Below are 503,799 nucleotides of genomic sequence, written 5' to 3'. Positions count from 1 at the left end.
TTTTGCGGTTGAAGGCAGTTAGCCAAATAAATGTACAACTAGATAAACAAGCTGCTCAAACTAGTTGCACACAAACACCGACATACACACGCACACATGCGAGATCCTTTAGAAAGGGATGGCCATATGGGAGGTGGAAAAGCGGGAAAGAGGTACGAAAAAAGGAACCAAAACTGACAAACCGTTTAATCATTGGAGTTGCTCTCAGTGTTTGCTTTTCATTCTATAGTATTTGCCAATTTCTTGATGCCCTTGTGTGTGTGTGTGTGTGTGCTAGTATGTGTGTGCCAGCTAATTTTCGTTGCCTTTTTTTCGGTACTTTTAGCACACTATTAAGCAAAAATATAAAATATAGGCTAATATTTTTGGAACAAAGGATAAGGATTGGTTGGGATAACTTTCAAATTTTCATTCATTTGATGCAATATACTTAAAATACGTCATATATTACACAGTTCAATCGGAGTTTTAATGGCACTTCTAGAATTGAGGTAGGTTAACAAGGATTTATTTTAATTGCTGGGGTCTAAATGCGTTGTTTGTGTACAGTGTGTGCCTAATTTTCCTTTTCTACTTTTTGAGCTTTTCGCTCGGAATTTCGTTTTTCTTGCCATTAAATGTTTTCAATTAACAATCTGTTGTGGCTTAACTGGAATAGCCTACCCTATTTATACTTTAATACTTCCACTCACGCACTTTACACACACACACACAATGATATATTTGGGGATACCCTTTTTGGCGCTCTTTCTGCTCTTTGTTTGCTGTTTTCTTATGTTTCGTGCTGAAAATTTGCTTAATTAAAAATAACAAGCAAAGCCAACAGCAAACATCAGCCCATTGCAATGTTAAAACCAAAAAACCCATTTGAAGTGGGTGGCAGAAGGGGGTCAGGGGAGGGGCAGAAGAATAACAACCGCAGAGCTACAAGCAAAACTTTGTTTAATGGTTAGTTAAGCGTTTAATTTGCACAAAGCCTCGGAGCTCATCATCCACTCGCACCAGAGCCACATATATCAGCATATGTACTCGTAGTCACAGCCCCAAAACTCCCATGATGACTTTTTAAAAGCGGCTGAGGCCCAGGACTTTGTTGTCTTCAAATGCTTTTCACCAATTTGTAATTACTTTCATTTTGGTTTCATCAACACCCCAAATATCCCAAATTCAGAGAAGCTGCCCAACTAAATATCAGAGATTATTTTCTCTGCATACTTTTAGATATTTTTAAAGCCCTTGCACTATTTTTTTAGGGCCAGCTGTACAGATATTTTCTATTTTAGCAGCAAAACTGCTGATCAGCCCAGTCGATTTTCATTTTGTATTCAGTAAAAACTTTCCGTTTTCCCGCAGATTGCGGAGTCAAGTGGTGGTGGGGAGGTGGAAAGAGGTTAATGGCTTTTTGCTGAGTGCAGCCATGTTTGTGGCAGCCAGCGAATGGCAGCTAAGCGGCTTAAAGTTGACGCACTAAAATAATTTCAGTGTTAATTGTATTTGAAAACCATCAAGGCTGCTGCTGGCCCATGCTCGCTGGCTAAAAAACTTTTGCCTAATGCGAATTAGAGGGAATGTCCATGTTGCTGTATTTCGCATTCCGATTTTTTTCGGCGGGATTGGAGAAAAACTGGCGGCCACAGAACAGGGCTGATTATGCGATTCCCTTTTATCTTGGCCACTGTTTTTTTTTATTTTCCAGTAAAAGCAAAAAGACTACAAATTACTCGCTTTAAATAAGTCTCAGCGTTCAGTCATTATTCAATTAAAGCTCTTTCATTTTTCGCTGTAAGCGCCCGCAGCTTCCAAATGTTATTGACTTGCAGAAAAGGCAGCGATTATGATAAAAACAATGTTGCTGCTTATAATGAGTTTAGGGATTATTTGAAGAGCGCTACTTAGAAAGCAGGCAAAATGTTGGCAAAAATTAAGCACAAAGCCATTTTGTGCTAAGAACTATGGTAAATCTTATAAGTCTATTTTCACTCTTTTTTGTTCATAAAAGTGTCTTAAAGAGAATTCACAGGACTCCCTTTGAGATTATTATCAATGTTAAAGCCCATTCTTTTTGGGTGATGTATGAAGATATTAGGAAGTGTAAATTGTATATCCTATACCCAATACCCTACAGATGAGCGAAGCAAAGTGACCGACAGTGCCGGCTTGCCCCTAAAATGAAACCGTAATGGTAATGCGATTTCGAGATTGTTCAACTGCAATCGCCGTCTTGTTGTTGGTTTGTTGGCAACGCTGTTTAAAATGGCAACAAAGCCAAAGCGCCACAGTTTTGCTGGGAGGAGCAGCCACTGTCGCCAAGCTTCATAGGCTGGGGAGCACGAAAATTTAACTTTTTAATTAAGGCGAGGCAATGGTTTTTATTTTGTTATTTGTTTCCCTTGACGCCCGGCGAGTGGCAGCGAGTCCTGCCACAGGACAAAAGGCGGCCAGGAAGCGCAACAGGCAAACTTGACACATAAAACGGGGGGATAAAGGACGAAAAGCGGAAGAAAAACAAGCACAATATTCATAAAAAACAAGGGAGACGCCCGCAGTGCGATATTAAGATCTTGAATACCCTGCTTTAAAATTTAATAATTATTAAGCTTAAAGTTAGCTTCAAGTTAGGGAGATTGTCTAAAGCAGAAATATAATATATGTATATATACATATATACATATATCGTATTTATGGTTTAAACTTGAAATGAATGCAAATAACTGGGTATACCTTTCGCAAATGGCAGACAAGCAGCAGAAGAACTTCAAAGCGGCGACAGTTTAGTGTTTTCCCAGTGTCCTTGTTTGTGTATGTGTGTGAGTGTGCGTGTGTGTGCGTGTGCTGGTGCGTGGGTCACTGGGCAGCCATCTTGCGGCTGTTGTGCTCAGCTGACAACAAAAGACAGGACAAAAGGACTTTGTTTGAGCCTCCGCCTGTCGCAGTTGCCTTAAAAGGACACTTAACCTTGTCAGAGGCAACAACGGCAACTTCGTCCTGCAGATCCGCGAATTGATGACATTTTAAACGCAGCGCAGTGAGCACTATTTCCACTACAAACAAAAACGTGCACTTTTGTGTTGCGTGCACAACATAAATTAGACAGGCCATTGCGCTTGGGTTACAGATTTAAAACTGAAGATATAACTAAAAATAATCAAATTATTTGAGGAAAACGTTTATGCTTTGTTTAGCATTTTCTTCATTTCATTTAGTGCGATGGCTGAAAAATATTTGTGAATTTTCAAATTCATACAATACTTAGGCGAATGCTACGATGCAAATAAATTCGGTTCGGTTAACGCTGCGTATACGCAATTTGAGCGGCTGTAAGTCACTTTCCATGGATTGTGTTACGTAACGGCCAACGTTTGTGAAGCGTAATTGCTGAGTGGCAGTGTGTGTGTGTGTGTGTGCGTGTGGCAGTGTGTAGCTCGAATTACCAATTTATTTGACAAGCTCACAAATTGCAGCTAACCGAAAAGGGAAAATCAAAGACCAGTTAAAAATTGAGCATGAAATAAAAATAAGATGGAACAAAAAACAAAAAAAAAGGGAAAAATATACATATATGTATATGTATTCATGTACACATGCAGTCCATTCAAGTGTGTGTGTGTGAGTGTGTGTGTGCTCAATGCCTTATTGACAGTTGATTTGCACTCTGATTGCACAAAAGGAAACCCGAAATCCGTACATTAATTAAACACTGAGCTCGTCTGCGTCTGTGCCACTGCCACTGCCACTGCCACTGGCAGTGTGTTTGTGTCTGCCACGCCTCCCTTTTTCACAAGAGAGGCGGTGGTGTTAGGCAGGATTTGGGAATCCGAAGGGCGGCAATGCCAAGGATTGCCAAGGATCCCGACACCGGAAGCCATACATACGTATAGTCATGGCTGCCCTGCTGATTCGGTTTCATTGCATGCAGCTTTCCTTTTTATGGCTATGGCACTACGCTCAAATCATCCCAGATGCTGCCCCTCACGACCAGTCCATAGTACAATCCTCGACTCGAGACACTGGCACAAAAATGTTTGGCCTTAATCTTGAACCGATAACTCAATCATAATGCTAATGCTGTGCTGTGGCATTTTTTTATAGCCCAAAACTTGACTGCAAAACGCATTAATCTGGCATCGAGATCGTTTACTATGGAAAGTTAATGCGTTCATTTTCCTCAGTGCCCCTTTGCCAACTTGGCTGCAAACCCTTTCGCGTTGGTGCTGCTGCTCACTTGAGGTGTTTTTCACCCGCTTTTCGCAGTTGCGCCGAGCCATGCAAATTTTATGAATATCTGCCAAAATGGGAAATAAGCAAATAAGAACATTTCCCGCTTGGCCTTACAGCACAGCACAGCGGACAGCGCACAGCACGCAACTTGTGCAGCTCGCAAATTCATAGTGGGCAACTTTAAATTCAACTGACAGGCGGCAGCTGCTCACAGGACTCGCAGGACCTCCGCCACCCAAACACCCACCCAAGCCCCCAAGGATCCTGTTTTGGCCATTTATCAAATGTTTTGCCTGCAGACGCGCGTCGCAAGTGTCGTTAATTATGCCGTCTATTTGTGTTGTGCATATATGTACATACATATGTAGATACATATACACACATGTGTGTGTGTATTTTTAAATATTTTATTATATGATTTTTTTTTGTTTTAGCCGCCACATCCTTGGCCGCATATTAATGCATGTTTATTTGCCAGCCTCGGCGCACTCAATTCACATTTATTATTATTTATGACCGTGCATTATAATTCATTTTAGTGGGTGGCGCTGGGTGGTTGCGACCTCGTCAAGTTTTAGTCGACTGCTCATGTGTTTTTATGTTGTTTTTATTTTAGTAATTAATTAAGTGCCCCTCTTCGGTAGCTAATTAATATTTAAAGTGCCCGCCTAATTGGGAGCATCAACAGCTGGCGCTTCAATGGCTAACACACTTTTCACCTGTACTTTTCCGCTTTCCGCGCTTTCATAAGTACGCACACGCACTCGAGTTGATCTAATTTCCACCATGGCTATTCAGTTTGATCGAATTCAAGGCATATCGGTGATAGGTTCGTTTAGAGAACTTTGGATTGGGAATACAGGTTGGCTATATAGACTGTCTAGATTTTGATTTTGAACTGCTCGTTAGCTCGTTTGCTCGTTGAATGTTGTGCAAGTGCAGGCAATCAAAATTCCTGTTATAAAATCAAATTTTCATTGCTCACAGCGAGCATTTCCGCATTTCCTTTAACATTTCATCCATTGCTGGCATTTTGGGCACTTTTTGGTTTCTCGCAACTGGCATCTGTTTGCCTCAGCATTTGTATTCTCTTTTTTTTCCAGTCAGGATTCCTGCTTTTTTTTTGTGTTTCGTTTTTAACTGGTTTTGCAGTTCCGGTTCCGTTTTCTGATTCGGGTTTTAGCGGCCCTAAGCTGGGGGTTAAGCTCGCTCCAATGGGTTAAACTGTAACTGGGCACAAAGGGCAGCAATTTTGGGGGCCACTTTCAGTTGTAGTTTCATCTTTCGTTTGTTTTACAATTCACACTGCCACACACGCGTACAGGCAATTTTTTACGCCTCACCTCAAAGAGTTTTTACAAGCCTTGTGTTAGAATTTAACCCTTTTTTCCCCCTTTTTCCACTTTATTCACTTTTTCCGCTTGCCCAGAGGGCCAAAAATGAAACGAAACGAATCGCACTTCAATGATTTGGTTTGTTGCATTCGCCGAGCGTTGAAACGATCTATCAATGATGACGAGTTATATTGGCAGTCGAAACAACAAAGGGTTTCAATTTGCGCCAGCAACGCACGAGTATTTACCAAATTGTAAATTAAGCCACATAATGTAATTAATAAATGCCATATGCAAAATTCTTCACTGCACTGCATTTGGCCAAAAGTATTCGTTGGAAAATTGTGCATCTGGAAGAACGAATTATTTCAAAAATGCTTCATAAAATTACTTAATTGAATTACTTGATAAAATTAGTTAGGCGGTATGCCCCATGTCGATTATTGAGGCATATTCCATCACCTTTTGTTGGCCCCTTTTGCCTTGTGCCCAATTGCTGGGGAAATGGTTTAGTTTTTGCAGTATGGCTGCTATGATATTCATCCCGAACTCCTATAGAAAGTGCAAAATTTAAAACAATAACTTTTACGCACGTCAGTGTAAACTCACATGGAAAATTTGCATGCCCCACAAACAAGGCGCAAAAAAAAAGAAATTTGTGTAAAAAAATGGGAAAAATAAAGAAAAATGGCAGAACCCTGAAAGCAAAGTGAAAATGTGTTTGAGTTTGTTGTAACAAAAGAACCGAAAGCGGAATATGCACGGAAACATGTTTTTGTTGTTCTCCACTTTTTTTCCTTTTTTTTTTGTTTTTTTTTTGGTTTTTTTTGGTTTGGTGGGCGCCATTTTTGTTTAGCATTTTTATTAAAGCAATTTGGCTTTGTGTAATTTGCACTTCATTAGGAGCTGGCTGAATTGAAATTGCCTAAATGGAATTAAAGTTTTGCCGACGGAGCGTAACTAATGAATACGCATGTATCCCCATTCCCCACTCCCCCCCTTTGCATGTTGCCCCACATGTTTGGAGTCGGATTTAAGTGGCATGCACTTAAAGTGACTCTGTGGTTACGTTTATGAGATGCTGCGGTTCGGGGCGACCATGCAAAAGTCACTGATAATTTATAAACGGTCACGAACCCCAAAAGCGAAACCCAACAGAGTGAAGACCAAACTCAACCAGAACTGAAGACCAAACCGAACCAGAATGATAACCAAACCAAGACAGACCGACAAGTAAACCCGAAACTCACTGGTTGCAGTCTATTAGAAGCGCGTTAGACACCCGAATCCTCGCCCCGCAGGCAAACAGGATGTACAGGAGCACACCCACACAGGTGCACAGTCAATAAAAGTGTGTGCGAAAGTGTGTGTGCGTGTGTCCGTGTGTGCGGTTGAAACAAGTTGATGATTAATGCAACTCGAATTGCAGACTTTGCTTTCAGCTCGCAAGTCCAAAGACTAACCGAAATAAACTTGACTCAAGTTCCACTTTTGCCAGCGGGCTAAAACTGTGACTCCCATAAAGGAGCAAGGCAAAGCTGCTAGTGATACCCTGTAATGGAAGTTCCAAGGGCATTAGGGTGCAAAAATCAAGTCAGAGTTAGCAGTAAATACATTTGAGGGTGCATCTCTAAAAACGCACAGAACAGTAACATTTATAACTTGCAATTTCTGAATTAGAAACAGGAAAATGGGTATTTTACTAAAATGAATAATATTTATGCACGAAAGTGCAACTAATTAACCTGCTGATAAATAAATATTTCAGCTTGCACTCACCCCGAAGTCTGCATAAATCGTAAACTAACTAACTGCAATTATTGGAGTGCATTTATTGTCCATTAGCTGCGCACAAAGGGTATTTTTGCACACCATAATTGAATGCAGCCGGTGGCATAATCAAATCCCTAGTGTCTCATCTCAGTGGGAAGCGCAGCAAGTTGTCGCCAAGACTCCGGAGAACTTTTCATTTTCCCAGGCAAGGGGAATGGGACAAGGGGCAGGGGAGGGGGAGGGGGAGGGTGTGGCAGCATTTTGCGAAAAATGATTAATGCGATTTGAACTTAAAATTTACATTGTGTTCATGATATTTAGTTGAATTTATGAGCGCTGTTTGAGTTTGTAAATGAGTTGCTCATTTAATGTTTTAACAGGCACCCCACCGAACTACACGCCGTGCAGACACCGAAAGAGATGGCCATACTGGGCCAGAAAGAGATGGCCATACTGGGGCAGAAAGAGATGGACATGCTGCTGGAATAGCGAAAGGCCTCCTCGCCAGCAGGCAGAACGGAATTAATGATTGTATTTCATTTCATCTGCGTGGCAGCAGTGGAAACTGCACAGTCATGGGCACTAAGGCTTAAAGCACTTATCAGTTCCGTTGGCAGTTAAACGCTTTTCACCTTTCAATTTTTGCTTTTCCGCCACAGGAAAAACGTAGGCGGAATGTGGAAAGTCTTGTGCAATTACTGTAGTTCAATGCCTCGAGATGTTTTGCATTCTTTACTAAAATCTGCGTTGAAAGCAAGCATATATACTCGAATCATTAAAGTATCTGCAATCTGTGCTTAATGCACTCGACTCTGGCACTTTTCTCAGTTATTTCTGATTTCTGATGCTGTGAAAGAGTAATACTAGGCATATTAGGAATTATAGCAAAAATCACATTAATCATTCAAATGGGCTGCGTTGAGTGGTGCATTTTCGGCAGCAGTGGAGCCCAAATGGAGGTGCCCCAAAAGGGGAAACCCCACAAAGGATGCCAGCAATCTCAGTTACGCTCCTCGATTTCCACACCCAACTGCAAAGTGCAGAAATTCAGGGGGTCGCCGTCATTTTGGGCTTCATTCTGGGCTTGTCTTTGACGGGCGGACATCGATAATTATCGCACAAAATGTGTCCCAGGGGTGGAAGAGGGCAGAGGGGGAAAAGTGGGGAAAGTGGGGGAAATGGGCCTGTGGCCAATGTTCTTTTGATTTCTGTCTTGTCTGTCTGTCTGGGCTATGCTCCTTTTGCTCTACCCCTGGCATGCCCTCTCTCTCTTCCTCACATGCCTATGTGTGTGTGTGTGTGTGCGTGTGTGTGTAGGGTGTGCGAAAAACAAGCAAATTTACAGCACACACAGGCCTGCATACATGTGCATAAATTCATTGTCACGGGGCCAACGACGACGACGACGACAGCAGCATCAAATGAATGAATGAATGTGTCTCTGGGTTCGGGCCTCTCTTTCCCAGGTCCTATGTCTCCTGGCCTCTAACATGTGTACCCTGCTTTTAGGCTAAAAGCACACTACACACACTATTCACACACAGGCAGGCACACCCACTTCGTTGCTGGCATAAATCTTTGGGACTTTTGTTTGATCGAACGCAAAAATAATAGCGCTTTGTTGTCCTGCCTGCCATTCCTCTTCTGCCCCTGTGTGTGTGTGTGTGTGTTTTTGTGTGGCTGTGTGGGTGTGTGCAGGAGAGTGTGTGCCTTCATAAATTTCAGCCAGACCAACTGAAGGCGCAAAGAGAAATCAGCAGGAAAATTGACCTTTTAGCTCCTCGCCGCCTCACATGCTGCTAATGATACGCAGCGCCTCGCCACCGCTCCTTCTGGCCACTTTCTTGTGCGAGTAACTGCATCCGAGGAGCCAAAGTGATTGACTGGCCAACTGACACACTGAGCGAGAACAGTGACCTCCACTCACCTGGTCTCCGGGTCCACTTATAACTTGGATAATAAGTGCCCAGATACAGATAAAGTTTAGAAAGGGCTCTACAAGATTAAAATAGTTTTGTAAATCCTCAAATATATTTAGTTCCAAGTAAATAGCAATTGTGATTTGTAAATAATGCATTTCTAATATCTGTATGTATGTATATATAGCTTGGTAGTAGCTTATGCCAACGGGTTAAGATGCTTGTTACTTAAATGCCAAAAGTTTCAGTCATATTCCCTACAATTTTAACTCGCATTTAACCATAACTTCTGGCTGCTTTTCTACTTCCACTTTGAGTTTTGATGGGCGCTGCAGACGCGACACTTTTTATGGCTCTCGCACATTAGGCATTCGTCATTAAAGTTTATATCTCGCCCAAAAGCGGCCCCCATTTGCCCTAAAATCCCTGCCTATCGCAGGCTTCTAGGGATATATAAAATGACAATGATGGCTGAGCATAATGCCAACAATTAGGCTGAAAAATGTTTGCTCACGCACCGAGTGGGCGAAAGGGATGGGCGATGGGGAAGAGCGAGACAGAGAAGCATTTTCAAAAATCAAAGTTTGCAATGATGCACTTGGAGAAAGTTTGCTGCTAACTAATGTCATTGAAAAACCAGCTTGCCGTATAAAACAATGCTATTTAACAATGCTATTTAACAATGTTATTTAACAATGCTATTTAACAATGCCTTTTCGTACTTTATGCACAAATTGTGCAACAAAGCTTAGGTTTTTGGTTTCAAGTGCCAATGATGTCGTTGCACTTCTGCACTGGCAGTGCAGTGAATGTGTTTGCCTTCGACTAACTGACTGATGAAGCATGTCCTGCATGTTCCTTTCTTGTTTATGAGCCTGTGTGCGCGTGCACTTTGAACAAATTAAAATTGCAAAAATCCTCTTGCTGCACTTATGCATGAAATACATTGCATACTCGGACAACAAACCAGACCGGCCAGAACCTGCCGGCCATAATCGTAAACTGTGGCCAACTGTATCTCATATCTTAATTGCCAACGGTGGCCAGGCGACGGACAACGGGCGACTGTTGGCCAAAATGAAATGTATGAAATACATAAAATGCATATTTTCGACATTTTTATTACCTGCTCTTGGGCAGGCAACTTGCTATTGACAATTTCTTGGCCCATAACTTTGGGCGCCATCAATAAATGGCCAGCAGAAGAAGCAGAGAGCAAGGAACATGGCTAGCATCAATTGGCGAGAAAGTTAAACGTTAACGTGGCCTAGAGCAATTCACACGCTTTCTGCCCTTTTAGCTTTTAGCTTGAGCTAATTGATTGCCGTGGGGATTTGGATCGATTATCCAAGTAGTCATCAAATGAATTACCGGCAATGTATTTATGTATTTGCCAAACATTTATTGATTGCAAACGAGACTTGCCAACGAACTGAATAAGTCAACTTATGCGATACATTTTAGTTTCATTAGTTTGCTTAATAACTTTTGATGGCTTTTCTTTGGCTGCTGTCATATTAATGCAAATAAGCGGCTGTTCGTTCCATTAATGAACTGAGCGCGCAACTACACGCTGTGATTTAATACCCGCTGCCTTTCATCTGGAGTCGCAGTCTCCTTTATTTTTTATTTTTTTGGAGCCCGAAGCTGTCGACTGTCGGCTGTCGGGTGTCCTTTTATTGTCCTTGTGCCACAATTTTTGCACAGCTTCTGTCAGGAGGCGAAATGCCTTCGGAACTAATTTGCCAGCAGAAGGCGAAACTTTTGAGCAGAAATATATTGCGTTGAGCAGCAAACTAACCGAAAAAGGACATTCGAAGGGAAAGTCCAACAAAAAGTGGAAGGAAAGGATAGATGAATGAATGGGATGAGATGAGTTGGGTTGGGATGAATGGCACATAGCTTTTGGCTCATCATCTCTGGCCGCCAAAAAGCGAAATGAATGACTTTCGGCCGGGGAATGAAGTGCAAATTAATCAACTATAAAATTAATTATCCCTTTGAAGCGAAATGCCATCGCCAATATAGAACAATAGAATAGTATACTTTAGTATTGAGTTAGAGTATTTTGTGCGACTTCGGCATTCTGCTTACAAATAAGTTGACCAATTTCGATATAAAACCAATTGGCGGCAAATTTCTATCCAGCTTCTGTCATTTGTATCGCATTTCGCATTTTCCATTTTTCATTTCCCAGTTCGCATTTCGCTCTGTTTTCCAAGTTTTGCCTGGCTGTTTGTTGTTTTTGCGGCTGGCTCAACACAATTAATTAGTTAATGTGCAATGCTTTGGTGTGAAATTTATTGCTATTTGCGCTCTTCTATTTGATGAGTCCTGGCCGCAGCTTCAAATGTTGTATTATTGCTTCTGCCACCACAGGGTATTGTCCTGGGTTGTTTCGCACTTTTACAATTGCAATTTACACTTGGAATTTCTAATTTCATTCGATTTTAGTTGCTCGCCTTTGATTACAGCGCTTTATGTTGAGTTCGAGTGGTTCATTGAAGGTTGTACAGGGTATGGGCTAGTGCTAAACGCTCTGTGTTTGTAACCCTGCCTGTTGTTGTAATTGCTACTAATTACTGGCACAACGATTGCTGATGGATTTTGCCAGCCCCACTGCCCCGCTGCCCCCCTCATTTCCATTGTACACGACTTATGCAAATGCGGCATCCGTCTCTGTCGCTCCATTGACGACCCTCTCGCTCGCACTCGCACTCGCTGCGCTGTAAGCGGCCTGTTTATAATTTACATAAACATCTAATTGCTGGTTGGCATTGTTGTTGTAATCATGCTTAATTGTTTTCGTTGGGCATTTCATGTTCAATGCTCATGATTGAAAGTTTGTGCTTTGGTGGTTTTCGTTGGCAGCAAAACCGCCGACCGCTAAGCCCACACTTTCCCCTGCTCGGAAAAGCGGAGAGGCGGAAAAGCCCCACCCCACGGTGAAGTGCCTTTAAGTGCTTAATGACACGTTTGCATTACTCAATTTCCAGCGAGTTTCCTTTTGGGCCCAGCGCGAGTTATTTCCTGAATTCAATTAAGCAAACTGTCTCAAGTTATGGCCAAAAGTGGTTGGATTTCTGGTGGCTGCTGTGTGGTGCTGGGTGGTGTATGTGAGCCAGCTCGATAAGGAGGGGAATTACGTGGCCCAGATACCCCGAAAGTGCCTGCGATACAATGTCTGACAATTACATTGGCAAACACAGCAGAGCACAAGATCAACAGCTTTCGTGGCTGGAAGCGGGCCAAATCAGTTAATTGATGTTGAAATCGGGCGAAAGTCCTTGGCCCAAACGGCCGGCCAAATGGCCCTTCAATGCTACTTGCTCTCGAGATACTTAAAAGCTGATTTCAGTTAATGCCCAACAACAACACAGTTGCGGACTTGTGTATGCGATGTTTGAGGTGAAGTATTTATGATAATTGCACTCCGGCTGTTGTGTTAATAATAGTGGTTTAAGTACAATTATGCAACTGTTAAACTTTAAAGGTGAAGAAAGAGAAAAGAACTTGCCATGGCTTATCACTTAGCAGCAAAAAAACACAACTCATGGAAGTCTTAGTTATACTTAGTTATACATATTTCCGGTCGAAGATTGCACTTGGCAGTGACTCCTGCAATCATACACTCCATATCCTGCATATTTTCCATCGCCCATGCAAGGCCACGCCCCAAGGTCCTTTGACATTCGGTACTGAGTGAGTGTGAGTGTGAGTATGTGTGTGAGTGGGCTATAGATCAGTGCCAGATGCAGTTGCATTTGATATTTACCTTTTAATATTATTAATATTATGATTAAAGCAGGCATCTGCCGAGAGCATCTCGTATGCATTCAGCGTCCTGGCATCCAGCATCCTTTGCCGGCATCCTTTGCAAAATGAGCTGACAGCTTACCTAGCTGCCGTGTGTGTGTATGTGTGTGTCTGTGTGTTGCTGTGAGGGTGGATGTAACTGTGTGTGTGTCCTGTCCTGACATTCATGCACTGAAGCTGATGCCTGGCACTCGCAAATGAAGTTCTTGTGGATTGCAAAATGAAGTCCAAACTTGTGCGCTATTTTTGCCTTTGACAGCTGCTGTTTTTGTTGCCGCCTGGAATGCATGGTGCTTCGACTGCCAGTCACCCACCACCCCCCCATTTTCCCTCATTTCCCCCCTCATTTATTCCGACCTCGGAAATGCCTTGGCTTATAATAATAATGAAAATCAAGGAATATGTAGCGAACGATGCGGCCAAGGCCACATGACCTGCATTTAAGCATAGCAACTGAGGCAGCATGATGAATGTACATTATTTTCTTTGTCTTTAATTGAAAATCTCATATCCCCTCGCACCATCTCAATTGCTATGCAACAAAAGAAAAAGAGGAGTTACATTATTTCAAAGGAAACACTGCTTTCGGCATATCGCGCTGCCACGCTTTTCCCGCAATTCACCTTTTGCTCGCCGCATTTTCCGCAACTCCTTTGCTTCTTTTGCCTGTGGCCAAAGTCCTGTGCCATTGGCAGGACATTTTTGGCTAGAAAAATTGCGGGTGGATGATACTTAACGCCGCCCTGTATGGTTTTTCCACCTTTTTCGCGCACGGACTGAACACCAACATGCCACATGCAACATGCAACATGTGCAGCAGCAGCATCCACAGCAGCGGGCTGCTGGCTGTCGGTTTACTTGTCATTTCATTCATGACATTTCAATTACATTAAAGAGCATCCAGGCGCGGCGATGCCACAAGGCAATGGATTAAAATTGAGCATCATTAAGGTGGGTTTATGGATAAACTCTGGATGGAAAAAGCGAAATAGATAATCCATTTGCAAACATTTTGTGTGACTTAAATGAAAGTTACCATTTCGTGTAGGGGCAAACTGTGATTGGTGGCTAGATTTGCTTTCACCACTTGCACCCACTTTCGCCTGATGTCTCTTTCAAATTTGATTTGCAATTAAGGCAGTAATTTAGCTTTAACCGATATTAAGTGTTGGCCTTCCACTTAAACCGTCTGCCAACTTTGCCAACTTTTGCCAGCTGAAAGCTGCTGGCTGGAGGCCTGGGTCTTTATTAAAACGGATTCGTATTGCTGTTCGGTTGATGTTGCTGCTGTTGCTGCTCATGTTCGGTTGATGTTGCTGCTGTTGGTGTTGCTAGTGTTGCTGCTGTTGCTGATGTTGCAGGGGCAGCAGCTGTTGCTGCGGGGTGAAAGGGCCGAGGGACTTAGTAGCTGAGTGCTCTTGCAACTGGCAAATGGCATTATTTTTGTTTGACAAGTCAAAGCGGCGCGACATCGCGACTACTGCGACTACAGCGACGACGGCCGCAAGAGCAAGAGCACTTCAAAGTTGTCAGAGCATACTTCTAGGCGCGCCCAAGTGCGTGTGTGCCCCCTTCCCCACCCCTGTGGAACCACCAAGAACCCCCCTTTAGGCCATGTGTTCCAGTCATTCGAATGCCGGACTTGGAAGTCTCGGCACGGGGCAAGCAAATGTCTGAAAGAAACTATCAAAATAGTTTCTTTGTGCAGCTGCCCTCTAAATTGAGTTGTTGTTTAAATACATATTATAACGAATTGTTCTAAAGCCAACTTATTAGCAATGTTTACTTCCAAGTTGAGGCAAATGTGATGATCGAAAATGTGCATACTTCTAACCATGATCGAAAATGTGCGTTTTCCAGCGCGTTACCTGCAGCTTATAACATCTAAGCGCTTTTCACTCTCTTCGGGTTTTCTCTTAGGTAAAAAACTCTTAGGGAAAACTCACCACTGGAAAAGGCCTGCGCAAACTCACCACGGTGCCGAAGCACACAGAGGCTAACCATTACGGCAGCGAACTGAATCCACAAATCCACGAACCAACTGGCTACCATTGACATTTTCACCTACTTTCGACCTGTCGCTTTCCCTTTGGCTGAAAAGCAAGCCGAATGCACTGTGGCAGCTTGACCAAGTCCCAGTTGCCTCGTTTACCCATTTCCCCCAATTTCCTCCATGAATTTTCCAAATCAGCTGGTCGAAAAAAAAGCAGAAAAAACAGAAGCAAGTCTCCTGCAAAGGAAAATGCCAATGTTTCGGTCTCGGTTTTTGGGTCGAGCAACAAATTTAATTACAGCCTGCGAAAGTGCCCTGAAATCGCTTAAGAAATTAACGAGCGAGTAGTTAATGATTCTACTGTATCCGGATTTCCGATTTTCCGATTTTTCTCCATTCTTGTGGTCGCCGCTAAATAAAGTCGCATTGAAATAAGGGTAAAGCTGCAAGCGAGGCATAAATAGCAAATCGAAGGCGGTGTTAATGCCCTGAAATGTGCACGGAGTATTTGGAATATATATATCATTTTATTTGAGATACTTTCTTACAAAAAGTGTAACTATATGTGCTAGTTTATATTTACATTATGAATATCCCAAAAAATCTATATAGATATGTAACAAAGTTATGATTTCAGGGTAAGCACACTTGCCATTCACTTCCTGCCACAAACACCTCAATACGACTCACGGATATCCTGGCTCTTCCCCTTCCCATTGTCCTTTCTGTGTGTGTGTGTGTGTGCGTGTGTCGTCTATTAACCGCTCGCATTCAGTGAAGATTCGCTGAGCGATTGGCGACGTGTAAACGATAATCAAGTAATTTCCATTATGCCATGGACACAGACCAGCGAAATGGTCACCCAGCGTGGAAACTACGGGGCTACGGCTACAATTTGGCATTTAGGGTCTTTACGCTGTTAAGGGGGGTAAGGGGGTTTAGGGGGGGTGGCCAATAAAAGCCTCACTAAATTGCGATTGTCGCGACTCTCTCTGTATGCGTGTGTGTGTGTTTGTGGCAGGAGATACAAAATACATTACGCATACGCCCCGTGGCCCGAACAAAAGCAAATCCAATTGCCAATTGTTGCGATAAAGCAAGCCAAAGCAAAGTCAAAGGAAATGTCGATGCTACTTTTTCCTTTCCCCTTCCCCTTACCCCTCTTTCCTTTTCCCTTTCCCTTGCCCCAATGTTGCTGTTGTTGTTCTTCACTATTTATTGGCAGTGGCATTTCATTGTCCTTGTCGCTGGTGGCTTGGCTTTTAGACAACTCTCTTTTTGCCACTCCCAACCCGACGTTTTTGTGCTTTTAAGGCGCACGCGATAATGGCCAATGATGCATGTGTGTTGGTTCTGTGTGTGTGTGTTTCAGCACTTTGCGACAACAATGCCATGCCCACTAACGAAAGTCCTTTTTGCACACACACCCACACTTCTTCATATAATGGCAACGGCGACGGAAACGGAAGCAGCATACTTAGACGCTGACTGAGCCGGCCGAACAGAAAGCGAAAGAGAAGGGTAGAGAGTGTGCGAAAGAGCGCGGCGTCGGGTTCAGGGGTCATTGGAAAATCCAGCTGTACACCCAGCGTAATTGCAAGTGTATGCACTAGAAAAGAAGCAAATTGCTGATGTATAAAGTTGCATCATTTAAAGTGCAATCGATACATTTAGCTACATCTAAAGCATATCTCTGGAAATGGAAAATTTAAGCATGACATGTAATATTTAAGGAATATTAGAAATTCAATTCAGAAGTTGTGTTATATATTTGCCAACTTTTTTCTCGCTGTGTGCGGCTGTGCAATAAAAACGCAACAAGCGAAATGAAGTGAAGTGAAGCGGTCATCGCGGATTAGCGTAAACGTAAAAAGTATTTCAGCACCCGAGTGTTTGTTGACACTCTATTTGCAGCAATAACAAACTCCCGGGTGATCTTATATATTATTAAATAATATTTACACTTAAATAACACATATTCTATTTCTATTGTTCTAGCTGGCATTCAAAGTGAAATTATAAAATTATAAGTAAGATAGCTGAAAGTATTACGTTACATTAAATGGAAATAATGAATAATACTAAATAATACTAAGTACCAAATACTAAATAATACTAAGTACTAAATACTAAATAATACTAAGTACTAAATACTAAATAATACTAAGTACTAAATACTAAATAATACTAAGTACTAAATACTAAATACTAAATAATACTAAATACTTAATACTAAATAATACTAAATAATACCAAAATATAGGTGCCCTTCTCTGCGCTTCTCAAAAGTTCTACGTAAGCAAACAACTTTTGCGATATTTTTTAAAAAAATACTAATTGTGAGTGAGTGGTGCAGTGATTTTATGTGGCAGCAGAGGATATCAACAATGTGATTTCGAACTACTGGAGGAAGTGCCTGAGCTAGCTATTTTCCAGGAGCTCCAACGAGCTGTAAGCTCTGACGTGGAAAGGGGTGAGTACCTGGGGGGAAATGGAGAGGGACGCTTAACTAAATAATATAATAATATATATAATAATATAATATATAAAAAAGAAATGTATATTTCGTGTTGTTTAAAATTTTGTAAAATTTTCGATTCGATGAAATCAGAGTGGCCAAAAGGTCACACATTCTGGCTGAAAAGGTCGCCTAATCCATCTGCGACTATTAATATCATTATTTTCATCAGAACATTCGAAATATTGGTCCGAATATGGAATGTCCTACCTATTAAATTTCCAATCAAACAGTGTTTTCAAAAAAAAATTAAATTTTTTTCACATTTTTTGTAATTTTTTATGATGGTTTTGAATATTGGCTCGGAGATGTGGTCAGAGAATGCAACAACTACGATGGTTGATCAACAGAGGAAGCACCATGACACTTAGAGCCAAAAGGTTGTTGAGTGTGATTAGAGTGGCAAAAAAAGCCACTTTTGCAGTTCTCTGGTGAGCATATCTGTCTGTGTGTGTGAGTGAGTGTTAACAGTTAATTGTTTTGCGTGCGTGTCACATGTCGCCACGCTATCACGCATCTTCCTTCAGCGCCACCAAATTGTGTCATTAGCAGTCGCATAAAAGTCGGAAATTGCCCGGCCAGCCCATTGGCACGTTCCAAAAACTCGAAAAACTCGAAAAAAAAGAAAAAAAGGACAAAAACTGCCCGTGAAGATGATCACATGGCCATCATCATCTTCGTCACCCATTATTTCCTACAGCTGAAGTTTTATTTGGCCTGCTTCGGCCATAAAGTCAAGTTGGCCGCGCTTATGGCCGCAGAATAAAAGTTAAAAATTTATAAATCACTGTGCTGATGCTGCTGCTGCTACTGTTGCTGCTTGTCTTGGATGCCCATGGGCAATTGCTGATGTGACAGCTTTGCCACGCCCCTTGCCATCCCTTTTACTGTTTACACTTGCAACTTAAATTTGCCGCTGCTTGATGTGCCAATTTTATGCCCAAAAAAAAAGGGGGGGAAAAGGGGCAAGATACAAAATACAAATTTATATGCGGGTACGTATGTATGTATGTATAAAAAACTTGCGACGAGAGGCAGCGAAACTAAATAAATAAATGTGCGCAGACACCCACGCACACTCATGCATGCAAGTTTTATTTAAGAGTGCAAAAAGTAAAGCAATAAACACGCACACACACGCAGACAAACACACACACAGACGCACGCACACGGCCAACAGGGCGTATGTGTGTTATGCATGGAAATAAAAGTTTTCCATAATTTTGTATAAGAAAAGTTTTCTTGCGTTGTGTTGCAAGTGCTTCCTGCCTTTTTTTCGCAATCCCCTTTCTTTTTTTTTCTTTATACATATATATATATATATTTTTTTGGAGGAGGATAAGGGGGAGAGGGCGGAAAAACTGCTGGTGGTCTAGGCCCAAAGTGGCTACAAAACTTTTACGCTGCTTGTGAATTAATTAAAAGATGAACTGGGCTGGGCTAACAAAAGATACAAAATAAAAGAGATACCTTGGATGAAACTAAAGCGGGGTATGCGAACTTTATTGGGTATAACACAAAGCGACAGCGAGGTTAACTGCTTATGAAACTTAACCTGACCCTTGGGAAAACATCTATTTAAAGGGCTAAAATACGAGCCAAGTAACAAGTTTTACATAATACCAAGCAGATTATTTCTTAGTATGAAAAACAGAACGCCAACTGCTTTATTTGCCATGTGTTAGTTATTGAACATCTAATCCATTTAAAGTTTAAATAAATGTTTGGCATTTAATCTATTCAACCAAAAAAAGAGTTGTCGCTCAGCAAGGCGATTTTGTACAGGCTGCGTTCCAGGTGCAAAGGATGCACTCCCGTGCGAACGACCAGCTCCTCGAAGGACATGCCCTTCACACTCTCAGCGCCGTTTTGCACCTGTGAAAGAAGGAGGAAGCGTTTCACTGGCTTGTTTAATACTAAAAAGATTTGGACCCAAGATGTGAATCTAAGGCAATGATATGCCTAACAATGTCCACTACTTTGCTCACTTCTTTGTCCTGGGCGATCGCCAAGTATTGTAGCCCGTTTTTCATTTTGTTTGGATTGATCTTAAAACGCTGCCTAGCCAAAATCTTGATGGTTTGCTTCAGAATCTTCGGCGAGGCATTGCTCAGGCTGAGAATCTCCTCGAAAGTCAGCAGCTCCTCCGGCTGCTTATTCTGCTGAAAACCGTAATTGACGCGAATGTAGTGCTTCCCCATTGAATTCTACAATTCTGTTTTTCTGAAGGCAAATTAAAACTTGTTCCCCTTATAACAGCTTTCAATAGTACTTTTAAATAGTCTTTTTTAGCTTGTAACTTGCGGCTACTACGTGACACTAGCTTCCACGCTTGCTGAGAAATTGATTGGACTCAAATGTGTAATTCTAAAATGTATCATACCTAGTAGACTGTGCTTTGGGTATCTGTAGTCATAACAATATCTTACCTAGTAGGCCATGATTCCCTTTCCTTCTTCTGTCATTGGATGTCACAGAAAGTTACTCATTTCAGTCGTCTATGCACAGTCAAGTCGGCAGCTTCTGAAAAATAGTTTTAAATAAATTCCTGAAAAGACGAAGTTGGCAAATTTTCAATATGATTCAGATGATGATTTTCTTGTCCGGCCCCGTGGTCGCAGCCCTCATCTACTTGATCGTCAACCTGGCGTCGCTGTGGAAGAAGTCCCGTGAGTTCAAGCGGATGACGGAGCTGCTCGTCCTGGAGGATCAGCTGGAGCGGATGATACAGGCTGGCCGAGCACTGAGTCCAAACGACGAGGCGCTGGAGCAGCTTGGGCGCAACCTCATGGGCAACTTCAGACTGGACGTGTTCAATCAAGTGCAGCAGGTTGCAGCAACTCGTTCTTCTAAAAAAAAAACTTAGGGATCCACTGAAGGATCCAACTGAGGGAACCGGCTGGAAAGGTGCAGCTGGAGTGCAACTAGGACAACATGGCAAGTGGCAAGGAGACGTTGTTTTGAGTTAGCACCCGCCGTTCCAGCTTGTTGTACCCGCGATTAAAAACAAAAAAAGGTCATAAATGGTAATTTTTCAGTAGAAAAAGGGGCATGGGAGTTCTCCACTTACGCTGGCTACTTAATCAGCCTTTGCTGTCGCACTTGTCGTAATACCCACTGTAATACTAAACATAAATTTCGCAGCAGTTTGACACGACACGGAGAGAACTCAAATTATATGCGAGTACATGGATTGGGCGGTCGTGTTTGGCTGTATGTGTGTCAGCTGTGCATGTGTGCGTATGCGTGTGTGTGTAGAACAAGCCTTTAAATTGCCCCGGGGACTTTGGCAGAGTGCAATGTCTGTCAACACTAATTGTTGGCTCCTGCTCAGCCGCTGTCTTCCGCTACAATAATGTAGTGTGTTCCCGTGGATGTATTCCTGTGTTGGGCTCCTCAAATACCGCCTGATCCACTGAAGGATCCAACTGAGGAAGCTGGAGTGCACCTCGGATACAGATTTGAAGTAGCATTTAGTACAATTAAAATGTAATCTTATTGCATCTTTAACCCACAAAGCGAGTAATATATAAATGTGGAATATTTGTTTTCGCATAATGCCGATTAAATTGGACCTATTTTGGCCGCTTGAAATCCGCTTAAAACGGGCTTACTGCATGGGCTAGCTGCAGCTTTGGTTGACTTTTTCGTGGCCAACATGCGACGTGTGGCTAAATCCAAAAGGGGGCCAATGGGGGTGTGGAAAAGGGGGGTAGGGGGAGGTCCTGTGTGTTGGGTAGTATGCAAATGCGGTCCTGCAAGAGAGCAACACAAATGCAATTTGTATAATTGACTGTGACTGTGACTGCTTTTCTGCTGCCTCGGCTGCCTGCCTAGGCGCCTTTTCGATTCGGATTGTATTTGGGTTGGTATATGTTTAAACAATTTGTGCGGCCATGTTCGGGCGGCACAGCCCCCCTCCCTTGACGCCCACTCAACTGGCCTTTCATTGTGCATGTGTCCTGCATTCTAGTTTCGTCTGCCACTTGCGGTTTTTAGTTTCAGCCCGGTTTTCGGCCAAGCGGGATTGCCAAGCAAGCAGTGGGTGGTTGGAATGTTCCACTACCACTACTGCTACTGCTACTGCTACTGCTACTACTACTACTACTACTACATACTACTGCTGCGACTTCAGTGTTGCCGGGTTTTGGAATTTGTTTGCGGTTAAATGCAATTAAAAAGAGATTTACAAGCAGCTCGCCTCACAAAAGTGTCGCAACAACAGTACCTCACCGACCCAAAATATAGAGATGGCTATAGTTTTACACACACACACACACACACACACACAGAAGGAGAGAGAGATGGCAATAGTTCAGCGAAAAGAGACAGAACGAGCGAAGGCTTGACAAATGTTGCCCAGCATTTAAATGGCAGCATTTTTGCCAACCACTGCTGGCATTATGCGCATTATGTTTGCCTTCACTTGGAATAACTAAAATACTCCCTCATACGACTGCACTCCATGTGCAGCTCTTTGGTTTTCGAAGTTCGGCTTATATGGTCCCAGTTTTCTGGCCAAAATCCGATACCCAACCATTTGACTCTTTGGGCCAGGAAAATGTGTGTGAAATACACATAAAATAGACAAGATCTAAAACAATATGTTATGTAGAATATTAAATATCATTTGCAAAAAAGGTAGAATATGAAAATCAAAGTCTGAGAATGCCATGAATTAATGTTCGAACTAATTGGTCATAAGTGAATGACTTATTGCCATGGATATCCTTGAATGGCGGAAGGCATTGAAATGAGCCTGCAAATTGGCTCGTTTGGATTGCGCGCCAACACAATTCCCATTGAAATTGACTTCAAGTTATTTACATAGCAATTAATAATTGCCATTACAGCCCAGCAGGCATTCGGAAAACTGACGCAGCAGGCGATTTTCCTGCGGGGAAAATATCCTCGAGGAGCGTGAACATCAGAGCAGAGCAGAGCTGGGGCGACGAGGTGAAGTCCTTCGAGGAGATGAAGAAATGAGAGGAGATGAAGGAAAAAAAAAAGGTACATGTAAATATTTGAGAAAAGCACAAAAGCCAAAAGGGACAACAATGCGATGTAATGAAATGAAATGACAAGCGCCTCAAAGGACAACGAACGAAGACGTAGCCAAAAAAGATCAGCAGAAGATATATCGTATAAATTATAAATGCAAACAATAAAGTATTTCCTTTCTTGTCACTCAAAAAGACGAAAATTAAAAAATATGTTTGCAGAGAAAGCAGAGAAGGGAAACTTTTCCCTGAGTTCCCTGAATTGGCCAGCCCATGCCATGATGCCTTTGGAAATCACGTTTAAACAAGTCATGGAAATGTATGAATTAGAAAGTATTAAATACAAAATATCATATATCAGGCAGCTGTAGCTTAAGCCTGAAACATCATACCCAGTGTGCTCAAGTTTGGGCTTGCATTTCCAGATGCAAAGATACTTTTGACTGAGAGTGAGAGCTGCCAATTAATGCGAATACTTCTCTGTGGGAATCAAGGACGTGATGTGACTCGATTCGCAGACCGGACACTTTGTTTTTTGGCTTGCCATGCCATCCCTTTTTCTTTTTTTGTTCAGCAATTTTCCAAATTACATTTAAAATTTTGCATTTTTACGTTCCAGCTGCATACACGTATCGACCTGCCGCCTCTTTCACTCGTCTGTTGTTTGGGCTAAGAGCTAAAGATATTTGTATATAAATATTTGCCATGCTTTGTTCGTTTTCTGTGAACGATTTCAAGCATTTCTTCCATTCGGATTTTTGTCGCTCTTTACTTATTTTATATATATGTATGTACATATATATATTTCCATGTTTGCCCTGCATGATTGTAATGCAATTTGTATGCATTGTGCATGGGCAAACAGTGGGAATCCCCGGCAAAAGTCGGCCAATCTGGCAACCCTTTGGGACTCGCAAGCAGCAGCAGCAGCTGCAGCAGCTGCAGCAGAAATTGCAGTTGCAGCAACAGCAGCAACATGTTCACCCGCAACTGCAGAAAAATTATGTCTGGTCGCAAATTATTTGCACAATGGAAATTAGTTTCGGTTTGTGTCCTGCCCGCAATGCATACAAATGTGAGACGTAGTACTATCTCTGCACTCGAAGAAAGTATTCGTGAAAATACAGAAAAATCACACAATTAAGATCCTGAAAAATCAGCGTGCTGCTGCTGCCCTTCCTGCGAGACAATTGTAAATCAAAATATTGCACTTGCAGCCAATTGAGCGGACCAAGCGTCAAAGCAGCTGCATCAGCATCAGCAGCAGCAGCAGCAAAACAAATCGTGCGAAAGAAAGCTGAAAGGGCAAAAACAAAGGGAAAGCGGCAAAACAATGAAAAAATCAGGGAAATACATAAAAAGTAAAGGGAGTAAATGGCTGAAATGGCTGAAACCCACGAAAGATATACCCTTTGCCTGGCTGGCTGCTTTAAGAAACTACAAATCCGAATAAAACAAATATGCAATAAAATATAAATATAAATACAAGTTAAATGCTCGTTGATTTAACCACAAGCACAAGTTGTGCTTCTCTGCAAGCTGCCAGCTGCAAGCGAGTGCATATTAAGTATACGCCCTGTGAGCGTAAGGGAAACACAGAACAAGTGTCCCCTTGGATATCATTACCCATAGAAGTTGGTGCGAAAAAAAGCCAGAGTCACTTGTCCGCCAGTTGGCTGTAACAATGACATCGGACTCGTGCACGGACTATGACTTCATATCGGAATAGGAATAGATATAGGAATAGCAATAGGAATAGGAACAGGAATAGAAGTCTGTAAAACTTGGTCATAAGCAGATGCCGCATCACAGGCCAACGGAAAGTGAGCGCATTTGGCCTTTTGTTTCAGGGATTTCAGTTTTAGTTTGCGTTTGAGTTTTCAGCTCTTTTCCTATGGCGTTTTTTTGGGGGCATCTCGATACCCGGCATTCATTTCAGGCCATTGAAGAAACGTCAGCACAATCGCTCTGAATAGAAAACCCATGTGCAATTGACTCGCATCTCATCGCAGAGCTCCCCCTTAGTATGGTTTTATTTTTTTTCTATTTTTTTTTTTCCAGTTCTTGCCAAGTGTGTCATTGCGAATGTCATACAAATTGTGAAATGTCTTCAGTGTCAGAGTCTCTGGTTTGCACTTTTTTTTTTTGTTTTCAAAGGGGGTACGTCGTGCATGGCAATGAATGGCGCAAAAGAGGGCAATGAACAATTCAGCTTGCACTTTGACACCAATGCACCAATGACGTGGCTGAATAATAAACGGCAGCAAAGTACTTGGGAAACTAAGAAAAACACGCGCTTAAAATTAAAATGTATCTTTGATTTTATAAATATTATATGTAGATTATATTGTCGTTGTCGTTACTCCCTTATCTTCAGAGTCCAGACTGCAGGATCGCGACTGTCATTTCATCTGGCTAATGGCAGGGGTATCACATGAATTGTGGCTCCTGCCCCCCGAGCTAAAATCCCAACTTGCTGTTGATATTTTATTCTTTTTATTTTTTTATACACACAAACACACAGGAACAGCGCTTGTAACTAAATAATCTTTGTGTAAAGTTTTTCTTTGTGGCTGCGAGCGGAGGAAAATAAAAGAAGAAGTTGCTGGAGCTTAGGAGAACGCCTGCTGTGAAGGAGTCCTGATCCCGCCGATTACCATTGCCATTGCCGGCGGAAAAGCAGGACAAAGAGCCAGCAGAATCACAGAATCAGTTGGCCATAAGCCACCGAAAGCCGCGTGACAAGAGCTGCAAAATGAAAAGATGTGGATTGGCCAGTGGCACAAACACTGGGTACAAAAGCTGAATGCTGAGCAAGTTTAACTGGGCGCACAACCTAAATAACAGTGTAATTAAAGCATTGGGAAGGTCAATGTTGTTAGATTTCACCCATTTTGTATGTTACAGATTATTACATTATTTCATTTTATTTTTCTCAGTGCAGGCCAGGCGCAAGCCAAAGACTTTGATTAGTCGAATTTACTGGGAGCTGGTCAATTTATTTCTATCCAGTCGATCTACCAACGTCACGGATCGAAGTTTGGTAAACACTTTAGATGCTTGGTCACACAAGGGTCGCTTAACCCGAAAAACTTCAGCTCTGGCCACACTGGCCGGTGAAAACTTTTCCAAAGAAACGTGGCCAAAATAGCTGGAAAACAAGGCACAAGCTGCGCAAGTGGTGTAAGTTTGTTGTGCTCCTCTGAGCCACATTCGCATTGGCCATTGATTTTTTTGGTCCAGTACTTTCGGTTAAGAACTTTACGCTGCTTCTTTGCAGATTGTTTTTATATATACATATATATATATTTTTTTTGTAGTCAAGTTCTTTTTCCTTCCATTTCTGCGTGCGAGCGAGCAGTGCAAGCTGATAAAAGTAAAACTTTATGCAATAATAGAGGGGGTTCAAGGCTGGACTCGTGCCCATTCCGCCGAATGGATGGGCCCGTGGTGCACGTTATTGCCAACATATGTTGCTCGATATTATAGAACTAAGCCAGCGGGTGGAAGGGGAAGGGGAGGGGAGGGGCGGGGCGGGGCACAAGGACAGCGCCTGGTAGGTTGCATGCCACAAAGTTGCATGCCACAAATCATGTTCCTCCGCTGCGGAAAGGCGGTCCGCACTTAATTTATGTGCCGTCTAGCTCAACCTTTCAACCTTTTGCAAATTGGTATTTATATGTTTAGTTATTCTTATTCAATTTTTAGCAAATCCAACCCATGCATAAATATATATACATATATATATTCATTGCTTTGCTGCGTTGTATCGATGGGTTATTTATGCGTTGGCGTTGTAATTTGTAATTTGTTGGGCTAATTACATCAAATATGTTTACGCTACAGTTTAATTAATTCAAATTGGCTGCAGTTCAGTTTGGCTCTTGGCTCTTGGCTGATGGCAGCCGCGACGTGTTTGACAGTTGAATAATTTGATAATTTGATGCCGGGACCTGTCAGCATATCGAATGTCGGTCTATATGGGTATATGGTTATATGGGCATATGCATATAAATATATAAATATATAAATATACAAATGTATATATTGAATACATTCTTTTTCGGGCACGTCCATCACATGTTGCGCCTGTCAAACATTCTGCTGTCATCGCAGTGCCTTCTTATTGTCTTCGCCCTTTTCAAATGATTTTCCCCAGATTTTCCATTGCCTTTGCCGCCGCTTTTCCCTACCCCCTTTTATTTCCTATTGCCAATTGTTCGGGGTCTATTTGAGCTGTCACGCCCCCAGTTCGTTTTCCGAATTGCTATTTGTTCTTTTTACAACTTCTAATAACAGAAAAGTGGCGCTGATTTTGGTTCCTCACTTCAGTGTCATTTCCGCAACATCGCTACACAGGCAAAAAAAGATCCAAGTTATTTGAAATAACTCCATTGCAGCATTGCTTTATAAGTTGCTTTGATATACAGATGTTTGCAACTTCAATTGACCCACAATTTTTTATTGGCTTGCATTTATAAAGCCAAGCTTTCTTTATCCCAAAGTTCTGGTGTTTTTTTTTTTTTTTAACATAACCCACCATTTATCCACCCAGAGCCTTCTACTCTGCTCTTCACCAGATGTCTGTCGTTTGCGTTTGCGTTTGCATTTCATTTTATTATATTAAATGAAATGCCGTCAAAACAGAGCTTTCGGTATGTGTGACAAATGTAAATCGGCGAGGGTGGATTGCACAGTTCTGAACCACAAAGCAAATAAATATTATTTGGTCGCTTTTGGTTCTTTGTCCAAGCGTTGCACTTATATTTCAACAATATATATCAGAGATCTTTCACTTTTTTATCAAATCAAGTAACAATCTGCTTAAACCACCCGCGTGCTCTTCGTAATACAATAAAAATAAGCACTAAGAGTGAAAAAAAAAAACCAAAAAAAAAAAGCAGAGTGCCAGAAGTGCGGCTGCGGAAGCGCAACTCTCGATGCCATAAAAAACAAATCTTGCCATAAAAATGCTCAACATAATTTAACAAAATAGCAATATCTCCCCCCCCCCCCCCCCCTCCCTCCCCCTGCGCAGGGGGTGTATGCCCCATAAAAAATGTACAATAAACGCAAACTAAGTGGCCCACCAGCGGTGGGCGTTAGGCGGTGGGCGTGGCTCCTTAGACTCGGGCTTAATAAATGCAAATGTGTCCAAGTATGAACAATTATAGAAAGGAAATTTGCATTAAAAATTTATGTACTCTCTCGCTTTTTTTTTGTCTCTCGCCGCGGAGATAAAGCGTCGCAAGTGCGACATAAATTTGAGCCATCCCCCGCCAACTTTTGTACACTGAGAAAAGGATGGGCTTACTTATTTTACACATTAAATGGTGATTTCAGCTATTATTGATATAGATATTCCTTCATTGCTGAGCTAAGTTAGCAATGATTTGTTAGCTCTTCAGCTAGAAACCTACAGATATTTTTGCCAGTGCTTAAAACACGCCGCTCCATTTTGGAGCTTTATAATGGCGCTCTCTGCGGTCGTTGGCGGCTTAGAAGCCCCAAGGAAACATTCATTCGCACAGATGTCTTTAGTTGTTGTCCTTGTCCTCGTCCTCGTTGTTGTTGTTCTTGTTGTTGTTGTTGACAGTTTTGAGTACGTTGTTTGGTTTTGTGCTGCACTGAAAAAAAAGGTTTACTATTACACACCTAAACTAACAACTCTTTTTTACAAGCTAGTCAAACAAACGTTGTATATGTTTTGCCTCAAGCTTTTACATTGCTTTGAATTTAGTTGGATATGAACTATTTGATGAAAAATTCGAGATTTTTCGCAGTGTACTTCGCTGGCTGCTGTTGCTGTTTTGCGGCTGTGCATGGAGGCCTAACTAGCAGGAAGTCATTAAGTTGTTTAGCTCGCAGTGACAGCTTCTTTAATATTCTTTTCTACATCCGGCGCATGTGACATGAATGCCGGTCCATTTTTTGGTTTTTTCGTTTTTGGTTTGGCCCAGCAATTTGCCTGCGAAAATTGCGCCTGGCTTTTGGCCATTTTCACTTGGCCAATTAGACGGGCCGATTCAAAGGCCTCCAGCCTATCGGCGGCCATATCAATAACCCTTGTAAATTGCCATAATGTATGACTCTGATTTTCGGTAGCCTGTTTTGTGTGTTTGTGTGGACCAGTTAACAGGCCATAAGTCATGGCTTTATGACCCTCAACCCAATTCCCGTTTTCTCTCGCTGGCCACTTAACAGCTCGTAAAGCCAAAGGCCGTCGTCACACTTAATAAATATTGTAATTGTAAAATAAAATGCATAAAAATATTAGACAGAAATGTGGAGAGTTGAATAATCGAATGCCCTAACTGGAAAAAATTGTTAGTAAATATGCTTATTAAAAATATTTGTTAATGCATTTTCCGATTGAATTAGGCCATTCAAAGTTTTAAAGATTTTTCATATTTTCTCATACATGCAATACCCAATTTCAGCTGCAACATTCTCAAAGTGAAAGTGTGTGTGCCCAGGGTTATGGAAAAATTCAGGAAAATTGCCCAAGGAAGAAACAAATATTTGTTGATTTGCTGGTTACCAAGTCAGACAAAAGGGGCCAGGAAAAAAACTTTTTATTACCCGACCGCCCCCTCGAAAAATTTGCCAACCCCATCTTATCAATCGCCGATAAGGGAGAGGGGGGTGGTGTGGGGAACAGGAAATATTTTGTGGGTAAGAATTTCATATTTTTGTTGTTGTATAATAAAACCCCCTTTTTGTGCTTTCTTTTTTTGATTATTGCTCGATATTTGTCAGTCAGTGAAACTTTGCAGCGTTATTTAGCCATAAGAAATCAAACTTTCTTAATTAACTTTCTTGAGCGGCGTCGATGGTAGATAGCGGGGGGTGGTGGTGGGTGGGTGGCTGCGGGAAGGTTAGTGGATAGAGCAAGAATATTAAAAAAAAAGATGAGAAAACTCCAAAGGGGAAAGAGGAAGTTGCTGGGATTTATATTTTTTTTTGGTGAAAAATGTGTGTTGTTAAGCGACAAAGGAAAAATGTCATGGGAAGGGGGGTGAAGAGGGGTTAAGTCAGAGGTGAACATACATACCTCTAGCTTCCGCACACCTCTGCACAGCGCTCTTTGTGCACTCTTTTTTTTCTCACTGCATGGAGTTGTGTCAAAAGTTTTATTGATTTTCAAGTTTGAATGATAACTTTACAAGAGTTTTTCGCCTTTTCTGTGACTGTGTACAAAATTGTTAAATTGCTTGTTATTGACAAATACAAGTGCAGATCTGCGTGGGCGAAAGAGATGGAGCGCGGTGTATGTGAAAGAGACGGGTTGTACAAAAAGAGTGAGAGAGAGAGAGAGAGAGCTGTATGTATGTCCCGAATGATTCCCGTGCGCTGTCGACTGGCAAAGTTATCAATTCCAATTATGTAACCAAAAATAATTTGAAAACTTTGCAGCACTTTTGCAAAAGACCAACATACACTCACACACACAAACACACTCACACATTTACGCACACCCACACAAGTGTGTGGCTTCATAAGTTCATACTTGTTACCTGTGACTTGTCAAGTATTTGACTTTATCTCTGGACCCGAGCTGCAGATTTTGTTCCGTAGAGTTCAGTTCGGTTGAGTTGAGACGAGAGTTCTTGGTTTTCCCATTTTTCCAATTTTTTTTTTGTTGCGCTTTCCCCCATTTTTGCCACCGAGCATGGCTTAAGTTTTTGACCAAGTTTTATGCTGCGATTTGGGCTGATTTGAGTTTCAACAATGGGTGGCTGCTAAATCACTTCCTCCCCCTTCCTTCCCCCATCAAATTAGTGGTTTTTAATAATTTCCTATGTTTTGATTCGCATTTTGCGGTTTTTGGTCGCCTACCCCACATTCAGTGCTTCATAACTCGGCTAAAAATAGTCGGATAATGGAATGTTGTACCTTCCGCAACTCAGGAGGACACCCACAAACTTTTGGCATTCAAACTTGGGCACACCATTTTTCGTCAATTTTTTGAAAATTTGGCAAGGGGTACCATCATCAAAATTTGCAAAAAATGGGTCAAAAATGGGGAACTCAAATTTAGATGCAAAGTTTTAGAGCATATTGCCACAAGCTTTTTAAGATATAACACTCCAAAATCGGAGTTAATTTGGCCAAGTTATGGTGTCCGGAACTTCAGGTTTGTGTAGTTTTTCTGCAGGTATTTTTAAAGTTATTATTTCTAAAGAATAGAATTATCTTTCTTTTTATTTTTAATGAATAACTTTTTTTGGCAATCATTAAAAAAATGGATGAGGAACAACAAGGACAAATACTGCACATATTTTCCGAAGAGATTCTTTAACTTCTGAGGAAATGTTTAGTAAAAGTAACGAGCCATATTTGATTAAAATTATTTTCGACTCAATCTTTGATATGCCGTGAAAATACCTGGACGAAGAACTTGAGTCGAATTCCTGTACGCTTAAAGCGCCAGGCAACTTTTCCGCAAGTTTTCCGCATTTTCATGGCAGTCAATTTGCTAAATCAAGAATGCGACAGCCGCACAAAAGAAAAGGCGGTGGGAAAATAAATATGCCAGCCTTCAGCTTTTCCGCACGCCTTGGGAAAATGGACGCCAAAAGGAGCCGGAACGGAACCCGATGCGCCCTGAATTTTCCCCAACTGTCCCTTTTCATTTCGCCATTCTTTTTTTTCGATTTTTTTTGTGTTTTTTTTATATATTTCACTTATTGATGAGTGGAAATGCTGTTGACATTATTTGTGTGGTCGACGCCAGTTGGTCGCCCAATGCAATGCAAATTTGTTGACACAGACTCAAGCTGAGGCCACAAGAAGCCTGCACTTTCAGGGGATATAATATGTATATGTATGTACCTAGCCGCCAACCCTATATAGTATATATAATATATACATATATATATGTATATTACTGTATATGGAAGCTCATCGCCGATCCCCTTGCCAATCGTTTGCCCCTGAGAATCAAAGTCTCGATTCTCATAAAAATGATTCATGATATCGCATTATTTCCGTATCATTTGTAATTTCCAGTTTCCTGCTTATTTTCACCAGCCACACACACAGACAGCGTCAGAAAGAGAGGGAGAGACACAGAGAGAGAGAGGGAAGACAGAACTGTTGCAATTACTATCTATCTGGTATTTTATAACTTTTGTGCTCTTCCTGCTGCCTTACCTCCGCACCACCCACCCACATCGCCTCCATCGCCACCAACTTCTCCATCTTCTTCTGCTGATTACAGCAGCCAAGTCACAGACACACAGATAGCAGCACACGCACACACAGGCAGAGCGGACACACAGATACTGCCAGAGACGAGCGGGCTATGAAATACAGAGGGGCTATTCTCATTACTATTTTCATTTTAGTTGACAGATTTTCGCTTTTCTTTCAAGTTACGGATAGGCACTTTCATAGTATTTCATGTTGTATAGAATGTATTTCATTTGGGTCGCCGAACACCCGAAATTCCCACTGCCTGCGCCACTGTCTGCATTTAGAGATGAAGTCAGGGAGCCACAGTTGCTGGCGTTGCCGCCGCGTCATCAAGGTCCTGATTCCTATTCCTTCTCCCCCCTGCCCCCTGCATCCTGCACCCTGCCCTCTTGCCACACAACTGCGGCAGTGTCCTTGTACATATCCTTTGTTCTGGATCGCTCAGCCCACAGACAGAAACAGAGGAATACATACAGCTACAGATACTCAACACTTTTTCTTGTAGTTTTTGATGAACATTTAATTGAATTCTCTTACAACACCGCGCTTTGTCTTTCGCCCACACCATTGACGTATCTGCCATCCGATCTGCTATATAGGATGTACAGATGTATCTGCACCTCCTTTACAGCAGATACATATGTATGTATGTATGAGTGTATCCCATGGAGAACACAAGAAGTTATGCTTTCACTGCTTTCTTCGTATTGCGCATTGCCTTTCGCTTTTCCCCCTTTCTTGGCTGGATATGTGTGTATGTCATCTAATTAAAATTGCAATCCGAATTTTCCAGCTCGAGATGCGACAAAAAGCAAATTTATCCATAAGCCAGCGGCAAGCTACTTGCTCGTATATCTGAGTACATACATACATATATACTCGTACATATGTATGTACTTGTATCTATAGAAACTGGATGCTGAAGGCAACTTATCGGATGTCCATGGCACAAAAAGTGGCTCTGTTTTTCGTGGCGATTCATTCGCAGCAGTTTATCAAAGGATTTAAGTTTGGGGATTACCTGTGTTATTACCGCTGGGGATTCTCTTTTCTCTGCACTGGGAAGGAGTTGATAAGAGATTAGCAGATACATGTTTATGCACCTGTTCAATGCTTGTAAAATGAAAATATATGAAATAAGCTTACCATTCCATATCGATATGTGCCTAATGTCCCACCTCCACTTCCTCCTCCACTTGGCAGCACAACAGAGATCCAGGCTAATTGAACCAGTTCCGCCGTGGCTGCAGCTATGCAAATAACCCCTGTTGCCCTCTTGTCGTCGCAATGGAGGTCCTGCCACCAGGACGCTCCTGCAAAAGGGGGACCAGGACATCAACACCAACAGCCACAGCAACACGAGCAGGAAGAAAAAGAAAAAGAGAAACCACGACTCTGACGACGGCAATATCAAACAGTAAATAGATAAAAACAACATGACTTAATGAGTGGTATTTATTTTTATGCTAATTACTTTCGAATAAGCGGGAGGTCCTCTGCGGAGCACTGCAGTTTGCCTTAATGAGTGGGGCAATAATTGTTGTTGTCGTCGTCGCTGAATCCTGCTGAATCCTGCTGCTGCTGCGACTCCTTGAGTACTCCTGTACTCCTGTACTCCTGTACTGTGTGCCTCCCCAGTGTTTGCATAAAGTAAATGCCATTATACAAGCAAGTTGCGCTGTAAATTCACTTCAAATGTACAAAAGCACTCGCCCTGAAAGCCGTAAAGTATGCGATATGACAGTGCATAAAGGATGCGAGCGTTGGGAAGCTGGGGAGGATCCTTCTTCTTGGCGGCACAGTCCTCTATCAGAGCTCCTCCTCCTTCCCACCACATGAAACTCCCATTTGTTTCACAACTCTGCGGTTTAATAAATACAAATGTATAGTAAATAAACCAAATCTTAGGTCATTCCAAAGACTCATTCAGGATCACTTCGAGATGGAGATGATATTCAGCGCCACATATCTCCTCCAATTCCCGCTGCGTCAGCCACATGGAATGCCGGTCCTTGGGCAGCTCCTTGCCACCGATTTCGGGGAAAACTCTGCCCGAGTTGGCCACCAAACGCAGGACGCTCCGGCCATCCGACAAGGTGCGATTGAAGGCGGTGAGGCAAACGTGGAGTGGTCGGATGCAGGGCGCACTCTGCGTCCAAATGATGTACATATCCAAGTCCTTTAAGTCTTGCCTGTTATCGTGCCCAGTTATGTCACGCTTCCTTGGATCCAAATACTCTTGGCTACTATAGTCACTGTTCTGTTCCGCACTGCATTTGGCATACTGATCACATGTGAAATCCAGATGCGTCACCCTTTTGGCTACACCCCATTTACCAGTGCTGCATTTCTGGTAAAGCGACTCTTTATCCTCGTTCGCTTCCTTATTCCTGTCCAGCAATGCCCAGTCGAGGAATGTGGTCCTTCGCACCAGCACCATGACGGGCAGATAGTCCTGCAGCGACTCCAGCTCCGAGTTCGCCGGCAATCGATTCCGGTGACTGAACTCCCGTACTCCGGGTAATTGCTCCTGCCTGCCACGCTCACCGCCGTACAGCAGAACGCCCAGGCATATGGTCTGCCTGGCCGGCAGCTGGGAGGGATCAAAGATCAGGGTGCAGCGTTCCCCAGCGAAGGCCAGCTGCAAGTGCTTCCGCAGGCTCGATCGCAAGTGCTGCGACGCCAAATGGTCGAGCATATCCTGCCTGAAAATCGTGGCAATGCAGGACTCCAAAGGACATTGGATTGGCATTACACTCAGGCAGTTCAAAGTTAGTTTCGGCTTTTTCTCCGACTCGCTGTCTTCGAGGCCAATAAGCCTGAGTGGCTTATTCCTGTTCATATTTCCCTGTTTTTAAGCAGCTAAATAGTACGTATATTACTGTGTGTGAAACTGTGCAATCAGCCTACTGTTTATAGAACCTTACTGCTTACTGCTTTTGTAGATATAATTGCGCTGCCGCGTGAAACTAGCCTTTTTAATTATATTGATAAATTGGATTAACCATCTGTAATGAATTAACCTCATGCTTGTAACAATTTGTTATTAAATCATATGCTCTTTAAATCTGTTAAATGAGTTTATCAACGGTTTATGATTTTCGTAATTAAATCTGTAGAAACGACAATGTCACAGTAACCACTGTATAATTTGCAGCATTTCATTTATGCCATGGAGAGCAGTATATTAATATCACAATTAAAATTACCCGTCGAAATAAAACACATGATCATTTTCTTGCAAACGAGGGTCTACTTTAAATCTATTTTATGGATATGCAACCTAATCTAAAGTAAAACAAACAAAAAAAAATGCAAAACTTTAAAGCTGACTTATCCCTATCTATGACTTATGTTCTTATCTACGGAATGATTACAGCTGGTTCTTGCGCTTTCGACCTGGTCGCACGGCATAGAGGTCGTCGGAGAACAAGGATTTGCCAGCTCTGGTGGCGGCCAGCAGTCGCCGTTCGTGGACCTTGCGGTGCTTGGTGAGGTGATCCGACCTGGCGAAGCACTTGGAGCAGTAGTCGCATTTGTACGGCTTCACACCCGAATGGGAGCGCTTGTGGCGGGCCAGTTCATCGGATCGGGAGAAACGCCAGACGCAATCTGGCCAACTGCAGACGTACGGCTTCTCGCCCAGATGCCTCCGCAAATGGGCCTTCAGATGCGCGGGCTTGGCGTAGATCTTTTCGCAGTTCCCGAAGGTGCACAGGTAACCCCGTTCGCCGGCGGCATTCTCACTCATCTGGAGGGCAGGTGGTGGTGCTGTTGGTGGAGCTGCTGCATCCGCAGGACTGGCGGGCTCACAACTGCCGGGCGAAGAGGACAATCGATCGGGATCGAAGATCTCTGAGGTTGGCGGCCCCGTCAGGCGCAGATTGCTGTTGCTCTCCTCCAGAAAGTCCGCACAGTTGTCTGTGCAGAGGGGTGTGCGCTCCGGCAGAAAGTCCACCAGCTCCGGAATCTCCACGTAGTTATCCAATAGCCGCTGCTCCCAGTCACTCAAGTCCGGCGGACAGACGGTCAGGTCATTGAAGTCTATGAACAACGAGGGATCCTCCCCATACGGCAGATCCACCTGGACATTTTCACTACCACTATTATTATTATTATTATTGCTGTCTAAGGTGATGATGCCATAGTAGTCCGACTCCTCGAATTCCAGCTGATTGTAATTGGTTATATAGTTGCTATCCACATAAGAGCTCTCGAAATCCCCAACACTGATGACATTCAGCAGCGCATCGCCGGCGGCCAGTGGCTCCTCTTCCAAGTCGCTGTAAAGCTGCTGGAATCCACCCGTCGCAAAGAAGTCCATGATCGCAAATGAGCGGACTCTGGTCGAGTGTCCAAATATTTATAATATCCACCGATGATAATATCCGGATGAGTGGTGACAGTGACAGAATTGATGAGAGCCATGGAATACGCTCGGGCATCGCATGTACTATACCCTATGTATGAACTTAACCCTTCATCCGCTTAAAATGTTATTGATATCATCGTGGCATACCCTGCGATCGCAATAGAGAGCAAGGGGTACCAAGAGATGCACTCACTGCGATCGTGGCTGGATTGCTTCCAGTGATTCGTGGCCAGGATCCCTTGGGGAATAATTAGCCGGCGAGCAATGTATCTAACGCGCTGCCGGCTTCATTAGTTCGAGACCGAGATAAAGATACATTCGTACGTATGTATGTATGTATCTACGTACGTACCACACCAGATGTTGCCATTGATCGGCGACACATGTGCCGGGTTTTTTGGTGGCCGGGTCCGGGTCCGGGAATCCGCACTGCTATCGGAATCGCCGACGAGTGCCCAGTTACCGAGTGCCAAGCAGTGTCAGGCCACAGATCGGCTAGCTATAGCCTATACTACATATAGTATATAGCCGACGGCACCTGATCTCCGTCTCCCTCTCCTTCTGTGCGCCATCTCACTCTATTGTTTTTGCGTTTGTTTTGGTCGCCGTCGCCGGACGACAATCAATACAAATTTGTTATTAATTAATGATTATTACTGGCGAACTAGATATGCCCGGGGGATATGGATATGGATGTGGATATGGATATGGATATTCCCGGTCGATCAGTGGGTCCAAGCAAAACAAGTGCGTTTGCTATGTGTGTCAAGTGAGTCGCAGATATGGTTTTTAAAATTTCACGGAAAGTTATCTGTTTGGAAATGTTGTCCACCAGTTGGCAGCTTGGCAACGGTCCATTTGCACCATATGGTCATTTGGGTTGCAAAGGTTGATAGCAGTTTTTGGATAGTTTGAGATGACCCTTTAATATCTGTACCAAATCTGGGCTAGCAGCTGACAACAATTCATTGCTGTGTTCATATTTAATAAGCGAGTTGTGTGCAATTCACCTAAAGTGCTTTGTAATGTGCCAGGAATGCAGCATTAAAATGTGACCCTGCATATATGTATAGTTTGCTGTCTAATATAGTTTTCCACCCATTCGCCTTGCACTACAATTGTAAAACCGCTTTCCCCTCCTTGAACATCTCATTTTCCTCGGCTGTCTGTGCCAGTTTCCATTTTCCAGTTACCCCCAGCTTTTTGCTCCTCGTCTATGGCATTTCCGCATCCTTTTTGGCTGGCAGCCCTTTGGAAATTAACATAAATTTAACGTGCGGCTGGCGTTTAAATTTACTTTCGCCTAATGAAATAATCAGCAGCTGTAAATCCTCATGGACCCCCCACCAGTTTCACCATTTTCACCACCAGTTTTTGGCGGCCTACGCGTTTTGCGCTAATTGATATTGCAAAAATCAAAGGCTGCGCGTCGGCATTAAAGGGATTTAAAGGATATCAACTGGTCTCGGTTCTAGGGCTCGGGGCTTTGAATTCCGGATTCTGGAGTCTGGATTCTGGATTCGCAATTGCGGAATCTGGCTGTGAGTTCGACTCCGGCACTTTGTAATTACAGCAGGCTATTGCGACCCTGATTTCTGTGTATGCGAGTGTATAGCATCTGCTTTTGTGTGGCCTCAAGTGGAGTGGAGAGGCAAGGATAACATAAATTAGAATGCTGCCTGCAGGCAGTACTGGTGTTTAGCCGTAGTGCCGTAGTGCCGTAGTTCACTTACTTACAGATCCGTAAAACCATATAAGCATGCACTGCTGCAAACAGGAAGCAGTACTACAAAATGCCTAATGGAATTCATGGAAATATTTTACACAATTTCCTTTGAGAATTTGTATTGCAAAGGGAGTTTTCTTCAGTGCTTTGGGAATGTGTAACCACATCTATCTATCCATCTATCTGCAAATAAATTTCTGCGTTCAAATGTGCGTGTGTGTGTGTGCACCGCAAGTGTCATAACGGAAATTATGCATACAATTTTACTGTAAATTGCGCTCGGCAAAATGTTGTCACCTCAGTTTAATCAAACCCCTCCCACTTCCCACCTCCCAGAACTCCAAGAACTCCAAACTCACTTAAGCCGGACATTTTGAAGCCGTTTGCAAGTATTTACGAGGCAAATCCGAGGACTTAAAGCGGACAACCGGACGATATTATTGCCAAAGTGTCGTCGTTGTCGTTGTCGTTGTCGTTGTCCTGGCAGCAGTCAAATGAGCTAAGCGGTTGTCAGGATATAAGTTTGGGTTGTACGAGTATACCCGAGTACATCCAAATACGAGAACGAGATGAAGGGGGTCACTTCAGTTGCCTAGTAAGTCGGACTTGCCCTTATCAATCGCAGCTGAGCTGCTTGTTTTCATTGGATTAGACAAGTTTGCTTTGCCTTCGAGTTGTGAATCCGCATCTGAATTCCGAATTCCGAATTCCGAGCTCCCAGTGCCTAGTTACTCAAAGAAAGAAGAGCGATGTATTTGCGGCTTACTGTTGTGGCAAATTAAATCGGTATCTGTATTTGTATCTGTATTTGTATCTGCATTTGTATCTGCATTTGTATCTGTATTTGTATCTGAAACTTGTATCTGCTGTGTGTGTGCTGTGATTATGACCATTTAATTTTGCCATTCGGCATGCGAAGGTCTCTGCACAAAATACCACATGTCAAATTTATAATCCCTCTGCTTACTATCGATTTGCGCCGAGACAAGTTTTATTTATTTCCTTAAGCAAGGCGGATTGCAGTTAAGTGACCCAGTTATTTTCGGCAAATGTGTGGACTAATTGAATCACTGGCTGTGGCCAAAAGGACTTAGTACGAAATTCAACTCTGATTGCGAAGGAATTGATTAGTTTTATTAGACTGGACAACAAACTGAAATTGATGTTCAAGTGAAAGTGTATCCCCTGCGATGCTATCGATCTATTATATAAATAGTTGAAGGAGTCAGGAAAAAAGGGGGAAAACTGGTTATTCGAGGGAAAGCATCTTAAAACCCAGCGAGATGAGAAAAATTTAATTGAAGTCATTTATAACGCCAACCGCCCAGGGTTCAGCATTGTCCTGCTCAGCTTGGCATTCCCAATTAATTACACAATTTAGCCCAAGAAGCGCTGCAAACTTGGCCAACAACTTTCTGCCGTGGGTGGAGTTCCAGTTGCAGTGCCTCACAGTCACAGTCAGTTGCCTGCAACAGGTCAGAAGTTTGCTGCCGCCAGTGGAGAGTAGTGGAGTATTCCTAGTAGCCCGTCTCGATTTTGGTCGGTGGTGGAAAGTTTTAATAAACTCAGCAAAGACAATATTTTCCCTATGTCCGTGCTGCCTAACCGAAGGACGAGACCAGGACAATAATTTGATTTTGAGGGCAGCAGCAGCAGCATCAGCAGCAGCAGCGACACAGCCTGAAAGCAATTTGTTGTGTCTTGAGGAAAAGCCATTTTTCGAAATCGAGTGAAACGGAGTGGAGTGGGGTGAAAGGACACATATTAGACGCAGGAGAGGAAAGACAGGACAGGACACCACCACCGAGATTAAGTCAGATGCAAACGTAATCCAGAGACAAGCGAGTTAACTGGTTTGACCCAATTTAATTAGACACACGGCCCGAGGTGGCATTAGTATTAGTGTATTAGTATTAGTGTTAGTGTTATGTAGTACAACCCGTAGTATTTGTCTTGTGCTCGCCACCAAAATTGAGCTATTCGGTTGCCTGCCAGGATGTATGCCAAAAGCGAGGCTTATGCCAATGCCAGGACCTCGTCGCTGCTCCTGCTCCTCCTCAGATGTTACACGGAGAAAAATATTCCCTGACTCTTGGTTAGCCAATAAAATATATTGCTCATTTCAAATATTTGTGCATTCAACTAGTTAGTGCCCAAGGAGGAGCTTACATTGCACAGTCTTAGTTACTTGGTGCAGTTGCAAGTTGCAAGTTGGCATGGTGCAAGTGGCATGGTGCAAGTGTTTGTGTGCTTTCGTTAAGTGTACGCACTAGTAAGCCGGCTTAGCAAACCAGGCTGTGAACAGCAGGGGCCACTGGAACAGGCGGTATTTGAGGAGCCCAACACAGGAATACATCCACGGGAACACACTACATTATTGTAGCGGAAGACAGCGGCTGAGCAGGAGCCAACAATTAGTGTTGACAGACATTGCACTCTGCCAAAGTCCCCCGGGCAATTTGAAGGCTTGTTCTACACACACACGCATACGCACACATGCACAGCTGACACACATACAGCCAAACACGACCGCCCAATCCATGTACTCGCATATAATTTGAGTTCTCTCCGTGTCGTGTCAAACTGCTGCGAAATTTATGTTTAGTGCAAAGTGCCTTCAGAGTGCCACGCAGAAAACGGGGTTGCACCCCAATAGCTTGGCTTGTATTACAGTGGGTATTACGACAAGTGCGACAGCAAAGGCTGATTAAGTAGCCAGCGTAAGTGGAGAACTCCCATGCCCCTTTTTCTACTGAAAAATTACCATTTATGACCTTTTTTTGTTTTTAATCGCGGGTACAACAAGCTGGAACGGCGGGTGCTAACTCAAAACAACGTCTCCTTGCCACTTGCCATGTTGTCCTAGTTGCACTCCAGCTGCACCTTTCCAGCCGGTTCCCTCAGTTGGATCCTTCAGTGGATCCCTAAGTTTTTTTTTTAGAAGAACGAGTTGCTGCAACCTGCTGCACTTGATTGAACACGTCCAGTCTGAAGTTGCCCATGAGGTTGCGCCCAAGCTGCTCCAGCGCCTCGTCGTTTGGACTCAGTGCTCGGCCAGCCTGTATCATCCGCTCCAGCTGATCCTCCAGGACGAGCAGCTCCGTCATCCGCTTGAACTCACGGGACTTCTTCCACAGCGACGCCAGGTTGACGATCAAGTAGATGAGGGCTGCGACCACGGGGCCGGACAAGAAAATCATCATCTGAATCATATTGAAAATTTGCCAACTTCGTCTTTTCAGGAATTTATTTTAAACTATTTTTCAGAAGCTGCCGACTTGACTGTGCATAGACGACTGAAATGAGTAACTTTCTGTGACATCCAATGACAGAAGAAGGAAAGGGAATCATGGCCTACTAGGTATGAAATATTTTACAGCTACATATGCTAAGCCGTTATTTCTGGCCATTTTGACCATTTTGGCCTGGAGAAAGTGCAAAGTGAGTGGAGTGCATATTTGCAGCAATAATTAAGAGATTAAACAGCTTTCAATTTGTGACCGCATAAATGGATTAATTAAACTTGGCCAAGAAGTCAACATTATTAACATGTCCAAATTGCTGTACGCTTCAAAGGATGGATGGGCAGCGAAATGTGAATGGGTGGGTGGTGGTGGCTTAAGAGGAGGAGGAGGAGTGGGTGGCGGTGGTGGTCGAACTATCTTGCATATGCTAAACAATTTGGGGTTTTGGTGCAGCTGCTCGCAACGACCTCAGGGGCAGCCGCAGTCAAAATCCGCCCGTCCATCCAACCCACCCACTCATTACCACAAGCAGCTGCATGTGCATGTGCATGTATGTTTAATATGCGATGGAAACGGGGGTCAGAGTATGAGGAACAAGGGGGGAGGGGTGGTGTGTGGAGGTGTGGTGGTGTGGTGGTGTGGTGGTGTGGTGGTGTTTCCGCCAAAAGGGCGAAGGGCAAATAATCCTTCACTCAAGCGATTGGCCAATTTGCGTGCATGTGTTTGGTGCTGCTTGTGCTGCCTAACCCATGTTAATGAAGTGCTATGTGGTGAACCGAAGTGTTTTTCCACTTCCTAATGGCGTTGTCCCAACCTGCCATACTTCTGATATTGATATTTGCCATATGTAACTTATGTACCTTATGTACCTTATGTACCTTAAATTCCCAGGTCCTAGGTTAGGTTAGGTTAGGTTAGGTTTTACCGGCCGTCGGTTATCCGACGCACTTAGAAGTTCCTTCGGCTTGGAGTTGTGTCAATTTTAGTATTGAAATTGAAATAGACAGTGGCAGTGGTACAACGGTCTCTTTCTCTCTCTTTTTCTCTTGGAAAATTTACAAAACATGGTGCTTGGCTTGAAAACAAAGTGGCACAAAAATGACATTACACAAAAGAGGATTTATTTAGTTTATTTGCAGCATATCAGCAGCCATAACTGTCAAGTGAGTGTAGCTATTGTTTTTGTTTTTGTTACTGTTGGTGTAGGTGTTATTGTTCTTGTTGTAGCAAGGGAACATGACATGGTGGGCGGGGCACTTCGCATAAGGGGTGCCAGATCTAGAGCAGCCATCATCATCAATCATTTTGATTTGCGCTAAAAACTATGCTATGCTTTGTTACTACAATGCTGCAATGCATAAACTCAACAGCAGTACAACAATATTACAACAACACGTGCACAACTGCACCAACACACTCGCAAAAAAAAGAGCATGTATGTGTGGGATATACACATGCACGGAGCGAAGACGATAAACTACAGTAGCAACAACAAGAATGGCAATTGCCAGACAGAATGACAACAACATTTCATGTCGACAAGTTGCGCTGGCATTTCACTCTCCCTTTTTGTTTTGTGTTTTTGTTTTTCGCTTGCTACCCCTTTTTGTTGGCAGTATTTTCTGGTACTTTTATTATATTTTTATTTATTCGTTTTTTTTTTTTGTTTTCTGTGTTTTTTGCATAATAATGTGGGGGCTTGCGAAGAAGCGGCACTCTATGCGAGCATTAGACGAACATTAATGGAGAACAAGTATTTTTACTGCTCGCTCGTAAAGCTGCTTGTCAAATATATTTTGTGCATGTATCGTAGTCTGCAGTTTTCCCTATTTCACAGTCATCCTTCAGCGAAGGGAAAATGTATATACATATATGTATATGAGAGACATAATGAAATTTTAATTAAGCTCAAGCAGCAAGCAGAATTAAAAGACGAAATGTGCGCCTTTTAATTCAATTTATAATTACACTCGGCAGCCGGGTAGGTGGATCTTTCAGCCACTCACTCCTTCGCTCTCCCACTTTTACCCTCTCTCCCTGTCTCTTTCTGCCATCATCTCTTTCTCATCAAGTGCAGCCATCTCTTTCGTCTCTTATTCGCATTCGCATCGCTGCGAATCAATTAAAAAGACATTTGCGAAAATGTTGGCAAGGCAAATTGAAACTGAAACTGAAACGACAACACGAATGCTTAAATGAGCGAATAAACGAAGATGCGACTGAGAAGATGCGGCAAGAAAGAGACGGCTAATGCGGTGGCGAGAAAGAGATGGGCATAGAAAGGTAGTGCGAAGGATGCGAATGAATGCATAAATGAATGCCACATTGCACGAATGAATGATGATTGTCATGATGATGATGCCGAGCGGTACAAGTGTGAATCCAACTGAGCGACTCAAGACGTTCTTCCCACCCAACACCCAGCCATTTAAAGGATGATATCTGGCAGGCTCTGGCAGGACCTCCCATTTGGTCAATCCCACACCGTCTGTCGTCTGTCATTAATGTAATTCAATAACCTTCATCTCGCCAGTTGGCCGTGATGATTGTTGATTGTTTTTCATGCGATGCCATAGCGCCTCGCAATTCGCAATTAATAATTGGCTCAGCGGAAAGTGCGAATGTCTTCAAATTTGATCCGTTAAGTAAGCTGCATATGGTAATGGACCATTTCCAATGCGAAAGCACACATTGAAATATATAAATGCAGAGCCTGGCTTATTGCATTAAAGATAAGGTAAGAAAATGTTATGGATACATAAGCATTTCGCCTGGAAGACAGTATAATCTAGTTATTGAACAAACTGCAGCATTGGCAAATACGTTCAAATACGTTCCAATACGTTCAGATGACAATTGTCGCATAGCTGCATCTGTCCCATATGCTCCATGTGCTCCATGTGTGCCATTTATGAGCATAATCCCCATTGCCACATCGACCAATCCACTCGGCTCCCCGAGTGCAAACAGACATAAATCAAAAACTCAACGAAAACGAGAACCTTCAAACGTTCAAACGCTCAAACGTTCAATATGAGAATGCCTTGGACTGTGGCCCCCAGCCAATTCTCATTTCTCATTTCTCAAAGAGATCCGATCCGTATCCCCACTCCCAATTGCACTAATCTCATGCCATGCAGCTGTCTCCCCTTTTCGCTTTCGCTGCAAACTTTCTAATAATTTCTATTTGAAAGCCCTGCCAAAGTTGTGCGTGGTGTGCAAAACTGTCATAATTCATAAGTCGCTCGAAAACCCAAACCCAAACCTAAACCTAAACCCAAACCAAACCAAACCAAACCAAACCGAACCAGAAACTGAAACTGAAGCTCAAGCCCGAGCTGAAACTGAAACTGTAGCCAAAGGGAATGGGAATGGAAGTGGAAATATCTAAATGGGTAGAATGGTGGAGCTCCTGCTGTCTGTGTATAATTACATGGTTCAACTGTCACGGCGGAAAACAAATAAATGAGTTTCGCTCACAAAACTTTGTTCTTTGTGCAACTTCTGGCCATCGATCCGCAAATATGGGAGTACCAAATGCAGTGACACAACCCAACCACCACCAGCACCACCAGCAGCAGCAGCACCACCACCAAATCGAACTGTCTGACCCACTCATCAATCAATCGATTGGGCGGCAAGCCATGTAAATTCTAAAGCGAATCAATATAAATGCCACCTGGCTGCTTGGCATTCAAAAATTAATTCAGATTGCAATTCCTTTGAATTATACGCATCAGCAAACTATGATTTCTCATGAAATATTAATGCCGGCATGCGACATTTGATATTTGGCGATGTGCGCTTTTGTTTTTGTGCCCCAACGCTAGACGTTGAATTGCACTCGCAGAAAAAAAGGTAACCAAATGCAAGTATCTTACATTAAATTTATGAATAACTTAAGAACGGTGGCTAAGCATTTGCTAGTAGTATCCATTCAAAATGCTTTGTGTTCAAATGAGTAGTTAATAACTTATTTTTGCAGTGTACCCAAGGGGCCGTGACCAACTTCGTTATCATTGTCAACATGCCGTTGAGTGCCGAGACCCGAAAACCGAAACCCAAGCACAAACCCCCAGTCCCGAGTCCCGATTCTCGATTCTCCATTCTCGATTCAGAATTTCGAGTCCTTCGTCCTCGCTGCCGCATAATCAGAGCAATTTCAAAGTTGCGTCTGTCAGAAAGGCACAAAATGTGGCCTTCCATTCCATACTTTGCCACCAAACTGATTTTTGCACCACCATCACCATCACCACCACCACCACCACCACCACCACCACCACCACCACCACCACCACTACTACACCTACAACTGGTGGCGGAATTTCTTTTTTGGTGGCCTTTTTGTTGGCACTTCCTTTTTGACACCGGCGTTCCGCTACGTTTCACGGCCTGCCATTTCACCTGGCTTCACGTCGCACGACCTCGTCGCCCATCGTGTCTATCAATGCCCGGGCGATTGTCCTCGCACAATCCGCTTGTCAGCCGGAAAATATGAATTTATCACACGAGCACGTACGCATATTCCCCGTTGTCCTTTTTTCAGTGCCAGGAGCCAGTCGAATGGGTGGATGTGCTGGCTCACATATTCGTCCAGATTAGTTAATATTCGCATTTGAATATGAGCAGAGCACACGGACTGGAGCGGACTCTCTATGCGCTTCTTAAAGAGTCCAGCTAAGTGGGCGCAAATGCGCAGCATGTCTTAATTGCATCCTGCTGCTGGCAAATTCACTTCTGCCACAATTAATAGCCAATTCCAGAGCCAGCTGCCCCCAAATGGGGTTTTCTAATCAGCGCGACAGGAGATTGTCGCGGTTGCCGGCCAATGTCGACTGCATTCGCTTTTTCGGCATCGCCACATCTCTGCTTTGTTTCCGCCACGGCAAAAAGGCCAAAACTGTGTCAGTTGCGATGCTCTTTCTTTTAAGCTACTGCATCTGAAGGATACAGGCAGGATGGGGATGTTTTAAGTACTTAAATATAACTAATAATTTATAATAATAGGTATTACATGCAATAAGCTTACCAAAAACTATTGTCTTATTTACTTATGCAAAATTATCAATAATTGCTAACAAACAATTTATTGGACTTTTTCTCGCAGTGCAGTGCCGCAGAAGTTCCGCATGCCACTACTTGATTTCTGTGATGACCAGCAGGGGATCACCATCGTCGGCAAAGGCATTCGGATTTGGATCACTTTGGCGGTAAAAATGTGGCGGCAAGTTCGGCTTTTCTGCTCTGCCAGGGATCTGCGCACTCTTGTGGCACTGTGGTTTCTGTGGACTCGCTATCTGGAACTGACGCCTCGGAATGGGCACCCAAACGTGGTGGCGTGCCTGCAGGACATCCTGTCTGTGCATGCGATTGGCCCGGCAAATGTGGCCAATGCTGGTGTCGTACTTGAGGGCCAGACGGGTCATCGTGTCCTCGGCGGAGATCGAATGCCTTATCCAGCACTCGGTTTGCATGCGACGACAGTTGCAGATATTGGGACCCTGATCGTCCGGCAAACTGGTCATAACTTTGAATTCTAGGGCAATTGTTTCTATACCTTTTCCGTAGGTTCTATTATTTTTGGGATTTTTTTGTTGGTGTGTTGAGCACTCACTACGGCAATGCCTACCTTTGCTTCATTATATTCGCATACTCGGCTGGTTATTCGCACCTCCTGTGATGCCGATCATCTGTGTCAACGAATGTCTGTCTGTCCGTCTGTCTGTCTGTCTGTCTGCGGGCGTCCGATTCGCGGTTTATGCAAATTGCTTGGCGTACATATCGCCACCGCCAGTGCGTCGTAATCAACTCATGGGCCATCGTTGCGTATACGTAATCAACTCAGGCGACGCGTCGTGTGTGAGCGCATAATACGCATAATACGCCCCGTTGGCAGGCAAAGAATGGGAAATGAACGGAAAAGGATGCTGCTCTCCGTCTGGGTCAGCCGCAAAGGTGTCGTCATCTTCGTCAGCATTGGGGTATTTTCGTTTTTTTTTTCTGTTTTTTTTCGCTTTTGGTGCTGCTTAAGCCGCCTTGCTTATAATCCCTTCTGCGCCAGCCGTGTTTCACGCAATTCCAGCCGGGATAATGCCGTGTACTCGGCGAAAATTGGGAATAATTTACGGATTAGTCATGAACTTGGTTAATGCGACTTGGTTATATTTATTACAACGTACGCACTATAACAGATGAAATTGACAAAGGATTGCAATGGGTTTTGAGGCAAAACTAAGTTGAAGTGAGTAAGTTAAAGAGTAAGTAAGTGAGTTGCTTCACACTTAACTATATCTTTTTTGCCATTTCAATAGCAGTCCCCTTGCGCGACTTAACTCATAAATTGGAAAAGAATACACAGGCACGCCTTAGTTGAATCTGTCCTCACATCCGCATCCAATTGGATTTGTTTACTCACTTTGCATTGGTTGAGGCCCAATTTGATTTCGGCAAACAGCCCACGCAAAAAAGTAACCCCTTGTATTTGGCATTATATATGGTGTGTATATCCCCCGTGATTCCAGCCATATTCATTCGTTTGTCAATGGCTTCATTTGCCTGCCCTAAGATATGCGAAATTGATATGAATTGATATGAATGACAAAATCGAGCGGGAAAGGATTCGCCCCCTTTTGGCTTTCTAGGCTTCCAAGTATCGGATTGCTTGCGTTTCGGGGTAATCTAGTGTGAAGTCGTTGGACTGGATGAATTTAATATGGGTTTAAACGGTGATGTGGTTTCTATTTACCCCATAATTGCAGGGAATCTATTTTTTGCTAGCCTTAAAAATACTTTTGAAATATAATTCAGATCCCATTAGCATTCGCTTACAAATCAAATGCGCTAAGTATTCGACGAGCGTAAATAAATCATTTTAAAAATGTGGGAATAACAAATAGCATTTTCCTGCTTGGTCTAGAGATCAGGAGTATTAATGCCACAGACTGACACACAACCGCTTGCCATTCGAAAAGCAGGCGAGCAATCTCGAAATGGCCGATGCCGCCGGGCTGCAGGACTCCAGGACTCCCAAGGCGGAGCGCTACGCCACGGACGGGCAGATACCCAGGTGCCGGAAGACCCGATTCTTTGTCGTCCTGATGCTCTTCACGGGCATGGCCAATGCCTATGTGATGCGCACCAACATGTCCGTGGCGATTGTGGCCATGGTCAACCACACGGCGATCTCGGATGATAAGTCGTCGCCTCAATCAAAAGAACGGGATGGTGATTTCGAGTGGAGCTACAAGCTGCAGGGCTACATCCTCTCCAGCTTCTTCTACGGCTATGTGCTAACCCAAATCCCTTTTGGCCTGATGATCAAGTACTATGGCGCACGGCATTTCCTCGGCTGGGGCATGATGATCAACTCGCTGGCCGCCTTCTTCATTCCAATCTCGGCGAGATCGGGCGGCGCCATCGGTCTGTGTGTGGTGCGCTTCATCCAGGGCCTGGGCGAGGGACCCATTGTGCCCTGCTCCCACTCCCTGCTGGCCCAATGGGTGCCGCCGGACGAGAGATCGCTGGCCGGTGCCGCCGTCTATGCGGGCGCCCAGTTCGGCACGATAGTATCGATGCCGCTGAGTGGCCTGCTGGCCCACTACGGTTTCGATGGCGGCTGGCCATCGATCTTCTACGTTTTCGGGCTGTTCAGCACCATCTGGTGCGTGATCTTCATCTGGCTGGTGCAGGAGAGTCCGGCGGCGAGCACACGAATCTCGGAGGCGGAGCGGCGGCACATCATTGAGGCCATTTGGCAGGCGCAGCCGGAGCAGGCAAGGGGCAGTATACCATTTGTGGGCATTGCGAAATCGATGCCCTTCTATGCCATTCTGGTGGCCCATGCTGGACAGAATTATGGCTATGAAACGCTGATGACCATGCTGCCCACCTATATGTATAGAGTACTCGATGTGAACATCCAGGCGAACGGGCTAATATCCTCGCTGCCCTACCTAGCCATGTGGATACTGGCCATTGTGTTTGGCATTGTGGCGGATTGCCTCATCCGGCGGAACTGCTCCATCACGGTGGTGCGCAAGCTGATGAACAGCCTGGGCCAGTATGGACCCGCCTTGGCACTAATCTCCGTGGGCTTTGTGCACCACAGCCTCTGGCTGACCTGCGTGATTTTCATCCTGGGCATGGGACTGAACGGTGCCATCTACAGTGGCTTCAAGATCAATCACCTGGACCTGTCGCCGCGCTTCGCCGGTCTGCTAATCTCCATAACCAATTGCGTGGCCAATTTGGTGGGTCTGCTGGCGCCCATGGTCGCCGGCCATGTGATCGATCCCAAGCCCAGCGTGGAGAACTGGCGAATTGTTTTCTATATTGCCGCTGGCATGTTTGTTTTCACCGCCAGCTTTTACAACGTATTTGCCAGTGGCAAGCCGCAATGGTAAGCTCGTTAATAATAAGAAGAAATCGAAAAGTGGGGAAAAAAAAAATGAGTCTCATAATGGAAACTAAACACACAGTCTGCTGCCACAGACATAGGAGCTGAAACTGAAACTAAAACCGAACGACGGCCATCGGGACATCAGGACATCAATCAAATGGCCGCATGTCCTTTGGCCTGGTCGGGCCATTTAATTTCGCATTTGTGCCATTTATTTTATGGCACATTTCTGGGCCTAATTAGCAGGGTTCGGATGGCCACTTGTCCTCGTCATGGTTTCTGGCCAAAACATTCGCCAGCAACCGAAAATTGTCAGGCCATCAACAGGGCGTTTGTAAATTAACAATGATTTATTCGAACTTGTCTGTTCCAACGAAACTCGAACATTTTCGGGTCGTGTTTTTGGCAGGCACATCAAATGCTTACTTATACAACTTTTTTTTTTAAATGTCAGTAGTTTATTGGCGCAACTGTAGCAAATACGATTTTCCCTATAATTCGATGCACTTTTTCTGCATTTATGTACACATAAAGATAAACGTGTTTGACATTTGATAGCCCAAGTTGTTAGTGGGACTTAACTGGATTCGAATGAGATTATGTGCTCATCACCTTCGATTTGCGTGGACCTCTAAACTGCCCCAGTTAATCTGTGACTCGTAATCCATTAAGCTTTTCAATTTCGCCCCCTGTCAGCCAGCTTCAGCTAACCTTTCCCCAAATCAGGTTAAACACGCTCACTGATGTCTCCATCATCCGTTGGCCAAATGGGAGTTGGGGGGGGGCAAAGCGTTCCGGCAAGTTTAAGCAGCTTAAGTTTCATTGCAACAATAATTTGCGTGCGATAGCAGCAGCCAGTGCCATACGGGTGCACACATACAGATACATACATAGATACATAGATACATAGATACTCACTCGTGTATACAGATGCAGAGGTGCGCGTCCAGGCCCACAGATACTCACCTGCACGCCCGCCCCTAGACACCTGGTGGCCACAGAATGTTCGCCACTCTTGTAATAACCAGCGAGCAGAAGCACAAGGACACCAGGACGCCAGGACACTAGGACGAGTGGGTGGATGTGTGGGTGGCGATACTGGGATGCTGGGTGTTCCAGCTCCTGGCTGACTGCTGCCAAAGTTGGCCAGAATGTTAACTTGTCTGCACGTTTCGTTTTGTCGCCAGTGAAGCGACTAGATAGGGCGGGACATGTAATTGGGTTTTCACTTGATTCAACATGCGCCAAAATGTCAAAGTGCACCGCAAGTTTCCTCGTCTATTTCCCAGCTGCAGCTCCTCTTCTTTTCTCCACTTGCTGCTTTTTGCTGCCCGATTTGTATTCGGATTTGGATTTTTGAAAACCGACTCCAACTAAAGTTCGGATTTGGATTCGGATTCCCCTTAAATTCAGGTGACGGTGAAAACTGGCAGCACAGCATGAAGCTAAAGCTAAACCCAACCCTTTGATAAATCTCCCAGGAGAAAAGGTACCTATGTGTGTATGGTAAGGCAATTGATTACCTTTGTGATACCAGCAGTCTACTACTATTTGCTTTTCAATTTTGATAAAAGAACTCAAAGAACAACAGACTAGTGTTGGTTTTATATGTTTTCTTTGATTTAAAACCCTTTTAAAAGGAATTATCGTATAGAATTTTGTGATATAAATCATTTTGAAATTGAAAATATATTTTTATTTGAATGCAGATATCCTATGCAGATATTTAATATTGAGGGTCCACTGTGGCCGGAAATCCGTTGCGCTGTTGTCCAGCTGCAAATCCCCGGCCGCGGATTGAATGTTTTCATTATTTGGCTTTCACATATATATGTATATATGCCAATGCATATCGGCATTAACATCTCTATATCCCCAGCTGAATGGCGACTGTAATCGGTTTTTGGCATTTGCTGTGCTGGACGCCATTATTTTCTGGTGCAACAACGCGCTAATTAGGCGTCGATTCCCAAATACCGTCGCTAATTCCATGCCCCTCAGCATATTGGTAGAAGCGCCGATTGCAACGCAAGCCGGAGCTTAAAAAAGATTCATTTGGCTAATTAAATGTCATAATTCCAGCATTTTGTAAGCGGCCTTTGGCCATTTTCCATTTCACTATTTGCACTGCGTTTGCACTGCGTTTGCGTCCGCATTTTGGTCTCTGTCGCTTGCTAATCCAATTCAGCACAACTAATGGCAGTGCATAGTGGCCTAAGCCCGTGAAAATGTCCATCAGGTTTTTCTGTAGTTCCTTCTTTAGTTTCGAGTACACACACACACTCACTATCGAGCAACTTGAACGGCAACGGCATTCAAATCAGAAACAGAGCCCCCAAAGAACCTACTTTTGTGCGATTCCGATGTTTACGCTTCGATATTGAAAAGTTACGATAATGTGACTGGCTCCATAACTTCGAATCCTGTCTTCGATTTGTGGCTCTCGAGTGCAGCCAGCTCGAGTGGGCGTAGTGGGCTGAGTGGGCGTGGCTGGACTCGGATTCAGAAGCTGCTCGTTATGACTGCAGAGAGCAAAAAGGTGCAAGGTGGATATTTGTGCGTATTTTAAAATAAATATTTCCAAAGAGCCTTGTGAGTTTACTAACAGAAAAGACACTGAGTTCATTATCAAGAAATATGAATAATAATCATTCAATACTCATATTCGATTCGCTTTGATTCACCCAACTACATATGTTTTTTTTCGCAGTCTGCAGCTCTTGTGTGTCTGTGCTTTTGACAAATAAGCAATTTATAAATCATTTTTATTTCCATTCTTGGAGCACACGACTTGCATACTTAGCCCCCCTCTCCCCTCGCCCAAATGTCCAGAGTTCGTTTATTGATTTTACCAATTTGTTTGTTTTACTTATATGTACATATGTATATGGTTTAGTTGGAATTTTTGCTGTTACTGCTGGTTCGAAAACCAAAATAGGACATGGATGGAAAAACCAAATCGAAACACTCAGCTCGCGACCCAAATACCTATAGTAGCTGAAAACATATACATATATGTATATATATAGATATATATATAAAGCTGTGGATATATAAATGCCTGGGCGCAATTGGATATGGGATAACAATGTGGCGAGGTCGATGGTCAATTGCCCGGTCAAATCATCCATAAAAAATGACTATTTTTTCCTGCCGAAGTGCTAGTAAGCCCCACTCCACAGTAAAGACCCGCTAACAAACCCCAAACACAAACGAAAACTCCCAAAAACGCAACGCTTGGCATTGGCATGGAAACCGCAGATTTTGGACTTCGAATCTCGGACATCGAAGCCTGTGACCAAAGGCAATAGCTTAACCATTGATTTGGTTAATGGTTTAGGCGTGAGGCAGCGGGGCAGCGGGTCAAAGGTGAACTGGGGAAGCCGCAGCTTGCAGTAGTTTTCCAAAGCGAAACCAAACGACTCCCCGCTGTCCAATTTCAGTTGAGCGTGACAGATGTCAATGCTAGCCGCATAAATTGAAGCATTCAGCAGGTAACAGGTAAAGCACATATATATATTTGGGCATTGCATTCTCAGCAGGGCCAAAATATATTAGTTCCCAATATTCAAATTTATTTAATAATTAAAATTTAAGGAGCTATGCACAAAGAGTGTTCGATTTCGATTTCATTAAGGCATTTAATACGGGTATTTCACAAATGGATTTGTGCGATAAATAGCCAACTGAAATAATAACGAGACAAGTGCGCAGAAATGCCGAAAAATTATATAAAATTCTTGCAAAGTCTAACATTATTTTATTGCAAATGGCGCTATAGATAGCGCAGCGTGAAAAATGGCAAATGCAATGCTTTTTTTTTGGTGGGGGGGGAAATCCGATTTTAAAGGCGCGGCCCACGCTCGCTATTTTCTCATTTTCTGGGAAATCTCGTTAGTGAAAATGATACTCAACCGCAGCCAGTGCACACAGTCACACACAGTCACACATACAGATGCAAATGCGGGGTATTCATGGATGTGACGGCTGCTGCCACTGAAAATGCAACAACTCCGGCACCGGAAGTGCACTTATGCCGCGCACTTCTATTTCCGCTGGTGTTTCAGTTTCGCAGTTCGCAGTTTGCCGTTCACCGTTTGCCGATAAAGATTGATGGCGGCCGGAGGTCAAAGTGTACCCACAGAACTCGCTCGAAAACCAAAAACCGAAAACCAAACTACCCAATCCACCCACCTAATTTGCCCATAATTCGTTTCAATCGATAGATCAACGATTGCTAATTCTTTGCGTCGGGCATGCATCTGCACTATTTGCCAATTAAATGCTAATAAAACATTGCTTGATTAGTTACTCAACAATAACAATCAGTTGTGATGATAACATACAGTTGCATTAAGTTCCATGATTGATTAATGCACGGCTTATTTATAGGCTGGTTCATTGAAAGTGTGCCACTTCCAATTGAATAAGCGTGTAATGCACTTGATTGATTGTCCAACTCACTGATGACCCACATCTGCCGCGTAATTAACTGCGCTTTCAAGGAGTCTAATTTTAAATTCATTGCTCGGATTTTTCTACATTTTTGTTACTCATGAAAGTAGTGAGCTTTGCAGGGGTGAAAGTGTCAAGATTGAAGGCCGTGTCAAACTTCTTAAGCTGGCTTTGCTCGATTAAGATTCCAGTCGGAATGCTGCCGAGCCATTCGATTGATGGATTGATAAACCAAACGATTGACAGTTGGCCATTCAGCCAGCCAGCGAAGCGGAGTTTGTCATTCACTTTTCCATCGAATGCCGACACGTTGCCAACACATTTGCCAAGCTTGATGGCTGGGCGATGGGTGGGAAAATGCTGGAAAATGCCACGTGTCTAGCGTTGTGTCGCCATGCGATTTGAAAATATTTGCCAGCGTCGAGGCGAAAATTGTAAATAATAATAAACGGTTTATAGGCGCGGCGTTGACAACGATATCCCGATGATGGCAACAATGAGAACTAAACAGACGCACACACACACCACACACACATGGTGTGCATGTGGGAGTTGAGAGTCATCACCACCCATGAACACCACCCCCCATCCCCCCCTTCGAAGAAAGGCACGAAAGGACAACAAAAGCTAAAGCCGAACATGGTTGTTGTTGCCTTAAGTAATCCGATTTAAAATGCACCAAATACATAATACACCCGCACAATCGCATTCGCATACGATCACGTCGACTTTCCGTACCCCACCCCATTACTCCCCCCCCCCCCCACTGACTTTCCCACACGGCTAAAAATTAAGCATAAACGGAAGCGACCATATATTAAGAGTCTTAAATCGTTGGCCAGCTCTGTGAAAAGTGTCCAAAAAAACTAGTGAAAGTTGAATTTAGTAGTAGTAGTAAATGTGAAGGATACATACGTATATTCGAATTTTGAAACACACTGAGAAGACTCCAATGCAGATTAGGCATGAGCACATGCAGCATAGCATACAGCATAGAAGGTTTAGTAATTTTTTATGGTGCACTGCCTTACTTAACACCCACACCCAATTCCCCCCCATTTTCCTCACGTTTATCCCTTCAGAACTCGCATTTGTCCTCAGTGCTGGTGGTGCTGTTAGTGTTGGATAACGTCAAACTACATATCGTACTTATAGTATATAGCCGGGCTTTCGGTCCTCCTTATCCCCACCAACCCCCCTCGCTCCACCGATTCTGCCCCCCTTTTTCGAAGGCAATGTGGGTTTTGTATTTTGCGTATTACTTGCTTATTTTTTACGGTCCCAGTGTGCATGTGAATGTGCGAGTATGAGAGTGTGTGTGCGCTTCTTTTTTTTTTTTTTGTTACCCGTGTATCTGTGTGTGTGTGTGAGTAATATTACTCTGTTGTCGTCGCCAACGTCAGCAAAGTTGTCGCCCTCAAATTCAATCTGCATTTTATTCCATTTTATTTTACTTTCCCAACGCCCAACTTTAAATATATCTAACTACATGACAAGGTCGGGCGATGGGTGGTGGGTGGTGTGTGATGTTTCTGTTGGGTGGGCTGCTCAGCAACAACAATGGCAATGAATACACGGTGGGTGTAATCTACAGTAATCTTGCAACAGCAACAGCAACAGCAACAAAGTGAATAAAGTGATGACAAAAGTAAACTGTATCCAAAACAAACCCATAATGAAGTTTATGATTTCGATTCTGCCCAACTAGAGAATCGAATTCAACTGTAGGTATATTAACATTGCATGCCATTCATGCTGAGGGCACAAAACTAAACTGTACAATAAAATATATAACTAAAAAACTAAAAACTATTTCACGAACGAAATAAGAGTTATTCTATTTTACTCTTGCAGCTTTTTAATGTGCAGCCAATAAATGCTGAAGGATTATGTATTCAATTCTTTGAATACACATAAAAATGTTTGTGATCGCATAAATAAATGCATACATTTGTGGGAACTGGCAACGGTGCGTATGTGCAATTCGGCACTGCCTGTATTTGTGGCTTGGCAAAAGTTCCTTAGTTAAAACAACAGCATATAAGCAACATGTAAAGATAGTTCATTTGTTGCATTAAACAAATAATAGATCATTTCATGTTCCCAGCATTATGATAAATGTAAAAATTACCAGTTTCATCCGCTTATTCGCTTATTCGCGTATCCGCTTGTAAATGTATAAATAATCTCGCCCGCTGAAAAGAACTTGAATATTATTTAAGGGGCTTAGGGCGTGATTTTGCCGAATTCCCGTGGGCAGCGGGAAATCTCAATCGGCAGCAGGCGAATATATTTGCATAAACATTTAAGTGTACGGCCGTTTTGCTGGTCGAAAATGTTGTGTTGTGTTGTGTTGCCTACATTCGGGCGCTGTTTGTTTATTAGTCAATGCATTATGGGATTTCATTAGCATACCATATTTGCCGGCAATTCAATGGGTTCGAATGAAAAATGAAGCCAAGTGTTGACAATGCGAGAAGGGGTCAGTTTATTGCCTGACTGATGGGAAGGGAAGTGAAGGGGGATTTACTGGAAACTGGAAAGAGACCCTACTATACGCATTCGACATTCGACATGCCCACATTGTTGAGGGGCGTGTTTTATCAGCATATTAACGATTATTTTCGACATTGCATATGAATACATAAATAAACAAAAATACGCCATCAACAAATATAAATGCATGTGCAAATAAAGCTCATGTGCGGTGTGAGTGTGTGGGTATGTGGATGTGTGTGTGCGCGTGTAGCAATAATAACAATAACAATGTAAAATCGCTTAGATTTCAACCGCAGAGAAAGAGAGAGGGGCGTGTGTGTGTGTGTATGAAAGAGATGGGCGAACAACAAGAGAAAGGCGGAACGGAAGCGGAGAATTGCAATCGACGAGGAGCTTGAGCCAGAAATAAAGGCAAAAAGCAGCAGAAAAGCGGAAGCTGCTACGTGAAAGCTCGGGAGCCTGGAAAAAAGTTATTCGAAATGCCTCTGGGCACGTACAATCCATTCATTCAGCAAATACCAATAATAGACACGTACGGCAAGCGCCGAGCGAGTGGGACGGCCATCTGGTGTGCGACAGAGACGGGTGTATGTTCGGGCTGTGTGCGGCGAAGAAATGAAGGCATTTGAAAATGGCACAAAACACAAAAGTCAATGAATAAGCAGCCAGTGCAAGTAAAGCAAATTTGCTAAAGACAATGGGACTTTCGAGAGGAGTGAAGGGGGAAGGACAAGTGGATACACCGAAAGGAAGATTCCATAAAAGTCATTTGAAGGTGCCATTTCAAATAGAAAATCATACCTACATTCTACTCATTCAATTCACTTAAATACATATTTTAGCAGAAACATTTTTACGAAATCTATAAAAATTATCTATTTAAGGTAAGGTGAATTGTCTTAACTCAAATAATTATATATATATGTATATATAATTTTTCTGCCTGCATTAGAAAGATATTCAGCGGAAGAGGGCATGAAGTACGCCCAAGTATGGAACGATGCGACACACATGGCATAAGAAAACAATATGGCAAAACAATTTAGATAAGTTCAAACAACTGCCGTTCCGCCCAAGAAGCCCCATCCCGTCCTCGATTCCTCGATGCCCCGTCCGGAAAACGCCTTGGAATGAAAATGTTTTTCTTGGCTAGGAATGCCGGGCCTGCAGGGCGAGAACTAGGAAAAGTTGTGGCAGTGAGGTGCCTCCCCGCCATGTTAAAATAATAGTTGCGTTTCTCCAACTCTTCGGCTCTCCAGCTCCGGCATATCTCCCATTTGACTTTCATCTTTTCCGCCGTGTGCTGCGATCGTTAATCACCGCCAGGGGGTTAAGGCTGGCGCCCAAGGGTTAAGGGGCCTCCCCCGGCGAGGGAAGTGCGTGCCATCCTGCAAGATCCCATCTCGCCGAAACTCGCCCACGTCATCGTCCCTGGTCCTTCTGTATATTTGTCATGACATTGCAGTTTTCAAGTGAAGTTCCTATGGAATTTTCATTTTCCTCGCCGACTACCAAAAATATTTATGGCTGGCAACAGCGGGGCGTGCTGGGCGGTGGGGAGGCGTTGGAAAATGCAGAAGGCGAAGGAAGTGTGGGAGGAAGCGTTGACAGACAAGCCCCAAGTAATTTGACCAAGTTCAAAGTAATGTTTTGAGTGCCGGCAATAAAAAATGAAGTATTGAGATTAAGCTAAACGCCACTTCTAGACGACTGCTGTATTACCCTGTAAAAATTAACCCAACCACATGCTCCGAATTTTTCTTTACGATGCTTTCCCAATGCTTCTTTCTATTGCAATTTTTTTATGCTATCCTATCGCAAGTCATAAAAGTACGCAGTGCCTGGTTTTGTGTCTCCCGCAAAATACTTCTATTTTACGACCTAATTGAACCATATAAACCATTCGTTAATGGCCCAAGTTTGTGCGCTTTTGCAGGGTATTATGATGGGTACGAAAAAAAAAAGAATTGAAGGGAAACTGCATTCATTCCTTAATGTGCCCCAACAGCTTGTCAAGTCTTTGTTTTTCTTGTTGCCCTTTTGTTGTCAGCTTAAGCTGATACTGCCCACCGCCCAGTGGCCCAGGGGGTCCACCCTGTCGTCGCCTCACTAAACCCATTAAAACGTCATAATCAACATAATCATAAAGATAATGCATAACAGAACAGAGGGGAGAATTTGTACGCTGGTCAGCCATTTTTGCCCCGCCTCCCATCACTGTCTTTCTCCCGCTTTCTTCCCCTTTCTTCGCAACTCTCTCCTGGCTTTCCTCATTATTATTTCGCCAAGCTCGGCCACAAAAGGCGACTAAAGCCTGACCTTTGCTTAATTATGGTAATTAGCACACACAAAAAAATGGCCAAGTCGCGCCAAAGAGGCAAAACCAAACGGAATGGAACGGAACCGAACAGAACAGAACGAAACGGAAGGGAAGAGAAGGGAAGGGAAACGAAAGGAAAGGAAGGGAGAGAAAGGGAGGAGAAGGAGGACGGGGTGGCAGTGGGTCGGAAGGACGCAGGACTCTTGGGAGCGAGTGAGCTGAAAGCTAAGCATGCAAAATTACTGACCCAATGCATTGGAAGAAATTAAGATACACTTAACGCTTAGTAACTCAAAATGTACACTCTCAACTCTCGTTCTTTATAGTTTACCACAGACCACTGTAATTTAGGAAATTGTATAACAATTAATTAATTAATCTAGCACAAACATTTAACTAGAATCAACAGTTTGCCTACAGTGTATTGGCAGGATTTTAAGCTGGAACAGCAGCTGCAAGTCCGTCCACTGGATGTGAATGTGGATGATGACGTTGACAACGACGTGGAAGGACCAAAGCTGCTGTCCTGATATAAATATTAAAACACACAGAAAGAAAAAAGAAGAAGAACACAGGACAGCGAGCGAAAAAAGTGAGCAGCAGGCAAAAGCTGAAAGTCGAAAGTGAATTGCTTCCGCATTTTCGTTCGCTTTAAGCGTCGTTCAAGTGGCGACCATGCCTCCAAAAAACCAACCGTCTCCAAAAAAAAAAAAAAAGAAGAACTTGCAATAATATTATGCAATATTTGTTTCACTTTGTCCTGGCCATGCTTCACATTTTTTTTGTTGCTTCTGTTGTTGCGCTGCTTTTGCGTTTAATTTGCGCATTTTATTTAATTTGCCGTGAATTTGCGGGCCATTCATTTTGTGTTTGTTCTGGAGCAAAACGTGGCGCGAGGTTTAAGGCTCTCGGACAAGCGGCAGCCAAGGGGTTATGGGGGGTTAAGGGGGATTCCCGGCTAAGTGGGGACAACTTCCGCTGCTGTCAAGTTGAGGTGCGCCCTTTGTTGCGCAAATTATTATAGTCTGCAGCCTGCAGTCTGCACTTTTCATTTTGCACTGCAGTTTCGCCTTAAAAATTCCGCTGCATACTTTCAGGGGCGAACTTTTTATCAAAATTAGCTCGAAATAAATGGTGAAACCGAGGCGACTTATATTCCGTTTATAATAGGTAAGAGATAAGTATACTAATATACTAATATCGCGAAATATATGAAATATATATGACTCAGAATGTGTGAAACGATATGTGCTGCCAGCGAATGCCACTTTTGCTTCACGTTGAACTCTTTCGAAAGGTCAACTGTCTGCGGCTGGCATCAATCTGGTATCGAATGCCTTAACGACTTCGTTGGCCTCATTAAAGCGTTTACCCACACACGCTCACACACACACACACACACACGCAGGCACAGACACCGAATGGCTCACACAGAGAAACAGGGAAAAGGGACGAGACAAGGCTTGGGGCAGTCAGTAATGTGTAATTTATTGCTTCGCTCAAATTGAAACTAAGCGCCATTAAAAAACAATAAACTAAACATGTAATAAATTCAGGCCAAGCAAGCGCACACATATGCACACATGTGTGGTAAATAACGAAGCACACACGCACATACAAACAGCAAAAAACTGTTCAAAATAAATTGACCAAATCTGTTGGATAAAAGGATTTGAATGCAATTAATTGCCAGCGCATAGAAAACTTTAAAACACCAACACGCTCGCAATGGATGCAACATCTAAAACAACACATAGAAATAATAGAAACGAGGGAAGAAAGTGGCACCAGCCAAATAACCGAATTTATGATGAAATCCAAAATCAATTAAATAGAACAATTTTATGTTTTACAATAAACAAATATTATTTATTTTCCATCGAGTTTTTCAAAAAATCATTACAGATATGATAAGGATAGTTAGCGTTGATAATTAGCTGCATAAAATAGTCATTTTCTGCCGAAAAATAATCAATTTGTATAGACAAACAACGAAAATAATTGTCCAAACATAGAATGCCATACATCAAATGAAATTGCCCAGCAAAAATCAAACAGCTGATTAGCGTAATTACGACTTGCTTAGAGATGGTCGGGTCTCTGCAAATCTTCCTCACGATCCAAACAAACTTAAGGAATCTCGTGTATATCGTAACAAAGACGTGACACGGCCACAAGAACAATGGGACTCCCCATCTCTGATCTGAGTTCCATTGAAAAGTAACGGGTTTTCTCCTTAGTGGGCGCCTGAAAGCATGAAAGGGACGGCCATCATGGAAATATAAGCTAGTTGTCTCGTTCTATGATAACTGCTGGCACCAGCCGCCACCTGCTGAGATTTCTGTTCGCCTGGTGTGCGAAACGAAAAACTGGCCGATTTAGCAGCGAAAATAATATCCGGACGGCTGAAATTTTAAAGAAATTTAAGAGATTCCCGATTTTAAGTACTAGGCGAACAAAAATCCTAGTAGGTAGCCAACGATCCCTTTTTTTGCCTAAAATAGAGAGGCTCGCGTGTAACTGATTTTTTGTCACGCTCCCAACAACCACATGGGATATTTTAACTATATCGTGATTGTCGTGCAAATCTCGTGATAAACGCGTGAAGCACCAAGTGCACAATGTGACTGCGCATCTCTGATCTGAGTTTCGTTGCGAAGTAACGGCTTTTCTCCTGCATGAAAAGGGACGGCAATCATGGAAATATAAGCTAGTTGTCTCGTTCTATGATAACTGCTGGCACCAGCCGCCACCTGCTGAGATTTCTGTTCGCCTGGTGTGCGAAACGAAAAACTGGCCGATTTAGCAGCGAAAATAAAATCCGGACGGCTGAAATTTTAAAGAAATTTAAGAGATTCCCGATTTTAAGTACTAGGCGAACAAAAATCCTAGTAGGTAGCCAACGATCCCTTTTTTTGCCTAAAATAGAGAGGCTCGCGTGTAACTGATTTTTTGTCACGCTCCCAACAACCACATGGGATATTTTAACTATATCGTGATTGTCGTGCAAATCTCGTGATAAACGCGTGAAGCACCAAGTGCACAATGTGACTGCGCATCTCTGATCTGAGTTTCGTTGCGAAGTAACGGCTTTTCTCCTGCATGAAAAGGGACGGCAATCATGGAAATATAAGCTAGTTGTCTCGTTCTATGATAACTGCTGGCACCAGCCGCCACCTGCTGAGATTTCTGTTCGCCTGGTGTGCGAAACGAAAAACTAGCCGATTTAGCAGCGAAAATAATATCCGGACGGCTGAAATTTTAAAGAAATTTAAGAGATTCCCGATTTTAAGTACTAGGCGAACAAAAATCCTAGTAGGTAGCCAACGATCCCTTTTTTTGCCTAAAATAGAGAGGCTCGCGTGTAACTGATTTTTTGTCACGCTCCCAACAACCACATGGGATATTTTAACTATATCGTGATTGTCGTGCAAATCTCGTGATAAACGCGTGAAGCACCAAGTGCACAATGTGACTGCGCATCTCTGATCTGAGTTTCGTTGCGAAGTAACGGCTTTTCTCCTGCATGAAAAGGGACGGCAATCATGGAAATATAAGCTAGTTGTCTCGTTCTATGATAACTGCTGGCACCAGCCGCCACCTGCTGAGATTTCTGTTCGCCTGGTGTGCGAAACGAAAAACTGGCCGATTTAGCAGCGAAAATAAAATCCGGACGGCTGAAATTTTAAAGAAATTTAAGAGATTCCCGATTTTAAGTACTAGGCGAACAAAAATCCTAGTAGGTAGCCAACGATCCCTTTTTTTGCCTAAAATAGAGAGGCTCGCGTGTAACTGATTTTTTGTCACGCTCCCAACAACCACATGGGATATTTTAACTATATCGTGATTGTCGTGCAAATCTCGTGATAAACGCGTGAAGCACCAAGTGCACAATGTGACTGCGCATCTCTGATCTGAGTTTCGTTGCGAAGTAACGGCTTTTCTCCTGCATGCCTGAAAGCATGCAAGGGACGGCAATCATGGAAATATCAGATAGTTGTCTCGTTCTATGATAATTGCTGGCATCTGCCGCCACCTGCTGAGATTTCTGTTCGCCTGGTGTGCGAAACGAAAAACTAGCCGATTTAGCAGCGAAAATAATATCCGGACGGCTGAAATTTTAAAGAAATTTAAGAGATTCCCGATTTTAAGTACTAGGCGAACAAAAATCCTAGTAGGTAGCCAACGATCCCTTTTTTTGCCTAAAATAGAGAGGCTCGCGTGTAACTGATTTTTTGTCACGCTCCCAACAACCACATGGGATATTTTAACTATATCGTGATTGTCGTGCAAATCTCGTGATAAACGCGTGAAGCACCAAGTGCACAATGTGACTGCGCATCTCTGATCTGAGTTTCGTTGCGAAGTAACGGCTTTTCTCCTGCATGCCTGAAAGCATGCAAGGGACGGCAATCATGGAAATATCAGATAGTTGTCTCGTTCTATGATAATTGCTGGCATCTGCCGCCACCTGCTGAGATTTCTGTTCGCCTGGTGTGCGAAACGAAAAACTAGCCGATTTAGCAGCGAAAATAATATCCGGACGGCTGAAATTTTAAAGAAATTTAAGAGATTCCCGATTTTAAGTACTAGGCGAACAAAAATCCTAGTAGGTAGCCAACGATCCCTTTTTTTGCCTAAAATAGAGAGGCTCGCGTGTAACTGATTTTTTGTCACGCTCCCAACAACCACATGGGATATTTTAACTATATCGTGATTGTCGTGCAAATCTCGTGATAAACGCGTGAAGCACCAAGTGCACAATGTGACTGCGCATCTCTGATCTGAGTTTCGTTGCGAAGTAACGGCTTTTCTCCTGCATGAAAAGGGACGGCAATCATGGAAATATAAGCTAGTTGTCTCGTTCTATGATAACTGCTGGCACCAGCCGCCACCTGCTGAGATTTCTGTTCGCCTGGTGTGCGAAACGAAAAACTGGCCGATTTAGCAGCGAAAATAAAATCCGGACGGCTGAAATTTTAAAGAAATTTAAGAGATTCCCGATTTTAAGTACTAGGCGAACAAAAATCCTAGTAGGTAGCCAACGATCCCTTTTTTTGCCTAAAATAGAGAGGCTCGCGTGTAACTGATTTTTTGTCACGCTCCCAACAACCACATGGGATATTTTAACTATATCGTGATTGTCGTGCAAATCTCGTGATAAACGCGTGAAGCACCAAGTGCACAATGTGACTGCGCATCTCTGATCTGAGTTTCGTTGCGAAGTAACGGCTTTTCTCCTGCATGAAAAGGGACGGCAATCATGGAAATATAAGCTAGTTGTCTCGTTCTATGATAACTGCTGGCACCAGCCGCCACCTGCTGAGATTTCTGTTCGCCTGGTGTGCGAAACGAAAAACTGGCCGATTTAGCAGCGAAAATAAAATCCGGACGGCTGAAATTTTAAAGAAATTTAAGAGATTCCCGATTTTAAGTACTAGGCGAACAAAAATCCTAGTAGGTAGCCAACGATCCCTTTTTTTGCCTAAAATAGAGAGGCTCGCGTGTAACTGATTTTTTGTCACGCTTCCAACAACCACATAGGATATTTTATTTATGTCGTGATTGTCGTGCAAATCTCGTGATAAACGCGTGAAGCACCAAGTGCACAATGTGACTGAGCATCTCTGATATGCGTTCTGTGGTAAAGTAACGGCATTGCTCCTTCGAGCTTGTTTATAATTGGTCAATTGATGCCTGGGGAAATGCTAAGGGCGGCCATCATGAAAAACAGATCAGCTGTTTTGTTTATTTCATTGCCACCTTCTGACGCCTGCTGAGATTTCTGTTTGCCTGGTATCTGCCTGGAACTAGGAACTAGGAACTAGGAACTAGGAACTAGGAACTGCCTGATCGGAACGGGGAAAATTTTCGAAAAACGGAAGTGGAAATTTCATTTTTTTAGAAACTCTCTTGCAGAAAAAATGCAACTGGAATATTTTTAAATATTATTTTTTCATTTATTTTGATTTTTTAATTTTTATTTTTTGTCTGTATTTCATAATCATTCAAATCTGTTCATAATGCCACCTGCTCATTGTTGTTTTACCATTTATCATTTGCCATGCGGCCTTTTTCAAAGCCAGAGAGTGACCTTTGTTCTTATATTCCATTAATATTACTTTTTCTTGCATGCAATTATTTATTTGACTTAGGTTTTTCTCTTTATTTTCAGGTTAGATTTTCATTGCTTTCAAAAATGATTACGCATTCACATACATAACTGCATATATGTATATACATAGAATAAATATATATGATAATTCTGAGAGAGGCAAAACATAACCGAAACAATGCATATATAACAAAACAACAATAGCCAGCTCGTTACTACATATGTATATATTCATTTTGGGTGAATCAGCCTGGGTAAGCCCTATTTGCTACTATAGTACTAATGTATGTATAATGTAAATAATGTAAAGGATTGACTCCCCGACCTTTTTTTATGTATATTTTTTTAATAAATGCTTGAAAAATTTGTGGCATAGGTGTTTTTATTAGAATGTTTTATAATAACAATTATAATTATAATTCTTTATAAATTGTGCAACGTGTAAGTGTAGATTCTTTATAAGTTTTTTGCGTAACATTATTAAGACAGGCGATTCTAAATGTAAGGGAAAACTACATAAATTTCTTGTGACCTCGGTGCAAGTGAATAAGCGGCTTCCTATAAGTGAGCAGACGCCATTTCGTCGATCGCTTTCTTCCGATCATCTTCAGAATTCGCCTCAGTTTGTGTTTCCCAAACCCAGTTCTCTGCATTAAAGACTCCATGCGTAGAAACTTGCATTCCGCATAGGAACTAATCACCGTGCGATAGGTTGAGTTTAGTTCCAACTAAGAGAGCATGGATAAGGAATAAAGATATTTAATCTTTTATGAAGTACTATCATAGCCTACCGGTTTATCATTTTCGGAGCTTGGGGAGAGACCCGACATTTCAGCCCCATAGGCCTCCATATAAAACTTGCTGATACGCCACTTGGGACGCTTGATTTTGCAAATTCGCTTAAAAGCCGTACGCAAACAATATTTTGATAGCTTTGTTCGCTCCCTGAGGTCCTTGAGTGTCCTGTATTTCCGACCAGCGAAGGCGCTTCTAATAGCACAATCAATTCTTTGGATCGTTTTAAATGTGCTCTATATAAAAAAAAAAAAAAAAACGAAAAAGTACAAGATGCTCATTTTGAGAGTTCTATATTTTATACCTGTTCATTCATCCTTTGAGCATGATCAATGGAATGGACAGATTGACGGGAAGGTATCATATTCAGTGGATGATTTCCTACAGAACTTCTTGGTTGAATGTTTCTTACAGAATAGACAGGTTGTTGAGCATAATTTATGGAATAGTTCGAACGGCCCCTTTGATAGTACGAATCACTACTTCTCATCGGGTAGAGTGTGTCATAGGGGGGCTGATAATGAATACCCATCGAATGGGTTCTGGGAGAAGGCTCCCCTTGGTAGGGGTAATTGGGTCTCATAGGTTGGTTAATGTGATATGGATGAAATCGTTGCATTAGATATGGCCTCTGATAAGACGGGTCCACCTCTTCGTACATGGGCTGATTCATTCTTATTGGTTGGTTCATATAATACTGAGGGCCTGAGGGCTGCGCTGGGTAGACCCTATGATAGGGGTAATAGCCCCTCGGCGAGTAGGGGTATTGGAGATTCTGATAGTTTGGCGTCTGGTACACCTCCGGTAAATGTTGCATTCCGTTCACCTGTTCTGAATAGTTGGGTTTTATCCGGGTTTTAGCTTCTTCAGCTTTTACTGCCGTATATTTTTCCTAAAAAAAACAATTTATATAACACATAAGAAAAAAACATTCAGTTGAAATCTTACCTCAGGTATATTTGGGCCAAGCTTGGGAATTTTAAATTGATGCATTGGGTCTTTATTTTCAGCATCATTTGTACGTTTTGCGGCCTTTGATTTCACTTGTCTGTTCGATGGTTTCGGAGTCCCCGGCTTTAATCGCTTTTGTGCAGCTTTTGATTTACGAGGTTTTATGTTGAGTTCAGAAGTTTTTGGATTAGCAGAAGTGCTAGAAGTACTAGGCTGCATATCTAGCTCAAAAGTATTTGGTTCAAAAGTTTTTGGCTTGGCAGCTTTAGAAGAACTTGAATTTAAATATAGCTGAGCAGCTCTAGAAGTACTAGGCTGCATATCTAGCTCAAAATTATTTGGCTCAGACATAATAGGCTGTAAGGCATTTCGTTTAACTGGATCAGATATATTACAGCTACCCGGTTTTATATTTGGGTCAGATATTTTCAGACTGCCGAGTTCGACACTTGCTTCTGACATTTTAGGAACACGTGCCTTAATATCTGGTTGAACAACTTTGAAATTATTGGACTTCGCATCGGATTTCAAATCTAGTTCGCTAATTGATTTGCGGGGCCCTTGCTGTGCCGACATTTGATAATGAGGAAATTTTACTTCACATTTAGAAATATTAGATTTACCGCGCTTTTTTATGTTTAGTTCAGAAGTTTTTGGTTTAGCAGCTTTGGAAGTACTTGAATTAATATATAGCTTAGCAGCATTAGAAGTACTAGGCTGCATATCTAGCTCAAAAATAACTGGATTAGATAAATTTCGTTTAACTGGAACAGATATTTTACAGTCACGCGGTTTTATATCTGATTCAAATCTTTTCACATTTGCTATATCTTTTGATTCGGAAATATTAGAAGTAAAGAGCTTTGACTTCATCGCATCCTTCGATTTACGCTTATTGGAATAATAAGTTTCAAGAATACCGGGCTTCAAGGCTCCTGAAGGCACTCCTGATTCAACAATGTCAGCCTTATATGGCTTAGGTTCTGTATTTTTCATTGAACTTCCAAGCATCGGTAGAGTTGATGCTGTCTTCTGGATTGACAATTCCATTTCGATTTGTTTTACGACCTGATTGGTTGGATTATCTGCCGAATTACAATTTACAGTAGGACCTTCTTTGAAAGGCTTTTTTGTTGGTTCCAACAGAACTTTGTGGTCCTGGTCCTTTGCATTCTTATTCTTCGTTTTACTGACTACGTTTGGAGACCATGATTGTGATTGTGATTCGTTTATCAGTTTTGCGGTCTTGTGTACAGGTTCAAATAGTTTGGAATAACTTGTCCTAACATCAGGTTCCTGAATAGAGTTCAGAGCCACCGGTTGAGAAACTTCGCAGCCGGAATCTTTAAATGGCTTTTCAATTGTAAATTGAGTCTTAGGATGTTTTGCCATCCGGCTGATAGGAATATCTGGTAAATTACATTTTGCATTGAAACCTCCATTTAATGAATTCTCCTTTAGCTCCCGTGATTCTAGTCCTTGGTAATTTGGGGCCCAAGATTTTTTGTGCTCATTTTTTAGTTTCAAGTTCGGTCCACAAACTGTAGAACTTCGAGGATTCACGCCTGTGCCCGGTTTTGCGGTAATCTTTGGATTACATGCATTATCCACTGATCCATTCATTGAATTCAGAGCCATCGGTAGGTAAGCCTTAGATGTGGTCTGTTGGATTGGCAGTTCTTCCAGTTGAGTCTCATGTTTTTCCACCTGGTCATTTGGACTATCTGCCGAATTACTAGTTACACTAGAACAGTCTTTCAAAGATTTTTTTTTGGTCTGCATTGGAGCCCGCCACTGGTAATCAATATATTTATTCCTCGGTGGTCTGATTTTTATTGGAATCCTCGATGGTTTGTGCTTATGCATCCCTTTTAATGTCTTGCTTACTGGTTCAACAATTTTGGGATTACTTATCTTATCAGCTGCTTCTTCAATTGAATTCACATCCATCGGTAGCGAAACTTTTTGTTTAGGGATTTTAATGCGCTCCTCGATTCCTATTAGGGAATCAGAATGTTGTGTTGTTTGGTTGGTTTCAACTCCAGGCACACTAAACTTTACAATGGAACTTCTCACCAATGATTTTTGCTTCAGGTCTAGTAAAGCCCGTATCTGGATATTGATATTTTCATTATTCGGTTCATCGGACAGATTTTTTTTTGGTGCATTCATAAGGGACGGAAAATCGACGACTGGTATAGAAATCATTGAATTACTGGGCTTTTTAAATGGTTCTACCATTTTAGCATTAGGAGGTTTATCGTGTGTTTCTTTCTCTGAGTTGTAATTTAAATTTACAGGAAACGGTAAAGAAGCTTTCGAATTGGGCACTTCAATGGGATTCTGAATTGGCAATTGAGCCCCAGAATTTGTTTCCATTGGAATGTATAGTTCAGTGGCACATTTCTTCAGAGTTATTTTACTTGGGTCTTGCGAGACCACTTTCTGAGAATTGATACTAACGTTCCTCGCTTCATGACTCGGTTTGTTTAAATCAGGCTTAAAGGCTCTTGGAGCACAGGAGCGAAGTGCGGCTTCATCTGATGATATGGAAGCCGGTGCTGGGGGAACTTCAGGTTTGCAAGCTTTCAAGTATGGTTGAATTGGGCTGGACTCTCTGAGGGAAGACCTTTGAAGTGTTTTCTCGAATGGTTTAGGTGGCGGTATCATTGGCAAAACCTGAAATGAAACATTGCAATGGGATAAAAATTATATAAAATAATTAGGTCATAAACAGTTTATACTAACAGCATGAAAATTTGGTGTCATCTGACAATTCACGTTGGATTCGTCGTCGCTCTCCGACGAAGATGAACTGGACGACTCCTCGGACAACATGGGCGCTGGCAAGTTGAACTCAAAGTCATCACATGGTTGCTTTGACATCGGCGATATGGGCCGAATCTGCGCAGTTGTCAGATTTTTCAAATGCTCTCCGAATGTTATACAAATCGGCTTGTGCGTGCTTGGTGGCGATAGTGAGTCTAGCCGGGTTGGTTGGCCCAACTGCAAATTTATTTTCGCATTTGCTGCAATTGGCTCCTCCAGAAGTGGAACCGACTTGTTTGCCAACGTAGACTTTGGCAATTGGGAATGCCGGGACCGTGCCCGTGAAGATCGTGACGAATTCAAGTTGGAAGTTGATGTGGAAGAGTCGGAACTGGAGCAAGTCGAGCAGGACGAACTGGATGACCCGGATGAAGAGCTTGACGATGAGCTTGATGAAGAACTTGATGAAGAACTTGATGAAGAACTTGATGAAGAACTTGATGACGAGGAACGAGATGAATGCTTTGATACGGATAGGGATTTTGATAGTGATCTAACATGATCTTGGCTAATCGCGCCGTTTGAAATCTAAATTTGGTAATATATAAAAGTAATTACAGTAGAGAAAATATGGAATATATGGCACACTTACAGCAGTGTCTTGAACTTTCCTGCTACCGTTAAGACTTGATATTTCTGCTTTTTCAACCTTTTCCTTCGGTAATTGTTTCTTTTTTATCTCTGCAGTCACATTATTTATGTTCTTGCCCATTGTTGGGACCCGTGGAGTAGCTTTCACACTGGCCTCGCACGAGATAGTCGGCCAGTTTGGACGATCCTCGCCAACTTGTGGCACATTGGAGCCCTCTACGTGATGCGGAGCAGGATTTTGAGCAATTGGCACAAAGGATTTAATTGGCGATATGGGTGTTATCGGCCCCTGAATGAGTATTTGGCAAAGTGTTGATATTACAGGCATAGACATAGGATCCACGCAAGTGGGATTATTTAAGAGCATGGGATCGATGGTTGTTTCTGGGCAGACAGGCTGAATGGGAAGCGGTACCTGTACGCTGTTCGGTGCTTCGTTCATGGATGTCTTAGGTTGCCTTGGTGCTGCTTTTGGCATCTTGGGCTGCTTCGGAGTCTTGGGAGCCTTTGGTTCCTTAGGTGTTTTGGCTACCTTAGGTGCCCTAGGTGCCTTCGGTACCTTAGGTTCTTTTGGTGCCTTTGGTATCTTAGGTTCTTTCGGTGCCTTTGGTACCTTAGGTTCTTTCGGTGCCTTTGGTACTTTAGGTTCTTTCGGTGCCTTTGGTACTTTAGGTTCTTTCGGTGCCTTTGGTACTTTAGGTTCTTTTGGTGCCTTTGGTACCTTAGGTTCTTTCGGTGCCTTTGGTACCTTAGGTTCTTTCGGTACCTTGGGTGCCTTAGGTTCTTTCGGTACCTTTGGTACCTTAGGTTCTTTCGGTGCCTTTGGTACCTTAGGTTCTTTTGGTACCTTGGGTGCCTTTGGTACTTTAGGTGTCTTCGGCACCTTTGGCGCTTTAGGTTCCTTGGGTACCCTCGGTGCTCTTGGTTTAGGCTTCGGTTTGTTTTGAGCAGTTTCTCCTTCCGGCGATATCTCAGTTGGTATATCCGTGCCCGATTCCAGAATGGGCATCTTCTTAGCAGGTGTTTTTCTGGGAGCTTTGGGTTTGATCACCTTGTCGATCGGTTGTGCGGATAAATTCGGAACAACAGCCACTGTTGGAATCTGCTGAATCGGTGGGATCCCCACATCAGTTCCGAGGGGCTCACCCGTTTGAATTGGTATAGTAGGTTCTGGCACCAGGACTTCGGTATGATTTTCTTGAAGTATATTTGTATTCATGGCCTTGTTGGCTCTCTTCGTGTAAGTTCGTTTGACTCGAGGCTTAGGTGCCTCGATTGGAGGAGCTTCTTGCTCTGCCGGAACTCCAAAAGGTATATTCTGCTGCGGTTCCTGATCGGGAACCTTCTTAACAGGTTTCTTTCTGGGAGCTCTGGGCTTACTAACCTTGCCGATCGATTGTATAGGTAGATTCGGAGCAACACAAGCAACAGGAATCTGCGGAATCGGTGGGATGCCCACATCAGTTCCGACGGGGTCTACGAGTTCATTTGGTGTAGTAGGTTGTGGCACCATGACCTCGGTATGATTTTTTTGAAGTATATCCGTATTCATGGCCTTATTGGCTCTCTTCGTGTAAGTACGCTTGCCTGGAGGCTTAATTACCTTTCCGATTGATCGTATTGGTAAATTTGGAGCCGGATTTGGTGGCATCACAAAATTAGTTCCGTTGGGCTCCACAAGTTCAGTTGGTATGGTAGGTTGTGGCACCATGACCTCGGTATGAATTTCTTGAAGTGTATTTGTATTCATGGCCTTGTTGGCTTTCTTTGTGTAAGTACGCTTGCCTGGTGGCTTAATTACCTTTCCGATTGATCGAATGGGAGCAACAGGCACTGTTGGAATCTTTACATTCGGTGGCGTAGTCGTGGGTTTATTGGCTTTCTTTGTGTAAGTGCGCTTGGCTGGAGGCTTTATTACCTTTCCGATTGTTCGTACTGGTAAATTTGAAGCAACAGGCACTGCTGGAATCTGCGGAATCGTTTGCATCAAATCTTCGGTTTTAATGGGGCTTATAAATTCGGTTGGTATAGGGGGTTGCTGCAGCATGAACTCGTCATAATTTTCTTGAAAATGGTCTGGCTCAGATGGGTCTGCAGGCAGCAGATTGAAGTTTGGAAGATTTGGAACTGGTTCTGGTTCTGTGGTCCCCTTGGTCGCCTTGGTCTTCTTCGGTCTCTGCGGTCTGGCAGCCGCCCTTTCCTTTTTGGCAGCCTCGCGCATCATTTGGGCAATACTGGGCTTCGATGGAGCCGGAATAGTTCTTTTGACGGGCCTGGGCTTTTTGATCTTGTAAATGGAGCCTCTAGTTGGCTTGGCAGGTGCCGTATATGTTCGGCTATATTGATTGAAATCCACATTTATGTCGCTAATTAAATCATATGCGGAATTAGCATCCATATTAGATTGTATGTCCATTGGGTGTCCTGCTATATTATCGGAAGTTGTTGGTAGTTGATCAAAGTCCAAATTTAAATCATCAATTAAATCATAAACTGAATTAATATCCATATTAGGTTCTAAATCAGTTGCCGGATTGGTTATATCATTGGACGTAGTTGGTAATTGTTCTACATCCATGTTTGTACCGCGAGTTGTGTCATAAACTGAATTAGCATTTCGAGTTGTGTCATAAACTGAATTAGCATTTCTGTTGGATTGTGCAACATCAGAAATGGGCATATCAGAATTGAAGGAATTGGCATTCGTATTGGATTGTATATCAGTTGACTGTGCTGTGTTACCACAGTATGCGCTTGGTAATTCATTGCCTGTTGAATTTGCTGCCATTTTAATTGGCTTATGTTTATGTTCAGATTTCGATTTTTTCTTTTTCTTTGGCTTGGATGACTTTGATTTCGTTGACTGACCATCAATTAGAGATTCTAATTCGCTCAGGAACTGAGTATCGTCAATTTGATTTTCCTCTACATTCTTCCTTGACGATTCGGCTCTACCCAGCTGAGTGGGATCCTGCGATGTCGTTGGTTCTACAGCCATCCTCGAAAAAGCAACACCCCGTCGTACATCCTGTTTGATCACATTTTCGGTTGGCGCCTGGTTCAGCTGGTTCAGATGCTGCCTAATGGCACCCTGATTCGCACCCTGATGTTCGTCCAATCCAATGGAGCTCCAATCAAATTGGTAGTCGTTGAGCGGCTCCTGCAATGAATGATGTATGTCAAATTAAAAGTGTATGAAAGCTAATAAGGAACACCCACCGGAAATTGCATCCTGGTTTCGGCATGGACATCGACGTAGTTCGCATGCTGTGAGACGAAGTTCATAAGATCGAAATCCATAGTTTCTCCTGGAGTTGGCCTGATCCGATTGGCCTGAAAGCCAGAGAAAAAACAAGAGAGAACGCTATAGTCGAGTTCCCCGACTATCTGATACCCGTTACTCAGCTAGTAGAAGTGCAGGTTTGTGGGCGTTAGAGTGGGCGTGGCAAAAAGTTTTTTGGCAAATCGATAGAAATTTAGACGACTAATACAAAAATGAAAAAATATCTAAACATTTTTCAAAAGTGTGGGCGTGGCAGCTTTGGGCGGTTTGTGGGCGTTAGAGTGGGCGTGGCAAAACGGTTTTTGGCAAATTGATAGAAATTTACAAGACCAATACAAAAATGAAAAAATATCAAAACATTTTTCAAAAGTGTGGGCGTGGCAGTATTGGGCGGTTTGTGGGCGTTAGAGTGGGCGTGGCAACATGAATCGACAAACTTGCGCTGCGTCTATGTCTCTGGAGTCTGTATGCCCAATCTAAACTTTCTAGCTTTTGTAGTTCCTGAGATCTCAGCGTTCATACGGACGGACAGACAGACAGACGGACAGACAGACGGACGGACAGACGGACATGGCCAGATCGACTCGACTATTGATCCTGATCAAGAATATATATACTTTATATGGTCGGAAACGCTTCCTTCTGCCTGTTACATACTTTTCAACGAATCTAGTATACCCTTTTACTCTACGAGTAACGGGTATAATAATTTCAGATGGATTGTTCAAGTCGTATATATGAAAGGAAAAGTTAATGCCTACTATGATCACCAAATGCTTTAAAGATGTTCTAAATTACCTAATTTTATTTGGAAGATTTTAGAAGCCTCCTCCATTCTATTATATCTTAATCAAAATAATTTAAATATATATATATATGTTTGCAATGACAAACAGTTTTGTTCTTCCAAAAACAACAAGAAAATGAGAATTGTATTTTTTAAGTCTGCCGTTTGAAATGCGTAATTGGTAGAAGTGTGGAACAAAGACATGCTGTTTCAATGAATAGTGCTTTAGTGGTAATAGTGGGGCTCGAAGTGGGGCTAACAAAAACTCACCTGCGAATGAGAGCTCCGCAAATTGTCTTCAGTCCGATTGTCTGCATTAGCGAAACCATAGTGGTCATATGCAGCCGCGTTTCCATTGTTTCGGTGATAACTCATGATTGTGTGAGGTCGATTTATATTTTTTCGTTCAGCAGTGATGTTCTCCTGCCAACTGAGCTAAAATTACTGAATTACTGCAACCTCATTCCATTGACAGCTCTCAACTCGTTGACGTATATGTCAGGGCTACCTGGATTAATCGCCAAAGACGTCTACGATATCAATAAATATTTAATACTAAAAGTTACCAAAAAAAAAAAAGACCATCAAATAATGCTACAAATTATACCAAATGTACGGCAAGAGCTGCCTTCAAGTTTCGACGCTAGTCCAATGATATTCCACCTGGCGGCCTAAATGTTCTGTTTATTAATGTGCATTTCAATTGGGGCAAATAATATGCTTACGTAATTTATGTATGTCAAAATTCCGATCGGCAGTTGCAGCTCCAGTTGCAGTTGCAGTTTGGTGGCCCACGAGCGAGGCTCCTTTGGATGGCCAGTGTTATGGTGGCTCCTGTTTGCCATTTGCCTTCATATGCACCGTTGAGCATGGGCATTTGTTTGCCAGGTCCTGGCTGGGACCTCCTGTGCCTCGTCCTCGTCCTCGTCCTCTTCCTCGTCCCCGTCCCCGTCTAGTTGGCTGTGGCTGCTGTTGCTTTAGCAGCTCTTGTGGTTTATTATAACTGCATATATCATGCAAATATCCACACACAGAGGGGGGTAACTCCCATTTCCCATTTCCCAGCTCTCAATTCTCAGTTCTCAGCTTCCAGCTCGCAGTTCCCCAAAAACCCCCGAGCAACCGAAAATCCAAACACAAACACAAACACAAGCGGCAGCCAGAGCGTGAGGTTGTTGGATGAGGGGAGCTTAGGGGGGGCAAGGAGCTGGAGGTCCTTGTATCAGAGGATGTTTGGTTTCTGGGGTGTGGCTGGCTGCAGCCTTTTTTGAGGGCTGCAGTGACAGGTCCTTGCACAAATTCGGTTTTTGCATGCTTAGAGGAGGTCTCCTTCTTTTCCCCAGCTCGTTTACGAGAATTATTTTATAAATTTTCATAGTTTTCACTTTGATTAAAAGTGCGGTCATGGCTTCTGCGGCCTGCATTTCTGCTATGCTGGCCAGCTCCATTACCATGCGCAAAATGGAAAAGCCGGCCGCAAAAGTGCACGCAACGGAAATCGAGTGAAGTTCTGCGCGACAGCGTCTTACGGAAAATCCTGCCCAGTTTCAATCGCTCCAAGAACCAAAAACATCAACAACCGGCAGTGTTTTCTCTTTTCGCATTAATTCCCAGCTCTCGTTGATTTCGCAATGGAGTCGCATCGGATGTCGTCGAGTCTGAAATAAGAAGAAAGACAAGAAAAAGTGGTTGGTTTCTTTATCAGAAAATCTCTGAAATATATCGCAATAAAATTTAAGTCACATGAATCCAGCCCACAGTATATACAGCTCTTAAGTGTTGCCAAATATTATTCATGCCCTAAACAGGCATTACTGCTAACAATATGGAAGAACTTCTGTTACTATACCATAATACCGAAATACCCAAATTAGAAACGTTAACCAATTTGTGGCAATGTCCACAATTGATTCAGTTGAGCGAGGTCATCAATTTCTGTTGCATGCCGCCCATTTGTACGGGTCAACAAGTGCCAGAAGCAAATTGATTTATCTGCTCGCTAGATTTGCGCTCAGTGCAGTGCGCACACTTCGAATTAGCCAAGTATTCATTGCATTATTGGCATTAATTGCTCAGCCAGCAAAAACCGCACCACATTCCTCCTTCGAGAGTATTTCATTTTATTTCAATATTTGACAAATGCATTTATAATTGCTGGCCGCAGATAAAATCCAATGTGCCATCCTCATCGTCATCGTCTTCCGAGCAATTTGTAATTGGTAATTTACGACATTTCCCTTGTTGTCCTAACGAGCTTAGCTTAGCTCCCATTTGAAGCTCTTATTTAACTGGCAAATTCCAAACTTACAAACTTCCAAGCTGCATTGGCGTCTTGTGGTTGGCCAGCAGAAATCGACTGCACAAAAGTACCACCAACTATTAGTTATGGGCATACATTTAAGGCGAATAATATTAGTAAATAACTAAAGGGCACACAGCTTAAAGGCGAAAGTATTTTACCAGAGATATACAATTCTTAAGAGTATTTTAGTTGCCGAATCATTTTTATTAGACACTTTTTAGCAACATATAGCTAACAAATCCTACTAAGCCAATTTAGGTCTTAAGCGAAACTCACACTCACATCACTGGAGATGTGCGATTTGTGATGACTCAGCTTTGGAACATTTTGTGCGCTATATATATGTGAGCTATATATATATTTTTAATTGCTCGAACTTGTCATTTGCCGTCGACTGCCATTTAATTTCACTAATTAATTTGTTTTTCTCCAAAACACAAACACACACACACACCAACCGAAAGGATGAAATGAAGGTGTGTGGGGGTGGTGCTGAAGGCACGCGGCAGCTGCCGCAAAAGCCAAAAACAACAATTAAACATAAATCTTATAAATTTCCGTAGCCAAAACTTCCTGCCAAGGTTTTTTGTCTCCGCCGTCCAAGCTTCTCCTTCGCACACCATAAGCCCCTCTCTTTCGTTTCAGTTGAGATTTCTCGCCATCGTGCCACCGAGCATATTTCATTTCGGCTGCAACTTTCCCAAGACACGCCCTCCACGCATGGAACCCGCCCCCTTTTCCTTAACCGAAAAAAACTTTTCCCCCCCAAAAAGTGGTCAAAAAGAGGAAGCTGAGAGCAGAAGTGGCAGAGGCATTGTTTGTTGTCTAACAGTCTATGACTATTTAAAACAACCACATAAGCACACACACACAGCAGCGGTCATAATAATAATGCACTTTTGTATGGTCTAATTAATGCGCGATGTAACAAACAATAGGACAAAAGGACAATAAGCTGAAATAGCATTTCAATGGTGTAGAAGTGAAACTTATTACCTAATGAGGCGTGCCTTTCCATAGAGATTACTTCTGTATATTCTCTACTTTTTTTACAAATGCTAGTATTTTGCGCGCAGGTGTAAGTGCTCATATAGATCCACATGTAATTTAATTTTACTATTTTACTTTGGCTGCTGCAGGTTTTCAGTTTGCAGTTACTTTGTTGGCGGAAAAGTGCAACAAGGCTACACACACACACATTCACATACACACCCACACCCACACAGACAGACACACATCGAAGGACCACACAAAACATTTGTTACAATTTCCCACTTAAATACTTCCTGCCAAGAAACGCTCTCGCACACACACACTCACGCACACACACACTCACGCACACACACACTCACGCACACACACACTCACGCACACACACACTCACGCACACACACACTCACTCACACATATGCAAAAGCACAATTATAATTGTCATAACACAAAAGCAGCTGAAAATTTAGTGCCAAGTGCGAAAAGTTCCACCAACTGCAGAAGAAGAAGCTGCCGAGGAAGCGGGGATTTTGTGGAGCAAGCAAATTCCCATTCCATTCCATTCGACGCGAGGGTGGTTCCTAAAGTTTCATTATCTCAGCCTTGAATATCACACGATTTTCAAGAGTTTCAATTCGCCTTTAAAAAGTGTTGATTCCTTAAAATATTCATGGAATAGTGTGCAATAAGTGAACGTTTGTTCTCTATATTTGGAGGAATTTTCCTAACGCCTCTCGCTGCACTCACTCACCTCCCTTACCACCCCCACCCCCGCACTTTCTCTGGGCCAACTCCCTTTCTCTTTCTGGCCGTGACACGTTGATAAATGACATTTGCGGCGTCAATGTGAATTTTATAAATTCTCGCAACTTTCACGCCCGCTGCGAGCTTCTTTTCGAGTGCAGAGGAGGAAAACCAGGAAAAAACCAGGAACTGGCCAAAACAAAACGCTGACGCCAGCGGCAATAAGCCCGAATGAAAGTGCGGCTTGGGGGTGTTCGGGCGTGTGGTGGGAAATTTGTGGGTGGATAGTGGTAGTTTTTCGTCGCCTTGGTAGTTGCATATTTTTTATGACACTTTTGCGGCTTATCAACGTCATGGCAAACACATGCACTTGAGCCCATGCACCGAGCCCATCCACGTTACTTTCGCCACTAACCAATTTCACATGCTCCATTCTTCCTTCGCCGCCCCTTTTGTCACATTATTTACATTGTCAACAAGCTGTCGCTGGTTTTTCGCGGCTCTTTCATTATGCCGCCAGCTGGCTGTTGATTTTTCCCAATTTTTTGCCCTGTACACATTCGTTTTTTAATCTTTCTACCCCAGTGAAAGTTTAATTACTATGGCCGAAATCCTCCAGCGTATGCCGTCAACTTTTACCAAGTAACTTTTTCCGCGCAGCAATTCCAGGACAACCAGGGCAACAGGTTGAGATCGAGCGTGAATCTTTGGGAGGCGTGGAGTACAAGTTGCTGCTTTCGGAATAATCCATTATCCATGATCCATAAGACCCGAAAGGTTAAAATCAATACCACCTAAAATCCACAGCCTCAACATGAAAAGATCTATACTAAAATGAGTTAATAACTTTACCTAAAATATTACTAAAGCTAAAATAGTTTCGAGCAGTTTCATTTCTTGGTTTCTACTTAAATAAAGTTTCCTATTTGCAAAACACACAAAATCCGAGAACTCCTGCGAAAATAAAGCACCCAGTGGCCTTAAAGTCTATAGATATTTCTTGGGTGATTTTCATTGAAGGAGTCTGCTCCACGGCCGCCCACTTTCCTTAGGCCATGCCCCCACCGCCCACTCCAGTGGCGTGTCAAGTGTCAACTGTCTGACATTCGATGTGGCGCCCAGGACTCGAAATGCTAATGAACTTGGGTAATAAGTCGCCTGCCCCGTGGTGACCTCGCCCCTCACCTTCCAGCTCAGGTGTCCCTGCATATACTCGTACATATTCTTAGGGGGAGTTGCTTGGGTGCTTGGCAGAGGGCGGGGGAGGGGGCGTGGCGGATGGCCACGTTTAACAATTTGCAGCCTTAATGTGGCACCAAAGTGTTAAAGTCCATGTGGCCCATAAGTTGGCCGGTGGAAATGGCCGTAATGTATGGACCGAGTACGTGTCGCCCAATCCCCTTTTCAATGTTGAATGTTGAATGGCCACGAAGAAAAGCAGGGGGGTTGAGACGCAAGACTTTCCAAGGAAGGGACTTTAATTATGAGCCCGACCCGGGCTATTAAAACAACTCTTTGGCCATATCTAATGTGGGTGGCTGGGCTTGATACCTAAAGCATTCGAAATGAACCGAACCCCAACCCCAAACCAACCCAAAAAAACGACCTTGTCCGGCGGTTTGGTTTTCCCATTTCGATATCGACGAAAAATTGCCGGCCATTTTGCGAGACAGGTACACTAAAACAGACTTTAAAGTGTAATTTCTGTGGTTACATTTGCCAAACATAAATCTAATGGATATTAATACAAGGTGGACCCATCCCATCCCCCATCCCCCATCCCCCATCCCCCATCCCCCATCCCCGCAATACCCCATCCATTCCCAATCCGGGTGATCCAGCTCTCCGGCCGTATTCGTACGTGAGCTCGTATATTTTACGTGCCCCGGTCTCCGGACTCTGGGTTTTTCAGTTCAAGTTCCAAAACCTGGCCAGGATTTTTGGGGGCCCGACTAGCTAGCGATTTCCGGCATTTGCGGAGCCTCATTTCTGGTTTATTATAATTCATCACGAATGTGTATGTGTGCGTTGTTGTTGGTGGGGCTTTCAAAGGGGTTAGGGGTTATAAAATAGTGCGGAACTGAATGGGATGGGGGCGTATGAATACGAATCCACATTAGGTCTTGGGCCACATCAAAATATTTCAATTTTGTAGTTCGCTTTTGCGGTGCTTTTGACATTTCAATGATGTTTTGCCACCCCTTTGAAAATTCAAATACACAAAGAAAAATCGTTACTAAGGCCCTGGGAAATGTTTACTCAAATCATAACTAATTTCATTTAATATCTATTCATTTAATAGCTACTTGAATTCTTCGGTGCAATGGCACTTCTTTTTTTGTAATTTATTTCAATGTACTTCTTGTTTGTAGAAGGTGAGCGCTTTGGCGCCATAAAAAAGGAAATATCCCGTTGCCGTATGAGATTTAATGCGCTTCGTGGAAATCCAAATCGCCGAGCTCTCATTTAAATTAGATCAGGTCCAGAGAGCTATGGTCGAAAGCAAACTGCCGCCGAAGGTCATGGAAAAGTGGGTGGAAAAGCGGGTGGAAAAGCTGGCAGGTGGCGACGGTGGAAGTGAAGACTGCCTGAAAATGTCTTAATTGCTTCAGTTCCTGCCTGACATCCAGAAGTTTGATTAAAAAGTTCGCACGTCACTCAATGACGCTAATCAAAGCGAAGGGGAGAGAATTGGGGCTACGTAGCGAAAGTTTGTTTCAATCAATGCGGTTGCCGGATATATATCTGTATATATATATAGCTACAAATCCTAGGAGCAAAGTTGTAAACGAGCATATAAATAACTTGAGCTCAGCCCGAGGCTCTGGATTCTGGAGGAGAAGCAAAGGCCACCAAAACGTCAATGGAATATCAATTTTAAAGCCGCCAGAACTCGGATGCGGATGCGGATACAGATAATAGACACAGATACGGACACAGATACGGACACGGATACGGATACGGATACGGCTACGGCTAAAGTTGCGGGATGCGAAGTGTGGAATGCGGAATGCGGGACAGAGGATGCAGGCTGCTGGATCCATGGCCACTGGCTCATTCCAAAAGGGTGCCCTGAATAAATAAGAATCCCGCAGGGATGGCATCATCACTCCAACTCCACACTGCATTGTGCATACATATGCGTCCATGTATTCAGGTCTATGACAATAACTAGACTCTAAGCCCAAGTCAAAACTGGAATCGAAATACAAGCTGGCAGAAACGAACAACAACACAAAAAAGGCAAAAAAGGGGATTTTGCACCCGAAGCGGTGCGGGGGGTGCCAATACTGGGGAAGATTGCTGCAACGGGGATTTGTACAGCTGGCTAAGATGTAAGCCGTTCGGATTGTCATTGTATTCATGCAAAAAATGGATAGATAGGGAGATATTTGTGTACTTTAATAGTAAGTGCGAAAAATAGTTACTGTACCATGTATTCTATTGCTTTATTATCACCATAGCATACATAAAGCATAATGCATTCTTATTTTATAAATCAATCCCCAGATCTCCAGGGCTTTAGCATGCACCATTTACTACGTACTCCGCTTCTATTTCGGAATTTCTCAGCAAAATTCGCAGCCTTCTGCTGGGCACGTGGTGGTTTTGCCATTTGAAATCCCTGTCGGCTACCAATTTGAATGTAGCTGCCAGCAGTGCTGTTGTTATTTGCCTCTCATCTAATTCAATTATAGCCACCAATATTGGATCATAACTGCCCCAGAACCTTCTTTGCCAGCTCCACTTTCCCGGAAACTCCGGTGAGGGGAATCAAAGACTCGGGAACAACAAATCTTTGTGTCGGACCGAGAGCCAAAACGAGGGACATGGCCAACGACTAAAAAAGACGGCTAACGAAAATAACCCACACAAACACTGGCCAAAAACAAAAAAAGAACACAAAAAAAAAAAAATGAAAAAGGGAAGAGCCTCGGCCAAGATGAAGCTGGAAAAATGACGATAAACGGAAATACAAAACAAGAAACGTGCACAAATCTAATTTCCAAACAACACGCGCAGAGCCAAACAAAAAATGAAAGCAAAGAAACCTGAAAGCAGAAAGCAGAAAGAGTAAGGAAAACAGCGGGGAAAGCTCAAATACACGAGTAGAAAACCAGAAAACAACAACAGCAAAAACGAATGATGAAAGGCGAATGATGAGACGACCGGGGAAAGTTTCTAATACCCTAGTTACTCTTGTGTTACTAGCGTATTCAAATTATTTAAAATCACATGAAATTTGTAATATATATTTGCATATATGATTCCGAAATATTTTTGAAATATTAAAACAATGTTTTTTGCAGTAAAAATATAACTTTTCCAGGCACATGATTATTTCCCTTCCTAAGCTGCAGATGAAAACACCAACGAAATAAAAGTACATCAATCAACAAAGTTTCAGTCGGTAGTTGGTAGTCGGTAGTACCTGATTCAAGTTTCCAAATATTTTTCCTAGGGTATGGCTGCAGCAACAACAACAACAACAACAACATGGACCCGATGACGACGATGGGAAAATTGAAATGGAGACAGACGCGAGCGATAGAGAAGGAGAGACAGCGAGCGCGGAGCGAAGTGAAACTTTTCAATATCCGCATCCGCTCATGAATAATAATTTATAATGGCCATGGCCGCGTGTCATAAAAAGGCGACTTCGACTTTGAGTTCCACTCTCAGCTCCACATCTCCACATCTACACCATGAGTACAACTTCTTTCCCGGCGATTGATGTGGCTCAGCTGGGGCAAACAAGTGTCTAAGCCACCTGCCACACGGCACCTACCACCAGCCACCGGCTCCTCGAACTGTTTTCCTATTTTACAGTGGCTGCTGGTGCCATAAACTGCATATTTTCCACAAATTATTCATTGCTACTCTGTGACAGTTTAGTTGGCGAACTCTTTGCCACAAATCCTGGATGCTTGCCTATTTGTTTAGATACGAGTATTTCTAAAATCCTTCCTGCAAATCTATTATAGAATTATTGAAAACGATTGGTTTGCACAGCAATAATCGTTTCGCACTGATCACTGTACCTTGGCGGTGACAAATAAAAAGTTCCGAAGGTAAATGTAACTTTGGTTCAATGGCGAGCGGAGTTACATGCTGCGAACTGGGTTCCGGTGGCAGGAGATGGTGTGGCGTTGGTAGCGTCGATGAGTGTGTCACCTGCTACACAACTGTGTGTTACATCTGCCACGCCCCCTAGGCCAAACGCAAACGCCTTGAACAGCTCTTGAAAGCGGCAAAAGTTAGCACGCTGTGCGGTTTTGCGCGTTTAGCTTATGAATATGACAGCGATTTTTGGCAGCAACTGTACTTTGAGGCAATGAAAAAGCCTTCGCTGCGCACTCAGTGTTAATTAAACGGCACATATCACATGCAAATGAAATGCGAAACGAACTCTGGCCAATTATGCGTACTTTCATATGTATCTCATATTTGATTTGAAGGACTCTTATTGCCTGCTTCACTCCGCGTGGTTTTCACGTAGCCACGATAATGATAAAACTTTTGACTGGATTGGAAGAAAATCACAGTTACGCCCACTCACCCGCGGCCCATCAAATTCTTATTAGCGCTCAATTTCAATTGATTCGCCACACAGAAGAAGCCAAAGAAAAAACTTTTCCAATCAGCCCAGTTCCAGGATCAGGACCAGGCCCAAACCGAAGCCCAAGCCCAAAACAATCCTTCTTGAGGCCACTCCTGCTAAAAAGTTCGTGAGCTTCTTGCGTTCGCTCGCTAAAAACCCAATTAAACGCGTCATTAAATTATTTCGCAATTTGCATATATTTCGTATTTCGACTCAATAAAATTTCACACCTGAGTGAACGACCTCCGCCCACATACGCGTGCACCTGCCCCCTTTTTTCACGACCCAACCAACCAACCAACCAGCCAACCAACCAGCCAACCAACCACCCACCTTCATTAACCCACGACAAGTTTCCTCTCTTTTCGATTTTTTCCCGTTTTGTTATTTTCATTTTCCTTGGCATTTCATTTTATTTTATTTTATTTGTATTTGTATTTTTATTTTCATTTTCATTCTGCAATTTGTTGTTGATGTTCTTCTTATTCTTAAACTTGTTTTGCTCTTGGCGCAGCGCACACACAAAATATATATAAATATACACATATATATTATATGTGTATATATTTGCGAGTTTATGTTTTTTGTACAAATATGCATTGTTATCGTATTACCTTAAATAGTTGCGGTTAAGGTGAAATGAGCTCTCTTGGAGTTTCAATTGGCCAGGGTCGAGGGATCTCCAGAGCACACGAATGTTTATTTACCATTTTACCATTTACCTGGGAAACAGGAACAATGCAAATTAAAAGCTTCGCCGAGTTACAAAATTATTTTGCCCGGGGACTTGTAAAAAGTATTGTTAGAGCTCCAATCGAAGCGCAGGGAACTTGAAAACAACAATGCTCAGTTCAATCACTTAATATAATCACTTAATAAAGCTGGAAAAACTTGGCTTTTTAATTGCTAACCTCTTTTGTGATCACACACTTTTCACATTTCGAAATATTAAATTAAAAATAAAATCGTTTATCATCTATTATACATTACTTTTACTTAGCACGTTGAAGAGGTTCCTTGAACATTTTGTATTTTGCCAAAACTCTCTGATTGATGGGCTCCGAAATGCTGGGAATATGGCGTACAGAAAATGGTGTCCTAGGGCCACCCGATGCCCGAATCGAATCCCTTTTCCGGGTGGCCCCTGGAATGGAGCCAATGTTTCCTCTGGGGATATCCCTAAATGACCCAGAAATGTATGCAATACGCATTTAATTCATTTTTTCACCCTTTTTTTAATTTCTGCAAATATCTCAGCCCGAAAGCCCCCCTCGCACCCTCACCCCCCTTTTGACCAGCAATGCACGCACAGCCGCGCACATAAAATAAATAAATACGGGGGCAACGAAAAAGGAAAAAAAATAAAAAAAGGAAGAAAAATACGGGAAAAGCGTCTACATGAGACGCATATTTAATTCCCCCCGCCCCTTGGTAGTGTCACGAAAGGATTTTTCATAGCCTCCTGGCTTTGGACTCCTTTTTTTTTGTGCTTTGTTGGTGTGTTTTTTTTTAATTTTTGTTGCTGCTCGCTTTGTTGCTGTTTTTTTATGCTTCGACAGAGGGTATTATATTTCGAACCATAAGTTTGCGCTTTTCAGAAAGTATTTACGGTTTTTCTTAGTTTGAAAAACAAACGTTTTGTGGTGAATATTACTATTGAATAGGAAATCTCGCACTAGCAAGAAAATTGAAATAAATTTAAATTTAAAGTCAGAGGAAAGCACAGTACAGGGTATTTACAATTTCGATGCACCCAGCATATCGCTACTACTTGTTAAAATTCATTTTGTGCATACTTTATTTTTATTTCCTTCATTATTAATCGCATGTTTACACAGCAGAAACGCAGCCTGCATGTGTGTGAGTGACGGAAAATGTTTCTGTGTGTGTGTGGGTGTGTGTAGGTGAGAGGTGGCCGGAAAATTCTTTAAATTTCGAAACACGCAGCGACGAGCCAAAGTTTTATTATATAATGAAGTGCGATCGTAAATCACATTAATTGCTCGCTAGATGGCGCTGTCAGTGTTCAATATGGTGGCCTAAAAACCAAAACGGTCGGCGTGCAAACCAATTAAGCGAAAAAAAAGAGAAAGCAAGCGACATTGGGGTGAAAGGAGTCAACAAAGGAAAAGCCCATAATATTAGGACATTAAATAAGAGCGTGTCCCTTATTTATTAACATATTTGTATATAAAAATAGAAACTAATACAATCAATAAATCTGCAGAGATGTACACACATCCGCACATGATAACAAACTTTCCCAAGGAGCGGTGAGTAAAACAGATTGACTCTCCATCGAATGTCCATCAAAGTTTAATTACAATTTTGCAGCTAGCAAAAACCATGTTAAAACGTAATTTACAAGTGACAGAATACAACAAAAAAAAAAGAAACCAAAATGAAAGCCAAAAAAAACTAAATTAAAACGAAAAGGTCGAAAGGAGAGCGTTGAAAAAACGGGATAAAAAATATAAGACAAACACACGTGGTGGGTTATGAACTCGCTCGTTTTATCGGGAATCGCCACCTCTGCCACTGATAAAGTTCAAAAGTGAATGCTTTTTAGTTGCACAAATTGCCAAACAAACAAAATTCGACGAGGCAAAAAAGAAGGGGAAACAACACATACAACACGGAAATCCAAAACAACAACCACACACCCATACACTTACACTTACATCGAGAGACAAGGCAAGCCAAACAAAACTGTCCCTGGAAAAAGGTCCCAACTAAACGCCACGCTACCACACCACACCACACCCACATTTCCCGCCCTCCAATCGGCGAAGAAAAACTCGAAAATAGAGTGCAACAAAAAGAGACAGGAGCTCACATGTAAGTGCACAGAAATATAACTGCTTTTAGTTTCCGCTTCCGTTCTAATGCACCGCGTGCCGCGGTCACACTGGTCGCTGCGGTCACACTGGGGTGGTGCTGGTGGGTGCTGGTCGTATTTGTGTTCTTAAAAGTGGGTGGTGGGTGGTTAGGGGTGGGCAGTGGTCAGCGGGGCCAACTTACTGATAGAAATCAAGGCTATTGAAAGCGCGAAGCGAAGTGCGGCAGCGTAATGCTCTTAGACCGAAAGGTTTTCAAAAGCGTTCGAAAAATGCGTGCTGAACGAAAAGTGGAACGTGGAAAGCGCCAAATGGAACTAAAAGGGCAGACCGAACACTAGAACACTGAAGGATAATGGAAAAGCTAAGAAAATGGACGTATCAGCTAAGAGCATAGGCGTAGCTAAAAAAAATACGTAAAAAGAGAACCATAGACAGAAATTGCATACTTACTTGCATCGCGAAGGTTGAATTAATTTAGTTGACAAATATTTGATATAAGATTGTTATTATAATGAAATGCTATACAAAAGATAGCATTAATATATTCCTATTTACAGAGCATTTTGCAATCGAACTTTCAAAAGCTTCAAGGACCAAGTTACATTTCTGGAATTGGTCGAGCTTCGGTTGGTTAGTGAGTGAACCTCCACCGAATTGGCGGTTGGCTGCAGTTTTTGCCCCGCATTTTGGGGGGCTACCTTTTATGTGAAATATTTTGTAATTTTATTTGTTTGCCTCTCTGGATTTGAGAGTTTTGTACGAGGTACCGCGACCTTAGTTTTAATTGACACATAAATGGGCGGTGGGAACGCACACAGTTTGCGGAGGATGATCGCAGCGGAAGGGAAGTTTAGTTTTGTTTTCATTTTTCCCCGCTCGATTTTTGCTTCAATGCGGCGTGATATGAGCTACTTCCGCCTTGCACTTTGCATTTCCGGCCAGCGAACAAAGCGCTCGTCATTTGTCAGGACTGCCGCCCACAGCCCTCCACCCCGCACCTCGATTTGGAGTCGCATCGGTTCACTGTCATCCGCAGCCGACTCCATCAATCTGACAGGTGGCAAGTAAATTGAAACTCCATTGAAAGTTGCACAACTTGCGGGTGCCAGGGCTTCGAAGGAGGAGGAGGAGGTTGAGGCGAACCAGAGTCAAAGAAGGAGGCACATTAATTACTGCCAATCCTGGCGGACCTTCAATGCAAACGGGAAGTACCAGTGGGCAATTAGGCGGCCCTTTGAAAAAGGAGTTCATCAGCAAACCAGAGTGCCTAACTAAAGGGTATTCCTATTTCCTCGGAATAATAATAATAGTTTCGCTAGAACTCCTTGCATTTATACTGCCACCCTACAGACACAGATTATGTTACCAACTCGTACTGTTTGAGGTCAAGAAATGAATTAAATGCGTACTATGTGGGTAAGCCAACCCAGGGGGTTCTACCAGTCCAGGCCATTTGAAAATAGTTTAAGTTTTTAGGTCATTGTCGCCGGGGGGCGATGGTTTTATGGTTTGCAGCGGGGCTTCTCATTTATTCATGTGCAATTCTCGGACACCGCTTGTGTGCTTTCCACGTGTTTTAATTAGTTTTCCGGAGTTCATCAGCTTACTGTTCGGCGAAAGCCCCCAAAGGTCTTGCCATGCCACCCCAGGAATGGGGCCAGTTCATTGCCGAATAATGAACATAACAAATCAACGGCTCGTCATTAGGCCCCCTAGTGAAATGGGACTAGGAATGCGAAGAAATGGAAACGGGAATAGAAATGGGAATGGGTCCTATGCATAATTTTTCAGCTCACTGAAGCAAAAACAAAGTGTTGACGGCTCCAGGTGCTCGGAGGTGGGATTACAAAAGTAATTACAGCCCAACCAGCTGTTGCCCAGATTAATTGCCTTCAGGCTTAGGAAATGGCCGTAACTCACAAAATGGCCATGGAAAACAAAGGAATGCAATATGATTTTTTCCCTCACACGATCCCCGGCATTGGCATCGGTTTCAGTTCATATGTCATATCTGACAATTTAGCAGTTTACAGCAGTTTACACAGTTTACAATTATGGACACATGGGGGCACCTGGATTCTAAGATCGCTTGAATGGGAAAAGCTTTTCGTTTTTTAAGGTACTTTAGAACTCTTAACGAAGAATGGAAATCATTTTAAATAAAGTACACTTTTCCCATCGGGGAGAATCCCTTTCAGCGAATTTGCGTTAAAATAAACAGCAAGAAAAGTACATCAAAAGGGTAAAATAAAAAAATGGGGAAAAACACCATGGGAATATTGCTTGAGTTTGAATTTGCAGTTCCACCTCATAAACAACATAAGAAACTCGTATATAACGAACCTTTTATTTTTTTCTTTTCTTCATTGCCCGAGCAGCTGGTAAATGTAATCCACACTCTTTGATTGAAAAAATAATGCAGGTTTCATTTTGCCATTAAATTCGACGAGTTTTGGCGCCAAACTAAAATGCTCTTTTTTACAAGTCCATTTGCAATTTCTGGTAAAGGGAACTTGTTTTGGGCAATCCAATTCCATGCAGTTTGGGCAACAAATTTAATTCATCACTGCTTTTACTGAGAGAAAGTTGTATTTAAAACGCAGCGATTCCCTGGGGATTTGGCCAATCAAAGGGAATCAATTTGCGCTGTGCCCCGATGCTATAGGAAATGTGTAATTAAAACCGACACTCCATGCACAAATTATAATTTCGTTAAATGTAACTTTCCGGTTTGCCTTTTTTTTTTGTGTTTTTTGCCCCACTGCCAGTGCCACATGGCCGGCGGAGGAAAATAGGGAAAAACGGATGGGTAGCTGGAAATGAAAATTTGATTTGTCTGCATTTTAATGAGTTGCCCCTGCGGCAGCGTTGATAATTATGCGATAAAAATACTCGCATCGGAAAATGGCAAAATGCTTTTGTACTGCTTATCGATGGCATGGGAAAAAAAGGTAATACGCGTATCCTCCCATTTATTGTCGGCGAATTTACCGCACTCGTTTAATTGGAACATTACTATTAAACCCAAACTAAACTCCAAACTCCACTAAACTAAACGAAAACGAACTGAACTGAATGCAACTAAACTAGGCTGTGCAAAAAGTGCACGTTTATTTGCATTCCGCAGCGCACTTGCTGCATCATCAAATGTTTTATTTGGACAAAACATGCAAATTAGCCAAAAACGCTAAATGGCTAATTCAATTAAATTTCCATTGCGAGTTTCCACAATGAAACTTAAAACAAAAGATGGGGGTTATTTATGGGGGCGTAGCAGAAGTAAATCAACACGCACGGCAACAAATCTCCCGCACACACCAAATGAAGTTAATGTTTTTTAATTAAAAATTTTCAAAGTATTTCAACGGAAGTGGTTTTCCAGCACGACGTTGCGACTGCCAAGTACCGTGGATTCAATTAAGCTATGCTTTCTAACTCCCTTTTAGGCCAAGTGTGGCCATTAAAATGAGTGGTATGAATAACATTTTTAATCTATATCTGCTTTTCAATCGATTTAAACTAGGTTGCAAACCAAGCCACTCCTACGGCAACTGATACCCCTTGGTTACCCTAAACAATTGCTCGCTGCTAACCGCATTATGCGCAGGTGTGACCCAGGTGCGCGTTTGGCTATTTAAAAATTGGTCAGCGGTCATAAATTTTGGGCAATTTCGTCCGCGTTAACAGCATGTATATGCATCCCTGTGTTTGTGCTCCAAATGAAATCAAGCATGCCTGATGAGCGGTTCGGCGGGGGCGGGGTAGCCAATTCCGTTTCCGGTTCACATTCTTCTGTCCATGTATGCAATGCGTACGAGTATTTCTGCGCGAGTGTACGTATGTATTTGTGTCCATGTCCTGTCCGTGTTTATGTCCATGTTTATGTTTATGTTCTCCGCTACTTTTGCTGCCATTGCAGTTTAATGCGTTTTTAAAGCGTACGAAAATGATGTGCCATGTTTTTCGCGAGCCTTGCTGCGTCTGCTGTGTTCTAGTTTTAAAAACTGAAACATATAAAAATAATTTATGGCAAATTATAAATATATGTATGCACAAGTTTACACTTACTCGTACTATTCACGCGTGCTCTGTGTTTGTTAAAAATGGGCGATGTTTGCATTGAATAAATTCAAATAGCAGTACGGGACTTAATCCGTATGCGATAAATAAATAATCAAAAGTGAAAAGAGCTTTACAAACGGTTCCTCTATCTAGATGTGACGATAATTTAAGGCACTGGCACTGAAGTAGGCTACGTAATATATAGGTGCCAGCTCAACTATATATTTATTAAATACAATTTATTATGACAGGCAGTGGTTAGGTTTTGCTGCTCTATGATTTATATTAGCTTTGTTCATGCCTATTCCACGAAAATCGATGGGAAAATAAGTTCATAATAACAAATAAATGGTAAGATAGATAAGGGCATTAAATCTTTTTAATCGATTCGAAAATGGTGTACTTTACATTCAAGCGTAATCGACTTTTGTCCAATATATTTACTGCATTACTATTCAGGTTCGGCATCCCATCAGATTGAAGTTTTCTGTTTTTCTAAGTACTCGAGCTCAAAGCCTAGCTAATCGATTGGTAAATGGCAAATGGTAAATGGTAAATAGTGCACTAGTCTAATCGATGACTTTCTGATAGTCTCGATTGCACTTGCCTCTACTTATTTCCAGCCCCAATTGCTGCTCGATTCACGCCTCATTTGAGTGGGGCCAAAAAATGAAGGGCGACGTCAGCTTCAGAAGGGCGAGCGATTAATTATGCGTATAGCAAGATTCTGACTGGCAGCAGGGGCAGTAGGGGGTTAAGAACGGACGGCCCTCGGACGGGGAAGAGGGATACCCTTGATATCCCCCACTTTCGGCGCACATGTGACGTGTCGGTGTTGGCATAATATATGCATTCTTATTAACAATCTCGTCGCCATTCTGACTCTCAACAACTTTGGAACCCCCCATGCCCCTATTTCCCGGTGTCCCATCCCCGCCCCTTTGTGGCTGCTTCATTTGGATGTGTAAACGTGTTATTTATTTTCCCTGCCCCATCTGAAGCAAGGAAAAAATAAAATGGAGAAGGAAAGCTGAATGTTGCCTTTTAAGTGGCAATAAATCAAATTGTCCTGTTCTCTGCCCTCAGGGAAGCTGAGAGGCTGTGAGGCTGGGAGTCTTGTGAAACTGCCTGCGCTCTTCAGATGGGGGCGTCGGCCTCCGGTTCGTGGGGTTGGGGGCGTGGCAGTCAGTCAGCGAGCTGTTGGCAACTTACTTTCATATTTGACTTAGTCATAAAAGGCAAAAGCGATTCGCTTTCAAGCTAGCCAAAGCACTACGAATCCACACTGCAAACAAATCGCACATTCCCCTTCTCCTATTTATATTAGTGCATACATATTTTTAATAATATTCATACGTTTTTAATTATGGCCATAAAACTGTCAACTATATTGATTTACATCCACTTGACGAGGCAAACTAAGGGTTTTATCTATAATATTTCTCTGTGTGCTGGTAAGCAAGGACTAAAGACTAAGGATCTGCTTCCCCCCCCCCTTTCAAGTAACTCATCTGTAAGCCACCGAAGTGTAAGTGTATGTGTGTGTGGGTGTGGGTGTGCTTGTGTGTGTGTGTGGCATCGCGGCTTTGTGTGCTGCGCTGTTTGTTTAGCGTTCCTTAAGCTCTTAAGCTCATTTCGGTTGCGTTTTATTTGTAACTTGAGGCGCCCTACACCCACACACACATACACCCACCGAAATACTCACACCAAAGCTGACTTTATTTATTTTAAATAAAGCTGCAAAGCAGCTGAAATATTGAGTCAAACAATTGCAAGACGACAGCTGCAGCTTCAAAATTAAAGGAAAATCCAAAGGACAAAATCCAAAAGCAAAGTATAAATGGGTGTACTGAGAAGAGGCAAAAGGTTGAGGAAAACTGAAAGGTGCTCGGTTCGGGGGCGAATTTCCGTACAATAGTTAATCCCGAAAAATGTTATCAAACAGCGACCTGCATTTCTTCAAACCCGAAAAAAGCCTGAACATACAGCAAAAAATGTATCAACAAGTGTTGTTGGCAAAATACAAGTAAACCTCTCTTCGCTCCAGGGTATTTTGTGGAAAGAGCAGTTAAAACGATGAACAAAGACAAGGTAGAGTAGTAAGATAAATGATTTTGACATTTTCAAACCTTTTTGTACAATTGATGAACCTAATGGAAAAACTGCTTGTTCGCTTCGGAAAACGTACATAACTGATTGTAGTTAAACACAGGTGAAGAGATCACACACAAAAAATCTCCTAGGGTGCGCAGCGGTCTACACACTCGCGGTATTATTATGCCCCCTTATACATGCAAACAGCACCACGCCCACCGACCACCGCCCATTTCGGCTGCTGGTGCATGTCGTTGTGGTGCTTTGTGCGCTTAGTAACAACAGAATTTAACACCTTTTGATCGGCAGACAGCAAACGACCTGCGGGAGTGTCAGAGTGTGAGTGTGAATGTGAGTGCGAGTGCCAGTGTTTGTGTAGTTATGGCACAAAATAAATTCCTGTAAGCTTTACTGAAGGGCACAAACCCTCACACCCTCACACCCTCACACCCACACACCCACACTTGTACACAGCACCAACACACATGCAGAGCAAGAGACTCGGAGACTGCGAGTCCGACTTACATATGCTCGTTATTCATAAACTTAATGCCAAAGAGAGCATAATTTTCATTTTGCCGGCGTTTTGGGTTTGGTTTGCCCCGTTTTTGGAGCCCCACCACCGCCCATGGCATCGAACCACCCAAGAATGCACTGCAAACAATAATCATATGAATTGGACTTTCATTCTATCATTTCAAAATGAATAATTTAGAATTCGTTATACTTCAGCAAAGTGCCCTTCAACTCTACAACATTTGCCTGGTAACAAAGCATTTTGTATGATTCTGTAATTACTCTGAATTTCTTTCAGTGTCAGACTAAGGCACATAAAAGCCAAACATTACCAAGAAACAGGCAACAAGGTGCCGATGGGAAAGGGGAGAGAACAGGCTGCGGGAACAACAATAAACTTGTGTAGCTGCGTCGGTAAGTGGGAATTATATAAACATATACATCAGCGAGCAAACACTCACACAACTACCGCAGTACACACACATACACATGCAAAATGGCAGCTGTTGCGGCTTCATATCGTCTGTTGAGATCGCCATTCTCCATTCGCTATTCCCCTTCGCAGCACACGCGGCGTATGAGTAATATGCCGAGTCGATGAGATAACTGACTGACTGAATGGCTGATGGACGGATGGCAGACGTGAATGACGTGCTCTCGATGCGAACTAATCAGCAATCGATAGAAGAGATGATTGTGAAATTGCCGGGAAGGAACTTGGGGGAGCCTACATACATACATATGTACATATATTTTACAAAATGATGAATATTTTATTGGTGATTTTAGTCATAACTTGCCCGAAAATGATCCCAGAACAAAAACAGAGTCCTATTTTCACCAACTAATTACTAATGCTAACTATTTTTATCACTTTTGTACTGATTTAAAAAAAAAAAAAAATTCCCCATTTTTTGCATTTTCGGTAAGGGGTATTTTTGCAAAAAAAAATTGCCAAAATTTTACATTTCTAGGCTGAACTGCCACTTTATAGCAAATTTTCTTACCAATTCAACGGTGTATGGCATTCCATGTTTGGACAACTATTTTCGTTGTTGTAAACAAAAAACTGCATATTTTTGGGCAGAAAATTGGAATACGAATTTTTGGCAAAAATATGAATATTTTATTGGCGATTTTAGTCATAACTTAACTGAAAATGATCCCAGAAACAAAAGAATGACTGTTCTGTGCATCTTATTACCAACCTTAACGAATTCTATCATCTTTTTAGAGATTTTCACAAAAAAAAAATTTCGCCATTTTTTGCATATTTGCTAAGGGGTAACATAATCTACTTTTGCGAAAAATCGTAAAAATTTTACATTTCTAGGCTTGAATGTCACTTTATAGGAAATTTTCTTACGAATTCAACGGTGTATGGCATTATATGTTTGGACAACTATTTTCGTTGTTGTAAACAAAAAACTGAATATTTTTGGGCAGAAAATTGGAATTCGATATTGAGTGTTTTATGCAGTTTACCAACACTAACAGTCGTAATATTTCGAAGCAATTCTTACAAATATCTAATTTAATCACAAATGACAAGAAACTTTAATGGAGTCAGCTTGTTTCTGCGCACTCTTTGCGAGCTTGGACTCCTGATAATCACTCTCGCTAAAGCTTAAAGGTCTTAAGGTCATGCACATCAGCTAAGTGGGAAGACCCCCCACCCCCACCCCTCTTTCCACATCCCTGCATTTGAACCGGAGGCCAGAGCGACGTCGTCGTTTTCTTATCTGCTTGTCGGGGCATTCGCTCGATTCGTATTTCAATTATGCATTCCGGCAGCATGACCATGGATGCTGCAGTGCATCCTTCTTTTCCTCCATTTCCCCCGCCCCTGGATCCGCTCGGAGACCTTCAAACCCACTTTTGAACCTGCTGCAGTGCACTGAAAACTGCAGGAAAATAAGAACTATACGAGAGTGGGTCGAAATTTTCTGTTACATTCCGCATTCCGGTCATTAATACGCCATCAACAGCTTGGTAGAGCAGAACGGGTGGCGGGGTTAGAAAGGGAGAGAGCATAGCTGGCCAGCATCGCACTCATCGTCATAGTCATAGTTATAGTTATAGTCATAGTCATAGCCTTTTCCATGGGCACACAGGGAAAAATAACTTGCTCTTCAGCACAAAGTTCACAGCGAATCGAAACTGAATACTTAAACATTGTTTACTAGTAAGAGCAACGTGTTCTAATTACTAAACTCGGTATCGAAATTAGGGATTATTTTGCTAGTTCATTTAGCATTTGGAGCCTTTTTCCCTGTGCATTGTCATGGGCACGTCACGTTGGCCTAGCCGTCTCACTTGGATTTTTGGTGTTGTTCCTGGCCGCCGGACACGCACGGACGGACTGTGAAAATGCAGCTGGAAAAGCCACCCACACAATACCCACAAACCACCCACCCCCACAGAGCTCTGAAGCTGGGGCAAATGCGAGTGTCTGACGTTGTCGTTGTTGTCATTTGGTCTGTGGAAATGTTGCACGCACGGTCGCGCACCTGAGTGAAATAAGATGAAATGCTAATGATGGCACAACATTCAAATACCGGGGCTTACGCTCCCCAGATAAAGCAGGGATACACTCCAAATCAGTCTGAATTTAATTGTATCTAAGATTTAGAAAAATATGCCTTGATGTTAGATTCAAGAGTGCTTCTCATTGGTTTATGATGGTTTGTTCCAGCTTCACAAAATATTTATGATAACTAGTGACCTCTTTTTTTGCCCTCAATATTTGTACCTTGTATACCATAATTTGTAGTGTTCGAATAAGTGAATAATGGAGCATAGGGCTCCGATTGACGAGGTGTCCGCGGAAAACAAGCCTGCCATTTGTCCGCTGGCCGATTGTCAGGCGGTTGTGCAGCACACCCACTTGCTGCGCCACATGATCAGCGAACATTTGGATTCGCGGGCGCGAGCTTTGCCCTTTCAACTGCGGCTACGCGAAGTGTCAACAGGTCAGCGCACCCTGCTGATGCTCGCCTATCGCCAGCTGATCGTGGACCATGATCAGTGCTTGGCCGTGCTGAACTGGAGCTCCGATTCCCGCATCGACCTTATGGAACCGCAGTTGGACCTGCCGCCCTGCCACCAAGGATTGAGCTATCACCTGCCCGTGTTGGTGATGGTCTGCAGGACCACATGGAAGTCGCTGTTGCAACAGGACGATGAAAAGGCCGTCCAGGAAACCAGGGACTTAGCCACGGAATGGGGCACTGTCTATCTGCTGTGGCTCGTCTCACCATTTACGCGTCGTCCGGTTTATGCAAATATAGGCGTGCTGAATAGCCAGATGCAGTGCGTCGCCCGGCGGAATCGGCGACGGGTGCGCAACTTTGCCAGCCGGATGCCCATTAGCCAGTTCATCAACGGGCTGGATCCGTTCTTTGTCAGCCTCAACGAGGATCAGCTCGAAGAGCTGTGCGATGGCGGTGGCAACCGGGTCTCCGTCTTCTTGGAGGTCATAATCGAGGGCGAAATGTCATAGAAATGTAACCCTATTAATATGATTCGTTTTAGCGATTGTTTGTATGGCAAACATTATAGAAACCAAATAAATTCTCAAGTGACAACCCGGATTGTATGTTTGTTTCAATATTTGCGAATTTATGCAATTTATTGCAAGCCTGGCAAAAAATAATTAACAACTTGTCGAGTTTATCTGGGACTTCAGCGTTCCAAAGTTGGTTAATATGTTGAAATCAATCTGGATTGGGGCGTGGCACACTTTGGCACCTTGACACACAAATTTGGCATCGGTTTATGGCCAGGCACACATTATTGATTCCGCTTTGCCAACTTTATTGCCCCTTTTTTTCTGCCTTTTCTGGGGCATCACTGTTTTTATGGCCCGAACAGATACACCGTATTCCTCGAAGCTGCAAATGTGCCATAAATTGTTGTCCTTATGTTTTTATGTCCTGGCAGTCAGTCGACAGGACGGCCGCAGCGGGCAGATCAAATCAGATCCGATCGATTGGGAGTTTTAAGTGATTTTCCCTGTCGTTCTGAGGTTATCTGAACTAGAAGTTTAGTCCCACGTCTTCCAAGTGTTGAATGTGTTAAATTCATGTCCATATTTCGAGAGAAAACCGTTAAAAAGCCGGCATCGGACACCAGTTAATGCTAAATATCGAGCAACAATAGTTGCCGGACAACCAATGGAAGCAGTGATGCGAGGTAAGTAGAAATGGGTAAATAGAAATGTCTAGAATTCTTTCCCCCAGCTTTTAGGAACGAGGAGGGAGGGTGGTAGATGTAAAAAAAAAAGTTCTGCCAATAATATGAGAAAAGGGAACAAAGAGTAGACAATGGCAACTGTCAGGGATGTGGGCTACTTGAGATCCCAATATAACGCGACGACATGTTTACGATGCATTTGTATCTGGGCATAACAGTCCTAACTTCCCTGCCTGCCACCTTATCCTATGTATGCTCGGATGTTGGCATTTTCATCGAGTAGCCGGGTTAGATAAAAAAAAAGTAGGAAAGTATAGGAAGCAGAAAAAAAATCAGTAAAGTCGGCGCAAGGATTTGAAATTCTCATCCCATACATTCACTTAAACCTCTGGCTGTCCGTTCGTTTGCCCGCTTGTCCGCAATTCTGTCCGTCCGCATGTCTGTCCATTTGTAATTCCGTTCGTCCGTCCGTTCGTTCGTCTCCCCATACGTGTGCGTGCCCCAAAATCGAGAAACATCCCTTGGGTGGGGCAACAAGGACAGCGATGAGGACACATAAAGGCTAAATTGAGCTTGAATGTGCGCCATGGAAGACATTGCCTGGCCAATGGACAAACACTCAAGTCATTTATCCCACCTCCAAGCATCTAAAAATACTACACGTATATCTGGCAACCACGGGAGCCTATTGAATTGGAAAAGTCAATGGATATAACCATTCAATTGCGTCCTACAAGTGTATAATTACGCCTCACAAAGGAACTCTGGAAGTGGGAGTACCGATATTTGGATATGGCCCATCTCAATCTCAAACTGAATCCGTTTGCCACATCGCCTGCCACCCAGAACGTGTTAACAAGAAGGCTGGAACGTGTGCTTTTGGCCCAGTGAGTGGGAGCCATCAGGGCAAGTCGTGCTGCCTGTCAAAAGTTTTTGTTTCTATTCTGCTTCTGTTCAACCAACGAGCAATGCTGCTCATGCTGCGGGGAGTTCAGGACCCATGGTCCCATATGATACCTTTTTCAAACTTTGCACAATCTCTAAATAAATACGATAAGAAGCTAATGCAAATCCGTTTAAAATTATCTGATATAACAAAAGTTTTTTTGTACATATTATTTTATCAAACTAGCCTTCAAGTTTTTCTATTCGAAATGTGGTTCACAAGGTATTTCAGAGCTTATCCATTTGAAGTCGACAACTCATGCCTTTTCGTTGAAGTCAAATGTGGCAATTCCTGGACAACTCTGGCCGAGATGAAGATGCCGTCCTGCCCCCGAGGGTCCAACAAAGGGACAAAACAAACGACAGACATTTGGAGAGCGGGCGCGCGAATTATCACTTGCCCACTTGGGCAGCTGTCCTAAAAGGTTGTCCCAGCCAAATGAGAGAGCTTCAAGGTTGTGCCCGCGAGCCACAACAGCAATGCATTAGTGTAAGGAAAGCGGTGAGTTTTCCCTTTGAAAATGACTTCTCTGGAACATGGTTAACTTTTATTTTTATAAACCTTAGGTAATCAGTAAAACAAGGCTATAAACTGAATCAGTCGTAAAGTTCTGTAGTGTTTTTGTTAATTTAATTACACGTAGAAAGGAAGTATTAGGAATAATTTTCGGTGCACCCAAAAGAGTGCAGGAGTCACGTCATCGATGGCGGGAATAATTGCAGGACAGGAATCACATGGGTAGGTCCACTTGGGCGGAGTGGGCTCATTACTGGGTGCTACAAGGTTAGACTCGATGGCGCGGTGGAAAGGCGAGACAGGGCGCCCAACCCCCTTGAACTTTGAACTTAATGCACATTTAAATGCTGGCTCTTGGTTGGTCGCAGTCTGTTTGGCCAACTTTTCTGCTGACTTTTTAGACTAAAAGTCAAATATTTCATTTGGAAATTCCTAGCGACGAGGCGAGAATGAAATGTGAAATTTTCACCCATGCACACACACACACACACTCACAACACATGGACACCCCATATTTTTCTAACCTTGCGGAAAACCGCCCTGAAAAACCACCCCACCCAATGTGGGTGCTGCTTAAAAACTATAAATTAAGTTTACAACTTTTCCGCAGAAACTTTTTTATTTTTATTTCGCCCGCTTCGCTGTCACAGTCACTGTTATTTTCGCTGTTCTATCACAGTGTGACAAAATGGCATTGTCAACCCGGAATTGGAATCTCTGTCTCTGTCTCCGTCTCCGTCTTCACCATTTCTCCGTTTCTCCTTATCTCTGACTTTCCCAATTTCTCGATCTCTGGAAATATATGTCAAGTGTTACCAAAAGCAACTTTGACATCCATCATTTGGCATCTGTGGCACTTGTTGACCTCTGTTTGCAACACGACACAAACAGAAAGCCGAAGGCAGGGCTCTGAGGTGGGGGGAAAGTACGGGTATAGGTGCAAATTGGGTGGCCGCCACCACCCACCTGCCAGCTAATCAAAATGTCGCACAAAGTTCATTAACAACATTTTCCAGTCAATTGCCTTGTCAAGCGAAAGAGTAGGGAAAGCTCTGGCAAATAGAGAGGAAAAACTGAGGACAGCCAGCACATTTCTGCAGCTGTACGAGTATACTCGTATTTATGTTTGCACTTGCCTTGTGGCAGGGGCGTGGCCCCGCCTTCTCCTTTTCCGCATCGTTGAGGTCGTCGTCGGCGGCTCACTTTGTTAACAACTTGGCATAAAGTTGTTTGTCTTTCACCTCGCCGTTTCGATGACATCACAACGAGCAAGTGGGTGAGTAAAATCAGGAAGAGTAGAGTCAGAATGTATTGCCTAGAAAATCCAATAAGCTCAACAAACTTCCCCAGGCCCATATTTTAATTTCAATTAAGAGATTGAAAAAGAATTTTTTGGAAATTTGAATTCCCCAAATTTTAAGGCTATAATTGTTATTTTTCTGAAAGTATATGTTTGTCCTATTTTTTCTACGAATCTCATACTTTAAACAACCTTTTCGGTATCAAAAAAGAAGCTGCAATTTTTAGAAATAGTTCTGAGCGGTTGTAACATTGAGAATGGAGGACTGCAATTTATAAAATATTCCGAAACAACTTACAGCCCAGTTCACCCATTTTTCCCATGAGGCAAAAGCCAACAGATATATCGTTCTCATGGAGTTTTCTCCATTTCCAAATTAAATTTTCCTACGCTACGGAATCCAGCGAACTAACCGTCGGCCAAGGGTGTAAAAATCAATCAAACAAAACGGACTGACACTTGGACAGACGATTAAAGGAAATGGAAGAAAGCCCGGGGAAATTCGATATGCAAGTAAACGAAAACCAGACTTTGGGTAAGACAGATGGAGAACCTTATGGATGATGGGCTGGGAAAAGTTGGGAAATGCTGCAAAAGTGGGGGGAAAATAAGTGGGGATTCTGTCATTGTTTCGGTCAAACGCACAACAACAGAGCGTTAAATTCACACAAAACGAGCAAAGATGAGTCCGCTTTTGATTCGTAACCGTAGTCCTTGCAAAGCCATTCGACCAGATCCTTGAAAATGTCCAAATACGAGGCTGGGCCCATGGCGAATTTAGAGAGAGAAACTGCCCTGCGAAGGTATATCAAGTATGGTTTTCCAAATCACAAACTTATACATTTCATTATGCCGCATTTATTTTTATAAAATTTACAAAGTTAACTTTATATTTAAATTACGTGGCAACTGATTTTACAATTGGCAAGGCGATGAAGTTTGCAAAACTGATTTACGCGATTTCCTCATTCTTTGCGGCACTGCCACTGCTTTAGTGTTCTCCCTTTATTCCGCAACGAGAATGGAGAATGTGTGTGCGCTAGACCAATATTTTTATGCAGGCCATTAGCAGCATAGATTATTTTTGCATATCAAATGGCCAAAAGGAGTTTCCCGCCAGCCCTTCCGCTTTCCCCATTCCCTCGCCCATTTTCCGCATTTCCCGCAGCACTCCAGCCGAGTGAATGAATCCTTCACAGCGGAGGACACGCACAAAAGCGCAAGCAAGGCAAACAGGTCAAGGATATTATGCATATGTGAGTAGGCAAAACGAAACAAAGGAGGTGGTTCGGTGGGTGTTTGTATGAGTGGTTGGGTTGAGTGGCGGTGGGTTGCTTGGATTGTGGGTGGTGCAGCAAGGAGCCCCTCATTTTGGCTGTCATTGTCACCATCAGCCGTCTGCAGCGTCATCTTCATCTACATCGTCATTGTTGTTCGCCACTCGAACGTCGCACAAATGAACGCGTAATTGTTTGCACATGAATACATTGAGTAAATATTTGCAAACACATTCAGCATTCCACCGGTTTTCCTTGCCTTTATGTCCGCTCCCATCACGCTTTCCTTGCGATTTTCCCCGCGATTTTCCCCACGATTTTCCTACGATTTTCAACCGATTTTCAACCGGCATTCTCCTCGGATGCATCCTGAGCCAAGCTGAGCCATCATCATTTGCATGCCGGTGCAAAAGACTCGAATTGCATTGCCAAGTCAAAGAAGGCCTTAATCTGCTTACCTTGCCTCGGTGACATTTCTTTTCACACTCCCCCCACCACCCTCCACCCTCCACCACCCACCACCTGCCCTTCTCATTCAAGCCAGCCAGGAAAATGGAAAATCGCTGGAAAAGTTGCTTAGCTTGGCAGGGTTTTGCCTTAATTACGGCTGCCCCGACTTTGAGAGCATAAACAAATTGCAAATTGTTTATGGCATGCAAATTAATCAAATCTCTTTCTCAATTAAGCCTGCAAGCCAAGAAGCTCGAAGCTCGAAGCGAAGCTAAGGAATTGCAATGGGAGAAGTGCACACTGTACAGTGTGTACAGATGGCCAAAGAAAAAAGCAGCCGGATGATAGGCAAAGTGAATCGACAGATGGCCCGGCCGAAAAGGAAAAATATTGAAAAATGGAATAAGATTCCAAGTGAATACCAGCACTCACATAACTTAAACGCCCGTTTTTTGTGTGAGTTGTCAACTAATTGGGTACAGGAATGGCAAGAATTACTGGTTTATTGCATTTCAATTATCTCCTAAGGTATTCATCTTTTACACCTTACAGAGTTACACACCTTTCAGCTCCTTTTAAAGCGGTTTTTTGTAGTTTTATATAGGAAATGCTGACCCTCAATTATCCAAAAACGAACGATTCCCTGCGAAATGTCGCTCACACGCAATTAAATTCGCTCAGCTCAGTAATTTGGAGCTGTGAAGTTGCCAAAGTTGCCATTTCGCAGGCCGGAGGGAGCCAAACTCATGTAATTGAGTGTAAACTTGTCAGAGCATTTATTTAATGCCTAATCAAGTGATGTATAACACATGACTTACCCACTTCGCCACCTCCAACTCCACCTCCATGCCTTTCGTTTCGACTATGGGTTTCGACCGCGCTGCCATGGGTTAAGCGGGCTGATGATGGGCGGCTAATCGGGTTTATTCGAAGCATGGGGGTTAAGTTAAAGTGTCAGTTGTAGCTTGTCAAAACTTGTTGTTGTGTTGTCCAATTAGCATAATTTCTTGTCTCAACTTTGGCCCCGATGCAACAGATACGTAATTCGGATACGAAAGTATCTACGACACATCTAAATTGCCGGATGCCCGAAATTCACTTAGGTTCCCATTAAATCGTTACGGAAACTTACCCTCCGACTCGATGGCATTTTCCGCTCAGATGGCCTCAGACTGCCTCATTAAAGAATAAAATGTAATTATTTCAGATGTGCCAGCACGACAATTAATCATTGGGATCTAGGTGGTATTATGAGCGTGTGATGACTGTGTAAAAGCGAGTATCTCAACCATCTAGGGCAGTCGTACGTACAGCCTTTTCTTACTTTTAATCAAGTTATTAATATGTTTTTAATATATTTTCCCAATCCAGTTTGTCAGTATGCCAGACCCACTAGCAACATAGTGAATCCACCAGTATTTTTGGCAATTAGGGCAGCTACGTTGGCCACAAGCGATGTTGGGTGGCCGAAAGAGAGAAATCAACAGCTGGCGAAGAGCGAGCCAAGGTCGTTCGCCGGGCGGTCGCTCTTTAGTGCGGGGAAAACCGTTGGGGAAAACTCACCACGACGACGAGGATTTTCCGAGGCGACGAGGGCATCGCACGAGCCTTTTCCGTGCGGCATTCAGTCTCACGTTGAACTCTGCTGCTGTTTGTTGTCAGCCGGCTGGTGAACTAACCCCCAGGACACACAGAAGCCATTCGATTTGGCTGAGCCAATTGAGCCAACTGAGCCAACCACTCAGCCAGCCGAAGGACGAAGGACCACGACCACGACCACGACAATTCGCGACGCGTTGTTAAAGACCAGAAGCCAGTAGCAAGAAACCAGAGACCTCAGGTCCTAATGGTGTCCTGTGATCGCGTGACGATAATTGTTTGTGTTTCGTGTTCCGCATGAAAGAAAAATAAATAAACACTGGAAAAGTTCGCTGATCTCTGTGCGCGATTTTCCATTATTTTCACAAGTTTTTTTTTTTGTTTTTGTTTTGTTTTGCCGGCACCAGACCACGCACACACACACAACCAGAGAGAGTGATAATGTTGGTGATGAAAATCCAATAACAAGTGAATGCAACAAATGCGCATGAAATGAAAAATTTGTCCACACAAGTGTGAAAAACCGCAAAGTAAAAATCAGATAAAACTGAGATAATCAGCGAGCGAACGAAGCCAGCAAAACCCAATCAACCAAATAAGCTGAGGGCCAAAGTGCTCCGAGAACGGTTAGTAAACACACATTGTTTGTTTTCGTGGCTTTTTCCTGTGTTTGCCTGGAATTGGGGACTATTTTCTTAGCGGCTGATAAACACAGAAACATACAGCAAAAAAGGCCAATACAAGTGTGTTTCCCCCCATTTTATACCCATCTGCCCACTTAATCCACGAGATCAAAAAAGACTCTTTGAGTCTCCTTGTTTTGATTACCTTTTATGTATTTTTTTAAGTAATAACCACTAACTAGTTAAGAAAATCATAGTTAAAAATGTATGTAACACACAAGTACATAAGTAAATATTGGAAAACACTTATCCGAAATGTGGACCAAACCTATTTGCAAGCTGTCAATGCCTTTGCTCTTCCGATGATAAATCCTTCACGGACAAACGATGGTCGACACTCAGGACCTTTATCTAGGCATCCCAAACGATGAAAGTCCATTTTCCGGGGGGTTGCAAAATAATCAATTCCGGCACCAGAATCCAGCGATAAGCAGTTGTAAATCAGGGCTTCATAAATATGGAATTGTGGAAAATAAGTGACTCCATCGGGCAGTGACAACTATCCCCATTCTTATCCTCCGTTCGCCGGAAAGTGTGACAAAGCAGGGTCCAAGACAGGACAAGGACCTACATGATTTATAAGGCACATTAAATTGAATATTCAACATAATGTAGCATTTAAATGACCCACGCACAGCGCCAAACGAGCAAATGTGTATATATTATAAGGAAAAGTGGCAGAAGGCGGCCTTGAAGGTCAACGCGGCGGTTTTCGAAGGAAAAGTGCGAAAAGAGGGCTCTTTTTGGCCGACTCCTTGCCATATTGTTTAAATGCGAAAATCGCTTAAAGTTTGGCCGGCGATTGAATTTCTTTCGCGGGGGAGAAGGAGCAAAAAGCTCCAGCAAACAAAAAAAAAAGTATAAGCAAAAAAAATGGCAAAAATATTTGCGTGTGCGTGTGTGAGGGAAAGTAATTTACCAACACAGCGCCAGAGAAAGCATCATAAATCACACGTTTTGCCCAACTACAACTACAGAAAGTGACACACGCTGGCGGTGGGAGGCGGTGGGCGGTGGGCGTGGCGCTTTACGTGTTCAGGTCAAATGTCAAAAGTCAACCAATTTGGGCAACATTTTGACAGACACTGCGCTTAGCCGCCGGCTGGCTGTTCATCATTGTGCAACACCGCCAACCGATTATCGCAAGGGCGTGATGAGTTACTCGCACTCGGATTCCATCCCAAGAGGATTGGGATTACCCGAGCTTCAGAGTCCCTCCAGCACCACAGATTATTTCAATTTGCAAAGCAGATCGAATTCCAAGGAAAAGCCCCAACTTTTGCGAACTTCAAGCGTCCCATATAGTAACCTATTTGAAAGCAATCCAATAAGCGCACAAACTAGAGAGCAAAATTGGTTGCTAGTCGTAAGGAATATATATACTAATATTAGTTTCAAAATGTTAATATCTGCACAAAACAGAAAAATGAAAATTTAATTAAAAAGTTAACACTGTTTTGCAAATTATTGAAACTTTGATGTCAATATCCAGCCACGTAATCAATTTTCGAGTGCCAGCTGTGGAAAAACTAGATTACTAACTTTTATTGAAACGGAAAGCTTATTATATTGCAATGATTATGATTTTATACTCGCATGTAAACCCTATGGTTTATTGTTTCCATTTACTTTCCCACATCCATTTTGCAACCCAGGTAATCACTCCATGCCAGCCCCTTGACCCGCAAATCATATTTTCCGGCCGTGGATTTATGGGCTGCCCTTCCGCTCGGCAAAATGTATGGTCCTGGGTTAACAAGATGTTTATAAAAATGATATTACGATTTGCCTAACCCACAAGAAGAGCCACGCACCACCATGTGTGTGTGCGTGTGCGGGGGTGTTGGGGATCCAAGGCCATTAGACAACGCATTAATCTAATCATATGAGTTGCTCTGCCTGTGTGCCAAAAATCATGAACTCAAAAATGGTGGCCCTTTTTGGCAAAAAGTGTGGGATAAAAAGCCAACACACAGAGAGACATTTGCAAGTTGATTTATAAGCGCGCTGATGTCAGTTACGTGCAAAATGGCAGCAAGTTTTTGGCCCACGCATGGGTTAAGTGAGGTTAAAAGGGGGTTGGGGGGCGATATGTGTGGGGTGGCTGAGTGGGTTGGGTGTGGTGTCTCACCTGCCTTCGTGTGTTGCCGGGGTGAAAGGTTACTGGCGGGGATTTGCCAAAGTCAGAGGCAATGGCAAAAGCAAAAGCAGCTCGCTACCATTGCGCAAATTGCTTGCAACACTTTTTGTCCCATTCAACGCCGCTCCATTCCCTTCCATTCCTTGACTGCCTTAGCTTGACTCCCTTGGCTTGGCTTTTATAAATCGTTTAGACACCTTTCCCCCACCTGCGCACCGCGATTTTCCACCCACCCGGATAACAACAACAGAGGAGCGGTGGCGACAACTCGAGTCAAAAGAAGCCCGAAAACAGGAAGCCACTCCCGTTCCCGTTCCCATGCCCTTTGACCCCGGATCCCCATACCCATACTCATCCACATCCCCATCGTTTCGGGCGCCACTCAAAACACATCCATCAACAGCGTATTTATATGCGAGGCAAAAGGTTAAAGGTGTTTTCTTATTTTTTCACTCCTCCCACTTTCTCCGCCTTATTTTGTATCCAGAAATAAAGCTCCTAATTGTCAGGACTTTGCTTTGGCTTCAGCTTGTTTGGCCCTTGCATACTTTTGTGCGCTCGTCGCGTAATGAAGATAATTGCTGCTAAGCTGATCCTGCAGGATTTCTGAGACACCTCCGCATTCTCACACCCGTTCATAAAATCCGCAATATTGCTGGCCGGATTTTCCGGTGGGCGGGGCCGACAGCTGAGCAAAAGAAGCTGAAGCTCTAATTTATTTAAATTTAACTTAGACTTGGCTAATTTCAGCAAATTTTGATGTCTTGGTTTGGTTATTTGACAATTAGTTTTCGTCCTCAGGTGTACTCTTAAACAAATAATTACATTCCAAACTGCCGGGGTAAAGGAATACCAATTTTAAATTCAACTGCTGTTCTACGCTATATATTCCCTTATTTCGCTTAATTTATTTTTTTTGGATTAGTTGCTCACTCATTTCAGCGTTTTTAATTTGCCCGGGGCGAAGGACTAGCATTTTTAGAGCAGCATCTCTGGTTGCTTTGGCGAGGACGACCTGCATTAATTAAATTCTTTCAGGTGTTAAAAGGTGTCGAGTCTGCAGCTATTGTTAATGCAGGGTAGACGGTGAAAGGGGGAAAGGGGAAAAGGGAGAAAGGGTGTCTAATTGGTAAATGCTCTGAAGTGCCACGGCTAACGAGGCGTATGCGTAGTGCGAACAAAGTCAGAAGAGGCAAGAGCTTTTGGCCTAATCAGTGGAGAGATGTGATGCTGCTCCAGGATTTACCATTTAAGCTATACTAATACTAATCTCGACCGGTACATCCTAGTTGGATAGTCCGATTAGCTTTGCAGATTACGATTTCAATCGTGAGTTTTACCATCGCCTGCGGAAAAATACAATACAAAATGTTTCTGACAGACGTAAACATTTATGACCAAAAGACCCACGACAACAGGTAATTGTTTTTCTTATACGTTTCTTTCACATTTTTGTTTCTTTTTTTCTATTTTTTTTTATGCCTATTTTTACTTCATTTGTTGTCTGTTTTCGGTCTTCTGCTGCCTCGTTTGTTGGCATAAATTTATTGTATTTGCCCGCCTTACGCATTTGCATAAATATTTTAATTTGCATTTCAACGAACACGAAAAGCGAAACGAAGCCAAGCCATAAAATCCATATACCCAGAGAAAAACACAAGTATACATATGTACATATATAGTAAAATATACATGCAGATCTATAGGACTGAATGAAAAAATAATAATCTGCGGAATCTACATGTAATCAAAGTGTTACAACTATCTAGTGATTATATTTGTATAAATTCTAGCAACATTTGTATGCAAATTCATTTTTAGCTGGCTATACAATAAGATACAATAAGAATCATATTTCCTATCAGAACTGAATTTTTTATGGAGTCCCACAAATTGATATTCAATTTCTCATTTACCGGCGAAAAGATGTTCTTTTTTTTTGAGAAGAGGGTTATTTTAGGTAAAGGTGTCTTTTTCCGATGAAAACTTTGGTCGCCGATTGCCTTCACATTCAAATTTTGTTGCTCGAAATACTCATTCGTTTCGTAAGTAAGTTGGTTTAATATTGACTTAAGACTTTTGCTTTGCCTCCGAAATCCATAGATCGTTAAAACTTTGGCCAGGACATTGCGCATACGACACGTCGTCCCGTCAAAGTTTCCAGATTCTTATGATAGCACAAAAAGTGGGCAGGGGGCGAAGAAAACAGCGGGGAGTGAGGGGAAAAAAACTAAGCAAACAGCCTGTGCCTGTGCGAGGGCAAATATGTTTTCATTTTCCCATACGACGAAAGGGACTCCACTCCACGGAAACTTTCCATTTCAAAATATTTTCTTAGCAAGCTTCTTATTGCGGGCGCTCCTCTTCCAGATGCACAGGACAGCAGGAGAAATGCAAAGGAAACACAAAGCAAAAAATACTAGAGCCAAACAAGTGGCACAAAAAGCTGCAAAAAGCTGCAAAAACCAGTCTCGCCTGCAGATGTCTGCTGGCCGAAAAGCCGAAAACAAGAAGGCCTTTTTGCCACCTCTCACATTTCGCCGGATCAATAATAGAATTTCGTCAGGCCATTTGCATATGCTGGCAGAAGCACAGAAGCTCTTGGCACAACAGCTTGCACAACAATGCCAACACGCAGGACAATTGCACCGAATTTGCGCAATTAATACCAGATGCACATGCACTGAGATTACGAAAAGGAATTGTAAATTTAACAAGCTAAATACCGGGCCGATTTAACAGGCATAATTCGAGAACAAAGGGTATTGGATATGGATGTATATCAAGCCTTCCGGAAATACTCGCAATGCATTATTCAGCATTCATTTAGCCTTCGGTTGGACTTTCAATTTCAATCCTTATTATTTCAACTGCCCTAAGTAATTAAGCAACAATGCGAATGCATACTTAAATACGACTTCACATTGCCAAACAATTATTTGTTGAACTAGTTCACTTAATTACACTAATTCCATGACTCGAGGAATATATTCGGCACTTTTAATTGGGTTTTAGCTTTCAGATAATTGAATTTTCATAGGCTATGTTGAATTATAAATATTCAGACATAGCAGGGAAGAAATGCACATTTAAAGCTCAAGGATAGCACGAAATAAATTTCGTAAAATGTTACCCAGCTTTTCAGCAAAATAAAGGAATACCTTTAGGGCCATACAAGTTCATCCAAAAGTGAACAATCCTTTAACAATGAAATTTACATAGCCAAGAGTCCCCAAACAATTTTCTAGAAATTAACTGGAATACCGCAACGTTTTCACAACAATCGAGAAAATACTTCTAGTCCTTTGTTGTGCAAAAAACCCGCATAATTCAATCAGATACAAAACCGAAACGAACTGAGACCAAAGGCCCACGCCGAGCCGAGCCCAATCACTTTATTAGCCATAGCTATATCCACATGGCCATAAAAAAGCAAAAAAAAAATAAGCACACGGAGTAATGCCCATCAAATTTGAGAATTCAATGCGGCAAAAATGCTGTTCATCCTATTCATTGCTCGGGTCTGCTGCTCTTTGGGTGCTCTGTTTATCGATAGATAATATATTTATATTTAAATAACACTTCATCATGTCGACGCTGCGTATGCGTAATATTGTTTGCTTTCATGTTTCGGCCAAGTGAAGGCAAAACCCATGGAGCATTGAGCATCGACTTATAAATAAACTTGATCCATTGCACAGGGCAGCACACAACACACAGCACACAGCCAAGAGACATGGCCTGCCAAGATATAGGCACACACACACAATTTGCCTCGACTGTCGAGTGCGATAAATTTGGGCTTATGATTTTATCCCTTTTTACAGCCTTTTCAGGCTCGCGAAACGAAAAACGCGAGGCACATTTCCAAGTCAATTCCTCAGTTTCATTTTCATTCCGATTGTGGAGCGGGTGCGGGTGTCGGTGGGGTTGCGGGTGGGGGTGGGCATTTTGCCCTGGATTCACTGGGTTTTCCCTTTCTGGGTGGTTTTTCCTGGTCAGTCATGCGTGAAACAGCGCTTCAGGAACAGACAAAACCAAGAGACATCGCATTGTCTGCCGCTGAAGAATAAATAAACTACTCGTAACAACAATAAGCGGAGCAAGTCAAGCAAATTACGCACACACAGTGACACAAATACAAGTTTATTTAGTTAACTTTGGCCGCAAACTACATAGTGAAAATCAAATATAGCAAAGCACAACTTTTCAGCATTACATGCATAAAAAATAGAAAGAAAAAATAAAAAAAACCTTAACGGAAACACACAAATTGGTCCGTAAACAGAAAAGAAAAGAATGGAATAGAATTAACGTGAAATAGGAATAAAAAGCGAACGGATATTCGATATCCTAGGACGGCTCCTTGAAAATGAAAATGATTTAGCCCCAAGAATGGCCTAGGAATTGCCTCCTTTGAGATGAACTCAAGTGGAAGAGCAACTTTGCGGATGGAATTATCTCTCATGAAGATGTAATTGATAAATGGGCAGGGGCCGCCAGGCGATGGAAACGGATGGAAAAATGAAAATGGCAATGGAAATGCGATATACGATATGCGATGTGGGATATGCGATTCTCTAAGACCGACCGATTGCACAAGAGCCCTGGAGAAAGGTCGCTGGCTATGTTGTTTCACAATTGCACCGAAATCGTTGAAGTCTGGAAAAGGCGCCCAGACCCAAAATCATATATACATGTATGTATCTATACGCAGCTACTTGTGAAACTTTGTTATTAAATGAAGAACTTTTTAAAGTAGGATTTAGTGTATCATGTGCTTAACCAAGACAAAGGGACAAGACAGAAACTATCAAACATCTCCCAATGATATAGTATCAACGGAAATCAACCAGGAAATATGCAACTTTGATTATCCAGATTCAAATTGAGTTATTATTTAACTCCAATGCCTTTAAATAATTAAATCAATTCCTCAACTCGAGGTGGTTGCAGAAGACCTCTTAGCAGCGACTCTCCAACTACAACTCTCTGAACTACAACAACCATTAATCCCATCTCCCAATAGTTTGGCGATAATTTCGAGTACTTAAACCCTTCCAGCTCGAATTGTTGGTCTACCCATTAAGTGTTCGCACAACAGGTACCCTCTTCAATTGTTCAGCAGTCAATAGTACCAGCCTCGCAGCGGGAACTCAACGAAATCAACAATAGTTGAACAATCGCTCTTTGGCAATATGACAGCCATCAAATGGAAATAAGTACGCCACATTAACTTACCAATTCAAAGGACCCAGACCCCAATGGCAAGTCGCACAATAAAATACGAACAATTGGCGGGATATTTATAGATGCCTATATACACATATGTACATACCCTATTTATTCGCTCACACTTGATCACTTAACGAGGCACGGATAATTCCCCACTCAATGAATCTCGAGCAGCAGGAACAACTTATCCGCAGATCATCTCAATGGGTATTACCTACTTACACACGCACAAGTAAACAAATGGCCATGTGTGGGTGACTGTCCTGGCCCTTGAGCGTGTGTGTGTGTGTGTAATTATGTGCTACATCATCTTTTATGGGGGCTCAAACAACAAGGGGGCCATGCATCATTTTCTTTGCCGCTTCCTCTTAATCTTTTTGCTTTTTTTTTATTGTCAAGTGTATCAAACGGAATATAGCCACGCCCCCAGGGCCGTGGTAAGTAAGCCGCCCAGCTTTTGGCCCCTTATTGCAACCACTATGTCTCTCGTTTGTTTGTGTTTAATCTCGTTTTAATGCCGTCGAGCATCATCGTAAAAATTATTACATTAAATGTCAACGCAAAATCGAGGAAGAACGCTGTAAAAGTTGAGGAGCACTAACACACATGCCTGCCTACAGAGAGAGAAATATTTGCAAGACCTCAAATCAGTATCATACTATAAGTGTGCAACAAAATATATATTTAAGTTTTCTTTGGCAGCACTTGTATAGTTGGCGGCTGCTATTAAACGGCTCTTTAAATTCCTCCAAATAATTTCGTTAACTTTTGAATTTTTCCCTGTGTCAATGAAGAAAGCGAAATGAGCGGAGAAATGAAAGAGGAAGAAAGATATGGGTGGATAGAGCAGGTTCACTGAAGACGATGAAGGTCTGTTGGTTTAAGAGGGTCGTTATTATTAAATTTTACACACGCACACATACACACACACTCCCAGAGATAACAATAAAGTGTGCGAATGTACGCCCAAACACACACACACAGACACACATACAGCCCGCGCACCCACACTCGCTTACAAACAATGTATACGCCACTAAAATTCAATTTTTACGAGCATAATATGTTTCAATGGCAACACACACACACACAGAGGCACACACACTCTCGCACTTAACGCAGCTCAAGCACACCTTCACTTAGGGCCTGCTTTTGTCTTTGTCTTTGTGTCAGCCTCCATTTAGCAGCCCACCACCCATTACCCCCCATTACCACCCACCACAATCATTTCGGCAACGGCTTTTTATGTGTGTCGCACATTATTAAATGAATTCAAGCGCAGAAAATTGCCTGCCTGCCACGCCCACTTTTGTCAATAACTTTTGCGATCCGAGCAACAAATCAAGTCCATATCAGATGGCAGGCAAATTGCTTTTGAAATAATAACAGGCAAATATAAGGTGCAGAAAAACAACAACCAGTTTTTTTCATAACTTTACACTCTTTCTTATCACTCGATAAACAGCTCATTAGCTTTACAAATATGCTGAGCAAGGAAATTTGCTAAACTAAATCGAGCTCTTATATGTACAATATGTATTTCCTGTTTCTAACACGGCGATATTTAATGATGACTTGTCATACTGAAGATGATAAATAACAACACTTTAGTTCAAAGGGCACAGACAGGAACAAGAGTTCGTACTTATCCTATTTATAGGCATTCTCCTCTCCAAACGGCAGTTGCATTTTCCTGTCTGATTCACTTCCGTGTGATGTAAATAGGGCATACTTCTGGACTGATTTGAATGTTGACACGTTCTGGTACTTTGCCCCCCTTTGCCCCCCTTTCCCTTCCTTTTCCTGGCCTTATTCTCAGCTTCAGCTTATTATCGCAAGTCCTTTGCCATTTCCATACAATGAAATGTAACTAATGAGGCGTATAATCATTGTTATGTCAACAGTTTTGCTGCCTTTTGACAAACGGCACACACATACACATACAGATACAGAAAGAGAAGGAGAAAGAGCAAGAGAAAGAGACGGACGTACAAAATGTGAAGATGACAGGGCATACATTTTACGTTTTTGGGCTTTTGGACTAGAAGAAATCTTCCTGCACATGTCAATATAAATAAGCGGCAAGGAAGTGCCAAAGAAAAGCTGCGGGCCGGGAAACTTCATCATTACATTGTGTACAAGTGTAGAAGTGGCTAAAAAGAAGAAGCAGAAGGAAAAACCACCCACACAAGTACATGACACATGCTTTCCACGTAATTGCTGTGTAGGAAATAAGCAATTTGAGAGATCATTAAAAAGTTGAAGCGACAAAATAAAAACCAAACCCTCCTCTCCAAAGAAATAAAAAAGAGAAACTTGACGAAAAGATGAAGAAATAAAAACGCCATCAACGCTAAAGGATATTAAATGCCACCAACATATATGAGAACTTTGTTCACTTTCCTCAAAAAAATGTCTCAAATTTGCTTCTTTTTCTTCAGTCGAAATAGTTGAGCCCGTCAATTGGATTTTTGGGAGAATCAAAACAGAACACAAAAAATATAAAAGAAATGTGATTCAATGCGAAATCAGTTTATATTTCTGATTTCTTTTTGATTAGTTAGCAGCTTAGAGAAAGCCAACTGACAGTGATTTCCTCCAATAGCATTCACGGAAATTGACTCAATTGCCATGGCATTTTCATGGCAAACGGGAACCAAAACAAGCATCCAAGGCCACAGGCAACAAGAAAGCCGAAAACCGAAAACCAAAAACCGAAAGCCTCAAGAACCCCACACACAACATCCAAATAAAAATAAAAAATAATACTACGAAAATCGGAGAAGAAAACCTTTCGAAGCAAGGAGAAAGAAAAACTCGTCGTCGGCATGCAGTTGAATGCACGCATTTTGTGGCTCACAGTCTTTGTGGCGAAACTTCGCTCCTTCCAGCCCCCTGGGCCAGTGGGGGGTTAAGCTGGCCGGGTGGCTGGCCGGAGGTGGGTTAAGGATGGCAGGATGGGCATTTGATTGCAAGTTTGTGTGCTTTACTTTTTGGCCAGGCCAAAAGACTTTGCGTCAACAGCAGAAACAGGCGGCAGCAGCCAAAAACACTCAACAAGCGACAGGCGGCAACAAAGCAAATTTTGTTAGTGGCTTTTGCTGCCCTCTGGCTGCTGGCTAATGCACTGAGAGAAAGCAGGGATTCTACATGCATTTGAATGGATTAAGGCTCCGAAAAATGTTCGAATCAATCGATTATAGTTATTCATATAATGAAATAATTGTCAAATATTATATATAACTCCCCCTTTAAGTGCCCCCTGTTTGGCCGTCAGAATTTTGTCTAGTGTAGCCGTTCTCCTTGTGGCTTTCCTTTGGGCCCAGCTGCGTGAATGCCACTGCATTGTTCGGCACTTATTTCTGGCTTTTGTAAATAGTATTTGCACTTCATTTTCTGGTCGTGTCCTGGCCTAGTCCTTCTGCCCCCTTTGTCCCGTCCCTCTGTTTTCGCCGTGCTAGTTAGCGACTTTTCGCTGCACTTTAAATGTCATTTGTTTGCCGTTTCGGTGCGGCTGCCTTTAAGTAAATTAGTGACCCCCTTTCGGCGCTCCTGCATCGGCCATTGTGTTTATCCAGGCGCATTCCTTTTTGTGCAGCGAGACGTACCTCTCCACCCTCCCCCCGCCACTACCACCGCTTCTTTACCCTAACCAAAAACATTCACCCACTTCACTTACCCCGAACCCCGCCGGTCACGTCCTTCTTCTCGACATCGCTGACGATGGTCTTTGTTTCACTCGGTCGCACAGTGGCTGAAATTTGTCGTAACAAGATTTGCTTTTGATTTGGACTCGCGTCCTGCGTCTCCGTTTGCTGCCTCTTTTGCATTGCCCACTTGCAGCACTGAAAGAAAAGAGTTTAAACAAAGTTACTACCAAATTAGGGACAAAATAATTGCGCATTTTTAACATACATACATACGCGAAAAAGGTAAACATGCTGTTTGTGGTTACAGCCGTTAACTTTACTCGTCACTTTGCTTCTTTTAAACACAACGAATCTGTCTCTCTCTCTCTGTTTTGTGCGGTTGAAACCGCGCAAGCTGTGCCACATACTTGCACTTAAGCCCTTTCGTTTTCGCCACTTCACATTTATTATGTATTTACATTTATTAGAAACCGACTTTCAACACGTTCAAACACACGCGATGTATGGTTTTCCCAATAACTTTATTACGCACTAAACACTTTGCATCCGCTTCCTTCAAGAGCTTAACACAGACTGACGCCATATTTTTCTATGCTCTCTCAGCTAAACATTCGATCTCCTCTGTTAACTGAGTAGAGGGAGAGAAAGGTTAACATTCGATATCTGCTGTTAACTGTATAGAAGGAGAGAAAGGTTAACATTCGATCTCTTCTGCTAACTAAATAGTGGGAGAGAAAGGTCAACATTCGATCTCAACTGTTAACTGAATAGAGGGAGAGAAAAGTTAACATCGATCTCTTCAGCTAACTGAATTGAGGAAGAGAAAGGTTAACATTCGATCTGTTAACTGTCTACTGTTAACTGAATAGAGGGAGAGAAAGGTTAACATCGATCTCTACTGTTAACTGAATAGAGTAAGAGAAAGGCTTACATTCGATCTCTTCTGTTAACTGAATAGAGGAAGAGAAAGGTTAACATTCGATCTGTTAACTGTCTACTGTTAACTAAATAGAGGGAGAGAACGGTTAACATCGATCTCTTCTGTTAATTGAATAGAGTGCGAGAAAGGTTAACATCGATCTCTTCTGTAAACTGAATAGAGGAAGAGAAAGGTTAACATTCGATCTCTGCTGTTAACTGATTTATATGTTAAGTCAACAGCTGACGTTCTGCTCCTTCCTCTTATTCTAAAGCATTCTCAATTGCCTATAGGCGTACTGAAACAAAGTAAGCCGCCATGGCTGCAAACAAAAAGATAGACAATTGAGCAAGTGCATGTTTTTCCCTGTGCATACCCGCCCCCTTAATGCCGCCCACTTGGCATCGTGAGCGCGTGCAACATTTTTGCGTAAACAAGTTTCTTTGTGCAGCGAAATGCGAACGGCAACAGGAGCAGCGGGAAAGCGGGACAGTGGGACAGCGGAACAGTGGAATCCCAATTGCAGCCCTGCCGAGCCACTTGAGCCAATTAGGATTTATGCCCCAGCGGGCTGTCCTCTTGCTCCAACCGCCAACAACCGCCAACAACCGCCAACAAGCAAGACCACCCACACCGCAGAAGCCCCCAAGGAGTGTTTACATACCCTCTTTTGTGGTCACGATTATCACTGTTTGTGACAGTTGTTGGACAGCCGACGAAGGCCACAGGAAAGTAAATTGACGGGGTGTTTGGCCGAATTGAAGCCCAGGATCAGTGGACTTTGTTAGCGGAACAAGGCAGCAATTAGGTGCTCACATAACTGAGGAGTGATAAAACTTTATGCACATCTAGGTAATATCCAAGTCTAAGTAATATTACGACACTGATCATGTAAGAATGCTTTCAATACAGGCGGTCCATCCTGAAGGAAATCCCCTTCAATTTGGCCATAACCTCGAGCGTTCTCATCCTTCGCGAGCATCTATCAACGCGGATGTTGAAAGCCCCACGGATTGCAATGGGGATATATATCATATTAGCCCATCTGCGTCACTGCAAATCCCATTGGAATCGAAATATGTACATACATATATTCGTATATATTCAGCTTTATACATATGTATGCAAGCAGCCGAATATGCGAGTACGCCGCCATATATCTTTATCTGCACACACAGGGCTCCACACAGGGCGGTGGAGCAGCGAAACATTTCAGCGTCAGTTTTTATCTACGATGATGCATAAAGCGCCACAAAACATTCCCTTACCCGCCCGAAAAACTGAAATACTGAAATGCCGAAATCCCGAAATCCCAGCCCTCACAACTCACCCTTTTTCCAGTCGACTGCTTTATTATGCTAAAAACTGTGGAGCTAAAGTGTGTTATATGGCATAATCCACTAACGAAAATTGAGCACGAATTTATTATGTTTTCGCATCTTTTTTTTTTTTTGCTTTCCTGCCTAAACAGTATGGCAGGGTGGGTGTACCAGACACACACACACACACACACAAACTCGTACATAATGAATTATGCAAGACATTCATGGCCCACACACACTCGGAAATACTTTTAGCCCTATCAATAATTCAAACCAAACCCAACGAAACAAATAAAACAAAAAAATGAGAGCGCAGAGAAAGCGATAGCCTAAAGAGGAAAAAAAGAAGACTAAACAAACAAGAGCAGAAAGCTGCCGACTTGATGAATTATAGAAGTAAATCTGAATTGAAATATAACTGAACCGAACTGAGCTACATCTGTATCTGTATCCGCACTCGCATATGAGCATAACTTCTCTATCAATACTAGTATGTGCATATTTGGACACAACCTGAGCTCGGAATTTGAGATGGCCGATGGGGTTACTATACTATCGTGAGTGGATTCGATAGCTGAACCAAAGGATTCATCATTCATTTAAAATCATAACGTAAATAAAGCGATTTTGCGATAACTTTTAAAGTATCTAATCATGTGCAGCGAGATATATTATGTGAAACGAAACCTAAGGACCTATCGATAGTCACGCTCTCATCCCGAATATTTGGCCTAATTTATATCACAAGATGTATTTGTATATCTTTCGTTTTGTGCGCCGTTATTACGAGCAAATAAAATGCACGCCATATGAAGTGTAATATATCATCGAAGGGCGACAGACAGACAGACAAACTGGATGATGGGGCAGGAAAAGTTGGGGCAAAATCAGGGCGTGAGGCCAGGTAAATTGGCCTATATAAATAAATAGATTTATTGCCGCACTCGTCTCGTGATTGTGTGTGCATGTTTGTGTTCTTGGTAATTTATGCCGGCCAAGGAACATTTGAATTAATTTGTTGGCTTTATCAATAGTTCTTATGCACGCCTCCCACCACTTCACTTCACTTCAATTCACTTCGCTTTACTTCTCGTCTTAACTTTGCTAATAAGCTTTCGACTTAAAGCTGCAACAACTTATCGCCGACTTTTGTTGCACGTTCGCCGTCATATACGTATGTGTAGGTATTGCGGAATGGAGCCAAGTCTTAAGTAGTTTGCCGGCTTTTCTTGCCAATCTCGAGTTGCTTTTAGCCAACAAAAACTAACCGAAGAACTGAGATCACGAGCCACAGACTAGAAAAGTGGAGTTTTGTGCGGTGACTGACAAAGTACTTTTACTTAAAGTGCATTTCTACTTCTACCATTACTCTTTCTCTGCCTTTCAAGTTTTTTTGAAGTGAGCTCAAACAGTGGCGCGAAAAGAAGAGATTTTCGCGAAAGAATGGCCAAACAATGGTCGAGAAAATCAAATGTTTTCAAGCCGACTTTCCTGCGCCTCGCAGGTGAATAAACACGTCTTTTAGAACCACAAAAGGATGAGAGATTTACAGCCATATTGCTTAATTCTAGCTACTCTACTTTATAATAATTCACTGAAGAGCAATACAAACAGAGTGGTCTTCATGTGCAGTTGGCTAAAAAGATGCCTAATTGGATTAGAACTAAACTTCCGCAGCGATCAATGATTTCGATTTTCCATCGGGTTACGAAAGTTCAGCCCGCCCAGTCGTAATTCAATTACGGATTCCATTCACCCGGCCGTGAGTTACGAATAAAGCTACTTGAACAATAATTGACTTCAACAAACTGCATTTGTTGCGCATTTATCTTGAGGCATCCGCGCTGCGCTCTAACTATTTGCACAATGGTGGCTGCTTTTCGGCTGGTGGTGGGGTTGGTTGTGTGGCTGGTGGTATAGCTGGTGGTGGAGCCGTAAAACCCCACAAAACCACTCAGGCCACCCCTCAGCATTCCCCCCTTTCAGTCCAATGAAAGCCGCTGCCGTAGAGCCGCTGAAGATGTAAAATACAAGACGAGAGCAAAAAAAAAAAGAAAATAATAAGAGTTAACTTCAACGTGGGACGAGTTGGGTTGTGAAGTGAAGTCTGGAGTGCATGGGGCTTTGTTTACACATCATGGAAAATCGAGCCCCCTTGCGACGCCCCTGCAATCCATCCTGTTGCTCTCGAGCAAGAAACTGCGGTTACTGCCACAGTAACACACTCGCTTCCCGTGCACTGAGCGAATTATTTTGGTGCACGCCAACGGAGAAAGTATGAAAATCAGTGGCATTTCCTGTTTGGGTATTCTAAAGGAATGCCACGATTGGATTTGCAATTGTAGGAACTGCAACATTTGTTTGGTTTTTTTTTTTGAGTGTCCCTCTTCTTGGAGTCCATCAAATTGCAATATCCGCGACAGCGACATCGACATTAAGCCCCTCACATCGATAGCGCCTGCCAGTCCTTTGTCTCTTTCTCTTTCTCTTCCCCTTCCCCTTCCACTTCCAGCGCTGCCACGCCCCCTTTGAGGGTAAGATTAATGCATTTTAGCGTGGCAGAAAGAGTTACTCCGGCGCGCCTGCTGCAAAAGCAAGCATCTTAATACTCTGGTTACACTTCAAAATGAACAGCGCCAGCCTTTTTTCCGCAGCTTGACTTTTCCAAATACCCCCCAATTTTCCCAACCCCCTCCGCCCCTGCGCCCTCCTCTTCCAGAGATTTACCTGACTCGCTTTGCATATCGATGGCACTAACTTGCTGACTGCGGAGTAGTTTCGAACAAAGTATCGCTTTCGCAACGAGATTGATGGGCGGCTGCTCATTGATCAGACTTAAATAGTAAATAGTTTTAAATTGCGGCCCTCGGCGTTCTTTTGTTGTCTTCCCCCTGCAAACCTATTTATCCCGATCAGTTTGTCGCTAATTATCTTGGTTTACAGTAGCAATTTGTAAGGTTTTGCAGGGATTATGAGGTGGCTGTGGAAGATTCTTAATTAACTCCTTGCAATAATTGCTATGAAGAATATTTAAATTTTCCTTGTTTTCTGCTTCATATGATTGAGATTTTTGCGCGGGCCAAGTTTTAAATGAGTCGTGTTGCCTTGAATGGCATTTATACCAATTTTTACTACTCGAATTGCAATCGATTCGAAAACAATTTGGCCGACAGGCCGCAAGCGCCACTCGAGAAAACTTTAAAAATCACTTTTGCAGAGTAAAAAAGTGACCAAACGATTTCCATTAGTGCTGGGGAGTAGGTTAAATAATTGATTAAAAAGCTTGTTGATGTGGCGCAAAAATGCCGGAGTGACAAAGTTGCAATTAAATTAACATTTACATCGCAGCCAATGCAAAAAAGTACACACACAAAGCAGCAGATTGTTGTCACACATTTTGTGAGCACGCAAAACTAATTGAATTATATTTAATTAATGTGACACAACAATGCACAGGAAGAGCAAATGGCAAAAAAAGAAAAGCGGTGGAAAAGTGAGTGAAAGACTCTGGGATTGCAGCAACAATTACTTGCATTTGACAAAAACTAACTCGCAAGCACGTGGATAATTTTAATTTTCTTTACCTACACACACACTCGCAGCGTGACAGTAAAATCAGCGTGAGAAAGCATTTCCCTCGCATGACTCAAACTTTGTTTTGCTAACGACAACAACCCAAGTAGCAGCAACATCAACTCTGCCACACTGCAGCAGTTGCAGCTATAAATCTTAGCATACCGCAGGGCTCCCAGCGCCAAGGAACTTTCCCGCTTACCCGCTTTTCCGCTTTCCCGCTTTTCCCCCTGTCCGCCGAGTGCCACAATGTGGCTTAAGCAATTTGTGCAGCGACAACAGCAGCAATAACATCTCTACACAGCGAGAAATACCCACACACGGCATTTGTGTTTAAATGTTCTTATGATTCCTTTGTTTATTTCGTTTTAACTGGCTGCCTCACACGCCTCATTGTTATGCCACACACTTTTTACATAGTTGGGTACACACTTGCCCCTACTTTTCTCTCAGTGTGTGGCGAGCGCGCACAGTACGTGCTAAAAGTATGTGCACAGGACTCGCATATAGAAAGCTTCGGCATTAGTTTTTAGTTTTCGCATCACATGACGCTCGGGGGTGTCATATTGAAAAAAAATTGCTTTCAAATTGGGCCAAGCCGAGCAGAAACGTAAAAAGCAAAAGCATAACAAAAACAACAAAAAACCCAATGAAAATGAAAAATCGCAAAAAAAAAAGGGCATCCGCCCAAAAAGGGGCAATAAAAACAAAGCACGGGAATAAAACAAAAAGCAAGGAAACAAATAGCCGCCGGCAGCAGCAACAACTACAAATTTTTGTTTCCAAATTAATTGCAGTGGTTTGCAAAATATAACAAAAAAAAATGCAAAAAATAAAAAAACAAATAAACCAAGTAGAAGATAGAGAGCCAGAGAAAGGGCATAAAAAAGGACGACGAAGAAGTCAGGGGCAAGGTTCAGTTTTTGGTAGCCAAAGTTAAACAATTAACTAGGCTGGGACTAGTTTCTGGCCAAAACAAAACAGAAACCAAAAAAGGCTAAACGAAGCCAGTCCGAGTGAGATATATGCAGACACGTTGACATGATGATGGGCGTGGCAGTAGAGGCAGCAGAGGGCGTGGCAGGCAGGGCGTTGTGCCCTGTGAATGATAGATGGACGAGTGTTAAATGGTTTTGGGGCAGGAAGATTTGCGTGGCGGATTCACTTGGTCCGAGTGACTAGGGAAACGATGCCACCATGAATGGCATTACACAGATGCATTGCCCTGAAAATGACAAGACACGACAGCCAAAGCACGAGCATCTGGGCGCATATGCGATTAATAGAGATTTTTTCGTCTCGGCGCACACTGCGTATACGCAATGTTGTCTCGAATTTATAGTTTCAAGTGAAGAGTGCTGGAGTCATCAATTAGCGTGCAACGTGAAGGCGCAATTGTTTACCAAAAGGATGTTGACTGTACCTGTGTACCTGCACGTGCTCGGCCATATTTAATGGCATGTTTATTGAACTCACTGGATGTTTAATGAATTGCAAACACATATGGCACTGGCGATGGCGCCACCCTTCAAATACGTACCTACTCGAATATGTATATCGGCCAGTTTATTTGCACCGGCATACGTTGTGCAAATACATAATAGTGGCCAAACAAATGAAAACATCAAGTTGGCCATCGCCATCGCGAATATCACACAATTACGTCAATCGCGAAAATTACGGCAAAGGTTCGCTGCGCCTCGGGTATGCCGTATTCAATATTCAGTTTGATTACACATAAATGTGCTTGAATCAAATGAAATTAAAATTCATTTCATACCCGATTCTGTCAATATTACCCTGCTGTCTGCTGTTCGCATTGTTTATGAGGTCGCCGAATCAATTGAATCGCAAATGATTCAGATCTAACCGATTGCTCGGATGGTCGGGTGGAGTGCACTCGAGTTAAATGTGTTATTTGCACAATTGCGATTCAACACTGCAACACTGCAGGTTGTTCTTTTCGCGTTTTATCGCTTTTTTTTTCAAATTAATTTCAGCTATTTCCCATTTACACGCTTGCACACCACTGCGTATACTTGATTTATCTTAACCACATTTCCCTGGAGGTTCTGTTCATAAAAATAGTACATATTTTCTCAACTGAATTCTATTAAAGCCCATCAGCATCACTTAGACTGGGCAAACATTGGCCACATATTAAAACGTTCCATCAAAAGTTCACTTGACTAGTTGGCCGCATAACAGGCCGTCGGCATTTGTCAATTGGCAAGCGAGAGAAACGGCCTCCGGCCACGCCCACTTCGCACTATATAAATTAATCAATTACAGACACACACACACACACACAGACATACAGACACACAGACATACGTCTCCGCCGCAGAGCAATAACATTTGCGATCCTTGCCAAAGGACGAGCAAGGAGGAGCCATCAAGCGGTGCAGCTCAGCTGTCAATTGGAGTTGTCGTTGCCATGACAGACGATTGCACAAACACAGCGGACACAGATACGCACACATACGTATGCGTGTGTGTGTGTGTCTGCACACCGAGATATTCACACAGATACTCACACAGACACAAACAGAGACACAGACACAGAGAAGCCCCTGTCAAGTGTATCCGGATGGTTCGCCTTTGGCTGTTTGTTGTGTGCTCGTCTATAAATCATGTTAATTACGTTATAGCAAATAATTTTCCTGCATTTCGACCCGCACATGGAGGACATGTCTTGCATAGACAGATTGTCGCTGGCATGGCGATCCACTGAACCACCGAGTCATCGAGCCACCGAACCGCCCACAGAACCACCCGCTGGGTGTGGCATTCGTTCCCATTCGCCAGTTTGGCCATGTAAAATGCATCACTTATTTGCTCGCGCTGCCATGCGGCTTTCAATATTTGTGGTCCATCGTATCGTCCAGCCATTCGCACAACCACCCGAACCACCCGAACCACCCAAACACCCATTGAACCACTCAACCATCAAATCAATCGAGGAACTCGATGGAAGTCCAATGGTCACCGCTTCGAAACGCCGATTAAGATCCTTTATGTTTTATTTCAGTGGCTTCACGGGACTCCAGATCCTTTGACGAGCCACGAGGCTCATATATGTTCTGATTTACAAAGATGGAATAAAGTAGCTGCAATTCTTTTCGAGAGCTAATCATAAACTAGCTTAGCTTACAAACATGCAACATTAATATGAAGCTCAGTTCGTAATTTAATTTAATTTGGCTCGACTTTCATTGGTTAAGCGGTAAGTAGTCCCAGTTCTCAAGCTTTTTTCGTTGAAGAAAAATATGAGCTGCGGAAATTCGGAACAAGTAGTTGCTCACATTTCTATTTTGGGACAATGGAGGAGATGTTGCAACTTTAAGCAGCTGAAGTGGCAGCTTTTGATGAGGAAAAGACAGTTTCCCAACTTGATTCCGTTGCCCCTTTCTTTATTATTTTTTTGTGTTTTTTTGTTTTTTTGTTTGTGGCCAACTGGCAAGTGGCTTGGCTTAGTTTCTCCGAAAACGGCCGCCAGGCCAGATATCCGGCACACAAATGCGAGACAATGGGCGATAGGCATCTTGAGTAACCTCATCATCGCCATGGGCTTCGGTATCGTGTCCATTGTCATCTGCTCATTGAGGGTCAGACTGTTTCGGTTTCGGTTTCGCTTTTGGTTTCTGGAAAAGTGTCAGTCCAATAATATGGCCAGCTACACGGCGAAAAATTTGTTAAAGTAATACTAGGTATATTATCTTCTTATTTGCCTTTTCAAAAACCCCATAAATGTACACATTTGTTCGATAAATTTCTTTGTGTGCTGGATATCGTTTCGGTGCTGCATACGTGGCTAATCCTGGGACGTATCCTCAAACATTTGTGTCCTGTCGGAAGAGTAAGTATGGCAATTGTAAGGACAACTCTCGTGGTAGATGGGCCTCGTCTAATGCAGTGGAAAAATGATTTGACTGGGGGGCTTCCGTTTTTGCGGTGGCCTCTCGACTGGTCGTCCACTCATGCCCATTGTGTTTGTGTGTGTGCCTGTGGAAATTTATGATTTTCGGAGTGACTTTGAAAATCAGGCAGCCGGCAGCAGCAGCAGCAGCAGCAGCATCTCTTGGCCTTTTCACTTCGGGTTTGGGCTTTTGGGCTTCGTTTTTTATATCCCATCTCCTCTCGCTTGACATTTCACTTTTGGGCGCTCGCCTTGCCGTTCGCCGTTTGCCTTTTCATATTTCGCATTTTATTTAGCAATCCTTTGGCCGTGCGACTGACAAACATATTCGCTTTGGCTCTTCTTGCTTGCCGCCGACAAAGGCGGCATAGCGTCAGGAATATCCTTTTCCAGCGATTTCGCAGTCCTTGGCAAGGATGCGCGCACAAAGGACTTGAAAGCCGAACACGTTCTTCGGCACTGTCCCTTCATACGTGGTGGCGTATACGTTATTTTTTCGAATTGGGGTCGAATTTCGACAAGGGCTCTTTAAGGGCGGACTGCGTTGAGAGGACGACCCTTAATATCCCCCCTTCTTCCCTCACTTTATAAGCTCTTCAATTTTATTCAATCTAGCTGGCACTCAAAAGTGCTTATGGCTGGGTAAGCATCGATAGTTACAGCACATAGTTGCGATGCCTTCCCAAGTTATTAAACATAAAAGCAAGCACTTGGCTAAAATAACTGATCAAAATGATGTTCCTTTAATATAGACAACACTTCATTTCACTTAACACCCACCCGAATATTCGACTTACTAGTTTGGGAAGTAGAATTCACGGCTTAAGATGCTTTAATCGCAGGGCATTTATCATTCGACTATCTCTGGCTGAAATCGCTTTCTCTTGTGATTTTAATTATTTTCTTATGCCTCACTTAAGCCACCGCAGCTGCTTTTCCGCAGCCCGCAACCCGCAACCCTTTCAAGGCATATTGAGTGCTTTGTAATTTTTGCGGTTTTTAAGCCTTTTCCAGGCCCCCGAGTTTAAAAATAAAGAAAGCGTATCAATAAAGGGGATTTCTTTTGGGCCAGCCTTTTTCGGGTGAAAAGCACTCCGCCCATTGCCCACAATTTTCCCTTTTTTCCGGCCTTCGGTGGCTGCCGTTGTTGTTGTTGTCGCGATTTAATCTTTGGCTGCTGTGGATAATTGCGAGCTTAAGCATGCGCATAAAAGTCATTACGTCGACTGCCGCAGAACGGGCAATTTAGATTTATTCTAATTAGTGGCCCAGCCCCACCACCAACGGCAACAAAAACACGTATTTCAAATGCTAATCAGTGATGCTCAAGAAAGGGCGGGCAGAGGAGGGGGCGGGGCAATGAATGAGGGTAAACATTGAAAAATGTCCCGTCTTAGGCGATGAAGTTGCTTGGAAAATTAAGTTTCGTCCACGAAAAGAACAAGTGACAGCTGCTGTGTTGCTAGACAAAGTCCTTTTGAACAGGGTATTCGGGTATTCTAGAACGGCTGAAATAAGCATGGGTAATCTGCTGTTGGCATCACTTAGCATTAGCTTGGCAACATTTTAATCGGTAGCAGCAAGTCGATTATTGATTGTTTACTTTGTACTTTCACAAATAAGTCGCACACATTTCCAATAGGCAAGCAAATTGCCTGACTCCCACGTGTGAATTAGCGCAAAGCCCACAGCAAATTTATTTTAATTTAAAAGGGGATTCACGGAAAAGAAAGAGAGGAAAGAGACAGACGGATAGAGACGGGGCTAAAAGGTTCTCGATGTGACATCTGCTGTGCTCGATTAGGATTTGTTGTCCTTGATGACTGTGAATTGTCGAAACAGAGTTGCCAAATTGAATAGAAGCCAATGAATAATGCAGAGACAAAAATAAGTTCATTGATGTATTTATGGTAAGATCTACAATCTAGAAGTAATCTGTTGGGGCAATAATAAAGTTTGTCATTGTTGCATAGTGAAACAGATACCCAAAACCTCCACCCAAAACCTCCCCCCAAAAACTCCACCCAAAAGCCCACCAAAAATGAGGCATTATAATAACCTGGCGCAATGGCTAATTTCCTCACCCCTTTTCTGCCAATATCCATTACTATTTTATGGCAGCCAGCACTCAAGAACCCTATCAACCAATAATTGGCTTTCGAGTTACTTCAGCCCGCCATCGCTGGCGAAAAGTTGGCGAAAGCTTTTGGCGAATGTAAACATTGGGTAGTGTTAGCAAACATTTGGAGCCATCCAACAACCACTTTGCACCACCGAACCACCCAGCCACCCAGCCAGCGAGGCAGCGAACCACCCAAAAGCCCAAGACTTCGGTCATATTAATTATCCACACAACGCAAACACTTTGTTGCAAAAATTTCCAACGCTGTCTCGGCCATTAAATATTTAACGCCTGCCAAAACACTAATGACAAACACTAAAGCACGACACTAAATTCGAAACGCTTTAAAATTTTATTTAAGCATCCATTAAGGGGAGTGCGATCGCAAAATAAACGCCATATAAAATCAGGCGGGGCGAAATAAATTCCACACTTTAAGATTGCGCCCCATTTGTGAGTGTTTGTGTGAATGTTTGTGTGAATGTTTGTGTGAGTATGAGTGTTAGTGTGAGTGTTTTGCACCGAAGTGTGAGTGCTGCTGCTGGGGACTCAATTTTTTGACGGCGACACTTTGTTTTTATTGCACGTGCTTGCTTTTAACGATTTTCCTTTGTCTCCTCCACCCCACAAACGGACAGCTTGCGGGCCAAAGGTGATGGAGTGCATCAGCAACTCGGACATTTGATACTATTTAAACTGTGATATTGAATATGTAAAAATATAAATCATGCTCTAGTTTGTATTTATAATTAAAAGTAACAATCATGGACAAAGCTACGCGAATTCTTGAGTCGTCGAATAGGGTGCTTTGCAAACATTGTTGCATACTTATGGGCAAACGTTGAAGCCAGCGAGGTGGAGCATGGCGAAGTGTCTGGGGTATCGGCACGTCGAACTGCTACCCATAGATCCCTTAAAAATTCCCTGCCAAATGGGAGGGGGGGGGGGGGGAGAGAAAGTTGTGGAGGGAAAAGGAGAAAGGGGAAATGGATGAAGCGGTAGACAGGAGCTCCGTTTCTGTGCCTTTTTCCCATGCCAACGCAAGCAGCCAACGACAGCCATACAATTTTAATCACATTAAGTTCGCGCTGTCGAGAGAAAGCAAGGCGAGACTACTTCCTTCTGGCTTCACTTTCCCGTAGAGACCCCCAAACCCCCACCCCCCCCTGCCTCCCCCTCAAGACCTCTCGCACACCGCCACTGTGTTTGCTTGTTTGTTTGTAATGAATATTTGCAAGTTGTGCCTTGAGTTTTCAGTGCAAACAAACTTAAAAACTGTAGCGCACTCAAGCAAAATAAATACTTGAGCAACAACTACAACAACAACAACAACGACAGCGCAAAGAAGGCGGCAGCCACGCCCCTCTGTCAAACGCCCTCCTCTCGCGCTTTTTTTTCTCGTTCTGCAAAAAATTTATTTGGTTAAGTGACTTTGCAAGCTGCTCACATGTACATGCGTGTGTGTGTGTGTGCTTGTCTGCTCCACTGTACATGTGTGTATGCGTGTATGTGCGAATGTGTGCGTGTATGTGTGTGGTGGAGAAATGCGTGTAAGAGAGGAAGTGAGGCTTCATGCATATTGAAACAAAGTGAGTGCTCGCATTGCGTATACGCAGCGTGGACTCCAAAGCAAATTAAATAAAAATAACCAAAAAAAGGGGAAGAAGAAGAGGAAGGCAGCGAAAAGCCCGTGGGCGTGGCATCAGCCAATCATTAGCTTAAGGATTGAGCACTACAGTAAGACCAATGAAAAATGGGGCGAAATTCTACGGGGTTTTACCAAAATTGCATTACTGGATTTAATAAAATCAATTGCATGCGTTTCAGATGAGCGCAGAATGCCATTATGATGGCAGTTTGGTATCGTATTTACACAAATGTTCAGCAATTTCGCAAGCTTTCAGAATTTACGATATCAGCTGCAGCATTCCGATGGAAATGGCAAAGTGAAGATTAATCCACGATGCTGTGCTCTTGATAGCGATTACGCTTGCAGTGAATGCGATGCTAATGACACATTCGCAGACCTTGGCACCCAAATCCGAATCCGAATCCAAATCCGAATCCGAATACCTTCCTTCTCCTCCCCCCGCCAATCGCTTGCGCCATCCTGCTGCTCACAAATGCAAATCCGAAATCAAAAGCTCACTTCGGCTTTTGCGAGGGGGGAGGGGATTGACATGCCGCAACTTGGCGGCAAAAGTACACAATAAATTTGCATGCCACATGCACATTCGTATATGTATGCACACACACACACACACACACACAAGCACACAAGCACACTCTTTTATGAATAGAAATTGTTAGCACACAATAACAGGCAGACGGAGCGTGAAACGAGTGAAGGAAGGACAGAGGCGGCGAAAGGGGGGACATGTGCATAATGCCTAATAATCCGCATATTGTAATATCTGCATTATACGACCGGCGACCAAAACCGAATGTCATTATGTGGCCAAAAAGCCACGCCCCCTCGTCGACACGCCCCCGCAAATATGGTGCGCAAAAATTGCGACTTAATCACGAGCGTCGTGAAACACGAGCAATCTGCAAATCTGCATCTGCATCTGCAAATGAGGCAAATGCCGCAAGGCAACTGCCAAAGCGCCTCAAAATCCAGTTGCTAGCTGCACAGTGGGACCAACAATTTAAATTTAATTTTGTATTATGAATTTAATATGAAAATATACTTGCGATGCGAATTGATCATTTCAAAGTGGTAATAATAATTTTCCACTCGGTTTTCCTCAGTTTGCGAACTACAGTGCGTTACATGCATATCAATGCGCAGCTACGGCGACGCCTGTTTGGCTGCCACTGTCTGAAAAGTGTCGCTGCCTTTAACCCACCACACATACACACCGCACATAGTTAACCCACGATTGCCCCTTTGGCAAGGCTCCACGTGGTCGCCAGCGGAGCATTATTCGCGCTCATGTGTGGCCTGTTCCGCTGATTCAACCGCCACCATCTCCTCCGGGCACTTCCCTCTTAACCCGTAGTCTGTACTCTGTACTCTGTAGTCTGTAGCTCGTAACCCTTAACCCTTAGCCCATACACGGGCCCATGGCTGGCTGGCTTTTATGCCCGCAGATTTGGGTTAAAAGTAGCCTCCCTTGTGTATTTAATAGTATTCCAGACTCGCCTTCATCTTCTGCCAGCTGCAATTGTAATGGGTTAAGAAGAGGGGGGAGGGGGCTGAGGCATTGGGAGCACAAAAAATAAAACGATGTCGTTTAGTATATTTTCCAGTTTTTTTTCTCAGCTTGGCATGCATTCAGTGGGCAAAGGATGCTGAAGTCAAAGAATTTCCTCAGCTTCAGATACTTTTGTATGCAAATTTCTCAGTTTTCGACTTCGGAGCGAGTTTTGAATTTCTATTTGAGTTATGTAAGCACAATGTGCATACACACACACACACACACACACACATATGCACACACATGCACAGCCTTTCAAAATACCACTCACATTCGCATTCCATACACTCTTGGCATTCACTCCATTCGAGGTAATGGAATTGCAAACCTCCTCGGTTATTTATTTATTTAATCTCTTAAGACTTTAATGGCCCCAGCAAATGCAATTACATTGCGAAACAAATGGTAGTGAAATAAAAAAATCTGCTCTGCGACTACCAAACGAAATTTAAATGGCAAAAGCAACAAAAGTTTTTTGCGTTATTAATTAGGCGGCATTAAACGGCATTTGGGGCCCAAGAAATGTTAGAGAAGAATTTCCAAATTGTTAGCAACAGCACGGAATTTGAAATGATTACATTTTCTCTCTTCAATAACTACCTAAAAATGATGGCATTTAAATTAAGAAAGTAAAATGTCTTGTTAACGTCAAATTGAAAGCAACAAAACAATGCAATCGCTGTCGTTTACATCTGCAACAACCAACGAATAACCACATACATATGCTCCGATTTCTGGCCATGTAAGCAATAAAAACTATAAAAAAACTGACAGAAACTGTCATTGGAATTAATTGATCAGCAACAGGCAATCGAGTAACCGCAAACTGTATTTTCCCCCGTTTATGGACATATTTTGTGCCACAAAATTTGATTTTAATTCGAAATTTTCATGGCAACCGATTAGAAAAGTGTCTTAAAACGAAACTGAACACTATGGTGTTTCCATTTCTTTTTTTGTTTTTTAGAACATGAAGTGAAAGGCCGAAGGTGGCCAGGAAATGGGTTTGCAGGCAAAAGCAATTTGCAGTTAATTAGCAGACTAAGAGCCACAAAAGCCATCTAAAACGGCCTGAAAGTGGCAACTCGGCCGCAACAAAGATGAAATTCTCTTTCAATGGAAAGCCAGTTTCCGAAAATGGAAACTGGCAATTGTATCAGGCAATGAAAACCTTTGCTCGATTGCCTCACAAAAGACAAGTGCAGGGGCTCAACACAGGGCATTAATTTCAACCGATTTCCCTGCACATTCCATTGCAAATTTAGCAGCGGTCACTTTGGACTAGGAAATTGCCGCTCACATGTAAAATGGAGCCCAGTTTTGGTTCGACACGATGTCAAATTGTCAGAGGGCAGTGATGAGTAATGAGTGATCGAAATGCATTTTACAGGGGCCGTCGTAATGAGCCCAATGGCCGAATGCATCAACGCACAAAATTGACCCCTGAAGCATATGAAGCGGAAAAAACAGACTCGCATCCATCGTCCAGTAAATTATAATTGATGCTGCACTGCGCGAAAGAGTGATATCTTTGGTAAACAATTGAGAATCCAGCGTAAACTGTTTTATTATACTCTGAGCTATTGTACGTTCGATTTCTCCCAGTGTACATGTGTTAGGCAAGCAGCACAAGCGGTTGCTGAATTTACAAGCATACTGATTCGATCTGATTCGGTTGCAGTTTTCGCAACCTCTCACGATTGTGTCTAACCCATTCCCTCGCCACCCGTTTCTTCCAGTGTGCGAACCGTGTCAGCTGCTTTCGGCCAGCTGGCCAGCCGTTATTTACAATTAATTTATGCATTACTAGGGCGCTTAAATTAATCAGCGAATGGCAGGCGGGCCGACCAAAGAGAATAGGCCATTCACAGGCGGAAAATAAAATTTAAATCGCCACCGAAAAGCGAGAGAATGAAGTGCAATCAAAAGGCGGGCAAAAGAAGCGAATTTACGCAAAGCTTAAACCTTATTAACGCGAATAAGACAAAGACAAAGCAAGTGCTAAGATGTGGCCATAAAAAGGGATAATGTTGTTATCTGTTGAGAGATCTAAAAAAAATGGTATTCAGATTTAATGGTTTTTAAAAGGGTGCTATGTACAAACCGCATTTTCATATATTTACTCATTCATCAACCATTTATATTTGCAGAACACACCATTCAACCTCGAACTGCAGAAGGTAGCGATTTCAGTCGACTCACTTTGGGTAAGTAAGACTTATTTTTTTCCATAACCCACCTGACCCACTTGCGCGGACTTTTAGAGATAGTTTTCAGCCCCTTGGCTCGCTCCACTCACTTATTTTGTAGAGAGCAGAGAGTTCATAACGCCAATTTCGGTTTGGCTTTCCACCCTCTTCCAGCTGTCAGTTACTCAGTCATTCAGTCAGTCAGTCCAACACTCATTCAGTCAGTCAGTCAGTCAGTCAGTCAGTTAGGCAGTCCGTCAGTCAGTCGGTTGGCCAGTAAAGTGAGCCGAGCTCAGGCGAATGATAAATGGCTGACATTGTGGATTGTAGGCAAGCGTCGTTGAAGCGCCGCAGATTGCAATCGTTGAGATTCCCGCTCCTTCAGAGAGCCACGCCCCCTAATCCCAAGGCCGCCCACTAGCCAACACCCAACTGAAAAGCCGGCTACATTTGCAGTTTACAATATACCCTGCTTTTGAGGTGTAATAAATGCAGATATCAGCAACATATACAAATTTACGCTCAGTGCTCCGTGCTTTTAAAAAAATGTAAAATTTCGTTTTTATTTTATATATTCTTTAGTATATATATAAATATATATACTAAGCACCTAGCAGATGAGTTGGCCAAGTCAAATACCTTTCGTTTGCGCGCCAACTTCGCTCGTCAAAGTTTTCCATGTTTTTCTTTTCTGCAGGAAGCCCAACATCTGACCCCTGACCCCTAACCCCTGACCCCTCGACCGTCGACGGTTTTGCTCTGACAGCCAGCAGCTTGTAATTTGTAATGTCGAGAGTGCCAGGTAGTGGTTCTTGTTGTTGTTGTAGCTGAATGGTTCATGATTTTCAAATGAAATGCATTTGTGAACTTTTGCGGTGATTTAATGATGTGCCCGGGAAAGTGGCTCGTAGCTCGTGGCACTTGAGAATATGATTCATTTGAGCCATCCGAGTGGTGTATCCATCTAAATGGAGAACTTAGTCCTTAATTAAGCAGCGCTCGAATTGATTTGAAAACCAAAACCGATATTGTCAGCGGCGCACATTGAATTTGCGGTTCTAATTAGCTTCAATTAAGTGATTAAAAGCCATCAACCTCGATGGGAATGGGCCCCAAATACCCGTGGCCATAATTCAGGCGTCGCAAATTTCCGCCCGGTTTTTCAATCCAAAGCCCCCCTTCACCATTTCAACATTTTATTGCGCCGCATAATAAATGCCAATTAATTATGACAACAACAGTAACAGAATAAAGGCAGGGAAATTGTGACAGATAAATCTGTAAATTGTCATGTGCCATAAGCGGTACGCATTTGTGCGTTTGCGTGTTTATATCTTTTGGGGATAAATAAGTTTATGGATGTGCCACCAGCCACTAGCAACAATATTGCGATGACTTTTTAATTAAAAACAATAAAATTGTTTGTCGTATTATATTGATTGGTTAGTGAAATGAATCATCGCCTGCCGACTTTTTTTTCTTTTTTTTGTTTTTTCTTTTGTTTTTGCGATTTTTTCCGCTATTTACGGTGTTTATCAATTCCGGACAAATGGCTACGGCCAAAGCCAACGTAAGTCCGATTATCGGTTTAGTTCAGTGCGTGTATATATTTCGCTATAATGGCTATGATCGTTTTTTCTACAGGATTTCCAGCTTATTCCCCAGTTGATGAACTGCATGCAATTTTGGCCTGCAATTATTTTGGCCAGCTTAAAGGACTTCAGAAAACATATAAAACCATCAGTTTTCGTATTGATTATGTTAAATCTATAAAATAAAGACCACAAAATATTAAATACTTTTAAAACGTTTTAAATTAGCACCACATATCTATAATAAACTGTTCTGGTTTTTGCCAAAAATCAAAACTCAATTTTTCGACCAAAAATAATCAGTTTTTTGCCTACAACTAAGAAAACAGTTGTCCAAACATTGAATGTCATACACCGTTGAATTCGTAAGAAAATTTCCTATAAAGTGACATTCAAGGCTAGAAATGTTAAATTTTGACGATTTTTTGCAAAAATAGATGATGTTACTCCTTACCAAAAATGCAAAAAATTTGGAAAAATTTTTTTTCGAAAAATCAGTACAAAAGTGATTAGGATAGTTAGCTTTAGTAATTAGCTGCACAAAACAGTCATCCTTTCAGTTCTGCGATCTTTTTTGGGCCAGTTATGGCAAAATTTCATTTTCGGGAATGTTAATTTGATTGCTTTACACTCACTGAACATAACGATATTAAAAACTAAAAACTTAAGCTGTAAAGTGGTAAACGTAGTTTGGGGATTCGGAATCAGCAAGCGAAAGCCTTTCCATTTGTTGCTAACACACCGCATTTCCCACTTTCCAGGGAGCTATTCAAATATTACTCATACGCCATGCTGTACGCCATGTTGTACGGAGTGAACAAAAAGCAATGCCCAGTTATTAGCTGGCAGTCCAGTTCAGTACGCTTCACTTCGGTGAAGCGATTTTGGTATTGGTTTTGGTTTGGGCTTCGCTTTTGCTTTTGGTTTTTGGATCTGGTACGGTCCCAAGCTGGCCAACAAACAAATGACCGTTTTATGGCCGGCAATCAAACACAAGACCACAAATACTTAAACTTATGGATGTCTGTATATGCCAGAAGCCAGATATCGCCGCCATATGTATACACATACTCGCATATTGGATGCCTGCCATCATCATCATCGTGGCTTGGCAGAAGTTCCAATTTTTCACAGCAAAACTGAACCACAAAACATACATATATAAAAAACACATTCTTATTACAAATCGTGGCGAGTGGTGTGCCAAATGCAAAAAAGAAAAAAAAGGAATAGGGAAAGAAAAAAGTATGTTTTCATTCCCATAAGTGAAAAGAGGCCGAAGGGCGGAGGGCGGCCGAAGGGCGGAGGGCGGCCGAAAACCCACTGACGCACTTATTTTGCGCTTTGAATCCAATCACGTACCAATTTTCCAAATTTAACCTTTTTGAGCTTGAGTTGGAGGCTCTGGCTGCCAATAAAAACCATTTGCCAGAGTGATATTTATACGGCCGCGTCGATAAAAAAAAAGAAGAAAAAGAGAAAGAGAAAGAGCAAAAGGGGAAACGTGTTTAAGAAGAGTGCAAGCGAAAGGGAAGCGGATAAAGGATAACAAGTGTGCGGGCTAAAGACCGCAGCCCAAACGCCCCTTGAACCGCTGCAGTTGACCAAAGGCCAGGTCAGGTGCCCCAATAAGCCTTCTTCCAAAGCGCCACCATTTCCAAAAATAAAATTGAATATAATGCATAGGAATATTGAATGCGAGTTTGTTCTAGATAATGGTTTATAGTTATAATTTGACTTAACCTTGCCTTGTTTTCCATATTCAGTCGATTTTCATATTCATTTCGTAGTCTGCGTAGTTTTAGCCCTTCCATCCACCCCACTCACATAGAGAATTTATTTCAAATACTAGGTAAATCTGGTTTATTAGTTATAAACTCTTTCTCTCCGTGTACTACTTATGCTCTTTTCGATTCTCGGTATCTGTTTGCTTGGCTTCCATTTTGTCTGTAAGCGACACCATAAAATATTGAACGTGTCGAGCACACACACACAAGTGCACGGCCACTCACACAGCTGCACTGGTACTTGGACACTCATACATACATACATACGTGTGGAGAAGTGGAAAAGCGGAAAGTGGAGTCGGGTGGGCGGGAAAACTCACTGACCTCGCCAATATAACCCGCCGCCCATCGATGACTTTGATTCTTGGGCTTCGAATGTTCCGCTGAAGGGCCGCGCTGTTGTTTTATTTTACCGCGGTGGCACTTTTGGCTTTTGTTGCCAACATCCTGTCTGACCCTGCCACACCCCTCTTTGCCGTCCGCCTCTTAGGCGAACTCAACTTTGACCCCCTGCGAACCCGTGGCGAGTAACGCTTTATTTTCTTTATTTCGGCTGGCAGCACGCGCATTACATTACATTACAACATGGCCGGAATGGGTCCGGTCGCTCCGGAGTCCATGTCCATGTCCGAGTCCGTGTCCATGTCCATGTCCGTATCCATGTCCGTATCCGTATCCGCATTCGCATTCTTGTTCTGGAAAATGACCGAGCGGGACAGCCAGTGGCCATTCGCTGTTTGCCCATTTCTAGTCAAGTGCGAGTGCGAGTGCGAGCGTGAGTGTCAAGTGAGTGTTTGAGTGCTCGGCTTATTCATGGCCAGTTGATTCGAGTGAAATGAATGCTGGATATTGGCTGTCCACCAAGTAATTGTCTGATGCGGGCTTTCGGGCCACAGAATATCAGAAACTTGAAACCCGCCATTCAGTTTGGAAAACATTTATTCAATATAGCAAATTTGCATTTATTCCAGGTGTGAATAGGTTGCACTTGATAAGTAATTTAATTTGAATTTAAGAACCTACCATAGAATATGTTGCACACAATGTGCTTTCAATAATTTAAAACTACATTCTTTTCCAGCAAACGAAGTACTCGATTTTCGCTTAAGGCCTTTTTGCCGTGCATATTTCCGCCCTGTGGCTTTCTTTTCTTTCGGCTTTCCGAGGATTTTCCGCAGCTTCTTCATATGGTTTGCTCGATTTTTCGGTACAAATTGATGCCATCTGTTCGACGTTTAATGCCGCTGGGTTTTGGCCAGCTCCCGGGCCATTTGTCGTGCAACACTTTCAGCGCTTTTTAATGCAGTGGCTGCATAATTTTAACGCTCGTAAGTCGCCTGCATTATCCGGGCCATAAATCGGACACGACTTGGCCACGCCCACACCCACGTCCACTGCTTACCGCCCATGGACTCGCCATGGATTCTCCATGGATGCGGATGCGGTGGAGCAGTTAATTTTGGCCACTGGGCAGCTCAATTTTCACACGATTGGCCCCGGCTCACATCCGTATTAAGCCTTATCCCTTCAGCCGTACATATATGCACATATATTTTTATTCCTACCTGCAGCCCACTCACCTGACCCGAAAGCCACTTAAGAGCCATTCAAATTACGTTTCATTACTCTTATTGAGGGGGCTTCAGTACCAAACCTTTTTACGAACGGCAGGTGATCCCCAACTTCGGAGAGACTCGAACTGGAAATACCGCGGATAAAAAAAACTCGAATTAAATTGAGCAAATATTCATTACGTTTTTAATGTAGTTTCCACAAAGTGTTCTTCAGCATGTTTCTTGTTATCAATAAGCTGCATGATATGTGAGTCTATTTATGGGGTAACTCCAAGTCGAGCAGCAATAGCGAGTGCCTTCAAAGTTTGTGGCTTTGTTTTATGGCCTCGAACTTTTGAATTCAATTTGTTTTTGGGCAGCCAAAAGTTATTGATTTAATTCGTATCTGGGGAATGCTTAATCAAAAGTACTCGGATATATGACGTGCAGTAACACCCTGTGTTCCCCAACACTTTTACACTTCTACAATCGGAAATTGGGAAGGGAAAAGTTGCTGGGCCATGCGTGTGTACGTGTGTGTGTGTGCTGCTCGTTAGCTCAGCTCAGTGGAGATAGTTTTCCGACTTTCCTTGTTTTCCTCATCGATTGGGGAGCCCAGTTGCTCAGTATCTGCATGTAGTATTCATTTTCTTGCGGCCAAGTGGGCTGTGTAAAAGCTGACAATCGTCAAGCGAACACTTTAGAGAGTCCAGTCAGATTTCGTTCGGAAGCACGTCATCAGCACTATATATATTTTTCAAGCTTTTTGTGCATATATATCTACTGTATTAAGTACGAGAATTTGGCGTTAGCAATGAGTTATACGATGGTTACGAAAATAAGTAGCAAGACGAAAAATGAGAAGACGCCAATGGATGAGACAGAAAAAGAGGATAATCGTCGTCGTCTAAAGCTTTTGGGTCGGCTTTCGCGGGCACCCGGTAAATGTCCAGTGAGTAACTGCGATCAAGTGGTGTTCCCATCGGGTCTGCTGGTTCACCTGCTGCACAAGCACACCACTAATCCAAACACCACCGTGGTTGTCCTCTATGACGAACAACGACTGCGAAGAACCTTCAATCCAGATAGTTTCGCGTACGACGAACCACAGGCGCTGACTATACTCCTATATGCTGGCACCCAGGGCAAGCCGCACACTCGACCAGCTCGGCGGTACTTGAGTTTTTCCAATTGCGGTTTTCTTCACAATCGCCGTCAGCTCGAGCATCATTTGCCCTTGGTCCTGATGATTTGCAAGACCTCGTTGTTCTCCATGCTGCCGGACAGAAAAAACGCCGAGAAGCTGGAGGAAAAGTTTGGCTCGCCGGAGGACATCGTATATGTCATCTGGCTGGTGGCGCCAGTCACCTCAAGTCGAATGATTTATACGCTGACCATCTTCGATCGCTACTACATACAATCGCGCAGTGTCATACGGAAAGCCAGGAACTACGTACTGCCGCAGCATCCGAAGGACTTTCTCAGTCACGATACCGATTACCTGTTGCTGCGCCACGAGGAGGCCATGGATCTAATGAGTGCCGAGGACGACGCGGAAAATAAGACACCGTACATTGCACTGGAACTGCTGTTGCAGGAGGAGCCCCTGCTGATTTCGTCACGCACACCGCCGAGCGCCTCACAATTGCTGAGTACTTACAAGGCAATGAGATTGAAAATGCCACGTACTAAATTGGAATTGCATAGAGATTCGCGGGGAAGACTGTCTCTCAACCGAAAGCCCCTTTCGAATCCCATGATTGTAAGTGCAGTTATCAAATCTTCACTGGCATATCCTCCAGAATCTGGTGGTTTTCTGGCCCTTGAACAGCGCACAAGGATTTCCCCGAGGGCAAAGGTTAGAACTACAGAAGAATACTCCGTTGATAGTGACGTAACGGTGGCACCCAATGGAGATACTTATCAAGAGAAGCTCGATGAAGCCAAGAGTACCGAAGTAGAAGTCAAAGGCAAAGGTCCCGATATCCTGGCTCTAGAAGTTAGTCCCACAAAACTCCAACGCAAGAAAAAGGCTCATAGTCGGTACAGTGTTCAACTCAAAGATGAATTGGTGAAGTACGTGGTTGCAGCCGAGCGGAGAAAGGACAAAGCACAGCAGCTGTTGAAAAGCATGGAAAGCTATCTAGAGGCTTGCCAAGAAAGTGATGAAGAAGATGCTTCAAGTGAACTCAAACATTTTCTCAAGGAATTCGCTGTGGAGAGATCCTTGGGCGGCAAGGACTTAAGCCTGCGGTCGATCAATAAAAGAAAAAGATATGTCGACTGCAAAAAAAAGCGTCGCAAGAAATCCGAATCCCAGTCGCAAAAAGAGCCGTCAGAGTCACGCGAAAAGGCCGGTTCGAGTCGAGAAGCAGCGCCAAAATGCTTGGAGGAAATCCAAGAGAGTTCCATTAGGGATCTAAAGGAATCGATAATGAATTTGCGAGTACCGATCACCAATGAAGTACTGCAAACGGTTAAGGAAGCCGTGGTTAATTCGGTCAAGGACGCGGTAAGAAAGGTGGCCGAAGAGACGATAATCACCAAACTAGATGTAGCGTCTGAATTAGAACTGGAAAAGGGGGAACCGGAAGTTGCAACAGAACCAACAAAACCAGAGACACAAACTAAGAGTGTCCCGGAAATGGAACCGCAAGATGAAGCTAAACCGGAAACGGAAGCTCAAATTGAAACTGAAGGGCCACCGAAAAACTATACCAAAATTCCAGGCGTTACCGTCAACATTGAAATGGAGTTCGCATCCGATTGCGATTTGTATTCAGAGCGCAATTAACATTGATTTTGTTTCGAATTTGTCATTGAAAAAATCATAAGTCCCTTTCAACCATTTCCATTGTTCCCAAAAAATTGTAAAAGTTTCGGTACAATAAATGACCCGAATGCAACTAGCATGCCAAATAAGATTTTTATAAGAGCAGAAATGCTTTCGTTGTTTTCATTGCCATTATTTAAATTCCAGTTTCGTTTCATAGTCGCCACATAAAAATGGTCAAATCCTGTGGAAAGTCTGTGTGTGCGATAAAGTGGGAGTTTGCGCAAGGTTTTTTAGTGTGGCAACCATTGCGGTTATCATCGCACGTTGCACTCAGCAGGAGATTTCATTCCATTCCGGTTATTTAAAATATAAAGATTTGAATTTAAAAAGCTTGCAAATGCGGTGCACGGATAACAGGTGTAGTTGTGTGCGAAAGCGATTAAATAATGCACTAATAGTGCAGTCTGACATTCATTTAAGCTGCTGCAGAAATTACAGTCAAAAAAAATCCAAAGCGCATATTAAAAAATGCAAATTAAAATGTTATTTAATACAAATATTACCATGAAACTGTTGCTAGCAACAATTAAGGTCTTTAATACAGATTTGCAACGAAGAAAAAAGAAAAAAACCGATAAAAATGCAGGGCGTCAGAAGATGAGATAAAAGTACAGTCTCGCCAAACTGCAGGCGATTTCTGTCAAACTGGCAGTCGGCTGAAAGGAGAGAAAGAGGGCGCGATAGCCGCCAAAAACGAGAAGGATAGAGCGAGGTGAGAAAATCACTGAATGAATCTCATCCGAGAGTTTTCGCACTTGAAAGCGGCCGGCAAACAAAACAAGGACACCAGGAAGTGGGCGGAAAAGGTAAAACGGGTGAAAGGGGTAAAAGGTGTGGAAGGGTAAAAGGGCAGCCGCTCTGAACAGGCCGAGTTGTCTGCAACTGAAATATCCGGCGAACAATGCAAAAAATTAACAAAAAAAAAATTAACACAAAAAATAGCAGCGGACTTGGAAAGGTGAAAAATAAGAATAAAATGCGAAAATGCTGGGCGACAAGAACAACAAGCATACAACAACGACATCAACGGTGGAAATCTTCTGCTCTGCGGCAGTGGAAAACTTTTGAATAATTTATCTTGCGTTGAAAGGACGTTTTCATTAAAATTCGCCAACGTATTTAAAGTGCGCGATAACTCCCAGAGTGGCGATTATTCAAGTGAGTTCATTTGCCTGCTAGGAATGCTAGATGCGAAGTTAACTCCCCGTCGAGTAGAACACAAACATATATATATAATATATATATATATAGAGTCGGTTCTGGAAAATGTGTTTCACTGGCAACCAAACTCACTTGTAGGGAAATGGGTAACGAGCCGCACTTTCAACATTATTTTCGCCACCCGACACGTGTTACTTGGTAATTGTTTTATTTAAAACGAGATAATATATCAACAATAACATTTTGCGAAATGTGAGAATTTCTCTTTAGGATAACAATACCCCTTTGTGATGGTAAAGTTGCTGAAAATTATAAAATAACATTCTAATGATTTTTATGATTATAACTCTATATTTTTGTACGTGTATCCTAAATTCTACAAAAAAAAATAAAAAAGAGAAAAGGTCGCGTTGCCAAACTGCAAAGGGCGAGCAAATGAAAAGCGTGGTTTATATTGCAAAATTGCTTTACATTTCAATTTAATTAACATTTGTTTTGTATGGTTCAAGCATATTTTTTACCCCATGTTGAAAATATGAGTTTTTAATTGGGCTACACCGTGTTATTTTAATGCGCTTTTCCTGTTCGGCCATTTTTTTGGATAAATACTGTCGGCAGTTTGGTTTTTTGTATTTTCCATTACAATGAAACCCAAAACATCGCAAATGTAATCAAAATTGTACTTTGTGTATTTCATACTTAAAGAAACTTTAATTCAACATTATATTTCATTACCACTTAGTTATTGTTATTGTGAAAATTAGCCTGCTAAAGCAAGTCGAGCTTTTTGCAGACAATTTCAATGCACAGATTTAGCTCTTTTGTATCTGGCAAATTTGTCAAAATTGAGGAAAAATAAACAATATTGCTGTCAGAAACAAAATTATTTGAAACGGCAGCTTACGGCAGGCAACACAAAGGAAAACTTTTATTTCGGTGACGGGATTTTCCAAACTATAAACTTTAATAATGGAAATATCGCAATCATGCCTTTGTGTTTTCTTCACCTTGTAGGTTTGTTTTTTTTTTTTGAAATTATTTAAGCCCGTTTGGTTAATAAATAGCTAGCGCTCTCTTGTTGCACTTTGTTTTTACGGAGACTTTTTGTGTTAACTGAAAAATGGCGCTTTCGCTGCTGAGCTGCATATCGCGCGTAGATATCGCAGCACATTCACATGTGCTGTGCTTATTCGGGAAAAGTGGGTGGCGATGGGCGCATTAACGTTCGCTACAAACTGCACTGGGACTGGCAATTTTCTTGCGGGTACCCCACCCTGCCATTTGCATTTTATTCCGCTCCTGGGCAGCGTCGTTTCATCGCGAAATTTCCGCACAAGTGTTGGCAATATAAAAATAGCGACAAAATATAAAAGTAATTTATGTTCGCCTTTTTCCATATCATTTCTATATGCATGAGTTCGGGGCACTCACTTCAGCTGGGTAGTTTATGAAAATGCATGGTACACCAACCAGCCAACCAACCAGCCTCTTTGTGATATATGAAATATGCATGTTGATGCGCTCGTTTGTATGCGCCAAACTGCATTTAATTCATTAAAATAAATATTTTGCAGTGTTGGATAACGGTGTCTGAGTTATGCCAACGATGATAAAGCACTCTGTGGATATATCCTGCTTGAGAGTTAAGCGCAAATACTTGCCTATAAAACCAATTAGCTTGCAGTGTGAGGCAAATTTTAAGTGAATTTGGTTAATAATGCTGAAACGCCAGGTGCTTTGTCCATAATTGATGACAAGCTTTGGTCATCGCTTTCAATATGATTAACCAATTGCCGCGCTGAAATTTACATGAAGCGAAACCGAAATCAAATATGTTTAGTCCGAAATCACATTTCATTATAGTGCGGCGATAGCATAATAATGTGGTCAGCCGCAAATAGCAGCCATTACCCGAGTCACCCAGCCACCCAGCCACCCACCTGTATAGCTAACCATCTCGTTTTTGTTGCTGTCAAAGCGCATTCCAAAATGCTCATGAATATATCAGCACGGGCATTTGCCAGATTCATTTGACAGGATGTGACAGGTGGATCTTTGTTAGTACCATACACCCCCAAATCAAATATAAATGCATATATGTATGTACCATAAACCTGAGCATGAATTTGCGTAATCGATTTCTAGTTTTTCATGGCTAAAAGCAAACTATATAGTCAGTATCAAACAGATGCTTTTATTTAATGTTTTTATGTTTAAAGTATCTAAAAACTTTTTATTTTTAGCCAGGCTAACTAACTTTTTCACCCAAAAGATGAGTTTCATTGTCAGCGTAGCAAAAATAATTAGGATGTCCCTTTTGGCTTTGCTCAAATATTTCCGTGCCAAATTGTCAACCAAAATGATACACAATTTGTGCTATCAAATGGCCGAGTGGCATATTTTTTTATTGTTCATCAAGTATGCAGAAAAGAAGAGAGAGAGAGAGAAAGAGGGACAATAATGGGCCAAGGGAATGGGAATGGAGAAGCAATTTAGAAAGTTAACAAATAAAATTATGCAAACGTCAACGAGAAAAAATTCAAATAAAAAAAAAAAAGACAGGGCACAAACAAATTTGCACGACAAGCTAAGGGAAAATAAAATCTGACTTCGTAATATGCCAAAACTGTGTTCATAGTGTAAAAATGTCTATTTACATAGTCATGCATCATGGCAGAGAGAGAGGGCGATATGGGGCGAGAAAGAGAGCCACACATGGGGCAGGTAAGCGAAGGCAAGAGACAGGTACAAATGGTTGGTAAGGAACTACAACAGCAACAACAACGAAAAATTAAAATATCTATATGGAAAAGTTCATAAATTTTCAAACACCACGCAAGCTGGGAAACCCAGAAAACGGGAGATAGAGTAAGAGAAAGAGACAGAGCGGAAAGGGTGAAAGAGAGGCAGCACACAGGGGGACACAGATTGCGGCAAACTATTTGCAGCGCAGCAAAAGTGAAATGCAAATAAATCCCCAAATGCCAGCACAGCCCAGTCGCAAGTACATGCAACACTAAACAACAGGCACGTTCGTCTTTAGCACCGCTCCAAAGTCTCTTTTTTTTTGCTCGATTTTCCACCCATTTTCCCGCCTCGTTTGCCGGCTGAGAGATGGCCAAAAAACTACTCGCACACATATGTATGCAAAATATGCCCACCTACACGGAAAAAACCAAAAAAAATATAAAAAAAAGTAGAAAATAACAGACAGGCAGAAATAAAAAGAAAAAAACTGCGAAAAATATCTGGACACATTTTTGCCGCAAAACTCGCTTACAAATCGCTGGGCAGCAGAGTGCGTGACTTTTGCAAGTAAACACACTCCCATCTCCAGATTAATACGATTTTAATGCAGCCCACTTCTGGCGTTCCGCTGGGGAGTGAACTAGATTTAGCACCCGCAAAGTGTATTAAATTTAAATTTGCAGCCATTAAGGGCAGCATTCGGTTTGCCCCATTAAAGTTTAGAAATGCTATCGCATAACTTTAATTAAAAACTAAATATGAAATGTATAAATGTATTTCGCATGGAGTTGTATTCTGTAAGCTAGCAACAAACCAACCATCAAATTGCTTCGATCCAGACTGACCTAATTTCAATGATGGCCATCCCTGCCAGTTTCCCCGGGAGATTCGCCAGGATCAAAGGTTCCGCCTCGGCTGTGGGTCTCTGTTTGTGAGTATTCCCCAGCTGGAAATCATTGACAATTCGCTCCCCAAAAGCCCCGAGGAAGTGTGGCAAAGGGCACTAAAAATGAAAATGAAAATAAAAATAAAAAGGGAGCCCATAAATGGCAGAGCTAAAGTGAAACACTTCGGGAACGTAGGAGGAGGAGGGGGTGGGCTTGTGGCACACGTGGAAGCATTTTGTCGGACCGGAAGTCGCATAATTCCAAAGCGGAAACAACTAATTTGATTGTATTTAGCACCAGTCGTGGAACCGGACGTAAGTCGGGGATAAATTGCGGGGGCTGAGGGAAGGCGGCTTAATGAGCAACTTTTAGTTGCAATTAGCCAGCAGAGGAGCACAGAGGCAGAGAAGCAGCTGGAGTAGAAACATCGAGTCGAGTTGAGGCCCAAACCACAGAGCCGGCTACTCGGCTACCCGGCTACTGCGGTTTTACACATTTCACTTTCGTTGCTCGCCAAAATGTGCTAACTTTTTAATGCCCTCAACTGTTGTCCAAAGCACTCCAAATATATATACATACTACCTATATATTTATAGATATACTATATAATAGCTGTGCAAACTCTGCTGATATCAAAATGAACGACTCGGGCCATAATGCTAGGCAGGTCAGTGGCTGACAGCTGCGAAACTATTCCAAAATCGACGGCCCTTTGACTCTTGGCAGGTAAAATGCTGCGCTTGATTAAAAACTTTCCAAAAAAAACAGGACAGCGCATTGCTAGCATTACGTTAACTAGTTTTAAACTTTGGCATCGCGTTAAAGTTGCGCTAACTCTCGGAATTAATCAGAATGAATGCAATTTGAAAACAGGCGGAGCATAGTAAGGATTTTTGAAATTTGCAATTGTCTTCAACGTAATCGATGTGATATTCAAAAAGGGAATTTATCACAGCCAACTAGACGATGTATCATGGATGCATGAAAAGCTGCACGCTGCGCAGTTGAGGGAAAGTTTGCAACTCAATTTGTTGGACATTCCGCAGAACATATCCAACATATCCATAGTTAATGATCCTCCGGTGGGGCGCAGTTAATATCGCAAACAACGGGAAAAATGGGGGAAAACTTTTGCGGATGGAACCGACTGGTGGAAAATGGTGGAAATGATAAGGCGGCGGTAGTGGTGGCTGTGGGGCAGCTTTTCCAGCAAACCTTTTCGACAAGCGTCGCAGTCATAACTTTTACTGCGCTACTTGTTGTTGCTGTTATAATTGCTCATTACGCTGCCATGTGCCACGCCCACGGCCACGCCCACGCCTAAAAGCGCAACCGCTTCCCTTTCTCGGCATTTTGCAGCTTTACAGCTCGCCACAATGAAACTTTTTAGTTGATTTTATTATTTTTTCCCCACTTTCCCTTCCATTCATTTTACTTTTTTTTTGGTTCGGTTGTGTTGCGTTGTGTTTGTTTGATGCCTTCCAATGGCAGATTTCCGGAAAACGGAAAACGGAAACTTTTCTCTAGGCCTAAATTAAATCGGTATAAGCATGGTCAAACAGCGAAGACCCTTAGGTGGTTCAAACATATTTCACTGGACTTTATTCCTGATGGGTTGGCCAGCAACCAGCAAACCAGCAACCAGAAGCGCTGAGCTTGAGCTAATTAAAATCATTTCATAAATTTGCCATTTCTTCGGGTGCACAACAAACAAAAACCGGAAAATTCCCAGAAAGTGACATTGAAAGTGAAATTAGTAGACTAGAAATGGCCCCACATTTAGGCGTTTTACGGCACTGCACGAAAAATGATGCAACAATATGATGCTTGTATAAGGTAATAAATTATGAAATAATTAAATGGCGCACTTGATGTTTGCATCTCATTCCACTGACCAACACTGGTATTTCATCTATCAAATATTTTCACCCATCTCAGGGCTAGCAGTGCGGACGGTTTGCTTAGGTGTTGATGGGAATGTGTATGGGTGACTGGGCGATAGGGTGTGGTTTTTAGGTGGATGGATGGGTGGATGGGTGGGTGGGTCAAAGAACCGGATGGGCTGTGAAAGCCTGCGGCTGGGACGCGACACGTGCAACGGGCGCGTCAAATAGGAATTCATTAACAAAACGTTACACAAAATTTTAATTAAATATTAAAACATAAAAGTTTGTCGAGCAATATTTTCGGTGCGTTGGCGACAGAATTTCGGCCATGCCCTGGGCCACTTGGGCCACTTGAGCACTTGAGTTTGAGCAGCCGAAAAATGGCCGAGGAAAGCACACAGTTTTGGGCGGCGGCGGCATGACAGCGGGCTTTTGTTGTTTTCGCTGCCTTTGGTAATAGAAAATTAAGTTCTATTTATGTGCAAAAGTTCCTCATTAAAATCGAGCAGGCAAACTTTGATTAAACTTGCCTGCCGCCTTTTATTTCCTTCGCATTTTTTCCTTTTTTTTCGTTGCTCTACAAACGTGTGTATACAATTTTCCCTGGGGCAACAGTTTGTTTTTATGCGACAAAACTTGTCGATAATTTAATTAGTAGAATTTCCTAGCCGGACACACAATGGCTGAACAATAAATGCCAATGCCAGAGTGGCGCATTGGCGAATACAGCAGACAGCAAATTGCCCATAAGGCTTGAAAGCGGCCTGAGGGGCGGTGTTTGGTGGGCGTAAGTAGATGGGCGTGGCACAACACTCGGCTACTCCACAGAAATGCTGTTCGGTTTTGCTTGCGGGCATTTAATGTATCTTTAATTTCCCCTGTGGTTCGTGTCGTACACAATCAGAGAAATATGCATACACACACACGTGCACACGGCCATGTGTGGCGCACATGAGTGTGTGCTCGTGTATGTGTGCATTTCCGTTTCCGCTGAATAGTCGTGGTTCCGGTTATTCGGGGGGATTTTCCGCAGCCCCTTTTTTTCTTGGCAAGCCGTATTTTACGAATGTTTATGCCAGCACAATGACAGCTAATTCGAAAAGGTTACGCAGTGATATGAAGTAAGTAAGCGGTTTAATAAAGAAATTTGTACGTTTCCCACGTCTGTCATTCCCAACAAACTAGATATTGAAGTGAACTTCTCAGCTTGTAAGGACATTTGGTCCTTGGAATAAGTTGGCATTGAGCATGAGCCCAATGAAAGCCCCAGACAATAATAACGACTTGTAGTTAATGCCGCCAAGCCAAGAAGTCCGGGGATTTCCCAAGCCCAAAAAAAAGGCAGAGAGACCACAGAGAGATTGAGATAATACAACCCTTTTTAATTCGAGTTTAAGGCTTTTGGGCCAGGCTAATGACGCCTTTGGGGAAATTCACCATCGCTGGTCGATGGTCGATGCTGCAAGGTTATGGGCCAAAAAGAAAAACACACTCGACCAGTGCTTCCAATTAACTGTGAGCACAAGACCACTCCTTCATTATACCGAGCTGCCATTTGGGGCCATCACAGAAATCAATGCGACATCCAGAGAACTCACGAGTGCCTCAAACGGTTGCCTTTTTTGGGCCCAAAATGTATTACGCATGCAATGTTTGGCGTCTTTATGTTACGCTGCAAAAAAAAAGAATTAAAATGGATATTTTTTTTGTTTTTTTATAAATATATTAAGGAACAGGTTTTTTTTGCAGTGCCCTGCTCTGATTATGAGGCCTGACTTTGATTTGATTGAGCGCAAAATGTACCATTCCTCAGTCTGTCCAAACATTCAGCTGCAACATCGAGGTTGTTCCGGTTTCGAAGTGGTTTTCCAGCCGCCGAAAGGGGGTTTTCCGATAGATGGAGGGGGGTCTTTGCCAGAGGTGGAGAGTGGGGGGGGGGGGGGGGGCTTGGACAGTCCGTAATACCCTGACTAGGCGTGTTCACATGCCACGCCCATTTGACGCACACGGCAAGTGCAACAAGCTGGCAAACAGGACAGCGCCCAAAACTAAGTCAGTTGGAAAGCTCCATTGCACTGTTTTGCTGATGGCACCCAAAATACCCACTATTACTAGTAATAATGAATGTAATGACTGAATGAATGACTGTCGAAGTGTGAAATGCAGCATACCCGGAACGACGGCCAAATGCCAGGGTATGCCCAGTCCAATCGCACGGCCACGCCTGGACCCAAACTGGGGCACATCAATGGGGATTTATAAAAAATGCAAATTCATTAGAACAGCCGACGACCAGGACGAGTTGGCCGACTGAGTGCTGAGATCTCGAAAGCTCGAAAGCCGTTGGATTGGGTTCAGTTGGGGGCCAGCTACACTACTAATTCCACTGGCTTGACACCGGCAAACGAGTGGATGCCACAGAAATGGGGCTAGGCAGCCTCCGTGCCTCGGAGTCTCTGAACCTCAGCACCTCAGCAGCTGAGAATCTCTGAACCTTAGACACCGAGGCGTCGTGTCAGCGCCGGGTGAAAGTGCAGCGTCAGGGGCTTCCGCCCCCTTTCCGCCATCTAACACTTTTGCCCACTTTCTCGCCGGCGGCGGTGGCAGTGGCAGCATTTGGAAATTAAAAAGAACACCAACGGACCAGAAGAAGTCGAAGGAAATGTGCAACCCTAGGTTGCACATATTGACGAAGCAGATGGGATGGCAAATATGCCGCACATGGGGATGCGTGGCATAGATAGGGTCTTTAAATCTTTAAAAAATTCAAAAAAGTCTAAATGCCAAATGCCGAATGGAATGTTCAAAAGTGTGCAATAATTATACTTTAAGTGCGAAAATCCGATGTAATCATAAGAAACAAACTAGTACCCTTTGCATTGCGTACTGTTTAAGATTTCTTGATAAAAATTTAATGAGTTTGAACAGCACATTTGTAGTGCTTCAGCTAACAGAGACCAAATGGCAGCTTCAGTCTATCGTTTTGCGATTTTTGCAACCTCATTTCTGTGGCGTGTTTGCTGCTTTGTTGCTTTTCCCTGCTGGCTGCACACACCGCACAAGTCCTGATGTCCTGAAGTCCTTCGTGACTTTCTTACCTGTGCGGTTTCCAAAGCACATAAATCTCAACTATGGCTGTCGTGTTTGAAGCGTCTTTTCAAGAAATGGGATTGCAAATGAAATTCAAATTCGCTGCATACTTTGCGGCGCTTTTTAAACTCTAGATAAACGCCCGAAAGAAAAACGAAAAGAAAAAAGGGATTTGTGGGCGCTGTGAGGAGGCGTGCCAGACCACTAATAGCAGCGTCTTGATGCCACCGCAAAGCATGCTTTTCGGTTTAATGAAGCAGCCGAAGCAGCCGCAGATTCAGCAGCAGATTCTCCGAAAACTTGTGAAAACTCTTTCGCGGCAGTCATAAGTTCAATCAACATCAAATTTAATTAAAACGCTAAAAGCATCCGCCCACGCCCTCTAATGCAAAGTGAGAAAAAAGTAGTAGCCAGCCAAGGCAAAAGCACAAAGAATGCGTGCACTGTAAGAAAAACAGTTGCACACTCAAAACATTAATTCCTAAAAAAGCAGCTAACAATTACTTTAGAAAGTTCAAGCACAGAACGTGTTTAAACGAAATATGCCATTGAAAATAGTTTAAATAAAGGTGCGAGTATTTCGCCGAGTGTACTGGCAATGGCCAGGGGGTCGAAATAGAGAGAGAGAGAGAGAGAGAGAGCGAAAGAGCGAGCATTAAAACGGAAATAATTGTGGTCTGGCCGGAGACCGTCGGACCGGATATGGCCAAATCCAAGGGGGCGTGGCAGTGGGTAGGTGAGCTGCTGCAGGGGCAGCGACATTTGCAACACTTTTGGTTTGTAATTAAGTAGCCAAATGGCAGACAGACAGCCGGCGGGGAGAGGGGCTGAAACTTTAGAGACTGGTCGACCGAAAGAGGATGTTAGCCATCCGCAGCTAATCATAGTTACACAAATGCTTATGGCGGAATTAACTTGGCCGCCAGCGATGGGCAGCCATTGAAATCGATGGTAAGAGCCAAAGAGATTGCAGAAATTGCAGATTGAACACAACGCCTTAAGTGGGCAGGAGGGGGAATTTTTAAACGTATATACCATACATATAATGAACAATTAAAACTTACTAAGTAAAAGATAAGCCAGCAGTTAATAGTTGAGAGAAACATAACTGGAAATATTAGCAGCGAAAAGCAAGCTAGAAAGGCTTTAAAACAATGTTTACTGCCGTGCGCCACAAAGGAATTGAAAAATTTAAAACAAAGTGCTCGACAATTTGATTAAGTTTAAATTAAAACAACTAGACAGCCAGACGAAACGAATGGCTAATACGGCAAGGAAAACTTTTGCAGACTTAAAAGCCCTCGAAGGTTAATTCGCAACTTGTGTTGCCAAAAAAAAGAGCGAAAAAAATGTGAAAAAATGTAGAAAACTAAAACAGAGGCCCAAATACAATTATAAACACATTTGTCTAACCATTTTTGCACTTTTATTCCTTCATTTTTTGCTGGCCCCTTTGGCAACTTTAGTGGCATGCTCACTTTCAATTTGGCCTTCGTGTGAGTGCATGCAACACACGTGTGTGTTGTTGTTCTGTTGTTGCAACAATGGAAGAGGAGCCGAGGGAGAGGGAGGTGCAGAGAGTGGGACAGAAACACAGGCTCAGCGCAAATTGTGTAGAAGAAATAAAAGAAAAGTGGGAAATTCAGACAGACTCTGTTAGTGGCAAACTTTTGCTGCTTTGCAACACTTGAGCACCGGCACTCGGCGAAAGAGACGGCTATAGGGCGCTAGAAAAAGAGAGAGAGAGAGAGAGAGAGAGAGAGAGAGAGAGAGCTAAACGGGGTTAGAGTGACAGGGCTCATCCACCCACACATGCGAGTGCGAAACTAATTTAAAAAGTAATTTTTACTTCCGGCATTTACACAGCTGCACTAAGGTAACTAAGGTACAAAAAAAATGATGATAGAATCCTTACAATGTGCATCGTAAAACTCATTTTTGGCTTAGATATTTCACAAAATGAACAACAGATTTGCACCAACTTTAGCAATAAATATTTAACAGAACAGATTTTACTTAAATAGTAGCTGTCTGCACAAAGATCAATTGACAATCATATGGCGAATATAAAACATTTAACTAAGTTGCACCATTTTTGGTAGAAAATATTTTGCTAAATTGTACCTTTGGTTGCGACTGTGCAACTGCAACAATTGGAGTTCGAATTATTTCGAATGCCACTTTCAAATGCCACTTAAACAGACTTCCTCGTTTTGCAGCCAAAAATAAACACAGTGGTCTCCCGGTTTACTTTATCAACAAAGCCAAATCAGAGTAAATAATAATAAACTAGCCCCATGGCAACTCTTCACCCCCTCACCACCCCTCCGCTAAATCTTCACCCCTTTGGCCCTCTGGCAACCGCAACACCGACAGCTGCAACAACATTACGTGCAACAACAATTGCTTATTTAGTGCTGGCAATCTGTGTTCGATGTGTTTCGATTGTTGTGGCCAAGGGCCGCAGGTGAAAAGTGGGCGGAAATGATGGTGGAAATGGTAGTGGAAAAGGGAGTGGAAAAGGGGATGGAAAATGGGACTCAGTAGCGGAAACTTCAGGCTCAATGGTCTTTTTTGCCAAAGCAATTAATTTACTAAAACTATGTGCGATTTGCACGTAAACCAATTTAAAATCAAAGTCCAAGTAAAAGCCAAATGCCAAATACCAAATGCCGAATGCCAATGATGAATGGAGTGTGCGGCGGTTATGCCTGTATGACACTCAACGAAAAAGTCCACTTCGTAGTGGAATGTGAGTGCGCAAAAGTCATTAAATAAATAGCCAATATAATTTCGGTCAGCACGTACAACTTGAACACATAGTTTTATAAATAATAAATATTTGAGTGTTTTTTTGTTTGTGAAATGTGTGCAGAAACACTCAAAAGTAAACACCATAAATCCAGTGAGAGGGCAATATACATCATAAATAACAATAAGAGACATCAAGATTTGTCATAATACCGAGGGTAAGCAATGATTCAACCGATAAACACCGATACTCCACTCCGTTCATGGCTAATACCAGATCTAATGCCAAGGCAAACGAAATGCGAAATGGCCAAAATATATGTATATATATAGAGCACATAAGGGCGACAATGTGGCCATAAAAGCTAAAGCAAATGCGCAAGCGAAAGACAAGGGCAAACACTCATTTCATAAGCCCGGCATCTTAATCTCGAGGTATAAACTCGTTGACACCCCTTGTCGGACCCCTCTCCCCCCGCGGAGGAAGGAAAATGCCTTGCCCTCCACGGGAAAAGTGCTATCCGCTTTTCCGCCCACGGTCGTGTGTGCCATGTTTGAAATTAATTTTACTCGCACAAAAATTCTCGCGCGCATACAATTTCATTAAGCAAATATTTTTGTGTCGCCCGCCGGCGTTACCTCTGCAGCCACGCCCCCTTTACCAGTCCACGCCACGCCCACCCCCACACACACACAGCCCTAAAAACTGAAGACGCCGCAACAAAAGCAAATCAGAAGGCGTTACAAAGGCCACAGAAGGATGTGTTGCACGTGGTGCGTTGGGGAATGTTGTGCGTGGCACTTGTTTACTTATTACAATGCCTAAGTAAATGACATGGAAATGTGGAATTCTAAAGGAAAATACTTCACTTAAGATAAAAAAATAAAAACAAAAAGAATTTGAGAGTAAGCTGCCCAGTAAACTTGAAAATGAACCAATAAGTTATTGAGCCCAAGAAAGTCGCAAATCAATTAAATGTTTGTTCAAGTTAAGTACAAAGAATTCACATAATTATGTGATCCTTTTTTGCCCATTTTGAGTGAACCAAGTAGAGATTTATCTTCAATTTTTTGCCAGCACGTTATCTTTATTTTTTTGGTGAGTTAACGACGCGCAGCCTTTATGCGATTTTAATGCCGCGAGCAACTGAATCCTTGCGCTCATAAAACGCGGCATATAACAAATGATAGTCGCGGCCACGCCCCCTGCTGCTGCTACTGCCTCAAAAAAAAACAAAAAAAGGAAGAGAAAATGAGAAGACAGCACAATTAATGCATTAAAATAAGGACGAGGATGTTGAGGCAGAAGGAAGTAGCGAAACATTTGCAGGGCCAATAAAAATGGCATTTAATGACGCCTGCAAATTTTCGAGCCTCAAATAATCAGCATAAAAATGAGCAAAAGTGCTGAATATAAAATTAATTGAAATATCTCGGCGGCGAAAAGAGACAGCGACCGAGATAAAGGAGCATTAAATATATAAAAACAGTGCCGAAGTCAAATGCCAGGGATTTTCCAGCGCCAATTGACATGCGAATTTTGATTGCCACTGCGAATTAAATGCGAAATGCTACCAACCAATAATGAGCCAACAAAAAATATATAGCGTAAATGCAGCTTAAAGCAATAAGAGGGGAATTTCCTTATAGTCTAAAGACACTCATAATTGAAATCGAATTTAAAAATCGAATCGCATGCTTTGAAGCGTTCGCAAAAAATATACCCCAAATTAACTTCAAGTTCAGGCAACAAAGCGTTGAATTCTGTAGTCCGAGGAGGAAAAGCACTCAGGACGACAAACCAATTAAGGCGAAGGACACAAACGAAGAAGAACTGGTGGGGTGATGAAGTAGGCAAAGAGAAATGCCACTGGGCAGTGGGCAGTGGGCAGTGGGCAGAGTGGAATGACGACTGAGCGAATCAGTTTGCCCATTCGGACCATCATGTTGCCCTGGCCCAGCTTATTGGCTCAGTTGGAGCAGTTGGAACGGGCACGACGACGGTATTTCCCCAGATCCTCGAGATCCCCGAGATTCCCCTAGCTCCTTACACACTCACCCCACTCACCATCCCCCACTTTCCACTCCCTGCTTTTCACTGCCACTGTCCATTCCTCCATCCACCCATCCATCCATCTCAATTTACTGCGTGAGACTTTTGTCAACGCACGGCGAGAAAATGAATGCCAGCAATTGCAGGGCCCAAACGGCTAAAAGAATGACAGCGGAAAATGGGAAAAACTGGAGCAGGGGGCACTGCGGGCATTAGGCGGGCAGCAGTGGCAGCCATCAAATTTGCATCACAACAATTCAGATACACAGATACACTGCATTATCCGGCCAATCAGCTAGCCAAAGTTTCAGTGTATAGCCATTTAAGCCACTTACCTTTTGTACGGATAAGTTTACTGATGTCTATATAAACTCATTAACAGAAGACCATATAACCATGTAACCATATGCCGCACTTAATTGCTTTAAGAACGAACGTATACTTGATATTAATACGTATACTTGATATAAATACGTATACTTGATATTATTACGTATACGCAGTGTTGCATTCTTATTCGGTGCAAAGAGGTAGAGGCGCATGCAAACGGAACACGGCGCAAAAAAGTGTTGCCCGAAAAGGCAATTTATACGGGTCTCTGACGCTTTCTCCCGCTTTCTCTCGCCTCCATTGCCGCTTTCCCTTGTTTGATAGCTGCGGCCACAGTGTTGCACTTGTGTGCGTGCGCGTGTGTGTGTGTGTGTGTGCGTGTGTGTGTGTGTGTGTGGGCAAACATAAACAACAGTTACGCTCGAACAACGGGCAAAGTTGCATTTCCGCTGTAACCGTTTTCCGCACAGGAAATGCGTTCGACGCGTGTTTGAAATATTGGGTCCGAAAGTCGCAGCCCTGTATTTTCCGCCGCCGGCATTTCTCCTGCGTTCTTCCACATCGCCACCCGAAACCACCCCGTGCCACCCCATTTTTGCGGTCAACTTGCCAGTGGGCAGTGATTTTGCTGCCGGTCCTTCGCAACCAGTTTTCATCTCATTTGAGCGAGCATTTAATGTTCAGCGTGTTCGTCGGCTGGCAAACTGGAAAACTGGCAAACTGGCAAACTGCGCCCGGAAATGAGTCTTAATCCCCACGATTTTCCACCCAAAAACCATCTACGATCGCGAAAATTTCGCCGCGGAGTGGGTCTGGCTGGATTTTCCACAAAACGAGATTGCTGCTGCATCGCAAATCATGTGTAATGGCATTAAAGTCGCAAACAAATGTTCGCCCACTGTTTGCAACAGATTAAAATCGAAGAAAAAACAATACTGCAAAAATAATGGACATTAAGTAGTTGACTTTAAATTCGATAATTACCTTCGGACTTGTGCATTTCTGATTGCCGTTCTATTTCTCATGGCACCCAATATATATGTGTATTAAATGATTTTCCTTCTCTTGACCATTTTGCACTCGTTTCAAGTATTCCCCATCGAATCGCCTTGATTGCCACAGAACTTTCGCATTTTTCGCATATGTATACTCGTGTGTGTTTCTATTCTCACCTTGGCCACTTGTGACTTTGATTTCAGCTTTTTTTGTTGCCCATGCTGAAGTTTGCCCCTTGGCCGAGATTCTCAACTGCCCAAAGTGAAGGTGTCCGAGTGGGGCCACGCCCCTGCCACGCCCACCGCCAACGCCACCGCCTCCATTCCCGCCTGCATACGAAATGCGCAACACATTGGCTGCACTTGAGCCGAACTGAATTCCCAGCGTTGCTTCTTGCTGTTTTTCCACCTTTTGTTTCCCAGCCGCTTGTCTTAGCCACTTGACGGCCTTTTGACCGCCTTCCCTTCGCATGGCAAGCAGTGAGGGAAAGCTGGGCTGTGGAAAAGCGTGCTTGTCGTGCTGCACAGAAACACAGAAAACAACTCAAGGGCCAAGTCAAATATGCTGTCCTTGTGTTGGACGCGTCCTTAATTGCCGCACCTTCGTTTGCCACTCGCCTTCTGGCGATTTGTTGCGCATATCCTTCAAATGCTGCATGGTTGTTTTTAAGGTGCCAAATGCAAAAGCAATGCTGAAAAAATTAATTTAAATCGGACACTTCAGTTCGTCAACTATTTTTTTGATAAGGCTAATGATGAACTTCAGTCCTACAACCTAATAGTTGGTTGGAATTGGCGCTTCGAAGTAAAACCTATCAATCAAAGCGAACTTCAATCGACGCTGGTGGAGTTGATGATTGGGGCCTAAGCCGCTTAGGCTTTGCCCATGGAAACACCCACTGAACCACCCACTGAACCACCCACTGAACCACCCACTGAACTACCCACCAAGTGAACCACCCACTCGTCCGCAGTGCAGACACGTAAAGCAACGCCCTGCCAACCGTCAGTTTTTGGGCATTTTGGCAAAAGCGATTAGTTTCGAGTAATTGCAACTTAATGAAAAGCATTCAATTGTGCAAATTAATGGGAATGTCTTCAGCATACTGAATTCCAGACATACACACTCGCAGATGTGTGTTTTAGTGCCTGTTAATTAATGCTTTGATGAACCGCACTCAACAGACTCAACTGACTCAACATCCACCTGCAAAAGGCCCAAACTCCCCGGCTATTCCCCCCAATATACAAAAGCGATTTTCATCTGCGGCACTTGCGAATTTTGGCCGGAATTGTAAGCGATTGCCTTGGCCATCGAGGCGGAATACCAAATCGGTTTATCGTATCTATTTGCCTATTTTGGCAGAAAATTATGTCAAGCAATTCGAAATGCTGAGCTAAATGGCTTACGCTTTAGCCTGTCTCTGTCTGTGTGTGTGTGTGTGTGTGTGTGTGTGTGTGTGTGTGTGTGTGTGTGTTGCTCTAAACAAAAATTGTATCAAGCCAATTGGATGTCAAACGGCTTGTTTAATGCTGTTTATTTAAAATCACAAATGGGAATGCAACATAATTATTTATTACATTTTCAACTGAACGTGAACTAACCCACGTTAAACGCCCTTAAAAGCTGTCCCTGTCTTAGAAACTTTTAAGCTACAAAGTCAATCCATTATGCCACCCATTAAGTATGACTTGTCCTTCTTCAATCTGCAGCTTCATTGATTGATTGATTGATTGATTGATTGATCGGCGAGGCAAGGACCGGGCACAAAAAAGGCAACCAAATGCAAGATGAACCCGGATCAACCGATGTCAATGCAAAACGGGGCGCCGCCTCCGCCCCCCTCGCAGCTGACCGCCCACACAATCGCCGCGTCCGCCGTCACCGCTGCCCCGCCCACCGGCTCCATGTCCGCCCCCACCGCGCTGCACTACGGCAGCGGAATGGGTGGCATTCCCACGCCCACTTCGTCCGCCGGCGGCACGGCCGGCAACTATGTGTCCATCGGCATCCTGCCCAGCATGTCGCCCGCCCAGCTGCCCCCGCTCCTCCTGCCCGCTCCGCCCCCAGCGACGACGACCTTCAAGACCACGCCCCTGCTGCCCATGCCCACGCTCGAGGACATTGAGGTGGCCAGCCAGACGGGCGGCCAGAGCGGTCAAGTGAGTAGTCTATAGTCCATTCCAGCATATATAATATATAGCATTCATATAAAAGTAGTACAGTAGACGCATTGAATTTGTGTTTGATAAAAGATAACTCTGCATAAGTACTTACTTTTAACTTGCAACACCTTTGTGCTCTGTGCAGGTGGTCGTGTCCTTGCCCCAAACTTCGATGGCGCCGCAGGGCATTTTGAAGTACCCCACGGCGGGCTATGTGAGCGACTTGATGGCACCGCCGCCCAGCCTGCCGCTCTCCATGTCGCTGCCCCATCCGCCGCCGCCGCTGCCGTTGCCGCTGCCGCTGCCATTGCCGCTGCCCTCCATTGCCGGCAGCAGCGCCGGCAGCAACAACAGCAACAACAGCAACATCAGCAGCAGCAACATGAGCAGCAACAGCAACTGCGGCACGCTGAAAAGCAATGCGAAACTGTTGCCGCTCCAACTGATGGCCACGCCCCCCAGCCGCAAGGAGCCGCTCACAGCCGCCCATCCGCAGGCGGCATCGATTCAGGCCCAGGCGCAGGTGCAGCACCAGCTGCAGCAGCAACACCAGCAGCAGCAGCAGCAACAACAGCAACAACAACAGCAGCAGCAGCAACAGCAACGGCAGCGCAAGCGGCAGGGATGGTGCTCCTGTTTCAGTTCGAGCGCAGGGGGTGGTGCCGCTGGTGTTGTGGGTGGTGGTGGCGGTGGTGGTGGAGGGGAGAGCGGAAAGACGCCACCCGGATACGGCAGCAAGGAGAAGGAGAAGAAGAAGAGCCGCAAGGCCACCTCGCAAACGGTGTGGTCCGCCCTGCTGACAAACCTGGGCATCTGCATGCTGCTGCTGGCCTACACACTGCTGGGTAAGCAAATGCCAATCCGAGTTGGCCTAATTAATTCAATAAATTAGCCAGCGGATTTCACTCACACAGTTGTCAGCAACGGCAAATTAATTTCATTTAATTTCATTTAATTAATTGGCAATCGGGCAGAGAGTCGGGCTTGCATTTCAACAACTAGAAATAGATAGCACATAAAATCATGTTCAAGATGCAGCGAATGAAGCGCAGCTTGTATTACTGATACGAGTGCTTCAATTGGCCTAATTACAGTTAATAATCTTTGGTAATATGAATAATATACACACTACAATTTAGTTATAGTAGCTATAGTTTGGTGGCCTGAAGGAGCACTGTGCGTGACAGGCACTCACATATCATTTGTATCTGTTGTAGCATTTGTATTTGTATCCGCCGTCTGTTTGTGCCAGTTGCCATTTCATTGTTGCGGCCACCCCAATTAACGCGGCATCTTCTTTCGGCCACGCGCTCAGCTCTCAGCTCATTTGCGCTTTCTTGCGGCGCGTGTGTCAAATACAGATACATTTACAGATACAGATACATTTTCGGATGCGGATGGGCTTACACTAGCGGATAGCATTACTGTTTGCACGGATGCTTACTGTATCTTGTCACAGGGTTCGACGTTTAAATTAACCAACAACAAAAGATGGGCGGAACGCCGCCGCAGCCGCCGCACGACAACGTGATAAATTTAATTAATCATTCGCTGGCATACAACCCCCCTTCCCCCTTCCTTCCCCTCGCTCCCATCGCTTCAAAAACAAACGTCAAAATGGCGGCCGCAGCGCCAAAACTTATGTTTCACTCACACTTTGAAAGGAAAGTGCGCGTATTTCCGGTACAGTGGACACTGGCATTAGTTTTCATCTGTACTCTACAACAAATTATTTCCGCATTTCGGTACAAAGTAAAAGGGTTTCGCGACTACTCATTATTTATTGAAATATGTTTTCATACATTTATATTTCATATTGCTGCAGAAACAACCACTGTGCAAAGTAAATTCATCTCGGGCTGAAAGATTGGCATAAAAGTATAGCGCACTCTTGTTTATGAGCGGGTATTAGGCAACCAAAAGGCGACACTTGACGCGGACTGACTCGCATTTCCCGCCACCCCCGAAATCCATTTCCATCTCCGTCGCATGCCCCGTATCTCAGCCACTTTCTCCGACTCTCAGCCCCTTTCTCTGAATCACAGCCCCTTTCTCCTGATTCTCTGACGGTGACGGCTGCTTTGACAAGCGATGGTAGGAGACACAACAGCCACAGCAGCAACAATAGCAACAGCAGCAACACCGACACAGCGGCAACATGGAAAAACACAACACACATGCGGCGGAAATACTTTAAACAAATCGAAAAATTCACACTTGTGTGTGCGTGCGACAGCTGGGCGAAAAAGTTGTCCCTTGTTAGGAGGAAATCATCAAAATGACACAAACAATTATTTAACTTTCGCTAGGCCGTGCGTGAGAGCGGTGACGTCACTTTACACACACACGCACACACATGACAGATGACTTACACCCACACACACATCCACCCACCCTGCCATTTTTGTTACAGCCAAAGTTACAAGTTGAACAAACAGGCCTATTTAAATTGAGAAAACTCTGCAGTTGCGAAAACCTTTAATTGAAATACGCTAGCTAGAGAATGCAAAGTTCCAACCACAATAATAAATGCTTGTATGCCCAAGTAGTGACTGCTGATGACAGGAACTATAGACAATTTCCATTTGACAAATGCATAATTACCGATACATTGGCCTGATATAAATTTCCCGCTCAATAAACAATAATCCCATGTCAGATTTTCCAGAGCGAGGAAAGCAGCAGCAAACTGAGAAAATAGCATGTGTCAGTGCTTCAGATTTGTGTCCGGCTCATCATCTTGGCATTTTCCCATCCGATCTGATCCGATCCGATTTTCCACCATCCAACATCCACTACCACCATTCATCGTGTTTTATTTTGAACTTTGACATGTGTTGGCTTTTGGCGAGGACATCAACTGCTCATTTCACACACATTCAACGCAGGCGACGTCAAAAAATAAATGGAAACTTTGTTGGTAGGCAGAAGAAGGCGGAAAAACTTTTCAAAAACTTGACAAAATGTGTCACATGTAAGCGTGTGTGTATTAGTTAGCAGCATTAACATTAAATGAGTGACAGGAAACAACACTGGCGCTCTCAAAGGACCTTGTCCTGTGGGAATTCTATCGATTGGATGCCAAAAACGTGGCAGTTCAGCTGAACTTAAAACAGGCCCAAAAGTGAAGTAAAATGTGCAGAATGTAAACCTACTTCACTATTTTTGATAGATTAAACGGCGTTTGCTGTTGCACTTTCCACGGCATTTCATTCTTTTCTAGAATCCCCCATAAATTAGCCCCAACATGGCCGAGAATCCTGCCATTCAAGCGTGTGGCTGAAACAGGAAGCTCTTAACTTGGCTCAGAACGATTGCAATACCTTCGAGATGCTTTATGGCCCAGACCCTATCTCTTCCCCACCTGCATCCTTTCCCCCCTCCCTTTTGCTCCCTTTTGCTATACGAAACAAATGAGTTAGCGTTCATATTCTGCTGGAAGTTTTGCGCACATGACATGCACCGAAAGAAAACTCGAACTATCTGTAAACTTTCAATTGGTAAACTTTGCTGATAACTTGCTGATTTCGCTTACTTTGTGGTCACAAATATTGTAGCACTTTGGTTGGCAATTTCTGGCAGTGTGGCATTGCTGATGTTTGGCCTTTGTTCGCAGGATCCTTCATCTTTTTGACCATCGAGAACGAGGACTCGGCTTTGCTGCATCAGCAGCACACTCTGGCCAGCACCAAGCGCAATTTGGCTGTCCTCGGCATTGGCGCAGCGGGAATCGGGAGCAGTACCTATCAGCAGCAGCAAAGGACACCGCATCAGCAGCAACAGGAGCAGCAGCAACATCAGGCGGTACAGGGACGTCATGGCGACAATGACACGATGGCCGCTGCAGCGGCAGCTGTCGCCGCGCAGGGAATGTTGGCCGGAAGCGCCACTGCCGGCGGCCACAATCCATTTGGCCAGCCCGCATCCAGTGGCGACTTTGTGTACGGGCTGGACGGCATGGATGCCACCGATCTGGAGGCGGGCGGAATGCCGCAGTTCGCCCTCTCGCCGGACACCTACGATGTGCGGCAGCGGACCATCGAGAATATCTGGGACATCACCGTCTCGCTGAACATCCTCTACAAGGAGAACTGGACAAAGTGAGTACTCTTCAGTGCTAAAAAAGCATTAACTAATAAGTTAAAGCAAGTATTTCGATTTGTTAACTAAAAAGTTGGATATCCTTGTAAACTTGATCTACTTAATCGGGTGCCCCGTGCGTATACTTGATGTAAGCAAGCGGGGCGTATACTTGATTTCATATGTGCTTCACTCATTCCTCTCTCTCTCTCTCTATCTCTCTCTCTCACACACTCTCTCTCTGTTTCTGTATCTCCCTCACAGATTAGCCGCACTTGAAATAGCCAAGTTTCAAGACCAATTAATCAAGAGACTGAACGAGGATGTTATGCTGCAATTATCGCACGACGATGTGGCCAACGCTCCCGCCTCCTCCTCCTCCTCGTCGTCGGGCGCCTCTGGTGTTCCGGGTAGCAACAATCCGGCCACGGAAGCCGTGCTCCTTCACACACACTATCACCATCATCGTGCCGGAGGCGTTGGGGGCGTGGCAGTGGGCGGAGGGCCGCCGCATGAGTGGAATTTTGCCAAAGCGTTTTTGTATTCGCTGACCGTTTTGACCACAATTGGTAAGTGCCAGTGGCCTTCTGCCTTCGCAGACACAAATGGGGGACTTTTCATCCCCATCCCCATCCCCATACCCATGCCCATAAGGGAGATGGAAACAATGACCCACACACCCAACGATGGCTGTGGGCCATAAATTTGATGTTCCAGCAACGGAAATTTGTTTTACTTGAATGGCGAGTGCGCTCGTGTTTGCTGGATACACTGCAAAAAAAATGCCCATCGTTTTGTATTTCATACAAATTAATGTGATGTGATCATTATGGTGAAGTAACGAATGCAATTAGCTGCATCTGTTGAACGCAATTCGCTGGATAGCATTTTTATCCCTGCTGAGTGCCGTTTTTGAGAGTGTATAAAAATGGGAAAAAGGGTTGGGGGCGATGAGGGGGGCAAGGGGGGGCTATGGGCATGACCCGTACACCTTTTGACACCATCGCATGAGTGCATTTGGGGCCGCAGCGACTGCTGTTGTTGATGGCAACCAAGGAGAATAGCGGAGTGGCCAAAAGGGTGTCCCAAAAAGGGGATATGTAAACGGGTGGCTCGAAAAGTGGTGGCTGAAAACGGTGTGCAAGTGGTGGCCACTGGCCAAAAGTAACCTCCGGGTTCGCGTAGCGAGAAGGGGCAAGTGGGAGGGGACTTGATGATGATGCGCTCCCATGGTCACATCCATGGTGCAGGTTCCACAACGCAGCCAGAGTAATTTGTGCCATAAGAACTGCAGTGGTAATTGATTGATGTGCGCGCTAAAAGCGGGCTAAAAGTGTTATCGTTACCAGACAACGATTACTTATCGTTGGGATTGCAGGTGTCTATCGAAAAAAACGAACATTGCCATAGCTCTAATGGATAAACGTTTTTTGCACATTAAATGTTTAAAAATAGATAATTTAAAGAGGTTTTTGCGAAATAGATTTCCAGCTCTGTACCTTCAATTACCGAAACTAATTCGATAAGTCTTCGATTGCTGACTCTGTCGAGGATTTCTCAATTGGCATTTGTCAGCAGCAAGTGCCTCAAATCTCTGGCCAATTTTAAATATTGGTTTGTGGAGGGCCTAAACTTTTAAGCCTCCCCCCACCTTTCCCTTCGATTTTCCTCTGTAGCTTGGTAGCCACTTGCCGAATTTCCCAGTACGTTTTCCGTGTACGCTTTTCCCTCTCACTTGGATGGTAATTTCGTAGGCCCAAAAAAAAAACCAACGGGAGGAGACAAAAACCAAGCCGAAAGTCAAATATTGATAGAGCAAAACAACAAACGAAGCTATTTGCTTAGCCCGAATGGCCACACACACACTCGCATTCTTCGGTTTTATGTCCGCACACAGATACATATATGCAAGAATACATCGACACGACTTTCCACTTGTGAAAATGCTATAAAATAAAATTTGCAAAAATTTTTTGCTGATCTTGGCAGTTGATGCCAATGCCAAAAGGCCAGAAAGCAAATATAGGACCTGAAAACGGTCCCCACCATCCATCCCATTACTAACCCACCATCCCCCCTCTCCCGACGCCCCTGCAAGTGTGCATAAAAAGGGGGTGGAGGCGGGGCAGTTTGCAATTGCGTTAGTCAGCAGACTGCCAGGACATTTATATTAACATGACATCCTGCCATCTCGCCACCCACTTCTTGTCCTTGTCCCTGCTTATTATTATTATTATTATTATTATTATTGTTTTTGTGGGTTGTGTTTATTTTTATTTTTGTTTTCTTGTATTTTTTGTTTTACTTTTTGGCCAGCTTCATTGTTCTTGGCCGGGCAGCCCGAACAATATGATTATGATTATTGGCCCGTGCTTCTGGCCAGAGGACTAAGCCACTTGAGCACTCGAATGCAGCGCCACAATTTCAGCTGCCTTACTCTGCAGTAATTTGGGCTTTCAAGTTTGCTAGGCTTTTTGTCAGAGGCTACGCTTTTTTTCGAAAACCGTAAAAGGAGGTATAGTCATAGTTAGCTATGTTTATTAGCAGCACAGCGAAAACGCCGATTGAAAATATCCGATTTTTTACAACAAATTTTTGATAAAAAATAATCCGTTTTTTTTCAATAACCACAAAAATTCCATACCTCGTTGTATTCGTAGGAAAATTCCCTATCGATCCATGTACATACATTAAAATGCTAATTTTTGTCAATTTTTCGGAAATTTTGATGATGATACCCCTTATCAAAAATGCGAAAATTTTTTAAAATTGTTTTTTTCGAAAATTAAAAAAGTAGGGATACACATAGTTAGCTATGTTTATTAGCAGCACAAAACAGTTTTTGTTTTAGCTGTGCGATCATTTATGGCCAAGTTATGGCGAAAACGCCGATTGAAAATATCCGATGTTTTACAAAAATGTTTTTTTTCGATTTTTTGATAAAAAATTATCCGTTTTTTTCGATAGCAGTAAAAATAGTTGTCCAAAAGTGGAATGCTATACCTCGTTGAATTCGTAACAAAATCTCCTATCCACCTGTGCTCAAAAAAGGAAAATGTAATTTTTTGCCTTTTTTCGCAAATTTTGATGAAAATGCAAATATTTGTAAAATTTTTGAATTAGTTGGGTGCATGGCTAAAAAGCACTTTTTGTTTATTTTTCGAGAGTATCAGCCAGTTGAGCCTTCTTCAGCTGGCCACATCCTTGTTGCTGGCGTGAGTTCTATGATTGTCTTGGGCATAAATGCGAATTTATAGTCCGACCAGCTCCTTCCACTGCCTTCCGCTGCCTCGAGATGCCTTCTGCTGTCGCTGGCAGAATGAATAGGACCCCGGGCCCCGGGATTGGCCAATCCCCTGGACGGCAATAAGACAAGTAATTTAGTTGCAAAATAATTTTAAATTTCATTTTCCATTTGCACACACAGGCACACACACACAGAAAGAGACTGAGGCTCCATTGCCACATCCACATCCTCCACATCCACTATCATCAATTGCGCATCTTTGGGGCCCTGCGATTCCGTTTTATGCTCCACCATTTTGTGTTATGTGTGCGCATAACCGAAGGACCATCGATGTACAAATGGGCCTCAATGAGTCCAAGTCCAAGTCCGAAGTTGGAAATGGAAGTCGAAGGCAGATTAGGTCTAGTTGTTTATGGCTGCAGTGTGTGCTTTTGCTGAGAGCGGGTAATTGTATTTGCTTGGCCGCACACGCATATTCGATAAATAATTCACTCGCCTATCGGCTTAGTGCCCCCAATCACACACACCCCCCATCCCCCTATCCGCAAGCACAGGCCATAAACACCAATAGCGATTTATTTGCATATTCGATAGGTATCTATCGCAAAGCAACTCTGTGGCGTGCCTTCAATACGCAAAGCCATCAAGGTGATTTGCCCCAGTAATAATAATTATTACTTTCGCTCATAACCCAGTATCCGCACAAGACTGGCGTATCTTGTGGTCTCTACATTTGCCTGCTTCATATCAAAATCTTGCAATATCTTTCAATGAAATATGTAGATGCCCCCCCCGCAATCCCCGCGACCTTGCCTAAACATTATCCGTGATATTCGATGATATTCCGTGATATCCCAGCAAATTGACAGCGCGACAGCTGAGTTTTACAGCCCCCTCGAGTCGGGTCAATGGCAATATTATTAGCCATGGGTGGTGGCTCCAAGCGGAGGGGGGCTCCGGGCACAGTGGCGCAAATAAATCAGCAAAGTGTGGCCGAAAGTCTTGCCCCAGATTGATTTATGCCCACTCTACCCACTGTTCCAAAGGGATATGGATACAGAGATAGATATAGATAAATCGAGGGGGTGGAAAGTGGGGGGTGGCACTTTCGGGTATGCTGAGCTGTCGTCTGCTTTGTGACACATTGACATTTTGGTCCTGCGGAGTGGGGGATTTCATTTAAATTTGCTGTCAACGCAATTACATGGTTACCAAGGTATTGGAAATCCGCTTCCTGTTTCACTCACTGTTGCTGATTTCGAGTGAAGAACACCCCTCCCCTCCTTACACAGAGAGAAAAACCATGAAAAGAGCGCACAGCGTAGTCTATGGCGAATCGGAAGAATTCCTTATTTCTTTCTGTGCAAGCCGCAAAAAGTTCTACGTCTTCAGTAGACCGACTGCAGGAGGCCCTTGAGCTCTGCCACATGTGATAGCCCCATATTGATTCGATTCGTTTTCACCCACAGCTTGCCTCGAATCTCATATGACTCACTTCCTTTGCGGGGGGGTGGGGGTACAGCATTTGTGCAATAAAAAAGAAAATAGAAGACGCGGCAACCAATAAACCACGCCCCCCCCCCCACGTATAAATAAAAAACATATATCGCAAAACCGCCGACTGCGAAAGGAGAGCAAAAAAGGAGCGAGTACAATAAAATTAAGAAATTTTCAAATTTATGCATGACACACCTGACGACGATTTCGTGTGTGCGGGTGTGCGGGTGTGTGTGTGTGTCCCACGCCCACTGCTCAATTGCTACCCCGCCCCTGTTTTCGTTTTCTTTCCTACCTTCCTTAGGGAGTTTCCGGCCTTAAGCTTGTTAAGCATTTTTATTGCCTCTGCCAGCTTAATTATTTTCGGTGCCCTTTACAACGTGGGCAAAAATGGCGAAAAGAAGGCCGGAATGGCGAGGAGTGGGGGTTTACCGGGCTTATATGTGAAGTTACGGCTCATTTGGGTAATGTCAATAAGTCGCATCTCTCCGGGGAAGTCGCACAAATTGACTTCTGGCAAATTAATGTGAAAAAAACAAGCAAAAAAAAAAAGGAAGCACAAAAAAAGTAAATTGTTAACGGAAATTTTGTTGCAGAGGGAAATCTCTTAATAACCAAACAATAAGTGGGCCCTTATATGTACGCACAAACAAGTATATGCCAAAAGTTAATTAAATGAAATATATAACGCAATGACTTTACATTGCAAGGGTTCCTTCACATGGTCCTCCGAGCCGTATTATAATATTTATATTCTCTCACAGAAGTTACTGGCTATTAAAGCGTATGAAACGATGTGTAAGCCAGTTTGTAATCAATGAACTTTCCCTCTCACCAACCAGGCTATGGAAACGTTGCGCCGCGCACGACGCTCGGGAGGATCGTGACCCTGGCGTACGCCTTCTTCGGCATCCCACTGACACTGGTCTACCTGAGCAGCACGGGCAGCATCTTGGCCCGGGTGGCACGCGAGGTCTTCTCCAAGGCGCTGTGCTGTTGCCTGTGCTCGAATTGTGGCTACTGCTGCTACGACGAGAAGCGGATGGCCGAAAAGGAGCGCCGGATGCGGCGCAAGAGGCAGCAGGAGGAGCTGCGCAAGCAGCAGGCGGTCATGCAGGAGCCGTACTACGTGAGGGATGTCTTCCATGCCACGCCCGAAAAGGATGCGGCAGCTGGAGCAGCGCCGCCGAATGCCGGCGGACCGGGTGGTTCCGTTGGTGGCTTGGGCGACATCGATTCGCTCAGTGCCAGCGAGTCCAGGGGCTCCATGCACGGCCTGAGTATCTTGGCCCCCATCCTGCTCTGCTTCTCCATGATGATCATCTACATTGTGTTCGGTGCCGCCGTCTTGTATCGCCTGGAAAACTGGCCCATTCTGGATGGCATCTACTTCTGCTTCATGAGCCTGTCCACCATCGGTTTTGGCGATATGCTGCCGGGACTGCGACGCGAATCGAATGCCACCACCTGGTTTTGTTCGGTGTACATCATGTCGGGCATGACCCTCACGGCCATGTGCTTCAATGTCATACACGAGGAGATTGTCCATCGCATACGCATTGTGGTCGAGTTCAAGAAGACGAGTGCCGCCAACTCCGGCGGCGGCAGTGTGTCGGGTGGTGCAGGTGGTGCTGGTGGCTCGATGATGGACGTGGCGCACGAGGAGGGTGGCCAGTACTATGTGCCGGCGTCCTGACACTACGAGAAGCGAGGACATCTCTACCAGCGCAACCCCACCGAAGAGACCCTGGTGACAGGTGAGCGCGTATTCTCAAATGCACAGAATCAGCAATTCGGCTTCAATTCGCGGTCCTCTCAGCCGGATTTGTGTCTTAATCCGGCTCAAAGGACCATTGCAACTGTGGTGCTGTAGTACTGTATGCATTGTCAATTGAAATTCCCTCAATTCACAGACACACCCACATCGCTGGTGCTGAAGGACTACGTTAACCACGAGCTGGTGCCCATCCTAACAATGGACCCCAATGGCGCCCGCCTGGCCCCCACCCCCGCCCCCGCCTACACGCCCGCCAGCACGGCGACGGGCATGCCCGGATCCGGTGAAGTGACCACTCCCGGCAACAGCTGCATCGCCCACGGCAGCGACCCGGGCCTGGGCTACTCCTCGCTGAGCAGTCCGCTCCTCGATGTCCTCAACACGCCAACGGGCGCGAATGCCTCGGGGGTCTACACACTCGCCGAGGAGACGGAACTCGAGCTGCAGGAGACGCAGGTGGACAGGGAGCGCATCTAAGAGCGCAAGATGCCACCAGAGATGACGAAAGTATTTAATCGACGACGCATCAGTATTAGTTAGCGGTTAGCCTTAGACATAGTCCTAAAAACTCTAGGTCGAATCGGTATAGTGTGTAAAGTGTAATGACTACATTTTTTTTGTTTTTTTTTCCTGCACCCCCGCCCCCCAAAAAATTGTGCGGGTGTATCAGCCATAAGAAGAGTAATAAGTGTATGTGTGTGTGTGCATGTAATGGGGAGTTTTTCCCCCATAAAAAAACAAACAAATATGTCCCGTTGGACCAGCAAAAAGATCGTAGCATAAGACGAAGTATCACTGTACATACTATATATGGTAGCGGAGGCAAAGATACATTTCTATAGCTCCTAAGCAGATTGACCGATTGTAAACAGAAGCCCCCAATAGCAAAGGAACAGAAAACTAGTCAATGGAGGCAGAGATTTAAGTAATAAATTCAAATGGAAAAGCGCAAGGATAACAACTGATTGAGTGAAGAGAGGTGATCGTACAGGTGTATGTATTAAATAAAACTCTAGGGATTTGGAAGGCTTTCAGTATGGGCTTTATTACTATGCTGTGATAAATGGAACATTTATTATCGCATACACCCAAGTCCTTTTCCGGTTACTTGAAATCCCTAGAGGTATTCGTAAGTGATATTGCCAATTTACATTTGCCTAAGTTCGGAACTTGTACAAAACTTCTTGGTTGATCACCACCAAAAGCTTACGTTTGAATACTTTAAGCAACTTTGAGCATTTACTTCACCTTTCGATCAATTCCAAACTACACTTTCTTCAAATACGACTAAATAGAGAAATTCCCCCTTTTATGTGTGCAAGCAGGCAGCTCCAGAACGCAACTACATAATCCACAGTACCCATACCTAATCAAGACACATTTTATACGTAAATCAAGCTTAGAACAATTACAAAATATGTACTTAATACGAAATAAATATGCTACACTTAAATATATATATATATATATAAATATATATGACTACATCTAGGTAATTGTTTTTTTTTTTGTAATTGTAATAAGCATGAATTGGATAAGTGGAGAAATAAACTATGCATACATATTATCAATGAACGAATTCATAAATTTAAATAAATGTTTAAACTACAAGAGAAAATTACGAAAAAAAAACAAAAAAAACCAAACCAAACTTGCGTAACTTTGTAAATGTTGAAATATACCCGATTGTATATTTATGACAAGTGCAGCAGTGAAATAAAATCAATAAAAACTTAAATGAGTATAGGCGTTTCGTGTTTGACTGGAAAGGTATTTCAAATTTGGCACGCTCCCTAACATACTGTTTCTTAGCAGCTGTAAGGCGTAGCATGGTGCTAACATTGCGTTTGGTGCTGTACACTTCTGCTTGTGCTGTTAGGCGCAAAAAATGCTTTTATAATTTTAACATATTTAAGTTTCCACACTTGACCGGCAGTACAAGGAATTAGCGAGTTTATTGTCTACTTTTAGATTACTGAAGTTTATTTTATAAATTTAACAAGCATAGAAATATATTTTGAGTGTATTGTAACATGGCTGTAAAGTTAGCAGTCCATACGCTAACAGCACTGTTCCGCCATATTGAAATACCCGTTAGGATTTATTGGCGTGGCTTTATTTTTAATTTTATAATACATACGTATTTTAATATAATGGACTGGTCTCTGGTCATATCGATTCTGCTCAACTGCCTTTGCACCTGCGCCTCTGCGCTCGACGAGGATTGTCCCACATTGGACGATGGGGATAGCTTGTCGCAAACACAGCTGCTGGACCGCTTAACCCATGGCTGCCGGTACGATCGCCTGGAGCGACCCATAACTTATTCGGAAACTGGCCAGCGGCTGCCGGTGGACGTCTATATGCGAGCGTACATCTACTTCATGCAGAACCTGGAGGCACACGATCTGCAGTTCAAGATCTATGCGCTCCTTCAAATGCGATACCTCGATCCGCGTCTCAACTTTCGCAACGTGAGTCCCAAGCGCAGGCAGCCGATTTTGGGCGAGGAGCACCTGAGGAACTCCCTCTGGATGCCACACATATTCCTGGCCAACGAGCGCGACTCCAGTATTTTGGGTGAGTAGGGGAGAGAGTCTTCAGTATGCTTTATGAACTACTTGATTCAAAACGAACTTGCAGGTCTCACGGAGAAGGACATCCTCACCTCCATTTCGCCCGATGGCACCGTGATCGTTTCGAATCGCATCAAGGCGACACTCTATTGCTGGCTGAACCTCAAGAAGTTCCCATTCGACGAGCAGCACTGCTCGACGGTTCTGGAGAGCTGGATGTACAATACATCGGAACTGGTGCTCCACTGGGAGCAGAAGCGTCCGATAACCTACGATGGGGCACTGCATCTCACCGAGTTTGTGCTGCAGCGTTCCTGGTCGAATGAGACGGTGATCAATGCCGATTTGAGTGACCTGCGCCACGGAGCCTTTGCCGGCAACTACAGCTCCCTCAGCTTCACCGTTCACCTGACGCGAGTGGTCGGCTTCTACCTGATGGATTACTTTCTGCCCTCCATGCTGATCGTGGCCATATCCTGGGTATCGTTTTGGCTGCAGGCGGATCAGGCGCCGCCACGTATTACGCTGGGCACCAGCACCTTGCTGACATTCATAACCCTGGCCTCGGCACAGGGAAAGACCCTGCCAAAAGTTAGCTACATTAAGGTGTCGGAGGTGTGGTTCCTGGGCTGCACCATCTTCATATTTGGCAGCATGGTGGAGTTCGCCTTTGTCAACACGATTTGGCGCCGAAAGAAGAGTGTGCCCGTCAAGAAACTGAACAGCAAACACATCCTGAAGTCAACTCTATCGCCGAATCTGCTCAGGCGTCGCAGTCACGCCAGATCCAGATCGTTTTCGGGCACAGCTCTGCAAAAGGCAGCGGACACCGGCTCCCTGGGCGGTGCTGGTTTTAATAATTACCTAACCGTCAATCTGCCCATCACCACGATTAAGGAGGGCCAAGTTCTGAATCAGCAGAGGACCAGCCGGGGCGTTCACAAAATGGATGTTAACTTTGTGGAGAGTGCCTTTGGATCCATGGGCGCAGCTCAGTCCACTGGAGCCATCAGTGCGGCCAGCAGCAGCCAAACTTTGACCAATAATAACCGAACCGAAGGTGTGGACCACCAGGAGGAGATCGATCTCAGTGGCTGGACCACGCTAACGCCCCAGGAAATCGCCATGTGGATTGATAGCCGAGCCAGATTCGTGTTTCCGCTGTCCTTTCTCGTCTTTAACCTGTTTTTCTGGACATTTGTCTACTGTATTTGAAAAAGGGTCTACTTCATTTTATTATTAGATTACAAAGTAGATTTAATATTGTGAACAGTATTTAATTTAAAGTGTTTATTATTTGTATCCATCGCTTAGCATAGTATGGTTAATTATTGTATTTATGTTTGTTTGCCACTTTGTTTTGAAAAATGATTTTATATTTATTCTGTTGTGAAATAAAGCTCATAAATTCATGACTTCCGAAAAAACCCGTTTATATTTTGAATAAAATAAAGTGTAATATATATTTATACGTAAGATAAAACTTTCAGTGACACAAATAATGCAAATGTTTTAAAAACGATTCCATTACCCACCTCGCTATCGATTACGGGAATCGATATACATATCGATAGACCAGCTAAGGAGCACCGGCCAAGCCAACCTGTGCGTTAGAGCAGCACGACTATACTCCCGCGAATTCTTATCGTATTCGTTTTTTCCCCCACACATACACACACACGGCACACGCATACAGCGCAACAATAACATCGGGCCCCAAAAAAAAGGGAAAAAAAGACGACGGACAAAAACTTCGTCGTGAATTGTAAAATAAAAAAAAAAACGCATTCGAACGCGCTGGTTTGTTTTTTTTTCACGTGTAACTACGCCAAAAAAAGGGCAAAGAAATTAACCAAAAAAAAGAAGCAGAACTTCGCAGCAGCAACAACAACAGCGCCGCATATTTGCTTGTATGTGCAAGTGCAAGGCAAACATAAACAACGCGCGTGTGTGTGTGTACCACGAAAATATCGTATTAATCAAATGTATATATAATTTACTTAGTTTTTGTTTTTGCCATCATAATATGCCATAATATAGCGATCACCGAAATCCAAAGGCAATTCCAACTCTAAGAAGTTAGTTTCAAATACATCCACACACAGTTTGGATCGTGTCCACAAACTCATAGTAAAAAGACAAAATAATTGGACAAAATAATATCAACGAAAAAAAAAACAGCACTGAATGTTAACCGGTAAAGATAGCGGTAAATTGCGAGGGAGAAGGACAACAACAACAACGACTGCAGAGGGGGCAAAAAGCAACAACAAAGTGCATCTTCCTTCTCCTGCTCCCCATCCTCTTCCTTATTTACTGTTATAATGGACACCATCTGTAGGTTGTGCTTCCAAACGGCAACGGTATGTTAACAAAAAAAAGATATACACACATGTGATTTAGGTATATACATATTGTTATTTCTATTGATTTTTCGTTGTTTTTTTTTGGGGGGAGTTTAAACAATTGAATTCGCGCTACTGTTATTGTGCGGGCGGTTTGTTGGCGCAAGGGGCGAGGGGTTGAAAAGCGCGCGCATTGCCCCCCTTTCCCACACACAAACACACACACAGAAATAAGAAATACACACACACATGCGACCCCAAACTATTGCTGAACAATTTTTATTTTTAGCCAACTCAGCCCGAAAAGTTGTTCAAGCCGACAACTTGAAAAAATATTATTTTTACATTTTGCTTACGCTCGCCACTCGCTTTTCACTTTGACTCCTTTTCAACCTATTCCCCCAACAGCCCCCCTGCCCCTCTTACCCCCTCCCGCCGCCCCTGAACCGCACAAAAAGAAATACATAATAAAACAAAATGACAGAAATTGCGCCAAGGCAGCCAAAACCGCAGTGGCTGCGCGTTGATTTAGTGAGGGGGGGATACTATTGGGCATCTAAGGAGTAATCTTGTTTAAAAGTTAAAGTTCAGATCAGACATTTCAGGGATTTTAGATTATTATTTAAACAATTACTAGTTTAACGCTGCGGAGTAATCAAAAACGTACCCCCCTTTTGTTGGCGACGCCTCTGCCGCGTTGCTGGCAGGCGGCGGCAAAGCAAAACAAAAAGCGAAAGAATAACAAAACGTTGTACCGAAGAAAAAATAACATAAAATGAAAACAACAACAAGCTGCTGGTGCTGTTGTTATTGTAGTTTCTTTTCTTTCTTTTTGATTCTCCATGTGTGCGTGTGTGTGTGTTTATCTTCTTGGCTGTTATTTCTAGTTGGCGGAAAAGAGAAAGGGCTAGTTGGAAATATGGGGAGGGGGGCTGTATGAAATAAGATTGAGCTGCCATAATAAATAAAGAGCATTATTGCGTTTTTTTTTTGTCCAATTGGAAGCTCTCGCTAATCCTTGTGTCCTGTTCTTCCGCCCTACAGTTGTTCCAGGTGCCCGGCTATAGCATACCCACGTGCGTCCGCTGCTCGGAGCAGTTGACAAATAATTCCAACTTCCATCAGTCGGCGGCGGCCGCTGCCGCCGTCGCTGCCTCTGCCTCGGCCGCAGTCGCCGCCTCCGCAGCAGCGGCGGCCACCTCCTCGTCGACGGCCTCCTCGAGCGACAGCGACGCCATCGCGCAGCAGCAGCACCAGAACCCGCAGCAGCAGCATCAGAACTCGCAACAGCAACAACAGCAGCAGCAGCAGCAGCAGCAAATGCAATCATCCAGTTCTTCCGAGAACCTACAGTCGCAGGACGACTCCGAAGACGTAAGTCCTTTTCTAGGTATTGGGATGCCATAGTGGGGACAGTGTTGCAAAGGGCATAGCGAGTGATTGCATTGGCTGCCAGTGTTGGGAGAGGCATGGCAAGGCAGTGGCAGTTAATGCAGTGCTCCAAAGGGCTTATCAAAAAAACATGAATAACAACTGATGGTCGTAGCTTCATATTTGCAAATGGAATATGAACGTCTTGATTTAAAATTTAAACCTAAGGTTGAGTGCTCTATTTTGTAGGAATCAAATCAATACAATTACCTATTCAAATATGAATGATGCCAAAAATGGCCAATTTAAATGTAATTACCGAGTTCACTGCAATCCCCTGTCGATGTATTACGATTGAAATTATGGGGGTTTGAAGAACCCGCTCTGCCGTTTTTAGAAGAGGACTTTGCTCCCCCGGGAGTTCGACTCCTGCTCCTTTTGCTGCACTTGTTTATTATTGTTGTGCTATTTTCTCTTCATTTTCTTACATTTCACTACTCCCCCACTCACAAAAGGCGCACATATACATATACATAAATACATACGGACACACTGCACATTCATAGCTGCTGCTTTTCTTCTTCGCTTCTTATTTCGCCGTTTCTTTGCATGTTCTTGTTGCCTTTCTTTTTCCATCATGCAACAGAGAATTGCAAAAAAAGTATAAATAAATGTAAGATTGCCCTACGACGACTGTTCAATACTCTATTTCAAAACTGCTTAGATACTATTTACTGTCATTGCTACTAATTATGCCAATAGCAATAGATTTAGTAAGGTACACTTATATTCCATGACACTGTTGACGAGGGTAGTCTTGGAAAGTTCTTTTGAAATACTGACAACATGCATGCATTGCAAACAGCTTAGAAAAGTGATGGGCGTGAGAGTATTTTCTATTCAACATGCTACATTTCGCACTGCTCATTTTCTTGTTTTCCTTTATATTTATATATATATATATATATATGTATATATACACATATATTTTCTGCTTCTTTTTCCATTAATATCTGCTATGTCGACGTCGACGTCGACGTCGACGCAGCTCGGCGTTTTTGTGCGCTGTGTAAAGCGGAAAAAATTCATTTTCAGTTGGCGCTTTTGGTGTGTGGGTGTGCGTGGCACGCAGAAAAATAAATATAATAATAACAATAAAAAAAAAATTGTGAAAATTATTAAATGTGACTCAAGTGATTCCGCAATAAACAAACTGAATTCGCACGGGAATTTGCAATCCGTTCTTTTGGCCGCCAGCTTGTTGAGCGTGAGTGGGAGTGGGAGGGCGATAGTGCACCAGTGATGTCCACTTGGCTACTGGCTACCTAATCGCCAGATCTATATGTATATGTGTAGTGCTTAGAAGGACAGGAAAAAGTATTTTTCTTTTTTTTGATAAGTTCTTAAAAGTACTATGGCATATCTACCATATATGCATATATGCATATAAAACCTTTTGAATGGGAGAGCCTAGCAAGAGGCAAGCACTTTCAACTGATGCTCTATTTGTAACTTCAAGGTGGATCTGATATTCAACGAGGAGGGCTCCTGCCCGCTATGCAACAAAACGTTCTCGCGCAAATCCTCGCTCATGACGCACATACGAAATCACTCGGCGGAGCGTAAGTTTGTGTGCACCTACTGCCACAAAGGTGAGTCTATATGCTGCTCGCACATATAATCTAGTTCTTGACAAATCCTCGACACTTCGTCGCACCTTTTCCACTTGCAGGCTTCACGCAGGCGGCCAACTTGCGGAACCACGAACGCATCCACACAAACGATCGGCCATACCAGTGCGTGGACTGTGGCAAGACCTTCACGCAGATCACCAATCTGAACAATCACCGCCGGCTCCACACCGGAGAACGGCCCTTCGTCTGCAATGAACCGGAGTGCGGTCGCAGTTTCGCCCAGGTCAGTTCCATACAACCTTACAACCTTTGATCCCTGTGATCTATAACTTGAAATGTTCTTGCATTGCAGGTGACGAACCTGAACAACCACATGAAGTCGCACCACAAGGTGCAGCAGTACTGCTGCAACGTGTGCAACAAGAAGTTCACGCAGGTGACCTCGCTGAACCAGCACCTGCAGGCGCACGCCGGGGTCACCGGCTACTACTGTCCACGGTGTCCGGAGAAGAACTTCAAGCTGCAGTCGCAGCTGCACACGCACATGAAGACCCACGGCCTGGCCTTTCCGTACGAGTGCGACAAGTGTGACGAGAAGTTCCTGCAGCAGGCCCATCTCGATCAGCACCTCAAGATGCACGACGAGTTCAAGTTCAAGTGCGACATCTGCCCGAGCAGCTTCAACCAGGAGTCGCTGCTGAAGAAGCACGTGCAGCGCCATGTCGAGGGTCGCTACCTCTCCTGTCCGGTGGCCAATTGTGCCGAGTCCTTTGCGGTGCGCCAGCACCTCTCCAAGCACCTGCTCACCAACCACGCCCACCACGAACTGCCGCCTCCGAAGCGCTCCAAGAAGGCGGGCACGCAACAGCCGCTGGCAATGATCGGCCAGCCGTTGTCCCTGCAGCACACGACAGGGCAACGTAAGTGCACGCTTTCCACTCTTCCGCTAGTCCACTATTTACAAAGCTAATTGGCTTTTCGTTGCATATCCAGGTGGACGTCCGCCGAAGAACAAGAACAAGGCGACAACGCTGGCCGCCACGGCCATCAAGATCGAGATCAACGAATCGCTCCACAGCCAGCATATCAGCAATGTCAGTGGCCTGTCCATCCAGCAGCAGATCAACCAGCACATGCAGCAGCAGGCGGCACAGCAGCAGGCGCAGCAGCAGGCACAACAACAGCAGCAGCAGCAGGCGGCGGCGGCGCAACAGCAACAGGCGCAGCAGCAGCAACTGCTGCATTTGCCGATGGGCCAGACGGTCAAGGCGCGTTTCATACCCACTAAGTAGGCTAGTTAAGGATGGAAAGAAGGTCTCTTTTAGCTTAAGCCCCCAACGATCAGCTGCTAAAGTCCCTGATTAGCATAGCCATAGCCAAAGTAGCATCACATTCAGCACATACACACGCAAACTATGATAGATATGGCGCGGATGTTTTGGAGTCTCTGCAGATCTCAAAATATTGTTGGGTGTCTGAAGTTGGTGAGACATACACTCTTAATACCCGTTTACCAGTGGAGTAAAAGTGTATACAAAGTGGATATAAAGGTATGCAGCAGGCTGAAGAAAGCGTTGCCTATCCTTTATTCTGGAGCAGGATTGCTGGTCATGTCCGTCTGTCTGTCTGTGTGTCCGTATGAACGCCACTAGCTTTTGAGTCCACTATGGAAATCATCAACTTTTCGTGTGTCAGAGAGTGGATAACCAACAGAAGCCAATTATTTTGAAATCGGCAAAGGACTGCCAAAACATCCCGAACTTAGAGTCGGCGGCAAGCTGCTGGTTCAGTTTGGTGTCTGTCTCCCACTTCCGGTTTTAAATTTTGAGCAGCCAAAGCAATAGAAGAACCAAATGTCCCCAGAATAAATTTACAAGAAAACAGCAGCAATGCATGACATCTAAAAAGGAAAAGCAGCACCAGATGGACAGACAAAAAAAACACAACTGACTTATAATTATGCACATAACACCCACATCTATATATACATTATATTATATAAACATGAGATCGGGTTGAGAAATCTGTAACTTAAATCGAATTAAAATTTTATTGTAATGCAAAGGCACAGCGAAACGGAAAATATAATGTTGAAAAATCAGAAAGCAAATACAAATTACCTACAATTGATAGTAATTACGCATAGAGAAAAGTAACAAAAACAAGAAGTGAAAAACAATTCGATTAAATTCGGTATGTATTTATGTTAGGCATTAGCTTAAGTGTTTTTATTTTTTTTTTAATAAACCATTACAAAAAATCAACATAAAGAAAAGAAACAACTCAAGACTTTAGCAAAAGTTTTCTTCTAAATGGGCACAGTTCTTATGTATTTGGGTTCTCAACTTTAGAAATCCAAGGCACAAAATTGGCGCAAGCGATCGGTTTTATATAATACATATATAGTTTATTTGCAAATACATTCCGTTTAAAAAAGATAATAAATTTACATTGAGCTTAGGCTAGACGAGCAGAAGCGATGAGGCCAACGAGAAACGATCAGCATGTCGGGAGCTCAATTCGAGATGAGTATATTTGGCTCGATGGAGTGCAGGACGTTGAATCCTTTGTGGAGGATGCAGGTGCGCTGGACGCCGCAGGCCACCAGAAAGTGCGAGAACTGCAAAATAGTGGATGACTTTAGTTAACAAGGTTTATTTGCGCCAGAGGATGCCCCACCTCCACGGAGTGCTGATGGATGTTGCTCACGCAGACCACGATCTTGCCGCGGAGCTGCGCCTCCAGTTGGGGAACCTGCAGGGCCTCCAGTCGCTGTTCACCCAACTGGACGGTGGCGAAGGGAATGTTGATGCTATGCGGCACATGGACGCGTCCAAACTCCACCACACTGCGCAGATCGACGAGGGCCAGCTCCGCAGGCGAGTTGTCCAGCAGGAATTGCACATCCTTGGCACTGATCCGGGGGCACTGCTCCTGTTGCAGGTGCTTCAGCTCGACATCCGCCACGCCAATGTCCTGGGGAAAAGAACAACCTGTAATACAAGTCATGGTATGGTTTTTTTTTCGAGACTCACCAACGTCTGTGGCGGCTGAAAGCGCAGCCCGTGCTGGCGGTGAGTAATACTCTTCGGGGTGGCCTCGTACATCTTCTGGGACTCCAGAACACAGCCATCCATTACGATGTCCGGCAGGTCCGAGAAGAGCAGGATGCACTCGTTGAAGCCGGAGGTGAGCAGCGTGCTCCTCAACTGGCGCAGTATGGCAATGCCAATGAACAGCGGATACGAACTGTCGCCCAACATGAGTTTATCCCACAAATGCAGGATCTTGTGCAGTGGGAAAACATCTGCAAGAAGAGCGAGTTGATATTAACGATATTAACTGGGAAACTATCAATGGCGCAGAGAGCAACTTACGCGAGAACATGGTGAGAAACCAGGGGATGGCAAACAACTCGGGTATAAAGCTAATGCTGGCCAAATGCTGGGCGAGAAGCGGTTCGTGGAAGGCAGTCAGCTGGGAGAACTTGCTCAGGTACTCCTTGATCACCGCCGAATTATCCTTGAGAAAGAACCACTGCAGATACTTTGGAATGAACTTGAACAAGCTGAGGAAGGCTAACTCTATGGAAAGGCACAGCGTTACAACCATGGAAACCTAAGAAAATCCAGCCTCACCTTCATTGTTGAAGTTCAGATAGAGAAACGGCGCCGTCAGTGAGTCCAGTCCCTGCCAGTAGACGTACTGCGGATGGGCGGTAACCCAGGCCTTGAGCAGCCGCCTCAGCTTGCGGTGGCCATCCGGCGAGGAGAGCAGCTCATCGTACTGATGGCAGCGTGGTATGTCCACCTCGATCTGCCGATCCGTGCTCGTAGACGTAAACTTGTCGATCTTTGCGTAACTGCCATTGGGCAGTACCTCCAGAAGGGCAGCCCAAATGGGACCCCTTAAGAGCGGCGGCACATCCACGGCTGCCTCGCGCTGCAGCTGCTCCGCCGTATGCGGATAGCCCTGGAGAAGGCGCGTAAACAGCCGAACGCGCTGGAACTGGTACTCGATGTCCTTTTCGCGTATCACCAGCGGCAGTTCCTGCAGTTCGCGGGCAAAGTGGGCGGGAAAGCGCGGCGAGTGGAGCAATGGAAAGTAGACTGCGGCGGGCAGGCCACTGAGACGCTGGAGCAGCGCCTTCAGGCGCAGCGGCACCACTCGATCGTCCATCAGCTGCGCCTGACTTCGTCCGGGACAAACGCTGGCACCGCTGAGGCGTACGATTTGCGGCAGACCCAAAATGGGCGCCTCACTCCGGATGAGGCCCTCCTTTTTTAGCTCCGCCTGCACATCGCCGCCGGCCAGTTGCCACAGGTGGTAGATTTGCGACAACGGGCATCGCAGCAGCAGTGGTAAATGCTCGGTTTCTGGGCTCGAGGGCTGCATCTTCTGCTTCTTCAAATCCAATAGGACTTCTTCGAAAACCGGATGATCCAAGAGCTCCCAGGGCAGTGGTCTACGTTTGGGCAGGACACTCAAACAGCTCTCCAGCAGCTGTCGCAGGCGCTGGTCCAGTTGCACATAGCGCTCGTGGCACTGGTGCTCGCGCGCTATCTTCTCCAGCACCCCGTTGCTCTTGCCGAAGGCCAGGATTTTCCTAACCACATTCGAGAGCTTTAGCTTGGGCCACAGCTCGATCTGCAGTATCAGCTCCACCATCACCAGGGCCAGCGACCAAACGTCGCTCTTCACATTGCCATTCAGGCCGAGCAGTCGTTCGGGTGCCATGTAGCGAATGTTGCCAATGGGAAAGGGCACATAGGCACCGCCCTTGGTCATGTGATGCAGCCCGTAGTTGAAGAGCTTCACCCGCTGGCCGTCGCTGGAGAGGAGAATGTGCTTGGGCTCCACATTGTGGGCCACCAGATGGTGTCGACTCAGGACGTTTATGCCGCACGCCACCTGGTAGAAGATCCTCAGGATCTGGGGAATGGCCAGCGGCGGATGACGCATGGCGTAGTCCTCCAGGGACAGTCCCAGGTACTCCGAAACCACAATGGTGCGCTCTGGAAGTAAGAGGTATCGCGTTTTAACTATCAATTCGATGTGAGTAGTGGCAGTTGAATTAGTGGGTGTCATCGTGGATGATTCTGTGATCTTGGCATGTGGCAGATTAGTGGGAGTTTTGTAGGGTTTTTTAATGACATTAGGTTGCTTGCAAAGCGGATAATGAATTGGGATGGTGGGTGTTTCCGGATTCTGGCCGAATTAGACCGGATGTGTGGCTTTCCGGGAGCTGGCAACCCACCGTGCTTGCCGCGGATCACATCCAGGTACTGGCACAGGTGCTCGTCCTGCAGCTCCTTCAGTTTCTGGGCCCGCCCCAGGATCGCAATCGAGTTGGGCGTGAGGGGCAGTCCGTTGCTGCCGCAGACGTCGCCGGGATGCAGTTTCGCGAAGAAGGTGACCGCGCACAGGCGGCACTCCCTATCGCGCTCCCGCGTGGCCATGATCCGATCCCGATGCGATTTGCAAATCACAGCAATTTCACCGGATTCCACGCCAGCATCAGCAACAATTTGATCTCGTTTTTTTTTATTGCGAGCGGAATGCAAAAACAGCTGTTCACGTTGCCAGACTTCTGTGAGTGCGACGCCCCCAATTTGTTGGGCTGCCCTAAAGAAAGTATACACGTTCAAGTTTTTAAGCGTTATAAATCCTCAGTTAAAGCGGTACTACTACGCCATCTATAACTCTAAAGTTAATTGTTGTTTTCCCCGAATAGAGCAACAGTTGAGAGCGCATAGCTGCGAGGCGTTGTTAGAATTTTCAACAGCTGTTGTTAAAGTTGCTACCCTAAAAATGTTTTCTAATTACAAAAAGGCATCGCTTCAATGCATTTAATTTGTATAACATTTCAGATTTAGTAGCTGAAAACAAGTATTATTGGGTTAAAAACGCCACATCTGGCAGCTCAGTGCGAACTGCAGTGAAAAGCTCCTTCGGTCGATTTGCAGCACCAATCGTTTGTTATCGCCTATCGGCTATCGCTTGTTTTGTTGCCGCCTTGTTGTTGCTTCCGTGTGTTGTTGCTATTGGCATAGCAATTTTGTTTTTATTGCGCACTCGAAATTGTTTTCTTATTTGCTGGCGATACGATGCGAAAAACGCTCTTCAGATGGTGCGAAATTCGGTTTAGTCCAAGCTAGTCGCTCGTCGCGCGTTAATGTAAATGCAAATGTGTGTGTATGCTTGCGATCGCAGTCGTAAGTAACTGTTGAATGCAATTTGGCAATTGCAGTTGGAACTTAGCAAACGGCAAGCTTTGTGAATGAGAAGCGCATTAAGAACTAAAAGCAAGCCAATTAACAGTCAGCCACTAAGAAATGTCGCTTTTTGTGGAGTATACGGAGCCGATGTGGCGCCATCTGGATATGCGCGCGCTGTCCGTTGACCAGTTTTACCTGTACCTGCACTCGGAGTTCAGCAGCCAGACCCACCTGTACTCGCTGTCCGATGAATGCTACACGGTAGGCAATAAACTTACTGCTGCTGCCCCATGCACATAATCATCGCAACGTCGCGCAATCGGTTTCCCTTTCAATTGGCCCACTGATGCGATTTTAATTGTATTCTTTGCCGTTTTTAATTCGCAGTGTCCGTACACCAAAGTGAAAGCTCTGCCCGCTGCCGACGTCGCTGCCGGCGTCGCTGAACCGTTACGTTTGAGTTCGGCGTTTTCGCTGAATTTCAAAATATTCGAACACGATCAGGGTCACTATGCCTACGACAATGTGTGAGTATCACTGTACAGTGGACACTCGCGCAGTAAAGCTTAAGTACTTAAGGATTGGAAGTAGGTTGGCTGTAGGCGATTGCCACTGTGCAGCTTGTGATTTGCATACATATGTGCATACATACATATGTGTTAACTAGTTTAAGCGCAACTGCTTAGCAATGCAATTGCAATTGCACCTGTTCTTTTCAAGTTTAGTGACCAATGTGACTTGAATCGATTTCCCCGCAGCTCGTCCCTCTGTTGGCTGCGTCGCAGCGATCTGCAGGAATTCGGCGTCTACAACCTGACCCTCCAAGCGAATGGCACCTGTGCCTTTGCCGTGGACAAGCCGGGCGTACCAATTAATTATGGTGAGTGCTGCGGTAATCCGCAAGTGCCACTCCAGATACATATTGCTTATCGATAATTCTATTATCCCCGCCGCAGCTTTCATTGCCGTTTTCGTGCTGGTTGCCGCCCTGCTAATCGCCCTCAAGCTGGTGAGCTGCGCCTGGCGTTGCTATCGCTATGACGAGGCCACCGCCGCCGCCGACAGCATCGGCGAAGCCGCCACCAAAGCCACGCAGAGGAAGCGCCTTCGGAGCCTGGACACCTTCCGCGGGTAACTGGGCCTAGGAATGGGAAACTACTCAGATCCAAGCTCAAATATATTTATCCTCACAGCCTTTCGATTGTTCTGATGATCTTCGTAAACAGCGGTGGCGGTGGCTACGCCTGGATCGAGCATGCGGCCTGGAACGGGCTGCACTTGGCCGACGTGGTCTTCCCCTCGTTCCTCTGGATCATGGGCGTCTGCATACCGCTCTCCGTCAAATCGCAACTTTCCCGTGGTAGCAGCAAGGCGAGGATTTGTCTGCGCATACTGTGGCGATCGATAAAGCTGTTCGTCATTGGCCTGTGCCTCAACTCGATGAGTGGGCCGAGTCTGGAGCAACTGCGTTTCATGGGCGTGCTGCAGCGATTCGGAGTGGCTTACCTGGTAGTTGGCGTTCTGCATACGTTGTGCTGTCGCAGGGAGCCCATTAGTCCGCAGAGATCCTGGCAGCGTGCCGTCCACGATGTGTGCCTGTTCAGCGGAGAGTTGGCTGTGCTGCTGGCCCTGGTGGCCACCTATTTGGGCCTGACCTACGGCCTACGCGTGCCCGGTTGTCCGCGCGGCTATCTGGGACCGGGCGGCAAACACGATTACAATGCCCATCCAAACTGCATTGGTGGTGCGGCGGGCTATGTGGACCTACAGGTGCTGGGCAACGCGCACATCTACCAGCATCCCACGGCCAAGTACGTCTACGACTCGACAGCATTCGACCCAGAGGGTATATTCGGTGAGTGGTTTGCTGCAGAGGGGCTAGTTAGCGACCCGACTAATCTAATATTAAACCAATTGCAGGCTGCATCCTGAGCGTTGTGCAGGTGCTACTCGGAGCCTTTGCGGGCGTTACCCTGCTGGTACATCCCACCTGGCAGTCGAGAATCCGTCGCTGGACGCTCCTCGCCATTCTGCTGGGCCTCATTGGCGGTGCTTTGTGCGGATTCTCGCGTGAGGGTGGCGCCATTCCCGTGAACAAGAACCTCTGGTCGCTGTCCTTCGTCTGCGTTACGGTCAGCTTGGCCCTGTTGATCCTCTCGCTGCTGTACTACTTCATCGACGTGCGGGAGACGTGGAGCTGGTCGGGCTATCCCTTCACCGAATGCGGCATGAACGCCATCGTGATGTACGTGGGGCATTCCGTGCTGCACAAAATGCTGCCCTGGCACTGGCGAATCGGCGAGATGAACACGCACTTCATGCTCCTGCTGGAGGCCACGTGGAACACCCTGGTCTGGGTGGGCATCGCACTGTATCTGGACGCGCAAGAGTTCTACTACAGCGTGTAGGGCGACAAGAATAACCATATGCACAATTCAATTGCCAAATAAATTAGAAACTATGCTATCATAGCACAAAGACCATGAGAGATGTTTAGTGTTTGTGCAGTAATTCCGAATTTTGTTCGCTGTACGAACGCAAATCAATATCAATAAAAGTAATTATAAATCTGACCAAGATAAAGACACTGTGGCTTATTTTCAAATATTTTATTTGTATTTAGTTTTAAAAAAACATGTTCTCGTAACACACAAATAGTGGTTTTTGTTTGTGCAGGCATTCCTAAGGCTACAATTTGTATGGTTTTGGGTGGATTCATTCGCTCCATCCGCCGGCTATGATCTTCCAGCGGCGGTGGGTGTGAGCGAACTTGGCGTTCAACTACAGACTACTAGGGCACTGAAACTACTACACGTCCAACTAGTAAGTTGATTGGTTTTAAAAATGCTCCCCGGCCTGCGATCCGCTTTATCCCGCTCAACATGGTAACTCACGAACTGCTGACGATGACTAAGTTGGGCAATTGGACAGAAACAAGTCGTTAGGCTGGCTTAAATCGTATTTACATAAACTAACGTCTAGGTTTGGGTGTTCCTTGAAATGTTAAGTATTACGGTAGACTGATATGGGAGCTGCGGCTTCGGTTGAGTATTCTACAAAGAAATGCTTGTAAGAGTAGGATGGATACAAGTATTATGTACACGATGAACTGCTAGGGGGCACATCTCAAAATAAATATGAGGCAGCCCTTCTCTGAACGTTGAAATAAAAAAAAAAGGTACAATAAAAATAAATATATATATATATATATGTATGCATATATATATATATATATAAATAAGGAAGGGAGCTTGGCTTTCTGGCGCCGTTAAATAGCTTAGTTTATAACAAACGTAACAGGGAGTCATTCCCTGCGAGACGCTAGGCATCTCCTATCTATCTCTCTCTCTTTCGTATTCAATCGCTTATGCGATTTTGGCTTCTGGAGGAGGTGGAACAGGTGGCTCCGCCGTCAGAGTCGCGGTTGGCGTCGCCGAGGTAGCCGCTGGTCCCACAAATTTCGCTGGCTTCAGCAAAATAAACTTGGGATTTTGCACCGCCACCTTTTTGCCCACCGATGACGGAGTAATGGTCACCGTGCTGGGCACAATGGCGTTCATGGCAGCTGTTTGATTGCTGGCTGCCAACGAGGAGGCTGGCACTATGGTGGTCACCCCGTTCTCATGTTGAATGCTGCTGGCGCTTTTGAATACAGCACGCATTTTATTGCAATTGCCCTGAGATCCGCCAAGTACGTTGATTTTGAGTGGGGCTGCTGCTACCGATGGAGCTCCTGCTCCGACTTCTCTTTGCTGCACAATACGTGCCGTAAACTCGTTGCCCGCCAGCACCAGATTCTGAGGCTGTCCGGCCAGAGGCAGGCCGCTGGCTAGGATTAGCTGCATGCCACCCGTGGCTCCGCGCAGTTTCCACTCGTCCTGCTGAATAGATCGAATATAGAAATTAGTCAAAAACTGTGCAGATATCATGTCAATAGGAAACACCTACCGTTGGTGGGCTAACCGACTTGCGCTCCAGCACATGCTCATCGAATCCCGAATCCGAGGAGTTGTCGTTGAACTTGGTGGCCACCGAGGACGAGGTGGAGCAGTTGGACAAGGAGGACAGCGACGAGGGCGAGGCAGCGCCCACGGAAACCACTTGAGCCTGAGACTGCGGCTGTGATTGTGCTTGTGTTTGGCCGGTGGGCTTAAGGATCAGCGACAGATTGGAATGTGGCTTCGGCGACAGTGGCTGGCCGTTCGTTTCAGTCTTGCTCATTGGAATTGGACTTATGCTATGGATATCACCTTGCGGAAATGACTCCGATTGTCGCTTGCAAAACAAATGATGCTTCTTGAGTGGCCCAATCTTTGGCCCCTGGCTTTGAACTTGAGTGGTGAGTGACGATGGATTGGGAGTGGGAGTGTCTTTCATCGCCTCCGCCTGCTGCTGCTCGAGAAGATGTTTCTGCTGTTGCTGCTGCTGCAGCTGAAGCTGCATCTGCTGGTGGCGTAGGCGCTGGTGCTTCTCACACGGTTTGTACAGCTCCGGATCGATGATGTAGCAACTGCTGCCGAGGGATAGGCTCTGGAAGACCACACCGCAACAGACCTCCAGGCGAACGAGATCACTTTCTTCGAAAAAGGGCACGTTGTCGACGGCCCTACGATTTTTTTGTGGCGCCAGCTGACGGCGTCGGTTGCTGCCAGTTAGCTTCGGACGTTTGTTGGCCTCCGAGTCGTTGGACGTGGCCAGAGCAGCAGCCGCCGTTCGCTTGCGTGTTTGATATGGTGCATTTCCCGGCATCTGCTCATCATCGTAGCTCTCGTTCGAATCGCTGGGCTGATGATCGGAGGTAGGTGAGGTGCTGCTGGGTCGATTGATAGCACTGGACGATGATGATGAAGATGATGATGCTGCTGCTTCAGTCGCCGCTGTGACCTTGCCCTTGCGGTTCTTCTTGAAGATCTTGGCGAACTTCTCGGGCAGGAATGAGTTGCCACTGCCATTGGCGGCCCTGCTCTCCGCGTCTGCGTTGTCACGCTTCTTTTGTTTGGCCATGGACTTGGTGCCGGGTCCAGCACGAGCATCCACCACCTGTCATGTGAGAGAGAGGATTAGTTTTACTCATTGCTACTATATGGTTTATATGTGGAATACTTACATGACCCCAGTGACGCTTGCTACCGACAGGCAGTCGCTTGTAGCGCTTGACCAGAAGGACGCAGGCGTTGCAGATTTCGCCATTTCGCGGCTCGTGGAGATTGAAGCACTGCATCGACTCCTTTTCATACTTCCGGGAGGCGGTGAATCGCGAGCTGCTCGATTTGGCCCGGCAAATGCAACATCCATCCGCAGAGCGGTAAACGCGCGGCTTGTGGAAATTGAACATGGCTTTGTTTATGACTGTGTTTCTGGGATATTTGGGTTTTCAATTTCCGGTGGAGATTTCACAAGTGTTACGATGACGTATTTTGTTTGTTTGACGCTTTTAATGTTTTGTGCTTTGTTGGCTTGATTTAAATTGATGTTTGTTCTCTATTTTTGAAAATTTATGTTTCTGTGTTTGGTGTGTGCTGCGGCGGTGTTCACTGTAGTTGTGCTAGTGTTATTTGTGCGCGGTCATTCCCTTTGCATCCGTTGTTTTGAGCACGTGCATTGCCAACATCCATTGCCCAGGCTTCACTGTAGCTGGCTGCATTTGTGCTGAAAAGTAAAAATGCAAAATGAGCGAATGTTGGGTAATTTTCAAACATCATGTTTGGTCTAGTATTGCAACTGTGGCAAGTGCTGTTTAGGCTCACCAGTCTCAAATTTAAATTCTGAACAGCTGTTGGAACAGTGTTGATAAGCGGCTAAACTGACAACATGTAAATGCATATATGCATATGTATGCTTCAAGTTCACGATAAAAATGCCATGAAAAAACCACAGACCCAAACGAATAAAACGTTAAAACATTTTGAATTTTCGTCATATTAAGCGCGGCGGAGCAATAACAAATGATAATGCTTGCATATCTTATCAGCTGAGCGTAGCAAGTGGTTTGGGTTTATTTCCAGGGCAGTGCTAATTAAATTTAGCGAACTTGTTTTACATACACAGACCATAAAACGGCAGCGGCAGAAACAACAACACAAACAAAAACGGGGGATCAATGGGGGGTGTGCGAGCGAGATAGCCAGCTAAGCCACGCGCGGCTCACACACACAAACGCAACATTTTTTGTGTTGCCTGGCAATACTTCACATATGCGCATTACACATACATATGCATATGCTTAGCTCTGGTTCGTGAGGCTGCGAGTGCAACTTTTGGCTGTATTTCTGCGGGGAAGGGAGGTGGGCAAGGGGATTCGATAAACAAAGTGCTAAAAGGTACACTTGAAATCGCGTTCTTTCGCTGCATTTGCAGTAGTATTCGTATTACTACTACTCCCCCTTTCACTCGCCGCGCGCAAGAAGAAGAAATCGAGAGCCGCTGTTTCTGCTGCTTCTTCTTCTTCCAGGTGCGTTGAAATTTGTATTTCTTTATTTCGTTTTCTTGCGTTTTTTGGGGACACTGATTTTTTCCACTTAAAAAGCCACTTTCGTTGCATTTGCGAGTATGCGTGTGTGTTCATTTTATGCACCGGCTGTATGCACATACATATACACGCACGTACTTGTCTCGCAATTCACTTCAAAATTTGTTTCAAAATGAAGTACAAATGCGGCTAAATTCTGCGTCCTTTCTATTATTAGCACGTTATGCCACGAATTCATTTCAATTTACCTTTAATAAACACACACTTTTATTGCTATTTTATTAGCGTTTCAATTCAGAGCACTCTTTTCTAGTTTTTGTTTCAAAGTTGAAGGAAAGCGGCGGAGAAAAACGAAAACGCGTCTGCACGCGAGAAACACAAAGGCAAATTGACGAAACTGACGAAAATCGACGCATGTACGAAATGGTGTACAAAGCGAATGCAGTGATAACGCGAGCAGCTGAGCATCGCCGTCTCGCTCGCACGCGTGCGGTGCGTGTGTGTACGTGAGAATGCGCGCAGCAAAGGCAACGGCGAAAAATTCCGGTTGTGAAAAAGGGAGAAAGAAAAAAGCGTTTGTTACAACCAGGGGCGTTACAAACGGGGGCTCGTAGTGCCAATGAATGTTATGCAAGGCTATAATATTCAGTCATTCTCGGAATCAGCAAAGAAATAATTAGCAAAAGGGAATATTGCATAGGATAAAAAGCCCCTGAAAATGAAATCGCCATACGCCGCTGTTCACAACAGAAGCAAAAGTTCGCAGCCGGTAGGGTTGCCACCTGATTGTCAACAGCAACAACAAAAACATGCGAATTAAGCAACACATATGAATGTTGATATGCAGAATATACAGCGCAACAATTATAACACGCTCTTTTGTTGATATTCTTTGTTTGCACTGCGAGTGATAAAGATAAAGCTGAAAACGTGCCGCGCAGCTGTTGTGGCTTCTCATATCTATTTTTAGCGTTTTTATTGCAGCACAGCACCCACACGCTTTTGTGTCGCTCTTCTCCCCCATTTGATCTTATTTTCTTTTCAACGTAGTATTTTTGTAATACGTGACCAGAGACGCATAGCATAGGAAGTGGCAACTCTGCTGCGCGGTGCTTTACAACACTGTAAGTGTTCTGCTCAATGTTGTTGCTGCTACGCTTGCATTCTTCACCGCCTCTGCTTCTTCTTTTACTTCATTCGGCGAAAGTGGCCCAAAAAAAAAGAACAACGAACAAAATGAGGCCCCAACATGTTTTACATTTACAGATGCACATAAGTGTGTGCGTAAGGCGGTCTACGTGCCGAATTAAAGCAACATAAAAAGGCCCGGAATAAACTAGGTCGCTGTCTGTTGTTGTTGTTGCAATCAAAACAAATTGCAAGCCGCAAATGTGTGTAAATGGAATTGTAAGTGAGTGTGGCTGTGTGCGTGCAAGCGACGCCTGCGGTTGCTTCTCCTTGTTCGCCTGCCGCTTCCTCTTCTACGTCTTGCAAAACAACAAACTGTACTCAAGCGAAATTGAGCGTGAAAACAGAACAAATTCGCAGATAGATATAGTATTTAAAAATGGGCATTTCACAGCGACTGACCTTGTTTTCATTTGCGCCTACAAGCAACGGAAAGTGAAAGACTCTGATTGGAATTCTTATAAGAATGTGAAACAGGTTGTGCACACATAACGGTATATGCACACACACACACACACAGAGACCAGAGGCGTAATAGCACGGCAAAAACAAGAAAAAGCCGGAAAAAGAAAGTAAAAAGGCAGAAAATGTTAAACTTATATTTCTAGAGCGAGAGAGAGAGGGACGTGGAGAGCGACTGTTAAGTAATAGATTTGCAGAGAAAGCGCGCGCAAAAGATACAAGAAATAAAACACCTTTGCCTGTATTGTGTGCTACTTATAGATGGTCCTACTTTTTCATGTTTTCCGCACAACTGCCGGAGTTTCTTTGCGCTGCTTTTGACATTGGAAGAGTTCAAGCGGCTTTTGTTTTACGAATACAATTTAAACTGAATTTCGATCAGCGAAGGTCAACAGCAAAACAAAATGAAGCCGAATGCACGCACACCAACTCAGCATTTACACAGATACATTCACCGCATTAACTTGTCGTCTTATGTTTGATCGTCAAATATGTTCCTTGTATATAACAAATATCACTGGCAATCTTTACCTTTGTAGCGCCGGTCGTTATTATAACTCTCAATTATCACTCTTTGTTTTCACGTTAAACTCTACTTTATCGTTTCCTTTTTGCTTTTGATTTCCACTAACATCGACTTAACATGAGCGTTGGTTGGCTGCTAGTGACTGTCTGTTAGCACCTGAAAGTTTCGCCATGTTATCGATTAATGCTGTTAGCGGTACAGCTACTTAACAGAAAGAATATTTTATTTCGTATGTTGTTAAAATATACTGCATACAGCTAGCTGGTCATATTTTAATATGAAATTATTTAATTTTTGTTAATATCTTTTAAATTTTTGTGCTATATGATTAAGTATATTTGTTGGTTTTATATACATCTTAATTAACCTCACCCAACAAATTTTCGAAGTTATCCTGGGGTTACACGAAAAAATACAAATTTTACAGCAAATATGCATAAAAATCATATGAAAATAAACCCATTTTCAGTGCTCCTACAAAAAAGTTATTTTAATATTATGAACTGTAAGTAAAAAATACTGAATAAAGCTAGCTGGTCATATTTTAATATGAAATTGGTTATTTTTTGTAATTTTTCTTTTAAATTTTGGTTCATATGATTAATTATATTTGTTGGTTTTATATACATCCTAGTTAACTTCACCCAACAAAACTTTAAAGTTATCCTGAAGTTCCACGAAAAAACACAAATTTTACAGCAAATGTGCATAAAAATCATATGAAAAAAAAAACATTTTTAGTGATCGTTCAAAAAAGTTACATTAATATTACGAGCTTTAGGCCAAGGATGCTAGTGCTCATATCAATTATGAGTATCTCTGTTCTTTGCATAGATACATTTTCCAAATACATACATATTTTTTAAATCGTTCGTGTAAATGTTTTTTACCAACATTATATGGGGTTCAGTTTTTAAGGAATCAACATTTTTAATTTTAGTTATTTTATTTTTTATTCAAATAAAAAATAGTTGGCAATACTTTAATTGTAAAACAGGTGTAATTTCTCTGTTTTTTGCATAGATACATTTTCTAAATATGTACATATTTTTAAAATCGTTCGTGTTAATGTTTTCTACCAAAATTATATGGAGTTCAGTTTTTAAGAAAACCGTTGATACATTTTTGAAAAACATTCAACATTTTCAATTTGATTTATTTTATTTTCTGTTCGATAAAAAATAGTTGGCAATAGTTTAATTGTAAAACAGGTGTAATTTCATAAGCAAATGCTAGCGTGACTGCAAGCATACTTCTTGAATACCACCTTCGTAAATAAAATTCCGTTTTAAAAAATAATTAAACAACTAAATGGTCAATAGGACCAAACATGATATAATATGATATAATAATAATAATATTATTAAGTTAAATAAATTGGGAAATTTTTTATAAATTAACTGTGCCCCTTATATGGTGCAAAATATTTAGTATTTATTCGGAATTTTTTGATGTTTTTAAGGTTTTTTGTCAGTTCTGCGCGACGGTCACGCAATTGTATTGTATTTATATTCATTCGTTAAACGACGCTCGTCCGAAAAGGCAGAAAATGTGGAAAATAATCGAGAAACAGTGGTGAAAAGTGCGTGCAGACATTCGCTTCGGTTTTTCGTGTCCGATTCCTTTTCGCAGCCTGTTTTTCCTAAGATGTCAGTAACAAGTTGTCGGTGAATAAAAATCGCCAGTTTATTTTTCGCATTATATCGGTTAATACAACCTGCATTTTTTATCTGTGATTTATTTTTTTTTATCAAGTGCGCCGACGCGCCAGAAGTTTATATTCTGTTTTTATGTTTTCCCTTAAAAATGAAACGTGACTAGTTTGTTTTAAATTGGTGTGCAACGAAAACAAGAAGTTGATGAAGAGGGAGAAGAGGAAGCAGAAGAAAAAGAGCAACAGTCAAGTGAATTACTATTTTTTCGTCCATGCCGTCGCTGCCGACGTCGACGCCGTTGCGCCGCCGCATTTAGTCAATGCATCAGTGTGTGCGTGTGTGTGTGGGAGATAGAGAGAGTGTAGGAGAACAAGAGAGTGGAGAGAGAAAGGGCGGAGTAAAAGTAAATGCGTGCAATTAGCATTTAATGCAATCATTATTAACCGCCCGCTATAGTAATTAAGTTTACCTCACTACCTTTGCCTTAGTTACCCACACACACCTGTTCGGCTAGTGGTAGTGCAAAAATGAAGTGCAAAAGCGGCGGCAACAACAATTGTCTGTTAATTGCTGAATATTTCGTAATCCAGCAACAATAACAACGGTAGCAAACTGTAATGCCACAGTGGAGACTGGTTAAATGGAAAAATTCCATTAAGACTAACATGGTTGGGCACATACATCATATCGGTTCTTTGTTTGCATAGAATAAAAATGTAATATTTTACCCTAATTTCTGAATCGCATTTATTTGCTCGCGTGTTCAACTGCCGGGAAGGCCCACTGTACTTGTAGTAAAGCGCCGTTACAGCCACAAATGCGCGTGAGTGTATGCATGTGTGTAGTGTGTGTGCATCAAATCACACACTTGCAGCGCTCATGCACACGCACTTGTACTTGTGCGTGGCTCACATTTCCATAGCCCCCAGCCCCCTCTCTTTGTTACTTTTCACCTGCAGCTTTCGCTTCTGCTTCTTCTCCTGCCGTCGGCGTGCGCATACACATGCACGCATGTGCCGTTACAAATTTGCTTGGGCATAAAGCATTTTTCTTGCATTCGCCGGCGATTGTTAATGGAAATCGTATTAGAAAACAACAATTACAATAGGCCCACATCTGCCGCTCTCGCTCTCGCTCGCTCACTTACTCACCATTGCTCTCCCGCTTCCCGTTATAGAGAGTGCAATACAAGTGCAATATTAATTAAGTAATAGAGGAAACGTAATATGCGTGTGCAATACAAACAAATGACCATGTAACCAGCCAAGAGAAATATATATGCAATACATACATGTGTAAAACAATAACCGCAAAACACCGCCCAATCCCGCTTGAAAAGTAAAACCAACAATCTGCGAAACCTTCGACCATCATTGGGTTTTACTGTACTTGAAAATGGACTGTGCCACGCGAAAACAACAACAATTACGGGCACATCATCAGCAGCAACAAAAAATACAATCACAAACACATGGACGAAAGCGGCGGCGATTACAAAAACAACAGCACCAGCACCATCGCCACTACTACCACCACCACCACAATCAACAACAACAACAACATTTCTTGTGGCTTGTTGTTGGCATTTTGACAATTTTTTTGGCTCAGGTGAGTAAGAAAAAACAACAACAAAACATAGCGATAAAGATAAAGCGACAGGTAAACCCACAAAGTTAGTTACCTTTAAGATTTGGGGAAAGATTTTGTAGTTTTGCCGACCACACAGACAATTTGCAAACTATTTTGAATTTTTTTTTTTTGAAAATTACAATCCAACTATTTTCCACGTTTAATGGCAGAAAATGTCTTTACTGGGGTTTTGCTTCGTTGAGTGCGTTTTAGGAACTCGTTTGGCCGGTTCTAGTTGGGATTTTGGCTGGGTGTTATGTTATTTTAATATGAACTCGCTCAACCGCTCACTAAAATTGAACTAAAATCACGATAAATCTGATCAGTGCTATATAAATATTTAATGTCAAACCTGGTTTACTTGTTATTCGATTTTAAATTCAATTTTCGGTAGCCTAACTATTAAGCATAAACTTTAGCTGCTTTTCATAGTGCGAAACATTTTGCCAAATTTGCGAAATAAGTTGGCTTTTGGCCAGAAGCGCACTGCATTTGGAACACAATGACGATCTAAGTCGATCTAAAATGACTCCTACAGGTGATGAGTCCGCTGATTAAATGGACGCACGAGTGTGTGTGATTTTGATGGGTGATTTGTGGGCCTATTCCAGTGATTATTCCTTGTTTTATTGCCTGCGTTTTTTACTCCAGCTTCAGCTTGTGTTTTGTTCACAAAACTCGTTTCGTCTCGTTTCGTTTCGTTTTGCATTGTTGTCGCATTGAAAGACAATAAAAACAAAATCCCAACCACAACAAGTAAAAAGTTAAAAAACAAAAAAAAAAAAAAGAAGAAAACACTAAAAAGCGAACGCAAGTTAAGCTCAAGGTTGGTTCTGATGATGACGCTGTCATCGGCAGTTCCTCACTTCCTCACTGAGTAAAAATTTCAATACACTTCTCGAGCGATTCGAAATTATATCTAATTTTCATAAACCAAAGAACTAAATCGCCCCATTAATCAAACGCTGGCAAACTTGTATCTTTTTTTGGGGGAGATTTGTTCGATGCAGTTTAGTATCTTTGTATCTTTGAGATGCACAACAATGTTGTCCTTGACATTGCAGTTTCTGTTACCAATAACTGGGCAACACTTCTTGAATATGCGAATATGCACTGCTGTGTTAATTTTTTCCACATGCTTCATATTCAAAACCCACGAGTTGGCTTTCATTTTATCTGGGCATTGCCGCGATTGCGGATCGCGGGTCATTACGTGCCGGCTTATCGCCCGAACTTGGAACTTGGCCGAAAGTATTCGTATTACTAAGCGTCCAAAACATACAAATGCCAAAATGTTTATAAAAAATGCCAGCGAAGAAGAGTGCCGATGACATCAGCCAGCTCTTTTTTTCACTTTATTCACTTCGGGTGAAAAGAGAGTGGGGCGGAATGTTATAAGCGTAACCAGAAGGTGTAAATTTGACTGATTTTGGATGGTTTTGGGGATCGCAAATGCATTTTGTGGATTATATGTAAATGCTAATGCAATTAAGCAGTAGTCAATTAACCTTTTCCTTGTCAGTCTATCGTCATTCCGTTCCATAGAGGCTGTCTGAAAACTCAATTAGAAGCGAGGAGATCGAGAACAAAGTGGCGGTAATTAAGCCCCCTATTTTTCGGTTAATATTGGAACTGTGTCAAGTGGTTTTCCCTTTGGGGGTGTGGGGGGAGTATGTGTTGAGGGAAATTAAGCAAAGCAGCCCGAGAGTAAAACCAAATTAGAGTCGGAAAACTACACAATTGCCTGGCAATGGGCCTTTCTTTGTTTACAATTTGTGGGATCAATGTAAAATTAACTTTGGCTCCATTAATGGAAATTGTCTGTTTGTGTGTTTTCCATTCCGGTGGAAATGGGAATGGGAATAGGAATGCCCCGTTTTTGTTCAGTTTTCCTCAAGATGCCACTGTTTCGTCCACTTTCTTGTGGGCGCTGCTTTTTATTGCGTACTTCTGTGGTTGTTGGCACCTTCGACTCCGTTTGCCGTTCACTTTATTGTTGTGTACCTATTACCATTGTTTATGTGGCAGCTGCAGAGGCAGTAGAATCAGTAGAATCAGTTTGGTGTGGCCCAAAAAGGGGAGGGAGTGAGGTACTTACAACTACTTGGCATGCGGGTGGAGTTGGGAGTTGGGCGAAATGGAGCACACACCCATTGGAATGCTAGAATTTCACATTGCTTTATGCTCCACCTCCACCTCACCTGTCGAAGAATGCGCAAGAAAAGACCAGTGAACTTTGGAAGAATCTGCGGCTTTCTCTCGGCAAACACAGGAGATGATGGAGAACAAATAAGACAGGAAGCCAGTTTCGCATGCCAACGCAAGTGACAACTCAAACGGAGAATCGGAGAATAAACAAATACTTGTCCATAAATACAAATATATATATATATATATATATATGTAAACATAGATATATGCATATCCATTTATGGCTTGTTAATCTCTATTTGCACTTGACTATAGACCCCATCAATTGAAGTGGAGGCTTCTGAAAATAGCTACATCACATGCTTGGGGTCCCACATCACATCATTATTTATGCACTGGAAACTCCAGCTAAACAGCTGAACTCTTAGCCCGTTTGGCAATCGCAATGGAAAGCAGTTGCTTTTCAATAAATAAATACTTCATAAATTATACTTTATAAATTATACTTGATGCTTGATTCGACTTTTCCCAGTTTAGTGCTATCTTCGCCTTATCCGGTTTCACTTCACTTCGCGTTGGGTTGACTGACTGACTGACTTATATAAACCTATAATAATAATTCGTTGCTGCATCGTTGGCGCTGGCTAAGTGCCCATTTATCAATATAATTATTGTTTTGTTTTGTTAAACACTTTTCTGATCCGCCGAATGGGGCTTACATGCCACATTTGCGACGCCATGACTTCTGGCTAATTTTTGTGCTGATTCCTGACTGCCGATTGCTGACTGCTGATCTCCAATTATTTGCGTTCGTTAATCGTTGTACCGAATTCTCTGGCTGTTCTGACAAAGCAACTACTAATTAATTGATATTAATTGCGGGACCAACGCAAAAAACTGGGCCAACTCGACCCGAACAGAAAGGCCAACAACAAATAACAACAAATAACCAGCTGGCCGAAAGAAAAGATTTGCTTGGCCAAAATCAGTTGAAGTTACAGGTGGTGGAGTTGGAGGTGGAGGGGGGCACATAAAACGACAATTTGTTTATTGAACGCAAAAATATGGGTACAGCTAAAAAGTAAAAAATAAACATAAAAATTCCAAAAAAAAACACACAACGCACGACAAAAATTGAAGCAAAATTCGAGAGAAGCCTTTGGCTCACCTAACTGGTTTTGGTTTTTCGATTTTGGTTTTGAATTGGATTTGTATTTTATTTTTACTTTTATTATCATATTTTTTTTGCTTTTTTTTTTTTTTGCGTTCGAGCTCTCTATCTCTCTTGCACGCACATACAAATAATTAGCAACCAACCTACAGCGTTTTATACTTGGCGAAACAAACAAAAATTAATAAAAAATAAGACGAAAAGTCGCACATTCACAAGAAAAACAAGCCTCAAATTCGATCTCACGCATTCCACGTTTGCGATTTCAATTTGCGTTGCGTTGCGTTTATTTATTTTTTGTGCCGCCCGGTTTGATTTCAATTTATGCGATATTTTCGCACTGGCTTCATATTTTCAAATCGTTTAGTGAAAAACTATTATGTTCGTGCTTACTTTACTTAAGTAATTATGAGGCTTCAACAAAGGGCTACGTTGTTCACTTTAAAGTTCAACGGAATATTCCTGCGGCTAGAAGACAAGACTAGAACACGTTGTTTTGTTTTGTTAATCGATAAGCCATTACGCACTCTAGTGATGTTTGATTTAATCCCAAACTTTCCCAAAAATCTCGGGGGCTTAGCAGCAAAAAAGCAAATAAAAAGTGAAAGGCAGGTCCGAATAACAACATGAAACAAAATCCAACTTAAATTGTCAATCAAATTGGCTTAACCCAAATGTAAGTAACTGTCGATTACAGAAATGAACGTGTGTGCAAATTAATCGAAATAATCGATTGCACCAATTCGAATTATAATCGATGTGCAGAGGAAGTATTTAGTCGGTGCTATATAATTTTAGGAAAACCATGTTATTATCTTTGATTTCAAATCGATAGCTTTGTTACAGAGACATTTATTGGTTGTTTGCATTGCAAAATGCTTGTATTTTGATTAGAAAAACCCCTTAAAGTGAATATCTTTTCATGGCGTATTCCTCCGAGTGATTAAACCTTTGATGATTATTGTGTAATTGCATAGATTTATTTTCATAGCTTTAATAAAGTCGTAGTTTGTGCTTTTTACATACTACATGCTACATCGCTTACATACATTAGCTAAATCGTTTCAGTTCAAATGATGACGATACTCTTCGGTTTCCGTCCCATCACTGTCATAATCATCCCATCAGCCCATCATCCTAATTATGACCATTAGTATGATCATTTAGGCTTAAAGGTCAAATTCATTTGCCGAATTGAAGGACAAAAAGCAAAGTAGCAGAGGCTACTTCAATGTGCTGTGTGCTGTGAATGGGGGCGTGATCAGAGGTGTCGATGATTAAAAGGGGGCGGTGGGAGGGCATTATTATGATAAATGGGCGGCTGGGCGGCTGATCGCTTTTGGCTCGATTTGACTAAAAACCACTTTAACTTCCGTTTTCACATGCAATTTGCCATTTGCCATTGTTATTGCTCGTTTTCAGTTTGCATGTGACATGCAATAGCAGCAATCGAATTAAGAAATCATATTCAAATTGCATATATGCACTTTGAGGCGTAGGAAAATTGGTTTGCTTGTTCCTACCACTCAATTGCCATTTTCCGGATATGTTTTCCAGCAAGATCGGAAACTCCATTTCCCATCTCCCATCTCCCATTTCCCTGTACTTTTTATTATTATCTTCTACTATTTATTTTCGGGTAGCTCATGAAATTCGATATCTCATATCCGCTGTTCTGCTGACGTCAGCATTTGCCTAATGTCCGAATAACGTTGCAAACGTGATCAGCGTCATTATCATTCATATATGTAGATATACTATACTATACTATAGATATATCAGTCGTCAGATGATCGGACCATTGGAAATTAACAAGTTGCGGGCAGAAACAAAAAGCAAAAAACAGAAAATAAAAAACAAAGATCGAAAAAGAGCATATAGATCGCAATCGGTTAATTTGATTTTTGCATTAAATTTTTTTATGGCCATACTGCACTTTATATATGTGGCTAATTATCAGCTCAACAGCGACCATAGATATTAACTGCGCCATTATCGCAACTTAATTGTGCTCATTTATGAGGACGCCCGCGGAATAAATCACTACATTATTGCACTTTGGCACATTCGCAAGTAGATCCAAACAAGTAACCCATGTAACTCAAAAAAGGGGATTGCGAATCAATGCGTTTACGCAATGGGACACCCAACTATGGACATTCCCGAGGGTACCCAGAAATCGATCAAGTTCGCATACTTCTAAACACTTCCAAGCACTTTATTTGCTCTCGATGGCCCAGACAGGAAATCCGATCGAAGTGCTACTGTTTCCCCTAGAAATGCCGAAGAAATGCGAAGCTATCGTAAACCATTTTGTATATAGAGTAGATATAGAGTTCGCATACCTTAGGGTAACCCGAACACGACTACGAAAGGGTACAGAAAAGCCAGGAGAAGATGTGTGTGTTTTCCTGATTTTCCCGATTTTTGCTGAAACAACCCCATGGGAAAACCACATCCCACCATCACAGTGATGGCCACTCTCGTCACTTCCAGAGGCCGCTCATTGAAGATAACTGATGTGTCGGGGCCGGTCATGTGTGAGCCATGTGCGCCTTATACAATATATAATATAATATAATGCAATTTAATAATAATTTCAATAGCTGCACACAGCACGAGATGCACTGCACCCAGTGGCATTCAGTGGAACTCAGTGGCATCCAAACGGAACCCTCGTGAATCACTTTCGCTGGCTGGCATTGTGTTCAAAGTGGTGTACAGTGTGTGGTGTGTGTGTGTTCCACACTTGGTGTTGTGATTGTTCTACAGTCATGATCAGTGGGACTGAGAGAGAGAGTCATGGTCTTATCGCTGAATACGATTTCCAATATGCAGCACTCGGCACTGCGTTATCTCGCTGATTAATGGGGGATTGCAGCGATGTGGGTCAGTTTTGAGGTAGGCTGAGGTAGGCCGCCTCTCCACACACACCTCTATATCCCGATTGATATACCCTTGCGGATTGCGGATTGCGGATTGCAGATTGTGGATTGTGGATTCACGGGCAGACTCGTTTGCATGCAACTCAAGGCTCTGCAGCTGGCTGCGTGGTCATTCAGTGGTCAAGTATCGGTCATATTCGCATACTGAAACATTGAATACTCCACTCACATCGCCTCACAGTGAGTTGTGAGTTGTGAACATGAATAGAACTCGGACTAGAACTGTCTGTTGATCACACAGCACACAACACACAGCAATTCCGACTGCAAATATTTCACTGGCAGATGTGTTTTGGGCAGTATAGAGATTTACGTTGATTTTCGTGTCAAGAACAAAAAAAGCCTGGGCTGGCGTAATTGTTGCGGTTAGCGTTTGATTTATTTGTTCAGTTCTAATTAAACTGTTTTTAAGATTATTTATAGACGCTATTAACCGCAACTGGAGGGGTTTTTTGTTTTCTTCTTTTGTTTTGTTGCTTGGTCTTTAATGCCTTACATTTGTATGTTTTTGCCCACTTTTTGAGCTTTTGGAGTTGATTGTAACGTTTCAAAGGTTTGGATAATTTGTAATTTACTTTCTGCTTTTACTTTTTAGCACACAAATGCCGCCGATCTAGTGATAAATGTGCCGAATGCGAGCAGCAACGCCAACGCCTTCTACAGAATCGACTACAGTCCGCCCTTCGGCTTCCCGGAGCCGAACACCACGATCCCGGCCAGCGAGATTGGCAAGGACATCAAGTTCTCGAGAGCTCTGCCGGGCACGGAGTACAACTTTTGGCTGTACTACACGAACTCCACGCATCGGGAGCTGCTCACCTGGACGGTGAACATAACGACAGGTGGGTTTCTATTCTCCTCCTTTTTCTGTAGTGGAGGATTGAATTTATAATGCTTTCATGTGCAACAGCTCCCGATCCGCCAGCCAATCTGAGTGTGCAGCTGCGGTCCAGCAAGAGTGCCTTCATAACGTGGCGACCGCCGGGATCGGGTCGCTACTCGGGATTCCGGATCCGGGTGCTGGGCCTCACGGATCTGCCCTTCGAGCGCAACTACTCGCTGGAGGGCAACGAAACGCTGCAGCTGTCGGCCAAGGAACTGACTCCCGGCGGCAGCTACCAGGTGCAGGCGTACTCCGTCTACCAGGGCAAGGAATCGGTGGCCTACACCAGCCGCAACTTCACCACAAGTAAGTCGGGACAGAGGACAGGAACGCGTAGTCCGCACCGCAGGTGCAACTTCTAGTGCACCAGCAGCAATAACTAACCGCTAACTGCAAGCGGTGATCCGTAATCCGTAATCCGGTGGTGATGGGCCATGACTAACATGTTTAATTCCACTTGTCTCACTCTACATATCTACATATATATTCTATAATGCTCTCAAGTCGACGGGAATCTGAAAGTCTGAGCAGCCCGAAGGTAACCCTCTTTACACAACCAACTAAATCCCTAATTTCACCAGCGATTTACTAGTGTTTTTTTTTCGTTAATAAACGGTTGACAATGCCAGTTGATTAGTATTTCGTTCGAAGCGCTTTAAAGCAGTGGCGCCCAATTCGATTTGAAAATTGTTAAATTGTAATGATTGGATGATATGTAATGATTGGATAGATGTTCACGCACAATTCAGTAGCTAATTCCTCGCCATTGGCTCGGGATTTGGGGACCACTGTGTCGGGCGTGTTGCGTCTTTATTTCTCTGTATATAATTTGGTTAACCCTATCAAATCTGTACATATCCTTTGAATAGTAGATAGTTTTTGCAATCATTCTTACTTTTCACGTTCCTTCCTTGGCCAAAAATGTATGGTAGACTAACCCAAACACACCTGTTAATCGACTCACCTTAGCTGTTAGCTTAGATGCCTTAGACACATTTACCATTTAGCATTTACCCAAGACTCATTGCATCTACGAATCCCTCTCTGCCCGCTGCATCTTCACCTACCGCACCACAGAGCCCAACACGCCCGGGAAGTTCATTGTGTGGTTCCGGAATGAGACGACCCTCTTGGTGCTGTGGCAGCCGCCGTTTCCGGCCGGAATCTACACCCACTACAGGGTCTCCATAACGCCGGACGACGCCATCCAGAGTGTGCTGTACGTGGAGCGCGAGGGCGAACCGCCGGGCCCGGCACAGGCGGCCTTCAAAGGTCTCGTGCCCGGGCGGGAGTACAATATCTCGGTGCAGACGGTGTCCGAGGATGAGACCTCATCGATCCCAACCACAGCCAGGTATCTGACCGTGCCGGAGCGCGTGCTGAATGTCACCTTCGACGAGGCGTATACCACATCGAGTTCCTTTCGCGTCCGATGGGATCCACCGCGCACCTACAGTGAATTCGATGCCTACCAGGTGATGCTCTCCACGTCGAGGAGGATATTCAATGTGCAACGTGGCGCGGAGGGCGAGTCGGTGTACTTCGACTATCCGGATGTCTTGGAGCCAGGTCGCACCTACGAGGTGGTGGTCAAGACCATTGCGGACAATGTTAATTCGTGGCCAGCCAGCGGCGAGGTTACCCTGCGGCCACGACCAGTTCGCAGTCTCGGCGGATTCCTCGACGATCGCAGCAATGCTCTGCATATATCCTGGGAGCCGGCGGAAACGGGACGACAGGACTCGTACCGCATCAGGTGAGTAATACTTGAAAGATTAGTTATACCAAATACGAAGTAACACGCGATACCTTCAGCTACCACGAGCAGACGAATGCCAGCGAGGTGCCGGCACCGTTTCCGGTTGCCGCTGACTCCCAAATCACAACGAATCTCACGGAGTACACGCTGGACACGCTGCTGGCAGGACGTCGCTACCTGATCGCCGTGCAGGCCTTGTCCAAGGGCGTGGCCTCCAATGCCAGCGACATAACGCGCTACACACGCCCCGCGGCGCCGCTCATCCAGGAGCTGAAGAGCATCGATCAGGGCCTCATGCTCAGTTGGCGGAGTGATGTGAACTCGCGCCAGGATCGCTACGAGGTGCACTACCAGCGCAATGGAACGCGCGAGGAGCGCACCATGGCCACCAATGAGACAAGTCTCACGATTCACTACCTCCACCCGGGATCCGGTTATGAGGTGAAGGTGCACGCCATTAGCCATGGAGTCAGAAGCGAACCGCACTCCTACTTCCAAGCTGTTTGTGAGTATTTCACTTTTGAATGCCGTGGATTACGTGGAGTTCAATTATAGCAAGTCCGTTTGTTCATATCGGGTTCTAATTTGTTGCACTTTGTTGCAGTGCTAGAATTTGATTAAGCTTGACAGCGCTATGATATATGTCCCATTAAATATGAATTTCATTCCTTTATTGAGCTTTATTGCCGCTTATTAGCGAACGGCCAAACAGGTTGTAGTAATCAAAAGTGGTTAGATTTTGTGTTTCCCAAGTTCTACGCTTAATTTACAATGTAATCCCAAATACGTATATGTGAAAACACAATATTAAATATTGGTTGCATTCCTCCACAGTTCCCAAACCGCCTCAGAATCTCACGCTGCAGACTGTGCATACGAATCTAGTGGTGCTTCACTGGCAGCCGCCGGAGAGCAGCGACTTCAGTGAGTATGCGGTGCGCTACCGCACGGACGCCTCGCCCTGGCAGCGGATTTCCGGACTGCACGAGAACGAGGCCAGGATCAAGGACATGCATTATGGCGAACGCTATCTGGTGCAGGTGAACACCGTGAGCTTCGGCGTCGAGAGCCCCCATCCGCTCGAGCTCAATGTGACGATGCCGCCGCAGCCGGTGTCGAATGTGGTGCCGTTGGTGGACTCGCGTAATCTCACCCTGGAATGGCCGAGACCCGATGGCCATGTGGACTTCTACACACTCAAGTGGTGGCCCACCGATGAGGAGGACCGCGTGGAGTTCAAGAATGTAACGCAGCTGGAGGATTGTGAGTTGTTGTACGATGTGCTCAAATGTGCGTTTAATCTAAACCCAAATACGATTTTCAGTGAGCTCTCCCAGCGTTCGGATACCCATTGAAGATCTGTCGCCAGGTCGCCAGTATCGCTTCGAGGTTCAAGCCAGCTCCAATGGCATTCGTTCCGGGACCACCCATCTGTCCACGCGCACCATGCCACTGATCCAATCCGATGTGTTCATCGCCAATGCGGGCCACGAACAGGGCCAGGATGAAACCATTACGCTTAGTTATACACCCACACCGGCGGACAGCACTCGCTTCGATATCTACCGCTTTTCGATGGGCGATCCGACGATCAAAGACAAGGAGAAACTGGCCAACGATACGGAACGCAAGCTGAGCTTCTCGGGACTGACGCCTGGCAAGCTGTACAACGTAACCGTGTGGACAGTGAGCGGCGGAGTGGCCAGTTTGCCGGTCCAACGGCTCTATCGCCTGCATCCGCTGCCCATCAGCGATTTGAAGGCCATCCAGGTGGCGGCCCGCGAGATAACGCTGCATTGGACAGCACCTGCCGGGGAATATACCGATTTTGAACTGCAGTACCTAAGTGCAGACGAGGAGGCACCACAACTGCTTCAGAATGTGACCAAGAATACAGAGATCACGCTGCAGGGCTTGCGTCCGTATCACAATTACACATTCACCGTGGTGGTGCGTGCGGGTTCCACCCAGGGCACTGATTCCGACGTTTCTGGCAGCACCCTGATGCGCAGCAGTGCTCCCATCTCGGCCAGCTACCAAACGCTGACCGCTCCGCCCGGCAAAGTCGAATACTTCCAGCCCAGTGATGTGCAGCCCGGTGAGGTTACCTTCGAGTGGAGTCTGGAACCCGCCGAACAGCATGGACCCATCGATTACTTCCGCATTACATGCCAAAACGCCGACGATGCAGCAGATGTATCAAGCTACGAATTCCCGGTGAATGCCACTCAGGGCAAGATTGAAGGTCTGGTACCCGGCAACCAGTACATATTCCGAATACAGGCCAAGTCGGCTCTGGGCTACGGAGCCGAAAGGGAGCACATCCAAACAATGCCCATACTAGCACCACCGGTACCGGAGCCGAGTGTAACGCCCCTGGAAGTAAGCAGGACCAGCAGCACCATCGAGATTAGTTTCCGGCAAGGTTACTTCTCGAACGCCCATGGCATGGTTAGATCCTACACGATAATCATAGCCGAAGATGTGGGCAAAAACGCATCCGGACTGGAGATGCCCAGCTGGCAGGATGTGCAGGCATACACTGTGTGGTTGCCTTACCAAGCCATTGAGCCCTACAATCCCTTCCTGACCAGCAATGGCAGCAGAAAGAGCAGCCTGGAGGCGGAGCACTTTACGATAGGAACGGCCAACTGCGAGAAACATCAGGCGGGCTACTGCAATGGCCCGCTGCGGGCTGGCACCACCTACAGGATTAAGATTCGCGCCTTTACGGATGAGGACAAGTTCACGGACACGGTGTACAGTTCGCCGATAACCACCGAACGCAGTGATACCGTCATTGTGGCGGCCACCGTGGCGGCTGTGATGCTGGTGGCCATGGTGCTGGTGGTGGTCTACTGTCAGCACCGCTGCCAACTGATCCGTCGCGCCTCCAAGTTGGCCCGCATGCAGGACGAGCTGGCCGCCCTGCCCGAGGGCTATGTCACGCCCAATCGACCCGTTCATGTCAAGGACTTCTCCGAGCACTACAGGATCATGTCGGCCGATTCGGACTTTCGATTCAGCGAGGAGTTTGAGGAGCTGAAGCATGTGGGTCGCGATCAGGCTTGCAGCTTCGCCAATCTGCCCTGCAATCGGCCCAAGAACAGGTTTACCAACATCCTGCCCTACGACCATTCCCGTTTCAAGCTGCAGCCGGTGGACGATGACGATGGTTCGGATTACATTAATGCGAACTACATGCCGGGTCACAATTCGCCGCGCGAGTTCATCGTCACCCAGGGACCGTTGCACTCGACGCGCGAGGAGTTCTGGCGGATGTGCTGGGAGAGCAACTCCAGGGCGATTGTCATGCTGACGCGTTGCTTCGAGAAGGGTCGCGAGAAGTGCGACCAATACTGGCCGGTGGATCGGGTGGCCATGTTCTACGGGGACATCAAGGTGCAGTTGATCATCGACACGCACTTCCACGACTGGAGCATATCAGAGTTTATGGTCTCACGGGTGAGTGGTTTGGCATTCATCATGGTCTGTCTGGCTTGTGCTAATCCTATCGTTTTGCAGAACTGCGAGTCGCGAATAATGCGGCACTTCCACTTCACCACATGGCCGGACTTTGGGGTTCCAGAGCCGCCGCAGTCGCTGGTGCGCTTTGTGCGCGCCTTCCGCGATGTCATCGGCACGGACATGCGTCCCATCATCGTCCATTGCAGCGCTGGAGTGGGCAGATCGGGCACGTTTATCGCCCTGGATCGCATCCTGCAGCACATTCACAAGTCTGACTACGTGGACATCTTTGGCATCGTATTCGCCATGCGAAAGGGTGAGATCTTTGTGATATTTTGTCCATTCCCCACTCCTGACGATTAACCATAATGATTTCGCATGATTGCAGAGCGCGTGTTCATGGTGCAGACGGAGCAGCAGTACGTGTGCATCCATCAGTGTCTGCTGGCGGTGCTGGAGGGCAAGGAGCACCTGCTGGCCGATTCGCTCGAGCTGCATGCCAACGATGGCTACGAAGGTGAGTGGAATTGCTATTGATTGCTATTCCTTTAGCCAGACTCCCAACTGTTCTATTCCCCCTCATTTTATCTGATTTTTCTCTATTTTCACTCTCTTTGCGGATCAAGTTTTATAAATATTACTCGCTGATTAACTTAATCTGTTTATTTGAACACACAATCTGGATACGGGCTATATAACTTGTAATTTGGTGCTTATTATTTGGATTATTATTTTATATTGAGTTCCTTTGGCTGCGGTTCACCTAGAGGTTCTTCATTACTTTATTTGCGATTGTAACTAACCAAAAATGTTCAATAATTTATTTTCTTCTTTCTTTTCACAATCATTCACAAAAAACACCCATCACACAACTAAAACACGATTGTAAATCACACAAAAATTGCCTAACCTCCTACACATTTTCATATGCTTCTACTTCTGCAAACGAATTGAAATCGAATCGGAATCGAAATCAAATCCGATCAAAAACACCGAAAAAAAAACAACCACAAAAAAGTGACTAAAATTTACTTAGAGCGCCAGCCACAAACGAAAATGGGAACCTTGCCCATACGAGCTTCTCTGGCCATGGCCGAGAAACTAGACGCGGATTTAATGACCGACAAGGATGAGGAGCACCACCAGCAGCAGAACCAGCAGGAGCAGCAGCTGGCCAAGGAAGATAAGCAAAAGCGCAGCGATGACGATGACGATGACGATGACGATGAAGAAGACGATGACGACGATGACGAAGACGATGACCAGCAGCCGTTGAACAATGAAACGACGGCCACCTTGTCATCGGGCAGCTGCAGCAGCAGCACCCAGGATGTGCATGTGGATCTCCAGAAGACGATCTCGATCTCGATCTCCATAGAACACGCCAAGCAAGATCAGGAACGAAACTGCACCGGCGCAAAGTCGCATTCGGACACCGAAACTGACTCAGACGCGGACTCAGAGGACGATGATGAGGATGGGGATGGGAAGGTGGCCAAGGATGGGGCTGTCGCCGATGAGGATGGCTGGTGGTATTGATAGAAAAGTCGACTTTTTTAGGTTTGTACCCCCCCACATAACAACACAACACTACAACACAGACCCAAAATTTGTATGTTCCATATCCAAATGACTGCTTTAACTCGCTTTTGCCCCCGACTAAACATAAAAAAAAACAACAACAAAATTCTAACAGCACTGGAAAGTGAACTAACTTACATTGACACATCAACACACGGTTATGGGTTTAAAAAAACAACCAAAACAATCAAAACAACCAAAACATTAGATATTGCATCGAAAAACGAAAAGAGAGACAAATTTAAAACCCGCACTAGCCTGTTTCAGTTCATGTGTTATGTTCTCGCATCCGAACAGCGATGTTGTCAGCACGATTTCTAAAGTATCTTTGCACTTTTCCAGATGACGAGGGCATAGCTGAGACGGGAATCTGAGGATGCTTGCTGCGGGAACATCTACATATGATATAAAGTACCTATAGTTATTTTTTTTAACATATACTATACGTAAAATCTGCCTGTGATGTGCTGGATGTGATTTGTCTACGATGTGGCGATCGGAGTTGCTGTCAAATGAGTTGAGTTTGTTGCCCTGCCCTTATTCTGCGGAGGATCGCCGGAGAATCCCCGAAGCATCGCCGGGGGATAAAGGTCGCGCTTTTTGGCCTGTGCCATGTGTGCGAGTACGCTGTACCACCGGTCCGCCGTACCGCCTGTTTGCCATAGAGCTAAGCTAGCTAGCCCGCTTATTTAATGTAATGCCGCCAAACTAGACCAAACCAACAAGAGCGTAAACTTAAGCTTCAGGTGTAACTATCTGCTACCTATTTTTGTATCTACCTATCCCTGTACCCTGTACCTACTATAGTTACCTTTTACCTATTACGTATTACCCATTACCTTTTGCTCTGTCGTGTTGTGTATAGATTTGTACATTTGTTTCCAATTAGTGTGCGCGTCGATCGATATTATGACCATACTATGTTTACCATTACCATTACCACTATGACTATTACTCTATACGATTGTGTATTATTTTATTATATAGTTTATATAGCCTAGTTACGTTGTATCGATAGACTAGACCACGATTAGTCAGCGAAATGTTGGCTCTAACTGCATGCAGCTTTCCATCTCGAGAGTCCCGAGTCTCGAAATAACCAAGCGATTCCATCGGCTCTGTCCGAAGCAGCATTATCAATTGTACATTAGCAATTGTGCAGTTAAAGTTATTAGCATTTATTTTACTTTATTGTATTGTATTTTTTTTTAGATGTGCATCTACACAACAAGATCAATAAATTTATATTGAGACAAAAACAAACATAACCTGGTTTCATTTGCATGCGTAGTTGTTGTTGTTTCTTTTTTCAGCGAGCCGAAAAACCGCCGCATGGCGAGGTTTCTGAATTTCAGCTACCAGGCGAACAGAATCGAATAGCACGTGGAAAACGAACAGCTGATCGCTTTAACTAAAGCTTACTTAGGGATGGGCGATTCAAATGAACGGAGAGCTTTCGTGTCTATCGGATCAAAGCTCGTGACACGTCTACCAGAACGAACGATTCATTTGAATCGCCCATCCCTAAGTAAGCTTTAGTTAAAGCGATCAGCTGTTCGTTTCCACCTGCTATCTGTTTCTGTTCGCCTGGTATTCAGCATCGGTAAAACTGGCAATTTTGGACGAAAAATTGGTTGTGGCGGCTCCAGCGATGAAGCAAATTTATGATTTTTCGATTTGAAGTACCAGGCGAACAGAAATGTCAGTAGGTGAACGGCGATCAGTTCGTTGGTGCAATCTAACGGCTGTTTTCCAGCAGCTGACGACCATAAATGACGCAGCCCAAAAGTATGCAATACAATTTAACGCTTGAAATCAGCAGCCTGAAAGTATGCAACGGATACTGTCTAAGCTTTGTGTATAGCTTAAAATATGTAAGAAAAACGCTGCATACTCTCAGGCAAAGTCAAAGCCCCAAAAAAAAAATACTTTTGTTGTTCAATAAAATACTTTATTTCATGCATTGTTTACAGGTATGTATTAAATGTTTATGGTAAGTACAGATATTTATGGTAAGTACGGATCAATTTTCGCGCAGCCAACTACCAATTCATCCATTCGTGGTTTCAGCACCTGAAAAGAAAAGAAGATATTAGAAAATTTAAATGCAAACTATAAAATACTTAAGCTAGGTTTAAAATTCAATTAAATGTATTATACAATATTAATCAAAGATTCCTGAGAACGTGCGAAAATAATTGATGGACATGCTGATCCTAAGATCTACGCTTTAAGCGCAGAACTAGCTTTCTCCTTAACAAGATGGATAGTAAATAAATAAAATACTTTTTTAATTGTGATCCGATTTCGATGGGATTTTGAAATTTCCCAGCACCATTGCAGAAGCAAGAGAAGCACAACAAGAGACAGACAGTCGGGCATTTGAGCCATCTTAATGGGCTGAGCAGGCCAAATACAGCGAAAATCATTGGAGCAATTATATGGCATCTAAATGTTGATCCGATGACGAAGAGGAGTAGCAGTTGCAACATGCTGCTTGCTGTTTGCTGTTTGCTGCTAGCTGCTTGCTGCTTTTGATCCGAATGCAACAAGTTCCAGGAAGAGGAAGACGAGGATCGGAATAGCTAGATCATCATGATCACTATATGTCGCTGATCGTGTGTATGTCAGTGCAAGTCGGCATTCGTTTTAAACAAATAAAGCCCGCGACTAATTGCATTTGCACTTGTTGTGCGATATTTCTTTGCTGGAAATTACACACGGCCACAGTGGATGGAATACGAAAGAGTCGGGATCTGCGTTCTCTTTAGTTAAAGATGGGTACTGAGCACAGTTTAAGACACGTCATTTGTCATTTATCTTTCGTGGCCTTTTAGCGTTTGGTTTAATTGACTTCTTCTCCGTCATCGTAGCTGCAGCGAAATACAAAAACAAGCCAATGGAAAAGCAAGGAAAGAAAATTTTGTACAAAATATAAGCAATTATTTTTAGGTGTAAAAACTATTTCTTTTTTTTCAGAATTTGAAACTAGAATAGAGGCAGTTGCCTGTCAAGATATAAATATTAGAAAAAGTGTTGGTCTTCCATAAGCTTCTGCATACTTTTTTCTCTGTGCAGCCACTTTGGCTGAAGCCTAAGCTAAAAGTCTTGGTCGGAGTTTTGGTCTCATCATCTCTTCTCCTTGCCTTATGGTCAATACCAATTGACCGTAAGGCGGAACATTTAGCTTCATTACGTCGGGCCATGTTTGCAGCCTTGGCCATCGTCGCACTGCAGAACCGTTTTAATTAGATGTAACCATAATAAATCATAGGAGAGCCAAAATCAAAATCAGCCAGGAATGCAGCCGCATCGAAAGGGAATTTCCAGGTTGCCAACTTGGGTACTTAGGTACTAGGAAATATTACAGTGAAGCCTCCGCTGCTTAAATGGAAGACGCAGTGCATTTAGCAATTTCAAATGTCTGATTGCCAAATACCTCACACCGCAAATATGCAATTGCAAGTGTAGGGAGTATGAGTATGCCTCTTAATCCCTGATAGCTTTTGCCATTTGCCCCCTAATCCACACTTGAGGTTCATCAAGTTGAAGACAACTATGTAGTAGGAGAGCTAATCCAACTTTGGGACCGTATCCCGTTCTCATAACTCTTTTAATTCTCATGCCAAAGAATGATGTTCTATTGACATGCAAGTTGGCAGTTTTGGCCGGGCCATAAAGTTCTCGCTGGCAAATGAGGCTTTTCTACCCACCCTCGAAGCCTGGCGGCCTTTGAGAAGTGGTTCCGCGTTCTGTTGGTTCTTAGCTCCCCAGCTATCCAGCTATCCAGCTATCCTGCTCTCGCTGAAGCGTTCAATCCAATGGATTATTGTCTACCCTTGGATGTCGGCTCTTCGGTGTGGTTCGGTTCGGTTCGTTGCGAGCTGATCTATTAAAGCTCTTCCAGAGCTGGACTTAACCCACATTGTGGCCATTAAAAAGTCATTCCCCATTTTGCGAGGATGGCCATTTGACAACGCCCGGTGCGAAATGTAAAATGCAAATTGCACTGGAAATTGCCACGCTTCATTCCGCCCCCTCATTTTCCATTGCCTTCCTTTTCAGCTCTCCCCAAACTGCAATCCCCAATCTGCAATCCGCAATCCCCAATCCTCGCCAGCTCAGACATCACCCACTGCATTTGCCACATCTTAGATAAGTGCATTGTGCATTGCATGCAATTTGGTTGCATGTATTGCCGGCACAGCCGCAGCAGCAAAAGCAGCAACATGCAACAGAGCAGACCCTGCAACTTTGCCTCGCTCTTGGTCTTGAACTTGTGAATTTGCTAGACAACAAGCCAAAAACCAAGAGAAGCAGCCACCACTGGCAGCACCAACAGCAGCAACAGCAGCAACAGCAGCAACAGCAGCAACAACTGCCAGCAGCAATCAGCGGCAAGTGAATGAGCTTAAATTGTCCCAGCCACGGTGGGCCCAATAGTCCAATAATTGGACTAAAATCTGGCATTACTTTATAAGTTATTAAATCGTACTAGTACTACTTGTAGTAAGCTAAGAGAGTCCTTTCCACCTGCAAACAGTATTTCAAAGTATTTCTTAACTTATTAGTATTATGCATGGCCCACTGTTCAATAGCTGCAGGGGAGTTGATTTTCGGTCGGTTTTGGTGGTGGCCATGATGATGGCTTCGCTTGCTGTTTCTGCAAACCATCAGCCCATCAGCCCATCGCCTCCTCTGAGCCCCTGAGCCCCTGAGCCCCTGGATGGCATGTTGCTGCCTCAACGCCCTCAGTACGCTATTATATGGTGGGTATTTATGTACATACATATATGTATATGTATCTGTGCTGATGTTGCTGTTGCTGTTGCTGCGAGTGATGTTGTTGCTGTGTTTGCTACCATTGCCGTTGTTGCTGCTGTCTGGTCGTCTGTGGAGCATCAAGGCACTGGGGCAGCGAGGCATCAAGTTCGCAACGGGCGACATGAGATGGCTAACACACACACACGCACACGTGTATGTACATATATACATAATCTATGCAACAGGGAGAAGATAGAGCGAGGAGCAGCAACCGCAGTTACTTTTGGCTAAGACTGCATAGACAAGGCTCAATTAAGTTGCAATTGCAGTTGTTGTTGCTGCTGCTGCTGCTGCTGCTGCCGCTTTTGTTGCCGCCTTTGTTGTTGCTTTTGTTGCTGCTTGGGGAAGCGTTGGCGGCATCGGAATTCCACTCTGGAGCTGCCCACGCGCGCGCTGCTCGGCTGCCTGTTTTGCTGATAAAGTCCGAAATGATGTACTACCCATGTGCTGGTGGCTCATTTTGTTTTTCTTTTCTTCCTTTTCTTTCATTTCCCATTTTCCACTCCGCCAACCCGCTGCCTCCCACTAGCACTGTTTTTCATCTCAGTACAGGAGCGCACTTTTACCTGCGAACTCAGTAACACGATAATTTTACATTTTTGTATTTATTTTTTGTGGTTAATACTTGGCATAATCCTTCATTTTTTTTGCCAAGCAATGGAAATCCGTCTTTCGTGGACAACTCAATAAATTTTCTATCCTATTTCCTACTGAATATTGTATGATTACTCTTGTCGTATTTTTCCGTTGAAACTTGCTCCCATTGTTATTGTTTTCTAACTCTAACTCTGACTTTGATTTCTTCTGAAGTTCATTTTTCCATCAATCTTTGATGGTGGAGCCCCTTGGAACGGTGAACGCGTCGGTGCCCTCAGTGAGCTCAGTTGGCTGAGTGTTCCTCAGTGTTTCATCGGTGATCAAATTGGATTGGCGCGGCGTGGTTGAGATAACGACACCGAATTGCTGAGCCTTCAACTTGATCTGGTCCAGTCGCCCATCGATTTCGGTGTAGATTTCCTCGCTTAAGACCTTCAACTCGGCGATCTCATAGCGAAAGTCGTTGACATGTCGAGCGATTAGGGCATTTCGCAGATATCGCCGGCTATAGCGAAAACCACTGGACATGTTCGTCTTGGTCACGAGCAGGGCCATCTTTTTGGTGAGCTTCACGGCGGCCAAGGAGCGATGCCTGTGCTGGCAGTTGCTGAGATCGTTGGCACACTCCTCCGTCCAGGCCAAATGGACGAGGTTTTTGTTCCGAATAACGGCAATCCGTCGCTCCAGACAGGTCCACGTTTGTATCAAGCTACGCAGCATATTACGGAAATTATCGTAGCGGCACAGGAGCTCTGCTATCTGGCACTGGATGTGGTGCTGGGCACGTTGGATGCAGCGAATCTCCGATTGCTTCGCATTCAGGCCACTGCACGAGATCCGATCCTCCGACGGTTCAGATTGCTGCGTACTATTCTCCAATTGCTGACTCCTGCGGATCTGACTCTGCAATATATCGATTCTCTTGAGTATCTGGTCCAGACCCTCAAGGGCGCTCAGCGTTCTTGTCTCCTCATCGGTCGTAACTTCCCCCTCGACCATTCCGCATGGCAGGGCGACCATCTCCTCCTCCAGTGAGTCGGATTCCTCGTACGGACGTGTCGATGGTGGTCGCTCCATGGAAGTGGCTATCCTCTGACTGTCCGCCGAATACGCCCGGGGTATTGTGTATTGGCATTTGACGGTCGTACGCGCTATCATATCTATGTCCGCCAGATTGGCCTTGTGACAGTCGCCCAGGTCGCGCAGCAGATTCAATTCCTCATCGAGCGAATACTCCTTTGTTTCGCCGGCCTTGGTATCCATCAGCGTCACCCTATCCATCTTTTACAAAGTATATAGAGTAGATCGGGTCAAAAATGTGTGTTTGCAAGTTTTCAAGATATAAAACAATTGTTACTTGGGTTTTTCCAACCGTGTCTGTGGACTGAATGGGAATAGCCCACTAGTACCTTAATGTGGCTCATTTTGAAGCCACTCCAAACCGCTCCTGTCTTTCTGGCTCGGCGCTGATAAGAAAATTTATGGCTGCTCAGTTGCTCTGGCGGCATAATTGCGCACCCACATCAAAATCCGCAGCAACATCCACTCCACATGGAGTCCGGCAGCGGAAAACCAAAAGCGAAAAACAACGATGGGTAACAAGAAAAAATACAAAAGAAAAGAAAAGCAGAAAAGCAGAAAAGCAGAGAGCTGTGGGGCAGAGGCTTGTGGCCTGGCTTTTGGCGTGTGGCTTCAGTCCTCGCCCCCCTAACTTCCCCCTTAAGTCCACCGCTTCACTACCAGCACCATCAACTGCCGGCAGTTGACTTTGTTTACCCGCAAGTTGTAATTTTCTGCGAAAACCGTCAGCCGCAGAATTGCTTTTCTCCATCTCCATCGCTCGCAAGCTCAGTCTTCTGTCTCTGATAAATCCCGCTTCTGTCTGTCTTCCACTCAGTCAGCCTTTCACTCCTCGCCCTTCTCTTCTGGGCTCTCGGCTTCCATCCTAGCCCACCAATTCTTCCCCTTTTTTTCTCCAATTGCAATTGGTGCCCCCCAAACAGACCGCGGTCTTGCGGTGATCTTTCTTCTGGGCCTTGCCGTGCTAATTGCTTGCCAGAGATTCGGGCCTCTACTTAGGACATTATCCCAAAACCCATTCGAGGCAGTGAACAAAATTGAGGTAGCTCAGCTTCTAGTGGTTTCACAGCTTACATTTGCCTAATGCATTTTTTTTAATAAGAAATTAAATGAATGCGAAAGGTTTCTATACTTTTTCATCATTCAATTAACGTTGCTGAGTTATTTCTCGAAGTTGGAAGTTATCAGAATATTGTGTTCAGTGTTTGCCACGCAACTTTGGCGATTGACAGGCTTTTAGCCAACTTTGCTATTCCATTTGGAGCCAGAGCCATCTTGCCATCTCGCCATCTCGCCATCGAGGCATCTGTTGAATGCTGAATTGTCACATGTGGAATTTCGCAGGTCTCTAAGAAACGCTTTGGCATGTGAGCTGCGATAGGATACGAAAGCCCAAGAATGGGGTCAGGTTAAACAAATATTTGGTGAAGCCTGGCAAGAGCATTGGCAACATGTATAGTGACATCACTATGTGCACATGTGCACGGAACTCTTCTCTTGGAACATGGCAGCAAGAAATGCGAATGCACAGACGCCAAAATCATTCCCACAACTTATATAATATAATAATGTGCGCTATTTTATTTGCATTTCACGAGTGCAAAAAAGAAGAATGAATAAGAAGAGAGAGAACTGTACCGCTAAGATGCCTAATTACATCCAAGACGAGTGATGAGCGATGAGTGATGACCGATGATGGCCATAAAAGTTCACATGATCTGCTGATCTCCCGGAGGCCTTGGTCATGCAGGAAGTTCAAGTGCGCGAGAAAAAGTATACGAACTTGGGGGAATACGATCCAGACACCCAGACATTCAGACACCCAGACATTCAGACACCCAGACATTCAGACATTCATATATTCTGACTTGACTCAACCTGGCGCGGTCAAATATTCGTGGCTTCTGAGCTTCTGAGCTTCGGTAGCGAAAATCAGCAGCACCAGCAGAGGACTCTGCACAAGATAAGCGATCATAAAATAATAATAATAATAATAATAAAAAGAACAAGAAAAAACAGCGAACAAACCGACACAGAAACAGAAACAACTGGGAGAAGAAACAACGAGAAGCGAATAATGCAATATACATTAGATATAGAACAAGTCTATAGAAAATTACGATTTATGTAACAAGTTGAGGAATTCAAGTGCATTTATTTCCGCATCTGGAACTAAGTGGAGAAGCCAGCGCATAAAAAATAATGCCAAACGCTGGCTGCATCGACCTGGTGATATCCTGTAGAAAGAGTTTTCCGCAAGTGCCTCTGTTTTGCGCGACTCGCAGAATTATTAGTTTATTTGGGCAAGTGTTTTCTAATGATGCTTGACTTTGAAACATAAAACTTTAGTTACCATCTGGTCGAATATACTTTTCCAGATGCAATCAAAAGCTACACACCGATCAAAAGCAAAGCAAAGAAGGCGATTTTCCGACGTGCAGTGTGTTGGGGGAGTGGGGAACCAGTGGGGTCTAGGTCTAGGATCAGATTGGATAGGATGGCATCGGATTGGATCGGCTCGGCTGGGATCGGTGCGGTGCATCCATCAGAACAGCGCCATAAGTCAGTCAGTTAGTCATCCATTTAGTCAGTCAGTTAGTCAGTTAGTCAGTCAGTCAGTCAGTTATTAAATGTGACCATAAGAAATAGAAACAACACCAGACACAGGCGGACGATAAGAGGGCAGTTACGGCGAGTTATTACATAACAGCGGGCACAATTGCGAATTGCGAATGGGATTGTTGTGTTTGTTGTGTGCGGCAGAAGAAAATACAACAAACAACGAGCAGCACAGAAAAAAAAAATAGGAAAAGGAAAGATGAGATGAGATGGCAAAAGAGGTGGACTTGTAAAAATCATAGCGCTGCTAAAGCGTAAAGGCAAAGAATTATAATTTTCCAATCAACTGATAAATTTTTAATGATGCGACGGGCCAGGGGACTAGGGACGAGGTTGGGGATGGGATGGGATCGAATGGTATGGGATCGAATGGGATGGGATCTCTAATATGTTGTCCAAAGTGCATGCTGGAATCCCACCGCGTTGCGCTGATCATGATCATTGCCAGCTGGTAATGATCGTGGTATAGACGTTTGGACATGTGTTAGAGACATTCCCATAGGTGTGATTGCCGGCGCGCAAGAACAAGAAAGACACCAAATTACTGTTACCCAGACGTCCATGGGTCCATGGGCGGGTGGCCAGTCGGCGGGGGAGGGGCTGCGAGCTGGAAAATCGCTGGAAAAAGAGGCGCCGCAAATTCACTTGGTGACGAGTGACTAGGTGACTGGTGACTGGTGACTAGTGACTCCTCCGTCGCCATTGGCACTGGTCCAAAAAGTGGTTTCGTGATCGATGCGGGCTTTTGATGCCCCTGACTACCAGCTACCAGCTTGATTTTCCACCACCACCCCCCTGCTCTCCGCTCTTCTGCCGCACATTTCCCATGCAAATATCCCCCGCGTTTTCTAATGAAGTTGTCTATCTGCCGGCGATTTAAGCCGAGTCTTTAAAGCTTTGCCATTTGCAAAGTGCTCAATCAAGGAACGGCATACCAAACAGCAAGTAAATTAATTTACAGAACTTCTTTACTGTAGATAAAAAATATTCATTTTTAATAAGCGTTTTTGTCATAGCTTGCTGGAAAACTATCAAAGATCTAAAGGAATCACTGTTTTATGCAGCTTACTACCAACTCTTACGATTCCTATCACTTTTGTACTGATTAAAAAAAAAAAAATTTTAATTTTTGCAAAAAAACTTCAAAATTTTTCATTTTTAGGCTGAAATGACACATTGTTGGAATTTTTATAACGAATTCAACGATATATGACATTCAATGTTTGGAAACCTGTTTTCGGTGTTGTAGACAAAAAACTGATTATTTTTGGGCAGAAAATTGGAATACGAATTTTTCACAAAAATATGAATATTTTATTGGCGATTTTAGTCATAACTTAACTGAAAATGATCCAAAAAACAAAAGGATGACTATTTTATGCAGCTATTTACCCACGCTAACTACTTTAAAACCTTTTGTTCTGGTTTAAAAAAAAAAAAAATTCGCCATTTTTTGCATTTTTGCTAAGGGGTAACATCATATATTTTTGAAAAAAATCGTCAACATTTTACATTTTTAGGCTGAAATGCCATTTTATTGGAAATTTTATAACGAATTCAACGATGTATGCCTTTCTATATTTGGACCAATACTTTTATTGTTGTAAACAAAATACCGATAATTTTTGGGCGAAAAATGAGGATGTGGACTTTTGGTAGGAAACTTTTGGATTGGTTGCCAATCATTGCAATGCATTGGTGCGATAATTTCTAGTTCTCAGCTGCTTCAGACCCCTCGGTTGGTCATGAGAGAATTCGCAAGCGCACATTTTGGCAAGCGATCGATTGTGACCGTTATTTAATAAGGAAATTTTATCAGGCAACCGAGCGGTGGTGGGGGGTGGGGTTTTGGCCAGACTCAGGTGGCAAAGTGTCCATGTCGACGACCCAGTCGAAAGGCGCCAAAAGCTCGCAACGTTTTTCATTTCGTGCAGTTGCAGTCGCAGCCGTTGCACGCATACAAATTACGAATGCAAATGCGAAATCCCAGCACCGAGTTTTCCTGCTCACCCCCTCCGGGTTTCCCCTCCCTTAGCCCCCCACCTGTGTGGTAGCCTCAGGGAAAAGGCGGATCGAATGGACAGCAAATTGTTCGCACGCTTCGCTCCAAGGTACAAAAAAATAATAAAAAAAACGAAAGACAAAAAATATCTAAGAGAGGGTCTTCTAGTAAATGCGTTTGCGATTTTCGCGCATTTTCTTTTATTTTTCAATTACGACGTGTTTGAAGCGAGACAAAGCCAACACACACGGACACGGATACCCACAAAGTAAGCTGAAGTGTGCACACTACAAATGTGTTACTACTCAAGAGGAAAGGATATAACTTGTAGAAATAAAGAAACTTATAGCTGTACTGGAATAAAATAACATGGTTTAGTTAAGTATTTTTAGCGCTCGCTTTAAATTTCATTTCGTTTAATTTACTTCAAGTTTGTAATTTTTTTGCGCAGTGCAAGTATCGAAGAACGATCGCGGTTCGCAGCAAAGCCAATAAAAAGTTGATCGTCGCTGCTTAGCCACATATCTTTCCTTTAGTTTTTTTTCCCTCTCCTTGGCCTTCGCCGATCTCACTTACTTCTTCACTGATCATCGCAGTTTGTCAATTAATTGATTGCATTCTCCGCAATTGCTTGGCTAACAATAATAACTGTCGTATTTGCGCTTAAATATGTGCATCTCCTTGGGCCTCCCCCCATCATTGTGATCTGCGATCCGTACTGAAAGTTCTGTGGAAAGATCGTTGTAAAGGCTATTTCGTATCGCCTGGTACCCTCTTACAGGCCACAGAAATGGGCAAATGGCACTTGACGAGATGTAGGAAAGGCAACAGCTTTGAATCCTGAATATATCTACTTGAAAACGAAGTAGATCCTTTGCTGGGCTACGCAAATAATATATGCCAGCGATTTAAGTTTTAAAGAGCATTCCCGAGTCGAGTTTGGACTTGGGTATAACCATACACCTGATACTCAAAAATAAAGGAGAAAAAAACCATGGCGGAGCTAATGCAAAAGACTGAGGCCCGAGGGTCCGGCATCAATTGATTTATCATATACTTATATTCGCTGTCAAAGAGCGACTTGCAACCCAGCCATAGCCATCGTTTACCGTTCAGCGTTGGCCCACTTGGGATTGTTCTCAGGCTCAATTAGCCAGCTTTTGAGCCGAGTCTGAGTCCGAATCCGAAACTGAGTCCAAGTCCGAGGCGAATTTCCATTCCATTCATTGCCGTCAACGTTGGCCCATTCATTTCCCATTTTCCAGTGCCATTTTCCCCCCAGCTGCGGCTCTTCTTTCGCCAAATAAATCATCTAAGCACTCATCTCCCTGCAGTTCATCTTATTTAATTGAAATTAAAGTGAATGGAATTGAACTCGGTCGATTAGCTGAGAGTTTTCCCCCCAATTTGGCATTTTTCTGGCAATACAAAAATGTCAATTAAAATACACAAATAAAGACGAATATTGGCCCAAGTTGCCAATGAAATCTTGCAAGCTTGATTCTAAGCTTAATTCTAAGCTAATTCAGCATAACTAGATTAATTAAAGTTAATTGTTTTTCCTTGTTTTTCTGCAGTTTCCCTTGATTTCCATTTGTATTAATGCAGCCAGGGAACTAAAAGTGTTTCCCTGTTGAAAGAATCGAATCAGTGGAAAACAAAAAAATGTAAATTGATAATGCAGATTCATCTGCTCCATGGACTTCCACTAGTTCTCGAATAAAAGTTTTATGGACTTGCCTTAGTGCCTTACATTGCTGGCGCGCACTGTCCGCTGCTATGCCGCTTGCATTTAAGAACCCGAATTGATATGCGTATATTTATTTATTTATTTTGGTTTGGTTTATTTTCTTTTCTTCGATCCGACTCGTTTCATTATTCTTTACATTTCGCCTGGCTTTGTTTCTTTTCATTTTTTAATTGTCCCTCTTTGGTTTTGTTGCCCAATTAGGATTTTCTATAGAAAGCCAATGGGTTTATTTCGTTTTATTGGCTTTTAATGAATGCAATTCCAAGTCCACGCATTGGAGGGCCATTGTTGGCCCTCTGATTTTGATGTGTTTCTAATTGGGCGGCCGGCGGCGGGGAAATGTCAACTTGAGTCAACTTGAGTTGCAATCGATTGAAACGACACGATGAGTTTGGGAAAGGTGGGCAAGGTCGCCCTCAAAATGGAAAACACAAAGCCGCCACGAATGTCCAAAATGTTCGAATAAAGCAAACATTTCTGGTTTTCTTAGTTTTATGTTTATGGGGCCGTCGAAATCGGAGAACGAAATTGGGGAATACAACACTTCTGATCATCGCACACTGCTGAACATCACATTTTGGCAACTATTTGCTTTGCATAATAATGGGACTGAGGAATGAGGCCTAATATTGGGTGTTTTTTGAGCATTCTTCGTATTGATCGATATTGGGGTTTAATGAATCGTTAGAAATGTAAAGCTATTTCTAAGTAAAATAAACAATATTTATATACCTCTTAACACGCGCAGTTTCGTGTATTTTTTGTCAGGGTTTTTGATAAACCATTTTATGATCATTTTAGGATTTCCGCTTCTCATGGATCGCGATCCCATCGGTTATGATTCCCCTCTGCGGAAGTTAACCCATGAAAAGGGCAGCAACTTGAGTGATTTTCTAACCCAAAAAACTCAGTTCCCGCCCCTGTTCCACCTTTCCTCGGAAATTCCCATGTCCGTTAGCTTGCTGAATAAGTTCACGGAACAGATATAGTTTATATGTAGTTTAATAGGGGGAGCAGCATCTATTCATTCCCATACATCCAGATCCATCAACCCTTCTGCGCACCCTTGATCATCTGCTGTTGTTGTCTAGCCGAGGATCTGTCACAGGTAAATGGTAAATGGTAAATGGGGAATGGGGTATAAGGAAAGTAGAGGGTTGTTGATATCCTAGAATAGGTGAATATTTGACTAGTGCTACCTGCCTGCGTATGCGGATGCAAAAAGAAATGCGCTCCGGTTCTCACAAATCGATCAACACAATTTGATTCGCATTTCGTTGGCACCCTCGCCAGATTTTCCACATCCACATCCACCTCCACATCCACCTCCACATCCATTTCCCATTTTTTCCCATTTGCAAGTCGTGGGAAATGCTCACAGGTGCTGTTTCCAAATGGCCCATATGAAACTCGATACTTTTGCTCACTCATATTTCCATTTACCTCAAACATTGTTGCAAATATTTGCTTAATCCGATTTGTTTTGTGAGAATTCTTCATTTATGGGCGTGTGCGTTGGATAATTTTTTTGCTAAAGAGGATTTCGTATAGGTTTTTCCCTTCCCCCTTCGCATCTTCGGTCTTGTGTGGTCAATGGGATTTACAAAAGAATCAAACAGATCTGGCAATTAACAAAAATGATTTGATGAAACAGAACAGAAGCTGGACAAAACGACAACCGCAATAATGACAGTCGGACAAATCAACAAATCACGATCACACGAAAATCACGATTTCTTGTACCCAAATATCAATGCCATCGAGAAAAAGAAATGGGAAGAGCACAGGCAGCTGAAACAGTAGCCAAAAAGCAGGCAATCTAACAACAGCAACAAACCCTTGGCCAAACTGAGAATTGCTATTCCCAATCTCTTTAACCCTACATATTTCAAAATAAACGTTTATAGGTGGATTGCAAACTTGAAATACTCTTGTACAACCTAAGAACGGGCATGTTTAAGCACACAAAACCACGTCAATCTTTGGATTTCTTGCGATATTAGAAGATATAGATGGGCTTAAATTCATTTTGCAGTCTTAAAACAAAACTGTAATGCCCGTGCGCATAATGATACCCTATCGAATGTTGCCACTGAATTTTGTCATGGCGCATGTTTAACAAGAATAACAAGAAAACGTTGTTTGTAGAACAAGTACCAGCCAAAACGAAATGTGGCCAAAATGTGTAAGCAATTTGTCAACATCACATGACAACCGAGCCGAGTTAAGCCCAACAACCGACTACGAACAGCACAAAGCAGCAACAGCAGCAAAATCTGCAACATTATTGACATTAGGGCACCTGTTTGTTTGCCAACTAAACTATGATTACCGTTTGCCATACCCTCACTCGAATGCGCAGACACACTCGCATTGCAAAAGGTGAATATGAGTATGGCGCACTGAGTAATTGACCATTTATATATCCCATTTTTACCAATAATAAATGATACAAATATATTGTTTTTGGCACATTTGGTGACCCTACACAACTTGTTCGTTTCCAGCTGTTACCATAAACTATAGAAAACTCTGTGCCATAGAGTCCGCAAAGCATTTGCCATATCTCAGTGCCGTCGTAACACTATTTTCCAGCATACTTAGTCCGCGAGAATAGTGTATTCCCAGCTCTGTTGGATCTGCCAAAGAACTGCGATTGCTTTCTTGTCTGTCATTGAGCCGACAGCACGCGTACCTCCAACCTCCAACCGCCGGCACCAACAACCATACTGACAATGGCAACAATATCAACAAGTTGGTCATAACTCGTGACTGACTACACCACAGACCAGAGAAGACCAGGCCCAGAAGAGTCTGCGGGAATTGTATGTGACTGTAGATGTGACTGTGACTCTGGCTGTGGATGGGCAGACCGAAGAGCCAAGTCAACGTTAATCACAGACACAAAAGTACAGTGGAAAATCGGGCAATCCTTGGAGTGAAAAACAATATAATTTCCAGATTCAAGATCAACAACAATTAGAATTAAAAGATTTCGAGTGTTCACCGCCTAGGCGTTATAGCTTTAGTACTAGTCTAAATACTTTGTAAGTAGAGCTGCATATATAAACTATGTCTTCTTTTTGGCTTAGTGTAAGCTGGAGTCAAGTGGCCAAGTGAAAGAGCCAAAAGTCCACGAGCAAGTCAAAAAGACCGAGTCCAGGCTGCACTTTGTGGCCACAACTCAATGGCAAAATGTTTTGGTTGTTGCTTTTTGGTCAATGAACAAGAAAAATGGGTTTTCACGGTTACATGCGTCCGCGGCTCAAATGCACGGAGATATACTTACTCATAAGTATATGCAAATGGCCCAAGGAAAAGCGGAAAACCAGCCGCATGTGCAGTGCATGTGCAGGTGTGTGATATATCAGCGTTTTGGTTTGTTCATTTTTTTCGTTTTTTATTTTGTTTTAGTCGCTAGGAATATGGCATAGCATAGAAAACATCCTGTCAACGCAATGGAGTTTCTCACGATAACTGAACTGGGAAGCAAAGAAAGGAGCAGCCCCGAAAAAGGACCTCGTCTCGATTTCTCATTCACTTCACGCCTCTTCTCTTCTCAGGTAGAACTCCGTTTTTCAGCAGGTAGTGAGGTAGTGGAAGGTGGAGATCCAGGCAGTCAGTTGCGACACATCTTACCTGTACTCTTGCCAAAAATTGTATTTCAATCAGGGTCCTTGTTTCGTTTCGTTTCCTTTTTTGCTTTTCCATTGTCCTTGACCCACTTTCACTTTCACTTCTCGGCACAATCTTAATCTTATCTTAATGAGCTCAGTGAGTAGAACAAAATTGCCTGCACCCTCTGCCAGTGAACTAACATTAAATTATGGTAATTTTTTGTTTGGCCGAGCCATTACATGGCTGAGCAATTTTCCATAACCCCCCAAACTAAACTAAACTAAACGAGACAGCTGCTGATTCCAAGAAGTTCAAGTGTTGAAAGCCATTTCATGGCTCTATTCTCTAATTAAGCAGTTGCTTTTCCTTCAGCTCGAAACAAAAGCGTGCACTGCCAGAAATGTAGATGAAGAAGGCTACAAAAATATGCAGAATTACTAAAGTTAAGTAGTAAAGTAACTGATAAATACAACATTTTTTGTTCTGTGTAAATGGGTGGTGGGTCAAGGTAGACCCACTTTCTTAGCCAACTCCAGCCACTGCCACTCGATGGCTAATGACAAGTTGGTCTGTTGCACTGCTGCTCTGGCATAATTAATGTGCATTAAAGTCGCAGTCTAAAAAGCCACAACTGGCATTTGATTTATGCAAAGGGGGTATTGTATCTCTAACTCGGTGTGCACTTTCCTTAGTGGGCCACGTGCTGACCTGCGTTCGTCTTGGTCGCGTGCCCATCCAAAGCCCCACCCACACGTCTAGACCTCTAGACCTCTAGACCGACCCTCCATCCTTATCGCGCTGACCCTCTGGCGTTTCTTTCCAAGTGGCGTTGTTTTCTTTCAGAGATCGAGCATGGAGCATGGAGCACGCTTGATGGTCAATCATGGCAGTCAGCCGGCCGTTAAGCTGGACTGCTCAACTGTACATTGTGGAAACTCCCCCTCCTCTCGGCGGCACAGAGGTACGGGTACAGTGACAACTCTGCATGATCATCTAATCAGGCGGTGTCATAAGGGGAAATAATCGAAAAATCACATGGATTTGCTACAAAAGCATGAAGCTATTAAAACTGGTTGCAAATAAATATATTATAGAGAGAAGCTGTGACTGGCGCTGCTCGCGTGAGAATACAATTGGATTTATAAATCTGCAGTTAAATGTATCCTTTTGAACTTCAAGATTCGGAATAACAAATATTGGTCCTTCCCACAAAGCTAACCTAATTGCAAATACATTTACATGTAACATGTCCTAATTCAATTAACGGGCAGGGGACACGCAACACGCACGAGGCCCACATGCTGCACATCTCTATTAAGGAGACAGTGGGGAGTGTGGGGAGTGCAGTGAATGTTGCATGTGGAGCAGCTGCAACAACTGTGAACTCGAACTCGTCTAGTCGCGATTGCGGCTGCCTTCACGTTGTCTCTCGAGTATTTGTCAATTAGATTTTTAATTGCTGAAATATGAATGTAGGCGCAGCAGCAGCAGCAGCAGCAGCAGCAACAAATGCCTTGACTTTGACGTTGACAGCGGCAACAGCAGCAGCAGCAGTAGTAGTAACATGCAGCATCTGCAGAATTCGCAGCCTGTTTTGCCTGTTTTCTTGCTGTTTCTGTGGCTGCTCTGGCTGATGCTGCTGCTGCAGACGACAACGATTATTAAATGCAACTTAGATCAGATCAAAAGCAGCAATTGCAGCCAGAGCAGCAGCAGCAGCAGCAGCAGCAGCAACGAACGCGATTAAATCGAAATTCTATGCGCCATTGAACGAGCGCTCCTCCTTCTCCTTCGGCGTCTCAAAAAATGGAATGAAAAAGATGGAAAATATAATCCCCTCGCGCGTATGGAAAAGATGGATCGCGTGCCAGGCGACTGCGACTAGTTGAAATATTGTTATTATGCTATGGCTAAAAGTGAATGATTGCCGGGAAAATCTCGGCAAATTCTGCAGACCAGACTGCATGTGCTGGAGCTGCAGCTGCAGCTCCAGACGACCGACGTATGTACGTACTACTACTACATATAAGTTGTTGCATTTGCAACATTTTCCCAAACAGTTCAGCAACTTGCAACATGATGCATGCTGATAGACGACGATAGATTATCAGCAACAGGCTGCCAACAGCAACAGCAGCAACCTCTGAAAATCTCGATTGGTGAAGGTTGTTCTTTGGCCGGCATTTAATGGTTTATCAAACAGGTGATCAAGGCAGTGCTAGCACAAATAGATTCTCGAAAGCAACGCGGCTAGAACCCATATAGAAATTAGCCATTTGCTACAAAATACTCGTACTATTGAATACTCTAAGCAGACCACTAAGTACAACTGCGTGAAGAGATGTACCACCAACTAGAATTTATTAGCGCACAAAAAATGTGGGCAACTGGAAAACAAAAACCGGGACATCAGTCGCTAGCCATAGCTTGAGCTACTAAAACAGCAATTAATGCTTTGACCGGGAGCAAAAACAGCGGCAACATCTCTGAGCATCAACAATATCAACTGCAGCAACTGCGGCCACTGCGGCAACTGCAGCAACTACAGCAACTGTGGCAACATGCCGCAGCAGCAGTAATAAATTAATTAAGCAGACGCCTTTTGATTCCCCGCCAGATCTGCGCCGTTGTTCTCGACTTCGTTTTGCACCTCGGGGCCCAATTAAAATTAGCGCCAGATTACGCATACGCCACGTGTGCGGAGTCAGGGAATTATCTGGATAGGGATTACGCGGGCAGCAGCTTAAGTTGCGCTAAGCTTCAGACGGCTCATCATGTTGCAAGTACCCTGGTACTCGTATTCGTACTCGTAACGCTGATGTTTGCATAGAGTGCACTTACCGTTAGTCGAGGAGGAATCAATGTGCGAGTCTGTGTATAAATATTTTCATTTGCCGCACGGCTGCTAACTGAGCGACTCCCAGACCCCGAGTTCTCCTCCCGATCTTCTGATTTTCCGATTTCCCGACTTTCCCGACTTTTCGACTTCAGCTGGCAACGTGCCTCGTTCGCAGTTTCATGGTTTTCATGGCAAAAGTGGCGGCAGTTGTCGCGCCATGTGCAACACACACACACACACACAACGTCAAGGCATAGTAATAAACTTATATTGGGTGAATTTGTTAAGTTCTGATTTCTTATACATTTTCAGCTGCTCTCATATTTCAACAGTTTAAATCGAAATATATCATTATTCATAACCCAAACCAATGATATTTATTCACCTTCCTTTCTCCATTCCGACTGGCTGAATGGTTCAATAAATTGTTGTTATATAGAACAAAACAAAAAAAAACAAGAAAGAGTCTAGTCAAAAGCATTCGATTCGAATCATATTAATTCATATTAAAAACGGGGAATTGGGGGGCATCTTGAAATCTTTATTGAAATCAAATGAGATACAAAGATGATACCCAAGAATGTTGCGGGCATATTCTTGAGACGCCAAGTGGAGTTTTTCAAAAAGTTTCACACATTTAAGGCTACTAAGCAACCGAACTTGCATTTACTATTAGTTGAGTTCATATAGTTTGTAAGGAAAATGCTTCACTCCACTTGTTCTCAGCGACTCTAGATTTCGTTTCATAATTCATCGATTTGTCATTTTGCATTTAAATATTTCAACTTGAGGCTGTTAGCTGTTGGCTGTTGGCTGTCGACTGTCGGTGGCATTAGCATTTCAATTGATCGCAGGTGACCCACACGAGTGCTGAACTTTAGCGTGCGCCAAGCTCACCAGTGATCCCATACCCTCTCCGCCGAGTTTTTAACACCTTCCACTGGCTGAATAAATTCAAGAACGATGCTAACAAGAATAATATCGGAGGAAAGGCCCGGGCGACAGATAAAGATATCAGTTTTCAATGGACAGCAGTGGACAGCAGTGGAGTGGAGAGGCACCTGTTCTGAGGCCAGTTCTTGGACTTCGCCAGCCTTTGCCTTTTGACACTTTCGAAAATTTGTTAGCGGCGATTTGCATATGTTCACAGTAAATTCCAAATCTACCATAATCCCAACACGTCCCCACGGCTGCCCATCTCAAACTAACTAATCGCTAATAAATACAGACTCGTATTTCAAAATGATTTGAATATTTTTGAAAGGCCCTCCCCTCGTCTCCTTTTTTTTCTTTTTTTTTCAGTTCCACCCGTGGCGTTTGTTTTGTTCAAAATCAAAACATTTCCCGCTGCCCAGGGAGACGAAGAAAAGCTGTAATATTTCACACCTTTCCCCAGGAACTTGGACTTGGACTTGAAGATGGGGTTTCGGGAGATGAAGATTGCCTTGCTTCGGTTTCGGTCTTTACAGCACAGCATAAGAAATACTAACAACTTAATCAAAGTCGTATGTTCATGGCGTATGTAAATTTTTGTTGATCGAATAACTTGTATATTCTTTCGCCGGAAAAGCTAACAATTAATGTACCCTTCATATGGAGAGTTTAAAGAGCTGTTTGCTTTCGTAATACGTAAATTCGGGCATTTCTCACGATCTTTGCTCGAGTTATGCATTGTGCACATCTTGTTGGCTTATTGATATTTATGACTGATCATTGTGGCTTTTAGTATTCATAAAGTGAACGGGAAATAATTATCAGCCGCATGTCGTTTGGGAAATCGATACTAAATCGATATTCAGTTCTCTTCCGGATTTTGGGGGATACTTTGGGTGTTTACATATGAACTCAATTGTTTTTAAGCGATTGAAGAGTTAAAAACCTTAGTTTTATACACAAGACTATAACTATTTCAGAATTTGTGCCGTTTACATTCTCGTTAACATTCTTGGCGAAGAGAAGCTCTAATACGATTCACTCTTCATCGCGGATGCTAATGATGATGTTTATTGGATCTTTCTTTCGATTGTTATCGCCTTGGCTAAACTTTTCGTCTTGATTCGCTGCTGCCATTCTATTGATCAATATTTCCAATCGGTTGTGAATTCATTTATCTTCTCTCTTCTCTTCTCTTTTTTTTTTTTTGCCCAGGTAGCCAGGTGTTTGTCGAAATTGATAAAGCTTCACGCTTCGCATTTCGGCAGCATAAAAAAGCACATCTCTCAGATGAAATAAATAAGTAAACGTGATAAATAAAAAGAGATTGTCAACGCGAACACCACAACGTCGATGATAGTGATTATGACGATGATGATGATTGGCTCCCTTGTGAAGCCAGGAGATGCTAAATAAATTAGGCATTTGATGGCATTTCGGAATTATGCAAAGTTAATGGGCTAGAACATAAAGACACCCAACGATTTATGCAGACTACAGGTAATAATGAATTTGATCGGTTGATCACTTGAAATTGCCTCGTTTGCGGCCTAAAATATTTGCTTGATTTGCAACACCCTCAACTAATTGGATAATATTTCAACTATTTCGTTAGCAAAGCAAACTGTTAAATTTGTAACTTTTTACGCCACAAATATTTTGAAAACAATTTGCGTCTTTTGTGTATTGATTTAGATTGCCAAACAATAGTCCTGAAATTTTTATTGTCTCAACGCTGGCCTAAGAACACAAGACACAAGACAGATGTGAATGGGGGAAAAGACGAAAAAGTTAGCGAAATAATAACAATAAAATTGAACAATGGCCCGCCATAAATTTTTATTATATTTTACCGTAGTTTTGTCTTTAGTTTAAAGTGGCGTCTATCCATCTCTTTCTGCCTGTTGGCTTTTTGGTTTGTTGTTTGTTTTTTAGTTTGGTTTTGTCATTTTTTTGCTTTTCAGTCGATCTGTTTTACAAATAGGAAGCAGAAGCTGCAACAACAAAATATGTCATTGCATACAAAATTTGATTTCATTGTTATCAGGTTCTGTGTTTTTATTAATAAATTGTTCGTTTGGTTGAATATATCAGTCGTAGACTCACGATCAGTCGATTGATTGGGTTATTGAACCTTCGCTGCAAAGAGAGAGGCCCATTCGATGGTGGACTTTGTTAGAATCGTGGTTTGGATGCCCCAACTCGTATACTGATAAAAGGATTGCCATCTAATCGCATCCGAATTAATCCGACTCAAACTAATCCCATCCAATCCGATCCGTTCCATCCCATTCCAGAGTGTACAAGATATTCACTTTGCCTTCCGATTCTCTACGCTGCCGTTGTTGGCCGGCCAATTAACGCTTGATTAGGAACAATTTTAGCCAGATATGTTGGCTCATCAGTGAGAGAAAAGATGCCATTATGTTGCAACTCAAGTGCACAAAAAGATTACAGGTACATACATGTGCTTACTCCATCTAAATATAATAATAATGTATACGTTTTATTTTTATTTCAGATTTAACTGCTCAATTTACGCAGAAAACTGATCATATTGCATGCCTTTCGTGGTTCTAAAAATTCCCAACTTTATCTCAGTGCTTCTGAGATTGTCGACAGATTTTTTACTAGTTGTCTCCTTAACTTTTGTAGCGCTTTGGCAAAATGCGTTGCTAATTGTTGCCACTAAACTGTTGTTGGCATGCGTTTGACAGTCGCTCAGGAACGGCCTTTCGTGGACCGTAGACCAACCAACCAACCAACTAACCAACCAACTAACTAGTCAACCAAACAACCAACCAAACAGCCAACTAACAAACAGTTAGCCACGCCCCTTGCGCCTCTGCATGTGCAGGTTTTTCATTCTGTTTGCCTCCTTTGGCTCATTTATTTTGATTGAGTTATTAAAATACTTGTTTACACAAGCTCAACAACAAGGCGTTGTACAACAAAAAATATTGAAAAAATCGAAAATATATGAACTAATATTGGAAAAAGAGGAAGAACCGGGCGCGTTTTTTTTTATTTATCATTTATTCGCATCTCTCTGGCGATAATTATAAATGTTTTTGATTTGATTTTACAACTCTGCGACTTTGTGTCTCATTTTATTCACTTTAAGTCACACTTCCGTTTCCGCATAATAAAAGAGGATGCTGTGCTGGCAGGAGGGGCATATGCATATGCCAATACGGCGATGGCTTTCAATTAGCTAGGAATTAGCCTCTAATTATCTGCAAATTAAAGAGACGCCTAATAAGCACTTAACTGCACGGAAAAAACGCGGCGTTGTCATGAATTTTGAAATGAATACTTTCAGATATTAATATATTTTAATATATATCAATATATATCAATAAATCAATAGCATATCATATGCCTATGAAATTGTAACCTCGTTATGTCTTTTAAATGAGCAACCAAACGCTTCCATTAGGAAAATACAAAAAGTTTGTTTTACCAAATTTTGAACTACGCAGCCAAGGAGCTGTTCAATTTTTTTTATGTGTATCAATGAAACATTTAGCTCTGCATTACATAAAATTGACATTGATCGACAACAGCGACATCGGATCGCATTGAATGCGATAAATAAAGTGGATAGCTTCGAGATTACGGCGCTCCAGCTGCCGACATCCGCCGCATCTCATTTGGCGACACATTTGCATGATTATGAGCTCGGTTCCGGCCTCCATGGAGCCCACCGACTGTCTTTGCCTTGGATTCCATTCCATCGCCATTTCATTTCATTCCCTGCAAGAGTGCAGAGTGCCGAGTGCAATATCGATTGAGAGCGATTAAAATGGTTTGCGTTTGCGTGCAATTATTTATTTATGCACCCGGTTGGCGAATCAATCGCTAAATGCGAAATGGTAAATGCTAAATGCATTTACTGTTTCTAAAACCATGCTAAATCCCATGGGCGACACTCCACTTGACACTCCACTCAACTCGAAGTTCCAAGCTAAAACTCCTCATCCACATCCACATCCTCATTCGTTGCGTTGGGTAGAACAAGCATGGGATGGAACTAATCGAAGTTGTTAGCAAACAATTAACGGAAAATCATGTACATCGGCGAGGGAAAACTGCTGGAGAAATGTGTCAAATGGCACATGGCACCTTCAACTTATGCTGCGACTAATTGTTTAATAAACGGAACTTCTTGGCTGCCAATTTACGTTTAAAGTAATGAAAATAAATGCTGGAAGTGGCCAATATAGGTTACTACTTCGTATATGCTGCACTTATGTTAACTTCAAAGTAACCAAGATAAATAAATTTAAAGCTATTCAAAAAGTTGTTAAAATCGGGGAACAACAAAAAAAGAGATTCTGCAGTTTCTTGTCAATTGATTAGCAAGGTTTCGTTTTTTTCGGACTTTTGCCTGTCAGTCGGAGTCGGCATATTCAGTTCTTTTCGTTTTGTTTTTTATATTTTGGCGGTTTCTGTCCTTCGTCTTTTTCATTTTACATTTATTTCGGGTTTTTGCGTTGATCTTTATTTAATGTCGATTTTATGGAGCGCCACAGCGCTAAATTCTTGTGCCTTTTGCTGCGAGATGACTTATTTTGCAAACAATAAAACAATAAATCAATCAATTATAAGTTAAACACTGCGACAAGAGCAATCGAAACCGAAAATAAGGCTTAAGAGCACAAAAGAAATGAACAGGCAAAAACCCCCAACATTTTAATGCCCACAAGTTGTGCCCATTTTGGGACAGACGAACGGTAGACTTGAGTTGCTTGATTGAGTTGATCTCTGGCTGGCGATATGTACTGTATAGCGTATGAATACTGTACTTGTAGTGCCTTTTCGATGTAATGACTTGGTGCTTTCTTTAGATTTAATTTAAGTGCATTTCTGGTATATTTTCCCACCCAAGTGTAGTTTGAATTACGAAAACTACTTTGGATCCAAGCGCCAAAATTGCAAGCCATGATTTATTTATTTATCCTTTTACGACGCCCCTGTCTGTTGCATATCATACGCATTATAATTTGTCAGTCCGGACATCAGGATCGCTGAACAGCAACAATATGGCAAAATAAACAAAAGAAGCTGGCCACCAAAACGGTGGCGGGGGCATTGGGCATTGAGCATTGCATTCAACTGCAATTTGCTGAACGTTGTTCGCCTGTCTCGTTCGCCGACTGTTTTTGGATTTTAGCCAAAAGCCAAAGGCAAAGGCAACAACAAAAAAAAGGCGACTCTGCCTTGGCGCCAAAGTGGGTCACTCGGCGGCAAAGACAATGAAAATAAAACCAACAATAGCTGCCAATTTGGGCGCACAAAATTCCTGGGGTGACAGGCGTCGACTGGGACTCGGATTCGAACTCCGATTGGGATTCGGATTCGGATTTAGTATCCAACTCCAAGCTCCACACACCAAACTGACCAAACAGACCAAACTGACCGCCTTACGCATGCCAATTAGGCAGAAGGAGAGTTAGACCTAGATCCCCCCGATCCTAGTCACAAGCTCCAAAGTCCTCTTCAAACAGAAGGAAAAAATGCAATGCATTTTATTTAGCTTGTAGCTTAGTTGCAAAACCCAAAAAAAGGTGTCATAATATATGGGAATATTTTCTCCCTGTGCAACTCTGGATATTTTAATCACTTTGAGGTGATTTGGGGAAAAGAAACAAATAGATTATTAAATGAATTAGAAATGTTTTGATAGTCTTTAAAGACAATGGAAATGGTTTCTATTGCCATTATGTTTTTAACGACTCCCCGAACTGAATTCGATCGATTTCAGCTTTGTCCCATGGCTCTTTTGTTGATCATCGGCTATTGGGGCCAAGAAAAAACCACAAGCCAAGATCCGAAATCCCCGATCAAGTCAAGAAGATTGTATTTCGCGATGTGTTCCCGATTTTCATGCCAATTTAATGCGAATTTAATGAGTGAACAGTGATGAGCAATCAATTATACACACTCAATTTGGTTGATTCTATAGCTGCTGCTATCGCTTGGCAAAGCCAATTGAATCATCTGCCCATAAAAAGAAGATCAAACGAGTTTGAGTTGAATATAGGGGGATATGGAAGGTCGAGGTGAAAAGTATAAAAGTACAAAAAGTAGCAAACAATTAGAACGGGAGCACAAAACAATAGTTATAGAAAAATCAAATAAATGGGTGGCCAGTACTAAATGTTTGGTAAAAACCCAGAAGAGCTGCATAGATTTATATTTGAAATTCTTCCACGACCAGGGGTCAGTTTCACAGAACCCAAGGGCATTGTAAATTGGGAAAAGGTGTATGCCATATGCCATGGCTTTTAAATTTATCTAACGGCTTTTGATATACATATACATACATTTTTGTTGTTGTCAGCTTCCCAAAATGATTTGCGGCCGCTTAAATACACAAATTTATCCCGGGGCACCTAAAACTCCACACCGATCGGCGACAAAGTTAAAATATTTGCCAAAACTTTAGCTAATGAACTGTTAATTGCCCAGAGAGCCCCAATACTGGCCGCTTAATTGCAGTTAATGGGTTAAGCTCTTACCTATTTCTGACACTTGATTATGCAAAGGTCTCGGATCTCGGATCTCGGCTCTCGAACTTACCCATACCATAATTAATTTCCACACCGCGAAAACCAACAATCTGAGTCGCCGGCTTTCGCCCCGAGGAAACGCGTGCGATTTGCTCGCGCCAAATTTGACAACATTTACGAAAGGCCTGCGGAAATGGCGGCTTTGCGCGTGTACGAACAATGTGATACCCTTTAATATGCAAAAAACAAATGAATAAAGGGTTAAAAAAGTACCCAAGAATTGGACATTAAAGAAAGTACAATTTTAGGAGAAAAAAACAATGCTGTCTCGCGGAAAGAGTGAACCAAACTGCAGAGATAGTGAAGGCAGGGATGTATGAAATGAATGTATTGAAATATGTTTTCATCAATAATTACATTTGCCGTTGGCCGTGGAGACGGACGACAGCTGCCACCTGGAGCCGCAGATCCCAAGATCCGCAGATCCGAAGATCCGCAGATTCGCAGATTCGCAGATGCGAAGAGTCGATGTTTCGAAGATCCGCGGGCGAGTTTGGGAGGTGGAAAGTTTGGGGGAGGCGAGGTGAGAGGGCAGACTGCACCGCTCTAATGGCATTTTAATAATAGATTACGACGCTGGCGACGACAACAGTAGATTAAGATGGAGCTGCCAGCGAGATGCCCTGAGACAAATGATGTTTGCCACTAAACAAATTTCGCAGACTCTTCGGTATTTTCCTTTTTTTTTAAGTGTTTGTGTGACAGTTGACAGTTAGGAGGAGAAGAAGCTGCAGAAGAGTGTCTTCGCCACGCAAAAAGTGACGGGCAGAGACGAGAAGAGAAGCGAAGAGCTGGCGACTGAAATTGACTGGGAGTTGCGAGTTCATCGCAAAGTCTCGGCATTATTTGCATAATTCAACTTTAATACAAATTGGCAACTCGAACAATTTGCGCTTGGACGGCCACACATTCACTTGGACACTTTTACACGGCGATCTGGACATTAGAGATGTGCGTATGCAGGATCGCTTCTATTTGAATATATATATTGAACATTAAAATGTATGGAAAAATAGATATTAGAGCTGGCATAGGACATTTCAAATATCCCATATGTATTTGGTATTTTATGTTGGTCTCGAGCAAATTCCTACCATCTCTACGCTGAGAACCAAAAGCTTTGCAATTCTTTTTTCTTTTCATTTGCGCGTTCTGTGGTTATATGTTTATTTTTTTGCCAGCTAATCATGCGCATGATCTTTGGGATGGATGCATGTGGGCACATTAGGGTTAGCACTCTCCGCCCCCTGATTCCCGATACCCGATTCTCCGATTCTCGGATTCTCGGAGTCCCGATTCTCTATTCTCGATTCCCGATCTCCGAGGCCGGGACTCTACGACTCACACTTGAGCACAATAAATTCCCATGACAACTAATTTAGCCGGCTTCTTGGTCGCTCTTTCGATCTTTTGTGATCGAAGTTTGCCTGCATTTATTTGCAGCGCTGTTTTCAGCTTTCTGTTTTTTCCTTTTGGTTTTATACCCACTGATCGGCCCGGCCCGACTCACTGCTGTTGTCTCATCTTTGCCGACTCTAGAATTTTTATTGACTTTGACTTTGTCTTTCAGTTCGAGTTTTCAGTTCGACTCGTTCGTTTTCAGTGCGGCTGTGGGTCTGCATTTGGTCAAATTATGTGGCCGGGCCTTAATGATCGTCTCTATGGAGATGCGATGCCACAAATGCTGGCCAAAGTCACCAAATTCCCCACATTACGTATACGACACGTGAGACGAGACGAGACGAGATGAATTGAATTGAAGCGATCTAAGGCCAAGGAGCCCATCCTCCACTCCATGCAATTAACCGCAAAGTGTCAAAGCCATGGCAACGGGTATAGCTGCCACTGCCACAGCAACGGCCACGCCCACTGCAGCCCACAAGTGTGGCAAATAACAATTATTAACTTTTCTGGCTACCCTAGGCTGCGGGTAGCATAGAATGCGCAACAAGTTGCCTGGCCGCCATAACTATACTATAAGAATGCATCAAACTTTACAGATGTACGCCATAAAATCATTCAACAATTTCTAAGGGAAAGCTAAAGGTGGATTAAAGGGTATAAGCAGTCGCTGCAACTCCTCAAGTGTGTCTTGTTGTTTGGTTAGGAGCAACTTGAGCCACGCGATGAGAGGAACATTGACGCCAACAACATGGAACAGCAATCTAAACAAATGGCCTACACCAAACGTTGTTTTCCATTCCATGTAGGATACGCGATCCAGATGGGATGCGATTCTTAGTTTTTTATTCAGTGTACTTCTCTTTTTTTTTTTGGCTCAACAACCGCGGGCGTAATGCGGATGACATTGACGCGAGCCAGGCGAAGCCATCCATCTGAAGATTGGAGCTTGGAACGCGCGGAACTGAGAGCTGGGACCTGAATTTGAGTCCCGTCTGTCAGGCGCAGATTGCTGCAGTTTGCCCCTGGCCTCTGTAATTTAACACCCACGCCAGGCTGTCAGGCAGAGCTCAATTCCCGATCCCCGTTCCCCGATCCCCCCGTGAAATCTGCCAGCCCAACGCCACTGGCCTGAATTTGAATTTAGCATGTGGCAACGTTTATTATCAGGTGTCGTCGCTTTTCAATCATTTTGTCCACTTCACTTCACTGCGGGAAAATTGGTTTTAATTGCATCGGCTCTCCCGTTAGGCACTGCGAAAAAACATATTTTTCGATCATGTTTGCATCACTTCAAACGATGTTATTTCCATATTTTTAACTTTTTTTTTAGTAGCCATTCTTGTCTGAGAATTCAATTAGCAGATATTGCACTGGTTTGCTTGGTTTTAAAAGTGCTGCACTCTCAGTGTAGCTCTCTCACATTTGGCGCACGAAAGGCGGAAGCAGAGCAAACAATTTGGCCAATAATTTGTCAATCAAGAATTAACGATCGAACGGAGGCCATAGAGAATGTGGGATCGCGCAGCCGAAGGATCCCAAGGGGGGTCAGAATATGGCAGAATATGGGGATAAGGGGGGCACTTCTCTCAACGGGGTGGGGCCTGTACTCCTGTACTTATTGCGATAAAGCCAATGATTTTATGAGCGAGTTGCCAGCAAGTTGTCAGGCATAGTAAAGTTACATAACTGCAGTTTAGAGCACGCGACATTTTGTCGCAAGTTTACGGTCGACGACAGGCAACAGATGCAACTCCAAGAAGTTAAAGATGAAGATGAGGTAACTCCCCGCAGCAGGAGCATCGTCATCATTATCATCATCATCATGATGAACATCCCAGTACTAATAGCAATCCCAATCCCAATCCCAAGGAAACGAACCGAATCGAAACTGGAGATGCCCAGCACTGCGATAAGACCCTGAATTATGATTAGACAACACTCATATATATATACACACAAATGCTATACGTGAGATGGCGATTTGGTGCCGGGTGGGGTGCCTTTTGTTGCCTCAAATTATGGGGCAATGAAACAATTCACAATGAATGAGTAATGGACAAATGCGAACGCGGTATTGGCGACAAATTTGGTCTGTGCATTCTAACTATAAGTTGCTAATAATGATTAGACAGCAATTGCTTGGTGTTTAGCCAACAAAATTTCGATTACTTGAGTTGTAGTTGAAAATGGTGATTTAAAAAATGTAGACAAGTTCATAATTGATGCGAGTAGTTGTGGTTACTATATAACTTCGCTGACTTTTCATTGACTGCGCACGAAATTTTGTTGTGCATGTGCCTTTGGTTTTTATCAGCCACATTTTGCGACGCTTGGCTGCGTTTTCCTTTTCTTAATCAGTCAAAAAAAGGCAAAAGATGATCAAAACGACGACGACGACGAAGAAGCAGCAGCTGATGATGATGATTTTGATGAGGAAGAAGATGAGGAGTACACCGTTCTATGGAGTAATTATTGCTATATATATTACTTGATGATATACATACATATATACGAGTTAGTTGGGAGGCAATGAGCATGGCAAGTGCTCTGCCCTTGCAGTAGTAGCTGGTTAGAAGAATGTTATATAACTTAAGCCAGCTGTATACCCTGCAACGTGGGGGTTTGTTAGACATTTGGTTATTTCAATAGAAGGAATTAGCATGAAAAGTAACAAACTATGAGGCTTTACAATAAGTTAAGAGAGAAAGAAAATTGCTAGCAAAAGTGGCTGATATCTTGCGCACCTAGGATATTTGGTAGTCTTATACTTTCGGGGCTCTAAAACCACTTGGCTCGGTTCATTTTCGTTGGTGCGCTGTGCTTATGATTTATGATGCTTGAAAGATAAATTCTGGCAAACGCTCTTGTTAACTGCCGCTGTCAATAGTCGCTCGACTGATGGCAGTCATCCGTCTATATAAGATATGCTATCCCCCCCTGCCATTCCATTCCATTCCATTCCATTCCATACCATTCCATTCCCGATAATGATAATGATGCTATGCGCAGTAGTGTCAATGCTCTGTAGCGGTGAATTTGCGTTAGTACTGCTTCTGATTTCTGAATACCTCTGCACTGCCAATGCCTCTTCTGCTCAGCATTTCCTTGTTGTTTTATTTGTTTTGCTAAAAAACTCAAGCATCCCACTTGCTAAAGTCGCCGTCGTCCCACTCTTGAGCACATTACGTATACGCCGCGTACGCCTTGGGTTATCGCAACAGTGTATGTATGTGTGTGTGTGTGTGTGTTTGACTGCCCAAAAGGCATTTATATGCTATAATTTTAAAAATCAAAGAAAATTGATCATCTACAAGTGCGGCAGAACGCCGTCCACTATTGCACACTTACAGTCGTGGCCAAGACGTTAGTAATCTCAGCATGGTTTGTGTTATATTTATTCAATTAGGCTGAATAAAACAAGGAGCCATTTGCAGTCTTTCATTATTTCACTGCAGGTTTTTGAGCAACAATTTTTTGGTTTCTTTTGCATTTTCAATTGCATCTTGGGCCGTGCAACCCACGGTCGCTGGCTAAATTGTAATCGTAGTTGTGGTGGCCGTTGTAGTTGCAGTCATGCCTTGAATTTCGCTTTGATGGTCGCCGCATTCGCATAAATCAATAAAAGTGCAGCCGCTCAAGAAGAGGAAGAACGAGAAGCAGCAGCAACAGCAGCTAAGGCAACAACAATTACAACACCAGCAACAACAACAGGAACAACAACTGCCAAAGGAGGACCACGAAAAGCTAGGAAAATGCGGCGAAATTTCCATGTCTTGACAGATAAGGAATAATTTGGTGGAGGCCAGATAAAATAGCTATCAACTTTAATAAATTTCAGATGGCGGAAGGCAACATAACTTTATTCCTTCTACGCACTTTTCCACATAGTTTATCTTTCATAAAACTAACGAAGAATGTATATAAACATTTAGATTTGGTAACGATGTTCATCACAACGATCCGTTCAGAAGCGTAGAGAACCTAATGATATATAATGGTTATTCGGTTTCGGTTTCAGAAACAACAAATTGCAATTTTTACGACTGGGAATCTCGTGACAAATGAAACTTTCTTCCCCCAAAAACTGGCGATAGGAATCAGTGAACAAGTTTAAAATGCCATCGAAAGGCAAGAGAAAAATTCCCAAATAACCAAAATGGGCTGAAAACCAAGAAATCAAAAAATGCACACAGGTGGAGGTGGAGGTGGAGGTGGGTTCCATAAATTTTCATTAGAAATGCATGCGGCTGCAGCTAAATGATAAGAGACTTTATGACCCTTGTTGATATAAAATCTGGCTTTAATTGAAAATAAAAACGCAGAAGAGCTGGAATTATTGAAATGAAATTTAAATAATTTTTAATGAAACACTGTTTTTTTTTCTTTTTGTTTCTTCTTGTGGAGCATCAAAGTGGCGTGGAAAAAGAAGCAAACAAAGGGCATCATCGTAAAGAAGACTATATCTACATCTGGTAAATTAATGCATCTTCTTTGCCCCAAGTACACCAAAACAAATGTGGTGAAAAAGATTACAAATGTAATATATTGGGATAATACAAATTGTATTCATTTCATATTAAGTTGGTATTTGTATATACTAAGAATATATTTGTTACGTATCACTTTGAATGACTAATTTAAGCTAAAGATCGAGAATATTTTTGCCCCAGTGCATGCCTATTTATTAACCTCTCTTTCGCTCCGTGTGTGTGGTAAAAGAAGTTGATTTTTTGTCGGTTTTAATATTCGTGCTACCGTTAGAATCAACAGCGCAGAGTGGTGTGGAAAATTCGTGGAAAGCGGGGAGGGGAAATTGTTAAGGGGGCGGCGTCAAAGTCGACGCTTCGCCAGCGCCGGCGTCTCTTTGGTAAAACATTAATTAAATTAATTAACCAACTCGTGCCAAGAATTTCATACCGCAGCAGATGAGCAGCAAACCAAGAAAGAAAGAAGAACACATCTATGTACGTTGAGTTAAAGTCGTATACTCGTATACTCGCATATATATTCCAGACATCGCCTTGGAACGCATAATTAATGCGCTCAGTGCGCAGAACCAGATTAAAGTGCGCCTTGCGCACATGTATACAGATATACAGATATATACAGATATATACAGATATATACAGATATATACAGATATCTGCAGATTTATATGTATCTATTTAGACATGTATCGCTACATATAGCACCATCCTTAGCCGCTTGGGCTTGCTGTTAAGTCAGTCATCTGAGGTGAAAGATCGGATCCGTCTTCCGGCAATTGAAAATGATTCTTTCGGTTTAATAATGCCGCGTTAAGTGGGTTTTACTTTTATTACTACTTTTCCCGAAATGAATGGCTTTTATGATTTATTAATGAGGGGAAACTTTGAGGGGAAGTTATTAATTGCTACGGTTTAGATTGACAGAATAACCGTTTTGCTATCTACAACAATTACTTATATTGATATCTAATTTAATTCCTTTTCACATTTAATTAATCCAATATTTAATCGAACAGACTTGCACCAATTTTGTGGGCCTTTTGTTGGCCACATCTCGCATCTCTGCATTAAGGGCCAAAAGCCAATTAATCTTGGCCAACACGAAGATGCCTCTGAATACGTTTTCCATATCCGTTAGCAGTTTGGAAGCTTGGAATGTTTTCACATTGATTCAAAAGATTCAAAATATCGCGACACGTGCCAAGGGAGCCACCACCACACAAGCCAGCGAGACATCAATCAATTGCGCTGATTGAATGCATTCGAAACCGAAACCCAATGAAAATAAAGAAAGGGGCATCTGCGAAAGTAAATAAATAAAAAACAAAAAGGCAGCCTCCAACAAAGTGTGAAGTTGGGATATAAAGTGGCGCTTAATTGCGAGCGATTAATGAAGCAAGAATCCCCGATCCCCCATTTCCCATTTCCCATTCCCCAAAATCCAAATCCAATGCCCAGTTTCGAGGTGCCCAGGGCAATCGGCTTCTTTTTTCTGTTTTTTTTTTCCTAGTGTAGCCGCTCTGCTGTCGTCGCCTGTGTCAGGTGTTATGTGTCAAGTGTCAGGTGTCAGGGCAAGGGGCAAAAGTTTAACGGTTCTCCCAGCCACCAATCAACGCAAGAAACCCAACAACAACAGAAAATCCACAAAAATCCAAAGAAAAAAAAAACACCACATGAAAAGCGAAACAATCCAAAAAGCTTACAACAAAATTAACACGAAAATCGCCGGCAGCCAAATGGCCAACGAACTCCATTCCATTGGCAATTGGAAGGTCGCCGTCGTCATGAAAATGTATACATACTTGTGAATATGTATATGTATGCATATCCTACACTTCCAATATATGGCTACAAAAATAAAGCTAAAACAAAGAGCAATATCAAGTGCAATAAACCATAAACTGATGGAATCCCAAATTGAATATAACTATCGAAGAAAACTGCAAAGGCTGAAAACGAAATAGCCGTTGCGTAGGGAAGACGACTGTTGAAATACCCTAGATACCCATTAATTTAACTAGTTTAACTATATTAACTATTAACTATTTTAATTCTAAAACTCAACTATTATAGGTTTTTTTTGGGGTTGCCTCTCCGTCGGTGGGATTAGAATAAACTTGAGCTTAAATTGTGCGGATATGGCGGATATCTTTGGCATCATTGAGCGTTTCCAGGAATATAGCACTAGATACTGTGTAGTCAAAAATCAATATGATTCTACAGTTCTCCAGTTCTCCGATTCTCCGTGACACAATTTCGAGTCAAAGGAGCGAAGGGCGACGGATGACGGAAGTATCAGACTTCGTGGCCCGCCGATTAATATGGAGAACGACAGCACTTGCCGCAAATGGTGTGCCAACTTCCGATCAAAAGTACGTCTATATACAAATCGAAAATCGAAAAGAAGGCGGCGAGAAGAAGAGCCCAAACCATAAATCACAAGAGCGTATGTTGTGTATGTTGACAACACTGGCAGCATGACAATTGCCACCTGCTGCGCCGAAAGGAAATCCCATTAATGACAAAATCAATAAATTCATAATTCCATCCAAAGCACCAAAGGCATCACAAATGTAAAATAAACAAATCGAGAAGATATATACACAAAAACCGAACGAGCATTGGCAGACAGAATGCCGTTAAATCAGCGCCTTAAGTACAATATTAAATTAAAGACCCACCAAATTCTCCAATGCGCGGGAACAGAAACCAAATAATTTAAATGCAAACTCAACGGGAGGGGAGGCGAGAATGAAATTGATTTGTCAGATAAATCAAAAAGTGATCTAAACAACAGGGTCTGCAGCCAAGAAAACATAAACAGAAACCGAAGCTTGCACAAAGAATTCAAGAACTTTGTTCGACGATTTTAGGGACTGAAATCCTAAGATTAAAGACTCGAGATCAATATACAATATATTGAAGAAAAGCTGGAGTTTTATCTTCTACGATTGAAGATTATCTGTGACAGAATAAATGAGGTGGCACATCTGAAAATGGGGAATGTGAGAAAGAATTTTACTACTCTAATAAATCCTGCCATCGATTCCTTCTATTAATTAATTAAATTTGACTGTGGCTGAAAATCAATTAAATAAAAACCACTGCTGCTGCATTCGAACGGATTATGCAATCACAATCTGCCGAGTGTTTTCTTCCGGAAAAGTCAATCAGTCCATCACTCAATCGACGATTGAGGATTGAAGGAAGCCAAACAGTTGGCAGTCTGCAGACTGCCGTTGCATTAATCACCCAATGCTTTGCAGGCAAATCAGAACCGATCCATCGCATCCATCGCACTCGTCATAATTATCGATGATAGCTCGACTCTACTCAACTCAACTCGACTCAACTCGACTCGACTCCAACGTGTCATGTCAAGCACCCCCCTCCTCTCTCGTTATATTGCTTAATTGAAATAATGCCGCCCGTAATTGAATCAATTAAATCGGCAGCAAATCAGCACCAGCAAATGAATAACACCACTGTTGGGTATCTATGAGTGGCGTCTTAACAAATAAAGCACAATCCTATACGAATCGAGACATTCGGCTTAATATTTTAAATTAAATTAAAGACTCACCTCTCTGCTATCAATATGCTTGAATCTTCCTCTCAGCGCACAGTTTTCGAAATCGAGGAGTTTCAAAATCTGTATGGATTAAAGAAATAAAGTGAAGATATCATGTTAGAAAATTATTTAATAACAATTAATGATTGGATTTACTAAATCCCAAATGCATAAATTCCCCAAAACCTATTAGGGAGCTAATGGAATCGCCACTTTTTCAGGGCACTTCGTATTCAAGTCACGACCCAGATTGTGTGAGTCATTCGACCCCAGCAAACTGCTGGCCATCTGTCTACCTTAGTGTGTAATTATTTTGGTATTTGCCGCAGTTCGAAATCGAAATGAATCGATTTCGAGACACACACAGTGAATAGATGGAGCTTGCCGGGATTTGGATTGGGATCAGCTTGTGGCTTCTGCTCCATTTCAGCCGTATCATGGTCATCGCTGCCCACGACACATGCACCGATTGTTCGCAGTACAAGGGGCAACTGCCGGAGAGATGCGCGTATTTGGTGGAGGAGGTACAGGTGTTTGAGCGAAAGTGCGGCGGCACCTATCCGCTAATGGCCTTCACCAAATATCGGGATACCTTCGTGAAGACCGGCGAGCCATTTGCCCTGTATATGCCCAGCTCGTTGGATCTGGTCATGGTGCTGATGAAGGATTCGCCATTGCAGAACTGTGCGCGTATTCAAGTGGGCGATACAACCACGTTCTTTTGCCTGGACGATAGCAGCAATGAGACGATCAAACTGAAGGTGGCCCACATGTATTGCTTCCCATTTCACATCCAGCTGCCGGATGATCTGATGCACGAGTGCCTCATTGAGAACAAGATGACCAATGGCTATCTGAACGATGTCCTCCGCACTCGACGCGGCATCATCCACTATACCTTTGGCGATAGTCGGGGCCATCGGCTCATTTGTGGATATTTCTGGCCGAATCTCCTGCTCCTGCTCCTCCTCCTGCTCATCCTCTCCTCCTGCTATCGATGATGAGTCGTTAATTTTTATGCGAGCTGCCATAAAGATTGATCGGTTATGCCAAAAGGGGATCGCTTATGCATTAAGTAAAAATTGCTTAAAACAAAAACGCTAAAGCTGAGTAAATATATATGTGAATTGCCATCTCTTATCGTTGGCCTTGCTCCTGGCCATCTCCATCTCCATGTCCTTTCAGCCGCCGGCCCTTGTTGTGTATTTACTTTATGGCAAAACGAATGAAACTGTATTAACGCATTGTTTGTTTTCATTGGATGACGCAGGAGGCGGAGGGCAGGCGTCTGAGTTTCCATGGCTAAAGCCAAGGCAAGCGTTAACCTCTTCCGCTTGCATGGAATTCGAGAGCAAACAATCTTGTTACGTCTTCATAGTGCTGATTAGTTTTCTGATTTTCCTTTATAGATCTTAAGTGAAATAAGGTGCTAGATTTAATTAAAATTATCCAAGAGTAATGCTGCCGTAATTACAAAAACCTTTTCCCATTGCACCCATTTCTGGTTACACATGTATAACTAGCACATCGTATAACTGACCACATCACGTTGCAGTTGGTGATCCAAAGATCGGTCACCTGCGCCGGCCTGGCATGCGTACTCGCCAAATTTCCATCCACATTGCAAAACCTTAGGCGCGATCGTCGATCTGCGCTTTTCATACATATCCAAACCAAATCTCCAAGTCTCGGTCCTCTAATTCCCATTCATCCGGTCGCTTGTAGTCGCGTCTAGCGGTTTCCCCCGACTGCAAGGAAAAGCCTTGGCGCGACCATCGACCAAATTGTCGATGCGGCGATCTGAATGCAGAACATCAACATCGGCATCAGCATCAGTATCAGCATCAGATATATACTCTCGAATATATATGTACATATATATCGAGTACTCCAGTTCGATCGCTTTGCGACGATTTGCATTTTGGGCATTGGCCCGGGTTAAGGAGAATCATGGGTTTCAGCAACAGTTGTGCTGTGTGCACAAATGCCGTTGTCCGCACAGTGGTCACAGTTACCACTTAGTCCACTGTATTTAGGAAACAACAGTCAAATTATTTAACAAGGTGTCTGAAAGTATGCAACACCATACTTTGAATGTGTTGCAAACAGTGCAAGTCTTGCTTAAAAGTAGTATGCTTTGATTTGAATTGAATATTTTCAGGACGCCATCCACTGTGCCACAAGAAAAGCACCCACATGCAAGTGGTTTTTCTTCTACTTGCCGTGGTTTCGGTTGTTTTAAATTCTGGTATTCTTCTGGTATTCATAGGAATTGCCAATTGATTTTCAGTTTCTATTGACCGCACCGCACCGCCTCGCACCGCAGTTGTCACGTGTTGGGGCTGGTCAGCCCCTCATTCCCTGCATTTTTCCACGCCCTCTTCTCCACTTCTTTACAGCCACCCTTCACAGCCCGCAATGCGACCCACATCAGGATCCCTTGCCCCATCAACTCATTACGCATCTGGCACACTTGAGTTCAATCAAATGCCAAATGCTGCAGCAGGTGGGGTCTGTTCTTTCCCCCAACTCCTCGACTCTCCAACTCCCCGACTCCTCGCACTTTGTGCTTTACGGTGATAATTGCGCAAAGGCTTTGGAACGATCTGTCCAGCCATTTGCATAAATTTCCCTTGCGAAAGCAAAGACTCTGGAGGAGGGAAGCGATGGCGACGACCACACAAACTGGGACTCCACAGAGACCTGACTTCACTTCTCCACACGAGAAACAATTTTTACATATTTTTATTATCGCTTCACTTGAACATGGCTTTCTGATTCTGTACTTGCTGTACGAGTATAGATGCCGCCTTCAGCTTGACGCAGTTTAGTGAAATGCAATAAAAGTGTAACTTAATTTAAAAGTTATTTTTAGGGAATTTAAGAAACATATGCTAATATGCTTATGCTTTTTTCTGTGCAGCCAAATGGTTGGCCAGTGGCTAACCATGTCATAAACAATGATTAGGTGGCTGCTGGTGGTTCTGGTGGTGCTGGTGGTTCTAGTGGTGCTAGTAGTGGTGTGTATTAAAACGGTTTCCATGTTGCAAATGGTAGCGATCATCCTCCCCCTGCTGCCTCCTCTCCTCCCTCCTCTCATCTATCCTCTGCTGACTTCGATGGCAGTGAAATTGCATTATAAATTAATTAGTCAACTATTTTACCAGCACACCTGTGAGGGGTGACCGGGCAGGATGGTAGGTTGGATGGAGAAAATCTCCCATAGACGGAGTTTTTCAGAACAAATCAGTAACAAGGCAGCAGAAACAGTAGTGCTTGAATCCAAAGACGGACATCTCCGGGGGCTTTGGGAACATTGTGAACGGCTACCGAAGAGATTCCCGCCACAAATGAGTTTCGTTTCGCAGATTCGCGGAATGTTGCTGCCGCTCATTAAATGTATGTATGTGCGAGTATTTAGCCATTTGATTTCCCTAATGCTTTCCGTAAGCGAAATTGATGGTATTATACCATCGACTTGCCCCCTGCATTTGAGTTTAATTTAATGATTTACCAACCACTGAAATAGGTTTTCTGTAGTGTTGAAGAGTTCTGTGCATTATATGAATAATTTAAAATAGTTTATATTATTCCACAGTGAATCTTCCCACACGTGCCGCCCAATCCTCGCGGCGGCGGCAATCAAAGTGGTATTCTTTGGCGATTTGGACACGCCTACTTAGTGACAGCTAATTGCTGTAGCCGACTATTAAATGGATGCTTAGTTATTCATTAGGACCCATCGACGACACCTTAACAGAAGGAGATCGATGGGCGTGGCAAATTGGCTAAGAAGACTGGTGGCAAGTTATCTAAATTTAGAGGGGGGCCCCCACTGAAAAGGGACATTAATCAGTCGATAAGTTAGTTTCGGGGCTCCTGTCGTCTGGGCAATAATTAAAACATTCTCTTTGATGGTGACGATGGAAGACAATTCATGCCCAGAGATCGGACATCTCTTGGCGTTAAAACAATAAGCGGCCAATAAGCCAAACAAAGCGAATATGCAGTTAACTTAACGGTAGAGCGTGAAGAAAAACATAAATAAAGTTTGTCAAAGAGCCCTAAGAGCTCTCATATCGAGATAAACAAATTTACAGTGGAGCCTCGCTAGCAGCGCTGGTAAATTGTATAATTGTCAAAAGCAATTTACACATGTCCATGTATAGAAATGCACATTATAGAAACGCAACAAGAACAATCGCCTTGATGTAACACAAATAACTATTGGTTAGCTTTCAGTGTTGATCCATTTATAACAGACTCGATATCTGTAACTTAAAAAGTAGCATAAGAACCGTAGATTAAAGGCAGGTTTCACTGTCGATCGATGAAGATCTTTGACCGCCAATCGATTTCGTTTTCCGACGTCCCTGACACATGAACTTTGACTATTAATGGAACACGAGCGAGAGTAAAAGAATGCCCCCCCTCCCCAAAAAAGAATGTGGACGGTGGGTTTGAAGAAAGTACCGTTCGGCGGAGGGGAGTGGAGGGCGGGGAGTGGTGGTCATCTTCCTCAGCAGCTTTTCGGATCTTTTTTGGCTACTTTGGGGGCTACTTCTGGCCCTTTGTCACCCCAACGATTTGTGGCAACAATAGACAATTTGAAATCTTGATCAAACCTTTTGTTTGGTTCGTTTCGCTGTTCGTTGACTTTTGTCACCCATCGTCGCCCATCGTTGGGAATATAGAAAAATACAACAAATAAATCGATTCGATACGATTAACAGCCTCCTCGTCTGTCCTATAAACACCATCGCAATCGGTATTGCACCGCCACTTTTCTATTTCGATTCCACAAGTGCTGTTTATTTTTATTTTTAACAATACCGACACATTCGCAGAGACGCATTGTGTGGCGGGTTTCGTTGGATTATATCATCTTGAAAGGGCTGTGGCTTTGTTTTCTTGGTAGCCTGTGTATATCTGATAGAAAATTGGTTTAACATTTCTTTGCTGATTTCAATATATTTATTGTCTCCTTATTTTTCGCAATCTATTTTTGGACCCTTTGTTCGCGACTTTCGTCTTATGCAAAGTGCGTGAAGGTGACTGGACTCCGGACTTTTTTTCTATATAAATATTTGTCTATACTAACTCCGCACCTCCACCAAACCACCAACCCATCAATAAGTAAACGTTTTTCTAGGCCCTTGTGTTTGGAATACCACAAGTCTAATTGGCTCTTTATAATACTCGTAGTTGTTACCTAAGTCTTGCACTTGAATAATTTAGTATAAAATATAAATCAAATAAAGTTAATAAATTGATATTTGCATTACAGGAACGCAATTGCAGAAACATAGAGCTGCCTTATCTTGCCTTATTTTAACGGCGCATTCAGAAATTGCCGGCTGGCTGAATATGATTTATTTGAATTCACCTGCCTCGAATACGAGCCTACATTTGTGTACATCTATATTTGGGCGTGGCTTCCATCTCGTTAGCAGCGTCACCTGCAGCATTAATTAAGAAACAAATGGCAGCGAGCATGCCTCAAAATGGACTCGCGCTAGATGGGCAGAAAAATGAAGCTATAGAACGAAAGCGTGAGTCTCGATGAGGCGGGGGCAACTGGGGGGGAAATGGGAGGAACTGGGGATCCGGGCGGGCGGGCAAAGACATTCATAGATGCCCAGGAGAGATTGCCGCAACAAGATTCTTATCACCGGCAACTGCGATGGAGCCAACTGCCACCTGCCACCTGCCACCTGCAGCCTGCAACATCAACATCTACAACAGCATCAACAGCATCGCGGCAAAATCTGGAGCCTGTTCGGCAATCCACAATCCAGGGCGATGATAAAGTTATAAAAAACGGAGCATTTCCGATTAAGTTGATTGTCGAAAATTTGCAAACAGATGAAATATTTCAGCAATGTGATTTAATGGCTGTGTGGTGGTGGCATCCACACGGTAATTGCAAACGCCAGCGGGGCGTTTTGCTATAGCAAAACAAGACACACTTCGAGAAAATAATCACAAAGCAAAATATGGGCAACATTTAAAAGGACTCTCAAATAATATGTATCTACTTTTTAAACTAAAATTATTAAATTATATTAAAAAGTGCAAGTGGGGTGAATGGATCTACAGTGAACTAAGCTGTTAAGCTGATTTAATAAAGTATTAGCAGCTTCTATCTATTTTTCCAAGTGCTGTGGCAACCTCTACGGTCCAGATTCGTGGCTACCGCTGTTGTTGGCCACCTGTTTTGTCATCCATTAGCCATCTTCCTCTGCATCGAACCTCTTGTTTGCCTCTTTGTCTCAGGGGTTTGGCGTTCGGCATTTGGCGCTTGGGGTTTGGGGTCTGGGGCTGGTTGCATGCAACGCCTGCTTAATGGCATTTGGAAATTTGTCAATCGTTGTTGGGCAGTGGCAGTGGCAGTAACAGCTCGTGTTACCCCCTTTTTCCGCTGCAGCGGAAGAGCTAAAAAATTGGCCAAAGCGGTTCTTCTGGGGCAGAAGCGACCACCCCGCCCCCCCCCCCCCCCCCCCCCCCCCTTTTCCCGTTTTGCCCCATAAGCCATCCTCTTCGATCTAACGAAGCAATTAATTTTGCCTGGCACGTTCCCCGGTAGTGGCGTGGATCGTAGCTCCGGTTTCGTCTGCTTCCAGTTGTGATTTTTCCCATTTTTTTGTATTCAGCTTCTGCAATTTAAGTTGATGTTGCGCTAAGTGCTGCCATTGCCCCAGGGGTGTGATAAGGGGGTAAGGGGGCAAGGGGACAAGGGGACATCGGATTCGGATTGAGGGGAAGCTGCGGTCCATCATTTAAATGACGAATTGAGTCAAGTCCAACCGGCCGGCCAAGACACGCGCTATACTCCATATTAATTCCTGATCGTTCCTTTCTTATACATGTGACACCCGGCCGGCAACATGCAACATGCTATATACTATATGCAATATGCAACATGTTGCCAGCCACTTTGTTGCCAGCGATAACAGACACGCACACAGATGCATTAGCATCAGATATATCTGCGATATGTTAACAGATTGAAGCTGGGAAATTGATTGATGGACACGACAGCCGACGGTGAGATGCAACAAGCTAGTGGCAACCGTGCCAACGTGACAAAGAACATTGTTACACTATGTTCGTTAGCTTTTAATATTTGGAATACATTATTATAAGCAATCTTAATAGGCTCAATGCTTTGGCTACTACAAATACAAGCTGCAACTTAATTAAGCACTCTTATAAAACATAATTGCGGATGGGTAAAAGTCAGAGAACCATATATACAAGCAATTTAACAGTACTGTGAGTGGCGAGAACGCCAATGGCCGTCTGCCATTACTAGGAAGTATTTTCTTGGCTGCATACACTGCGCTTTATTACGCCATATTTGCACAAACATTACCGAAAGCCCCTTGCCGGCAACTCGGTTAACCTGTCCATAAAGCGGAGACAAGCAGACGATGTCGCTGTTTGTTTGCCTTCTTGAGCGGTGTTAATTGTCATAAAACGAAACGATGCGTAGAGCAATAAGCATACATATAAGCATACATACATATATACTGGAAGGAATTTATATAAACATATACATATACATATACATATATATTTATATGTATAGGGGGACTATACCACCTTGATGAGGTGTCTATGGGGCCGTTGATAAGCACTGCTTTTGGCCTGTTCACATTCCGTTTGGCATTCACCGCATTCTTTTGGTCAACTACCGCCCAAAAGCCATCCAATCAATCGCACTTTATGGCATCATTATGCTAATGTTCAATTGTGCATTGTCTCTCGCTGGATACTTATATATACTTATATATACATACATATGTATATAATTATATACCCCCCAAAGACTCGAAAAGCCCCCTCGAATTACCAGCGACTTTAGATTATTGTACAACGTTTACAGTTTGTTTGTGTCGTCGTTCATTCATTTCCATATGGACACGCTCATTTGATTAGCATACACATGGAGGGAGGAGTCGTACATCTGCATATAAATCTATATCTTTGTACATATCAAAGTATATATATTGATACAATATATATATATATATATATATATTGATTTGTGTTTTGATTTGTTTAGCATTACGTGTGCGCTGCTGCTCGCTCATTTGACCCAATTTGTTATGCAAATATTATGAGTTTTATTCTCGCTCTTGGAAGATCTTAGGAATTTTCAGCCATGGCAAAAAGATACGATTTTCCAGACTTTTGTCCAGCGGGTTTCATTGTTATTTCATTGTTCTTCGACTGTCTTTTTTGTTTCTGCGTCTGCGCATTGTCTCGGAATTGTCTGGAATTTGCATTCACTGATGTCATCATGATTAAAACAGAAATAAAATAAATCCAAAAGGAACTCACAAAAATTCCCCAAAAATTGCATTCAAAATGTAAACGATTGTTCTTTATAGGAAAACATTAAATAATCTTAAAATTTGTTATTGTTCTTACGGGATTTTGAAAATAAATTTGTATTCTTCTCTGATTTCCTGATTAGCAAATAACACATTTGTTGAGAACTAAATACCTAAAAGGAAATTGGAAGTTAGTTACGAGGCAGAACAAAACTGAAACTGGTTTCTCCCTTTTCCTTTTCAAATACAGTTGCTTCTCAAGCGGAGAAACCCGATGGGAAAGGGTAAAGGAATACCTCCAAAAAAGGCTCACAAAGTGCAAACCAAAGTGGAGGCTGGTTCCCCAAGGGAAGAGTTTTTCAAAATGTATTTTCCCTCATTTGTCTTACGCTTCTTGCGTTGCTTTTCCTTTTCGTTTTGCAATTTATTTTTTGGTTTTAATTTTTCTAATTCCTTTGATTTATGGAAACGGCAGTGAGAGACGCTAAGGGACCCACCCAAAAATCGGCATCTGAGAATTCCCGAAAGGCCCCAAACAAAACAAACGAACTGACTCACATGACCTGCCTGAACTTGGTTTTAATGGCTTTTTATTAGCCTGTTCCTTTCGATGCCATTTGCCATTTGCCGTTTGCCGTTTGCCGTGTTTGCTGTTCGTCATTTATTTTGGCCATAAAATCCGTCTGGATTTGAGTTCTTCTTCCTCCTTTGGATTCTCCCGTCTTATCAGCATATTGCACTTGACGGCTGGCTGAAAGAAAAAAATGAACAAAAATGGAATAAGAAACCCGATTGAATTTACTTCTCATATTCTTAAAATTACGATATATATTTGCCTTCGTTTTCGTTTTGAAGAACCGTTAAATAAATATTAAAAATATTGCTGGTGTGCTTATCCGTGTAAATGATGAATAATATTTATGGATAAATATGTAATTTACGCAAAAATAAAATGAAAGAGAAAATCATTTATTTTTGGAACGATTTGAACACCCAAGATGATAGAAAAGGCGGGAAGATTTTGGCATTAAGAATAGTCTTTTAGACATATAATATTGTACATTATGGTAGACAAGTGCAGATCCAGCCAAGTATTAATTGCACTCGTATTGCCAATTAATCTGCCCGATAATCGTATTAATTGCCGGCACCGTGGAGCCACTCATAAATATTGCTGCCAAGTTTAAAGCCGTCTGACTTCTTCCTGGCCAGTTTTTATACCCGTTACTCGTAGAGTAAAAGGGTATACTAGATTCGTTGAAAAGTATGTAACAGGCAGAAGGAAGCGTTTCCGACCATATAAAGTATATATATTCTTGATCAGGATCAATAGCCGAGTCGATTTGACCATGTCCGTCTGTCCGTCCGTCTGTCCGTCTGTCCGTCCGTCCGTCCGTCCGTCTGTCCGTCTGTCCGTCTGTCTGTCCGTATGAACGTCGAGATCTCAGGAACTACAAAAGCTAGAAAGTTGAGATTAGGCATACAGACTCCAGGGACATAGACGCAGCGCAAGTTTGTCGAATCATGCTGCCACGCCCACTCTAACGCCCACAAACCGCATCAAACTGCCACGCCCACACTTTTGAAAAATGTTTAAATATTTTTTCATTTCTGTATTGGTCTTGTATATTTCTATCGATTTGTTAAACAACTTTTTGCCACGCCCACTCTAACGCCCACAAACCGCCCAAAGCTGCCACGCCCACAGTTTTGAAAAATGTTTTGATATTTTTTCATTTTTGTATCAGTTTTGTAAATTTCTATCGACTTGCAAGAAAACTTTTTGCCACGCCCACTCTAACGCCCGCAAACCGCCAAAAACTGTCAGTGTTGAAGACTCTCCTTCGCACTTTCACTAGCTGAGTAACGGGTATCAGATAGTCGGGGAACTCGACTATAGCGTTCTTTCTTGTTTTTTGTGGAGGGGATTCAGTGTCCAATGCTAAAGCTAACACCGAAGCTGCAGCTGATCAGGTGGCAGATGCAATAGCAAAATGGGATCCCAACCAAGCGCAAACCTGGTTTAAAATAGAATGCAAAAAGCAATCAAAATGCAAAAATGAACAGCTGTTACTATCGCATTAAATTGCAATAGATGTGTGTGTGCGTGTGTAAATAAGCACAACAAAGTTCTTTCGAAGATCCATTATCATAAATATAACGATGTGTAAATGAGATTAGTAAACTTCTACAAAATGACGTAGAATTAATACTATTTAATAGTAGCCGTGCAAATGGCATTTTCAGTGTAACGCAACTTATTTGTGGACTTTTTAAAAAAGGATATTAGAGATATTAAATATGAGATATTAGGTACCATATCAAAGGCAAATGAGCAACTTTTCGGTATCGAATTTAAAACCCCACAACTGCAAACGAAAGCGAAACGATGGCAAAGGGTAATCCCGACTGCCAGTTAACCCTCTCTTTTTTTTTTTTTTTTTTTTTTTAAATCTTATCTTGGGGCAAACCCATTGCCTTACATAGGAAATCCAAGCGAATCGCGGTACTCTGCGGAACTCTGTAAAGGAAGAAGAAAACATCTGCGGGCAGCGAAGTTTACATGCAAAAAGGAATCACAGTTGGTAGTTTGCTTAGATGGTTTGTTGGTCGGTTGGTTCGTTGGTAGGTTGATAGGCAGACAAACAGGATCAGGAAATTCCGGTTTGCTATTATTTTTATTATAATAATTTTTCTCCTTCTTTGCAGCAGATTCTTCGGAGGATGTGAGGCACTTCTAATGCCTAAAAATGCCGAGAGCAAACGAGATGGCCATATCAAACAGGAATCCGCGACTGAAAGAACTTTGAAAGACGATACGATACGATATACCTACGTTCTTCTTGGTTCTTCTGCTCGATTCTCGATTGGTCAATTCTCCGGTCTTCCCCAACTCTCATTCCTTTTTTTTTGTTTTTTGTTTTGTGTAAGTTCTTTATTTTTGTTGTGGTGTCTCCTTGAACTGGCGCTGCTTGTCGATCTGGCCGTGACTCGTTTGCTATTTTTATAATCAGCAAGATCGAAATAACTGGGCAATAATGGGGTATACTCATTGGGGGCCGAACAGGGATCGATGACTAGCGCGATAAGAGATTATGGCACGGAGTGGTTGGCTAACAAAACATTTGCTGAATTATATGGTTACAAATAAGATAATAGTATTAACAACTTTGTTTTTTTTTTCTTAAAATTACAGTTTTTTCATTAAGATTGATCAAATTATTACTAAATATATGCACATTCATATCAGTTGTATCTACAACTTGATGATATTAATTTTAAAAATATGAATGGGTCAACACGTTAGAAAAGAATGGCATATATTTATTTTACCCTATAAATAACTGTTTTGTGCTGCAAATGAATAGCGCTAACGATTCCTACTACTTTCCTACGGATTTCCATAAAAAAAAATTTCCAATTTTTGCATTTTCGGTATGGGGTAACATCATCTACATATTTTTGCGAAAAATCGTCCAAATTTTACATTTTTAGGCTGAAATGCCATTTTGTTGGAAATTTTATAACGAATTCAATGATGTATGACATTCCATGTTTGGACAACTATTTTTGTTGTTGTAGACAAAAAGCTGATTATTTTTGGGCAGAAAATTGGAATACGAATTTTTCGCAAAAATATGAATATTTTATTGGCGATTTAAGTCATAACTTGCCTCAAAGTGATCCCAGAAACAAAAGAATGACTATTTTATGCAGCTATCTATCCACTATTTTATTTTAACTTTTTTAATAACTTTTGTTCTGGTATTTCAAAAATTCGGTTTTTAAGAAATAGTTGAAGAATAGTGGAAGTTTTTACCAAAATAGTGCATTTTTAGAGGAAGACAGGTTTCTTTTTTTCGAAACGTCTCTAATTTGTACAGGGTAGTCTGTACGTCGAAACCCCTTGCTGACACATTATCTGCAGCTTCCGAACCCAAAGGATACCAGCACGAAAAAAAGACCGAAGAATCTGCCTTACTTCTCAACTACCTCCTAATGTGCGGCCCGTTGGCTGAACAGGTTCTGAACCCTCCTCCACCCCCCAACCCCGCACCACCCCATTCTTGGGATCTCTCTTTAAGCCACCTATCTGTGGCTCTATTCAGCAGTCTTCGGACCTCTCTGCGCCGCTGTGCTTCTAGCTGAGCTCTTCCAGTGCGCGGATTCATTGCGATCTAAGTCTGATCCCCGCACTTCCCCCCCTTGATACTGCGCTTTGGATTATTGATTGCTCTGGGTCTCTGGGCAAACGTGTGCCAAGCAGTGGCTCTACCTCTCTCATTCCTCCTCTAATAGAATCCTCTCTCTCATTCGCCCACCGGCCACTGCTGCTGCGCTAAGCGTTTGTCGCCATGGCGAGTATTTGCTTTTCCACTTTGCATTCGCTGTCGAATTATTATTTATGGGACTGCATCTAATTCAGAAGACGCTGAAGACGCAGAAGAAGCACCAATCGCCGAAGAATCGGGCAACTATAGCCTCTGGGCCACTGATGTCTTTGTTTATTGGCTTCGGTTCCTGTTCGATTTGGTTCGATGTTCAAATGGGTGGGTTCTACTTTTATTTTACCATTTCACGATTTCCCCATTTCGGCATGCAGTTTTCAGTTGGAGGTAAAGTGGGAGGGGTCGCTGGCTGGCCTTGGGGTCCACTAAAACGAATGCTAATTAGACATCCAAAGATCGAGTGCATTCCGTTTGGGCCTAAACATCTGGCTGACATCGCCAGACATTTCGCTCTAATTGACAGCGGTGCTAATGGAAGAATCCAATCCAAGCGCGACTTCAAATTGAAGCCGAAAATTCTCAGGGAAATGCCACGGCTAATTGCAGTGATAAGAAAAATGGAAATTTTTATGTATATACCACTTGAATATAATTTTGCCATTATTTATGGCATAATTTCTATACTACCATACTGCTTTGTTTGAATAAAACAATTGGAGACCTTGACCTGCACCTTATCTACATGTTTTCGCCGTGGGCGGTCCAGATTCAAGAAGTCGCTGAAGATCAATAAAAAGCAAAAAAAAAAAAAAAAATCTTACAACAATTTGCATAGGAATTTGTGCGGCTCCGATTGGTTTTTCATCGATCGCTTTTTTCGATATGTGCTCTGATCTAATGCATTTCACAAATGCCAACGAGTGACTTATTGACGCAGCATGTGGCAAAGGCAACCTGCAACTGAAACGGGGATCTTGTGGACCGTGGATCGTGGATCGCTGATCGAATCAAATCGAATCGAATGGGGATCGCCAGTTGGAGTGCAGCTCACGTACGCAATTGTGGCTGATGATTGGAAGGAAAATGCCAAAGTCAAAGTCGTGGCCCGTTGACAACGCCTTCGTACTAAGGAGAAGTGGAGAACTGGAGCTGCAACTTATGGGTCGGATTATTGGGCCACCGACGGAACGGCGGCTGTAGCACAGTTCATTTCATTCAGCGGCCACAATTCCACGAAAGTGATTGATTACAATCGATGCAGCGATCCACGGATCCACCGATTCATTTATCCAGCGATCGCAGATCCAACTAAATGTAATACAATAAAATGCAAGGAGCGGCGGGGCAAGGCAAGAGCGATCAATTAAAACCGACTGATGATGATCAATTATCGGCGAAAGATGAAGACCAAAGTGAAGAAGCTGGCCTGATCTTGATTTGAAAATGCACCGCAAAAAAAGGAAGAATTTATTAGATATAAATTGAAACAACCTCAAATGAATACTTTTGAAAATGTAAATCAAAAGTGTATCTATTGTGTTCACAACATTTTATTTACCTCACCATTTATCTTTTGTTTTTTTTTGCTTCTGTTATGAATTTGATTAATTGTTACCGTTTAAAAGTATTCGATTTTCTGTGCACAAATAGCCGAGAACTTGAACACTTGATCCCGGCCAAAGCGAAACCGTCCGTGCTCCGTCCGTTCAACATTTCCACGATGACGACAATGACAATGACAACGACAACGACAATGACGATGACGTTGGCCAGTCATCGTCGTCGTCATCCTTCTTTTTTTTTTATCTTTTTCCTGCCGATGCTTGTCATGGCGGCGGTTGTTGCTGCAACAGTTTTAACACATCATAAAGCTGCTTAAAGTGTGCTTTTGGTTCGCAGCTCCCAGTCCGCCGGCTGTAAGATCTGTTGACATTACATAACTAGTACCACATTCTCAGATGAATCGATGGATCGATGAGTCCAACCAGCCAAAACGGACTTGTTTCATCTATTATTTATTTGTCGTTCTCAGTGGTTGGGGTGAGAATAAGAAGGTCAAAGAACTCGTGGAGCTCCAAAACCAAAATACAAAAAGTACACAATATAATTAAGGAGCATATATTGAAGATATCGAAAATGTAGGATAAGAACTCAGTGCACGCGACATTATAATTTGTATGGGTTTAGAAAAGCAATCTTCCCTTTCAGTCTCATTAAATTGCTTAGTTTTAATTGTTTTAATTGGATTTTTAAGATTTGAAAGGAAGACCACCCACCGCATACGAATATAAAATAATTAATCAAAAGCTTTAACAATTTATAGCCTACTTTTCGAGTAGTGATAAACAAAAAAACAAAAAGAAAAGCCCTCCCATAAGATCCATGATTGTATAGGAAATTTTATGAACTCTCTCGTTCAAAAACAAACAAAAAATATTAATGATTTCGTATGGCTTTGGGATGTTTTTATGACAAATAGACCTGACTAATTGTGAGGCACTCAAAAATATATTTTAGAGAGCTATCAATCGGGCTCGGGTAATATACTGATATTTATAACTCGATATAAAAATATATTTTATGATCTACCATTCTTTGTAAACGCCGTTTGCCTACAAACATACGAATGCGTGCGTTGTGTGTGTGTTAGGGGCAATAAATCAATAATTTGTTAAGAGGCGCTAGCTACGAACTTGTGAAAGCAAGTTCGTTGCCTAAGTCTTTTGTTTGGTCAGCAAGGAAACTGCCTTTTCTTCTTCTTCTTCTTCTTCTTCTTCTTGCCTATATGCCAATAAATCACTTTGTATTTATATTGATAATTCGTTGTGCTCTGCTCGCATTTCGAAAGTATTTAAAGATTTTTCGACTCTTTATATTAGCCCATGAGTTGTTGGTCTTTGTTGTGAAAGGAAGTCCGTAGATCGTATGCAAATTTTGCTGCTGCTAAACACAGAAAAAAAGAAGATAGAAAAGCAAATGGCCAAAGAGACAGTTGGCTGGCGGGAAAGAAAATAGGCAAACGGAAAAAATTGTAAATCACAGAAGTGCAGCTGCACCACACTGCCAACATCATCGCCATCCTGCGAGTTTCGGGCCGAGTTTCCGAGCCACAACCCCATCGACCATTCTCAAAAGCCACGCTTAGAATTCGCTGCCAATCTTGGAATTTTCCGGAGATGGCAGCGTGATTGTGGTGACACGAAATTCAGGCGAATCGATTTAAAAACAAATGCATGCCATGCCATTATACTTAGCACACACATGCATCAAGTATTCTAAAGTAAGCAATCTTTCTATGTAACTGAAAGATACATAATGTGAAATATTTTATAAACCCTTTAGGTTGAGTGTTCTAGCGGATTTGGCACTACTAAGTCATAAGCTTAGGTATATGTTACTGAAATTAGTTTCATTTCTTGTTTACTTGCATTATTATTTACAATTATCGACAGACGGCAGCAGCTTTATAAGGAATTCAGTGTAGACGCGTGCCAATTGGCTAGGCGGTAAGCAATCGAGAGAAGTTACCATTAAAACGTAGCACTCTTTATGGATTTGCCAGATGCGATTATTGCAAGTTGCATAAGCATAATGCCGGGCAGCAGAAACGCATCTCTAGAGCATTGCTGTTTATCTCGAGTGAACGTTGCAGCGTTGTCAAATCGGGCAGTGATTTGTCTCCAATCGGTAGTCTCGTGGTTGGATTCGATGGGGATGCGGATTCGTATCCGCGCTCGGATTGGGATTGGTATTGGGATTGGGGTTTGGAAGAAGTCGCACTTCAGCCTTCCCGCTGGCCAATTGACACTTGAGATTGGGCCCCGCCCCGCGGCCAGCTGCTGTTGGCAATTTATAAACGAAATAAATTCAATTGACTTGTTTGCCGCAGCATTTACAGTTGGCAACAATTGCAGCAATGCCATAAATCGTTGGACAAGCATTCGAAGACGCGATTCCCCCCCTCGTTTTCCCCAGAAGTTCCGCTCGTGGCTGCGTAACAATAAATTTTCAATGCAAACAAGCTGGTAAGCGAAGAGGAGTCTTTGGCCAAGACGGCCAGGCCATCCTGGCCAAAAGCAAACCAAGTCCGGCAGCGGCAGCGGCTGCCTCAGCATTTGTTATTTGAATTTCGAAAATTATGGCCACAAATTTGTTTTATTGCCAAAGTCAAGGCGTGCAATCATTAAATGCAACAGCATGCGGTCCCGATTCCCCAGTCTCAGTGTCTCCAGTGGTTCCCCCTGTCTCCGATTCTCCGATTCTCCGTGCTCCCTACTCCCTGCTCCCGATCTCCACTTCCATGGCACCTGGCTTAGGAGATACTTCCAGATTCGCCGTCTCAACTTGAGTTATGCCTTGCACTAAAAGCGTTTCAACTAACTTAAATATGAGCACATCATTAGCCTAAAATTGTTAGTTTGCCGACTTGGTCATGGCCAGCAGACGCCTTGGCCGACAGATTTTCTTCTAAGCTGGGCTTGCACAGAAAAAAACGAATAAGTGTGGTACGAAACCATTTTCTTTGGAGGTAAATTGAAAACTGAAACCTTTGTTGTCTTCATAGGACAAACTGACAATTAAATGTTATAATTTCATCGAAAGTGCATATTCTAAGCTAAGAAAGGCCCAAATAAAACGGTGTTTATCCCACTTCTTGCAGTGTGGCTGGCCACAGTTTCAAACTGTTTGTGTCTTGCAGCTGTGCTGTGCGCCGTGTGTTGTGTGTGCATCATAATGTCTGATTAACACGTGCGCAAATTATAAGATTTTATGCATTAGCCACAGATATCAGAGCCCGAGATAAAAGCAAAAATGCCCGGCTTGCCGCACTCTCATCACGGATCAGATGATTCCCCATTCTCGGCTCTCAATACTCGGTTCTCGATTCTGGAGTCTGGAGTCTGGATTGTGGATTCTAGAGTCTATAGCCTGTAGTCTGTAGTCTGTAGTCTGCGACTCGACTCGACTTCCATGGCATTATGGAATGATGTTTTATGCATGTGCTGCACGCACGCTCAGCCTGGACACCATCAAATCTGTGCTCATCCCAGCGCTTAAGTTTTTTTTTTCGATCACTTTATTAGGCGAACTGCTTACAAGAACGCCTCATATGTTTTTGCGAAATGGGAACGCTCTTGATTATTCCTTTGTTGCCGCTTGCCTTCTCTAAAAGGGGGCGTGGCACGAGTGGTCCACATTTGCAGACTTTTTGCCGAGCGGGAATTATGTAAAATCGTTTGGTCATAATGTCCATACAAAAAAAGTGGGAGGAGAAGAGGAGTCGTAATACACCAAAAGTGGGTGAAATGTTTGGAATAATGAGTAGTTTCTAGCTTTTAACGGAACACTCCTACCAAGCAGAACAACAAAAACCAGTGGACTTTGGTTTAGATTCGCCAAAAACTATGTAAAGGATACAAAAATACAAAGTTTGCTAGAATCTAAATATATGCTTAAATCATATTATCACCCTGGACATAAAAAAGAGCAATAGAAGTGCACATTCAGCTAAATCTATTAATGGTAAAATCTCTTCTTTTCTTACCGGTTCCAGGTGATCCAAAGCCATCAAATAAAACCAAAACCATCAGATAAAGTCAAAACGACCCACACAGCAAATCATTTTGCTACTCCAGAGTCGCAGCATATAAACACTACGCATCGGTTTTAGTAATCGAATTTTATGACAATTCCATTAAACGGTCATTTACAAGAAGGCAACAACTGTTGGCTGTTGGTTGTTGGCTGTTGGACAGACGTGTACTGGTATAAGCCAACAATCTGCGAAGCTAAGCCCACTCGCCAGCCGATCCAACACGCCCACAACCTCGGGCCAGCAAAATAAAAACCACGATGGGCTGCGCTTTGCGCTCATTTATTTATATTTTTTGTGAATTCTGGCTTCTTTTCCTTTTTTTTTTGGTGGTGGGAAGGGGCGAGAAAAACTGTTTTTCCAGCCTATAACACGCACAAATCTTGCATGTATGTATTTACCCACGGACGGGCGGCTAATTCAAATTTCTGCTGCCTGCTCGACTTTCAAGATCTTAAATCGCCCATTCTATACAGAGAAGAAAATGATATATTTCAATACAATTGAAATGCGCAAGTTCGCAGTAAATGTGCTAAAAATATATCAAAACCTTTATATTAAACGGGTGTGCCATTAATTAACATACTATTTAGCTGTTAAATTGTTTTTCCCCCGGTGTATACAACTATTCCATCCGCTGGCAGACGTAATTACTTCCTACCCATGCCCAAATCCCATCCTCCATCCTGCTTCGCATCTGCATTTTCCAATGGAGGGCAGTAGAGGCAAACAACATCGGGTTTTTTTTGGTCTCTCTCTCATTGGGGATTTTCAATTACCACCGATCAGAGAAAAACGTCGGTGGGAAGAAGAAGGGGCTTCGGAAAAATGTGGTGCGCGTGTTTGGTGGCGTTGCGTGTCTCTTGGCATGTGTCCACGCGAAATTGATATCGAACATAATTTTTTGTTTTTCTTTTAAACATATTTTTGTACGAGTATACCTCGCAACGGCTGATTCTGGTGGGGTATATGAATTATGATTTTGAATATGATTTTGCAGTTAATCTAGTAACAATTGGAATACTTTAAAGTTTCCTATTGCGCAAGCTCTATCCAATAGATCATTTTCAAATTATTGGCACGTTTCAAATTTACGTTTATTCATAACGGGTAGCCAGCGAGTCGAAATATTAAAAATACAGCAATACCGCTTTTATTCGTGGCTGTTCTACCTCTACTATAGGCTTATAGCTTATAAATGTATATGTTTATAAATATATGTATTTTGCCCCCACTCTTCTGGGGGGTTTGTATGTAAAAAGGAAATGGCTGAAAAATGCTAACAAGATTTGCACGATCCGCCTGCCAACCTCTGGCTTGGGATCTTGGCTTTGGTTTTGGTTTTGACTTTCGCATTGGCTTTGGCAGTGGCCAGAGCTCCAGCTCCCAGCTCTCAGCTCTTTTATGCTGTCTGCATGATGACAATGACAAGGCTGCAAGGTTACAAGTTTTTCCAGATCGAGAAAAATAAGGGGGAAATGGAAAGGGGGACTGAAGAGGCGGGGAGACAGGACAGAGAGTTTTTTTATTCGTCCCGCTCCGCGTAGCGACGATCATCAAACACTAAACAGCTCGTAAACACTTGGGCTTTATCGTTGCGGCTTTATAAGTTTCCCCTTATTTCCCCGGGTATCCAATAGTCGAGGAACTCCACTTTAGCGATCCCTCTGGTTGTTTTTGTTTTGTAACCATTTCCACAACAGTTTCCCCCACCTTTTCCGATTTTCCACTGGCTGATAACGTGCCGCTGACAATTGCAATTGCTGCCTAGCTTATTGTCTGCAGATTTTCCTTGTCGCTTGTCCATGTTTGTGCTATCAATTTTATGTTAAAATTTGCACTACGAAATTGCCAACAACAAAAAGACGAGGCAAAAAGGATTCGAAAATGGAGCGCTAGCTAAAAAAGTTGTTGCTTAAATTAAGATATCAATTCACACATCAGACAAGAGACAAATGAAATAAGTTGTTTATAATTGAAAACTGTAATTGAATTAGAGTGAATTTCCTAACAGAACTAAAGCTTTACTCGTATTAGCAAAACTAATATTAAAACGAAAACTCTTCATGCCAGACTTCCAGAACTCGTTTTGATTACTACTTTGTAATGGTTAAAACGATCGAGCAAACTGGAGCTCCACTAATCGATCCAAATATTTACCATTTTTGCACGCAAATTGATAAACATTTCATTCCAGTTCATTCGCAACTCCTTGAAGTAGTTGAAAAATTACGCTTTTCCATTACGGACACGAACATGTAAATGAAAAGTCGCACTTGAAGTGGATCGGAGAGCTGAAAGCAGGATCAAAAAAAAAAACACTCGGTCTTTCGGCTTCCATAGAAGAGAGTTAAATATCGGACAACATTAATGAGCAAACAGAATATGTGATTCGCATGCATTTGGAGTTTTAAGTCAATTTTAAAATGAAAAAATGAACAAGAAGTATTCTTCACCATCGGCTAGTCGTATTTGTCCAGCGGTAACCTTTGGCCAAAATCAATTAATTAGCCCACTCAGTGCTGTCTGAAAATCTCATTATTTATGCACATAATCTTGACACCTTTGGGAATGTTTTGAAAGCCATTTCCCCTGTCCACCTTCGTCGCAAAGACCATGTAATACCAGTTGAAAATACTCGTAGAAATGCATATACTCGTACGCGCTACACTCGATAAGTATACGCAATGTGCGTTTGTCAATGCCGATTATGATTGTCGTCGCCCCGCTCACAACGCTTTTCCGGGGGGGTGGGGGAAGGAGATTGAAAAACGAGGAAAACCCATCGAGAGGAGCCTCCACATTATGGACAGGAAATGCTGAACGCGCCAGAAGCAAGAACACGCGGAAAAAAATGCAGCCGCTTTACAAGAATTTCATACAATTAAATTTCCATAAAATGCGATTCGCAATGTCAGAAAGATGACATTTTTAATGAAAGTAGATAGAGAAATTACAGTTCGATAACTAGCTGTGTGTGAAATAATGTCGATTGTATCGAGAAAACCCATCGAACAATAATTGTGGCAGTTTTAAGTTGGCTTTTGGTGGCATTTTGTATATTTGCTATTTTATACTTTGCATACTTTTTTGTTCGGTGCAAAATGCGCTTGAGAAGCGAGCAACGAGCAACTTCCATCTGCAGCATTTCTATCTTTTCTCCGCTGGCTGCAATAAAACTTTGCAGTTAATTAGTCAAAATGCTGCACAACCGGGCTGGCAACTTTGCCAAATGATTCTATTAGCCAGACGCACAAAGTTGAAGAAATCAAGCAGCCAGCCAGAACCTCCAACAAAATTTCAAAAAGCAGCAAAAAGCAAAAAAAGGAGCCGAAAAAGAAGAAGGTTGAGAGCCATCCATGAGTATCCATTTGCACGCAGTAAATTCCTAAACATATTGGCTCGATATCGGCTGACAGGCAGAGGCGGCGATCGATAATCCCGGCCACTGCCCAATAATTCAGCAACTTATGTCGAAAGTCTGCCACAATTAACCATTGTTTATATGCCCGCTGGCCCGTTTGCTGCTCCAATTGGCCAACTGATGCTAACGGCCAACTGTTCGATGGCCGCACAAATTATAATTTGCCAAGTATTCGTATTTTAGCGGCAACTTTGTCGCCAGAATGCGGATTGGAATTGCCACAACTAGCTGTTGAATAAATAGCGAGCCAATTTTTAACAGGTATCCGGTAATTCTTTGAAAGATTTAGATGTTCTGCAGCACAGATTTCAGTGCTTAAATGGACAACTGGCATTGGTATACATAGACACTTAAGCATCACATAAATGCAATAAGTTGGAGCAATAATTACAAAATACATGTTTTTTTTTTTTTTACGCTTATAAGTATGAGTATACCGAAATGTTGCAACCATTTTTCGGTAACAAACGTATAGCTCTACAAAGCTTAGTTGTTTTATCTTCCGCCTTAGAAATCACTCTGTTTTCTGGTCAATTCAAAACTTATCATGGCTAATTGCCAGACCGTCTATCAACTGTTGTCCGAAACGAAAAAACCACTTGCAATCCAATCCGGACGGGAAGGAACCATTTCAATCAGGCCGCAAGTGGATTTGAATTGAGATCTCAGCGGGAGTTGAGTGGAGCTCAAGCACCTGTTCAACCAATTGATAGCCAAGGGCGATCCACTGATCCACCATCGCACCACAATCTACCATCCGCCATCCACCAGCCGCCATCCATCATCCAAGTAACGCCCCCACATGGTGGAGAGCATAATTGATATGCATAATCATTATTCGGTTTTGTTGTCGCGTTTCAATTAAGGTATTATGAAAATAACTCCAGCAATTGTCAATTGCTACACCACGAAAAAAAAATCATGATTCAATGAATTTTAAGCAATTTAAAAATACAATGATTTTCTTACAAACAGAAATTACTTATTGGATTTTTGAAATTTCTCTAAATTGCTCACATTAAATAAATCAGAAGACTTTTCCTGTGAGTGTGTGAAGAGAAATCAAAGCGAGATACTCGTATTCACAAAGATTTATTAAGTTCACACATTCGAACAGCACTTGAGGCCCTTGCCCCCTCTCCCCCTCCATCGCCGAGTTTCGTACACTTGGCTTGGGGCCCGACTCAACTTGACTTGACTGCCGATTGCCATTTTGGTGGCTCTCCAAGTTTCCAAGTTTCTTGGGCAGCAGCTGCACCACCAACGATAAAAACGATAAAAACAATAAAAAGACCAACAATGGGCGATCTAAGGCGCCATATGCGAAACGTATTTGATACGCCCGTGTGTACAACCATTTGCTGGCTTACTTACATATGTCTAAAAGGGTGAACTATTCGAATTTGTTTCATGAAAAACATATATTATTTCATGTTTAAATAGCTCTACAATTGTATGTATTTTTTTCGCAATAAATTTTATACTCTAGTTTGAATCTGTGGCTACCACTGTACATCGAGCATTTGTTCCACTGTCCACTGATGCTGATTACTGATGGCTGGTTCGCCTGCGCGCTCGTTTGTCCGCTTAATTGTGAGAAAATATATCAACGGCAGCCGGGCAACAAAGGCAGATCAAATGGAATGAAAAAGGCAAACAAAAAGCAGAAACACCACAAAACAATGTCTAAGTACACGGGTCTTTTGTCATTTGCATTTCGATTTGATCGATTCGATTTACTCGCTTCATCGGTGGGTGTCGCATGGGATTAAAAACTTGAAATAATCAATTGCGAATCGGCAATTGAGCGGCCAAACAAAAGGCGAAACCGAATCAAACAATAAAAAAAAAAACAAGTGGCAAAGTTCTTGACATTGTTCGAACGGTTAAAAGAAAGTCGATAACTGGCCAGAGTAGATTGCATCGGTCCAAGACCGAAACTCCAAGCTCGAGCTATAGCTACATAGGTGCCCCTCCGATCTCCGATATCCTCTGGCAATCGTCAGCTGCGGACCAAACTTTTGGGGCCATCAAATGAAACGAGTGCAACACAACAGCCACATCGCAATGGCCATGGCAATGGCATCGTGCGGCAAACAACGCAAAATGTTGCACAAATTAAAATTGAACACAATAATCAGTGTGACATGTTGTTGCAGTCGTTGTCTATATCTGCAGGGAGTGTAAAGCAAAAGATTTCAATGAAAACACACGATTCTAATCGACGACAAAGATACCCCAGGCGGTTACAAAAAAACATAATGTTAGTGAATATTTTATTCACGAAATATAGGCTTTAAAAACATTTTTAATATATTTTTCGAAAGCCGTGAACATAAAACAAACACTGAATGTAAATCCAAAATGCTCGCTAAATAAATATCTTTAAATATTTTAACACCCAACCATCCATTTTGAATCAGATAAATAGAGATCACTAGACTCGTCGACTTGTCCTTTCGGCGTTCGAGTAGATTTTACTCCAGGAACTATTTTCCTTGGCCATTTGTTGTTGCCAAGGCACTTGTCGCCTGTCGACTGTTGTTCTGGTTTTGTGTCCGTGTCTGTTTTACTCACTTTGCTGTCTGTTCTGTCTGCTCTGTCTGCTGTGTGTTTGCTGTTGGTGCTTTAGCTTCCTTCTCCCTCTTTCGACGCATGCGTAACGATCAACGATCAACTTGGCCAAAAGACTGCGTCCGAGACTCACTCCCCTCCTTGCTGCCAACTTTTCGAGCGTATTGCTGCTGGCCAAGTGGCCAAGTGGCCAAGTGGCCGACCACAGCAAATGACTTTATTATAGGTTTTTAAATTTATAAACGCACATTTACCAATGCTAAACATCCTTTGCTGAAATCCCCAGACACGATCTCTCCGCACGTCTTGTTTCTTGATCCATAAAATGGAATTATGTGAACTATTTTGCTGTTAAATCGCTTTATGGCCTTTGGGTGGTGGCGTTTTCATTTGCAAGACATTTTGGATCTCAAATTGGACACAGTTCTTGGACTGATGTGTTCAGTTTGGTAATGCATATTACAAATTATGTTAGGGCTACTCCATTTTGTTAAATCTTTGGGAAATTCTCTCAGAAATCAGACGCTATGAAAACTCATTCAATAGCTTAGGCTTTTTCACTGCCCACAGGAAGTTTCCCCCACGTACGTAATGCTCGCACAAACAACAGATCGACAACAAATTATGCTGATCTCCTAAAGTCCAATAATGTTTTAAAGACCAGGTTCCGAAAATCCTTCATTCAAACCAAGCCAAGACAAGACAACAAAACGATGAGAAAAGGCATTTCCATTCCGATCGACGATCTTTATCCTACGCATCGCATCTAACAAGAACTTTCAGACGTGTGGGCTCCCCGATGCGATCTCTTTCTTATCCGGTGCGATCGTTTAGTTGCTGATTTGTTGACCCGATAAAAATGGGACTTTAAGCCGCGCTGGCATGCACATAATTTGTAGTTTTTGGTCAATGAACACAATAAAAAACATTGACAAAAAAGGCGATCAAAACTTGTCGAAAGTTCGGAAGTTCGATTGAGAGGTTTTTTTATTGCTTTTAAAGTGGCCGGCCGCCCAAGTTGTTGTAGTTCATAATTCCTGAGCTGCTTGTTTGTTCTTCTTTATTACGCGACTACCTACTGCTGGTTGTGGCTTACCCAGTGCACTGCAAGAAATAAAAGTTTTAATCTGCCTTTGTGTACAGTTCATAGTACACCTTCCTGTTTATATAGCATAGTATTCTTATAGCATATGCAGAAGCCAATATATTTTCAAGTGTATCCATATTTATTCATGTTTTGTCGCCTGCTTCCGTCGTTCTTCCGCCTTTCAAGTTCTTGCAGCTTACGACGTTTGCTGTTATTCCCACAAAGTCGCTTTATATATATATGTATATCTATACGTTTTTGTGTGATCTTCCTATCAGCGCATTAACTCCATATTGAAGTCAGCAGATCTTTCTCATCCTCCGCAGCTGGATAATTTTATGCGAAATTCTCGTGCTTGGCAGGCCGCATATTTATAAATATGTATGTGTGTAAATACAGCTGGGCTCGAGTGCTTCTCAACTTTGGTTTAATTTCGTTCGGCTTTTGCTTTATGTAACATATATTTTATAATTGTAGTTTGCGTGCCTCAGGGCTGAGTGAATAGCCATTTGGGTGAGGGTCATTTCAATGGCCGTTGAAGGGAAGTGGCTAAGCTTGGGCCCTCAATAAAAGCTTCTTAAAAAGAGTTTAGTTAATTAAGTTAAATATTTAGTTACTTAAATATGAAATATTGTAAATAAAACCAATGAGATACAAATACTACTGAAGCCTAAGAATATTCCATTCTTTTTGGATATTCTTGCTAATCGCCCTGCTGGCAAACAAATGACTTGCGACACAAACGCGATGCATTTGACCCGAAACACTTAACGGTAACTTCCCCATCAACGTGCTTTCGTGTGACCTTCAGCAACGACAGTAACAGCAACAACAACAACAACAATGACAACAATTCACTTAACCAAGCCTTTTAGCAGCAGCAACAGCAACAAAGTATAAGAAGTTCACACAGCTCCAAGTGCGTCCATTTACATAATTGTCACACTGATTTTGTGTACTTCTTGCATTGTTGTTTTTTTTGCCGACTTATGTCTGTGGCATAAACAAAAACCAAAAAAAAAAAGCAGGCAACATTTCAATTTGTTTTTGTTGTGCTCTTCAAAATGTAATTAACCTCAAGTTTCTTTATTTCTTGGCATTTTTTCGGCCCTTTGGTTTTGTATATACTTTTTCTTACATTTTTTTTATTTGCGTCACTTTTAGAACAACGACAACTTCAGCGTCGAGTAATTAAGCAAAGCTAAAAGTTCATGTTAATTGTCCCAGAGGGAAAGAGAGGGCTAGATAGGGGGACAGAAAGAGACGGCGCTAAACAATTATGAACCCCCAAAGGTCAAAGACTAAAAGAATTGTCAACCGTGGACAGGTTGGTAGAGCGCACAGCGGCCATCAGCAAATAACAAAAAAAAAATCACAGAGAAAAAAAATAGTCAGAAATTAGAAAATTTTACATTTTTTTTATTTTACGTAGAATGTAGTAATTGAAATATTTCGCAAAGAACTTAAAATATTTAGAAGCGATAATATAATTTTTATATATTATTATTTTGTGCTGGTGAAGAGTTGGCGAAATTTCAAACAATTCGTTGTTGGGGAAGGAAAAAATACCTAGTAATTTGAAGGGGTTAAAGAATGTTTTTCTAATTTTTTGTTGTTTTTTTTTTTTTTGTTTTTTTGTTTATGTTGACTCATTGAAGGGGAGCCGTGGCTGCTTCTTCTTCCAGTTGGACGAACTCAACGGAAGCAACGAACGACAACTCTTTTTTTTGGCATTGTTGTGCTGTGTTTTGTTCTTCCTTTTTGGTTTGGTTGTTTTGTTTTGTATATACATTTTATTTTTCTCTTTTTTTGCATTATTATTATTTTAGCAAAATACCGTTGGATTGTGCGAACACACGGTGTGAATAATACTTTAATTACACCGAAATGCGATAGAGGAAGGAGGGGGCTTTAATAGTATTATGCTAATGCAAATCAAGATACAAGTTTGTTCACACTTCGTGAATAGGAAACCCTTTTTTAGACATCAACAAAACTACAGTCTTACTTATTTTCTAAAGAAAAATCATGCAGTATTATTTGAAAGCTTAAAAAAAGTAAATTGGTTAATACAAATCAACTGTAATACATATACGAAAATAAAAGCGTCAAGAGTCAAAGGGACTAGCAAATAATTTAAATAAATCGGCAATGAAAATCCATTAAGTTTAGCCCAACTTACAGATTCCACCAACATCGTCGCAGCTGCATTTATAAATATTGATTAAGTCCATAATTTAAGTATTTGAAACGGGTTTCGCAGCTCCTCTCGAACGAAATTAAACGTTTCAAACTCATTAGGCCGAAAGAAAAATGAAAATGCTAGATTAGTGCAGTGGACAAAAGAATAGCCGTTATAGTATAGCTTTTCTTATGTTTCTCGTGATAGGTTAATATGCGTGGACAAAGAGCCGACATTTTCGGGAGGTGTTATCAACACATTCGAGACATCGAAAGTATTTAAAAGCGTATTTTTCTCATCGTCGTTTAACAAAAGGGCTGATATGGCATTTAAAAATCAAGTTGACTACTGAGGAAAATTCCCCCACCCCTCGTCTTATTTATTTAGTTTTTAATGGAAAAAACAAATCAAACGTTTGCGCCAGTAGCGACAACAACAAAGTGGAGTGTCCCATACGTGTTTACATTAATTTTCAATCAACTCGATTTGCATTACATATGAGGCAACCAGATCTTGAGGAGCCGATGATACCGCAACCCGAGATAACGCAGAAAGCTCCAACAACTTTTCTGTGGTACTTCAGATACTCTTTGATTTAGCTGCACTAAGCAGTCATTCTCTAAGTTGTGGGAAGTATTTTGGTAAATTTATTATTATAACTTTTATAAGCTTATATTTGTTTCTTATCTTCGGAGGCAAGAACTTAAAAATGTTGTATTTAATTGCACTTTATATCATTTCAGAAGCAGCATGATTTCCTAATTACAATTGGAGGTAACTAATAAACAGTCAATTGCCAATTTTAAGCCAATTTAACAGAAAAATTAGTTTTCCCCAAGACAAACCCAAACTGCCTCATAAAACACTCAACGTAGCCCCAGAGCCAAGAGACTCCAACAATTTATGGACTGCCACTAGACTAAGGATATTAAATAGGAGAAAATAAAATCAATGACTTTGGATGGGGGATCGATCCACCCGATCGATTTTCATGCACACCATACACACCAGTTCCATCAAAAGCCACGAGCGACAGCACAGCATCAGCACACAAGGTGGCAATTAATCAGCGAAATTAGTTTTTATGCATTTTAAATGATTTTATAGTTTGGCGGCTTTGGCTTCGCGGCACCGTTACTTGGAGCATTTGGAGCATCGTCAATATATGGCTTACAAAAGACGGACCCCAAGCCCCCGCCCCCTTCTCTTCCACCTTTTTGAAATCTCGCCGGATGATGCCCACTATCTCATCCAGCTGCCTTTTAGTGCCTGCAATCTGTTTCCAAGTCTGCAATCAAATTTTCGCTTTCATGCCATTTGGCCAGAAAATAACAAACACGAGGAAATATAAAAAATAAATTTAAAAAAAAAACATGAACAACAAGAATATAAAGCAACGAAAAAATCGCACAAAATGATTTTACGCCGCAAGTTGATCAAACATAAATTTAATAAAAGGCTCTTGCCCTAATGTGGACCTGCAACAGCTGCACTCGGCAAAAGGCAACTCGACTGCATGCATATCCTTTATCTGGCATTTAATGTATAAAATATATTGAGCATTTAAGCCGCACATAAAAATGTTTATCCACTCAGACAACTATTTATCAGCTCATTGAGCATTGATCGCTTTGATCTCGTAAAACTTATAATGCTGTTAGCCAATATGCTCGCAATTTGGAAATCAAATTTCCAGGGTGCAGCAAATGCACTTACGTCCGCAGCTAATGTTAATGGGGTGTGGCATTTTGGCCAGTGTAAATAAATTAAAGAGCAGCCGCAAAACAAAAGCACTGATCACCGCGCGAAAGAGACGGAAAGAGATAAAGATAAAGAGAAAGAAAGGGAGGGGGAGGGAGGCAGTGGAGATGCGGCGGCATTTTGATTGCATTTCATTTGTGGCAGCAGCCAGAAACACCAAAACACAAAAAAAGGAATAAAAAAAAAAAAGAATAACTTAGCCAAGAGATTTTGACTCCTTTTGGTCTTTGTTTGCTTTGCAAATTGCGCTCAAGTGCGCCTCCGAGATAATCAGTGCAAATTCTGGCCAAAAGGGGAGGCCGCTCGCAGAGGGGGCGGCGGGGTATCGCTGCTTTATGATATCTTATCTGTGGTTAATCGGAGCAGCTGCTCCTGCATCTGCATCTGCGCGCGTTTGCGTGTGTCATTCCTTGAGCAAATAATGGCAACAATTATTCCGGCAAATGCAGCCAACCCAAGATATCGGGGACTCCTCTTTTGCACTCGCAAAAAATCATATTAATTCAAATAGTTCTGTTCTCTCAATTGAAACCTTGATAGGTCAAGTCAAATGAAAGCTAATTTTAAGCCAATTTTATATTTGTAAATACTGCAAAAGGCGCTTTGAATGTAAAAACATAATGAATGTGGCACCATTTTGTGAGCGCACTTTTGTCCCTCGAAAGTTGTATAGCCTTTTTTTCTGGCAGTGCAAAACGATTTCAACTCCTTGCGGCCGTTGATTCCTTTTTGGGTGATTATGCAATTTAGCAGCTTGTAAGTGATTGTTTGTGGGGCGTTGTTGGCCTGCACCACTGCACCACCGCACCGCTGCACCACTGCAGTTGCAAGGTGCAACATGAGAGCCACTGGAGGCAGGCAGCTGTGCGCTCGCCACAAATTGTTGTCCGCACATTTTCCTCCTCTTTCGGCATTATTTCTGCACTTTGCTCTGCTTTTTTTTTTTTGTTATTCTGTGCATTATTTTATTCTGGCTATTTTTTTGTTCGTGCGGCGCTGATTGTTACAATTTTTGTGTGTGCGCGGCTTTCAAATTAAAACGCAGAACATTTTTGGTAATTTTTCTTCTTATTTTTTCCGGCTTTTTTCGGGAACTTAGTGAGTTGAAAGTATAGAGGGTATTTTCATGGAGTTTGATGCTATGCTTTTGGAAATCGACGCTTTAATATTCTTTCTTTTAAACTACTAAAATAAATAGTATTTATATGCAAAACGTTTTATAGGTAAATATCATCAAACATATACCAAGGGAAAAGTGTAATAAAAGAAAAGTTTAAAAACTTTTCAAACTTATATTGTTTTTAATATATATTTAGCTAAAATAAAATTAATGAAAAAGCTACAACAACGATTATAATTTCAAAGTGTAAAATGTTTTAAATTTTGTGTAAAAAAAAGTGTATTTATAACTATAACTGATAGCTGAACCATCCCACATGGCGAAGCAGCTTGAGGATGATAAGTTGGGATTGGGAATTCGGGAATCGGGATTCGGGATTCGGGATTGGAGATTGGAAAGGGGACTGGGGATTGGGGGATGGGGGCTCTGGTAGAAAATGACGTTGACTCGACGACGATGACGATGACGAAGACGATGCCGAAATGCAGTGATGTTGCTTTTGTTGTTAACAAACCACACGTAAGCCAAATAAAGTAAATTGCGGCAAATACAAATTGAAAACGGTCTGACAAATGAAAGTCAGTAACAGCTGCAACCGCGATTCGGCGTTTGGGGTCTGGAGCGAATCGGATGGGGGAGGGGGAGGGAGAGGGGTGAAAATCATTTCAAGGTCATGCTGAAGCGCCCGGCCAAGAAATTCGTTGAACCGACTTTCGACAAATTGTGACAACGCCCATGCGACAAAAGCCACTCCAAAAAATATAATCAGTATACGTACAAAAATACTTTTAGCTCATGTCAGAGAAAAAAAACTACGCTAAAAGTGTGTCATAAATCATATTTTATAAAATTGTGCTGCTTGGAAACTTTATTAACGGAATTTAGCTATTAATAAGAACACTTGCTTGAGTTTCGTGCTAAATTATTATGATTGTCTTTTTCTTTTTTTCGCATTCATTCTCCATTCACACAGTGACCGCAAATTAATTACGTTCAATTGAGCAGACAAGGACACGCCCATCATGGTGCCGCCCCTTTTGCGGTTGGATCGCATGCGAAAGACCTTTAATCCTTGTAACACCTTACAATTTGATTCATTCGAGGATCTTGAGAACTGTGATTATTATGAAATATCATATTGCAAATTTGCATTACCTCCTTTGTTGCAACAAAATCTTTTATAATTATGCTACTTTTACGACGGCGCAACATCTGTGCTGAATATTATGGCCAATATCTTACAGGCTTAAAAAACAGCAACAAAGAGAGGGGGTGTTGCTCATTAATCATATGACAAACGTTTTTCTTTGTTCACTCGCTTCGCGCATCGAAGCAATTCTCTTCTTTTTTTCTCGAATATTTATGCATATTGCGAGTCGAATTTGACAACGGTCCCAAAATCCAGACCCAGACCCACATCCAGCACGATTCTCCGCGTTTCCAGGCGATATCGAGAAATGGAGAGTGGGTGGGGTGGCACTGGTGGCAGCCACTGAATCATTGGGAAACCGAAAACCCAGCAGAAGTAAGTCACACATTAAAAGCACAAAAAAACCATGGGAAGCCAATTAAAACCGGGCTCTGATATATGACAGTCAATGCGCCAAATAAACTGAAGGGGATTAAGGTTGCAAACTGATTCTTACATGTCATACGATTAAAAAAAAAAAGAGGTATCAATTTTGTGGTGTTTTTAAAAACCTACATATGGTTATTATTCTATTTCTATTCTATTTTTACACCAAATGATGTATGTGAGTAAGTGCAATTTTTTTCCTCAATGTTACAAAATTATTTGAAGTTCAAGAACGCTAGAGGAACAGCATTTCAGATTTAATAAATAAATTATTTACGATTTCTTCCAGAGGACCGAAAAAGAAGATAATGCTTGGCATCTACGATTAGCTAAGGGTCACATTTTGTCGACTTCTTTCAGCTGCTTTCTATGCAACATATTGAGCCGCAGCACGTTGCATCTGGGCATAATAATTGGCCAAATATACAGGCTCTTACAAATATATTTAGATGGCCATAAAGGAATGTCTGGGCATATTTCATCATTGCAGGTCTTTGGCTTTTAAAATTTGTGCAAGATTCGGTGGGCAAACATGATGGGAGAATTCTAGCAGCGAATGCTACACATAATTTTGCATAGTTTTATTGCAGAACGTGGAATGTACCACTCGTTACCCGAACACCATACCACCAGAACTTAGGAACTCAAGACTTTCGGAGTGGATCAGAGTCGAGTGCTCGACATTTATATGCGCATCACTTAGTCGAACTTCTTTTACCATGAGCGGAATTCATAAAAGGCAAATTCAACTCACTATATAGGCACAACATGTATATACATACACATACATATGCACATATACTGATGGGAAAAAGGCGCTGAATTAGTTGGTATATTCTGTGAGTAATTCTCGTGTCTATGACATAGGAAAATGCCTCTTAAATGCAACATTTTCATGCGGTAATTGCAAAAAACTACGGCAGCACTAAAATAAAAACAAACCAGACCAACAACAAAAGGGAAAAATAAAAGAGAAGAAAACAAAAGCGGAAGCTTTGGCAATGATCATGCAAACTGCTCATTCATAGGATAATTATTCCATGAGTTCATTGCGGTGGCGTCGGTGGGTGAGCAATTGTTTTTCTCTTTTTTCCATTTTTTCTTTTTTTTTTTTTTTGCTGCAGTGGCCTGGCGGTTTGGTGTGGCACCTTCTGAGTGGGGTATTCCCGCCGTACAACATTTATACTATATAGTATATATATATATATATATATATAAATTTTGCCTAGCCAATGTTGTGGGAGCTGAGGAACTGAGGAGCCGACTCGACAGCCATGTCGGCTGCGATGCGATGCGATGCATTTTTAATGTTTTCATCGCATTAAGCGCATATCTAATTTAAGTCAGTCGCTTTATAGGCTAGGCTGTTCTACATCAGTCTCGTAAGTTCAATTTTCCTGCACCGTAATCACTCAAGAATTTACAGATGAATGCAGCACGATAAGAGAGTAATTTGTTTGCTTTCATAGAATACATTATTAAAAGCAGACATATTGTTCGTATTGTTAGGGATACCATAAGTCAAAAAATATTAATAAATTTTTTAGAGAACCTTTGCTACCGACATTTCTCTGACGACCTTGTCCTGAGACTCACCAAAATCCGCGGCAGAAATGTATCACGCCCACATATTGTTGGGCATGTCTGACCAGTTTTTTCATATACGCAGCAAAATCCGTATTTTAAGGTGGTTCCTTCATACGTCCCCAAAAAATCACAAAATTCTTCGAGAATGACAATGACTGAAGCGAACTCAAGCTCCACTGGACTCTCGACTGTTCCACTTATGTACATACGTACGCACATACAATTCATCACATTTAATTTGAACGAAATTTCTAACTTCAAAAACAGTTTAAATAATAAAAAAAATTAATTAAATATATATATAAATGTAATTGGTTCTAATCCATTTATATTTGCGAGTTGTACCTATCATGTTCTCCTTAAGTGACAGACAAAATTCCGAATATAAATTTTATATGTATTTTTTCAGTGTCGCATACTTTGTGTCTTGCCGTAAACATTGTTTTTTAATTTTTTTGTGTGTTGATTTAACAAATTTGAACGTACATATATATTTGCAATCTTCTCCTTTCGCTTAAAACGGTAAAAAAGTAAATTTGATTCATACTGGCACGTAACAACAGCAAATGCTTTTGCTTGTTGACTCGCTTTATTTTTATGATCCCTGTTTTGGCTGCTTTTTGTGTTTCGCGCTCGTTGGAATTCTGCGAATTTATATTGACAAATTTCATTAGAACTTGTACTTGGCCAGAAACCGGGCAAAGGGGCGAACTTGACTTGGCTAACTGTAGTCGAACGAAGTGAAATGAACTGAAGTGAACCGTCTCAGTGTTTGCTTTTTTTTCCCGGCAGGAAAACGAAAGACTTAGGCAACGAACTTGAAAATAGTCACTAAAGTGTACATACATACATATGTAGATGCCTGGGATTTACTGGATAAAATAAAAGAAAACAGGCAGTGCAAGTTTTTTATTTAATTTAATTTTGAACAAATGCCCTCTTTTGCTTGACTTACAAAACGAGAAGATAGGTGTGCGAGAAAAAAGGCGGTGATAAAGTGGCAGGTTTTTGCATTTTGGGAAACCAACAAAAGAATTTAAATACCAAATTACACATCAACTGACCAGAACAAACTCAAATTCATTGTGTGTTGTGTACTTAGCACAAATTCTATGATTGCGAATTCTAACGAACACACAAAGCCACGCCCCTCAAGCCGCTTACCTACGCCTACCCCCCGTTTCCCCCCTGCTTTGTGCGGAGCAGCGTGACAAGAACAAACAATGAGCAACAGCAAAGGTAGCAGCTACAAAAAAAAATACAACAAAACTACTGCAAAAAAGTATAAAAACAAAATACAACATTTTTCGTTTCTTATTGAAATGGAAATAGATTTTTGCAGCATAGCTGCTACTACGTAAACTTGTTGTTGTTGTCGAGACTATTGTGTGATTTGCAACAAAAATAGGAGTCAAAAATCAGAGTTCGGCAAGTCGAATATTCTACTCCATTAATTTCCATTAGAACATAAATAAATGCATAAATTAGTATTATGTATAATAATACTAATACTAATTCCGTACTTTTCAATTCGGTATAAAAATACTATTTACATAGAGTCACAAAGTCACATAAAATTAGAAGTACCCTAGTGTTAGAGTATCACAACAAAGGCAAACACTTTGCCTGCCATGATTGTTGTTGCTGCCTCGAGTGTTGAAGTTCGTGTGAATCGCTCTGTTGTTGCTTTTTTGCAGTAACCAACAACATCATTATCATGCCACAAAGTCAGGGGCAACAACAACAAATACAACAGCAACAACATCGAGAATCTTTGCCCATTGTTTTGTTTTTTTTTTCGTCTGTTTTTTTATTACAATGAAAGCTCATTGTGGCAAAGAGGCATCTAAATCTGAATCTGAATTCGAATCAGAAGAACCACAAGTTGGCAACAAGTGCTTTTCATTGGCCTAAAGCCTCAAAAACAACAACTGCAGTCCATTTTTGGCCACAAAATGTTGCTCCATTAAAATGTTACAATGCTTAACTTTTTTATTCGTAGCTGTGTGCATCGTTACCAGAACGAAAAACACAGAAAGAACAGCACTTTAATTTGGTCCATTAAAGGATCATAAAGCGATTCTTGAGGGGATTTTTCAAATACTTTGCTTACTTTTCAAGGCAATATCAGAATTATTTATTTGGAGTTATAATTTAAAACATCTTTGGGGATTTTTTTGATTCAACATTAATGGTAGCAATTACTTAGTTAATTCTAGTTTAACGCGTAATGAATTCATCATAATGAGCATTTTCTATATTACATTTTGATTGCACTTTTTCCTTTCCAAGAAGTTAATTTCAACACGCTCAAATGCACTTGAAATCAATGAGGAAGTAATTAGATTAACTCTTCTTTTCTTTATTCATTTACAGTTCTGGATATTCCCCTTTTTCTTTTTTTGCTGCCGTCTTTATCCAATTTGCTGTTGGCTTATAAATCAAGTGTAAGTGACATTGAAATTTATTGGCCAGAATTTCTGCTTCTCTGCGCTCTTTCAACTCGTTTATTATTTGTCTATTTCCCTCTTGTTTTTTTTTCCTCAGCGTCTTGCTCTGTTGCGTGAGAATTTCGCATGTTGTGTGGTAGTTTATATAACACAAAGTACATATGGAAAGACAGACCTATATGTATGTATGCTTATTCTTACACCATCTAATTAAAGCGCCGACCATCTGGCAAAGTTTTCTGTTTCACGTCGCACAAATAATAATCTTTGCTTGCGGTTACTTTGAGTTCGAAATGTTTGAACAGTTCGCATAGCTGAAAAGTAAAGGAAATGGATTTTGATAGCGATAATTAATGTTTATTTTCGATTGGGCGGCGTTTCCGTTGTATATTTTTGAAATTTGCGAACTTCAGTTGATTCTTTCTAGATTAGCTTTTATTTTTCCTCATGTATGTATGTACATATACATGGCATTTGTATCGTATTGTCACCAACCAACATTTCTCTGCAATCACTTCTCTGTATATTGACAATTTCATCATTTCGCGATGACGAATTGCCGACAACTGTGTCCATTGCCCTCACAGCTTTATTTACTGATCGTTTGTGGAATTTCATAAGTTTTACCTATCGAATAGTTTTAATTGCCGTTTCAACCGTTAAGTAACTTAACTATACCGCTATTTATTGTCATTTCTTCATGTTTTTGCGCAAATATCTTTATTAAATAAAAGCATCTTAAAGTATCTGAGTCAAATACAGTTTTAAAGCCAATTGAACAACAAAAAAAAATGTGGAGAACAACCAGTTACCGTTAGACAAGTATCTTAGCCCCCGAAATGATTTCCTTTGAATTTTGTCACCGAGATTTCGATTTCTGATTTTTGTTCATTTTCTTGTTCATTAATTAAACATTTCACGTGTGAATTTCCTGCAGCAACAGGTACATCCGGGAAAAACATTTTTGGCTGTCTATAAATCTATATTCATATATGCACACTGGCTCTCACACTTTTTATTTATACATATATGTATGTACACATATAGTATATAGTCGGTACGTTTTGCCAGCCTGAAGTTTTGGGCTTTGTTTAATTTCGAGATTTGAGCTTTTCAGTGCGGGGGGCAATTAAAAAACTCTTTACGCAATTTGCAGAGATGTGTTTTTTTCCTAGTTGTATGTGTGGCATTTTTTGTTGAAAACGTTTCGCTTAATTTTAGTTTATGGCTGCCAATAACCGACGTCAAGGCCAAGGCCAAAAAGGCCGGTCGACAGACAATCGTTTGCTTCGTTATTTTCTAAACCGCTTCAACTACCGAAAAAAAAAAAAACAAAAAAATACCAAATACAAAAAGTGAGGAAAATAAGTGTAGTTGAGCCTACAATTTGTCTTGGAGTTGCCGTTTTGTGCGTGCCTCACGTCCCGCACGAAACCGAAACTGAACCGAAACTGAAATTAAAATTGAATATCATCTAACGAGATCAGCGCAGAGCAATCTTTTGGATGCTAATTGCCGCTCGAGACACTAAAGAGTTCAGCGGTATTTGAATGCCATCGGAAATGACCAACAGGAAGGTTTCTTTCTCGATCAAATCAACCAGAAACAACAATATATCTAAAAACAAAGACTCCGGTTGGAAAACCTGTAAGCAAGTAGTATAGATGTGTTTATTTATAAGTTACATTACATATCTTTTCAGTCAAGTTGACCAATTATTCTTGAAACTAATCATCATCGATCAAATCCACAAAAACAGCCCAGCCTGCGTCAAGGAAATCGCAAATATTGAATTAACAAGCGATTTAAGTTGCAATCAAGTGATTTGCATACATTGGCTAGTTAACTGTTTAACGCTTGCCATAAAATATGCTTCACATTTTGATTAATGCCATAATTGAGGCGGAATTTCGCAATCAAAGTGGAATTAAAATAAATGTTAGTTTTAAATTGATACACACACACACATACACACACACACACACACAGGCATGCACAGGCGGCATAAAGATGCCAAATGTGTTTTATTTTTAATCAGTGAGCTAAACAATTTCTGGCCACATTGAAATCATTAGTCATTATGACTTTCGACTTGTTGCGTGTGAGCCAAGCCAAGCATCTCGGAAATCGCGCTAATTTATCTCTTATAAGTAAAGCTTTTCGTCTTGTCTCTTTTTTTCCTGTATTTTATTTGTATTTTTGCTCTGTTGGGCTACATTTCTTTCTTCTCGCTGCTGATGCGCCGCTCAAACAACAACATCGAGGAGGAGAAAAATAATAATAATAATAATAACAACAACAACAATGGCGACTCATTCACTTAGTCAGCAGACACTGGCGACTTGGATTTTGACTCAGTCCAATGAACTGCAAAAATCTGCAGGCCAGCCAAAAAGAAAAAGATAAATAAAAATAATCTGTGCAAAAAAAAAACTTTGGAGAAAACTTCCGACTGAGTATATGAGCTGTAGTTTCTTTAACTAAATTTCAAAATTATGTTTGGTTGGTCAAAGTTTCTTGTGAGCTTACTTTAATGTTATCTTTCATTTTTGTTTCTTCCAAATTTTTTAAAGACATTTTCTAAAGTTCTGAATAGATTTTGAAAATGCAAAGTAAACCGAAATATACATAAACTGCCGTCATAAACATAATGAGCTCGATTCAAAAGATACAATTTTTGATTAGATGTTTAATCATTCGTGATGTCATTCACTTGTGCGATAGCATTTCTAAAACGTGTTTCAAAATCAACCTGCGCTGTCATAAACCAAATCAAATAAAAATCCAAAGCATTTACACACGACACACGAGCTGAACGATTCTGGAGAAAAAAATATGCTAAATGCATAAATATATATATTAATAGCTGCATTTATATCGTGCTTTTAGATCAGCCAGCAACATTTTTGGGCTGTAGCTCATCAATATAACTTAAACGACGAGCTCGGGGCGATATCCAAGTTAAAGCCGCTTAAGATCGATCCGCAACCGAGCGCCGAAAAATCTTTACACTTAAGCATTTGTTGCGTGGCTCGCAACCGATTTTTGTGAATGAATGCAGACATCGAAATAACAATAATTTGCGCAAAGAATAAAGCGCTCAAAATTATATGGCTACATTTATAAATACGCACAGGAATTTGTATACAAGTCTTCGCCACTAATCGCAGTTCTCTTCCGTTTCTCGCAAAAAGAAAGGTACGCCATAAATAGATCAAACGTATGTGTTGAAGTGTAAGTGTTGGTCTATAAATAAATCAAGAAAGTCAATCATCCACTCAGGTGGAATAAAACCGTCTAGGAAGAAAATTAAGTGGGTGCAGAGGTGTTAAAACTACCATACTCTCTCTACAGTGATTTAAAAGTTCATTTTAGCTGAACATTTCAAGTGGATTTATCTCTTTTCAATGGTTAATATGGTTCGTAATTGCATTAAAGAAAAATGTTGATTATCAATTGTTTTATTCAAGAAAAACTTGTGATATTTCTTTGGCAAATAAAGCTGACCCGAAAAACACATTGGAAAAAGCGAAATCTTTTTTAAACTAAGAATACTTAGGACTGCTCCTTAACATCAATGAAAACTAATATATGAAATAAGAAATGAACGATATTCGCTCTAATCACGAACTCATCGCTACATTTTTAGATGAGTAGAGAGAGTGGGAGGAGGCGGGCCCAACATAACGAGCTAATTGCTGTCGAGGCCAAAAACGATCTTTGGACTAATTGTTGCAGAAATTGCGAACGATCCAGAGATCTCAACAGAAATCACCCCCTCACACTGCCGCCCACCGCGCCATCTCTTTCGAACACTCTGTAGCCATCTCTTTCAAACTGTCAGTCAATTAGAGCAAAAGCGCTAGAGAGATCATTAGAGACAACAAAAAGGATAGAAAGCATTTTGAGTGGCAGTGATAGATTGTTGAATTGTTAAAGAATTGCGAGATTGGCTTGCCAGAATAGAAGAACAGTATTGGCATTCGGCCATATGCCATTTCTGGCCATACTTATATCAAACAGGAGCAGCAGCCGCATCAGTTGGAGCGGTTAAGTGACTAATTTATGGCCTTTTATGTAAGCCAAAGCAATAATACTGATTCCACACTCGCGTTTCAGTCTGGGACTTAGACATAGACTCCTAGACTCTTACACTCTTAGACTCTTCGACTCTTCGACTCTGAGTTTGACCACTTTCTGCAATGGTAGCAATTCATCTAATTGCCGGTGACGGTGACGGTGCCGTTTGATGGACAGTCCGTTGGACTGTATAAAGAGAATTATACAACAATCAGAACAGCAATAAGCCAACCATACCGGGCAACGAAACCGAACACAAAAGAACAGCCTGCACGGCGATGCATTGACTACAGTCCACAGTCTTATCAGCCACACACACCTGACACACCTGTTGGTCAGCGAAAACCCAAGGGATCTCGCATACCACCACTTGCATACCAAAAACAGAACTTTTTGAACTAATTTTGGATTCCTTATCATGCTGGGAACCATGTAGTTTTTCCCCTACTCCATCAGCTTTTAAGTTGACATCTGATAATATACCAATACCATACATATCACAGTTAGGCCCATTTAATAGTTTCTCGATCTATGATAACAACCTCTTAAGTTGTACTAATCTGTACGATAGCTTTAAAAATAGCTCTTTTTTTATACTTCTCACACGTGTTTTTCGTTTTGTCATCAATTGACGGAAATCAATCAAATGAGCTTTATCCATTCTCCCGGGTTTTTCACCACGAGGAAGTGAAAACTTTTGAATGAAAAACATCAACGAACGAAACGTCTTTAGGTCGCTCCATTATTATATTTGGGTTTTATGGTCTAAAGTGCTGAGTGGAGCTTAAATCACAGTCTAATGAGTGTCGACGACAGCTTGGGAAACCAAAAATACCAACAACAAAGTTAGACTAAAATCAAATCTTTTCACACACATCTGAAAGCCGAATCTACATAAATCAATAAAAGATATAACTAAAAAAAAAAAGGAAGATTTTTAAAGAACTAATCAAAGTGACATTACGAGCCCGCTAGTGTCGTAAAAACAAACAAAAACTGAGAGCTAAGAAGGAAAACTTTTTTTTCTTCTTGCTAGTACTTACAAAATCATCCTAGGGTTTATCTTTACAGCTACACTCAAAAAGGTGTTAGAACAGGTGCACCATCGAAAGATGATGGGAATGCAAATAGCCCAAGCAGATATCAATTTTATATACAACGAAATCGGTTTATATTTATTTTTATTGCGCATACGCAGTGTGACTTTAGTTTATGATGAGAGCGTAGCCAGCCACAACGGAAGTCATTTGTCCGAGTCTCCGGGCCAACAAAACGAAAAAAAAAACGAAAAATACAAAAAGCGAGCTTAGAGTCGGTTTTGTAGAAAAAGAACAAGTATTAGTCGAATAAGATAACAAAAAACAAGAACCCCACAGAGCTCAGTACTCCGTACTGAGTACTCAGTACTGTACTTGCTCTTTTTGTTGTGATTGCCAGTAGTTGGGTTTACGACACTGTCACAGTGCATGCCGCAAATGCGAAGGGGAAAAGTAAGGCACAGGCAAATATCCTATAACCATATATTCATGTAATATGCAAATAATGCGATTGTAAATTAGTAAAAGAAAAGTCCAAGTTTGTCGATGAAAATTTAGGAGTTCATTCATGATATACCTAAGCTTAATCAATTCCAAGCAAATCAAGCTACTCACTTACTCAATTTGAACCAAATGTTCATACTGTAATCGTATCTTATGTTAGAAACTGATTTGCGAGATAAATATAATCCGTTGTTGTGCTGGACTCGCTCAATGGTCTCAATGGAGATCTGGAAATCGTATACCCTGGCCAATTATCGTTAGGGTAATAGATGCTGTCTGTCACATTTGCCGGCATGGCCGCGAATGATGAGGAAGATGATCAAGATGATGAAGATCCGCCAGTTCCCATGGCCGAATCGTTATATATAAAGTACAGCTAGGCCGATCTGCTGAGCCATGCCAGCTGACCGGAGTGCAAGAAGAAGATGAAGAACAACTCAATCAAGCGAGTGCGAAACTTCAAGTTCATCGTGATGTGGATGGGAACCGAGCGTGTCCATTACACTTGTCCCTCTGCCCAAGTGCAGGCACTGAGAAAAACTAAGATCAATTGCTATGCTGATATATACGTATATCGTGTATAGGCTGGTAGCTTTGTAAATCATTCAATATCGTTTAAGAAACAGCTATAGCATCTACATGAATATTGTTTTTATGCACCATTAGTTAAGATTTCTTTCTGTGCATTTCGTTGAGTGCCTGAATGAGATTCTCCGGCCATGACAAGCGCGAGCCCAATGCTAATGCCATTGTTAATGCCATTATTATTATTGTTGCTATTTTCGCTACTGTTGCCCGAAGGCGTTAAGAACTACAAAATAGCGACAAAGTGTAAGCTTAAGCGCAGAGGAAGCCGGCGAAAAAAACCGAACAACAATCGCAACAGGCTGAAAAATTACATTGGGAAATCCGATTAGCTGACCACCGTTCTGCGGCACCTCAAGATCGCCTTTTGGAGTCAATGGTTAGAGTAGTTGGATAATGCAGGGATTACATTATCGCTGGATCTTAGTGTTTTTGTTTTTTGACTGGGACAAAAGCTACAGAGTTTTCAAGTAAACATTTAGGTGCACTTTTCTCTCACTTGACTGTTTATTTATTATATAAATTATTCTTTCTAACGCTTTGCTTAAGTTCAGCATTTTATTCTCTTTCGCTGACAAATAAAACAAAATCTTATCAAAGCAGGTGAAATGCACAAATCCCTTCCCACAAATTCCGACATTCAATTTTATGACCCCTTAGCTTTTTCGGAAGTTCTTTCTTCCATTCCCAATACGCTTTTTAGTGCGCTTTGTTCGTACTCATTTCCATTTTCGGGTATCGGTATTGGTATCGGTTCGCTTTGTTGGGCGTTTGCCTTCTTTTATTTTTAATAAGAGTGACATTCGCTTATCAGACTGGGGCTTCGTGTAATATTTATGTGGCATTTTGTCACCGCGACACCATTCGTGGTGACCTTTCTCTCTACGCCGGTCGGTCGGCCGGTCGGTCAACTACTTGAAAGAAAATTTAAATTTTAGCATAAATTTATGGGACAGACAGACAGATATTCTCAGCGACATCATCATTGCTTTTATTATCATCAAGGCGGTATTTGTTTTGTGAGTGCATTTATACATTTTAGATGCGATATTTAGTGGTTTATGTATCAGCGATGACGGCTTCTGCTTCAAACGGCACTTTTTTCCTCTACCCTACGATTTTCATTGAATTTTTCTACAAAATATCACACGATTTCCATTGTCTTAAATCAGATTTGTATTTGATTTGTATTCTAACAATATATAAAATATATTTTATATCCAGTACATACATATATAGAGAAAATATATTTTACTTAAACAGACAAAATAGTTTGAAATTTATAAATTTTTAAATTTATATACATAAGAAATTAAAAAGGAGAGCAAATAAATTATAGCTACTCTATCGATTCCGAAGAGAATAGAGTGCGCGGTCCCAGAAAACCAGAATCCCATTTTATTGACCACCTCCCACCAAACTAAAAGGGGCGTTTGGACATTTCTATTTATTCCTTTCGACGAGACCAGCAGCCCATTCATTGATATTTGGAACCTTCTTTCACTCAACGAGTGAGTGGAGCTTGTCCACTAAATTAGCATTAACATTCATTTGGTTTTTGGTCTTCAGTTCGATATTCGTTTGTTTGTTTGTATTGCGTGAGCTTAGTGGCCAAAGGCTTAGTGGCCAAAGCCCAATGCCAACAGCCCAAGAGCTGATTTCAATGCAATGCTAAAGACGAACGCATTTATCATCGATAGGCAATGGGCATTGATATGCTAAACTGCAGTTGACTTTTCTTGGTATTCCAATAGTCACTGCCAACTAATACATGAATATCGGAGATCGGTTTACCTATCCCCATTTCTTTGGGCATTCGGTGTTGGGTATTGGGTTTGCTTTTTATCAATCAAGTTCCCTGCGGTGCGGCGTGTTGACGTCTCTCTTATTACAACAGCATGATTATGGCGTATTAGCCCTATTAAATGTCTCATGACATCGATGTTGACTCAAGGTGTTAGGGTGTGTCATAATACTAGACGAAACGGGAGCGGCAAGTTGGGAAGTTGAGAAGTTGGAGTTTCTAAGGTGGGCTTAGCTAAACTCCGCTCGACATTGGATGGTAGATAGTGAATGTGGTAAATGTGAATCTCTCTTGCTCTGCCATTTGCCCATTCTACTTTAAGTTGCATAAATAATTACGTAGCAGGAATTTTCTAGAATTTAAATGCGTAGGTTCACTTAAATCTCACTCGGGTGAGTTCCTATCAAATAAAATTCCACAAATGAGTAACGCCTTGACGAATCCACTCACAATGCTGCCAACCACTTACCATCGAGCAACAGGAAGCTGGCAGGAAATTTGCGATTAGTCAAATTAACGGTCGCATGGCACAATTAAGCTAAGCCAAATCAAACACAACAAGATAATGGAAGCCACAGCACCGAGCTCAGCTCAGCTCATGTGCAGAGGCAAATTCAATTATCCAAATTGCTATCGTTTCACATGGATTTCGATTGGCATCAACACCGAATCGCTCTTGTAATGCTCTCAAAGTCAAACTTAATTTTGGATCACCTTGAGAACAGCACACACACACACACATTAAAAAAAGAAAAGAAAAAAGGGCGGTACCTCATGGTAAATATACTGGAAGTGCTACCTGATCATTGCATAATTGCTGCCAATGAACAACAGCAAGCACAACAACGTCGACGAAAATTACATAAGAAAGCAATAAAAGGTTAAGAAAGAGAGTGGGAAATTTGTGTTGCCCAAAGTCAGTGTGATGTAGAAGTATGATGTAAACTTCGCCGGCAGACAATGTTCCAAAGAAAGAGGAAAAGAAAAACAGACGTACTACGGTAATGACAACAACAACAACAGCAACTACTACAACTAAGCGCAAAAAATGCTTAACTGCGGTAAATGGTCAACAAAAACACCAAAAATAAAAAAAATATTAAAAATATGTATAAAGGTAAAAATAAACAACGCTGGCAAGTCAAGTTGCCGCTTGTTGTACGTCTTTTTGCACTGGTGTCTGTGTCTAAGTCTAAGACGCGTTCTCTGTGTGCGTGTGTATCGGTGTGTGTACGTGCAGACACCCAAAAACCCGCCCCATTCCGACTCGCAAGGCGGAAAAATCAAAAGGTGTAAAAAGGTTCTGCCATAGCAACCGCCAAAATGACCTACATATTTGCTAAAAAGTAAAGTTATTTTATTTCTTAAATGGATTTCGTTACTACCCCGAAAGTTCGACATAAATATTTGTATATAAGGAGAGCGATCTGATATTTTCTTTTTGTGAAAACAGAAATGCCCAAAACGATGTAGCGCACTCTTTGGTTATGACCAAAAGCCAACAAAAATCAAGCCACTTATTATTACCACAAGGTACAAAGCAGCCAGTCAGCTTGTTCTCGTTGCTGCTGTTTGCTGTTGTTGTACTTGTCGTGTTCGACTGCGAAACACAGAAAAAATAATACAAAAACAAAAAACAAACCAAAAATAGCGCCAACAAAAAGTACAGACATTGGGTAAAAAGAGTGAAAAAACCAACCGACAGCCAAACGATGGAGTCAAAAGACCAAAAAAAAAAAACGAAAAAAAATGCCAGACTCCGGCTCTTTGCACGTGATACATTCATCATGAACTTGAATTTGAATTTTAAGTTTAATGGTTAATCCATTGTGGCTGTTGTTGGTGTTGTTTCTGCTGGTGTTTCTTGTGCAGGCAACAATTTGCGAGCACTTGTTACCATTGCTGCTGTTGTTGCTGCTGCTTTTGTTATTTCTCGTTTTTGTGTCTGGGCCTCTTTTTTTCCAGCGATTTTTGTTTTTGGGCCGAGGCAAAGAGCCGACAATTGCAGCGATTGCTTTTGTTGTTGTCACTTGCACTTGTTGCGCTGCTGTCTTGTCTGCGTCTTTATCGTCATCATCATCATGACCATTATTGTACCATATAACGCTGAGGACTTCCCCGCTGAGCCGAACACCGAAAACAAAACAGGGCTAGCTTATCCCAGCTCAGCCGCAAGGTTTTGCAATGCCACGCCCCCTCAGAAAGGCGCAGTACGCCCACTTGTGCGCAACCTGCGAAAATCTGTTGACAGAAACCTAACTATTGTGTTGGCTTTTGTTTTGTGGGTGGCAACTGGGAAAACGCAAAAACACTTAAATCCTTTTCGAAGAAAATTGTCAAATAGAAAGATAAGATAAGGAAATCGATGTAAGTATTTGGATATTTAAATTAATTGACCAAAGACTTCAAATTGAATCTTTTCTCTGAAATCGAATGGTCCAAGTTTGTGTCCTAAGTCTTTCGTATCAACGTTGCAGTTCGCGTCCTGAACATTTGGTTTTAATTAAAAGCATATCTCAGCATTTATCAGTAAAATAAAATTCCAAAAACTTATTCTTAAAACAGCCAAACTCTGAATATATATCAATATAATTAATAACCTCATTTAATCATAGTCATTCATTTAAAAGTGAAATAAATCGAAGATTTAAGTGGAAAGAACGCCACAAATAAAATGCTATTAATAATGTACCTATAAAATATTGAGCCTTTCGTTTGCTTAAGCAAAAATTGATCCAAAATAAAGCACACAAGATAAGTAGCAATATCAATTTAAGAGTATAATTGTTTTTACTTTATAGACAGCGTGTTGGCGCACAAGTATATCTCATTCTGAAACAATCTCATTATTATGGCAATCAGGTTTTCTTGATGTTCAGTTCAGTTCATTTTCGTTTCGTTTTTGAAAATTAGTCAAAAAACGTGCGCATGGGGGGCGAATCTTTCTTGGGGGTGGGACGCCCTGCTCGAATGCGTGCGCTCTCTTAAATGAATTATGAATAAAGCAATCAGTTTTTTGTTTTTTCTTGAGGGCCACGTTGGCAACTAATTTCGACCTTGCATACAATTTTAATTAAGTTTTTTTTGCGTCCGTTCATGTGCACATGGTTATACATTTGTTTTGTATATATATCACACATACCATAAAGAAGAGGCAGCAGCAGAAACAGAAGGGTGTCGACAGCCCCGCTGATGACAATGATAATTTGTAAGCAAAAGTTAATTTCGTATTACGTTTTTTACGTGTTGGCTTCAACTTGAACTATAAAAAGTGGACAAGGAAAACCGCGAAAATGATCAAGTTCAACTGGGCAATTGCACGACTGATTATATTCCAATTGTCGTATTATCATATTAGAACTATAAGCTTTTGGCCTTTGAAGATCGCCTATTCGGATCCTCTAATTTCTTCAATTCATTTGGCGGCTAAATCGACTTCTTCCCAACACCATGGTATCCTCATGGTTCTGCTTCAAGTCCTCCCTATATTTTCCATTCTTTCCTTCTTTATGCTTTCGTCCACTTCGCTTCGATCGCCGTTGCATATTTTCAATTTTTTGCATTTTCAACATAAATTAGCCGTCTCCCAGTGACCCCCAACACAAGTTCTTCTCCTTCTTGCCAATTCGCTTGCCTCTTTTCGCTCTTCTTGGCCAGAAATAGACATCGGTTAGGCCAAGAGCAAAATTCCTGGCGTCAGAAAGGAACGTGGACAAAACAGGCATTGGAAAAAAGTGAAGCGTTAATAAAACGGCACTAAAGGAACACACAGCAAACGAACACAACGGGTTAAAAGGGGCGGACAGGCACGGGCGGCGTGGCCGGGACCAAGTCGGGAGTCTGCACAAGATGTAACCAAAGTCCAGGCCCAAGATCATCGTCATCATCATCAACGGCATCATCAACAGCATCAGCATCATCATTATGTTGCAAAAGAACCCAGTGAAGCTCCAAAACAAAGAGTGACGCGAGAAGATGTGAAAGATTTTAAAGAAATAAGAGACATAAGAACTTGGATTCGCCTTCGGCATAAGGGCGCAGGAATACCATTTGCTTAAAGTGGTTTGGATCAGAAAATTGGAACGTATGCATTTTGTCTATCTAAACTGATCACATAAATACTGATCAATCTACTCAAGTAATCCTTATAAGATTCTATCAATTAAGATTGCCCTATCACACGACTATCATATACTTCGTATTCTATTTAGTGAGTATCAAGATATCGAGCAAGTCCGACTGGCTGCCGGTTCATGTATCCATGTGTGTGGGGTTTTGGGCGTTGGGATTGGTACTGCAAGAACTTCTTCTTCTTTTTCCAGCGGCTTCTTCCTCTTTTTTTCATGTGCTTCCTCCGCTTTGGTCGCGTCTTCAATTGCTGTTCTTGTTGTTGTTCTTGTTGATGTTGTTGTTGTTGTTGTTGTTGTTGTTGTTGTTGTTGTTGTTGTCAGGCGTGTGCGGTGCGCGTTGAATCCGCTATAACAGTGTTAGTACGTTAGTAGGTATACAAACAGGTAAAACAGGTATTCCCAGCCGCTCTGCCATGCTCATCATCACGATCACCGCGATGATTATGTTCTTTTGCTGCTGCTGTTGCTGTTGCTGCTTTTGCTCTTTTACCACCACAATGGGCTGGCTAGCTATCTGCTTCTTGCTTCACTTGAAGCATTATTTTAGCAAGTCGCCGTCGATGACGACAATTGAGCAAATAAAGATAAGAACCAAAAAAAAAAAAAAGGTAGAAAAAAAAATATTTCTATATTGAAATGCGAAATGATTGCGAAACTACTTCCTGAAGATATACACATTGCATAGAACAATCTTGGATATTTATTAGCTATTTCTTTTTTTATTAAAAAAAAATCCAAGTAAACCCTACTAAACAAGAACTGCAATTGGTAACACTTAAATTTGTTCATTCCAGACTTGTAAATACCAGATATGATTACCAAAATAATAATTTACCTATGTCAGTACTTTGCTGTTTTGAAATAAACTAAAAATATACAGATAATTTTTCCGAGTGTACAACAACATCAAACAATGGCAAAAACTACCAGCCAAGAAGGAGTGAATGAGATCGAACGATCCAAGCGCATTGAGGCCCAAAGGAACACATTCTTAAACACAGCAATTACCCAGCGAAATGTGTGTTGGTGGGCAATGGGGGGTGCTGCCGCCCGGAGAGCAGAAGATGCAGACACTGAAAACGAGTATATTCTGCTGGCACCGTGGGCCCTCTTCTACGCCCATTCCGCCCCCTTCTTCTTCAACAAACGAACCCCACCATACCCTACTCTACCCTACTAAACAAGAACCCAACTACCAAAGCCAAAGTCAAGGCATTAACAGCCCAGTGAACACACGCACACACTTGCCATGTGCAATTCTACACTTACATCTACACACTTGTATAGAGGTATACATATAGAAAAGATATATATGGATCTGGAGAGCAGTGCTGGTCGTGGTCTATACCTTTGGTGGCCTAGGTCTGGGCCAACAACAAAAACCCGCTCGATTCTCATTGGGTTCGCGATCAAGAACTTGAGATTCGCTTTTGGTTAGAGATCCCAAACCACTTTGGGCTTATATTATAATCGCTTCAACAACAATTGTGGAATAAGAATAGCTATAAAAGACTAGTTTCATTTTATATTTTAGCTGAAAGTTTTAGCTCACCCGATATCTGCAAATTTGTTCCTGAAAATAAATTTAAAAAAATCAATTATTATGTTAAATAGTTTTCTTTGAAAAATAAAAACAATTATTTAGTGTCATTGGTTCATCTCACAAACATAAATAAATGTGCAATTTGAACTGCGCTTGTGCAAATAATGAAAACATAATACAATACTCTCGCTTTCAAGAACATAAGTATGCGCATTATGTACATTTAATCAAACTTTCAGAACAACCAAAATCTGTGCATATGTTGGTTCTGGACCAGAACACTTGCATTTTGGCCAACGAGCGGCTTTTTGAGTGAGAGTGAAGTTGGCGCAGGAACAATGCAGCAACAACAACGCAGGGGGATGTTCTTCAGAAGGCTCCACCGGCCGAGAAAAAGAAGAAGAAGAAGGAGAAGACCCATCGGAAAACCTCTACTAACGCCAACATCATGACATTAACATTGCCGCTCCCTCAACGGCAAGGCAAAGTCACAGTCAAAGCCAAAGTTAGCAACAGGTTTTCTGAGCCTGCCACTTCGGCCTCTGATTCTCCAAGCCGCTCTTTCTCAAACTCTCTCACGATACACATCGGTGCACAGAAATAAAATATGTTTCTGATAGTAGCTTAATTAAGTCTACCTTTCATTTTGAGCCAGATACTAAGATTTTAACAATTTGTATTTTCCAACATTTTATGCAAATAGTAAGAAGAAAAGTATTAGGTTTATTTCATAGCTGTCTTATGTTTTTCTTTTATTACGATATCTGAAAAGGCAGCACTATTTTCTTATGGTGCACCTCTCTCACCTGCGAAAGAGGCTTCGTTTTCAGTTTTGTATGTGAGTTCGTCTTCGTTTTTACCTTCGGCTCGTTACTCTCTCTCTCTCTCTCTGTGTCTCTTTCTCTCTACCTCCGCACACCAGCTCAAAGTTAGCTGTAAATTTGTTACGTCGCCGCAAAAGAGCGTATGCGTGCGTGTATGTATTTGCGTGTGAGTGTCACACAGGTGTGCGACGCTCTGAATTCGCCGTCGCTTACATCACTTGCTCTGCATGTGTGTGTGTGTCGGTGAAATAACGTTAGTTATCCGTTGGCAGCGCACCTGTGCGGGTTGAAAAGAGATGGAGCTAGGCCTTCTTATTTGCCATTCTAAGAGCATTCTAAGCGATCTTCTCTCACATACACACGCATCCGCGCAAGGATTTAGGGGAAGGAGGGGAAGAGAGAGAGCAGGTGAAAGAGAGAGAGCAGAAGAGTGAGACGCACACCTGAGAGCGAGAAATGCCTGCGTTGCCAACTATTTTGCCGTTTAATTTCGCTTATATGGGTACTTTTTTCCATCTTACTTGCCCGCTGTTGCTTCTACTTATTTGGCTCGTTATTTCTTCTTATTGTATTAGCCGCGCTTCTCTTTCCATCGATATACACAAATACACTCTCACAAATATAGTCATGATGAAATTCTTGAAGGGCCATAGAAAATAAACTATTGGAATCTTTTAATCGAAAATCAAATGACTTAGGAAACGAACTAGCCAGAATATTTACAATAATAAGAAGTGTTTTTAGAAACAAATTTTGTTTAAGGGCAAATCTTTTTAAATGTCTTTCTAATAATTTTATGTTATCACATTATTATAATTTCAAAATTAAAACATTATTTTTTCTGTAACTCAAGTATCAAGGATGTCCCAAGTTCGGAACTATAGTTCAAAATTAACGAATCCAAAGTAAAAATTTTCAAATTGACATTTTTCTAAATGTTCTATTAACTTACCGATCCACCGAAACTGTAAGTACCACAAGTACAGCTCTCGGTATCGAGTAAAAGCCATCTTAGCCGGCAAATGGCCAAGGCGAAGAATCTTGATCATGAGCGTGATCATCATTATGATCACTACCTTGACTCTGACGAGGGAAAGAGAGTAAGAGAGACAGAGAGAGCGAGAAACTGCATGAGAAACGTTATGTGAGCGAAATGAGGCAACGCACACAAAACACTCTCACTCTTTCTCACACAGGTGCGCTTGGTTCGCCGTTTCGCCGCTGTTTTCTCACCTGGGCCACGGCGAATATCTCGTTATTTTCTGACTCATACGAAAGCGAAGTTTCGCTCTTTCTCTCTCTCGATTTACGGTGTTTTAAATTCGCCGTCTAACTGAGTTTGTTGTAGCGGCGAGATCGATCGCTTGACTTTGGTTTGGCCTAACTGACTACCTCGAATACAGTAAGTTGCGAGCCGGCGTTGTGAATGCACGTGTTTTCGCTTAACTCACCTGGGCGAACCCCAAAGACCAAAGCAAACCATAAAACATACATAAAACAATATAATTTATAAATACGAAAACACTGTGTTGTGCATCAAACAATATAAAAATATATTGAAATAAATCCATTACAAAACAGAAACAAATTTTTTTCGAGTAATATTTTTTACAAGTGCGCTGAATAACACATATAAATCAAGAACCCACAAAGTGTTTGAGAACCCAAGCAAATTGGGAAAAACAAAAAATTTTCTTTAAACAAATTTTTTGAAAACTTAAGAGAAACCCTAACAAAAATTGATTTTTCAAAAAGAAAAAAAATACTCTGCCAAATAGGCAATTTTTTTCAAGTACATTTTTTCCAAGTGTTTTGAGGAAACAAAGAAAAATTCTCGATCCAAATAACTAAAAAAGGAACTCACGAAAGGACCCCCAAAAACAATCCCTCATTTTCAATTGACTACTTTGACTTACAAGACCGAAGAACTTTCAAAAGACATGAAGAGGGCAAAACAAAAGTTAACTTGAGCTCGGCTCATGACAAAATCAAAACTAAAATTAAACAATTTTTTTTTTTGTCAACACAGTGGACGAGCGGCGAACAAACATACACACACAATTGGATTAGTGTTTTGTTTATTTCGGACCCACTGTAACTGTCCCTCGTCCACCCAAAAATAACCAATACGTCGCCTCCTTGAATTCGTCGCGTGTCGCCGTCGCGTTTCGTAAAATCGCTTATCGTTCATCGCAAGTCAATCGATAATCCATCATGCCGAAGATTTTCCTGATCAAAAATCGCCTGCATCAGCAGCAACAGCGCTTGCTTGAATCGCAGAATTTGCTGCAGCACAAGAATCAGGATGATGAGCGCTTGGTGCCGCCCCTCAGTCCAAGTGGGAGTGGCAGCGGTCCATCGCCCTCGCACACGCCCACGCCAACGCCCACATCCCAACCACCGCCACCACCGGAACCGCAAGGTCAGGGACAACAGGTGCTCGGACAGGTGCCCGATTCAGATCAACAGCCACTGAGCCTCACACGCAAGCGATTCCACCATCGTCGTCACTACTTCGGACAATCGCGCCACAGTCTCGAACATCTCAATCAAAATCAGAGCCCGAATCCAAATGCAAATCCCAATCAAACACAAAATCCTGCGGAATTGGAAGTCGAACGCGCCACTGGCCAAGTTCAAAATGGTAAGTTACATTTTTCTAAAACGACACGGCTTACCGAATACACCTTATAAATATATTTTCTTTACGTTTACTTAACCGTTCTGACAACAATGCTTTTTGTGACTCGTTTGGAATATTTTGAGCAAAAAAATATCAGAGAACAACGCAAAGAATTTTAATTTACTTGGATAAATAATTGCTACAAATCTGTCAGTCAGTCAATTTTTGTTTGCCGATGGGACATCGGGTAGCAATAATACAATGTGCCATATCTATTGCCTGGAAATCTTTTCAAATTTCAAGCTACACTTTTGGGCAGCTTTTGTTATTGCTTTTCGCCCACACCATGACGAACTCGTCCCCAGTGTATCTTTGTATCTATATCTGCCCTGTCTATCTTCCATTCTCCAAAACGGAGCTATGGTTTTACTTCGACATCAATCACTTTCATTGAATTTCGTAAGCGTTTTATTTTGTTTTATTTATTTATTTTTTTTAGCCAAAAGCCAACCAAAGTTCCCCAGTCTCTGTTCTGTTTTCGGTTCTGTTCTCCGTTTTCTGTTTTCAGTTTTCTTTTTATTTTTTGTCTGTTTCTGTTATATAATCGCCCAGCATGCTTATTAAGTCATTTCGATTTAGGCGCTGGACTTAGGTTAAAGGTTTAAAATTTTCATAAATGATTAGGCGAGAATAACTTTCTTCGATTCCGGGTCGGGTTTTATTAATTAAGTTCATTTCGATTTTATTTGAAAGTGAATTTCATTCAGCGTTCTTTCCACGTTTTTCGCTAAAGTCTTTTGTTTCTAAGGTTTTTTAACTGCCCTTTGTCTGGCCATAATTATATCTATATTTTTATTCAACCATAGCTCGAAGTCACTTCAAGAAAAGCGTCGTCTCTCACACGCAGCCTCATAATTTTGCCCCTTACGCAGGCATTATATTTCATGGTTATAGCTTATATATATATTATTTTCACGGAGCGTGTTGTAGAGTGTTATATACATTTATTAAATTAAATAACATGTTGCGTTCTCGGTTCCTCCCGGTTTATCGCCGTCCAAGTTCCCTTCATCATCTCTATCGCCCATCCACTTAAAAATGTATTATGAACGCTTCCGCTGTATAATTTTTATGAGTTCTGCGGATATTGTGTTGGAAGTTATTTGAAGGGAAATCGTTTCGCAACCTTATACTCTCGAGGAACCAATTAAAAAATAGGATAGAATTGCACAGTAGTTTATGACCTCATCTGATTCGTAGAATGTTTTATAGCATACCTTCCTTCAACAGTTATACTATACTATACTATAAAAGCCCCTTTGAAGTTCTGATTTTTAACTTTAATCAATCTGTGCAGGTTTTACTATTGTTTTAGGTATTATTTTAATAATTCTGCTCCTAGCTCTTGTCCATTACCATGTGTTCTCATGCTGCTCTGATTCCAAAGAACCCTCTGGTCACACTGCCTGTTCACTTTTTTGTTCAATTACCGCTTGCTGTTCGTGTTTTTCTTGGCTTTAGTGGGCTGTGCCCATGGCCAAGAACTTCACACACTTGAGCGCACACTCGCACACTAGAGGGAAGCTAGAATGAGCGAAAAAAATTATATAACTAGCAAAGTACAAGGTACTAAAAGCCAGATACAAGAAAAAATCTCCTCTCAACCACGCAAAAGTACAAGTTTTGCCAGAAGATGAAGAACCACAGCCAAAGCGAAAAGAAAAGAGTGTGGAGCAGAAAAATAACTTCTTTTTGTTTGGTTTTGCAGCCTAGACTTGCGCTAAAGTCCCAACTACACACAATGACTAAGAAGATCATCATGACGATCATGAGAGCCAAGTTCAGTTGGTTGGAGGTGGAGCAGGAGAATGGGGGTTGGGGGTTGGGAATGAGGACGTTGGGTGGGGTGCATTGTAGGTACGTCGTCTGCCATTTGGCCTAAGCAAAGTCAAGGCAACTGGCCATAATAAAACTTGTAGAACCAGTCGAATTGAAGACTGCAGAGAAGAAACCCACCAGAAGAGGCAGGAAAGGCAAAAAGAACAGAGCTTGTGAAATGCTAAAGGGCCTTGGAGGATGAACATTGGCACAGGAGAAAAAGCAAAATGCGAGCCAAGATGCCCGAGAAATCCAAACCGAACCGAACCAAACCGAACTGAACTGAACTTCATGCATATATGGACAAGAATTCCTCCTAGTTTCTTCGCCCTCCACAGCTGGAAGTTATGAGCATATAACTTCCTGTTACATTTTCCTCTATCTTTGGCCAGCGATCTTTATGCCGCGAATTTCTCTTGGGCCGCTAGTAAAAGTTAATAAATAACCGAAAGGAAATTCATTGATCGACCGATCGGCGATAAAGAAATTTCCAAAAATAAAGGAGAGCGAGCGATCCATGCAAATTCTGCAGCTGTTAGAACTGCAAGTTCAATTGCACACACTGCTTACACGCAGATGTTGCAATCCTCGAGCGGAAGTTAGCGAAAGGTTCCCTTAAAGACCTCGCGACCCTTCTCCAGAGACAAGTTCAGCGAACCCTCTCCAAACAACACTCACCATCTCAAACAAAACCAAAAAAAAATAAAACACAGACGACGACGACGAGTCAAAAGCAAAAGTCAAGTGGTAAATGAGGTAAATGGTAAGGTAAATGCAAAAAGAGAAAGACAAGGGGGCAGTAACAGAAAACAAAACCCAAAACCCATTACTTCATAGTGCCAGTGCTGAGATTTTCTTCGAAAATCAAATCAATTCTATTGTTTATTCAATTAAGCGCTTGATCCCCCCAGATCATTCGCTCTCCAATCCTCAACTAATTGGAGTTTAGATGGGCATCTCCACTTGATTGAGCATATGTAAATGGAATATAGGCTGATGAGACCTCTTTCTGCATTGATTAATCAAGCCTCATATTGGTAACCCTTTTCATTATCAAAAGCTTATTAGAATCAAATAGTTTCAGCACTCATTGATCAAGAAGAAAAAACAAGTGTAGCAATTAAAAATCCCTGATGGTAGCGAGCAGGCCTATTGAAAAAATATAAACAATTAACACTAGAATTGGAATATTTATATTTTGAGTAAATATATGCATATTAACTTGCATATCATGGAACTTTTGGCAAGCTCAAGTTGGCTACCTTAGTAGTTTTTAATCGAAAGACTCCGGCAGCAAACTTGATTTCTCCAATAGGCCGTCCAAATGAGTTCTTTTTCGCCTCCTCTTTTTTCTTCCTTTTCCCTCGTATGCGTACCTTTATTTTTTGGCATTAGTTTTACCTGCCGAAGGACTGATAAAACAATGCACTATGTGTATGTATGTGTAGGTGTGTGCGTGTGGAACTGAACTACCTGTGCTAAAGGTTTTTTTAATCTCCCAACCAAAAACGATATTTGACAATCGGAACGAGAGAGAGAGAGAAAAGCGAAAAAGGGCAACCAGAGAATCCTGCACACCTCGATAACATTCAAAGCCGAGATTTATTTGTGCAGTGAATCAACAAACAAGAATACTCAGCACAAAGGAAACGGCAGAGAGGAACACTGAAAGAAAGAGAGAGAGAGGGAGAGACTGACAAGAAAACAGGTCTCAAGTGCTGCCAACCGAGAAGAAGAAGCAGCAGCAGCAGAAGAAGAAGAGAGCAAAAAGAACGTAGAGTATACATTTGAAAAAAGGAAGCGAGTTTTTTTTTGTCCGCCTTTGCTGGGTGTTTTTCTTTTGCCTTTTTTTGGTATGCAGTCAAAGAAGAAGAAGAAGACGAAAAGAAGGAGCAATGTTGAAGAAGAACAAAAGAACGAAGAAAGAACGAAAGGCAGCGGGAAGATATAAATATATATATGTTCGTGATCATGGGCAATGATCAGCGCAATGATGATGATAATGATGGTGCGTGTATTTTCTTTGTCTTTGTCCCTGTCTCCCTCTACACCATACACCCATCTCCCTTTGTTCTTCTGGCATGAAAATGCATTATTTTTCCGTGGGCTGCAACTACTTCTAATTGAATTACCTTGTTTTGATATGGATACGCAATGATAAGATCAATGGAAGCAGTCAACGAGAAGGAAATAGAGAAAAATTAGAAAAACAAATAAACAATAGAAACAGTTTGGAAAAAAGCTAAACAATTATAAATATTGAATCCGAAATGCATGAAAGACTAAAATTGAATATGGCATGTGTTTCAATTAAGAGAATATACAAGCAGACCGAATTTAAAAATTTTCAAATGTATACAATTTATTTTTAATAGCTGCTATGCCTTAGCTCTGGATACGTTCCATAAATAAAACGACTTCTCTGTTGACAAGTGAAGCGCAGTCAAAACAAATAAATTGCACAATATATTCGCAATTCTTGTCTCTGATTTTTGTGAATTTCTGATTCTTTCTCCCCTCCCTTTCTGCAATCGCACAAGTGTCAATAACTTGTAAATCGCTTGAGCTGAGAATTTCTTATAATTTTTGTCAAATTATTATTATCAACTCTTATGCGGCCGAAACTGTGGGGAAAACTTGTTTCGTTTGATATATTTTTGTGTATTTTTAATTTTTACTTTATTGTTTCAAACACGTTTTTAAACCATTTGTAATCAAAGCAGCAAAAAGCACAGGCGCAGGCCGCAAGTAATATAGAACTCGTTTTCATTCTCGTTTGATGTTAACAACAGCAAAAACAAAAAGTTAACTGTTTTTTTGTGAAATATTTGCGTTTTTGTTGGCAGAAGATCGGCGGAAAAAAACAAACACGTTTTGGCCTGGCCAAAAACCACAAAAGGCGCGAGAGGCGGGCAGCGAAACGGTTTTTATTTGCCCTATCCGAAAATAAACATGTGCAAAAAAATAATAAGCGATGAGGTGAGTGAGTGTGGAGTGGGGGTGGGGGTGGGGGGTGTAACGTGATAGGTGTAGACATTATTTCAATGGCGAACCGTTTTCAAGTGTGCGAATTAATCTAACATAGCTTCCAATTAAACCAAGCTTAAATATTTGGCACGTTAAAGTAATGCACTTGAAATGCTTTGAATGCTTTAAGCAACAGGAGAAAAAAGGATTTATTTATTGATTGTTTGCAAATGAATTTCCGCATTAGGGTAGTACCTTAATGGATTTAATATTTATAGAGAAACTTAATCAGAAAATACAATTTTGTTGTATTAATTGAGTCTTATTTTAGATTTCCCCCGAAAATGCGAAATACGGTGACCACACTTTGCAGCCATTAAAATCGACACACAAATTTACAATTTATGCAAATTTCTCCGGATACAAAATAAAAGAAAAACGGAACGGAATGGCCGAAAAATTTCACAAATCCATAGGTATTAAGCATAATTGAATAATGGGGGGCTATTTTGTGATACTTTTGGCTTGCGGCAGATGAGCTGCGTAAATTGCACAATTTTCGAATGAGACAAAGGTTTTGTGCTTATTCGTTTTTGGCCTCTGATGAAATTTCTTTTGAACGACCAAAAATCGAAACGGCGATAAAATTTCACATATCTGCCAAAAAAAAAAATCAAAAAAAAAAGAGAAAAAAGAAGGAAGATCTATATAGGTACGTCCGCATTATATAGTTGCCGATATATGCGCAACTGACTGTGAGCTTGATCAGTTTGTCAATGGCTGCGTTTGTCAAGCCGAAAGCTGGGGAAAAAACCAGTTCAGAGGTGCAGCAGCCTCAGCCTCCAATGCAATGTGCTTAACGCATATGGTATATCGCGTATATCGCGGATCAGGGGGGTGCGGGGGCAGATATCGAAAGGGGGTTTCGACTATATAGTACGAGTTGTCAATGCTTTAGCTAGTCGTGCGAGGAAAAGAGAGACAATCGCAGCTAAATGCAGTTTCATGCAGTCATTCATTCATTCATTTAGTCAGTCACAAGTCAACCCTGACCTGAAAAGACTTATGTATCTGTACATACATATGAATATGTTGTTACATGTGTATGCGTATCATGCACGCCTGCATGTCTGTTTGTATGCAGATGTTTGTTTTGTATGCAACTTTTTTGTCGAGATGCCATATGCGATCATCGCTCTTTCCTCTCTCTCTCTCTACCACTCTGCAAATGCATCTTTATCGCACTCGCACTCGCACCCACACTAACCGTCTCGAGTGGGTAGTAATACGAATTAAATTATACCTGTTGTTTAAAGATATATGTACATAATTACGACAGATTGGTGATGTATTATATATAGGAAGATGACTTATTCATGGCTGACTTTTATTTAATATTAGCACCGTTATTTTCTAAATATCTAACTCTAAACAACTGATTCATCAAAACTAAGCGTTTGGGTAATTTTCACTTTTTATGACCGCAAAATCACAATAAAATCTAGTTGTCGTCACTTCACACACACTCTCCCAAATTGTGTGTTTGTTGACAAGTGTCAAATATTTCAATATCAATATCAAGTTCGTTGCCTAAGTCTTTTCTTTGGTGGCGGACTGCAAGTGAAAATTACCAACAAACACAAATCTAATAATACCAATAGTAATAATAATAATAATAATAATAGGACAACAAACAACGACAAGAAACTACACATTAAAGCCAAGTAATAAATGATATGCACACATACCCACACAACAGTGGGGCACACATGAAATGAAGTTAAAAAAAAAAAGAAAAAAAATCTACCGGTTTTCAAGGTTAGGCCGCTTTAACTGTATTAACACCGGGTCCGTAATCACAGCAGCAGTTACGTCATAATGAACAGAGCGGCATTTACAGCAACAACAATCACTTTATACTTTTGTTGTATTTTTTTTGTCTTGTTTTTTGATTGCGGTTTTGGCTCATTTCATTTCTCAGACCCAAAATAAAATTTATACGCATAATTTCATATTTGTAACAAAATCCAAAAAAGACAAAACACGAAAAAAATAAATGAAAAATGGGGGAGAAGATGCAAAGAAGTGTTGTAAGTGGGTGTTTGCTTAACATAATCTCGCATTATTGTTTTCCTCCTTAACGTGTTTCGGTTTCGTTTTTTATTTTTGTTTTTGGTTTTTTTATTTGCTTTTTTTTTTTGTTTCTGTATGCAAATGTGGGTCACCCAACTCCTGGAAAAAAAGTTTTGTTATATGTTTACAGTTAAAACAAGGCAGAGCGCTTCTCTTGGCTTTTCACTCTCCGTTCGCATTTAGCAATCGATATTGAGAGCAAGAGTTAAGCAAGTTGACGGTGCGATGCGCATCATCATCAGCATCATTATCATCATCATCATTATCATCATCATCATTATTGATTTTCGTTGTTTTCTGTTTCAGCTTTTGTTTAGTTGCCTTTGCTAAAATTTCAACGTGCTCGTTTGCCGTTGACAGTTGATGATACCATGTTGTAATCGGGGGCCTATATAACGGAAGGCAAGGTCAACCAGATGCGGTTAAAAATGATTTTTTCTCTTTTTTAAATGCATCAGCGGTGGATTTATAAGAGAATTATAATTAGAGAATTTACATGAATCCGAACAAAATATTTTTAAGCCCCTTTTAATTCGATAGAGTTAGAAAATGCAGGTTACATTGTGTTAAATACAACCAAATAAGGTCAACTAGCCAGCAGTTAATATAGGAATAAAGTTTCCCGAAAACACAGCACCTATGTAAATAATCTAAATGTGCACGCAGGGGATGAGAGCCCGAAACTAGTTTCTTAAAAGGTTCATCACTGTCTCATTAACAAGTGCCTGCAATTAATTAAAGCCACCTGTTTCGAAGGCTAAAGGAAACCGCTAAAAAGAACTAGTTACTCAATTGATTCCCCAGTTAGTTTTACGCCATACATACTCGTATATTAACGATTTTGCTGAACTCTCTGTATCGTATTTGATGAATTTCCGTTACGTTTTTTCCAGCCTTTTATTCAAACGCTGTAAATGAGTTTGTCAACCAAATGTTTACTGTTTGTTTTTGTTTTTATTTTTTTGCAACAGTTGTTGTTGCTACGCTGTGGAACTGACCAATACAAATATAAATATTGATGTAGACAAAACTCACACGAACACTTGCCAATTGAGAAGCGTTTTCAGAATGAATACATTATATGCGTTGACCTAAATTTGGTGTCTCATTTGTCTGTGTGTCAGTTGCACAAAGAAGCATGCTAAATAGCAACTAAAAACCATACAATTGCAGTCAGGGCGAATTGAACAACTGTTTGACTGACTGACGTACTAAATGGACTGACTAACTGGGGGGAAAAAAAACCGAAACAGCATCGAAGGCTGTCCATGTGCATGTGCTAATTGTTACAGCCAATAGAGCCACATATGTCTGACTTATGCTCTACTATTCATGAATATCTATAGTTAGCCAAGTAGTTTTCAGATCATGGAATGCAAAATTTGGTAGGTACATCAAATACAATATTACAATATATTATAGCCAAAAAGGATTATCTATACTTAAGGCCAAAAGGTTCCTTTTTTTTTGGCGCAATTTCTGAAACCGCACCTTCCTAACACAGTTCTTCTCGAAAAACAGACATCTAGTCTATACGAACATGTATGTACATATACATATATGTATATACAAATATAGAACCGAAAAGCGATTTTCCGTTCACAGTTCGTGCCTGCCTCATTAACATTTCACGGTGACAACAAAAACAACAGGGTGCAGCCTCATCTATTTTTGTTTTGAATTTTTTTCATGCCACATTGGCTTACAAATCATTTAACGCAATTGCGTTAAAACTTTGCCCCAAAGGAGTGTGTATAGCTAGTCGTGTGCAAGCAAACATTTTTCCGTTTTACTTTATCGCAGCTTCTTTTTTCAGCATTATTGTTAAGCAGTTTGTTGCACTTTTGTTTAGTGCGTCCCCGATTTGTTTGCAAAGTTGGGTTAAATGTGGTCAAGTGGGGTTGAGATAGGGTTGCTTTCAAAGCTGAAACCGAAACTATATATAACTAATTAACTATATTTTCTATTATAAAGATAAGGGTGTGATTTGATTTGCCCGTTTTGCCTTCTGGCCAGGACAACTAGCTGTTGGCCATCTATCTGCGTGTACAGTATATTTGGCACTTGTCAATGCCACATTTAGTTCAGGTCTAAGCGGCGACATAACAGCACAAATTGCAATGTAAACGAGTCAAATGAAAGAGAGCAAGGTTAGCATTGACATTAATACCAAAAACAGCCAACAACAAATTGAAAAGCACATAAAAGCTGCATTAGAACAGCGACAGCAACAGAAACAACAACAACAATCGCAAACTGGCAGCGAATAAATAAAAGCAACTGTAATTAGCAGCTGCACAAAACGTAGCACATGTTAGCACAACTTGTTGGTAACTGTGTTCGCCACACTGCAAAAATAAATGGCTTATAACATATTAGCTGCTTAACCAAAGGCAAACCATCTTAGAAAATGCATCTGAAAGGCATTCGTATGCATATTTTTGTCGTGTGTACAAATGTTTAAGCTCCATGTGGTTTGCAATTTAAGACGCTTCAAGTCGGAGGCCCTGAGTGGTTGGCAACGTTGATGATGACGAACAGCGATATCTCACACAAAAAAACATTAAATGCTTAACCAACATTTAGTGGCGGCCATAATTCGTTGCAATTTCGACCTTGAAAACGAAGCAGCGCCGGCAGAAACATTTAAATGTTTGGAATCGTGGGGAAATGTACAGAACTCAACCAATAACCCAACTCACAGCGGTTTTTGTATTATGCATGTTTTCTTAAGACAAAAGACTTAGGCAGCAAACTTTAAATACAACATATTAAGTTGGAAAGCATGTTGAAAGAGGCATTATATATGTCAAGGTAATACTTTTGATAAAAGACCCAAAAAAAAAAAAAAATTGTAAAGAAAAACCATAAACAAGAACTCCTCACCCAAGGAAGAGAGCATTAACCAAAGAAAACGTAATTAAGTTAAACGAAATTATTTTGTTAACGCGTCGGCAATTTATAATTCATATACTTAATACATATGTGGAGCGCGGACACAACAGGGCATGTTTATAAATACACATATATAACACACAAGCGGCAATCGCGATGGGCAGATTTTCGAGGATCGATAAAACTTAATTGCATGGCACTTAATGCATTTTAAGTTTTGCGGCCAGCGGATGAAATGAGTGGGTAACCCGAGACGGAAGAGCCTAATAAAGACCTTGGAGGCCCTTAGAAATCGAACTATCAACAGCAGCTGAAGCGGAAGACACCGAAAGGATACAACAACAAAAAATTGAGCAAGAGCAAACCCTAAAATAAAAAAAAAAACAAAAACACAAAAAATATAAACCGAAAGCCAAATTGGGCGTTAGAGACAAATTCATTTGGGGAGCGAGAAAAGGAGCCCATAAATTTATAGACTGTCCCGAGGGCCTGCGATCTTAATCTCGATACAGACAAAAAAGTAAAGAGAGTAGCCGAAAAAAAATATACGATATACGATTATATCCGATTGGATCGTGTTGCAAATGGGTTGGCACAACACTTGGCTCCTTTTGGCATTAGAATTGCTAAATGCTGCCAAGATCGGAGGGAAGAAATAACAGAAGGGTTTGCTGTTTAGGCTTTTACACTACACTACATAATTTGTAGGGGAAACGCGCGCACATTAGGTCATTTGGTCAGCGAATGAAACGATAAAAAAAAACCAAAAAAAAAGAAAAGGGAAAAGGATCCCAGGGAAAGGAGGACCTGATCCAAAAAAGCACCTGTTAGAAGCTCGAACTTCCTCTTCCTTCAAACGGATGCATTCATCAATTTGGCAGGATCACAGGAAGCACCTTCCTGCCGTTCCTCTTTATTTTTGCACCCTTCTCTTGACAAGGGTTCTGCATCTGCTATTCTATTCTCTGCCCCTAATATGTTTCGATTCTTTGCTGGACATTTGAAAAGGAGCAGAACTGAAAACACGCACTTGTCAGTTAACCAGGGAAGTGATAAGCTGTCTGTCGGCTAATCGATGACACTTTCAACCAACTCTTGCATTTATTTCCATCTCATTTTTAAGCCAAGCATTTAAGCATTTTTTAGTCGCATTTGTCAACGTTCTCCGCTCAGTTTCATGCTCTATTAAATTTCGTTCAGCATTTGCAATCGTTTCGGGTTTTTTTTTTTTGTAGTTTTGCGATGGGTGGCTGCTGGGGCGGATCAATGGGTATTACAAGTGTGTCACCAGCCGAAGATTGGCTAAAAGTTCATGGAGGCCTGACATTGCTCCACTGCTTTGTACTTTTCTCTTTCATTTACTACTGCCAACTTCAAATGAAGACACAATTAATTAAGTTTTTATCGGAGATGTGGCGGTTGTATTAACTCTTCTTTTTTGCGGTATAGCCAATAGCAATTATCTGGCAAATCCGATCATTGCTAAATGTCTAAACAATAGCTAATCAAGAGAACAGCACCTGGTGCATGTTATTCGTATTGGGGTCAATATATGTATGTACAGTATATGTATGTACAGCATGATGATCAACGGTATGATTATGAAAAACATGATGATTTCAATAGTTTGGGTCCGGATCTACTCATTGTTTAGCCAGCGATAAATGTATATATATATATCAGTAACTATATAGTTAGCTTTATATATGTATATGCATACTATGTATATGGGCAGAGCTGCTTGGAAAACGTTACCGCCTCTGTCAACGTGTTTGGCATTTGCAATTAGACACACAGAACCAACCACACGACAAAAAAGCAGACAAACTGAAAATATTTAATACAAGAAGAACGATTGACTCAAAGGAGGAGGCAGGTGGATGTGGGTGTGTGTGTGTGTGAGTGTGCCGTCATCGAATTGTCGTGCATGCCAGGAATTCCATATGCGATAAGCTCAGAATGCGTTTGGAATTTGACGAACCTCGCCATCTCTATTCCATTCTCTCGCATAATCCCTCTCTTTCTGTACCATAAACATTACATAAATGTTTAAAAAATTATATAAATATTATTATATTATATCTTTTGACTTTCTGCCTACTCTTCGATGAACAAGTGGAAACGCCCACAGCTGGAAGGGTTACACCTTTATAAGGAATTTACAGGTTCTCTGCGATCAGGTGTCACCCGCATAAAAATTATAATACACAAAAAGTGTGAAAATACTTCCTCAATGTTCGAATACGTGTATTTAATTACATGTATGAAACGCAACTAGAAACTAAATATATACATTGATAAGACCCCACCCACCCACTGAGAGGGACACTACTTCATTTAAATCACCTGGAAATTCCCGCAGAATACTGAAAGCCTGGGTTCATCTACCCAATTAGCAGGCGGCAAACCCGTCAAATCAAAAATCCATATGTACATACATACGCACATACATACATACATACATGCATACATACATACATACATACATACATACATACGTATGTAGAGGGCGCGAAAAAATAAGAATACAAAATATCTTACGAATTCTAGACGACAACTTCAACGGTTCGACTCGAAATGCTTTGCTTTGTCGGCATTGTCATGCACTATTGACATATGTGTATGTACATATATATTGTATAATACACAGGAAGAATTTCCTATGCAGTTCAATTTGACAGAATTTTTGGTTTACAATTTCCCGATTCATTAGATGATAGTTGTGCAATGGTATTTCTTTTATAATAAACTTTATAGACCAAATTGGAAGATCGAGTCTTTACATTTTTTCGCAGTGCACAAGTATTTCACTTTTTTTGTTGATTTGAATTCGAACCTTTCTACGTTTTGCGTATTTGTTATATTCCCTTTTCTCCGATTTTATTTCTTTACTTTTTACATTTTTGTTGCGTGTGTTTACGACGCATTTGGCGCTAGACAAAATCGGTGGAAGCCGCCGATTTCAGTGGGGCATAAATTTAAATTTCATCACACAAGCGGGTGTGGGAGAGATGGCGCTACTATGCAAATTGATTTACGGTAAAGGATAAAACTAACGTCCATTGAACCCGCGATCGCTGGCGAGAGCGAGATGCTCAGATACGGGACTCGATTTAATCGCCAATTATTGCCCTCTCTTTTTCGCTAGAAAAATTCTAATTGTTTAAGTGATTTTCCTCTTTTTTTTTTATTTTCTCACTTTGTTTTAATTGCTGTTCGCTCGAGGTCAATGTTTGTGCTTTGTTTTTTGCTTTTTTATTGTACAATACAACATCAATTGAAATTCATTTCCTCATCGCAGCAACACACAAAAATGCTACAAAAAAAAGAAAAAAACACAACAAGCTGAAAAACAAATGCCGCCTTATTCGCATTTTATTTTCAACTTGAAAAACTCAAGCTCAAACATGTTTTCTGTGTGTGCTTGTGTAATTATCAACATTTTACAATTCGCCTTGACCTTAACACAATAAAATAAATTACAACTATGGCCAATGCAAACGCACGCACACATCAACAACTGAAACTTGTTACATGTAGAAGCCGTGTAGAATGCCAGTGTGGGCGTGTAGAATGTGACCAGGTGGGCGTGGCCCGTATTTTAACCCATTAAAAAAACTGAAATGGCATGTCAGGCATTTGGTGGGGGTGGGGTAAAATGCGTTAAATCGACAAGGCAAGCAATCAATTATTTTCGAATTTAATGTGGCATGAAATTCGCATTTTAAAATAATATTCAACGTATTATAATACCTTAAAGTTAAACGTTTTTGTTTTTAGAAAATAAGAAAATGCGGGTATGCATGTGTGTGTGTGTTGCTGTGTGTGCGCATTACACAGTTAGAATTTATGCGACGTCGACTGCAACAGTTGGCCATGACCAATAGAGCGAGATGGCAAATGCGTGATCGGCATTTGTAATTGCACACACTCCTGTAATTGCACAAACAGTACATGCATATACATACATATGTACATTCATAGAAGCAAACGTACAAATGCAATTACACACTCGCTAAGGGCCAAGAAAAACACGCACACCCACGCCACCAAGCACACACACACACTCACACTTCGACGAAAAAGCCTTGATCTTGATCGAAATAGCAATAAAGTAACAACTTACTGTGCAGTGTTGTTGGTTTTCTTGTTTGCCTTTTTCGCTGCACTTGTTTTGATTTAAAGCCAAGACGGCTTTTTCAGCGGCTAACCTTGTCTTTGCCCGTTTTGTCTTTGCACTTGCACTTGCAATTGGCGATTCGCGCAATTAATTAAAAAACACCACTTAAGTTAACTTTTAACAAATCCGAGCACTTCGCAACTGAACGCTATCGAGAATGATTGCTTGCATGAACATCCGAGAGAGGGCGCTTTAAGCTTTGGTTCGAAAACGGGCGAAAAGGGAAGCCGCGAACTAGAAAATTAAAGATGCTCACTGTTAACGAATTTTAGTAAAAAGCTTTAAATAATGGCTTAAAACATTTCAAATGTAATGGTTAATTACTATTATTTTAGTTTTGTCAGTTTCAAGTTAATAAGTTGTATGTAATTCTTAAAGACACAAGCTGCTGTACAATTTTCATAATTTCTTTACTCTGTTGACAACTCTGCACTTGCAGACACAGTTAGAAACTGCGCTTCCAACCACCCACCATACACACACACACGCGAATGGACGAATATTAGGAAGAAACGCGGTGTAATCGAAAGTCCGTTCCTTTTTACAGTTAAATGGCAATCGTCCGAGCGAACGGATCAGAAAAATTTCGGAGACTCATAACTCTTAGCTTCTCTCATTTTCGGTGATTTTCCGTTGTTTCTTTTTTCGCCCGCACTCGTTCTATTAGGTTCCACAAGGTTTTCATATATATAGTTTGATAGTTTGTATTAAGTTAAGTTATTTTGGACACCTGATGCTAATTCACTGTTCTCCTCTTTTCTTGCAGAAAACTTTGCCGCCGAGTTGCTGCAGCGTTTGACACCAAACACCGCCACCACTGCACAAAATAATATTGTTAACAATTTGGTTAATAATAGCAAAGCCGCCTCCGTTTTAGCCACTAAAGACTGTACAATTGAAAATTCCCCAATAAGCATACCAAAAAATCAGCGAGCAGAGGACGAGGAAGAGCAAGAAGAGCAAGAGAAAGAGAAGCCCGCGGAGAGCGAGAGAGAGAAGTCCGTTGAGAGGTCAGAACAGCGAGAGAACGAAGAGCAGGTGGAGCGCGAAGAGGAGGAGGAAGAGGACGACGAGGTGGATGTGGGCGTAGAGGCGCCACGCCCACGATTCTATAATACCGGCGTGGTCTTAACCCAGGCCCAACGCAAAGAGTATCCCCAAGAGCCTAAGGATTTGTCCCTAACCCTCGCCCAAACCTCGCCAGCTTCACCGCATATCCACAGTGACTCCGAATCCGATTCGGACTCTGATGGGGGCTGCAAGCTCATTGTGGACGAGAAGCCACCATTGCCGGTGATCAAACCATTGTCCCTGCGACTGCGCAGCACACCGCCACCGGCGGATCAGCGACCAAGTCCGCCGCCTCCGCGTGATCCCGCGCCCGCCGTCCGTTGCTCGGTGATTCAACGGGCACCGCAATCCCAATTGCCTACCAGCCGGGCTGGTTTCCTACTGCCCCCCTTGGATCAGCTGGGACCCGAGCAGCAGGAGCCCATCGATTATCACGTGCCGAAGCGAAGAAGCCCCTCGTACGACTCCGATGAGGAGCTGAACGCCAGGCGCCTGGAACGAGCGCGTCAGGTGCGCGAGGCAAGGCGTCGCAGCACGATTTTGGCTGCCCGCGTTCTGCTGGCCCAATCCCAAAGGCTAAATCCACGCTTGGTGCGATCATTGCCGGGCATTTTGGCTGCTGCAGCCGGACACGGACGGAATAGCAGCAGTTCCAGCGGTGCCGCCGGCCAGGGCTTTCAATCGTCCGGCTTTGGCAGCCAGAACAGCGGCAGCGGGTCGTCCAGTGGCAATCAGAACGCCGGTAGCGGTGCTGGTTCACCTGGATCCGGTGCCGGAGGCGGTGGTGGCATGGGCGGCGGTCGCGACGGCCGAGGGAACTACGGACCCAACTCACCGCCAACGGGAGCATTGCCTCCGTTCTACGAGAGCCTCAAGAGCGGCCAACAGAGCACGGCCAGCAACAATACGGGTCAGAGTCCCGGCGCCAATCACTCGCATTTCAACGCAAATCCAGCGAATTTCTTGCAAAACGCCGCAGCGGCAGCGTACATTATGTCGGCAGGTTCCGGTGGTGGAGGCTGTGCTGGTAACGGAGGTGGTGGAGCATCGGGGCCAGGTGGTGGCCCATCGGCAAATAGTGGTGGTGGTGGTGGTGGCGGCAATGGTTACATCAACTGTGGCGGTGTTGGTGGTCCAAACAATAGTCTCGACGGTAATAATCTATTGAACTTCGCCAGTGTTTCTAACTATAACGAATCCAATTCCAAATTCCATAATCATCATCATCAACACAACAACAACAACAACAACAACAACAACAATGGTGGTGGTCAAACATCAATGATGGGTCATCCCTTTTACGGCGGTAATCCCTCAGCCTACGGCATAATACTCAAGGATGAGCCGGACATTGAGTACGACGAGGCCAAGATCGATATTGGCACCTTTGCGCAGAACATAATCCAGGCAACGATGGGCAGCTCCGGTCAGTTCAATGCCAGCGCCTATGAGGATGCTATAATGTCCGACCTTGCCAGTTCGGGTCAGTGTCCAAATGGAGCCGTCGATCCGCTGCAGTTCACGGCCACTCTGATGCTGAGTTCGCAGACAGATCATCTACTGGAGCAGCTGTCCGATGCCGTCGACTTGAGCTCATTCCTGCAACGGAGCTGTGTGGACGACGAGGAGTCCACCAGTCCGCGGCAGGACTTTGAGCTGGTGTCCACGCCCTCGCTAACGCCGGATTCAGTGACGCCGGTGGAGCAGCACAATGCCAACACATCCCAGCTGGATGCCCTGCACGAGAATTTGTTGACGCAGCTCACCCACAATATGGCCCGGAGCAGCAGCAATCAGCACCAGCACCATCAGCAGCATGGTGTGCAGCAGCAACAGCAGCAGCATAATGTGCAACAGCAGCAGCAGCACAATGTGCAACAGCAGCATGGCGTGCAGCAGCAGCAGCATGTCCAGCAGCAACCACCGCCCTCGTATCAGCATGCCACGCGTGGCCTGATGATGCAACAGCAGCCGCAGCACGGCGGCTATCAGCAGCAAGCTGCCATGATGTCACAACAGCAGCAGCAATTGCTCAGCCAGCAGCAGCAGCAGTCGCACCACCAGCAGCAGCAGCAACATGCCGCTGCCTACCAGCAGCACAACATCTATGCCCAGCAGCAACAGCAGCATCATCAACAGCAGCAGCAGCAACATCATCACTTTCACCACCAGCAACAACAGCAGCCACAGTCGCATCATTCGCACCATCATGGCCATGGCCATGATAACAGCAATATGTCGCTGCCTTCGCCAACTGCTGCTGCAGCTGCAGCTGCAGCTGCTGCGGCTGCCGCAGCCGCTCACCTGCAGCGGCCAATGAGCAGCAGTAGCAGCTCCGGCGGCACAAATAGCAGCAACAGCAGCGGGGGCAGCAGCAACAGTCCGCTTCTGGACGCAAATGCTGCTGCAGCAGCAGCAGCTGCCTTGCTGGACACAAAGCCACTCATCCAAAGCGTAAGTAATCCATTTGGTCAACCACTAAATACACAATCACAGCAGCAAAAGCAGGGACAACAAATCACCTTGATGAAGACCACCAGGTACACGGAATTCGTCGAGATGGTGTCGATGGATGTGACGGTCAAGCCAGAGCCATTTAACGAAGCCAAAACCGAAATTACCGAGATCACCACCGACGAGCTGACATTGGAAGCGGAGACCCTAGCAGCAACAGCAGCAGCATCAGCAGCAGCTGCAGAGGGAACTCATGTTCTGGCACCATCGCCGGCACCATTGTCGTCCGGCAGAAAGCTGCGAGGTCGCGCCAAAGCTGTGGCCTATGGCTCCACTATGATCACGTTGATATCCACGCTGAAATCGTCGCCAGAGGTGCCGGCCACCAAGACGGTGCATCGCACCACACTGCGATCTTTGGCTTCGGCGGCGGCGGCCACTGCAGCGGGTTTGCTGGCGCCATCGCCCACCGTTTCCGTTTTGAATGAGAGCAAAGTGTTGCAGCGGCGCGTAAGTGCGGAAGAAGAGTCGGAAATCGGACAGCGTTGGTTCTCTAAGAGATTGGCTATCATTTGCGTTTCAATGGACTGCGATTATCGAAGGCTTTTTGTTTTAAATCATATTTAATTCCACGAAACTTTAGGAAAAGCAGTTCATTGAAAAGTTTTGGTGCTAGTTTATTGGATTGAAGGCCTGCGCTTTTAGTTTACTGACGATTCTTTCTAGGAACTAACCCGTTTTTGTGTATTTCACCTTTGCCACTAGTTTGTGCTTGTCTGTGATTGTCTTAGTCTTAGTTTTGTTGATTCCTTCTACAAGATAAACGCAATGCGTAACCATTACTAATGATCATTCTATGCATTTTTCAACAGTTGGGCTTGCCGCCGGATCTGCAGCTGGAGTTTGTGAACGGCGGCCATGGCATTAAGAACCCGCTGGCCGTGGAGAATGCCCATGGTGGCCATCACCGAATTCGCAATATCGATTGCATTGATGATCTCAGCAAGCATGGCCACCACTCGCAACAGCAGCAGCAGCAAGGCTCGCCGCAGCAGCAAAGTATGCAGCAATCGGTGCAGCAGCAGCAACAGCAGTCGGTGCAACAGCAACAGCAATCCCTCCAGCAGCAACAGCAGCAGCAGCACCATCAGCACCACAGCAACAGCAGTGCAAGCAGCAATGCCAGCAGTCACGGTTCCGCCGAAGCCCTTTGCATGGGCTCATCCGGCGGAGCCAACGAGGATTCCTCTTCGGGCAACAACAAGTTCGTATGCCGCGTCTGCATGAAGACCTTTTCGCTGCAGCGCCTGCTCAATCGGCACATGAAATGCCACTCGGACATCAAGCGGTATCTGTGCACCTTCTGCGGCAAGGGATTCAATGACACCTTCGACCTCAAGCGCCACACGCGCACCCACACCGGCGTCCGTCCGTACAAGTGCAATCTGTGCGAGAAAAGCTTCACGCAGCGCTGTTCCCTGGAGTCGCATTGCCAGAAGGTGCATAGCGTTCAGCACCAGTACGCCTACAAGGAGCGCAGAGCCAAGGTGAGCATGCTTTTCGATCCATCCTCTGGGATGCTGCAAATGGGAAGTGATTGATTCTATCTGTAATCCACATATACCACTCTCTCTTCACAGATGTACGTGTGCGAGGAGTGCGGCCACACCACCTGCGAGCCGGAGGTCCACTATCTGCACCTGAAGAACAACCATCCGTTCTCGCCGGCGCTGCTTAAGTTTTACGACAAGCGACACTTTAAGTTCACCAACTCGCAGTTCGCCAACAATCTGCTCGGCCAGCTGCCCATGCCAGTCCACAACTAGTTGATGGATTTTTAGATATATAGGAATCACTCGAACCACTCGAACCACTTAAGCAAACCAACCAACATTGTGACTTTGAAGTTTTTTGAAAACTGCCCCCCTCCTCCTCCTTTTGCGGAGGATACGGAATTTTTGGAGATTATGCTTATTATGTATATTTTTGCCTAGCCCTAAGAAAATTAGTTACTAGCTGCATTAGGCGCCACTGTATCACGCTACCCCAATTCACTTTGCTGTGCAAATCTCTCTCACTTGAAAACTTGAGCCCATATTTTTATAGTTAATCTTGAATTTTCGTTTACTTCGATTATGGATTTTTCGGAAAACCGCGTTGTTAGTCAAAAAAAAGGTATCGTTAGCCGTAAGAAATGTTTGAAAATGCTTTGAGCAACACACAAATTATGGATGATCACTCGTATATTACGTATATTACAAGAAAATATATAAAATATTTAGCTTTAAGATGTTAAGAGCTACCAACCGAACAAGCTGCAAACGTTTGCATTTATTTGTCTTCAACAAAAAAAAACAAAAATCAAAAACAAGAAAAAAAAACAGCGTAGAGCAATGAGTGCGGTTAACATATTTACACACCACCAACCATATGCATAAATATTTATTACTTAATCACAAACCACATTGCAAAGAGGCAAATCATTCGAATAAACTAGGCTAGGATCTTTAGAGAGAGAAACGTAAACTAAAGCTGTTCATAAATGAAGTCAAAGCCCAACAATATCCAGCGTGTTATGGAAAAACGAATTGCGAGAATATGATTTACTGAATATATAGTTTGCATTAATCTTAGCTCATAGGCAATACCACCAATTGTACTGATCTTAAATGAACAAACAAACAAAACACTAAACACTAAACACATAATCTTACAACATTATGTATCTGATGGTATAATTTGTAAGACCTAGTTGTAATGTACTTTGAATCTGGATTCGAATTTGAGTTTGAATTTGATTACGATAGCAGGGAAACCATGATTTCCAATTCGTAACATTAAACTGCATTATTATTTCTGTTTTAGCTTAGCGCTTTTTTTTTCTTTTAATTTGTTGTAAGCAACAACGGGTTTTTTGTGCAATCGCTTGGTGTTGGTTAAATGGAATATAAGGACAAAATGACAAATCTGATTTAAGCATCGTACTTTAAGGTTTATGCGGGGGCTGTGCATTGTGGCGCCACGCCCACCGCCCACCGCCCGCTGTACAGCCTCCGAGGAAATGGAGAAGAGGTCGGATGAACGAGGGAGCAAATCGAAGCTTGGCAATGAAGGAGTCCTTGTTTCAATCTCCTCCCTCGCCTAACTTAGTTCTTAACTAGTAAACTTTCACTCACACATAACTACACACATATATAAATATCAGTTCAGCACCCACACACACAGACACACACAACGCACACCTAAATATATACTTAAATTAAGTTAGTTAGTTTAGGCAATATCTTGAACTTAAACAAGGACGGCAGCGGAAAATTTGATCAATGAAAATCTGAGACTTCCATGAAAAATTCCAAATTTTTTTCATTATCATATTTATCGAATTTTATGCGAAAACGAACCAGAAAAACAATATTACAAATATATTAAATATATAACAAAATTTGAACGGAATGAAAAAAATGTTTAGTTGATAATGAAACAGTTTTTTTTTTAATCTATCACTTATGTATACTATATATAAAGATTATGAGAAGCGAATTAATTAATAAATAATACATATGACAAAAATTAAATACAAACTGAACTAATTATTGAAATGGTGAGTATACAAAATGCTATCCACTTTTAGTCCAGAAAATGGAAAATTGAAAACGCTTGATATTTTCAAATATTTTGTATTTTATTTATTTCGCTAGTTTCTTTATGTTTTGTCCTTCATTTTTTATGTTCAGTGTTTTTTTTTTCAGAGGTTTGTATTTAGTTTTTTTACAATTTTTTTGCTCGGATTTTTTTCTTCCATTTTTTCAAGTTGCTTTTCTCGATTTTATTGTTAGATTTTTGTGGTTTTTTTTTTGTTTGTTTTAATTTATATATTTTTTACATTAATTACTGAAATACACACACAGACACGGAATTACAATAAAATCTAGATTGTTTTTGGTTTCATTTCGGTTTTATGTGTTTCTTTTTCTGTTTTTTAATTATTCTCTGTTATTATCATGAATTTGAATATATGTGTTTGTTTGTTCTTTATTTAAATTTTCTTGGAGTAGTTTTTTTTTAAATGGCTTTGCTTCGGCTACTTCGATTTTTTTTAGTTAAACTAAATTCATTAAAATTTCCACTATTAATTAAAGAAAACTGAAAACAGGGAAACTAACATATTTTTGAAATGTGATTTATGTTATGTTTTCGTATAATGTATCTTCCCTTAATATGTTGAGCAAATTGCGCCAATTTGTAAATTTGAATTTCCATTTCTTTGCTTACCACACAACTTTCTCACTTTACATTTATATGCGCAGATAGATATTTATACAAATAGATGTATACTTTATATCTGATATGAACCACCCCGTCTGGGAATAAAAGTGTAATAAATGAATAAATGAAAACACAAATTGTACTCTGACAAAATATATATTTTCTTTTTGTTTGTGTTAAATTAAGAAATAAAGATCCATTAAATGTGTACTAAATAAATGAGAAATTAAAATGGTTAATTAAATTATGCACTAAGATTAAATTATTTAAACATACTTGTTGATACTCTTTTCCTTTCATTTCTTTTTTTTTGCATTTCAATTGCATTTTTTATACACAAGAACTAAGAGTAATAAAAAAATATAGATATCTTGAAATACATACAACTCGCGTTTTCCACCAAACGCGCAACCAATGCGCCGACTTAAAGCCCATGAACCAACTATTTGTTTGAATGGTTCTTTTCAAACCTATAATTAATTCCTTTCAAGTACTTCGAATTGTACAAAATTGGCCAGGGAATTTATGTCAGGGCATCAAAGAACAGAACATAATTGAACATAATGATGAACGGACTTTAAACACACTATCGCTCTTGAAATCTCTTCACCGTTCGTTTACACACATTGATTTAGTAATTCGTAATGATTTTTATGCATAATATATATATATATATTTATGTATACATATATATACATATTTATGTATACATACATATATATACATATATATACATATATATACATATATATACATATATATATATATATATATATATATTCTGTTGTTCTTTTTTATTGTGGTTTCGCTTACATCGAGTCTAACACTAAAAACATACACATTTCGTTTAATTTTGCGCTTGCACTTCATCGTCGTTATGTAAACGTTAAGTTTGGTTTCCCATATGTGTTAAAAATGCTTCTAAAAATTGTTTACCATATTTTGTTAATTCTGTTTTATTGTACACGCTACACACATAATTTCTGATTTATACTTTTATTTTTGCTTTTAGTTTGCATTTTCAAAAATTTGTTTTTTCACTTCACATTCATTTAGCTTAGCTTTCTAGTTTTTTTTTTAGTTTTTCATATTTTTACGCTGTTTTTTTTTTTTTTTTTGGGTGGTGGGGGAGGGAAAGGGGAGGGGGGCGGTTTACATAATACTGAAAATACGACTAGACATTCATAGTGTATAAATACGATTTGTTTAATTTACTTTACCGTTTCTGTTTATAGATAATTTATTTAAATATATTTATTTACCTTTATTTATATATAATATATATACTTTCGTGGGCTTTATGTTGTTGTTCAGATTGAAATTGTTCGGTTTTCCCTCAATATTTCTCGAAAATGCTTTAAAAAGTCGGGTTTCCTTCTACTCCTTAGATCCTTTAACAAATTCGTAACTTAAAAACTTGGCTTTTCTGCATATATATTTTGTGCATAACAAATTGATTTCCCTTTAAAAATAATCATAATCTTGCTTAGTTACGATTTTTTTTATATAATTTTAATTTGTTTCCGTTTTTCTTCTGGTGTTAATATGATTATGTGTTATTTATTTTTTTGTTTGTTGCTTACAAGAATTTAGATTTTGCAAAGTTGCACACAAGGGAGACACATAGAAATTAGTTGTTGATTTTCTCTTCTCAATTATTTGATTTTTAGGTACTTTTATGTTAAAAAAATTGTAAAACGACAACTAAACCACATTTAAATTGTGTGAATGTGTTCTTAATTGGACTTTTCTTGGCTTCACAATTATACATCCATTTTCCATCCTAATTTACGGTGTTTTTGTGTGTGTACACTATAAAGTTTACAATATTATTATATTAAAGATTTTTTATTGCAGAAAATTTGGCGCCCAAGCCTTTGACTGACCTGGTTTTCACTTAAAAAAATATTTCACTTTGCTTTCTATCTTTCGCTTCACCCGTTTCCTCTTCGATCTTATTTAAAGTTACGTTTTTTTGTTCTTTTTCTATTTTTTTTTAATATAATACAAAAAATTTGTTTGTTGTTGTGTGCGCAGTCGTTGAGATTAAATTTTTAAAAATTTAGTTGGTTGTTGTTGTTGTGGTGCAAAGTTGTTGGGTTTTTGTTATTCATCGTTTTTTTTATCCATTTGTTGTTTGGTATATAAAATAGTATATTTTGGAGTTTGGTTTTCAATATTACAATACTTATTTTTTCCTCACTGCAAATGTACAAAAATTCGCATCTATTCTTGATTTTTTCGGTGTAACTGAAAATAACTTTTTCTTGAATTCACTTGATTGCTCTCAGTGTATGGAAAAGGGGGCGTGAGAAAAGGCGTGTGGGGCAGTGAACGATGAGTTTTCCGAGAGGCTTTCCGCGAGGATTTCCCACCTGTTTGTCTCGTTTTTATTGCTTCCCAAAATTCGGGGCTTTCCCGAATACAGTGTGGAGAAGGGGAAGGGGAGGGTAGGTAGGCATATCGAACTCAAATATTGGTGATCGATTTATTAAACTGGAAATCTTCACACCGTTCAAATCGAGATATCAACTTCATTTAATTGCTTGCTAAGATTCAGTGTTTCCGCGAAAAGCGCGTGGAAATGGGGCGGACCAATGGTATCATCAACTGGTTATCGAATTCATCGACTGTTTATCGATTTCTTCGACTGGTTATCGATTCACTAAACTGGAAATTTGTACATCGTTCAAATCGAACTTCTAACTCGTGCGGAAGACAAATCCGTAATTAACTTCATATTTTTTTTGGAAAACAAAAACATTTTTTCTTTGCGCGTTTTAACTTTTGAGCTTTACCACGTGCCTATGTGTGAGTGCTTGTGTTATTTTTTTATGATTAACGGCTCTTGTTATATAATTATTATATTTTTAGTAACAAACAAAATTGGCAAGCAACAACAATTATTATTATTAAGCACAAAAAAGCAAAAAAAAACGTTCTCAATAAACGAAAAATCGATTAAATATGCTTTTTCTTCCATGCTATACACAGAAAAAAAAAACAAGTGTACTTTTTCAGCTACGTTTTACAATTGTTGGCTAACTTGTTTGTTATACATTTATAATTTAATTATTTAATTTATATAGATTTTATTCAATATGTTGTTAACATTAAATGCTTTGATAGAAGTTTTTGTTATGTGGATTCTTTTTCTCCTCCTTTATTGTATCCGATTCCCCATCCAGATATATATCTATCTCTATATATATATATATTTGTTGGCTATATATATATAATTGTTTTAGATCATTTTTAATTTTCGAAAAAAAAAACGAAAAGAATTCACAAACAATTGTTGATGTAAATGCAAATTAAAAGTTTTCAAGTGTTAATGCTAAAAATCAAGTAATTGTACAGCGGCTATATATATATACTCGTATATATTATATATTCGTATGCTTATGCAGTTTCGTATGTTAGGGTAAAGCTAAAGCTAAAGCATGCTCTTTCAGCTTAGAGACTACACAGAAATTAGGCTTACACGTAGCTACAGATTACCTATAGAATATAGTAATGCAAATCATAATCAAGTATCGTGTGGGTGTTTAATGTATTCGGTATTCATGTGTTTATCTTGGGTACTTAGCAACTAATTAAGGAAACCACAAGGTGTTCGAGCGAAGGTGAGAAAGAGGTCAAAGTTCAGTGATGGGGGGGAGATTGCACATTAGAACTGTTAAAAAAAATAAAAAAAAATATATATATATACCTTAACACTTTACAAACTAATTATGCAAATAATATATACGGATTCTCGAATTAAATGGAACAAATACTGCGGTTTAGGTAATTGAAAACAAAGTGTTAATCAAAAATAAAAAAGCGATAAGCAAAATTAAAGCGGGTTTTCACTTAATTTAATCTTTTTTGATTTGATTAGGTTGTTTTTGGAGCCAATACTGTAGGATCCTCGAGTGACAGAGAGATATGGTTCATACATATACCTTTCCGCATAAAAGCAGCACATTGATTGCCTAGTCCATTAAATTATAATACAATTTCTCAAGTTATCTTTGCCATTACGCAGGAACTGAATTTTCTTTCGCTTTGAATGCAAAAACTAAAGCCGAGAGATCAAATGCAAAACTATACAACTAAAATTAGGGTTCGCAATAGGAAATACAATGTGCTGGGCCATACGGAAAGTTAAAAACAGAGATTAGAGTACACAATAAGGATAAATGATATGTAAAATTTAAAACTTATAATAAACAATTCGTGTTTCACATCAAGTTACAAGTTCATTTGAGATTTTCTTCATTTTTACACTAAAAGTGGGGCGAAAATTGTACACACTTCTTATAAACAGATCAGAGTGAGACGGGGAGTGTGACAGAGAGGACACAAGAGCAACAGAGACAGAGACACACAGAGTGAGAGAGCGAGAAGACAAGATAAACAACTACAACAAACGGAAACGGAGGAAAATTACACACTGGGAGAAAAGGTTTGAACGGAAGCAAGTTAAAAACAAACGTTAAATTTTACACATTGATTAAGACTTAAGATCACGTTATAAGATCATCACGAGCGCAACAGAGATAGCAAATTGTCTATATGGTGGACATATAGGATAAGTATGTGTTCAATATATATTAGCAATATATATGTATAAATAGAAGGGTGGCTCGACATGTTTGCGTTGCAAAAAAGTAAAATAGAACAATTTGGAAGAGTCTTCTATGGATAATTCTAAATAATTTGGCTCTGGAAACTTTAGTTACAATATTGATTTTAGGCCTTAACCTTACATTTTTTATCTTAATCAAAAAAAAACCGCAAATTTTTTTCTTTCCTTTGGGAAGATCCAAAATGTCAGCTTAGAACTATAATTTGGGTATTTCAAAAAAATACACATTGTTTTTTTTTGAATAATACCAGATATTTTAAAACCAGCTGATAAATCACTCAAAATAAATTTTCCTAAAAATCTATGTTTTTAAAGCCCATTACAAAAGCCTATTACACAATTAACTTTTTCTTTTCCGCCCAATAAGTTGATATTTTCCTGATGCCTTTGCCTATACTAGACATGATTCCGATTCGAGCAGCACTAAAACGTAATTAGCTCTAAAGTTTGAACAGCGAAATTAGTTAGAATTGTTCATAAATTGGTTTTTGCACCCTACGCAAATCGATTCACCCTCTTTGATGTGTTTTGTGGTGTGTGTGAATTTGGGTATATCGGGGGGACATATGTTATATATATATATATACGTGGTACAGCTATGAATCTGGGTTAACCGAATCCTCAGCTCCACATGGCTGCATCGTGGACGCGTCGCAGGACATTGCGTTGCTGATCCTGTTCCTGTTCCAGTTCCTCCTGCACATTTCGCTCTTCCTCCTGCTGCTGCTGGTGATGCTCAACCTCCTCCTCCTTCTCGTGCTCCTCCACATCAAACACCTGATTCACCTGATGACGCGGATGCCTCCTCCGTTTCCAATACGAATGACGATGATGATCCACCACAACGGCAGTGGCTGCCTGCACTCAATTGTAAATGAAATTTGCCGCATCGCACAGGGCATCGCTGTCGTCATCAAACTTGCCGTTCATGGCATAGGAACTAGCGCCCGTGCCGTATACCCATTCCTTCTTGATGAAGTCCCCATCGGTGGTCGACGACGACGTTGTGTTGTGCAGTCCACCCAGCGAACTATGATCCAGCCGAAAGTCATCGTCATCATCCGGATACAGCTGCACCGGTATGCTATCCGGTATGGAATGCGGTTCAAACAAATTACCATACGGCGGCAGCGAATGATTCAGATCAACATGATGATCAACCAGATCACTATCAAAATTGGAGATACGGAATTTCGAGCTTGGCGGCGATTGCGGGGAATGCAGGGCAGCCGAATCCTCAAACATGACCTCCTCTTTGATGAACATATCGTTGGAGTTGTCACCAGAGCCCGAAGAATACAGATTCGGTTCCACTTTTATAATGGCTGCTGTGGCCAGGGACGGTGACGATTTCTCATCGTCATCATCGTCATCGAAATGATGATTGTGATGGTTGTGATGATGACTGTGATGATGGTGATGCTGTTGCGTTTGCTGCGTCTGCTGCTGCGGCTGATCTTCGTCTTCATCTTCATCGTCATCCATATCCGCCAGATGACGGCGTCGGTGGTGATTTCGGTGGTTGTTGCGCTGCGTTGCCCGCTGCTGTTGTTGGGCTGGTTGCTGCTGCTGGTGATTCCTTGTGCTGCGTATGATAGTGGAGCCTCCGAGTGCAGCCGCCGCCGAGGAAGCTATCGATAGTGGCACACCGGTGGCCTTGGAAACCAGCACCGTGGATGAGGAGCAAGAGGTCGAGGATGACGACGGCGATTGAGCTGGCGAAATAACTGCAAGGTAGAAAGGTTTTGTTTTTTTTTATAAAAACGAACTTTTTCAAGACGCCTGACCAAAGATCAAACCCATTGAAGTAACTCACCACCTGTTTGCTGCACCACACTGGTCAGCGCGGAGCCAACGCTGCCATTGCTGCTACCAGTTGAATGATGTATGATTGGCGTCTTTCGTATCAACTGCGAGCCATTGCTGAGATTGCCGCCAGAGTTGCTGGTGACAATGTTGGTACTACTGTTGCTGCTGCTATTGGTGGAGGGGGTGTTGCCGCTGCCGTTGCTGGTGCCTGCACCGCTCTGGATGACCTGTGCATGCAGCACGGGCGTTGGATCGGAGGTATGTTGCTGCTGCTGGTGCTGCTGGGATCCCTGCTGCATGTAGTTCTTAATGACGATCGTTCGTGTTGGTGCCGAAACGAGATATTGCTGCTGCGAGTGCTGTTGCTGCTGCTGATGCACATGCTGCTGGTGCGACGACACTTGGTGCTGCGAGGCTGGCGAGGATGAGGTGGAGGAGTGCTGGTTCAGGTGTAGCGAGGCATTCGAGGACTCCGATGAGTCCTCGCCGGTGGTCAAGCGATTGGTGGTTGCGTTCACAATATGCGAGGAGGAATTCATACCGCCGCCGCTGCCATCCTCCTCGTCCCCGCTCAGTCCCGACTGATCGTCTAGTTCCATTTGATGGTGTTGCGACTGCTGCAACTGCTGGTTACTACTGGTGCCTGGCCTCTCCATCTCGTGCGGCGGCTCCAGCTTGACAATTGTAGTCGTTGTGGCTGCCGCCGCAACCGCTGCCGATACGCCGTTGCTGCTGGAATTGCTGCTGCTGGAATTGCTGCTGTTGCTCGAATTGCTGCTATTACTGGCCTTCGAGGAGGCTGCTCCGGCAGCTGTGGCGGCCGCAACCGCGCCAGGTTGATCCCGCAGATGGACCTGCATGTGCGTCTGCAGCGAGGACTGTGTGTGCAGCTTCTTCTTGCAGATCTTGCACTCGAAGGGGAAGTCACCCGTGTGCGTTCTGGCGTGAATCTTCAGGTTGTAGCGCTGTCCGAAACCCTTGCCGCATACGTCGCATTTGTGCAGCTTAACACCCGAATGCAGCTTGGAATGGCCGCGCAGCGATGCCAGGGCACTGAACACCTTGCCGCAGATCTCGCAAGTGAGGTTCACATTCTCGTTGTGGATCTTCTTGTGCACCTTGAAGTACTCGAAGCTCATAAACTCCTTGTGGCACACCTCGCACTTGTATTTGTGCCGCTCCGACTGCTGGCCCGTATGCACACGCATATGCTTGATGAAGTTCGGCCGGAAGCGGACGACTCGACCGCATATCTGGCACTCGTACGGCTTGCAGCGCAGGCAGTGCTTCTCGTAGTTCTTCAGGGACTTCAACACCATGTTGCAGATGGCGCACTTCATGTTATTTGCATGGCCACTGCGATGGATGTCGAAGAGCTCCTTGGAATCGAACTTCTCCACACACTCGACGCACTGGTAACTGGTGGTCACAGTCGCTGCCGGCGGGTTATTGTTGCTGTTGGTGGAGCTTGTGTTGCTGTTGTTGGTGGAGGAAGAGCTGGATGCTGAATGTTTCACAGGATGGGTTTGCTGCTGCTGTTGCTGCTGCCTCTGGTGTTCTTGTTGCGCCTGCTGCTGTTGCTGCCGTTGCTGTTCTTGCTGTTGCTGCCTTTGTTGCTGGGCCTGCTGCTCCTGCTGCTGCCTTTGCTGCTCCAAGGCCAAGGCCAATTGCTGTTCAGCCGCTGCCGCTGCCGCTGCCGGCGTCTGTTGCTGTTGTGTTTGCAATATCAGCTGAGTGGCCGGCAACGCCTGTTGCACCACATTCAGCACCGTCATGGGACTCCGGCTAATCACGGCGGCCGCCGGCATTCTCACATAGGTTGTGCCGGCTGTTAACCCGCCCACAGCGTTGCTTATGTAGACAGGTCGTCGTTGCAGCTGCACTAGAGCCGCCTCGGTCACGGGCACCGACAATCGGTGGGTGGTAGTGCTCACGATACTCCCGGCGGGCAGTTGTACCAATTGCTGGGATCCTCCCGTTGTTGCAGAGCCACCAGAAGCACTACTCGTCGCTGCAGTGGCTGTTTGCGTGGCCGCACTAATTTGGTACTCCAGCTGGCCGTGCTGCAATTCCTCGTCATCGTCCTCATCCTCTTCCTCCTCCTCGTCGGGCACTTCCTCATCCTCTTCCAGCTCCAGCTTCACTTGCGTGGACAAATGCGCGGTAGTTTCGGGCTCCTCATCGGCCTCGGCTGCCTGAGCCTCCTCTTCTATATCCTGCAGATTCTCATCGTTCAGCTCGGGATCTTCTTCCTCCTCGTCCTCCTCCTTGATATCGCTGGCGGCCAAAACGGACGAGTTGCCCGTGGCCTGGATTATAATGCGGCGTCCGTTTAACAAATGATGTTGCTGCTGTTGCTGTTGCTGTATGAGCAACTGTTGCTGGCTGTCCAAGTGATTGCTGTTGTTACTATTGCTACTGCTGCTGCTGAAGGAAGCGCTGCTGTTGTTGGTTGATGTGGCTGCTGCTGTTGCTGCCGTTGTTGCTACTGCTACGGCTGCTGCTGCTGCTGCTGTCGGTGGGTGGTTGTTGCTGCTGTTGTCCAGCTTCAGATGATGATGCGGATGGTGGTGTTGCTGCTGCTGTTGCTGCTGAAGATGCTGCTGCTGCTGCTGCTGATGCGAATGCGAGTGAGGATGATGCTGCGAGTGATGGTGGTGATGCACATGCGAATGCTGGTGAGGATCATCGTCCTGCTCCATGGGAGCATCCTGCAGTATAAATTCGATCTGTTGCGATAGGGCGCTATCATTAATGGCCATTAGTCCGTCCATATCCTTCACACCGGCAGCGGCGCCAACGGCGGGAAAGAGCGATGGCAGCGCCGTCGACGTCCCGCTTCCGCCGTCGACGTTCGTCGCGCTGCTGGCCATGGCAGCGATATACTATATTCTGTATATTTTCCTTTACTCTTATCTGCAAATAAAACAAACATATGGTTTATACCAATTTATTTTGACCATGGCTATTGGTCAACTTACTTTCTTTTTCGAGCTGTTCAGGATGCGACGCCTGCTTTGGCGTGAACCTTCAGCTATATTTTATATGTATATTGTTAGCCTGAAAGAGAATAATAGTATGAACTCTGTGTCACAAAATGTATCAATCTAGAGCTTCCTTTATTCAAGTTTCTGATCACTACATTTTTAGTTATTAAATGAAGCTCCATGCTAACGAAAGCCTTTCAATAATGCAATGCAAAACTTTGGTAATTTAGTGAAACATAAACGAGTTTTTGTTGCGAAAGGAGCAATTGTTTTTACTTACAATTTATTTGTGGTTTTGGCTTCCAAAGTTTGCGTTTCTGTTATTTCTTCTATTTAAAAATCGTGCTTTGGGCGTCTTTTGTTTCGTTTACTACAGATTTTTGTTTGTTGAAGCTGCCATAATTATTATTTGTTGTATATTTTTCAAGTTGCCGCTTCCTCTTCGCCTTCTTCTTCTTCTCATAGATCTGCTGATGTGCTTCTTCTTTAGTTATTACATCTGCTACTTCTTTCGCTTATTTTGTTCTCTTTCGAATGCCGCTTTTTCCTTGACTCTTATTATTATTACTATTATTCTTCGATTATTCGAATGAAAAACACACGCACACACACACACACACGTTTCTGTATTTTTGTTGTATTATGTTTTGTTTTTCGTTTGCTCAACGCCTCGCTGTCGGCCTTTCCTTTATGCTCACATTTGGTTTTTTGGGCTGCACAAAAATTTTCCATTTCCTTGTCATGCGGTTTTTTGTGCTTTCCATGCGGCGACGTCGCTGCTGGCTGCGCTGCTCCAAGCTGTCGTTGTTGTTGTTATTTTAGCTTTTGTTGTTTTCTTGCTTGGTTTCCACATTTTAGTTAAAAATGTTTCTTTGCTGTTTTTTGTTGTTTGCCTCACGCACACACACACACCGTTACATTTGCTTCTTTCCTTTTTGTTATTATTATTATTGATCTGCTCGTTTCTCTGGCATTTTGTGCAATTTGATTACTAACTGTAAGTGATGTAGAAAAATCAGGTAATTTATACGCGCTTAGTTTTGCTGTTAACAATTAAATGCGTTTTACGAAATCCGATTTTCCACCCACACTCGCACACACACACACAAGCGCGCCTTGGAAATAAAAACAAAAAATTAATTTTAGCTTTTCCCCCTCTTTCTCTCTTGCTCTCTCACACACACACCTACAGGTTTTTCACTTTTGCTCCATTTTTCTTTCGTTTTTTTTTTTTTGGGGAAGTCTCTCCTCTCCCTTGCTCACATTTTTTGACCTTTTCGGTTGTTCTTCTTTTTGCCTTTTCCTTTGCCACTGCCGTTCGTTCCTTTGGTTTTATGTTGCGTCTATTAACTTGTTAGTCGTTCAAATCGTTTTATTGAATTTGTTTGCTTTATTTTTCTGCAATTTCTTTTTCGGTTTCTTTTTTTTTGCAAACAGCAACAACAACGAACGACGAGACAATTAGCGGCTGCGCTGCTTCTTCTTCAGCTTGCTCTCCTATTCTGACTCCTATTCTTCCTCTTCTTGTCCGTGTTTCCCTGCCGATTTTCGCTCCCCCGCGATTAGTTTTCCTTTGGCTTTCCCCGTTCGCCTTTTGTTGTTGCCGTTTTCCACACACCCGCTTTGCTTTTCACATCCGCAAGCTCGTTTTTCCCTTTCGCGTTGTTCTTCTTTACTGTTCAATAATAACAAAAAAATATTTGCTTGTGTGTGAAATTTTGCCTCCCTGGGTCTTACAGCTCTTGTGTGTGTGTGTGAGTGTTGCGCAGGGTTGCATTCGGCGGTCAGTGTTGGTAAACGAACGAAAGATTGCGCGCAATTTCGCCCAATATTTAAAGTAAATCGGTTTTCGGTTGGGTCGCACACAAAACAACGATACTTTTATTTGGATTTCTTTTCAATTCTTGTCCTTCTCCTTTCTGTCTTTTCTTTGCCTTTCTTACCCTTACTCACACCCACACAAACAACTTCGTTCTCGCTCCCAGTGCAAAACCAAACATATACATCAATGGCCAGCAGAATAGCATAATCAAATCTAAAACACTAATGTTGTACAAATTACTCGACATCTATTGATTTTTAGTTTAAAGGATTATTTTCGAATAAAGATGCAAAACAACATTTAGTTGTTAATTTAAATTTATTAAAATCTTACTTAAAACAAGAATATGTTTCCCAGTGAAGGCCGTTTTAACGAATTTCCTACTTTCTTGGCCATAACTGTTTCTAAAGGACTGCCAGAACTTGGAGCCCAAAAAGGAAGCACAAAAAGAGGACGTTGTCGGTGGGGGAATAGGGGGGTAGAGCTGACCTAACAAGCGGAAATACATAGGCACAAAAGAAACACGCCAAAAGGCAGGCGGCGTGAACGAGAAGGATGGAAAATGGTCGAATGACGAGAGAGCGAAAGAGGGGACGCTAGCGCGTCGTACGTTGCACAGTGGGACAAATGGGTGAAAATATAAACACTACTCCCTAAATATATTGAACTTAAATTCGGTGGCTATGAAATTAAAATTGCTATAAGCAATTAATGAAACTAAATTCGACATCTATTTAGTTGGAACATCTAGACCGTTAACCCCACTGTGCGATGGGGCTCGCGGCGGGGGGCGAGGAAAGGCGTGAGAGAGGGTGAGAGGTGGAGAAGCCGTTTTATTTCGACAGTTTTTGAATTGCGCTCTCTCTCTCTCTCTCTTACTCTCCTTCTACATCTTGCTTCTCCCTTTTTTCGAGCGCTGCTCCTGGAAAGAAGAGGAGCAAGATGGGGAGGAAGAAAACATCATCACCTTGGAAGAATATTTTCAGTGGGAAATAATTCGCTTGGTTTTTTTTCTTTTCTTTTGGGGGGTAGTGGGTGGTTTTATTGCTCAGTGATTTTTCGCCGGGCGGCTAAGGGTGGTGAAGTTGTTGGGGGTTGAAAACACACACACTCTCACGCACACATTAGCAAAATAAAGGGCTAACAAGGGTTAAAAAATATCCGCACAACAAAATAATATAAGATAAAAAAAATAAATGAAATTCACACACAAAGGCAGCTGGAATCCTCTCCCCCACACAAACATACACGCACACTCGAAGAAATGGGAACTAGTTCTTTTGTTTTTCCTTTCCCCTTTTTCAACTACTTGGAATTGTACACCCATGCATAGGTTATATATATATATATATATATATTTACATATATATATATATACAGTCAACCTAATTGTTTATATTTTTTAGCTGGCGCCGCTCTTTTGACCTCTCTACTTCACACTTTATTCGCACTTCACGCGCACGCACACACACACAGATGCTGAACACGCACACTCCTTTCGCTTTTCCATCGGTTTTTACTCACACTTAACATCACATTTTCGTTTGTTTGCGGGGTGTGTGCAATGCAGTTGGTTTTGTTTATCACTAGTTCTATATTGTTAAGTTTTTTTACAGTTGCTTTAATTGCGTTTTATCGTCTTTTTGTTTTGTTTTTTTTTTTTATGAAAGGCTGGTAATGTGACCAAAGCCAGATGCTTAGAGATGGAATACCAACAACGATAGAGTGCATGGCGAATCGTTTTTGCGGTCACTATCGATAGTTTGTTCGTATATCGATATATCGAAAAGTTTTTACAATTACCGAATAAAAATACCAAAACAAATACTTACTTTAGTACTTCTGGGCACACTGGAACTGGGTTTTTTAATAATTAACCGGCTTTTTATACACAGACACAAAATTCACTTTTAAAACAGTCTATTTAATTAATTTAAACGACCTTAAGTTTGCAAAAGAGTAAGAATAAACCGCGTAGTAACTTATTTCATATGAATGTTATAATGATTAGCACAAGCTCGTTTCTGTCAAACGATGATATATTATCATTTTATATTGATCTAGAAACAACAGAAACCCATTGAAAACCGAATTTTCTTCTCCAATTGTAATTATTTTTATATTAACATTACATTTCGAACAGTTTTGAAAATTTGAAAATCTGTACTACACGCGCCCAGCGATTAGAACTCAAAATTTCCCTTCTATCAGCTGTTCTTCACTGAGAGAGTAAACCTATCGCCACGACATCGAAATCGTTATCGGTTTTGATATTTTTGTATTTGGAAAACATTCAAGTTTCTCTAGTAACTTTCACATTTCAGATGCAAGACACACAATTTAGTACAAATTTTTGTAACTACCTAGAAATCATAGGTATATTCCTTATATGTGAAATATATTTCAACCGTTTCCGACCGATTGGCATTCATATTTATCGTATTTGGGGCCGATTCCCAATTAGGATTAACTCTCTACTGCAGGAATTACCAAAAATTACCAAAAATACTATTCGAGCAAATAAATAAATGCAATATTTTTATTTGCACGTGAAAACTTTTCAAAAGCAGCAAAGATGTTTGTAAATGGCGGTTAATCGATTTATCCATATCCATGTTATCGCTATCGGACCACGTTCGCTCCCACGCTCATTCTCTCCTCGTGAAACCAAAACCAAATCCAAAATTCACTCTGTTTTTCGCAGCGCGCGCGGAAAGAACAGCGAAGGAGAAAAGGCGGATAAAGGCGAGAAACCGAAAAACAGAGGACTGAAGCGAGAAAACAGAATCAAAAGGCACAAAACGCTGATCAGAATCGTGAATTATACAAAAATAAGAATCCATATAATGCGGAGGTGAAATACGTGAAATAATTCAATTAAATCATTTTGCGGACAACACGGCTTCAAAAATTGAATCAAATTAAATTCAAAAATAATGAAATGGTTGTATTTTATTGTTACGTGAACGTTGCGCTTTTGAATTTATGAATCAATTTTTTATTGCCTCCCGCCGCGTCTTATTTTACTCATTTGTTTTTTTGCCACTTTTTTTTACTGTGTATGTGCGAAGACAACAACAATAATGGTAACAGAAGCAACAGCAACAACGGTCAAACATAAACAACAACAGTAAACACTCGAAGAAAACAACGTAAATATCAAGTTTAGCGCTCTCCTAAATACGTTACGTTAAGCTCATTTTTTTGTTGTTGTGTGTTTTTTGTCATTTTTTTTGAATATGTCTTCATTTTTGGTTTCCCAAAGTTCTCAGCATTTTACTCCTTCTGGGTTTCGAGTTGAATTTCGCTCGGTTCCACTGTGTAGTTAGTTGGTCCAATTAGCATTTCGGTGTCGCTGTGTTTGCTTATTGGAATATGACAAAATCCAACAAAGCGGTGCAAAATAATAAGATAAAAAAAATACGCAGCAGTGGCAAGAAGCAGAAAAAGCCGCAACGTAGCGAGAGAGAATTTCCTTTGCGTTTCATTGATTTTTCCCACTGAAAAGGTGAGAAAAGCGTTGCGTCGAGAGAGAGAGGGAGAGGAAGAGAGAGAGAGAGTGGAAAGCCAGGAAAACAAAGGAAAAGGAAAAACTTGTCTCGGCGTGACTGCAATTCATAATTAGATGGCCGCCTGCTGCAGTTGCAATAAAAACAAAGGCAAATACAAATACAAACGCAAAATCCAAAACGGGTTACCCCGCCACTCCCCCCCCCCATTCCATAACCATCGAAAAAAGCCACCACCAAAACCAAATTTTATCTCTCTCTTTCGGCCACCAACAAAAAGTTGGGTAAAAAACAACGATAATACAGCAGCAGCAACAACAAAAAGAGAACGTGGGCAAATCGACGGAAATTTAGTTGTAGTTTAGGCCGACATTTAAAGACCCTACGTTGCGAAGGGTTTTAAGAATGTTTTTAAGAAATTTCGAGTATTCTTAAAACAATTTATTCAAATACCAAAATTTAAAGTTTTGTAAGCTGTTTGGTATGAAATTACGTCAGATTTATGCAATACATCGATTTAAGATGGTCTAAAACACATTCAGATTAAAACTTAAGATTGCTGAGAAATCAAATATCACAGTTCTAGTACCGTTTTGATAGTTATACACTTGAAACAATTCTAGCCACGTTGTTTTTAGAGAGGAAGAGAGGAAGTTCACTTGGCGGTTCCATGGATCTTTTTGATCGATTGAACGCGTGACTTTCATTTCCAACTGCCATTGCATCTTTATTTCGTAACGAAATTACCAACTTTTTTTTCTCTCTCTCTCTCTCTCTCTCTCTCTCGCTCTCTTACCGGTTCTGCCCCTCTCTGTTGGCCATAAAAAAAAGCAACTACAAAAAGTGGTAGCAGCTCAAAGCCAAAAGGCAAAGGCAAATAAAACGCATGAAGACTCGCTCTCGCTATTGGAATTTTTTTTTGTTTTATTTTTTGTTGACGTGCAATTAGCAAAGTGGCCGCATTTAAAAATACACAGACAGAACTCAATATTCAATGCAAAATAAGATCACCAACCTGCTCTATCTAAACAGCAAAAAAATAAAAATAAGTATGTAAATAAATGTACTACCAACGAGCAGCAGCAGCAGCGTTTTGACAGAAAACAAAAGTTAATATCAAGAAAACCAGTAAACGTTGCTTTGCCCGTTTTTTGCCACGCCGGTTTTTCTTCTCTGCCTGTTATCGTTATTTCGTTTCGTTTCGCTTCAAATTATTATATATTTTTTAACTTAAGTTGCTGCTTAAAGTATAAAGAGCATAATGTAAAAAAGAGCTTGTTCGTAGTGGAAGAATGTGCAACTGCATTTTTTGTAAGCCCCCTTGAATTCGCCCCTTTAAGTCCCCCACGTTTCCCCACCCCTTCCCCCACCCGCTATAACTAATGGCTAGTTATTATATAATATTGGCAGCTATCCATCTACCTTTAGGGGTTATCCCAAATGTCAGTCTACCGCTCTCCACCGAATTCGAATTGTATTGCAAACAGAATGCTGTCCAAGTGTCTAATTGAATGCACACCCGTCTTGTTGGACAGCTTTCCGGCAGAGTTTTCTTTTAACACACAGCTGTGTTGCTTTTATGGCCCATCCATAGCCAGCTGAATCAGAAGCACACCTTGTTCTTCAGTTCTTCACTTCTTCAGTTATTCAGTTCCTCAGGTGTGTCAGCGTTATATACGTATGCTATTTTTTTACCTTCTTTTTTTGTTCACCTATCCCCGTTCAGTGATGTTTGCCGAGCAGTTTAGAACTTGGGCTGCCTCGATGGTTTTCCCAGGCTTTTCCAGCACTTTGAGCGTAACTCGGCGGGCAATAACCCCAGTCTTATCGCCAGTGCGTGACGAGCCGCGAAATCCTAGGTTCCAATATGTACATATCTATGTATGTACTATTATAGATGAGCATGGGCTAATGAAATCGATCATCGACCGAGATTTGAGATTTCCCATTTTCCAGCTAATACAACGTTCTGAGACGTGGTATTACATAAATCTGCGTGTGGATCGTGCCGATAGTTAATTCAAGTCAGAGTCAAACTCTGTCAGAATAAAAAAAATATAATAAAAAAAAAACATAAACAGTACAAACAGAAAAAAAAACAACAGTAACAAATAAAACGCAAATTATAAATGCACATAAATTCCCCAGACAATTTTCCACTTTACTCTGTGAGCAGCCAAGGAGCGAATGAATAATGGAACGAAAATTTGCTCCATCAAGCACGTGTAGCCAACTAGTACCCCCCCTCACCCCTTACCACCCACCTCTTAGCCCCCGGAAAATGGCCCCTCGCCTTCCACGGCCCTGGAAAACCACTAGCTTGCAAAACCTGCTACCCCTGAAAACATCACCCATGGCAGATCAAACGAATATTTCGAATTTTGCTTTGTAGCTGGGCTCTATATGTAAAATAAGAATTTAATTTAGTTTTTTATGTTTTCGTTTTAGTACCTACTCATTTTAATTTTGATAACCCAAAACCAGTACAGTGCGTTTCGTGGCCCTAGGGCGGTTTCTGATTTATAAATTCATGTTCATTGCAGTGATAAAGCAAATGGAAAGCATTACAGAATCGAATATGACCTATGTAAGCCCATGAATCGCACTGTTCTTTGAAAATACCAGCGTTATTGCATTTCGTACTCATGTATCTGTTTCTCTTTCTCTCCTTTTTTTATGTATGTCACCACCACAACCACCAACCACACCAAAAACCTTAATCAAAAAAATGAATGAATGAAAAAAAGTGTGCAATTTTTGAAATAAATAACCAAGTATTATATAAAAAATAATGCAAAATTTGTCAAGTGTCGGCGGCCAAAGTTGCTCAATATGAGCAATAAAAGCAGCAGCGACCACGACGGCGATACAGCTGCCCCACAACAACAAAAACAACAACAACGACTGCAACTGCAACAACAGCAAATGAAAATTGGAAAAGTGCAGCAACGCAAATGATGCGCATATGAAAAAAGAAGAGAAAATCAAAATAGCAAAAAGAAATCCAGCCAAAAAAAAGAAATTAAATATTAATTTTTTCCTCCCCTCCAATTGCCTGGCAATATCTAATTGTTTATATATATATATATATTTATATATATAGCATTACCATCGTCATATATAGTAATTATATATGTAATTGTATTATATATTTGTGTATCTGTGTGTGTATTTTCGTGTGCATTCCATCCATTAATTCTATAACTTAATCTATATATAAAAAAAAAAACAAAAAATACAAAAAAAAAACCGAAAAAAACCAAAACAACCAAAACAAACGACAAACTAAATCGCATGTGAAACGCGTGAAACAAATAAATAAATATTACAATTTACAATTTGCAATTTAAACAACATAACAACACAAACATAACAATCTGAACCACAAACCGTGCACCAAAATGGCGGACATCATGCGTCCGCCGTACAGTGAGATCAAACGGCCGGACGAAATCGTCAGAATGACAACCGCCGACAATCTCAAGTTCGCCGTCCTCATCGGCCTCATCGAGGTTGGCCAGGTGACCAACCGGGAGGTGGTCAACACCGTGCTGCATTTGGTAAGTGCCACATTCTTAACTCGATAGATACTCATACACGATTGCGATATTTCCGATATTTTCGATTAATTACTTTTTAACGCCGCTTGCCGGCGTTACGTAATACGCTGTTTGCTATCTTATCAAGTTGATAGTCAAAATTCAGCGAATTAGCCAGCGTATTTATAGCACATTGTTCTGCAAGTGAAATGCGGTAACAAGGGTCATTGCTTTTGTGGGTCACAACATTGAGGCGAGATCAAAATAGTGATTCGGCCAAACACTTTGTACAAAACTAGTTTAATAGTTCAAGCACATGGCTAATGGGTTTTTCATATGGGGATCAGAACAAAGTGCAATATTAAAAAATATTCGAAATAAAATAAAGCATAATTTGCGCATTAAACACCCATTAACAAATGGAACATATTTAAATCACTTAAAGCTCGTCATCGATTTATAAAATAAATAGCATTGAAATTATTATTCATGCAGGCCAATGCAAGTCATACAATGCAACAAAAAAACAAAAAAAAAAAAAAAACCAAATGCAGTTTAATTACATTCAGGTGTTGCAATGTTGCGTAAATAAAATTAAAATCTAATTATATAAAGGCAAACAACATTCCGCCGCATTTAATTTGGTTGCAAACTTAAAGAGCCGACAATTAAAACGAAAGAAGTGCAGAAAATCTCGACAGCAATTTAACTCTCTGTTTAGAAAGTAATTTTCCTTCACACACAGCAAGACAGACTTTTGCCCCATTCCCATTTGCAGGAAAATTAACATTTCCAGCAAGCCGCAAATGCAAAGGAGCAGAGCGGGGGTGGCGGGGCGGTTGTGTGGATGGTGAGTGTGGGGTGTGTGGGTGTGTGGGTGGTTCTGGAGGTCGTTGTGAATGTGGGTGAAATTATAAGAAGTATGCCAAAAATCTCGCCCAACTTGTGGGACTGTGATTAGGATCGAAAGACTGGGGACTAAGACAATGTATATGCCACTTGTCCTCTTCACATCCTGGCATTTTCCCACCAAAAATTTTCCAAACCTCCTCGCGTGTTTTCACATCCCCCAGACACATTATTATTATAATATATTAAAATTTCTGAAGCTTAATGAAAACACGACACCGTCGCTCATCATTACCGCTCATTTTTGTGTACTCAGTCCCCCCGCGTGAAAATGAAAATGAAAATGAGAAAAACCCAACATCAACCAAACAGTCACCGCCAGGTGGCGCTGCCGCTGAGTCGAAAAAGTTATCCGAGTTTCGGGCAAAAAAAGAAAAAGTAAATAAATACAATAAGAAAAACAGCACCTTCATCCAATGGAGAGGCCACTTTTTTTCGGCGTCGAAGAATCTTTCTACGTTCTACTAGAAAAAATATCTTAAATTCCTTTTTCTTTAATTTGTGTTTCGGGGCACCAGTACTGAGCCGACTAAATTAATCAAATGCGTTGTTTGTTAATGAATGTGTTAATGATTTCTCTATTATTTTTAATAAATTTCCGAGATTGCGTGTTTTTTAAAAGTGCAAAAAGGATGTGGAAGTTGCCAGCGAAATGAGGAAATCCAGGCGCCAAAAGGGGTAGTGAAACTGTGAGAGGGGGCTAGTTAGCTGGATGGGCGGTTGGTGGGTGGTGGGTAATAAGAAATTGAAAAGAAATTTAATTGAAGTTCGTCATCCGCTCAGCAGCGGCGAAGTCGTCGTCCTCGTCGTCGTTTTCATCGCACTCGAATAGCCTGAGATAAGATAAGCGGCAAACACCGGCAGATAAATTGTAGATACAGGCAGGTACACAGGTGCACACACCCATATAGCAAAAGCGGAATGGAAATGTGTGCCAAGTGGGGGAATCATATATGTATGTACATACAAGTGTATGTGCGAAGGTGTGTGGGTACATTTATATGGCACGATCTGATAAGCGTGTAAAAATGCGTTGACGTGTTCCAATGCCAGCTGCAGACTCGAAAAACTCTGGCCGCCCAAAAAATGTTCCACAACGATAATAAAATCAAAAGCAAAACCAAAAAAAAAACCAAAAGATGAAACGTTAGAAAAAAAAGCAAAAGACATCCCGTCGTATCCGGAATAAAAATCAATAGAAACAGCGTGGTCGATTAATGATTATGGATACGATGATATTAATGGGATGGCAGGTATTGATATACTAGATGGGCATACAGCAGAAATATGGATATGGATATGAATAGGTGCGATTGGCGCAGGTGAGGTAGGACTCGGAATGGCTAATGGATGCCCTCTTATCGGCGGCGATAACGGGCTAATGGATGGCCACAAATTTAGGGAGTTTCATGATGTTCACGCTTGTAGCTGGCTAAAATGGAGATAAAGTCGGGAATAGCTGGGTTTTCAAAATCTCGAATGCAAAGGTGTCTCAAGCACTATGTAGACGGGTCCAAAGCACTGGACATAAACTTGATTGATTTTGAAGCCACGAGCTTAGCTATAACTCGGCGGATTCCCCTTTTTACGAACGAAACCAATCCGAACGGAGCTCAACTCATTTGGCTCACTTGAGGGTCACTCGCCATGTTGGCTTAATCGGTCATTGGGCTTGTTATACGGCTCAATTATGCCCGTTTTGCCATGTGGCGCATTTGCCTGTGGCCCTCTGGTCCTGTGGCCCTCTGGCCCTCTGTCTGTTACACTCGACAGTGGCTGCATCCCCTTTTCGGCCATGGGCGTTGTGCCATCCCTCCGTACAAAGCCAGTGGCCACCCACTATCCACTAGCACCCAGCCACTCTGTGGAATCCGGAGTTTCAGAAGGCCTTCTGTTGGTGTCACGTGCAGCAGAGGCAAAAAGCCTTTAATCGATTTCTCATTCTCATTCTCATTCTCGTGCCCGTTCTCGTTTTCGTTCTCGTTCTCGTTTTCATTCTGGTTTTCCCTCCTGTGCTGGAAAAGTAATCGTTTGATGCAAATCGCCTCTTGTTTAGCCCCTAAAAATAAAAGTAGGTATTTTCCTGCATTACAGCCCAATGGCGAAATGCATAAAATGTATAACGATTCGGTTGTGTTTTTAACCAATGTTTTATACTCGTTGCGCGTTTTAATTACTTTTTATTTGGGTTGGAAAACACTTTCCGGAAATTAAATTAGAATGTTACAAACTGGGGAAGGTCGCACAGTTGTTGTTTTTCCTTTTTTTTTTTTCGCAATTTTTGCGAGAATAACGAAACAGTTAATAAATTGATTAAAATGTTTTGGCAACAAATTTAATGAAAAGCAATGGTTGTAACCATGTTTTTGCCAACCAGACGATTATATTTATTATCTTTAGTGCCGTGCGTAAATTCACCATCTGAAAATTTGTTTCACAAATATTATCTAGCTAAATATTTGCACACATTCGTTTCACAATCAGTATTTCGCTTCTTCACAGTTTAGTTGGTGGGGACTCCCCCAACCCCACCCCTCTGTTTATCTTGTTCTATATATTTTCCCCCTTTTTGCTGTTTTTTTTTTTCGTTTTGTTCTTTTTGTTTAGTTCCCTCTTCACCTTTCCATATAATTTTCTGGCTGATAAAGTCGTTCGGCACGAAGGAAAAAGGTGGAAAAAGAAGGAGAAGAAATGAGGGTTCTACTAAATAATGTACGAACATACTTTGCTACTTTTACTTAATTTAATTAACGGCCTGGGAAACGACAACAACAATAGCAATAGCACTAGCACCAGTAGCAATAGCAGTAGCAGTAGCAATAGCAGTAGCAACATGACTTTGACGTCGACGCCTGTCAGCTGTTCAAGTGTCAGAGAGGAAACAATGAAAATAGGCTTTATATTGTTGGCATCCTGATGAAGGACACCGCCGTCGCCAGACGAGAGGGGGTGGTTTTAGCGGGGGGCGGGGGCAGGAGTGGCTGAGTGGGTGCTTTTGGCGGCCGCAAGCGACACGGCGAGAAAACACTAGCAAGCTGCAGGATATTTTTGAAATATTCCTCATCAGAATAAGAATGAAAATTATCTTAAGGCAGCAAAGGATACAGTGTTTTGGGATTTAATATTTGTATTATTATTACTATATAACTAGTGGGTTTTTTTTTTGCTGTTTCTGAATAAAAAGTGGAGAGCGAGCGAGGAAAGTGAAATGAGGAACAAAGGGCGAGAGAGAGCGAAATGAAAAACTTGCCTAGACAACGTGTGGCATGCAAGTGGGTGGGTGGGTGAATTTTCGGCTGAGCAGGGGGCCACTTTGCACCCCCTCTCTCTCTCTCTTAGCCTCCCCCCTGCCCGCGCTTATCAGCCAAACGAAATGAAACGTCACGAACTTCTTCTTCTTCAGCTGCTTCAGTTGCTGTTGCTGGTGAAAACGAAACGTTAACGTTAATACAAAAACAAACACAGGGATGGGCGGCTCGCCCTTTCTCTCCCTTTCTCTCTATCTATCTATCTCTCTCTCTCTCTCTCTCGCCCTGCCACCCCTGCAGCCCAGCGACTATCTTTCTCCCGCTGCCCGTCTCGCTCTCTCCTTCAACCCTAAATGGAAAATTAAACAACAACAAAACGCGACAAGAGACGGCGCCACCGTGTCCTGTGTTTTGCGTTTGCCTTTGCCATTGCTTTTTCCTTTGCTTTTTCCTTTTGGCCAACTGCTTCTGCTTCCTCCCCCACCACCCCACCCTTTACTCGCCATTTTTGGCCCTTTCTGGAAGGAAATCGAATGGTTTTGGGGCTGCCTTCGCGTACTTTCGCCTGCAGCAGCACCTACATATAGCAAAAACAACACAAGCACCTGCACTGTGGTCAAAAAATCAAAGAAAGAAACAATTTAAAATGATATATAAGAATATATGTACATACATATAAAACTTAATCCTATATGAACGTATAAAAGCGCTTTAAAAACTAAATTACAAATCTGGAAAATCAGATTTAAATGAAAATAAAATTGTAATATTTAGAGCTAAAGTTTGTACAACCGTTTGTGACCGAATGTCAGCTTAACTTTAAAGCTGTCTTTTAAAGAGTTTAGAAAAATGTTTTAAAAAAATGTTAAAAAGCATGTAGAATCTACGCATTTCTAAAAAACGAATGTGCAAGCTGTGTGTGGAGATTTATAAGCGCAAATCCCCGCTTATTTCCCACTGCGGCCGTCGCATTTAGGATTCACATCCAGTTGGAAAACGTGGCCACCGAAGGAGTTTCACCGACAGGGGTGAACAGCACAAAGGAGGGGCGGGCGTCCAAGTGTGTGCGTGTGTGCGTGTGTGCGTGGGAGTGTCGGGGGCGGAATTTTAATGGGTGGAGGAGGGAAAAAGGGGGTTGGTTGGTTGGTTGGGTGGCGCGCCAAAACGAAGACACGACAACCACAAGAGATTTAACGACCAATAAAGAACAACGCAATGTTATTTAAGGACAAGTCTACGACTGAAGGGATTCTCGCATGCGCCCGCCGCATTACGCGTGACGCGTTACGTGGGCACGCAGAGTCGGGAAAATCTAGGTACGGGTCCGGTATCCGGGCCTGGGCGGTACAACCACGGACTACGGACTACGGGCCCCGTATTCCGGATCACGGACGTATTATGTGTAACCGGTAGCCATTTCAACGGCTCGACCATCCGGTGTTGATGCCCTTGCCTTTGCGGGTATAGTGCATTTGAAGACTCGTTTGGCATGGCCCACATATCACTATATTTAACATACAAGTTCTAAACTTATTTTTTATTAAAACTAAATGTATAAAAACTATAGAATAAATACTATTTATCTCTTTGGCATAACTAACTATCTATTACTTTTGAGTCCGGTTATACAACTCTTCAAGAGTATCCCCACAGTCGGTCATCTGATCTGATATTCCAATCCTTAACTGTGTTTCGCTCTGTTGCTGTGCGTAGGTGGGGAAGGGGGTGGCAAGGTTAGGAGGAGGGTGGCATGGGTGCTTGAATCGGAGGCGTGACACATTTATGGGCACATTTTGTAACGCAACGTGGCAAGCTGATGAAAACTTCTGCGGCAGCAACTGTGGAACTTCATTAACGTCATTATCAGTGTGTGGCTCACTTCGCCAGTTTGTGCAAGCGAAAGACTAGAAGAGAAGTGGTGGGAAATCGTGGAAAAGCAGGGGGTGGGGGCTAGGGGGGGGGAGGGGTGTCGACCCACAATAACACACCCTGCACCACCGGCTGCATCCCCTGGTAAATAATGCCCAACGCCACTTGGCCTCTTGGCCACATGGCCACATGGTCATTTGGCCACTTGGCAGTGGTCACATTTGTTGTTCGCCTGCTCCGCATAACGTTCGATTCCAAAGGAATCCATATGTTTTTGGCACTTTGATATAAATAATTTGCCACGTTATTTATCGCTGTTTTATAACTTGAAATTTTACATGCAAGGGGGGGTGTGTGGTACTTTTACAGCAACGATTCTTTGTAGATTCTCCGGCTAATCAAGTTTAGTCTGTGCTGGGAAACTTTATATGAAGCGACCGAAATGTGTTGCCTCTTCAGATTTTAATAACATTTTCAAGAATGGCAAACACAAAGGGGGCGGCAAATTACTACGTTGACGACAACAAATGCTGAACCCAAAGAAAAAAAAGAAAGGAAAAAAAAACAAAAAAAAGAAGGAGCTGTGAAAAAAGCAGCAAGTGAAACGACGAAGAAAAATCAATAAAATTCAATAGGAGGCAAACGGTTTTATGGTCGCTTCGGGTGGCTATATTAGTGATAAAGCTGACGGTAGTGGCGGCAAAAATCTTTTTTAATTTTTTGCCACTGCGCCGTTGTTTTGCCTTTCCCGCCCACATCTTACGCACTTCCTCCTCGCCTCACTCTTTATTTATTTATATGGCATGTATTAAATGGGAAGCCTGATCCCTGGGCGTTGTTTTTTTTTTTATTCGGGCATTTCGGAGGTGGTCCACACAGTCCACAGTCCGCTGTCGCCTGCTTATTTATGTATGTTACTCTGATGGGCGGAAGAAAAGTGGGCGGGTTCTCGATAATGGAAACCGTGGACAGCAGTCCGAAATCGGATTAACATCTGCTTGAAACTGGATGTGTTGAAATTTATCTGACTTGACCCTTAAATGTTGCATTTAACCGTGTCTGAGTTCACCTCATGATTATGTCATGGTGTTCTTGTCTCATTTAAATTCTTAAGAATTTGCAACTTGAGGTTATTTTATAGCTTGGCTTCAGTCAACTCAAAAAGATCGAGTGTTTTATCTGTTTCAGCATTGAAGATGGAGGGCATGTCCACGTTTTGTTTGCAACTTAAATTCCTGACGGGGTCAACAGCTCTACGTGGACCAATCTCCGTTTCCCTTGGCTTTTTTGCGTTAATCTGCCTGTCAGCGAATCCTTTTCGCCCATCCGCCAATTTTCGCAAGGGTTCTCGTGAGGCGATCCTGTGTAACCTTAACCGTAACCGTAACCGAAACCAAAACCGAAGGAGAAACAGATGCAGATACAGATACAGATAGATATACAGATACAGATAGATATACAGATACAGAGCAGCCGAACCATCCACGTTGGTCGTATTCCCGTGTTTATTTGTATTTTGTTTTTATTATTTTATTCAAGAGGTGCCCCCAACTCGCCTCTGGAGAGACTTCTGCAGGACACTTTGCGGAATCCTTGGGCTGCCAAGTACGAAGAGGAATCGTTTGCGATTATGTAATTGACGGCATGGGATTGAAAACTACTGAAGCGTGCCCGTTTCTGTTGATTTAATTATTGCAGGCAAACGCTGAGAATTATGGGAAATGTGAGGAAACGTAGTTCGAGCACTAACATTCATTCTATATATTTAGTATTCAAGGGGGTGTGTGTGTGAAAAGTTTGTCTTACTTAGATAAGTTTGTTTGCTGTCAAACAAATTTTCAACTTATTAAAGACTTAATACGCTCTTCAACTCAACTTAATAATCGCTCAACTTTGTTGCAAGTTTAAATATCACACACTAGATGTCAATTGGTAGCCGGGGGTAATGGAAATCCATCCTGTGCGCCACTTAATTGATTCTATAATACTTTCCGATGACTGCACTGCACAACTGTCCAAGGACACTTGGATATTTATGTATCTAAGTGTACATATATATGTCGTATATTATGTATGTATAACGCAGTAGGTCCTGCGTCTAATGGCGATTTTTTCTTTTCTCTTGCCCGTCTCTTGATGGCTTTTCAAATAAAATGCAAACATAAGTGCGAACCGGGCCGGCGGTTGAGTGCAAATAAAAGCGAAAATCTTGCCAATTGAGTTGAACAGATTCTCTTTTTCTTTAGCGCACCAGCTTTCGAAAAATAAATGCTGCAGGATGTTTTTTGGGTAGTGGATGGTTGGGTAGAACCCACAGGGGAGCTGTGACTCGGCGGATTTTGGCCATTTGCGTTTAGCCAGAATTGCGTTGTCAGGATTTAATGATGACACGAGCCGACAACTCGGAGGAGATACAGAAAATGTGTAAATCTTTAATGAAATCTGCTCGGCATTCTGCGATATATTATACAATATCATTATTTTTATTTATGATGATAATATTATGATAATACTATTATTATTTGTATATGTATGTTTCTTCTTGACGCTTCTCCTATTTATTTCCTCACGTTTTTTTTATTTTGCTTTCAACGTTTCTTTTTCTCACTGCACTGCGGACATTTTCATTTTGTTGCCATCTCGCAGCAGCAAGGCAAATCGAATCAATCATCAAATCAGCGGGGTGGGGGGCTCTGCTTTTCCACCGCCCCTCTCTGTCTCTTTCTCTTTCATATTTTTCCCCAGCTTTTTCCATTTCCTTCGCCAAGTGCAGAATGTTGCATGCATAAATGAATGACATATATTTCACATCTTCTCACCGCTCCCTCAAAAGAAAAGTGGTAGAGGAAAACGTTAACATTTTCTGCCATCCTCCGTTTATTTTTTTTATTTGCGGGCGAAAAAAGCGGTTGGAGGCCAATCAATATGTTTGCACGGCGAAGTGGGAATAAAATGCGATTGCACTGCAACAGTTTTTAGGTACAGCGAATGAGAAAAATGTTTGTAGCGAACAAGTCTCGTTAAATTTATGGCTTTCCAAATGTTTGTCACAATGCTCGGGTAAAATGAACAGGGAAATGAAACAGGCAAATAGGAAACAAAAGCAGAGCAACAACAAATAAAGTAATAATATTATGTAGAATTCAAAATATATATAATATATATATAAGACACAACCGCAAAACATTTGCGATAGAAGTTATCAAGGAATTCCCTTGAAAATTAAAAAACATGTCATTTGCCGCCAATCCACCCACTTGTTAGTGAGTCCTTTGCCCTTTGGCCGCCCCTCATATTGCCGTGTAATGTGATTCATAATTTATATAACTTTAATAAACAACATTAATATGCGAATTATGACAAGCCAGGGGACTGACAGCAACCCACTAGCGCTCTCCACCCTTTTTTTCTTTCTTGTTTCTGTTTTTTTTTTGTGTTTGCCACTGGTAGCCAGGACATGCCGCAAGGACATTGTACGCCCACATAGTTGTGGCCTGCCCGCCAACGCCAGCTGGACACAAAAACATACAAGAAATACATATACATATGTATATGTATGTATTAATAGGGGAAGAACAAATATACTGAAAATGAAATGAAATGACAAAAACTCGACAACACTTTTGGGATAACATTGTAAATTTTATTATAGCCCATAGAAAGGATTGTCCGGGGAATTGAAGGGTGGGGCTGGGCGAAAGGACCCTCAAAAGGGATTTTGGTAGCGCAAAAACATAACTAATTTGTTGCGGAGCAAAATCAAATGTGAGTGCCGTCTGTGTGGCACACATTATATAAATTAATTCACTGGATCCCGAGCTTATTCGGGGATTACGATGGATAAATGAAGGGCATAACAAGTGGAGTAAGGTAGACAGACAATTTGTCAGGAAAGTTATGGGATAACTAGCAAACCAAAAGTATGCATTGGCTTAAACCATATTAATTGCTCAGTAGTTGTACAATGTTCTATTGTGTAAAGCACAAGTTGCCCATTCATTTGTTTCATGTTTCATATTTGCAGTTGATAACGATTTTCTCATATTTGACTATTTGCCTGCATTTTGTTACCTGCACTCGGTTGTCTCAATCGAAATTCCCCCAGTCAGATAGCCTATCCCCCGCAAATACCTGCCATTTGACTTTGTCAGCTTCCCTGCAGTGCCACAGTGGAAGTCAGTCGACTTTGAGCTCTCTGTGCGTTCTAATAATATCAAAATAAACCCGACAGAAAGTCGTGTTCAATAGCCACCCGCAGTGTGTCCCCTGTTCTGCTGGTCAAAATGCAACTACACGTAGCAAAATGTTCGAGGACATCTAATATATAATATGAAATCCATAATAATGTTTTGAAACTTGGTTTGTAACTTGCTTTGACATCATTGTATAGGATGTCTAAAAGTATGCAGTAAAATAAATATCGCCTTCTTTCGAAATAAATACTTTAAGGCATCTTTGACAGTTACTTTTTCTTTCTGTGTATGGCTGAAAGCTAGCTGTCACACACACACACACACACACACACGCACACACACACGGGGGGTTATGTACATTCCTTGACAATCAATATATCCGCTGCATGTGCACATCCGTTTGCCAGAACACAACAGCAACATCGCATCGGCAGGAGATGGCGATGGAGCTGGAGCTGGAGTCGGAGTTGGAGCAAAATTCAGGAGCAACCAGCTAGCTACATGGACAAAGGAAAGGTGTGCTGCCAGTGCCATTGTTTGTTTGCCATGTCCGACCATCCTGCCATCCTGCCATTTGACCATCCCGCCTTCCTGCTGGGATGGCTGGAAACCCAACTCAACCCAACCCAACCTATCCACCTATCATCCAACTGCCCAACTGCCCAACTGCCCATCTGTCCCTTTGTCCATCAGGTTTCGCCTCGCGGGGCTGCTCCTCTTCGTTGACCCAACATTGCCGCCATGTTTTGTGGTTGCAAATGGCTGCGTCGGTCGACCAACAGAAAGGAATGGCAAAATAAATAACCAATTTCAATATGAGACAGCGATGAGTGCGTGATGCGATATGAATAACTTGGCTAACTAATGTGTTGTGAAAAACAACTATTCGTAATTTATGATTGGCTTTCCTGAAACAAATACCATGCTTTGATTTCAGAGTAGTGAATTATACAAGTTATGTTTTTGAGTTGAGTTTTTCCACACCCATTTTTCACATTGATTAACTGAAAGTTTCTTTCCCCTTTAGCACGTTTCATTACCAAACTTCTATTTAATTGTTTAGATAGCTGCAATTTGGCTGCCATCGCCCGTTTTCGTTCGAAACTGTTTGCCGGGCTGGGTGTGTTATAGTTAACCCTTGCTGTCCAACTTATTTGCGCCTGGATCAGTCCCTTTGTCCCGTGTAGCCAGTTAGTTGGCTCAACGCCTATCCATTGTTGTGGTAAGCCACTCCCCCATGCTTCTTTTTTATTCTAGTTTTCTTTTTGTTGTGTTTGTTGTGTTTACCCAGCTGTTGGCTTGTGAAAAAGTGTCGCATTTAAATGGCTTTCATGGCTGCATATCGTTGGTAATTTAATTATTTTATTAATTGCATTTAATCATTTTGGCCAGCTTTTGTGCATAAGTGTGACTGCTGCTCGAAACTTGCAACGAAAATATTTGTTTCGCCAAAAAGTTCACCATCACCACACCAACACCCACGAACACCCACGAACACCCACGAACACCCACCACCACCACCATCATCACCATCGTCATCATGACCAGGAGCAGTTCGCGCTTTTCTTCGCCCTCCAACAATGTTAATTACGAACTTTCGAGTTGGACACAGAACTAAAACAAATTACATGAGCGTCGTCGACTGCCAAAAGGGGGGGCTCTGCTGCTGTGGCATTGCGAAAACGGTGGGCGGTGTTAAACTGACAGCAGCTGTTCGTCGACAAGAGGGTACAAGAAATAAAAATTATGTTCGCACACACATATATCTATCGAGAAGAAGTAGTCAGGAGTTGAAGTTTTGAACACCCATCTTAATATGTGGAAATTATTAAGAAATAAAAGTTCTCAATTTAAGATGCGAGGATGTTGTGTCAAACTTATTTATAAACAATAACCAACAGGTACGTTGCTATAGACTTGCTCTCTTGCTGGCAAAAAGTTGTATTTGTTATTAACTACTTTGCTCGTAATTAGGCAATAGTTGCTTTTCTATTAATTATTAATTACCCACCAAAGTCTGTTGAGGATGTCCGCTAACTGTTGCTAACTTTGGGGCAACATTGTTGCATAGTTTGCGGAGCTGTTGCTGCCCCCACCCCCGCACCCGTTCCATTCCCCTTGCCACCGCACTTAGTTTTAAGTGGTGCATGTGTTGGCCATTGTTGGCCATTGTTGCCTGTTTGCCGTTGCTCGTTGTTGTCCAGAGTTTGTCAATTATGTGCCTAAGTAGTTGCTGCTCTGGTAATCATGTTCGACACGCCCCCATTTTGGGGGCGTTGGCTACATGCAGCACCTTCGATTGTTGTTATTATTGCTGTTTATATTGTTCCCGGCTTGGTAATTGATCTAATTGATGAACTGCCAGGTCTTGGATTGTGTATTGTGTATTGTGTATTGTGTACTGTTTGCTGAGATCGTTGTTCAACGACTTGCAGTATAAGTACGAGTATGTAGCATGTAGCTTGCACGTTAATGATACAGAAACATATGGGAAATTATGATTAAATGTGTTCGGAGAATAATGGTTTCATTATATCTGAATATTTGCAATTCTCTAAATATAATATCTAAACATATAGGGTGAAAAAAGAACTAGTATACCAGTTGTATTTTGGAATGATTTATAACCCTAATAAATGCCAGAAAATACGAGTATAGATGGGTTTTTTATACAAAAGCCCTCATATTCATAATGGGCGAAATGACAAATCCGTGACTGAACTCTTGCGCAACTTTAACCCACAATGCAACTTTTGCCCAAGGATGTGATGTGATGTCCTCCATCTTTCATCCTCTCATCCATATCTTTCTCGTTTCGCTTTCGCTGCTAAACTTTGTGGGCGCGCTGGTTTATTTGCTCTGTATGCCTTTGTTCCCTGCTTTTCTGCTTTTTCTGCTTTGGCGCACTTAAAAAGCAATTTACTCTAATTACATTAAGTAGAAACAGCGGCCAACTTGTGCGTGTGTCAATAAACAAACGGTGAAAGTACTCAAATATACTATATATACTACATAGATACGTAAGGCTCTTCCTCTTCTCCTTGCCTGCAGGAAAAATTGCGAGTTTTGCGAGGGGGTTGGCAGGGGGAAAAAAATATTGCGCTTTTAGACCATAATTACCTGAGAAGTTTCTTCCTCTTGCCGGTCACTTCCGTTGTGCCTTTTGTCCCTCCGGGAATCTGTCATTTCCTCCTGTTACTTATTTTTATATATTTTTTTTTTATTTGCACTCCCTCCCCTCTTCATTATTACGCATTATTATTACTCGACCGCCGCATCTTTTTCTTCTGTTGTTTGGGCTTTCTTTTGTTTTCAGTAAATAAATCAGCGTTGCCCAAGTTACTTTTTCACACACACACACACTTATAAACACAAAAAAAAAAAAAAAAAATGTGGAATTGAATAGAGGAGATTCTGGTGGCAGGATCTCCCGGGGACTTTGACGTTGTCTCGGCATTTCCGTTGTTTTGTCGCCTCTTCTCGCATTGATTGGTTAATTATAATGAGCTTAGCCAACAGCGATGCAGACGGGGATAACTTGGCCAAAGAACGCGTGGCGGCGAGGAAAAGCTGTAAAGAGAGATATAACAATTAAAGCAATAGCATATGGAAATCTTATTAGGATCACAAATCATCAAGCGAGAATGTGCTCTTTTGCTTGAATACAACAAAGGAATATGGCTGAGAGAAACATGTATTGGCCACGAAAGAATTGAAAGAACTTATAGTTCTGATACGCACTGTAAGATTGCCTTTTTTTAGAAAATTGTCAAATGGAATGGCAAAGAAAGCCGGAAAGCGCAAAGAGTGGGTGTGGATTGAAAATAAAAGCTGACAAATAAATCAAATGAAATTTGTGTGACATTTTCCGACTCACTCATTGGGCAAGCGTTTGTCTCTTTCGCTCTGCCCACAAGTCATGTAAGCAAGCAGAAAAACAATGTCTGTATTTATTTAACGTTATTTTCTGTTGTCAAATAAAACACAATGAAAGCTAATTCAATGCGTCACTTTGCTTCTCCAGCTTTTCTCAGCTTTTCCATGGAGTCTGTGTGTGCGATTTTCCTCTCTCTGCGAGAAAATTATCCCTAACAACCAAGAAAAACACAAAAGGCATCTTCACCCCCACTTGCGTTGACCTCAAAGCACAGCAAAATGTATTACAAATTCAATTATCAAATATGTTTTAGGCGCCCCTGGTTTCCAGTTACAAAGCACAAAAAATACTTTTTATATATTTGGATACGTGTTATATGTGTGTGTTTTTTGTGTGCATTTGTGTGTGTGTGTGTGAGAGCTGAGGAAAGCGTATTTTCCTCGAGGCGGAAACATTCGGAAATGGCAGGAAAAATTCGAGAGCATCACCAAATTACATCCGAGGGAAATTTAAAATATATCGGGCTCCTGTTTATTTGGGTTTTGGCATTTTTGCACATTGTTTTGTTTCACTTAAGCTTGCCACAATACCAGAGCTCACGTTGTTGTTCTTCAAGCGGGCTGCTTTAAAAGAAGGCAATTGAAATTATGGCATTAATTTAATTCGACTTAATTGCCACTGTAGTTTTACACTGGAATATTGGCTGTCAGTTGAACTATCCAAGGAAAATTATAAATTGCAGTAAAAATGAATGTGTCACCCCAGAAATCTGCTTAAGTATTCAGTCCCCAGCCATTCGGAATACTATTATAGCTCAGTGGATGCAATCAGCTCTGAATTTCCTATCCCCACTTCCCACCATCCCCATGTTTTCCCCAAGCCACTACGAGAATTTTCCCCAGCTTCCGATTTTTTCCTTTTTTTTCTTTTTTTTTTTGGCAGGCGGATAAGCGACATTGAATGGGTCACACGAGTTGGCTGCGATATTTCAATCTCATAATGGCAACATCGCAGGCAAATGATAATGACTTTGCGGGGCTTCGGGAGGAATGGGAAATACAACCGGATGAACTGGGAAAACTTTCCCTTTTTCCGCTGCCCTCTCTCTCAGACTTTTTTCCAGCTTATGCAAATCAAAGTGTTGTGCAATTTTAATGAGCTGCCTGCCTGCTGCTCCTTCCTTCAGTTCTGCATACTCAGTTAGGCTAACTTGAAAACGACAGTGGGTAAAAGGGGCGGCCAGCAGTTGGCTCGCTCACACACCCACACACACACACACGCCTCGGAATATGCAACAAAATTATTGAGGAAAACCGAGGAGAAATGTCGATTGGCCTGGCTTAGTAGCTCCGCTTTGTAAGTGTAACAAACTGAAAAAAAAAATTAGATATATATGTAAGAAAACATCAAGAGACAATGAAATAGGGGGAGAAAACTTGAGCGAGGATACATTTTTGATGGCAAATCGAAGGCAAGACAACTCAAGTGGGCCGAAGGTTTTACACACACACCCCCTTTTCGCCCCCCTTTTTCGGCTGTAATGTGGGCGTGGCAAGTTTTGGAGTGTGTGTGTGTGTGGGTGTGCAAGGATGCCAGGCAAGCGATTTGCATATAAATGATTACGGAAATAAAAAAGGAAGTTGAAAATAGACAGAACTTTCTGCGGCAAGGGGAGTGCAAAAACGAGAGATAAGGCACTGAAAAAACTGAAGGTGATACATTTGCGAACGGTTACAAATTTAGAATGGCATCTGAAGAAAATATGAAATCATATTTGCATTATGTTATGTTGCATTTGATGGTTAATCAGCGCAAATTTTAGTTGAACTTTTGAACATGCAAGTATTCAAATGATAAGATGATTTCTTTTGGTGCTTTAAGGACACCATGACTTGTCGCTGGGAATGTTATTTGGGGTACTCCATGGCCCCAACTTGCCAAGTAAGATGTCATTGCTGGGCACTACAAATGAGGGAGTAAAAGGGGGCAAATGGGGAAGGAAATAATGGTGTAAAAAGAAGGGGGGGGGGGGGGGGGCGAGCGAAAAGGAGCTAGCTGCTGGTTCTCCGGGGGATTTCCAGGGTTCCAGGATCAGCTTGAAAAAGTGCGGGGCCTTCGAGTTGAAACGCATTTCGCTTACATTTTTGCCACATTTCTGCCAAAATATTTGTTGCAATGCAGCCAAGAATAAATGCAGGGAAAATGCAAAACTGGATGGGGGAGGGCGCCCGGGGGGAAGCAGCGAGAGAGTTTTGGAGAAAGACCAGTCAGTGAGAAATAGAGAAAGAGAGAGAGAGAGAGAAGACCGGAGATGGAGAGCTCTTTGGCTTAGTTGGACGTCTGCCCGCTGCCCGAATAAGTATGCTTTGAAAATACTTTGGCATCTGCTGGAAATGCAATGCAAACCAAACCAAATAAAATTTAAATTTTTTTGGCCAAAATGGAAATTTCTGTGAGGCAAATGCAAAAACCTTAAATAAACCTGAAAATTGCACTCCCCATCCCATTATTTCAGGATTACAAATCGCATTTCGAATGAAATGAGAGTTTAACAATGTCAATTTTAGTTTTTTGTCTCATAAAATAAAATGTAACTTTTTCGCAATTAAACAAATTTTGGGACAGTAGTTCGTGTTGATGCCGAATGAGAATTCTGCCAAACTTTTTTGATTTCGTGGACAAAGTTCAGCTTGCGATGAGAAATTATAGTTTTGAATTAGAATTACATAACTAAAAGTTGTAGGATTATCATAAATATACATATACAAACGATCCAGTCGAGTTATTTGCATACACCTCTCGAATATGTAACTGCATTTCAATGCACGTTCTCAAAACTGAGAATTGAATTCACTTCAGTGTACGTTACTTTGCATATTTATTAATGCATTCGTTGTACTATTTATATCGCCTTATTAAGAAATAACCCCGATGAATATTGAGCAATTTTGTTTACCAAATACCTTGCGTAAGCTTCGTATGCAAAGGAGCTGATTTAGCACTGGCCAAAAATAAATCATACGCCCCGTGTTCGGCTTTGATTTACTTACCTTTTCCGGCCATCCATCCAGCCTCCTTTTCCTCCCCTTCTCCTTCCTCTTTGCCATCCCCATTCGAGTCCTTTGCTCCGTAATCCTCCTATGAGCTAAACAAAAGCGTTACAAAATAGGCGAAGGACAACAAGAAAAGCGGGCGAAGGAGGCGGAGAAGAAAGCGGAGCAAAAGCAAAAGCAAAACAAAGACACGGAATGACATTGATGAACGATGCCCGAAATGATAGATTGATGGATTGATAGATGAAGCCACGTCGCTGTGTGCGTGCATGCGTGTGTGTGTGTGTGTTTGTATGTGATTGAATGGAATGACTGAGCCAATCTCTATTTGCTTTGCTACGTCTCGCCCGCCTGCTCCAAACTTCTTGAATTGATAATGAGCAGCTACGGCTCGCCTTAATTAATTTTTGCACCACGCCCACTAATTAAACTTTTCTTGCGAAATAACAAGCAGGGGAGAGCGAGAGAAAGAAAGAGAGAGCATTAGAGAGCGAGAGAGTGTGCGAGAGGTGGCAAACTTTGAAAACTTTAACTAATTTCAAACGTGCCCGAGACACAGAAAAAATATTGTCCGGAAAATTTGGTTCATTTCACCTCGTACACACATACTTCATAAACTATAGTAATTTTTCGCAAGTTTCAAACTCGAATGAAGTTTTTTTCTTTTTCTTTTAGTAATTTTAAATATTTTTCTCTCAAATATTTCGAAAAGTCCAAACAGTTTCTAACGGTCTTCATTTTTTCGGGTGTAAGTATGAGTAGAAGGTGACGATTGACTAACTGACGTATTGCTGGAAACAACAGCATCCAACTGGCCTCCGACCGGGCAAAAGTTTTAATTACCAAGCAACAAGGAGGAGTAGCAGCAGAACTACGAGAGATTGGGGATGAGGACGAGGACAAGGCTGCTGGCTGGGGATTGCCACACCAGCCACAGCCAGCGTCTTTCCATTACAGTGGACCAACCTGGCCCGAGGGCGTCCAACGAAACAGAAGGCCATCAAACCGTCCAAAAGTCCGGACTTCGCACTCTGGACTCCGGACTTTGGCCTCTGGAAGCCACAGGACCAGACGAAGTCCACTTCAATGTTTTCAATGTGGCCGAAAAACTTATTGTTGGAAAGTATGTATGTGTGCAAAAGTCACATAGCTTACATATACTCCTGCATAGCAGAGAGTAGGATAGAGAGAAGATGAATTGCTTATTGTAGCTTATCTTCATTCTGTCTTTTGTAGCTTTGTGGTATGTGGCTTTGTGTGTGTACTCATGATCTACGCGTCGTCAGTCGATTTATGAAAGCGAGCGTGTGCAGTTCTTACAATAAAGTGACACAGAAAATAAAACATCAAAGTGCCTATTTATTTCATGCTGGTCTGACAATATTTAAATATATAATTGAATTCCACAATAATATTAGCCAATTACCATAGGTTATGGGCCCAGACACAAAATAGCATTGAAATAATTAAGTCTTTGATTGTTAATAACAAGCTATAATAAAAAGTGAAGAATAATACATGTGTATATATATGTACATACATATATGCATTGAATTGCTAATATATGCATATACATATTTAATATAATTACATACATATAGTTGTATGGCAGTTTAATATGTGCGCGTCTTAAACGTTTATAATAATTTCACAATTTCGTCGCATACACATAAGCGTTTTTTTTTTTTTTTTTTTTTTTCGCGCGAAAAACCGCGACGCTGTAGCTGGTGTCGGTACCAAATTTTTTTTCTCTTCTTTCTCTCTTCTTATTCTTGCAGTCACCGCATTTCTAAGAAGACAAACGAATACAAGTTGTGTGTATTGAGTAAAAAGGAAGAATGGATAAAGGAAAGAGAAATATTAAACCTTTTGATGGGGAAAAATATTCAATTTGGAAGTATAGAGTGAGAGTGCTTTTAGAAGAAAATGATTTATTGAGTGTAATAGATGACGAACAAAATATAGTGAATGATGATATTAAAAAGGCACAAAGACAAGCAAAAAGCATAATTGTTGAATATCTGAGTGACTCGTTTTTGTTTCATGCAAATAATGCATGTACACCTAAGGAGATTTTTGCTAAATTAGACGAAATCTATGAAAGAAAAAGTTTAGCTTCACAACTCTCATTAAGAAAACAACTATTGGGGTTAAAGTTAAAGGGTGATACTTCGCTACAAAATCATTTCTATTTGTTTGATAATTTAATAACTGAGCTCATTGCGTCAGGTGCAAAAATAGATGAAATGGACAAAATTTCACACTTACTTCTAACTCTTCCAACATGCTACGATGGGGTCGTAACTGCAATAGAGACACTATCTGAAGCTAATCTGACTTTAGCATTTGTTAAAAATCGACTACTTGACCAAGAGACAAAACTAAAAAATACAAGCAAGGACACAAGCGCAAAAGTTCTTCAAGCGATAGGCAATAACCAAGTTAAAGAAAATAAATATAAAAACAAAGGAATGCACAAAAAACAATTGAAGAATAAATTTAAATCGAAGCCGAAATGTTTTCATTGTGGAAAACCAGGACATTTAAAGAGAGATTGTTTCTTATTGAAACGGCAGGCAGGAAATCTAAATGTTGGTAGTAATATTAGTGGACAAGAGAAGCAAGCTCAAATTGCAACAACCAATTCTCAACGAGGCTTTGCATTCATGATTAGAAAGGAAAACATAAATAAAAATATGGGGCTGATTGAATTCATCCTGGACTCCGGTGCATCAGATCATCTCATCAATGATATGTCGTTGTTTTCTGAACATGAAAACTTGCAAAATCATATTGCCATCGAAATTGCAAAGCGTGGAGAGTACATACATGCAACTGCAAAAGGAGTGGTTAACCTTACCAGTAGTGGAAGGAAAATAACGCTGAAGAATGTGCTGTACTGTAAAGAAATTCCACATAATCTATTATCAGTGAAGAAGATGCAAGATGCTGGAATGACGGTTGAGTTTAACCCGGATGGCATCAGAGTAACTAAAGATGGTAATCTAGCGTTTGATGGAACATGTGAGTACAATGTACCAATAATAAGATTTAACATGAATAGTAGAGTATACACATCAAAAGTTAGAAATAGTGCTGAGTATCGCTTGTGGCATGAAAGATTGGGTCATATAAGTGCAGGCAAATTCTTAGAGATAAAACAAAATGAACTATTTGAAGATATAAATATATTAAAAGACATAGAGCTAAATCAAGATCTATGTGAGGCTTGTATAAACGGCAAGCAATCTAGATTAAAATTTAATAAATTTAAAAACAAAGAAAATATCCAGAGACCTTTGTTTGTAGTCCATTCCGATGTCTGTGGGCCAATCACACCCTCTACTATTGATAATAAAAACTATTACGTTGTTTTTATTGATGAATACACACATTACTGTGTGACATATATAATTAAATATAAATCAGATGTTTTCTCTGTATATAAAGATTTTATCGCCAAGAGTGAGGCTCATTTCAATTTAAAATTAGTAAACCTTTATATAGATAACGGTAGGGAGTATCTTTCAAATGAAATGCGTGATTTCTGTGTTGAAAAAGGCATAAGCTATCATTTAACGATTCCTCATACTCCACAATTGAATGGTGTGTCAGAGCGGATGATTAGAACAATCACAGAAAAGGCTCGATCAATGATTAATAGCTCTAAGCTTAATAAATGTTTTTGGGGTGAAGCTGTTTTAACAGCAACATACTTAATTAACAGGTCCCCAAGTAGAGCGTTGAAAGAAAAGAAGACACCATATGAAATGTGGCATAATAAAAAGCCAATCTTAAAATATCTTAGGATATTTGGTTCAACAGTATATGCACTTAATAAAATGCATAAAAGAAAATTTGATGACAAGTCAATTAAAACAATACTTGTCGGTTATGAACCAAATGGGTACAAATTGTGGAATGAGAAATCGAGACAATTTATGACAGCTAGGGATGTTGTGGTGGATGAAATAAACATGTTAAAGTCTAAGTTGGTACATGAAGAAGACTCGGAGGTTCAACTTGAAAGTGTTGATGATTCTTTAAATGAAGAAAATGAAGAGTCAGATTTTCCAATGGTGGAAAATGATGAATCTGTTGATTCAAGGATGAATGTACAACATAGTGAAAATTCCACATGTCTAAAGAATGCCGATCCAGTTATAGAAACTGGTGATGAAATAAAAGATAACAAATGTGAGCAAGAAATCAGACGCAGTGAAAGAAATAAAGGTAAACCTAAACTATCGTATAGATTTTTAGAAAAATGTCTAATGAATACTCAAGTCTGTTTAAATGATATTCCCAGTACAATTGACGAAATTGAATTTCGTGATGACAGATCTTTTTGGGAAAAAGCCATACAAGATGAACTTGATTCACATTCAGAAAATAAAACATGGAGTTTGGTGCAGAAGCCTAATAATAAAAACATAGTAGATTGTAAATGGGTTTTTAGTATTAAACAAGATGAGTTTGGAAACTTAGTAAAGTATAAAGCAAGGCTAGTAGCACGAGGCTTTACACAAGAATATATGACTGATTATGATGAGACATTTGCACCAGTTGCACGAATTACCAGTTTTCGATTTTTGTTGGCCCTTTCAAACCAATACAATTTACAAGTCCATCATATGGATGTGAAAACAGCATTCTTAAATGGAACACTAAAAGATGAAATCTACATGAAGGTTCCAAAAGGGTTGCCATACTGCGATGAGAATGCAGTATGCAAGCTTAATAAAGCTATTTATGGCCTTAAACAAGCCGCAAGATGCTGGTTTGAAGTTTTTGAAAATGTGCTTAAAGATGTTGGATTTGAAAATCTAAAAGTTGATCGCTGTATCTATATTTTAGATAAAGGAAATTTCTTAGATAATATCTATATTTTATTATATGTGGACGATGTAATAATTGCCACTAGTAAATCCGAAACAATGTCTAAATTCAAATCATACCTTCTAAATAAATTTAAAATGACTGACTTAAAAGAAGTTCGATATTTTATCGGAATTAAAATTGATAGAAATAAAAGTCAGATATGTCTCAGTCAATCTGCATATATAAAGAATGTGTTAAGAAAGTTTAATATGGAAGACTGCAATGCAGTTAGTACACCTCTCCCAAGCAAACTAAACTATGAGGCTCTACAATCTGAAGAATCATATGAGGCACCATGTAGAAACTTGATTGGTTGTTTGATGTACATCATGTTATGTACTCGCCCAGACTTAAGTACATCAATAAGTATTCTAAGTCGATATACGAACAACAATAATAAGGAATTATGGCTATGTCTTAAAAGAGTTTTAAGGTATTTAAAAGGAACTGTTGATTTGAGATTGAAGTTTGAGAAAAATGTACAGTTTAGTAATATTCTTATTGGATATGTTGATTCTGATTGGGCAGGAAATGAGACAGACAGAAGAAGTACTACTGGTTATTTATTTAAAATGTTTGAAAGTTGTTTAATTTCATGGAGCACAATGAAACAAAAATCTGTTGCAGCTTCATCCACCGAAGCAGAGTACATGGCCTTATTTGAAGGTGTTAGAGAAGCCTTATGGCTGAAGTCTTTATTGGTTGAAATTAAGCTAGAATTAAATAGTCCAATAGATATCTATGAAGATAATCAAGGTTGTATTAGTATTGCAAATAACCCAACTTGCCACAAGAGAACTAAGCACATAGACATTAAATATCATTTTACAAGAGAACAAGTTGAAAGTAAACTTATTTGTATTAAGTATATTTCTACAGATTTACAACTTGCTGATATACTTACTAAGCCGTTACCATCTGCAAGATTCATTACATTGAGAAGTGGACTTGGACTCTCAGAATGAATTAAAACATAATATTCTTGGATTAAACTACAGAGGAACCAGACTGAACTGGGGCTCGTGAAATAAAGTAACATTTAATTTAATTTAATAAATAAAACTGTTTATTTTATAATTTTGAATTTCTTACAAAGACGAAATAATGTTAATTTTTAGTTAAAATTGTTTGCAAAACTGAATTAATGTAAATAATATGTTCGATTGATCTGATTGGGTTTTACTGGGTTTCCCCAACTCCTCGCAGCGAATGCTGGATCAAAATTATTCCCCAGAAGGACATGCACAGTCTTGTTAGTAATAAAAGTACAGCAATGTAACTTTTGAGGTGGCGTGTTGGAAAGTATGTATGTGTGCAAAAGTCACATAGCTTACATATACTCCTGCATAGCAGAGAGTAGGATAGAGAGAAGATGAATTGCTTATTGTAGCTTATCTTCATTCTGTCTTTTGTAGCTTTGTGGTATGTGGCTTTGTGTGTGTACTCATGATCTACGCGTCGTCAGTCGATTTATGAAAGCGAGCGTGTGCAGTTCTTACAATAAAGTGACACAGAAAATAAAACATCAAAGTGCCTATTTATTTCATGCTGGTCTGACAATATTTAAATATATAATTGAATTCCACAATAATATTAGCCAATTACCATACTTATTGTGCCCCCGGATCCGGATCCCGATCCCGATCCCAATCCCAATCCGCTCCCCCAGGACTGTGAGTCATTTGCTCGCGCCCGTTCACGTCGCCGCAGAAGGTGCAGCAGCACACCCACAACAGAAATAAGAGTAAAAATTTAAAAAAAAGGAACCGGAAAAGGCGAGAAAAACAAAGTTTATTTGAGTCGAATTGCGGTTGCAGTGGGCAAGGACTTTGCGGTTATCCTGGAACAGGAATTAAATGAACAAAGAAGTGGAATGAATTGAGAGCACCTACGGCAAAGCTAGTCAAGCCAGAGGACCAAACGAATGCTGGGCGAATTTAAAGTAATTATTTTCTCTAGAGTTCAACTAGAAGGGTTTCCCAACATTTTCCTTTGGTATTAAATTGCACTAGTTCAATGGAATAAAAATATTTGTATGGGGCTTAAAAGCAGACGTAAAATGTAGAAAATATTTTCTTGCATACTTTTTTTTTCACTAGCATGATTTCTGTTTCACGCGTATACCCTTGCTACCCCTTGGCGCCCGACTGGATGCTCCGAGGGTGGCCTGCCAAAGTCCAAAGTTATTTGCCAAGCCAAGGCAGCGCATGAATTCAAAATGAAGCGAAAACTGCCGACCCCCCAAATTCTCCGTTTCCGGACGATGGCAGAAAACTCACTACTTCTGGGGCTGTGCAACATTTTTATTTGCGCTAAATTAGCCAGCGTCCAAGGAAAAAAGAGGCAAAAGAAAGACGCTGCTCAAAATTCAATATCCACGGGCGGTCGTGGGTTAAGGAGGGCCTCCAAAGGCTCTCTGAATCATATGCTTCAGTGCCACTTCAGCTCCCCTTGAAAAACAGCACACACACTCGCATACCAATAGGTGCAGAGACTACTGTCTCTGGCCAAAAAAAAAATACAAAATCCAAATACAAATAAAAATAAAAAGAAGGCAACTGTTTCGAAAAGTTTTCTCGGCCAAAAAGTCGGGAGACCAAATTGGAAATTTTATGCCATAGTTTCGACACCCTGTGCCGCCCCTTCTGTCTGTCCTTATTTTATTTTTTTCGGGATATCTTTGTATTTGTTGCCTCTCATAAAACCGAATACGTGGTAGGCCAAGTCCAGGGATTCGTTTGATGGGTGTGTCTGCGAGGTGGATGGAGGAATCGGTTGCATTTTGGAGTTCGTTGCATGGGCTACTCAGTATCCGAGTAAGGGGTATATAATAGTTAAACTTCACAAGATTTTCAATGTCGCCCTTTTCATTGCAGTTTGTGATTAGCTGTTGTGGAGTTCATTCATCCATTTACGTATCGTAGCTCCTGTTCAACTACCTCTTTAAATGTAATCAAATTGAAATGTTTCGGCAACGATTGTCTCTACATTTCTTGTTTTTCTTCTGTTGACAACCCCCATTAGAAGTTTCTAAATTTCTTTTCTCCGTGTCTTTAGAGGTCTTCCACTTGGGGTCCAAGTTTGGCTTGATTTGAGGCTTGCTGGATTATGGATTATTTATTCATTCATACATTTTTAAAGTTGCCTTCAATCCAACGATAAAGGTTTCGGATTCGCTTAAAGTTTGCCAAAAAGTTTGAGGGGCTGAACCAGAACCAGAACCAAAAAAAAAAGTACCACCAGCTGTGGAGAGTTACATAACCTGTTGCTAAAATATTTAAAATGTCGCACAAAGGTTGAACCTCTTGCGTATATTATATGCATGTGTTCGTGTGAAGGTCCTTAAATATTCCATGGCAGTTGCCGGGGTTTTTATATTTATGAGTAACTTGGGTATGGGGACCAGAAGTCATTAGGCAGGCAGCAACTCCTTGGTGTATATTTACCAGAACTTCATCTTGTTTTTGCCTTGTTGTTCAGCTCTCTGTGTTGTGTTGCACAAGGACTTTGATGTCCTTGTCCGGTCTAGTTTTTAAATAATAAATTGCTTTCTGAAGCTTGTGTTCCTGGCTGTATTCTTGTTTCTCCCTCCTCCCATGTCACCCAACCAACCATCCCACCATCCCAACAACCAACCAACAACCAACCAACCAACCAGCCCTTCTTCTGCAGGCCATAAAATTTCATTAAGAATTTAAATCAAGCTTGACCTGTGGCATCTGCATCTCTCGCTTCATCGGCCAGGTGATGGTGTAAAGTTGTTGTTTTGCCCAGAATTTTATTTTGGTCGGATTTGGGTCTCTTGCATATGACACTTGTTAGTCAAGGCTTGGATTTCTGCCCTTTGTGGGTGATCTTTCATGCTAGAGCGATATCACTAGAGCGATATCATTATGGGTATGGAAATCCTAAACCCACGGAAAGAAGTTGATTAGCCTGGCCATTGGTCCCTTTGTTTTACATTATATAATGTTTGAGAGCAACCATCGATAACTTTGCCTCGGAAACAAGCCACAAAGCTCCAAAGCAGCCCCAGCCAACCGACCAATATATATATAATCCCTTTTACAGCTGAATCCACATTTACGTGTACGTTTGGCTAATTGAGTGACTCTATATGGAGCTCTGAGGCTAACTTTTGTTGTCCAACTTTTCTGTGCGTGCATGTGTGGATGTGAATGTGGATGTGGATGTGGATGTGGATGTGGATTGGGATGGGAATGGGGATGTGAATGTGTCTGTGTTTAGTGTTATGCAACGAGAAGTGAATCTAAAAAAAAAAGAAGTTTGTAGCTCCGTAATTGAAAATATGTTTGCATGGAAGGCGACTCAATTCATTCAGCGAGCGAGCGAGCAATCCATGCTGGGGTACTGCTACTCTCATCTCAAATCGAACCAAGCCGAACCAACCCAATCCAAACCAAGTCAAACCGAACCGAATCGAATCGAATCCAACCACGCCAAACCAAAACACACGCCCATTTCCATTGCCAACTTTCCACCATCTTGCCAACTCATTTGAAGCCCAGCAGAATGGCAATTGCTTGTGGAGCGTGGTTATATTGAACATTCCGAATTCGAGGGGAATGGAGGGGTATGGAGGGGAGGGCGAAATGGGGGGCGGTCCATGGGCGTGGAGAAGGGTGAAGGGGATGCGATGGCCAAAGGCGCTGGGGCAATAACAGCCGCAGCAATCCCAGGAACGGATGTTGTAAACTAACTGCGGCTCTCACTATGCACTCGAAAAAAAAAGAAACCATGCTCGAAAGTTGTTTAAAAGCAATGGGGAAAAGATATGGTAATTACACATGAGTAAAGTTACCAAAACCCTATTAGTGAAGCCAATGTGTTTTTACATATTACCATGGTAAGCCCATTGGGACATAATTTTTTTTTTCTGAAGGTTCTAACATCAGCACTTGCATTTTTCGAGTGTACCCACTTTGCATGCAACCATGCATATGACAAAAGTTATGGGATGCAGCTTGGCCTGGCCGAAAGGAACTTGAAGAGGCATTGGCTCCTGGGCTCGGTCAAAAACAAAACTTTGATTTGCACTCAAATGTGACCCCACCCCTTAACCCTTTCAATTGTGCAAGAGGCGAAACCTCCTCAATTTCCCCTTCCCCATCCTCTTCCCCTTCCCCATCCCCTTCCGCTTTGTTCTGGATAGCGCCAACCGTTTGTGGAGCAGAGAGAAAGTTCTATTTGCGCTTTGTGGTTAGTTAGCTATGCGTACAGTGCAGTGCTTCCCAAACCTTGTTGCGGAAGGAAGTGCGGCAGGCAAGGGCTTCGGAAGGGGTTTGGAAGGGGTTTGGAAGGGGTTTGGAAGGGGTTTGGAGGGAGTTTGGAAGGGGTTTGGAACGCGCAAGTCCCTTTCGGATCGCCCGGTCCCTCGCTTGCATACATACGAAATGCACAAACTTTATGAAAAATCTAAAGCAAGGCAGGAAACGAAGATAGGGACAGGATGCGAAGTGGCGGCGGGGGAAAGTCGTGGGAAAATGTTCTCGTTAAATTTTTCACATTTTTATTTTAGCCACCAGAACGAGAGAGTTTATTCAGCTGCTGCTGCTGCAGCTTTGAACCAACAATTTGTAGGGATTTCGTTCTGGATTAAGTGTTGGCCAAAGTTTCCAATTTTATCTTTATACATATATATATATATATATTTTTTATTCTCGTTCTCCTTTAACTGCATTATGTGCTCGATTAAGAGAGCAAGCGAGCAATCTGGGACGGAAATTCGATGGTAAAATATTTAAAATTTGGTTGCCTTTGGGGGCCAGCTAAGAAGATTAGTGAACAAGATAGACGAGTCGTTTTTCCAATGAAGTAGTTCTGAGCTGAAGCTGAGCCTTAATCGAAAACTGACTTATCAGATTGTCTGCGTTGTAAAAGTTACATCAAGTCTGTTATGTATTTTAACGTTTAGGGTGAGGTAAAGGTAAAGTTTAAAACACAGCTTATATAAAACAACTAATTGCCTGCATACATTTCTCTTTTAATCCGCCCACATTTACAAGGCAAATACTTAAGTCTAGAAAACCCTGAACCAATAAAACGTGCATAGAACTAATGTTTGCTATTCTCCCTCTCTCTCTTATATTTTTAGGTAAGTCCTTTGAAATGAAGTACGATGCAAACTGCATTAACCAACACAGAGAACATGACACGACTTCATTGGGTTTGGAAGGCTGTTATTCTGCGGTAGGCAATCTAAGCGATTTAAGTGGAAGGCGAATATTCATGGACGAAATGCATTCAAAAAGAAGCAGAATGTTTTAAATTGAGTTTTTATATGTTGGCGCATAATTGGTACCACAAATTACACTCTTAATGAACTGTAAGTAGCTGGTATAATTTCCCTTCGCTATCTTTGTTTGTAGCTGTATCCTTGTATACTTTTTACCGTCTACAGCAATCAGTGTGAAAGAATTTCCAGTGGCAATGTGTTAAACAATACAGGCAGGTTAAAATGGGGTGGAGAAAGTGTAACGAAATGAAATTCGCAACAAGAGCAAGGAAACACAAAAAGGTAACACTCACACACACAAACACACACCCTCTCGCACACTCTCACACTCATACTTGGATACGGAAAAAGTGAAATTAGTCATTTGTAGCATGCAGTTTTTAAGGAAACAGTTGTGGGGGTTAGGGGTGGTAAGGTGTAAAAAACAAAAATGGAGATATAAGAAATAAGAAAGGAGGGCGCAAGTGGGGCAGGGGCGTGGTCGGACACGGCTGTTGCACATTCTCATCGCATGCAATTTGCGCTGGAACTTTGCCCTCCTTTCGAGCATTGTGTTTGCCATTGAACACGCACACTGAATAGCACTGCGAGTGTGTGGTGCCAGTGTGTGTGTGTGTGTGAATGTGTGTGTAAAACCATTGTTCACAGACACACTCCCACACACAGACACCTCGAATTGCTGTAAATGGGCTCACGGGCAGCATTGTTGCTGTAATTGTTGCAATTGAGCGTAGTTCAGAACAAAAGCCACCCACACTACACATTTCACCCACACATATACATATATGTATATATTTATATGTATTTATATATATACATATATGCATACATACATATCGAGCTTACAATGTGTCACGCAGGCCTTCACTAATGTTTTTTCTTTGGGTTTTTTTGCCAGCTTTTTGTCCTAGCAATTTCAGGCCATTGAAATGGGCACATTTGTATGTGTGTGTGTGTGCCCGATTAATTATGGAATTGTTATCCATAAGTGTTGGAAAATAGGTTTTCATTTAAGCAGTAGAACGGCATTTGCTTAGTCGTTAAGAACCAGCAGCTGTTAGAAATTGTATCACGAAACTAGTGTTGTAAAAGTGTTTGTTATGCAAGAGGACAAACCTTTTTGTATTAATGGAGCAAATAATTGTAATAAATTTGCAACATCTGCCAACTATTTAATATCTAATAAACATTTAAGCCATTTTTCAAACGCTTTACCAACTATCTTGCATCTTTGACATATCGTTGGCACTTACCATGTTCCATATCATCCGAGCGTCTTAACCTTGTGCCAGCAAGAAAAATGTCAGTTTTCCCCGAGAAAATGTTTCTCTAGATTTTTACATTCAACTGCAACTTAGAATTGTCGATGTGGGGGAAATGGCAGAGGATAGCATACAAGCAAAACATAATTTACACGCCAATATCATGTCGTTTCACACTCGTGTGCTTGTGTGTATGTGTGCTGTGTGCTGTGTGTGTTTGCCATCTAGCTCGCCTGCACATATACGAGTACAAATACAAATACCAACGACAGGCACTCAAACACACACTCCTCTCTCACACACACACACACACACATAAAAATGAGGTCAATAACAGGTAGATTATCAAATAACTATTACACATTGCGTGCTGTACGAGACATGAAGCCGACAACGACGAAGGCGACAGCTATACGGTTCAGGATGTGGATGCGGTTTTGAGCACTGAGAATAAATATTAGTATGTGTGTAGTAAATATGTTCGGACTTGAAAACCCCTGATGGGTTGCTTAAAAGTATGTTGTAAAGCAAGTATTTCTCACTGCAGAACTTTTATACTGTGTTGTATACTCTTACACAGATTTTTCAAATACGAGACTCGTTTTAGAAATTTGCTTTAAGAACCAACATTTATTTTCACACTGTAACTGTAGTTTCTCGTAGGTCGTGATGCTGCACTGAAAACATATTGCCCCCGTGCCGCACATACGTCCACAGCTTGTGGCACACGCTCGAGACTTCATGAGTTGGCTTCGTTCGCTCATCTCCTGTTTCATCACCACATTTCTCGTTCCCCAACGCCGCCTCCTTTTGGCACCTTCACTGCTCCTCCTCAGCAACGCCTCCCACTTTGGCTTTCCTTGGCATTTGGACAAGTAGACGGGACCCGGCTCATGTGGTTAGCAATCAACGCCTATACGGCTTGTCTTGCACCACCCACCAGAAAAAGCCAAAAATCTCCCATACGAATTCCTATTCCAATCCCCATCAGCCATGCCTGAAGGTCAATTTATCGCCTAATGACGTTGAACAATGACAAGGGATTCCAGATTCTGGAAACTGTGGAAACGTAGCGAACATTTAGTTTGATTTATCTAGTTGGAGAAACGAACATTAGGGGCAGACAATCAATAAATTTAACCGTGGATTTGAAATAGCTCGCATAAATATTCATTTATGTAAATTGAACATATTTATCTGTTGAAATATGCATTCATATTTTTGGTTCAACTTTAATGCCTAATAACTGTTCGAAATACTGAAATATAAAACAGTCTAGTACAGCTTTATTGTTAAATAATCACATCAGATTAGCCGTAAAGCAAGTTTAAGTGGAAGTAAGTCTCTAAATGATCTTATACTCGTATATGCATAGTGTATAATAGGTCACCTAATCGGATTTCATATTTACACTCACTTGAACCTAATGAATATAAACAATGGCCGAGCAAATTCATGTTTCACTGCCCTTTGGCAAGCGTTTATTCAATGCACTTGCAAAGGCAACTCAGGCCAGAAAGCCTGCTTTTGAGGCAAAACCCCATTCCGTGTCCTAATCCCAAACATGCGGCGGCACCATAACCAAGTTAGCAACATCCTGGTTCCGGTTATAGAAATGCGGTTAAGCATTCAGCTTCATAGCTTCCAAGCTTCCTAGCTCCGTCGTCTACATTGGCCAAAGGAATTTGGCTTTTCAGTCTCATGACTTTGTGTGTGTGTGTGTGTGTGCGCAGCTCCACCCCTTTTTGCCACAGAGTGTAGAAGACCACCTGAAGATGTTGGGTGATGAAGTCACAGGGCCAGCAGGATATATAGAAACCAGGAGTCTGGATTTAGGATCCAGCCGTTTCGAGCTGCCAAAAACAAATACGGCAAACTGACTGAACAAACAGAAAAATAAGTAAAGGGAGCGGGGAAAATGCCAAAATAAAAATAAGAAAAAGGGGCAAAATTTTGGAGGAAAAGCGGAAGGAAAAATTGAAAAGAGAAGGAACTTATTGCTCGGCAAAGCGTGAAATGTTTACGAGCGAGTGACGATGGCGACTCAAGGGCTGGAGGAGGATTTTCTGGGGGTGTAGTGGGCATAAACTGAAGGGAGGAGCATCGTAAGGAGATTTGTGTGTGCCTAGTGCAAATCGCTCCCTCTTCGTATTTTCCTCGCTGCCTCAACTCCTCGCACAATTGTAAAGAAAATGTTATTAAGGATTTTCTATTATATAACAAAAAGGCGCACTAAAAACACACCCCTTCCCACACAGAAACACACCCTCACACACACACACACACACACACACAGAAAGGAGGTGTGTCTGTGCTAGGCGCATTAAGCACTTGACATATACACGCTTTGAAAATGCATCCATCCGCCATCTTTCGCAGCCCGCATCTTCGTTATGAAGGCTTATACAAATACCCTATCCGTGGGACACGAATATTTTTAGGTGAAAATAAGATTTGCCTTTGGTTACCTAAGGAGTACTTTACGATTGAGTATTTTTAATGTCACGTAAATAGCTAATGCGACACGTAGTCCAGATTACACTTTCAGCCATTATTAACGTTGTTCACATTGCGTATACGTGACGGCGTGTTTTAATTGATCATTTTCATATCTTAAAATATTACAGAACGGAGGGTTTTTATTTCTGTTAATATTGAATTCTGCTAATTCGAAATGATGATGCTTGCAAGAAAAACAATAATTACGTGCCATAAATAAAAATCGATACCCTTTTCGATAATCGATCGTTTGAATAAACTACGTTAGGGTACAATCACAACGTTTGTCGGCTGTATTGGGCTTCTCATTTCGGGCGCAGGCATTAGACGGCTTTTCATCTACTTAGTTTTCAAAGTCCCACTTTCCTTTGCTTACCCCATGTCCCTTTCCCCTAGCAAGTGTGTGTGGGTGTGTGTGTGCGAGTGCGAGTCAGTCAGAATGTTGACAAGTCGATGACGGTTACGACGAGTGTATAGTACTATATTTGTGTTTGTGCCTGTCCGCGTTTCCTCTGTCTCTGTGTGGGTGCTCAGCTCAAGGTTCAGCTACGAACATTAGTCAAGTCAACCCAAAATGAGCGACCAAAAGTGGCGCAGTCAAGCAAAAGGGCTCTCGTTGCAGCAATGACTGAATGAATGAATGAGCGGCTGACTGAGCGAGTGAATGCGAGTCCGAATGAATGACGAAATGCGCGACTGGCTGGCTGGCTGACTGATGCTGGGATCCTTAAAGAAATCTACCAAAGGACAGCAGCAGCAGCAGCAGCAGCAGCTGGAATACATATTTCTTCGTCCTGCATTCGAGCATTCCCACTTCCTTTTCCGACTTACATATATTCATTTTACCTCGCGATTCCTATTTCGCTAGCATCCGCCTTTGTCACACTCTTGAGTAAGCGGGCACAGTGGAAATATTTGCAAAAATGGCAGCAAAACTGTTTAAAGAGTATCATTTAAAATGTCTTAATACATCCCGAGGGGGTAATTTTATCATATTATTGGTATAAAATTGCGTTACTTCACCACTTCGGGTGACAGACTGCCGTGATGTCGCATGGCTCAGGTTATAAGCACAAGTTTCCTTCCCCTTTTGTATTATTATTATATTTTCCACGACGGTTTTCACGTTTCTTACGCTCTCTAAATTATTTTTATTTTGTTCAGCTTTGCTGTACTTTGAGTTTAACAATGTCAGCCATTTTCTTCTTTTGTGACGTCCTCGTGCAGGGAGAGGCCAAGCGAAATGCAGTGAACACAAATACCGTGACTTGCTCGGTTCGGTGGGAAAATGGAAAGTGGGTGGGTGGTGTCGACAAGCTAGGATTCATGGGTGGTGGGTGGTGGTGGGTTTAGAAAAGTCGGTAGCAGGCGCCTAGCGCAATCTGCTGCAATCTTCTCGAGCAATTCGTCGTTCGCTCCGCGAGTCGATTCATCCTGCCAGGGTACAAAGTACATGCCTTCGTTACGCATTCTTTAATTGAATATTTATCTTGGCTGCTGAAGGAGCCCACGTGCACAGCGAGAAATAACGTCTTTATATATCTTTGTAATGCTAGTTGATCAGTAATTTCAAAGCAACATTTACATGACGAAATGCATGCTAATTGATGATTACAACATGTTACACACGTTGTATTGTTTTAAATGACCAAAAGCAGATTTTTTCTTCGTGCAGTATAAGCCGTATATCCAAACTATTTCGCCCCCATTTCACCATTCACCATTCCATTTTTCGGTGGATAGGCAACCTGATTCGACGTTGTCGCGCGTCCTTGTAATTGCAACTAGAGCGAGTGCGCCTTGTCAGCCTTGTTTTTCGCCATCGGTTATGCATTGTGAGCTGGATGCTGGATACTGGAACAGTGCCCCCTCTTTTACCCCAAAAAACACCCACAAAGCTCGCCACTGATCTACCCATTTGTAAACCATATCCGCATTCTAGCTGCATATGCAATGCATCTAAATTGCTTTCGAGTTCTGTTTGTTGTTTTGCGGCCAGAATCGCATCTGCTTTGGCTTTGAGATTTACGGCTTTGTTGGTTCCGTCCCCTTTCCCTTCCCTTTGCCCCCAAACAGACTCACAGCTTCTTCCATTCGATTTCTATTCAACATTTGTTGGAACTGGTACTGCTCGAGATTCCTTACTCTCCATTCTCCGTTCTCCATTCTGCAGTGTGCAGTGTGCAGTGTGCAGTGTGCATTCTTGCTTTGACATTTTAAATGTTATTTAATGGTGCCCGGAACTTGGGCTGCTGCAACCTGAAAAGAGGAACCTTGAAATCCCGACCATAAATTCATTATTATTATTTTCCCTTCATTCGATTGCTTTGCAGAACGAAGAACGAAGAAGGTGAGCCAGAGTCGAAGCGGTTTACACTTGATTTATATGGGCACTTTGTGCGCAATTTATGACCAGGCCAGAGATCTTCGCTTGGCGACGAGTTTCCCATTTTATTGGTCATTTTCCCAATATTGGAGCTATGCAATGTGAAGATATGGCTTATATGCGAAAACCGCTGGTCTTCTTAGCTAAGTATCTATGGTCGTGTTTATTGTGGTTAATTAACTGTTTTTTTTTTTAACAGTGAGAGTGTCAGGAAAAGGAGTTATGCTTAAGCACACCTGCCATAATTATTTTTGAGCTCTACTTTCACTTCTATTTGATTCTCTAAAGAGCATCCGGCTGTTAACCCATATTATTTTCATTTTCCTGCATCATTTTGGCGTTAATGGCGTTTCCCTATCGCCAGGTGAACACTCGCTTTTTAACCCTCACGCTTATACGCTTCTTTTTGTCGCTTATTCCCAGTCGCTTTCCCTATTTATCACAACTTTAATCTGTGACACGACTGTTGTGGTAACAACCACCCCTCCCCTCGGACCATCTGCTAAGCTTCACCCGCGGCGATTTCTCGCTGTGTAACTAAATCACCAGTAAAAGGATGGCGGGGAGGATAAAAGCGAAAAATCCGAGGATAATTAAAAAAAAGTTATACAAATTACCAAGGGTCCTTCGGTTATCCCTACAGAGCTCCCGCGTTTCAGCTCGCCATAGCTGTAATTAAATGATGTTTATTAAACGTCCACCATTGTTTATGCCCCCGCGTAAGTTGCGCAGGGTTTGCGAATGGGAAAAAAAAGTATTCGGTTTCGTAATTCATATTCACATTTCAAATGGAATCCTTAAAAATGCATAACCGTATTTGTTAAATACTTGAAACATGGCTGCTAAATGATTGCTAAATGATGTTTAAGCAGGGGTATCAAACGAGTTGTTTCCCCAACTCTTTAATCGTTTTGAAGCAGCATAAGTCGCATTGCCACCTCCACTTGAAAGTTGAAATAATGGCAAGACAAACCGGGCTTATGTACAATTAAATTATATAACATGCTGTAGTATATAGAAAATGTTTATATTGTGCGCATATATTTTTTGGCAAAGCAAAGGAAGCACACAAAAACCACAAAAATGCCGCCCACACTGGATGCTGATGTTTTGTTGTGTCCTCGTTGGCATTTAGGGCGGCTGTCACGCCCATACTTACCATGACTTGCCGTCAAAGGGTTAAGGAAAATAGAGGGCTAGGGCAGAGGTCGTATTCGGGGGTTTGGGGGTTCGGAAGTGGCAGATGGGTTGGTTTAGTGGAAAAGCAGCAACACATCCGCTTGCCCTTGCGGCATATCCTGCAGTTTCCTTCCGCCCCCCTTCTACCCCTCTTAGGCCGACTTCCCCCCACCCGCAGAGTTTCCCGAGTTTCCCGAGTTTCCCCACCTGTCAGTTTATCTAACACGCACTCCAGGCTAAAGAGCAACGGAAGGCGGTAAAGTGCCAGGGAAAACAGCAAAAATAAAGGAGCAAGAGAAGCGAGACCAAAAAATACGTAAATTAACAAAACCTGCCACCAATCATGGGTGTGTGTCCCTGTGTGTGTGTTTGTGTGCGTGTGTGTGTGTTGCGGGCGGGAAAAAGAAAAACCCGATGGGGAGATTTGCCCTTTTTCCCTTTTTTGTTGGCCAAACGGGTTGCAGCATAAACTGAAAAAGCATCGAGATACACTTTCAATTTGACAGGATTCTAGGATTTCCTGGCCACGAAATGGCGGCAGTCGCTTCGTTTTTATGGCGATGATGGCGCAGAAAATATATAACTAATGATTGGCTGAAAACTTGCAAGCGTTGGAAAGATAATCACCAGATAAAATTGACTATGGTGTATGCTCTCTCTCTCTCTAACTTTATGTTAGGGAAATATCTGTGTGTTCATATTTAGCTATGCTATTAGTACAGTAATTAAATCCATTGAGTAGTGCCAAAGAGTATCTCATGAATTCGACTTGGTTTAAAGGGATTGGCACTGCGAACAGTGCTTGTGTGTTTTTCGTTGGCTTCTTTTGTCAGAAAACAAGCAACAGGAACAACGGAAAGGACTAACTCCTGTGGCGTGAATGCCGGTGTGTGCGTGCTGGTGTGCGTGTTGGTGTGCGTGAGAGGGTGAGTGAAATTAGTTTGGGGCAACGAGGCACATTTTTGAGATTCATAAACTTGCGTGCGTGTGCGCGAGTGTGCGAGTGTGTGTTAATTTCAAGTTGACTCCTCGTTTCACTCGTTTAATTGGCCTGACTGACACTAAACACACATATGGAGAATTACAACCAGAACAAGAAGAGTAAAAACACCAAATGAAGTTCATGCTTATGAATTAATGACGCAACTGCGAAACGACAGGCTACAAAAAAAAAAAACACCAACGAAGGTGAAACAAAATGGCAGGGGCTTTTTTATTTTGTTGGGTTCATTGAACCCAACCACCGTCCCTTGGGTTGACAAATTTCAATTAATTAACTCATTTCATATTCATCTTCATTCGGCCGAAATGCAATGAAATCATTCAATTAAGCCAAGTCAATAATTCATGGTCCTAGAAGGTCTTCTATCGAACTGCTTCTATTGAAATGTGGGGCATTTAAGGTAATTGTTGAACTGCATTTACATTCAGGCAATTGCTGCCGAAAGTATTTCCTTGATTAAAATTTAACGCTCGGAAGTCGAAGGCAAATTGCAAATGCTAATTAAGTTACGGGTATGTTCTTTCGTTGATGCTACGTGTTCATATAACTCTTGAATTCCCTCTCTTAATCTTTGGTTTATTAACGAATTTGCAATGATTATATCCCCTGTCTGCATCTGCCGTGTAATTTACAAGCATTTCATCAAGATTTTTTAAGCAGAAATCTTAAATTGCTGCCCTTTGAGATGCTGTGAAATGATTATTTCATGTCGTATAATATTTACGACCAACAAATTATAAATGCAGGGCAAATAATGGCGAAAAACGCAACTTCGCACATATTTGCAGAGCATAAATTGAGGCGAACAGCGAACAGCGAAAATACATATGTATGTACATATATCTCCATGCTTATGGTTGAAAGTCAAAAAGGCGATCATTTCATTTGCCACTGTCGCCCACACATCCATTTGTACACAAAAATATATATATAAACCCTATGTGACACATCTTTACATTATATATATAGTAGACATGTTTACCTGCTACCGCCCACTTTCGCGCCCCTCCCCTCGCCCCCCTTTTGTTTGTTAGCTTTGGTCGACGTCAATTTATTGATACCCGCAAAATAAAAAAAAAATGTGAGAAAAAGGAAATAAAATTCGAAGCATGGGAAAAGCAAAACGTAGCCATAAAAATGAAACTGAAAATGAAGGAAAATTGCCAGTGAGTGTTGCGAAAAATGTTGGCGTGTGTTGGTGCGTTTGGGTTGCTAACTGAAGTTAAGGTATTTGTCAACACAATGCTCGTAATTTTCGTGCGCTTAGAGTATGACGTATACGCCTTGGTGTACTGCGAGAACTTCACGTCTCTTTGTGGAACATAAGTTACACTTGAGCACTGAAATATTTTAAAGATTATACAGTAGATTATTTTCCTTTGAAGTGATTCAATCAAATGGGTTTAGTTTTTGTAAAAGCCTTTAAATACAAATGGTATGAAACAACCTGGGTGCATCCCAGTTGCCATATACACTATCGCTTAAAAGGTATTTTTAGTGTTCTTTTTCTTGTTAGGTTTTTTATAGTTCTTGATTTTATTTACTATTTGCTTGGCTGCGGGTGTCGACGAGTGGCGACGTGGGTCAGTCGGATGCCAGGACACGCTTATCCTTTGCGTCCGTCGCCATCGTCTTCACATTTCCTTCACTTTTCCCCTGGTTTTCCCCATCCCTTCATTTTTTCTCGGGGTCCTAGCTCGTGCTTTCGTTACGGACGAACTGTAGAGAACGCGTAAAGCGTAAACTACAAATTGTTTTGTAGTTGCCTCAAATGCTTCTTGTTCTTTTCATTTTTTTTTTGTTCTTTCTTATTTTGTTGCGGCAACAGCAATTGGCTTCATTTTTATTGGCATTTATGGGGAGGCGTGGCAGGTGGGCAGGTGGACAAGCGCCACCCACAATTGGGGCAACTTCGTTACGCTCCTTTTATTTTTATTTTATTTCATACACGGTTTCTTTTCCTTTTCCATTTATTTGACCTCGCCATGTGTGTGGGTGGCTGGGTGCTTGGTTGCTTGGGTTGTTGGATGGTTGGGTGTTTGCTCACGTAATTCCCTAATTAAATACTTAAATTGTAATTGCTTTCGAACAGAGAGCGACGAGAGCTGAGCTGCAGGAGTCCTGTCATTAAAACGAATATATATATCTCGTATATATATCTATATAAATTTATATATATATATTTATATAGCAATGTGTACACGAGTCTATTGAAAAGGCATTAAGGCGCGTTGGTTTTGCAGCTGCTTTCTGGGCAAAGTGTAAAACTGTGAGGTAACTAAAAGATGTGTCTACATCGTGCTTTCGTTTCCAATTCAATATGCTTGAATAATTCATCATGTAGACATGACATTGCAACACACAGACAGACAGACAGACACCCACACCCAATCGAATCAACTTTAATTGAATGAAAACAAATCATGCCAATCATATTGACTCTAATCCAATTAAATTAAACGAAAATATTTCAAATACATCTAAGATGATTTGGATCAATTAAAATGTGGCCAAACCAAATGGAGTTTGACAATTTTCGAAATGTCACATACTTTTGGATACCGGCGATATGGTTTAATATTATTTCGATAAACAGAAGGCTACTTCAATAAAAAAAAAGCGCACAGGGCGTTTAGGAAGGCAATAATGGGATAATGCATCATTAAGAATATCTATAGTTGCCATCAAAATGCGATGTAGAAGGAAAGCCAGTAGCTGTAGTGCAGTGAGTACCACGTTATTCGCTGTCCGGTCCGTTGAGCCATATAAGTCATCGCTTTAATTTTAATTGCCCCCTGACTAAGCTTACAGCGCTTACTACGCCTCTGTTGACCCAGGACCTCCGGCCACCGGCGATTTTCCTGTCTGCTCCTTGAACTTTTTCCTCTTCATGTTCCTCTTGCCTCTTGCCTCGTGCATCCTGGCCACGTTTTTATGTGCTTTTAAGTGTGCAATTAAAGGTCAATTGCCGCCCCGGCTGGACAGCCAAACGGCTCACGCTGAAGTAGCCATAAATGAGCCGTAGTGTGTGAGCTATACTCGTATAATTCTTTCCTTCCGCTTTTCCTTTTCAAAAACATAACCTCTATTGCCTTCGATGTACATTTATTGTACTTATAAAACTAGGGGACGTACCAAAGTTTTGGCATTTAAGTGTTAAGGTTGAGAGAGAAATCGTTAAAACGCTTGAAATGAACACCTAATTGCTGTGAATGGAATTGCCAGTAAAGTTGGCTGCGCAGCTTGTGTATTGTCCATAAGTCAAATCATCGGTGATCACTTAAAAAATTTCCAGTTGCCACAGCCACATGGCCGAATCGGAGGGCCCCAATTTGGCCGAGTACAAGGCCGGCCGCATGATACTTCTGGGAAAAATGGTCGAGCCCGATGAGCGCAAGGGCCTGCTCTTTGTGCGCCGATCCGCTGGTGATAACCAGGTGCACATCCACTGGATGGACCGGCGATCCGGGGCCGTTGAGCTGGACATTGTCGCCACGCCGGGCGTCCTCGAATTTCGCCACATTGATCAGTGCAAAACCGGTCGGGTTTATGTCCTCAAGTACACACGATCGCCGCAGCGTTTCTTTTTCTGGATGCAGGAGCCGCAGGCGGACGGAGATGCGTTATTTTGTCAGCGGGTCAACGAACTGATTGCCAGTGGTGAACGCAAATTGGACGAGAGTGCGGCGGCCGACGGCGATGTGGATACAGATGTGGAGCACGAAACCCGTCGCGGTTTCGGGGGCAGTGAAAATCCTCAAGTTCTCGCGGATTTGCTGGCCGGAACGCCAGAAACTTGGCTACCAACTAGACGGAGTGTGACTCATAAGCAAAGTGATGATACGGTGGAAGTTACACCGCCCTTGGCATTTTCCGATCCCCATACAGATACAGAGCTATTCGACTTGACAGCTGTTTTGCGCATTTATGGCGTCGAAGCAGTGGAAAATCTCCTAAGTTGCCCATTGAGACGTGAGAAGCTGCTAGCCCAACTGCCCAAGGATCCTGAGGCAGAGGATGAGCAGGAAGACATTCTAGAGCATATGCATTCGCCACAATTTAACGAGACCTTGTCCTATTTCTCCGTAGCACTGCATTCGGGAGTGCTCAGATCGATTCTGGAACCCCTGTTCCAACATGATCATCTCGAGGCCTTGGATGCCGCCCAAGTTGGGGATATTGAGCGCTTTCTACGTGAACTGCATCATGACGAAAGGCCAGCCGATTGAACCGGGAGGTGGTTCAATGCTCACAAATAAGTCAAAATATAGAGAATTAAGTATGGCACATAAACTGAAAAGAGGTAGAGCGTACAAAATGCAATAACTGCTTGACTCCTTGGTCGTCGTTTCGTCTCGAGTTACGAAGATAAATGAGATGCCATAAGTTAGACGACAACTTGCTGCACAACTCCAGACAAAGACCAAGTGTGCTTGTGCCCAGAAAAGAAGTAGCAAAAAAATGAAAAAACGGGAGAAAAAAAAGGAAAAGAATGGGGAAACACTAAAAATTGATATAAAATACACAGAAAAAGGAGCAAAGCAACGATGAATACAAAACGAAGGAAATTTCTCAAATAAGAAATAGTTGTAAACTATGGGGAGTACTTAGGATCTCGGGTTATTGTGGCTGTGGAGTTTGTTTTCCAGTGTTTTTTTTTTTGTTATTTTCGACTCCTTCAGAGTCCTCGGCCCTGCGACAGCAGTTTTCTTTGCCTCATTTGTATGGCGCACTGTACTGTCCTTCTACTCCTTGTGCCGCCCATGCTTACCCAAAACTTTTTCCACGTTGTTTTAATGAAACTAAGTGAGCGGCAAAATGGTGGACAGCGGGACAGTGTAAGGCATTGTGCGATGGGTTTTCGGGCCAGATAAAGCATTCGAATATGCTGGGGCTGGTAACAGTTTTACCCTTTTTTTCCGGCACAGAAAAGAAAACTTAAGAAAAGCTAAATTTTCGGAAAGTTGTTGCATTGTGTCAGAGTTTTGGACAATGGCACGTTGGCGGTGGAAAAATTGATAAAAAAAAAAAAAAAGACAGAAAATAGTGACAGAGAAAAAGCAAATTTGACGATTACTTTTTGCCACCCAGTTTTTTTTGTCTACACTTTTATGCAGCATTAGTCATTGCAGTGTGTGTCCAGCGTTTTTGATGTTAGTAAGTCTGCGCTTTGTTTCTCATATAAGTGCACTTTTAAGGCATATAACTTTAAAGGATTCAGGAATACGCTTATAACATTATTGATTAAATTAGGCAAACGTTATGGCATTTCATTTTAAACGTGCCACTTGTGCAATTCGCTTGACTTCCATGATACTTTCCCTGAGTTTCTCGTATTTAACCAACTAAAACTAATAATGCTCCCCTTTCTCGTTCCCTTGTGGGACCGACATAAAACTTAATGGTAAATGGCGTTGCAGAGAATTGCCATAAAAATTACTTAAACCGAACAAGCAGCTTAAATATGCCGCTTATTGATGTTCTCCACAACGAAGTAAATGCAATAATAGTTAAGAGAAAAGGACCCCCCCCCACCCCCGCTTTTCCCCCAAAAAAGGCGGAGTGTGCAACATAGGGCACTAGCTAGCTCTTTAGCCGCTTTTCCAGCTCTCAGCTCACAAACTCCATTTCCATTCACATTCGCATTCACATTCACATTTTCATGCCCTTTGCCACTTTTCCATCTCTCCAGCTCTCCAGCTCTCGACGGCTATGCGTGTTGCATACTAATTTCAAAAATTTGCCATTACATTTGTACTTCGCACTGCTCCATGGCACTACTACAACATACCACCACTCATTCCACCTATTTTCTACCCATTTTCCTGCCCTTCAGCTTGTCGGTTTGCTGCCATCTTGAATTACGCAAACACACACACAACATGCACAGTGTGTGGAGTGTGTGTGTGTGTTTGATTCTGTTTTTGGTCCTTGATAATGAAGCAACTGAAGCTGTAGCTGTAGCTGTAGCTGGAACTGAAACTGAAACTGAAACTAAAACTAGCAGGGAGCTAGAGAAACCTGGGGTAATTCACACACGAAATTGCCGGAATTTTTGCTGTAGTCAAAGGTGAAGGCAAAGCATCTTAGCCACACATGCAACACACAACGTGCTCCGTGCAAACAAGCAGCATTTGTTGCTCAAAGTGAATTTTCATTCCGGGCTAAATGTAAATAAAAGGCTGGCTTCTTTTTTTTTTCAATTGCCCGGCAGGCAATGAAAATACCCATAGAATTTGCCAACTGATGGAGATTACAAGCAATTGGTCAATTATTTTTGATGCTTGAAGCAGAGTACGTAGACGAATTACTGAATTACAAAATATGGCCACATTTTATTGGTTATGTAGCTTGGCTTATTGCCACTGAGTTTCTGTACGTACGTATTAAGTATCCTTTGGATAAACAGAGCAGAGTAGAAACTACATACATTTCTTTTGCCTTTGGCTTTATCCCACTTTGAGTTCAGGCAATGGCAATAGGCCAAAGGCACTTAATTAAGGAGATGGCGAAATTCGAGGAATTTGTGTGCTGTTTCAATGGGATTTCTAATGAGAATCTGTTTGACGCGCCCGAAGGCAAAGTCAAAAACTTAAAGCACGTGTCATAATTGTCAATGCCACAATGCTTATATGTAAATAGACATATATATATATATATATACATACATATTTATAAGTGTGTGATGTATGGCGTATGCTGCGGCAAACGGAAGTCACACAAATAGAGGACCAGAAAATGGCAGACAAATGACAAATGGCAAATGGCAGAGGAATTCGACATTGAGCAAACATTGTCGCATAAAGGAAACGCACTGGCCTCAAGCATATCCTTCCCAGAAACCAGAAAACACTCATTGGGAGGTGGTCAAACATTTCCTCTGCCTTTCACCAATTTGGCTCTGTTGCTCCTGAAAATGCTGCCCTTGAAAAGTAGAGATGGCACACCATCGATGTATTATCGATAATTTCGATTAAAAAAAACCACTATTTGACTGCACCCATTCAAAGTAAAGTGCTTTAAATTCGGCTTGGTAAGGGAACTCTTTTTATTGATAATGTATCCATCGATTTCCTGACATCTCTGCCGCAAAAGTGTGTAATAAAAAGTGTCGACAGGACGGGGGGAAGTCGCCAAATGGCCAGCGACAGTGTGGCTGGCAGATTCTCCCTCCTTCCCAACATTTCCCGTTACCCCTCCACTAAATTTTAGCCACTGGCCTAGTTCGCATTGATGCCGCAGTCCATGAGACAATAACTTAGGGAGTGCGGCGCGGGGCCGACCGGAACCCGAATAAAAATCAAATAATAGCGTAAAAGCTCTCTCCCCTTAAAAAAAAAAGCAAAAAAAAAATCATGCACATGCGAGGAGGGGACAGAAATCGGAGGAAACTGGGGGAAGAACCGCCTGTCCAAGGGACAACAATAAAATGTCGCCATCGAGCTTTGTTCGCGTCGCCAAACCAGAAAGTTAACCCACTTGCAGAAAGCAATGAATAAATTTTCCAACTGAAGCTGGAAAAACTTTCTTGTCGCAGCCAAAAAAGCCGGATTAAATAGAAGCAGTAGGTGTGTATCTACGGAGCAAAACACCACGAATGCAGTTGAAAACTAAACTAGTGTTGAATTTGATAAATTATTTTTATTGATAGTGGGAAAACTAGTTGTTTGTTTTCAAATATATATGAAAAGGACAAACAAAACCGAAAAGTTTCGCATGAAATTTTAATTCAAATGTATCCGATTTAAGTCAACAATTACTGGAATCCCGTGAATTAAATAACTTTTACGGACGACCCATGAATCCATGATGTTATTCGCGGGTTAAGTGCATCGCTCGATATGCCAGATGAAGAGGACAAAAGTGCATTTAACAAATTAAAATCCCAGAAACCACCGTCCAAACGAAATGGCAATAAAGCTCTGGCTTTTTTCAGTACGCACAAAAAAAAAAAATAAATAAATAAAAGAGAAATGGCTTTTTTGGGCCACGTCCAGTCCAGTAATGATGTTGTTGCCGGAACGTTTGGGGACCTCTGGTTATTTGGTCCTCTCTGATCCGCCTCCTCGACTTTCCGGCTGCGAAAATGCAATCCGAGCCGGAACTGACACGCACAAAAGGATACGCATAATTCACTAATAAATTTCATATTTATGTAGAACACAGAGTGCAGTCAGCGAGGACGATGGCTAAGAGGGAAATATCCGGCGAAATATAAACGTAAAATTGCCGGCCAACCAGAGTTTGTTGTGTGTGCGGTTCCGAATGCAAACATTTGGAAAGGGCTTGCCAATGGGGGGGAAATGAATGAGGGGCACTTTTCGGGCACATCTGACAATCTCGGCAGGACATAAAACCGATTCGAAATTAAATCGAATATGTGGATAATCAGCATTGGGCTAAATGCCACATAAAACTGTATCCACGCCGTATTCTTTATGGCTGATTTTCTCTTCTTTTCTATAGTGCAAATATATTTCAAATTGGTATATATATGTATATATATTTAAGATTTAAACCCCAATGTTTGTTTGTGATATGTTTTGTATTTTTTGTTTATTGATTGAGCCTAGTCATGTCAAATGTGAAACACGTGAACCGCAGGCAATTAAAGCTAAACCTTTTCATCATTTTTAGATATTTTTTTGCATCCAAGTGAATGGCAGGCGAGCAAAACCAGTAATCATAAGCCAAAACCAAACGAATTCAATAATCAATTGCAAATCAATTTATTTGCGTGTGCCGCAATAATAATATTCACAATACTATACAAGCGACAATCTATTGTAGATGGCAATGATATTTTTCTCGCTTTATTTAATTTCTTTTACAACTACCTTAATTTGCATAGTTTGAACTTATTAACAGCAGCTTTAAATCCGGCTTAAATTCCATAAATATTTATTTAATCACTTATTCATGCATTATTATTATCACAGTTTTAATGTTTACTCATTGCGCGAGTAATAAAAAAAACACTTTGCAGAACTATAAATATTTGATGAAAATAAATGCTAAAATAATTCAATATTTGCTTTCCTGGTGGGTTTTCATTAAACACTTCTAATGTAAAAATCGGTGGCTGTCGTTTTAATTTTGCATTCATTTAATGATTTTCTGGGTTAAGCAATCTTTTGCAGCCGTCATTTATTAGCAATATGTCGACTGTCAGTTTTAATTAATGAAAGTAAATATGTTTGAATGATTCCACAATGAAATACTCAAAAGAGGCGTTGGAATTGTGTAAAGTAAACTAATTTACTCTGAGCAGTCCAGTTTAAAATGTTATATATATATTCCAAAATTCTTAACTTTCGCAATTATACATAAGAGATATTTATAATCATCAGGTTTGATATTTACTGACTTGAGGTTAAATATACCGAAGGCAACGCAAATACCTCGTGTTTATTAAAGAAATACTCAGTTCACCATTATTTCATCTTGAATCAATGAATCTCGTCTCGATTTCCGCAATTTCGTCGGCAAACAGTTGTGTATATGTATATGTATATATTTTTCAATTATTAATTGATGTTGTAAGAAGCACACTAAATGGATATCATTCGCATGTGTGTGTTTCGTTTGTTTGTTTTAATGTTTTGCCTTTGGCTTGTGCAGTTGGCCGTATTTGCCTTTTGCTCCCAATTGCCTTTGCTGATGGTATCACAGTATGGGTGTGTGCCTACGAGAGTGTGTGTACTTTGCATGTGTGTGAGTGTGTGTGTTTGATCCTGTGTGAGGGTGAGTGTTTGCCAAGCCAAATTCAAACTTGAGCACTTGACATTTCACGCTTGCATAGATGGCACTTGGTAGGCGAATGCAGGATTCCCAAATGCATTTGGTTCCTGGCTTCGTGAGTTTCAAACCATCCGAGCCATGCCTTTTTCCACGACCTCAGCCGGCGATTTCCCACCATTTTCCCCACCCATTTTCCCCCCTGTCGTTTTGCTCCCTTTTGGCCCCAGCTGACACTGATGATGTGCTATTTATTTTCGGTCTAGGCAGTCCTTGCTGTCCTTTCGTCCTTTTCGTCCTGCTGCGTTGATTAAACATTTGTGTTATGAAATATATACAGACAACGACTCATACACACACACACACGCACACTAATCCGCATTCACATTCAGGGTGTCTACTTTATATGCATATGCCGCTTTTGATTGCTGTTTACTGGCTGCATCTGCATGCATCCTGTATCCTTTTGGCTTGCAGTTTTGATCCTTTAATAGAATATTTAATTTTAATTACAAACATTTGATTTCCCACTTCAGTCATCGTCGTCGACGCTTCGCTGGCTGCTGCTCTGCTGGCTTTAAAAATGCATGGCACAAAAACAGTGGCAAAAAAAAATGTCGATTCGCCAGCAAATAAAATACTTTTTCTGACTTCCATTTTACTTTTTTTTAGATGGCTCTAAAGAAACTATACAAATATAAATAAAACTCGTCTTCGTTTAATTTGCCAATTGATTTAAATATTTTAAATAAATAAACACACAAATATATTACTCTGTTAGTTGTCTCTACTGATTGCGAAATGACCTTAATTCTTCATATTTGCCAAAAACTCATTAAAAATCATTCATTTAGCGGGATTAAGTTTTTATAGAATGCTTATGCTTTTCAAAAAACTATAGTTACTGCAGTTTTTCTCCTTGTGTGTGTGTTTGTGTGGGCCAGCAAATTGAATGCGTGTGTGCCTGAAAGCATAAGCCGGCCAAGTTGAGCGAGACGGCGACCGAGACAAGAGCCAAGTTACTTGGGGCTTTTGTCAATGCCACGATGACGATGTCATGGAGACGAGAATAGAATGCAGGCGAGATTGAGGAAGAGGATGAGAATGAGAATAGGAATGAGGATGAGTATGACTTCTTATGGAGCACTTGCCACGCCCCCAGGGGCAGTGCATTTGGGAGTTGAGTTGGGACGAAAGACCAAGCAATGACCTCGAGAGCTTGCAGTTAAAGCAAAGGAAAAGCAAATCCCATTCATGTATGGATCCTAAAAAAAATCGCTTTAAGCTTGGCTGTTGAAATTAAAATTTAATGGACGACGTTAAAGGCAAACTCTTTGCGGCAATTGAAGGCATTGCACAGCATATGTAATTGATATTTATTTAACACGCCACAATTACAGTTTACGTTTGATCGAATGTGAATATTTTCCAATTTTTTATTTACTTTTCATTTTCACTCTTCATTATGTAATTAATATTGGACAAAGTTTTAACCGCAGCACTTGGTTTTCTAAGAAGTTTTGACCCGACGAAACCTTCACTGTAGTCTGCAAAGTTTTTTAAGAGCTCAATGACTTTAGCATACTGCCAGTCACCTTTTTGCCAACAACATAATACGAAAATACATCTATGAAGTTGAACAACCTCGACACAAATCAAATAGCAATTTGACGTGATAACTAATTGAATTTTTCCGTTTTTTTTTCTATTTCTTTCCAGGTGAGTGTTATGGCTGGGCCCCAGACAAATATGCAATTTGCACGTAAGAAATGCTGCCATCGAGCAGCGGATCCATCATGAGGGTTGGGTGTCCATCCCAGTCCCAGTCTCCTTGTATATTCCCCTATCTACCTATCTACTAATTTCCCCATGCCATACCCCACTCGCAAAATAATCCCAGAGATTCGTGGCGCGTTCCATTTGTCAATGTGCAGCACGTACTCAATCTTCTGGCTTGTCAAACTTGGCAATGTTGCAGCCAAAAATGTTTAATGTTCGTTCAAGAGGATTGTTGGCAGCAGGAGGGGTTTTCCTGCTTTTCCCTTGGGCTTGTGGATGTGTCTTATGAAACAATCAGGGTCACATTCTTAAATGTGATTAGCATTAGTGCCTTTTAGATGCGCGTTTAATAATATACTTAACTTAAGCGTTGGTTTTCATTTTTATACTTTTTTTTTGTGTAATGACATATTTATATATTAAATAGTTTTTGTTCCCCAGCGTATTCTTTTTTATATTTTTAATAGCTTTACTTAAGATTGCCCCAGGGGGTTTCACTAAATTTTTTTTCTACCCACCACGTGCCACTGAATACGTGAGTGTGTGGGTTTATTACTGAATGTTAGTGCCAGTGTGTGTGTGTGTGTGTGTGTGTGTGTACGTGCTTTGCAAATACTTGTCTATAGTTTCAGGAGACGTTGAGGGAAAAAAAGTATGAAAAAACTGGAGATGATTCTATTAGCTAAACAAACACAAGCAAAAGGATCGATGGGGCAATGCAGCAGGACAGTCTAAAAATATCAACATATTTCATTCTGTTCTCAACACATACACACACATACATAGCATATCCTTGCAGGTCCTTTGCTGCTGTGCACATAACGAAATTACAAGTTGCCAATAATAATGCGGCGGTGTGAGTGAGTGGGTTAGCATGTGTAGGTGTGCCTGCAAGGACTACAAAGGACACGTCGCTCAGTCAATTTCAGTTCAGTTCAGTCAGCTGTCCATCCAAAAGCGTTGCGATGGTCACTTGCTGGCGGGCAACCTCTTCGTTATTGTCCATGTCCATGTCCCCTTCTTTTGGCCCCAACACGCTTCCTAGGCTTACCCCACCCGCTCCCCCGGCCACCTCCTTTTGCCCTCGTTGCCTTTTACGGTTCAGTTGCTTTAATACACAAATACACAATAAATAAACGTGCAGTGCAGTCAAGAACTCAACCAAACTCAGTTTGAGTCCATTTGAAACACATGAAGAAAAGGTTTGCTAACCGCCAATTAAATGATGGCAAAGAATCATAGAATAATACATAAATTTGAAGAGCATGCTTTCCGCATTTTTCAATGGAAATTAAAAAAAAAATTTAATATACTGTTGAAATGCGAGCACATTAAGCATAAAACCAATATCACTGTGAGCATCGCTTATTTTCAAATTTATTTTTTTTGGGTGCAGGTCAGTCGTTATTTTCTACACCGCCCAGCGAGCAAATAAAGCGCAAACTGAACCATTTGATATTCGGAATTCAATACTCGGTTGTTTGGTGCCAGCAATGCCAATTATTTTCAGCTCTGAGTCATAATTTAGCAAGTGAAAGCCTGCACATGACGATGACGATGAAATTGCATTCCCTATAAGCTCCCTATATCGCTTAGTAGCTATACATACTCGTATACAAACATGGTTTACCATTTGGCTAGCATGTGCTGGAAGTTTCATTGCCTTGAACTAATAATTGGCGAAAAGCTGTAACAAAGTTTAGCCGCTTTTCTTTGGATTATTTAAACCATTTTCCCTCGACCCAAATCCAAATGCATTGCTAGTGTAATCTAGTCACAACGAGTTTTTCATATTAATGAATTGAATTTGGTCACAATAAATAAAGTTTTCATGTTATAAATTGCCAGCAAGTGTTGAATGGATAATTTAACTTATTGCTTCTTTATCACAATGAAACCAAATTGAGTTAAAGGTAGTTTATACATTTTGTATGTAATTTAATACTCACAAATCGGTTTGAATTCTGTAGAAACGCAAAGATGTTAGGGCAACTTTAAATCGGCATATTTACCATTGACCCCAAAAGAAATTTAATTGTTTTCTCATTACAAACATATCAAGGATATTAAACTTCCCATTGAGCTCTAAGGATATTCGAGGCCCGCTTATTGAGCGCTTTTGTTTGCCCTTGTTCCGGAACCAACAAACATTGCCCCCAAACCCCCCGCCCCCTTTGTTTTTCTTTATTTTCCTGGGTTTGCCCAGCGCAAAGAAAAAAAAAAACCAAAAAAAAAAAAGAATGAACAGATGCAAAAACAATGTGAAGATATTTTGCGGCGCAACCTTGAGGTGCACCACACCCACAGCCAAACGCCTTTCATCGCCCACTCCAATTTTTGATACCATCCCCCGTTTGCCTTGCATGTAAATTTTCCCTGGCCCGGGTGGTTATTGATTTTCACCACCCCACCCTCCACCCCAATCGCCCTCGTTGTTTCCATCTATATATACATATATATATAAATTGTTTTTCTTTTTTTTTGTTCGCATTTCCTTGGCTGCATCAAGTTGATTATTATTTATATTAAAATCAGCGAACGAGCTAGCAAGAAAAACAAAAATCAAAGTTTTCTGCCAAAATAAACGCAAAGTTCCCCCGATAAAAGTGGGCGAGAGTCCGTCTGGCATCTTCCGCCTCATATATGGGCATTATTAATTCCGTTTAAGCCTTCAAGCCTCCGAGCCTCCAAGCCACCGAAGGACAGTGAAACCATGAAGGAGCTCATTAAAGCGAAAGGGCCAAAACAAACTCTACAGACGCTGGTAGAGATATGGCAACAGGGCCAGCAACTTGCAATTTCAATAACTCATTGTGAGCACAAAGTGGTCGGAGGTGCATGGTAACTATCTGTTCTACATATTCTTTTTTGCCCTCCATTAAATCATTTAGAAATTGGAAATTATGTATGATTGCTTGCATTTTTAAAGCGATAGTGAAGAATTCATGAATAAGTTGAAATGCTTGAAAACGTATTGATCGCAATGTTCGTTGGCTTAAATATTTTCCACAATTTTCGCAGGCACCTCAACGCACTGTGTTGCCGGTTCGGTTAGATAAGTAAATGAGGAGCGTGCAAACAGGATGGGCGATGGGCGATGGGCGATGGGGAAAGTAATAATAGTGGTGGCTGGAATCGGGTGTGTAAGTTGGTCTAGTGCTATCACAGTTTGCTCCAATTTCAAGGCATTACGCTTATGAGAATTTATGTTGTGTTGGTGGTTGCATACACATACTTGCACACACACACGCACACACACACACACACACACACACACACACACACACACGCATACACGCGCAGTTGGCAGGACCTGCTGGCGCCCTGCTGAGCGGCTCGTGGCTGCTCGTCCTTCGTCCTGCCTGCGTCCTTCTCCCCTTTTGGCTGGCAAACGCTCTGGATTCTGATCCGATTCCCGCTTCTCAGTTGCCAGTTTCTACTCCTGTGCCCTGCAATTAGTTGAGCATGATAAAAATGCTGTATGCCGACGCAGAGTGTCCTTTTCCCATTAACCACCCCCACCCCTCCGCATTCCCTGCCCGAATGCTCATTGCTCCTGCAGTTTTGCCAACTCATTTGGCGCGATTTACCTACGCGCAGCACACACATACTTAAACTCACACAGTTGCACGGCGAGAAAAAAAACGGAAATATATTCATTTGTGTTTTTATGTAACTTAATAGTTTTTGCACTAAACAGAACCTAGTTGAATTGAAAAGCTTGAGGGTTGCGATTTTTCGCTCTGTGCATCCACACTAATAGCTGCCATGTACTTAAAGCTTTGACTACTCTCAGTCCCTTGGGAAAACCCCTTAAAATGACCTCGCATCTCGTTTCCTGTCATCATCGCAGGCGGCTGCCTAATGAAGTCGCCATCGCACTGTACCCACCGCAAAACTTTGTCTGCCATTCCTGTTTGCTGTTATTAGTTGCGGCAGAAAATGGCAGAAAGGCGGGCGAAAAATCGGAAAATACGGGCGTGTTGGGCGGCGGGCTGCAAAAGTATCATGTTGCAATCAATTAATTATGTAATTTCTTAGGCCCGAGCGAAACAACAGTCGCATAGTGGAATGAAACCACATGAAAGGCAAATGTTTTGCGCTATACTCTGGCGTTGAAATTGCTTTTAATGTGCAAAGAAGATACTAGAAAGGAACATACCTATTTTGCTTTCATTTAATGGGCGCGCTTTGACTCAAAGAGAATTCCTTTGTGTCCCACTGTCCATTCTTACGTTTTCTTACATATTTCGTTGCTATAAATATACATATATAAATATAAAAATACATACGTATAAAAACGAACGTGCACATTCCGCTGCGCACACATAATCTTCGGCTATTATGAGTTGGGCAACAGGGTGAAAGTTTGCAGCTGGTGGCAGGTAGTGATAGCATCACAATTTATGCAAAACATGACAACAAGAAACGGGTGGAAAGTGGGTGGTGGAACAGCCCCGTAAGCTGCTGAGCTGCCGAGCGGGAAGGGAAAATTGCTGAAAATCTTGCATAAATTGCTGGGCGCTCGAAAGTATGCAATAAAAATCACAACAAACATGTGTGTCAGCCAGCCCAGTTTTTCCCATCCTCTCAGCTGTCTTTCACCTGTTTTCTTTCCTTTCTGTTGAAAACCCCGCCCTTCTCCTTTCTTCTGCAGCCTTCCAACCATACGATTTTCAGCGTTTTTGACAAGCTTGACGCTTCGACGGTGCACTTTCTTGAATATTTTCGCATATAACTAAGTATTTTGTAGCAAACAACGAAACAAATTATAAGTATTTGTATATATTTATAATTTTAAAGTGTTTCTCAAGTATTTGATCTTTCTTTAGGTTCTTTAGGTTAGGTTGTGGTTGCAAATCAAAAATTTTTAAGTGTATTTATTTGCTAGTTTTGGTAATTAGGAGGAAAAAACTGTAATTCTTTTCGCTTTCTGACCATTTTCAGCCAAGTTATACCGGAAATACCAATCGTAAATATTGAAATTTTGGCGAAAATCGATTTTCTGTATTTTTGCCTAAATAATTATCAGTATTTTGATCACAGCATTCGAAATAGTGGTCCCAATATGGAATGTCATACCTTGCTGAGTTCGTAATTAAATTTCCAATCGAACGGTGTCCTCAAAAAAAAAAATTATTTTTTTACACATTCTTTGCAATTTTTGATGATGTTGATGATGAAAACACTCATTTTTGTCTCGTCCCTCTCCATTTCCCCCAAGGCACTCACCCCTTTCCTCAAGCTCTTTCCACGTCAGAGCTGACATCTGGTAGCTGCTGGAAAATAGCTGGCTCAGGCACTTCCTCTAGTAGGGCGAAATCACATTTTTGATATCCTCTGCTGCCACATAAAATAACTGCACCACTCACTCACAATTAGTATTTAAAAAAAATATATCGAAAAAGTTGTTTGCTTATGTAGGACTTTTGAGAAGCGCAGAGAAGGGCACATATATTTTGATATTATTTAGTATTAAGTATTTAATATTAGGTATTATTTAGTATTTAGTACTAAATTCTTCGATTTTACTTAATTTTGGGAATCTTTTTCTTCTTTTAATTGTGTTTGCAAATTATTCTCTTTTTTATAGCTTGGTGTTGCTTAAATCTCTAAAATTATGCAACACTGGCTAGTGCCACTCCCTGCCAGTATTAACGCCCCCGCCATTTGGCGCCATGCGGTAAAGCTTTTAATTAAGGCATTTGCATTTTATATAAGTTCTTTATATATTTGTATACGTTTACGCGGGTGTGTCTGTGTATAGATATATCCTCGCACACCATTGCACCTGAGCGGCGTGCCGCAAGTTATGCAGTTGAAAAAAAAATGCAGAACATTTTTTCCGCACATTTCAGTGGGGGCTTGTGCATTTTTTTCTATGCTGCTCAGTTTTTGCATACTTTTCTTTTGTTGTTTGCAAATGGCGAGCAGTGCTTTTGTATCTTAATTGATTTCGCTGCATGTGAGGGTGTGTGTGTGTGCTCCTGCCTGTGCGTAAGTGTGCTAATTTTATGATTTGAATAGTGCCCTTTTCCTCCGCACTTTTCCGCTTTTCCAGTCTCTCTCTCTCTGCTTCTCTCTTTCTCCTGCACACATCCTGGCATCTCCCTTTTCCCTGTGCGTAGCTGTGTGCAATTAAGTGAAAAGTGCACACAGAAATAGAGCCCAGGAAATTGCAATTGTATTTGCCCGTATGTGTGTGTGCGGTGTTGTGTGGGGGTGTGTGGGTGTGTGGACTTAGACAATGAACCCAAGTGCAATAATTAATGAAGCAGGGCAAATCGAGGGAGCTGTAATTTGATTGATTTCCCCACATAATGGCTATTTTTTAGTGTTTTTTGTTCTGCTTCCGCTGTAAAAAAATCCTCTATGAAATGTGAAAGGATATCTGAGATGGCGACTTTGATTACATGTTTGCCCATGCTCTCTAATTGCATTAAAAATATGCATTTTAAAACCACTTGATTCCTTACTTTTTTTTTATGGTCTTAGAATGAGCGGTTGTTTTAAAAAGTATATATATAAAACCAGTTTAACCAGTAAAAGTAGAGTGCATATGATTTCCCATCAAGATTGTAATAGTAATTGCTATTACCGGACGAATATTTGACAATTGTCCGCAAAGAGTTCCTGTGTTCAAGTTTGGCAAATCCAACTGCAATCCAACTGAAATTAGAAATGCAACAGCAACATATGCAGGACATGTTGGCCATGTTGACACAACTGGCAATTTGGGGTCCAAAATGTTTTGCCCTGTTGCTAATGCCACGGCAAGGAACCAAGGACCAAAAACTGACTGATTGACCATGTTCAGGTGGCATGACGCCAATTTACTTGTTGTTGCAAATGTTGTGGCACTCGCAAACACAGCTGTTCCTATATCGCATATATATTCCATATTTATATATATAGATTTATATATATACGTATATATATTATGCACTTAATTGCAATTGTCTGCTGCTAAGGAGACTGCATTTTGGTCTAGGGTACCTGTGTCCAGGGTTGTCGCGTGTGTTTATGCATATGATATGCAAATATTGTGGTATCAGTGTATCCGCACACACAGGCAGCCGAAATTGCCTTGCATCTGTTGGTTCTACACTGTGCACATACAGTACTAGTTTTGCTAGAATGCTGGGTTTTAGTTTTAGGAATTTTGTTAGGATTTTGTATGCTTTTGGTGAGCAATTCAAATTCCATTGCAGCATTCGTCGAGTGTATGTGCACTTGTATCTCGTAATTTTTGCTGCCACTTTTGCAGCAACCTTGCGGAAGAAGGGAAAAGACAACAGCAATTTACACAACACATTTGCTTAATTTATATTTATAACCTTAGCGCACACAATCGCACGGCGGAGATGGTGAGATGAGAGGCACTAGTTTGTTTTTTGCATTTGCATAATCGCTGCATGGTGGCCAGAATTTAAGCTCCCCCGTTGACTTTTGCATTTTGTTGAACTTTAAAGCTGGCGACTAGACAAGAGGAATTGCCGCCGCAAAAACCGAAACCGAAGCCCCAACCATTCCGGCCATGCTATCCATTAGTCATTCAGAGGGGCTCCGTTGCAGGCGGGGCTTTTGGGTTCCATCATGGGCGTGGATATAGGGGGGTAATGGGGGTATTTGCAACCTAAAGGGTTGCGTCTGCCACTTGAGACGCGCTGAGAACGTCCGGCAGCGGCAAATTGCAATTGGTGGCAGCCTGATGTTTTCGGCTGCATTGTTTCAACTTGATTCTTTTTTTATCAAAGGGTACAAACAAAAAAATAGCAAATATGAAGACGTTATTTTATGGCTGGCAAAATATTATTTTCTTTTTGCTAACTAGATGATTTTAAATTACTTTGTTTACCATTTCAAGGCATATGCAATTAAACACATTTTACGCTACACAATTCTACAATTTCTTTATCCTTTGGCTCATTTAATTGTATTTGTTGTGCGTTCTTTATGGCACATTTTTTGTTACACTGCTGATTTTTTGCGCCTCATTTGCCATTCCGTTTTCATTACGCTGCAGCGTAAAAACAAAAAATGTATTGCCCACTTTTTGGGGCCGCATGCCTCTAATGATGCAGAAAAGCAAGGCGATGATGAAAGAACGCAAAATGTTCAGCCATACGAAATGTAATTACAGATGAAAATGCAATACAACAAAAGGCGGGAAAAGCGGGCAAGCAGCGCAACAACTTTTCACAATTTTAACTTCAGTTGCAGCAGCCGCCGCAAAAAAGTCGAAAGGATAAAATCAAATTTATTTTTTTGTGTGTCCCTTGCCTTTTTTCCCCCTCTTTTTCTCTTTCGGCTGCTACTGCTGCTTTTGGACTGAAATAAACCACAAAGCGCAGTCATTGCTGCATCATCCTCAATCGGTGGTACACATATATATATATATATATATATATATATATATTTACATACATACATATATATGTTTGTAGTATACCCCCTCTTGCGTCCTGCCATTCACCTTCAGTTTATCGTTTTTCATTTTTTTTAGAGGACTTTGGGATTTATGCGCGCACTTGAATTTGCATTTGGCCACAGACCAACATAAAAAGGGGTTTTTGTTTTATTTGCAGCCGACGATTTTTGTTTGATTTAGTTTTTTTATTTCTTGTTGTGCACAATAGCCGCAACAAAGCAGAGAAGAGAAGCAACTTTTTGCGCGGGGAAAGCTAAAATCAGAGAAAATGAGGGGCGGCGATTCGGTTCAACAGTTGAATGGCAGCTTAAAGCGGCGCCATGCTTCGCTTGATTCATATAAATGGCCGGCGAACATTTACGGTAATTTATTGAAACACACAACTTCCGCCGCCGCATGCAACATGCAACCGTTGACAGCGCAGTGCACACAACGAAATATTTATCATTTTTAATTGGCTGTCCACAGTCCACAATGGGTGTAATGTGCAATGCACATTTTTAGATGAGTAGCAGGAAGTTAAAGTGCACTGGATTTTAAAGCCAGTTAAAAAGGTTTCTACAAGTATGCATTAAAATGTGTAGCAATAGAACCAGAGAATGTTTCATTTCATGTTTCATATTTTTAAATTAAAGGTTTTCGTTTCTTTCTGTGCATTATTCATATTTCTGTGAAACAGTATGTGTTTTTCTGCGGGAAGCCTAAAAGAGGCGAATATTGCATTCTATTGCCAACGACACTAAACATAAATCGGGCGAAAAAAAATATATGAACAAATGAAGTGAACTCAGAGAGTACATACGAATCAGACAACGAGCACAGCACATTAACATCAATTGGAAATTGGCAATTAAATTATAAAATGAACGGCACAAATAAAACGGCAATAAATTGTACGGCATATCCAGTGAATAGTTTGCGATTCGAGTAGAAATTGGAATGCATTCAGCTGGCAGTTTGAATGGGTTTTCATGAAAACCTGCAGCATTTTATTGGTATCATTTTTGGTTGTTTTGTGGACCCGCGTTTTATATCTTCACTATTTATAGAAAACATCTAGCGATGATTGAAATTAAACACATATCCTTGGAAAGTTAACCTGTGAGTAGCGTTCATTAGGTTTAGTCCTTCTGCCACCGTTTTCGTCCTTCGTTTGCTGTCATTGTCAATTTGGCCTTCTAATTCTCGGGCTGATTTCCATTTGAGCCCATCGTCCACCCACCGATTTCTCCATTTTCGTTGGTCTGCGAATGACATAAATATTTGATGGGGACCTTAGCGTCAGAAATTCGGGGGGTAATGTGTAATGTGTCTGTATTTGTGTTGGGCAAATGTACTGCTACCCATCGAAATTGTTCCTCTAATTTGATTGTTTTTGTTTTCTTTTCTTTTCTGTTTTTTTTTGTTTTTTTGCTTTTGTTCCTGTCGATTTACGTCACCCGAAATGCAAATGAAAAACCAATTTTATTTGCTGCCGTTTGCTGGCAACTAATTAGGCAGCGACATTTGTGGTCGACTTGCTGCCATTTTCGCTTTTTCTTTTTTTTTACTTACGACAAATTTCCATTTCAATTTCGCGTGATTTAATTAAATGTCAAAATGAAAATTTTCGGCAATTTATGCATGGCAATTTTCTTTGGCTCTCGCGCAGAGGAGAGTAGCTTTGTGAAGCAGGCGGACGGGGGGTTTTGGGGGTTGGGTGTTGAGCCACCCCCGGAAAAACTCACCCACAGAACCACAAATCTTCTAGCTTCGAGTTTGCTTTTGCTTTCGCTTAGATTTGATTTTCATGGCCGTAATCCGCTAATGCGTCTAATTGCATTTTTGGGCTTGGGAAAGCAGGAAAGCAGCACAGTTTTCCCCGTACACGTGTGCATGAGTGTGTGCCTGAATAAACAGGTGTGTGTGAGCTGCTTAGACAGGTGCCCGCATTTCCATGCAAGCCATAAAAATAGACTGTGGCAAATGAAAGGAAAGGTACTGTGCTGTAAGGTAGATCGTCAAAAGTATCGCAAGAAAATTTGGTACCATCTCTGTGGGTAGCGCATTAAATTACAAAATGTTCCTTTTTTACAATAATTTGATCGATATCAATTGTACAAAAATAAAATTATGGGATGTATACACATGTCCTCTTGCAAATCCCATAAATCAAGACCCACTTGGATTTGTCTCAGCCGTCGTGTTTCTGCAGATTTTCATCGCCTGTCTCGTTTATCCTGACAGAACCACCCGAACGCACACGCACACACACACACAAACACACACCGAAATATCTCGGCTCGGAAAATCCAAACGAAAAACCCCGTCATGTGTGCTTGTGTGGGGTGCATTATTTCTAATTAGGAAAGTTTGTCTGTCAACTGAGGCGAGTGTGCGACAGACGGCAATGGGAAAACTTCTTTGACTTGTGCCGAAACCGAAACGGGCAAATCAAATTCAAGTAGCGCCAAAATGGCAAATGAAAATAAAGGCAGAAAAAAATGCAAAGGGAAAACTCGGATTTCTAGCTCTCGTCAAGCGCAATTGAAAAGAGCAAAGCTTGTGGCAAACACAATTGCCACACTTCATCATCCATAAACTTGGTCCAAAGTTAATGAGCAATTCACTCCCTCTCCCTCTCTCTCTCTCTCTCTCTCTCTCTCTTTCTATCTCTCTCTCTCTTTCTCTCTCTCTCTCTCTCTCTATCTCTTTCGCTAAGTACACAGATAATTAAATACATGCATACATATTTATACTGTTGTGTGTGGGAAAACATTTACATTTTGTATAACTTCCGGTTATCAAGTGCATAAGCATAAATGACAAAACCCATAACTCAAACACAGACAGGAAGCGGCAGAAATGTTTAACTTTTGCTTTCCACCAACTTTTACTCTCGTCCTTTGAGTTTTTTCCCTCCCACTGACGTTTCCGTTTTCTCACAATTTCAGGCTTTAAACTATGGAAATTTGCTGTCTATTAAATCACATTCCAAAATATTTGTACTTCTTCGCCTAAGTTTTATTGGTATTGTTATGTTTTGAATTTCTTTGCCAAGGCACATTTTTATTCAAAGAAGTTTGTAAAATTGTATTTAATTGGTTATTTACATAGTTTCAGAAACTGTTTGTGCTTGCTCGAATTAGAGGCCAACTATTTCTACTGGTAAAGGAATTTTGTAAATTCTCTTTGATATGTTCCGGCATTTCGGTTTGAACTGTCTTTGCGGCTTTTAAAAATGTTGTTCAGTTTGTCACTCTTACGATTGAATTTCAAAGGCATATTTAGACCAATTAGTTTTCATAATTTTGTGTGGGAAGCATTAATTTATGGTTATATATTTTTTAGTTTTAAATATGTAGAGGCACTTTTACTCGCTGTACTTAATTGGGTTGTCATTTTTAATTTGCTGACGACAACTCGTGTAATTTTCATAATATCTATTGTGTCGCAACGACTAAAAGTGACAACCAACTCGTCCATTATCCTTCAACGGAGTCCTTCGCGTCTATCGAAAAAAAAGGCAATTAAACCAAAATGCCGTCCAGGTGGCGTGATGTTCCATTGAATTTATCGTAATTGAATTTGGCAATTAGTATTCGACTGTTATCGGGCATAATTCATTGAATATTACTAACCAAATGTATGGTAATGAATGGAGAGCAATAAAAAGGAATGGTAAAATATGCAATCAATGGGAAATATTCAATTTCCAGTGATTAAAATTGGACGATGACACAGAAGTTTCACATTGGACGGCATATCATCGGAATCATTGTGTATATATCCGTATATTTATTTAATTTATTCCATGGCAGGACTAAAGTTTCGTTACCGTTTGGCTTGAACTAGTTTACGAAATTCATTGCATACATCTTTGATGAAGTTTGGGGATTTTCGGGCTTGGCAAAAGTTTTTACATTATACAGTTTATGAACTTTTTTCTTCCATCTCTCGATGACTGATTTGTATTTCCATTTCGTTTCATAAATATTTAAGGTTCTTTAGAAATACACACCTCTAAATATATATTTATTGTTAATTTTTTATTGCTCACCATTTAAAGTTGGATAACAAACCACGAAGGACATGCATTTGCCAAAAATGTTTATGTATATTGTATATATTCATGTACATATGTATAAGTGTATGTACATCCATTATTTATGGCCTTTTCCTATGCCCATGAATACACGGATATCTGCCTTGTTTCGCCGGCCATTTGCGAATCCAATTAGCTTAGATTAAACACATAAAATGCAATGACAATAAAATGGAAAAAAATAAATAAATCCAAGAGCAAAAACAGTGGCGGGTATTTTCGAAAAAGGGGGGCCTACAATGCAGCGAAGGGATATTCCTCCGTCGAGAGGGTCAATAAATCTTGCATACAATTTATTGACAATGCTTTGGGGCGTTGAGAAAACAATGTCCTTCCGTTCGGTTCGGTTCGGGCCAAAAGGACAAAAGGGATATGCAGCGCGATGCGGCATTTTCCAGAGCGGTGTAGTTGCAGCGTTGTAATGTTGCGCTGAAACTGCACTATATATGTATATTTGATGTTTGTTGAAATTAACAATTAACGCGAACCAACGGAAATTCGCGTGATTTATTTATTTTTCTCTCAGGGATCTAGCAAAAAGTTTAGTGGAAATCTATAAAGGCAACGAGCTACAAAAGTTGTACAAAGAAATACTTTAAATTACCAACAAAGATAGAATACGGAATACATTATGTACTTATGGTTAAGTCGTTGGCTTGTTTTGTTCTCATTTTTCTTATACGAACTAAGTAAACTCCCATTAATATAAAAAATTGCATGTAAAATTTGAATTTTAAAATCTTTCGTTAATCTCCTCTCGTGTAAAATTACACAGTTGTTTACTTGACACTGTGTAGTTCGGTTTATAGGAAAGCTTGCACTTGTTAAGTGTCTGGTGGCGCCACCTATCAGGACATACGTAGAACCAATGGAAGCTCCGTATAATATATGTATATTTAATTTCTTTTAAATACATTAAACTTGAGTAAAAATGCCTGTAATGTGTTAAGCCAAGAGTTTGATTACAAAATCCTACTTAAATGCTTGGTTTTATGTGTTTAGCATTGTTCGGTCCTTAAGCCTAGGTAACCCGTTTCCATAAAGGACTTCCGGCGCCATAAATTGTTTATGGCAAAAGCTCAACTGGCGGAATTCGCAGGAACCCAAGGAGCAATGTTAAAAGTGAATGGGTTATAAATCAAAATACCGAGAGGGGGACAAAGTTTAGGCAAGCAGAAGTGATCTAAATGAATGACTCGCGGGCAGAGGACGCAAACTGAATTTTAATTGAAACAAGAAGCATGATTCAGTTTTCGTAGCCTGCGGTTATCTAAGGGATTTTCAGGCAGGCATTTTTTGGGGGTGTGTCTGCTGGCAACTGGCTTTGCGGCAACTTTTCAATCCAAACTCGGTTTTTAAAGTTGTACGTTTTTGGGGCCAATAAATTGTTGTTGAATTATTTTCTGCACTGCAACTATTTATATTGTTTTGACTTTGCCTATTCGGTGCCAGTGCGGCACTTTAGCTACAGCTTCAGTTTCTGTTTCTGTTGCTGCTGTTTCTGTGTTTCTGTTTTTATTGCTGCCGCTGACAAGGCATAAATAAAATTCTTGGTTTGTTTTTAATTTGTGTGTGCCCCCTAAAAACAAGTCCAGTCGCTTCTGTTGTTGTCAGTTTTATGTTGCTGTTGCTGCTGCTGCAGCTGTTTTGGCATAAAAAAGTGCAACACTGCGGCAACTGTTGCAAGTATTGCAGCCCCATGGTCTACACCCAAAGTTTAGGTCACTGCGGTAATGTTCTGTCGAAGTTTTTTCCTACTGTGCACTGTATTTGGTTTTTTTTGTTTGTTTTTGTTTGTTTTTCGTTTTTGGTATTTTAAAAGACCAACAAGTTAATTCTTCAATTGCTTCGATTTTTCCTCAATGGCTTCTCGATATCTGCCAATTATGTTGGCAATTTTTCATAGATGTTGCTGTTAAAACTTTAATCACATTTTTGGCCACAGCAGCAACAGCGGCTATGAAAATAGGGGAGCCAAAAACGGAAAAGAAAAGAAGAAGAAAAAGCAACAGAGAAGACTGCTTCTAGAAAGGGCTGAAAAAACTGGGAAAACTGGGAAGTGTATGGAAAATGGAAAGAGGGGAGGAAAATACGTTGGGCAAAAAACTTTGTGCATATACATTTATCAAATTGTTGTTGCATTTGGAGCGCAAATAAGTGGTTTATGATGAAGCCTCCTCTGCTCGTCTCTCTTACCCTCATTTTACCTCACTCTCTTGGCCTTTATTGCCACCTCCCTTTTATCCCTTTCTTCCTTGTTCTTCCTTGTTGTTGCTGGCTGTGGGTGACGTTCATGTTGTTGATGATACACTGAAAAAATGTTACTATTCTAATCGCACTTGTTACTTGTGTTTGCAGCATCCAAAGAAATTTTTTGCTTCAGCTTCTAGGAAAACTATGTTAATATTACAGGCACTTGTACAAGTTTTTCCAAAGAACATAAATCATTGAATCAACAGATTTTTCTATCTGCATGCCTTTTGCTGTTGTTGCTGCAGTGACTGCTGTGGCTACTGCTAATAGTGCTGTTGTTACTATTGGTGTTGTTGCTGTGCTGCTTCATTTTGCATTTTTACGAGCATTGCCAATGTCGTGTGTTGTTGCCAGTTGTATGTGTGTGTTGTGTGTGTGTGATGTTGGCGTTGTATGCAAGTTGTTGCTACTGGACGCTATAAATTGTTTATACGGTTCACTTGGCTTTCGGGCCATTTGGGATCACAGCAAAAGCGACGCACACACGCAGACAAACACGATGGAGGCAAACAAATTTTCATTGGACGTGCTTGAAAATCTATTAAGCGTTGATAATTCAGCGTTTTCCGGCTTTCCAAAAGGGTCAAAACAATATAAATGGGCAAACACGTACACATAACACATCTTCTCATGTGTTAACATTTAATTGAAGCGCTGGTAAATACAGGAAAAACATTAAGCTGATTTAATATCAATAAAAAACCATCCATAAAGCCCAAAAAATATATATACGAGATTGTATGAAGAGACAACAAAGAAACGTCGACGACAACAACAATCATAATAATTTTATTTGCCTCTGATAATCGTTCGCTTAATTGCATTTGAAGTCAGGCGTAAGGAAATTTGAATTATTGAAACAATCTCAACAATACTGAAATCGCAAACAAATGTCAGCAATAAATTCAATTAAATTTCCCAAAAGAGTTGATAATCAATTCCCATTCCACAAATGAAAATCAAAATGGTTTATTAACCCAGGTAAAAAGATTGTTTAATTAATAAATGGCCAATGGTGAAAAACGGCATCAGCGAATTGAACACAACACAGCTTGATATAAAATTTAATTAAGTTTGAAAATCTGTTGTTTATCAAAAAGGTTTAAAATAACTTAATAAATTGAACGGCGCGATAATTCTACAAATTTGTAATTTTAAAACAGCATGGGAAATTATGAAAGATTAGGACTAACTCAATTTGATTAATAATGTAGAGTTTCAAATGCTATGATAGTATTTAGAAATTGTAACACTGCAATTTGCTTTTGAAATTCAGACAATCTGGTAGTTTTCGCATTTCAACCAAGACACATTATATACATTCTTATAAAGATAGAAACGGGGTACAGGTATTCTGTTGATGCCAGCCCATTCATCTTCGACCTCGAGGTAGCCATTTTCCCTTATTTGTCCTGCTCCTGGGATCCTTCGCACCCCTTTTCTTCTTATTTTTCAACTGATGCAGCTGCTTTGTTTCATCTCTTTTTCGGCTGCGGGTTTTGATGCTGATTGTTCCAGCCACGACATTTCGTGCTGTGTGACAATTGTTTTTGGCCCAGCAACAACTAACATCAACTACAATGACAAGCTGAACGAGAACAGAAGGCTGTCTTACACTTGAAATAATAGTTAGATGCTGACGAAGCTCCGTTAAAAAATATAAATATATCTTCTAATGCATAAAATACTGCGAGCTTTTGTCGGTATCATACGGCAGATAAAAATATCAAATTAAAGAAACAAAGTAAAGAAATATTTTCAGTGGACTCTCCCTCTTTTGCTTGAATGTAGTTTACAGCACCGCGAGGCACAAAAATTCTTAACCATGCCACATGAAATATGGTTGAGCTTGAGGTTGTTGGTGGGTGGATGGGGTTTTTTTAGGGGGTTTTAGGGGATGAGGAACGACTTGAATTATAAGACGATGTCCCTCTGGTTTCAGTCTTTGTGTCGCCTTCTCTCATGTGGATGGGGGGATGGGGATGGTTAACAACCAAGAACCAGCACACTAAAACAAACCCCCTCTTTGCCTTGACGCCGCTGCTCTTTTATGCCTTTCGCCATATAATTTATATACGCTCAAATATAAATAACAATGAAACGAGAAGAACGAAATGCGTCGCACATTCTGGTTTTTGTCTTGCCGCATTTTCATTTTATTTTTAGCGGTTTGTTTGCTTGAGTAAGATGCTTCCCAAAAGGCCACCACTTTTGGTTTCAGTGTTGACTAATTATAAGCCAGCATCCCAAATTGTGTTTGTGTAACAGTAATCCAAATAATAAAACCAAAATAACATAAAATAAATAAACTAATTATATACACGCAACTAGACCCAACGTAATAGAAACATTAATTTAATTATTTATAGCTCAATTAAAAACGATATGTGGCATTATAATGTTTAGAAAGAAAAAACTACAGCCAAAAAAAAAAAAAAAAATTTGAGGGCGAAACAATTAAAACGAGACTACTTCAAAATCAAGTGGCAGATTGCTTTATACATATATATTTCGGCTGACTCTCGATGTCTGACAATTGTCGCCAAAGTCTGACCAAGTTTTGGATTTTCAAGATAAAAAATAAACTTAAAACCAAACCAAAATGTTGGTGCGCAGCAAAAGCAGAGAGGAAGGGCCATAAAAATTACTTAAACTACAAGGGAAAACTTTTCTGCAGCCGCTTAACAGTTAACAGTTATAACCGCAGGGAGAGGGGTGGAAAAACGGGCAGGAAAACCCCTCCTGGACTTCGGCCATCATATTGTCTATCAGAGTCCGCGCGTCTTGGAGTCAAGTGCTCGGTCTCGAATAAGTTAACTGGTCTCTAAATTGTCTGGCTCGGTGTCCCAAGTTGTTGCCTTGTTTCTGTTCCTTTTTGTTTCGGTTGCTGCTGTTTTTTCCTTCGGCCACGTTGCCTTGGTTATCCTCGTGGGCCATATTTATTAAGTTATGGCCAATAGTGGGATTACAGAGCCATTAAGAATTGGACGAAGCAAGCAAAACCGATGGAAGTTGAAATATCGCCTTGATAGGCACTGTTTCCAATTGCAGACTCAAAATTCCTTTTCAATTATTTTTGCCTCTTCATAAACCTCAATTCGTTACCGTTCTAATTAGTTCTTCAACTTTTGTTCATTGATACAAAATATATTTGTATGTATGTCTATGTATGTAAACGTGCTCAGGCAATAAAATGAACGAAATATAATACAGAAAATAATCCAGAAATTGCTTTGTGCATTTCCCCCGCTTCTCACCTACTTTTCTGCGCTTTCCCTTAATTCAAGTGCTTATCTGGGCTCTTGTGTAGTTGTTGCCATCGCCGCACTGTAATTGGCAATCGTAGCAAATTCTATAACTGATTTCAGTGTTCGGTGCATTCGAGCGTTGAGCGTAATCAATTAATTAACTACAAAATCGCAGTCGACGTTAATGAAGTTGTGGGCAATAATACAGAAACATGAGAAACAGCAAAACCACGGAACGATACAAAAATTATGTAGTCAGCAAACAAAAAAAAAAAAAAAATAATAAAAAAAAAACAAAAAAAACTAGAAAGTACCAAAGCCAAAATAAATTGAGTTCGATTATTTGCATTTTGCATTCGGATTTGCAAACTCTATGGATTCTAATTGAACAGAGCTAATTAGTGATGAATTGATGAATGGACTAACTGAAACGTTACATTTGTAAAAGGAGTAAGAGGATTTAATTGCAAAATATGAATACAATGCTCTAGGTGTTTTTGTAATTGGAAAGACTTGGAATTCAATTGAAATTAATTTATAGATTTTTTTTCGATTGGTTGGTTGTTGGTTCCACACAGCATTTTAATTACAATAATATTACATTTTTATTTTAATAAAAAATGAATCGGTTTACAAAGAAATTCATGCAATTGCTTGGCAAAAATGTCAAGTCTGATCTGTCAACTCATTTGGTTTCAGTTTGCAGTCCTAGACTCTCGAATGCCACAGAAATGTTGCAATTCCGAAATTCAATACTTGGTATTTCGTATGTGTTAGTCATGCTCTATTAAGTTGTAATGAGATTAGGTAATTGATTGAAGGGTGCCCAGGCTGATAGGACTTGATCGAAACCGAATGCGAAAAGCCAAAAACTTTAACCCATTGATTGATGGCCATGCGAAACACCCCAGTTCACCGCAACAAAATATTCACAAATAATAGAAATTAAATTTTTTGTTGACCTCGCAAATATAAAATAACAAAATGTTATATACATATTTGAATAGAAAGTTAAAAATGAACTTGTCCAAGAATCAACCATGTTTTACTACTACCACTACTGCAATTTAGATTGCTGGAAATTGTTCTCTCTGCATTGGCAACAACGACTATAGAATATCACAGAACCAAAATCGCTTCAGAGTTCAACTTGATTGAGTGGCAAGCAGTGGTCACGTGTCGCTGCAAATAAACAGATTTTCATTCCAATGCCACATTCCAATTCCAATTCAAATTCAAATCGACACTGAGACACTAACTAAGCGATAGAGAGGGAAAATAGTGCAAGCGAAAGCGGCGGGTATATGCGAGAAAGAGAGAGCGACTCATATATACATGTATACATACATATATGGAGATATACGTGGAAAGATTCAGATTCAGATTCAGTTTTGGTTTCAGTTTCGGTTGCAGGCTCTGGAAATGCCACCCACATTTCGTGTCCTTCGTCGAATTCAGCATTCACTAATTTTTGCCACTGAGATTTGCATGTTAATGGGGAAAATTGGGTGGGTAGTAGAGTTGAGTTGGTGGGTTGAGAATGGAAATGGTGTGGGATTTATTTTTTTCGTCCATTTTTTGCTAAATTTCTTTGGCGCATCCTTTTTCACCGGTTTCAGTTGAAATTTCAGCCCACCGAATTAAAAGTTTTAACCGAAAAAGCAGCCAGGTACCTGCAACCTTCAATTACTTTGGCTTATTAGGATGTAGAAACTTGAAAAACGCATGTTAAATGCGGGCTACCGAAAATGTAACCATTATTCGGAAGAGTAAATTCAATTAGAAATCAACGAAAACTAGAAAACAGCAAGAGGAAACCAGAAGAGTAAGTACATTCAAATGAGGTGAATGTACATAGCTTTTTTCCAGCAAGACATTAAATATTCCTTAAATATTCCCCGCATACACAATTATTAAGGTACAAAATGCACCTTTTTTTCGCCCCATTTATCTACATATTTCGGGACACTGCTCTCTTGCTGACGGTCGCCACAAACATTTTGTTGGTCTCTGTCATATCCTTCACCTAATTTGGTTGCTGGCTTCTGGCTGCTGTGCTTCATGAAAACTAGATTATGGTCAACTTAGTGTTGGCTACCTTTTATTTTTGCCAACATTTTTGTGTGGTCAACTTTTTTGGATGCTCTGCTGCTCCTGTGGCTGTGGTCGCAAAAATGTGCACCCATACAATTAAAACCGTAAAAAATATAAAGGCAGGACGCACGTGAAGGTCCCACTAGAGCTGTCTCGTTCTCTCCGCCGCCGCCTGTTTCCGTCTCTTTATGCCTCTTTTTCCCCTCGCTATGTCCCCCTTTTCTTTTTGTTCTTGCATTTGTTTGGTTCTTTTGTATTGTGTTTGTTGTCGTTATGGTCTAATTATCTCTATTTATTTATGCTACTGCCAAGCCACTTTTGTTTGCCATCTCAAATTCTGCCTATCCCTTTCGCGGCGTCCTTCCCTCCCTTTCGCTTTCTCTTCTTTGTTTGTTGCGTTTCGCTGTTAGTTATTCTCCTTTCCACATCTTTGTCTTGTTCTTTGCTTGGCTTATATACATATACGTATATATATATACGTTCCTCTAGCTTTTACTTTTGTTGGAATCGCACACACATGTGTGCACTTAGGAAATGGGATTGAAAAGATATTCTGTTGGGTGTTTTTATAGGAATATATATATTGCAGGTTTGTATGTTTGTACCGTTGCTAATGTATATATTGGCATAGGTTTTTTTTTTAGATTTAAATTAAAGTTTAAACTATTTATTCTTTCGGTGTATAAAAAGGGGAGGGCAGAAGTGAGGTGACGCACACATGCAGAAATACAAAGATAGAAGGCTGGGCTCACCTTTGCTTTTAAGGCCCAGACATTTCGTTGGGCATTATGTTATTACAGCTGCCTGCCATTTCTCTTTCACCCCAACCAACTAAAAAAAGGTACTAAGAGAAAAACTAAAGCCAAGGCAACTAAATTCCTCATCCTCCCATGAAATGTGTGTGCTGGAAATGGATTTGGACCGTAAAAATGCAGATAATGGGTATCCAGTTCATGTGGGTGTAGTTTTTAGGCCACATCTAAAAAAAAATAGAAGGGCCGAGAAGCCTGTGATTGTAGCATTCCAGTTTGCTCGTGCAATTAACAAAACAACTTCTATATATCAAAGGCACACCGGTCGTATGCGTAATATGCTGTTGGTCGCACAGAAAACGGAGCAGAAACAAGAGCTTGATTAAAACTTGGTCGGACTTTGTAAAATGTTGTTATGCAAAACACACAGACGCCATTAATCCGGTTCCAAAATTAATCTATCAGCCTCAATCCGCGTTCCCAATCCTTCACTCCTCCTTCCCTTTTCTTTGCCCAGAAGCTTGTTGGATTCTTTGAGTTTTATTTTAATGAGTAGTTGAAGCGTTTGAAGAGCAGCAAATTTACAGTCAATTAAATGCGGACCCCCAAGAAACGCGCCATAAACTCATCCGTATTATATTGAGGATATTGAGGCGAAAGAGACAGCACTAGAGTATGAGAAGGAGTGAGGTAGAGAGGTAGAGAGAGAAAAGGAGAAAGAGATGGGAGAGAGCGAGCGAGAACTCGAATTATGCCTAATGAGCTGAGCCAAAATCTGAAGCAACAGGAAAACTCAGTGAAATATATAAGTGGCAAACGAGTGTGGGGTTGGGTGGGTTGGAAATCGAGAAAAGTGGGTGTGGGGGAAATGCCTCATGGCCCCTCCAGTCACGAATACATAATTACAATCGAAAATGCTTTTCATTAATTTCAAGTGCGCTTCAAGCTTCCGACAAACGGAACAAAAAATTAAATACAAAAGAAGATGCAGAGCCCAGAAACAACAAATTTATAGTTGAAATTATCTTGTGTAATATTAATTTGAAATTCGTATTTTTCGAATCTCACTCTTTTCTTAAAAATTAAATCAAAGTTTAAGGTAAATAAATCACTTCTATAAAGGTGCTAAGAACTAAGCACGTAACATTTTTCTTAATAACTTGTTTTGCTTGCTCCTTTTTTTTTGTTCCCAATGAACCATTTGAAAACTAGTTTTAACTCAATTTTACCTTTGGGCCCTCCCAAAAATCAAGTCTTCTTCTCCAAACGCGCACACAAATTTGTTTGCCAAATCGGTACAGAATCTTTGAGCATTTCAATTTGTTTTCAACTTTCATCGCAGGTCCAATTATGAGGCGGAGTTCGGGGTGTAGATGGAAATTATGAGCCAGCGGATTGATACCCCTCCTACAGATAGTTGCCAATATATATACATACATACATATATATAGTATTGCGGCTCGAGAGGGAAAAGTTTCTAATTGTTTTTTAAGTTTTACCCGCCTCTTCCACGTTCAGTTTGCTGCTGCGGGCGAATTAAGGCACTGAAATATGCAACTAACCTGCAAAAAAAGAAAAAAAAAAACTAACAGCAAAGTTTGAGTTTAGCCAGTTAGGAAAATTTAGCAATAAACTTTTAGTAAATCGATTTTAACACTTGACTGAGGACCGTCGACATGATGACGATGAAAATACCTTCGTATCTTGTATCTTTATCTGTATCCGGATTCTTCAAGCATTTTGTCTGTCGGCCAGAAGAGTCAGGCGGAATTTCAATTCCAGTCACACAAACTTTTTGTCGCCAAGCATTTTCCTTGGGCTCTTTTTTTTGCCCTTCTGCCTGCTGCTGCTGCTGCTCAGAGGAACATAATGAATTTTTACAGTTAGTTGGCTCGTGATTCATTTTCTTGAAGGCCAACGTGTCCTCCTGCAAACATCAAAAGGAGCTAAGAGGCAGAAGCCGTGAAGCCGAGAAGTGAGAAGCGAGAAGTGAGAGGCAAGAACTGAGATCCAAGAGAAACGAGAAAAGTTTCGTCTGGGCAATAGTTTATTCCACTTTGCTACCAATTAGAGCATTGAATTGTGCCAACAGCAGGTGCACAATCATCAAAATACCACCCAAAAGCCAAACAACCCGTATAACTACCCAACTCAGGCTCAAACGCAAACCCCATCCCAATGCCGGAAGGGCGGACAATTCATTTGTGATATTATATTGCAGTCGTCGTCGGTCTCGATGGCAATCCCCTAATGGGGTTTATTGAGACATCATCAATCTAACTTTAGTCCACTTCCGTAGCGATTTACCCCCCCCCCCCAACCAACCCACCAAGCCAGCAACCCACCAATTTGGAGCCCTACAATTTCCCAGGTAGTTTTGTGCCGTGTGCATGCGGCCAACAAAAGTTTCAATAAAATGACCAATTCCAGACAACACAATTGCCAACACAATGGCAAATGCCAAAAAAAAAAAAAAAAAAATCGCTTTTGATTTGGCTTCAATTTACGTTGCACCATAGAGTTTAATTGTTATCGGTTTATATTTTTGCGGATAATGATTCAATACGGAGCACACATATGTTCATTAAATTGCAACTTAAATAGTGCATCAAAGGTGAAAGCAAAAATAAAAACTGTTCTCCGTAGAAGAATGTAGCATTTTTAAAGAAATTAAGAGAAATATAAATATAATTTATTTCAAATACTCACTGCTTAACCTTAAGGATTATGTTTCACTAGTGAAATTCACTTACTTTTTACCGAAAACATTTTGCTGCAAGTTCCCAACACTCGAGGCCCGAAAAAGTATGCAACAGAATTTTGCACTTTACTCATGTCAAAGTTGCCTTCACTTTTCCCCTCCTTGTCACCTTTTGAATTGTAAGTGGGCAAAGGTCTTGACTGCAAAAAAAAAACAAAAATGAAAAAAATTTAAGTAAAACGTTTTATATATATTTTAGTACAAGTTCATGTATACATATGTGTAAAATAAGGAAACTTTTTGGGACCCATCTAACGTTTTTTTTGCCCACTCTGTTTCTTTTCAGGTGAGTAAACGCAATTTTCCTTGGCCAGAAGAAGAACACATTGATGTGCAAAAGTGAAATCCTCTTTGATGTTCCATGCGGTTTCTTCACCCGGGGAAATCTATGAATATGTGTAGTGGTGCTTGGGTCGATTTATATATATTCTTTTTTGGGAAATGTATAATTTTTTGAGGTAAGTTCGTGCACCGGAAGTGCCAAAAGTGTGCCAAACTAAAGGATAGAACTGAGCAAAAGGGCATTTTGCTAATTGCTTCATTAAATGTTTGCCTAATTTCGTTCGAATTAGCTGTGTGTCCAGCAGGGTCTAACGCACACCCACACACAGAGAGACACGCACAGCATCTTATTTGTGCTTAATGACTGCCACTCGAAATACCCATTAAACCACCCAACCACCCATTAGTCTGCCATCATTAGGTGAATCTCTTTTTCTCGGTTTGCGCTCCACTGTTGTAACTGTTGCAGTTCATCTCCTGAAAATGTAAGAAAATCGAGGAAAAGCATAGCTTTAAGTGGAGCTTTTCACTCTCTTACAAGGCAAGTACGAACTCACCATACAAGAAAGACATAAGAGACCGAATTAAGAGAGCGTAATGGGCGAAGAGAACGATTTTGAAAGGTAGGGCGAGGGGTTTGTTTTGTTTTCGGTTAATATGATTGTTTTTAATGGTTCTAAATTTTTTTGAATCTAAAGTACTAGCTAGTACCATCGAATAAGAGCAAAGAATGGATAATTATTTCTTTTAGTATTATTTTGTTTACTATTATATTTATTTTTGCAATTTAAAATAACAGAATTAATAAGACATTAAGCAATTATTTTGACAAAACAAAAAAAGAGATTCATAAAGATTTTGTTGATTTCTTTGCTAAAACAACGTTGCACATGTCTTGACAGAAAGAGCGCTTAAGCCGGCTAAACATGATCGCAATGCTTAACCTATCGCGATTTTTCAGCGATTTTCACCTTATCAAAACACCAAAGCTTTTCCTTTTCCACCACACCAATATAAAGAAAGAAGGAAACACATAGAGGCGGCGAGAGCAAGAGATGAAATGACGAAGAAGATATTTTCCGATGCAAATGGCATTCGGCTTTCCTCTCGACATTGGTATTAGTGGACACACACACATAAGTAGACTCACACAGACACACAAGGCGGATGCTGACTGTTTGCAAAAAAGAAAATGGAACAGAAAGCACAATGTTGCCCGCCATCTCTCCGCACTTCCATATGTGTGTGTATGTGTGTGAGTGTTATTTGTGCGTGAGTGTGCGTGTTCGTTTCGGCTCGGCAAAACGAACGCTCGTCTGCAGCACTTATCTTCATGGGATAAATCTCGCTGCTGGCCGCCGCAGTCTGTTTTCTATACGGGCGTAAAGCGGTCGTCGAGCACGGTTAACTGAAAAAAAAAAACAAACAACAAAAAAACAAACACCCAACCAAAAAACAACAATAAAGATAACGAAGAATAAGTCAAAATCAACGAAATACCAAAAATAAAAAAATAAATATTTGGCGAAAATAAAGTAATAATAATACGAATTAAAACAGGAAAATAAAGACGCACAAAACAAGCGGCAAATGCAGAAAAGAAGCAAAAGGAGTTAGATACACTTGGGTAGTCTTACTAAACAAGCAATGAAAAATAAGAAATACTAAGTAATAAACTATAAATAACTTGAATATATTTCGAAATTTATATATGAAAACTTGGCAGTATATTAATTATTAAAAGCATAACCAGAACAAAACGCCGACGACTTTGTTCACGCGCGCCCAAAAAAGTGTGCTACAAAAAGAAGTCAATCAGAAATAAGATGAATATTTTTTATTCTCATCGCTCAACATTTTTTGAAATATTTTTTTATTGTTCTTTGCCTTGTGCCAAGTGAAAAATCAAGATAAAAAATTTTGATATACATGAATAAGAAAAATGTAAACAAATGCTAATAAATGAATGATGTATGCGTGTGTGCGTGTATTCATTTGTTGTTTTCTTTGCTTGTGTGTGTGTGTGTGTGTGTGTGTGTGCGTGTGTTTGCTGATGCGTAAAAACAACAATAAAATATATTACAAACAAAAAAGAGGAAGAGCAGCGAAATGAGCTAAAGAAAAGTCCGGAAAATGGGATTGGGGAATATATGAACAAGAAGCAGAAGCAGAGCGATAACAATTGCAATAAAAACAAGCACATAAACACCAAGAGCAACAACAACAACCAATGTGTGCCAGAGTTTTGTATTTGGATATGTGTGTGTGTGTCAACGAAATCGTCGTCACAGTCATTTTCTTCATTTTCAGTTTCATCATCGATAAGAAATCCTTATATAGGCTATTCTTTTCCTTCTTCCGCAACTTTTCGAGTTCTTTTTGCGGCGTAGAACGTGCCATGTACATTTTTTCCTTTTTAAAATACAGGGCTTTCTATTTTTCCAGTTACTCTTTTAATGCTATTTACAGCATTATTAAATAAAAATTCGGAATATAAATTTCAAATATTATACAATTGAAGAGTTTTAAATATTATTATATCATTCAAAAAAATGGGTTTTATTGGTGCAAATATTTCGTCATCGCATATTTATCTTTAACCTTAAAACTCTGACAGAAGAAGGCTTTAGTTATGTTTATAATTTGACTAGAGACACCTAAGACGGCTCATCATCGAATTGAACCGAACTGGTGGACATAATTAAATCGGGTTTGTCCAATTAAATGGCCTCTTGGACTTTAACCCGGAATCATCATCACTATTGCAAACACCATTTATGGCTGCAACAATTTTGATTGAACACCCAAGTGAATTTAACTCATTCAATAGCTTCAGACTGCAATACCTTTTGTTCGACTAATTGTTTATGGATGGATGTTGGTTGTTGTTGTTATTGGCTGTTCCTGTTGCTGTGGAGTTATTGTTGCTATTATCGCTGCTGCTCGAATCAATAGAGTCCATTTGGAAAGTGGATTATGTCCTTTAATGAGGGGCAATGGACTTGCGGATATTTGGTATTGACAGATGCAAATGACTAATCTAAGCTTTTGCACCAGAGCACATACACGTACACAAAACACTCACGTATATATATATATATATATATATATATCAAAATATATATAGAAATATATAGAGCATGTTATGCACGAGCACAGCTTCAAGGCAGAAGTTGATGGCTTAAGCTTTTCGGCTTTAAATGTTCAATATTCAGTTAAACACATGTTTGGCAATGGCGTGGCAATAATAAATAAGTATTCAATTAATTAATTAATCATTTTAATCGTTCGATTAGACCCCTAGAAAGCTGAAATGAAAGATAACATTTATTTCGTTGAAAAAATCTCAGCTAAAAAGCTAAGCATTGAAGCTCAGCTTGAAGCTAAGCATTGGATTCTAGGTCTTAAGCACAAATTAGCTGCCAATGACCCAACTCAAGTTCGAAGTTCGTCTCCTTGATTTTTTGGGACTCTGGCTTGACCCTTGAACCGTTCCAGATAATTTCTTCCTTTTCGGTGGAAGGTGTTTGAATTTGGTTGGGGTAGAACGCTTTATAAAGAGTTGGAATCACGGAGTAAGTTCCACTCTCTCTCTCTCTCTCTTTATTGCACTCAAGGATTTTGTCAGGATTTTTCTTTTTAGATCACTGTGACAAAAAATGTGCTATTGTGATCGGGTAACATTTAAAAAGCTTTCTAAGAAATTCAATTAAATCTGAAGACTTTCAGAAGTAGAAATTAAAGTGTTGATCTTTAATAATAAATGGTACTTGGGAAATAACTTGAGGTATTTAAATATGCGTAAACTTAATTGTAGTTGTTGCAACCATTTCGAAGTACTCATTAAAATTTATTGGCATTCTATACGCTGATTTTTTCAAGTGGTGACTTTCGCCATTTTCGTTCTTTTTTCCTTATTTTTTTTTGGCAGTGAGTGAGTAAGTGTGTATGTTGATGTAACAAGCAAGTGTAAATAAAGAAAAGTCGTGCCCGTTGTGCAAGCACTCAAAAGTGGCTGCACACACACATACACACACACGAATACACGCGTACACCTGAGCTTCACCTGCATTCGTGGCACGTTTCTTGGAGCTTGTAGCTTCTCTTGGAGATGGAGCATCCCATCCAACCATCCCACAGCTTTGGGTTCTTTCTTTGCTTTTTACTTGATATACTCGGGGTTTTTCACTCCGCTTTTCCCCTTTTATGTGAGTGAGGGGTTCTAGGCTAAGGTTTTCAACAAGCACTCGTCGTCATCGATGTTTGCACGTTTTGCTTTATTTATTTGGAAATCTTTTCTTATTCCGCTCTTTTTCCCCCACTTTGCCCTTTTCTCTTTTCACTGACAAAGTGTATTTGTATTTGCTTAAAAATCAATTACGTCATCATTGTAAAATGGCAATTGGATATATATAACGATGGCAACTCTGGCAGTTGGCTTGCTCTTACATAACGATGGCAACCCTGCCGCCAGGCGTTCTTTCATCATTTCGTTTGTTTGTTTGTTTGTCTGTCGGCACTCTTCCACTCCACCACTTGTGTCAATACTTAACGGGTGATATTAACGTCTCACTCCTCTACTCCCCGAAAAATTTCCACCTGGCATTTGTTTCTGTCACATGTCTTTTGCTCCCCAACCCCAAAAGCCATCCGAAAATCTTCCTTATTGTTTGCGCCATATTTTATTTATGTTTTGTCAATTTTTGTGCAACTTTTGCTCGTCGCTTTGTCTGGCCGCCCTTTTCACCCTTAACCCTTGTGACCCCCTTCTACGCCCCAGCAGACTCATAGTAAATGTTATAACGCATCGGATTTGACAGCTCCTTTGGGCCATTTCATTTGTGGCAAACTTTTTCAATGGCCGTCAAATAATGCAGCCAACATCCAAGCCATCTGACACATTTCTATGTGTCTGTGTGTGTGCTTGTGACACTGTGAGTATGTTGTGTGTCTGTAAGGAGGCGTGGCCATGTGGGAGTTCAAATTCATTCCATTATTGTTGTTTTGCGTTGTGTCAGATACCCAATGGGATATCCCGGTGCTTATCATCGATAGGTTTGTGTGCTGACAATTGGAAGGGGAAATTGGTAATTGGATTGCTTCGAACTATTATTTCTTCGAAAAAAATGTCATCGATATATTGCTTTTATATAACATTAATATTATCTTCTTGTACAAATATGATCAAATCGTATTCAAATAGAATACTGCGATAAAATCAGACTAGTGAAAACAATTACATTTGAAAGCATAAAAATTAAAGGGATTTTTTTAACGAAGGAGGCGGTCAGCAAAAGGCCAGATTTCCTGCAAAATGGCAGTGAAAAGGAGAATGCAAGCGAGGAGTGCCAAGATCCAATGTCGGTTTGTCTCTCTCTCTCTCTTGTCTATAGGCGCCCATGAATCGGACAAAAACATATTCCAATCTGCTTCGTCCTGCCATCTTCTTTTTACCCGGCTATCCGGCCAGCCATTCAATTCGAACAGATTTCGATGAACAAAATAAAAAAAGGAGGAATATGCAAAAACCCAGCTGAGAACTGTAATTCATTTAAGTGTTCCATTGAGTGGTGTGCCCGGTGTGTGTGTGGACGAGTGTGTACCCCCATGAAATTTCATATTTTTAATGACCAGCTGAAGGCAAAAAAAAATGAAAAGGAATACGGAGTACGGGGGAGCACGAAGAGTTTGAAAAATACAAGGGGTTCAGACAGACAGCCAGCCAGCAAGGCCCTCACAAAAGGCATTCTTCGATGCGAAACTGAAAGCAAACATCATGTGCCGGGGCGATGGGGAATAAAATAAAATCCATATATGCATACTTTGCATATTAAAAATAGCATGGAAAGGAATTTAAATGCAAAAGGATATAATATGATGGTACACAAAAGAGTCGGTTAAGTGCAACATGCATGTAGAAATTCGTTAAGCTTAAAGCTTGCCCGCTAGCAATCGCTTTAGTTTTTCGGTTAATTATTTTGCAAGTCCCGCCACGACGACCACAGTCTGCAAATCCTCGTCGCCGCGGGCTTCTAGTTCTACTTCCTCATCCCCATTCACTTCCACTTCCACTTCCAGATGAACTCGTTCGTCTGACGCTGAAGATGTTCTTAATGGTTCAGTTGTTTGCTTAGCAAATTGAACGAAAACAAACTTCAAAAGTTTGCACCACGGATATGCAGATGGCACGAGAAGTGCTGGAATGGAAGTGGTATTCTGGTGGTTTTTTTTTTTTTTTTTTGGCGGCGCGGCTCTTCGGGGAGCAGTCTCATGATTAAAGATCAGCAGAGCTTGTCACATGTGATTTTTCTAAAATATGTGTTCTCAGCATATCTCTTTGATACAAGAGGATGCCAAAAGCAATGCACCAAATGTATGTTGAAACTGGAAACTCAACTCTTCTTACAGCATTTAATTTATAGTTGAGTTACACCACGTCGTTACATTTTATATGAGTATGAGTTTTAAATTGCTGTGGCAGTTGCGTTGATTATGTGATGCAACTTAATGTTACAACATGATATTTATTAATGACATTCCCGAGTTAATTTAACATTGCTGGTTAATTTGATTGCGTTAATTGACACTCGATGCAACCCATTCGAATAGCAAACCCAATTCATCAGAGATATGCTGGATATGTACTCATGATGTCAACCGCGGAGTGCGTGGCATAATGATCTCATGTTTCCGTTGGTTTTTGCGGTCAGCACGTGAATGCGGATTGCACAAATTGTTAACTCGGCCACTGGAACTAGTGCCCTGTTTCTCTTTCACTGTACGGTTGGTCAATTTATGTTCGTCTGTGTGCTGCTCATTGAGTTTGTTGTATGTAATTGTTTTAAAATTGTCACAATTGCTGGCCCTTTGGGGGCGGTGGTCGCTTTGGAGGGCGTGGCAAGCAGCAAGGGCAAGGTTGCTGCAGTTGACAAGCCGCAGTGGCAAGCGTTTTAAAAATTTATGTTGCACAGGCAGGCGGCACAAGGACAAAACTGAGCGGGATGCAATAGCAGCAGCAGAATGTACAGGGGCGACTGGTTGGCTGGTAGATAGGTTCGGTGGTTCGGTGGTTGGGTGGGTCAGGGGTACCAAAAGGAGGTTAGTTAACATGACCTGCTGAGGTCCGAGCCTCGGTCCATGTGCTGCATCCGGTTTCCACAACACACAACAATAAAACGAACGAACGACGCAACACTTATGTTGGTTTACTTTTGCTGCCAGCCCTTTACCGACCCCCATTTTCCTGCCACCACTGCTACTACAACAATTTACCCCACCTCCCCCATTTCGGCCACACAATGAAGTGCCTCCAACAGTCAACAACAACAACAACTAAAACTACAACAACAGCGGCCAAGAAAAATGCTGTAGCTGAATTCCAGCAGCGTGACAGTTGCCGTTGAAATATATAACCTTCAATGCAGAGTGTCCATATGCAGGCTCTACAATAATCTCAACTGCTCGAGAATTTATATAAAATAAAGAAAAAAACTGTGCTAGTATTGAGAAACTGCTGTTATTGGTAACTATCTGAAATTTTGGAAAATTAATCGCTTTAAACAAATTAAAAATGTAAGGGTAGTAGAACATCTGAAATAACTTAAATTTTGTAGAGGATTTAGAGTGCGTCTTTCTTCAATTGTAGGCTTTTCCGCATTTTTATTTTGTTTGTTGTCTTCGCATGTGTTGACCATGACATGAACTCGTGTGTTCCGAAAACAAATGACTGACGCAGATGTAATGGCATCCTTCGGCCAGCCATCTCCTTCCTTTTCTAATTAAAGGCCATGTAGGAAAAATTGCACAAACTGTAGAATTTAATTTTACAACAATAAAACAAAAATTAAAAAAAAAAGCGGAAAAAAAAGAGAAAAATAGCGAAAATAGCGAAATGAAATTAATGGATCTCGTGTTTTTCTCCTCAGCGCTTCTCTCTTTCGTGCGCATCTGCTGTCTCGCTTCCACACTTCTGGTGACCATAATCACAGCTGCATTGTGTACAGCAATTAAAGCAAAAACAACAACAAGAACAAAAAAAAGAAAAAAAATATGAAGAAAACTGTTGGAAAAATCACGGAAAAACGGGGAGATGGGGAAAGTTTCTTGTTGTTAGCTTTTTAATGGTTTTCAATGATTAAATTGTTGGTAACAATTTTAAGCTGCACTCGTTCAGGCAGCACTCATTCCCCGTCCTTCTCTTTTACTCGCCCTATCGACATCTCTCTCTCTATCTCTCTCTCTCTCTCGCACTTTCTATATATTTATGTACGGTCCCTCGTTAGCATTTTTTTGTTTTTCTTGCTGGGGACTAACTTTGCACTGACTACGGGCCATGTAAAGTTGAACGTGGGCATAACAATGTGCCCTTAACTTGGCCCATAGACTGCAGTCTTGTGCCCCGTCTCTGTCTTACCCATCACAGCCGTCTGCCTCCTACTCTTTCACTCTCCCAGACTTTTTCTCTCTCCCCCTCTCTTCCTCTATCCTGCTGTCCCTGTCAATTTCAATGTGCAATTACTTGGAATTTGTTTGAAGTTTTCCAAGCAGCAGCAGCAGCCGGAAAAGTTTTTCCCTTTTTTCCCCATCTGTCTTATACCCCACAGACACACATTAAAAATTTAATTAGAGAGTGCCTCGACATCAGAAATCAAAACAAATCGGGTGAAAAAGTTTTTTTTCCTTTTTTTATAAGCAAATTGAGCCGAATGAATTTTCGGTTTGAACTGCCTGTCTTCCGTAAGTTATTGGTGGGTATTCGTATTCATTAGCTGTGAGTTTTTACTGTAAAAAGTTGAGTTTTTAATTTGTGCAGCATTTTTGGCATATTAAGTCTGACATGGATTACGGTGTTCAATTTGTTTTAATTGTTATTATTTACATTATTGTTTATTTTTCGCTTTATTTTGTAACTAAAGATTTATAAAAATTCGCTGTTTAAGCCGGGTTAAGAAAAAATCGCAAGGTTAAAAGCCATTTCTATCGGTGTTATGCCTTAAATAAACTCCTTTATTTCGTATATCCTGTTTGGCCGCCTCAATTCGTTTCGCGGCTTATGCATTCTCCTGTGTTTTGTCCTCCGCTTTTGGGGGTCCATTTGGGACCCGAGGCCCGCTTTGTCATGCTAAGGGTTAAGCCCAAGTGGTTAGAAAGAGGATTTAAGAACAGGGTTGGGCATAAATAACGACACGTTGTGCATTTTGATGGGCACCCGGAATTTTCGGATTGGGACTTGGTCATGGTATATTACTGGGGGTTAGAAAAGGAAAAAAAAATGGAATGAGATTGCGAACCTGACTTCTGTTTTGCCCTTTTCCGCATCATTGCCCCACTGTCGGTCTTAAATAAAGCAAAAAAAAAAAGGGGTAGCAGTGTAAAACCACACGAAAATGTTTTTATGATTATTATTCGTACATTTTTCGTTGATTTTTATGATTATTATGACTTTGATGTCAGTTAAATGCCTGTAAAAATTCATCGAAGTTATATTGTTCAGATTCAATTGAAACTTTAACCCCACAGAAGGGCACTGGCACTTTGCGTTAGCCAATAAAATTGTTTACACTGGAGTTTATGTCCATTCAATTTTCATGGCTGTCAATTTATCAAATATGCGAAATATTTCGAAATATTTCAACTGCATAACCGTCGTCCGACAATCCCAATAGTAATCGTTATAATAATGACAGCGGGGAGTCCAAAAACCATTCAATTGGCAACTGGCAAACAAAAGAAAAAGCATGCGAATATGTATGATGTTTTGACCATTAAAAGTGCAACAAAATCTGGAATGCAAACAGTTTCACAGAGTGATCTGGGGGAAAGCCCAACAATATCCTTGCGCAAATAGTGCAACATGTTCAATGCATAAACAAGCATATTTCATCTTACTTCGTATACACTCAAATTTCACCATGAATAAGACATGAGTTCAAGTATGAAATAACTCACACTTATGCACATTCAGTTGCCAGACAGTTTGAATTGGCTCTTCGGGGTAACTTATCGATTGAATTAAGAAACAAACTGAGTCGATGAGGTTCCATTGGTTATCTTCAATAATTCATCGAATTTTTTGCGCAAAAGCTTAGCTTTAAGAGAGAGAGAGTTTTGAATGGTTTACTATTTGTTCCATTGAGTGTTCCCTTTTTGTGTGGTCCCTTATCATTGATTTAAAAAGTTGCTCTTTGTCATATATATTTTTGAGGGCTTTACGAGCTGTTCTATGGAGCTGACACTCCCTCGGGGTCTCGAGTTTTAATGTTTCTTTTATGAATTCGAAATTTCAGCACACTCACACCGATGCCAAAAAAGCCATTGCAAACTTTTCACACACACGCACACAGCACAATAAACATAAAATATAAAAAAAAATACAACAAAGCTAGAACTTTTGTCCACTATCTGCTTTTCTGCTGTGGCCAGATCTGCTGTAAATAACTATTTATAGTATATACTCAATATGAATTTTGTTGTATATATATAAACGTAAATGTACTGGTATGTGTATGTGTCAATGTATGTGTGTTTGCCTGTCTATTACTTAAAATACAACTACAAAAGCACCTAAAAATCTTTAAATCAATCAAAAATGAGATACATATAAATTAGGTATTTAATTTATGCAAATGAAAAGTGCGCAAAAGGCGAAAGAAAACCGACAAAACAAACGACAAACAAATTCGAAATTAATTTGCATTGAATAACAAAGGAACCGTTTCGGTTTCAATTTCACTTCCAGCCAAGGATAAAGCCCAACCCCTAGACAAAAAAAAAAAAAAACAATAAACCGAGTAAAAAAAAAGCCGACACAAAAGAGAAGCCAAATGAGGGAAAATGAAGTGCCAAAGTGTTGAAAATAAAGCGAAAGCCAAGAGACGAAATTGAAATCGAGTATAAAAGGTTTTTCCGTTCAGTTTTAATCGGTATCGCGCGTTCACTTCCGTTCCGTTTCGTTACATTTTGTTTGGCTACGTTTTACACAGTCGACTTAGTCCAGCCGTTTCCGTTCCGTTCCGTTTCGTTCCGTTTCCGCTCGGCAAACATTTAAATGGCTACCAGCTGCTGCTTATGATGGAGACATTCCTCGTCCTGGGCCTGTGTTTCATCCTGTACGAGGCATTGGATTTCTTTCAGGGCTGCATCCACAGTAATACCCCATCGCCCAGCGATCAAATCGAAGCCTATCGCCGCGAACTCGACGAACAGCGCCAGCAGCAGCAGCAGGAACAATTCCTGGCGGGATTGACGCCGTTGCTAGGCGCTCAATTTGCCGCTGCCGCCGCAGCCGCGGCCGCTGCCGCCGGTTCGCAGTCGACGTTGGGCAGCGCGACTACGCCCACCGCCTCTACGGCCAGCGTAATAAGTGACTCATACGATCAGGAATCGCAGTCGCAATCGCAGTCACATTCCCAGTCGCAATCCAACCAAAATCAACAGCATTCGCTGAGCACTCCCGGCCTGTTTCGTCCCGCCGCCTTGGGCTACTACGATCCAGAGGATCCGTTGCATGCCACAAACTCCCTACCACGCGACTATTACTATCTGCAGCAGCAGCAGCTGAAGAATAAGGTCAGCTCAAGATCGCTACTCTCGAAGTTCTCATCGACCAACTCGGATAATCGCATACATCCGGAGGCTGGCGCCGGTTCGGGGCATCATCACAGTGTCCTGGGAGCAGCGGCTGTTATAACAAGTCAACCCCTACCAGCTGGCGGTGAGATACCATCTAGCCTCTTCGATCAGCCGGGACAAGCGGCTGTGGTGGTGCCACCAGTGCAACTGCAACCCTCATCACCACTATTTGTGGAGCTCAAGAGGGCCATTATCAGTCAGAATCAGAGAACCCAACCGATAAAGTATCAGCCAAGAGAATCAATCGAAGAGCCACAGTGCCCTCAGTGTGAGGAAGAGCAGATACAGTATCTGGCAGAGACTTTGGACGATCTTGCTGAATCCGAAGAGCAGCAGTATTCTCCAGCTGAGGTAGACGACGACGACGACGAGGAGGAGGAGCAGAACGGCGAGCAGGAGGATCGTGAGGAGCAGCACTCTTACGTGGGAGGAGCAACCAGTGAACCGGATATTTGTGCCGCCACACGACAACAGCTAACTAGGATTCATCATATCGCCATCGACGACATCGCCACTGGACAGGAGCATCATCATCACCACCATCTTAGCATTTCGGGACAGGCGACAACGTTGGGCGCCAATTCTCACGCAGACTTCAGGGAAATCGAGTGCGAGCGACTGCGACGCAAGTGCGTTAGCGTTAAGCGCATCTATAGCATATCGGAAAAGTTCTAATTCAGATTCAAATCAGATCACTACTCAAAACTCAATTCGATATCTCAGCTCTCATACCTGTACAGCCCTTCACCATATTGCACTTCAATCGATCAATATATATATGTATACCGAAACCAAAATACAAAATCAATCAAAATCGAGAATCGAAAATCGCCAAATCAAAAATCAAAGCCAAATCAAATCGAAATAAATGCAAAATCAATTTTTCAAATTCCGCTCACCAACAATCGAACCAAATGCAACCAAAATCACAAAATTGCCCAAAGCGAAACACCCCACACAAGGTTAGCAAAAAGTCAAAAACCATAAGCCAACCAGCTGAAAAGAAACCAAAAACCAAGTCAAACACAAGCCAAAACAAAAAAAAAAAAAGGAAATCCAAACCAAAAAGCAAAAACCGACACAAAAAATAGATGAACAAAATTATTGAGAATTTTTCAAAAAATATTTTGCACAGCATATCTCAAACATTATTATTCGCCTATTTTCGTTTTCTCACTTGCCTATATTCACTGTTTCTCACCTGTTCTTTATCCCCCTCACCCTTCACCACTGGTTTGGTCTTCGGCTTGCACTGTTCACCTTAGTCCTATCTCACCATTGATTAAACCTATTTATATTCCGCATACATCACGATAAAAAGGTTGCCTCTCACCCTAAGTAATCGAAAAAAATGATATACTAATAGCCAAACTTGCTGAGAGAAGTGGTCATATTTTTCACCAATCTGCACACTTTTTTCTCTTTGAACCTCAATAACATTTCTTTCACTCAGAACTTGCACCCGCCCACCTTTTTGCACGTAAATCACGTGATTTTTTTTTCTTTATAGTCCACCACATAACACCGAAAAATCCAACTCAACCCCTCTCTCTCTCTTTATCTCTCTCTCTCTCTCTCTCGCTTAGAAAGACACTCACTCACACACATACGCCACCGTCAATTTGTCACCCGTTTTTTCTCTCTCTGCATTGCTAAGCCCAGCTCTAATAATTCCCAACTTTTTGCAGCTGCGAAGCCATTCAACACAATCGCACAGGTGTGGTGTGCAAAGAGTACTAGTAAGGTTACATCCAAAACTACTTAAACATACAGATTCTTGCATATTTGATTTTATTTGGTTTTAACTTTTTATTTCCTGTTTTCGGGTTCCGATTTTGGTGTATTCCGCTTATAGAGAGAGAAGGAGAGGGGGCGCTAGTTTAAAATTCCGTCCCTTCCATGTGGCTGGTCCTCTCGAAACTTTTTACTTTTGTTTAGATTGTTGGGTTAACTTCGCTTTAATTTTTCTAGTTTCAGTTTCTGCTTTTTCACCCCACAATTCCTTCCTTTTTTGTTCTCCTTTCCGTTTTTTTTTTATTTTAGCTTTTCCCTGGGTTTTAACCACTTGGGGGACTGGAACAACAAATATGCTAACTAGTTGGCTTTAGCCAGGTCTCTGTCCTGTAGTCCCAGTCTCCTCATTCCTGGCCTGGCTTTTAAACCTCTGCTTTCGAGTGTTATGCAAAGTAAATTGTACATAATTGTCAGGACTAGCAAAACACATAGACACAGCCACAGCCAGACGCTCTCACATATATGCAAATGACGGGAGCTGAAGACGAGGACAATGACTAATTTTGCTGTCATTGTTGGAGTAAAAATGAAAAAAAAAAAAATGCCAAATGTGCGAAGGAAAAAGGGAAGACGACAGGGTAAGAAATGAAGAAAAGCTGTGGAGCATTACTATCATATCTTACAAATTGTCGCAGCAGACTTTCTATCTGTCATATATAAATGTATGTACGTATGTATGGGTACATACATATATCCTTTCAATTATTCGATATGTGGTAGAATTTTCTTGTTGTATTCTTTTATTCCTTGGACCTCGTTTTCATCTCCAGTGACCATGTGTGTTTGTCTATCCTTGGCCCGCATCAAGTTAACTTTCCCCACATGTCCGTCCTCCTCTCCATGCCTCCTGTTTCTCCTCCTCTTTCTTCACTGCCCCTCCATTTTTCCCCTTCTTGCAACCATTTGTCTCTCCCTTTTGTGCTCAGCGTTCTGCGTTCAACGTTCGTAATCTTTTGGTCTTTTCTTCATCATCGTTTAGCTTGATGTGGTTTTCCCCGACTTAATCAGTTTTACTATTGTTTGTTTTTACCAAGCACACAGCTACCCTCTTTCCAATTGCCTACGTATGTGTGTGTGCGTGTGCATATATACATATGTGCTCCGCATTTAACAAATATTACACATGCGTTCAACACAATAGGTCACACGATGGGAATATGGAGTCGTAAAATAAGTGTTTCTTATATTTATAGTCCAAAGTATTTTATATAGCTAGGTATGAATTTTTGCATTTTACCTAAATGTTTAGGACTCTTGAATGATTTTAATATACGCTATTGCCCTGAACTGTATAGAAAAGTATGCTATGATTTTGGTTTTGTGTTCGACAGGCAGGATCTGACAATTATATTGTGTGGTACATGTGTGAGTATGCGTGTGTGTGGGAGTATGCGTGTGTGTATGTGAATATTTCCCATAAATGCTGCATCATGGCAAGTATTTAAGCCATTGAGAGATATTTCTGCTAGCCGAGAAACCCATTCATCTCGGCCTTTTTGGTTTGCTGCTGGTTCATTCAAGGGCAATATTCTTCTGCATCATTAACCCGCTGCCTACCATCGCTATGAGGATGGATGACCCACAGCATGCAGTCACGGTCAGCTTAACCCATTCGGCCACGAATGGTATCTTGTGAAAATTCACAAAATCGAATCAATAGTCGGTGGAGTGAAATTAATTTCGCTTTAAGCTAATTTAAGTGAAACAAATGCTCTCTACTTAAACTCAACTTAATTTACCCTAATCCTAGTGTGTCTGTGTGTGCGTGCCTCTGTGCGCGTTTTAACCCCCACTCATCTATCGTGGGTTAATTCCCAAAGACGTATTAGCCCGGCGAAATTTATCCAACTCAATTAATCTCAGCGTTCTGCTCTGTGACTTTACAGAATTGATAGCTTTGTGCTAGAAGGCGTGGCTGGGGCGCCTCTTTTGTGATTTATACTCGATTCTCCTGCGTGTTTCGGTTCGTTTTTATCGTTATCTGTTGATTAAAATATACAAATATTCAGTAAAAATTCCCGATCTCCCTAGTTCATAAACCAGTTAATAATTTATCTGAAATTAAAGAGTTTTACCGCAGCCCAACTGCCTTTCAATGCCATTTTATGATGACTTGTGTGGCTAATTATTTTTGCAGCTGCAATTGCGACAGGATAAAGTTGACTTTTAGTTGAACTGAATCCCGAAACGAGTGTGCATATTTAATGCATGTGAAGAGTGAGCGGAGCGATAGGAAAAACTTTGTTTGCTCTATCAGCTGCGGCTTAATGAATGCCAGTCTATATATCTTTCCGTCTGCGGTCTGCAGTTTTAACTTGTTGAATTGACAGCAAACAAAAAGGCGGGGGAATGCACAGAAAAGTTGCCACCACAGGATGCTATGATGCTATACACATATATATTATATATACATATATACGAGTATATGTGCTGCAAGTTTTAATTCCGCCGAGCTCAAAAATTCATCATCTATGCCATTGTCAACTTGAGTTTGTGTGTGTGTGTATGTGTGCGATTCTGTGTGTATATGGGAGTCATTAGCAAATGAATTTATCTAAGTGAATTCAGCGCCCAGCTTCTTTTTGTTGCCAGCATTGGCGACACGACCTTTCAGCGATCGCACCGCCAAATTGGGCAGACAGCCTCGCTTTTGTAGATCATCCAGTTTGACGGTGATCACCGTATCGATTTCCTTTTGGCGCTGCGCCTCAGCTGCCCTCTCCCTTTCGAAGGCCAAGTGCTCGTCCTCCAGTTCGCGGCGACGAGTCTTTTCCCGCTCCTCAATTTGGCACGAGACACTGGAGCGAAGGCAGGCCTTCTTGATGGCCTGCTCATCGGCCTCGCGCTTCATTTGCTCCTCGTGCTTCTTGCGATACTCGATCATCTCCTTCAGTTCGCGTTCACGTTGCACGTAATAGCAGGCCTTCATTTGGCTTAGATGCTCCATTTGCTCCATATTGGCCCGCTTGAGTTCGGCAGCCATTTTGCGCTCCTTCTCGGCCGCCTTCCGTTCGTTTTCTCTGTACTTCCTTTCGAGGCGCTCGTGTTCCGCCAGGAAATGCATCTCCTCGCGATTATCCTTGGCATCGAGTATCTTTTGGCCCACCGCAAACAGGACATCCCGTTTGCGTTTCTCATCCGCCGCGATGGCCTCGCGTTCCGCCCTCTGTTGTTTCAATTGCTGCTCCTTGAGCTTTAGATACTCGTAGGCTCTGTTCTCATCCCTTTGATCCTGCTCGCACATCATCCGTACGAAATTGCGATGCAAATTGGTGTACTTATTGAGTTCATCCCTGTAGGCCAACTTGCGGCGGGATCGCATTTCACCCTCTGCCAATTCAGCTTTTTTATACTCATCGACGGCGGCACGCAAGTCTCGCGCCTCCAAACGCAGACGATCTTGGGCAAGGAACCGCAACTTTTCGCGGTCAGTGATTTGCTCACGCACAGCGTTACCAAATTGCCGGCGTCTTTCCTCTTCGGCCTGATCTTGTTGCTCGACCGTGCCCCATTTGGCATTGTTGTAGTCTCGATTCTTGCAGGCCATCTCCTCATCGTGATCGAGTTGAATGCGATTGAGGAGTTTTCTTTCCTGAATCTGTGCCGTCCACATGGCACTGCATTTGGCCTCGGAAATCGCACGGGTGGCGTCTTTCACTCGCACATCTGACTCGTATTTGGCATCTAAGGCGCGATGAAGAACCTACAATGTGGCGTTGATCGATTGTAATCTATTGTTTATGGCATAAACATCGTATACTTTTGCGATTTTATCGCACCAACTACCTGCAATCGTTTGGCCTCCACTCGCCGCTCCTCATTCACATCCTCATCGGCCTCGTCATCGTCCCTCTTCTGGGTTTCGCGTTCCTTTTCCCTGCGCTGCTCGTCGATGTCATGGAAATAATTGCGCATACGCTCCGCTTCGGCCGTGTGAAATTGCTGCTCCTCCATCCGGCGATCCTGTTCCGCCCGACGCTCCTCGGTGGTCCGCGGCCTCGAGGCCTTCATGCGATCCAGCTCGCCCTGCGACAACTCCGCATAGCCCTTGGACTCCCACGATTGACCCTTGATGTGAAAGAACGTGGCCTTGGCGCCGTCGTATCGGCGGGCTCGTGGTGGCGCCTTGCCGCCACCCACCGTCGCACGTACCTTCTGTCCGGGTATGTTTTGTGGATTTGGTAGCTTTGTGCCAGGCGGCAGTGGTCGCCTCGCAACCTTAGGCTTCACGGGCCTATCTCTGCGCACCCCGCACATTGGCTCCTCATCGATTGTTGATAATGGTGGCGTTTCCAGATAAATCGGTTTCCTTAGTCGATCATAGCAGTCTGCGTGCAGTTTCATGGCAGCACGCGAACGACATGGCATCACCATCGGCATCTTGGCGAACTCGATGTATGTATGTATATCGACTGATGGCCACGGGGAGGGGGAAAATCGCAATAGCAAATTTCTCCCTTAGCTGTTTGGGTTGTTTCTTTGTTCAGTTGTTGTCGTCTGTTTGTGTTATTGCTCGAAGGCTGTTGTTTTGTTTGCTTGTTTCGTTTGTATCGTTTGTTTATCCAATCGAATCTGGCAGGTTAAATCGACATGCTTTCAAAGCATGCTGAGGATAGCCGAATTACAGGGTATTCGTTGGTAATGTGGTAGCACATGTTCATTTTACACCTTTCTGTGCTTTAAATAATCATATATAGTAATTCCTTTAATAAATTAGGTATGCATTTAAGTATCCCAAAATTAAACTCATGTACGCTTCTCCTACTTGTTAGCACCTGACCACTTGAGTGTCGTTTTTGTCAAGTGGCAGGTGAGAAGCAAAAAAAAATAGAGGAAAATTGAAGGGAGAAGGAAAAACCAGTTGGGGGAAAAAGGGAAAGGCTACTGCTGCCGCTGCTGCGGCATTTACTTCCGCCTGCTTTGGCTGCATTCGAAGGCGTTGATGCTTGCATTTTGGAATAGCCCCGACCATTTGCATTCTTTGTATGTGCCACTCTCATATTCCGCCTGCCCCACTGCCCCACAGCCTCCAACTCCACTCCCTTCGACATGCAACCCCCAGGTAGGTGGCATGAAAATTTAATTACACGCCTCGCTGAAACGCTGTGCCTGAATATAGGGGTCGGTGGTTTTTTTCCTCTTAATTTTTTGTTAAAACCTCGCCGTTGCCTGTAGATGAGGCTGGTGGAAAAGAGATAATGAATAATGGGTAATGTAGTTCAACATGCAGGGCTACTATATCGCAGCTCCTTGAGAAGGGCTCAAAAATGATTTTTCTTGTTCAAGTTCTGCCAAATGTTGGTACATAACTACTTAACTAGCAGAGTCTTTTGTGCACTCGATACTGCCCAAGTTCAAGTTGAATCATGACGACCAATGCCGACCTGAAACCAACCATTGACTCAATCTCCAGCCTGTGGTGTTTCCTCTGTCTATTTGTGTGGCGGCTGTTGTCGGACTCACAAAGAGACATCTATTCCGATACACGATACTCAATACTCAATACTCGAGATGCCGTTGAGGTGGTGTGTTGGCCGGCCGTGGGCAAAATGTTTGCTTCACTGTGGACAACCAACAACAGCGACCACCTCTAACCGACCACATCGCCACTGGGTTCCAGCCGAAATATACTTCTACTCCTCTTCGGCAGACATCAATACACCGATGTTTCCCACAACGAACTGAAGTTTTTGCCATAAATATGAATTATTTTTTGGTGAGCAGCTAAAAATCATATTACGTACATATATGGGGGCAACATCGCAGCGTCGCCTCCGCAAAACTTTTCTCTCACATTTCAATGGCAATAAAAGTGATTTAATAAGGCACAAAGCAACACAACAAAAGGGGCAAAAGGGGGGCGGGCGAAAAAATTGGGTAAGGGCAGTGTGGGCATGGCAGAAAAGCGAAATCAATTTGATTTGTCGCCATAGACGACGACGGTGGGCGGACGACCACGCCCATTGCGTGTGATTAAGTGCGCGTTTAATGTGCACGCCATGGCCATAAAACAAATTGTATGCAATCCTGCCACCGAAAGCTTTCGCAATTTACTCCTCACAACTCTGGAGAAGATTTACCAGGCTCCATCTGTGCGTGTGTGTGTGCAATGGGACTACTACTACTTCTACTAATACTACTTCTTCTACTACTACCAGAACAGCCTCCATGGGTTTATTCCTCTTTTCTCGCAATCCTTCTCCATTTCAGAGTTCCGTAACTGATTTTGACCCGTAGTCCGTTGGGGAGGCTAAAAACTTTTACAGCTCTCGCCTGTGCAAGCGCTTTGAAATGTAAATACGGCTCATTATTTCCAATGCCTTGCCATTCATTTGCAAAGTTTCCAGTTTGCCATGACCCACACACGCACGCACACACACACACAGAGACACACATACACACACACACACACACAGCACAGCAGCAGGAGGAGCAGAATTTTTAAATACATACTAGTGGACCTCTCACATGCGCACAGTCACCATGGGATAATTTCCGGTCCACTGAAAATGATTCCCTGGTCATTGAATCAGGGAAGTTATACAAAATCCCCCTTTATTCAGAACAACCATTTTGAGGTGGTTTTATTGCAGCACTTGCAAGATATATAAACAACTATCACAGTCAAAAATTTGTTTGTAGTCATCGGTACACAGCAATATACGAAATTTCTTTCATGATATGTGTATGTATGAGTGGGCTGTACAAATAACGTGTTTGCGGCACACGATGTATTAAATTTAAATCAAATTTACTGGACTCTTGAACCCACTGTGCAGGATGGCAGGAGTCTGTGGTCATCGGTTCACCTTTAATTAACTGTAATGCCATCAGGCAGAAGGACATCCGTTGGTCAACGTGTGTGTAATGCCTTTTTGCTTGTCCTTTACCATTTGCCTTTTTCACTAGCCATTCACCACCGGCAGAAAATGTGTGTGTGCGAAAGGTTTATTATTTTCACTTAATTTTTGCTGGAATTTTTTTTTGTTTACTTCAGGTTCCAGAACCTTTTGGCTCCGGCAATTCAATTTACGTGCCTCTAGGATGATCCTGTCCCAAAATGGCAAATCATCACAGCTAGGCAGAAAAATAAGAAAGGCAGAAAGCATGGGAAACCTCTCGAAGAAAACGGGCGCCAAGAAGCGGAATGTGGAATCTTGTTTGTATAACCAGAGCTGCGGCAAAATGTTGTTCAAATTGACTTGGGGGTTCGAATGACTCGGCAGGTGGATCGCAGTGTCCTTTCTGGGTGGTAAATGGAGCGGGGTGGGGGGAAAAGACAAACCATTCGACTTTCTGCCAAAAAGGGACAAAGTCAGCGACAAAGGAATGTTTCGCCTGCTGCACAATGGCAAATAATTCATAACTTGGCTCAAAAGTTTGATTTAGCTGCAGTTAATACACTGGGCACTTCCCTCTCCCCACCTCCCCCTCTCCTACTATCTTTTCCCTATTTCTTTCTGTCTCTAGCTCCCCTCTGTGTTGAATGGGGAAGCTACACATACATACATCTCAGGCCCCACTCGCTCATCCTGTTGGCCATACGTCGGTTTGCATAAATTTTATGGCCATGGAAAAAAGAGGACTCGAAACGTAGGACTCCTGTTGACAGGCGGAATTCCCCCTGTTTTACAACTGCTCCTCCAGCAGATAAATTACGCTCCCAGCGCCCAGGATCCATGGAAGCGGAAGAGCCAACGGATGACGGCTGGCAAAGCCAATGCCAAAGCCAAAGCCAGAGTTAGAGCCAGAGCTGTGGGAAAAGCTGTAGGAGATGCTATGGCCAAAGTCAGAGGAACCAGAGCACCAAGACTGCTGTCCGACTGTCTGGCAGCTGTATGCTTATTTTTCTTCAACTGTAACTGCTGCCAGAGTTGGAAAACAAAACAAAAAATATGAAATATAAAGTGGGAAAGCGAACAACTCACACATATGAGGTCTTTGGTCAGGCGACAAATGTTTCCACTTGATTTTCTTCGTTATAAACTGTAGTATTATACCCACGATGAAATTAATTAACTAAAATGACTATTCGCGCACTGGAAGTGTTAAGCCTATGGGTCTATACAACGGAAAGCCATTTAACCTTTGGCTACATTAAAATGGTTGCCATAAATCTAGATTTTTATTGGTAACTACTACCTTAGATGTTGGCGAACAGCATGCCAGAAATTTTTGTGGCTCACCTGGAAAATGCGGCAAGACCCCCTGTCAACTTTTTGACTACGTCTCTGCGGCCCTCTGCCTTCTGCTTTCTGCAGAACCGAAGCCACCTCCCCAAAAATGGCGTCTCTGTTCGCCTTTCTGATGCTATTTTCTCAATGCCTGCGAAACGGCACACGGAAGCCGAGGCGTCTGCTATAAATTTTTAACAACCATTTAACTTGAATTTTATTAGTCCCCAGTCAGCGGTCAAAAGTTCGAGGGTTCGGTGGGGTGGCAGGGGGTGGCATGGGTTGGAGCAGATCTAATATGGCAGTTGGGGGCGTGACTGATGCTCCACATAGCTGTCATGTTGCCTTCATGGAATATGCTCGTATTTTTCGGTATACAAAGTGCCCAAATGCTGCCCACAAAGTCATCACAATGACATTTTGCATTTCGCAGTTCATTTCTACTTGTCTCATTCTGTTCATTTCGTGATGGTGTTTTCGTTGCCTACTTTCTGCTGGTTGTTGATAGTCCCCATAGACCCCCATGCTTTCTCACTCTCCTTCCCTCTCTCTCTCTCTCTTTCTCTCTCTGTCTCTGTCCTTATTTTGCTGTTCCCCCTATTCCGTCTTGGCTATAAATTTTATATGGAATGTAGTTGTGACTTGTGGGTCACTTGTTTTGCTGCAGCTTCAGTTCTTCGCCTGCCGTTGACCGATAACCATGTTATTCTCTTCTCTTCCAAAAAAAAATTTGTTTCTTTTTTAATCTAGTTTGTTATTATTTACTCGTTGGCAAATAAAATTGCAAAGTTTTTGTGTGATTGGTTTTTTGTTTTTTGGTTTTTGTGGGATCTTGTTTTTCTTGAACATTCTCAAAATCAATGTTAAACCAAATTAACTTGCAGTTGAGTAAGATGTGCGCTACTGACAGACTAAGAAATACAATAAACACAACAAGAAAAACCAAACAACTCGAGTGCAATTAAACGACAAATTAAACATAACAAAACAACAAGAAATTAATCAATTAAAATACCCAAAAAAAAAAGAAAAACGAAAAGGAAAAAACAAAATCAACGATTATACCGATAAACGATAAACAGTGTTCTGATAACTCCCGCCATGGACTCGCTGGAGCGTCTGATGCGAGCGGCTCCATTGCCACGAATGCTCACCAGTGGCGTCGTGGCCACAGCCGCTGCCGCCGCAGCCGCCGCCGCTGGCAAGGGCATGGTTAGTGTGGGTGGCGGTGGTGCAACAGCCCTAGCCGCCGGCGGCGGTCAACAGAGGGCGCTGGTCCATGCCTCGCTGGCGGCGGCGACAGTGGGCCGCAAGGGACGCCACCTAACGGGCACCTTCTGCCTAACCGGCGACACCATGGAGGGCATCATACAGTGTTTGGTATTTCTCAAAGCATTCTCGGTAAGTGGGAGTGGGTGTGGGAACGGGAGGTGTATCAGTTTTACATAGTATACATATAACATGCAAAAATTCCATACCATTGAGTGTAGAGATCAAGGGAGAGAGACCAAAAATATACACACATCTACCCTACACATACACCCACTTTTTCATGCCCATGGCACAAATTCAATTTAGTTTTCGGTTTGCGCTCGACTAAGTTTTTCCTTTTTCCTTACATTTGGTACGTTTTTTTCTTTTTTCTCTTTCTGTCTGTTTTTGGGGCCTGCCATCAAAATGTGCAATAGGCTGTAAATAGGCAAATACATTTCGCAGAACCATGCCTGTGGCAAGCTGATTTTTGGATTTTATAACTACATTTTTGCCAGGCATGCAGAGGGGAGAACCTTTGACCTAGTTTACGGGCTCTTTTTAAACCGATAACCATAAGACATCCCCCCAGCCGTAAAAAAAATGAAAAAAACATAAAAAGCACACATATGTGGGCGTGTGTAATAAAAATTTTCAGCTTGTCTACACAAATTTTTGACCCACTCACTAACACATTTTCCTCTCTGCTTCCTCTACTTTCAGGTGAGTCCGTCCAAGCGATGATAATGAAGAGCAAATACCCAACAGATTTATGAATCCCAATTCAAATCCCAAAACAAAAATCAGGTATTCCAGGTATCTGGATATTTTTTTTATGTATTACTTGTCACGAGATGGGGGCAGCATCAAACAGTAATATATATACATATGTGACATGTAACATTGAACATGAAAAATTGAATTTGCAACATTAAATTTGAAGCATTGAATTTGCAATATTGAATTAGCAACATTGAATATGCAACATTGAATTTGCAACATTGAATGTGCAACAATGAATTTGCAACATTGAAACATAGGTAACATTCAACGCAAAACATTAAACATATCAAAAGTTTTTTTGTATACATTGTAATTATCTTAATTTACATAATTAATGTAATTTAAAAAAAGTTTCGTCCACCAATACTTAAAATTCCCAATCAGTTCTGACTCAATCCTCATGGGATAGCCGCTCTGACAGCTCATAGATCAGTTGACCGGAAGTTATGATGTGGTAGTAAAGGTAGTAGTAGTTTGTGTGTCTGTGTGTGATAGTGGTTCCAGAGGCCATTTGGGTATCCCGTCGTCATTCTGGATGCAGTGCATCATGGACCTGACCAGGTATATGCCACAATTAAAAGTTATTTTATTAAATTAGATATTTATGTTCACGTGCGCTTTGATGCATTTAAATGTTTATTTAATAAATTTTCCAATTAGTTTACTGGGCAAGTGAATAATGCTGAATATGCATTTCTGTTTCATGATGAATAATTTTTTTCCAGACCTTCACTATTGCAAACGTGTCTTTTTGTTACTTGCTTGATTTCTATGAGCGCTTGATTTCGATGGCCTGCGAATTCTCATGAATTCTTTTGTTATTGTTGTTAACCGTAAGAAATTTTTTCAAAAAAAAAACATTAACAAAATGTATACAAAGCGCCAAATAAGAACCAACTTCCTGCTGATTTACGCGTCTGCATGAGCACGAAGGGCGTTCAATCTGGCCACCAAATCGGAAATCTCCTGAGACAGTGTGGCTATCCAGAACACCAGAATATCAAGCTCATGTCCAAATTCGTGGCTAATGTTTTTCATCGCGTTTCCTAACGGCTTCCTTCTTCTCTGACTGCAAGTCATCTTATTGGATTCTAATTTCCTTTCTGTTATTTTTGCTTCCCTTTTTAATACGATATGGTTGCTTGCTTCAAACTGAGAAGTGAAAAAATCACATTCACTTATTGTGAATGTACTGGCACTAAGCCTACTAGATCTGTTCATCCTTTAGTACATACTAAGCTCCAAAATTTGATCCAAGTAATCGTTGGCCAATAACTGAATGGACATAAACATGGCTGTAGTGGATGTGCTTAAATAAGCCTGCAAAGTTTTTTTTTTTTTTTTTGTAGGGTTTGTATATGGCCCTCTGGCCCAAAGCTTAATTGCAGGCCTGTCGTTATGAAGAGGAGATTCGGGACTGAGTGTCGGCTTGGAAATGCACTTAGCCCCCAATCGGTTCCAGCGATTCCTCCTCGTCAGGAAGACGGAAAAAGATAGGGATGCGGGAGCAGAAAGAGACACACAGCTAAAGTGACACAGACGTAGACCGACATCTAGCGCCTGCGGCAATTGCAGGCCCATTAAAACTGACACATTGCGATTGCTCTTTCCCTTTGCCCCTCGCCATTTCTCCTTTTTTTTTTTTGGACACTCAGGAATAAATAAAAAAAATGCTGGTAAAACCGAAAGAAACGTAAAAACACAGAAACGCCCAAAATGGACGGAGACGGAGAAACAGTCACTTTGTTGCCATAAATACAATATTTAAAGTAGCCGACTGGCGGTTACCCATTAAATAATAGCATACCTGCTAAGTAATGTAATTTCCTTGTTAATTGCCAAGTTGCGTTAATGCATTTTTCACATGCTTTGGCTGTTACTCTTCCTGGATTTTTCCTGTGCGACCATGCCCTATTTGAAATCGGCAAGAGACTTTTCGCGCATCGTTAATTTCTCCCCCAGGCCTCGCCTCAATAGCTCTGTCTCTTTCGGTTCGAGTATCTGCTGTCTCGTTCATGCAGCAGTCAGTCGTTCACTGATTCATTCACTCGTTCACTCATTCATCCATTCATTCATTCAGTTCTTCAGCCAGTCAGTCTTGTATTCAATCAGCCTTAGGGGCCTGCTGCCTATCGTTATAATGATGTCGCCGGAACTCAGCCTTGCCTTTTTTGCTTTGACATCAACACCATCTACCAAAGTCGTGATTTACTTTTCACTCACACTCCACCGCCGCCGCCGCCTACTTTTCCAACCGGCTGTCATCCGCTTTTCTCTCTCTATCCCGCATTTTGGTTGTGCCTGTATGTGTGTGTGGGTGTGCGTTTGCGAATTTAAATGTTGCACAAATATGAAAAGCAATTTACATAATATCCTGCCAAGTGTAAAATGATTGTCAATTCTGTCTGCCACTGAAGCAAAGCGAATCGAGGCAGCTGAGAGAAAACCACACCAGCCGTGGAAAATGGTGGTCTTAAATCGCTTTTACCAGTGCAATATTTCTTCGAGACGGAGTGATAAATAGGATAATATCGATGGTTCAAAGGGAAATGCCATAAATAAGGAAAAAGTCACAGAAAAATACTCCGATAAAATACTGTTATAACTGGATTATTATAATGACTGTTAAAATGATCTAAGTTTACCGAAATTCCTTTATGCTAAACACAAAAGGCAAAACAAACTTTATAGCCATATTCTCAGAGTTGTTAAAGTACAGTGTGCACTTAGCGACATAACGCGATATTTTTGCCCACTAAAGTGGCTTGGTGGTGAACATAAAAAAAGAGAGGAAAACTTGAGAGGTTTTCTTGTGGGTGTCATAATTATTGGGACACTCGAGATGGGAATTAATTACACAATTTGTGAGCGAATCAAAATAAGACGAAGACAAGGGCCGCCGCATTAATTAGCGTTCATCAATCATGTTTGACCGCAGCAACAGCAGTGGAGTCGGTGACAAAGGACACTCGAGCTATCAACGCATCCAGCAACCACCACCCAATGGCCATCAGGGTCCTGGGGACATGCCTTCTTCTTCTGTCTGGTGCAAATATTGCGCAATTTGTCGTCATTATCCAGGATATTGAACTTCATAATGTGCGTCGACATCATCAATTCCATAATGTTGACGTGGGTGGCACTGCAAAAATTGTGGGGGCTGGGAAAACGGCTGGGACGTCGTTACTTGAAAGCCATCTTTAAAAGATGATGTCAATAAAAACAAAAATCACCGAACGTGGATAATCGATTTATGTGAACCCTTACACATACACCTGAACATAGATATGTGCTGATGAGAAATATTCAACTGTTATTATTATATGTTCGACTTTGATTGCTCATAAGTCTAGTTTCTTGTTGATTTTGTTGAGGTTAAACGATCAAGCCAATTGCTGATGGCATCGTCTTAGAACCTTTGTCCGAAATTATCCATCTCTTATCAGCTGCCCAGCCATTCTGCCATGAATTTCCTCCATTTGAGCAGGTGAAACGCGAACGTGATGCTTGAGTCTATGCAAATTTGCGTGCACTTCGAATGCGGCAAACATGCACAAACACCAGCTGTGCCCACCGTGCTCATCCCTGGTACACCACCTATTCACCCCTTACTAACCCAATACCAATCCTATAGCAACCCCATGCCAACCCCCCTACTGACCCCCATATCACCCATTCTGAGCTCTGTTCTAAACCTCCTATTGTCCCTATCCACTGACGGCTGTGCATCATCAGCAACCCAAACAGAATCGTTGAGGTGGCTTGTTCCACTCATGTTGGTGTTGTTGTTGTTGTTGTTTGCTTTTGAGGCCTTTCAAGCACTTGCTTATTATGCAGTCACGTGTGTGTGTATGGCGTGGTGTGCATGCCTATGTGCATCTGGATATGGGTGTGCGTGTGTGTTTGTGTGTGTTTGTTGCCAGCGGCACAATTTGAACAATAAGTTGGCCCGACTGTTGAAGCATTCTGTCTGCCACTCAGCCGTCTGCATTTCAAAACTTAAACAGTTTATTAAGCACAAACTAAAAGCATAAAACAAATACACAGACACAATGCACTGCAGAAAAGATTGAGAGCATTGTAAACTCAAAAAACATACATACATATAACCGGAGTATATATATTTATATATTTTCTGTATCGCCCAACAGTATCTTTAATTTCCTCGGTATTTCTCGGCGACAGGAAATGACCTGAGTTCTTAAGTAAATGTAAAATTGAAAACCATTAAAGGCCATCGTTAAAATGTGTCATTTCGTTTTTGGGCGCAAGTCATCGTCAGCCTGCTAAACGTAATTGTTTTTACCAAAATGTACTTTTATACTAAGGTACTGCAAGCAACGAGAGTATCAAATAGTTGGGAGAATCGATTCGATTCATGAGGCAAATGCCTTTTCGCGCATTTCGGGACTTGAAATTCATTGTCTGTCTGGAAAGTGTTGTCAAGAATCTGGCAATTTTGCTAGTGTGTGTGTGTGAAGCCAAGAGAAAGAGTTGAATACAGTTGAGAAGAGAGAGAGCGATAGTGATGGGACGAGAGAGAGGGCAGGTGCATATGGCCCATCATCTATCTAAATGGATATCGCGCGGCCCCTTCTTGCGCCATCTATCTAGTTATCTATCTGTAGCCATCTCTTTTTGGCCCCTTAGCTCGTCTTCTTCTTGTGGCTGCTGGCTCTTTGGTGGCATCTCTTTCTGCCCCGGTGTATTGTTGCACGTACATGTCGTCGACTTTGTCTTTCGAAATAAAACTTCACTAAAAAATGAGCATGGCATGGCGTTGAGCATTTAAACTAGCTACAACAAAAACACCAGCAACACCTCCCCTTTTTGCAACATCACGCCCCTTCGCCGCCTCTTTTTTACCTACGTGATTCGCATGCAGAAAATGGACACGTGTGGTGGTGTATTTTCTATTTTTTTTTTGTCTTTTTCGGTGTGTGTGTGTGTGTTGATGGGGGGAGCGCTGCCAAGACAAAATGCGGCTAATGTTCCTCTTCTATATTTGCGTTTTTTTCTGCGGCCTTAGATTTACAATACAGCGTACACGCGCATACACACATAGTTATATTATGCAATTCTTTGTTGTGCTTTTTATGGCACTTTGGCCCTGAAAGAGCTTAAAACCAAAAAGAAGGGTGGTGGGGTAAAAAATAAATAAAAAGAAAAGCCAACGCTTAAAAGTGTGCTACAATTTTTGTTCAACCACTTAAATGGGTTGGTGGTGGTGGATAAAAGTGTAGAAAATACATAGGGAGAAGGGAAAAAAGAGAGTAGTTAAACAGGGAAACTTATTTCGTTGCTGTCGCTAATTTGGCTCCGAATCAGCCGCAGCAACATCTAGCGCATAATAATTGCCTACTCGCACAAGACTCGCTAATTGGCAGCAATTTTGCCGGCTTCCACGTTTTCGGTGGCTCGGTTGCTCGGTGGCTCGTTTGGTAACTCGGTGGGTGGTGCTGCGGCATTAGCGGCTGAGAGCTGGATTTTCGGTTCGCAGCAATTAGAAAAACTTCCACCAGCGGCCCAGAAATGATTGCCTTTGCCAGCGGCAAACTGAAATACTTGGCTTATGATTATGGTGTTAGGTTACGGTTTTTGGATAGATGGCGAAATGACTTACTTATTGAAACCTTAAGAGAAGCTAAGATACCCAAATGCAAAGTTGCCTTCAGCTGGGCATTGTAATAGAATAGGAGTGTGGCAAACCCAAAGTAAATTGGAACACACATGTAGTTTGTCCTAGTTTCTCCCCTTACTTTTGACATTTATGTTGTGTGGACTCGTTTTGGAGCCCAGTGCACGGGCACAGCCAGAAACTTATGCCAATTCATTAATTAGTCTACCACTTGCCACGGAAAAGCAGCGACAGCTTGACAAACTTTAACCCAGTGTGTGATATGTTGCCCTTTCCTCTTCTTGATTGCAGAATGCAGGATGAGAAATGGTTTATATTTACGTTTCACGATATCAACCACCAATAATAGAGGAGCAGTTAAAATTAAGAGTAAAGTAACATCAATCAGTAGTTGATAATGCTAAACAATTCACGTAGCTGCTCATCGACTTTGCCGTTTATCGAGTAATAGAGTGCGCACAATTCTCGCAGTGTAGTCGCACATGTTCCGTTTCCCTCTCCTTGTGCAAATTTCGTCATGAAGTGTGTAACTCGATATGACCTTCTACTTAATAAAGGCTCTTCATATTGCCGCACTGGACATGAGTCCTTATTGTTGCTGCCATGCTGTTGGTGTGGCTGCTGTGCTGCTTCTGCTGTTGTGTTTGCCATCGCATATATTCCATATTCAATGCGCGTGGCTGTCGCCTGATCCCAGGACCCAGGACATAGGACACATAGCCCATCCAGCTTCGCTCCGCTCTGCTCTGTTCATCGCCTCAAGTTGGTTCAGCTTATTTGATTAGTTCGTGTGTGTGTGTGTGTGTGTGTGTGTGTGTGTGTGTGTGTGAGCCAGTGAGTATGTGTGTGTGGAGTCCATTGCACTATGGGAAATTTGACCCCTTTTTCTGGCCAAAACCCATTTTCTGAAAGTCGGAATATTACAATAATATTTAGTGTACGCATTCATAATTGACCAAAGCGTTAATTTCCATTCTGTAAAAAGTATTTTAATCAGTGGGCCTTCTATTAGGCGTTTGCAACATTCAATAGAAAAAAAAACTAGTGTTATCCCAGTAATTTAGTAAAAATCTTAGTTGCTTTACAAAAGTATTTTTTTTTATAATGCCCAACTTTAAATAGAGATTTAAAGTGATTGCAGCAAATTGCATCAATGAAATATACCTCATGTTGTAGCTTATTTAGTTCTTGTTCAGATTATTGTAATTTTAAAAGCCACTTTTACCGATTCTGGGAGAATTTATAGATTTTAGACTTAACCCTACTTTTCCAAATTCAGAGTAATCTCATGCTAAACGGGAGTTAAACAAGGCGGTTGCTGAATTGTTTCGTTATTTTTATTAGTACTATTGTTGTTAACTTCTGTAAAATAATTAAGAATATAAACTCTATCACGAAATCAGTTGTTTTGGCTGAGATTAGAAATAGCATACAAAATGAGAGAAAGCCTTTACGAAAATTAATAATATAAATATAAGGGACTGTGCCACGCCCCCAGTTTTTGCGGTAAGTTTAGATATGGTCTAGTGCAAATTAATGCAAAAAAAAAAATTAAATATCTTTATTCGTTCTGGAGTTATAAATTACAAAAAATAGAAAGGGCGGTGCCACGCCCACAATTTTTGGTACCATAAGAGATATGGACTAGTGTAACCCTATACAAAAAACACCAATTGAATATCTCTCCCCGTTCTGGAGTTATTAATTTAGGCCAGAAAAAGTGGTCAAATTTCCCATAGTGCATTGTCCGAGTATTGGTGTTGCCACGGCCGATAAAGTTTCAGCAGCTGCAAATATGGCAAACAATTTCACAAAGTGGCCAATGGCAAAAGTTTGCCACTGCCACTGTTACTGCCAATCGTCTTATTAGCTAATCGTTGACTTCGTGAAGCATTCTCTTTCTTATTTAGTTTCATTCTCCCTTCTTTCTTTTCTCATTTGGCACCTAATTAGTTGACTTGTCCAAGCAACTGACCAACTGAAGGGGGTGAGAGAAATCCGATGAATTGCCTTAAATTCGCCCCTTGGTTGCCTTTAATTCATTGTATTCAATTAAGAATTTGTAATCCTATTTAAGGTGATAGCTTTTGGGCTTTTTTGAGCTTATTAAAACGGTCGGTTTAGTTTATTTAATTGTGGGGCACGGTGCCCAACAAATTGATAGCTTATGATTTACATATAACTTAAAGTGGATTCACGCTACTCGGCCACCTTGTCATTCTTTGAAAAGGCATCAGCTTCTGATGTTTTCTATAATCTGATATTTAGATACTCCTTTCGTCGCATGAGCTTTGTCTCATTTTTAACCCCACCCAATAGAGTGACCTTATCGGGGCAATACCATCTCCATCTTGTGTGTTGGAGCCTTTTGGGCTTGTGGGTCTAAAGGGATGTGCCCTTATCTATGGCAAAACATCGCAGACTCGTTCACTTGCAACTTTTGTACAAGCCTTGGATTTTTTTTGCTAAGGATATTCTTCTTTGGCTTTTCATTAAAAAGTCTACGCCTATCGGAGCGTGCAGATCTTTTAACTACGACTAGTCGCTCGCTTTCTATTTTCCAAGACTCCCTTTACTGGGTTTCACCTTTTGTTGAAGGAGAGCATAAAATTGTCGAGTTGTGCAGAAAATTTTATTGCTGAAAGGTGCTAAAATGAAAAGTGCTGATGCCAAATGCTGATGGCATTTTCTAGGCTGGGTGTTTGTTTTCCTATCCTCCCTCCAATCTATTACACATTTGCTTCTTCTTTTTTTTTGCGCACCAAGACTTCCGCATTTCTTTGGCTGATAAACTCAAGTTGGCACCTTTTCTTTAATTATTTAAATTAAAAGTTGCCCCAGCCAGCGGAGGGAACAACATGAAGTGTCGACTGGAGCCACTTGGCACAGTTTTCAATCTCTAGCCACAACGAAACTGGCGCGTTTAATTAAGCAAAGTGGCCACCTTTTTAGCCCCCATCTCCCATTTTCGCTGCGGCTTTTTGGCTTACAAGAGTTTGTCTCCTTGCCCCGACCCCCCCTTTTCTTTCCTCTCTCTCTTTCTTCCCTCTTTTGGACAAAAACTGAAGTTGAAGCTGAAGCTAAGCTTCCTTGCTAATTTTGTCTAATTTTGCAAAAAGCAAAAAGCCAAAGAGAGGCCGTTGGCTTTTCAAGTGAAAGGCGCACTTCCCAGTCTCTTATTTTATATGGTTTTTTTTAATATTTTATATTCTTTCTGCATCCGTGAAAGTATTCCGTTTCCTTTGTCTTTTACCTGTGCCAAAACGAAGTGGCAGCCGCCATAAAGCCCCGCCACTCCAATTGCAGCAAGGAAGTTGCAAAGTGCTTCCCTATGCAGACACGCCCACATTTCTCCGCCCATCAGCATTTTGCCCGTTTGTTTGTGCATTCCCGGAATTTCACCGAGAGGCAAAGAGGATGGGCTTCTATATCTTTGAGGCACTTAAAACCAAATATACCGTCTGCAGGAAAACCTAAAGGTGCAACTTTACTTGAAATATTCTATCCAACTTTAGGGTAAATTATGAACTCACTTCCAACCTTCAGATAGAATCTATTTAAGCGGGCTTTAGCTATTGAATAAAACTTTCCTTAAGCAAATCGAACTAAAAGAAAACAGTGCTGCCCTGAATTGCAACAGAAATCATCAATAATCCACCATGGCCGCTCGCCAGATTAATATCCTGTCATCTAATTTGTTCCAATCCAGAGTCCTGTCTAGCATCCGATTCCAGCTGCCATCTTGGACAAAGTTGCTTTCCTGATGAATTGCGGTCGAAACGAACATCGCCATCAGCAGACAAATGCATTCGTGGCGAAAAGCCACCGTTGAATCCTTTGCCTTTGCCTTTGCCTTTGCCTTTTCTGCTCTTCCATTACTTTTATTATTTCTCGCTGTGCTCGCTGCAGAAGATTTCTTAATTTTTCATTTTGTTGTGCAAGTAATGTGTGTGCTTTCTATCGCTCTGTCTTTATTTTTCGCCGACTTTTCGTTGGCTTTTTGTGCAGATTGAAAAGCGCAGTCAAGCAGTACTTATCCACCTAGCCGCACCATTTTCAAATTGAACTTTGCGGCGAAGGAGGAGCCGTCCTATATACTCGTACAAGTATATCTGTACGTGTGTACATACAATATATAAGTGGAATTTTCGTTTATTATCCTGAAGTCTGACTAGACAGCAATCAAGACAAGTGCAGGTGCGCTCATCTCGTCCTGGAAAACGAATACTTCCAACCACCATTCACGTTCTTTTTTCTTAAATCATATTTTACGCTCAATTATTGACGTTCAAAGTCGAGGATGTCGCAGACAATGACAAACTAATGGCCGCGTTCTTTTTTTTTTGAGGGATTGAGGGTTTCGAGGCGGAAAGTCCCGACAGTCAAGTCTATGTCAAAGGACAAGGAGAGGACTGTCATTTGGCACTTAATAACTCAGCGTTGCTAGCTGTTCGCTTCTTTTCCCCAGGCTCAAATGACAATTTGTAAAGCTTTCAATGGAACGGCGCCTATAAAATTTCTACGTGATGACTATAATGTGCCACCAGTAAAAGCAGTAAGGCAGCAAAGCAGTAGAACAGCAATGAGGGTGTTTTCCTTTTAATAGCAAAGGTTGGGGTCTAAAATTGTCGAAGGTGCCTTGCCAGTAATCAATCACTCAATCAATCAGCAAATAATATGCAATGCAATTTTTCGTCTCTAGAAAATATTTGCCGGGCAGGGAAAAACTTCCGCCAAAGTGGCCCATTGTGGCTAATGGTGGATGGTGGATGTTCCTTTGGTTGGTTCGATGTTTCTGGGGTGGTTGGCTGGCTGATTGGGCCTGGTTTGGCAGCCAATCAACTGGGAAGGTTATAATTGTAAGCCTCGAAATCAATGCCAAGAAGGCCAAATCACATTCAGAAGATGAAAAGGCAGTGCAAACGCACACCGAGTGTTTCTAATTTGCCAAATGTCCAATTTTATTTTTCATTATACAAGATACTCTGCGTACTCAATTGTTTTGAAACTACTCGGAATTATTAAATTTAACAGCATAATTTTCCGAAGATGATTAACTAAGACCCACATAGCAAGTTTAAGCTTTTTTTAATTCTATTTGTTTTTCATGAAATACATTTCGCTGTGACCAAGCAGCTTTTGTGGCGCCAAACTTCGATGATTAACTTTTTCGATTAACTGAAAACGCACACAGGCAAAGGACAGGCACACACACACACATGCGCTGCAAAGTATGCAACGGAAAATAGGAAAAATAAGCAAGCAAACAAACAAACAAACAACTAGAACAACCAGTAGCAGGGGCAAACTGAAAACTTTTCATGGTGATAAACAATTTTCAGCGTTTTCTGTGCTCAGTCAACTTCCCAAATCTATCCAGTGTATATACACATATATATGTGCGTATTTTTATGGCATACATATATTTTAATGTCTATGCTTAACAATTTCCAGTGCAGAGGAGTGAGTCCTTCCCCTTCCCATTCCCCTTCGACCCTGCCAAGCCTCCTGTCCACTGGACTATGCACTCAATCAGCTGCCGCCTAGCCAAAAGTTTCCAACATGCCACGCCCACTCCCCATTTTTTCGCCTTCTCTGCCGGAACGAACTTTTGCATATTGATAAGGAGAAGCCGTGGAGCGAAAGCTGTGCCAGATAAAACAGATTAAAGGCAGCGGGGAAAAAAGAAAATAAATAAATGTTGAATGTCGAAAATAGGGCTGGAGAATATAGCAACCTGGATTCAAGGAGTCGGGGCTTACACTGAAAACTGAAATATTAGGAAATAGGAAATAGCCAGCAGAGAGAGCAAAACACACTTTTGCAGACTCAAAATCATCATCAAAATTTGCGAAAAATGGCAAAAAATTTGCATTTCTATGTATGTACATGGATCGATAGGGAATTTTGTTACGAATTCAAAGAGGTATGGCATTCCAGTTTTGGACAACTATTTTTACTGCTATCGAAAAAAAACGGATTATTTTTGATCAAAAAATCGAAAAAATGTTTGTTAAAAATCGCTTTACAAATTTTCCTAATTACCAAACTTAATAAATATTTCATTGACTTTCTAACAGTGCAACCAACCACATGCCATCTGTTTTTGCTTTATTGTTTTCCTCTGTTTGTTTCGGTGCTTTTTCACAGGAATCTGATTGATGTCTGTCTGTTAAGCGTGTATGTGTATATGGGGCACCAAGGAATCCTTTTATCAAAGAAGTGAAAGGCAGTGAAAGTCGGTGGAAAAGTAATAATTATAGGGGAATGTTTAGGCCAGAGGCAATTGTTCGTGATGATAAATGATGTGGGAGTTACGGATTTGGGGAAAATGGAAGTTTCACCCCCACTCCCCATCCCCAGATCATCAATAATTCGTAAGAAAGAGCAAAGGCACAGCAGCAGATATATCCCGGAATGGAGTCACAACTAATGAGGCCATCAGCCAGAGAGTTGCCGCAATGCCAGCTGTAAAATATTCAAATAGAACAATCAAAAGTAATCTACCAAGTTGCTTTTGGGAAGCCCTCAAGGAGGTGCCAAGAAAGCCAAAAAATATATAAAGAAACCGAAGAAAAAACATTAAAAAGCACGAGCACGAAAATTTCCCCAACGAGCAATTCTTTTCTTTCTTTTGCGTGCCTTTGGTTTCGAGCAAAAGTAAAACAGAAATTGAGTAAGGCACACAAAAGAAGTGAAGACCGAAAAGAAATAAAAAAAAACAAAACCAAAACTGAAACTTAAAAGTAGCAAAAAAAAAATTTTTTTTTTAAAGTGTGGCAACATTTTTTACGCGTGATAAGCGTAGGATGGAAGGGGAACCCCAGAGTCTGTGTACTTTTCAAAACTGTTTTAAAACCTTAACCACGAGAAAACTGCGAATATTCCCTAATGACACAAGAAAGGGGCGTGGGGCTGCTGTGGGCGTTGGGAAAGTGTGGAAAGTCAGAAAAGTCAGGAAATTCGGCACAAAGCAAAGGGGAGTGAAGTGCCATGGTGAAGAGGGCCTTGTCCCAGAAAAACCCAAGAAAAACCCAAAATAGGTGTGAGTAAGTCTGGCGAGAATAGTCGGGAAAAGCCAGAACAGAGCAGTACGCATTTCCCCAAACAAGAAATGGAAATAGATGGCAAAGGAAGTTTTTTTCCCGAGACCTGCGACTCAATTGCTGTGAATATCTGCATAGGCGTAATCAAGGTTCTTGGGGAATTGCCAATGGCTTTGAAAATGTGGCCAAAAAAGTAACGTGGAACAGAGGTTGGCGAGCAACAACGAATCAATACACATTACCAGAAACTTGTATTCAATTTGGTTTGAATTTCACTTAAATCTTTTATAAGGCAATGCATTTTAACTACATTTTTCACATATTACTGACACTTTTGTGTTCATGTAATACAACTACAGTTCCAATGCAGTAAACGTGCCTTCATATTTTCCGGCCTTTCTGCCACCTCCATGTTAAAATCAAATTGAATTACAAAAGAGATAAGACAAACTCTCTTTCACTTTGCACAGAGAAAGACGGGAAATCGAGTTCCTTGTTCCCAAAAAAAAAAAGATCAAAAACGTAGAAGGAAATTTCGGTCTTATTGCCAGTGTAAAATTGTAATTTTTACACCTTCACCCGCCCAATAAACAAAACGGGGAACAAAAATGGCATTTCCACTTTTCCCCGGGGAAATGGCGCCACTTCAGAAACTTTTAGTGCGTCTCAATGCGCATTTTAAATAAAATAGGAATTCAATTTACTTTAAAGAAGCGACCAGGTGGGTGGGGATAACAAGGCGACACGTCAATGCCAGAGTTTCCACAGCTTTTCCGCCGCACAAATGAAATGTTGAAAATCTAGGGAAAAGAAAATGGAAAGAATGGAAAAACTTTTTTCTAAATGAACTTAAAATTGACTAAATGTGCTAGAAGAAGGTGCGCCCGAAGAGCCAGACGCTTCTCTGGAGAAAACAGTGGAACGTTGGGGAAACTGTGGAAAATCCTGAGGGAGGGGTGTGGGGAGTGAGTGCTGTTCTCTGGGGTGGCAGACGAATATAATTAAGCGGCGTTTAAAATGCTTGTACTAAGACACGCTGAAATGGGTGGTGGTGGCGTTAATTGGGAGGCTGGTTTGATGGGTAGGAAAACTCGAAAAACTTTCCACAAAGTTTAATTTAAATATGAATGAGCGTTTTGCACCCCCTCAACCCCCCTCTATTTTTTCTTTCCACTTTCTTTTATTATGTTTTAAATAGATTAATTTCTTGTGGCTTTCGCACAATGGAATTTCGCTATATAACAAGTTTTCACAAATTAAGTTTTAAATTATTTACAAGTAGAATTAAAGTTTTTAGTAAATTTACAATTTTAGCAGATTTCAAAGAATATAAAGTATTTATAAATAGATTTGGGTCAATTTGTTCGATCGTTGTTCGAAAATCTGTTCGTTAAATTTGGTTCGTTTTCGTTGGGTAACCGACTTAAAGGGGCATTATAAATTGCTCCCTAATCCGAGGGACTTAGAGGACTGGATCCTCTGCTGCTGTTTGTTTTCACTGCCACTCAAAAACGGGGGAATGGAAATTCTGAGGGCGAGAAGTCTCTGGCTTTGATTTCGCTTTACGTTCGCATCAAGGCAGATTTGCTGGCCATATTGTTACTTTTTCCAGCCCCTTCCACTTCCCCTACCCTATCGCTCTCGCTCTTGTTGTTGTTTATTTTTTTGTTGCCAGGTGATAAGGCAAATCGTGGTCATGGGCGTGGTAGTGGCCATAAACCGCAGAAAAGGATCAAAACGTAAACAGAAAAAAATATGTGGGTGAAAAAACCGGTAAAACCGTTTTCGCATAATTATAAAGCGGCTCTCGAGTGCACTCGTACACAAGTAGTGAGTGGGTGGTTAGGTGGGTTTGGATGGGTTGGATCGGTCGAATGGTAAAGGCCACTGGATTGGATTGTGGGTGTGGTCCATTGATGGCCAGGCGCCAAACTGTCGGCCGTCAAAACCACTACCCACGCCCAAAGTTTTCCTACACAGAAAAAATGTGAGAAAAACAAACGAAAACAGACATAAATACTGTTGGCGATTTATACCGCCTTAAGGGTATGTGTGTGTGTGTGTATGGGTATGTATGTGTGGGTGTTTGTGTGTTTACTTCTTATTTCTTTTGGTGTAAGGACACTTGTAACCACTTGTGAGCTAGACAGAGAAACGTCTCTATTTCTACTACTCTAATCAATTTATTGAATTTATTTTTGCTGATTTCATTAAAGCGCGTAAAAAGCGAGAAAAACAATTTTATTTGGCGAAAATATATATATTTATATATTGACATTGGGCGCAACATTGGGTGCCTTAAAAGGGGGGGTGGCGGAAATTTCGATGGAAGTGGATTTTCTTGGCGCCTGGCATAATTAAGTTAGAACCTTTTTTGTGGCTTGACTGGGGGGCAAGAGGGTTTTCCTCCCCCAAAGCATCCTTGATTGTTATTGTTGTTGCCGCTGAAAGGACGCCCTGATTGCTCCTCGATGGCAAAAGGATGTGTCTAGGACACGCTCCCCCAAACAGTTAACACACTCGACTGTACTTAGCCTAAGCCCACGGAAACTAGCAACTGGGTGGCGGGGGAAAAAGCAATAATGGGGTTGAAAGTAAAGACCTGGGGGCGGGGGCTTTTCCTGTAGCAGAAAAAACAGCAAGCAAATGGTTTGCTAAATGATAATACCCTTCCTCACTCCCATTTAAAGCCCTCATTTTGATATGAAAATGGGGCTTTTTAAACTCGGATCATCATCGATCAAAGTGAATTAGTTTTGAAACAGTATGCAGTGATAAGCTTTTATAGTGGTGCTCTTCAAACTGTTAGCCAAAAAAAGGCCATAAAGAAGATGACTTTGATGGATGGATATTGAAATTTCACAAATCAATTAGGCTAAAAAGCAGTAAAGTTCCTAAAAAGTACTACAAATATCTTTTGAATCTGCTGTTATAGAAGACCCACGCTGAGTGCAAATTCGTAAAAAAATAAAATAACTAAATACATACAATCGAAACTGCAACGCATTCGATTTGGTTTCAATTAAAAGTAGCCCGTAAAGTTATCTGGGGCTTTTGCGCTTTTGTGTGGTCTAGATAAATGAAAACTACATTGATTTTATCCAATCAACGGATTTAAGCCAACATATAGTTGTTCGTTCTTCTCTGTTTTGTTATCTCATGGCTGTCTCTCGACTCCCTGATAAACTTTTGTCAGTCATTTCCTATTTAACATCTGCGTTTCCCGTGTCCGACCCACTTCAACACACGCTTCGAAAACACACATCCATTATTTCCAATTCAAACTTTACCAATTACAAATCTGCCGTCAACTTTTCGCATATTTTGTCCCCAGATTATCCACATGCACAACCAACAAAATAAATTTAACTTCCAAAAAAAAAGACATTAAAATCGACACTAATTCTCAACATTTTTATAACAATTCCCCCTTACTGTTTAAACAATGTCCAAACTGCGCACACGTTTTAATCACATGTTTCAATAAATGAGCATTTTTATTTACAGCTGGTCGGCGGTGAATTCGATATGGAATTGAATTTTGTGATACAGGATGCGCAGAATATCAAACATATGCTGGAGCTGCTGGATCATTGTCCGCCCAATTTGCAGGTGAGTTATTCTTACTTCTGGGTCCTGCCCAAAATCGCGATAAAGTATGCGGCAAATCGCAGATTTTCGGCACACACATCTGCATGTACATTTTGCATGAAGGCAACCAAGCGACTGTGCGATGGTGACTTTTTAATAGAATTTAATTCAATTCACGCTGCGGCATCAAAGAAAATTAACAGGACCAGGACAGGAGGCGTGGCAGCCGAAATTGCGCGTAATGAAAACGCAACATCAACACCAAATGCCTTTCAACTCGCTCCGCCAGCTGGTTTTTCCCCGTTTTCATCGTCGGCGTTTGGCCTTACTCTCTTCTTCCCCCCGATTTGCATATGAATATAAGATACACGAAGAGAAAAGCTGTCTACAGCTTATTGAAATCTGATTTAGTTCAAATCATTTCTTAATCGCATTTATGCTTTACCATTTTACATAGTGACCTAAAATGATGTTATTCAAATTCTCGAAAAGAAAGCCAAATAGAGCTGGGGCTCAATCACATAGATTTTGCTTAAAGTTTTCTTGGAGTAAAGCAGTGTAATGCTAAGTGGACAGATCCTAATCTTAAATGGCTCAGCAGTCGCAATCAAGTGTCTTCGTAATTCCCTTTACAACATTATGAATTTATACAATTTGGCTCAGTGTATTTTTGTGTGGGTGTGCTTCTGTGTTTGCGCTTAACAATATTTTACACCTGACGTTGTCGCTGCTCGCTCGCTTGTGCCATCAAATTATTAGCATGACTGCTGGCGAAAGGATCCTGTAACTTTTCACGTGTGTGTGGGTGGTTCTCTCGTTTTTTTTTTCCAACCCACACACTCCCACGTTCGCCCACACCACCATGTATATGTGTGTGTGTGATGACAGGAAGTGTTTTCTACTGGCAGACTGAGTGGGTTGCTGGTTTTCTGGTTGCTGCCGGTGTCATCCAAAGTGCGAAGGCGCAGACATCGGAAGTTGAAGCTACAGGAGCTATATATCCCACATATACTACATACATATGTACGCAGTTATATAAATACATATGGGCAAACAGCCCGTGTTAAATCGCAACAAAGTTGCCGCTTTATGAGTTTCCATTGCATTGGTTCGTTGACCCTCCTCGTTTACGCAGTGGAAAAACACAGCGTATAAGTTGTAAAAAAAAAATTTGTAAGACTGCGCGGATAACCAAATTTATATCGCACTCAATAGCGCCTTTGGAATATAAATTACATTTTTCACCTTTTAACTGGAGTATTACAGCACGTTATCAGAATGTGGTACATTAATCTTTGAAAAATATCAAATTTCCATTTTAATTAATAGGAGCTTTAGAGCAGGGAAGAAAAACAATAATATACCAGTTAAATTCCTTTTCTCTATTTAATTATAAACATAACATACAGATGGAAAATAATCTTGGTTTCTTAAGTATTCATTAAATGAAGGGCTTAATGTGAAATTGTATATTTTTATTGTTTAATTGCAAGTTTAGCATTGACTTTTCCTTTGCCAAAAAGCTGTGTTGCCGTTTTTCAGACCACCTTTACGCCGCCTGGTTTGTACCTGTACCTGATTTTGATTTTGATTTGCGAAGGTGTACTTGTGTGGGTGATGTTCGTGGGTGGCAAGTGGTTTCTGGCATCTTTTACCTGCCTTCAAGTGTGTTTGTTTTGTGCGTCACAAACAAGCGATCCATTTAAGAGCGTCTTACATATGCATACCATGCGCCCGGAAAAACGAAGCCACCCCAACCACCCAGCACCACCCCCAGTAACTACTCTTTAATGATATGCGTCAGTTGCTTGTTTCCGCTATGTTGGCATAGATGTTTGCTCTTGTTGCGGTTGAAGCTTCACAATTTATTTGGCTTTTTAAATTAATGAAAATTGTCAGTGACAAATTTTTGCATGTGCTGTTGGGTGGATGGCTGGGTGGTTGGGTGGTTGGATGGCTGGGTGGTTAGGATATGCTACGAGCATAAGCATGTGTCCCTGGATTGTTGGCATATGTAAAACAAGCATCAAATATGCATCACCCGGTGTGTGGAAACGTTGTTAGATTTTCCGGCGCCAAGATCTTTTACTTCATTTGGCATGCGAGGCAGGTGTGAGCCACCAATAGCACCTAGCCACCTAACCTTCCTCCTCCTAGCCTCCTAACCACCCACAACCCACCGAACCGCACGGCAGCCATCCACTGAATTTACAACAATTTTATGGGCACTCCGCTTTATGCAGCCTTTCATGGCGCATTACATGTTAGCCCCAAAAGTTTACAAGAAAGCGAATAACTTAAGAAGTATATAAATTTTCTACTTTGTAATTTCATATATGCAAACTTTGTTTAATATGTACATTCGTTCAGGATTTGTCCAGTTAATAATGTTGCATAAATAATATACGTTCTGAATTATGTATCACAGCTATTCCGTAGATTTTTCATAACAAGGGTACTCAAAATTTCGGTCCTCGAACTAGTTTGGTCAACAAATTTGGTTTTCCTTCGTCGTTTTCCAACTGGTGTTGTGTAAACATTGTGCATGTAAAGGAGGCGACTCAAATTATTTATGCCCAACAACTACAGTGCCCAGTCGTGTGTCTCCCCAGAAATTGCTGCCCCCTTGTAAGGCCCCCTCGCAACAACGCCCCTGGTATTTCAGCCGTTGCTCAATTGATTCGGCACGTAACTGAGCCAAGTGCAAATAACAGTTTTAGTCCTTGTCCCGGCGACAGGTGACACGCTCTCTCCTAAGCCCTTAGTTTTTTTTTTTACGGGGCTATAACATTTTATACTCTTGACAATAAATTCATCGCCCTTTGGTCGCCGTGTTTTGCGTTTAAATCAAAGCTTCTTTGGAAATTAAGGCCGTAATGCGACCCACCAGTCACCGGAATTTACAGGACCTACCGAATCACCACACTTATTCAACACCCCGCCCCCCGAAACACCGCATATTTGTCCCGGCTCGTCAGCTGTGTGTATGCCCAATAAAATTTTACAGCCTTTGCCAGCTCAGCAATTTGCGTAACTCTTGCCACAGTCAAAAAGAGCTCAAAAGGAACGGAGCAAAGAACAGAAGTGAAGAAAAGAAATGGGGGAAATGGGTGGAAATGGCCCATGACCCCCAGCTGATTTCTGCGGTTAAAGTGCGAGGACAGAAGGAAAGGGAGGGGAGTCGTTCAAAGGAGGGTCGAATCAACAGACGAACACCTTTCACCTTTCGTCGAATTGGTTTCCGCTTTTTGTTTTCCCTTCATCTCGTTGTCGTTTGCATTCCCCTTTTTGTACTACATCCCGCCCACCGGAGCTGTAAATAACGTTGTTAAAGCTGCAAACAATGGCTCACAGTTGACCAAGGCAGGTGGTATTTTTAAAAGTGAAAAGCTGGAAAAAGGGCATACAGCTTTTGTAAATTTACGCCTAAGGCTTGAAAAAAAATTCGAGTTTTATGTAGTCACTTTATCAATATATGATTGCTGAATGGTGACCTCACATAGTACTTCATTACCTCTTATGTAATCGATGCTTACTTGAGTCTGGGCACACTGTTAAATAAATAATATTGCAAGCCTCTTTCTTTTTGGGGTTGCATTTCATGGGAACATTTTTCTGTAGAGTAAAGGCATCTACGTCTCTGTTCTGAGTTAAGTCAAACATCAAAGTTGGATAAAGACATTCGCTTGAAGGTTCGGGAAACCTTAGCAAAGAGATATCCGCCTGACATTACATGGAAAGGAATTTTCAGCATCTTCTCTTCCTCATTCGGATTTCTGACTTACTGCGATAAAAATGAAACATTTTTAAGCTGCTGCTTTAGCTGCTATTTTTGCGGGAGTGCGAAGCCATCGCAACATTTCAGTTTGGCAAGTATCTAAAAGTTGTATCTTTGGCTTAGGGCCGCTTATCTACATTCGAACAGGGCGTCCCCACATTTTCCAACCTGCCCCGGAAAAAACCACTCTGCTGCCCAAATGCCCAGTTGCTGGTGGTAAAGTTACACGGAGGATTAACTTGCGATTATGTTGGCAGGGGCAGTGGCAGTGGTAGTCAGTGGCAGCCAACGATTTTCCGTTGCCAGTTGGCAACTTTTATCGGGAGAGGGAAACCAAACCTAGACCATGCTTTAAAGTCTAGACTGCGCCGTAATTATCTGGAGTATATGTTGGCTCTTTGGTAAATCATCAACTGCTGCTGCCACGGCCGCTACGGTGGCAATGGCAAAGCCAGGCAGAAATGCAGATGCCTCCATTTCTGTGTTATCCTCTTTATGGTATGGTATGGAATGGTATGGAGTGGTATGGTATGGTGTCCCTATGGCAACCTCGACAACATAACGTAGGCACACGCCATAAAATACATAAAATAGAAAGCAGCAGCCAGCCAAGGGCTATACATGAAATTTATTCATGAATTGAATTTGTATTCCTCGCAGATATTTTATAAGTTTTCCATTCCTATTCGGCCACCCACCCGACCCCTCGATGTTGTTTTGTTGTTGTTGCTGTTGTGCTCCCTGGTGCTGCCTGTTTCCATTTTCCATTCGCCAGTGTGACTGTGTTTTGCGTAATGCTGAGCAATGAGCATAAGAAGATTATGTTTTGGCAGCGTTCTTCGGGGATTTATTTTGCGCTTATTTTGTTTTGGTCTCTTTGGCAGGCGGGGGTGTTTTACTTCGTTTGGAGTTATTATTTGACAATCATGGTGCGAAATAAATATATATACTTGTATATATATACACTGCAAATCGGCCACAATATTTGGTTATGGATTTTTGTTAGAATTAAGTTAATTTCATTTAATCCTGGTCACACTTTGACAGCGAATTGAATTGAAATGCAAGTGGCTTACTGCAAGTCGGGCAAGTCAAGGCCCTGAATGCCAACGCCAATGCAGGGCACCAGGAATCGAACTCGCCATTAAATATGAATTGTGATTGCTCCGATAGGAGGGGGGGGAGAATGAGACGGATGCAGAGACAGAATCGAATTGAAATGCACACAAGAATAACAAAAGTTTTACGGACACGGCGGACATGGAGCAAGGATTGCCGGACAGGCAGGCAGCCATCTAAAGGGAGATAGACAGATAAGGAACGCAGGGGATAGGTGCAGACGAGGGAGAGAGAGAGAAATAGAGAGAGATAGAGAGATTGGGCAGGAAGGACACACTTTGAAATGGGTTCAGCATTAGCCGGGACCTGGCATTTGTATTGGCAGCGTTGCCTTTTGTGTGTTTTTGGCCTTTTGATGCCGCCTTTTATTACATTTGTGTCGCTGGCGATATGCTTTCATCTTTTTTCCGGACTTGTGTATACCCTTTTTGGGTCACGAATGGACTGTATAATAACCAATTTCCTATATCTTTGCTGAGGCTGGTAACACTCAGACGAGACTGGTAACATTTATACAGGCTGTGGCTATTTGCTTGTTCGATTATCGAAACCAAAAGTATATAGAACTGCGTTTTTGAAATGTCAACAGGGTATTTAGATATTCTATATTTTCTTGAAATCCGATTTTAGCCCACACTCTTTTGTACTTTGGTGCCCCCTTTGGGATTCTTTTCTTGTTTTATTATTCGTTATTGGCAGCACTCGTCACGTAGGGGACAACGGCGATGGCAACGACGACAGTCAAACACAGAATCACCCGAACCTGACCCCGAGCTCCTGACCGCCCTCCATTTTGCCCCCAGCAGCCCCCACCATTCACCTACCGCCTATGGAAACTGGTGCCTGGCCTTGCGGTGGTTTTCGCTCTGGGGCCACCCGTTGAGTTTAAAGCATTGTCTGGCATGTGAAAAGGTCATTTAATTTCTTTTTGATTTGTTTTTGCTTCGATGCTAGGTTTTCTGAGCGCTTTTGAGACCGACGCGTCGGCGTCATTAAAGTGTAAATGTATTTTTAAGTAGACGCCTCCTCCGCAGAAAAAAATAGAATTACCAAAATGGTTTGGAGTAAAATGGGCCGAAATAGCGTAGCCGAAAAGCCGAAAAGCCGCACAAGTTTCAATATTTTTTTTTTCTTCCTTGTGCTTCTTTTTTGTGCTCTCGCTTGAGTTAATAGCATTTTAAGTACGACGGGGTATTTTGGAAGAATTTTGGATGCACAAAGCATATAGGCAATTGAAGTTTTATACAGCCAATCCAAAGCCAACTTGGAAGTTCATTTCAATTGAAATTAAAAGCACATTATTGGTCAGAGGGCGGAGGAGACTTCAAATAGGCAATGGGATTAATTAAAGGTGCCCTAAATATTCTCTAATTGATTTTTCTAATTTGTAACTTATTAAAAATCCTTTTCAAATATTATTTCAGTTATATTTTCTTGGCTATTTTCCCTTTTTGCATTCGTAGTTTGCTCCGGTTTCCTTGAATTAAGGTTAAATTACAATAAGTTAGTAAATTTTGATTTTTTGCAAAAATTTAAATATAAATTTTTTCCCGCAATATAGCTGTTTTTTCTCTTTTGTCACTCTTGCGTTTTTGTTTATATTTTCATCTTTTGTTGTTATGCCGCTTTTCCGTTTTGCTGCCAGCCATGAAAAATGTATAAAGTTGAGAGCTTCTTCAGCTTGTTCCGCTAAAGCCTTAGGACCAACACACGAGCTATATCCATATGGGCGTGGCTGATCGGAGGGGCGGAGGCTGGTGGGCGGTGGGCGTTATGTCTGGATTTGGCGGTCGCTGTGAAAAACTGTTTGGAATACTTTTTGAGCTGCTTTGCATTTTTGGCTTGTGGGCTTAGCATCAACGCACATGTGTCGCCGTTAGAAAATGCGAAAGAGGTGAGGTTTTGTGCGGCATAATGCCACACACATGAGTTTTGTCATTCAATTTTGACACGCGCTTTTAACCCACCCCTTCCGCACATCGCCGCCGACGCCGCCTTTAGGAACATAGATTTTAGATTTCACATTTTCCATTTTCCACGCAGTTCGAAAAGATTCTTCAGCCTCATCAATATGCAAAAAGGCAACAGCCTCGAAAGCTTATGCTTTTGAGTAGGGAAAGGGGTCAAATCGCCGACAAGGGGTTAGCCTTGCCCACATTCACAGCCCACACTCGATGGCCCGCCTACTTTTTTAGCCCGCCGCCCACTTCCGCTACTCAGTCGTGCGTCAAAAGCAATGCAAACTTTTTGCGGCCGACAAAAAAATGCCAAATAAAATCACAGAAAGTGGGAAAAAGAAAAAAAAAAGTTAAAGAACCGAAAAAAACACAAAAATGAGAGAATAAAAAGAAAATTATTATGGAAATGTCAACGTGAAACTTTTGCACAAATGCGATGGTTCCGCTTAACCCTCTACTGCCGGTAGTACGCATATGCTAGCAGCACTTTCGGCCACTTTTTGCCAACACCATTGAATTTCATGTTTGACACGGCAACACCACCACCCCCAAACTCCGCTCGGAAAAACCACCGGACCCCCTTCAAAAGCTTCCTTTTGTTTTCCCCCAATCCACACCATCCACCACATTTTGCGATTTATGCGAGAAATTTTAATGCGATTCCCATTGGCTTCGCCAGCGAATTTCGATTCGCTTCGTATTCTGTATGCGAATTCAAGTTCTGGCTCACAACTCACAAGCCAGAAACTGAGCTTAATTTACAAATCTAGAACTCATAAAACACCAACATTTGTAATAAATTTATTCAATGCATAAATGGGTGGTACAAATCTTTAGCTGCTCAAAAACTATCCATTCAAAGGAATCTCAAATTATAAAAATACGACTGCTTGAGAGGCAAAGCAGTCCAACTGTTTGTCAAGAGAAGTGCTCTCAAGTGAAGAAAGAACATAAATGAGTCGTGGAAAAAAGTGTGAAAAAAGGGGAATCAGAGTCTGTTGACTTTGGCGTCACCTTTTCTGTGTGCATAATTCAATTTGCGGCACTTGACAGCATCAAAAGGTTGACATAATTCGTTTCTTTTTTTTTTTGATGATCCTTTTTATACTTTTATTCCACTTACCCTTTTTTACATTTTTTATTTTAAGTTTTTCCACCCTGCTCCCATTTTCCTTCGCCGTCAGGCGTCAGTGATTGTGCGCGCGACTTTAAGCGCGATTTTCGCAGCTCGCTTTCAATTTGTGACACCTTAATGGCCAACTGAGCAGGGACAACGTGCTCGGGTCTCTGGAATCGGGTTCGGTCAATTCTTAATTACATCGCAACCCCACTTTGAACTCCCGCTTTTCCCGGGAAATTTAATTCAACGATGAGAGAACTGAAAATTGCTCTCAATTAACTTGTTAGTGAATTCTTGTTGGTCCCAAGACAAAACAAACACAAAAAAAAACCGAAAATAATAAACCGGGGAAAAAAGGGTTGCATTCCTTATCGAACTTTGTTTGCACTCTTGCTTCTCCTTCACACCGCCAGTGGAAAGCAAAAACTTTTAATTTGCGAGAGATAATTTTTGAGGGCAAACAAACTCGCCGACGAAACAAAAATCATTAGACGATGGCAAAAAAAAAAAAAAAATAGGCAAAGGCAAAGTAAACAACACTAGGCCACAACGAAAATCCAACAGAGGGAAAACAGCTTGCAATTAAACATTCTTTTTTATTTTCAAAAAAAGGACGGAAGATATTGGAGGAAATTTATTTTGTCGACCAGTGTAGTGAAACCTGGTGGCAAAGGGTTTTTAGTGGGAGAGCCAAGCAAACATCAAGCGAAAATACATATTTATTGTCATTAAAAGAAATGCCTCAACCCTTCAGCAGCTTGACATAAATTAATTAAATAAATTAGAAATGTGCTCGAAAACGAAATTGAAATGGAATACTTTAGCGTAATTAACTTGGGGGGAAAAGGCCAGGAAAAGGGAGCGAAAAGCAGGCGGAGAGTGGAGGTTTCAGAGGTCAGGGCAAGTGATTGCCCTTTGTCACTTGGGACTTGAGTGGCAACGTGGCACAGAGTTCGAGTTCAAGTCGTTGCATCGAACAAGGACGACAAACAACAACAGCATCATCGACTGACAAGGACGTCAATTAAAGATATAGCAGCAATCTATCCAGGAACAGACATCCGTTCGCTTGCATCAACCCCACAAAAGCTGTCGCAAACGATTTCCCACCACTTTTCCGGGCGCATTAAATAATAGATGAGTGAAAACCCAGTAATACCTGTCAGTTTATTTTGCTCCATCTCTATGAATGTGAATTTTGATGAATTGAATTGTATTTGTCAGTTTCAAATGTACGCTAAAACACCAAATTTGATTGGCAACTACCATTCTCTTTACCCTTGGCTAACGCCAATTTATTGACGCGATTATTTGTTTTTGTGGAACATCAAATAATATTCGGTTCTTGCACCAAAGAAGCAACTATGATGGGCATTCTAATGCCGCCACTTTGTTCGCCTGTCTCCCCCGTTGATGACTCACCAATCGAATGAGCAGTTTCCCGGAGTTTCCCCTCCTCCCCCAATTTACCACTCCCTTGGGTCTTTTTGCCACGACTGCACTTTGTGTCAATGTTATGCATATCAGCCGTGGCATAACGTCAATTTCAGTCAGTGTCTGCCATTCAGCCAGTCATTCAGCCATTCAGCCAGTAGACACTGCCAAGCTGAAGAAGGCACACGCTACTTAGTTTGCAAAATTGCCGACTCCAGCATTTTGCATGTTCGTACGTATGTATATGTTACATACATGTATGTATATGCCATGCCTGCGATTTTCCCAATACCTCATACCCGATTTTCCTCATTTTCCAAAGGCAAACTCTTTCTTGCACAGTTGTTTGCATTGCAGCGGCAGATGCTGTCAATAATAAATTTCCGTTAGAGCCGCAGCAGATTTGCAAAAGGGGAAAACCAGTTGGCTCGCCAGGCGGCACGTTCTGTGGAGAGAAAATTGGGTGGAAAATGGGTGCAAAATCTAGGTGGGGTGGGTGGCAGAGAAAGTCAGGAAGGAAGCACATGAGCGCATTGCCCAAGACAAGAAGGAGATTGAGGAAAAAGGAAGGAGATTGCAGCTCGGCACTAAAAAGATGACATAAAGATAGAGACGGGCGGGTGTTGAAATTGAATAGGGGTAACGAAGCGTCAGTTTCAGTGCGGAATCGGGAGGAGGATGGTCGGTCTGAAGACGAGGGAAAAATCAAGGAAAATGGTATGGATGATGGGGCGGACAAGGGGTGGAGAAGTCAGACAAGAAACCAAAGTAAGACTAGAGGAAAAACTCGCACTGCAGGCATGCAAACGATGCGCTGTCGCCTGATAAAGTATACGACCGATTGCCCGTTTCTGCTCGACGGGCCAAAAGGAAAAATCGCAGACGCTCAACCAGACATTGGATGCAAATGGAAAATGGAAAATCATCAGGAGGGGAGAGTGTTTTAGAGTAAAACAGGGCGAGATCCATGGCATCATGGAGCTGGATGCGAGGAGCCGAGACACGTTGATAAATTTATTGAAATTCTATTGAAACGAAACGATTTGACTGCGCCAAGGACCAACAGACAAAGACAGCTGGCGAATGCCAGCAAGAGACAGAGCGACGACCCACACAAATCGCTGATAAAGTGGAAAATGAGTGCAAAACAAAAAGTAAAGTGCACAAGAAAATTGTCTCCATGTGGAGAGAGGAGGTTCAACTGTAGTAAATTGCAAATAAATTGCATGATACTCTGCACTGAAAGAATCGAGAAATAATATTTGAATGGCAATGAAGTATTAATTGATTTAACAATAAGAAATAAATTATTATAAACGATAATTTCATCATAATGATAATTGATCATTAATTAAAATAAGATTGACTTTCTGTTTAAACGAGCTCCCCATTTTTGCTGATTGTTCTTCAAAGTGACGCTCAACGCCGCGCAATCAAACTTTTGCCATTGCGTAAATTTTATCTTGTTGTGGCGGACGGACTTTTTTTTATAGGTATTTTGCCTATTTCGGTGAGGATTGGGCCCACAACAACAAATCTTGGCAAACTTTGCACTTAATTTTTAATTTTCCTCCATTTGGCCTTTGACCGGCCGCGCTGGACACGCGATGCTCAATTTAACCTGGCCAAGGAACAACGAGAGTTGGAGACGAAAAAGCGAGCAACAAGCAGATGAAAATGCTCGGCTGAGTTCCGCAGTAAAAGAGCAAAAAAAAAAAATGTACATATAAGCAAAAAATAACGGAAAGTAGAAAAATCTCGACTCAAAGAAGCAGCCGCATTTCTGTAGCATACTTATGGGGGCTGTCCGTGGAAAATGATGGAGGAGAGACAGACATAAAGAAGAGACGAGAGGGTCGGGAGTTTGGTGGAAAAGGCCAAATTTAATTTGTGCTCAGTGGCTGTGGCAACTCTGGTTCCCCTTGTTGATGTTTTTGTTGTTGTTCCTGTTCTTTTTGCTGGGCCATGAAGAAATTGCTACCCAATTACGTAATAAAATCCGACTGAAGTTTCTACTCTTATTATTTAATTTTTTCTTTATCTTCTCCTTGCTTTCCATCTCCTCAATGGGGCGCAAATCGTTCTAGGGGATTTGGTATGGAAACACACAAAATAAAAAAGCGAAAACACCATGAACGAAGGCGGAAAATTCGCGGGGAGCTGGCTAGAAAATCCAGCTTGGCGCTTATTAAGAAATAATGCTGTAAAAACAAAACGCAGCGGCGTCAAAACAACTTTTGTTTTGTTTTCTCATTTCGCCCGCAGCGAAACATAAAAGGTGCTTGAATGCAAAGAAAATAAATAAACACCAAATGACAACGTCAAATTCAGAACAGAAGAAAAAACCAATGTTTAACTATATGCATTCAACAATAAACAATACATTTGAACAATCAACTTGCAGTATGCTACTTTCAACAATCAACGTGCTACATTCATTAATTTTGCAACCACGTCATCGTTCTTGCAAGTTAAAATTAAAATTTGTCAATGGGCACTTATGATTCCCAACCAGTTATGGGATGCGCACCATGGGATAGGGGCTCTGACACCCTGTACATCAAATGACCAAAAGCTAGGTGTGGTGTTTTACATGACTTCGTACATTGATAAAAGCGCCTTTATTATACAATTTATTATACGAATAAATGTAGAATGTAGACAAAATTTGAAGTCCATTCAACAGCAAATCTGTCCTAAGCCATTCAAGTTTAGCTACAGAAAAGTTATTTTAAAAAGAATGCATAAATAACTAATTCTACGGCTCAATTACTTTCAAAATTCTATGACCAATAATCGAGCTCTGAAACACTTCAATTCAATTGTTAAGCAAACAGCAATAAACGAGTTTTGTCCAAACTAACTGTAGTTTTGGCCAGCAGAGAAACGGAGGGAAAACTGGAAGAGGCCCAAACTCAAAAGCCAACAAGGAAATGCGAGAAAAGCTGGGAAAACGGAAAAAGCTGGCAAGGACTCCGGGTAATAATAAGTGCCCTGTGGTGCAGCTCAGTAAAATGCAAAGAAATAAAGAGTATTTCTGATTTCTCACAAAACTTCATACATATACATATTACGTGTGTACATCAGTGAGTTTGGATAAGTACAATTTATACATATGTATATGCAAAAGCCGTTTTCCACAATCCCCGGTGTGCTCTGATACCCCAAAGGAAAATGTTGGGGAAAATCAAAATAACACAAAAAAAAAACCGAACTTTGTGTGGTCCATTTTTAAATCGGCGAATTAAATTATGCGTGTTCTGTGCATTAGAAAAACAAAAACAGAAACGTAGCTGGAGGACGCGAAAAATACAATCAGCGATAAATGATGCGTAAAACGAGCCTTAAAACTGATAAGCATGCCATTGATATGAATAATGGAACAAGAGTTTACCGTCATTGGATTTCATTAGCACAATGCTAGCCCGTTCATGTCACAATTTGGTTTATTTATTTGTTATACAAATTTCTGTTCATTTTATATTTCTGATATTTCCATTATAACTGAATAACGGAAATATATATTCAAAGCGATATTCGCAACATTTTCTCTGCAATTGCCAATCATTGTGCAATCTTCTCAATTCGATGGAATATATCTCTGTGTGTGTGTGTGTGTATGCGTTTGTGTGTGTGCCAAAGGCAATAATCATAAAGAACCGTCAAGCGCTTTGCTTTTGTTCTGGAGAATTGAGGCAATAACGCTGAAAGGAAAAACGAAATTCGAGAAGGAAAACTCGGTCTTGGCTTGCGATTATTTTGCCATTACTTTCCATTATTTTACTTTATTTCAATGACTGTTTACATTAGCCACACACACACATAAGCATATACGTACACTAGCACGCACACTTAAGCAAAAGAGGGAAAGAGAGGAGAAATCCGCAGATAAGTGCTGCGCGTGAGCTGCTTATTTTGGTCTTTTTCTTCCACTTCCTGCCTTTGTTTGCCCTGCATGTGATTGCGAGTGTGTGTTGTAAGTGTGCGCCAGAGTGTGTGAGTTAGCATGTGTCTGTGTGAGCCACTTTACTTTTGCTCATCGAGCTGGGCAAGAGGCAAAGGCAATACCTGATTGATACTTTGATTTCTCCATTATTCTTTCGAGATTTTCTATTTATCCTCCCAACAGAGGATAAGATACATGATTTATCTCTATATTTTCGTTGATACACATCTAATATGCATTTGCTTTGTTTGCTCTTCCATTGCAGGCGGAGATCTGGAGCGTATTCATCGCCATCCTGCGCAAAAGCGTCCGTAATCTGCAAGCCTGCACCGATGTCGGCCTAATCGAGCATGTCCTCGTCCGCCTGCAGCGCTCCGAAACTGTTGTGGCAGGTAAAAACAATAATTACATGGCATTGCCCCATAAAATATTAATTAAATGTTGCAACTGTGCACAGCTGTGGTGTCAAATCATTGAAAACTCTTTTTAAGTGTCTAGTTTGTGAAATCATTGAAAACTCTTTTGAAGGTGTCTAAATTGTGAAACAATACATTATGAATGTTTCAATACAGCTAGTGATTTCAATAGCGCCATTCGTCAATGATTATATATTTCATGAGAAGCATTTTAATCAAAATTTTTTTTGGGGGCACTGATAACGGTCTCTGGTTCGTGGAACAATGGAGTTTACACATTCGGCCATTGTTTGACTGGTCTGAATAGATCCCAAGTTGACTTTGGTTTGCTTTTGGTCTGGTCCGCTGAATTGCCTCTCGATTAATTTCACGCTTGTCAGCAGCACTGACACGCCCAGTTGCACCCACCCCTCCAACACCCTGGAAAGCCTTCGAACCACCCAGTAGCCACCCAGAAACCACCCAGCGGGCCACTGAGTGAAAGGCAGAGAAAATGGGGGAGTGAATTGGGCCGGCACAGCTCGGCAGTAAATTTGCTCTTCATTAGCGACCCTCGCTGGCCCCGCCCACTGCGCCAAACCACCGCGCCTTGCACCACCCTCCGTTCCACCCACGTTTTGCTTCCCCCCACCACACACACACACACATGATGCCTTAAGCATGTGCGTGCCTTTGGCTTTGATTTTGATTTTATTAAGTCAATGACACATCTGCGGTCTCCACAAAATCCCAGCACCCCACTACCTCACCAGCACCACCACCAACACCGCCACCACCCACAACCATATCACTTTTTGCACCACCCACACAGCCCCCTCTTCTCCTTCATTCCGCATTTAACGAACTGTAACTGCTGTCAATTTGCAGTCGCTGACTTTTGAGCTCCATGTGTGTGTGTGTGAAACACGGAGAAAGCAGAATGCCGAAGGGGAAAAGACCACAAACAAAGACATACAAACACAGAAGGAAAGATGTTTAAAACTAAATTGGGTTTATTTCAATTTCCCTTTTTCTTTTTTGGTAATTAACAAAAAACCTTGCGTGGCTTTGCTTACTCCACACAAATCGATTGCTTACACAAATATAAGCAGTATTAAAATAAAGAAAATTTAAGTTTTACCTTTTTTTATTATTATTGCAAAAGAACAACACATTTTGGCCAATTATGTTCTCTGTGCATTTGGAATGTCTGTCCTCAGCGTTTTGCTACATGTGTGTGTATGTGTGCACCTGACAAATGCCAAGACGTGACACTTGCCAAGAAATTAGATAAGTTAAAAGTTCGTTGTCTCGGGCAAAGTTCAGCTTGGAGTAGCAACTTCTTGGATTCCACATAAAATACGTCCGTATATGTTCGTCTGTCTATAGGTTTCTGTATTCGTACGGGGAAGAAGAAAAATTGCCTAGTTCTCTGGGCAATAACTTAAAGTGCTCAAAAACTCGACAATGCAATCGCTAAAATTTGATAAGAGAAATTGTTGCGTTAAAAGCTCTCACTTCTTGCTTCTTTTTCATTTCTTTATCCATATATATACATATATATATATATATATGAGAATGTATATACTCTTCTTTCCGCTGATTTTTCTCCCACTGATGATGATGATGATGAGTTTGGGGCAGTAAAAACTTTGGCATGCCAAGGAAAATGTAATTAAATGCTGATGAAGCTGTGGCGCTAGGAAGGGGCTAAAGTATGAGAGGAAAAATACGGGAAAAGCTGGGAAAGCTGAGAAAGCCAGGGGGCTGAATACCAACTGGGGACCAACCGGGCAACACTGTCGTCTTGGGAATGCCGCAGCGGAATGGCCAGTGAATCTGGTTGGATGCTGGATAACTTGAGTCAACCAGAGTGGCCCAAAGGTTCAAACTACCGCTTTTGCTCAATACCTCAATTCATCTCAACGTAAATACCAGTTTAGCAGTGTGTAACTAACACAACAAGTTAGTTTCCATAAGTCCAACGTTGGAAAATATAAGATTTTAATAAACTTTGAATTTCTTGTTCAAACATTTACCAATATTCACTTCCCAATGCCCGAAATGCCGAGAATAACGATGTTACATTAAAAATTTTTAGTGCCTTGTATGGTGGAGAGTGTAAATGCGGAAGAATATGCCAGTGAGCTTGAGCGGCATACAGAAGGTGATCCAACAGACCAAGCATTAAAACGGCCCGAGCGTCCCATTTCAATTAGTGTGCATTACAAATGAAGTTTGGGAATAGCGCAGCTTTCGCTGGAAAGCCAGACGACGTCGGCCTGCCCCTCGGGAGGGGGCGTGGCCAGTGGATGAAGGAGTGGTAGTGGCGAGACGGCAATAGGGGTGGGGAGACTCAAGAGGGGTGGGCAATCAGTTTGAACTCCGGAATTAATAACTATTTGGCCAAGCTTTTGGCTAAAACTTGATTGAAAATGCAGCCCTTACAAGGGGAGGATGGCAGAAAACGAGCGGGACGGGGCAACACTCCTCACTCCTTAATGTAGTGTGGGAAGACTCATCATCTTCGTCATCGCCATCGTCATCGTTGGCTCACTGGAGACATGGATGAGTGATGGAAATAGTTTTGGCCAAAAACTTTTACCCCCGGCGAATTTTCCTATTAAAATTTCACAATTTATATTGCAAGTCAATTGAAACCCAAAAGTTATTTAAGGGGAATGCAAGTAAATGTGCTGCAGCGCTTTAAGTAATTTTGTGAAGATGACTGCCTTTACATTTTGCCAATAATTAATTACATTTTAAATGTGCCATGTAGAAATGTTAATTGGTTTTGTGAAGATCACTTTTCCCTTCCCTAGTTATTTAAAAAATAATCAGCTGCTATTTTCAGCGCAACTTTGTGTAACCTTCCATTGAATGGAAATTCTATTCGCGCCTGGCAATGGCAGTGCTAGATCAAATGCAATATAGCTGATGGCCTTGCCCCGGCCACGCCCCCAATGGCCCGTCCTCCTCCCACGCCGCCGCCGACCATGCCCCTCTGCCTTCTAGTATTCGCTGTGAGAGCTGGTGTCCTTGCCACTTGGGTGAACGCGAGAACTTTGCATTTGGCTTCGCATTTGCATTTGCATTCGCATTCGCAACTTGCCACCTGTGCTATAACGGGAACTTGATTGTTGCCAGAAACACCCATATACACAGCCAAACACACACAAACACATATACACACTCAGCAACACACACATACATTGTTGCGTTTGGCAGGCTGTCAGCAGCATTTGCGCATATCCTTTAGGCCTTCAGCCCATTTCCGGCCTTTCCGCATTTAATGGCTTGAACATGTAGCTTGAATAACTCTGTATCTATACTCCTGTAGCTTATTTTGAATATTCCAACATAATGCATATCGAAACTAATATATTTAAACGAACCTATTTGGATGGGAAATCTTTGAACTTGTTATTTAACAATCGAACAAATATCTATCACTTGAATGGCTAATAAAGAGCATTAGCAGCACTCATTACAGCATTTCAAGAGTCATAAACTTCTGACATGGATTGCATGAACGTGTGTATCTGCCACTGACACTAACCCATTTCCCATTTCGACCGCAAACCCCTTTTTCAGACCTGCTCATCGAGATGCTGGGCGTGCTGGCCAGCTATAGCATAACGGTGAAGGAGCTGAAGCTGCTCTTCGGAACGATGAAGGCCACCAACGGCAAGTGGCCGCGCCACTCGGCCAAGTTGCTGAACGTCCTCCGGCAGATGCCACATCGCAACGGACCGGACGTCTTCTTCAGCTTTCCGGGCCGCAAGGGATCGGTGAGTACCAACAAAACGCATACATTAATGGATACATCGATTCGATGCATAAATAGATAATGGTTATAGCAGATCTATAGATCTATCTTTAGGAGAACAAATTTAAGGTAGCTTCTTCGACTAGTGTTCATGTCCACTATTTAAACGATAGTTTCAGCCATCAGGAGCTTAAATTTCCGTCCACCCGGTTCGTATGGTTCGTCACACTGATGGTTCTCTGGACGATATTTGCAATTTTAGAGCATGCAATTCAGCAGGCATCTTTTTATTGAATGCAACTGTCTGAAATAAAGGCCTCATACGAATATAGCCGTCAAATACAATACAGGAAGAGGTTCCCCAGGGGGCTCCATATTGCACCCCCGTCGACATTTCCGGGGGCTTTTATTTTATTGCTTCGCACTTAAAACGAATTCGAAATGTATTTTTCCCACTCTGTAGTCGGCAGTTTTGTATGTGTATGTCTGTATTTTTTTTTTCCTGTATGCCTGCTATCTATCTGTGAGTTTGACCACTCCCATTTTTGCTCTTTGATATGGGAATGGGGGAGCACTCTATCGATATGTCCATGTCCCCATAAATACATAAAAAAATGCCATAAAGTGAATTGGAAGTCAGATGCTGGCATCGAACTTGGATAGCGTTTCGCAATTGTCGCAAAATGCCTAATAAATAGATAGTCGCCACTCAGCTAAATCGCCGAAAAGAATCGACCACCTATCCATCCAATCAACATGAAATCCACAGCCCAGCCCCCTCCCACTAATTTTGGGTTGATACTTTTTTTGGGGCTGTTTTTTTTTTTGTTCTTCTTTTTAATTTTCCGTTTAGCCCGCTTTTTGGAACGAAAATCAACCACCAGTCCACTTAGCCAACAATCTGCGATCCACAAGCACGCCTAATGCCATTGATGGTGCTGATTGCAACAGGATGACGACGGGACTCGATTCGAATAATGAGATTTTCGGAAAAGCCAAAACCCAAAATCACCAGGGCACCATTTCAGTTTCCTGCTCCACCAACCGGACATTCCCACTACTTCTGTCAGAGGAAATGGGCGAAAATTGGGGAAATGTGTAAAGAGTGGCACTGAGTGAGTGTGTGCGTGTGTATGTGTGTGTGAGTGTGTGTGCCTGTGTGTGTGTGTGGTGCCTGCAACCGCAGCAAAACTCCAACAACAGTGTCAGCCTTTGTCACGTTTGCCTGGCCTTAACCCATTTAGACCATTTTGTCTCTTCTTGGCCCCCGAAAAAGGCGAAACCACTAGATAAGTGCAAAGTAAATGAAATTTGATATTTTGAAGAGCTAAAGAGTAAGCAAGTGATTTCATAAAGTGAACGTAATAACTATTTTTGCAAATAAAAGATTCAACTAAACATCAGTTTTATGAAAATGAATGAGTGGTCAAGTTGAATCAGTCAAATAATTACATACTAATTGATGTTTGTCAAAAATTCTGTCAAGTATTTAAAGCCATCATAGGGCTAATAAATAATAATGGTCTTAAACAGAAAACGATGAGTGACGAACGCTGCGCACTGACCATTAAATGCATTAATATTTGTTATCAAATTGCAATAAATTCACCTGATGCCTCAAGCGGCTAATGTCAAATGGCATTTCCAGAGACAAATATTTTAAAATAACGATATTTTGCAAACAGACAGCACAGGAAAGTGACTTGAATTTATGGACTACCAGTAGAATTTCACCTGAGTAGCCAGAGTTCATAGTGGTACACTATATACATATGTACATATGTATGTATGTTTGTATAGTAGTTGCGTTCGAATCTCGAATTTATCCTTTTTCAGCAAACGTCGTCGGCGAACCGTAAAGCCACATCATTGATGATAAATCAAATGTGCTCATTTCCTTTTAATTTCGGTTCATTTCTGTTTTGCGGCTCCTTCTGTTGAATTCCTGTCTTCAGCTGCCTTTCCTTTTGCATTTCTGGCTCTGGTATTTTCTGACTTTGAGTTGAGGTTGCCACAGGAAATACACACAGTCTGTGTAGTTTGTGTTATGAAATGGAATGTGCCGCAAGTTTCCTAGCCACTCGAAAGTATTTCCCTCTCCGAGATTTATACGGCTTCGTTTACGGGTACGGAATTCTAAGCTTTTTGGGGGTTTTTCGGGGTCCTATGTACACATGTATATCCGCAGTCAATTATGCGGCTTATTAATGTTAATTGCCAATGATTTTGAGTGGCAAACTGACCGTAATTGATATTTAGCATAGCGCTGGTGCTTAAATTCGAATTAGTTTGTAATCGGTTTTCGGCTTCATTTCCGTTTTCGTTCGTACAGGCCATGGTCCTGCCTCCACTGGCCAAATGGCCCTATGAGAACGGATTCACCTTCACCACCTGGTTCCGCCTGGATCCCATCAATTCGGTGAATATCGAACGGGAGAAGCCCTACCTCTACTGGTGAGTACATGGCCCAAAGCCCAAACATTTCGAGTCAAAATTAAGCAAAACAAAAAATGAAAAGTGTGTAAGATATTTTTGGTATAAAACTCAAGTGAATACTCCATGTTATTTCCAGTTTCAAGACATCAAAGGGCGTGGGCTATACGGCGCATTTTGTGGGCAATTGCCTCGTCCTCACCTCGATGAAGGTCAAGGGCAAGGGCTTTCAACATTGTGTCAAATACGAGTTCCAGCCACGAAAGGTAAGATAATCCTTACATCAAATGAATTTGTCTTGACTTTGGTTTCGGTTTCTCTATCTGTTTCAGTGGTACATGATTGCCATAGTGTATATATACAATCGTTGGACGAAAAGCGAAATCAAGTGCCTCGTTAATGGACAGCTGGCCTCTTCAACGGAGATGGCCTGGTTTGTTTCCACAAACGATGTGAGTACTATTTGTATTTGAACAACTCAGTTTATTCAGTTGTTTTCTTTCTATGGGCTAAGCATGTATCTATTTATTTTTGTTGCATTAATCAGTCTAGAACAAAACATAGCAGTGATAGTTTTCCTTTAAGTCACTTATATAACTGCTTTAAAATATGCAGAAAAATAAATTTAAGACAGCTTTATTTCCCAGCTCCTCATTAAGCACTTCCGCATTTAAATACATTTTCCAATCGTTTGCAGCCCTTTGACAAGTGCTACATTGGAGCCACCCCCGAGTTGGACGAGGAGCGCGTCTTCTGTGGCCAAATGTCGGCGATCTACCTTTTCAGCGAGGCACTGACCACGCAGCAAATCTGCGCGATGCATCGCCTGGGTCCCGGCTACAAGGTGAGTGAGTAGTTAGTAGTTAGTGGGTGGTGCTTTTCGGTGGTTGGGTGGTTGCACTGGTGACCCGGTGACCTGCCAACACCCGCCCAACAACCATCGCCTTTTCAGCAGCAGCGAGGGTCAATCGCACGCACCACTGCACCACCTTAGCACAGCCGAAATGCCACAGCAAAACTGTCCTCGTCTGTACAAAATAACGTCATTTGTTCTTATACATATATATTTAAATATATATATATATATATACATTCTTTTTTTGCTCTTTTTTCTCTCTCTTTCCGTGTTCTTTGAACTTCCTGTCCGCCTGCACTGCTACAAAAATTTGCACCACACACAACAAACCGTATGCCAAAAAAAAACACTGTGAAAATGAAAAAAAAAACTACAAAATACAGTCGCAGTTCCGATTCGACAACGAGTGCTATCTGAATCTGCCGGACAATCACAAGCGGGTGAGTCACTTTCAACTTCTGCCAGCGACCTTGGGGGCGTCAGCAATGTCGGGCGGCAGTGGGAGTGGCACCGGAAGCGGTAGCGGCAACGATGCATCAGCTGCAGCGACAGCGGCTGTTGCCGCCGGTCAGCAACAACAATTGCAGCTGCAATTCCAAATTCTGGCCGCCGAGCAAGAGGCGCGTGCCATCGATTGGTCCGATGAGAAGCTCGATTTGAATGCGGCTTTTGTGAAAATTCGAGCGGTTCTCACCGCCCGCAATGCACTGACCTTGGCTGGCAGCAGCAGCAGCACTAGTGGCACTGCTGCAGTAGCCAATGCCGCGGCAGCAGCGGGAACGGGAGGAGGAACAACTGTTGCAGTAGCATCTGCAGCGGCAGCTGCAACACAAAATGAGAATGATGCAGCAGCGGTTCAGCAGCAGCATGCAACACATCACCATGCCACAGCAACATCTGGCAGTGCGGACGATCCGCTCGGCCATTTGCCCACTGGAAATGCTTCTTCTTTTGGTATTTACATTGCTTTTCATTTCTGCATATTTTGATTTTTAATTATAATTTTAATATGTTTTAATTTGGGGACCAATCAGAGCAACTCCGTCGAATGTCTAGTGTGAGCAGCTTGAACTCAATGGTCGGAACCGCTGACACTGAGGAGGTCAACCAGCTGAAAGCTGTAAGCAAACGTTCATTTCATTTTACCCCATTTTAATTTAACTTTAAGTTTATCGTACTGCATTTTTTATATTTTTATTTAGCTCGAATCTCGAATTATTGGGCACATTCAATTGGCAGCATTTCATTTCATTTGAATTTATAAGCCAAGTCACTTTTTTTTAGTCCTAAGAGCATTTTTAGTTATTTCAATCAGGTTTAGCATAAAATTCCAGTAACGTGTGTAAATATTTTCAAAAAGTTATTTAATTAAGAAGTTATTGCTAGCGTTTTAATTGATAAAGTTTATTTTATGTAACATTTGTGTTGCTCTGTTGAAATGAAAGCCAAAAAGTTATTATACATTTTTGGTAAGCAATTACAAAGTTCCCGACCAGCATTTAGATCGATAGCTTGATTTCCCATTTAAAATGTATTTCCTATTTAAAATGTACTTGAAGTTGTAGATGGCAACACAATGGCCGTGTTTTTAGTAAACAGAAGTAAATGTAGCGTATACCTGTGCAGGTGTCTTAAAAATGTCGACACCAAAAGAAACAAAAAACCAAAAAAAAAAAAAAAAACTCCCATTTGGCGGTAGACAAAGGCGAACATGTAAGGCCAAAAACACACCACCCACCAAACACCGCCCACCGCCCGCCGGAGATTGTTGGAAATCTTTGGGCGCGCATGTTCCATATTCCGCTGGAGAATTTTCTATGCCCTGTATGTTCCACATTTCAGGACCCGAAACAGCTATTATGTAGACAGCCACCACTTTTCACTAGCCACCCCATTTCCCATTTCCCACTCACCTGTGCCGGGTATTATGCCATTTTGTATGGCGAGTGGTAGGGGAAGGGCGGGGGGAAAAGTGAGTGCTTTAGTTATTTTGAATGTTGTTTTTATGTGCCAAATCGGGAGTTGAGTTAATGGGATGGGAAAACACGGCCATACACACTTACTCACACACGCACACTTGCAATCACATTTACACAAACATTGCGCTTTTAAGGGGAAAATGAAGAAAATGGGAGAAATGGGCGGGCGAGTGTTACGATCCCTAAAAGAAAACTGTGCCGCCAAATAAATATTTAAGAAACGTGGTTTTAACTGGTAGAAATTTGGAGTTTCCCCAAAATATCTTAACTTGGTTACATCTTATTAAGTTTCTGCTTCTTAATTTTCCCCAACTAGTTTTTGCACTTTTGGTTCTTGCTTAATTTGATATTCTTTAAAGAAAACTGAAAGAAGTATTTTTAGCAGCAAATAAGTCAGCCACCAACATATAATAATACAACTATAAGCACCAGCTCACTGGCACACACACAGAGGGCAAACATACAACATGTACACACTGCCAAAATACACAAATGGAGATGGAATCTCTAGACTCGAGGAAAATCGGCCTCGAACAGGAAAATGAAATGCAACGATGCGTGTTGTATATATGTATTGTTAATATTGTTCATGAGCAGCATTTAAATATTTCTATATTGAGCACACACCCACACAAACACACACATAGTGCCGTTCATACGTTTTGTGAGCGTGTGTGTAAGTTGCTTTTACCTAACAGAGTTTATTATTGATTCTCACAGAACTTATCAGAGCACAAATAACTTAGTATATGAACGAGCACACTGTTCAACTGATATATGTGTGTTAGTTAGGTTATAAAGTGGTCAGCTTACAAAATTCACTTAGGTTTCGTAATTCTAGCATAATTTACTGATTAGTTAAATGCCTTAAATCGTTAATGCTTTAGCTTCTTACAGCCAAATTGAAAGTAACAAAATCGTTCTAACTCTGCTGGGTACTCAATGCTTCGGTTTTCCGAACTTTGCTTTTCATTGGTCATTTGTAACCTGCTCTTCTTCTCTGTGTGTGTTGCGTTGCTGTGTGTGTGTGTGTGTGTTTTTTTTCGTTATCTTGTGTGTCAGCTTAAAGCCAAAGCCAAAAGCAAAGCTAAAGACAAAGCCTAAGTAAATTGCAATAACCTGACTGGGGATAAATCTTCGGTGGGTCGATAGGAAGTCCATGGAGCCCATGGAGTCCATGGAGTCCTTAGTGCCTAGCTCGATGCCACTCGATGACTCGCCGAAAGCCCGGCCTAATCCCTGCCATATACACTCTCCCCGATTCCCCAGATACCCAGATACCCAAATACCCCCTGATTATGCAACCACCTGGCTCAAACTCAACCCATCCACCTATCTTCTTGCCCACAGGTGCTGTACGATGGCAAACTATCGAATGCCATTGTGTTCATGTACAATCCGGTGGCCACCGATGGTCAGTTGTGTCTGCAGTCGTCGCCCAAGGGAAACGTTTCATATTTCGTGCACACGCCGCATGCGCTGATGTTGCAGGTGAGTAGTAAATGACACACCAGAAGGTGAACAGGTTTTGAAGATTGTGGGCCGCGTCGGACGAGTGGGAAGAGTGGGTGCGGAGGTTGGAGCTCATAAGCCTCCCATGGAGCATAAATTTCATGTAGAAATTTTACGACACCGGCGCATGCCTTGGCATTTCTTATTAGCCACGAAAGAGGCCGAAAAAGACCGGAAAGCACGGTGCGATGACGACGAAGACCAAGACGAAGACGACGGCACTGGTCAAAATTATTCAATAAATTTTGTAGTAATTTCTTGGGCAAACAACATACAAATCATAAGGACCAAAGGGAGCTGAAGGACCAAAAGCACGAAGCTCGGCGAACGTGTCCTGTCCAAAATATACGGGGCTGATGACAGCTTAGGCGATTAATAGAGCTCTGATTAAATTGAAATTTGCTTTTGCAGGATGTGAAGGCCGTGGTCACGCACTCGATACACTGCACCCTCAATTCGATTGGCGGCATCCAGGTGCTATTCCCGCTTTTCTCGCAGCTGGACATGGCCCACGAGGGTCTGGGGGACATTAAGCGGGATCCCACGCTGTGGTGAGTAAGAAATCCAATACCCTATATCTTGGCCTAGTTGGGAATTTATAAACACCAAAGAACTAGATGATTAAAGTGATGAATTGACGAATAACATTTGCCAGTGCATTGTATGTGGGTTTGAATTTAATTTTAGAATTAGGCAAGCATTGGCTTATCAATAATCCCGTATATGTATATTATTTCCCTTTCGATAGCTCCAAGCTGCTGGGCTTCATCTGTGAACTGGTGGAAACTTCGCAGACGGTGCAGCAGCACATGATCCAGAACCGGGGCTTCCTGGTCATCTCGTTCATGCTGCAGCGCTCCTCCCGCGAACACCTGACTCTGGAAGTACTTGGATCCTTCCTGAATCTGACCAAGTATCTCGTCACCTGCCTGTCGGCCAACAGTGATCTGCTGCTCAAACAGGTAAGTCGGTTGCGAGTTTAAATCCTGCTTGCCATATTGTTAGCCGATATGAATACGTTAAATACATACAAATATAAGGAAGGACGATTGGTTGCATTGCGGACAACGCTGCGTATGCGCAATGTTCTTGGCATGTCGTCTGTTTTTTTGTGTGATGAATGTAAAATGTATTTTTATGTATTATACTATATATATGTATTACCATAACTAAGTTCGATTTAAGTGCCAGTAATTTTTTTTGGGGGGTGGTTAAGCATGCGAAAAGCCTGCCCCTCAACAAAGAATCTCCTTGCGAATTTGATTTACAATTTTGTTACGCGTTCTTGTTGTTCGCTTACACCCAGCAAAAACAAACAGAAAATGAAAACCCAACCCATCGATTGTTCTTAGGGTGGCATGTTAACCCATCTCTCCAAAAAAGTACAAAGCAAAAAAAAAAAGGAAATCCCAAAAATGATATGCGATTTCGTCTCGTTTGTTGCTTTCTCTGTCTCTATTTCTCTTTCTCTCCACACTCACATAAATATATATATATATATGAATCCAACTCTATCTATCGCACTCACTGTGTTTTGCCTTTTGTTGATGATGATTTGATGATGATGATGGTGATGATGGTTATGATGATGATGGCGCACAGTTGAACACAGGCCTGCGTAATCCTTTCAAAAAAGTAAACACAACCGTAAACAACTGCTCACATTTCTCGTTATAAGTAACTGCACTTGAGAATCTCTTAAGCAAATATACTCGTACTCGCACTCGTACTACTCACAAGCATCCAACGTCTACCCACCCACACGATATATACACATAGTATATCTCAGGCATATTCATGTTTATTTTATGCCATTTGCCAGTCTGTGCAACCTGAAGCAAATATTTCCCCCTTGAAATCCCACTGGTTGCCCATTGAATTCTATAACCCGCTTAGTTTAAAAGGTAGAACATGGTCTTTGTTCTATTGTGTAAGCCGAGCGAATTATGGAATCTGAATGATTTTCTCATGATGGTTCGACAAAGGAACCATAAGGGAACAAATTAAATGACTTTTGTTAACGTCGAGACATGATTGCATTAACTTATAAATTTTTTAAAATATCCCATTGTTTTTTTCCGTATTCAGACCTGACCATATTTGTATATGGTTTCATTTTATTTTTTCCAATTATCGTATTAATTTGTTAAACAGACCCTTGCATGCATGTGCCACACACTGTTTTTCTGCATGTGATGTGCTCTTTCGATTGTGATTACTCATTGGCCAAAAGCAAATTGTTCCATTTTTGCGTTTCGATTGCAATCAGTTGCTGGCATTCGAATCCGTGTCATATGCGTTCCATTTCGTTTCGCTTGCACTTTGCACCTGCCTGGGCACCGCTTCGAATCGCTTAATCAGCTCAAAATCATAAATGAGATTAACAAAAATTAATACTTTCCCTAGCCAGAAATCAGCAAGACAAACAAAAAGCAAACAAGAAGAAAAATATTAACTACAACTTAACTGTCTTCTTCTACTTTTGTCTCCTCTCTCTTTCACTCTCACTCTCTATTACTCTCTCCCCTGCGCTCTCTCAATATCTCTCGTTCTGTGCTTCCCGCCACGCCTACCGTTCCCACACGTTCCACACTCATGATCGCTTTGTTCATTTCCATCGTTTCCCGCTTCTTGCTATTGTGATCGCCTATCGATAACTCAATTCAAATGCGTCTCATCGACACTCAAACACAATACAACTCTACACATCCACTGAAATAAAACATCAACAACTCCAAAAATAACAACCGTACAATAAACAACATAAAAATCAACATGAACAACGAAACAGTTCTACCAGGTGAAGCTCAATTTCTCGAATTCTCTGTACTTCTGTACCGTACCAGTATATCCAATAAATGTAACATACTATATATGTTTCCGTTCCACTGTTCATTACGTTTCGTTTTATTTTGTGTCTGTGCTTAATGTAGTTTGTTGAACATCAACGTGTACATAAATCATCATCCCCTCTCATTCATCGATTTGTGTTTTAATATATATTTATATAAATGTGTATATAAATACGTGTTATGTACTCATTTAAAGTAATTTCGCTCTTCATTCCATTTTGTTTCGTTACGCTTTGCTGGACCGCAAAACCGCAGCGATAAACCGCATAATCTTATTAACTCTGTGGAAAAAACCTGAGCGCAACCTCAAGGCCCCCGAAAAACCCCAACGTCAATCCCAGATTTTGCCTTTTCATTGGCTTTTCCTGGTCCCTCACCACATATCCCATTTCAACCCCGCATACTCCGTTCCTCACACAATTTGTTCAATGTGTCATTTGGATAATTGAAGCGAAAGTTGTGTTCACAGCACCGAATAGCACCTTCCTAATTGCTCGCCTGGAGTATTTCCAATACGTTCTTAAATGTATACCATACCGCACCATACCGTTGTTCTACATTCCTATTCTCCCTTGTCCTTCGGAAAATAAATATATTTCTGGTAGCAAAAAAAAAAAAAATCAAGAGTTGAAAAGCTGCAAATATTTTTCGTGGTACCTTTGGGGCTGCCGGTTGCATTTTTATTTTACATTCCGTGCACAGCTTTTTAATTGGGAAACTTCTCTGCCAGCAGTCGAGTGGGGTTGGGTTTCTGGGGGGCCTTTTCAGGGGCTTTAAGGGGTGTGAAAACCTTGTAGCATTGTTACTAGAGAGCCATGGCAACAACATTGGCGAACACTGGTTTTGACAATCCAACAAGTTGAGGCGATGGCTTAACAAGTTTTGTTTGGGCCCGGCCAAAAGCAGATGAATGAAATTAAAGCGGATTGCAATTCCCACTCACCAGAAGTTGAACTTAACTGGATTACGCTCAGATATTTTGCACACTTTAATGCCAGGCATAAAGTGACTCTTCAGGCGATACTGGTCTGGTATTAAGCCAACTGGAAGTTTCAATTAGTGGGCTTGATGGTTTAAGCTGACTGCAATCTTGAGTGAAAAGTTTTCAGAACGAAAAGTGAAATATAGAAAGTACTAGATATGGGGTACACTTATATTTAAGTAGTCATTTTATATCTGGTACAAGAACCTAGGACCAAATCATTCGGATTATTAAATTTAATATAAAAGTATCTGAGGCTATTTTCAGATCGAATTTCGGTTTGAAAGGTTTTGTTTATCAAATAAAAGCATTCAGTCATTTTACCATCAATGTATACATATACATACCTACTGTGTTATTAACTTCAAGAATTTTAGCCATAACTTAATCTTAGTCTTAACTTAACTTAATCATTACAAGCGTAGCCTAGCCTAGTTTTAGTTTTAGTTTAATTTAGTTAAGTGTTAACCCCTAAACATTTGAAGCTAACCTCATGAATACCGGAATGCAATTGTTTGTTTCGTTTCATTTCGTTCCGTTCCATTCCGTTCCGTTGGAATTTGATTTTATGTTCGTTGATTGCCGTTATGCTGTTGCTGTTGCTGCATGTGTTACCTGTTATATCCCAAAATATGTACTACTACTACTACTACTACTACCGCCCCCAAAATATATATCAACATCAACTACAACAACTCTGACAACAATAATAAAAAAAAAAAACCTGAAACTCATGTTTAACCGTATGTATACCAAAATCTAATTGATTTTTTTATAACCTGCACTCTCTGGCCCTTCTTTAATATATCCACCTGCTTAAACCTCTTTTTGCCTATCCCCAACTACTACATTCAATATCTATCCAAAACTCTATTTATATACTCGCATACACAAACACCCTTCCTTTCCGAGCTACCTTCACAAATGGACTAAGTCACCCAATCAAATTGGTAGAGGACAGCAAAAGTTACTTGACTAATTCCCCGCAGTTGTTCTGTTTCTCATTTCTCACGTGGCAGCTACTGGACCACGTCCTCTTCAATCCAGCCCTATGGATATACACACCCGCCAATGTCCAGGCACGACTGTACTCCTACTTGGCCACCGAGTTCCTCTCGGACACGCAGATCTACAGCAATGTGAGGAGGGTCAGCACGGTCCTACAGACAGTGCACACCCTGAAGTACTACTACTGGGTGGTCAATCCGCGGGCTAAGAGCGGCATCATTCCCAAGGGACTGGGTAAGTTTTTGCACATACAACACTGCAAGTAATTAATTAGTAACTGCAAGTAATTTTCATCTGACTAGTACCTAGAAATGACCAAATGATTTTGTGTTTGTCTCCTTTTCCGCCAACAGATGGACCTCGTCCGGCTCAAAAGGACATTCTGGCCATCCGGGCCTACATCCTGCTGTTCCTGAAGCAGCTCATCATGATCGGCAATGGCGTGAAGGAGGACGAGCTGCAGAGCATACTCAACTATCTGACCACCATGCACGAGGTGTGTAATCGATTCCCTCTAAACCCGAATAACCCTTCCCCCTAAACCGTTAATAGCCGCTATTTAATTGATTGACATCATGTTTTGCCCTCGTTTTGGTTTAACTTCCAGGACGAGAATCTACATGACGTGCTGCAGATGCTCATCTCGCTGATGTCGGAGCATCCCAGCTCCATGGTACCTGCCTTTGATGTGAAGCACGGCGTGCGCAGCATCTTCAAGTTGCTGGCGGCCGAAAGTCAGTTGATTCGGTTGCAGGCCCTCAAACTACTGGGCTTCTTCCTTTCCCGCAGCACCCACAAGTGAGTACAGTGAAGACTGGACCGTTTTTACCCTACCACTGGTATTAACTGTTGTAATCTAACCCAAACTCTTACTATTTTCTTGTATTATCCACCATCAGACGCAAGTACGATGTAATGTCGCCACACAATCTGTACACCCTCTTAGCGGAGCGACTGCTTCTCTATGAGGAATCGCTATCCCTGCCCACATACAATGTTCTTTACGAGATCATGACGGAGCACATCTCGCAGCAGATTCTGTACACACGGCATCCGGAACCAGAGAGTCACTACCGACTGGAGAATCCAAGTAAGTGCAGCTATTTATATAATTGATTTAGACTCCTCGAAAAAATGTGAATTTTAATATAAATTAAGAACAATACTTAAATACTTCATATATTCTAACGAGGACATTAATGTAATCAATACTTTTTGTTTTGTTTTGTTTTTAATTTTTTTTCCTGTTTTAACCATTGATATCTTTTCCCATCCAGTGATCCTCAAGGTGGTGGCCACCCTGATCCGGCAATCAAAGCAAACGGAATCCCTGATCGACGTGAAAAAGCTGTTCCTGCAGGATATGACCCTGTTGTGCAATAGCAATCGGGAGAATCGGCGCACCGTGCTCCAGATGTCCGTGTGGCAGGAGTGGCTCATTGCGATGGCCTACATTCATCCAAAGAGCAGCGAAGAGCAGAAGATAAGCGACATGGTGTACTCTCTGTTCCGCATGCTGCTTCACCATGCCATCAAGCATGAATACGGCGGCTGGAGAGTTTGGGTTGACACCCTTGCAATCGTTCACTCCAAGGTATCTTACGAGGAGTTTAAACTCCAGTTTGCCCAGATGTACGAGCACTACGAGCGCCAGCGAACGGATAATATCACCGATCCTGCCCTGCGTCAGGCTAGACCCATCAGCACGATCAGCGGTTGGGAGCGAGAGGAGCTGCATCAGCAGCAGAACGGTGGATCTGCTGCAGCAGTGGGTCCCAATCAAACGGCAGCGGTCAAGGGAGCTGTTTCCATTGCCTCTCTGGAAGATGTGCCTCCGGTGGTTGAGGAAGAGGTGGAGGAACTGGAGCTGGAGGAAGTGGAGATCCAAGAGGGTCCCATAACCGAAGAAGCCGAACCGAAATCGGTGATAGCCAACATTTCCGACGTCTACAACGAGCAGCTCAAAACCGATGCCACGTGCAATGGTAACTTGGAGGATGTCAAAGAGGAGGAGCTTGTCCAACAGCAAGTCGAAGACCTGGAGAAGCAACCAGAGCAATCCATTTCCTTGGGAGCACTCAGGGAAACCCTACAACTTGGTGATGACATGGATGTTGAGGAACTGGAGCTGGCTACCGCCAAGGATGCCCTCAATGCGGAACAGCACGTGGCGCGAGTTCTCCAGGCTTCCGAAGCGGCACTTAACGATTGCAAAATGGCAGTTGATGATGTTCTGCAGGAGTCATCCTCCGTCCTCAAGGACGAAGAGATCGAACTGGCCGTCAACGAGGTGGTTCAGGGTGTGCTCAACAATGAGAAGAAAACCCAATCCCAAGACAAGGATAACAAGGAACAGTCGGTCGAGCAGGATGTAAATGTTAGCTTGCTGAACAGCAAGAATCTGCTCAACAATAATAATAATAACAATAACAACAGTCCTAGTCCAACGCCCACAACAGCGACTGCGACTACGACGGCGGTGACGGAAGCGGAAACGGAGGTCAATGCTAATGAGATCGTGAGCAGCACAGAGGCGCCCAAGGCGGAAACGGAAACGAGCGTAACACCGGAAGTTGAAACCCCAGAAATGGCCAAGCCAAGCCCCATTGTCCCCAGCCCCGTATTAGCAACCAATCAAAAGACTGAAGATGCAGCCAACAAGCTGAACAACAACGAGAAGCTGGCAGAGATCAACGCCAGTCCCGAGCCATCCATTGTCGTGGAAACATCAAAAGCTGATCTTCTTCAGCTTTCCGATTGCGAAACCAAACCGAATAAGGACACCGAAGCGGAGGATTCCGTTGCGCTGGCTGTCAGAGATATTGTCGAGCAACTCATCGACAAGGTCATCGATGCCACGGAAGCGGAATCGGCTAGCGACACCAAAACGGAGACTAACAATAATGAGATACCCAAGGAGGAGAAACAGACTTCAGCGGAGCCCAAGGAAGTGGAAAGTCCAGAGAGTTTGGCTGCTGCCGCCGAGGAAATTGTCCAAGAGGTAGTGGAAGCAGCTCTCGTAATGGTCCAAGAGGAGAGCACTCCAGAGGAACCAGAAAAGAATGTGAAACCCCAAGAAAAGGAAAATGAGAAGGAAGAGTTTCTTTTCCAGCTGGAGCCAGCGTCTACTGAGGTTCAAGAACCAGCCATTGTAGAAGATCGAAAGAAACCAGAAGATCCTAAAGCCCAGAGCTCTTTGGAACCAAAGACCCCGAACCTTGAAGAACCTAAACCCAAGGAAACTGAGCAGCAGAAGTCCCTGGAGGTCGCCGAAGAACTACCTCAGAAACCGGAGGAGCAGGCTGTGGCCATTGTTAACCAAGTCCTGGACACTTTGGTGGACGATACCGTCAAGGCCGTGGCAGCGGAGCAAACCACTCAAACATCGCCAGCCCCCGAAGAGCAATCGCCGCAAATACTGGTCATGGAATCTCCAGCTACGTCGGTGCGGGTCAAACCCACTGAGGTGGATTCCACCACCCAGACTACGCCGAAGAACGAGGCCGGATCCAATCTATTGGTTGAGCAGGTGCAACAAGTGCTCCAGGAGGACGACGCCCAACAATCAGCTGGCATGGCCATCGAAGATGAGGAGTACTCTAATCAGCAGGCAGCAGCGGCAGTTGAAAATGCCAATAGCAGCCAATTGGAGACCAATCATTATGGTCCCGGTAATCCAGAATCCAAGCAACAGCAACAGCGCACCAAATCAGGATCGACCCGACCCATGTTCAGTCCGGGACCTACACGTCCGCCCTTCCGGATACCGGAATTCAAGTGGTCCTACATCCATCAGCGACTGCTCAGCGATGTCCTCTTCTCTCTGGAAACGGACATTCAGGTGTGGCGCAGTCATTCAACCAAAAGCGTCCTGGACTTTGTCAACTCCAGCGAGAATGCCATTTTTGTGGTAAACACGGTGCATTTGATATCGCAACTAGCGGACAACCTGATTATCGCCTGTGGAGGATTGCTGCCTCTTCTGGCCAGCGCCACATCACCCAATGTAAGTGTTTAATCTAAAAATGTTTTAAAATTTGGCAGTTTAAATTCTGAATCGAATTTGTGATGTTATAGATCCAAAAAAACCCATATAAAATTGGTTTTAAAATGTTTCCTTATCTTTCCAACAGTCCGAATTGGATGTGCTGGAGCCCACGCAAGGTATGCCTTTGGAGGTGGCCGTGTCCTTCCTGCAGCGTCTGGTCAACATGGCGGATGTCCTGATCTTTGCCACATCCCTGAACTTCGGCGAGTTGGAGGCGGAGAAGAACATGTCCAGTGGCGGCATCCTGCGTCAGTGCCTGCGATTGGTTTGCACTTGTGCGGTGAGGAATTGCTTGGAGTGCAAGGAGCGTACGCGCTACAATGTGGGCGCTATGGCGAGAGATGTCCCGGGTGCAGCCCATTTGCAGGCCCTCATCCGCGGAGCTCAGGCATCGCCCAAGGTGAGACATATCCCCTCCTCCATTTTATCCCCATTGCCTTCTCTAAATCCGCCGTTTTGAACAGAACATTGTCGAGTCAATCACTGGTCAATTATCGCCTGTCAAGGATCCCGAGAAGCTGCTCCAGGACATGGACGTCAATCGCCTGCGCGCAGTCATTTATCGCGATGTGGTGAGTAAGACATTGCAACGATATAAATTTGTTGTTTTAACATTTTCTGCCGCAGCTTTATCCAAATAGAATATCTCTTATTTAACACTGCATATTTTTTACTATTTCAGGAGGAGACCAAGCAAGCGCAGTTCCTGTCGCTGGCAATAGTGTACTTCATATCGGTGCTGATGGTGTCCAAGTATCGTGATATTCTGGAGCCTCCGGCAGAGCCCCAGATCCAGCGTCAATCGCCAGTGCTGCAACGCACGGCAGGCGGCGGTAAGTGGCAACCAATTGATGCTAGGATCCCCCCCGATATAATCCCCTGTTTTGCCGGTTATGCCATATATATATATATAGTATATAATTATACTGTACCCATTACTAGAGATGCTACTTTGTGGGTCAGGGGAACCGAACTTCTGCCGGCGGCAGTCTTTCAGTTTCATTGTAATTTCGTGTTCCGTTCCGTATTGTTTCCTTCCACTTGTGTTCCTCGGTTGCGTTTCGTTATCGGTTCGATTTTCGTTTCTGTATCGTTTCGTTTCGTTTCCGATTTTGATTTATCTTCTCTTGCTGCACCAAAAACTTCACGCTCGTTTATCGTTTATACCTTTTGGCTCTGTTTTTGATTCGGCCGCTAGTTAACTGGATTTGTTTTCCTTAACCTATATATATATTTCCTATATATAGATATATATATATAAATATTTATTGGTTTTATTGTTGTTTAACCAATTCGTTTTATTTCTCATCTCGGTTTCGGCTTGGTTCCGCATTTAGTTTTGTGTTATGTGTTTTTTGAACAGCTGAACAAAGGTTTTTTTAATGGTAGACACCACGCGATGATAGTTTTTTATCAATCCACCTTAAAGCCTACGACCAACCACCCCACCAACCACCGCACTATAACCGCTGGACCCACCTTAATTCCCCTCTAGAACTGCTCCCATGTGCGTGTGTGTGTTTCCTTTCAAAAAGTAAATCACCTCTCCCACATAATTATTCCGTATACTGTTTCCCCTGCACCCACCAATCCATACCCAGCTCCCCTTTTACCACAATCTCTATATATATATATATATTCCGTATATATATGCATACATTTAATCACTAGCTATTAAGAACACAAAAATATCTCATGTCTGTTCCATTGTTGGAGATACTATTCGGTTTTATGTTTCCTTTTCTTTGTTCCGTTTACCGATGATTTCATTTCACGCTGCTTTTTCGGATTTATTGTACAAAAACTACCATAAACTAAAATCAAAAAAAAACAAAATGAATTTAAACGAAAAACTGATTATGAATCAACCAACGTATACCTCGCCATTGCCTCATAACCCGCCTTTAATATGTGTGTAAATACCATAAAAAAAATGCCACTTTAGAAGCCGCCAGTGCGCGTCCTTTGTTCCCCCAATGGTCGCATCATGTTTACCCGCAATTCCTGCCCGAATCGCACCAGAATCACAACAGCAACATGCAACACCAGCAGCAGCAGCAGCAGCAGCAGCAGCAGCAGCAGCAGCAGCAGCAGCAGCAACAGCAACAGCAACACTACTACCAGCAACAGCAGCAACAGCAGGTTGCCCACAATCATAGCCATCATCACATGACTGCCGCTTACTACCAACAGCAGCAACAGCAACAGCAGCAGCACCAGCAAGTTGCAGCAGGCCAGCAGCAACATTCGCCCACTCCTTTGGCCACACATTCGACCAGCTCCTCGGCTAGTTCCACGGCCACATCTCAGCCAGCGTCGAGTTCCTCGCTCTCCAGCCTGGCATCCCAAAGTCAGCAGCAATCGCATCGCCAGTTGCACAAGCAGCAACAGCAGCAGCAGCCACATTACCATCCACATCAGCCTCACTATGGATTGATCAACGGCCATCAGCAGCATCCGCAGCTAAATGGTAAACATTATACCGAAAATGGATCGACAGCGGGATACTATCCGCATTCGCATCCACATCCGCATGGTGGTTATATGCGAAATGGAGATGCATCCACTGTGCAGCAGAATGGTATTTCGGACTATCAGGCAGTGGGTCTGATGAATGGTCATGGCTCCGGTGGAACGGGCAATAACAATAACTCCAGTATAATGAACAACATGCGAAATCTGCGAAATGGCGGACCTAACTCATCATCTTCGCCACTGGGAAACCATCAAGGAATCCCAGGTGTTGCAACATCGGGAGCTGTTAATGCAAATGCTGCTGTTGGTGTTGGTGTTGGCATGAGCGGAGCCGTGGGTGTGGGCATGGGGGGCGTGGCAGGGGGCTTGGATGGAGGCGTGGCCTACAAGACGAGCGCCATAAATAATAATTACCGCTACAATGGACGCAACGCATCCGCTGGAACAGGTATCGCTCGTTCGACTGTCGTAGAGTTTATCTATTTAAAACTTCGCAAATCTGCCCAACTATCTATGTCGATCTGTATACTTTAATATGTATTCTATATGTCTGTACATCTTACCTTAAATGCCATGTTCCACTGGAAAGTCATTATAAATTTGGTGAATGAGTAAATTAGGGCTCAGAATTAAACTAACAATGTATTTGAAATTTTGGATTTTAAATCGTTTTATTTTTCAAGATGACCATCCAAGTGGAACACGGTTGTAGCTTTTCTATAAATTTAGCTGCTAGAACGTTGCTCACTTTATTGTCTTTCCTTGCGATTCGTTACAATTTGATAAGTTTTCTATTTTCATTTTGTCGTTTCACTTGCCTTTCATTTCCTTGACTTTCTCTATTTGTAGATGTCTGTGTATTTATATATACGATATATAGATATGTATAATAAAACACGTCCACATACAAAGACACACTGAAATGTACTGAGACATGAATTTATGTAAATATTCTAAGCCAACTCTTTGTAGTGATTTTTACCTATTCGTTGGATGTGCGAATGTGTGTGTTTATGAGTGTGGGTTTGTGTCTGTGTTGCGTACAAACACACACTCATTGTTTAGGGCTTAATAGAATGTTCCTTTTCCGCATTTTCTCTTAGTTTCGCATTTAATTGGTTTCTCGAATATATTCATTCTCGCTTCAATTTAAAAGTTGAATTTTAAAACGAAGTAATATAAAAATCATAAATTTTCTCTCAGCTTTTTATTTTTATATAGCGTGAGCTCTGCAAACGTATTAAATAAATTCTTTTGCGCATTTACGCCTGCTCAATCACAGCAGTTTTCCTTAATAATTTTTCCCATTTCCCTTCGTTTTCCAAGAGTTTTGATATATTTTTCTGCTGCACACTGCACCATCCATTTTGATTTGAAATTCGGAAAATTGTCAACCAACCAATCATACTTTCTAGCTTGAAAAATGTACATTTTGATGCTTGTTTTCGCATTTGTTGCGACCAACACTTAATTGCCTTATTGAGAAGGGTTTTTAATTGGAGTTCTGTCTTCATCTAACGTGTGTGGAAAATAGCAAAAACGATGTAATGGCTAGCCCAGACTATGGTACCCAAATATGCTTTCAGAAACTGCAATCTATCTTTGTAAAACTCACACATGCACACAGTGACAGCTAGAAATTTTTTGACATGTTCAGGGCTCGAGGATGTTCCTCCTCTTTCTCTTTGTTCCCTGGCTGCTTTTTTTTTTCCTCGTCGTTTTTGTGCTGTCAGCTGAAATTCATTTCATTTATCTTCATTTGCAATACACTTACACACTTCCAGACCATGCACACACACTCATAGGCAGAGCTGAAAGCTGGAGAACACCACCCACTTTCCCACCGGCAATGAAACATAATTCGTTAATTTTACATTTTATGAAAATGAATTACACGAAAATTATACAATTTGCCATTCATACACATTGCTCTGTGCCTGTGTGTCAGTGTATCTGTGTGAGTGGGCAAGTGTGAGTGCGCATAAAACATTTCGCAGACAGGCCATAAAACGGCATTCGGCACGCCTGCATTTTAAAAATTGTAAAAATTGCCATTGGACATGGTCAGGGAAAGGACCGTGGAAAAGAAAGCGGAGAAAGCAGGAAAAAAATTGGATGCCAGCTGCTGGCTTCTATTTTTACATGAATTTCCAAAATACTCTGTAAAGCGAAAAAGTACCACTTCAAGAACTGGGTATTTATACATGAGTAGGTCAGCTTTTAAAATAATAAATTAAATACCACAAAATAACATAATCATATTTAGTTTTGGATTATTTTGCCTTTATGGGGTCAGCTTAAAGGTAATAATCAAAGGACATTCCCTGGGCTGGGCAGGGCATTTCAACGCGAAATGGCGGTGCAACAACAACATTTCCATTACGAAATTAATGGCAGCGACAAAAATGTAAATTAGTCTCACCGAAAAATACGAAAAACGAACACACAACAGACTGGGAAAAACTTTCGGATAATTTATGAATGGACAAGAGGGAAAAAAAAAAATTTAAAAAGTGCGAAAACAGTTTGTACAACTGTTGGAGCCGATAACACGCTCCGACTTCTGTACAAAAGTAATTTGTGACCAGCTCCCTTTGAACCTGTGTGTGCGTGTGTGTGGGTGTGAAAGTGGTAGGGCGTGCCAGTGCATGAAAATAATTGCAAAATTAAACCGAAAAAAAATTATAAAAAAAGAGAAAATGAAATAAGGGAGTGAGGGAGAAAAACCGGGGTCACAAAAGTGTAGCATACTTAACAGGGCCCACGAAAGAGATGGTGCAAATGAATGGGGCTATAGACAGAGACAGAAAGCACGTGTCTTCCCGGGACAATCATAAATTTCAATTAAGCCAGATCAGGACATGGCCAACAGTTGAACAAGGTTAATTTGCGAATAAAAGCCAGATAGCCAAGTCCAGGAATACGTAATACGTACAAATTATTAGCTTTTGTCTGCACAGGCAAATGGGCGGCACTATGGAAATTTGGTGTTTCTGTATTTTCTAGATTTCAGAAAGATAATCCAAACGCAGAGCTCTTTTTTCGCTCCGCACTGATTATTTGTAAAATTAAGCTTGAAATATTTACAAGAATCCAAGAAAATATTCATATTTTTCTGCGCACAAATATGCTTATTCCTCTACAACACCTTTGTGTGTGTGTTTGAGCTTAAGTTTGTTTTACATTTTACGTTCTTCGTATATTATTTGATTTAAATTCTTCAGTTTGTTTACAGCTTCGTAAAGTAATTTCTACAGATTTCTACTCTAGTATTGTATTGTAACTGCAACAACAAATAACAAATTTCAGTAACAGTAAAAATCCAAAAACTCAAATGCTAATCTCTTATTATCGTTTCACTTTTTTGCATCCATTTTTGTGCGTTTTTTCTCAGGTGGTCGCCAAATCCAGGACAGTGACTACGAAATAATTGTCGTCGATGAGAATAATCCATCGGTTTTGGCGGATAATGATTCACATTCCAGTGGACCACCATCCATTAAGGTGAGTTGATACTTCCCATTAAAACAAGTAATGAAAACAGAGTATTTTAAAAAAAAAGAAAATAATGTTTTAAAGTACGCAAGCAAATAATTTGCAAATTCTCTTTTAGATAAGCTTTGAAAGTGATTTCCCTTTATTAATATTACATTTCTATAAAGTTTCAATTTTTTTTTTGTTGAGATGTGTGAGTATGAGTGCGAGTTGCATGGGTGAGTGTGGTAAGATTATGTGTGTGAGTGTGTGCATCCTTGATTAGACTTAATTCATAAGGAAAAAAAAACAACTTTATTTCATTTGCATGCGCAACGAAACTAAATTATTTGTATGCAAATCAATCACAACGAAAAATGTCACAGGCCAACCAGACAACAACAATAGCAACTACAACAACAACCCATATTACCAACAACAACACTAAGACTACAACATCAAACGCTCCAACAGCTACAATTAAAATTCAGCAACAACCATTGTCACCACCAAAGCCGTTGGTGCCACAAAAATTGTCAAAGGTAAAAAGATCCCAAAAAGCTAGAAAAAAAACAGATCAAAATCAGCAACAATTATTGCAACTGCAACGACAACAGCTTTTGACAGTCAGAAATTTAAAAAAAAAATATATAAAAAAATGTACCCACCCACTGCACCAATTTGATAACAAAAAGAAAACACACGTACAGCTACAAATACATTTGACGCACTTAAAAAACACCCCAAATTTCTGTACATTAAAAATGAAAACTCACATTTCGGTTTCATTTTTCATTTTCTAGCCCATTTATTGCATTTTGATTTTATGTCTGTTTTTCGTACAACTTTAATTGCTGTCCCAAAATTCTGTTGCCTGTAGCCATTGTTTATCCATAGTACTTTTGTCTGTAATTTGGTTGCCAGTATTTGCCTCTCCTATTGACATTTTTCGAAGCGTTGCTAATCGCAATTAAATATCATAAATTTCGGTAGTATATTTCAATAAAAAATGCTTTTAAAAATATTAGTTGGCTTTTAAAAATCAGTTTATTTATTTTGTGGTAATAATAGTTGAAATGTCCTTAGCCCTAATCGAGGCTTTTTGACATGAGCTAAGTGTCAATCATTTTCGTAATGACTTATTCATTAATATTATCCAATCACTAATTTGCTTTGATTTGACATTTAAATATGTTACATTGATTTCTTGGCCATGAGCTTGCAATTAAGTTGGATCCATGTTTCATTTTGTAATCTCCACCAACAAATCAAGGCACTTAATGAGTCGCAAATGCACGCCCAGCCACCCAAAGTGCTGATAAAACCACCTTGTGGCGCCTGAAAGTATGCATCGTTGTGTGTGTGAGTGCTTGTGATTTATCCCATTTGCGTTTGTATATGTTAATGTCTGCGTATGTCTTGTGCAATTAGTGATACATAGCTGTAAAACACACACTCTTACACCTAAACTCACTCTCACATAGAGCACTTCTTGGCTTTTATCGCTTTTTTGGGGTAAACCCCACACCACACCCGCACACCCTAATGAACTACTACTACACTCGCATTATTTATGCCCCACGCTCACACACTCACACACACCCAGTGATTAGCTGTCATTTGTGTGTGTGTGTGTGTGTGTGTGCGTGTGAGTGCTAAGTGCAATGCTACCTCTCTTTCGCTCTTAGGACAACCCCCCTTAATGAATGCGTGCATATATCACAGTTGACAAGATTGGAGACCCCGGAATGAGGCATTGGTTTTTGGTGGTGCGTGAGGGGATAGAGGAGTTGGAATTTTTGGGTGTTCAACTAGGGATACGGACACCGCAACACTCGTGAAATCGAGGGCAAACAAAGGCGATTGATTTCGTGTTGATGACAAGCTGGTGCCACACGCAACAGCTGGTGGAGGCTTTGGGGTTTTCTGCAGGTCTAAAACCACCCTGAAAACCCCTCAAAATCGCCCCATAAAAGTACGTATGGTACTCCCTTGAGCGGACGAAATACGGACAAACGGACACTCGTTGGTGTCTGACAGCTGACATTTGTCAAACGCTTAACAAAATTTGTCATAAGCCATGCGTGTTTCATTCCGCATCATTCCGCATCGTTCTATTTCGGTGCGTTCCATTTCGCCTGCCTAATGTCCTATATTCTACCAAAATCAGTGGGTTTGAGTGAATCTGGACTACTTTTATGCAAATCACTTGACAAACTGTCGCCGCCATGGACGCCGATGAGTGACAGTTGTTGAATAAACAGGGGAAACAGAAGGGGAATTTTGGGTGGCAAAACAGGATAGCGAACGGATAGGCATTGGGGGTTAGGTAACGATCCCGGTTCGAGTTGATGACAAATGCATGTGTTGACAAAACGGACGGACGGGGGCAGTTCTGCTTGGGAATTTTGATTTATAGTCCAATGTGCATAATTAATGTGCAAATGATAGGCATACATCAAGACCCTCGCAAACACTGCTCACATCAGATCGCCCATACGCACAAGCGAAAGAGTGAGGTAGCAAGAGTTGGTCTGCACTGAAATTAGTATAGCCATGAAGTTAAGAAAATTTGATATAAAAACGATGACACTTGGATCCTTTGAGTTACTTGTTCTACTTTGTTAAAAAGTAAATATACCTAAAAGTGTATTTTACTTTACTTGCACTTTGAAAACAATTTTAAACTTTTCGAAACTTCATTGCCGTACTAGTTCATTTTTTTGCCAAGTGTAGTAGAGGGAAACCCACGTCCGAAATTGGGAACCCATTTGATTGCTCTTCTACCGAAGTCCATGCATATTTTGATTGCCTACTTATTTTCATATCTCCTTTCCCCCTCAAAAAAAAAAAATATAAATAAATCCCAGAGCGTGGACTCGGATGTGGGCTCCCTGAACATGAACTCCACGGAAAACGAAGTGCCCGAGGTGGAGTCATCCAGCGAGATCCTAATCGATGATCACAAACCGAGTCACTCGAACGACGAAAGCTGGACGGATGTGAATCTCAACGAGGATGCCGCCGTTCAGGCGGCAAGTGCCGGAATAGTTGTGGGTTTGGTCGATAACGGAGGTAATGTTATAGCCGAAAAACATGATCCGTCGCATCACAACCAACAACAACAGCAGCAGCAGGCGGGGATTATGGGTCAGCAGCAGCAACATGGATCACTTGGTCATTCGGAGCGGGGTGACAAACCCGATTCGGAGATTTCGGTGGTGCGAGTGCCTGATGGCTACGGTGGCGCTGGATCCAGTGGCGTGAATTCCGGACAAGGTCAGGGCGTTCCATCCAATCAGCGTCCTCGTCCCGAGGAGTTGCCCATGAAGGCGCCCGCCTTGGTGGCCCAGTTGCCGCTCACCACACCTTCGCGAGAGGCCAGTCTCACCCAGAAACTGGAAATCGCCTTGGGACCAGTGTGTCCGCTGCTCCGTGAAATCATGGTGGATTTTGCTCCGTTCCTTTCCAAAACCCTAGTCGGCTCCCATGGCCAGGAATTGCTGATGGAGGGCAAGGGTCTGACGACCTTCAAGAACTCGCATTCCGTGGTGGAGCTGGTAATGTTGCTTTGCTCCCAGGAGTGGCAAAACAGCCTGCAGAAGCACGCAGGATTGGCCTTCATAGAGCTAATCAATGAGGGTCGCCTGCTGTCGCATGCTATGAAGGATCACATTGTGCGAGTGGCCAATGAGGCGGAGTTCATCCTCAATAGAATGCGAGCGGACGATGTCCTCAAACATGCCGACTTTGAATCGCAATGTGCACAAACCCTTTTGGAGCGTAGAGAGGAGGAGCGAATGTGCGATCACTTGATAACCGCCGCACGTCGCAGGGACAATGTGATCGCCAGCCGCCTGCTAGAGAAGGTGCGAAACATCATGTGTAATCGCCACGGAGCCTGGGGCGATTCCAGCTCCACATCCAGTGGTGGCGCCATCGTTGGAGCGGTGCAAAAGAGTCCCTACTGGAAGCTGGATGCCTGGGAAGACGATGCCAGACGTCGGAAACGAATGGTGCAGAATCCGCGCGGATCTTCGCATCCACAGGCCACTCTAAAGGCGGCTTTGGAAAATGGAGGACCCGAAGATGCCATCCTGCAGACCCGCGACGAGTTCCACACCCAAATAGCCGTCTCGCGGTCTCATCCATCGGGTCAGCATAATGGTGAGCTACTGGACGATGCCGAGCTCTTGATTGAAGATCGAGAGTTGGATCTGGATCTCACGGGTCCCGTCAACATCAGCACCAAGGCGAGATTGATAGCCCCTGGACTGGTGGCACCCGGTACCGTCTCAATAACCAGCACTGAAATGTTCTTTGAGGTGGATGAAGAGCATCCCGAGTTCCAAAAGATCGATGGCGAAGTTCTAAAGTACTGCGACCATTTGCACGGCAAGTGGTACTTCTCCGAAGTGAGGGCCATCTTCTCGAGGCGTTATCTCCTGCAAAATGTGGCCCTCGAGATCTTTTTGGCCAGCCGTACGTCTATACTGTTTGCCTTTCCCGATCAGCATACAGTCAAGAAGGTAATCAAGGCCCTGCCCCGTGTGGGAGTGGGCATCAAGTATGGGATACCGCAAACGAGGAGAGCATCAATGATGTCGCCCCGCCAACTGATGCGCAATTCGAACATGACCCAAAAGTGGCAGCGTCGCGAGATTAGCAATTTTGAGTATCTAATGTTCCTGAACACGATTGCCGGCAGGACGTACAACGACCTAAATCAGTATCCCATCTTTCCGTGGGTGCTGACCAACTACGAGTCCAAGGATTTGGACCTCAGCCTGCCGTCGAACTACAGAGATCTGTCGAAACCGATTGGCGCACTAAATCCATCGCGCAGAGCCTATTTCGAGGAGCGTTATGAGAGCTGGGACAGTGACACAATACCGCCCTTCCACTATGGCACGCATTATTCCACGGCAGCATTTACGCTAAACTGGTTGGTGCGCGTAGAACCGTTTACCACCATGTTCCTGGCCCTGCAGGGCGGCAAGTTTGATTATCCGGACAGGCTGTTCAGCTCGGTGTCGTTGTCGTGGAAGAACTGCCAGCGTGATACGTCCGATGTGAAGGAACTGATACCAGAGTGGTATTTCCTGCCCGAAATGTTTTACAATTCATCGGGCTATCGGCTGGGTCATCGCGAGGATGGTGCCCTCGTGGATGACATCGAATTACCACCCTGGGCCAAGAGCCCCGAGGAATTCGTGCGCATCAACCGCATGGCACTGGAGTCGGAGTTCGTGTCCTGCCAGCTACACCAGTGGATCGATCTTATCTTTGGTTACAAGCAACGCGGTCCCGAGGCCATTAGGGCAACCAATGTGTTCTACTACTTGACATATGAGGGCAGCGTCGACTTGGATGGCGTCTTAGATCCGGTGATGCGCGAAGCGGTCGAGAATCAAATCCGCAACTTTGGCCAAACCCCCAGTCAACTGCTGATGGAACCACATCCGCCGCGCAGCTCTGCGATGCATCTATCGCCTATGATGTTCAGTGCGATGCCGGAGGATCTCTGCCAGATGCTCAAGTTCTATCAGAACTCACCAGTCATTCACATTTCGGCCAACACCTATCCGCAACTGTCGTTGCCATCGGTGGTCACGGTAACGGCGGGTCATCAGTTTGCGGTGAATCGATGGAACTGCAATTACACTGCCTCCGTCCAGAGTCCCAGCTACGCCGAATCGCCCCAATCGCCGGGATCCAATCAACCACTGACCATCGATCCGGTTCTGGGTGAGTAAAAGTAGGTCAAAAGCCTTTTCGACAAGGTGTTACCGATTAATTGTCTTCCTTAGCTGTTCATGGCACCAACAACAATAGCAATGCGGCTAGCCGACGTCATTTGGGCGATAACTTTAGCCAGATGCTCAAGATACGCTCCAACTGCTTTGTTACCACAGTAGACAGTCGATTCCTAATCGCCTGCGGATTCTGGGACAACAGTTTCCGGGTTTTTGCCACCGAAACGGGTGAGTTGCAATTTGCAGATTACGCTCTATTCGTGTACTTTTATTTGAGCAACTAACTTAGAAAGCTACTTCATAACATCCACATTTTTGAATTTGTTTGTATTGTTACAGCGAAAATCGTGCAGATTGTATTCGGTCACTTTGGCGTGGTGACGTGCATGGCTCGTTCCGAGTGCAACATCACCTCAGACTGCTATATCGCCTCCGGATCGGCAGACTGCACGGTGCTCCTGTGGCACTGGAATGCCCGAACTCAGAGCATTGTGGGCGAGGGCGATGTGCCCACACCTCGGGCCACCTTGACGGGTCACGAACAGGCGGTGACATCGGTGGTGATTAGTGCCGAGTTGGGTCTAGTTGTCTCTGGATCATCAAGTAAGTATTTCTATTGTGGAGAAGGGAAAGAAGGGCACCAATGGGTAATCTCTTTGCAGATGGACCCGTACTTATCCATACCACTTTTGGCGACCTACTGCGCTCGCTGGATCCACCCGCGGAGTTCCATTCCCCGGAACTGATAACCATGTCCCGCGAGGGCTTCATTGTCATCAACTACGATAAGGGCAATGTGGCCGCCTACACCATCAATGGCAAGAAACTGCGCCACGAGACGCACAACGACAATCTACAGGTTAGTTCTTTTCTATGCCAATTTATTTTGTGGTGAGAAACTTAAATGTATAACTAAATATTTTCCAAATAGGTCTATTCAATCAATAAAAAAAATACATTTAAATTCTTGCTACTTTCAGTGCATGCTACTGTCGCGCGATGGTGAATACCTGATGACCGCCGGTGATCGCGGCATCGTGGAGGTGTGGCGCACCTTCAACCTAGCACCACTTTATGCCTTCCCCGCCTGCAACGCGGGCATTCGATCCTTGGCCCTCACCCACGATCAGAAGTAAGTGAAATGGAACAGTCTCTTGAAATTCATTCGATTGCCATTCACCCAATATAATACATTATCGGGGGTTAATTGTTTAAGAGGTTTATTTAAAAGCGGTTTAATTGGCTTAAACTCCGTAGTCCCTTCACTCTCTTACCCTTCTTCCACTTTTCTCTCTAATGTAGATACCTTCTGGCCGGACTTTCGACGGGCTCGATCATAGTATTCCACATCGACTTCAACCGCTGGCACCACGAGTACCAGCAGCGCTACTAAGTTCGGACACTTGAACATTCCAATAGCCAGTTAACAGAGGCCAAGGAAGCGGAAGCGACAAGTGGCACAGAAACAGAAACGGAAATAAAATATAAAAACGATCGCAAAGCAACTACAAAGTACTTACAAAAAAGAAAAAAACGGCGCAAGGAGAGCGAATCGGTTTTTTTTTCTATACAGACCTTTACAACTCTAGGCTAGTAAGCAAAACTATGTTTTTTTTTGTCTAGTATTAATTGTGCATTAGTGTGTGTTTGGCCCATGAAAGCCAGTGAAAAAAAGAGTAACAAAAAAAAAGAGAACGGAACAGAAGATGCGAGGATTTTTTTTACTAGAGGTAACGAAATGTATGTTAAGTTATGGCAAAATGGAGGAGGACAGAAGCAAATGCAAAGGCAACGGCAAAACCAGTAGAACGTGATGGAGGAGGAGAAAGAAGTTGGCGGCTTAAGTAAGTAGTTGAAATAAGACAAATGAAGTTAGTGTTTATAAAACGCAATAAGCAGTTAATAAATCTAAACCTAAAGCTAATTCCACATGCATTATAATACCAACGTAGCAAAAGTTCTCATAAAAATTTAAAGAAAACAAAACGAAACGCTGCGCAACGCAAAAGTAAAGGGAAAAAATAATGAAACTAAGCGGCCAAAAAAGGAGAAAATGGTAGAGAAAGCAGAAAGCCAATTTTTAATTATAGTTCTTTGTGACACACACACACACTCTTCAAACACAGACAATTCATAAACAGAGAGAGAGACAACCACACACAAGGTAACCAAGCAAGGACAATGCCAAGGCAATAAAGCTGATAAATGGAGCGGAAAGAGGAGGGCAGAAGAAACAGGAAACGGAAGAGATGCAAACAGCGGATACGAGATATTTTAGTACACACACGCATATGTATTTGTAGCTAAACTAACGCACTCAACTTAACTCCAAAAAGCGCTAACTAAAATCTAAACAACAACCTAAATTATCAACACTGCTGAGAGCCACAGAAAATAATAAATATACAAAAAGAAACAAACAAGCATATATAAAAAGAATTTTATATACATATATATCCGCCAACGGAAGCGGAATATGCAGAACTTATCCAAGCGAAAATCGGCGATTTCGTTTTTCGTTCTCGTTCCACAAATATCACGCATACGCCATGCTGCACCGCACGCTAATTTCGAAACGGGAACGAAAACAAATAAATACAATCGATATAAAAATATGGTCTATGCATATATTTGTTTTTTGTACTTTTTATTGTGTATTTTTTATCCTTTTCAGTTGTTTGTTCTTTGGTATTTTTTTAGGCTCTATGCATTAAGTAAAAGTGAGAAAATTTTCAATTGCGTCCAAAAATTAGCCTACTAGCCCCTTAATGTCAAGACCCCCAGCAAAATACAAAATTGGCTTCCTCGAAACAAAACCAATCAATGTATAGCCAGGCTGCGGTGTTATATATATGTACATATATGTATATCGATATATGTATATACATATATTGACCGCAGATTCTGCCTTTGATTTTCCCAATCGATTTGCAAACCAAAAAAGAATTCAAAAACCAAACAATCCATCCATGGCGCACCACTCTGGCACTTACCGATTAGATTTGTATATAAAAACGAGAGCTAAGGCAATTACTATAACCACTATACTTCAAGTATATATAGAGTTTACGGCTAGAAACGAACACATTCGGTTGTAAAAGCGCAATAGCGATACAAATTGAATCAAGTCCAGCTAAAAGAAACCCTCCCCCCAAACAAAAATTGGACCCCAAATATTTAGGTATCGTAAATGTAGGTATATGTTGTGCGGGGCTGGAGATTAATCCAGTGTTCCAAGTGTTAAACTATAAAGAAACGGACGTTTCTCCAGCTCTATTGTTGTGTCTTGTCCGATTAGATTTTGTGCTCGAAGAAAATAAAGTAAAACAGCTGATTTTTGATTTATTCGCATCCATCCCTGTGTCCGTGTTTTTCCTAAGGATTTAAACATTCCACATTTATTCACTTATTCACAAAAAAAAACTTAATTCGCTTTCAGTACAGCTCCATTTTTCCACTCTCTGTGTGTACATATTTAAGAAGCATCATGCAAATAGCAGCTAAAACGACATAAAAAACGAAAAACAAGAACCCCGGCAAATTCAAAAATTAAATAAACATTTAATAATAATACACGCGAAAGGCAAACAGTTCGTTTAACGTTTTTTTTTTTTTTGGTTTGTTTTTTGTCCGCGAGAGCTAATTAAATATACCGGTGCAAAACGAAGGTGTCGAATAAAATTTACAACTATTAGTAATTTAAATGTTGTACATACATCCATGGAGAACTGTCCTAAGAGTAATGTATTTTTAAAGCCCAATACAAAAACCAGAAGCGAAGCATTCGAACGGAAAGGGAGGTCGAAAGGAATTCAAATCAAATCCAATTAAAGGAAACGCAATCAAGCGAAAGCGGAAAACTTGAGCTCGATAAAAAAGTCGAGGCGGAAAACTCTTAATCTCGGAGCAGTAACTACAATTTTTTTTATGCACACTGCAGTGTGTATCTATATACATAATGGGATAAAAAGTTTAGACATTAACTGAAATGATACCGAATATTTGAATATTAACTGCGGACGCCAACAATTTTTAATTACGCACTTTTTATAGAACTTAGCGAGAATGACAAGTTGGAGACGGTAGTCGTATTAAATATAACATAAATATAAATAAATTACATAACGTTTTTATTAACAAAAACAAAACAACAAAAATGGCTGACAATTTTAAATTTATACAAAACGAAAACTTTACAAAATGTCAAGTTATAAATGAAGGAAAAATACAAAAAAAGCAAAAATAAGAAACGAACAAAAAATATTTAAGAATTTACTCATGCACGGGCAAGAATTATTTCATATAATTATTTACACAGGCGGAGGTAGGCATTTTAAAATTAGAGAATAAACCCGAAAATCGCAGGCAAAGTTAAAGCTAAAAGACAGGCACACAATACACAAAGACACACGTAAACTGACACACACTCAATCGAAATCGAAATATATATAGATATACATGTGTGTATATATTTTGTCAACATTGTTAAATAGCAGACTAACAAACAAATGAGAGCCAAAAACAACAATTTAATCTATTCAGCAGCAGCAACAAAAGCAAAAGACAGCAAAATACGAAATACAAAATACAAAGTACTAATAAAAATTACAAATTACAAAATGCAAAATACAAAATACATAAAGAGATAAAGCTACGAAATAAATGTTCATTAATATTGCTAAACAAAAACCAATTATATATATAGATATATATAAATAAAAAGTATTTTTTTTTTTTGCAAAATGCGTGCGTTGAAATTGACAAAAGCAAGCGAAAATTATTAAACATTAAATAATAAACAAAGGCGGGAAAAGATAAAGCGAAAAGCGATGTAGCAGAAGCAGAAAAGAGAGGTCAAAAGGTTAGCTAGCGAGGGGCGAAGGGCAAACAATTTATGCATATTAAAATTAAATTTAAAATACGCTACAATTCTAACGAAATAAGTTTACACACGATGAACACACCACACTCACACCATATACCCCCTTCCCCTCCCCCTATAAAAAGGAAAACACAACTAATAATAATTAAACAGAAATAAAAATTAAATTGCATGAAAGTAATTAAAGGTCGCGCGTTGAAAAAGCGTTGAAGAAAAAATTTCAAATTAAATGTAAGCTACAAATTTAACAAGCGAAAGTGAGCCAAGCATTAAAAAAAAGTAACAAAAACTAAACCGAAACAAACCAAATTATTATGTTCAATAAAGAAAATCGAAAAATGAAAAAGAAAACCAGAAGAGTAAAAAATACAAAATAAAACCAAACAAAAACAATGAAATCATACAAAAAAAAAACACCAAATTTGTTTTCTATTTTGGTGGGGAAAGTCAATTCATCTTGGCCAAAATCCTCTTTTTTCAGCTTTGACCTACTTTTCCCATTTCTGCTCACTTGCAATAATTTCATTTTCCCAACAATTGAACAGCCAGAAAGGAAAATCCCAGCCAGCCAGCAAAGAAAAAAAGGGGGCAAATGGAAAACCGAGACAACAATTCCATGGGCTAAGCAATTAAAGCGCCTCGTTCGCGTTCCTTGGCTTCTTTTTTCCTTTTTGCACGCTCCAATTGCGTTTCCAGTTGCAGTTGCACGAGAAAAGCAGAAAAGCCGGGCGGAAAAAGTGGCAGGGAAGAGCGCGGAAAAACGCAGGTAGATAAAGGAAAAGCAGGGCCAAAAAGAAAAGGTGAGTGCCAGGCGCTAAGGACAACTTTTGGGGGCAGCTGTCTAAACACGGAAAATGCATCAAATTGCAACAGCAGTAGCAGCAGCAGCCGCCATCTACGTTGTCATCAAAAGTCATATCTCTTTCATATTATTCAAGTTATACCCACCGACACAGCTTCTTTTCCTTCCGCACCCCCTCCCTTCACCGCTGTGAGCTTTCTGGAGCGTGTAATATCCGTTTCCTGCATTTCCGGTTGTTGGCAACAACAACAACAACAGCAATAACAACACGAAGAGCAGACCCAGCAACAAGGACGACGCACAGGACGAAGTGGCGACGGGAGTTGCCTGAAAATTGCTAGCGGAAATGCTGCAAAATTAACGAGCAACGCGGTTAGAGAGGCAACACCACGGCATCCAGCACCCAGCATCCATGGATCCTGCTATCCTGGCGTCCAGGTGGCAGTCAACAGGCACCATTTGCTATTTGCCAGCACTAAAAACCAGGACTAAAACCAAGCCAAAGTAGAAGCAAACAATTATGCACCGACTGCCACCAAATGGGTGTGTGGTTTTTCACACTCTCATCTTCCAAGCTGTTCATAATTGCAGATGAGCTCCCACATATACCAAGTTCTATATTTACTATATTATACTGATGCTAAAATCAAGATAATAAATTAGGTAAATTTAAATAAGCTGCTAATTATAAATTAAATGCTTCGAATTTCCTTATGATAAAAAGTGCAAAGATCAAAACCTGTTTGTGCAATAAACTCCAATTTAATTTTCGCTGCAGAAAATGTAAATTTTTCCCCGGAAAAAGTGGGCATGGCGGGGCAGGAAGTCGGTAGTTGTAGGTGAGGGTAATTTGAGGGGATTGGTAGTAGTGCCTTGAAGGAGCCGTCCAGCTTCGGCAGCAGCTGCAAATTAGACGCATCGCTTAACCAGCAATGACATAAAGCAGCCAAGAGGCAGCAACAGCGCCAACAACGTCCCGAAGTCATCATCATCACCATCATCATCTCTCGTTCTCCCCCACTGTATCTGCATCTGCATCTGCATTTACATCTATCTGCATCTGGGTTTTAAATCAACACACACACACACAAAAGCCAAGGAAAAAGCAAACTGAATTTGGACTCGGATTGAGACGGAACGATAGAGCGACAGAGATGGCACTCTCACGACAAACACAAAAAAAACAAGAGAGAACGCTATAGTCGAGTTCCCCGACTATCTGATACCCGTTACTCAGCTAGTGGAAGGGAGTAGGAGAGTCTTAAACACAGTTTTTGGCGGTTTGTAGGCGTTATAGTGGGCGTGGCAGAAAGTTTTTTGGCTAATCGATAGAAATTTACAAGACCAATACAAAAGGGAAAAATATCAAAACATTTTTCAAAAGTGTGGGCGTAGCAGCTTTGGGCGGTTTGTGGGCGTTAGAGTGGGCGTGGCAACATGAATCGACAAACTTGCGCTGCGTCTATGTCTCTGGAGTCTGTATGCTTAATCTCAACTTTCTAGCTTTTGTAGTTCCTGAGATCACAGCGTTCATACGGACGGACAGACAGACGGACAGACAGACGGACAGACGGACATGGTCATATCGACTCGGCTATTGGTCCTGATCAAGAATATATATACTTTATATGGTCGGAAACGCTTCCTTCTGCCTGTTACATACTTTTCAACGAATCTAGTATACCCTTTTACTCTACGAGTAACGGGTATAAAAAAAAGAAGAAAATGAGGGTCCCAAATAGAGCGAGGGAAATGTTGCAGGACAGAGCAGGACAGTTGAGGGCAAATAAAGCATATAAAATTAATGAGCTCGTCACGTTTTGCGTATGGCCAACTGGTTCGGGGTCACCTCAATTATGGCCACAATTAACAGTTGCTCCACCGAGACAGGGACAGCGATAGAGTAAGAGACAGAGACAGAGATGGAAGAAAAGAGAAGGGTAGATAGGCAGCCAGCAGGTGTTGTATAGTCGCTATATGTGTATGGATATATATCATCTCTCTAGCACTGCGTCTCTGTCTGTGTGTAATCTCATTACAAATTCAAATGCCCTGCATCAGCTGCCAACCAAGGCAGTCCCAGCCACCAAACCACCCAAGCACCCCACCACCCACTCAACCTCTGAGCCACCCAACCAGCGAGCCACCCCTTTTTGGCTGGCCAGCACTTGACGGTGTCCGCCTGGCAAATGTTTCAGACCACGTTGTCACTCAATTATGTGCCATGTGCGCAGAGCGTAGCATACTTTTCAGCACCCACCACACACCTGCACCACCCAACTGCACCACCAACCACACGACACAAAGATGCCGCTATAAAGGATGAATGAGCGGACAAAAAGACCCAGAAAGCTACAACTGACCAGGTGACATAAATTCGAAGGGATTTCCGAGTGGATATCTAAAAATACCAGTGTTTTGTTGAATACCATGATTTATGTGTACTTTGAACCAAGAGATACCTTCTACGAGTACACATACAAATACTTGCACTCCACAAAAACTGCGAAACGCAAAACATTAGCAATTTTTATTAACGATGCGAAGTTGTGCAATAAGTTTATTGATATAAATACAAAGCACTAATGTGTGTTTGAAATAAACAGCCAAATTTATGAATTCATATCACAAACCATTATAACGGGTAGATTAAAGGTTCATCTTTTATTCACCATACCTCATCTAATTTATTGAAAATTCCAACCCACCTGTCACATATTCGATTGTCGATTATTCTCGAGTTTCGGGATCCTTATCGAACCCCTCCGTGTTCGACGTCCTTCGAGCTCTGCA

General features: G+C 42.0%; 24 protein-coding genes and 1 long non-coding RNA gene across 62 annotated transcripts; 13 read left to right on the top strand and 12 right to left on the bottom strand.

The window, feature by feature from the left end:
- Positions 1-19,250: 19,250 nt before the first annotated feature.
- On the bottom strand, positions 19,251-19,905 carry LOC120455835. The gene is made up of 2 exons (XM_039642305.2): positions 19,560-19,905; positions 19,251-19,446 (listed from the first exon to the last, which is right to left on the bottom strand). Exons 1-2 carry the CDS (start codon positions 19,770-19,772, stop codon positions 19,312-19,314), a joined length of 348 nt encoding a protein of 115 aa, XP_039498239.1. The 5' UTR covers positions 19,773-19,905; the 3' UTR covers positions 19,251-19,311.
- A 13,305-nt stretch (positions 19,906-33,210) lies between these two features.
- On the bottom strand, positions 33,211-34,670 carry LOC120455940. The gene has a single exon (XM_039642469.1). It carries the CDS (start codon positions 34,609-34,611, stop codon positions 33,679-33,681), a length of 933 nt encoding a protein of 310 aa, XP_039498403.1. The 5' UTR covers positions 34,612-34,670; the 3' UTR covers positions 33,211-33,678.
- A 472-nt stretch (positions 34,671-35,142) lies between these two features.
- Positions 35,143-36,093, bottom strand: LOC120456963 (Krueppel-like factor 7). The gene has a single exon (XM_039644108.1). The coding sequence runs from the start codon at positions 36,091-36,093 to the stop codon at positions 35,143-35,145; it is 951 nt and encodes a 316-aa protein (XP_039500042.1).
- A 4,540-nt stretch (positions 36,094-40,633) lies between these two features.
- Positions 40,634-41,177, bottom strand: LOC120455987. The gene has a single exon (XM_039642543.2). The coding sequence runs from the start codon at positions 41,077-41,079 to the stop codon at positions 40,792-40,794; it is 288 nt and encodes a 95-aa protein (XP_039498477.1). The 5' UTR covers positions 41,080-41,177; the 3' UTR covers positions 40,634-40,791.
- A 4,955-nt stretch (positions 41,178-46,132) lies between these two features.
- Positions 46,133-46,726, bottom strand: LOC120456147. The gene has a single exon (XM_039642775.1). The coding sequence runs from the start codon at positions 46,635-46,637 to the stop codon at positions 46,248-46,250; it is 390 nt and encodes a 129-aa protein (XP_039498709.1). The 5' UTR covers positions 46,638-46,726; the 3' UTR covers positions 46,133-46,247.
- A 1,247-nt stretch (positions 46,727-47,973) lies between these two features.
- Positions 47,974-65,070, top strand: LOC120455890 (putative inorganic phosphate cotransporter). 2 transcript variants are annotated; one of them, XM_039642383.1, is made up of 2 exons: positions 47,974-49,510; positions 64,960-65,070. In XM_039642383.1, the coding sequence occupies exons 1-2, from the start codon at positions 48,102-48,104 to the stop codon at positions 64,985-64,987; spliced, it is 1,437 nt and encodes a 478-aa protein (XP_039498317.1). In that variant the 5' UTR covers positions 47,974-48,101; the 3' UTR covers positions 64,988-65,070. The 2 variants fall into 2 exon arrangements, with proteins under 2 accessions (XP_039498317.1, XP_039498320.1); XM_039642386.1 differs by lacking the exon at positions 64,960-65,070 and having other exon boundaries at positions 47,974-49,553.
- Positions 65,071-65,272: 202 nt separating this feature from the next.
- LOC120455377 lies at positions 65,273-115,834 on the bottom strand. Of its 3 annotated transcripts, none has more exons than XM_039641502.1 (11): positions 115,541-115,834; positions 115,305-115,470; positions 74,861-75,793; positions 74,406-74,806; positions 73,285-73,398; positions 70,067-73,225; positions 69,394-70,002; positions 66,643-69,324; positions 65,999-66,586; positions 65,691-65,930; positions 65,273-65,627 (listed from the first exon to the last, which is right to left on the bottom strand). In XM_039641502.1, the coding sequence occupies exons 4-11, from the start codon at positions 74,508-74,510 to the stop codon at positions 65,412-65,414; spliced, it is 7,713 nt and encodes a 2,570-aa protein (XP_039497436.1). In that variant the 5' UTR covers positions 74,511-74,806; positions 74,861-75,793; positions 115,305-115,470; positions 115,541-115,834; the 3' UTR covers positions 65,273-65,411. The 3 variants fall into 3 exon arrangements, with proteins under 3 accessions (XP_039497436.1, XP_039497435.1, XP_039497437.1); XM_039641501.1 differs by having other exon boundaries at positions 115,545-115,834; XM_039641503.1 differs by having other exon boundaries at positions 115,549-115,834.
- Positions 96,026-96,878, top strand: LOC120455380. Its single transcript, XM_039641506.2, has one exon. The coding sequence runs from the start codon at positions 96,077-96,079 to the stop codon at positions 96,785-96,787; it is 711 nt and encodes a 236-aa protein (XP_039497440.1). The 5' UTR covers positions 96,026-96,076; the 3' UTR covers positions 96,788-96,878.
- Positions 103,615-169,215, top strand: LOC120455378. The gene is made up of 8 exons (XM_039641504.1): positions 103,615-104,193; positions 132,484-132,540; positions 157,905-158,354; positions 158,503-159,202; positions 161,974-162,457; positions 162,702-163,006; positions 168,024-168,938; positions 169,095-169,215. Exons 3-7 carry the CDS (start codon positions 157,983-157,985, stop codon positions 168,875-168,877), a joined length of 2,715 nt encoding a protein of 904 aa, XP_039497438.1. The 5' UTR covers positions 103,615-104,193; positions 132,484-132,540; positions 157,905-157,982; the 3' UTR covers positions 168,878-168,938; positions 169,095-169,215.
- Positions 138,146-140,376, top strand: LOC120455379. The gene has a single exon (XM_039641505.1). It carries the CDS (start codon positions 138,269-138,271, stop codon positions 140,246-140,248), a length of 1,980 nt encoding a protein of 659 aa, XP_039497439.1. The 5' UTR covers positions 138,146-138,268; the 3' UTR covers positions 140,249-140,376.
- A 1,810-nt stretch (positions 169,216-171,025) lies between the features above and the next one.
- Positions 171,026-172,961, top strand: LOC120456747 (pH-sensitive chloride channel 2). The gene is made up of 2 exons (XM_039643737.1): positions 171,026-171,538; positions 171,602-172,961. The coding sequence occupies exons 1-2, from the start codon at positions 171,112-171,114 to the stop codon at positions 172,747-172,749; spliced, it is 1,575 nt and encodes a 524-aa protein (XP_039499671.1). The 5' UTR covers positions 171,026-171,111; the 3' UTR covers positions 172,750-172,961.
- A 241-nt stretch (positions 172,962-173,202) lies between these two features.
- LOC120457096 (gastrula zinc finger protein XlCGF8.2DB) lies at positions 173,203-178,994 on the top strand. Of its 2 annotated transcripts, XM_039644284.2 has the most exons (6): positions 173,203-173,897; positions 174,924-175,253; positions 176,770-176,902; positions 176,983-177,167; positions 177,237-177,804; positions 177,878-178,994. In XM_039644284.2, exons 1-6 carry the CDS (start codon positions 173,859-173,861, stop codon positions 178,174-178,176), a joined length of 1,554 nt encoding a protein of 517 aa, XP_039500218.1. In that variant the 5' UTR covers positions 173,203-173,858; the 3' UTR covers positions 178,177-178,994. The 2 variants fall into 2 exon arrangements, with proteins under 2 accessions (XP_039500218.1, XP_039500219.1); XM_039644285.2 differs by lacking the exons at positions 173,203-173,897; positions 174,924-175,253 and adding an exon at positions 176,346-176,517.
- A 275-nt stretch (positions 178,995-179,269) lies between these two features.
- On the bottom strand, positions 179,270-182,519 carry LOC120457092 (TBC domain-containing protein kinase-like protein). Its single transcript, XM_039644278.2, has 6 exons — positions 182,142-182,519; positions 180,523-181,899; positions 180,262-180,468; positions 179,920-180,191; positions 179,564-179,860; positions 179,270-179,504 (listed from the first exon to the last, which is right to left on the bottom strand). The coding sequence occupies exons 1-6, from the start codon at positions 182,341-182,343 to the stop codon at positions 179,400-179,402; spliced, it is 2,460 nt and encodes an 819-aa protein (XP_039500212.1). The 5' UTR covers positions 182,344-182,519; the 3' UTR covers positions 179,270-179,399.
- A 346-nt stretch (positions 182,520-182,865) lies between these two features.
- On the top strand, positions 182,866-185,685 carry LOC120457095 (heparan-alpha-glucosaminide N-acetyltransferase). Its single transcript, XM_039644282.2, has 6 exons — positions 182,866-183,363; positions 183,490-183,629; positions 183,861-183,982; positions 184,059-184,233; positions 184,296-184,957; positions 185,023-185,685. Exons 1-6 carry the CDS (start codon positions 183,220-183,222, stop codon positions 185,508-185,510), a joined length of 1,731 nt encoding a protein of 576 aa, XP_039500216.1. The 5' UTR covers positions 182,866-183,219; the 3' UTR covers positions 185,511-185,685.
- Positions 185,686-185,696: 11 nt separating this feature from the next.
- LOC120457094 lies at positions 185,697-191,890 on the bottom strand. 3 transcript variants are annotated; one of them, XM_039644280.2, is made up of 4 exons: positions 191,753-191,890; positions 188,210-188,751; positions 187,051-188,142; positions 185,697-186,983 (listed from the first exon to the last, which is right to left on the bottom strand). In XM_039644280.2, exons 2-4 carry the CDS (start codon positions 188,435-188,437, stop codon positions 186,468-186,470), a joined length of 1,836 nt encoding a protein of 611 aa, XP_039500214.1. In that variant the 5' UTR covers positions 188,438-188,751; positions 191,753-191,890; the 3' UTR covers positions 185,697-186,467. The 3 variants fall into 3 exon arrangements, with proteins under 3 accessions (XP_039500214.1, XP_039500213.1, XP_039500215.1); XM_039644279.2 differs by lacking the exon at positions 191,753-191,890 and adding an exon at positions 189,820-189,975; XM_039644281.2 differs by lacking the exon at positions 191,753-191,890 and adding an exon at positions 189,820-189,975 and having other exon boundaries at positions 185,697-186,980.
- Positions 191,891-193,248: 1,358 nt separating this feature from the next.
- Positions 193,249-209,948, top strand: LOC120455177 (tyrosine-protein phosphatase 10D). Of its 5 annotated transcripts, none has more exons than XM_039641108.1 (12): positions 193,249-193,396; positions 194,580-195,010; positions 201,894-202,140; positions 202,209-202,487; positions 203,259-203,937; positions 203,997-204,445; positions 204,775-205,203; positions 205,265-207,405; positions 207,466-207,724; positions 207,797-207,925; positions 208,427-208,968; positions 209,332-209,948. In XM_039641108.1, the coding sequence occupies exons 2-11, from the start codon at positions 194,798-194,800 to the stop codon at positions 208,945-208,947; spliced, it is 5,346 nt and encodes a 1,781-aa protein (XP_039497042.1). In that variant the 5' UTR covers positions 193,249-193,396; positions 194,580-194,797; the 3' UTR covers positions 208,948-208,968; positions 209,332-209,948. The 5 variants fall into 5 exon arrangements, with proteins under 5 accessions (XP_039497042.1, XP_039497044.1, XP_039497045.1 ...); XM_039641110.2 differs by having other exon boundaries at positions 193,250-193,396; positions 208,445-208,968; XM_039641109.2 differs by having other exon boundaries at positions 193,255-193,329.
- Positions 209,949-210,918: 970 nt separating this feature from the next.
- On the bottom strand, positions 210,919-312,700 carry LOC120455173. Of its 4 annotated transcripts, none has more exons than XR_005616724.2 (5): positions 312,340-312,700; positions 294,903-294,923; positions 254,186-254,374; positions 245,301-245,369; positions 210,919-211,062 (listed from the first exon to the last, which is right to left on the bottom strand). It is a non-coding gene; the product is annotated as an uncharacterized LOC120455173 (long non-coding RNA). The 4 variants fall into 4 exon arrangements; XR_005616723.2 differs by having other exon boundaries at positions 254,191-254,378; positions 312,340-312,697; XR_005616722.2 differs by having other exon boundaries at positions 210,919-211,031; positions 254,186-254,378; positions 312,340-312,695.
- Positions 214,403-215,809, bottom strand: LOC120455170. The gene has a single exon (XM_039641103.2). The coding sequence runs from the start codon at positions 215,689-215,691 to the stop codon at positions 214,636-214,638; it is 1,056 nt and encodes a 351-aa protein (XP_039497037.1). The 5' UTR covers positions 215,692-215,809; the 3' UTR covers positions 214,403-214,635.
- On the top strand, positions 245,573-246,524 carry LOC120455171. The gene has a single exon (XM_039641104.2). The coding sequence runs from the start codon at positions 245,663-245,665 to the stop codon at positions 246,287-246,289; it is 627 nt and encodes a 208-aa protein (XP_039497038.1). The 5' UTR covers positions 245,573-245,662; the 3' UTR covers positions 246,290-246,524.
- Positions 297,761-318,787, top strand: LOC120455169 (transcriptional regulator ovo). 7 transcript variants are annotated; one of them, XM_039641101.2, is made up of 6 exons: positions 297,781-298,361; positions 313,160-314,617; positions 314,783-315,918; positions 315,997-316,428; positions 316,791-317,465; positions 317,559-318,787. In XM_039641101.2, the coding sequence occupies exons 1-6, from the start codon at positions 297,932-297,934 to the stop codon at positions 317,742-317,744; spliced, it is 4,317 nt and encodes a 1,438-aa protein (XP_039497035.1). In that variant the 5' UTR covers positions 297,781-297,931; the 3' UTR covers positions 317,745-318,787. The 7 variants fall into 7 exon arrangements, with proteins under 7 accessions (XP_039497036.1, XP_039497030.1, XP_039497035.1 ...); XM_039641098.2 differs by having other exon boundaries at positions 297,782-298,361; positions 315,964-316,428; XM_039641099.2 differs by having other exon boundaries at positions 297,783-298,361; positions 315,970-316,428.
- Positions 318,788-324,376: 5,589 nt separating this feature from the next.
- On the bottom strand, positions 324,377-333,142 carry LOC120457393. 3 transcript variants are annotated; one of them, XM_039644962.2, is made up of 5 exons: positions 332,960-333,142; positions 329,894-330,608; positions 329,608-329,686; positions 326,634-329,542; positions 324,377-326,544 (listed from the first exon to the last, which is right to left on the bottom strand). In XM_039644962.2, exons 4-5 carry the CDS (start codon positions 329,497-329,499, stop codon positions 325,682-325,684), a joined length of 3,729 nt encoding a protein of 1,242 aa, XP_039500896.1. In that variant the 5' UTR covers positions 329,500-329,542; positions 329,608-329,686; positions 329,894-330,608; positions 332,960-333,142; the 3' UTR covers positions 324,377-325,681. The 3 variants fall into 3 exon arrangements, with proteins under 3 accessions (XP_039500896.1, XP_039500898.1, XP_039500897.1); XM_039644964.2 differs by lacking the exon at positions 332,960-333,142 and adding an exon at positions 331,232-331,294; XM_039644963.2 differs by lacking the exon at positions 332,960-333,142 and adding an exon at positions 330,887-331,288.
- Positions 333,143-338,120: 4,978 nt separating this feature from the next.
- LOC120454995 (neurobeachin) lies at positions 338,121-497,246 on the top strand. Of its 16 annotated transcripts, none has more exons than XM_039640797.2 (31): positions 338,121-338,504; positions 450,345-450,449; positions 464,049-464,175; positions 467,773-467,969; positions 470,280-470,401; positions 470,520-470,646; positions 470,713-470,832; positions 471,078-471,224; positions 471,620-472,190; positions 472,271-472,356; positions 474,566-474,706; positions 475,139-475,278; positions 475,476-475,689; positions 477,519-477,527; positions 479,551-479,803; positions 479,923-480,065; positions 480,177-480,367; positions 480,469-480,659; positions 480,847-483,575; positions 483,703-484,017; positions 484,082-484,189; positions 484,300-484,450; positions 485,563-486,540; positions 489,487-489,596; positions 489,953-490,108; positions 492,437-495,314; positions 495,377-495,550; positions 495,662-495,925; positions 495,985-496,181; positions 496,303-496,454; positions 496,625-497,246. In XM_039640797.2, exons 1-31 carry the CDS (start codon positions 338,346-338,348, stop codon positions 496,713-496,715), a joined length of 11,346 nt encoding a protein of 3,781 aa, XP_039496731.1. In that variant the 5' UTR covers positions 338,121-338,345; the 3' UTR covers positions 496,716-497,246. The 16 variants fall into 16 exon arrangements, with proteins under 16 accessions (XP_039496731.1, XP_039496732.1, XP_039496735.1 ...); XM_039640794.2 differs by lacking the exon at positions 338,121-338,504 and adding an exon at positions 433,161-433,520; XM_039640800.1 differs by lacking the exon at positions 338,121-338,504 and adding an exon at positions 434,649-434,714.
- LOC120455000 (proteasomal ubiquitin receptor ADRM1 homolog) lies at positions 378,327-379,678 on the top strand. Its single transcript, XM_039640814.2, has one exon. The coding sequence runs from the start codon at positions 378,407-378,409 to the stop codon at positions 379,325-379,327; it is 921 nt and encodes a 306-aa protein (XP_039496748.1). The 5' UTR covers positions 378,327-378,406; the 3' UTR covers positions 379,328-379,678.
- LOC120454999 (TPR-containing protein DDB_G0280363) lies at positions 421,039-433,075 on the top strand. Of its 2 annotated transcripts, XM_039640812.2 has the most exons (3): positions 421,259-422,780; positions 423,840-423,890; positions 433,004-433,075. In XM_039640812.2, exons 1-3 carry the CDS (start codon positions 421,588-421,590, stop codon positions 433,005-433,007), a joined length of 1,248 nt encoding a protein of 415 aa, XP_039496746.1. In that variant the 5' UTR covers positions 421,259-421,587; the 3' UTR covers positions 433,008-433,075. The 2 variants fall into 2 exon arrangements, with proteins under 2 accessions (XP_039496747.1, XP_039496746.1); XM_039640813.1 differs by lacking the exons at positions 423,840-423,890; positions 433,004-433,075 and having other exon boundaries at positions 421,039-422,938.
- LOC120454998 (trichohyalin) lies at positions 426,347-428,516 on the bottom strand. Its single transcript, XM_039640811.1, has 2 exons — positions 427,732-428,516; positions 426,347-427,648 (listed from the first exon to the last, which is right to left on the bottom strand). The coding sequence occupies exons 1-2, from the start codon at positions 428,323-428,325 to the stop codon at positions 426,500-426,502; spliced, it is 1,743 nt and encodes a 580-aa protein (XP_039496745.1). The 5' UTR covers positions 428,326-428,516; the 3' UTR covers positions 426,347-426,499.
- Positions 497,247-503,799: the final 6,553 nt, after the last annotated feature.

This window comes from Drosophila santomea, chromosome X (assembly GCF_016746245.2).
Source record: "Drosophila santomea strain STO CAGO 1482 chromosome X, Prin_Dsan_1.1, whole genome shotgun sequence".
NCBI classification, from domain to species: domain Eukaryota; kingdom Metazoa; phylum Arthropoda; class Insecta; order Diptera; family Drosophilidae; genus Drosophila; species Drosophila santomea.
This window is presented reverse-complemented; position numbering and strand designations above follow the sequence as displayed.

Coding starts and splice junctions, on each gene's coding strand:
- LOC120455835 (XM_039642305.2), bottom strand. CDS start 19,772: ATGGGGAAGCACTACATTCGCGTCAATTACGGTTTTCAGCAGAATAAG. Junction 19,447..19,559: donor CGATCGCCCAGGACAAAGAA/GTGAGCAAAGTA, acceptor CTTCTTTCACAG/GTGCAAAACGGCGCTGAGAG.
- LOC120455940 (XM_039642469.1), bottom strand. CDS start 34,611: ATGAACAGGAATAAGCCACTCAGGCTTATTGGCCTCGAAGACAGCGAG.
- LOC120456963 (XM_039644108.1), bottom strand. CDS start 36,093: ATGGACTTCTTTGCGACGGGTGGATTCCAGCAGCTTTACAGCGACTTG.
- LOC120455987 (XM_039642543.2), bottom strand. CDS start 41,079: ATGATTCAGATGATGATTTTCTTGTCCGGCCCCGTGGTCGCAGCCCTC.
- LOC120456147 (XM_039642775.1), bottom strand. CDS start 46,637: ATGACCAGTTTGCCGGACGATCAGGGTCCCAATATCTGCAACTGTCGT.
- LOC120455890 (XM_039642383.1), top strand. CDS start 48,102: ATGGCCGATGCCGCCGGGCTGCAGGACTCCAGGACTCCCAAGGCGGAG. Junction 49,511..64,959: donor GCCAGTGGCAAGCCGCAATG/GTAAGCTCGTTA, acceptor CTTTATTTTCAG/GTTAGATTTTCATTGCTTTC.
- LOC120455377 (XM_039641502.1), bottom strand. CDS start 74,510: ATGAGTTATCACCGAAACAATGGAAACGCGGCTGCATATGACCACTAT. Junction 70,003..70,066: donor GGAAAGTTCAAGACACTGCT/GTAAGTGTGCCA, acceptor TACCAAATTTAG/ATTTCAAACGGCGCGATTAG. Junction 65,628..65,690: donor GCTCCGAAAATGATAAACCG/GTAGGCTATGAT, acceptor ATGCTCTCTTAG/TTGGAACTAAACTCAACCTA.
- LOC120455380 (XM_039641506.2), top strand. CDS start 96,077: ATGGAGCATAGGGCTCCGATTGACGAGGTGTCCGCGGAAAACAAGCCT.
- LOC120455379 (XM_039641505.1), top strand. CDS start 138,269: ATGAGTTATACGATGGTTACGAAAATAAGTAGCAAGACGAAAAATGAG.
- LOC120455378 (XM_039641504.1), top strand. CDS start 157,983: ATGAACCCGGATCAACCGATGTCAATGCAAAACGGGGCGCCGCCTCCG. Junction 158,355..158,502: donor CGGGCGGCCAGAGCGGTCAA/GTGAGTAGTCTA, acceptor TGCTCTGTGCAG/GTGGTCGTGTCCTTGCCCCA. Junction 159,203..161,973: donor GCTGGCCTACACACTGCTGG/GTAAGCAAATGC, acceptor CTTTGTTCGCAG/GATCCTTCATCTTTTTGACC.
- LOC120456747 (XM_039643737.1), top strand. CDS start 171,112: ATGGACTGGTCTCTGGTCATATCGATTCTGCTCAACTGCCTTTGCACC. Junction 171,539..171,601: donor GCGCGACTCCAGTATTTTGG/GTGAGTAGGGGA, acceptor ACGAACTTGCAG/GTCTCACGGAGAAGGACATC.
- LOC120457096 (XM_039644284.2), top strand. CDS start 173,859: ATGGACACCATCTGTAGGTTGTGCTTCCAAACGGCAACG. Junction 173,898..174,923: donor TGTGCTTCCAAACGGCAACG/GTATGTTAACAA, acceptor TCCGCCCTACAG/TTGTTCCAGGTGCCCGGCTA. Junction 177,168..177,236: donor GCGGTCGCAGTTTCGCCCAG/GTCAGTTCCATA, acceptor CTTGCATTGCAG/GTGACGAACCTGAACAACCA.
- LOC120457092 (XM_039644278.2), bottom strand. CDS start 182,343: ATGGCCACGCGGGAGCGCGATAGGGAGTGCCGCCTGTGCGCGGTCACC. Junction 180,469..180,522: donor TCTGAACTTCAACAATGAAG/GTGAGGCTGGAT, acceptor GCCTTTCCATAG/AGTTAGCCTTCCTCAGCTTG. Junction 179,861..179,919: donor TTCAGCCGCCACAGACGTTG/GTGAGTCTCGAA, acceptor TCTTTTCCCCAG/GACATTGGCGTGGCGGATGT.
- LOC120457095 (XM_039644282.2), top strand. CDS start 183,220: ATGTCGCTTTTTGTGGAGTATACGGAGCCGATGTGGCGCCATCTGGAT. Junction 183,983..184,058: donor GGGCGTACCAATTAATTATG/GTGAGTGCTGCG, acceptor TCCCCGCCGCAG/CTTTCATTGCCGTTTTCGTG. Junction 184,234..184,295: donor AGCCTGGACACCTTCCGCGG/GTAACTGGGCCT, acceptor TTATCCTCACAG/CCTTTCGATTGTTCTGATGA.
- LOC120457094 (XM_039644280.2), bottom strand. CDS start 188,437: ATGTTCAATTTCCACAAGCCGCGCGTTTACCGCTCTGCGGATGGATGT. Junction 188,143..188,209: donor GCAAGCGTCACTGGGGTCAT/GTAAGTATTCCA, acceptor CTCACATGACAG/GTGGTGGATGCTCGTGCTGG. Junction 186,984..187,050: donor AGTCGGTTAGCCCACCAACG/GTAGGTGTTTCC, acceptor CGATCTATTCAG/CAGGACGAGTGGAAACTGCG.
- LOC120455177 (XM_039641108.1), top strand. CDS start 194,798: ATGGACTGTGCCACGCGAAAACAACAACAATTACGGGCACATCATCAG. Junction 202,141..202,208: donor GACGGTGAACATAACGACAG/GTGGGTTTCTAT, acceptor CATGTGCAACAG/CTCCCGATCCGCCAGCCAAT. Junction 207,406..207,465: donor CAGAGTTTATGGTCTCACGG/GTGAGTGGTTTG, acceptor ATCGTTTTGCAG/AACTGCGAGTCGCGAATAAT.
- LOC120455170 (XM_039641103.2), bottom strand. CDS start 215,691: ATGGATAGGGTGACGCTGATGGATACCAAGGCCGGCGAAACAAAGGAG.
- LOC120455171 (XM_039641104.2), top strand. CDS start 245,663: ATGGAGCTTGCCGGGATTTGGATTGGGATCAGCTTGTGGCTTCTGCTC.
- LOC120455169 (XM_039641096.2), top strand. CDS start 297,932: ATGCCGAAGATTTTCCTGATCAAAAATCGCCTGCATCAGCAGCAACAG. Junction 316,429..316,790: donor GCAAAGTGTTGCAGCGGCGC/GTAAGTGCGGAA, acceptor ATTTTTCAACAG/TTGGGCTTGCCGCCGGATCT. Junction 317,466..317,558: donor ACAAGGAGCGCAGAGCCAAG/GTGAGCATGCTT, acceptor CTCTCTTCACAG/ATGTACGTGTGCGAGGAGTG.
- LOC120457393 (XM_039644962.2), bottom strand. CDS start 329,499: ATGGCCAGCAGCGCGACGAACGTCGACGGCGGAAGCGGGACGTCGACG. Junction 326,545..326,633: donor TGTGGTGCAGCAAACAGGTG/GTGAGTTACTTC, acceptor TCTACCTTGCAG/TTATTTCGCCAGCTCAATCG.
- LOC120455000 (XM_039640814.2), top strand. CDS start 378,407: ATGGCCGAATCGGAGGGCCCCAATTTGGCCGAGTACAAGGCCGGCCGC.
- LOC120454999 (XM_039640812.2), top strand. CDS start 421,588: ATGATGGAGACATTCCTCGTCCTGGGCCTGTGTTTCATCCTGTACGAG. Junction 422,781..423,839: donor TGCGAGCGACTGCGACGCAA/GTGCGTTAGCGT, acceptor AACTTTTTGCAG/CTGCGAAGCCATTCAACACA.
- LOC120454998 (XM_039640811.1), bottom strand. CDS start 428,325: ATGCCGATGGTGATGCCATGTCGTTCGCGTGCTGCCATGAAACTGCAC. Junction 427,649..427,731: donor TGGAGGCCAAACGATTGCAG/GTAGTTGGTGCG, acceptor GCCACATTGTAG/GTTCTTCATCGCGCCTTAGA.
- LOC120454995 (XM_039640794.2), top strand. CDS start 433,221: ATGGACTCGCTGGAGCGTCTGATGCGAGCGGCTCCATTGCCACGAATG. Junction 472,191..472,270: donor TGGAAATGCTTCTTCTTTTG/GTATTTACATTG, acceptor GGGACCAATCAG/AGCAACTCCGTCGAATGTCT. Junction 495,551..495,661: donor GGTTTTTGCCACCGAAACGG/GTGAGTTGCAAT, acceptor GTATTGTTACAG/CGAAAATCGTGCAGATTGTA.